At 42.2% G+C, this 484,032-nt stretch overlaps 3 protein-coding genes, 1 long non-coding RNA gene, 1 other non-coding gene and 1 pseudogene across 6 annotated transcripts; 2 read left to right on the forward strand and 4 right to left on the reverse strand.

Moving 5' to 3' along the window:
* Positions 1 to 43,053: 43,053 nt before the first annotated feature.
* LOC121498495 (40S ribosomal protein S27-like) lies at positions 43,054 to 43,305 on the reverse strand. Its single transcript, XM_041768464.1, has one exon. The coding sequence runs from the start codon at positions 43,303 to 43,305 to the stop codon at positions 43,054 to 43,056; it is 252 nt and encodes an 83-aa protein (XP_041624398.1).
* A 72,190-nt stretch (positions 43,306 to 115,495) lies between these two features.
* DNAH14 (dynein axonemal heavy chain 14) lies at positions 115,496 to 427,198 on the forward strand. Its single transcript, XM_041749477.1, is given in 88 exon segments — positions 115,496 to 115,590; positions 120,066 to 120,105; positions 120,997 to 121,076; positions 125,467 to 125,604; positions 135,154 to 135,299; positions 140,964 to 141,094; positions 144,081 to 144,233; positions 145,313 to 145,425; positions 153,598 to 153,660; positions 158,010 to 158,154; positions 161,438 to 161,569; positions 172,154 to 172,404; positions 177,046 to 177,172; positions 183,605 to 183,884; positions 184,312 to 184,357; positions 184,445 to 184,542; positions 187,224 to 187,390; positions 188,131 to 188,475; positions 193,658 to 193,999; positions 198,229 to 198,598; positions 200,692 to 200,882; positions 203,872 to 204,117; positions 208,665 to 208,786; positions 210,905 to 211,076; positions 222,799 to 222,903; positions 222,990 to 223,108; positions 223,840 to 223,914; positions 227,904 to 227,991; positions 230,891 to 231,144; positions 233,090 to 233,321; positions 234,068 to 234,121; positions 235,389 to 235,534; positions 237,929 to 237,997; positions 238,586 to 238,772; positions 239,800 to 239,876; positions 250,737 to 250,908; positions 260,192 to 260,281; positions 266,330 to 266,464; positions 270,144 to 270,359; positions 272,109 to 272,196; positions 272,861 to 272,866; positions 273,500 to 273,708; positions 274,653 to 274,905; positions 292,296 to 292,380; positions 294,770 to 294,999; positions 315,617 to 315,733; positions 318,450 to 318,608; positions 319,571 to 319,706; positions 321,223 to 321,284; positions 322,194 to 322,378; positions 323,335 to 323,463; positions 324,015 to 324,152; positions 325,280 to 325,447; positions 326,366 to 326,536; positions 330,789 to 330,956; positions 331,655 to 331,747; positions 337,654 to 337,851; positions 339,723 to 339,884; positions 341,834 to 342,025; positions 343,144 to 343,325; positions 347,228 to 347,336; positions 348,283 to 348,408; positions 349,978 to 350,072; positions 353,167 to 353,326; positions 359,368 to 359,499; positions 359,935 to 360,030; positions 366,824 to 366,964; positions 367,865 to 368,080; positions 372,634 to 372,864; positions 373,825 to 373,946; positions 375,807 to 376,051; positions 379,142 to 379,563; positions 379,639 to 379,837; positions 385,890 to 386,126; positions 388,692 to 388,777; positions 392,505 to 392,661; positions 393,893 to 394,103; positions 395,995 to 396,097; positions 397,931 to 398,158; positions 399,346 to 399,543; positions 401,404 to 401,603; positions 404,502 to 404,662; positions 405,539 to 405,735; positions 419,080 to 419,192; positions 420,031 to 420,170; positions 422,460 to 422,623; positions 426,466 to 426,612; positions 426,983 to 427,198. Coding segments are annotated over 88 exon segments (13,995 nt in total).
* LOC121474678 lies at positions 198,778 to 198,884 on the forward strand. The gene has a single exon (XR_005983464.1). It is a non-coding gene; the product is annotated as a U6 spliceosomal RNA (small nuclear RNA).
* Positions 427,199 to 428,779: 1,581 nt separating the features above from the next.
* LBR (lamin B receptor) lies at positions 428,780 to 450,133 on the reverse strand. Of its 2 annotated transcripts, none has more exons than XM_041764180.1 (14): positions 449,999 to 450,133; positions 446,395 to 446,573; positions 444,853 to 445,056; positions 442,544 to 442,624; positions 442,107 to 442,302; positions 440,928 to 441,124; positions 439,291 to 439,345; positions 436,331 to 436,522; positions 435,641 to 435,744; positions 434,636 to 434,761; positions 432,880 to 433,048; positions 431,368 to 431,448; positions 431,148 to 431,270; positions 428,780 to 430,721 (listed from the first exon to the last, which is right to left on the reverse strand). In XM_041764180.1, exons 2-14 carry the CDS (start codon positions 446,557 to 446,559, stop codon positions 430,561 to 430,563), a joined length of 1,854 nt encoding a protein of 617 aa, XP_041620114.1. In that variant the 5' UTR covers positions 446,560 to 446,573; positions 449,999 to 450,133; the 3' UTR covers positions 428,780 to 430,560. The 2 variants fall into 2 exon arrangements, with proteins under 2 accessions (XP_041620114.1, XP_041620104.1); XM_041764170.1 differs by lacking the exon at positions 449,999 to 450,133 and adding an exon at positions 447,463 to 447,600.
* A 6,843-nt stretch (positions 450,134 to 456,976) lies between these two features.
* On the reverse strand, positions 456,977 to 458,902 carry LOC121472600. Its single transcript, XR_005982956.1, has 3 exons — positions 458,699 to 458,902; positions 457,918 to 457,943; positions 456,977 to 457,388 (listed from the first exon to the last, which is right to left on the reverse strand). It is a non-coding gene; the product is annotated as an uncharacterized LOC121472600 (long non-coding RNA).
* Positions 458,903 to 464,443: 5,541 nt separating this feature from the next.
* LOC121487595 lies at positions 464,444 to 465,525 on the reverse strand (annotated as a pseudogene).
* Positions 465,526 to 484,032: the final 18,507 nt, after the last annotated feature.

A 484,032-nucleotide genomic window follows, 5' to 3' on the forward strand; every position in this document is an offset into this window, starting at 1 on the left:
AGCCATAAGTCAGTCATCACGTTGGAAGCTTACAAACCCTTTACATGAGGAATACTAATGTGCATCAGGTGTGGAAGGCCAGGCTCCTCGCTACATTACCTCACGTAATCCTCCCAGCAGCTCTGCAGTGTTTTTCTCACGCTATTTTACAGATGAGGAAAGTAAGCCCAGCCGAGTTAGGTATCTGGTTCAGGCCCTGGAAGACTGCGTCAGGGACACTGAGAATTGCACACCTGCCACTCTGGTCCTGGGCCTGTGCGGTTCTCACAAGACCCACTGCTGATAGCGGCCAGAAGGGCAAGGTGATCAGGAGCAGGTTCAGTCCTTGTCCTGGGGTACCTGGGTGGCTCAGTCTGTTGAGACTCTTGATTTCAGATCGGGTCATGATCTCAGGGTCATGAGATTGAGCCCCACGTTGGGCTCTGTGCTCAACATGGAGTCTGCTTAGATTGTTTCTCTCCCTCTGTCTCTGCCCATCCCCCTGCTCACACCCTCTCTCTCTTTCAAAATAAATAAATAAAATCTTAAAAAAACAACCTGCTCCCTCAAGAGCATCAGGTAACTCTTGGCTTGATCCTCACCTGGAAGGCACCCTGCAGTGAGGCTGCTTATGAAGGATGAACCCCGGATGAACATCCCTGTGCTGTGTTTGGGGCTGCGCTGGCTCCCAATCTGGCAGTGATGGTCCACACAGCAGGGATACCCTTGGCGCTCTGCCTGCCTGCGTGCACCTGCCTGTCCTATATCCTAATAATGATGGCTGTTGGGATTTTGAAGCAGTTCAATTAACAGTGCCTCCCCAATCCCTGTCCGGATTGTAGGTCAGAAACAAAGAGTAAGGCAGACATAGGCCAAAAAGCATCTTAGCTACAAGGCTAGATTGGAGAAGCCCGCTTACCATGAGATCAGAAGGGATTTCTGTGGCAGGAAGCAATATCTGGGGATTGGGTTGTGGGAAGTCTCACAGAGCTCTTCTGGGGGCCGCGGTGGTGGGAGGGGAGGGGAGGGGAAGGGACAGATGCAGATGAGGACGTGGGGCTGGCAGGGTTTGGAAAGTGGGGCAGGCCTACCAGAGGCCTCAACCAACCCCTTGACACACGCAGCTCTTTCTGCTTCTCTGGGTGCTGGTCACTGGGTGCAGACTGCCTTGGGAGACCTTGGGGGTGACCCTGGGGGACAATTATGCAGTCTGAGACAATCCCCAGAGAGGGCTGTCAGCAGAGGGGACGAGTCCTTCAGTCCCCAGAGTGGGTCCTGGCAGTGCAATGGAGAGCCCACCAAACAATCTGCTCCACTGTCCACTTTCTGGAACGGTCTCCCCAGGGACCAGAGGAAGGCCTCATTCCCTGGCAGAAGCATAGTCAAGAAGGTTGGTGGGTAAACTACAGCCTAGCACTGTAGCTGATCTCGAGACCACAACAGATGGTTTTCGTCCCCCTCCGCTGACCCCTCTGCTGGTCTGGGGGGTGGTATTCAGGTCCTCATCCCATATGACAAGCCCTCGGATGCCTCTCAGGCCATGGTTGCTGAATGTGTCCACTTATGACCAAAATTGACCAGGGGAGTGGCCAGAGGTGTGGAGCTGGTAACCCAGGCACCTGACCATGCCCCCACTGTGTACAGCAGCCCTGCCCCCTCCTGCTGGTCATAATCAGTTCCCCTGCGAATGAGGTGACTCCCGCCATGAGCACCCATCACCTTGGCTCGGCCATTACTTAGGGCTCAGTGGTTCTTCTGCTGTGTCACCTGGTGGAAATGCTCCCCGTCCTGGACCTGGACCTCTAACCCTAAAAAGCCCAGAATCGAAAAAGTGAGACCTAAAATCTGCAACAGGTCCCTGGCGTGGTTGCCATGTTCTCTGCGTGTCAGGACACACCAAGGATTGTGAGGAAGCACTTTCTCTCCAGAAGCTACTGTGTGGAGCGCCTGCTCTGTGCAGACCCAGCATTCCTCGCTGGGGTGGGGGTGGGGGTGGGGGGACTGTTTGCCTCCAGTTTGTTCATGATGAAGAAATGAGCCAGGAATTGAGCTGAGTGCACCTCAAAGGCATTCGTGAAGCAAAGCACCTGCTTTTCCTATCCTGTGGGCCCCGGGGCAGGGCTGGGGCGCTGGGGGTGGGAGGGGGGCTGCAGGCAGGTGTGCAAGCTGACACAGGTGGAAAGGGCTGTGGGTCCCCAGATCTGTTACCCCACTTGCGTGACTCCTACGGCTCTGGCTACAATGTGTCTGCAGGGCTCCCCACCCCCTAGGCCTCCTTCAGCTGCCCTACAGCGGACTGCAAAGCAAAGTTAGGCATAAAAAGACGGGTTCTGAGGAGCTGGAGGTCATCTGCTTCCCTGTCTCTTATTCAAAAAAGCAGATCAGCCAAGAGAACCCTTATTGTCAGCAGAGGGGCTTGGTTCACCTGCTGCAAGGAGGCAAGAGAGGAAGGAGCCAGGTACTGGGTTTGGGTGGGCACTGCTCCTGGGACCCTACAACTGCCCCAGTTGGGGGCTGAGCTTAGCAAGAACTGGGAGGCATGGCAATTATTCAGAGACTCTTCAGCAAATATTGTTTGTGGATTAGTTTATTTTTATTTTTTTTAAAGATTTTATTTATTCATTCATTCATGAGAGACAGAGAGAGAGAGAGAGAGAGAGGCAGAGACACAGGCAAAGGGAGAAGCAGGCTCCATGCAGAGAGCCCGACGTGGGACTCGATTCTGGGACTCCAGGATCACGCCCTGGACTGAAGGTGGCACTGAACCGCTGAGTCACTGGGACTGCCCTGTGGATTAGTTTAGAAGAAGGTCTTGAACATGATGGGAAGCATTGAGACATTTTGAAAGGCGATTAATGTAGCTGTTTTGCTGACTTGTTAGCACACTTAGTGCAGCACTGCATCCAATGGCGATCATGGATCATGGCTGGCGGTGAATGGCCTTAACCCAAGCAAGATGCAGCCAACCCCCACCCCCACCCCCACCCCCGCCCAGGATGTGCGTGGGTCCTGTCAAATCCAGGCTGCATTTCTCAGGTGTATGAGGAATGGAGCAGAGGACAAGAGCAGGAAAGAGGGAATCAACTTTCCAAAGAGAGGAAAAAGCAGGGCTGGCATAATGTTCCTGATGGAAATTTTTTTTAAAGTTTTATTTATTCATGAGAGACACACACAGAGAGAGGCAGAGACACAGGCAGAGGGAGAAGCAGGATCCCTGCGGGGAGCCCGATGTGGGACTTGATCCCAGGTCTCCAGGATCACGCCCTGAGCTGCAGGCGGTGCTAAACCACTGAGTCACTGGGGCTGCCCTCCTAATGGAAATTTAATAGAGAAGCATAGGGAACTGAAAACAGGTTGAAACGCTGAGCAGACAATCAAGATTTAAGCACCGGGTGCCTGGGTGGGCTCAGGTCATGATCTCGGGGTCCTGAGATTGAGTCCCACGTGGGGCTTCCTGCTCAGGGGGGAGTCTGCTTCTCTCTCTCCCTCTGCACTCACACTCTCTCTCACTATCTCTGTCTCTCTTTCAAGTAAATAAATAAATAAAAATTTTAAAAAAAGAGTACCTGACTGCTGTGGACTAAATTGTGTCCCTGAAAATTCAGTTACTCCCCACAATGTGGTGGTATTAGGAGTTGGAGCCTCTGAGAGATAGAGTTAATAAGGCCATGAAAGCAGAGTCCTCATGAGAGGATTGGCGCCCTTGGAGCAAGAGAGCTGGGAGCTGTAGGGAGGAGAGCTCTCACCAGAAACCAGCCATGCTGGCTCCTTGATCTTGGATTTCCACAGCCCTGGTGGCTCAGCGGTTCAGCGCCACCTTCAGAACCTGGAGACCCAGGATCAAGTCCCATGTCGGGCTCCCTGCATGGAGCCTGTTTCTCCCCCTGCCTGAGTCTCTGCCTCTGTGTGTGTGTGTGTGTGTCTCTGATATCTTGGATTTCCACCTGCAGACAAGCCCACAGGTGGTGGTATTTTGTTGTAGAGCCTAAGACACCTGGGGACCTGGTCGATCTCACCTCATCTCCATTTCGGCCCATCAGAGACCGTGCCCCGGGGATCCTGGGCTAGGCAGGACGGGCCAGGTATCTCCTGGCTAGTCCAGAGCCTGGAAAGTGACCCGAGCCTTCAGATAGCTCCTGGCTTGCCAGAGTAAAGGGCCCTGTGAGCAGGATGGGGCATCTGGACACCCAGTCAGCTTGATGTGCTGGCAATGGGAGCATCTCAGGGCCCATGCTCCACACTGGGCAGGGCTGAGAAAGGAACACTGTATTCAGAGTTTTTGTGTAGAGTTTGGGCTATAATCAGTGGATACCCAGGCTAGAAAGGGTCTGGGAGCAGGACAACGTGCTCCATGAGCCTTCCTCACCTGGCTATGTACTGTTTGCTATGCTTTCCTGAAGCCTTGCCTCGCTGAAATGTAAAAATTTTAAAAGGCATGGGTTGTTTTTCAAATTTTAAAGGAAGAGATGATTTCTATTGTTTATATTTCTCTGAACTACAGAAGATGCAACGCCTCCAAACTAGTCTACCAAGCAAAACCAAACACAGATAACACAGAAAACAGAAGACCAACCTCCCCTGTGAGCACGAATGAAAACATGGTGAATAAAACACGGTGTGAGAACCCCTTCCAAGGCCCCAGATGCAGGAGGGTCAGTATGAGAAACAATGGGATTGTTCAGTGCTTGCAGACCTGCTTGAAGCAGCTCCTAGGACCTCTGTGCTGCTCTGGGAGCTGGAGTTGCGAGTTGGAAGCAGGGTCCTGGCAGGGATCTGAGCAAAGTCAGGTGGTGTGATAAATTGTTTCCTGGGGTACCCATGGCTGTGTGTGGACAGGAGGCTGAAGTGAGCGACATGTTGGGGGCAGAATTAGGGCCTCCCCAAGAGATCCACGTGTCCCCTCGAACCTGTGGACGCACTATTTTACTTGAGAGTGAATAAGAAGGCTCCACGTGGAATTATGGTTGCTAATCCACGGCCTTGAGATGAGGGGTTGCCCTGCATTATCGGGCGACCAGCGCAGTCACTCACAAAGGTCCTCATAAGCGAGGGAGGGAGGCCAGGAAACGTGGGGAGGACAGGGCGGGCTCAGAGCCACGGCAGGTCCCAGGACTAGAAAGGCAAGGACAGGGATGCCCCTTGAGCCCCCTCATGGACAGCAGCCTTGCGGCACCTGCGTGTCAGGCCAGTGGGATTGGTTTCAGACTTCTGACCTCTAGAACTGTAAGATGATGAATTCATGCTGCTTTTAGCCACAAAATTTGCGGTGGTTTGTCACCACGGCCACAGGATGGGAGCACAGGTCTGCCGTCGTGGTCACGGATGGAGGTTGGTAGTGGCTTGGACCAGTGCAGCGGCAGTGCAGGTGTCCACAAGTGGTTGGATCTGGGGACAGGCTCTCAAGTAGCATCAGAGGTTTATTTGTTGATAAATCAAATTTTACAGGATTTGAGAGGATGAGAATCAAGACAATTCTCAGTTGAGAGAATGAGCTCTGAGTTTTCATGGGGAGGCACAGATAACTTGGTCAAGTCCCCCGGGCACTGACCTCTCCACCCTCCCCTCCCAGAGCAACTCCAGCCATCATACCCCTGCAAGCAGGGGTCTGGCCTAAAACAGGCCAAATGGGCCTCAGGGACCATTTATCTAGACCTACACCCTAATCCTTGGCCCTTTTGATATTGCACACTAATGAGAAGAGTCATAAAGAAAACAATTAAATTATAGAATGACAGTATCTCCATCCTGAGTGTGTGTGTGTGTGCATGTGTGTGTGTGTGTGTGTGTGTGTGTGTGAGAGAGAGAGAGAGAGAGAGAGAGAGAGAGAACCTTGAGTTTCCTACCTTCTCTCCCTCCAAGGGAATGGTTGTGTGACACTCAGGGCCGGGGTTGGAGCACCTGGCAGGAGAGGCCAGAGCATTTCCATCCGTGGGGGAGCCCATGCCTAGTGAGAGAGATAGAAATAGGTCCGGGAGTGGGGAGCACGGGCCCAAAGAGCTGAGTCCTTGGCTGGGCTCCAGGGAGGATCCTCTTTGAGAACATCAGTAAACATTTCCAGGTGCACAGAAGAGGATTCCCGTTAACATCCCTGTGCTTCCCTCCTCTGCACCACCACGTCAGTTCCCAGATCCCCAGCTTCTTCTTTGGGCCATTGTGCTGAAAATTGGAAGTGCCTTGCTGCACCTTCCAGCTGCTGATGAAAACTCTCATCCAGTTGTTTCCTGAACCAACTCTGTGTCATAAAATAAGGCTTGCCAACACCAGCACAGATGTGTAAGAAGGAAGCTCTGCACTTGTTATTGGTCGTCCGACCACATCATCAGTTGTCCTGGCGATGAAAGAACATTCACTCGAGAACAGTCTCCTGAAAGGTGTAAATGTGCCTTTCCTTCAATAAGCCAGGAGAGGATCACGGATGCTTCATTCTTCCTGGGAATGGATATAAGAGTGAATAAATCCTAAGACTTGGTTAGATATCTCATTTTCAACAAACGTGTGGACAGCAAGGTCCCATTCTTTACCAGAAACACTTTAGTTTGTTGATCGGTGTTTCGAGGACTTTTACATTGGGCAGGGACTGGCCTATGTGGTCCACTGATGAACTCACAGTAAGAACAGCCTTCTGGCAGCCCAAAAAGACTGAGCTCGGCCAGACCTGAGCTCTGCCCTGCATCCCTCCCGGGGAGGTAAAGAGATCATCATCCCAAGGACAGATTGCTGGGGGCGGGGGGGCGCCCTCCACCGACCCCCTCTAAAGCCACAGGGGAGAGAAGAGCCACCGAGGGGAGCCGGTTGTCAGGACAGTGCTCACCTGTTCAACCCTGTTTGCAAGCTCTCCAGGGTCCTTCCTCCAGACAGTGGCCACTCACCTCTATCCGTGGAACCCTCCCTGTTCGGGGCTGTTGCAGGAAACGTCAAAGTGGAGAAGTGGAGGAGCAGAGGCCTGTGAGACTCCAGAGGACTCGGCGGCCTGGCCTGTTGTTGTCCCTACTGAGGACATCTATGGAACATCGGCCAGATTTTCCTGGGACTTCCATGAAGTTCTTTCTCTGACCCTTCTCATGGCTTGCCATCTCCTGCTTTCTCAATATAAGCTCTGCACATCAACCGCATCTTTTTATTTTCTGTATTTTCTTACATTTTTACATTTTGGGGCTTTGCCCATCCTGGAGAGGCCACCCCTCCCCGGGCTAACTGGTCCCTAACAGGACCCGCCTGCAAGAGCCTCCTTCATGTGCCAAGGGCCCAGTCCAGGGCCAGAGCCCTCAACCCAGGGCTTTCTCCACCTCCCTGATCGCCCTGGAGCAGCCCCTCCAAAGTGGGGTCCCCTGCAGTCATTCCAAGTAGGCGATCCTAAACCTGCCCATCCCCACAGCAACCCCAGCAGAGGCTCTCTGCCATGTTCCTGTCTCTTCTGCCTGTGGACTGCTGTGTGGCTCACGCTCCCACCTCCTGGTGGCCTCAGGGAGCAGACCATCTTTCCAATGACCGTTACCACCTCATCTGTGGACCTTACCAAAAAACAATGAAACCTACATTTTAAAACACTCTAGCACAGTGTGGGGCACATTAATGGTGCTCAGTAAATATTTGTTGAGTGAATGCCAGAGAGATGGGCAGCTCAGCAAACCAGGGCTCCTATTAGAAGCTTCAAGACCCGGCAGGAAGATATTGCACATAAGGCCCCTCCATGTCGACCAAATGCCTGACCCAAATGTGATGGCCAAGATTAATTTCACATTTCAAATTATGTTTGAAACATACCCCAAACTACACAAAGGTCCAGGAACACCACGCAGCAGGAGGAGGATGTGCCCCCAAATCTGCTGTCGCCCTATAACACTGACAAATGCAATGCTCCTTCCATTACCAGATCAATTCATCATTCCCCTGGAGAAATGGGTATTCCCCAAGATTGCACAACATCTCGTGGTGGTCCTCACTCAGAGGTCTGATGGGGCTTAGGTCTTTTCTTCTGGAGCCTGGAACATCTTCTGCTTGAATCCACAGAGCCATTTCTGCCCTTCCAAGGTGGGCTGACTCCAGGGCCAACCCTCTTTCCAGAGCTGCCAAAGTACCTGGGAACGCTGTGGCCATCTCCAGAAAAACATCACCAAATGGCACAAATGTGGCCAATGCAGCTGCTAATAATCAAAAGAAGTAATTATCTTACACAAGCAGTCATTAGGAAAAGACATCACAAGAGATCAAAGAAATAATAAAATCCAACACCTGTTCCTAATAAAAGCTCTTTTAAAAATTAGAAATAGATGGATACTTTCTTTGCCTGATTAAAACGTAGCATATGAAATCACGAAATGATGATGAACTTTTCACCAAACCAGGCACAAATTAAGGAAGCCCATAATCGCCATTATTATTCATTTTTCTGGACATTCTGGCAAATTTGATACAAATAGAATAGAAAAACAGAAAGTCCTATATATTGTGAAGAAAGAGAACAAGCCTATTATTTGCAGACCACAATGCATCTACAGAAAACTAAAATAGGTAAAATTGAGGTGATAATGAGAATTAATGAGCTCGGCAGAGTAGGTGAGTACATAATAAATACATAAAAATTAATAGCTTGCTGTTATAACATTAAAAACAGTTTATAATAAAAACTGGGATCCTGATTATAATAGCAGGAAAAAAATGAGATGCTGGGCTGCTGGGTGGCTCAGTGGGTTAGGTGTCTGACTCTTGGTTTCAGCTTAGGTCCTCATCTCAGGGCCCAGGGATCAAGCCCCACATCGGGTTTTGTGCTCAGCAGGGAATCTGCTTGAGATTCTCTCTCCCTCTGCCCCTACCCTGCTTGCACTGGTGCATGCATGTATGCTCTCTCTCTCTCTCGCTCTAAAATAAATAAAAATAAATTCTTAAAAAAAAAAAGAAAATAGAAGCAATGCCCACAAGCAAGCCTCACGGTGTTGTAGTCTAGTGGGGAACACAGCCACCGACAAATAAACTCACTGAGGAGACTGAACAATGGTTCAGAGAAAATTATAGAACTACAAAATGTCATTGATAATTATAAAAGAAAACTTGAATAGAATTATCTTAGAATTCTGATGCCAATTCTTTACAATTTAATCACTCTATTCAATGTTATTTAATTCAATCGTACAATGTAATATTTTCGTAATTGGAGGAAAAAAGCACTCCTACTTTCACTTTTATTGGCGGAATAAGCAGACAACAGTAGCAGTGAGTTAGGGAAGGAATAGTAAATTATTAGATATTAAAATTCAGAAAACTTCCGTAATTGCAAGTGTGCCATTTGTGCAGGAATCGGTCGGGTGCTCTTGCTATGAGCTATCACGGTGTTGCATGTCCTTCCTGGTGGCTAGCTGTGTTCTAACCAACCTTGTTGGTTTGATCACCTGAGTGGTAACTGGAGCCCCAGCACCTAGCACAGCGTCTGGCACACAGCAGGCACTGAACCGATACTTGCTGAACGAGCATGCGGAAACGTAAGAGAACGCAGAGGAACACCTGTTATAGATGAAGAATCTACTATCTCCCATCAGGAGGGTGAGTATCTGCAGCAAATGGAACTAGGTTAACTGGGAATTTCTAGCTTATCTTTGTTTTACATACTAAGTCCTGCACCTAGTATGTGTATACTCAGCTAAACGCTTGGTAAAATAAGGAGTTAAGTCTAAAAACATTCAAACCATGGAAAAACCAGAGAAGAAAAAGCGGTAGATACTTACCGACCCTCTAAGCTTGGGAGAGAGGGAAAGACTAGCATTCTGCCATTTACACTTTAAAGGTGGGAGCAGGTGCAACCATCAATCATGCGTGCAGACGTGAGCAGATCCCTAAAACCGAAATTCCCCGTACTGAGGGAAAATAGCAGAATTGGCAGGACACAGGCATCCTTTGTGATAACACAGTGCCAGCCTGAGTGGAGGAGAGGAAGCGGCTGGGTGTCAGCGAGGGTCCAGGGGCAGGGCTGACCAGGCTCTGTAACAAAGCAAATGAATGCTAAGTTTGCGATTTGGTGATATTAGTCCTGACCCCAAGGAGTCCTGGACAGAAGTCACACAGGTAAAATCCTGGTGAGTATAAGCACCCGATAAGGAATCTTAATTGGTTTTAGCTGTTCGTACTATTTTGTATCCAAAAAAATCTTCCCTCAGAGCTGCCTGTGAAGTTAGTTTTGTGCACAAAGTGCTGATGAGGGTTGTTTAGAGTCAGAAATACTCCAACTGCCCTCCCAAGGGAACAGCTACATAAATTAAGTTTCCTCTGCTCACTGGAGTATCTTGCAACTGTTACGATGAATGTTTATGAAAGTGATTATATAATATTGTGGAAACGTGCTCATGGCAAGAGGCTGAGTGAGAAATTGCCTTTGTGCTATGTGTACCGTTCTGTAAGACAAACAATACTGTGTGCACGCGTGAAAGCCTGCAAGGAAAACCAACCACGCTAATGAGCACTGTGTTTGTGAAGACTGCCCGTGATTTATTTTCTGGTATAATTTTTGTATTTCCAAGTTTTTGTTTTGTTTTAAGGTTTTTATTTTATTTATTCATGAGAGACACAGTGAGAGACACAGAGACATAGGCAGAGGGAGAAGCAGGCTCCCTGTAGGGAGCCCCATGCAGGAGTCCATCCCAGGACCCTGGGATCATGACCTGAGCCAAAGGCAGATGCTCAACTGCTGAGCCACCCAGATGCCCCTCAATTCCAAGTTTTTAAAGTGAGTATGGAATATTATTGACATAAAAAATACATATTTAGGGATGCCTGGGTGGCTCAGCAGTTGAGCCTCTGCCTTCGGCCCAGGGAGTGATCCTGGAGACCCTGGATCAAGTCCCACATCGGGCTCCCTGCATGGAGCCTGCTTCTCCCTCTGCCTGTGTCTCTGCCTCTCTATCTCTCTGTGTCTCTCATGAATAAATAAATAAAATCTTTTTAAAAAAATACACATTTACAGAAGGAAAAACAAAGATACTCTGACATGTCTACTTTTGCAATAATCTGGGTGCTGTTTACAGAGTCACTCTTGGGCAGCATGCTCGATGTTGTAAGGCTGTGACACTTCCACCCAGAAACATCCTGAAGGGCAGGAAACCCCCCCTGGGCCCAAGAACAGAAGCCCGGACCTGTGAGCAGCTTCATCTGACATCACAATCCCTGTGAACACTACTGGGGCTGCAGGAGGAAGAGTCTGGAAGCCTGGGTCGCTCGGGGCCCATTCAAGGGAGCAAGAGGCTTCAGTGGAAAAGCTTGAGCATAGGAGCTATGACTCTGTTAATGTTTGTTATTTGGAGCACAGGGTGCTGGATGGTGAGCCACTGTTCCACGGAAGTTTCCACGGAAGACCATGAGAGATGCTGAGATAGAGATGCTTTTACAGGACCTGGAGAAAGTACGCAGCGTGTCTGTAGGAGCTGCACGGCAAGGTCAAGGCAGGGAGAGGCAGGATCCAGGCCTGGGGGCAGAGTGACTTGCGGTTCCTGGGCTGGGACCCGATTGGTCCACTCAAATCCAAGGAGTGGGGAGTGGGTTCGCCCCATGGGGTCTGAGGGGCACAGGCCCTGTGCGGCAGACCCGGCTGCTGACCACAGGCTGTTGGGGAGTCCTACCAGGAGCTAGCACACAGTAGGATCGCACCCAACAAAAGTCAATTTCCCTTCTTCCGGATGAGCCCCCAAATCAGATTACACTGAACCTAATTAGCCACGACAGACTGCTCTTTGAGAACGTTCAATCTACAACTTCTGCTTAGAATAAAAGCTTTTTTTCAGTAAAAAACAATTTCTTTTAAAATTCTTAAAAGCAATTATAGATATTTTTCATGGCAGTATCAAAATACTTTCATAAAACAAGTGTAACTCTAAAATTGTATGGAACTATACAAACTGGCTTATTGCAGTTAGGAATGTGAGTGATCCTAATGCCCCAGAGGGAAGAGGATACCTATTAGCCACAGTCTGCAGCCACCTACTGTGGCATTGTCTTGTTTAGGATTTTCAGCCGTTTTCTTCTTCAGTATTTCACAAATGAATCCTCTGGCGTATGTGATTCTGCTTCCTCCCCAGGACTGAATTGCAAGATTTAATATTCAGGGGAGATTTTAATATTTGTTTGTTTGGTTATTTTTGCCAAAGGAAGCAAGAGAATCCCGGGTTGGAGGGGTTGGAGCCGGGATAGCAGAGGTGGTGGGAGGGCTGCGTGGCCTCCTGGCGGGGGTCCCAACTTCGGAATCCTCTGTGTGCTGGGGACTTCGGTAACGTGAGTTGAGAAGTGTTGTCTGCGCCTTCCTGGCCCGAGTGTGGCTCAGGACCCACCAGCAAGGGCCCTGATGTGGGGGTTGGTGAGCAGGAGGCTCCGGCCAGAAGCTGAAAGGTTTGTCAATGTCAGGATCCATCGGCATCTCTTAGAAGGCGGGGGCGTCCTTCTACTCTGTTCCCAGGCCCCAAGCTGAGGGCCACAGGGACCCATCTAGGGTCCTGAGAAGTGTGGCTTCTGCCCAGAAAGAGGCCAGGAGCTCTGGCGGGGAGCCTGGAGAAGACAGCACCTGGGAGACACCCCCCCTCCCCGGTCCAGCGAGACTGGGGGGACATCACAAGGCCGGCTCTGCCTCTGCAGGTGGGGGAAGGGCTGTGGTCCTTTGGGACACATGGGTCTGGGATACCCTCGGTGACCCATGCCATCTAGAGACCTCCACTCCTCCATCACAGAGTGTGGGTTTGAGGCCGTAGGCCCGACTTCACATCCCACCTCCAGCACAAACCAGGTGTGTTAGTGGCATGATGTCTGCATCTGCCAAATAAGATCTTACCTGTGGCTTGCGGGGCTGTCGGGAATAAACACATCTACAAGGGCCAGGCCTTTTGGAGGACCCCCGGGTTCAGTACCGGTTGTATCTATACCTTAGAAATCACTCACTACCTTGGCCAGTGCCAGGAAATGAGAGGCGTCTAACGGCAAAGTCTGGATTTCCTTATAATTTGCCTCTTAAATATTTTTAGACATTCTGATCAGCGATCCTGTCCTCTTGGCTGAGAAGCCTTTGGTTGGAAACAGTAGAGTGGACATCTGCTGTTTGTTAGTGTTTAAGGGGAGCACGGCACCCATGTTTTAGGACTGGCCCCCCGCAGTCCATGCAGTTCTGACAGGGCTGCCAGCCCAGTGCTCAGTGCTCAGGCTCCCAGAATCAGGATGCGGCCCAGATGCTTAGAGTGTGTCACTCTCTCTGGAGCCCCAAGTGATCCATGTGGTGACAGGCCTCGGGTGCCACACACGATGACACTGCACCAGGGAAACAGAGGCACGGGCACCCACCCCTGGGCCACACTGGCTGGCTGTGTCTGCCTTCCAAAACCATCCTCCCCACTTGTCCTGCTGTTTGTGCAACAGGTTCCTGCTCCTGGTAATTTTACAGGTCATTTCGGTTGCTCAGAGTAAAACGTGTGTCTTAACAGACAGAGTACTTTGTAACTTATGCAATGGACAAAAAAGATGCCATTTGAAACTAAAACTGTAGAGCAGCTCATGAGGTTGAGGGGAGGGTGGTCTCAGGATGGTGGGGGCATGAGCTCTGCTCCTCCTCTGGCAGGGACTGGCAGGGCAAGGAAGAGCAGAGGTGCGTCTGCCAGCAGAGCCACACCATGGGGCCTGAGGAGGTGGGCTGATGGGAGGGCTGAACTGCTCTGCTAACAAAGTGGTGGAAGTTTCCAGAAGACGGTAAAGCTAGCAAGGTGGTAGGAAGCTCCAACTTAAAGAGAACTTGGCCAAAGGAATTTTGAGGATAAGGTAACATGTTTCGTGTTAAATAATTTAAATTGGTTCAGGGTAAACCCACTATTCACTTCCTCAGAGGAAGAGTCAGCTGAACACAGATTTCTGTATGACCGACATGGGCATATGTGCATGTGTGCGCATGAGAGCAGGTGAATGGAGGGAAGGCGCCCGGATTGGCAGTGGCAGGATGTGCTGTGCAATGGGGATGGAAGATCCAGGAAGGCAAGATGATTCACAAACTAAGCCACTTCAGCAGAACAGGGCAGGCCCACCGCCCCTGGAGAGATGGGGTAGGACCCAGGCCGGCGTCTGCCCGTGGTGGCCCTTTCACCTCAGGGGCCAGGGACCCTCAGCTCATGTCTGGTTGACAGGGTGTGTACTCGCCTCCCGTGTGCAGCGAGGAATGTGGGGGGTGCAGGACAGAGCCCCGAGCACGTTGTGTCACCATCTCATGGCTGCACAGCCTGCTGGCCAGGGCCGTCTGTCCGAGGGCGGCTTTCACCCCGACAGGACAGGGCTGACCTGCCGCACACACCCTGAGGACCTAAAGCCTACAGTACTTCCTCCGTCGCCCTTTATGGGGAGGTTTGCGCTTCTGCCCTAGAGGCCGAGAAAGCCGTACGGGGTCAGGTCAGCCTCTGGCTCAGGGCTTAGAAAGGTCCTAATATGGGCCCATATGCCTGAGGTGAGGTTACGCTGTGCATCTCAGGGCAAGATGGGGAGAATCTACACCAGGGAGGCCAGGCCCAGGGGTGCCGGGGGGCCCCGCCGCACAGAGGCGCTGGCAGAGCCGTAGAGGTGATTTAGGACTTGTGGGAGACCTGACCTGGGACCTGGTTCACCTGCGTGTGTTCCGTGAATGCGGAATCGCTGCTGGACCCGGCAGGACCCCACGCGATCGCCCGCAGAGGAGCTACTGCCCACCGCTTGGAAAGCACTTCGCCTTAGACGCTAGTGCTGCGAGAGGCCTGGCCTCCCGGGCTGGACTGTGTGGCGGGACTTGTGCGCCCGCTGCCCTGGCTCCCGCGGGCTGCCGACCAGCAGCTCCCGGTGGTGTGGAAGTTAGGGGAAGTGCAGCCCCTGGGTGAAGCCCAGAAAATCATTGTCACCGTTGGAACGCTGGGAGCGCCGTGGGCTGAGAGCTCGCTGAACACCAGCTGTGTCACACACACCTTATTCCCCAAAGGTTGGGCTTTTACCCCCATTTGAGAGATCTAGAAACTGAGGCACTCAGATGTTAAATCGCTGGCCCAAGACAGGGTCATTGGGTCCTGCTAACTCCAGAGTCTTGGCCGCATGTGTGCTGGCTTTGCTCACAAAAACCGAGGTCAGCATTCTCCTCACCACCAGGCCCCTCCTCTGGAGGTTCTGATCCGGTGGGTCTGAGGAGGTTGGCGAGATTTGGGATGTGATAGGTGATTCCTGTCATTGGGGTCCTCCAACCCCTCCTCATAGCCTCGCATGGTGACATGTGGAGGCTAAAGTGCAGACACAAGTATAAGAGGACGAGAGGCCATCAGGCTTCCCGGGACGCCGTCCTGGCAAAATCCCATCTAAGGAGGTGGGAAAACCCAAGCATGACAATAGCTCCAATTCCACTGGGCCACACTTGATTTTTCAGGAATGGAGACAAGAAGACGCAGGCTTGTAACCAGGACTGGAGGAGTGGTGCTGAGTTGGCATAATCAGCTGCTGTAGACTAGATGTAGCAGATGTCAGCTGTGAAAACCAGCCAGAATGAACTCAGAGCCTCAGAATGACTGAGAGAAGTAGACTTCTCAGGCTAGGAGGCCGTCGTGTGCTCAACAACAGGACCGTTACAGGTGCACAATTGCCAAGCCAACCATGGGCCCCCACGGTTCATGGGGTGTCTGTAGTACGAGTGAGTGTCTTTCTCCTGGCTGCTGAAAAATGGGCCACAGAAAGTTAGCATGTTCACGGCAAAAGCGGGAACAAAAGATATAGAAAAACCCTTAATTTACATTGAAATATATGAGAAGTCTTTTACATTGAAGCCATTCAAGGATTAAAACAAAACCATAAAGTTTTAACTCCAGGCAGATAGCAGGCTTTTCAGAAATAGAAATAGCAGGCCCTTCAAAAATAAAAGGGTATGGAGCCAAGGCAGATCTTGTCTAATGTTCCAAATGGGCAAAACAAAACAAAACAAAACAAAAAAACAAAAAAAAGGGGGGGGGGACAGAGAAAGAAAGACAAGCAAAGAAAAAGAGAAAAGAAAAAAACAAAACAATAGCAAAGTAATTTAAAAATAGAAAAAAATCACTTTCTGATTGTCTGAGATGAGAACTGTTTGGTCCAATTACCATCCAGATAGTCTTTTCTGCTAGCGTGTGCGGGTTTAAGAATTCTTTCTGATTTAGAAGATTTTCTGTTAGGATTAGGTTGGAATGTACACAATACAAACAAATAGATAAGCGAAAGTGGCTTCAACAAGATAGTTCCCTCCAGAATAGAAGAAGTCAGGGGAGTCCTGCAGAGCTAATGTGGCCATTCATAGTCTCCCAGACCCAGGCTCCAGGCTCCTTCTTCCCACCTGTTCCTCCTTCACTATTTGGCTCCTGTTGCCAATAAGGCTGCTTAACCTCCAGCCATCACATCTACTGTCTAGTCTGCAAGAATAAGAGAAGGTGACAGTGTGGCAAAGTCAGCTGTCTCTTCAGGCAGTTTCCTGGAAGTTGCTACACAGCACTTCTGATTCCCTCTAGCTGACCAGCACTTGGTCCCATAACCTCAGCAGAGTGCAAGGGGAAGTGGGAAACTGGTCTTTGGGCACATGTGCCCAGTTCAGAATGAGGGCTTCTATCACTAAGGCAGAAGGGGGGAATGGAGAGTTGAGTGGCAAATTACGGTTCTTGCCACAAGATGTAATGTCCTCGCCACCAGGAAATGGCCTCAGAAGCTCTGGGTTGGGTGACCAACAATAAGCCTGTCCGTTCTCCTCTAAAGTGGGGAGCCTTCTCCTGACCCTTTGGCCATTGCACCCCAACAAGGCTCCAAGCAGGTGCCCCAGAAGTGCTCTTGTCATGATCTCTGGGAGGCTGCCCAGGCCACTAAGTCTCGCCTGTGTCATATGAGAAAGGAAGGGCGCACCTGTGCACTGCTGTCCGGCATGTTCCAGAAGACTGGGGTGCTGGCCGACCGCCATCCCACTGCTGTATTCCTCTCACACGGGAGCTTCCTGCCATGCCCGGCTCTGGACCAGTCCCTCCAGGGCAGACGTATCCTGCCTGTCTTCTCACTGAGGGTAAGGACGGAGCATTTAGCTGCTCTCCGCGGGGCTGAGGGGGAGGCAGTGGTGGGTGGCTGGAGGGGAGGCCACACAGCTCAGAGGGCTGGGTTTGCAGGTGAACAGGAACATTCAGTGAGCCTTCACTCAAGGCCAAGCACCCTTCAGCATTGTATATTATAGTCCTCACAATAAACACGGGGAAAGATGGACACATATTTACCCATTTTGCAGATAAGAAGACAAAGGCTTAAGGAGGCTACTTGCCTAAGGTGGACCCGGCCAGTAAGTAAGTGGTACAGTCAGGTTTTAAGCCCCAGGCCCTTCTGACCCCAGACAGTGACCTGTAACCCTACGCTGTGCCCTGTAGCCTTTGGAGGGAGCTTCACAGAAATGTTCATCCCTTCCTGATGCTGGTCAGCATGCGGTGGAGCCAGAGCGGAAGCTCCTGCCCACGACGGCTGTGGGGCAGCAGGCCTCATTTTGCCTTGTCACGTGGGAAGTCAGGCCAGGGAGAGCTTCTGAGCGGATCCAGGGCAGGCTTCGTGCCCTAAATAGGGTTCTGTCCCATGTGAGCTTTTAAATGGCAACTTTCTTCCTTCATTCCATCTCCCTGGCTCTGCTGCTTTCGAGCAGTTGTCAATGCTGCTAACAAGCCGGCAGGGGATGTCAAGAAAGGATAATTTATTCTCCTTCTCCGGCAGCTGAGGATATCACCCCCCCCCCCCCCCCCCCAACGACAGACACTCTCTTCCTACAGAGAGAAAGAAGCAAAATCTGGCATCCTCATGAGTGGCCAGCTGGGGCTTCCTGCGAAAGCTCGCGGTGAGAGGGCGTGCAGGGGGTGCTGGTCCCTGGTGCTTTTGCGTGCCTTCTCGGGATGTTGGCTCGCAGCTGGGGCCACCGAGAGCATGGGTGCAGCTGCACGCCAGCCCTCAATGCTTCTTGAGACCATCAGAAAGGGCCTGGCTTAGAAACAGAGACTTTACTTTGGTTATTGCTGCTTATTTAATTTTTGTATTTTTTTTTTAAGATTTTATTTATTTATTCATGAGAGAGAAGCAGACTCCATGCAGGGAGCCTGATGTGGGACTCGATCCCAGGTCTCCAGGATCAGGCCCTGGGCTGAAGGCAGGTGCTAAACCGCTGAGCCACCTGGGCTGCCCTTTTGTATTTTTTTAATAATAAAATTTGCTATTGAGTTTATGTAGCTGTTTTCCTCTTTATCTACGGCCCATCAGTGCTACAACTTTGTGGTGGTTCTATCAGATTTAAACCAGCGGGCAGGTGTCACCAGAATGACGTCATCATAACAAATCTCTCTGGTCCAGACTAATTCTTCTACACGGTTCATAGTGGCCAGAAGGAAGAAATGAATTAGTTGCTCAGAAGATAATATAACTCTCCCTGGAAACTTAAAGAAATTTCTTCTTTGGTTTTTTTTATAAAGTGGCCTCTGTACTATAGTGAACAAGGTAGCTGGTAATAGGGTAGTCTCATGATTAGGGTTGCCAGGTTTAGCAAATAAAGATACAGCATACCAGTTAAATTGAAATTTCAGATAAGCAACCAATAATTTTTTAGTATAAGTTATGTCCCATGAAATATTTAGGAATGTGGTTATGGGGGCTGGGGCAGGGAACAGGGGGACCCTGGTCAAGGGTACAATGTTTCCGTCAAGCAGGCTGAATGAGTTCTGGGATCTAATGTACAACATGGTGACAACAGTTGATACCGACTTGTATACCTGAAATTTGCTGGGTGTTCTGAGACACACGCAGGAAGGGTAGCTAAATCAGGTGATGGATATGTTACTCAGCTTGATGGCGGTGGATACATAGATCACAACGTCACATTGTACACCTTAAATATATACAATTTTTGTTGCTAAAAAATTAGATTTTTAAAAGTTTGATGTTCATCTGAGATTCAGCTTTAGTGGGATTTCCATATTTTATCTTGCAGCCTGACTCCTGATAAATACAGCTTTGAGACTCTGAAGGCTGCGTTTATTTTGTTTGTCTAACATCTTATTTCTATCCAGGCTCCATATGCACAGGGATCAGGAAGTTAGAGAGTTCCACCTGGTTGGCTGCAAAACCATGACCCTCCCTCCATGTCTCCCACCTCAGAGATGACTATTTCCAGCTCCTCTGATTTTTCTGGCAAGGATCGCCCCATCTCTGAATGTCAGGCTCGCATCTCTGTGTCTTGATTTCACAGTGTCTGCTGCTATGTGCTGACCTCCTTCCACAGGAGACAAGAACATGAGGCTTTACCACCTCTGCTCTCTGCCACCTCCCAAGGTCGTTTTATGGTGATTTTGACCCAATGCATAGGGTTTGCATCACTATGACCCTGTGCACCCTGTTCACCAGTGAGCCAATTATATCTCCTTCGTGACATAGCTATTTGGGAGTTTTTCTGGGGGGGAGCTAGTCATGGTCTTTTTTTGTTTAGGTTTTAAAGTGCTTATTACTAACTTGTCCCAATTATGTGACCTCTCTCAGTTATGCAAATCTTTCAATACACTCAAACACACCAGGCATCCAACATTATCTTCTGGACGGTACCCCGTCTTCTTCCCTACTTGGACGTGAAGCAGTCAACTGTTGGCAAGCAGGGTCTCACCTGCGGCCTCTCTCATTTGTGCTGGGGACATCCCCTCAGCCCCTTTGGTTGCTTCACCTGGTCCCTGGAGGCAGCGCCTCCTATTCCTCCGGTGGCTCCCTTGTGTTGATGGAGTAGACTCCTTGCAGCCTTCCATAACTGCTTGTTGAAGGGAAAGTGGTGAACAGCACAGATGAGCTAGTTGATGATTGGCCCTGGTGGTAGGGTCATGCCCACATTCCAAGGGCTGGGCACTGCCGATGGACATCTAGCACCTCCCCTCCTTCCAAGCCTGAGGGCAGTTGCACCTCATTATCTGCATCCAAACCTTGGCTGTCCCTGCTGTTTCAAACAAACTGTGAGCAAGGAGCCATGAAGATGTCAGTAGAAGCAGCAGGTGAGGTGTGCAGTGTAGGGGTCCCACAGAGTGACCAGAAGGGGTGTCCAGAACAGAGCACATGTGCTTTGTGTTTTCTTTGTCACTAATGATCAATCACATCAAGTACCTAGCAATGTCGTGGTTTGCCTCTCTCCTGATTGGATGGGGATGGTTATAAAAGGGGGAAAACTTGCTCTCTACCTCCAAATTGTTCTATTTCTGTTTTCTGATCCACATTCTCATTTTTCGCTGTTCCTCACCCAACAGAATAAACATCATGCAGGATGAACCCTCAAGCACCTTCATCTTTCGACATGCTGGAGACATGCCTCAGGCATCACTTGGTCTTGACCGAAGTGCTGGCTCCATGTGTGTAGCTAACTGTGTTAATGTGGCTTGGCTGCATCACTGCGAGGAAGATACTTCATTGTCCATGCTACCCACGTAGATCAAAGTCCATTTTCTTAAGGGCAGATGACATGTGGGTCATGAAAGACAATAGAAATCCAAACCACTCTTTTATTCTGGACATGGACATTTGTAGTAGGAGCATAGGCTGTGTCCCCAGTTTTGCAGATGGAGATGGTGGGGTGCACCCAGGTGCAGGGCCTGTGGTGTGAGATGCAGCCAAACAGCCCAGATGAGCACTGTGCTGGAGGAGATGTGTGGGGATGGTTTATCAAGCCACGTGGGTGCCACAGTCGGTGGGAAAGTGGAGGTGAACTCTCCTTGCTGTTGCTGTGTTTGTATCCAAGGAGCACTTTGTCATCAGGCTGTAAGACGTGCCTCTGAAGGGTAAACGTACACTTTGTGCAAATTATACTATTGACTAGCTTCCTTCACGGATGAAAGAGATAAAGAGCAGGTGGGTTGTAAACCATAAAACTCTCCTGACCAGGGATTCTTTGCCTGGCTCACCCTTCCATCTCAGAGGAGCTGGGATCCTCCTGAAATGATGTGCAAAAATCGCATGTATATTCATTTTTCTGAGGACAGGGTCCAGTTCTCTGAAAGGAAGGTGCATAAAAGAGAGTGGACCTCTGACGCCTGTAGACCTATCACTGCCTCCCCCTCGTGTCGGTGGGCGTGGGGGTGGGGGTGGGGAGTGAGTGCAGGCCTGTCTGAGGGGTGTTGGCACCATGGTGGGGCTGCCCTAACTCAGGGAAGCAAACATTCCCTGAGCGCAGGGGCGGACAGGGGGACGGGCCTTCTGGAGAACGAGGCGTGATGCGTGGGGGGTGTGCTCTGGGGCCAGGCAGCTTGCTGGGTTCAGGTGCCACGGACACCCCAAAGTCTGGCTCCGCCTCTGCCCTGCCATCTGTGAGACACTCCTGAGTTCTCGTATGTTTGCCACCGCCTTCTTTTTTTTGCTTTGGTTAAACTGGTTCCAGCTGGTTTCAGCTATTTGCGAATAAAAGAGTCTCAAATAACACAAGGTGTCAGAGTAAGAAGACTTGGAAAGCTCCTTGCTGGAAGAAGGACCAGGTGGGGGTTTCCTTTCTTCTGCCAAAGTCAGGCTCAGGTGGTCCTTTGCCAGCTCCCGGAGATGTAAAATCAGGCCGTTCCTTGCGATCCTTCTTCTTTTTCAGTGTAGATATTAATTTAATTTCTGCCCATTTGTGAATTTCCCATTCTTCTCTATGCCACTGATTTCTCGTTTGACTCCACTGTGGTCAGAGGAGAGACTTGGTAGGGTCCCTGTTTTCCTACACGTCAGAACTTATTTTGTGATCTGACGTGTGGTAGGTTCTGGAGAGAGGGGAGTGTGCGTTCTGCTGCTGCTGCTGGAGGATGCTCTGCATGCACCTGTGGTGGTCTTAGCGCTGTTCAAGTGGTGTTTCCTGTGGGTCTTCTGTCCAGACATTCTACTCTTTATTGACAGTGGGGTCGTGTGAGGTGTCCTGCCGTGGTGGGACTGCAGCCTACTTCTCCCTTCAGCTCTGTCCACATGTGCTTCCCATTTTTAGAGGTAGATATGTTTGTATTTGTTGAATCTACCTGATGGATTGTTGGCCCTTTATCATTATGCAAAGTCTTTGTCTCTCGTGACACTGTTTGACTTAAATCCATTTTCTCTGATGTAAGTATAATCACCCACTCTAGATCTCTGTTTGAGGGGAATAGCTTTTCCATCCCTTCACTTCTGGCCTTTGTACATCCTTGAATCTAAACTGAGTTTATGGCACATGATTTGGTTGTGTGATCTTCACTGATCTTCATAGCCCTGTAAATAATGCAGATCCTTAGGGGCGCCAGGGTGGCTCAGTTTGTTGAGCATCCAACTCTGGATTTCGGCTCAGGTCATGATCTCAGGGTCGTGAAATCCAGCCCCACATTGGGCTCCATGCTCAGCAGGGGGTCTGCTGAAGATTCTCTCTCTCTCCCTCTGCCCCTCCCCCCACACTCACGCTCTCTCTCTCTTATAAATAAATAAATAAATAAATAAATAAATAAATAGAGCAAATCCTTTTTATTTCCATTGGAGGGGGAGACCCTGGTGCTCACAGATGAAGTGACTTGCTCAGGCCCCTGTGTGCCGAGGGTTAGACCCAATCCCCTGGCTGGCAGAGCAGGGCTGTTTCCACAGACCCATGCACCACCTCTCTCCATCCTACCCTCTCCTCCAAACACAAGAGGAGCTGCTCACAGGAGGGTCACAGATGCCACATGAGGAGTCTGGTCTCAGGTGGAAGGGCCACAGAATGCCTTGGAAACTGGACACATCGTCCTGTGTCCCCAGCCCCAAGCACTGCTGGCTACAGACTAACATGCTTGAGGGTTCTGTGGTCAGTACATTATCATGCTTCTGGCACTCAAGAGTATTAGGTGGTATTATCTGTCCTTTTTCCCGTATCATTTTCCACCATTTGATTATTAAGTCATATCAAAAATGAGATGATCTCCATTCTCTCTTGGTGGTTGCCATGGAGCTTCACTGGGAATCCCTTCAGGCTGGAAGATTCAGGTGAGACAGCAGTTGGGTGTGGAGGAGCTGTCCGTGGACATTAACGGGGGACAGAGCTCTCTGCCAGCACCCCGAGGGCTGCTCCCCAGCAGCAGGGAGGACGGGGCATGCCCACACGGCCTCAGCTTAGCAGCACCTTCCACTGCATGGCTGGGGCCAGGGATGTTCAAGAAAGGTTCTAGGCTTAGAGAACTTTAGGAAGTTTCTTTCTCTAAGGAAGCAACATAGAAAGTAGAAGGGAAGGCTGGGATTTGGACAAGCCGGTGGCTTTCACACGTTTTTTGGACATGATCCACCATAAGAAATGCATCGTGACCCAGTGTGTGTGTGTGTGTGTGTGTGTGTGTGTGTGTGTGTGTGTATAAATTAAACAAGAAGTATTAAGCACATAATACTTTTCCAAAAATGCTCTGTCCTCCTCTGTACTCTGATCATTCTGTCCAGGCCAACCGATTAAAATAAATTTGAGTCCTGACCAACCAAATACATTTGCTACCCACCAATCCAACCTAGGGCAGGACCGTTGGTTAGAAACCTTCTGAAATGATCCTTGGTGCCAGCTCGGCTGCTCTGCCAATTCTCCATCAGTCAAAAGGCGGCGGCGCCCCTCCAGCAGGTGGCCATATCGGTGAAATGTCATCCGTGCTCACAAGGCAGGCAGGGGTTTCCCCAAGGCTGTTTCTCTGCACCAAGTTGGGGCCTGGCCCCTAGCTGGTACTTACCTTTACTGCTCCTCTGTCCCATCCCACCTGGGGCCGAGGGAGGCGTGTGAGCTCTGAGGGCCCCTCTGGTGGGGGCCCAAGGTGGCGGGCCTAGGCCAGCCATCCCAGGGCCTCTGCAGGGAGAACACGCCAGAGGATGCTGCGTTCAACCAGAGGCCAAAAGCTGTGTCTGTAAATTAAGGGTAAGGCCCTGGAATAGCGCCAAGCTGGACCCAAAACTTTTTTTTTTTTTTTTGCAATCCCGCTTACTAGTAAGTTTACCCCATCGAAGAAGTAACAGGATTGAGAAGTAAGTAGAGGCCCTGAGCGAGCAAGCCCATAACCTGTGTGCAGAGTGGGCAGGAAAGGCTGCAGGGCCCAGCGTTTTGCAGCAGACACATCCTGGAGCAGCTGATTGAGACGATGCCAAAGCTCCCAGGAGCTCAATGATCTATAGGTGAGGCTGCTTGCTATCAGCGTCCATAGCCTGTGTATGTATTTCATACTCGGCCCACAGACAACACACTGGAGTCTCCCAACGTAGAGGAGACCCTCCTCTTAGTGCTGAGAAGAAGGACTTTGCAGCAAAGCCGAGAGGGTTCATCCTAGCTCTGTCACCTCCTAGCCCTGTGGCCTTTGGCAGGTGACCTCACTGTGGGAAATGGGACCTGTAACCGTGCGCACCGCACAGTGTCTTTGGGAAGATCCAGTGGATTAAAATATGTAGGACTCTGTGAATGCGGGAGAAGGGGAGCTGACACTCCGTGGGGCCCAAAGACCCTGAGCCGTGGGAAGCCAGAGAACCGATGAGACCCCCCCCGCAGGGCACGTGGCCTCCTCTGGGCTCCTCCGAGCCCCCAGCCCCTCTTATGCTTTCGGGCATCCTGGGCAGGGTGGCGGAGGTCTAGCTGGAGGGCTGGAGGTTTCCCAAGCCTCACAGAGGGTGGAAACAGAACTGCCCCCAGGAGAACAGACCGCCACCTGGGTTCAGCCTGCCCCCCTCCTGGTGAGCTCTGCTGCCCAGGGAGGTGGAGTCATAGCTCCCCATACTGCCCTCCCACCCCCGAGGGTGGCAGACACAGACAGAGACAAGAGGCGGGTACACAAACAACTCTATTTTGGTGACGCAAAGTGGGTACAACCGTACATGGAACGCCATCTGCACATTCCCACTCTTGCCTTCTGTGTGTCCTCCCACCTGGCATGGCTCAGCTCCCCACAGAGCCCCACCTCCTAACATACCTGCCCCCAGGTGCTGCCCCCCACCCGTTGGGGAAGGGTCCTTTCTGCCCCAGGAGCTTGGTGGGCTCTGCCTCTCAGACTGTCCGACTGTGAAGAGGGTGGGGTTAGAGACGCCGGGGCTCAGGCATCCCCGCAGTCGGACAGACAGGATGCAGGGGCCACGTGCGCCCCAGCAAGACGGCTCAACCCCCAGGATGTGGGAAGCTGTCAGTGGTCTGAGCCTCCAAGTCTGGGGGCCCGACAGATGTGCACCTGCGTGTTAGCAGGGACATTTGATCTTCGGGCCTGGCTAGGAAGGGGCCCTGGAGGTTCACGGGTAGGACCCAGTGATGACCGGCCGAGTCCTATGCGCTGGTCCCCGGCCCATCAATGCTTGCAGTGGTCCTGCGGCTAGTGGGAAGCCCGCCTCAGGGCTGAGGCCCCGGTGGTTCCCTGGGGGCAGGCTTCCTGGAAAACTACAAGGAAGACTGGGGAGCCAAGAGGGAGCCTCTGTGGATCCTGGTGGAGGATGTGGGGGGTGAGGAAGCCAGAGCCCCATCACTGGGCATGGCCCCCAGGGCAGGGGCAGGGAGAGGCGAAAATGCATTTTCAGACATTTTTTGCTTTCCTCTTGCATGGGGGGCAGTATTCTGGAAAAGAGCTGCTCGCCCTGGTTGATGGGAACAAACAGCAGAGACGGAGCTGGGAGTGCAGGGCACATCTCTGCCCCGGGGTGGGGGAGGGGCACCTGCACACAATCTGGGCAGGCCACAAAGGGCAGGCTGCACGTGGCCCTGCACTCCCTGCTGCTCCTCCCAGGAGCCCTACCCAGCCTTCCAGGGTGTCCCCAGGCGGTCCTGTGGTCCCGATGACACCCCAGGCTTCTTTGCCTCCTCACCCCCCTTCTGAAACAGCGAGGCTGCAGCTCGGCCCGGCTTCTGCTCTGTGTTCCTTAAGAGATTGTCAGTCTGGTGCAGTGACAAGAGGAGCCCCGGGAAGCCCAGGAGCACGGTTTATTGTACACCCAGGTGCTGGAGACCATAGCACGCCGGCACACAGGGCCCCGTGAACACGCCAGGGGGTCAGGACCCAGGAGACAGAGCCAAGGAGGGCTCAGGCCAGAGGCAGGGCAGGGCAGGGCAGGACAGGCGAGTGGCTATGTTCTGGCCAGTTTGAATGAGGCCGACAGGCTTGGGGCTCCGGGGATGTCCTTGCTCACCTGGTCCCTGGCCCAGGGATGACCCAGATGGCTAAATGCTGCTTCCTTAGCCCTGCAGGGTCAGTTTGCAGGTCAAAGGCACATGGGGCCCTCGGCTGTCTCCAAGAATTAGCTTTCCTGCCCAAGGGCAGGCCTCTCCAGCCAGAAAGGTGCTTTGGGGATGTCAGAACGTCACACGCAGAAAATCAGGTGTGTTTATGATACAGCTTCTCAGCCAAAGGGTGTTCCACTCTGATTCTTCGCTTCTTGACAGGAATGTTCTATGATTTGTCATCACCACACTTACATACATGGAAGCCTCAAGTGTCCCAGAAAAACCACCTCACACATCAGGTTTAAAACCGTGTGATGTGCTGCTTGGCAGTTTAGATGTTACAGTCCAATCAATTTGAGTTGTAATGCCTTGAAAGGGTGCCTTTTGTTGTTAATATGAGCAGCAAATACTCATCCTAGATAATTTTTAACTATTTATTTTGAAATAAATAATCAGACTTGGAAAAAACATAGTACAAAGAATTTCCATATAGATTTTACATAGGTTCCCCAAGTGTTAACATTTTACCATACCCACATAATCATTTGTTGTCTCCCTATACACACGCACAGACATATAGATGTGCACACGAGCACACACACAAACCACACATATACAAACACACAATTATTTTCCTGAAATGTTCTGAAGTATATCATTTCTATATTTTTGTGTTTTTTTTCTAAACACAGGTTCTTTCTCTTACCTAACCATAGTTTAAGAGTAGCAGGTCGGCATTCCTCTGATTTTTAAAAAAATTTTATTTATTTATTCATGAGAGAAGAGAGAGAGAGAGAGAGAGAGAGAGAGGCAGAGACACAGGCAGAGGGAGATGCAGGCTCCATTCAGGGAGCCCGACGTGGGACTCGATCCCGGGACTCCAGGATCACGCCCTGGGCTGAAGGCAGGCACTTTAACTGCTGAGCCACCCAGGTGTCCCCATTCCTCTGATTTTATCGGAGGACTGGATTCCAAGTCTGCCCTGTGTCCCGTGCACGTCCTTACCTAGCCTGCAATCGTGCTGCATTTACAGTATTACGAGTGATGCTCACTTTGATCATGTGATCTTGCTGGTGTGTGCCTGATTTTTGCATTGTAAAGTTAATGTGCTTTTCCCTTCTCATTAGTAAATATTTTGAAATTGTGTAAGTGTCCTGTTTCTCATGCTCTCCTGCCATGCTTGTCCCTGAGAAGGACTCTGGCCTGAAATAGTCGTTTCTGCGCTGGTTTCCAAGTGGGGCTTTCCAGTGTCATTGTCTCTGCTACTTTATGACTTGGAAGAGCTTTTCCTCCCTCATGCTCCCCCCACACTGCCCCTTGTCTGTTTATTTATGTCAACATGGATTCATGGATCCTTGGTTTTATGGAATATAACCCACTGTTATTTTATTGCTGAAATTGTCCCGTATTTGGTGGGGGAGGCTCATCAAGATAGTCCTCCATCCCTTGGCATGCCCTTGTCCTTTCTGGAGCACCTCCTTGCTCTCTGGCATCAACAGATGTTCCAGGCTTCTCTGGTTCTCTGGAAAATGAGTTTAGAAATCCAAGATCTAGGGGCACCTAGGGGGTTCTGTTGGTTGAGCATCTGACCTTGGTTTCGGCTCAGATCATAATCTCAGGGTGGTGGGATGGGGCTGGGTTCCGTGCTCCAGGCAGAATCTGCTTGAGATTCTCTCTCTACCACCCCCCCCCCCCCCCCCACTTTCTGAAAAAAGAAAGAAGGAAGGAAATGAAGGCCTGGGCACTAGCTATGCTCATTGGTTTTCCCTCTCTCTGCTGTCACTGTTTGTGAGCCTCCTGGGTGAACGGAGCCAGGACAGGTCTTACATGAGCATCCACCAGTGTGAAGATGCACATACACACTATATCCATGTGCGCATGCGTGTGCAAGTTCACATGGACGTCTCCAGCTCCCTTCCAACACCACACAGGGTTCCCGGGAGCCCCCCATTTGCTTATTTATGAGTTTCTTCTCCAGCAGGGAGAAACCTGTGTCACTGCCAGACTGTATTCGGTTATCCTGAGGGTTAGCATACAGCTGAAGGAGTTTTGCAGTGGGTGACCCATTCCCTCGCCAAAACACGTCTAACCCGAGCCACCACTCATTTACTTGAAATGTATCCTTCTGGTCTGTCCTGTGTACTGTTGCCCCTAGAAGTGCAGTGATTTTGCTCCCTTGAAATACAGTTGGGGCCACTGGATTCTGTTTGTGATCCTGTTCTAAAGCCCCCATCCCAGTCCGTGTGTAATGGCCAGAGACACCAACGTGATTGTAAAGTCAGAATCACAAAGAAAGTGCTCAGAGAGGCATTATCACCTCCCCTGCATCCCTTCTACTTACTCTTCCCCCCACATCTGACCTCTTCACTTTCTCTGGTTGCCCTTCTCATGTTCATTTCTTTTCTTTTCTTTTCTTTTCTTTTCTTTTCTTTTCTTTTCTTTTCTTTTCTTTTCTTTTCCTTCTTTTCTTTTTTTTCTTTTTCTTTCTTTTCTTTTCAAGATTTTATTTATTCATGAGAGACACACACACACAGAGAAGCACAGGCAAAGGGAGAAGCAGGCACCCTGTGGGGAGCCTGATGCAGGACTCGATCCCAGGACCCAGGGCTCACAACCTGAGCCTAAGGCAGATGTTCAACCACTGAGTCACCCACGTGCCCCACCCCCGTGTTTGTTTCTCACATAAATGAGCAGATAAATGTAATTCCAAGCCTCTTTTCTCACACAAGAGAGCAGAACATGGATACTCTTTACGCTTTGCCTTTTTCCATCAGCACTAAGCCCTGGGAGGTGCCCATTGCCATCCACTAAGTGTACCTCTGCATGCCTCTCCACTGTACCCGCACAGATGTGATCATCCTCCAACAGGTGCCTGCTGCCCCAGGGCTGCTCACTGCCAGAGCTCCTGGCTGTCACGGCGTCGTCACGGCGTCAATCCACCAGTGCCTGCTGCTCCAGATCCCCACTGTCTGGTCTCCCTCCAAGGGCCCAAAGGGGCCAAGGTATCAGGCCACGTGCAGCCAGAGCCACCTGGCCACCTTGACTCTGCATGAGCCAAGGAGTGGCAGGTCCTGGGTTCATGGGCCCGCGGATGTACCCCATGTAGAGAGAAGATGCCAAATGCAAACTCAGACATGAAGCAGTGTCGAGAGAAGTGGGAGTACAAGGCAGCCCCCCTGGGAGGATCAGAAGTCAGAGAAACAAGCATCAGTTGACATGACAAAGGTGGAAATGAGGCTGCTGTTACAGTTTCATTCAGGAATGATGTTGTGAGGTTTGCTGGGTTGGGTCGTTGCTCAAAGCATAACTGTACTGTGCACTGTGTGTTGTTGGGACACCGCGGTCAGCTGGCTCCTGGTGGCTGTGACTTGCTGCTCTGTGTGTGTGGGCACCTGGCTTAGCCAGCTGAGTCCCTTTGGGATGAGGAGCGCCCTTCTTGTGTCTGTCCTACCTTAGCACACCACCCCAATCCCACATTACAGCCCTTTTCCAGGACAGGCCATGGTGTTGGGCTCTGTCTGGCTTCCATCTGAGCATTGGAAGCCATTGTTCCCCAGGACCTGGTGGGACCTGTGCTCGGGACCCGTGCTCACCCTGAGGAACAGGCCGTCTAGCTTTAGTTAAGGAGGTATGCCCCCGCTCAGGGTCACCCGGCTGGTTGTGACCCGGGGACGTTTGACCCAGGGACATCTCAGCCATCAGGTGCAGCAAGCTCAGTGCTTGAGGCCCACTTCTAGAGTTGGCAAAAATGTTTTCATATAAATTTCTTTTAAAATCAAAAGGAGGGACGCCTGGGTGGCTCAGCAGTTTGGCACCTGCCTTCAGCCCAGGGCATGATCCTGGAGACCCAGGATCGAGTCCCATGTTGGGCTCCCTGCATGGAGCCTGCTTCTCTCTCTCCGCCTCTCTCTCTCTCTCTCTCTCTCTGCCTCTCTTTCTGCCTGTGTCTCTGCCTCTCTCTCTGTATCTCTCATTAATAAATAAGTAAAATCTTAAAAAAAATCAAAAGGAAAAAAGACTATACTACTAAAAATGAAAGAATGTATCATAGTGAATCCAGTCTGGATTCCATTTGTCTCTACAGCAGCACAGTTGCAAAATATAATTTTTAATACTTTTTGACGGAGGAGGGCATTCACAAAAGCAAAAGTGCAGAGGGCCCATGCAAGTCACAAGGTGCTCCCGCACTGATGGAGCTGGTGCTGCAAGGTTTTCCACTCTGTGGGCAGCCTGTTCGGCCCAGGCCAGGCAGGAATCCACACGGTGTGAACTTTGAATAGCAGCAATGTGAGGGCTGTCCATGGAGCCACACAGGAAGCTGCGTTTTGGGGAGCAGGAGAGCCGATGAGAAGGGGGCTCCCTTCTAGCTCTTTCCTATCCCCATCCCTTTTGGTCTTGCCAGGAGCCCAAGGGATGGAGTCAAAGGAAGATGGGTGCCTGGGAGGCAATGTTTAAATCCACAATACCTGCTGTGTAGGCTACAGGTTTGTAAATGCAGGTCACAGAGCTGTTGGGCTCAGCAGCTGAGGTGGGCGGGGGAGGCACTCTTCACACGCAGCAGGTGTAATGATAAACTTTTTCTTCCTCCCGCGTGCTGACCTCAGCTGGCCCTGTGGGCTGGGGCTCTCTCTCTCTCTCTCCGCCTTGTTCCTTGCTGCTCCTTGAAGCTGTCTGTGATGACACGCTCCCTGCTCTGTGTTATACCCACAACAAGTGGAGTTGAAGAACATTCCCACTGGATTCATTTTAGATTATAAATAGAATTTCTGAGTTTTTTCCTAGTCACTTGTATTGATGCCAGTAGTTTATTACTGAAACATGTGGTCCTAAACACAAATGTTCATGACAATATGAAGAATAAGCAGTTCTTTGCCACAAAGGTCCAAAATACCCCCATCAGCTATGTGCCCAGGGGGCTTCTGGCAGGGTTCAGTAAGGCCCACTGGTGCGGAGAGAGAGTGGTGTCGCTGTAAGGGTGACAGCCCCGTGGCTCCATGTTGTGGAGGCCGAGAAAATTAAGGCCATTCCACTTTAAGTTCAGCGTTAGCACAAGCACAGCCATCCCAGGCCCCTGTGAATAAGAGCTGAACTTTACCTTACTTCAGTTACTGGAAGAAAACAGCTTACAGCTAAACGTCCTAGAAAGCCCCATATTAGAATAAAAACAGAGCCCAGGCCAAGGGCAGGAAGCCCCTACTAGAATGAGAACAGAGCTCAATGCCCTTGAAGGCCCCATATCAGAATGTAAACAGAACTTGAGGAATTGCTCCAGCCCTTCTGGAGGTCCCCGAGACCAGCCCTTAAAACTAAGCTAAAACCCACCTCGGGGTCCAAGTCCCTGCTCCGCTGTGTCGGGTATACTTGGACCCAAGCTCCAGCTTGTAAATAAACCCTCGTGTGTTTGCATCGGTGTCGGCTCCTCGGTGGTTTCTCGGATTCGCAATCTTGGGCACAACAATGTCACTGCCCGCCATGCCCTCTTGTCAAGTACTGGCTCTTGGATTTCAGAGTTGGCGGGACGAGGAGAACATGGAGGGGGGTGCTGTCTGCCTGCAACCCCCGCCCCGACCAGGCAGGATGGGCAACAGCTCTGACCAGGCTCTCTCCTGGCCAGGGTGAGCCCAAGGGTCACGGTGGTGGTGCTGCGGCCTCCGCGGAGACTCCACGCCAGGGGGGCGTGAGCGGCTGTTGTCACTGGAGCTCATTGCCGGACTGGGGGGTGGGGGGGTGATGTTGTACTGCTCAGGCACAGACCTCAGTGTAGGGAGGCAGGTCTGCCCACAGCTCATCTCCCTTACACAGTGGTCAGGGGACCCCGAGCTGGGTCCTGGGCTCCTCCTTTTCTCTGGGTGGTGCCTCCCAGGAGTGGGGCCTGGGGACACCCTGGAGGGGTTGGGTAGCTTTGTTCTCAGTCCAAATTTAGTTTCTAAATTATGGGATGACCAGACCTTTCCACTTGTAAGATTGGCATATTGTCAGATTATTTGGGAAATAAAAAATAACCCACCAGTCAGGGGCACATCTCTGCCACCTGGACTCTGCTCCTGCAATTCTGTTTAAGGTTGTTTTTCCTCTTATCAGAAATGCAAATGGATTCCTTTAATGGTGCAAAAAAGCCCCCCAGGCAGGCACTGGGTGAGCTCATTCACTCCCGTGAAGTCTGGAGGGCCCCATGGTGAGAGGTGCACACAGCCCCATCCATCTGGGAGGTCTGCCCCACCGCCCCACATCCATCCTGGCTTCTCCCCGTCCCCCACCCCACCACCCTGGCCCCACGTCCCTTAAGAGAAGACAGGATCTGTGCTTCACCCCTGCATCAGCCCTCCTCCCTGTCCCTCCTCCTCAGGATCTGGGCCCCAACACCACTCCTGCTCAGGGCCACTCCCCATGGTGCTCACCGCACTGGACCACCGGACAGCTCTCCCTCCCCAGGGTGTCAACCACAGGGCCGGGGTTGGGGGCCTTCATTCAGTTTGGGGAAAACGCTGTTCTTCAGGGTCAAACTACACATCACAAGGCAGAAACTCAACCTTTTTGGGAGAGTTAATTTCTATGAGCTTCAAATGCAAACACAGAGCACGTGCATCAGTCTTGCTTCCTGCTAATTGGGGTTTCAGTGCAGAGGAGGGACAAGAGCAGGGCATCCTGTGTTCAGTGCTGCTGGTTCCCCCCAGGTTATGGTTTGCAAAAGCATCTAGTGGGTCCGGGGCAGGATTTAACAACAGATATGGAGTAGAATCAGCACAGACTAGATGAGACCACCTGGCGGAGACGAGCACCAGGAAGCCTCTGTTTTGTCTGTACACAGGCGAAGGTGTCCACGAAGGTGTCATCGTATGTTGGACCATAGTGATGGGGCAGCAGGGCTAGCTGAGGGAGGACAAAGCACAGCCGATACCCCACAAACGACCCCGCCCAGGGTGAGATATGTTTGTCAATCCTCGGGAGGCTTCCAATTGTCTTAATGTGGGTGCCTTGCTAGAGGGAAAAACAATCTTTAACCTGACAATGGCAAGGCCTCCAGTGTCTCATAGGTCCTCCTTAGCTTATGAAAATCCTTTTGAAATCTCCCTTTTCCTTACCTCCCCCAACTCCCAGGTATATAAGCAGCCACCCCTCACAGGCCCAGGGTAGCAGCTCTTCCTGCCCACGGGTCCCGTCCCTGGGCTTTAATAAAACCACCATTTTGCACCAAAGACATCTCAAGAATTCTTTCTTGTTAGCACAAGTACAGCCATCCCAGGCCCTTGTGAATAAGAGCTGAACTTTACCTTACTCATTGGCTCCGGACTTCACCTACATTCCAAAACTTCATCAATAACACTGGTTTCTTGGAAAAATTGGGAAACCACAGACTGCTTTTTACAGTGTCTCAAACTCTCTCTGATGCATCATTTGCATCAGAATGACCTGGAGCGGGGCCTGTTCAAATGCAGATTCCAGATGCCAGCAAGGCATCTTTGTGGGAGGGGCTCCCCTTCCTTAGGGCAAATGCCCACTGGTGCCCTAGCCATAGCCCTGGATCAAGACAGGTCTGAACCCCGGGCACAGAGCCAGCTGGAGGGAGCTGGGACCCTCACCAGTCCGAGTGTTGCATGGGTGACTGTGCTGTCCCCAGCAGGAGCTGACACGCATAGCGAGGGTCTCGCCACACTCCGCGTACTGAGCACAGAGCCAGCAGGGTGTCACTGTTGAATGTAGCACTGTGACTAGTGACACAGAAAGCATTTATCCCGAGAAATGAGCCGTGGAAGGTGCCCCACCAGGCATTCATAACCAGCTTCCCAGAGGAGAACCCCGATGCCCTGCTGGCCTGCCCCTCGCTTCCTCCTACTGAACCCTGTGGAAGGTGTGGGGCGCGGGGAGAGGGAAAACGTGCAGTTTTTGGCGTGAAGACAGGCGTGGTGGTCCACTGCCTGTTGTCCCCTGGTGGCCTGACCTCACAGGATTGGCTCGGCCTGCTTCTAGATTGTGTTGCTCTGTACCAGTCTGTAGGAGACACTCAGGAATGTTTGAAGAGTGTGGAAAGGCAGGCAGTTTAGCTGCTCGGAGGCTGGCCTTGATTCACAGCTCCTACCGATCGTCACAGAAAGCCACTACTGCCTTTGGGGAGTAAAATCCTCCTTCACTGCTTCCCGGTTGCATGACGTCAGTGACATCTTTATTTCTCCTGGGGCCGCAGGGATTTCCTTAGAGGGCAAACCGCTTCTTAGGGATGCTTTACCTTACACCTTCATTACCTTCATTACCTGTTCCGGGCCCTGCGTCGGCCTCCCTATGGGTCGGTGCCGCTGATCGCACAACTTTGCCTCCTACGATATGAAGTCAGAGTTTTTCTAAAGGAACGTTTCCTCTTTCCACTGAGGTCATGACGATCTGCGGCACTTAAGAGGAACTACCCATTGAACACTGTACTTCTCGCTTTTCTTCTGGGACACTCTCCACGTGACACAGGAGAGTGGAGAAGGAGTAGGAGTTGAAAGCGCTCATCCGTATTCGGAGGCGCAGGATTGAGTTTAAATAGACTCATTAGATCTTGGGAAAGAGGTCAATATTCCGAGGTGGTTACTGAACACTGTCTTGGGAACACACAGAAGGAAGTGCTGATTAAATTCAATTAAATGAATTGTATGTATTATTGAGCCTGCCTGCCCGGGGCCCCACAGGTCCTGCGGGAGGTGCTCAGGAACTAAGGGTCCCGCCCACTGGGTGCGGATAGATTTCCTGGGAAGGCTGCCAAGCAACTGCCAAATACTAAGTCATCCTCCAAGGAATGCAGGCTAGATGGGTCCGTTCGCCTGTTGCAGCCGCACCACGCTGGGCTCCGGGCGATCGCGGAGCAGGCAAGCAGGGGCACGCCTCAGGAGACTTCCCCGGGGAGCCTTGTGATAATGCACATGTTTCAACCTAGGAAAAAATTTCCAAACTTTTCTTTTGAGTTAATTTTAGGCCAGGAAATTACCACTGACACAATACTATCAATCAATCTACAGATCTCACTCTAATTTTGCAAAGTGGCTCATGAATGTCCTTTTTGTCCTTTATGATCCCACATCGCCTCTAGCTCTCCTGTCTTCTTCCTTTCCTTGAATCTGCATCTTGGGAAACTTTCACATCGTAGCTTTGGGGTGGGTTCCAAGAAGTTCCCTTTTTCAAAAGCTTCACAAATGCAGGCCCCTCTTTGGGAGTCTCTGCTTTGGCATTTAAATATGAGTATTACTGATCTGATACCCAATTGTGATGATAATACTATTTCTAGTAACATCCCTCATAACAGTTAACATTTCTTCAGTGCTTTCTGGGTGCTAGACACTGTTCATCGTGTTGCATTTTGCACCAGTTACTTTTCACAGCGAGACTTCAAGTTGGGCTTTGCAATCCAGATCTTTCAGCCCAGGACACTACTAGGATACAGAGAGCTCACGTGACTTGCCCAAGGTCACAGAGCAGCTAAACGGTAGAGGTAGGATTTGGACCCAACTAAGCTGGCTCCAGAGGCCCCACAGGATCTGAGCCACTGCTGGCGGACTTCCATAAGTGGCAAGTGGTGCTTCTGTGCTTCAAACTGCAAGGCACTAGGCCCCAACAGATAGAGAAGGAAGGCATATCCCCACCCTAGAGAAACTTCCAGAGCAGATGACAACCCAACTCATCAAATACAAGTGATGTCTGCAGGGATAAGGCAGTAGGGTGGGACTCCACAGGAGAGAGCAGCGCACAGGGGCACAGGGAAGGGAAAGCATGCGTGGCCCCCACAGACTGGCCAGCAGGGGAGCTGAGAGGCCAGAGGGGCCGACATGAGGGTACCTAGGAGGGGTCTCGAGTGCTGTGCCAAGCAGGCCTGTTCCCTGCAAGGGAGGGCTCCATCTGAGGCAGAGGATTTTGCAAAAATTTGCATTGGCAGAGGGGGAGGTGGATCTGGGCACTGGATCCCAGGAATCCCATTTGGCTGGTTTACCAGCCCAAATGTGAGCTAGAGATCACACGTCAGAACAGGCCAGGGGATGGAAACCACTGTATGGAAGGAAAACTCGCTTTGGTTGTGACAGGGAGGGGGAGACAGAGGGGATTATCTTTATGTTAAACAGAAACTCTGCTTCTCACAGGGTCGGCGTTAGGGCTGTCACCCGGTGTCCTAGTTTTCCTAGTTTGGGTTCCCTCAGAAGGAGACCAGAGGTAAGGATGCTAAGGTGTGAGGTTATTCTAGGGGCAGGAGGCCCGGGAGGGCTGGGTTCTGTGAGAGGGGAGTTAGGCTGCCCGTGGAGGGTGTGTTATCAATCCAACCTCCTCTGCGAGAGTCTGGGGCTTAATCCCTAGGGAACCTCTGCATAAGAGCATAAAACATACTCCTCAGATGGATTCCTTGGGGGGTGAGGGGTCTGAAGTACTCATACACCCGCTCTGTCAGTCCTGAGCTCTGAGGACAGCTCTGGGGGTGTATTAATTTCCCCTCCTGCTGGCCATCAGGCTGCAGGGAAGTGCTGGGGCAGAGAGTTGCACCCCCAGGGTCAGGCCCTCCCCCCAGGTACCAATGGGGCCAACAGGGCCTGGCTGATGCAGGGAACGGAGCCAATAGGACTAAGGAGCAAGGACTCCACAGATACTTAGAAATGGCATATCAAAATGACGTGTTTTAATAACCCTAGTCATGCAAGTTTAACTTGTCAGTCATAGACAGTGGCAGGCATGTATGCAGCCTGGCTGGCAGGCTTTCTGCCATGGAACTCTGGAACTCTTGTGGCGGGAAGGCTTAGAGAGGATGTGGGACTTAGCCCAGGGCAAAGGATGGGAGGGTTCCAACAAGTAGAGAGGAGCCCTTGCACATCAGGACAGGCCATGCAGGGCATGTGGGGGGCAGGCAGGCCGGGAAGGGAGCCTTGGCTCAGCTTTGGGAGAGGGTCAGGTGCAGGAATCTGGGAGGTAGAGCTGCCTGGAAGCGCCACCCCTGTGCGGGGCAGTCAAGAACAGAGTACTTGGCCCTGTGCTTTTCCAACCCCTACCTGTGCAAATCGATTGAGTGCCCTGTGAGGCTGTGACCGAAGCTCAGGTGTCAGACCCAGAGCAGGGTGGTAGCCAGACGGCCCGGGATGCACAGACAGACAGTCGGCTAAGCAGGGAGGGTTCATTGGGCAGGAGTGTATGCTGGGAGTGTAGAAAGGGATGGATGGCATCATTCCTGGAATAGAGGAGTTGGGAGAAGGAGCAGAGGTGGAGGAGAAGCAGATGAGTTCGGGCTGGATGCTCTGGCATCTTCAACAGTGAGTCACGAAGGACACCTTCTAGAGGCTCTGGCCTAATAAGTGAAGTGATGTGTTCTTGAGTAATAGGATCACAAGGTAGAGAGAGTGAGCACGAGGACCCAGGGAATTGCATCCCTTCCAGCCACAGGGATGAGGGGAGGCAACCAGGAGGAAGCACCTTAGTCTGATCTCAAGAAGCAGGTGGAGAAAAGAGGGAACGCCTGGAACCAGGCGGGACCATCAGAGTGTGGGTTCTGCTGGGGGAGCCAGGCGCTTCGAGACACTGGAGCAGAGCTGGAGCCAGATGCAGAGTCAGATATTTCTTCCCTGTGCATGAAAAACTATAGATTTTTAACTTATAGCCATTGAAGGCTGTTGAACTGGGGCAAATGGTGTTGGACAGGGGGACAGGCAGCCCCTGCTGGGCAGGAGACAGAGATCCTGCAATTGAGAACAGACTTTACTTGAGGAAGGTGAATGAGCAGGACTATGAGCCAGGTCACAAGGCAGAGGACGCCCACACCAGGCAAATGGCCCACTTCCAATCTCGTGGTGCACTTCCACGATGCAGCGCAAGGTTTGGGCTTTCCTGTTGAGGCAAATTCAGTGGGGCTGGTCAATCTTGAACACAACTCATGGGTTAATTAGTTTATGTTTTCCTGCTTTTCTGAGATGTAGCTTTCACAAGTGTGTCAGTGGGAAGTCGTAGGCAGATCCAAGAGGGCTGTGGGTTGAAGTGCATCAAAATGCATCCATCCAAAATTTCTACAAGTCTGTTACCAAGTGACAATGTTTACTGCTGTGCAACAAAAGTTTGCTTCAAATGACCTTGAAGGAAGTTGGACTGTTTCCCATGTCAGCCATGAACAGATGGAAATGTGTGTGCAGACGGCAAGAGAATTTATTTTGAAAGCTCTTGAAAAATCATGTCTTCTACCAGTGTCAGAACAAGTATCAATGTAAGAACACACTCTGTGCTGGCATAAACAATAAGAATCTTGTTTCATTCCTGACAAACAATATTTTTTATGAAAGCATATGAATGTGTGCTCTGTTTTCTCCATAAAATTCTTGGGAATTTTTAATTTTAAACATTTAAGTCAGAGAACAAGAAAGCTGAAACTTGCCATTTAAGGTAGCCCTAACTGGGATCCCTGGGTGGCGCAGCGGTTTGGCGCCTGCCTTTGGCCCAGGGCGCGATCCTGGAGACCCGGGATCGAATCCCACGTCGGGCTCCCGGTGCATGGAGCCTTCTTCTCCCTCTGCCTGTGTCTCTGCCTCTCTCTCTCTCTCTCTCTCTCTCTCTCTGTATGACTATCATAAATAAAAAAAAATAAAAAATTTAAGGTAGCCCTAACTACTCCGATCATGATTAGCTCTCCACCAGGAGAACCCACAACATCACCATCACAAGTGTCTCTGTGGCTGACCATATTTTCCCCAAAAGGCACAGAAACATCTCTGCTTCTATGTGTGCTCCCAGAACAACACCACTCGCCCTCCCAGAGGTGGAGTCTATTTCCTCCCCCTTGAAACTGGGCTGGGGTTTGGGGTGGTGAGTGGAGGGGGGGAGGGGAGGATCTGCACCTACCTTAACTAATAGGATGTGATGGAAGTGACACTTCAAGACTAGATCACGGAAGGTGGTATGACTCCCATCTGGCTCACTCTGTCTCTCAGGACACTTGCCTGTGGGACCCAGCCATCATGTCGTGAGCAAGCCCAAGACACATGGAGAGACCACGTGTAGCTGCTTCTACCAACAGTATCAGGCAGGCTGACAGCCAGCATTAACCACCAAACCATGAGTAAGGGAGCCCTCAGGAGATTCCAGTCCTCAGCTCCAAACCATTCCAGCTGAAGCCAAGTGGAGCAGACAAACTATCTCCACCCAGCCTTGCAGACTGTAGATTCATGGGCAAAATAAATGTTGCTTTAGGACACCAAGTTTTGGGGTAATTTCTTATGCAGTGAGAATAACTAGAAAAGCCCCTGAAAGCCTAAAGCCTAGGACAGAAGTGCAGGCAAAGAGGATGACAGTGAATTCTGGGTGTTGGATTGAAATTCTTGACCATGAAGAGGCTGGGCAGCATTTAAGAAAGAAATTGCAAATTGCAAGGATTTGGAGCAGTCAGGGCCACAAGGAACCTACCATCTGTCAGCATGGCCAGACTTCAATGCTGCAGGTGGAACCCCTTCCCCAGAAGCACATGCGTGAGCACGAGTGAGCAGAAGCACAAGCAAAGCTCATAATGTGAGAGAGGATGGAAGGGCCTGGTGACAGGTATCTGTTTGTGAGGAAGCCGGAGTCACAGATCCTGAAAAGAACATGAACTAGAGGCTCCTGGGAGGACAACCAAGGTAGGAAGAACTCTCCTCCATCTCCTCTTCCTCCCTGTTCTTCTCTTGCAAAAAGGTAAGGATTAATTACTAATCAATGAAACAACCTCCCATCCCACCTCCCGTCACCTGTCTCTGGCAACCACCAATCTGTTCTCTCTCTCTATATATATTACTATTTTTTCCCATTTGTCCATTGAGGGACACAGGTTGTCCCATGCATTTGCTATTATAAATAAGGCTGCAATGAACATGGAGATGCAGAAATCTTTTCGAGTTAGTGTTTTTGTTTTCTGTGGATAAATACCCAGAAGTGAAGTTGCTGGATTGTAAATTATTCCTATTAAAACTTTTTCTTTCTATTTAAAAAAATTTTAAGGAACCTCTATACTGTTTTCCACAGTTGCTGCGCCACTTTGCATTCCCGCCAATAGAGCATGAGGGTTCCTTTTTCTCCACATTCTTGCCAACACCTGTTGTTTTTTGTGTTTAAGATTTTAGAGATTCTGACGGTTGTGAGGTGACATCTCATCGTGGTTTTGATTTGCATTTCTCTAATATTGAGCATCTTTTCATGTGTCTATTGGTCATCTGCATGTCGTCTTTTAAAAAATGTCTACTCAGATCTTCTGCCCATTTTTTAATTTGGATTGTTTGTTTTCTTGCTATTGAGTTGTGTTTTCTTTATATATTTTGGATATTAACCCCTTATCAGATATATCACCTGCAAATATTTAATCCCACTCCATAGGTTGCCTTTTCACTTTGTTAATGATTTCCTTTGCTGTGCAGAAGATTTTTAGTATGATGTCTTTCCAATAGTTTATTTTTGCTTTTGTTGTTGGATTAAAAAAATCATCATCAAGACCAACATCTAGTTTATCACCTATGTTTTCTTGTAAGAGTTTTATGGTTTGGTCCAATCTTTAATCCATTTTGAGTTAATTTTTGTATATAGTGTGAGATAGTGATCTGGTTTTATTCCTTTGCACATGGCTGTCCATTTTTTCTAACATTATCTATTGAAGTGACTGTCCTTTCCTTTTCATATATTCTTGGTTCCTTTGTTGTAAATTAATTGATTATAAATGTGTAGGTTTATTTTTGGGCTTTCTATTCTGTTCCGTTGATCTATGTATCTGTTTCTATGTCAATACCATATTATTCTCATTACTACAGTTTGGTAATATAGTGTGATGTCAGGGAGCATAATATCTTCAGATTTACTCTTTTTTTCTCAAGATTTCTTTGGCTGTTTGGGTTTTTTGTAGTTCCATACATATTTTAGGTTGATTTGTTCTATTTCTTTGAAAAATGCTATCGGAATTTTTATAAAGGTTGTATTACTCAATGAGTAGATTGCTTTGGGTAGAGCAGACATTTTAACAATATTGATTCTTCCAATCCATGAGCATTTTCATTTATTTGTGTCTTTTTCAATTTATTTCATTAATGTCTTATAGTTTTCAATTTAAGGGTGTTTCATTTTCATGGTTAAATTGATGCCTAGGTATTTATTTTATTCTTTTTGATTCAGTTGAAATTGGATTGTTTTCTTAGTTTCTCTTTCTGTTAACTCACATTAGTGTATGCAAATGCAACAGATTTTTGTATATTGATTTTGTATCCTGACACTTTACTGAATTGATTAGTTCTGTCTTTTTGGTGGAGTCTTTAGGGTTTTCTATACATAGTATAATGTCATCTGTAATTAATGACAGTTTTACCTCTTCCTTTCTGATTTGGGTACCTTTTGTTTCTTTTTCTTGCCTAACTACTGTGGCTAAGACTCTTAATACTATGTTGAATGAAAGTAGGAAGTAGGGTCATCATTGTCTTATTCCTGATCTTAGAGAAAAAGTTTTCAGTTTTTCTTTCTTTTTTATTATTTATTTATGATAGTCATACAGAGAGAGAGAGAGAGAGAGGCAGAGACACAGGCAGAGGGAGAAGCAGGCTCCATGCACCGGGAGCCTGACGTGGGATTCGATCCCGGGTCTCTAGGATCGCGCCCTGGGCCAAAGGCAGGCGCCAAACCGCTGCGCCACCCAGGGATCCCAAGTTTTCAGTTTTTCATCACTGAATAAGATAATAGCTATAGGTTTGTCATGTGTCAACCATTTATGACAAACCCACATATATGGGTTGAAGTACATTCCCTTTATACCTACTTTGTTGAGTATTTTTATCATAAATGGATGATGAATTTTGTCAAATGCTTTTTCTGCATCTATTGAGATGATCATGTTTTTTCCCTTTATTTTGTTGATGTGGTGTATGACATTGATTTGTAGATATTGAACCATCCTTGCATCTGTGATCTAAATCCCACTTGATCATAGTGTATGATCCTTTTAATGTACTGTTGAATTCAGTTTGCTAATATTTTGTTGAGGATTTTTACAACTATGTTCATCAGGGATATTGGCCTGTAGTCTTTTTTTTTTTTTTTTCTTGTGGCATCCTTGTCTGGTTTTGGTACCAGGGTAATGCTGGCCTCATAAAATGAGTTTGGAAGAGTTCCCTTCTCTTTTATTTTTGTAAGAATTTGAGAAAGATTGGTATTAACTCTTATTTGAATATTTGGTAGAATTCACTAATAAAGCCAACTGGTCCTGGACTTTTATTTGGGAGGCTTTTAATGATTGATTCAGTCTCCTTATTAGTAATCAGTCTGTTGAGATTTTCTATTTCACCATGATTCATCTTGATAGGTTGTATATTTCTAAGAACTTTTCCATTTCTTCTAGGTTGTCCAATTTGTTGGTTTATGATTATTCATAGTGTCTCTTATTATCCTTTGTATTTCTGTGGCATCAGTTGTAACATCTCCTTTTTCATATTTGGTCTTATTTATTTGAGTCTTCTGTCTCTCTCTCTCTCTTTTTTTTTTTTTTGGTGAATCTAGCTAAAGGCTCATCAGCGTTATTTATTTTTTCAAAGAAACAGCTCTTAGTTTCATTGATCTTTTCTATTCTTTTAGTCTCTATTTCATTTATTTCCTCTTTAACCTTTGCTATTTCCTCTTTCTACAAGCTTTAGGCTTTCTTCTTTTCCTAGTTCCTTGATGTGTAAATTTAGGTTGTTTATTTGAGAATTTTCTTGTTTTATTGAGGTAGGTATGTATTGCTATGAAGTTTTCTGTTAGAACTGCTTTTACTGCATCCCACAAATTTTGGTATGCTACATTTTCATTTTTCTTTGTCTCAAGGTACTTTCTGTTTTCTTTTTTTTTTTAATTTCTTCTTTGAGCCATCGGTTGTTCAGTAGCATGTGTTTTATTTTATTATTATTTTTTTAATCCAAAACCTGTTTATTGGGATAGTGTCCCACTCCTCTTGATTCAGGGAGCTTTTAGTGCTGCTTCCACCTGAAGGAACATCCTTCTGTAAGCCTTGCTTTTCCTCCCGTGGGCTGGCAGAAGACTGTGGAGCAACCGACACACAGAGCTACCGTCTGTGCATGGCTGAAGACGGTGGTGATTTTGTACCATCCTGGGCACTTCATGTCCATGAAGTAGGAGTTGGGGCTCTGCACCAGGTGCTTCTTCTTGTGCTTCCTCTTCTTTTCTGGGGATGGGTGCAGGAGGTCCTTCACAAGGGGCATGGTCTCGTGGGGAGGTCGTCACCACCGGAAAGGTTCAGTAGCATGTTGTTTAATTTCCACATGTTTATGAATTTTCCAGTTTTCTTCATGCAATTAATTTCTAGTTTCATACCACTGTGATCATAAAAGACATCCATGTAAACACTTAGCACAGTTCTGGCACATTAGGGTACTAAGTAAACAAGAGCCCTTCTGGGAAGAGAGAAGCAAGAAGGCTGGGGAAGGGGGTTGGTGAAGAGATGGGGGGCTTGGATCTTTGATGTGACTCTGCCCCCAGCTAAGTGATCTCAGACAAATCACTTACTCGTTCCCTGGCCTATTTTCCTACCTGTAAAATGAGCATACTGGACTCATGAGTTATGGGTTTCCATATTTTTCACTCTTTAACTTGCATTAATATTGGCTTATATTTTTGGTCATTACTAGACTGACCTACTACCCCTAAACCCAGACCTGGGCTGGCTTTCTGCAAAGCATTTCTATTACCTCTGCTTACTACACTCCCATCCCAGTTCTCAGGCCCACAGTATTGTCCAAGGTCATCCATGGTGTTGGAAAAATGACTTGATATCTACATACACATCTATTTAAATATTAGAAGTGCTCATCACATCTGGGTTCCATTTGACCAAAAAGGCCTGAGAGGACGATTTTGGTACTTAGTGATTGCAGGGTCTCTCAGACCCCATTGCAGAGTTCTTTCCTGCAGGGATTGCAGGCAAGGTGTCCCTACAGGGCTGCCAGCCTTCCATGAGAGAAGAATTTAGTCTCTTTTTACTTTCTTCCAAATTATCTTTCCATAAAAAAATGTTTGACTCTACTCTGGAAGCCCAGGGTCCCTGCCTCATCCTCCTTTGCACCATCCCTGGCTGCTCACCCAGGTCATACCCTGTGGTTGTAGAACAATCAAGCCATGATCATAGTGGGGGAAGATCCAGCACTGCTGTGTTTCCAAATGCCTCACCTACATGTGCATGTGGATCTTCCACATGGCTCAGAAGCCATAAGCGGAATAGAAAAATTAACAGAAGGACAGAGCACAAACATTTATATTATTAGCTGGCACATTATTTCTATAAGAGTTACTTTCCCAAGGGAAATATCTTGTCACAAGCTTAACTCATTGGTAGAGAGAGGATGTTGCTGTTTATAGAGAACACTTTTGCATTGATTGTCTTATTTATTTGAGACTCATCAGTGGAGAAACAGAGGCCCAGAGAGGCTGCTCAGAGTCCAACAGCTAACCTGTGGCAGAGACAAGACTGGCACACAGGTCTTTGGGCTCCTGGTCTAGTGTTCTTTCCTGGGCCAAAAGCTACTTTAAAATGAAAAGCTTTTCAAAACAGTATCCTCTTCAAACAAATAACTGATTGATAATATAGAAAAATTGTTTAGGCTTGTTGGCAGAACTTCTCTCCCAAAGTCCTAAAGTGCTTATAGAGTCAATGGCCTAGCTGTCAGTGTTTCTGGACCGTGTATTTCCACCTGCCTCCTAACTGCCCCCAGAAGTCTGCATAATGCCATTGTCACGGTTCAGTCACTGAGTGCTGGGGGCTCACCCCTGTCCCGGCTTCCCTCATCCATTCAGCTTTAATTTCAAGCAGGAAACAGGAAATATGGCCATGGGTAAAGCCACGAGATGGGAATACAACATTTACTACTACATCCTTCATTAAACTCCAAAGTTAAAATAATTCATGCAGATGGCATGGTCATCAGTGCTCTGCCAGTTTATTTTAAAAGAGTTCTTTTTTCCAATTCAGTGGTGGGGCTAGATGTCAACTCTAATAAGGTGGAAAATTCTTGCAGTGGAAAACCGTGTGGGTGCGTTTCTGACAAACTCTGAGGACCCACTATGCATTGCCTCATGTAGGGATTATTTCTTATTTTGCTTCCCAGATAATGAATAGGCTCAATTCCAATCTCAAAGGCAAATGTATCTGGAGAGATAAAGGAATGGAGGAATGGAGAGAGGACCCATTTAAAACACAACAGGGTCTCTTTCAGCAAAATGAATAATTAAATTTTGGATTTGTTGTTCAACAAAAGCAGTAATATGGGCAGACGCCAAGAGAAGTGTGACCGTGGTGTTAATGGTGGATTAAATGAAACATTACACTGTTCTCTTATTGCTGCATGGGTTGGGTGTGAGGGAAGGAAACGAGGTTACAGAGGCAGAGTGTCCCACGGAGACTAAGGCACTCGGCATTTTGTGATCTGGCCACCAGTTCATTTGTCCTGGGGCAAAGTTATTCTCTTTTATTGTATTTTCTTTCCCTCCCTCTCTGTTCTTCCTCTCTGTCTCATGTTGCACAGTCCTTCACATTAGACTGGCTACATCCAGCACTGGTTAAAAGCTTTGACCTGCTCCTTGCAACTAAATAAATTAATAGTTTAGGAATAAGGAATTTAGGACTAGTTTTGTATTCACAGCTGATTGGACGGACCATAGAAGTGCTATTCACAGTGACTCCAAACCACAAGCTACCCAAATGCTCTTAGACCGAAGAATAGTTCAGGTGTAGTGTGCTCACCCGCTGAGATGAATGACCTACAGCTTCTTGCTACAGGATGGATGAACATTGTATCCGTAATGTTGAGCCAAAGGTGCTAGACCCAAGAGACAACAGGCCATATGAATCTGTTTATAGACAAGAGTACAAAATCAGGGAAAACCCAATCTATCCTGTTAGAACCAAAGGTTGTGCTTATCTGTAGCTTATAGTGACCAAGAGGGAGCACAATGCAGCAGGGGGGTGGGGTTGGGGTGCAGGGTGGGGGTCCTCCTGGATTGATATAATTTTCTTTCTGGATTCGTGTGTTGGATAAACAGATATAATCTGTTAGGTTCGTGAAAACTCTTTGAGTTGTTCACTTATTAGTCCTTTTCTGAATGTATATTTAATTTTAGTTTTAGAGATTTTATTTATTGGTTTGAGAAAGAGAGAGAGCACAGTCAGTGTGGGTGGGGGGTGCAGAGGGAGAGTGAGAATGTCAATGGCCCCACTACACGGTGCTGGCAGCTGCATGGTCTGAAAGTGCTTCCTGCGGTTAAGTAGGACCCAGCTTTGGACCGCCCAACAACTACTCCCCTGCGGCAGCTGGCTCACAGATACAGACCAGGGGAAAAGCCAGAGAAGAAGCAGAGGCTGCTGGCCTAGATGCCCCACTCAGAGGCCACCTGTCCCCCGAGGAGATGTGGATCCCATCACCACCCTGGTGGAAGGAAGGAGGCTCAGCTGGCAGTGGTTGTGCAAGACGTGGATCCCGTCGAGCGCACTGTCTGCTCATGTTGTTAGAGCAGTGCACTGTCCAGGGAGAGGCAGGCCAGGTGTCCCATCCACAGGAAGACCTCACCCCTTGCCAAGCTCACACAGGTCAGCTTGGAAGATGGTGGAGCTCTGGCTAACTGGTGGGAGCCTTCAGGACCAGCTGCACATGGCAGATAGGATGGGATCCCTCATCACTGGGAGGCTACATCCTGTGTCCAAGCTGGAAAGGGCAAAGGATAAAGCACTGGCCACCCAACTGGGCCAAGTGAACACTGTTGAGGTTTCTGTACATAAAAGTAATAAAAATTCAGCCAGTGTCAAAACTAAAACCAAAACCAAACCAAACCAAAGCCCCCAGAAATTGAGCAGGGCTCTCCTCCCCAGGTAGCCCCACCCTGGGCCTGGGTCACCTGCTGGGGTCAGCCCAAGCCTACCACACAGACGTCTGCCCACCTTATCGGCTTACCTTCTACTCTTCTCCATTTCAATGCTTACTGCTTTTCTGCCTCATACCTCCTTCCTTCTGGGAACTGCCAGCTCCACACATCCCCCGCCCCCCCCTTGGAAGCAGCAGTGATCTTGTGACCTTCAGCCACCAACACCGTGGATTGGTTCTGGGATGGCTTGCGACTGAATAAGGACCAATTTCAGTTACCTCCCTGAAGCACGCCTCCCCTGCCACCACTGGTTGGTCCGGCAGCAAATACATGGCCAAAGGGAGTGAATCCCAGTTTTTCTGTAGGACATTTTGGAACTAGAACAGAGAAGGAGAAATAAGTCTTTTTCAGGAGTTAAGCGGTTATGTTTCAAATTTAAGAGCCATGTCAACCACATTCCCTGGAACAGGGATACAGAGACAGCTTAGGGGGAGAGAGAGAAATGAGGGAAAGACAAGACAGAGAGAAGTCCCAAGAAGGTGGGACTGAGTGCCAGAAGGTTCTGGAAGTTTCAGGCAGCGTTCAGCTTCTTGGTTATACCCCTTCCTGAAGGCATACAGCTTTCTTGGTGCCACAAGGAAGCCCAGGATCTGCAACATAAAGTTCTGTTCCTTTGAACCAAGTTCTAAAGTTGACCAGTGCCTGGTGCCTCATGCACACGTCCCACACTGTGCTGGTCAGCTTGCCCCCCATAAACAAATCAGTCCTCATTTGTAGCATTTGCCAATCCCATGGTATAAGTACTTCCACTGAGGCCAATTTCAAGCTACCAGAATTTTAACGAGGGGAAAGTTGAACATGTGCAGCACTCAGAGGAGCTGGCACCAGCATGCCCTTGTACGGCCAGGTCACGTCCCCCTCTGTTTGCGGTCTTCTCTCACCTTGTGATGTCCTCCCAACAGCTCTCCCCCATGGCCTGCTTACTTTCTCAGTGCCTGTCTCCTGCACCACCAGGAAGCCTTCTGGAGCCCCCTCCACCCCCCTTAGCTCCCTATGTTTGCCCCTGTTGTTGTGCTCACAACACAAAGTGCAAATTTTCATGAAGACTGTGCCCCTCCATTTACACAGGCCATGTCTCAGGGGCCTTGCCCTGGGACCCCTGTGTCCACCATGTGCTTCTGCGCAGGACTGAGGAGGAGGGGGCTGGGATTGCTGGCTGAGTGTACCATCCAGCAGGAGGTCCCGGCTGAGACCGTGTAGCACAGACCTTTAGAGGACAGGCTGCTGTGGAGAGGCTCATCATCCTCAGCCCTGAGAGGAGCTTCAGTCCAAGGCAGCCCTATGATGCTGACCGGGGCCCCAGAATCCAGGGAATAAATGATTACCTGCCAGAGCTGGACTATTCTCCTGGGAGAATAGCTGTGGTCAAAACACAAGCAGCACCAGGCTTTCCAGGGAGACTCAAACTCTAGGTGTTAAAAAATTAGTCTGGGGGTGGTGGGCACCTGGTGGGTCAGCTGGTTGAACGTCTGACTCTTGGTTTCAGCTCAGGTCACAATCTCAGGGTCCTAGGATCGAGTCTCACATTGGGTTCCCTGCTCCAAGGGGAGTCTGCTGGAGATTTCTTCCTCTTCCTCTGCCTCTCCCCACACTCTCTCTCTTTCTCTCTGTTAAATGTGCAGGATACAAGAAGTAATGCTGCTCAGCTCTAAAAGCTACCTTCAAGGCCTGTCTGTACCCCCTGACTCCACAGTGAGGCTGTGCCAAGCAGTCTGACTCACCACCACTTTAGTTTCTAAGGTTGTAGGACTTTCATTCATGTTATTCAGTTGCCAATTAATCATGAATCAATTACTAGTCTTTAGATAACTCCTATTTTTGCAAGACTTAATATCTGTTGGATCTACCCATATCAGTGCCAAGATTTTGAAGCTAGGAGCCATGATCGAGCCTTTCTGTATAGTGTTTCTTGGTGTCTCTGATCATGCCCAAAAATCGGGTTTTCTCCTTAAGCACCCATCTGAAGGATGCCAGGGGCCTCCTCTGTAGGGGACCGACAGTGCACGGCCTGGCAGCTGGAACTGGATACCATGCCCTCCACTCTGGTGTAGCAGGCTTCTCTGTAAAACGGGAGCGGGGTATTCGTATCTGAGTCCAGTGTGCCCGACCACTGGCTGGATGGCACGGCATATGCTGCATGAAGGGGGACTCCTGCTAGGCCCCTGACACCTGTCATGCTGTGATGATGTAGCTCAAGCCTTCAGTTCTGGGTCTGGAGCATATCTCACAGGAAGGGCTGTGACGCTGCTCTGTCTGCTAATGACAAAACATCATCTCAACCAGACACTTTCACCTTAGGTGAGGCCTCTTGTCAAAACCTGCCTGTCCTACCAGTGAAGCTTCTAAGAGTGAGAGTATGTGAGTGAACCAGTGATCTCAATCCAAAAGCATTTCCTTATTGACCGGCTTGGTTCCCAAAGTGAGAATGGTGAGAATCTGATGCCTGGTTGAAGTTTTGGTCTCCTCTGAAGCATTTACCAGATCATGGCCTCTACAAAGTCTGTGTGTGACCATGGGGCTCTGACCCACACTGGCTGAGGTGGGGCCCAGGGTGGGCCCAGAGTATCTCAGAAGCTCACACTTAGACATGGGGTGCCCTGGGTCACTTTGGTAACTTGGAATAAGTCATCAGGCTGCAAGGGAGTGGCTGTCCTGGCAGGTGACAGCCATCTATGTGGACACCCGCTGGTCTGAGGGTGAAAGAGGAGGGACCTGAGGCTGTCATCATCACCTGCATGATGGACTACCCTTCTGGGCCACCTCCAAACTGTCAGAGTGCGAACATGAGCAGAGAACACTACTTCCAGACCTTGTTTCATAGGTCTGTCCAGGGAGCATTTAGGGAAAGGGCGCTTTGTGTGGGTGCTGTGTTGGGCAGAGAGCAAATTCACAGTGGAGCCAAACAGAAACAGTCCCCACTTGTGGCTTTCCATCTAGAAGACACATCAGTGTTCGATTCATTGGTCTGTTACTCCTTTCTAGCTCAGGTGGGGCTCGATGTGGGGCCCCCACGGTGTCAGGAGAGCAGGCACTAGGCTGAATGGAAGGACTGGTCTCCTGGCTCTGATGTCCACTCCTGGGAAGGAGGCTCTCGGGTCCCCGTGCCGTAGCTGGTCACCATATGGTCTGATAACTGCTGCCTCGCGGCAGTGGGTGGTAGAGCAGCCGAGTGGATGTAGGGTTCCTCTTATAGCGCAGAGCCTGGGGCAGCTCCTCGGAGACATCTGCCCTGCCTATACTACAGGCTGGGAACCAAAGGGGATGCTCCCCAAGCCTGCAGTCGGCATAGGACTGAAGCTTTAAGCACCACCCACCCAGCCCTGCTGCACTGTGTGTTGTCTCAAGGTGACCATGGTCAGGGAAGGTGGCTCTGAGAGGACTGTTTGTCCTCCAGGAGGGTGGACGGAAGACTGAGGCAGGGGTAGTGCACATGCAGCACGCTCAGCATCGTCACACGCTGGCCAGTGGCACTGCTCTTAACCAAGGGGACAGTGCCCCAGAAGACAGGCCAGTGGAGGTACCCCCTGAGCCCGATCTCCAAGTGGGGAGAGCCAGATATCCATCACCCTACTCCGTGTCAGCCAACTTCTACAAAGTCCGAAAGCAAGTTGCTCCCAGGTCCCGTGGAGCCCCATGTTTTCTGACAGGCACAATCACAAGCTTCCAGCTTCCAGAATGTTCTTGGGTGTGTTAAGCCCACAGGTGCCTGACAAAGGCCAGCTCGGGTGCAGTGCCTGCCCCACACCTGCCCCACATGCTGGGAGGAAGGGCAGGTCAAGACACAGATTCCTTCTCTGGCCACCACTGGTTTTGATTAAATGTGAAAGAGGTCAGCAGAGAGGATCCTGGCCATGGGGTGGGGACAAAAGCAGAAGAGAGGCAGGGGTTGCATGGGGTGGTATTGGAGCCGGGCAGGCCCAGCCTCTTCTACACTTGCATTTCAGTGTTCACTTATATCTGCACACACACGTAGGACTGCCTTACCTGGCTGCTTTGTAGGCTTTGGCCTCTATGGGTTTCTTGGCTCCTCCTGGGAAACCGAGTCAGAAGTGCATCTCACCATTGTAAGGTCCCCATCTAGTGGCAGTAGAGGCCAATTGCAAGTCTGTTCCTCTTGTGCATTTGGTCCTTAGGGAAACTGGGGAAAGTCCAAATGCATGCTGAGATGAAGCTGGCAGGGTAGTTTAGTATTTGCTGAAGGATCAGGATTTGAGATGAAATGTCTCTGTAGATTGCTGAAGCAAGATTGGGTGATATTGGGGGGAATATATCACACGCTGAAGTGAATTTCATGTTCTTGGGCCAGGAGGGGTTGCTCGAATGGGGTGGAGGGTCCCTGTGGACAGTTGCCAGGAGTAGCTGGTGGCTTCATGTAGGGCCTGGGGCGGTGGGTGGAATTCAGTTCTGATGGAACAACTGTCCCAAGATGAGATGCCGCACCACTGCCCCAAGATGCCCCACCTCTGTCCCAAGACCGTCCCCCCACCTCTGTCCCCAGAAGCCCGGCCTCTGTCCTGAGATGCCACGCCTCTGTCCCCAGACCCCCAACCTCTGTCCTGAGATGCCACACCTCTGTCCCAAGACTGGCCAGCAGTGTAGGTCTGGGGTCCCTGGTCTCATTTCCTGCAGTGTGCCCTAAGAGACAGTGGGCTGTCCATCTTCTTTGTGGCCCCCTCCCCGCCAGCCTCTTGGGAGGATGTGTGGGATGGGGGTTCAAGGTGTGGGTTTAGGGTCAGGTCACCTGTGCTCCGGAGAAAGGCATGCACTTGTTTCCTCACCTGTGATGTGTGGTGCGGGCAGGGTGGGTCTAGGTCCTGCGGGTTGCCGTGAGCATTGCGGAGACCAGCGTCTGCCTGGCACAAAGTGGTGCTCCACACACTGATGTTAACTCTCTTTCCCTTCATTGATCACTCTATCCCCCCCACCCCACCACGTTTACTAGGGTGGCTTTGTGCTGTGCTTGTGTAAGAGGATGTTCAACACACACCCGTTCCTATGGTAATGGAAGCACCTGAAGCCAAGAACGACACGAGCAACTCTTCATGGGCCGTGGCCACGGAGCCGCTGTGGCCTGTCTGCACCAGAGCCCGGGAGGTGTACAAGCAAAGGCCGAGAAGCCCTGGAGCGGCTCAAGGGGCGGGTGGAGAGCTGCCAGTGTGCGTGCCTCCTACCCCGCCCCATCTACGGGAGCCCACGAACCGGAGGCCAAAGAGAAAGGGAGCGCCCAGAGAACAGCTACGTGGGGAGAGTGTCATGTCCTCTGAGGTGGGAGGAGTGGCTCTAGGTGACCTGAAAAGACTTTGTTCAAGAAGACGTCCTGCCAGAGCTAGGCACCTGCCCCAGTGGGGATTGTTTTCGGGACACAGAAACCGCGTTGGGGGTTGGGCGAGAAGCTTGTGAGCAGCCGGCTGGAGGAATGACTGCACCAGTGTCGTGGCTCCAGGAAGGCTCCAGGAAGAGAGTTCACAGGCTCCAGGAAGAGAGTACCCTAAAAGCCCTTGGCCTCACGGGGAGCTCTGGTCCCTCAGCTCCTGACCGGCCCCTTAACCATGCTGGAGACTCCCCAGCCATAGCTCATGAAAGAGGCAGAGACTGAGAAAACGAGGGGCCCCGACTCTCCGAGTATCCTGGGCAGCGTGGAGCCAGGACAAACTTTAATCGCATGAGATTCTGGAGTTTTGATATTAGGCTAGATTGTATGTGTGATGACCTCAAAGTAGAGGACCTGCTGTCAATGGCGAGTGACCTCTGAAGCCATGGTGCCCGGGTTTCATGCAGGGGTGACGGAGGGTGGCAGGCAGATGGGGTCCTAGAGAGGGGGATGGAGCTCGTGCCTGGAGTCCTGCTCATTTAATAAATGGGTAACGGGTGCATTTGCCCTGCATCCTCAGCTTTGCTGAGCTGAGGAATTGGCTCTTATCCTGGGAGGATCAGGTCGACATGACACTTGTCTATCCATGTTGGGACTGTCAAATGTCATCCTGCCCAGGAGCACAAAGGTGCATAGACTAGATCCTCTATTGGTATTTCTCACAAGTCTGCACATAAAAAGGCAGTTAATACCACAAGCCAGGGTTGGGGACTCAGAGCTCAGCAGGACTCAACCTTGTTGGGTCTCATCTCTGTCCTGTGTGCACACACTTCACCCTGTGGAGCCAGGGTTTCTTCATCTGCTCCAGGGGCATCACCTACCCTGGAGGGTTTGTGGAGTTAGTGACTCAGCGGCTGTGGAGGCTGGAGCAGTACAGACCCCCAGATGCAGTACCTAACCTCTGGTCTGTAAATGTGACTGCCCAGGATGGGGCAGCTGGCAGGACACTGCATGTGACAGGATAGCCCACAGTCTCTGCCCAGAGAGCTTCTACCCTGGGAAGGGGGTAGACTGGGGGGTGTGCACACCTGCCTAACTCAGACAGTGAGTTTCTGGTGAGGACTGCATGTTCTTACTGACCTCTTTCTACACAGATGCTTTGGGTCGGGTGTCAATATTCTTAGGTGAGTTTGTAGCCTAATGAAAGATAAATTCAGAGTCCTTACCTAGGAGGTGTGATACAAGCGGCAGAGTTGGGCAGTAATGACCCCAGGACCTCCCCCCAGGTTGTCTGACAGCCAGCCAGCGGGCTTTGGGGCCTCTGCTCTCCAGTGGCACCTGGGAAGTACCCGTGGTGACTTCCCGTGAACTCTGTGACAAGGTTCTGGGGTCTCTAGGTGCCGTCAGCTTGCTTTCCCAGAAAGCTTCAAGAACAGTGGGCACCCAGATCCAGACTGCCGGCTGACCAATAAGGCTGTTCTCAGATTGGCCCTCAAGGAAGGGAAGGCAGCTGGGGGCCAGGCCCCTCCCTGGCCCCCAAAGTCACATGGCAAGGTCAGCGTAACACAGGCCCACACCCTCTCCCAAAGACAGTGTGAGAAAGACCTGTGTCCTCCCTGTTCTTGCTGACTCTCAGTCTGTAAGGTTTGTTCCAGGAGAGCCCATTCCCTGCCCAACCTACATATATGAGGGATGTGGGGCTGGGGGAGGGAGGGTGGAGACAGAAATCACTCAGACAGCATGATCAAGATTCTAAAACATCGGGGCACCTGGGGGCTCTGTCTGCCTTCGGCTCCGGTCATGATCCCGGGATTCCGGGATTGAGCCCTGCATCGGGCTCCCTGCTAGGTGGGGAGCCTGCTTCTCCCTCTGCTGCTCCCCTTGCTCATGCTCTCTCTCTCTCTATCACAAAAAAATAAATAAAATCTTTATTTTTTTATAAAGATTTTATTTATTTACTCATGAGAGACAGACTGAGAGAGAGAGAGAGAGAAGCAGAAGGAGAAGCAGGCTCCATGCAGGGAGCCCGATGTGGGACTTGATCCTGGGACTCCAGGGTCACCACCTGGATCGAAGGGGGCGCTAAACCACTGGGCCACCCAGGCTACCAAAAAGATTCTAAAACATCCCCATGGCTTGAAAATTTGGAACCATACACTAAAGAGAAAATAAAGATCAAAGCAACATTTACTTGGGTTAAAAACATTATAAACCATGAAATGGAGCGCTCCTCTTGATAGAGTTCCTCTGAAGACTCACTGGGGCTTTAGCAGACCCAGCTCCTCACAAGCCCCCAGCACGATGCGGGTGTCAACGGGAACGGGGGCACAGTCAGGTCCTCTGGGCTCGCGGTGGGCTTGGATCTGGAGTGTCCTTCACAGCCTGGCAGCAGGGTTGACGCCCGTGACAACCTGGTGAAGAGCAGCAGGAACAGGGTGGGGGCTTGTGAAGAGACCCTTAGGGGCTTGAGAGACAGACAGGAACCCTCAGACATTTCTTGTTCCCAAACCATGACAGGCCGTTTCATAGAAAGGTGCCCTCCCTTGCACTGAGGCTGTGGAGGCAGAGCATCCTGGAGGGGTGATTGAGCCATGCCGCAGCCCCTTGTGGCAGAAACTGCTAGGTGCCTACCAGTGTACATTTTCTACTTCTTTTTAATGACAAAACCCTGATTTTTTTATGGGGCAGCAATGTGCTAGCCAAAAATCGTATTTCTTGATCCTTGCAGTTAGGTGTGGTCACACATCTAAGTTCAAGGTCAAGAACTGTGAATGGAAGCATTTTCTGGAGCCACTGGGAGGGCTCCTTAATGAGAATTGATTCACTGGGAAGCACACTTTTTTGCCCTTTCTTCTTTCTGTTGGTTAGAGTATGGATGCAAGATGGCACTCCAGCAGGCATCTTGGACCATGATATGACCTTGAGTGTAGGAGCCACACCACAGGATGTTGGAGCAGAAGGATGAGAAGAACCTGAATGGCAGAGGGAGACAGAGCGGATGTTTATATGCACTTACTGGGTGTTCACTATACTCTACACAGTGTCTTAGGCACTTGGTGAACCAAACACACAGTATCTGCCCCCATAGATATCAAATCAGTGAGGCAGCCGGGGCTGCCTGCTGCCATATCCAGTGTATGGCCAGGGAACATCGATGCAGAGTGAAACAGGGCCCTCTGAAGTGGTACAGAGGGGAGGTCCTGCCAGGAACTAACATTGTAGGAGCTCACTCACAACCCTGATTAGACAGATGATAACATGGGGATTTACAGATCCCAAGATTGCTCAAAGAAGTGATCCAACAGGGAATCAAATCCTAAGACTATTTGACTACAACTCACTTTCTTTTTTTTTTTTTTTAAGATTTCATTTATTTATTCATGAGACACACACACACACACACACAGAGAGAGAGAGAGAGAGAGAGAGAAAGAGAGAGAAAGGCAGAGACACAGGCAGAGGGAGAAGCAGGCTCCATGCAGGGAGCCCAACATGGGACTCCATCCCGGGACTCCAGGATCACACCCTGGGCTGAAGGTGGCGCTAAACCGCTGAGCCACCCAGGCTGCCCTACAACTCACTTTCTTAACCACTTACTTCACTTGCTCAGGGCAAGAGGTGAGAGAAGTGCAGGACCGTCCTCGGAGGAATAGAGAGGAAGAGGACCTGGAGAGGGCAGTATTCTGAAAGTGGGGGTGGTGGTGAAGAGAAGTGTAGGGAGATGATCATGACCTTCAAGAGGACAAAGTTAGTGATAACCTCCCTAGCTTACTAAGTCTCTAAACTTGAGTCTTTCCCCTGTAACAGGTTTACAAAACCTTTCCTTTTCATGTCTATTATTGAGATTTATGTTAAAAATAGATTTCAGCAACTGTTGGGTAGCGTAATTATTCCTCTGACGCCAGTAGGACATCCAGTACCAGCTTCTTTTGTTGTCAATCTACCAAATGCCACACAGAATCGCATGTCACGCAGTGGTGGCAGCTGTTTTGCAGACATTTAAGTATAGAACGGAGCTGTTTTTCACAAACAACTTCACGACTTCACGTCCACAGACCTGAAAGGTGTTTCTGCACCATATGCTTCTCCTTCTTGCACCGTAGAATGAGAAATAACACTGCCGAGATCACTACCAAGAAGTATACATTCTCATCTTATCTTGAGGGGTGCGGACAATATGTTTCCAAAAACGCTTCCTCCTATGACTGTGCCCCCATGGCTCAGAAAAAACCTGCCCTCCAGGTTGAAAGTGATTTCCTTTTTTTTTTTTTTTTTTTTTAAGGTTCTGTTTATTTATTTGACAGAGCAAAGGAGCATGAGCAAGGGGAGGGGCAGAGGGAGAGGGAGAAGCAGACACTCCACTGAGCCGGGAGCCTGATCATGACCTAAGCCAAAGGCAGACGCTTAACCACTGAGCCACCCAGGTGTCATCTGTTTCATTTGTTAAAGGTTGTAAGGAGACAGTCCAGCTGTTTGAAGGATAAATCGGATCCTGTTTCAGTCTGTTCTCTCATGGCATCATGTGGGGAACCTCACTTCTTCTTCAGAACAACCCCATTATCATCCTCATTTATTGTACATCTGGAAGAGTTGAGATCCCCACGGCTGGGGGGCTGGTAATGACCTGGGACACGCTGTGACTGCAGTCTGGCTGCAGAGTGGTGCATTCCCATGACCCTCTTGAGCCAGCTTCCCACCCCAGCCTGTCCAAGACTGAGCTTCTGTACTCTGTGCTCTGCAAAGTCTTTCTTGGGGTATGCAAAGAAGGGAACGCTTTGGACCACCGTTTGGGTATAGATTCTAGAGAGTTTCAAGGCTCAGTCATTTCAAGGGTTGTTTTTTGTTGTTGTTGTTGTTGTTGTTGTTGTTTGTTCTTTTCTGTATATCTTTCTCCAGGGGGAATTAAATAATCAATCTTAGGATGGGTGCTGAAGCAATTGCAGAGCAGTATAGCTAGACAACCAACACAAACCAAATCATCAACTTGATTTCTTCACTCAACATTACATTTTGAGCGCTCTCCCTGATGACATAGACGGATGGGTATAAATAGTCGATTTCCTTTTAACTGCTGTATAATAAACGGTTCACGGTGTGGCTCTATCGGATCTTATTTCCCCATTTCCCTTAGAAGCATGCTGAGCTTCACCTCTGGCTGCCCATATCCCCGTCCAGAGTTTCTGAGAACAGCTGCACTGTTTGTACTGACTGTGTCCTCAGCCCTTGCTGAGCTCCCAGGCGGGACATACTCTTACCTCCTGCGCTGACTTTGGACGTGGCCGTGGGACCTGTTTTGGCCAGTGGAACTACACTGTATCTGAGCAAAATATTTCACTGACTTGTGTGGTTGGCCTTAGCTTCCCTTGAGACTCTGCCCTCCGTTATGAAAACAACACAGCCCAAATGGTGGCTAGTCCTTTATCTCTGGGACACAAGAAGCAGGCACCAGAGCCAAACGGAGAGCAGCCTAAGCCAGCCTGGTTGGGGGATCCACTGCCGCCTGCAGCCCTTGTGGTGCACAGGCAAGCTGCTTGTCTCCTGACTCCGTTATGTCCCCTGGAATCTGAGTAGCTCTGTTGCTGTGGCACAAGCAACTCCTACAGAAAAAGGGCTCCCAAGAGTGAGCTGCTGCCAGAATCCATCCTGCAGATACGCTCTGGCCTCAGGAGATGGCCTGTGTGCTGGCAACATGATGCAGATCACTTGATGGAACTGTCAGAAACATACTAATAGGCTATGGCTTTGGGTGAAGAGATTTCAAGGCAGAATGTTCACTGTAGGGATTGGATGTTGTTTGTTGTATTAGCTAAGGTACTAAAAGAAAGAGGTACTCAGAAAATAGTTGGCTTATTTGTTTGAAGGTTTAATTTACTCGTGGCAAAATCCATCCTTTTTTAAGTGGCTCCACACCCAACGTGGGGCTCAAACTCATTACCCTGAGATCAAGAGTCAGATGCTCTGCCTACTGAGCCACCAAGGGCCCCATCCTTTCTTGGGTGCAGTCTGGGAGTTTTGATGAGTGTATATAGTCATGTGACTACCATCAAAATCAACACAGGATGATTACATCATCCTGCCCCATTGGAGTTAAGCACCTGCCTCCAGGTCCAGTGCCTAGATTCTGTCTCTTTGGTTTTGTATTTTCCAGGTATGTTCTGAACAGAGTCCTGCAGTAGGGAGCCTTTGAGTCTGGCTTGTATCACTCAGCATATGCATGTCCAGTTTACCCATGTTGTCGCGTGTATCAGCAGTTTAGTCTTTTTTAAATTTTGAGTATTTTTTCACTGTTTAGATGCACCACTTGTTGCTACTTGCTGTATCACAGTTGAGCCATTGTCTGTTGAAGAACACAACAGGTATCTTTCAGTTTTTGGCAATTACAAAGAAGGCCACTATAAACATCTGCATAACAGTTTTTGTTTTGTTTTGTTTAGAGGTGGGAAGAGGGTGCAGTGGGTGCAAAGGGCAAGAGATAATCTCAAGCAGACTCTCTGCTGCATTTGGAGCCTGATGCAGGAATTGATCTCATGACCCTGAGATCATGACCTCAGCCAAAATTCAGAGTCATGTGTTTTTTTTTTTGGTTTTTTTTGTTTTTTTAATTTTTTTTTTTTCAGAGTCATGTGTTTAACCAAATAAGCCATCCACCCAGGCGTCTCTGCATACTTTTTTTTTTTTTTTAAGATTTTACTTATTTATTCATGAGAGACACAGCGGGGGGGGGGGGGAGCAGAGATACAGGCAGAGGGAGAAGCAGGCTCCATGCAGGGAGCCCGACGTGGGACTCGATCCCGGGTCCCCAGGATCATGCCCTGGACTGAAGGCAGGTGCCAAACTGCTGAGCCACCCAGGGATCCCTGCTTCCTGGTTTTTGAGTGAAGTTCTGTTTTTATTTCCCTTGGGTAAATCTCTAGGAGTGAGGTTGCTGGGTCGTGGCATACCGCAGACTGCTTCCAAAGTGCTCGTGTATCTTCCGTTCTTGCCAGCAGTGGGTGAGAGCTCCAGTTGCTCTTCACCAACAGATAAGGAGTAGTATCTCCTTGTGGTTTAGGTTTGCATTTCCTACTGACCAGTTAGGTTGAACATCTTACATGTGCTTTGTCAACCACATGTCTTCTTTGGTGAGGTGTCTGTTCAAATCTTTTGCCCATTTAAAAAATTCTATTTAAAATAAATAAATAAATAAATAAATAAATAAATAAATAAATAAATCTATTTTTTTTATTAGTGAGTTTTAAGAGTTCTTTCTATGTTCTGGATACAAGTCCATTGTCAGAAATGTGATCTACAAGCATATTCTCCCAGCCAATGACTTGTCTTTTCATTCCTTTGGTGATGTTACTTAATTTTGATGAAGTCACATTGGTGTGTTTGAAAGCAGAATAATTATTTATTTTTTTTTAAATTTTACTTATTTATGAGAGAGAGAGAGAGAGAGAGAGAGAGAGAGGGAGGCAGAGGGAGGGGGAGAAGCAGGCTCCATGCAGGGAGCCCGATGTGGGAGTCGATCCCGGGTCTCCAGGATCACGCCCTGGGCTGAAGGCGGCACTAAACCGCTGAGCTACCGGGGCTGCCTTGAAAGCATGGTTTAAAGAGAAGAAAACAGAATCCAGACATTCTGAGATTTACAAGATTGAAAGATACATAAGGTAAAGACATGAGCTGATGGCAAAGACCAAATCGAATGTATGGTTCTCTTATTGGATTAGGTGTCCTCCAAATCCTTTCAACCAAACAAAATGGTTCATGGAGAAAGACCAAGGGCATGGTCTCACAGAGGCAGGAGACACTAAGTGAAGTCAGCTATGGCCTTGTCAGCCATGCAGTGAGTGCCATGGACTGGCCCTGCACCTCCTGGTGTAGAGTTGTGAATGTAGATGGTGTGTGCACACATATATGTGCATGTCTGCTGTGTGCCTGTGTGCACACATGTGTATGTGTGTGCAGATACATATATATGTGCACACACATCCCAGGCCTGGTACATATACACATGTGCATCTGTGTGCACATATACACGTATGTATGTGCATATGTGTGCTGTGTGCTGTGCACATGTGTGTCCATTACATATGTGTGCATTGTATGGCTGGGTAGTGCATATTTATGAGCATTGCAGTGTGCCAAGTGTGTATTTGGTGCAAAATTAAGAAGTTCCTCATAATCTCTTTCCTTATGTATTTATAGTTCAGGGAGATTCAAGACAGCAGCTGAGAAACAGCATAGATGTCATAGGCCACCTTTTGTTGGGCATTCTCTACAAAGTGTCTCATTATTACTGAAAGTTCATGTTTATGAAGTCCTCAGATACTTCAGGCATTGTCCAAGCAACTGGTAACAAAATATGGTCTGTGTTTTCTTCATCTGTAAAAGTAAAGGGTAGAAGTGAATAAATTTTAGCCTCCTTTCTCTCTAAAGTGTTATGTTTCAAACACACATTTTTCTGAAGTACAACCATCATTATCAAAAAATCCTCAAGAAAAACAGCAGCCATGAGAAAGTTGCAGTGTGGAGCGTGCTGACCAGGCTCCTGCAGAAATCAGCGAGGCTGAGGGTGAGGTAGGGTGGCCCCACTCGCCTTCTCCAGAGAAGCACTGGAAGACCATAAAGACTGGGGGTTGGAGGGACTCCGCCTTCACTCACTGACCTGCTTGTATGTTCATCCCCTCACTCATCCACTGTCCCATTCTCTCTTTTCCCTTCCACCCACTCTCCCATCCTTTCCTTCTCTCAGGGACAGGAAGAGATGCCCAGGTATGCCCGTGATGTGGAACATCCCTATCTTTTCTACACAGTGCTGGATCCTCCTGTGATCTGTTCCACCTACAGATTACTCCACCTTCCCTGGTGTCTTGCCACAGATCCACAGATGCCTCATTTCACAGTAAGGACGCCTGGGCTGGAAACAGGCTCAGTGACTCACCTAAAATCACACAGCTGCTTACGGCATAACCACCATGCCTGAATAAAGCTTAGAATCACTGCATCGTAGGCTAAATGACATCTCAAGGCTTCCCACGGTCCATTTGCCAGCCAATCTTTAGGCAAACACTGGAGCTGAGCTCAAAGTTTTTGCTTCTAAGCATGGAAAGAGTGAACAAGAGTCCAGACCTGGCTCGTTTCTGAACTATGGTCAGAAACCAAATCCCTCCAGTGATATTGACTGCAGGCTTGTTGCATTTGTGCCTTAAAATCCTGTTTCTTACCTAATCTGGACTACTGGAATCCTATCTATCACCCACTGGAAATTCTACTGCATCTCTTAGCCTCACTCTTTAAAACACATGTTTAATATCATCTCTAGAAATTACAGTCCGGGGTTAGAGGACTTCAGATGTCTAATCTAACAATGTTCAGCAAAAAGTGATCAAGGTGATTCTTACATGAGGTAGCTGGTAACAGCAGCTTTCATGTGTTAGGTTCCTTCTAGAAACTAGAATAATTTCTAGAATACTTACTGACTGAACAATGTCTTGCTCCATGGGTATACATTTGTATACATTTAAGAAAAGGAATACTAACTTTTTTAAAAAAAAGATTTTATTTATTTACTCATGAGGGACAGAGAGAGAAGCAGAGGCACAGGCAGAGAGAGAAGCAGGCTCCATGCAGGGAGCCCAATGTGGGACTCGATCATGGGTCTCCAGGATCAGGTCCTGGGCTGAAGGTGTTGCTAAATCACCTGGGTGGGCTGCCCAAGAATAGGAATACTAAATATAACTATTAAATATGAATATTCAGTCCAATTGATAACTAGTGATTTTATTTTTCCTTGGCATAAATGCCCTGATGATTCCTGCCCTGAGCTGAACAAATTGCAAGGCTCCCTCCTCGCCACCTGACTGGACAAGTAAGCCACACATCTGAGTGATAGCATCTATGAAGAGCAGATTATCAGCCTGTGCCTAGGGAAGGCTGTGTCAGTCTTAAGGCACCTGCTCACTCTTGGGAAAGGAACAGCCTTTTGCTAAAAATGCTTGAGCTCTTACAGAAAGAAGCCAGCTTTCTGCATAAATCAGTCTGGCTTCTAGGGCGAGTTAGAAAAATAATGCTAACTAGATCCATAATGAGTGTAGAGATTTAGGCAGGTCAAAAAAGAGCAGAAACCTAGCACAACGGCCTTTTAGAAAGGAATGGGCTATGAGCATTTGTTCTAAGTCTATAAAAAGGGTAATTACTTTGGCAAGTAGTTCATTTTATGCCCCATAAAGGCAGCTGTAAATGGATTATAAATAAGTGATGGCTCATAATTCATTAAAAACAAGAATATGGGAACAGTTTTAAGGAAGCATGAGTTTTAAGGAGAACCTTCAAAATTCAGCAAACTTTACAGAGTACTGGAGCAGCCCAACAACCCCCCCCCAACTTGGCATTGAGATAAGCAAAAGGGGCACTTTCCTTCATAGGGGCTAGCTCTTCCATGTGCGCTAGGCATGGGGCTGGGGCCATTCTTCCTCCCCAGGTACGGGCAGAGCATTGGATTTGGCATCCGAAGAATGAAAGCCAGTTTACTCCCTGGAATCTTGGGCAAATGTCCTTGAGCCTCAGTGTCCTCAATTGCAAACTGGGATAATAAGAGCATCTGAGTCACAGAGTGGGCGTGTGTGCTGCTTGTCTCATTCACTCAACAAATACAGGATGTGTGATTAAAGCCTACCTTGTGCCAGACCCTGGGAGAGGTGCTGAGGATGCATACCAGGACCTGGCCCTTCAAGAATTCAAAACTTGCCTGAAACCAACTGAGTCCAAGTCTTAGAGGTGGGACCCAAGCCCCAGAATCTTTATAGGATTGGCAGGTGAGCTCAGGCACAGGGACTGCTGGTGTAGACAGCATAGGCAAAGCACTAAGTGAGTGGAACGCACAGGGCTTCATGGGTGTGGGATAGGTCTTGAAGGACCCGTGAGTGTTTGCCTGTGGAGGGAGCCCAGTGAACAATTGCACGGGGCATTTGGCTTTGAAGTTTGAAGTGGAGGAAGCCCAGAACGCATTTGTTCCTGCCTGGGAACTGAGTTAGAGGTGTGCCAACAGAGGGACAGGAGTGCTGTGCTGATGTGAAGTCAACAAGGGGGCCTGGGACTTTTCATATGTACATTGATGGGGCTCAGGACACACTACCCTAAAATATGGAGGATTAAATAGAATAGCAGAGTCAGGAAGGTCACTCTGATCTCCCCAGTTCACTCTGATCAGCCTTTCCTCCCTGAAACAGGTCATAAAACCCCAAGTGAAAGGTGTCCTCCCTGTACCAGGGACCCATCACCAGACTCCTGGAGATGGGGAATTTGGGACCAGGAAACCTGTACAAACAAACCCTGTTAAACCAGCCCTCATCTTCCTACTTCACTTCTTCACCACCCACTCCCATTTGTCTCGTCAATGCTTCACAAATCTATCACTACCTTGTCTAAAAGCTATCAAAGCTTCTTGTTCTGTTTTAGACCCAGTGGGGACCCTAAGAGGGTCAAGGGGAAATTTTTAACAAAAAAAAAAAAGGGAAAGTTTAAAAAAAAAAAAGGAAAGTTTTTCACAAAAGTCAATACCCATTTAAGATAAAATGCTCAAGGGTAGGTGTAGAGGGATGTACATCAGCATAACAAAGGGTGAAAAGACAAAAGCCTGTGAAAAACTGAGAGCTCCTCCTCTGAGATCAGGAAGGAGACAGGGATGCCTATTTTTGCCACTTGTTCAACACAGTATTGTAAGTCCTAGCCACAGTGATTAGGCCAAAAGCAAATGGAAGACATAAAACTGTCTCTATTTGCAGATAACATGATACTATAGATAGAAAACCCTAAAGACTCCCTAAGAAACTTTTAGAACTAATAAATGAATTCAGTAATAATTCATGATTTGGGGCATTATGCTAAATGAACTAAGCCAGACGGAGAAAGACAAACACAGAATAATATCATTTATATATGGAATCCAAAAAACCACCTCAACTTATAATGCAGAGAACAGACTAGTGGTTGCCACAGGTGGGGGTGGGGGGTGGGACAAATGGGTGAAGGGAATCAAAAGGCCCACACTCCCAGTTATCAGATGAGTAAATCCTGGGGAGGCAGTGCACAGCCCGGTGGCTTTGCATGGGTAATAATTCTTTACTGTAGCTTTGAAAGTTGCTAAGGGAGTAAATCCTACAAGGTTTCATCACAAGAAAAGTAAATTGTACTATGTGTGGTGAAGGCTTGATTTCACAATGTATACACAAGTCAAATAATTATGCTGTATACCTGAAGTTGATACCATGCTATATGGCAGAAAAACTTTGTTCAGATCCAGCCAGGGAAACTCACCTGGTGCAGGAAAATGTCTTCCTCCCCTGCAGTGTGTTAGCAAGACCAGTCAGACTCCAGAAACAGAAACTCCCACTCTTAGAGAAGCAGCTCTGGGTCCCAGGTACCATGAGCTCTATTTAGGTCACATACTCACTATGTTAACCTTGGGCAAGTTCCTTAACCTCTCTGTGCTTTAGTTTCCACAACTACAATGCAATCAAAACCAATTTCTATGTCATGGCACAGTGGTTCAGATCAGTGACCTACTAGTGGTAAAGCAACCCAGAGCAATGCTGGACACTCCACCAGCACTGAGTTTGCTGCTGTCATGTTTGAAGTGCTGGCTCCTTCCTCTGAGAGCTCCATCATGCCTGGTGAATAGTCCTCCTGTTTTTCCTACCATTTGTATTGCAGTTACTTATCTATATGTTCCTCTCCTGAGGCTGTGAATTGGTCAAGGGCAAGGCTGTTCTTACTTCTTACCTGGCATAGGTCTGGGGTAGGGGCTTTCTACTTATTTATGGCATACAACTACGTTTTTATTAATTTAATAAAATAAAAACTACTGAGGTACCTGGGTGGCTCAGTTGGTGAAGCGTCTGCCTTCAGCTCAGGTCCTGATCTGGGGTCCTGGGATCCAGCTCCGTATGGGGGCTCCCTGTTAACAGGGAGTCACTCCTCCCTCTCCCTCTGCTCTTCCCCCATGCATGTGTCCTCTCTCTGTCAAATCAATCAATCAATCAATCAATCAATCTTTAAAAAAGGTAATTAATTAAAAAATTAAAATGAAAGCAAAGAAAGATGTTTTTAACACTCAGCAACAATCTTTCATTGTGTTTTAAAGACTGAAATTGGATTTTTTTCTTGTGTTGAGAAGGACTTGCAAATGCAAAGACATTTCAATCCCTTTGGTTTTTGCTATTAAAAATTTGGCCCTCCCTCTGGCATTTTCTTGCTGCAAATCCTATAAAATATTTAGTTTCCTAAGTACACTGAAGTTTAATCCTTGTAAAGAAACTTCCGTCTAGAAATGTCAGGCATAATTTATTAACTCCCTTTTCTTGCACACTGATAGTTACAGTTCTGCATTTCTAATTGGGAGTTGAGTTGCAAATACAATGGAGATATGGAAATAGACAAATCTCTTTGAAGGTACAATTAAGGAGGTATTTTAGGATGATCTGCAACTGTAGTTGTGGCCTGATTCACACTTGGTTTCAGTTCACGGGGGCTCCTGCTGTCCTTCTTCCTGAACGCCCTCGCCCCAGATGTCCCAGAGGCTAATGCCCTTACTTCTTTCAAGCTGAATGGGTGTAGACTATGTTAGTCAAAATATGCCTCTTTTGCATAAGGAGAATCTTGAGCTGTTTTTCTTTTAAGATTATTTATTTATTTATTTATTTATTTATTTATTTATTTATTTATTTATTTTAGAGAGCAAGAGAGAGTATGAGCAGGGGGAGGGGCAGGAGGAGAGAATCTCAAGCAGATTCCCCACTGAGAGTAAAGCCCCACATGGGACTCGACCCCACAACCCTGAGATCATGACCCGAGCTGAAACAAAGAGTCCGATGCTTCACCAATTGAATCACCCAGATACCCTGAGCTGGTTATTTTTAAGAAACAGCAGACACAGGAGAAGCTCTGACAAATTTTGTTTTGTTTACTGGCATAGCCCAGGTACCCAGAGCAGCCTCTGGCATTTACTAGGTGCTCAAAAATCGTGGTTGTATCAAACACCAGCTCTCCAACTACTGCCAGTACCAACTGTTGATAAGACACAGCTGGAGGGAAGAAAACCACCTTGACAGTCGTGTCTCACACAGAGAGAAGGGAAGGTCAGAATTTACAGACCATTTGAAGTTTGGTTTCAGGCAAGTCTCTCCAAGGGGAGGTGGGTGCAAATCAACTTCTAATATCTTTAAAAATACCTTTAGTATCTTAGTATCTTTAAAGATTTAATATTACATTTTATACATTTTTATTTGTTTATGTCATCCTGAAACTATGAGGTCTCTGGAGCCAGGCAGATTATCATTTGTTTACAGCAATAACTGCATCAGTTCCCCACATGCCAATTCCTCTCTTTTTGGAGGTGAGAGCCAGGTGGGTGAGTCTGTGTGTACAACGGGACTCCTTGCATCACAGGAGAGGAACCCTGAAATTGTCAATCTGTTTACATAGGATGGCATGCACTGCAGCGGGCTGCCCACCAGCAGTTGGAAGAGGCGGATCCCCATGAATGGAAATAAATGTCTCCAGGGGATATAGAAGACAAGCCTCTAGGCCTTGCTTACAACCCCAGAATGTCTCCCTGTCTGGGTTTCATCCTCCCTTGAAATATAAATGCGTACCTCCAGAAAGCTGAATCTTTCTGGAGTTCTATGGCAGCTGCATGCCCATTAACTTCCAAGACTTGTCCCTTCACCAGATTCCAGTAAAATTTGCTCAGAGGGGTGTCTTGGTGGCTCAGCAGTTGAGCTCAGGTCGTGATCCTGGGGTCCTGTGATCAAGTCCCACATTGGGCTCCTTGCAGGGAGCCTGCTTCTCCCTCTATGTCTCTGCCTCTCTCTCTCTGTGCCTCTCATGAATAAATAAGTTGAAAATCTTTTTAAAAAATTTGTTCAGAGAGCCTTAACTGTCAGAAATATGAAAATGTTTACTTCCCAACGTAGCCTTAATTGGGATTGGATAAGGATCACGACAGAGCCGTCATGGAAATGAAGACCATCTAGACGAGAACAGGCAAAGACTGTATTCAGAGCAAAGGAATCAGCCACCATCACCTACATTCAGCACAGACACAAAGAAAGACAGAGGAGTGGGAGAAAGGGACTTCACAATTATTCATCAAGTGCTGGCGGCTTGAGGCTGATTATTACCGGAGTCACTGGCTTCGTAGACTGTTTGCTAGAGACAGGGAGCTGACTTCCTAGAAGTCTGATTTGTAGGCAGTAGGTTGGCTTCCCCTGCTGGTTACTGTTGATGATGACTCGTTCCTGGGCTGGCTGCCGCATATTGTAGGTCAGAGTTCTATTGTGTATGTGGTCCCGGCACTGCTCGTTGTATGTTGAGTCTGTCATGGTCTGGAATGGGTGGAGACGGCAGGGCAAAGATTTTGAAGCAAGGGAATCTCGGGCTGCAACCACTCTGTGGATGCTTCCCATGAAGAGCTGGTGAATCTTTTGGGAAGTTCTTATGGTGAAGAGTCAGGTTATCTGCCTGGAGCAGTAGAGTGATGTTAATGTCAACAGGCTGGAGGAGGGCAGACAGGTGGTTCTGGATTTGGTTGAACAAACTGAAGAGAAGGGAAGGGTGAGATTTTTCTAGTATCACAGATGTCCTCAATTTTAGCGCCTCCCCACCCGCTCAGTGAGGCGTAGTGCTGTGATAGAGATGACACTATTCCTGTTTTACAGGAAACGGAGACTCAGAGTTTATATAAGCTGCCCAAGGTCACATTGAAATTATAGTAAAGGCAGAACTCAAAGCCAGCCCTGCAGGACCTGCCAACCTCAAAAATAAAATAGTCCCTTATCTTACAAGCAAAATGAGTGTACTTAGGAAGAGCAGAGGAATTGCAATCGTGGCTGAGCAAAGTGTAGCAAACCAAAGGCAAGTCCGAAGAGACAAAGCAAAGGTCAGCTCTCCTTATTAAGTTTCAGGAGAAAATTGGGGAGCATTGTTCTGAATAAGACTTCATTAAGAAAGAGGAAGAGGTTGTAGCAGTGTGTCCCTGGCTGTGGGTGGTGGTGGGTGCCCTCTTGCAGGGACAGATTTTTCCTTTTTTTTTTTTAATGCAAGTCTTATGTGGAAAGTGTCCTCCCTCCCCTGCTGGTTTGCAGGCTGCCCCCTCAGGCCTTCCTGACTCCACGTTTGTTTGTTTTTTAAAGATTTTAGTTATTTATCAGAGAGAGAGAGAGAGAGAGAGAGAGAGCATGAGCAGGGGGAGGGGCAGAGGGAGAAGGGAGAAGCAGGCTCCTCGCTGAGCAGGGAGCCCCATGTGGGACTCAGTCTCAGAACCCTGAGATCATGACCTGGCTGAAGGCTGATGCTTAACCCACTGAGACCCCCAGTGCCCCTGTTTTATTGTTATTTAAATATTTATTTTAGAGTAAGCAAGCCAGTGTGGTAGGAAGGAGCAGAGAGAGAGAGAGAGAGAGAGAGAGAATCCTAAGCAGGCTCCACACTACACTGAGTGCAGAGCCAGGTGTGGGGCTCTATCTCACAACCCTAATATCAGGACCTGAGCTGAAATCAAGAGTCAATTGCTTCACCGACTGAGACACCCAGACACCCCTTGATGAGGCTTCCCTTCTCATGTGCACACCCCAAAATCCCATGCTGCCTTCCATAATTGCAAATACCACCCAAATCACCTCATCACTGCCATGCACACGTGTGTGATACGTACATCCATATGGGTGTTTTTTGGTGGAAGATGGGGGTGTAGTGGGCCTTGGAGGGACACAGAATAAGGACATTTCAAGTGTTTTCAGGGTGAACCCAGAACTGAACCTGCTCTTCATGTCAAATATTCTTTGTACGGAGAGAAGGCCCTTTTAGCTACTGAATCATAATAATACAATTCTCCTTAATACATGTTCTTTCTACTTTTTCTCCCCCTTAAAAGTAATTGGCAAAGTATCTGGAGTCAATGTCGAGTAATTAAATGTATGTGATTCCTGGGAACCGGTTCAGATTTTGCAAGTGCTCGGCAGCTTTCAAGAACCATGGAAATAAAACTTCAGGCTGTTCCTAGATTTACAGTCTTCACAGTTTGTGGTCTGTGCTGCTGGCATTTTTACCGAGCTGGCACACTCTGGAGAACATCATTTTATCTTTTAAAAACAATTACAATTATAATTAGTACTGTTATTATTCTCTGCACCGCAGCAGGGGAATGCGGTGATCAGCCTCCAGCTCATCAACGAGAAATGCTGCCAGCACAGCAACGTTGGGGGGCCGGGGGACTCCGAGCCAAGCCCCAAAGCTCTGGGTAGGACAACTGTGTGTTTGCTAGGAGCCAGCAAAGGGCGTGCCTCCCCAGAACCCCTGCAAGTGGCCCTTTTCTTCCCTTCTTCACTGAGAGGGGTCGCCAACCATCCCTGTTGCCTTCCAACACTGCTGCATGTTGGGATCAGCTGGGAAGCTCTGGCCGCAACCACTCCCAGGCAGTCCCTCCGCCTACCCCACTGCAGCCCTTGCAGCCTGAGGTCAGGCCAAGCTGGGGAATAGAGGAGGTTTAAACTGGAGGAGGAGTCTGGGCTTTTGATACTCTCCTGGCCTCAATGTTTTCATACCTGGAAGAGTAACTTGCTTATTACCCGAGAGACTAACCACATACCCAGTCCGTCTGCCTCTGGCTGCAGGGAGGGAAGTGCAGCTTCAGAGCCGGTGGGGAAGAGGTACAAGGGGTCTCCTGATCTGGCCTCGGTCATCCCAAAACCCAGTTGCAGAACCATAGAGTGAAGGTGGAGCTCGGAGTCTGAGTCCCATCCCTGGGTCTACGTGCTTGGTCATCATCGGTACTGACAGGGTTCAGGGCAGCTATCCCAAAACACGGCACCTTCACATGTGGGATATTTTAAGCAGAAGGTAAAGTTTGAGAAAAGGGCAGAAGCAGGAAGGTCTCTCTGACCTCCTCCGGATCCTTTCCCCTAAAATGGATCATAAGCCCCTCATGTGAGCGGTGCCCTCTGTGTACCTGGAGGAAGGGGACACAGAAAGACTCCAAACCAACAAATCTTGCTAAGTTTTCCAGTTTACTGCACTTAGCTCATACATTTGGCTCTATTATATCTTCCCATGACTTTACTCTTCACCAAGCCTGGCATCAAACATTCAGGTTTAACTGTTTCTCTGGGTCTTCATTTCTTCCTGAAGACTCCCATGTTATGTAACATTTATATTAAATAAATTTGGGGGTGCCTGGCAGGTTCAGTTGGTTGAGCGTCTGCCTTCAGCTCAGATCTCGTGGTCCTGGGATCCATTCCCACGTTGGGCTCCCTGCTCAGCAGGGAGTCTGCTTCTCCCTCTGCCTTTGCCTCTGCCTCTGCCTCTGCCCCCACTTGTGCTCTCTCTGTCTCTCTCAAATAAATAAATAAAAATTTTAAAAATGTGTATGTTTTTGTCCTGCTAATCTGTTATTGCAGTTTAATTTCCAGATCCAGCCAGGGACTCAAGATAGTTGAGGAAAACTACCTTCTCTCCTACACTAGCATAGTTACCTCGGACCAGAGAATCTGTGCCTCAGTTTCCCCTCTGTGAAATGGGAATAATTTGACTATACAAAGTTACTCTAAGGATCATATGAATGAATGAATATAAAGCATTTGAAACAATGCAGGAACATAGGAATAAACATTGGTTATTAGTTATTAATTGATCACCTGGGAGCTTGTTAGAAGTGTTGATTCTAACACTGGCCCCTCACCAGTGGTCCAGATTCATTAAGTGTGGGATAGGACCATAAAACTGCATTTTAAACAAATACTACCAAATTTTTTATTAAAGGGGTCTGAAGGGGATCCCTGGGTGGCGCAGCGGTTTAGCGCCTGCCTTTGGCCCAGGGCGCGACCCTGGAGACCCAGGATCGAATCCCACGTCGGGCTCCTGGTGCATGGAGCCTGCTTCTCCCTCTGCCTATGTCTCTGCCTCTCTCTCTCTCTCTCTCTCTGTGACTATCATAAATAAAAAAATAAAAATAAGGGATCCCTGGGTGGCGCAGCGGTTTGGCGCCTGTCTTTGGCCCAGGGCGCGATCCTGGAGACCCAGGATCGAATCCCACGACGGGCTCCCGGTGCATGGAGCCTGCTTCTCCCTCTGCCTGTGACTCTGCCTCTGTCTCTATCTCTCTCTCTCTGTGACTATCATAAATAAATAAAAATAAAAAAAATTAAAAAAAAACAAATTTATTAAAAAAAAAAAGGGTTTGAAGACTATTTTGTGGAGTGCTTGCCATAAGGGAATGTGGTGTTCATGGGTAAGATGTCTGTTCTGGTTAACGGAAAATGAGGTGAGAAGGTTGGGAGAGGTGAATATAGAAACCACTTATACTGTTCTGTGGTCAAGAAACAGAAGCTATTTTAGAGATACAGCATCCCCTTGCTCCAGCCATTCCCATCTCATAGGTAGGGAAACAGGTCTAGAGCCATAGCACCCACAGTCATGGCTGTTCCCTGAAGCCTTGAGCCACAATCATTGTGTCTTTTTTTTTTTTTTTTTAAGATTTTTATTTATTTGAGAGACAGAGAAAGAGAGAGGCAGAGAGAGCATGAACAGGGGGAGCGGCAGAGGGAGAGGAAGAAGCAGACTCCCTGCTGAGCAAGAGCCCAGTGTAGGGCTAGATCTCAGGACCCTCAGATCAGGACTTGAGCCGAAGACAGATGCTCAACCAACTGAGCCCCTCAGGAACCCCCTGATAGTTGTGTCTTAACTGCAAGCCTCTTGCTCTTCTCGCTCTGCAGGATTGGCTCAGAAGACATTCATTATCAGGGCAATCCTGTTTCTTTCACCAGGATCCAGAAAGTTGTCAGATTCTAAGTTGAGCTAGAATATTACAGTCAAATATGTGGAGATAAACAAAGACAGAAAAACAGGAACAGGCAAGAGCTCCATGTTCAGAGCTCATGATAGCAAGGGCTGCTGCTGTCACTCACCTTCTGGCAGGGACTCAAAGGCAGACAGAGGAGTGGTCGACCTTTGTGGTTGGAACAGGGATGGCTCTCAGGGTGCCCTGGCTGGAGGCTGTTGGCTGGAAGCTGCAGGACGGCTAACTAGAGGAGGGCATCCTATGTGATTGCTGATCTGGATTTCTCTGATTGGCTCTGAGTTGGAGGTAGAGACAAGGATTAAGAAAGTTGTCAGTTATTTATTTATTTAGATTTTATTGAAATTCAAGTTAGTTAACATACAGTGTATTATTAGTTTCAGGGGTAGAATTTAGTGATTCATCAGTTGCATACAACACCCAGTGCTCATCACATCACATGCCCTCCTTAATGCCCATCACCCAGTGACCCTCCCCCCATCCCTCTCTTGTCCAACGACCCTGTTTGTTTTCTAAAGTTAACAGTCTCTTATGGTTTGTTTCCTTCTTTCTCTCTTGTTTCTGTCCCATACGCTCATCTGTTTTGTGTCACATGTGAGTGAAATCATATGGTATTTGTCTTTCTCTGACTATTTCACTTAGCGTAATACCCTCTCGTTCCATCCATGTCACTGCAAATAGCAAGAATATTCCATTCTATCTATATACCGTATCTTCTTTATACATTCATCCACTGATGGACACTTGGGTTGCTTCCATATTTTGGCTATTGTGGACATTGCTGCTATGAACATTGGGGTGCATGTGCCCCTACAAAATCACTATTTTTGTATACTTTGGATAAGTATCTAATAGTGCAACTACTGGGTCATAGGGTAGTTCTATTTTCAACTTTTTGAGGTACCTCCATACTGTCTTCCAAAGTGGCTACACCAACTTGCATTCCTACCAACAGTGTACGAGGGTTCTCCTTTCTCCATGTTCTTGCCAACATCTGTCACTTCCTGACTTGTTCATTTTAGCCATTCTGACTGATGTGAGGTGGTATCTCATTGTGGTTTTGATTTGATGCCAAGTGATGTCGAGCATTTTTTCATATGTCTGTTAGCCATCTGAATGTCTTCTTTGGAAAAATGAGAAGTCGTGAACAGTCATGTCTTCTGCCCATTTCTTAACTGGATTATTTGTTATTTGGTGTTGAGTTTGATAAATTCTTTATATATCTTGGATACTAGCCCTTTGTCTGATATGTCATTTGCAAATATCATCTTCCATTCTGTAGGTTCCTTTTTAGTTTTGTTGATTGTTATTAATCATGTCTTGGTTATTTGGGGCCAATTGTTACAGGCTTTATTGTTTGGCGTGATGGACTGTTTCTAGAGACTTCTGATGAGTCTGACTTGTAGGTAGTAGTTGGGCTTCCTGGGCTGGTTAAGTGCAGGTAATGGGTTGGTGTCTTCAGTGTGCCACTGCAGATCACGATCAGAGCTCTGTTCCCATATATGATCTGGCCATTCACTTTATTTGCATACTCAGTCTTTCACCTGTTTCAATCCATGTACTTTCACCATTCTCTCCTAACCCAGATTTTGTCATGAACTACAAGTTCTGATTTACATATCTGTAGTTTGGGAAATTAGGGAAGGGTGTTGTTTTTGGTATTCATGGTGCAATGTGTTTAGTGAAGAGGCAGACAAAGACTGAATCACAAAAATCCAGCTGCCTGGAGAAGGTTCAGCCTCTGAGAACTGCTGCATGCTGTTCTCATGAGAATAGTTGCAAAGATAAATATAGCTTTTTTTGGGGATTAGTATCTTATTTATTCATTGTGCATTTTAAAAATACCTATATCACATAAAGAACTACTACATAACTGTAGACAGTGTGCATATATGTGTGAAACACCTAAGTAAAAATTATGATGGGTGGGTTGTCCTAATTTTTAAGTAAATTAAAAATATTGAAATATTCTTCACTGGAAAAAAAGCCCACCTGAAAGAAACTTTATCTGCAACCAAGATATAGCTAATTATCTGAAAAACTTAAGATTTTATCAGTCAAAAGATAAAGTATTCCTTAGCCATCAGGGAAATGCAGATCACAACTACAATGAGATAACACTTTACACCTCCTGGGATGATAACAACAAATGTTGGAGACAATGTAGGGAAATTGAGACCCTCACATTCTGCTGATGGGAATGTAAAATGTTGCACCTCCTGTGGAAAAATCAGTAGGTCCTCACAAGGTCAGACACAGAGTTATCCTGGGACTGGGAAAGTCTGCTGCTAGGTATCTACCCAAGAGAAGTGAAAATATACATCCATATGATAACATTATATGAATGTGTATATGAACATTATTTGTAGTAACGGGAGACTGGAAATGACCCAGAGATCCACCAAAGACGCATAGATAGATGAAACACCATACGCCCTTGTAGTGTAGGTGACTCGGGCTGAAAAGGAGCAGAGTGATTATACACACAGCAAGGGTGAATCTTGAAAACACTGTGTGACAGAAAGAAGCCATTCACTGAAGACCACATGTTGTATGATTCTATTGGTGTGAGATATCCAGAGCCAGCAAATCCATAGAGATGGGAAGTAGATTAGCAATTGTCTAGAGCAGCAGACCTGGGGAGAAATGGGAAGTGACTGCTAAAGAATTTTGGTTTTTTTCCGGTGTTCTAATATTGATTGTGATGGTTGCACAACTCAGGGAATATAATAGAAACAACTGGATTGCAGATGGGTGACTCATAATGTGTATGAACTGTATCTGCATAAGAGTCATGAAAAAGATGACAGATTAGCACCATTTTGCTTGGCTGTAGAACAACCCTTCTGGTTAAAGAACATGACATAAATGTTAGGGCTTTAGAGAGAACATATATATTACTTTATCATTTTCATAGTCATTTGCACAGAGGTGTTGAGTACTAACAGATTTGGTGAAAGCAAGTTATATGAAGGGGATTTACGTGAAGTAGGAATTGGTTGAACCACACACATATTTCCTACAGTCTCTAGTATATGTATCTTCTTTTTATTCACTAAGTCAGAATTTTTGGATCATGTATTACCTGTCTAACACCATTTTAGGTGCTGAGGAATAAATAGATAAATGAATATATATCCAGCATAAGGAATACAAATATATATAAATATAATACCTATCTATATAAATATTTACATATCCAAGTATGAAGTCCTAGAGAGTATAGTCAGTGCTATGGGGCACATAGAAGCACATGTACATGCTGTCAAGGAAAGCTTCTGATTCAATAAATAAAAACATACTCACATGACCCTATTGCTTAACTAATAGGATAATTTGGGGGCAAGCAGAAGGGTTTTCCTAAGTGTAGGGATGCATCTGGGTGTCAGGGAGGAAGGGCACTGGAAACCAGAAAATTTTGCCCCCAGTGGTGTTCTAGTCTTTTCTTTCTTTCTTTCTTTCTTTCTTTCTTTCTTTCTTTCTTTCTTTCTTTCTTTCTTTCTTGATTTTATTTATTTGAGAGAGAGACCCCAAGAGAGAGCACTAGCAGAGGGAGGAGCAGAAGGAGAGGGAGAAGCAGACCCCCCGCTGAGCAGGGAGCCCAATGCAGGACTCAATTCCTAGGACTCTGGGATCATGACCTGAGCCGAAGGCAGATGCTGAACAGATTGAGCCCCTCAGGCCCCCTTGGTTGTTGTTTCTGAACCTCTCTGCCTGTTCCTTCTCTCTCTCTCTCTTTCTCTTTTTTTTAAAGATTTTATTTATTTATTTATTTATTTATTTATTTATTTATTAGAGAGATGGAGAGAGAGAGAGAGAGACAGAGGCAAAGACACAGGCAAAGGAAGAAGCAGGCTATGTGCAAGGAGCCTGATGTGGGACTCGATCCCAGGATCTCGGGATCACACCCTGGGCGAGAGGCAGATGCTCAACTGCTGAGTCACCCAGGCATCCCTCTTTCTCTTTCTCTATCATCTTCTGCTAATTTATCCACTAAAATAAATGTGGTTTCTAAGTTCACAGATCCAGCCACAGAGACCATCTATTTTCTTTTTATCCTCTGTCTCCCCATCTTCAATCTCAAATTGCCTCCATAACAGAAAGTGTGCTAAGCATCTTTCAGCTGCAAGTAACAGAACACCCAGCTCAGAGTGACCTAGATCTCCGCCACTGCCTGTGTGATTTATGGACCAGTGTCATTGCCGTCACTCAGAGGCTTGCTGGGAAAGCAGAATCTCAGGTGCCACCCAGACCCAGTAAATCAGAGCCATACTTAACTAGACCTTCAGGAGGTTGGAATGCATAATATAGTTTAAGAAGTTGCCTAAACAATGAAACAGATTCATTATCTTTTGTAACAACATGGCCCAGGACTGAGGCCCCCATCTGGTGATTCGGAGGCTTGGTGGTCACTAGTGTCCCTCTTCTGCATCTCTGTCCTCCTCTCAGGCTTCAGGACATCTTCCCAGGATTCCCATCCTCGTGCAGTAACATCCCATAGCTGGGGGACAGGGCACTCATCTTTGTGCTCCTTTCCAGGAGAGACAAAGAAAGATCTTCCCAGTCTCCCCTTAGTGGGTTTCCCCTCCTGGCCGCTGGCAGATTGTGTAGCACACCTATTCCTAAATCAGTCACAGGCAAAGGGATGGGATTGTCCTCGGTGACAGACTAATCAGTTCACTCCCAGATCTGGGACTGCCCTACTTTGTCCAGAAGCACATGTTGCCCACTCTCTGGAACAGAAGTGGGCTCTGAGAGTAAGAACCTTGGGAGGAATGGGGCTGGGTGGTTGCCCCTAGCATCTGTCCTTCCAATCCAGCAGCAAATACCCATGTAGGCAACACGTGTGCATGTGCAAGGCTCTTTAGTGTGATGTGGTAGTGGTGGAGGCGCTGGTGCTCAGATGGGGACATGTGAGTTCTCTGGCCATTACACATCAGTTTCTCAACAAGCTCCATGTAGGGACCTGCTCTGGCAGGCTTCACCACCCCAGCCAAAAGAGATTTCTCCTGAGATGACCAGGATGAAATGAAAGCTTATTGGAGCCAGTTTTGGGAGACCTGGGAGTGGTGAAATGGTCATAATGTGTTTTGGGATGATGTAAGTCACCACAATGGGAAGCTGGAAGTTGTAGTTCTCATTTTAGTTATTCTGTACAATCGTAGTCAAAAACCCAAGCACTGGATTGATACATAAAATAGTAACTAAAATATATCGAACAAAAAAAAAAAATTAAAAAAAAAATAAAATAAAATATATCGAACAGGCACTGTTCTAACATGCTATGCAGGAATTAGGTGATATAATCACCACATCATCCCTTTAAGTATATACTATTACTACCTCCAGTTTACAGAAGAAAAACTGAAGTAGAGAAAGGAAAAGAACTTGCCTGAGGTAAACCCTATAAGAGATGGAGGCAGGATTTGAACCAAGAAGGTCTAATGCTAGGGCTCCTGTTCAGAAGCTTTGCAGCAAATGAGAATCTACTGGCTCTCATGCACGTCCGCTTCTACAACTGGAAAAATCACAGGTTGACATGATCGCCAGCAACATCCTGAGAGTCCACGATTATCAGCTGAGGAAAAAATCCATAAATGATGTCCTTCTTTTGAGCAAATATTAGCCCACACAGAAATTCATTTCTGAGTTATAGACCCAAAGGAGTGCTCTGCCCTTTGATTTTACTTCATTCATCCAGTGATGTTATACTTTATGAATAAGCTCAACGGAAGGAAATGTGCTCATTATGTAATAATACTGGTCATCGGTTTAAACACTTGGTGATCGCCTATAAAACCCTCACATTTATATATCCCAATTACTGAATAATAGTACAGGGGAGAAAGTATTATAGCTAAGATAGTCACAGATTAGTACCTCTAGATGCTCATGTGCTGGTTTTTAGTATCTACCTTAGGATGTGACCTAATGAAATATGAAGCTAATGTAGTCAGCACTCAAAATGGTACTTATGGTTTGTTTCATTATCCTTGGGTTGTTTCTGAAAGAAAAAAATTAGTTATCTTTTTATGGTTATTCAGTAAGGATGATAGCAGCTTTACTATATTGGCTCAATAAAGATTAATTTTTTTTTTGCTTAAAGTGCTTAGAGTTACTTAAAGTAATAGCATGTAATTCTTGGATCTTACTTTTTTCTAAATCAGTTCATTCATTCTATCATCACCAGGAGTCCTTCCTCTGTAGCGAGTTCAAATGGGCAGATATGAGGTAAGTTGCAAAATGTATGGATTTTTAAAATACTAGAGGATCTATTGGCTCACAGGAGAGAATTGTGAAAATATTAATTCATCAGTGTCTACAGATCTCATCAGAAGAAAATTTTATTGTCCTCAGATTTTAATTTAAAAAACTTAAAACATACATGAAGTATGTGTATACCTGAATTTTCCATTAAGGAATGGTAATGTTTCTTTGGCATACCAAAGAAAGAATATTTGCCAGAATTGCATATGAAAATTATCTCACTTAAACTGGGGATTAGAAGATGGTGGCAGAACGGGAGAATCCCAGGCTCACCTTATCCCATGAACACAGTTAGATAACTATCAAATCATCCTAGATACCCCAGAAATTGACCTGAAGACTATCAGAACAAACTCCACAACTAAAGGGAGAGAAGAGACCACATCAAAGAAGGTAGGAAGTGCAGAGATGTGGTTTGGGAGAGAATTGGACCATGAATGCTGTGGGGAAAGGGAGCCATGTTCTCAGAGAAGAACAGGAAACTAGCACACATGGGAGCTCATGGGGAAAATGAACCCCCATAGCAATTGGCTTGGAAAGCAAGAGGGGCTGAATTTCCTGAGTCCTTGCAACCAGTGGGGCTTAAAGCTTGGAGTTCTAAAGTTAGCAGGCTTGGCTAAGATAGAGCCTGGAGGGCACTGTGCTGCTCTTGGAAAGAAGGCAGGCCAACAACGCATGGACATACAGCATGGAAATGGCAACCTGAAGGAAAAAACCAACAAGGAAACAACAGCTTTGAATGACACACTGATCCAGATGGATTTAACAGAACATTCCATCCTCAAATAGCAGAATATACATTCTTTTCAGGTACACATGGAACATTCTCCAGAATAATAAAAATTAGGCTATAAAACAAGCCTCAACAAATTAAAGAAGATTGAAGTTAAACCATGCATCTTTTCTGACCATGACACTATGAAACTAGAAGTCAACCATAAGTAAATCTGGAAAGACCATGAATAAATGGGGGTTAAATAACAACCTACTAAACAATGAGTGAGTCAATCAGAAAATAAAAAAAGAAATTTAAAAAGTACATGGAAACAAATGAAAATGAAAATACAATAGTCCAAAACCTTTGGGATGCAGCAAAATGGTCCTGAAAGGAAAATATATAGCAATACAGGCCCACCTCAGGAAGCACGAAAAATCTCAAATGAACAACTTAATCTGACACCTAAAGGAACCAGAAAGAGAACAATAGACAAAATCTAAAGCCAGCAGAAGGTAAGAAATATTAAAGATTAGAAGAGAAATAAATGATATAGAAACTAAAAACCAATAGAACAGATCAAAGACACCAGGAGATGGTTCTTTGAAAAACCCAACAAAATTGACAAGCCTTTAGCCAGACTTATCAAGAAAAAAAAAAAAAAGGACCCAAATAAATAAAATAGCAAATGAAAGAGAAGAAATAACAACCAATGCCACAGAAATGCAAGCAATTATAAGAGAATATTATGAAAAATTATATGCTAACAAACTGGATAACCTAGAAGAAATGGATAAATTTCTATAAATATATAAACTACCAAAACTGAAATAGAAAGAAACACAAGATTTGAACAGAGAGATAACCAGCAGAGAAATTGAATCAGTAATCAAAAAACTCCGAACAAACAAATGTCCAGGGCCAGATGGCTTCATAGGCCAAGTTTACCAAACATTTAAAGAAGAGTCAATACCTATTCTTCTCGAACTACTCCAAAAAATAGAAAGGAAGGAAAGCTTCCAAATTCATTCTATGAGGCCAGCTTTACCCTAATACCATAACCAGATAAAGACAGAAGTAAAGAAGAGATCAATAGGCCAATATTCCTGGTGAACATAGATGCAGAAATCCTCAACAAAGTATTAGCAAACCAAATCCAACAATATGTTAAAGAAATTATTTACTGAATCAAGTGAAATTTGTTCCCAGGATGCAAGGGTGGTTCAATATTCACAAATCAATCAACATGATATGTCGCATCAATAAGAGAAAGGATAAGAACCATATGACCACTTCAAAAGATGCAGAAAAAGCATTTGACAAAGTACAATATGCATTCATGATAAAAACTCTCAACAAAGTAGACTTAGAGGGAAAAAACCTCAATATGCCAAAGGTCATATATAAGAAACCCATAGCCAACATCATCCTTAATGGAGAAAATGGAGAGTGTTTCTTCTATGGTCAGGAACAATACAAGGATGTCCACTCTTACCACTTTTATTCAACATAGTACTAGAAGGCTAGTCAAAGCATTCAGACAACAAAAATAAATAAAAGGAGTCTAAATCATAAGGAAGAAGTAAAACTTTTACTATTTGCAGATGACATGATATTATATATAGAAATCCTAAAGGATCCACCAAAAAAACAGCTAGAATTGATAAATAAATTCAGTAAAGTTGCAGGATACAAAATCAATGTAGAGAAATCTGTTGTATTTCTGTACATCAGAAAGAGAAATTAAGAAAGCAATCCCTTTTACAACTGTATCAAAAATAAAAAAATACCTAGAAATATACTTAAGAGGCAGAAAAACTTTACTCTGAAAATTATAAAACATTGATGAAAGTAATTGAAGATGACACAAAGAAATGGAAAGACATTCCATGCTCATAGATTGGAAGAACAAATACTGTGAAAATGTCTGTACTATCCAAAGTGATCTACACATATAATGCAATCCCTATCAAAATACCAGTAGCATTTTTCATAGAAAGAACAAACCTAAATTTTATATGGAACCACAAAAGACCCCAAAGAGTGAAGGCAGTCATGAGAAAGAAAAGCAAAGCTGAAGGCATCACCATTCCAGACTTCAAGTTTTATTACAAAGCTGTAGTAATCAAGACAGTGTGGTATTGGCATAAAAATAGACACGTATATCTATTCTATGGAACACAATACAAAACTCAAAAATAAACCCACAACTATATTATTTATTAGTCTTCAACAAAGCAGGAAAGATTTCAAATGGGAAAAAGTCTCTTCAACAAATGATGTTGGGAAAACTGGACAACTACATGCAAAAGAATGAAATTGAACCACTTTCTTATACTATACATCAAAAATAAACTCAAAATGGATTCAAGACCTAAAGCCATAAATATCCTAGAAGAGAACACAGGCAATAATTTCTCTGACATCAGCTGTAGCAACATCTTTCTAGACATGTCTCCTGAGGCAAGAGGAACAAAAGCAAAAATGAATTATTGGGACTGTATCAAAGTAAAAAGCTTCTGCACAGTGAAGGAAACAACCAACAAATCTAAAAGACAATCTACTGAGTGGGAGAGGATATTTGCAAATAACATACAAGATAAAGGATTAGTATCCAAAATATATAAAGAACTTCTACAACTCAACACCCAAAAACCAAAAAATCCAATTAAAAATGAGCAGAAGACATGAACAGACATTTCTCCAAAAAGGACATACAGATGGCCAACAGACACATGAAAAGATGCTCAATATCACTCATCATCAGAGAAATGAAATCAAAACCATGATAAGATACCACCTCACACCTGTCATAATGGCTAAAATCAACAAGAAATAACAGATGTTGGAGAGGGTGTGGAGAAAGGGGAACCCTTATGCTCTGTTGGTGGGAATGCAAGCTAGTGTAGCCACTGGGGAAGACAGTGTGGAGTTTCCTCAAAAAGTTAAAAATAGAGCTACCGTATGACCCAGTAATTGCAGTACTGCATATTTACATAAAGAATGTGAAAACACTAATTTAAAGGGATACATGCACTCTGGTGTTTATAGCAGCATTTTTTACAATAGCCACGATGTGGAAGCAGCCCAAGTGTTTATCAATAAATGAATGGATAAAGATATATATACACAATAACATGGGTGGATCTGGAGAGTATAATGCTAAGTGAAGTAAGCAAGTCAGAGACAGACAAATACCATATGATGTCATTCATATGTGCAATATAAGAAACAAAGCAAATGAGCAAAGGGGAAAAAAAAGAGAAACCAAGAAACAGACTCCTAACTCTTAAGAACACACTGCTGGTCACCAGAGGGGAGGTAGGGGGGAGGATGGATGGAAGAGGTGATATGGATTAAGGAGTGCACCTGTTGTAATGAGCACCAGGTGATATATGGAATTGTTGAATCACTGTATTGTGTACCTGATACTAAGAAAACACTGTATGTTAACTAGAATTAAAATTAAAACTTAAAATATAAATTATAATAACCAAGTTTTCATTTGAGTGGAGGCTTTCTTGCCTTTAGAGCTTCTCTAGGATTAATTAATACTTAGCAAGGTACAAACTAACCAACTAGTTATTAATTATTTACAAGTTGATTAAACTTTTTAGAGGCTCCTGATTTTGTCTTCCATCATTAGGTGGTTCATTGACTGCTCACTGGAAGCATGTTTTGCAAAAACTGGAAGTTTGATACTACATAAGGCAAGCTAAGATTTGGTATATGCCCACAATCTAGGGCATAAACTGGAAAGCAGACATGAAATAAACCCATGAGTATAAAACCAGGGATCCTTTCTGAAGTAGATCTGCTTCACTTAGCTCAATCTTGATGGATTGGTCAAGATGAATTCAGTGTATTGATTGTTTCCAGAGTTGGAAAGCTTGACAGGTGCCATGTTGAGTGTGAAACTTCTTTACAGGCTGGTTGGCTGCTTGATACCATTGTCCTGCTTTATCAGATACTTTATGTGATGTCTCTCATCCCTCAATTTACTCAGTGCATTTGCTTCACTGCTGCTGAGCGTGGACCCAGATGTCAGCCTCTGGAGTTCATGAGCAGTCACCATGTGGCTTCCATGGGGTCCGCTGTCCTTCTTCCCCAGGTCCTGTCAGCCGCAGTTCAGACTTGGTCTAAGAGTTCCTGTCCAGGTGTGGCAGGGGCACCACCTTGGGTCCGTCAGTGTGGACGCAGAACCTGCAGCCACCTCCCTTCCCATGCTGAGCCCCTTGCTGGCTTCCCTGGCGGCTGAGCCAGGCCCGTGTGAAGGATGGGTAGCAGAATATGCCTCTCTGCATAAGGGTTATTTTGAGCTGATTATTTTGGGAGACAGCAGACAAAGGATAAGCTCTGGAAGTAGAATAGAAGTTACCCTTTTGTAAGGGACTGGGCAGCTTCAAAGACTATGTCTCTTCCCACGCAGGAAGAGAAGGATGTGTCCATGTCAGGACGCGTGCACCAATGCAGAAAACATGACTCAGATCTGTATAACTAATCTCATTCTGTTTACATACTTTCCCTGTCACCTGCCCAGGACTGGCTCCCCCACACCTTTTTTCTCTTCCATCTAGCTGAAGATGGTGTTGCAGCCTGAATTGTGAGCCACCTCTTTGATAGGTACACATTTCTCCCCAGGCATGTCCCATTGGCACATGAGGTCTACGTATTTATTAGTCAACTTCTGTTTGGGGTTTTTCTCTGTTAATCGTCTTTTGTGGAAGGAACCACAGCAGAAAACTTAGAGGGTTTACCTTTTTAAAAATATTTTATTTATTATTCATGAGAGAATAATAAGTAAAACACAGAGAGTAAGGCAGAGATACAGGCAGAGGGAGAAGCCGCTTTTACAAGCCAACCAGCTTGTAAAGAAGTTTCACACTCAACACGGCACCTGTCAGGCTTCCTATGGGGAGTCTGATGCAGGACTTGATCCCAGACTGCAGGATCACGACTTGAGCCAAAGGCAGACGCTCAAGCACTGAGCCACCTAGGCATCCCAATTTAGAGGATTTAAAGGAAAGTGGTTTCCCCTCCTGTACCCGAGTATCTCCATCCCTATCCTACCTTCCCTTCCTCTCTCTGGGCTGTCAGACAGTTCAGACTGCCTACCTTCCAACGGACTCACACTACTGCTGAGAAATTCTCTGGTTTCTGGATCACTTCCTAGTATATTCCCTCATTGCTGATCCATAACATTGTCCATATTCTGTGGACAACATCCACAAATCCTTCCCACTACACTTTGTAAAAACAAGTTCCTCCCTCGTGTATAATATTCTGCTCTATATAAAGTTTTTGGTCTCTATCTCTTCTCAGTGGTGAAAGACTTTGAAAATGGGTAGCTGCTCTTACCATCCCAAAGCCCCCAAGAACTGTGAAGAACGCTTGGCACATGATGTCTCCCCAAAACCCCTGCAGTAAGAGATGTGACTGAACGTTAACATGGTTTCTGGCAGCCTAAGGTCAGCATCCTTAGGACAACCCAGCCCCCCTTGAGTTCCAGCCTGGAAAAGCGTGGGGCTCTGAAAAGAATTGACTGTTCATTCTAGCCAACACCTGACGATGGGCCCCTGGCCTCCCTTTCTCAGGGCATTTGCTATAAAAGGCTCGCAGTTGTAAATCCCTTCTCTGTCCCTCCAAGGGATGTATATATCTCCTGTGACTCGGGGGTGTCTTTCTTAGGGACCCAACAGCCATCAGGAAGGACCGGGTCTCTGCCTCCCATCTCTGTGGGAGGACGGACTCTTGACTCTGATCATTGCCAGCCAGCAGACACAGCTGCCTAATCACATTTACATGCTTTGTCATTTTTCAGTTCTGTGACTACTTGCATCCCTACCTGCCTCCTCATCCTCCCCTTAAAATTCCCAGTCATGTCTGTGTAACTCAGAACGGAGTTCTCCTTTCCCTTGCCATCAGCAGTTACTGAATGCTGTTTCCACTGCTTCAGCAGACCTCCAGCCTGTTGATATTTGACACCCTAGCGCGGGCTATGGGCAATATGGTGTGACACCTCTCTTGAGTCCCTGAGAAGAGCCTGCAAGGCCAATTCGGGATAGAGGAGTGTGGCGGCTGTGCATGTATTCATTCACTCATGCCTTTTTAAATCATGCCCCAGGTACTGCAGTGTGCGATGGCTCCCACAGAACTGCGTGGCTCATAGAACCACATGAGAGGAGGACATCGGACTCCCAGATACAACTGCTCCCACCACAGCACTTTCTGCAGTACCTAAGTGTGGAGGATTGATGGAAATTGGTCAGGCTGATAGATTTGTTCACAAGGGTGTTTTATGGCATTAGAAAATTTAATATATTCTTTGCATATTGATGGAAGGTTGTTAAATCTCATTGCTAATGGTTTTGTAAAGTAAATACCAAGTGAGAAGAGGTCATTTGCACCTGCTTTCTGGATTTGCAGTTTCACAAGATTTTTTTTTTTTTTTTGGTTGGTTCAGTGTGTGCTGTTTTTTGTTGTGTTGAAAACAGACTTCAGAGAATCCCACTTTAACCTCGCAGAATGAATCACAGGTGTTTTTCCTTATTTCACAGCCCAAACATCAAGTTACTGGGATCTCTCAGCCTTGTAATTATATGCCAATACTACATGAGGTGCTGATTGTCTGCGTTTGATTCACCCATTATATAGTCTCTCCCCCTTCCTCACCCAAAGGTTACATTTGCATAAAAGATATTTGAGGATGACGCTTGATCATCGGAGGCTTGTGTCCTTACTGCTTACATTACAGGCTGTGGTGGAGACAGATCAATCTGAGAGACATCTAGCAATCCAGGTGCAGGCTTTTGACATTGTCAGGAAATCATCTTCATGAGGGAACTGTGAAATTCTAATGTCTCAATTACCACATGTTACAAGCCTCCCTCCCAGGCTTTGTCTTACCACCCCATCTTCTGTAACCCCCTCCCACTGAGGGTGAGAGATGGAGGAATCATGCTCAACTTTTGTGCAGTTCCCAGACTGAACTGTGCGTCAGAATCACCTGGGGGTTTCTACACACACACAAAACCTCACTCTTTACAAAGAGACAAGTTCTGCTAATGAAAGGTCAGGGCTCAGGCATTTGTATTTTTAAAGCTTTCTGGGGGCTTTTGATGCAAACCAGGACTGGAAAAACTATGGTCCATATAACAGAAATGTGAGTTATACAGCCACACGAAAGGAGGGGTTCAGTAACCATGTGCAAATCATATCCTGGAATCCAAGGGCTCCTGAAAAGCTGGGTAGCCTTTTTTGCCAAACACTGCTCCCCCCATTGCAGGATGTGTTGGAGTATAAATACCTCTCCTCACCACCCCCAACACACCTGCCATCACCGACCACACCCTAGGAGGTGTGAGCATGATGTGAAAGATGGACACCACGCCCTCGGAGAAACGGCCAGCCAACATTTTAGCAAAACTTTATGTTTGCCTTACATTTTTCTTAGTTTGGTTTTCCCTAAAATAAACTCTAAGACAAGAACTTAGATGCAAGTGAAGGAGCATGGAATGTGAGTCAAGGAAGGGAGAAAAGCCAAGATGGGATGCACCATTGTGCAGACTCCCACTATAGGTGACCAGGGCTCACTCCTGTGCAAGCCTCCGAGGAGCAGTGTGGAGGCAGCTCAGGAGTGTCCTGTCAGAGAACCAGAAAGCTGGAGGACTTACCCACCAGCAACAGTCCCAGGCCAACCCAGGGCTGCCACCAGGGGCATTTAAGTTGCAGTTCTTGGGGGCGGCCTTTCCTGAACCAGGCAAGCTCACAGGGTGCCTCAGGAAGCCTCTGCAGAGGAGCACAGGTGTGGGCTTTTGAGTCTAGAAGCGTTCTGTGCACACAGAAGCTGCCCACCATCACTGCAGGTGACCTCAGAGCAGGCTGACAATATCTGAAGCCCAAATTTTGAGACGTTTCCAACTGGATCTTATCTGGGTCTAGGCTCAAAGGCCCTGATACAAAGGAGTGACCCTACCAGTACAGACTGACCTGGGACATGGTCAGTGGGAAACAGAAGACAGGCGAGGACCAGGACAAATGTTTCCATTCCCATGGCCATGAAAGGCTTCCTTTAGACCAGGATAGCAGCTACACGAAGGCATTCCAAGTATTGAACTACCTGCTCTCAGATGCTGCCTTTCCTCTGTGCTGTGCGACAGGGAGCACCTTTTCTGGGTTCCGCTGCCCTCTGGCTTCCTGGAGAGGTGGGCATCGCCAAAGATGGAAGGTGGAGGTCAGAGAAATGCCAGAGCATTCCACCCTTTCCCATGCTTTGAGGGCCCTGCCAGCAGGGACTACACTGCTCCGTGACTCTACCTCCCACTGACTGCCTATCCCTAGTACTGGAGATTAGAATTCCAAAATTAATCTCACTGGAATAAAACCAAGGAATGGGCAGGGTTGTGTTCATTTCTGGAGGTTCTAGGAGGGAATTTGTTTTCTTGACTACTCTAGAGTCTAGGGCTGGCCTCATTCCATTACCCCCTCCTGCCTTCAAGTTCAGCAATGGCTGGTAGAGTCTTTCTCACATGGTGTCCTTTGACCTACTTTTTTCTCTCCCTTTTCTGCTTTTAAGGAGTCTCTGGTCTGCTCAGATAATCCAGGATAACCTCCACATTTTTAAGGTCAGCTGATTAGCAACCCTAACTCATTTGTTACCTTAACTCCCTTTTACCATGCAATGTAACACATTCATAGATTCTGGGAATGAAGATGTGGATATTGTGGGGGAGGCCACTGTTTAGCCAGTTACATCAGATTTCTAAAACGGCAACTCTTTCTTCTGCAAAATGATGCTTTTAGGTCCTGGAAGCGTGCAAGTTTGGTAACATGAGCAAGTATGGGAAGGGCATCCATCACATAGGGCGACAGTGAGTCATTTCTTTTCCTTTATTCTAAAAGGAAGATGGGGTCTTCTATCTGTTGAATAGTCTACATAAACACTTACTAGGTGTAAAACATGCTCCCATAAGGGAGATAAAGGTGAATTTTCCATGGATTTTGCACTCAAGCACCTTTCTATCTATCAGAAACTTAAACATGCACAAAGTATACACAGACCAATGCAGGGAATGAGTGGAGCTGAATGACATTCTGCTCCGTGGAGTCACAGAATTGCCACATTGGCCTCACACTTCCAAAGGCAAGCCCTAGTGATTGTCTTCTCACCTGGGAGATGTCTTTTAAGTGTCACACTGGGGAGGACGAGGGTGGCTTAGGCCAGGAGATATGGCCATAGGACACTGAATGTGTTACTCCATATGAATCTCAAGTTAAATATGGGATTTATTCTTTAATCATTTGGGGCAAATGGGATGAGTTCATGTAGCAAATGCTTACCATGAGGTTGCAGGGTGAGGACATCTCCACACCTCCTCATTTCTCTCCTGCTGCTCAGTGACTGCCCTTGTTCTATTCCATGCAGCTTCAATGTTTAATCCCATTAAGAATCCCACATCTTGAAAATGTCTTTGTCTTAGCCTTAGAAACTCTAGAGTAAATATTTTATACAATCACATTGATCTGTATTGAAAGAGTTACTGTTCTAGGAGATCCTTGCCATGGTAGAAGTCATATCCAGGTAAAGACAACCATGGATGGATCAGGACAGAGGGACTGGGCTCAAGAATTAGACAAAACTGAAGGGAAACAATTGGGGATTAGATAAGACATTTTGCCCTAAGTCATGGGAACCAATTCAAGCTCTTAGGAAGCATGTGGGACTTGCAGGGGACTGGACAATAAGTGTCCAGGAACCTCTGCTGCTCCTCTATGCCACTCCCTGTGTCTGCTCTGTTCTCCATTACCTGCAAGCTGGTTTTCCCATCAATTCAGCCTGTGCTATAGCACATGGTCCCACTCAGGGGCTACCTGTTTCTCAGTCCCCATCTACAGGGGTAGGAGGAGGGCTTGACTGGTCATCTTGACCCCATATCCAGTCAACTATGGGCTCAGAGGGCACAGTCATATAGTATGAATGAGGCCATTCTCAGAGAAAGAATAATCTGAGAGCTTCAGAATAACAACATGATGGCTGACCACTTCCAAATTCAAGTCCAGAAAAGGCATTGTTTGGAATTAGCCAAACTCATGTTTAGGGGCACAGTCCTCCAGATGGTCAAGTCCACCCAAGACTTCTGACATCAACTGCAAGTTCACAGGTTTCCAAGAACTATCCTTGGATTCAAGAATTCATTAAAAAGTCTCATAGAACCCACTAAGAATTATTACTCTCATGGACACATTTACTACAAGGAAAAGATACACATTAGAATCAGCCAAAGGAGGAACCATAGAGCAGAGTCTGGGAAGCTTACAAATGTGAAGATTCTGTTGTGCTCAGTGTACCTTTTGGCACTGATGTGTGGCTGGACTGACTGAGTGCTGTCAGGCCTGGAAGCTCACCCAAGCTTTGGTGTCCAGGTATTTTGCTGAGGCTTCATTACCTAGACATGATTAATTCATCAATTGCCCATGTGTTTGAACTAAATTTCCAGCTCCCATCCCTGGAGGTCGGGTTGGTATCAGCAGTCTGAGACCCCTGTGTTCTCATCATATGGTTGGTCTTTCTGACCTGGTTAGTCCCCACTCTAAGACTGCTAGGTGTGTCCTCCCACCCCAGTCATCTTAGTAATTAACTATCAGGGGTGGTGCAAGAGCCTACCATAAATGAGAAAGACATCCCTATCAGGAAATTCCAAGTGGATCAGGAGCCAAAGATAAAGGCCAGTCCTGTTTGGGATAAGGACAAATTCCTTACTACACAGAAGCAAACATAGTAGCCATTCTGCTTAAATGGTCTTAATGCAAAACACAATAAAATAGACTTTAATTTTATTTTTTATTTTTTTTTTGAGAGAAAGAGAGTGAGTGCTCAAGGGGAGGAGAGGGATAGAGGAGGAGAGAAAGAGCATCTAAAGCAGATTCCCTTCTCACTGTGATGTCTGATGCAAGGCTTGATCTCACGACCCTGAGATCATGACTTAAGCCAAAACCAAGAGTCAAATGCTTAACCAACTGAGCCACCCAGGTGTCCCCAGTGGGCTCTAATTTTCAAGAAAGCTTCATGTTTTCTGCTCTGTGGTGACCACAGAAAGCAGGGTCAGAGACCTGGTGGTGGACTCCATCCCTAGCTGATGCACCAGCCCACAGTAGAGTTGACTGTAGCTAAAAGTCCATGGTGGCTGGGGAGAGGGGGTAGTACCCGCAGTGCCGAAGAACATTCAGGGCAACACGTGGTTCCAATGACCAGGACAGGTCCCAAGTTCTTTGTATTCAGTGAAGTCAGGCTTCTGGATTCTCCCACCTTCCTTTTCTGTATCTCCTGTCTTGTCCCAGCTGTCTTCCAGTGGCCCCAAAACCCCAGGATTATGACTCTTTCTTTGCCACAGCCAGCTCCATTCACACAGCCGTGCCCACAATCCTAATCACTCAGCTGCTGGGAAGGGTTGTAGTCAGGTAAACTAATGCATAATTCATGTTTAATCATGTATGTCCTTTGCAAATTCTGTTTACCAGGAAAGAGAGTCAAAGTCTGAATTCAGAGTGAGTTACAGTCAGGGATTAGACTGTTTAAGTTGTCAAAAGCGAGAAGACTAACCTGTTATTTTAAACAATTTGAAGCAAACCTGGTCAGCAACACCGATTTGGAGAGCAGGAAATTAAACAACATAAATGAGTCAGGTGGAGAGGAAATGATCTCTAACTGAAGTAGACTATTATTGCAGGGTTTTCAATAAACTCAAGTGTGCAGATCCTGCTTATCTCTTCCTAGTGGGGTGGCAAACTAATTATTTTAGCTGAGACAGCAGGCACCTCAGAAAACAGAAGCCAACCAAATCAACAATTCTCTAAGTCAAGTTCAAAGTAACAAGTCCGAGAGACAAGGAACTTCAAACTCCACCCATTTCTCCTTGTTTTGAATTTGAATACATTGCCAGGGAAGGCTCACACTCCCAATGGGACAAAAATTGGAATTGAATTGTGCAGAAGCAAAACACATAGATATAGATGGATCTGAGCATCACACAAGCTTCACCATGAAATCAGTATGAATACAGACGTTGCAACACTGGAGAAGTAGCTCAGCCTTACTGGGTATGATGAAATGCAAACTCGGGTCGCCAAAGCCTTTTTCCAGACTTAACCTCCAAGTCTTTAAGATTTGTGGTGGAGCGTGTCAACGTGGGAACTGCCCATCAACCTGATTCAGAATAGAACGTCTAGTGATATGAAAGACAGGACATCTCTACACAGGTGAATACTAATTCAAATTCTAGGGACATTCTGGACTTGGGTGAATTCTCTGGGAGTGGTATTATCAACATCAGCAGCAAGTTCCCAGACAAGAGTCTGAGAAAACTCTCTATTTGGATAACATTGGTTTTTATATAATTCAAACCTGTTATTTCCATAGCGGGCCTAGAGAAGCCATTAAGTAGACACTGACTTTTTTATTTAAGGAGAGAAAACTTATTTATTTAATTTATTTAAATTCAATTTACCAACATATAGTATAACACTCAGTGTTCATCTCATCACATGCTCTCCTTAATACCCGTCACCCAATCACCCCATCCCCACCCCCCATCAACCCTCAGTTTGTTTTCCAGAGTCAGGAGTCTCTCATGGTTTGTCTTCCTCTCCAATTTTTCCCTACTCAGTGTTCCCTCCTTCCCTATGGGCCCTTTCACTATTTCTTATATTCCACATATGAGTGAAAACATATGATAACTGTCTTTCTCTGATTGACTTGTTTCGCCAGCATAATACCCTCTAGTTCCATCCACTTAGAAGCAAATGGCAGGTATTCATCCTTTCTGATGGCTGAGTAATATTCCATTGTGTATATACACCACATCTTTTTTATCCATTCATCTGTGGAAGGACATCGTGGCTCTTTCCACAGCTTGGCTATTGTGGACATTGCTGCTGTGAACATTGGGGTACAGGTGTGACTACATCTGTATATTTGGGATAAATACCTAGTAGTGCAATTACTGGGTTATAGGGTAGCTCTATTTTTAACTTCTTGAAGGTGTACCAGTTTGCATTCCCACCAACAGTGCAAGAGGATTCCCCTTTCCCCACATCCTCCCCAACATTTGATGTTTTCTCTCTTTTTAATTTTAGCCATTTTCACTGGTGTAAGGTGGTATCTCATTGTAGCTTTGAATTGTATTTCCCTGATGGCAAGTGACATGGAGCATTTTTTCATGTGCTTATTGGCCAGGTGTAGGTCTTCTTTGGAGAAATGTAGGTTCATGGCTTCTGCCCATTTCTTGACTAGATTGTTCTTTGGATGTTGAGTTTGATAAGTTCTTTATAGATCTTGGATACTAGGCCTTTATCTGATAGGTCATTTGCAAATATCTTCTGTTCTGTAGGTTGTCTTTTAGTTTTGACTATTTCCTTTGCTATATATCTTGATGTAGTCCCAATAGTTCATTTTTGTTTCTGTTTCCTTGCCTCTGTAAGAAGGCAAGAAATTGCTGTAGCCAAGTTCAAAAAGGTTGCTGCCTGTGTTCTTCTCTAGGATTTTGATGGATTCCTCTCTCACATTTAGGTCTTTCATCCATTTTGAGTTTATCTTTGTGTATGGTGTAAGAGAATGGTCTAGTTTCATTCTTCTGCCTGTGGATGTCCAATTTTCCCAACACCATTTATTGAAAAGACTGTTCTTTTTCCATTGGATATTCTTTTCTGCTTTGTCGAAGGTAAGTTGACCATAGAGTTGAGGGTCCATTTCTGGGTTCTCTATTCTGTTCCATTGATCTTTGTGTCTGTTTTTGTGCCAGCACTATACTGACTGGATGATAACAGTTTTGTAATACAGCTTGAAGTCAAGCATTGTGATGCCCCCAGCTTTGGTTTTCTTTTTCAACATTCCTCTGGGTATTCAAGGTCTTTTCTGGTTCCATCCAAATCATAGGGTTATTTGTATCAGCTTTGTGAAAAATGTCAATGATATTCTGATAGGGATTGCACTGAATGTGTAAATTGCTCTGGGTATCACAGACATTTTCACAATATTTACTCTTCTAATCCATGAGCATGGAATGTTTTCCCATTTCTTGGGTAGACACTGATTTTTACAACTTGATTTACATTTGGAAATTTAAGGTTCTTGATTTCAGTTGACGTATTTGTGAATCTAAATTATTGCAAATTCCTACTGACTATGCTAGTCATTTTATATGCTTAGAAAGTATTGCTTTGGATGGTTATGTTAATTGCCATTTCGAACCAATTTCTTTGTGTGTGTGTGTGTGTGTGTGTGTGTGTGTGAAAACAAACTGTTACAAATCACCATTCTGCATCACAGTTTGGTAGTAAATTATAGTATATTGAGCTAAAGTGTTTCTGTTGTAATGTAGAATGGAGAAAATTATCAAAATTTACTATCCATAGTGAAAAGCTTAATGTTCATTGTCTTTTGTAAACATGGAAATTAAAACAATTAGGAATAAGAAATGAACTTTGTTTGTTTACAAACACAATCAATTCTATTCATCAATACTTTTCTGGTCTTTAGGGAATCCATTGTTCTCTTTGTGACAGTTGAATAGATTTAGATATTATTCTCCTAGCCTTCATTTTAAATTAAACATGCTCAGTAATTATTTATAGAGTGCTTACCATTGCAGGGTACTGCAGGAGACACAGGGAGAATAGACCCAATTTCTGTCCTTAAATATATATATTTTTTATTCATTCATGAAAGACACATAGAGAGAGAGGCAGAGATACAGGCAGAAGGAGAAGCAGGCTCCATGCAGGAATCCTGATGTGGGACTCTATCCCGGGACTCCAGGATCATGCCCTGAGCCAAAGGCAGATGCTCAACCGCTAAGCCACCCAGGTGTCCCTGTCCTTAAATATTTAGGTTTACATTGAGATATAAAGGTTCTGGTTCAGGGGTCATTTTCTAGCTATTTCCACATAAGTTCTTATTTACATCATCTAATAATCTTTTAAAGTAGAGAAACTACTTTCATTAAATATAAGGCATAGTATTAGGGTAGTTATAACATTGTGATGTGGGCTGAGGCATGGTAACATTACACAGATGATAAGTGAAAGAATTCTCAGTCCATTTCTAGTGCTCTCACCATGTTTGAGACAGAGTTAAGTGCCCATTTGTTAAGAAAGTGCTGGAAGGGTTTGGAGGAGGTCGCATAATAATAATTTGAAAAATCTCCCCAATGAATGCTGTATGAATCTCAGTTTCTTCTTAGAATCTCTGTTGCGTATATTTAACCCCATCATTCTAGTTATTTCCCTGGCAGATCGGTCTTTGCAACCGAGTCAACATGAGTTCTCTCCTTGGACAAGCCAGAAATCACACCAGGTGAGTTGTTGCACAAAGGAAACTTTATTTGCAGTAAATCAGATCACAGAATGGCTTCCAAAGTAGCGACTCCCTGAGAGAGGGTGAATGCATGTAGAGGTGGGAGGGAATAAGGCCTCGCAGGAGCCTTAAGGAAATGCGCCTGTGCATACACTGTATGTTATGTAAATGGAGCTAGTGCTCCTCCTTGAGTGGGGATTTTAGCATTATAATGAGCTAAAGGGCCATTCTAGAGGTCATACTAGAAGTCACCATAGTCCTGCACAGGGGCCAGTTGGGGTTATGCTCAAACTGGTCTGGGTGATCTGGGCTGGTCAGGACAGTTGCTGCTGCTCCAGGGGTGGTTTTTGGTTTCCAGATTTCTGTTTGCCTTAGTTAAGAGACAAGCTGTAAAGAAGAGCTTAAAGGAAAATGTGGGCCAAGGGTCGGTGAGGACAAGCAGTTGGGCAGTCAAAAGGTGGGCAGTCAAGGTCAGGTCTTGGGGTGCAGCTGGTGACACCTTCACTTCTTTGGCCTGCATTTCTGTATGCTCTCTCCCATTCTTCTCACCTCTTTCCCTCTGCATTCTTGGAGAGCTGTTTTTAGACTGTCGCTCAGTTTTCTGCAGGATTAATGTGTTTCCTCCTGCCTCTAGAGCACATGGCTCACTCTTTATGGTGCATTGTTCCAATTACAGAAGTGCTATATTTTCTTGATTCCTTGAGAAAAGCAGAAGTTCTCTAAAATTTTTGAAAGCATGCCCTTCTTCCGGGTTTTTAGATTCAAAGAACCTCAATTGTATGAGTTACCTGATCTCACAGCATTTCTTTATCTGAAAGTAAGGTTCATAGTAGTGTTCACTTCAAAGGGTTGGTATGGCAGGTAAATGAGTGAGGACACATAAAGACTGGCCCAGTCAGGGGACAGAAACCACACAGCAGGCTAAGCTGGGGAAGTTTAATGTAAAACTTTATTAACCATGATAAAAGACTATCTGGTAGAACAAACTCTGTGTGGTCCTCCAGGTTGAGGGAGGCAGGAAGGACAAACCTGGGAAGGGCTCAGGCTTCCACTGCAGGTGATGTGGCTCAGCCCACAAGTAGAAGTTTCCCTGTTTGGCCAGACTGGAGCTGCTGGGCAAGCAGCAGGCTTCTGGAACACAAGCTGGTGATGAGAGCAGGTATGGCGTGGGCATGCGGGGGAAAGCCAGCATCCACTGGGATGGGAGCCCCACAGGGCCTGTGGATTGTAGGCACTCTGGCTTCCATGTTGAAAGGGCTTTGGAAGGGTATGGCCAGGCCATGGCTGCAGGGCCACAGGGTCTGTGGCTGGTGCAGGCTCTCCTGGATGAACTCACCCTCTACCACTGACCCCAACTCCTATGAGAAAGGGCAGGAGAGCCTCCTCCCTCTAGCAGTTTCCTCTCACTCTCTACTGAGAAAGCTGGACAATGTGATCACTTTAAAGGAGAAGTAGAGAATTCCATTGTTTATCACAGAACTTATACTGAGAAGATGATTCGGAGCTGAGAGGGGATATATGAATTATTGGTACAGAACTTAAAACTGTGCCTGGCTCTGGGTCTCTGCCACTACTATAGTGTTCCTTTCTTTAATAATCTTTGAATAAGGAAACACCTTGTGGCCTGGTGTGAACCAACAGTTACATTGAGGGTCTTCAGCTCTGCTTGTTTTTTTTTTTTTTTTTAATTTTTATTTTTTATTTATGATAGTCACAGAGAGAGAGAGAGAGAGAGAGAGAGAGAGAGAGGCAGAGACATAGACAGAGGGAGAAGCAGGCTCCATGCACCGGGAGCCCGACGTGGGATTCGATCCCGGGTCTCCAGGATCGCACCCTGGGCCAAAGGCAGGCGCCAAACCGCTGCGCCACCCAGGGATCCCCTGCTTGGTTTTAATTTAGAAGCTAGCAGATTCTTTCTCTCCTACAAAGAATCAGCACTAAGGGTAATGCAAACAGCCCTTAGCCCGACTTTATAGGCGTTTTCCTAATGGGGGTCTTGCCTACCTGGCTGGCTGATCACCCTGATTATTAGAGATGGATGCAATATATAGAAGGATTCTGTACAACATCGAAGACACCACTCCTTACCACCCCTGGCCCCTGGGCCTGTTCCTGCTCAGCCAGGCCCACAGCGCTTCCAGGATGTTATCATTGTGTGTCCTCCTCTGTGGCCGCTGCTGCCAGTTTCTGTGGCATCATGGGAGTGGCAGTCTCTGAATGGGAATGTGAGCATGAAGGAGGTCAGCAGTCGGCTGGAAGCGCATTATTCTGATGCTGAGGACAAGACTGTAATGCTTTCCAGGCAGCATAAGTCTAGACACGGAGGCTTTTCTGACCTTGTTCATGGCATTATATTTGCTCTCTGCTTTAGAAGGCAGGGTAAGTCAAGGTCAGGGATAAATTTCTCAGTCAATTGCCATGTATCCCGCTGATGGTAGAACATCTCAGCAGATCGATCTCCAGAATTGCAGTTAATTTTTGTTGTTCTGTTTATCATTTCAAATATTTTACTTGGGAGTGGGAAAAGGAATACTAGGGGCTATGGGCATACTATCTTATTAAATTGTGAGTCTACAGTTTGGCATCTATCACTTCCTCAAAGTAAGTATTACAAGTATTGTAATATTTTACATATTATATTTAATTATAATTTATATAATTTATTATTATAGCTACCATTTAATAAGTGCTTGCCATTTGGAACATGGCATGTGTTTCTCATCCCCCTTTAATACAATACTATGAGATGAGGCACGATCTTCACTTAATGGGCAAGGAACCAAAGCTTTGTGCATTTTATTAAACTACAGAAATTCATGCTTTAGTTACCAGAATTCAAATTCAGGTTATTGTAAAAATAAAGTCCATGTGCTCCGTTATGGTGCTGTTTTATTTTACATTTTTTAAAAGTAGGTCCACATGGCTCATCAGCGTCCTACCACCCCACCAATTGTCAGTCTAAAAGAGACAAATCATCAACTCAAACTTCCCATCTACCTCCTCTTCCACATTTGCTTCAAGAGCTTGGCCATTTTTGCGTAAACATTGCCTTCCAGTGGCAGAGACTTCACAGCACATCATCACGGTGTGGAACTCATGGTTAGGTAGATTGACTAGTGAGAGAGTTTCCCTTCATACTTAATGTCAGTATGCCTCTCTGTAGTTTGTATGCAGACGCTGCTCTACCGGGTTCTGGGGCGTCAAAGGATACGTCTGTTCCCACTACTCAGGTATGTGAGAACTGGCTGTACCGTCTATCAAACCAAACTGTTAACTCAATGAATTCACAATGGACTAAAACTCTTAAGATTTTTCATGATTACTATTCTTAAATACATCTCCCTCTTAGGTTTTGGCAAAATTAGCTTGTTAAATGGAAATCTATTTTATTTATTCTCCTGTGCCTCTGAGTCATGGTGGGTTTGGTGTGTTGTTCCAGTTTACTGAGGTCCTCCCAGGTCCTGGCTCTCTCACCGTTGTACACACCTAAAGTAGCTTGCAGTACACGCCAATGTCTAAGTCTCTAAAAACAACTTGGAATGAGATTGGGCCAAGGAAAGCCTGGCAACATGATGTTAGACACCTTTCCCACTAATTACAAACCCACCTAAGTGTAGTATCACCATTGTATCCATGAGAACCTTTACTGAATGTATTGCTAAAAATCCAATAATACTAACTGAATGATTTTCTCTTTACTCATGAAATTCAAATATCTAGAGTTTTCTAGAAGTAGAAAAAAAAGTAACATTTTTGAGTGATATTTTTGCCTCCACAGAGGCTACACTAGGGTTGGTAGAAGGGAGTCCCCACTGGCATGAAGCCTCAGCTGGAAAGGAACCAGTCTGCTGAACATAATGAACATAATGGGTGAGGGTTTGAGAGGAATAGTAGGAAATCTTGGTCTTTGCTGGAACCCTGGCCCCACTCAGTCACTCAGGCCACTTGACATGAAACCTGTCAGTAAACTTCCTTCCAAGTTTGGATTTAAGCAATTAAAAAAAAAAAAAAAAGATTAGTCATCATTCACATTTTTTTGAAATTCAAATCAGGATTAACCAAGAATAGGTTAGTGAAAGGCTGACTTACCATTACCTGTCAGGTTTTTGCAGTGTGGGTATGTGGGTATTTGGATAGCCTAAAATAACTGAATTTGACTTCATACTACTTTTTTTTTTTTTTAAGTACTGGATGAGCCAGAAGTAAGTGCGTAGAGGAGCAGAACAATACTTTTTAACTGTTAAACTCATGGTTTGAAGGTTATTTCCTTTGGAAAGTCATTTTAATGTTGATTAATTTTAATTTGGGAAAGTACAATGGCAATTATTATTTGTGGAATGCAGGAATAATTACATATAACAATGTAAAGTCACTCTTGTTTGAAAAATGGAAAGGAAAAACTAGATTACCTCTAAGACCTCTTTCTGCCTGAAAACTGTAGATTTAGTGTTGGAGCAAATGGATGAAAGTACAGAGAATGACTGTCTCCATTCAGGGCTTTCTACCAGAGCATGTGCAAGTGCTCATGCTGCACTGGGCAGATTACACAGTGTGCAAGTGCTCGTGCTGAGTTGGGCAGATTAGTGGGTCCAAAGTGTTCACGCCCTGCTGGTCAGATTACAGCATGTGCAAGTGCTCATCATGTGCTGGGCAGATTAATTGACAAGCACTTGATTCCAAAATCACACAATTATGTGTAAAAGAGTTTGCATCTGTAAAACATCATTAAATGGGCACACATACAAATGAAACCCAGCTGCATGACTCTTGGGAATTTAACCAAAAAGGTTAAATTCCAATTTCCAGATTGTGGGAGAGTGCAAATTAGAAAAGAAGGAAGTGCTTTTTAAAATAATGAATTTCAGGGATCCCTGGGTGGCGCAGCGGTTTGGTGCCTGCCTTTGGCCCAGGGCGCGATCCTGGAGACCCGGGATCGAGTCCCACATCGGGCTCCCGGTGCATGGAGCCTGCTTCCCCCTCTGCCTGTGTCTCTGCCTCTCTCTCTCTCTCTCTCTCTCTCATAAATAAATAAAAAATAAAATAAAATAATGAATTTCAGTCTTGAAAATTAGAGTTAAAAAGTGGAAGAAAAGGATGACTGACAAAGGCGCTGATATGTTTGCAAGGAAAAACAATGCTAATTTATTTAGCAAGTGTAATAGGTGTTGAGAACCTACTATGTTTCACCACTAGGCTGAGGATGGTATCGAGTAAAGTGGAGAACAAGCCCTTGTGGAACAGAATCTAATGGGGGTGATGGACATTAAACCAGTAATTATATTGATAAATACATACTTGTAACATGTTACGAGTACCATAAAGAATAATGACATGGTGTCATGAGAGGGTTTGCCCAGGGACACAACCACAGAAGCCTTCTTGAAGGAGGTGACATTTCAGTTGTTCCCCAGGGGGTGAGTTGAGGTTAAAGAGGTGAGGGCTGTGGGAAGATAAACTCAGGCAGAGGTGTCAACGTCATTGTGAGTGGCTGAGAGAAGGGGAGTGGGATGAGAAGGTGTCAGGGACAGGCCAGACACCAGCCCTACGGGATGGGCAGAACCTGTAGGATTATGGGTCTCATGGCAGGGAGGATAGCTTCAGTAAAATGGAAATCACTAAAGGTTTGTAAGCAGAGGGGGTCCTGACTCTATTCGCATTTCACAAAGAGCATTTTGGGCTCGTGGGAGGATGGACAGGAAGAGGGCAAAATGGACACAGAACAAGTCCTAGGATGTCTCCATAGACTGAGATGATGTGGCCTTAGTCCAGTGTTCTTCCCGCTTGTGGTCTCAAGTTATTACAAACATAATGTGTCCTGTTATACATTTTTAAGATAACATTTATATTTCTCATTATGCTTAACAATTACAAAGGACATGGTTTCTGCTGTGTTGTAAATATTGACAATTTAAAATGAAATAGTTGCATCTCTAATTTAAGTCAGTTAAATGAGAATCTAAAAACTATAGTGATTTGATACCCACTATTATTACCCATTTAAAAATTCCAGGAACTAGCTCTTCTTTGCCAGGGGGAGCTTTGTATCACTCCTTTTTCTCTTCTGATTCCATTCCAAATTCCCCACAAGACTCTGTACTAATTTGCATGTTTTTATGCTTGAAACTCTTAACTGATTCATGTCTCTGCAACAAAAATATGCATATAAATTACCAAAAGGTTCTAAGTTCAATATGGGTTGAGGAATTATAACTAGTATACAATCGATCAAAACAACACAAATACTATAGAGACTTTTAAAAACAATCGTTAGAATAAAATTGTTATGGAAATTAACTTTTAATGAGATGAATGGGGTGCTTTTTTCCCAAGTACTTTACATGTCCATGGATAAATATGACTTATTTCAGTTATTGATGTAATGAGACAGAGTTCAGCAATAATTCTGGTTCTATTTTTCTTTTTTAATAGATGAAAGCGGTTACACCCATGTTCATATAGATACAACAGGTAAGAATGAAAGTTTTGTTGTAGTATTTCTTTGAACCCCTGAGTTACATGCAAAAACCCAAATAGTAATTCATCATAAAAATTATCTTTTATCATCTATCAGCTAACAATTCTATTAGGTCCTCCTTCAATTTTTTTGAAAGCACAAAATTGGAAAAGAATGATTTATAACCCTGGAGGCCCTAACATTTGCAGGGCTAGAAGCAAAGAAAACCTCAAACCATATATTTAACTCTGTAAAAATACCCAGTTGGTTCTTGCTATTTGCAGTAGCTAGGTTCTAAAAAGTTGCCACAAACACTGATTTAGCAAATACTGAACCATTGCTCTGAGGGAATTACAGGGTTAGGTTCCTGAGAGCATTTACTTACATTTTTATCAACAGATCGATCCATAACCTTGTTATGTGTGTTTCTGTTTGAAGGTATTTATATACTATGATTCATTAACATTGAGCTCAGAGCCAAGAATCCTATGGGAAGCCTTGAGCTAAGTGCATGTCATGCACCTATTTTCTCTGGAAGACAAATCACAGCCTTCTCGCACTTGGGAGTACTAGGCAACACTTTTGCACTACATTTGGGTGCCATTTTAAACAGCAAAACCACCAGCAAAAAGCATAAAAATGTGGAAAACATGGCACTGACTAGATCAGGAAAGATCACTTGTTTACTACAGCATGAAAGCTGAAATGAGAAGGCGGTGCGCTGCCTCGTTCAGCCTTAGCCGGGAACCTGCTGGTCAGGACCTTCAAAATTGTCACCACTCACCACTCTGTGTATATCCACACGTAACCACAAAACACCACAAGTGTTGGTATAGGGGCTACACATACATTTTAATGAGTAGGCGAATTCACAAATATGGAACCCGTGAATAACGAGGATGGGCTGTAATCGAGTTTATACATGGTTTAACAAAAAAAGTCCTATGGATCTCTATTATCACAGATCTCTGTATCTGTATGTACTTTCATAATGAAATGAAAGGTTAGAGTTAGATTTAAGTGTAAAAGTATCAGACCCCTTGGATTCTATGTGGAAGTGGAGCAGGAAGAGTCCACTCTGCTTGGTGGTTCTGGAAGAGTCCACTCAGCTCTGCGCCCGGCCTCCTGCTCTTTGGGCTGTGCAGAGGCGGAGGGAGGTCTCATGGTCGTGCTGATTACCTACTCATTAGAATCACTCCTTTTCCTAATTTTAGAACAGTATTATTAGCCGTATTTTTATCAAATAATTTAATTATGCTGTTGTTATGATGTTTTACCAACAGGTGCCTTGTTTAACCCAACAGTTTCAGAAAGGGTTAGGAAAATATAAGTAAACAAATTATAATACACCTTTGCCAATACAATTCTAATAACGCTTATTATTTTCATGTCTTTCAATATTTTTTGTCAAAACATTGAAACAATGGATTTAGCTCAATGAATTTATGGAAAATGTCTGCTGTATTATTAGCATTGCCAAATCAATTAGCCAAATCAGACTGACTTTCAATCTTAAAATTTGACTTCAGTTTTCAATTTATACAAGTTAATTAATAAACATTTCAAAAGCTACTAGAGGAACACTGGGAAAGAAATTTTGAATGTATTTTTAGAAATGGACTATATTTAACCAATCAAGTCAAGAGTAAATAATGTAGATATAATTTATTCATGTTCATAAGCTATACAAGGGACATCTGGGTGGCTCAGCGGTTGAGCGACCTATTAAACTAGGTTTTCGAATTTAATCTTCATCTTATTTCATGTGTAATATTTTCTACTCTCAAAAAAATCAGTTTGTAGATGCTGAACCAAATAGATTTTTTAGCCTCATATACCTTTCTCTCACTAAATATCTAGAGATATTTTTACCATGATGTATATGACATTAATAAAATTATTTCCAAAGCAGTCTCTACAATGCTTTATAACAAAAGCTGATGACCAGTTTTTAAGAACAACATGCTTTTAATCACACCTCTTCCTTCATAAATAATGTATTTAACTACATATCAGATTGTGTTGTTACAATTTAAGTAATGAGAAATAGTATATAGGTTTATTCTTATTTGTATAGTTTTTTTTAAAAGAGATTTTATTTATTTACTCATGAGAGATACACAGAGAGATGCAGAGACACAGGCAGAGGGAGAAGCAGGCTCCACGCAGGGAGCCCAATATGGGACTTGATCCAGGGACTCCAGGATCACACCCTGAGCCAAAAGGAGGCGCCCAATCCCTGAGCCACCCAGACGTCCCGTGAGCAAAGAATTAATTTGACACTGGTGAGGGTATGGAAGAGATAAGTGCTTTGGAAACAAATTCTCATGAGTCCATGCTGTGTCTAGCACCCCTTTTCACTCTTAACATAAGACAGAAAAATGGGAAGCCCTGCAACATGCTTCTGGATGCTTTGATCATTAGAAGTGTCTCATCCTAATTTGTTTGTTTGCACTGGCTTTTTGGTGTCCTTGCACGTGTTTCCACCCGGAAAGCAGTGCAGTGGGCTTGCAGGTGGAGCGCGCTTATCTTCCTCTTGTAAAGTGGGTGAAGGGCCATTTTGAAAGGGGGTAGAAGAGGGAGTCTTCATGATGCTTATCGAAAGGTATCCATGAAGGTGTGGACCCATAACTCCATTCCTCATAAACCACTGCTATCTTCACGGCCCCGGGGGTCTGTGCACGTGCACAGACACTGCACCCTCCCCTGGAAACACCACTGCCTACAGTGCAATCAGCAGGGACGGACCGCAGCGACGGAGCTGCCATGCTTTACGGTGTAGCCTGCAGAAGCCAGGCATGAATTCCGCTGGGTGGGAACAGGAGATGGAGTGTGGACGATCCACAGCAGGTCGTTGCGCCAGAGGAGGGGTGCGGTGCCACCCTGGCCCCTGTGGCCTCGTGGTCAGCTTTCTTTTACTCCAGATCATTTTATAATGTGTTGACTGGTACTTTAGGGAGTTGACTCTCAACTCTTGGCTAGTTTACCAAATATAAGTGATGACTCGCACATCTTCCAAAAGACCTCCGTGCACCGGGTGTCCCCTCACCGTCCGCTCCAGCCTCTTCCAGCATCACTCATCCTGGGGCTCGGCGGCGAGGGGTCCCGCGCGGTCACCCGACACATCCCCGTGTCTCCTCTGCGGCAGCTCCGAGGGAGGGGGCCCAGGGTCTCGTGCGCGGGGCACACGGTAAGCGCTCAGTACGCGGCTGCGCGAGCAAACACAGGCCATGCGACTGTGACCTTCTCGGAGAGAAAGGAGAGCTGTGCGCCAGGGCCTCGCTCCGTCCCGCTACACTCCTCACTCCTTCTGGAAGCTTCTACAGGAATCGACCCGTCCCGGCCCCGGGGCATCAGGCCGGTGTGCGGTGGGAGCAGATCACACCTGGGTCTCACCGGCGCGGCCTATGTGACGTGCCCCGTGGAAGGAGGCACGCCCAGCGTCGTCTGCGTCTGCGGGCAGCCTCCCAGCAGCGGCCAGCCAGGGCCTCCCGGTCGGGGGCAACCCCAGCCCCCAGGTTGCACTGCGCGGGGCCGCCCCCTCCCCCCCAGCGTGCACTGCGCGGAGCCGTCCCCCCTAGCGTTGCACTGAGGCCCCCCCCCCAGCGTGCACTGCGCGGGGCCGCCCCCCCAGCGTGCACTGCGCGGGCCTCGTGATCACACCCTAAGCTCCGTGCGTTGGAGGCTCGTGGCCGGAGACTGGCTGGCGGTTACGGTCAGGAGGGTACGGGGCGCCGTCCCTCTAGGCGGTCCTCGCCCGGCTCCGACGTGTACGAGCCTGACCTTCCCCTTTTGGCCCCAAAGGGGCCCGAAGCAGCCGCTGGACCACGGGGCTGTGGGTGAGGGTGGGCGGCCTGGCCCCTGTGGACACTCCCTCTTTGCGTGCGCCGGCCCAGTGGGCCGGTGGGGTGAGCCCCGGGGCGGGGTGGGGTCATGGGGTGCGCAGGGCTGGGGAGGCGGGGTCAGGTGAGCGGGCTGAGGGGTGGGGCAGGACCCGTGGAGCAAGGCGGGGGAGGTGGCGAGTGTGCGGAGCGGACGGGGAGCGGGAGCGGGGTGGGGGTGGGGGTGGGGCGCGGAGCCAGGGGAACCCGGCGCGGTGGTGGTGGTGGTGGTCGGGCAGGGCCGTGGGTCAGGGCGGGGCTGGCCTGGGACCTGCCTGGGGGTGTCTAGTGGAAACGGGCCTCATGGTTCCTCCAAGTACCGCGATAGGGCGCTGCCCTCAGGGGGCTCACCTGGTCACCGTGCGGTTGTTTACCTGCCCTTTATCAGGCCAAGTGATCTCTTCTATTCCCTGATTCATCTGTTAGGTTTTGTTCCTGCAGTCGTAATTGAGTCACAAACCCCGGAAACCGCCTCTGCTTACCGTGTAGTATCCACGTGTAAGTGTACGTACGTCATTTAATAGAGATGTGAACAGCTTACTTGATCGATAGGTCGAATTAATGACACGGATACTGCGTTCATGGAATAGACTTTACTAAGCTATCTGTGTATCACACGTGTGTGCCTTGATGCTCTGGATTTGGTTTTCTAATTTTCTTTTTATTTTGGTTTTCTAATATTTAGGATATTTGCATTTCTGTTCAGAAGTCTTACTGTCTATGATTTTTTTTGGTGCCTGGACTTGTTCAAGTAAGTTTGGTAGTTTTCCTTTATTTCTGAGAGTTTGTATGGTATAAGAATTTTCTTTTCTTTGCATATCTAATAGAGCTCACCTGTAAAACTCCGGTCTGGTGTCTTTTACTATAGGGTAAAGGAGAAACTTTTGAGTACTGTTTCGTTTTTTTTCCTCTCATCAGCTTTAATGTTACTGATCTTGATTATTCTTTGCTTTCTGTTATATTAGTTTCTCTTACTCTTAGCTTTTTTGTTCCTATCCTGGCTTTATTGAAAACATCAATAAATGCACACAGTATTCTTAAATTTTAATTTCTAAGCTCTAAGAACTAATATAGCTGCATCCACCAAGTTTGAATATGATATTTTAATTGTTGAGTGGTTCAAGAGAGCAACTTCCAGTTTTATTTTCTTTTTAATCCATGGTTTATTTAGGGGTGCTATTTCAAATCCAAATAGGGAACATAGGGAACATTTTTAAAAAGTATTTTTGTTGACTTACAATTTATTTGGATTGGACTCTGTTGGAAAATGAGTCTTCGTAATACTGATTCTTTGAAGTTTGTGAATTCTTTTTTTACCTAGGATGTGGTCAATTTTCATAAATGTTTTTTGTGATTTAAAAGTAAATTTCTTACATACTGAGTTCTTAGGTCAAGCTTATTCGTGAGGGTCAAATCTATTTACTTGTTATTTTTGTTCACTTGATCTGTAAATCACTGAGATGGGTGTAAAATATCTCACTGTCATGGTTTTTCTGAAAAGTCATATTTTTTGTGATTTTTTTCTGGTTTTGTTTTATATATTTTGAGGTAGTGTTAGGTATATAAAAGTTATAAATTGTAGCTTGTTGATGAATTGTCCCTTCTAATACTATGTTGAGACCCGGTTTCTTCTCTTTAATGCTTTTTCCTTCAATTCTGTTTTTTGTCTGGCAGAATATTGTTAACAAGTTTTCTTTTGGTTTTCATTGGCATGGTATAGTCTTTTCTATTCCTTTATTTTATTGTAGTGCAATATGCACAACATAAAATTAATCATTTAACAAGTACAGTTGAGCAGTATTCATACTGCTCCAGGATTTGTCCTCATCCCAAACTGAGATTCCATACCCATTAAACAGTAACTCCCTGTTACCCCTTCCTCCAACTCCTGGTCACCACTCTTCTACTTTCTGTCTCTGTGAATATGATTATTCTAGGCACCTCATATAAGTATAAGCATACAATATTGGTTCTTTGTGTTTGGCCTGTTTTACTTAGTGTGATGTCTTCTAGGTCTATCCATGTTGTAGCTTGTCAGGAATTTTTTTTTTTTTTTTTGTGAGAACATTTCATTTTTTCAGCAGATTTCATTTTTACAGTAGAGTGTTATAACTGTAGTCACTATGTTACACATTACTCTCAGATCTTAATCATTTATAGATGAAAGTGTGTACACTTTTTCTAGTTTCCCTAGTAACCCTTAGCAACCATTTTTCTTCTGTGTTTCTGAGAGTTCAACTTTTTTTTTTGGATTCCACATATAAATCGCACCATGCAGTAATTCTCTTTCTCATCTGGCTTGTTTCACTTAGCAAAGTGCCCTCAAGTTAGGTCCATGTTCTCACAAACTGGATTTCCTTCTTTCAAATGGCTAATATAACATTATATATGTACACCATATTATCCATGTGTCCATTGACACTTAGGTTCTTTTTGTATCTTAGCTATTGAGAATAATGCAGTGAACATGGGAGTGGAAATATCTCTTCAAGATTGTTTTCATTTCCTTTGGATATATTTCCAGAGGTGGGATTGCTGGGTCATATGGTAGCTCTATTTTAATTTTGTGAGGAGCCTCCGTACTGTTTTCAAAGTGGCTGCACCAATGTACCTTCCCACCAACAGTGCATGAGGATTTGCTTTTCTCTACATCCTTGCCAACACTTGTTAGAGTTTTTTTTTTTTTTTTTTTTTGATGATGGCTGTTTTAACAGGTGTAAGGTGTTATCTCATGGTTTTGATTTGCATTTCCCTGGTGATGAGTATGTTGAATACTTATGTCTCTGTTGGCTGACCATTATGTCTTTATGTCATTATGTATGTATTTGGAAAATCAGCCCATTTAAATTGGATTGTTTATTTCTTTGCTATTCAGTTGTGTGAATTCTTTATATATTTAAGATATTAACTTCTTATTAGATGACTTGCAGATGTTTTCTCCCATTCTGTAGGTTGCATTTTCATTTTGTTGATGGTTTCCTTTGCTATGAAGAAGCATTTTCGTTTGATGTAGTCCCACTTGTTTATTTTTATTACCTTTGCTTTTGGGCTCATATCTGAAAAAAATCATTGCCAAGACCAGTGTCAGGAAGTTTATCTTCTATGTTTTCTTGTAGTTTTATGGTTTTAGGTCTTAAATTTAAGTCTTTAATTCATCTTGAGTTAGTTTTTGTGAGTTAATATGATTCTGTACCTAATTCCAGTGTGTGTGTGTGGGGGGGGTGAGGAGGGGTTCCCTCCTATCACCAAGCAATGCTCAGATACCACCTGGTGTCCTACAATTCAGCTCCCTTCTGACAGCATCTGGAGATCACATCAGATTTCATAGGCTAAGTGCTCAATCCTGTAACGCTGTACCCATCCTACCTCCTCTCCCCACTTCAGATGCCAGTCTCAAGCCCAGGTTCTCACCTTTTCCTCTGAACAGCTGCAGATGGGAGGCTCTAATGACCCCCATTTTGGGTTCCATTACTTTCCTAGAGTGACTCACAGAGCTCAGAGAAATATTTTACCGGTTTATTATAAAAGGATGCAATTCAGAAACTTCCAGACAGACAAGAGGCCTAGGACAGGTATGGGGAAAAGGCACAGAGCTTCTATGCTTTCAAGTGAACCACACTCTATGAACCTTCATGTGTTCACCAGCTCAGAAGCTCTCTGAAACCCATCCACTTTTAGAAGTGTGTACACCTGTGTGTGTGTGGGGGGGGAGGGGATGTGGTGAATGGGAAGGGCAGAGGAAGGGAGAGAGAGAATCCCAGTCTCTTTGCCCAGCATGGAGCCTATGGGGAGGCTCCATCCTACAACCTTGAGATCATGAACCAAAATCAAGAGTTGGACACTTAACTGAGCCACCCAGGTGCCCCTCCTTTTGTGCTTTTATGGAGGCTTCATTACATAGGCAGGATTGATTAAATCATCGGCAGTTAATTTAACCTGCAGCCCCTCAAGAGATCAAGGTGGGGGGCTGAAAGTTCCAACTCTCTAATCAGTCTTATGATGTGTTCTCTTGGCAATCAGCTTCCGTCTTTAGGTGAGGTCCAAAAGTCACCCATTAATGGAACAAAAGACTCTTGTAGCATTCACTTAGGATATTCTGGGAGTTTTAGGAGCTTTGTGCCAGAAATGAGGACAAAGACCAAATATATATTTCTTATAAAGCACAATATCACAAAGGTGTAAGATAGTGGTCCAGTTTCATTCTTTTGCATGTGGCTGTCCAGTTTTCCCAACCATTTGTTGAAGAGACTGTGCTTTCTCCATTGAATATTCTTGCGTCCTTTGTCATAAATTAGTTGATCTTGTATGTGTGCATTTATTTAAGTCATAAAGTGTGATGCTTCTAGCTTCATTGTTCTTTCTCAAAACTGCTTTGGCTTTGAATATTTGGAGTCTTTTTTGGTTCCATGCAAATTTTAGGATTGTTCTATTTCTGTAAAAATGCCATGGGAATTTTGATAGGGATAGCTTTGAATCTGTAGACCATTTGGTGCAATATGGATGTTTTCATATTCTTCCATCCCATGATCATGGTAGATTGTTTCATTTATTTGTGTCATCTTCAGTTTGTCACATTTATTGATTTGTGTATTTGAGCCATCCTTGCTTCCCAGGGATAAACCCCACTTTATCATGTTGTATCATCCTTTTATTGTGCCATTAATTTAGTTTGCTAGTTTTTTGGTTGAGGGGCTTTGCCACTTATTCCTCAGGAATATGGGCTATAATTTTATATTCTTGTAGTTTCTTTTTCTGACTTGGGATCAGGGTAATGCTGGCCTCATAAAATAACCCTGAAGTGTTCTCTCCTTTTCCCTTTTTTTGGAAGTTTGAGAAGGATTAACATTAGTTCTTTAAATGTTTGATAGGATTTATCAGTAAAGCCATCTGCTTCTGGGCTGCTTTTTTGAGGATGTTTTTTATTACTGTTTCAGTTTCCTTGTTATTCAGATTTTGTTTCTTTCTGATTCAGTCTTGATAGGTTGTATGTTTCTAAGAATTTTTCTGTTTTTTACTTGCTGAATCATTATATTAGGACATAAACGTTCTTAATATTCTCTTATGATCCTTGATATTTCTGTGGTATCATTTGTAGTCTTTTTTTTTCATTTCTGATTTTGAGTTTGTTTTTTTCTTACTTTACCTAACAGTCAGTTTATGTTTTCAAGATCCAGTTGTTAGTTTATATCTTTCCTTCTGTTTTTCTAGTCTCTATTTCATTTACTTGTGCTCTGATCTTTCTTACTTCCTTCTGCAACTTTGTGTTTTTTTCCTCTAGTTCTTTGAGTTATGAAGTTAGGTTATTTATTTTAGATTTTTTTTTAAAGTTGGTCATTATTGCTATAAACTTTTCTCTTAGAACTACTTTTGCAGCATGCCATAGTTTTTGGTATATTCCATTTTCATTTCTTTCAAGATATTTTTTATTTTCCTTTTGATTTCTTCTTAGACCTATTGGTTGTTCAGGACTGTGTTGTTTAATTTCTATATGTTAACTTTTCAGATTTCCTCCTGTTTTTGATTTTATTTCTAGTTTCATAACATTGTGTTTGGAAAAAATACTTGATATGATTTAAAGCCTTCTTTAATTTCTTAAGACTTGTTTTGTGGTCTATCATATGATCGATCCTAGGAAAAGTTCTGCATTCCCTTGAGAAGAATGTGCACTCTGCCGCTGTTTGATGATATGTTTTGGATATATCTGTTAAGTCCATTTGGTCTAAAGTGTAGTTCAAATAAAATATTTCTTTCTTTTTTTAATTTATTTTATTTTTTTTTTAAGATTTTACTTATTTATTCATGAGAGACATAGAGAGAGAGAGAGAGGCAGAGACACAGGCAGAGGGAGAAGCAGGCTCCCTGCAAGGAACCCGATGTGGGACTCGACCCCAGGTCCCCAGGATCACACCCTGAGCTGCAGGCAGCACTAAACCGCTGTGCCACCCAGGCTGCCCTCTTTTTTTTTTTTTTTTAACAGATTTATTCAGCATCATGATCAGACTATTAAATCTAGCAATCAACAGCATGGGTGCAAAAAAAAATTCTACATTAAAGCCCTTTGTTGGAATGCTTTACACTTTCCACAGAACAGAAAGTAAAATAACCTGTTATACAATTAGTCACAAATACAGTCCTCGAGTTTTTTGCCCATCCACATGAGTATTGTCTAAAATATGTCTTCTTTGTAGCAGCTAGGCCCTGCCACCACTGAGCTTGGCTGAGTTCACAAATCTGTTGTACCCTGTAGCTTCCCTGTCACTTCTCTGGCTCTCCCCTCCGGCTAAGCTTTGTTTTGTGGCAGTAATTAAAACCTTCTGCCCCTGCCATAGCTGCTGCTGGAACTGCCATAGCCACCTTGGTTTCATGGTTTGGCAAAGTATTGGCCTTCACCACCATAGGGGCCAGAGCTTCTGCCTCCAAAATTTCCTCCTTTCATGGGTCCAAAATTTGAGGATTGATTGTTGTAATTGCCAAAATCATTATAGCTTCTGCCACCTCCAGAGTTGCTTCCATCATTACCAAATCCATTATAGCCATCTCCACTGCCATTGTATCCACCACCACCTCGACTGCCACTGAAACACCTTGATCACTGAAGTTCCCTCCACGACTAAAGTTGTCATTCCCACCAAAACCACCTCCACGACCACCACCAAAGTTTCCAGAAGCACTTTGGTCTCTTTGGCTGGATGAAGCACTAGCCATCTCTTGCTTCTATAGGGTTTTCCTTACTTTACAGTTGTGGCTGTTCACAGTATGGTATTTTTGCATGACAATCTTGTCTACAGAGTCGGGGTCCTCAAATGTCACAAAAGCAAAACCTCTCTTTTTGCCACTGCCTCAGTCAGTCATGATCTCAATCAATCACTTCAATTTTCCCATACTGTTCAAAATAATCTCTTTGATGATGTTCTTCAGTGTCTTCTTTAATGCCACCAACAAAAATCTTTTTCACAGTTAAGTGGGCACCAGGTCTTTGAGAATCTTCTCTTGAGACAGCCATCTTTGGTTCCACAACTCTTCCATCCACCTTGTGTGGCCTCGCATTCATGGCTGCATCCACCTTCTCCACGGTGGCATATGTGACAAACCCAAAGCCTCTGGAGCGCTTGGTGTTTGGATCTCTCATTACCACACAGTCCGTAAGTGTTCTCCATTGCTCAGAATGGCTCCTCAGACTCTCATCGGTTGTTTCAAAGCCCAAACCTCCGATGAAGAGCTTGTGCAGTTGCTCAGGCTCTTTGGGAGACTCTGACTTAGACATGATGGCAGTGGGAGGGGAGACTTTAATGATGCTTACTTGGCAGCATTCAGGGGCAGAAAAACCAAATATTTCTTGAGTTTTGTCTGGATGACTTATTTAAGTTGAAAGAGTATTAAAGGTCTCCATTATTATTATTGCATTGCTATATATTTTTGCCTTCAGATCTGATAATATTTGCTTAATATATTTAGGTCCTCTGATGTTGGTGTATAGATGTTTACTGTTATATCCTCTTGATGATTAGACCCTTATGTCATTATATAATGACTTTCTTTGATCTAGTTACAATTTTGGACTTAAAGTCTATTTCATCTGATATAACTCCTCCTAGTCTTTTTTAGTTACCATTTGCATGAAATATCTTTTTCTCTTTTCTTCGAACCTGTATATGTTCTGAAAGCTGAAGTGAGTCTCTTGTAGGCAGCATATGGTTAGGCCTTTTTGAATCCAGTCAACCATTCTTTATTGGAATATTCAGTGTATTTGCATATAAAGTAATTATTTACAGGTGAAGACTTATTATTGCTATTTTTCTAAATGCTTTCCGGCTACTTTATAATTTCTTTGTTACTTGTTACCTCCTTTACCATTTTCTTTTGTGGCTTGATAATTTTCCAGAGTGGTATGTCTTGACTATTTTACCTTTTGTGTATCTACTATAGGTTACCAGGGGGCTTATATAAAACCCCTTATAGTAAGGATAGTCTGTTTTAAGCTGAAAACAGCTTAACTTTGATTGCATATAAAAACTCTAGCCTTTTATTTCTATCTCCTACACTTTATCGCTTTGGTATCATAGTTTATTTTACCTCTTTTTGTATTTTATATATATATGTGCATATGTTATTTTAGCTATAATTATTTTTAGTATTTTTGTCTTTCAAGTATATTCTAGAGTTAAGTGATTTATGTAATAACACTCTTACAGTATTATTCCAAATTTGCCTATATTCTTAACTTTATTAGGAAGTTGTAAGTTTTATACTTCCGTATGTTTTAATATTACTAATTAGCACTTCTGCATTTCAGCTTGAGTTTCCCTTAGCATTTTTTATAAGGCAGGTTGAATGGAGGTGAACTCCTTCAGCTTTTATTTGAGAAAGTCTTTATCTCTCCTTCATTTCTAAAGGATAGCTTTTCTGGGTAAAGTATTCTTTTTTTTTTAAATAATAAATTTATTTTTTATTGGTGTTCAATTTGCCAACATCCAGATTAACACCCGGTGCTCAGCCCGTCAAGTGTCCCCCTCAGTGCCTGCCATCCAGTCACCCCCACCCCCCGCCTTCCTCCCCTTCCACCAACCCCAGTTCGTTTCCCAGAGTTAGGAGTCTTCCATGTTCTGTCTCCCTTTCTGATATTTCCTACCAATTTCTTCTCCCTTCCCCTCTATTCCCTTTCACTATTATTTATATTCCCCAAATGAATGAGACCATATAATGTTTGTCCTTCTCTGATTGACTTATTTCACTCAGCATAATATCCTCCAGTTCCATCCACGTCGAAGCAAATGGTTGGTATTTGTCGTTTCTAATGGCTGAGTAATATTCCATTGTATACATAAACCACATCTTCTTTATCCATTCATCTCTCGATGGACACCGAGGCTCCTTCCATAGTTTGGCTATTGTGGACATTGCTGCTAGAAACATCGGGGTGCAGGTGTCCCGGTGTTTCATTGCATCTGTATCTTTGGGGTAAATCCCCAGCAATGCAATTGCTGGGTCGTAGGGCAGATCTATTTTTAACTCTTTGAGGAACCTCCACACAGTTTTCCAGAGTGGCTGCACCATTTCACATTCCCACCAACAGTGCAAGAGGGTTCCCTTTTCTCTGCATCCTCTCCAACATTTGTTGTTTCCTGCCTTGTTAATTTTCCCCATTCTCACTGGTGTGAGGTGGTATCTCATTGTGGTTTTGATTTGTATTTCCCTGATGGCAAGTGATGCAGAGCATTTTCTCATGTCCCATTTACAATTGCACCCAAAAGCATAAGATACCTAGGAATAAACTTAACCAAAGAGATAAAGGATCTATTCCTAAAGACTATAGAACTCTTCTGAAAGAAATTGAGGAAGACACAAAGAGATGGAAAAATATTCCATGCTCATGGATTGGCAGAATTAATATTGTGAAAATGTCAATGTTACCCAGGGCAATTTACATGTTTAATGCAATCTCTATCAAAATACCATGGACTTTCTTCAGAGAGAACAAATTATTTTAAGATTTGTGTGGAATCAGAAAAGACCCCGAATAGCCTGGGGAATTTTAAAAAAGAAAACCAGAGCTGGGGGCATCACAATGCCAGATTTCAGGTTGTACTACAAAGCTGTGGTCATCAAGACAGTGTGTTTACTGGCACAAAAACAGGCACATAGATCAGTGGAACAGAATAGAGAATCCAGAAGTGGACCCTCAACTTTATGGTCAACTAGTATTCGACAAAGGAGGAAAGACTATCCACTGGAAGAAAGACAGTCTCTTCAATAAATGGTGCTGGGAAAATTGGATATCCACATGCAGAAGAATGAAACTACACCACTCTCTTGCACCATACACAAAGATAAACTCAAAATGGATGAAAGATCTAAACGTGGGACAAGATTCTATAAAAATCCTAGAGAACACAGGCAACACCCTTTTTGAACTCGGCCACAGTAACTTCTTGCAAGATACATCCACAAAGGCAAAAGAAACAAAAGCAAAAATGAACTATTGGGACTTCATCAAGATAAGAAGCTTTTGCACAGCAAAGGATACAGTCAACAAAACTAAAAGACAACCTACAGAATGGGAGAAGATATTTGCAAATGACATATCAGATAAAGGGCTAGGGAAGACCCAACCACATAGTTTCTATGTCGCTTCTTCAGTGAGGTCAGTGTTGGCATAGATTTAGGGGTTCTCAGTAGCCTAGGCTACAAGTGTTCACAGTGGCAATGAGGACTATTGGGGACTTCCATATCCTTTTTCCTCCTGTGTAGACTGTTATGGTTGAGGGGATCCCTCCTGGCACAAGGTCTGGCTCCTGAGCCCCCATGTAGTGGTGGTGACATTGGTGTCTGATATGTGGGCACTTTGGAATACCAGAAGCTCTGGGATCTGAGGAAGTGGCTATTCCACAGCAGTGGTGACTTCAGTGGCTGCTATGTAGATTCCTGTAGAGCAGCCATGGGGCTAGGGTTTGGTGCATGGGACTGTGCAGAGCAGCATGAAGGTGGAGTGTGAAATGTGCATGCGTGTGGAGCACTGGGACTCTGGAATCAAGGCACGTGCAGGATTGGGGCATGTGGCAGTGCTGGTCCTGGGGCAGCATGGTAGCAGCTCCTTCTGGGGAGAAGGACACAGTAGAGTCTCGGTCTCTGGGTGTTTTATTGGCAGTAGTGCCTGTTGGTTATCTCAGTAGCTGATGCTCCTGGTGTCCTCTGTGGAGCAGCGTGCTAGGATCCCCATGACAGACACTACTGTGAGTGCTGTGTGGAGTCTGCGCTATTCTGGAAGCTGGTGAGATCCTCAGTAGTGAAGGCTACCAGGGTCCTCTGCAGAACATGTCTCTGGGGACTGTGATGGCACCCCCTGTGTGACTGATACAGCCCACCTTGTTTGTTCTTAGCCAGACCTCCCAGCTCAGTCTCCCCAGGGATCCTTTCCACATAATTGTTCTCTTTTTCCTCCACTGCCTTGCTGTAGTTCTTAGTTGGACTCTTGAGCACCCAACCCAGGCCTATTTTTGTTCATGGGTAGCAATCTACTTACTCTTTCTTATGGGAGTACAAAGAGTAGCATTTCCTCCCATTACCTTGTTCATGTCAAGAGGCCTGCTCTCATCTTTATTTTTTCTTTCTCCTTTCTTTGGATTTATAAAGTTTTGTTCTAACTTCTTTACATAACCTTTCCTTTCTTTGGTATAAGCATAGGTTTGTGTTTTTTTTTTTTTTTTTTTTTTACTTGTCAGTACCTTTTTAGATGCATCTCACAAGTTCTAATATTTAATATCTTAGCATTTAGTTCTTAATATTTTGAAATTTTAATTATGATTCATTCTTTGAACTATGAGTTAGGTGTTTCTTCATTTCCACATTTATGGGATTTCACTTTTTATTGCTTTATTTCTAATCTGATTACATTGTGGTCATAGAATTTGGATTATATGATGATAAAGTGTTTGAAATTTGTTGAGGCTTACATTAGGACCCAGAAGATGGTTAATTATGAAACTGTGCCACATGCGCTTTAAAATACATACAGTCTCCATTTCTTGAGCATATTTGTTAAGTCAGATTTTAAAATTAGATTATTAAACTTTCTATTGTTACAGTTTTTTGTTTTGGTGGCAGAGGAGTTGGCCTGATTTACTGAAATGAATTCATTAAAATGTTGCATTATCATACTGTATTTGTTTTTTCTTCTAGTTCTTCCAGTTTTTGAATTATATATTTTGCTTATATACTTGCATTATATATTTTGAAGTTATTTTGTTAGGTGGAAGTTCAGGACTGTTTTATTTTCCAGTGAAATGAACCTTAATCATTATGTAGTGAATTTTCTTTTGTTTAGTGACTCTGCCTTAATATGTATTTTTTCTGATAGAAATATAGCTATAGTATCTTCATTTTGCTTAATAGTTGCCTCATAAATCTTTTAATATCCTTTTCTTGCATTTGTTTTGTATCTTTCTGTTTTACCGATTTATTTTTTAAATAAGGTATAACTGGATTCCCCCCTCCCCCACCCAGTTTTTCTGCCTTTGTCTTTTTTAGAAAATTTGGAGCACTTATATTGATTAACTATTATGTTTTGGTTTATTTCTGCCACCTTGTTTTGTGGTTACCACAGAAGTTTTAAGATGTGTGTTTAACTTACCAAATTGTAAATTTAATCATTTTCCATCTTTCTCCAGATAATATAAGAATCTTAAAACAATTTAATTTTGATCATCCTCCTCCTGACCTCTGTGCTATTGTTTGTTGTATAGTTTAGTTCCTTCTCACTTTTATTTATTTATTTATTTTTATTTTTTTTAATTAATTTTTATTGGTGTTCAATTTACCAACATACAGAAAAACACCCAGTGCTCATCCCGTCAAGTGTCCACCTCAGTGCCCGTCACCCATTCCCCTCCAACACCCGCCCTCCTCCCCTTCCACCACCCCTAGTTCGTTTCCCCGAGTTAGGAGTCTTTATGTTCTGTCTCCCTTCCTGATATTTCCCAACATTTCTTTTCCCTTCCTTTATATTCCCTTTCACTATTATTCATATTCCCCAAATGAATGAGAACATACACTGTTTGTCCTTCTCCGAAGAGAACACAGGCAACACCCTCTTTGAACTCGGCCACAGTAACTTCTTGCAAGATACATCCACAAAGGCAAAAGAAACAAAAGCAAACATGAACTATTGGGACTTCATCAAGATAAGAAGCTTTTGCACAGCAAAGGATACAGTCAACAAAACTAAAAGACAACCTACAGAATGGGAGAAGATATTTGCAAATGACATATCAGATAAAGGGCTAGTTTCCAAAATCTATAAAGAACTTATTAAACTCAACACCAAAGAAACAAACAATCCAATCATGAAATGGGCAAAAGACATGAAGAGAAATCTCACAGAGGAAGACATGGGCATGGCCAACATGCACATGAGAAAATGCTCTGCATCACTTGCCATCAGGGAAATACAAATCAAAACCACAATGAGATACCACCTCACACCAGTGAGAATGGGGAAAATTAACAAGGCAGGAAACAACAAATGTTGGAGAGAATGCGGAGAAAAGGGAACCCTCTTACACTGTTGGTGGGAATGTGAACTGGTGCAGCCACTCCTTCTCACTTTTAATCCCTCAGGAAATAATTACTCTTTTATGCAGTTAGTATTTATTTAGGTATATACATATTCATTATTGCTACTGCTGAGAATTTCTTACATCTTAGATCTGTCATCTTAGGATCATAGTCCTTTTTGAAGTCCTTTAGAGTACATTTTATGTGTGTTTGTTGATTTTATTTGCCTGAAATGTCTTTATTTTGCCTGAAATACATTATTGCCAGGTATAGAATTTTAAGTTGACAGTTACTTTTCCATTGCACATTGGAGATGTTATTCCACTGTTTTAATTTTGTGTGCATTATCACGAAGCCCATACTTAGTCTGTTTTTCCCTTTAAGTAATGTGTCTCTGGCTACTGTTATGATCTTCTCTTTGCTTTTGGAATTCTACAGTTCCACTGTTTTGGAAGGGTGTGTGTGTCCATGTGCATGTAAACACTTCTGTGTTCATCCTGCTTAGAATTTGTAGGATGTGAAAATGTAGGTTGGAGTCCAGAAAACTCTGTTGTTGTATTGCCCAATTTACCTCTTCTTCCAGGCTTTTGATATGTATTATGTCTGATTTGTCATTCTCTCCTGTTATTTAACCTGTCTTTTCATTTTTTTTCATCTCAATGACAATTTTTTCACATCTACCTGAAGAAAAATCAGAGTAGTGCTAGGGAAAGGGAAGGAAGGAATATTTTATAGGCAACCTACCGAAGTCAACCACACCTGTCCTTTATTTTTTAATGTTGTAAATCCCTATTTTATGTTAATACATAGTTGTATTTTTTTTTCTCATATTTGGGGAGGTTCGTGCACCATTTTAGTTCTTCTGTGCTTATAGCCCAACATATAGTTTCAACCTTTATGTTCTGTGCAGTTTAGGTAGCATCTGTTGGCTCCACATTGTGAAATAAAGAAATTAGAACATAATTCATGCATTTACATTTTATCTGATACCTCATACTCCCTAATTTTTATTGGATATATTATAATTTTAGCTCTTTTTGGGGGTGCCTTTATACTTTTAAATAATATAGTTAAACTTTTTTGTTATTTTGTTATTTTGCTTATCACATTTAAGGAGTATCTGTTGACCTATGTTTTTGAAAGATGAGGAGCATAAATATTCCTTGTATTCCATTTACTTATTCTCCCCTCTTGATAGTTTTAGCGCTTCATAGCTATACTACCAAGGTTCTACTCTGTATGGTAAGTCCTGAAGTTGTTGTGACCTACTTCTGTACTGAAATGAATTTATGCTCTTCCTATTACTTCTTTTATTATCATATTTTTGTCTTCATCGCTGTGAGGGTGGAATTTATTATCACATACATTTTACAAGAAGTGTTCATGTGAATAATACTTCACTGAATTTTACATGTGTGGAAATGTTAGTTAGCTTCATGCTTACATGAAAACTTGGCTCTGTATGAACTTCTTAAGCCACACTTATCTCCTGAGGAAATGTTCTGGCATTCGAATGTTGTTGTGGAGAAGTGAAGGTTAACTTTTTTCCACTTGTCTGGTAGGAAAGAGGAATAACTCATTTGGTTTTTTATACTGTTTGATAGTGAGATCACACAATTTCTCTCTCTCTCTCTCTTTTTTTTTTTTTTTTGGATATGTGGTGGTGGTGATAATAGCATGAAAATATATTCCAAAGTTAAAGTAGATGTTGCAGTTAACATATATACTCTCTGGTAGGGGCTGGCAGATGATGGCCAGCCCCTACAAGATAGGTGAAATCTGGCTTGCCATCTTTTTCTATGTCCAAAGGCTAAGAATGGTTTTTATAAAGGAATAATGTTGAGCAATTTGATGATGGGTAACACTAGCCTTGAATCCCTATATGTAACATGTTATCTTAAGAGAATTCTGTGTTCTTTGTTAATAATAGGAACATTTAAATAGGAATATTTTTTAAAAGTTGTATTTAATTATTTTCATATTGAATTTCATCAATAAAATATTTACAGAAATTTGTTTTATCTTGTTGTGTGAATAATGTGTAACATCTTTGATTTTTTGCCCTCTGATCCTCAAGCCTTTTTCCAGAAGAATTCTGCTGACCTCTACTCTGTTGTAAATCCAGAATGGGTTTGATTCAGGGATGCTTTTGAATCTAGAGGAGTGTCCCTTGGGTCTATCTCTTTGTTTCAGGTGTGGGCCTCAGAGTTGTAACTTTCAGTTCCTGGGTACAGTGAGTAATCCATCCGCGGGCATTGTTGGCACCCTTTGGGTCTGATTGAGACCCTTTCTACACCTTGAGTCTCCTCAGTAGATCTGTCCTGCACTGATACTGCAGTTGTTGGCTTCGTTTCTGATATAGAAATATCTATCATTTCTATTCCAATAAGAACTACTCTTGTCTTTGGCAAGACAAAATCAGTAATCACTTATCCTTATCCTTATCACTTATCCTTCAGTCTGTCATATTTGATTTATCTGATGCTTATTCAGTTGACATTTAAATCTGTTTCTGCCCTGCATTGAATCTAGGCTATATGTTGGCTTCTTTAGTTGGAGTATACTTCCATGCCTATGCAGTGCATCTTCTTTTTTTGGACCTTGTTAGATATCCCTTAGTAATCAGAAAGAGAACCTTTCTTTGTCATATTTCAAAACCCACTCCCATCCATTCTGTCTGAATGGCCTTTTAGTACTTACTGAATGGCAAAATGAGTTTAACAGCTTAGGCCACCAGTTCTGTTGACTTTCTTACATTCTATCTATGATTTTCCCTGGAGAGAGGATCTTAAAACCTAGCATTATCTTTAGTATGGAATTTAAGTTAATTGGAATCATACATACATAAGCTCATTATCGTAAGAAGTAAAACACTATATTAGAAGTATACTTTATGAGAAGGTATACAGAGGCTGCTCTGAGAAGGATAACTAGTGTAGCAAAGAGCCTGGAAATCATATTCTATAGAGGAAACACTTGAAGGTAGTGGAGTTGTTAAATTAAGCCTAGTGGGAAAGTTGGGAACCACATATGCAGTTTTGAACCCAATAGTCATAGCTGTGAAAGCATCTTTTATATTTAAAAGATAACATGAATGTGTTTTTTGCAGCCTATCCCTTCATAGAAAAATATCAAAAATATACCCACTGATTTGGCAACAGTAAATCAAGACATGGACAAGGAGAAAAGCAACACAAAATCAAGGTAAAATAAGATATAATGAAAGTAAAATTTCAATAGTAATGACTGGTGGTAAGCCATTCTGATAAAGCAGAGTGTGCATTGTCATGTGGGGGTGGGGACTGGGTGAGGGTGCTGAAGTTTAACAAACCTTAGGGAGTGGTTCTCAACAAGATAGGCAGATTAATACTGGCTCCTTCCCCAGACCAGTCTGGGATATGCCAAAAAAGTGAGAAAGGATGTTGATGGAAATGAGAAGTTAACCAACAGCTGAAAAACCCCAGGAAGGCAAAAAGGTGGTTAGATGTAGGTAGATGGAGAAGAGGTCAGAGAGATTGATATGCTTTCTTTTTCACATTCCTGTTGGTGGATCAGCATCCACTCGGCAGGAAGAAAATAACAGAGATGAGGAAGTACTGGAAGATACTGACCTCTGTTTAAATCTCATGGGCTAAACTCATGCTCTTACTGTGTCCTTTCTGAAATCCCACCAAATGATCAAAATTTGGGATTGTGGGAATAAACACACAAAAGGAGGAGAGAGGAGACAAAAGCACATGGGAGCTACCAGTGTAGTTTTGGAAGCTTGGAAACAGAAGGATAAGTGATTACTGATTTTGCAGAGCAGACAGTGCAAACCTAAGGTGGCAGGGAGTGAAGCCCAGAAGTGACTGCTTCATTCCTGCCCCCACATCACCTCCCACCTGTAAGGATGCTACTAGATACTCAGGACTCCTCTCAAAGTGGCAGTGGCAGCAGCAGTGGCAGCGAAAGCAGTAACCTGGAAGTTTGTAGAAGCAGCAGTTAGAACACAGATCCCTTTCCTTAATCTCACTCAGCCAAGAGAATGTTTCTTCTTTCATTCCAACAGACGAGATCCAGGATGTGGGGACACCAAACACAGCTAAGAGTATATTACTGTACCCAAATTATATAACCTTAGTATTCTTTCTCTGCTGGACTTTGAGAAAGCTCACAGCCAACATCTAACTAACTAAGCACATTATCCTCTGGGAAACTGACCAGCTAACAAGAAAGATCTATAGATAAGGCCAATTGGAAAACAACAAGCCTCAGATTATCCCACAGTGAAACCTACCAGTTGACAGATTCCACCAGTGCATGAAGAATGGTCTCATTGCTATCTCAGTGATGATTCTTAAATATGAATGGATCATTTGACAGAAACTAAATCACAGAAGCCTGGAGAAAATATACTGTGTAGGGAGAAGAAAAGTTCAGTAACACCCAGCTCAAGCCTATCCTAGGTGGTCAGGAGACAGAAGAAATAACATTAGGAGAATAAAAAATAAGGCACCTGGGTGGCTCAGTGATTGTCTGCCTTTGGTTCAGGTGGTGATCTCGGGATCGAGTCCCACATCAGGCTGCCCACGGGGAGCCTGCTTCTCCCTCTGCCTGTGTCTCTGCCTCTCAGTCTCTCATGAGTGAATAAATAAAGTCCTAAAAAAATTAGGGAACATTTGGGGAAAAATAGCTTTTAGAAATTATATAATAGCAGAAATGGAGATTGAGAGAATAGGTGAAAGATAAAGTCGAGGAAGTTCTCCAGATGAAAAAAGGAAAAGGTAGAGATAGAAAGTAAAGATAAGAAAAGGGATACATAGACAAAAAAATAAGATGATATATAAGTTTATAAGTTCTAACAGAAGTTCAATAAATGGATAATTACAATCTTATACAACTTCTTCCACAGAACAGAAAAAGAAAATAGTCCCTAAATTGAGCTACGATTGCTTGTACAATCTTTTATATACATATGTAAGATAATTTATTTGAAAGAGAGAGGGTATGTATGCATGTACATGGGGGTAGGGGCAGAGAGATTTAAGCAGACTCTATGCTGAGTCCAGAGCCCAAGGTAGGGCTTGATCTCATGACCCTGAGATCACAACCCTGAGCCAAAACCAAGAGTGGCACTGATTGTGCCACCAGTCAGTTTATACAATCTTCTAAGTTCGTTTCATTCACAACCTTAGAAGCAGAAAACCCTAAATAAGATATTAACCTACAGGTTACATTTGCATATACAAATGAATGATATACCAAGATCAAATTGAGTAGCCTATCTGGAAAATGCAAGGTTGGTTCAACATTAGAAAGTGCATCAATACCAAGAACTATTAATAGATTAAAGGAAGAAAAGCATTTGATAAAATGCATTGTCTCTTAATGATAAAAACCCGTGGCAGACTATATGAATAGGGCATTTATCAAAAAACCTGAAGCAAATATTTTAACAAGTCTTAAAAATATCCCTCTTAAATTGAGAAAAGTGATAAGGATACTTGAGATTGCCACTTACATGTGACATCCTATTAAAGGTCATAAGGCAATAAGACAAAAAGATGAAATGAAAACTGGAAGGCTTGAAAAAGGAGAAACAAATCGTAATCAGTTATAGATGATTGATGTCTAAAAAAGTATGGAAGAATTTATGAAGTTTTATAATAAGTGAATTTCATTTCGCAAGGCTGCTAGATTAAAATCAGTGTAAGCGAATTTCATTCCTATAGTCCAACAATAGATTGAAAATTTAATTTTAGTTATAACTACCATTTGTGTAATAGTAATGAAAAATCCAGTACCTAGGAAAAATCATTTTTAAATTTATGTGTTTGACTTTTGTGGAGAAAACTACAAAATTTAATTGAGAATGCAACAGAATTTACATGGAAAATGAAAAGGCCAAGGATATGTAAGCCCTCTTTAAGAAAAAATCTGAGGTGTGAACCTACAGCTATGACAACTTTAAGCAATTAAAGCAGTGTGATAGGGCAGCCCAGGTGGCTCAGTGGTTTAGTGCCGCCTTCAGCCCAGGGGTGATCCTGGAGACCTGGGATCGAGTCCCAAGTCAGGCTCCCAGCATGGAGCCTGCTTCTCCCTCTGCCTGTGTCTCTCTGCCCCCCCCCCCCCCCCATGTGTCTCTCGTGAATAAATAAAATCTTAAAAAAAAAAAAAAGCAGTGTGATAGAAAAACAAGGATAGACAAAGAACCAGGGGTGGATAATTGTATACATTTGGAGTGATGCAGACTTGGTGTTACAGGTCAGGGAAAGAAAGGATGGGGATGTTCAGTAATGTGCAGTGACAATTGCATTACCTTACGGGGTGGGAGTGGGGAGAATTGGATTTGTCCCCCACATCACACCCCGAACTCAAGGATGAATTGTGAAAGGCAAAACTTTAAAACTATTAGGAAAAATAAGAATTTTGTCAAGATTGGAGTAAGGACAGGTTTCTGAAGAATAAACAGAAATTGTAGATGCAAAGATAGTTATATTAAAGGGAAGAACGAAGACTTCATAAAGCGAGAAGGTATCTTATTTTCTTTGTCATATTAGACTTCTAAAATACGAAGAGCAATTTTCAGCACATATGAAATAACAACAGATTACTATATAAAGTGTGAAAAGAACTCCTAAACATTGTTAAGAAAAGGTATATAATTCAGTATAAAAAATCAACAACAAAAGATATGGATTAGACATTTTAATGAAGAGGAAACTGTTCAAGGTGTTTATAAACCTAGGGACTCTTGAGTGCTCAAGGGAGGAGAATTTAAGAATAAAGACCCATGAGCAAGTGTGAAGTCATGCTGTCTCTTTGAAGAGAAAGTTTGCCTTCTTATTCATGTGATTAAGTATTTTTGTGCAATATATCAATAGGTAGTTGTGCCCACTGAGCAGCATGAGAGGATCTACAAATGCTGAATTTCCTCCATCTTATAATAATATGGTCTGTGACATTAGTTAGCTTCAGGCATTGGTTTTGGATTCTGTTGTAATGAAAAGGTTTTCTAACATTTACAAATAGTTGGGTAATGTATTATGAGAAGATTTTGGTTTTAGTCTTGAGAAGGGTTGGTGATGGTGGTGGTTTTATAAAGAAGAGTAAATATAGGAGTATTGAGTTTCAAAAAAATGTATTCTGACTTCACTCAGCTGCTAATTAGGTAACATTTCTTTATCTTTTAAGTTAGATGAGGATTCTTAAATTCTTTCTAGCATTAACATTTCAGTAATATTATCAGACCTCTTTTGCATTTAACTAGACTCTCCATGTTTCAGATCGGCTTTTTATGTTACTTATTTATAAATTAAAAAAAAATTTTAAGTAGGCTCCACCCCCAGCGTGGAGCCCGCGGTGGGGCTTGAACTCATCACCCTGAGATCAAGACCTGAACTGAGATCAAGAGTTGGTCGTTTAACTGACTGAGTCACCCAGGTGCCCTCAGATCTGCTTTTTAAATTGTCTTTCAAAAAATTGCTTGAAGGGATAGATATTTTATTGTACAGTATAAAGATTTAAACTTTAAGTTCTATAAAGAAAAAAAAATAAACTTTAAGTTCTAGAGAATGTTAACCATAGTATCTTATTTTCTTTGTCATATTAGACTTCTAAAATACGAAGAGCAAGAGTATGAAGCTGTCATACCATCGGAAAGTGAACCAGCTAAAATAGCAGAAAAAGAAACCTTGAAACATAAAACATTTAGAACGTTTTCTGTACCCTTGAAGTCAGAGGAAACAGAAGACATCTATCAAGATTACTATCCAGGCATGCCAAGTTTTCTTTCGTGGAGATGGAAAGTAGTTTTCATAGCATTAAATTAAGAAAACAAGTGAACTATGTTGAAATACTAGTCTACTTCCATATTATCGGGACTTCACTGATTTCATTAGTCATAAGTTGGTGATATCTTCAAATACAGAGCATGTCTCTCTTAAAGGGAACAAAACCTAAGTACTGGTCATCGTGGTAAAAACAGCAGCAGTGATACCACTGCCACACCAAGAATGTCTGACATTTTTGGACCAACTTAGAGTTGACATCACTCTTTCCCACACACCCTGTCTTTCGGGGTTTGCATGATGGGAGGACCAAGAAGTTGGGCCGGCCTCCCCTGAGGGCCTCAGAGCCTCCTGGCTGCGCTGTGACCTTGTTGGTACCCTTGTCTGCCACGGCACCGATTCCTCCTCTGTGTGCCTTCATTGTCTTCTTCCTTCCACTGGTCCCAAATGCACCATTAACAGGATGTAAAAGAGTTTTTTTTAACCATGTTTCCTTTTTTATCCAGCTCTTTTCTTTCCTCACTTTTATGAGGGTTGCCCTTTCGTCTCCACCCATGGCCCCCTTCTCCCTCCAGCAGTCAGTCTGTTAGTGATGTCCTTAACTCTTCCACTTTTCTGCTCCTGAGTTGACAAAACTTCAACTCTAATCAGCGTGATTGTCAGTGTTCTCTGCATTCACCCTCATACTGCTGAGCCTTTTTGCAGAAAACTTTCACAATCACGTGGGTTCCTTCTTTTTCCTGAGTCACAGTCTCCAGCATCAGTGGGACAAGGGGCACTGCCTGGTGCCCTTTTATGTCTTCTTTTAACTTTCCCTGTCATTCCTCACAGCATCTCTTTACACTGTCACAGTTTAACCATAAGCCTTCTACTACCTGATTATGCTTCCTACTTTATAGAAAATGAAAATTAAAAATAGAAGTAACCAAATGCAAACATCTAACTTGCAGCTCCCTGGCCCCATTTTAATACTTGCCTCACATCTGGAGCTCCTTTTCTGCTACATCTTCAGGAATGTGAGGTCCATATGTCATCTCTCTCATCTTCTTTTTTAATAGCTCTTTTCTGTCTGTGCATTAATGTGCTGCAGGCTTACGGCTCACCTGTCTTAAAATGACCCAGAAGCATTGTTGGGCCAATGCTCCCTTTTCACATGATGAGATCAGGCCTCTTGAAAGAGTTGCCTCAGCCTTCCCCTCCACTTCCTTCTTGTTCCCTGCTTGGGTGGGTTTGACTTCTTCATTCTACTCAGAAGACTGCAGTGTCACCAAATACCTCCACATGGTTAATTCCTTGTAAAAAGAATTAATTTGTACATAATCTTTCTTTACTGGACTAGTTTGCAAAATTTTATTCGTTTGACCACTTCCTTTTCTCTTGACTTTTGAGGAGACTACTGTCTTGGCTTTCTTTCTACTTTTCTAGCTGATCTTTTTTGTCTATTTCATGAATCTTTATTCCTCTGCCTGCCCTTTAAGTTGTTGTTTTTCAGATGTATGTGCAATTGCCTACTAATCAGTCTCTGTCTGAATATGAGTATGTTTGATTTTCAGAAGGAGCCTAAGAACTACTGGTGTACATTGAGCAAGGATGTTTTATCTGACAGATTAAAACAGAGGGAGTACCTGGACCTTACAGCAATTTGTAGGGCTGACTAAGCTTCCTTTCCAGCAAAGTGAAAAATAAAAGTACTCTGGTCCTTCTGTTATTTTCCTCAGTAAAGAGGGCTCAGAAATACAAGACTGGATAGGAATACAAGAGCCAGGCAAAGCAATGACTTTTTGGCTTTGTTAAGGATGCAGGGCATTATACTATGAAGATAAAAACCACAGAAAGGTTTTGCACAGAGTTAACACAAAAGGTTTTGCACAGAGTTAACACAATCAGATTTTTACTTTGCAGAGATCACTCTGGCTGCAGACTAAGGAATAGATTGGAGGGGAACAAGAATTGATAAGGAGCTCAGTTAAGAGGCTTTGGATATTCTGAAGGCAGGATTATCGATTAGGATGATGAGTTGGTGAGAGAAGTGGTGTCAAAGATGATAGTTAGGTTTCTGGTTTGTTTGATATAATGAATAGTGATGCTATTCTCTGAGATACAAGGCCCTGAAGAAAGGTCAGGATTTGTGGGGTCTGGGGACGGATCAGGGTTCACTTTGGGGCATGTTGAATTTGAACTACCTTTGGTCCATTCTAGTGGGGATGTCATAGAAGCAGTTGACTCTATGTGTCTGGAGCTCAGAGAAGCCAGGGCTGAGAGGATGCATTTGGAATAACTATATGAGTGGAAACTTAAGGCATGGCCATGGGTGAGATTGCCTAAGGAAAGTGTATGAAGTGAGCCAAAGAACTGTAGCAGCTCTGGTCCAAAGGATGATGGCTGCAGTAGACACATGGGTTGGTCAGAATCAGGCTAGAGAGAATGATGAGCAAGAGGATGGGTGTGGGGTATCACCAAAGCTAAAGGAAAAAATTATATCAGAAATGGGGGTAGGTCCTGGTTGAAGATGGTGATGTAATGTAGAAAGATTCTGAATTTACCTTTTCCCACAGACACACCAAATCTACAGCTACATATGTGGCCGTTTCCTCTAGAAAACATCCCAAAATAGGCTGATCAACTCCTACACATTGGGTGAATAAAGAAAAAAGCTGTGTCAAAATGGTTAGGAGAGGCCAAGACACAATCTCACTGTAAACCCTACCCACAGTGTAGCAATCCACATTCAGGAGGAAACTCAGAATCCTGATCTCCCTGAGGAGCAAAGAGTTAGAACCCCTACATTGGTCCCCTGAACTTTTAAGATCTATGCCTGTAAGATGAGCTCCCAAAACAGCTAGCTTTGAAACCCAGGGCTTTAATCTATGAGACCTACAAGGCTATACTGAACTGAGAAACAGTTCTTAAGGGCTCACGCAGACTTGCCACCCCAGAGCCTAGAACACAGACAGGTGGGAGACTAAAAAGTTCCCAGTTCAGTGAAAGAAGCCTATTTGTCCTAACTCTGAGGGTCAGGCTTCTGAAACACACACCCAAGGGCCCACTGAAATGCTTTCCAAGATGGAGGCTGGCAGATGCCATCCTTACCCTCTCCCTTGCTCCAAGCCACCATTTTCTCCCAGAATAGAATATATACACTCATCTGGCACCCTGATTTTTGTGACCACCACCTTTGGGATACCTCTAGATGGCCTGACTGGTGGCCAGAGGTGCTTACACTCACAAGTCCCGTAGACCTGTAATAAGGGGAGAAAGAGTTCTTAATTGGCTCCACCCAGGGCCCAGCACACACAGAAGACTGAGACACACCCCAGGTTGTTCTGAAAAAGGAGTCTATTGGCAGGGCTGGCCTCTTGTTTGGCTGAAGTGCTGTCTGGGGACAGAGGCCAATGGGCACCATCTTGGTACTTTCCTTCTGCCTCATTCTGGGTCCCTGGAATCTCCTGAGGAGGGAGCTTGTGCACTGATGCTGCACCCTGATTTTTGTGTCTGCCATCCAGGAGACCCTTTTGAACTCCTGGCTTTGGTAACCATGGGGTTTGCACATGTGAGTCTGCTGAACTGTTGCAAGTGGAGAAATAGTTCTTAGTGCCCATCCCAGGGCACAGAGCAGAGATAGCATACTGAGGTGTACCCACAATCTGTCAGATTAATGTTGTGGGGGGGGTGTAGGTTAATCACTTATGTCCTAGTATGAAGGTTAAATGATAAAAGTAGTAAAAAGAACCATAAATGCAAAATTTTGTTAATGGATACACAGGATAAAAAGATGTAAATTGTGAACATCAAAAGACGTAAAATGTAGGATGGAGGATTAAAAATAATAGTTTTAGAAAGCATTCAAACTTATGTTGCTATCAACTTAGATTGTTATAAGTTTAAGTTGTTTTATGTATGTTTCATGGTGAGCGCATAGCAAAAACCTATGTAGATTCACAAAAGATAGAGGGAGAGGGATGTAAGAATATGCTGTAGAAAACCATCAGCTCACAAATTAAAAGGGCAAGAGAAGAAGAAAGGAACAAAGAAATTAAAAAAACAGCTGGAAATCAATTATCATTAATTACTTTAATTAATGAAAGTTACATAAAACAACTTAAATTTAAATGTAAATGTACTAATTCTCCAAAAAGAAGATCTAGAGTGGCCAAATGGATTTAAAAAAAAAAAAAAAGACCTAGGGATGCCTGGGTGGCTCAGTGATTGGGTGTCTGCCTTCAGCTCAGGGTATGATCCCAGATCTGGGATCAAGTCCCACATCAGGCTCCCTATGAGGAGCCTGCTTCTCCCTCTGCCTATGTCTCTGCCTTTCTCTCTCTCTCTGTGTCTCTCATGAATAAATAAATAAATAAACTAAATAAATAAAAAAACAAGACATATATATATTTTTAAGTTTATTTGAAAAAACAGAGAGCACAGAGGGAGAGGGAGAACAGTCTCCCTGCTGAGCAGGGAGCCCAACCCAGGGCTTTACCCTAAGACCCTGAGATCATGACCTGAGCCAAAGGTAGACACTTAATTGAGCAACTCAGGTGTCCCGAATGAGACCTATCTATATATGGCTTACAAGAGATTCACTTCAGTTTGTACAAACATTCACGATTGAAATGAAAGGATGGAAAAAATATTCCATGCACATGGAAACCAGAAGCTGTGGTCATAATAGACTGTAATAAGAGACAAAAAAGTCAATATATAATGATAAGGGGGTCAATACAGGAAGATGATATAACACTAGTAAATATGAACTCAATGTTGGGGCAATTAATACATATTGACCTAAAAGAAATAGGTAACAAGACAGGAAGAGTAGAGGACTTTAATGTCAATGGACAGATCATCCAGACAAAAAAATAAAATAGAAAATCCCTCCTACAATAAGGGAAACATTGGTCTTAACATGAGAGACCAGATGGATTTAATAGATGTAGTAAAACATTTCATCTAAAAGCATCAGACTACACATCTCAAGTGTACGTAGGAAGGACATTCGCCAGGTTACATCATACAGCGGGTCACAAAACAAATCTTAATAAATTTAAGCAGATTGAAATGTCAAGCATCTTTTTTGCCACAGTGGTAAAAACAAAACAAACTAGAAATAAGTTCCAAAAAGAAAACTGGGGAAAAAAACAACAACAAAAAACTGGGAAATTCACAAACATGTGGACATTAAACAACATGCTACTAAACAAGAGCCAAAGAAATCAAAGGAGAAATAATACCCGAGACAAATAAATATGGAAGTACAATCAGAGCATACCAAAACTTACAGGATACAGCAAAGTAGAAGAGGGAAGTTCATAGCAGTGCAGGCCTACTTGGATAAATGAGAAAAATCTCAATTGAGGAAGTAGAAAACAAAGCCAAAGGTTAGTAAAAGGAAAAGAATAACAGATGAGAGCAGAAATAAATGAAATAGAGACTAAAAAGACAATAGAAAAGACGACACTAAAAGATGATTCTTTGAAAAGATAAACTTGACAGACCTTTAGCAAGAATCACATAAGCGCAAAAAGACTCAAATATATAAAACGAGAAAGAGGAGATGTTACAATGGATACCATGGGATCAGAGGCACTATAAACAATTATGTGCCAACAAATTGGATAACCCAGAATAAATGCACAAGTTCCTGGAAACCTACAACCTACCAAAACTGAATCATGAAGAAATAGAAAATGTGAACAGAACAGTCACTATTAAGAATTTGAATCGGTAATCCACAAACAGAAGTCCAAGACCAGTTGGCTTTACTGATGAATGCTAACAAACATTCAAAGAAGAATTAATACCTATCCTTCTCAGATTCTTCCAAAGGTAAGAACACTTCCAAACTCAGTTTACAAGGTCATTATTACCCCGATATCAAAATCAGACAAAGTTGCCATAGGAAAAGAAAATTACAGGCCAATATCCCTGAGGAACATGCAAAATTTCTCAACAAAATATTAGCAAACCAAATTCAACAATACATTAAAAGCATGAATCTCCTAGGAGAAAACATAGGTGGAAATGTCCTGATGATTGGTCTTGGCAGTGATCTTTTTTTTTTTTTTTTTTTTTTTTTTTTTAATATTTTTTTAAATTTTTATTTATTTATGATAGTCACACAGAGAGAGAGAAAGATAGAGAGGCAGAGACATAGGCAGAGAGGGAAGCAGGCTCCATGCACTGGGAGCCCGACGTGGGATTTGATCCCGGGTCTCCAGGATCGCGCCCTGGGCCAAAGGCAGGCGCCAAACCGCTGCGCCACCCAGGGATCCCTCTTGGCAGTGATCTATTTTTGGGTTTCACACTAAAAGCAAAAGTAACAAGCAAATACAAACAACTGAGACTATATCAAACCAAAAATCTGCACAGGAAAACAGCAAAATGAAAAGACTATGAAATGAGAGAAAATATTTGCAAATTATGTATCTAATAAGGGTGTCATATCCAAAATATATATGAAGAACTCATACAACTCAATAGCCAAAAGAAACCCAAACTAATCCAACTAAAAACGGAGGACCTGAATAGACATTTTTTTCCAAAGACCTGCAGATGGCCAAGGTAATCATCAGGAGAATGTAAATCAAAACTGGAATGAGCTGTTTACCTCACACTTGTTAGAATGGCTATTATCGAAAGATAAGAGCTAGTGTTAGTAACAATGTGGAGAAAAGGGAACCCTTTGTGCTCTGTTGGTGGGAACATAAGTTGATGGAAGCCACTGTGGAAAATGGTATGGAGGTTCCTCAAGAAATTAGAACTACCATATGATCCAGTAATTGCTTTTCTTCATATTTATTTAAAAGAAATGAAAACTCTAACTCAGAAAGCTGTATTATATCCCCACATTCATTGCAATGTTACTTCCAAGACAGAAATAAACTGTCTCTTGATGAATGAATGGATAAAGAAGCTGTGATATGTATACACAATGGAATATTAGTCATAAGAAAATGAGATCTTGCCATTTGTGACAACATAGATGGGCCTTGGCAGCAGTTTACCAAGTGAAATAAGTCATTGAAAGACAAAGTATGACAATATGATCTCACAGGTGGAATCTAAAAAACCACCAAACTCATGGATAGAACAGGTGGTTCTAGAGGCAGGGGTTGGGAGTGGATAAAATGAGGGAAAGTGGTCAAATATATAAATTTTAGTTAAAAATGATGAGGACAGGACATACAACATGGTGATTATTAATAATAGTGTGTTGTAAATTTCAAAGTTGCTAAGAGTAAATCTTAAAAGTTCTCATCACAAGGAAAAAATTGCAACTGTGTGATTAATGTTAGCTAGACTCATGATCATTTTGCAATATGTACAAATAACAAATCCTGTGTTGTGCACCTGAAAGTAATGTTGTCAATTATATCTTAATTTTAAAAAAGAAAGATATCAAAAGTAACAATACTGATAACGTTGTGAAGAAAGGTGAGATAGAACTCACCAACTAGAGGGAAGTGTGGTCTAGGAGCAGGTGAAACTTGATGGCAGCTCAAGCTCTATGGTGGAAGCTGGATACACAAAGGAAAAGAATGGTTAATGCTATAGGAATGAGAGGGGTGGGGTCCAAATGAAAGGCTGAAAGGATTGGTTTGGATGGGGAGAGAAACACCTCATTTATGAAGTCAGATAGGAAAGGATGGTGCTGGGGTGGACTCGGCTGACTTAGCACAGGCATGTTGAAGGAATTCCCATCTGATGACTTTATGTGCCTGGGGAAGTAGGCATGAGGGTCAGGTGAAGTAGAGAGATTGGAGGTGCAGGTTCGGGGGTTTGTAGTGCATGGAGACTGAGCTAGGTTGAAAAGCCAGAAGGGCAGGTGAGCCAGGCAAACAGGATTTCAGGTTAGTGTTCAGGGTCAGTTTGTGATTAATTAAAGTGGATTTCGGAAGTTACCAATCCACTCATTCTTGGGTATTTGTCTAACAGCGCTGGGCTGTGCAGACGTAGGCATACTGAGCACATAGAGTTGGGTTCTTCCAGGGCCACTGTTCTGCCATGGAGAGAAGATAAAAGAGTTGAGGGTATTGGCTAGAGTGTTGTTGAAAGACAATGTAATTTCTGTGGGATAAAGAGACATGAAAATAAACAGAAGGAGGATGGATAGTAATGGGGCCGTGAACTGGAGGTGCTGATGAGCTAATGAAAATTGGGAGTTCTGAGCAGGTTAGAAGGAGAGAGGCTGGTGCTGACAGGCTCTAGTGGGTAATCTCAGGAGTGGTTGGCTGAAGCCAGAGTAAGCCCTCCCTGAGCCAGGGCTCCAGAGCAGTTGAGTGGCCAGGCAGTTGGCAGAGAGGCCAACAAAGATGAAGAGTATGATGCCATGAAAACCTTGAGCTTTGGGGGAGTAGGATTTTTTTTTTAGGGCGAGTTGTAAGGATTTGGAAGTGGTGAGTAGGAGCAGGGAGGAAAACAAGCCCTATGGAGGCTTTTGGAGGCATTTGGAGTGCAGGCATGTCAACAGCCATTGTTTGGGAGGGCTGCACATTCCTGAGGTCTGGGAAGTCTCTGGGTTCCAATTAAGGCTTGGGAGTGAGTATGAGAAACTGTTGGAAGAGCCTTTAGGGAGAAAGGAATTTTTGCAAGGTTCTCTCTCAGACTTTCCATTGAAGCACACATTTCCTTGTGTGGTCTCCTGAACAAGACCTTTCTCTCACCCCTAGCCCTGTCAATGAAAAACTTTACCATTCATTCAACATTTGATTCCGTGGAGCAGGATGGGTGTGTGCTCTCTGCTTATACAAATAGGATGTCTTCTCTCTCTCTCATCCTCTGTCTTGTCTCTCCTCTCATTTAGTTTTACTGGGTGAAGTAGAACTTTGCTGGCTATCTCACTTATACTCATTTTGTTTGTAATTCTGTGTCTCATCCCTACTCAATTGAAGCTCTGTGCTGTATACCACATAAATCTCTGTTAAATAAATGAAAAAGTGTAAAATTTATTAGCTTTTGAAAAACTGCATTTTCAGTAATTTCCCCATTCTTCTTCATGCTGAGAATCCACAAATCAGGTAAGTCAGGGAAGAATCTGAGAAACAGAAGAATCTTTTTTACATTTGTATCTAAGCATTTTTTGGCTTCAGTTAGCAAATTAGAGTTAACAAAAGGATTTTGTTATTTTTTTGCATGAGAATTCACATTTTAAAGACTTCTTGTAATGATATCTTGTAATGATAAAGTTAACATTTATCTTTGTATGCACTTATTGTGTGCTGTAAACATTGATTAACTTAATCCTTGTAACACCCTATGAGGTTTTCACTGTAACAGATCTTGTTTCACAGGTGAGTAAAGAAAGGTAGATGGGTTACTTATGAAATAAATCACAGAACTGAGTGGTAAAGCTTCTAATGAAGCTTGGAATGAAGGCAGTCTAACTCTGAGCCCATGCTCTTAAAAACTGAAATTATTTCATGATCGACTGACTGAATGGCCTGGTGTGTAGAATTGCCCTGGTATTATTTATAGCTCTTGCTGGTTTCTCAGTTAATAATGCTTTTGTTTTCAGATTACTTTCAAAAAAGTAGAATTCAACAAGAATCTTCAAAACCAGTTTCTCATAAGAAGGAAGAGAAACCAAAGGGAAAAAAGGATCAAACTCATGGTTGTCCAGAATTTAAGAAAAAAAGGCTTGTGTCATATGATAGAATAGGTACGTAGTATCACTGACGTAGATTGTTTAGAAGATACATTTTTTTCCTGATAATTTTGTGGTTTTATGTGTTTGAATAGAACACTGACTTTAGAAGAAACAATCTTACTGAATTTTATGTGTTTGGTTGCTTAAAGAACTGTTAGTTTTTTAAAAATCTTTTTGAAAACCTAAAATATCAATAGATTGAAAAATTGTACACTATAGTCTTAGAAACAATCTCTGAAGGTTACTGTTATAGAATTATAAATAAAGTTGTATGGCTTTGTTTTATCCTTTGAGTAAGATTTTGTGGTATCATTAAATTTAATTCTTTTGTGTCTTTGACATAAAGTTTAAATTCCCAAATAATTCATTTACACTGATTTTCCTCACTAATGTTTTCCAGTTTGTGCTTTCTCTGTACCTGAAATTCTTATTTGTTTTATTAAGTTTGACAGGAAAAGGAAAACTTTTCTAAGTTTCACCAATATACCATGGTCCAAGGCAGATTAGTCATAAAACTATTGACACCTAAACTTCCTCACTTAACCAGACTTCGTTTTTTAAAAAAGAAGTTCCTCACTATGATAAATGCCTCCCAGAGCACAAAACCACATGAGTGTGGTGGTTCATGCCTTGTCTACTCCCCTCCCTCCCGGTGAGTGATGCAAAATCTGTGAGTATGGTGGAGCATTGCTTCTAGGACTAGGTCAGTCTCTCTCACATTGTTGAGATGTAGTAAGACCTCTAATCAGCTGACTTCTTGTTAATCAAAAGGAGATTTTCCTGGGCGAGCCTGCCCTAATCTGACGAACCTTTAAAAAAGACCAGAGCAGTAGTAGATGCCACACTGCTGCCTTTGAAGGGGTTGTGGAGAGGGGCCAACAGTAGTAGCTGGCCAGCCACTAGCTAGAAGATGGAGGCCTCATCATGCAGCCACAAGGAAATGAGTTCTGCCAACAACCCAGGGGAGCTAGGAGGCAGTTCTGTCCCTAGCTGTGTCTCCAGATGAGGGCATCATCCACTCACATGTTCATTTCAGCCCTGTGACATCCTGAGCACAGGACCTAGCTGAAATTTGCTAGACACCTGACCCATGTAACATGTAGTGTCTTAGCACCAGTTTGTGGTAGTTTGTTACATGGTAACAGGAAGCAAGTACAGAAGTAAAATGGTACAAGTTAGCTCAAGGTGCTCCCCCTTCTACTCCCTGTCCTCAGTTACAGGAGGTCCAGCTGATAGTCACATTGACATGAGTGACTGTCCTTTCCATGTATTGTCTACATTTATAGTTATTGTGGGAGTTTAAAAATGTGTCCATGTGTGTTTTGATACCCCATCCTTCAAAAGGTGGAGCCTTACTCCTTTCCCTTAAATGAAGGCCAGACTTAGTGACTCAGTTCTAACTAGTAATACAGTGGATATGATAGTCTACAATTCTACAGAGTAGAATGTGGCGGTGGAAATGATGGTGTGTCCTCTAAGACTAAGTCATAACAGGCATAGTAGTCCTTTCTACTACATGCTCTTCCAGCTTACTCTCTGAGGGACACCAGTGTCATGTGAGACATTTGCACAACCCTACAGAGAGGTCCATGTGGAGGAAAAGCTGAGATGACCTGTGTGCATAGCCATATGCTGGAGCTGTCCAGGAGAGGGGTCCTCCAGCTCCAGGAAAGCCTTCAGAGGATTGATTGTAGCCCTAACCGACATTTTGATTGCAACCTCATGAGAAACTGAATTCCTAACCCATAGAAAGTGTGAAATAATACATATTTGTTTTAAATCTCTAAATTTTAGGATAGCTGCTTATACATCAATAGGTAACTAATACATCCATAAAACGTATGGCATTATTTTGTGTATGCAGAAGCACACACCACAGTATTGACCAGAGTAAGCTAGATATAGAAGAATACATAAAGTAAACACTAGAAAGAATTGATCTCTAATTTTAGAAATCAGGTCAGTGGTTACTTTTGTGGGAATGGGATGAACTGGACAGGGTTTCGAGGCAGACTTCAGGAGTGCTAGTGTTGCTTTTTTTCTTGATTGGTGTGCTGGTTCGAGGGTTTATTAATGTCTGAAAGTACATTAGGCTGTATGCCTATGAATGATACCTGTACTTTTTTGTATGTATATTATACTTCAGTGAAAGTTTTGAAATATGCACATATGTGATGTTTTGCACAATAAAACATCTGTGTCCTTTTGTAACCTGTCCTTTTCAGGTTGTTCATGTTGATGTATGCTTTTGGAATATACTCACTCTTCCTTTGAAGATGACTTTTTGTTTAAAATGTCCTCTTTTCTCTTTTTGCTCCTCTCAAGCCTTATGTTAAGATCCATTTTTATGAGACTTCTATAAAGCTTTCAGTAAGGTCCCTAGTCTGTGGTGATCCTTCTCCTTGGAATTAACACAATATTTACTAGTAGTATTACTCATTTGACAATTTTTATATATTATCTTTCATTATGAGGACATTCACATGGTGGAATAGTATCATCACTTAAATATTTTAAACTCCAAAGCAACAGAAGTTCTGTTTTAAACTTTTTTGAGAGAGAGAGTGGGGGGAGGAAGCAGAGGGAGGGAGAGAGAACCCCAAGCAGACTCCCCACTGACAGTGGAACCCAACGTGGGCTTGATCTCACAATCCTGAAATCGTGACCTGAGCCAAAATCACTACTCAAAACCCTTAACCGACTGAGCCACCCAGGTGCCCCTGCTTTAAACTTCTTAAAATAAAGGTTTTATTTTCATCCTAAAGATATGTAATTTTACCCTTAAGTGCTGGAACTCTTCATTAACTATTGTCTTCACTGTTTCTCCTGCTGAAGATTCTGTCCTGTGATACTGCTTGTTCAAGGCTATACAATTAGAAGGTGAGGGAACTGGAAGTTCAGCCCATTGCTTGCTGATGAGGTTTTATTGCGTCTATAACAAGATATTGTGGGGTGCCTGGGGGGCTCAGTCAGTTGGGCTGTTGCCTTGGGCTCAGGTCATGATCTCAGGGTCCTGGGATCAAGCTCCATGTCAGGCTCTACATAGACACAATAAATTTAGTCTTTTTTTTTTTTTTTAAGATTTTATTTATTCATGAGAGCCAGAGACATAGGCAGAGGGAGAAGCAGGCTCCATGCAGGAAGCCCAATGTTGGACTCGATCCCAGAACTCCAGGATCATACCCTGAGCCAAAGGCAGATACCCATCTGCTGAGCCACCCAGGTGCCCTGATAAATTTAGTCTTTATGCTGCTCACTCTCCCTTTTTTTCTTTTCATGGTTTTTCTTTGGAAGGCTTTCTCTTGAAAGTTGGAATTTCCTGACCTTAGTTCTGGTACCTGTTTTCTTGACTCACTGTGAAAGTGCAATACAGGCTAGTCTCCTCATATTTCTGATATAAAGAATTGCTTTTTTGGATCATACCATGCACCCAGCATGGAAGGATAGTGCCACACCTTGCCATGTTAGGTGTATAATATATTGTCTGTTGTTAGTAAATACCTATGATATTCTGCATTAATCTGGCTTTTTAGAAAAATTTTCCCCCAGCATTTTGGAGGATATATATTTTCCTTAAATTTACTACTTATTCTAAATAATTGTTATTTTAAAATTGTCCTAAATTGCTTCCATTCTCCAGTGGTCTCTATCATTAAATCCGCCAGATTGCCATCAAGAATGGATGTGTTAATTTATGCTTTTGCAGTATTGCATGAGAGGAATACCCTGGTCAGCAGTTGCTGTTTCCTAACTTAATTTTTTGTAAGTCTGATGAGTGAGAATGACTTTTTCATTGTAATTTTAATTTATGATTTCCTGATTACTAATGGGGTTGAAAATTTTTTGGTGTGTTTACTGGCCATTTGTCTTTCCATATAAGTTGTTCATCTTTCTATCAAAACGTTTATTTTTTATTGATTGGAAGAACTCTTTAAATATTTGGTATATTAATCCGTAGCTTCTTACATAGGTTATAAACATTTTATTCTAACTTGACAATTATGCTTTAGCTTTATTTATGGTGGCTTTTCATCTGTATGAATTGCTAAGTTTAAATAAGCCAAATTTATTATTCTTTTTTTTTAACATGCTTTGATTCTTTTTCAGGAATATATTCTGTGTTTTCTTCTAATACTTCTATAATTTCCTTTTCCACACTTACTGCCATAATCCATCTATAATTTACGCTTGCCTAAAATAGCGTAGTTTCCCAAATGGCTAACCACTTTGCCGTTATGATTCATAACAGTTAATGATTGCTCTACTTATTTGAAATGCCTTTTTTCACTTACTAGATTCTCTTTTGTAAATGGTCCTATCTCTGGACTCTAATCGGTTCTACCGATCTGTTTTCCTATGTCATAACCTCGCTACTTTGATTTCCACAGGTACGTGCTGTTCTGTCCTAGTCTGCATGGCTTACCTGTCAGCTGGACATAAGCAGTTTGTACTGTCCCTAAGCATCAGTACTTTGCCTTCTCTCTTCCACACCTATTATTAACTGGCTTTTTTTTTTCAGTTAAATATATTAAAGTTCTTTCTGTGTTTAAGCAACTGATAGGGTCTAGACTAAGGTGAGACAGGTAAGGCACAAAGTTAAAAGAGGAATTTACTCTTAGGGCTGTGTAGGATTGTATCCTGGTCCTGACACCATTTTACACAACAGTTCCAGGCTCATTAGTCCTGAGTTTCTAAGAAGTTGTTTTGATCAGTTGATGTCTGTGATTTCTGGAGAACCAGAATTCTTGAACAACTTCACAGCATTGCTGGTTTTGCCAACATGGTTTCTGGGTTGCTTCTCTTCCCATGATTAGTTTTATCAAGAAAACCAGAAGGGCTAAGGGGACGAGCTGTAGAGCATGGTGAATAAAAGCCAAGAAAAGAGAGTGTTTCAAGAAGGAGAGAATCATTAGCTGCTAAGAGGTCAAGAAAGAAAAGACTGAGGGGCAACTGGGTGGCTCAGTCAGTTGAGTGTCCAGCTTTTGATCTCAGTTCAGGCCTTGATCTCAGGGTTTTGAGTTCAAGCCCTGCATTGGACTCCACGCTGGATGTGGAGCCTACTTTAGGAAGGAAGAGAGAAGGGGCAGGGGGAAGAGGGGAGGAAGGGAGGAGGGAAGGAAGTCTATTGCATGAGAATCTTTAGGAAGAATATTCCCGCCTTTCCTTGTCTCGTCATTGCTTCTTTCCTGGTCCTGCTGTTTCCACCCCATTTGGCTTCTGTTTGAGTGTCGTCTTGTGCCAACTATCTGTGCAATTGTGAAATTAGGTCTTTTGTAATATATATATATTTTAAATATTTATTCATGAGAGACACAGAGAGAGGCAGAGACACAGGCAGAGGGAGAAGCAGGCTCCCTATGGGGAGCCTGATGCGGACTCCATCACAGGACCCCAGAATCATGCCCAGAGCTGAAGGCAGACGCTCAACCACTGAGCCACCCCCGCGTCCCTGTAATATCTTTTTTAAATGGAAAAATAATATTCCTTTCTTCAGCTTCTATTAAAATTAAATTTTAAGCTATATTTTCTCTTCCAATTATATAGTCTTTGTATGAACATTAAGTTTCCATTTAAATTTTTTCTCTATGTAGAAATATTTGGAATATTATACATTATTAAGTGATGCCCATACTCACACTTATATTAGATATATATATTTTTAATGTTCCAAACCAGAACCAGAGGATGATGATGTGACAAGACATATCATTAGACTAAGAGAAAAGTTTGGTTGGCAGACAATGTTACCACAGCACTATTTGGAGTACAGAAGCTTCAAAATTGCAATTCAGAAGATTATTCTAAAGGTACGTCTATTAAGAGTTAACATTTAAAACTGTATCCTAATTCCTTTTACTTCACAATATATTACATCAAAATTAGACATTTTTACAGTAATATCAAATTATAATCATTGTTTCATAGTAAATGCTTATGAAAGTGTTGAGTGTCATTTCACTTCTCTTATTTCAAGAATGGAGAACAGATAAGATATATATGCCTGAAATTTGAATCTACTCTTATATTCCTGTTTATCAAATTTTTTTGTTATTTGAAAAGAAATTCTAATGTACTTCTATAACTGTATCTTCACTCTTACTGCCTGGTACCTGATTTTCTGTCTCAGTATCTTTGTATTTCCTTCTTCTTTCCTCTTTGGAGAAGTTTTTAATCTTGTGCAGGGTCACATGACTAGAGGGTACAAGCAGTGAGAAGAGGTAAGATCTGCCTCCTCTGCTCTTCATTACAGGAGATGGAAGATTGGGCAGGATCATCTAGTCCTACTGTTAGACCCAAGATTCTCAAAGGGCAATCCCCAGGCAATGAGCATCACCGTCACCTTGGAGCTCCTTAGCCACACATATGCTCATCTGCACCCCAGCCCTTCTGAATTAGAGTCTCTGGGGGTGGAACCCAGTGACCTGTACTTTATGACACTCTCCAGGTGATTCTCATGTACAATTGAGAACTGTTGTTCTAGACCAGGGGCCAGGTTAACTTTTTCTGAAAAGTGCCAGATAATAAATATTTTAGGCATATTGCAGGCTATCTGATCTCTGTTGTAAATTACTCAGCTCTGTCATGGTAGTACAAAAACAATAACAGTATATAAACACATGGGTGTGGCTATGTTCCAGTGAAACTGTATTTACAGAAGTAGGCACCTAGTCCTGGCCATAATTTGCTGATCCCTGCTCTAGACTGTTACTATGAGGATAAATGGTCTTTGTATCATTGTTAGAGGCAGCATTAATGTGAAGCAAAGTACCATGCATTATAGAGTCAGAGTCGCCCAGTTTTGAATCTGTATTTCTATGCTCACTGTGTGATTTTGGGCAAGTTCCTGACCTCTCTGAGCTTTAGCTTCTTTGACTTTGAAAGAAAGTCTAGTCTTTCTAGACTAGAGAGCTGTGAAAAAGGAATTAATTAATTAATTAATTAATGAGGAATGAATGTGGCATGGTATCTGGCATATAGTGGGCATGGTGGTTTAGAAAACACATAGGTATACATGGGCTTGATATCCTTGGACTCACTAATAAGGTATGTTTCATTTGTAAAGGAAGGGTTGAGAATATGAAAAAAAATACATGTTTTTAAGTGGAAAACAACTTAATTGAAACATACTATGCTTCTAATAAGTGGATGATATAATTACATACATGACCCACTTGGATAATTGTGTCTAGTATCATCAACTTTCTGGAACATAATTAGAACGAAAATGATTCCAGTGGCCACATAACCAGACCACTGTACTATACAAATCATCACCCAGAGCTTATTTATTTTATTTTAGTTACAGGTTTTAAACTTGCTTCATAAGGTTTCTGGGGGCATATCATACCAGAGGTTAGAACAAGACAGAGAGGGGTGCTTGGGCTGTACAGTCAATTGAATGTCCAATTCTTTTTGGTTAGATCGTGATCTCAGGGTCGTGATATTAAGCCCTGCATTGAACTCCATGCTCACTGCAGAGTCAGCTTGAGATTCTCTCCCTCTCCCCCGCCTCTCAAATAAATAAATCGTTAAACAACAACAACAACAACAACAAAGACAGTGAACACCTGGGATGAGTAAAGACAAACAGTAACAATATTTTAAGGAGGACAAAAACTTTTTTAGAAGAAAAACTGGATCTGAAACTTTAAGTGCCAGTAATTAGAAAGTCCCAAAGCTAAAAGAAATAAATTTCACTTAAAATTTTTTCTTAATATGAAGTGGCTGATTTCTCAATAATGCCAGGTAAATAAGAAAGAGGCATTATAGTATATTGCACTGTCGGGCAGCCCCTGTAGCGCAGTGGTTTAGTGCTGCCTGCAGCCTGGGGTGTGATCGTGGAGGCCCGGGTTCGAGTTCCGTCTCGGGCTCTCTGTGTGGAGCCTACTTCTCCCTCTGCCTGTGTCTCTGCCTCTCTCCCTCTCTCTTTCTCTCTCTTTCTCTGTGTGTCTCTATGAATAAATAAATACAAATCTTAAAAAAAAAGTATATTGCACTGTCTCAGAACATGGATTTAGTCAGACTTGTATTCACATCTCAACTTACCCCTTCCTGTCTTTGTGACTTTTCCCAAATTTCCTAATTTCTCAAAATACTAATTTCTGCATCTGTTTTATGAGCTTAAAATAAGATCATCCCTGTATCCCTGTGGGTAATTTAAAAGGTTAAATTCACAGGGTTAAATTCCTGTGGTTATACCATGTATGAAACATTTATTATTTATTAAATATTTACTATTTACTTCACAAATATTATTATTATAATACTAAGCCACCATCATTATCAAACTAAAAGATTAACATGCTCAAAAGGTGGGGCACCTGAGTAGCTCAGTGGGTGAAGCATCTGCCTTCTGCTCCAGTCACGATCCCAGGGTCCTGGGATTGAGCCTACAGGGAGCCTGTTTCTCCCTCTGCCCCTACCCACTGCTTGTGCTCTCTCTTTCTCTCAAATAAAATCTTTAAAAAAAATAGCATGCTCAAAAGGCTTCTGGTGTTGGCAAATTTACTGAAAGTGGGGCATGTGTGTTAAAGGTATGTTGCCAGTTCTTCATGTGAATAAGCATGCATTGGGAAGCACATAGATGAATTTCTCACCACATTATGAGAGTGAAAATTACATATTATGTCTTTTATAAGATTGATCTTGTTGAACTTTGGACACAATTTGATGTCAGCTTTCCTCAGTGATATTACTCTTAATTTTAATCTCAAATTGTTTAAATTTACTGAGGAATCTGTTCAGTCATTTTATTACTTAATTTGATCAAGTTAATTTTTTTTTTAACCTCAGGAACCTTTAAAAGATGATGGAGAATTTATATATTGCCTTCCTCGGAAAAATAGTCAAGTTCTCTATAATCCATATGATCTTCAGGTGGTCTCTGCCCACAGAGCTAGACATTGCAAAGAATTTTGGGTTGTTACTGCATCATTTATCTCAAAGGTAATATAGAGTGGGTGTTTTCCACTAATGAGTAAATATTATCCAATTTAGAATATCTTTGTGTATATCAGATAAACCTGGTCATTTGAGAGACAGTTTGTGTTTAAGATACTCTTTGGGAGAAAATTATTTCATAGCAAGGGTTTTTTTTCTTTTTTATAGAGATACAGGTTTAAGGATTCAATTAATGTCAAATACTTTATTAAGTGTAGTTTTTTTAAAAAGAAAACTCAACTATAGGGACTTGCTGACAAAATAGGAATTATAATAGTAAAAGAAAAAAATGTTTCTCGGGCTTGTCAGAAACTTCATTGCCAGTTGTAGAAATCCCCCATTACATTCTTGCATAGCACTTTCATACTTCTCACAAGTTGTAATTATACAGTTACTTGTTTTGATCATTTTCTTAGTGTCTGTCTGCTTCCCCCTACTCTCCCAACCTCCCAACTACACTATACTGTAAGCATGTGAGGGTAGGGCCACGTCTGAATGAAGCAGATCTGTAGGTGCAGGTGTAGGGATATATCCCTGATGTGTATTATCAACTGAAAATGGGAGGAACAGCTTGTATATAAACAAAAATACACAAATACATATGTGCTGATACAGAGGTACTTTTATTGCCAGAAGAAATTTAAGGAAATGTTAACATTCAGTTGGGGAAGAGGGACTCTGAGGAAGGGAATTCCTTAGGAAAGGCCTGTGGTTCTTGAATGTCAAAATAGGGCATCTACATCCTTGTGGTTAAAATTGAGTTCATACATATGACTTTTATAGAAAATGTGGAAATTATGAGACTGAAAAAATGAACATATATTTGTGAAAAGCATCTCAGGGTGAGGAATAAGCTTCTCTTATTCTTTATTGGAGCATGAGAAATAGCATTAGAAAAATGGCAAGTATAGAAGTAGTGTGGGAAGGGAAGTCAAGTTTGGGTATAGATGAAGCGGTGGAGGTATTATATAGAGAACAACCTTAATTATAAAAGCAAGTAGTTAGGCAAACATAGGCTTTTTTATTTCTTTAAAATAGTGCATATTTTTTAAAGAAAGTCATGGTTTTGTGCTTTATATTTGCAGGTTACTAAAATAGGTGATGTAGAAGAAATAGAACTCATACCTACCTTGGAATGGCTTTTAGAAAGAACATGTTACTCTTTATTACAGCAATTCAGGATATTTTCCAATTTTCGGTGAGATGAAAAAAACCCCAATTATTTGTAGTATGGCCCTATTGAAAAAGCAACTGCCTGGTTGATACGGGTGTTCTACTACATAATTCTATCTTTATGGGGAATATTAGAGGAAATGGGATCTTCCATAAAAGTATTTTAGACAAGTTGGAGGTGTAGGGAGATCCTGACTTCACCACCTCTCAGGCACAACAATCCTACAGTTCTATGTGGAATAATTTCCTTTGGAAAAGTTCTGGAAACTAGATGGAGAGTAACTCCACCACAAAAATTAAAGGCAAGATGAAGACAGGAGAGACAGAGATGCACTTTCACCAAAAACCCCACCCCCCAGTGTGGTAACCCATGAACAGGAGGGAGCTAAAAAATGTGGAAACTTTACCTGAGGAGTAGGGAATGTTTCCCTCATCAGGCACCCCAATCCTTGGGTTCTGCACCAAAGAGATGAGCCACCAAAATGTAAAAACAGTGGAGACTGGTCCAGAAAAACCATAGAACTTAGGGAATGGAGAACCTGCTCATAAAAGGTTTGCATACACACTCAACTCACCCTGGGACCCAGAACAAAAGTTGCACCTTAAAAAACATCTAGGCCACATGTAAAGGAGACCCACTTACTATTCTTAAAGTGAATGTCAGAAAGGCAGGAACCTTTTGGGACATTTTTAAGGAGAAAAGTGCTGGAAGGTACCATTTTTACAATCCCATTCTACTGTGCTAATGCCAGTGTTGGCAGGCACTGATTTGGCAATCTTCGTGTAACCTGGGCACACGCCAACCCCCCATACCACAGGTCCACCACAGCCAACTGGGCAAGTATCCCATCCATCGTTAGCCATAGCTGCATCCCTACTGGCCATGTGAGTGCCATGCCCCTGCAGTGCCACAGACATGGTCTTGCCACAGCCAGTGGTGTGCCACAGTGCCACCCTTGCCACAGTTGGGACTCCCCTTGAGCACCCAGCACCGGTGGTCAGGGGTAATTGTGCATCTCAGCCTCACAGGTCACCTACATAAGGCCACTTCTTCAAGTTTGGGAGAGGAGCTGTTCACCTAATACATAGGGAAAAAACAAAATCAGGCAAAATGACAAAGGAATATCTTCAAATGAGAGAACAAGACAAAAACCTCGGAAAAAGACATTAATGAAGTGGGAATAAGTAAATTGCCTAATAAAGAGCTCAAAGTAATGGTCATAAAGATACTTACTGAACTTTGGAGAAGAATGGATGGGCACAGTGAGAACTGCAGCCAAGAGAGAAAATACAAGAAAGTACAAAATGGAAGTCACAGAGCTGAAGTAGAATAAATTAACTGAGAAATACGCTAAGGGGATTTAATAGCAGACTGCAGGAATCAGAAGAGTGGGTTAGACAGTAAGCTAGAGGACAAAGTGATGGAACTCAGAGCAGCAAAAAGAAGTCGTTTTTAAAAAGTGAAGATAACATAAGTGACCTTTGGGGCAGTTTTGAGTGGAATCACATTCTCATTATAGGAGTTCTAGAAGAAGAGGGGGAAGAAGGGGCAGAAAAACATATTTGAAGAAATAATGGCTGAAAATTTCCTTAATTTGGGGAAGGTAGCAGACATCATGTCCAGGAAGCCCAGAGAGTTCCATGTAAGAAAAACCCAAAAGAGACCAAAATATAGCATAATTAAAATGTTAAATGTTGGAGATAGAGAATTTTAAAAGCAGTGAGGGAGAAACAGCTTACTATATACAAGATATATCCGTATGGCTATCAACAAATTTTTCAGCAGAAACTTTGCAAGGCAAAAGGGAGCAGCAGAAAATATTCAAAGTATTAAATGAAAAAAAAATGCAACCAAGAATACTCTGCCCAGCAAGATTATAATTCAGAATTGAAGGTGAGATAGTTTTCACATAGCAAAAGCTAAAGGACTTCATTACCACTAAACCAGCCTTATAAGAAATATAAAGAGACATCTTTAAGCTGTAAATAAATGGCACTAATTAATGACTAGAAAACATATGAAAGTGAAAATTTGACTGGAAAAGGTAAATGTATGGTGAAGGTAATGAATTAATCATTTATACACTAATACAAAGGTCAAAGACCAATGTAGTAAAAACAACTAAAACCACAATTATTAGTTAAGGAATATATAAAAAGTTGTAAAATGTGATATCAGAAACCTAAAACAACAAAACAAAAAACCTAAAACATAGGAGAAAGGGATAAAAATGTAGAATTTTGGAATGTATTCAAATTTAAGTTGCTATGAACTTAAAATACACCTTTATATACATAGGATATTATATATGAACCTCATGATAACCATAAAACAAAAACTTACAGTGAATACATAAGATGAATGAGAAAGGAATCTAAACATTAAAGAAAGTTATAAGGTGTCAAGGGAAGAGAGAAAGAATAAAGGAACAGAAAAAAACTATAAAAACGATTCACAAAAGGGCAATAAGTACATACCTATCAAAAATTAAATGTAAATAGACTAAATTCTCCAATCAAAAGGTAGAGTAACTGAATGGACTTTAAAAAAAAAAAAAAGACTCCTGCAAATGCTGCCATCAAGAGACTCACTTCAGAAGTAAAGGCATGCTTCTAAAAGTGAAAGTATAGAAAAAGATATTTTATGCAAACAAATGAAAAGGCTGTTGTAGCTATATTCATACAAAATAAACTTAAAGACTTATAGAAAACAAAGTAGGGCATTACATAGTGATAAAGGAGTCAGTCCGGTAAGGGGATATAATATTTATAAATTATATGCGCCCAACATAGCACCAAATGTATAAAGGATATATCAGCAGACCTAAAAGAAGAAGGAGACAGTGATACAGTAATAGGAGGAGACTTTAATTAAACACCCAACCCATGTCAATTATTAGATCACCCATGCAGGAAATCAATAAGGAAACATTGGCCTTAAATGACACATTAGACTAGATGGATAATAGATTATACAGAACATTACATTCAAAAGCAGCAGAATACATTTCTCCTCACATGCACATGGTACTCTTTCCAGGATAAATAACGTTTGGCCACAAAAAAGTCTCAATAAATTTATAACGATTGAAATCATATAAAGCATCTTTTTCAACCACGATAGTATGAAACTAGAAATCAGTTATAAGAAGAAAACTGGGAAAACCATAAAAACAAGGAGCTTAAGCAACATGCTGTTGAACAACAAAGAGGTCATTGAAGAAAGCAAAGGAGAAATAAACCTAGAGACAAATGAAAACAAATGTGACATCAAAAATCTATAGGATATAGCAAAAGCCATTACACGAAGGAAGTTCCTAACAATACAGACCTACCTTAAGAAACAAGAAAATTCCAAACAGCCTAACTTTAACCCAAAGGAACTGGAAAAGAAGAAATGAGTGAAACCTGGAGTTAGTAAAAAGAAGGAAATAATAAAGATCAGAATGGAAATAAGAAAAATAGAGACAAAAAAACAATGGAAAAGATCAGTGAAAACGAGCTGGTTCTGTGAAAAGACAAAATTGACAAACCTTTAGCCAGACTAACCAAGAAAAAAAAGAGAGAGGGCTCAAAATCAGAATGGAAGAAGTTACAGCTAATACCGTAGAAATATGAAGAATCATGACAGTTGCTATAATTATGCATAAGCAAACTGAACAACCTATAAGAAATGGATAAAATCCTAGAAACATACAACCTACCAAGACAATCATGAAGAAATAGAAAATATAAATAGATCAATGACTAGTAATGAGATTGAATCAGTAATCCAAAACTTCCCAAGAGTCCATGACTGTTGTTTTCATTGGTGAATTCTACTAAACATTCAAAGAGTAGTTAATACCTATTATTCTCAAACTCTTCCAAAAAAAAAAAAAAGAAAGAAAAGAAAAGAAAAAAGAAACCAAAAAATGGAAGAGGAAGGAATGTTTCCAAAGTCATTTCATGTGGCCAGCATTACGCCAATACAAAAACCGGAGGACACCACACAAATAACATTGCGGGCCAATTTCCCTAATGAACATACAAAAATGCTCAACAAAATACTAGCAAATCAAATTAGAAAATGGGTCATAAACCATGGTCAAATGGCATTTATTTCAGGGATGGCAGGATGGTCCACCATCTGCAAAATAATGTGATATATTGTGATACACCACATTAAAAAAAAATCATATGGTCATCTCAATGCAGGAAAAGCATCTGAAAAATTCATTTATGATTAGAACCCTCAACCAAGTGCTTATAGAGGGAATATACCTCACCATAATAAAAGCCATATATGACAAACCCACAGCTAAAATAATATTCAACAGTGAAAAGCTAAAAGCTTTTCCTCTTGAAGATTAGTAACAAGACAAGGATGACTACATTTCCCAGTTTTGTTCAACATAGTACAAGAAGTCTTAGCCACAGAAGTTAGGCAAGAAAAAGAAAGAAAAGGCATCCAAATTGGATAGGGAAGTAAAACTCTTATTTACAGATGACATTATACTATATATAGAAGAACGAAGCTGTGGGGCACCGGGGTGGCTCAGTGGTTGAGCGTCTTGACTCTTGATTTTGACCCAGGTCTTGAGTCAGAGTCCTGGGATTGAGCCCCATATGAGGCTGCATGCTCATTTGGGAGTCTGCTTCTCCCTCTCCCTCTGACCCTTCCCCTGTGCTCTCACACACTGTGTTCCTCTCTTTCTGTCTCAAATAAATATATCTTTTAAAAAAAGAAAATGAAAAAAAAAAAAAGAAAATGAGCAGAGAATCTGAATAGACATTTTTCTAGGATCTACATACAGGTGGCCAGCAGAATCATGAAAAGATGGTTAATATCACTCATCATCAGGGAAATGCACATCAAAAACCACAGTAAGATATTACTTCCTACCTATCAGAATGACCATTTTAAAAAGAAGGTTTGATGAGGATGTGGAAAAAAGGGACCGTTGTGCACTGTTTGTGGGAATTAAATTGGTGTGGCCACTCTGGAAAATAGTCTGGAGAGTCCTGAAAAAATTAAAATTAGTACCACTATATGATCTAGCAGTTCCATTTCTAGATATCTTTTCAAAGAAAACAAAGACTAATTTGAAAAGATACATACACTTCTTTATTACAGCACTTTTATAATAGCTAAGATAAGGAAACAACCATGGTATTCACTGATGAATGGATAAAGATGTGTATATATAAAATGGAGTAGTACCCAGCCATAAAAGAAACTGAAATCTTGTCATTTCCGTCAATATGGATGGGACCCTAAAGGTATTATGCTAAGTGAAATAAGAGAGAGACAGGTATTATATCATTTCACTTATATGTGGAACCTAAAAAACAAAAGTTACACTCAAAGTTACGGAAGACAGAGGTGTGGGTTGCCAGAGGGGAGAGGTGTTGGGAGGGGGATGAAGTGAGTGAAGAGAATCAGAAGGTAAAAACTTGGAGTTATGCAGTCGACTAAGGGGCAGTCAGTAATACTGCATTAACTGTACCCTAACAGACTAACTCACTGAGCTCATCAGTTCACTGTATTTACAAACATCAGATCACTGTGTTGTACACCTGAAACTAATATACTGTATGTCAATTAGACTTGAATAAAATTTTTTAGATAAAATTTACTCATTTAAGTATTAAAACTTCTTATCTTTTATGATAAATATTGTAAGAAAAAGATTTTTTGTGGTTGAATTTAAAATAACCATAATGACCTTAACTTGCCTTTTGTTTTTCATGCAGTTATTCATAAAACATGTATACTGAGAGTTTGCTAAGAACCAGTCCTTGTTCTAGATGCTGGGGATACTCTATTGAACAAAAGAAACAATGTCCTGCTCTCAAGTAACTTATAGCAGGAGGGAAATAAACATATAGATATGTAAGATATCAGGTAGAGAAGGAATGCTATAGTGGAAAATAAATCAGAGAATTAGGGAGTTGGGCAGTTTGTTGATTCAAGGTCATCATTTAAAAATTTATCTAGTTTCTAAGGGACATGACAGGAGACCAGGACTTCTAGACTCCTGATCCTTCACACAGTAGCCCCAGACTTGTTCTTCTAGTGTTTATATCTAGCTTTTTTTTTTCCCCTTGCTTCTCTTTGTATTAATTGACACATGATAGTACATGAGTTTCAGGTGTACAACATAGTCCTTTGACATGTATGTATGTGGTGCTGTGCTCCCAACAAGGGTGGCTGCTATCTGTCACTGTATCATGCCACTACAATGATGTTCTTGTTTCTGATGTCTGTATTTTCTTGTGGTCTGCTGCTATCTGCTGGAGACTAGGGAAAAAGATAAGTAATATTTTAAGTGGTTACATTTTTTAAAAAGATTGTTTATTCATGAGAGAGACAGAGAGTGAGGCAGAGACACAGGCAGAGGGAGAAGCAGGCTCCATGCAGGGAGCCCAATGTGGGACTCCATCCCAGAACTCCAGGATCATATCCTGAGCTGAAGGCAAACGCTCAACTGCTGAGCCACCCAGACATCTCACTGGTTACATTTAATATGATAAATAATTGAAATAACAAGAACCTGAGGAAGTTTTTAATAAGAGAAGTGAATGGATTTTGTGGCAGAATAGTTACTCATAGAACAGATATTTGCTGTGTACTTCTGTTGTTCTATTGTCATGGGCACTGGAGATAGGACCACATGAAAAATATATAAGGTTCCTGTTGCTATAGAACTTCCACTCTCATGGAGGGAAATAGATAATAAGGAAATAAGATTATATTTCAGTGAGTGGTAAGGGCCAGAAAGATAATAAACGGGCAACGGAGCTGGTCCTGTTAGGGTCTCGACCCACGTCACGTGGCCGCAGAGGTGATTGAGGGAGACATGGGTCTGACCAGATCCTCCTCCAGAGTCCACGTGACAGTTGTTTTGCCGGCAAGCAGGCGGTAATACCAGCTTATGGTATCGTGGAGAGCAGTATGGTCTGCATCTTTTGATTTAAACTGTCCCTGCTGTACTTTCCACTGGTTGCCTTGCCTGTCATAAATCCTGGGCTCCACTCCTCTAGAAATAATTTTAATTAAACTTTTGAAACACAGTTGACCTGGGATGAGTCCTCTTTTTATAGAACATGTGACATCAGTTAGTCCATGGTCAAAATGATACATTTTCTTTATTCATGTTAAAAGTATAAACTGAAGTTTAGGCATTTAAAACTTACAAATCCATTGGATTTTTGAATTTTATTTTTAACATATTTTGTGAAGTTTAGTTAGTTACAAGACTAACTTGTAACAGCAAGTAACATTTCAAGTAGAAAAATGAGGTAAATCTATAGCATTGGCAGCTTCCACTGGCAGTGCAATGTGTGAAGTGTGGAGGTGACTCACAGCAGCACCAGCTTCTTAACCTTGGGGGCCTGCCTGGAAGCATTGCTTTGTGGCCTGGTATGGACACTCCTAACACTATCATTGGGGTGATTCATCTGGGATTCTTTCCAGGGATCTTCTAGAGTCCTGAGGCTCCATGACCAGAGAAAAGTGAGATAGGAATTTAGCTAGAATGCCTTTTGGGAGCCTGACCTAATGTTAGAAGCATTTCTGATTTCTGAGGCTTCAGGTATGCCTGTTTGTGTTGTGACATCACAGGATTCTTTCTGATTCTCAGTCAGCCAGTAAGATGAGTGGCTTGGCTTCTGGGGCACTCCTGCCCCACCAGCTCCTCTTGCTACATGAGGAATCTCCCCTTGGCAAACAAGCATCACCTCGAAAGTACCACCAAACATCATTAAATTTATTCTCAGATGGGTTCTTTGGAATTTTAAAATGATAAATCCATCTTTTCAAAAACATAAATATTAGCTATCAAAATGACACACACTTTCTTTACATATCAATATAAAATGATTTCTTATCAGTATACCTTTTCATTATCACTGGAAACTGAATCCTGATTCTTCTTGAAATATGAGTCTCTTAAAAATAGTAAGCTAATAAATTAGATAAGGGGCAAGAATATATTTTTTAGTTTTTATATTATTGAGATGTAACTAAATTATGTATCTATGAGAATTGCAACAACTCTTGCTGTTATGTTCCATTGATAGTTTGGGAGAGAAGTGATATGGTCTAGTATTTAGGTAAAATTTAGGATAAGTAAAACATGTTCCAGGAAATCTAGTATTCCACATGAATACATGATTTATGAATATAGAATGTAAGAAATGTTTTTCCTTTCAGAATTAATAAATTATTCGTTACTTGGAAATTGAATGTTAGAAGAATTAAGACAGATAATAGCAGGTAAGTTTTGATGGACAGTGCATTTTTAAAAATTGTGTGTACCTTGAATATGTAGGATGGAAGCAAGTCTAAGTCATTTTTCACTCAGTGACTGGAAAGTCACTTTATGGTTAAATTTAACCTATCTTATTTTTATACACAATTTCTTTTCTTTTTTTTTTTAAGATTTTATGTATTCATGAGAGACAGAGAGGCAGAGACACAGGCAGAGGGAGAAGCGGCTCCTTGCAGGGAGGCCAATGTGGGACTCAATTCCAGGACCAGGATCACACCCTGACGACTGAGCTATACCCTGGCACCCCTAAACACAATTTCCATAGAAACATGATAACACCCACTTACTTTATTTCCTGGTCTGCCAGTCCATGACAGGAGGAAATCACAGTGCTGTGAAGACATTATGATGATTCTCTTTGGTCACTTAATTTAAATGCTTCCAGAAAGGAAATGACTCTGTCCTACGTGTCCTACACGTAGCTGGCTGCCAATCCTGTTCTGCAGGATCTCCAGCAGCCACATTTTGTTTTTGAACCTTGTACCCTGAGGTGACCTTGATGGAATGCAGCTATGAAAAATGACACACAGGGATCTCTGTGGCCCCCAGCGGTCATGTTTTGCACACTTACTAGTAGGACAGCTGTGGGCAACCAGAATGGTGGTCTTCCCCATTTGGGGTTTTGTCTTTCCGAGAATGTTGTAGAAATGGAATCATGCAGTCTGCAGTCTGAGAGTAGAGCTCTTCCCAGGCTGCTGCCGCCTTTACTGATAGTTCTTCACGCAGGGCTGTGCCACAGTTAGTCATTCCTAGTTCAAGTATGCCTCCTGCTTTCCAGTTTTTGATCATTAGAGATGAAGCTGCTATAAACCTTCAGACACAGGTTTTTACGTGACCACGAATCTTCGTTGCTCTGGGGGCCATGCCCAGGAGTGCCGTCCTATGGTGATTGCATGTTTAGGTTTCCTCAGAAATGATTGTACCATTTTGCATCCCCACCAGCAACATCTGAGTGCTTCAGCTTCTCCAAGTTTGCAGTTGTCAATGTTTCTTTATTTAGACATTCTAGTGGGTGTGTGGTAGTATCTCATTGTGGGTTTTTGTTTTGTTTTTACATTCAATCTAATTGTTTATATGTTAGGGCTTAAGTTTGCCACTTTATTTTTTGGTTTCTGTTTCTTCCCTCCACTTTGTTTCTTCTTCCGGTAGATTATTTGAATATTTCTTAGAATTCTTTTTGGATTTTTCATAGTATTTTTTAATGCATCTTTTTGTGTAACTTTTTTAGTGGTTGCTGTTGGTGTAATACATGTGCAAAACATACAATTTACTAGTGTTGTCATATTCTTAGTTGACATGAACTCTACAAACATTAGCTTTATGTCCCTTTTCCTTCCTCTGTTTATGGCGTAATTGTCTTAAATATTAACTCTACCTGCATTTGGCAGTGTATCAGAAGAATTATCATTTTTGCTTCCATCATCAAACCTAAGTTATAAAACTTATAAGAAAATAACCTATACATTTTTACTTTTATTTTTTTAAGATGTATTTATTTTAGAGAGAGAGTGGGGGGAGGGCCAGAAGGAGAGGGAGGGAGGAGGGAGACCCCCTCAACGCCCCCCCCCCCACCGCCCCGAGCTTGGAGCCCTACCCTGAGATGTGACCTGAGCCGAAATCCAGTGTCTTACTCTTAACTGACTGAGCCACCCAGATGCTCCTACATTTTTAAAATGTGTTCAGTTTGGTTTGTTAATCATGTTCTTGCTTCCTTCTCCATGTTCCAGGATTCCCTCTTTTATAGTTTGTTACTTAATTTCTGTATAGAGAACTGTAGCCATTCTTTTAGGGCAGGTCTGATTGCAATAATTCTTTAACTCTCCTTTCTCTGAGCTGTCCTAATCTCTCCTTCACTGAAGAATATTAATTGCCCAATATGGAACTATGTCCTAACAGTTCTTTCCTTTCAGCATTTGAAAAATGGGTGCCGTTGTCTTCTGGCCTCCGTGGTCACTCAGATTGCTTTTCTTCTATAGATGTTTCTTTCGCTGCTTTCAAGATTTTTTTCTTTTGCCTTCAATTTTCAGAATTTTGATGTGTTTTGGTTGTATTTCTTTGTCTTTATCCTGTTTTAGGCCACCCTGGCTTCTTGAACCTCTGTGTGCATTCTTTGACAAATTTGGTAAATTTTCATCCATATTTCTTCAAGTATTTTTTCAGTCCTGCCCTCTTTCTCCTCTCCCTCGGGACTTCAGTCACATGCTAGATCTTTTTTATAGTCCTGCTGGTCCCTGAGGGCCTGGTTATTTTTTTCAGTCTATTTTTTTCTCTGTTTTTCAGATTGAGTAATTTCTGTTGTTCTTTCAGTTCACTGATTTGTTTCTCTGTCCATTCCATTCTGCTGTTGAGCCAGTGTATTGAGCTTTTATTTTAGTCACTATATTTTTCATTTCTAAAATTTCCATTTAGTTCTTTTTTTATGTCTTGTTTCTTTGTTTGACTTTCTGTTTCTTTGCTTGCTCCTACCCAGGGAAGATGAAATTCCTGGTTCCTGACTCAGCTTTCCCTGGAAGCCCTCAGAGGAATGCTAGGGAAGCCTTGTTACCCCTTGCTGAGGATGAAACTCCACACTCTTCTCTATGGTATCGCTGAAATAGAATGGTTATTGTTGAAAATTTTCTTGCATTCTTGACTGCCCCTTTCCTGATTCTTCAGCTGGATGGCAGGCTTATTTGTTGGCACCTGTAGGTGTTTCCAGGTTGCTGGTTTCTTCAACTCCAAGCTTGGGATAGAGGAAGCAAAAGAAAACCCAAAGACCTTACCGCCATGTCATTCTTGGCCAGTCTTCTTTGCCTTTCAGTGTCTTATGTCACTTGATTTATGATGTTCACGGTTTTTGGTTGTACTTAGAGGGAATAATAGTGGAAAGTCCATTTATTCCATTTTTCTAGAAGTCAGGATCCTAGTTTTAATAGATTTCTGTGACATATTTTCTGTTACCAAGCAGTTCTAACTTGTGAATTAAGTTTTAGAGAATGGATTTAGTTTTCTGTTAAAATGGAATGGAAGTTTGTTGGTGAGTTCCTCATAACACCTATGCTTGAATAGTCATTGAATGATGCATTTTTTTGTCTTGTCAGATTTCACCATTACAATTCTACATTTTTTCATGCTTTCCCCACTGTTAATTATTTTTATAATGCACTCTCCATAATTTCTTCATATCTGTGTTAAAACCTGCAAATAAAATCAACTATATTTTTTAAAGGAAAAAAAGAAAGCTTTAAACAACTCTGAGTAATGTGAATCCATTACTATGTGAATTTTGATCACTATTTTGTTAATAAATGTCAAGATTGGGTCTGATGTTTGGCATTTCACTTTCTGGAATGTGTGATCTTTTTTTCTCCCTGTGCTAGACACTCGGGCATGTCACGAACCGCTCCACCTCTGTGAGTAGCTTCAGGTGACGTGAGGGCTGCGTAGTGTAGGGAGGCCTTCTCTGAGACACAAAGCTCGTGCTTTGCAGGAGGCAGAGAGAATAAAGGGCCCACGGAGCTTCAGCTTCACTGGTCTCATGGTATATAAAACTCTTGCCAGTAAAATGGAAAGACAGCAAAAGGTTTAATAGACAATATAAAATATTAATATTATATGTTAATATATCGATCACAATATTAAATATTAATACATAAAAACCAGCCACTCCACAAGGGATCAGTGAGGGGCAGAAGACCTCCTCTTTTTTATACACTGATGCACAGAAAAGTTTGCATTTCTTGATCCAATTTTTTTTGGCACCTTCTCTCTCCCATTCTTCTCTTTTCTCCTTTGGCCTATCTTGTGTTATTGGAAGTGATCTATCTCACCTTTGTGACCATGACCAGACAGTAGAAAGGGGCCTAGGAAAGAGAAGGACCCATCTTTTCTATTTTAGGACTCAGGTGGTTAGAGAATTTAAGAAACATTCTCCAAATGGTTCCTAATCCAGTTAATTTTTTTCCCTATAATTAGGGAAAAAGTAAATTAGATTAATAGGAAAAATGTAACTCCTTTTGGATATCACTGCCTAATATTTCAAGACTATTAGGACTTGGTGGCATAAATAAAATTGTAACATCATCACTTCTTCCCCCTCCTGTTTTGTTCTTACTCAACACACCCAGTACCACAGCCTTGCTTTCAACATTATCAGCCAAATAAACCATGTCATGCTTACTAATGTTTATTAACGTCACTTTAAACTGTAGTAGATAGCATACATTTGGATCAAACAAATTATACTACTTACCTCCAAATCGATTTTACTGATTTTGAATGGGAGATAAGTCTGTGGAAATTCTTTAACTTTCAGGTCATTTTTGTACCACCATCTTTTTTTGGCCGATGAGTTATTTCAAGGCTGTTTGCTTTATATAAAGGGACTTTGTGAAGATGCAGTTGATATCAAAAAAAGTTATGAACACGAAGATCATCCATCTGCCATATGCCTCATTAAGGTGGGTAGAAATGCACTACCATATGCTAATGTTTGTATGTGGAAACCAGGAAGAACAAATAGAGTTGAATTGGAGGGTTACATATTGCTAGATCCATTAGTAAATGATCACAATGCATGACTAATGTTCTAAAATATCGCAAAGAACATTATTCCCTCTAATAGCCATTTACAAGAATATACATTCCTTATGCATAATTTCTTCCCTAACTAAACTCAACCTAAGTCTGTTATGAAGCTCCTTCTTTATTTTCAAAACTCTAAATATACAATATCATTTATAAATAATTATCTCTAGTACATAATTGATATTACCAGCTATTCTCTCAGTATAACATGTCAAGAAATTATCGTAAGTTACAGCCCAGAGGTTTAGGTTAAGTTTATGAATTCTTCTAGTCTACAATTCTAAGAAAGGGTGACCTTTCTAATGAATGATTTAATTCAGTTTTATGGAATAGTTCTTTCAAAGAGGTTAAAATACATAGAAGTATATCTTTTAGGTGTTTAATATACAGTTGAACAGGATTCCAGCAACTTTTATTTCATTTACCCACTGAATAAGGTAGAAACTGAGTGAGGAAGAAACTAAAAAGTAAAACTGATAATCACCAGACTTAAAAAATAGTACAAGGGTTTAGACAAGTTATACATTTGATAATCAACTCAAAAATTGTGTTGTCTATACATGTGTTATAAGGTTAATACTTATAAATCAATAGCTTATTTTAGAATTGATTATATACAGTGGCTGACACATAATAGGTGCTTAATAGTCTTTGAGTGAATGAATAAATAAAAGAGTTAATGAAGAAAGAGAAGTTAGTCACTACAGATGAAATACATTTTTTATAGTTCTATTGAGATGAATGTTTCAAAAGGATTAAATTCAAGTTAAGGAGACATTTCATAGAGGAGTATTTTTTATATGGTTTTGTTCTAGAAGGAAATTGGGCAGCTATATAGGTTGTTTAATGAGTGACTTTATGACAGAATTTATTGGTTCGTGATGGGTGGGAAGGCAGAGGAGACTTTAGATTATCTGTGAATGCTGGTGCCTGGTGGATGGTAATGCTAACAGTGTGACCTTAGACCCTATCAGCTTCCCCCAGAACATCAAGAGGAAGTGAACAAAACTTTCCAGGTAATTTATAAATATTTGTTAGTTACCTATTATATGCAAAGTAAATGGATACAAACTAAAAATGAGGTATTGCTCTTTTTAATTTGCTTACAGTTTATTGGAAGAGAGAATTCTTTACATATAAAAATGATTGCTAATTCCAGAAGTAGTCACGTGGTTTTGCTAATCATTATAGCTAACCAATTAGCAAAATACAATACAAAGAAAATTTGTAAAATATTCATGCCACGGATACTGAGAGGAAGCAGAGATTAGATTAGCCTTTGTAGTTAAGTCAGGGGGTGTTTCATGAAGGAAAAACACGATGAGCTAGGCCATGCTGAATTTGAATAGCCAGGGAGCAGGGGAGAGTATGAATGTAAGTAAAGCATTCAGTGTATGATTGATGTGAAAGGTCTTAAATGTTGGGCCAAGAATAGTAGAATAAGGGAGAAATAGGAGCCAAACCTGGGCATTAGGGCTGAGAAATTCCTCGTGGGACTTGTGAAGAAAGTCAGCAAGAATAGGATTTTCTGAGACTGAAGAAACCAGGGCCAAAGGGAGGGAGAACAGAGATTCATAGCCAGGAGAACCGAAATATGGGGGTCAGGAATCAGAAGGTGGTCACTTGTGCATTAGGAGTAATGGGGATGCAGGTGCCAATGAGGATTGACAAGGGGGAGGCAGGAAGGATGAGCAAGGTCAGGAATGCAGATGAGGGATTGTTCAGAAGTTAGAGTGGAGTGCAGGAGTGTGTGGGTGCTCTCCTGGGATGAAATCACTCTGTGAAGGGGCTGGGGTTTCTAGAACTGGATGGGATAGGACAGATGTGGATCATTTTATCCAAACCTATCCTTTCAAATGGGAACCTAAGTCCTAGAGAGATAGTGGTCTGTCCACGGCCACAAAACCTGCCAAAGGGTTGGAGGAGGCAGTACTTTGAGTGCTTAATAAAAATATAAATTTTTGTGTTTCACTTCTTTTGGGGGAGAGTGCAGTGAGTGGCGCTAGTTATCTACACTTTTAGCAAGCCCCTTAGGTGATTTCCTATGCAGAGTAAACTTTGAAAACTATTTCTTCTTTTTCCATGCTGTGCATGGAGTCTAATGCGGGATTTGAACTCACAGGCCTAAGATCAAGACCTGAACTGAGATCAGGAGTCAGACACTCAACCCACTGAGTTACCAGGTGCCCTGAAAATTATTTTTAATGAACAGTTGTTGAAAGCTTTTGAACATGTTGTTTTAGGAAAATCAATGTGATGTTGGTTTGTGGGGGGAAAAGGAGATACAGAGTTAAAGAGATCACTAGGAGAGTGCTGGAATCATGCAGGTGTGAGCCAGAATGGCTTCAGGTAGGAGGTTGGCAGTGAGATCAGAAAGGAAAAGAGATTTTGAGACACATGTACTAGAAAAATCAGTATCTGGTAGCCAGATGTGGGACCAGGAGAAGAATACAGTTAATCTAAAATTTTAAAGCTAGAACAGCACTTTTCAATCTTTTTTTTTTTTTTTGAGGAGAGTGTACATTTTTAAAGTATTTCAATAGAGTTGGGGTCAAAGGTGTTAGCTGTTTATTGATGAAAACGCATTTTGGCAAGAGAATTAATAGAATATGGGAAAATAAGAAAATTCTGGAGGGAGGAAGGATGCCGTGATCTATGTTGTTTGTCTATGACAGGGCTTGGTAGCATAGTGATGGAAATTTCTCCAGGCTACATTTTGAATGAGCTCAGAAGAATGTGCACATTACTTCAACTATGTAATTTTAGCCTCTTTATCCCATGTTAGTGCTCATGTTTTTAAGTCTTACACATAATTGGGACTTCAAAGGTAAAAGCATCTCCTGGGTTGGATGGTTACCCTGGGTTCATAGATATTTCAAAAACACATCAACTCTTGAATTTTTCTACTGAGGCTTAATCTTAGTTACAATTAAAATAATATTTTTTTCCTGTCTTTTATTGAGATTTAGCTTGTTTTAGCTACTGGTGTTTGGATTTGAAGAACATAAAAAGCATTTGGTATATAAAGAATGATGTATACAAAAGGAAGTATAAAATACGCTCTTTGTGACATGAAAGGATGGCCAAATTATACCTTTTCTTTTTGGTGATGAATTTTTACTTTTCAGCACTCAACATTTACTGTCATTTAATTAGCTGAACAGGTCTCGAACATATTCTCTAGATGAGTTTTATAAAGAACAGTTACAGCAAGCTACCCAGGCACAGAAGCAACTTGAGGATATCAGAGATAAAGCTATTTCTGAAATCAAAAGTACAATTTTAAAGGTAATTCTTTAATTACATTCTCTCTATCAATTTTGAATACTAACTAAAGCAGTTGCTCCAAATTACCTCCCTGGACAAAGTGTTGGAAATTGGCAGGTAGATTCATTAGCCAACGAGCTAATGCTGCATATTTAGTGGGTGCAGGAAATTTTCCAGGTGCTACGTAGAATGCAAGTATTTATGTGTACAGGTATATCCCCTGCTTTTTGAAAGTTCATGTTAACACCATTTTGCTTTTATGAAAGATCTGTATTCGTACCTCTTTTTGCTCGCTAACTGAAAGAAATCCAAAGAGAATTTTGCCTTTATAAAAAGCCAGAAGCAAAAAATAGCCTTCAGTATCCGTTTTGCAGAATCCTTTGTTACAGGGGCAGCACCCAGAGCCATGAGAGGGGCCCCCTGGGTCCTTCCCCAGGATCCACAGTTGGTAGGTATCTCAGCATCGGGCCGACAGAGCCTTGAACTGTGTCTGTGATCTAATGTGCTTTTTCTTGACTTGGTTTGTGCATCCATTAGCAAGATGTGTCCTTAGGGTATCAGAAAAGCCTAATAGAGGTGACTTTTATAGTTTGGGAGTGCTAAAAAATTGTTCCATATAAACTCATGGTAGTTGCCTCTGCTTTATGCTATTTTGGATTATGGAAGGTTTCATAGTGACTCTACTTTTGGATAGTGGGAAAAATCTTGTATAAGTGTGTGTATGTAAATGTACTTGTCTCTTTACATACATCCCTTCAAGATACCTAAAATCTAACCTGAGCTGACATATATAGGGAAATACAATTTGTTATAAACTTCGGTTTCATAAGATGAAAACTCATTGCTCAAGAGAAACATACCTAGATAAGACAAAACTCTCCTAAGGATTCTATAAAAAGGACTCAGTAATGCAATGAACAGTGTCCTCTGAACATTCTTACCTGAGATGCTATGACTCATTTCACAGGATTATTCCTTACGTAGGGATTTACAACGCATGGAAGCATAGTTTACAAGTGCAGTTTGGTAAGGAACTGATGCAGTGTGTCTGGTTATGGGCTTGCTGCCTCTCTTTGCTAGTTTGGCAGAATCCAGGTGGATATTTGAGGCTCTCTGGAGGAATAAGTGGACTGGGTCTCCCTCAAACCATTTTCAGATGTTATTTCTTGAATTAAACTTTGATAGATACTAGGAAGTGGCGACTTCAGGGCTTTGCTTCTTGACAAGGAGATAAAATGCAGCTGTTTCACACCAATGAAAGAAGAACTCTCTTTCCTCATTGTATTCCGCAGTCACCCTAACCTCCTTAATCCTTGTCATATGGACAGACTCTGGGACAGTTTGGCCAAGAATCATATAAATCAAACAGGGATGATGAGAACAGCACATATCTTAGACCCTGACATAGTAGTTACATATTCCTATAGTCATTCTAGTCTCTCCCATTCAGTATCACCAGGATCTGGTCATAAATATTTGTTAAGAGATTTCCACTTAAACTTCAGATAAGAACCCATTAGACCCACTGCCAACCAACCACCAAATTATTGAAATCTACCCAAGTTATTCACTCCATGGAAGTATGCAGATTTCATAAAAAAAGAAGATCATAAAACTCAGAATGTGTACAAACCAAAAAAAAAAAAAGAAGTATGGGGAATGGAAGTATAAATTAGGCATTGCATTAATTTTTCCTTCTTTGGTGTTATCTCTCCACAGAGGCTCATGCCCTGTTTTGACTTGGCTCTTTAGCCCATACATGGCTGAGTTGCTGGGTCCCATCCCATGCGGCTACCTAAGTCAGGCAATATTCCCCCTTTCCCCATTTCCAGACTGAGTGTAATTAGAAAGCAGTGACATTACATCGACTATTTTGTTAAGGCATTTCATATTTAAATGCTAAGGACCATGATTATCAAGCTTTTGTGGGCAAGAGAATCACCTAGGAAGCTTGGTATAACAAGGGGTTTCAGTTTCAGCAGGTGTGGCCAGGGAATTATTTCTAACAAGTTCCTAGGTGAAACTTGATGCTGCTGGTCCTGGAATCACTACTCTAGAACTCCTCAGGAGAATATCAACAGTTTATTGATGTATTCAGACTAAACTTGATATGTGAATTAAACATACTATAAAACCATTTATTTCTCACTGTGAGTTTCCCTGATCTCGGTAGAAACATCTGATTCAGAGAACTTCAGAGATACCTGTTAGAAATAAAGTCATAACTTCAGATGCAGATTTTAACAAATAATGAATCATGCCTTAAGTTTCAGTGGCTGCACCCTTTAGGAAGAATTTGAATTATTAAGCATTTGTCCTATCAATTTGACTTGCCAGGAAGTTTCACCATTCATAGAATTTTGAAAGTGATGGATATTTTCATCACATCACATAATTACTAGTATTTTCTTGCGGTGAGAAAGGAAAGAAAAAGCAAAGGAAACCATCAACAAAATAAAAAGGCAACCTATTGAGTGGCTAAACATATTTGCAAATGATGTATCTGAAAAGGGTTTAATATCCAAAATACATAAAGAACTTCTATGACTCAACACCAAAAAACCTAAATAATCCAATTTAAAAATGGGCAGAGGACCTGAACATTTTTCAAAGACATAGAAATAGCCAAGAGACATATGAATGCTCAGATCACTAGTCATCAGGGAAGTACAAAACAAAGCCACGATGCGATATCACCTTACTACCTGTCAGAATGGCAATATAAGAAAGACAAGAAGTACGGTGTCAGCAAGAAAGTGGAGAAACAGGGAACCCTTTGCACTGTTGGAGGTAATGTAAATTATGGTGTAAAACAGTATGGGAAACAGTAGGAAGTAAATTAAAAACAAAAATACCAGATGATTCAGTAATTCCACTGCTGGATTATTTACCCAAAGAAAATAGAAACACTAATTCAGAAAGATATATGCACACCTATGTTTACTGCAGCTTTATTTACAATAGTGAAGATATGGAAGCAATCTAAATGTCTATTGATAGATGAATGAAGGTGTGGCACATATACACAATGAAATATTACTCCGCCATCGAAAAGGATGGCATCTTCCCACTTGCAACAACATGGATTAGATCCAGAGGGTGTTATGCTAAGTGCAATAAGTCAGAAAAGACAAATACTATATGGTTTCATTTATATGTGCAGCCGAAAAAATGAACAAAAGCATTCATAAATACAGAGAACAAACTAGTGGTTGCCAGAGGGAAGGGGCTTTGGAGATGGGCAAAATAGGTGAGGGGATTACCAGGTAAAAACTTCCAGCTATAAATAAATCATGGAGATGAAAAGTATAGCATAGGGAATATATGTTGTAATAATATTGTGTGGTGACATGTGGTAACTACATTTATTTATTGTGGTGAGCATAGTATATTGTATATAGAATACAATATATTCTATAGAATTGTGAAATTTCTACATCATATACTGGAGACTAATTAGAACATTGTCAGCTATACTTCAGTTTTTTTAAATTGCAGTTTTCAGTATGTGGATCTTTTACCTTCTTGGTTACCTATATTCCTAAGTATTTTATTGTTTTTGAGGATATTATGAATGGGATTATTCATTTTTCAGGTATTTTGTTGTTTCAGAAATGCAACTGATTTCTATATCTTGATTATTAGTTTTAGTGTATTTTTGATGAGTTCTTTAGGATTTTCTGTAAATAAGATTATATTATTTGAAAACAAAGATAATTTTACTTCTTTTCTTCTGATACAGATGCCTTTTGTTTCTTTTTCTTGCCTGATTACTCTTGCTGGACTGCCAGTACTATATTTAATAGGAGTGAAGAGAATGGGCACCCTTGTCTTGTTTCCAATCTTAGAGGAAAAGCTTCCAGCCTTTCACCATTGAATATGATGGTGTTAGCTGTGAACTTGTCATATATTGCCCTTATTATGTTGAGTTATGTTCCTTCTCTACCCAGTTGTTGAGCATTTTTATCATCAGAGAAGGTTGTATTTTATCATATGCTTTTTCTGCATCTATTGAGGTGATCACATGATTTTTATCCTTCAGTTAGTGGGATGTATCTTATTTACTGATTTGTGTATATTGAACCATCCTTGCATCCCAGAGCTATATCTTGCCTGATTGTGGTGTATAATCCTTTTAATATGTTGTTGAATTTGGTTTGCTAGTGTTCTTGTGGAGAATTTTTGCATCTGCATTCATCAGGGATATTGGTCTGTAGTTTTCCTGCAGTGTTGTTATCTAGCTTTGTATCAGACTAATGCTGTAAAATGAGTTTGAGGATTGTGCCTTCTTCAAGTTTTTGGAAGAGTTTAAATGATACTGGCGTTAATTTTTCATTAAATGTTTAGTAGAATTCACCAAGGAAACCAAATAGTCTTGGGTTCTTCTTTGTTGGGAAGTTTTTGATGGCTGACTTGTCCTTAATTGTTACTTGTGCTTCTAGTTTCAGACTTGGTCCTATGCTTCTAGTAGCTTATGTTTCTTCTAGTTTAACCAATTTGTTGGTGTATCTGTTTATAGCTGTCTCTTTTGATTGGATAATTCAGCCCATTTTTATTTAGAATAATTATTGATAGGTAATGACTTACTAATACTCTCCTATTATTTCCTGGCTGTTTTGTAGTTTCCTGTTCCTTTCTTCTTCTCTTAATGCCTTCTGTGGTGAATTGATGATTTTCCATAGTGCTGTGCTCTGATTTTCTTTACATTTTGTGAACCTCCTATATCTCTTTGCTTTGTAGTTACTATGAGGCTTATGTAAAACATCTAGATAGCACAGACTATTTTACACTGATAATTTTGATCACAACAAAAATACTACCATTTTATTCTCCCCCTTTTATGTTTTTGATGGCATTATCTACCTCTCTCTATATTGTATCTCCATTAACAGTAATGTTAGTGGAACTAGTTCTTTTTAATATTCTTGTCCTTTAATCTTTACATAAACTTCAGTGGTTAACAGCCCACCATATTACATTTTTAGAGTATTACAAGTCTGATTATGCCTTTTCTTTTATCACTGTGTTGTATATTTTCATGTTTTATATTACTAGCTAGCACCTTTTCATTTCAGCCTGAACAACACTTTCTATCATTTCTTGTAGGGCAAGTCTAGTGGTAAGGAATTCCTTCAGCTTTTGTCTGGGAAAGTCTTATTGCCACCTCATTTCTAAAGGACAGTTTTACCACATAAGGTATTCTTCATTGGCAGTTCTTCTGCTAGCTCTTTGAGTGTGGCCATAAAGTTTTTACTTAGAAATCTGCTGATGGCCTTATGGGAATTCCCTTGTAAGTTACAAGCTTTTTTTTTTTTTTTTTTTTTCCTCTCTTGCTGCTAAGATTCTGTCCTTGTCTTTGATTTTTGAGAGTTTTATTATGTGTCCTGGAGAGGATCTCTTTGATTTTGTTTAGTGACTTGTGAGTTTCATGAACTTGCATGTAGAAATCTCTCCCCAGATTTGGAATGTTCTTAGTCATTTTCTTTAAATAAACTTTCTGACCTTTTTCCCTCTCTTTTCCTTCTTGGACCTTCAATAATTTGAAAATTGGTTCTTTCCTTGGTATTCTCTAAATTATGTAAGTTTTCTTCACTTTTTTTTTGACTCTTTTTTCTCTGATTGTGTAATATCAATTGATCCGTTTTGCAGTTTACTTTTTTCTTATGTGTTTTGTGAAGTCTGTTGTTGAAGCTCTCTGTTGAATTCCTCATTCAATTACTATATTTTTAAAACTTGTTCCTTTTTTACATTTTCTGTCTCTTTTTGAGCATCTCATTTTGCTTGTATTGTTTTCCTGGTATCATTAAATTGTATATCTGTGTTCTCTTCTTACAGATCTCTGAGCATCCTTTTTTAAAGTTTTTGTTTAAATTCTGTTTTTTGTTTAAATTCATACAGTGTAATATTGGTTTCAGGAGTAGAATTTTATTATTCATCACTTATATACAACAGCCAGTGCTCATCATAACAAGTGCCCTCCTTAACACCTATCACCTATTTAGCCCATCCCCCCTACCCATTTTCCTCCATCAACCCTCAGTTTGTTCTCTGTAGTTTATGACTTGCCTCCTCCTCTTTTTTCTCCTTCTCCAATGTTCTTCTGTTATTTCTTAAATTCCACATATGAGTGAAATCACGGTATTTGTCTTTCTCTGACTGACTTTGCTTAGTATAATACACTATAGCTCCATCCATGTTGTTGCAAATGGCAAGATTTCATTCTTTTTGATGGCTAATATTCCATTGCGTATATATACCACATCTTCTTTTTTTTTATTTTATTTTATTTATTTATTTATGATAGTCACACACAGAGAGAGAGAGAGAGAGAGGCAGAGACACAGGCAGAGGGAGAAGCAGGCTCCATGCACCGGGAGCCCGACGTGGGATTCGATCCCGGGTCTCCAGGATCGCGCCCTGGGCCAAAGGCAGGCGCCAAACCACTGTGCCACCCAGGGATCCCTATACCACATCTTCTTTATCCAGTAATCATTTGGTGGATATTTGGGCTTTTTCCATAATTTGGCTATTGTTGATAAAGCTGCGCTAAACATTGGGGTGCATGTGCTCCTTTGAATCAGTATTTTTGTATCCTTTGCTGGGTCACAGGGTGGCTTTATTTTAAGGAACCTCTATACTATTTTCCACAGTGGCTGCATCATTTTGCATTGCCGTCAACAGTGTAAGAGGGTTCCCCTTTCTCCACATCCTTGCCAATATCTATTGTATCCTCAGTTGTTAATTTTAGCTATTCTGATGGGTATGAAGTGGTATCTCATTGTGGTTTTGATTTGTATTTTCCTAATGACAAATGATGTTGAGCATCTTTTTGTGTGTCTGTTGGCCATCTGTATATCTTCTTTGGAGAAATGTCTGTTTATGTCTTCTGACCATTTCTTAACTGGATATTTTGGTTTTTGGGTGTTGAGCTAATAAGTTCTTTATAGATCTTGGATACTAACCCTTTATCAGATATGTAATTTGCAAATATCTTCTCCCATTCCATAGGTTGCCTTTTGGTTTTGTTGATTGTTTCCTTTGCTGTACAGAACCTTTTAACTTGATGAAGTCCCACTAGTTCATTTTTGCTTTTGTTTCCCTTGCCTCTGGAAATGTATGTATCTCCACAACATTGCTGTCACCGAGGTCAGTGAGGTTGCTGCCTATGTTCTCCTCTAGGATTTTGATGGATTCCTGTCTCACATTTAGGTCTTTTGTCCATTTTAATCTATTTTTGTATGTGGTATAAGAAAGTGGTCCAGTTTCATTCTTCTGCATGTTGCTATCCTATTTTCCCAACACCATTTGTTGAAGAGACTGTCTTTTTCCCATTGAATATTCTTTCCTCCTTCGTTGAACATTAATTGAACATATAATTGGGTTTATTTCTGGGCCCTCTATTCTGTTTCATTGATCTTCATGTCTGTTTTTGTTTCTGAGCATCTTTAGAACAATTAATTTGAATTCTTTGTTGGGAATTACTGGGTATCCATTTCTTTGGGGTCATTGACAGAGTTTTACTTTGGTGGAGTCATGTTTTCCTCATTTTCATGATTCCTGTAGCCTTGCAAAGATGTCTGAGCATTTGAAGGAGGAATTACCTCTTCTAGACACTATGAACTGACTTTGATAAGGGAAATATTTCATCTGCATGTGGGTCATGCTGGAGCATCTTGTGATCTTGGGGTAGTGGTGCAAGGTGTCATGATGTCTCTTTGCTCAGGCCTCTGAGGACCACAGCATTGACAGCTTTGTGGTCCTTGGCAAATACAAGGGAGGCCCCCAGTGGCTATAAGGATTTTCAGTAGTGGCTCCAGGTCCTATGGCTAGGGACCAAGGCAGGAACTACTTGCATGTACATAGTTGGCTGTTGGGGTCATCTGTTTCTGTATAGGGGCAGGGGCTGGTTGAAGACACACTGTGGTGAGGGTCAGAGTAAGCATCAAGGGCCAGGCCAACTGTGGGTGCACTGGTAACTGATGGCACCTGACTGTCAGCATGTATTAGTGTGGCTGTTGGATCACACCATGGGTGCGTGGTATTCAGGGGTCCGTAACAGGTATCAGGCCAACAGCTTGCAAATGCACATCTGGAGAAATAGCCCTGAGCACGTACATGGTGGAGGTCAGTCATGGGGGTTTAGGCTGGTGTCTTGTGCTCATGTACTCACAGAAACCTGGGCTGGCTGACAATGTGGTTCCTAGGCTTGGCAGGAGCCAGAGAGGGGCATGGCTGGAGAGGGACTTAGGAAGCTGGCATCAGTGAATACAAATACCTATGTGCCAAAAGCTGATGAAATCTGCTGGAGGTCTGTGGCAGCTATGTTGCCTCCTGATTCCTTCTTCAGGAGCAAAAGCTACTGTGTTTGTGGGTTGAGCTGGTCACTCTGAATGGGGATCATTCCTACTGCGTGGCTGCTATTGGCAGTCCATGTTTTCTTCCTTGTTCTAGCCATCTCTGTCCATCCCAGCTTTGCTGGCATGGGCAGGGTGAAACCAAAGTGGGACCTTTGTTCAGTGCCCCAAAGTTTGGGGAAGCCAGTGGTTATTCTGCTCTTCCTTTCCCAGCGAGGGGAACTTTATCTAGCTAGAAAGTTTCCTCTTGGCGCTGAGCAGTGCCAGCTGGGGCTGGGATGATGTGGGCAAATTGAAGCTGTCTTCCTTTTCGTTTTGTGTGGTTATTCTCAGGTTTTTTGTTTCACTGTGTTGCTGAAGTTTCTTAAGTGGACTCCGGAGCTCTCCCAGAGCTGTTTTTGGTCATGGATACCTGTCTTACTTGCTGATCTTTGTTGGGAGCAAAGGCTGGGCTTTCCTACACCACCATTTGGGTGAATTTTTAAAACTGAAATGTGTGACTACTCAAGTAGCCAAACTCTAGACTAGTGGTTCTCAAATAGGCTGCAGACTAGAATCATCTGGTGTGTGTGTGTGGGGGGGGGTAGCACTCAAATATTGATATTTATCAATATTGATATTGATAAATTGGGACCACCGTAGGCCAATTAAATCAGAATTCCTGATGATAGAGCCTCAGGCAGCGGTAGAAAATCTCCTTAAGTGAATCTAAAGTACAGCTAGGTTGGAAATGGAAAGCATTTTGCGTAATTTTGGGGACTGTTCAGCTCTGCATAAATACAGCATGGGCATAGAATTGAGGAAATGGAAACCAGGAGCCACTATCAGTGAGTGATACGAACCTAGAGTCAGACTTGATTCAAAATATAGTCTGTGATAGTAAAAGAGTATCCACCTATCTGCCTATTGGTGTCAGAATATCCATTAGCCTCAGAATATTCAATAAAAAGACCAGTATTACCAGGCTTACTACTACTGTATACTTTTGTATTAATACAGTTATTAAGCTATTTAAAACTCTTTTAGTACCAATGCTAAAAATCTTTATTTTGAATATTTAATAGACTGTGCCTCACCATTTTACCGATTAAAATGCATTTTGCATATAAAACTTCAAATCATGTGGCCATTCCTGGAAAAACATTTATTTTTTTCAATAAAAACATAACCTATTAATAAAGTCAGCATTTCCTCTGTTAGGCCCATGTAGCTATGCCCATAACTGGTATAGAAATTATCTTGTCTTTCTTTAGTCCAATTTCTACAAGCATTTGTTGTAATAGTAAAGAACTGCATCATGGTGGTAAACCATTCCTCCAGAGAGTCAACCAGTACTGGAAGAAACATGCCAAATTGATAATCAACTGACCTAATTAATTTAAAAAAGAAAGAAAATAAAAAAAAAAAAAAAGAAAGAAAGAAAATACAAACGAAAAAGAAAAAGAGAGGCAGCATAAATGAATGCAATTATTTGAATATAGTTTGGAAAGAATTTAAATATCAATGAGGAAAAAATAAAAAGAATGAACAACCAATAGGTGAATAAATATTGGAAATATTTTTAGAATTTTAAAGGCCCATCACTAATAAAAAAAAAAAGTATTATGTGTCAAAAGGAACCATTTTGACCAACTTTGGGATTATTTTGGAGGGCTCAATTTGGAAATTTGGGTGGTACTAGTACTACTGATGCCACCCTACATTTTTTATCAAAATATGCCATTCCCCCAGCAATGTACTAAGTCATTTATCTTAAGAGATACATTGCTTAAAGGATAAAATTCTAATATTGGATTTGATGAACTTAAATTTTTTCTTAATTCTGTGTTATGTGCCATATATGTGTTAAAAACACAAAAGGCGTCTAATTGCGGTAGCCTAGCATAAGGGAGGCAGCATTAGACTGAATTTTAGGAAATCTTTTATTTCCATTTGACTCTTCCCCCCAGTGGTGGGTGTACTTGAGGAGGGTCCCTCTATGTAGGAACGCTTAGATAATCATTAGTATGTACTTTCTATTTGAGTCCCATAAACTCATCTTCTTATAATTGAAACCCCAAACTTCATAGGCTTTTTATTTTGTCTGCCATTTAGATAGAGCACAAGCATAAAGTTTTAATGAAAATGATCATCATAATGTTTAGTTGCAGGGTTATTCAGACTAATGAAAATGCTATACATTAGAAGTCATGCTATATTATATCAACATAGGAAATTATCACTGGTTTTTCAATTGTTCATTGAATTGTAGGTGGCAGAAAAGAAAGAAATTAAAGAATATTTTGAGTCAAACTTCTCTGAAGATGACACAACACATTTCAAACTGCCTAAATATCGACGTTTATTAGAAACAATTTTGAAGTTTCTGATGTTGGTTGACTACATATTTCAAGAACTCGTCCGTCAACTAATGAACACTGCAATCACACTACTTTTTGAATTATTTAATAATTCTGCTAGAATGCCATTTTCAATGGAAAAAAGGAATGAAGATCTCATTAAGTAAATCCCACCTTTTTGACTTTTATAAAAGGGATATTATTATCATAATGTAATATATTTCCACTTATAGAGGAAATAGCCAATAATTTAAACTAGAATTTGTAGCACATTATATGTACTCAGCTTTTGCAATTACCTGAACTTCTTATCTGGTAATACTTTCCTTCATACTGTGCATAAAATTTAAGAAAATTTCCTCCTCCTGCCCCCCCAAAATTCTACCTAGATTAGGTTGCTATGTGAAGTACATAACGCATGTACTTGAAGTGAAATTTGAAATTCAGATAATAATATCTTAGTGTAAGTATGTCCCAAATATTACCTATACTAAAAATTATCATCTTGGAATTCAAATTTGATGTTCTGTATTAATTTGCTAAATCTGGCAATTGTATGCATAGGTATGCTGTATCTTCAAAGTTCAGAACTAGTTCTTAAAAAATCATTTGTGGGATCCCTGGGTGGCGCAGCGGTTTGGCGCCTGCCTTTGGCCCAGGGCGTGATCCTGGAGACCCGGGATCGAATCCCACGTCAGGCTCCCGGTGCATGGAGCCTGCTTCTCCCTCCGCCTGTGTCTCTGCCTCTCTCTCTCTCTCTCTGTGACTATCATAAAAAAAAAAAAAAAAAAAAAAAAAAAAAAAATCATTTGTGAGAATGATTCTGAAAGTAGCCACAGAGTTCAGTTGGAATTTGAGTCAATTCCAACTACTTATTGAAAACAAAATATTTTTACCTATTTAAATACCATTGTTAAAACCTTTTTATTATTTTCCACAACTGGATCTATCACTGTAATTTGTGAACCATGGAATATGAATTGACATTTGTAAAATATGTTCAAACTCAGAATTTAGCAATATCATTTTAAGTCAAATCAGAGTTTTAATATCAAAACTAGAGAACAAAAAAATATATCAATTCATAACATTTTGAAGAATCTTAAAGATAATATATTATTTCTCTAATTTGTTATTGAATCCAACAGAGCTTAAATCACTTTTCTAAGGCCTCATAAGCGATTTGGGTTTTTTTTGGTTTTTTTTGTTTTTATAAATATTTGTTATTATTTGTAAACTATTTTATTTTATTTATTCATGAGAGACACACAGAAAGAGAGAGAGAGAGGCAGAGACACAGGCAGAGGGAGAAGCAGGCTCCATGCAGGGAGCCCAATGTGGGACTCAATCCCATGTCTCCAGGAGAAGGACCTGGGCCAAAGGCAGACGCTAATCCACTGAGCCACCCAGGGATCCCCCTCATAAGCGATATGAATCAGTGCCAGGACTTTAACCTGTATAAGAGCACAACTGTTTAGTAATAGCGCAATATAATTTTATTTTTCCTAAAACTACAGGAGTATGTATATGTGTATGTTTGTGTGTTTAAGAGAACTTTTAAATTTTGAACAAAATTTCTTAAATGATTTTTATTATTAGAGTTAATTCATCATGTAATAGAAAATTTGGAAAACAGAAATTACCCTCATTCAATAACTTAAATTCAATGTCTTATTATTTTTGATATTTCTCGTAGACTTTTCTTATGTAATTTTGTTGTAATCCTAGTGTGCTATTTTGTAGTTTATTTTAAAAATACAACATGTCTTATATATATGTTTTTTAATGTTATAAGAGGAATACTTGTGTAGTAGTTCAAGTACATGTGTTTTTGGAGTTTTGGAGTCATACCACCTGGGTTTTAATCTCTGTTTCATTTCTGAAAAGCTGTGTGACTTTGGTTAGCTAGTATGCTAACAGACATTAGGAAATGCTTTAGACCTGTTTCCTATCTATAGACTGGAGATACCAGTAATACCTATATCATAGTGTGGTTTGAGAATAAACACAAAGTAAATGTCTGCCAAGTAGGAGCTACCATTATTGAATCTGTTTCTATCGACCTTCTTAACAGTATTGGTTTGTATTTCCATAATAACTAATGATATGGTGTATCCTTTCATATGATTAGAGGCTACTTGTATATCTTCTCTGAAGAAACGTCTTTCCAAGTCCTTTGTCCATTTTTAAGTTGTGTTGTCTTTTTATTATGTTATAGAGTCTTTAAAATATATTTTGGGGACAAGACCCTTATTAATTCCAAATAATAGATAATTTACAAAAGTTTTCTCCCATTCTGTGGGTCATCTTTTCACTTTCTTGATAGTAACCTTTGGAGAATGAAAGTATTTAATTTTGAAAAAGGCCAATTTCGGGGGCACCTGGGTGGCTCAGTAGTTGAGGTCTGCCTTCAGCTCAGGGAGTAATCCTGGGGTCCTGGCATGGAGTCCTGCATCAGGCTCCCTGCAGGGAGCCTGCTTCTCCCTCTGCCTATGTCTCTGCCTCTCTGTGTCTCTCATAAATAAATAAAAGATAAAATCTTTTTTTGAAGAAAGCCAGTTCTTCTTCAGTTGTATTTTAAGTGTCATATCTAAGAAATCCTTGCCCATTGCAAGGTCATGAAGGTTCTATTTTTTCTTGTAAGATTTTCAGTTTTAGCTTCTGCATTTAGATCTTTGATCTACTTCCATTAAAGGTATTTTGTTTGTATACAGTGTGAGATAAAGGTCTAAGTTCATTCTTTCCCACATGGGTGTCCACTTGTCCCCGCACTGCTTGTTGAAAAGACTGTTCTTTCTGCATTGACTTGTCTCGGAACTCTTGTTGACAGTGAGTTGACCATAGGTGTATGGGTTTATGTCTGGACTCTAAATTTCATCAGTTGATCTATATGTCTGTCCTCCTGCCAGAACCATACTGTCTTCATTACTGCAGCTTTGCAGTAAGCTTTGAAATTGGGAAGTGTGAATCTTCCAGCATTGTTCCTTTTCAACATGGTTTGGGCACTTTTGGCTCTCTTTCATTTACATATGAATTGTAGAATAAGATTCCCAATTTATGCAGGAAAAAACAGCTGGAATTTAAATAGGGATTGCATTGAATCTGTGGATAAATATGGAAACTTTCATTTTAATAGTATAAAGTTTTCCAATCCATGAACATGGGTTTATCTTTCCATTTATATAGTCTATTTCTTCAGTGGTCTTTTGTTTTTCAGTGTATGTGTCATGCTTCCTTTATTTATTCTGAAGTATTTTATTCTATTTGATACTACTGTAAATTGAATTATTTTTTAAAATTTTATTTTGGATTATTAATTGCTTGTGTATTGAAATAGAGCTGAATTTTATATATTGATCTTGTATCCAGCATCTTTGCTCAATTTGTTTATTAGTTCTATGTTTGTTGATTTGTTATTCCTCCTTAGGATTTTCTTTTTTTTTTAATAAATTTATTTTTTATTGGTGTTCAATTTACCAACATACAGAATAACACCCAGTGCTCATCCCGTCAAGTGCCCCCCTCAGTGCCCGTCACCCATTCACCCCCACCCCCGCCCTCCTCCTCTTCCACCACCCCTAGTTTGTTTCCCAGAGTTAGGAGTCTTTATGTTCTGTCTCCCTTTCTGATATTTCCCACACATTTCTTCTCCCTCCCCTTATATTCCCTTTCACTATTATTTATATTCCCCAAATGAATGAGAACATATAATGTTTGTCCTTCTCCAATTGACTTACTTTACTCAGCATAATACCCTCCAGTTCCATCCATGTTGAAGCAAATGGTGGGTATTTGTTGTTTCTAATGGCTGAGTAATATTCCATTGTATACATAAACCACATCTTTTTTATCCATTCATCTTTCGATTTTTTATAAAAATCCTTCATTTTGGGGCACCTGGGTGGCTCAGTGGTTGAGCGTCTTTTCCATCCTGCTGAAATGAGATATGATATTTTTTATTGTAGTAAAATACAACTAACAATTCAGTATCACTAAGTGCATTCATAATATTGTGCAACTATCACCATATCCATTTCCAGAACGGTCTTCATCATCCCAAACTGAAACTCTGTGTCCAATAAACAGTAATTCCTCATTCCCCATGTGTGGCCCCCTTCCTCCCACCAAGCTCTCATGACCTCTAATACAAATTCTCTGTGAATTTGCCTATTCTAGATAACCTCACTTAGTGAAGTTTTCATACATATTTGAGCTTTTTGTCTGGCTTATTTTGCTTAGCGTGTTTTTAGGGTTCATTCATATCGTAAAATGTATGAGAATTTCTTTCCATTTCAAAGCTAGATAATAATCCATGTGTGTATATATCATGTTTTATTAGTCCGTCCATCTGTTGTTGGACATTTGGATCGTTTCACCTGTTGACTCTTGTGAATGATCTTGTTATGAGCAGTGGTGTGTAAATTTCTGTCTGAGGCTCTCAAGTGGAGCTGCTGGGTCATATGGTAATTCTACATGTAAGTCTTTGAGGAATTTCCCTGCTATTTTCCACAGTAACTGTACTAGTATTATTCCCACCAGCAAGCCGCAAGGGTCTAATCTTCACCAACACTTACTGTTGATATCTTTTAGAATATAGTAGCTATCCTAAATGGTGTGAAGTTATATTTCACTGTGACCTTGATTTGTATTCCCCTGATGATTCGTGATGCTGACCATCTTTTATTATACTGACTGGCCATTTGTATATATCTTCTTTGGAGGAATGTCTATTTTGTGTTCTGGATATTAGTAAGATCTAACAGTTTAGAAATATTATGTTTATGTTTCTTCTTTCTTAATCTAGAATATACAAGGACATCTTTGCTTTCATTGGAAAGATAAATGATTGTGAAGGATTTGTTGATAATTCAAACTTACATGCCACTTCTGTTTTAAAGTCAGAAGTAAAAACGGAAGCAGATGTTAATGAGGTAAAATGGTCTTTGAAAAATATAAGCATAGATTTTTTAAATGTAAAATGAATAAGTTTTTAAATTAAAAATATGATTTATGATTATTCAAAATTTCTTGCGCACACACAGATACCCCTTCCACTGTAGAAAGCTATAATTACACTTATCTCAGTTGGCTCATTTGTTCATACATTGAGTACTTATTTACCAGTCACTGAGCAAGGCACCAAAATAGAGCAGTGGGCAGAACAATTCCCTGACCTCTTGGAGTTTATATTTTTCAGAGAGAGACAGATATTGAAGTGATGAGTGCTATGAAGAAACACAAAGGAAGATAAGGGAATGAAGAGTGATGCTGTGTGCTACTTTACATGGGAGTAATCAGGAAAGACCACTTATCTGCAGTAGCAGCCACCCCATCCTACCCCCACTCCTGTATACCCCTTACTTTTTGCTGTTCTTCAAAGTACTTCTTTTCCCCTTGTTATTAACTAAAGAATGACACAAGACAAATAGGAAAAATCCTGACAGAATCCTAAAAGCTTTCATTAGGAAATCTTTCCTTGCCATGAAGAATTGTACCCCACTCCCCACAATATTTTATTAGGATTAAACTTTAGATGGTAGATGCTTGTCCTGTTTAGCAAAAGCAGCATTTTTATGAGATAGTACTATATAATATGTATACTTTACACATTTTTCCTTTTAAAAAATATTTTAGGTAGATTTGGTAACAAGGGAAAATGTCTCCATTTTTTATTTTGTTTTTCTCTTATTATTAGTGTACTTTAAAAAAAGATTTTATTTATTTATTCATGAGAGACACAGAGAGAGAGAGGCAGAGACATAGGCAGAGGGAGGAGAAGCAGGCTCCATTCAAGGAGCCCGATATGGGACTCAATCCCAGGACTCTGGGGTCACACCCTGAGCCAAAGGCAGACATTCAACCACTGAGCCACCCAGGCATCCCATTATTAGGGTATTTTAAGAAATATGTTTTAGGAGATTTTTGCCCATTACTCTCCTGGATTGATTTTTCTTATTATTTTGTAGGAATTCTCAATGTCTGTATTGCAGTTATCTTTTCCTACTAGATAGTTTGTTACTTTTATTCCCTTATGATGTATTTTTATTATCAGTAATTCCTTCTTTTCAAGATTTACTTATTTGAGAGTGAGTGTGGAAGTATGGGCAGAAGGAGAGAGAGAGAGAGAGAGAGGGAGAAAGAGAGAGAAAATGAAGCAGGCTCCCTGCTGAGTGTGAAGCCAACATGGGGCTCTATCTCATGACCTGAAGATCACAATCTGGGCCAAAATCAAGAGTCAGAGGCTCAACAAACTGAGCCACCCAGATGTCCCTATTATTAGTAATTCTTCATTTCAATGTAATAGAATTTATCAGTCCTCTTAGTTGTGTTCATGTTTAGAATTATTTGCCTTCCTAAGTCATAAATATGTTCTCCTTTATTTTCTTTTTTTTTAAATTTTTATTTATTTATGATAGTCACACACACAGAGAGAGAGAGAGAGAGAGAGGCAGAGACACAGGCAGAGGGAGAAGCAGGCTCCATGCACCAGGAGCCCGACGTGGGATTCAATCCCAGGTCTCCAGGATCGCGCCCTGGGCCAAAGGCAGGCGCTAAACCACTGCGCCACCCAGGGATCCCCTCCTTTATTTTCTTATGAAAGTTTTAAAATCCATCTTTCATGTTTGTCTCTAATTTATCTGTGTGTAGTGTGTGTTAGGATTCATTTTCATTTGTTTCTATCTGAGTGACTGAGTTACTCAGGCACGGTTTCTTTACATCCATTCCCTGTTGATCTGCCTGGCAGCTCTTTCTTCATTTATCGTATGTGTCCATACACGTATGTCTTCTGTTTCTAAACTGTTACTCTGTTGTTGATCTATCTGCCAGTTACTGTGCCAATCCCACACCAGATTAATAGGATAGCTTTGAAATAAGTCTCCTAAGAGTGTCTTGTCTATTCTCAGCTGTTTGCACTTCCATATATGTTTTAGAATCAGACCCTATTTGGATTTTGATTAAAATTGCCTAGAAGATGGGGAGAGGTAATATTTTATGACATTGAGTCTCCTACATGATTGTGTAATTTATTTGAATCTTCTTTAATTTCTTTCAATGTCTTTTATAATTTTTTCCATAAAAATGTTGTGTATTTTTTTGTGGATTTAACCTATGTGCTTTATAGCCCCTGCCTGTACTTTAACAGCATTGTTATTTTAGTAGCTTCTACTAGTTCTTTATGAACACTTCAGAATAGAAATATTTTTAAATAAAAATATTTGCATTGCTTTAATTTTTTCCTTAGAATTAACATTAAATCAGCACTATGGACCTTTTATGGCCTTCCATTTCCATTGCAGCATTTCTAAACTGCCTTCTAAATGTACCCAATTATATACTGGCTGATGCTTATTGATAACAAATTTTGGATTAACTGGTCTTAATTTTTGCTTATTGCTCAGAATACTGGATGCTTTCCTTATGCTCATTAGCCATTTATATGTCTTATTTTTATGACTTTTTGATGTCCTTTCCATTTTTCTAATGGAGTTTTCTTTTTTTCTTACTGAATTACAAAACTATAATATAGAGACTATAACCATTTGTTGTATCATGAAAACATAAATCTTGGTGCATTAATTTTTCTGTGCATTTTTTAATCCACCCTCCATAGTTCACAGTGAATTTTTTTTTTGAAAAATACTGGGATATACATGTTAAAGTTTGTATAGGGTCACTGTTATCCTGCATCTGTACATTCCCTCACTCAAGACCTGTGTCACATGTGTGGTGGTCTAGGTCCAGGTCCCACTAACATCACTTAGTAATGTTCCACTAAGTGCCCACAGTGTGGGGCATGTTTCCCAGCTGCTGGAAGTGCTGTTAGCAGACAGCCTTTAGCTGTCGTCTTTTTCAGAGACGGCTTCAAGTACAGACCCCTTGTTCAAGGGCATGCCCCTTTTTGGGGGTGGCCCCCCTGCAATGAACAGTTGTTATAGGGGTGACAAGACATGGCATCTAAATCCTATTCTGGACACTTCTGAAGGGCTGTTTGAGCTCCTGTGCTCCTTAGGGGTTGGCTGAGCCTGTAGTGTGGCTTGTATGACAACTCAGCTCTCCCCTCTAAGACTGTGATAAATAGCCTCTGAAGAGGCTTTCTTATGGACTAGTTGAAAATTTCTCTGTGTTGTGTAGACTTGGGCATGGATTGCTGGGTCATTGGATTGGCACTTCATTTAAACACCACTCTCTTGATCTCCAGCAAGAATAGACGTTAAAGTCCTGTTACCAGTGCATTTCTCCATATTTGATGACTTTTTAATTCTTGCCAGTCAGGGAATCAGTATGTAATCAGTGATGTCTCACTGATTATTATGTATTATAATAATATTATCTGTTATTATCTATTTCTCTTTACCAAAGTGGTTTCATATCTCTATTAACTATTTTAATTTTTCTTCTTTGAATTGCATATTGATACTTTGAACATTTTTTCTATTGGGTTTCTTACTGATTTGGGGCTTTCTTGTATATTCTAGATATTGATTTGTTAATTTTAGACTTTGTTAATATTGCCTCTTAACTTTATTTCTGTCCATTAACCTTTGGTATTAGAAATTCTTAATTTGATTTTCTACGTTGCTTATGATTACGTTTGCTTATGTAATGCAATCATATGATTACATTATGATTACAATGCTGTAGACAGCCTTGTGATCCTGGCATAAATCCTGTCTGTCCCTGGTTCTACTCTTGCCCCACAGCCCTAACTGTAGCATGTCACTCATACTTTGCCTTCTAGTATCTGACCTTGGTTCTCTCCTATTTTTGATAAGCTCATGGATATCACCTCAGTTTTTGAGCTCATTCTAACATACAGTCCAAGAAGAGATAGAAAGCAGGGTGCCTGGGTGGCTCAGTCAGTTAAGCATTTGCCTTTAGCTTAGGTCATGATCCCAGGGTCCTGGGGTCAACTGGCATCAGACTCTGCTCAGCAGAGAATCTGCTTGTCCCTCTCCTTCTGCCCCTCCCCCGGCTCATGGTCTCTTTCTCTTTCTCTCAAATAAACAAAAAATCTTTAAAACACAAGATAATTATTTTATTTGGGGATGTATTAAGTTAGAGGTCCCTGCGGGCAACCAGATGAAGATATTTTCATTAGGATTTTGGAAATCTAGATTTGACTCTCAGAGAGCAGGGCCAAAGTGGGGGAGGTGCTCATTTCCCATTGTGTACTGTAGAGTTTAGATTAACTATTTCTCTCTTATACAATCCTGGGGAAATCAAACTATTTGCTGACCCATTCTTTTTGGCGCGTGCGCGCGCGCACACACACACACACACACACACACACACACACACAAAATAGCCAAAAAATTTATTACAAAAAGATTTTCAAGCCCCACTTCATATTTTTAACTGTGAGCTATGGAATCACAGACCCACAACAAACTTCAGCCCTACCACATGGTAGTAACATAGCCTTTGACAAATTAAAAGAAGTTTCCCTAGTCTCAGCTTCTTTTTATGTATAATAAGAGTAATAATTTCTACCCCAGGGTTACTGTGAAGTTGAGGTAAAGGTAGCTTATTTACCATAGTGCCTAGGATGTGATAAACACTAATCAAATAGTAATCAAATAGTATCAAATAGTGTAGTATGCTGTATCAAGTATACTTCAGTATTTGGTCTAAGTCCAAGTATACTGGGCAGCCCGGTAGAGTCCCACGTCAGGCTCCCTACATGGAGCCTGCTTCTCCCTCTGTCTGTGTCTCTGCCTCTCTCTCTGTGTGTCTCTCATGAATAAATAAATAAAATATTTTTAAAAAGAACCGACTTCCTTTAAAAAAAAAAAGTCCAAGTATACTATATCAAATAGTAACTATAGTATACATATTTCAAGAACAATTCTTTGCAAAATATTTATGTACTATAATATAAGAAGGTATGTAGGGGTTGAGGGCCAGTACCAGAATTCAAGGTTATTTTCCAGAAAAGCTGTACAACATATTATATATTTGTTGGAATTGTCTGTGAAGTTTAGTGTGATAAACCATACATAACATACAATTTACCATTTTAACCATTTTAACGTAAAATTCAGTGGCACTGGTACATTCACAATAAGGTGCATTATTGGCGCTATCCATTTTGTAGTTTTTCATCATCCCACAGAATCTCCATATTTATTTGTGTGGAATGTTTAAGGATTGCATATCACCTTCAGCATCTACTCCAGCTTTTTCCTCAGCAGCTTAACAGGGTGTTCATGGTGTTTGTTTATATTGTTAACTGCCTTTATTTGTTAATGAATGGTCAAGGTTGTAGCAGGCAACTTAAAACTACCACTCTAAGAAACACTGGGTTCCTCCAGAACAGTGGATTTATGTGGGGCTCTTAGGGATCCATATGTTAGTGGAGAACTCATGTGTAGACAGAGCCTAAGAGCAAATATATTGTCTAAGAAAGATATTCATACATAAAATACTCCAATTATTTCCAGTAGGGATGGATACCTGTATTGGGATACGTACGTTAAAGTGAAGAACTAGCACGTATAGTAGTGGATTTGAAGTATATTCCTGATTCATAATTCTTTTTTTTTTTTAATTTTTATTTATTTATGATAGTCACACACACAGAGAGAGAGAGAGAGAGGCAGAGACACAGGCAGAGGGAGAAGCAGGCTCCATGCACCGGGAGCCCGATGTGGGATTCGATCCCGGGTCTCCAGGATCGCGCCCTGGGCCAAAGACAAGCGCCAAACCGCTGCGCCACCCAGGGATCCCCTGATTCATAATTCTTAACTTATAGTACACAGTACAATCTCCTCAGCTTTTATTTATTTATTTAAAAGATTTTACTCATCTGAGTAAAAGATTTTACTCATCTGAGCCAAAGGCAGATGCTCAATTGCTGAGCCATCCAGGTGTCCCTCTCCTCAGCTTTATTTTATTTTTTTATTTTTTTTCTCCTCAGCTTTTAAATGATTCAAATTCTTGGTATAAAATTGCTCAATCGATGTATTGTACACCTGAAACTAATATAACATTGTATGTTAATTATACTTAAATTAAAAAAAGAATATTCTTGGGTCTTCCCCCTGACCTTTTAACTCAATCTCTGGGGATGGGCCTAAGAATTTGTATTTTTAATAAGCTCTCAAATGATTAATATGTAGTCACTCTGACATTAAGGCATTAATTTACAGTCTTTGGGGGGCGCTACTGCATTATAATGTGTCATATGTTTTACATTAACTGATTTTTAACATGGAAATGTCAGTTACATGGTAATATAATGTTATTGTTATACTGAAGTTATTATTGATCATTTAAAAGTTAGGTCTGTATCATCCTAAGTTAAAAGGAACGTCATTTCAGTTACATATTGTCACCATCACCCTGACATGTCTATTCATTAGATTTTGAATAGTATTAAAGTGGATGAAGATTTGAGAAAAATCTATGCACCGATATTTGAAGTAACTGTACACTTAAGTGTACCTGAAGAGAGTGACTCTTCAGGAAATTCCACAGAGAAATTTGATGAGTCTGACAAGTCCTCTGAAGAATCTGAGGTGTGTGAAGATGAGGCATCAACAAATGAAGTCAGTTGTGTCATAAAACACTCAAGTGAAGAACTGCTACCAATAACGAAGAAACAAAAAAAAACATTTTACAACTTAGAAGGAATTCTTTCAGGTAAGATGAAGGAGACTATTAAAAATGAAAGGAAATGTCCTAACAGCCAGAAAAGACAAATGAGAGAGAACTGTAGTAGTTTATATATGATCCATGACTAGGAAGTAAGTGTTAAGAATGCACAAAGTGCACATAAACTTAGATCATTTGTGGTGTGTGTAGTAGTCTCAGTACTCACACCATTTCTCACTAGTGGGGTCCTGAGGACCTCATGAGGATGAACACCACCTGGGATGCTTGTTAATAGTTCGGACTCTCAGACTCCATTAGGATCTGAGGATGAGGTGTCCTGCTCAAACACTATCTTTCAGATGACCTTTCAAGTTTATTCTTTGGTGTTTGGGAAGCACTGACACGTATCAATTGGTCATTGAGCTGGTTTAAGTATCAATGTTTTATTCTCTCTTTTTTCAATGGATTCTTACAGATACAGAAATCATGGCTGAGTTTGAGAATAAATACATGTATGATGAGTAAGTAGTAGACATTTTTTAAATTACAAGTAATTGTAATTTATATTAGTTACTGTATTTTTCTGAAATAAGCTTTTATTTTCTCAGATTTTCGGAATTTGCTGCAAATATCTTCTTAGCTCCCAACAGATTAGAGTTTTCAATAAAAATTCAAAATATGGTGGCTGACATTGAAAAATGTATAAGTAAGTATTTTAAAAATTTAGCTAGATACATTGTCGTCTTTGACAGTACTTTTTTAGATTTAGGCATTTGATCCTTATACCCAGAAGTGTGGCCACCCATTATGGTATATTAGGAGATCAGACATTCCCAGTCTTTGGGATCAATTGGTGTGAACTTGGGATTATTTGAGGATATGGGATTTATACATATAACCACAGAGTGCATAGAAGATGGGAATTAGGAAAACAGCCTAAGGTTTGGATTTTTTCAATGATATACTACAGAATTTTGTGAGACTTAAATAAGCCATATATGATAGCATAACAAATATATTGTTTCCATCTTAAACAGATTTTTATTAATTCTTTTCTAGCTATGTGTATACAGTCTGAAATTACATGGCTGTTACTAGCCTGACCAATGAATTGCTCCTTTCTCCATAATCTAAGTCTTATAAAGATCTTAACACAGCAGAACCCTTGTCAACTTTTTAAATGTTTTAATTTCCTCTTGTTACTAATAAATTTGGGGAGGGATATTTTTAGATGGTCAGATATCTTTGTTTCTTCTAAAAATTTTGCCCACTAATTTTAGCTTTAATTTGTGGATCTAGCCACTAATTAATTAGTGGATCCATTTCTTTGTTCAGTTATTTATTTACATAAATATGGATTCAGTGATGTATGTACATATTCATTTATGTATATATACATGTATTGTGTCTGTGTGTATATTTACCTGAGAAAAACTAAAACATCTTGATCATCTCATCATTTCAGTCACCCTTATACAACAGCTATTTGCATTTTTAGTTTCATAAGCATACATTAGTGAAATTTATGTTTAAAATATTTTATCATCACTATTATAGACATTTTCCACATTGTTGAATATGCTCTTAAAATCATCATTTAGATGGCTGCATAATATTCCATTATATTAATGTGCAATAATATGTTTAACTATGAGTGCAAAGTTAAACATGCTCATTTCTACACATTGTCATGCCATTAATGTCTACCACACAACTTGTGGTTCCCATGGGATCTTCTCACAGAATAACTGCATAGGAGTGAAACTGATGGGTCTCAAGTCTTTCACTGATGTGTGGTTCTTTTGGATTAAGAAAATTAATTCTTAATCTTTAATATGAGTTTTAAGAAAAATAGGTTGTTTGGCTTGATTTTATGGTGATATTTCTGCTGCAAAGAACATAATCTTTATAGTATAACATGTGTAGAGCCTTTTAGAAAAGGCTCCAGGATATGGTGTCTGAGTTAGGCTTGCCCAGTGAACATCATAAAAAACATTCTCCTATGTCTAATTCTATTATGACTTCATTTTTCTGTTTAAATATTTGATTGCTCTAACATTTATTTGGCATTCTTTCCAGAATGTCATATAAGTGGAAAGGTAGGCTTTTGGGTCTGGCTTTTTTTCAGATTCATTAATACTGTTGCATGAAGCAATAGCCTGATTCCTTTTTATTGCAGAGTTGTGTTCTGTTGTCAAGATGCACCACGGTTTGTTTATTCACTCACATCCGAGTTTTTCCAGTTTGAGGCAGTTATGAATAAAATTGCTATAAACATTCACATACAGGTTTTTGGATGAACATAAGTTTTCTTTTTTCTTGGGTTGATAATCAGGGGTAGGATTGCTGGGTCATATGGTAGGTATATGTTTAATTTTATGAGAATTGCAGAGTGGTTGTGTCATTTGCTTTCCTACCAACAATGTGTAAAGTTCTAGTCACTCTTCCTTGTCATCACTTGGTATCGTCAGATTTACAAATTTAGCCATTGTAGTAGGTGTATAGTGATACCTCATTGTGGTTCTATTTTGCATTTCACTAATGACTAACATTGTTCATCTTTTCATATGCTTATATGTATATGCTTATGTGCATTTTTTGTGGTCAGATCTTCAAATCTTTTGCTTATTTCTTTTTATTGATATGTTTGTTTCCATGTTTTCAAGTTGTGAGATGTACCCTGGATACAAGTCTTTTATCAGATATAAGATTTGCAAACATTTTCTCCCAGTCTGTGCCTTATCTATTCATTCTTTCTCATGGACTTAACCTTCTTAACTCTGATAAAGTATGGCTTATTAATTTTTTTCTGTTGTGGATTATGCTTAGGTACCTATAAACTCTTTGACTCACACAGATTCTTCCTGTATTTTCTCTTGGAATATTTATAAATTCGTGCTTTATATTTAGGTATATGATTCATCTTGAATTAATTTTGACATAATGTATGAAGTGTAGGTGGAAGTTTTGTTTTGCTTGTTTGTTTTTGCCTGCAGACATCAGTTTTTGAGTTAGACTGTAAACACACTGGTGTTGGAGGCTGTGTCTCCTCTGTCTCCTCTCTGTGCTGGTTTAATACTCTCCACATGACACCACGTAGCATAGACACTGCAACTATTTCTCAACTTAATCATTTTCTCTCAGTTTCTATTTTAACTATGCCTTGGGCCATCACCACCCAGGACCTGTGAGTGATTCTGTTGTTTGCATAAAATTAAATCCAAACATTTACACCTGTCTTCAATTCCATTTATCAGCATAGAGCACTTGTAGCCCTCATAATAAATTACCCTCCACGTCCAGTAGTTTTAGATGTCATGGGTAACTTTCATGTGTTGCTTTCAGTGGGACTTCTGAAACTACTAACTTTTGAATTATGTATTTTAGCCAAGATTATTCCCCTTTGCCAAGATCCTCGCCTGTCTCTCTTTACTGAATCAGTGTTAGTTACGGATTTACCTAATAAGGCTGAAAGTGGAATTGCCTATAAGAAGCTAGCCAGATGGCCAGATTGTCAGATACTTTTTGAAATGGATCCTACCTACCAAAATCAAGTAAGTTTGAAAACCATTTCTCTTAGGGACTATTTGGCTCTAGGAGCAGAAACTCACTGAAATTCTTAGGTTAAAGGAATTTATTGAAAAATTCAAGTATCCTAACATGCTGCAATGAAGTGTCATTTCCAGTGAATCTCCCTATTTGTCCTGCTCATGGACTTTCAGCTCCACTCACCTCTTTTGTTTTTTTCCAACTTCTGCTACAAAAAAGAGCTTTCTCTTTTATGGCTCCCTTGCAATACTGACCTGCCAATCTGTTGACCTGCCCTAGCTGCAACTTCCCCATTATGCTTCATCTGGGTGGTGTTGTTCAGACCCATAAGAGAATCTCAGTGTCTCTGCCTGGGTCAGAGTCTGCCTCATCAGGTAGCTGTGTCTTGGGAATTGGGCAAGGTCACACAGTACACAGAACTGCCCTTGTGCCAGGCTGTGCACGGAGCATGTCCTAAAGCAGGACGACAAGTACAGGAATACATGACTGGTGTTTCTGGTAGTACATGGCTTAAAACAACATACTAACCAGAAAGGTAAATGGCCTAGTAAGGCTTTTCATTCAGAAAAACTAAATATTTTAAAAGCCATCCAAATTTCTTAAAGTCTTAGGTTTCCAACATAGTACTATAGTGTGGGTGCTTTATGGAGAACTGTTGTTGTATATGTTCTGACAGAACTGTCACCCTGTCAGCCCACACTTGTTTCTCTTATAAGTCTGACTAACATAAACACTTTTTTTACAGATTGCCAATCTCCTGACTGTTGTTGGTAATTCCATGGGCCTAGTTAATGTTTATATCTCTAAGTTTATAAAATATTGTTCCATGGTACAGAAGGCCAAAGCCATGAGTATGAAACTGTCATCGATAGAAGAATTAACTTCAACACAGTTTAAAACTATCCTGGCTAAATTCAGAAACTATCTTCAACATATTGTTAATATGACTATTGAGAAACGCATTGGTATTTTCAATGTTTTAAGTCTTAATTATCAGTCAGAATGCTTACCATATGTTGAGAATGTCATACATCTGAGCCACAATCTCTTGCGATCTGTAATTGAAAGAAAGAATACAAATCTACTGGAAGTAAGTATTTTCAAAATTCCTATTGCATGAGAATCTTTATGATTATTAGATTATTATTTTAAAATATGTACTTAGAAAAAAAAAATAAAATAAAATATGTACTTAGGAAATATACATGAGTGTTATCCTCAGAAAATTCTAGTATGAACATTTGTTTGGTTCTTTGATCAGATATCATTTCTTCAAAGAAACATTCTCTCTACCATTTCTAAAGTGGTACCCCATGTTCCTTTTTCCTTTTTTTCTGCTTTTGGGAATCATTGTAATATTATAAATGTGGAAATGACATGATACAGCTTGCATTTCTGTAGGGACCACTCTGGCTGCAGCATAAAGAATGGATTATAGTGGGACAGGATGAGAAGAAGGCTGTTTCTGGCATCTAAAAGAGAGGTGATGAGGGCTTGAACCAGGGCAGCAACAGTGTGGAGTCTGAGAAGCAGATGGATTTGAGATGCATTGAAGAGATAGAATCAACAGGATTTAGAGATTGGTAGACTGTAAGGAGGAAGGAAAAGGAATTAATGATACTTTTAGCTTTTTGATTATGGCACAGGGGAAGGGAGCATAGTGCTTGCTTAGCTATGTAAACTGCAGATAGATGTGCGACTGTGCGTGTCTGGCTTTCAGGAAGGAGTCAGCGCTGGAAGCACGTGTTGAAGTGACTGGCATACAAATGGTCTTTGAGGTCATCCTTCATGACAGTGCCTCTGCTCTGGAGGTAGTGGGATGGAAAAGAACCCTATGTCAGAAGCCTGAAGAATGTCAGCATTTAGGAGGTTGCTAGATGAAGAGGAGCCTGCAAAGTAATCTGAGAAGGAGCAATCAGAGAGATTGAGGAAAGCAAGAGAGTATTTTGGGAAAGAGGAAACATTTAGTAGTTTTTATTTTTTTATTTAAAATTTTTTTTAAAGATTTTATTTATTCATGAGAGAAACACACAGAGAGAGGCAGAGACATAGGCAGAGGGAGAAGCAGGCTCCATGCAGGGAGACCGACGTGTGACTTGATATGTGGGGCAGTCCCAGGATCATGCCCTGGGCCAAAGGCTGCGCTAAATCACTGAGCCACCCAGGTGTCCCCATTTAGAAGCTTTTAATGCTACAAAGATTTTAAGAGAGGATTGAAAAGTGTCTATGAGCTGAGAGGTACCATATGCAGTGTATAATGAAATATGCATTATCTTTAGAACCACAGCAATCCTAAAAACATACAAAAAGTATCTTACTTAGGATTGTATTCCCCAACTAGTATCAGAAAACGAAAAGAAAAAAAAATGTGTTAAACAGTGATTTCTGTGTCTCCTGCACAAAGATGTCTGAGTATTGGTAACCCAGGCTGGTGTGGTAGCCGACATGCAGGCAAGGAGCCAGGCCTTCCATTCTTTCTGTTCCACTTCCCTTGATGACAGCTGCTGCCTCACAGGCACTGTGCTTGCACTTTCGGCAGAAATACAAGGGACACAGGAGCAGCAGCATGGTGAATGCTACTTCAGCTCCTGTTGGCAGAGCTGGGTCATGGTGCCTCTGCCAGCTGCAGAAGGACTTGACTGAGTTGAGCTCATCTTCCTCAGTAGGAGAGGAAAGCAAGTGAAAGATGGGGTGAGTTGGGTTTCAAATTAGACAACTTGCTGTGTCTGCCACAGTTGACACTTAGGCTGTTGACACCCTTCTTCCCATAAGTATTACCACTCTTATTCAGCTGGGTACTGAACCGATTGAGAAATAAGACAACAGGTTAAGGCAAAAAGAGATTAAAATATATCCTTTATTAGTAATAAAGTGGACCTTGGAGAGTTTGGCTTCTGGTTACTTAAAATTAACCTTCCCCCAAACTCAGAGTTAGGGAGGGACCTAACCCACTCAACACTGGCTACTCTGAAACATCATCAACATCCTGGTTCCAGGGAATTCCTTTCCTTGTACAGCAGTGAGCAGAGAGGGACACAGACGCTCTGAGGACAAGGTGACTTTTGAGAGGAAGTACCTGTGCTTTGCTTGTCTACTTTCTCCTTCCAAACTCACTAATCACAGGAGTCACTTCACCTGCCCCAGGAAATGAGCATGAGGTGGAAGGGATACCAGGAAGGCCAGACGAGCCGAGGCCTGCCTCATGGAAACATCAGAAGTAGTAGTAGTGTTGCTCACCATGCACACTATCAGATGAGACATGGCACTTAGTGTTCTGGTGAACTCTAAATAAAGACGGGGTAGAAGCCCCTACTCACCCAATGTAAAATGGTGGAGAAGGAACAGGATAAGTAGAATTAAAACCTCCACCCTGTAAAGAAAATGGGGAAACAGCTATCTGAGGTGGTCTAGAGCAAATATCAAATCTTGCTGGACAGAAGTACTGAGCATTCCCTTCTTTGAGGGTAGAGTAAGCTCTGTCATTGGTCAGTCTGGCAATGCTCAGTCTCTGGGAGGTCTCTCTGTCTGTGACCCCCAATGGGGTCCTGTAGGATGACCCTCTGGATTTGTTATTCTCCACCACCTCATCCAAGCCAGGCATTGCCAAACAATGCCTGAGAATCATACCACAGGGGGTGTAGTATGGGGTGACCCACTGGGGGGTCACAGAGGACGAGTGTTATTAGGCTTGGATTTTCTTCTTAATTTTTTCCTATCTGCTTCTGGTTAATTCCACACTTAAGTCTAGACATGATTTTGAAGCCTGAGAAGTTTTTATTTTTAGCTGCTGTCTGTACTATCTGGCCTAAAAGTATGGTTACGTATCTGGTCCTGTTTGGAACATAGACTTGGGAGGAAAAGCTACATCCTTCATAGTGTCTGCCAGCAAGCTTCCTGCCAGCCCTCCTGTCACAGCTTGTGCAGTGACCATCCATGCTTGATTACAGATAAGGGCCCCAGCCTTCTCTCCTGCTGTGGCTGTCACTCTGGAGCCACCACCAGAATCTAGAACACCGAAGCAGTTAGCTCTCTCAACTTCTGCAGACCTGTGAATTAAATGACCCTCAAGTCAGCTCTGCAAAAGGCAGACAAGAATCTTCTTATCAGAGCTGTAGTTCCTTCAGTCTCTGCTTAGCTTGTTTTAGCATGAGTTCATCTCATAGGATTTCACTGGAACCAGAATATGCAGGACAGCACATTTTTTCCTACTATTTCCCTAATGCTACAGCTTTGGCTAGCACATCTGCTCAGTCCCAGGAAATTGCAGGCAACATTGTGACCCAATATTTTGTTTGCCACCACATAACATATGTTCACAAAAGAAGATGGCCAATAGATAAGAGTATTCTGACCACCACAGTCATCAGGGAGGTGAAAATGACTCACCTGCTTAGACGGCTAGAAGTAAACAGATTGACAATAGCAGGTTCTGAGGAAGATGTGGAGGAACTAGAATGTTCACATGTTGATGACAGTGAAATTCGTGCAGTCATGTTGGAAAACTGGTGATTTCTGGTAAAGTTAAATTTTCTCTTACCGTTTGACCCAGCAACCCCATTCAACATTTACTTACAAGAAATAAAAACAGGTTCACACAAAAACTTGTACTCACATAATCATAGAAGCTTTACCCACAAGTGCCAAAACCTGTAAATGATCCAGATACCTCTTGAGAGGCAAATAAGGAAAAAAACGGTGCGTTCATGCCTTGGAATAGTGTTCAGCAATGAGAAGGGATGAGTGAGTGCCACATGTACTTTGGATGGATTACAAAAATATATTGACCAAAAGAAGCCAGACACATAGGATTACCGGCGGGAGGATTCCATGTATATGTAACATGACAAATACACAACAGATGAGTGGTTTTCTGAGGCCAGAGGTAGGAGGAGATTGTTGGGGATAGGGCACAAGGCATCTTTTAGGGCAATGAAAGTTTCCTAAATATTGATTACAGAGGTAACTATGCCTGTGTATAAATGTGTTAAAACTCATTATGATATAGAGTTAACATCTTTTGTATGTAAATTTGGCTTCAAAGATATAAAAAAAAAAATCCTGCCTTTTCCCTTTACTATTTGAAAGAACTTACCTTATTATTATTATTGTTGTATCTCAATCTCTTTATCTGTGAATTAGGGATAATGTTAGTGACTAATCTAGAGAAGTATGAGAGTTAAATGAGTTACCAATTACAAAGCTTTTAAACACACTCTGGCACATAGTCACTGCAAACCAGATTCCTACAGTTAGAAGGGTCAGGGTTTTTTTAGTTCCGGAAAACTTTCTGAGTTATAATTTTTTTAAAAAGATTTATTAGTTTATTTGTGAGAGATGCATGAGTATTCATTTAGAGCCCTGGAAACATGAGGAAAAAAATATGGCAAAATTGTAATTTGAGTATAGAAATGCAATTACTTTAAAATTTCATAGAATGATGTACATACACTTAGAAAAGTATTGATATTATACATATAATGAGTACATACACTTATAAAAGATAAAAACAGGATTTGGAATCAGATTTGGGTTTGTTGAGAGCTCTGTAACTCACTACATTTCTGATTTTAAGCTAATGAGTGCCTCTGAGACTGTCTGCTCCTGTGCAGACTAGAGAAGATACCACTTAATGAGCAAATGTGCTATCAGAACAAAGTGAGATCACGTACAGAAAACTGGCACATCACTGCCCCCAAACAGGGTAGCAATTCTACATTGTTCACATTGCAGCCAAACCCTTGCTGTAGCTTGTAGCTCTTGGTTTATTTCTTAGAAGCAAAGTTATCCATAATATTACTTCCTTTATATCTTAGTAGCATTTATTTTATGTGCAAGGTACATTCAGGTTCCCTCTGTTAATAATAGAAAGAATTTGAGCATGTTAATGCTCCAATATTAAAACAATAGTTAGAATGTCTAGATGTAAAAAAAAAAAAAAAAAAAAAAAAAGGGGCAGCCCGGGTGGCTCAGTGGTTTAGTGCTGCCTTCAGCCCAGGGTGTGATCCTGGAGTCCTGGGATCGAGTCCCACATTGGGCTCCCTGCATGGAGCCTGCTTCTCCCTCTGCCTGTGTCTCTGCCTCTCTCTCTTTCTCTGTGTGTGTCTCTCATGAATAAATAAAATCTTAAAAAAAAAAAAAAAGGAATGTTTAGGTGATGTCTTCATTTTTTGTGAAATTATAATGATGTAAGTTAGTGATATTAAGAGAGTGAGTAGCTGTGTAAAATAGTGAAAATCATTATTTAATTATCATTGATGTGTTAATAATCCCAGGTAATGGAATCCTCTCTGAGAAAACTGGAATCTGATCCCACTGAAATAGAAGAATTTGTGGAACATTTTACTTTTTTGGATGCAATTTCCTCAAAAATACCTGTATTAGAAAAAGAGTACTCCACAATTGCTCAGCTGTATTCCATTGTACGCTATTACCAGATCCAGATTTCTGAAGAGCAAATTGCCATATATAAAATTATTCTTATCAGGTTTGGGCAACTAAAAACTTCTATGAAGTTAAGTGAAATAAATAAAGATGCATCTATTTCTAGATTCAGAGACAATTTGGACGCACACATCACTGGTCTGCGAGTTGACCTCAGCAACCTAAAGGCCAAGGTCAGTTTTTGTTCTTTAACACTCAGCTGGATCTTCGCTTCATGTAGGCCTAAGCATAAGATATTTGCTTTTTGTGGAATTTTAGGTCAATGATCTAATACAAGTGTTGTTAACCCAGGATCCACAGACAGAATCTTGGTGATTTGTGAGCTTCACTGGAAAGAGAAATTGCATGTCTGTTTTCAGTGACCTCAGGATTCAGCAGTCAGCTGCAGGAAGTGTTGTCGTCTACCCCCGCCACACCCCTACCCCTGCCCCAGTGCCCGATCCAAGAGGCACACCCTAAAGTCTGTGTGGGCCTAAATCTGGGCCAGAAGGAAAGAAGAGGTGTGATTTCAGCCACTAATGAGGGGTAAACTGTAAAACAAGCCTCCAACATCTGCTGGACCCTTCCCTCATGTCAGTAACCATCTTGGGTGCTTTTACACTTTTATCTGCCTAAAGAAAGTGAGAGGTCAGCAGACTTGCTTGAGATGGCACCACAAGTAAGAGCCAGGGCTCTGGAAGCCTTGCCTCTGTGCCTCTCTGCCCTCACCCACACTGCCAGTTATTAGCGCCCCATGGAGTCACTACAGCTGGAGTTCCTCAGTGGATTAGACACAGTGTGATTCGTTGCAATCACTGGTTTTTCAGTTTTTCCATCGACACAGTAGATCGGCACCATTTCACACAAATACAGTGAAGATGAAACAAATTAGTCCTGAAAGCAGTTGGTGCACATACCCCATTGGCAACCTTTAACATCACCCTAGAGATGTATACTCAAAAACAGAAGTTTGTGGTTTGCACAGTTTATGTGTGTTGAGTGCACGAGGCTGGACACCACCTGCAAGGGAGGTCTGTGTTATAGGCAGTTTACTGCCAAGTGCTGGTGGCAACCACATGGCAGGCCAGGGGCATGAAGCTGGGGCAGGAGAAGGTTTGTGCCCTTGTCACACAGGGTTTGAGGTGCTGTGAGCATCAAAAACTGGGGTGGCTCTGCAGAGCTGCCCCCAGCCCTCCCACCGGTGTGATAGTGGGTAACTTTAGCTCTTCTTGGCCAGGACAGCTTCTGGGAAGAGACTCAGGTGTGCAGAGGGAGTGTCTGTCGTCAGGTCACTGACACCGTCCCCCACTCCTATCCCCTCCCTCCTCCTCTTGCCCAGTAAGCTTTCATCTCTGCTGATTGTGGTTTTTCACTTCTAAACTTTCTATTGGGTTCTTCCCTACATTTTTTCATTTTTCTTTCCTAAGAATTTCTGTTTTCCCATTGGTTTCAAGAACATTTGTCATTTTTTGGTAGGACATTTTTTTTTTTATCATACCTGCTTTAAATCCTTTGTCAGGGGATCCCTGGGTGGCACAGCGGTTTGGCGCCTGCCTTTGGCCCAGGGCGCGATCCTGGAGACCCGGGATCGAATCCCACGTCAGGCTCCCGGGGCATGGAGCCTGCTTCTCCCTCTGCCTGTGTCTCTGCCTCTCTCTCTCTCTGTGACTATCATAAATAAATTAAAAATAAATAAATAAAAAATAAAAATAAATCCTTTGTCAGATAATTTTAATATCTGTGTCTTTGAGGCATTGGTGTCTGTTGAATCTTCCTATGCGAGTTGAGGTTTTTCTGATTTTTTATATGCTGAATAATTCCGCGTTCTGTATTTTGGATTAAATATTAAGCTGTAGGAGTCTCTTATTTAAACCACATAGAATGTTGGTATTTTTGTTTTAGTAGGCAGCTGACCTAGTCAGGTTTGAGTCCCAAGTCCCAACCCATGCTCTTTGGTCTGCGGTCCCATTGTCATTTTAGCTGTCACAGCCTCAGCAGGGCTGCTCAGACGTGTCCCCCTGTGCACCATGGGGTGCTCAGTCTCATTCTGGGTGCTGGTCTGTTAGCTGAGTCTCCAAGTCTTAGATCCCTCCAAGTGTGTGCAGCTTGGCAGGGTGGGGAGGGTGGGGGATGCAAGTGCTGCACAGAGCGCTCATCCTCCGGGGTCCCTTTCTCTCTGTGCTCTTCCCAGAACTTCCCACATTCCTGGCACTCTTCTTTCCGGTGCTCTGGTTGGAAAGCTGGGGTTGGTTACCATGCTCTGCCGTTCACTTCCATCACTGTGCACACTTGTGGGCACAGCAGTGGGAGGAGAGCCAGCAGTCCGTGGGGTTGTCCCTCTCTGGAAGCACAGCGAACTACAGCAGAGAGGACAGTCCCCACCCCTTGGAGTTTCAGCATCTGAGGTTTTCAGGCCACCGGCAGTCATACCACCTGGGGACTACTTGAGGGCTGGAACATGAGACAACAGGGGAGAGAATGTCCACAGCTGTTGGAGGACCACCAGGGCTGCACAGCAGTGAAGGCTCTGGGACCTGGCCCAGTTCCAAGGACCCAGGTTAGGGGTGAAGAGAGGATTCCTGCTGAAGATGGGCCAGGGCCATGCCAGTCCTGTCTCCCCAGGAGCCCCACATCCCCCTGAGTTCAGTGCAGTCCAAGGTGCAGAGCCTGAGCACTCAGGGGGGCCTGGTAGTGTTCTTACTGAACTTGGACTTCACACAAGTGGGCCACAGAGAAGCCTCAGGAGCCTGAGCAAGAGAATCCTTGCCAGAACCTTTGCTGCTCCTTAAGCTGGCAGCAGGAAGTTCTCCCAGAGCTCTCAGGGTATGTGGCTGAAGCTCAGGCCCACGTTGTCCACACTGAGTTAAGGCCTGGGTGTGGGGAAGGAAACGGGTACATTTACTGCTCACCTGCTTCCAGGGCCTGCCTTGTGCTCTGTGCTTTCCAACTCCTCAGGTGGCTGCTCCACAGGGAGAGCCAGGTGGGGTAGGTGGACCCTGTCTTCTCACTTCAGCAGTGTAACCTTTCACATAATTTCATTTGTATACCTGATGGCTGAGATCATTTTGTGAGGATCTTGACTGGAGGACCGCTGATAGGACTGGTGAAACTTGAGTGCATATGAGCCAGTAAGATCATTTCTGGGGAAATGATTTCTGGGAAATGATTTCCCAGAAATCACTCACCAACAAACAAAATATTAATGAATGGAAAATTATGGGAGAAACCTAAGGAAAACTTTTATTATGTGTCCATTATATGAGCATCCCTTTTACAGATAATATGGTAAGCTCTGTCCATTATCATGAATACCGTTTGTCAGTTTTATGCAGCATGGCCACACCACGTGTAACACAATGTCACATGCAATTCCACAGGTTGGATTTTTTAAAAGAGTAAGATGATAGGATTGAAATTCACTTATTCAATAAGTTTTTAATAAAAACTGCTGTCTATATTTTACAGTAGTAGGTTTTGTTAGGTATTCAGAAATAAACAGATAAAACTATTCTTAATCCTGAGAAATTTATAATTTAATAAGGGATTTATCAGGGCAAACTTCTACTTATGTCTTTTTTTGGAGGTCGTTGTTGCAAAACGTCCACAATTTTTTTTTTAAAGATTTTATTTTATTCATGAGAGATGCAGACTGAGAGAGAGGGAGAGGTAAAGACACAGGCAGAGGGAGAAGCAGGCCCCATGCAGGGAGCCCGATGTGGGACTCGATCCCAGGTCTCCAGGATCACACCCCGGGGCCAAAGGCAGGTGCCAAACCGCTGAGCCACCCAGGGATCCCAAATGTTGACAATTTCATGTGCAGTAATTAAACTAAAACAAGGCAGCATGTAACAAGCACCATAAAAATAGTACAAAGTTATGGGGTGCACCTGGCTTTCTTGGTGGAGCAGTGTGTAACTCTCAATCTCAGGGTTTTGAGTTCAAACCCTAGAGATTACTTTAAAAAATATGGTCTTCCAAAAAAATATGTTAAACAGGATAAGAAAAAGAAAATGGCCTCTGGAGTCAGTACGATGCCCTGGAGGCCATACCCTGAAACTACCACCTAACCATTTAATGATGTGACAATTATTTGTAACTTTAGAAGTTCCTTGAAAAATTGTGAAAAATACAACTATCAGGATTGTTGTACAGAGTTAGTAACGTAATGTGTTACCACAGAGCCCAAGATAGAGAAGGAACCTGACAAATTATATGTATGATGATAATTAAAATTTATCATAGTAAACACACATAATTATAAATTAAAGACAGTCTCTTCAGATGATTGTAAGTAATGGTTGTTAAGCCTTCAATTATGCGCTGAAATGCTATCAAAACACGTTTACATCCTGGATACTGTGATACCTTAGAATGTTTTCCTGTTGTACTTTATTTATTTATTTTTTTTCCTGTTGTACTTTAGATAAGAACTCCCATTCTGTTGTGTGCTGGCACCCGCGTGGACACAGCCATGGAGTTGATGCAGACTCTCACAGAGGAAACTGCTAGTTTAGCTCATAAGGCTAAAATGTACTCCAGCTACCAGAACTGCTTTGAGGAGATCCAGTCTCACATGCACTCTCTGAACATGGAAGAGATCACACAGCTTGTCCTTGGGGAGGTTTCGGACATTGAATACGACCTAACCCTGAGGAAGCTATTGTGGGAGGCCCAGGAGGAATGGAGGACACTGTTCTGGGAATGGAGGAATGCTACTTTTCACAGCATTGATATAGAATCAGTACAGAGAAGTGTCTCAAAATGGATGCACAAAATCACTGTCCTAGAAAAAGGCAAGTGTCTTTCTGGAGTTTCCCACCTATTGATTACATGCAAAGTGGCCTCTGGGCCAGGAAGATCATTGTCCTCAACCTTATTTCTTTACCTGTTCCCAAGGCCTGACCATTAATGGCTGGAGAGGCAGTACAGTAGAGTAGGGGTAGGAATTGTTTCCTGAAGCAAGAAAGAGATCGTGCTCGCTTCGGCAGCACATATACTAAAATTGGAACGATACAGAGAAGATTAGCATGGCCCCTGCGCAAGGATGACACGCAAATTCGTGAAGCGTTCCATATTTTTTAAGAAAAGAACCATGGTGTTAAATCACTAAGGATTTTCAAATAAAGTGTTTGTTAAAGTAAAAAAAAAAAAAAAAAAAAAAGAAAGAGATCAAAACTTTGCAAAAACAGTTTTAAGTAATTAATAATATTTTGTATTCTTTAAAAGTTGTTTCCTTAGGCAGAACCACAGACACTTCACTATGATCATGGCTCTTCTTTGGGCCAGACATGCTTTGATGACAAAGGCCTACCTGCAGAGCATTCACCCAGATCCTTGCTGTTTACACCTACAGTTTCCTTTGGCCAGTGGGGCAAATAGCTAAAAAGTCATTTTGAGAGGTTTCCTTTCTGCTGATCCTCAAATCTGAAACCTTGCCAACATAGAGATGCTGTTTCTATTTGAATACTTATATAAGATCTGTCATCTCCACGAGGCTAGCATTTGTTTTTGAAGCTCCTCCCTTACCTCTCACAAGTACCTCAAGCTCTAATTTCCTTTCTAGAAAAATATTTTAATTTGCTTGTTTTTGAGTTATATAAGAAAAATATCAGGAAAAGTTTACAAATGAGAAAAGCTGGGGGACAAATTGCCTAGAGCCTTACTGCTTCAATGTAGCATTCATTCTAGGCATCTTCCCCCCAGTACTTTGTCCTGTGTTTCAGAGAATGAGGTGTGAAGTATATTATATTCATAGTTTCCCAGGTAAAAAATCTTGCTATTTGCCAAAATGTACTTACAAAAAACATAGTTTCTCTTTTCTGCTTTTCTTTCACTAGGTCTTGAAAAACATTTTATCATTCATGGCTTTCTAAAAGAAGCCCCATTTCAAACATTTTATCATCATCATTCATGGCTTTCTAAAAGAAGCCCCTTTTGTACAAATTGGATATTCAGGTGTATCAGTGTAGTCTCCAGTTCTTTTTTTTTTTAAATTGGTGTTCAATTTGCCAACATACAGAATAGCACCCAGTGCTCATCCCGTCAAGTGCCCCCCTCAGTGCCCATCACCCTCTCCAGTTCTTCTGAGTCCCCAACTCTGGCTGTTTCTCTGCCTCCTCTCTTTTTCTTTTACAAGTTGAGTAAAAAGTTTATGAGGTTTGAAGTTTCAACTGTAGAGGTTTTGAGTCCTGTACGTCAGTGGTTTGTCAATGCTAGAGGACAGACCAGTACTGGTTGATGGCAAGATTTGTAAAACTACATTTCTTATATTTCAGTGTTAAATCTTTTCTTTATGAAATGATGACAGATTTTCTTCCCCTTGGTGTTCCTCCTTACTAAGCAGAATTTTAAAACCCAAAAACCTGTAACAGTCTTTGGAATGTATATGCATGTACCTGTCCACCTGTATATCTAGTCAGTAGAAAACTGGGAAATTCTGTGGTAGATGGCTTTTCCCAGTATCAAATTTTCTAAGAAAACTTGGCTTAGGTGGTCTCAGATTTTAATCATCAGTCCTGATAGCTATTTTTTTCTCTCTCTTTTTAAAATATTTTATTTATTTATTCATGAGAGACACAGAGAGAGGCAGAGACAGGCAGAAGGAGAAGAAGGCTCCCTGCGGGGAGCCAATTGTGGGACTCAATCCCTGGACCCTGGATTACACCCTGAGCCGAAGGCAGACGCTCAACCATTCAGCCACCCAGGCATCCCTATTTCTCTTTGTTTTAATCCATAGTCGATCTTCTGGGAGGGTGATGTTAATAAAACTCATTGTCTTAATGCAAACTAATTGATAAATGAGAATTACACTAAATAGCAGATGCATTTTCTGATTAAAAATATATTATGAATGTATCATAACCTTCTGCACCATTGGTATTTATAGGTTTACCTAAAAATGACATAGTCACCCATCTTAAGCAATCAGTGACAGAATTTAAGCAAGAACTGCCTATTCTCATGGCTCTAGGAAACCCCTGTCTCAAGCCAAGGCACTGGGAGGCTCTCCAGGAGATAATTGGAAAGTCTGTTTCTCTTGATAAAAACTGTACAGTAGAGAATCTTCAAGCACTCAAGGTAAACAAATATTTAAAAAATAGGTTGAAATACTAGAGGGGCCAATTTTAAGCAAGCCAGTAAATCTACAAGGAATAGGAATTTAAAAAGTGAGAGGTTTGTGGACTGAGAAGGTGGGAACAGCTGGTGGAGGTCAGGTGGCTGAAGTTATGGGTAGCTACAGGTACGACGTGCCATTTGTTATACCATTGTCCTGGTGATATGGAAACAGTGATTGTGGTTTTCATGTGTGACAAATGAAGCTAGTGTTTTATTGCTTAACAGTGCTACTTCTTACAGAGACACAGGAACAGAAACATCCAAACTACTTACTCATTTCACATAAAATGAAAATACATTAAGATCATGTTAGGATAGCTCTGCCAAATCACTTGATACTCTATTTAAAATACACAGGAACTATTTGATTTGCCTTCTAGGTTTTGTTATAAAAATAGATTCCATGATTTTTATGGTTAAAAGTTGTTCTGTTTTCAGACCTAGCCTACAGTAAGCTTCATTTATATTTCAAGCTTTGTGGTTAATAGTATCCAATGTAATGAGAGACAGTATTTTATAATTTTCTACAAAATGATTTATTATAATGAAGAAATGGGAAATTTTAAGGCATTTAAAAAGAAGAACTTTTAAAAGACAACTTTAGTTGATCTTTAAAATTTGATTGCTGTGTATCTCGGGCCCTGGCCTCAGTCTTCTACCTAAACTCACATGTTCACTTTGCTGTTTCAGAGATACCTCGCAGTTAGGGTTCTCCACCTCCCAGGTGATTCTCTTCCCTCCCTTCCCCATATCAGCTAAGGGCATCTCGTTGTTTTTCAGTTGCTTAGGCCAAAAATCATGAAATAATCTTTAAATCTTCTCTTACTTTCTCACTTCTCACCCCATCTAAATCTCTCATCCTTTCGTGGATCGTGACCAGGCCTCCTGACTGATCCATGTACCAATAGCGAATACAGCAAAATATCTAGATTATTTCAGAACATATGCTTTAATGTCAATGGCTAGGTTTATTCAAAACAGCATTCCAGAAATGAAGCACAATGGCAATGACATTTTCCTTGTCAAAGTTTTGGGTTATTGGAGTCATCCCTGGGCAAGTCAGGTAAAGGGGGAAGTTTGGAAGTCTAGCATAGCAGCAAGCAACAAAAGTGAGGGCAGGCAGGCAGGCCTTGAGCGGATCAGCTGGTAGCCTTCCTGGGGTTGGTGACTACAGTAGCTCAGAAGGTTCCAGTAAGCTGTCCCTGTATTTCTAACGTAAATGGAGAGTTTAAAAAGGAATTCCCATGCAGCTTTTGGAGGATCCAAATTAACATAATTCAACATCTCAACAAGAATGAACAAGGTCTTCAGCCTTTGAAATACTGGAGCCAGGAATCAGAGGAACCCTTTCTTCCTGAGGTTGATTGGTATAGTAGTCAGAGGGGATACCTGGCAATCAGCTGCCAAGAGTTCATGGAAGATTGTGATCATGCTATTTATTTGACAACTTATCTAGTATAATATGTGTACCAAGATGGATAGGATTTGGACCAGAAACTCAGCCTTCATTTCCGAGAGCATGCATTTCATGGGGTCGACCCAGGATCGACCCAGCAGTCATGCTGCAAGACTGCCCAGGACAGTCTGTGGCAGGAGTTCTTTTGTGATTGTGTCAAATGAATAAATTATGATGTTCTGTAACAGCCATTTCTGTCCAACACATTATGTACATTATGTAGGCTCTGTAAAACCTATGACGTGAAAAGCATGTTGCAAAGTAAATTAAGAGGAAGTGGTCAGTAATATGCATAAAATAATCACAGTCACTTCATGGTTGATCTTTTTCACTTTAGAAACCAGGTGCTTTATCATACAGGCAGATAATCAATAATAGGCATTAAGGTTCATCTGAAGCCTCCTAGTCACTACTAAGTTAATTGGGAGATCTGGCCATTTGTCAGGCCCAAAACTTTGACCATAAGGACTTGAAAGGGCTCAATGCATTTGGTTGAAATTTTGCTTTACACATTATCAGTATCTGGATTTAGTTACTAGCAATTTCAGAATGTCAACATTAAACAAAAAGTTCTTTTTTCAGCAAACTTGATGGTTCAATGTTCCTTATCTGCTTTTGGCTGGATAGTCTGTATCAAAAGGCAAGCCTCCTTGCTAAACTGTTAAATGAAGGCCATAAGCAGTCAACCAATTCCACTGTTGATACCCATCTTTGGCAGATGATGAACACTAGTTGTAATTGCTGAGTCCCCTGAGCTGCATTACCAGAACATAGGGGTTAGGCATTACTCTTGAACCCTGTGGAGTAGACATATGGAACAGTGGTAGATTCTTCTTTTAGGGATAAAAGCAATGAGCCCAGCTTGTTAATTCTATGATGTGGGAATGAGAAGCTCTCCGAGTATCTCTGTTGCCATGAGTGAGCCTGGAGATCTTGTATCAGGATCTTGTCCTATGGGAACTGGCAGTCAGTGGACATTATTAGAAAGGCCTATCTGTACTCCCCTAATTTGTTGTGAGAGCCATGTAGCCTCATGGCAATAGAACGCAGAAAGGGAAGCCATGGAAAGCTTGGGTCCATTAGGATTATGTTCTCTCATAATTGTATCTCGAGGATTATTGTAGAAAGTAAAAGCATGTTACTGAGATAAAACAGTGGGCATTAGTGCAGAGAAAAGAAAGCTGGAATAGGTAAGCCATCTGCACATGTACAGAAGGTGCTGTTAGCTTTTTTTCATATGAACTAGAATTAGAGGAGATACACATAGTAATGAGAGATTTCACTGAGTGTGTAGAACGTGAAATGGTTAGAATGAATAAAGCCTGAGAAGGGCCGTGTCGTTCAGGTTGGGACCCACAATCTTGGGTCAGGGCATCACTGAGCTGGGACCAGGTCTCCAGGACCTGTGATGTGCACATTCACCTACGTCTTGTGCTGCAATGTCTCAGGAATCATTCATCTGATGAGTATAAAAGAATAATGTTTTCATTTTAGATGTTTCAATACGAAAATGAAATTAAAGAAATCTCAACCTCTGCCACTAATGAAGCTGCTCTGGAGAAACTGCTATTTAAGATTATTGATCAGTGGAATACAACCCCGTTACACTTAGTTGTTCATCAGTCAGACACGTTGTCCATCCTGATCATTTCATCCATAGACGACATATTAGCTCAGTTAGAAGAGTCGCAAATGATACTTACAACAGTTAAAGGATCTTCGTCTCTTGGACCCATTAGGGTAAATATTATGACAAGGGGAAAATATGTTAATTGTTTATAGCTTTATTTATCACTTGAATTTTTTGCATTTTGCAACCTTTTGAATTGTATTAATCATTCACATACTTACATAAATCATTCCACATACTTCTATGGAAATGAGATTGAATGTTAGTAGCTTAAATACTAGATAACTTTTTATGGAATCATTAATTCACGAAGAAATGTTATAAAGTTCAATTTGAGCAGGTAAAATAAATTTGTATGAATTATAAAACTATTACCCTATAAACCATGACTTATTAGCAGTGCCACTGCTGCTAGAAATACCCGCAGTTCTAGCAGGGTTCATGCCAAGCCCATTGCCTGCAGACTCCATACCTGTGTGTTCCTATAGCTACTGCTAGAATGTCAGCCTGTACATACACTCTCGTAGTTAGGAATCGAAGCACAGGGCTAGCTGGTATTCAGTGTTCTCCAGTAATCCCTCTCTGGGAATCCCATGTCCAAGACCATGATCAAGGATCATTTAAAAACTTAAGGAACCTCGACAAGATATGTTATAATATAGAGATACTTAATAGTAAGGTTATCATATTTGACAGAGATAGAGTGAGAGAGAGAGAAGTGTGCACCCATCAAATGGAAATCACATTATTTGCAAACACATCAGCATTTAGGGAAAATGTCAGTTAACTGAACCTTAGAGGGGGGAAAAACTCAAGAAATTACAAAAAAGGGGATGAACCATATAGACTATATTCTCTAAGCGTATTAAAATAAAAAAATGAACAGCAGAAAAACAGCAAAAAATAGACAAAACTATCACAAAAGACTAAAAAATTCAAAGCATCCTTAAGAATATATAGGAAATGGGGGATCCCTGGGTGGCTCAGTGGTTTGGCTCCTGCCTTTGGCCCAGGGCATGATCCTGGAGTCCCAGGATTGAGTCCCACATCTGGCTCCCTGCATGGAGCCTGCTTCTCCCTCTGCCTGTGTCTCTGCTTCTCTCTCTCTCTCTCTGTGTCTTTCATGAATAAATACATTATTTTTTAAAAAAAAGAATGTATAGGAAATGTAATAAAAAATTTTTAATTAAAAATAAAAGGGAGAAAATTCTAAATCAAACACTGTCACAGTTGGCTTAAAGCCCCATGAAAAGGAAGATTTAGAACACCAAATGCCTTTATTAAAAAGTAAAAATGAATTTAGTAAATGATACCTTAGGCATACTTTAAGAAACTGAAGAACAGCCACACACACATGGACCTCCACTTCCAGGCAAGATACAGTAGAGGGACCAGGTACACCATCCTGCCTGAAATACCCAAAGCTGAACAGGAAAAAGTAGCTGGAGCTATGGTTTTCAGGACACTCGATATTAGGAATGGAACGATAAGGATCCTTGAGAGATGGGAAACACACAAGAAGCCCCATGGTTGCTCCAACTTGAGTTTGCAGGCCTTGGTGGAGTTGAGAGTAATCCAACCAGAGCCTGGTAGACTGCCCGATAGGAAGAGATGCTGCTGAAAGTTAGAGGATGCCATAGCTTGCAGGGCGAAGTACCAGGAAGGATACTCTAGAGAGCCATGGAAGCTCTCTATTCAGGTACTCCACAGTCCCAAGTGCTGGGATGTGAATTGGAGGAAATTCCTTGAAACCAGAGAGATGACTGCTTAAGAGGATCTAAGGGAGCCATTCATACAACTCTGGGAGTAGCACCCATATCCACCAGCCGCAACAGGAAGCAATGATTTGTACACATTATAGATGGAGCCATTGAAAGGATCTTGCCACAGTAAAATAAATGCTGTTCTAACAGATCTGAAAAGCAAAACCCCAAATGATGAAACTGTTTCAAAGTGATTTACCAGCACTCAGAACAAAATTCAAGAATATTTATAGGAATACAAAAATAGGGGTCCCTGGGTGGCTCAGTCAGTTAAATGTCTGCCTTCAGCTCAGGTCATGATTCTGGGGTCCTGGGATTGAGCCTCACACCAGGTTCCCTTCTGCGTAGGGAATCTGCTTCTCCCTCTCCCTCTGCCTGCCACTTCTGCTTGTGCTGTCTCCCTTTCTCTCAAATAAGTAAAATCTTTTTTTTAAAAAAAGTAGATCTATAGAAGATCATATAGGCCAAATAGAAATATAAAGACCAAACTCAAACTTCTATGGATGAAAACTATAATATCTGACATGAACTATGCGCTAGATGAGATTGACAGCAGATTAGACATTGCAGGAGAGAGGATTAGTGAATTTAAACAATTTTGAAAAAGAAGAACAAAGTTGGAAAATCAACACTACCTGACTTTAAGATTTAATTGTAAAGCTACAGTAGTCTAAACTGTTTCATATCAGTTTAAAGATAGAAAAATGGAATAGAATTGAGTACAGAAATAGACCCACAAATATACAGACACCTGATTTTCAACAAAAGTTTAAAGACAATTCTGAAAAGAAAGTCTTTTTAGAAATAGTGCTGGCAAATTAGGCAGTTGCATGCAAAACAAAATTTTAAGAACACTTCAAGCCATGTCTTGTAGCATATATAAACTTTTAACTCAAAAATTGATGAAAACCTAAAACATCAGAGACATTTTTGAAACATTAAGAAGAAACCATTAGAAAAAATTTTGTGACCTTGGGCCAGCTAGGTTTCTTCAGTAGGACACCAAAAGAATGATCAATAGAAGGATTTCATCAAAATTAAAAATTTGTGCCCTTCAAAAGACACTGATAAGGGGAAAAAAATACAAACCAAGACTGGAAGGAAATATTTACAAAGTATGTATTTGGTAGTAGAAGATATAGTAGTAGATAGTAGTAGTAGAAGATATAGGAGAAAGATATTTAAATGAGTTGCATGTGGTAAATGCAACTATATTATAGTTATATAATATGCAACTTATAAATGCAACTTATATATTTAAAAATATATACAGAATTCTCAAAATAAAAATCAGTAAAGAAATGGGCAAAAGATTTAAGCAGACACTTCACCAAAGAAAATACTGGAATGGAGAATAAACATATGAAGATGCTTATCTTCATTATTCATCAGGGAGAAGTTAGAATCCTAGTGAGGTACTGCTACACCCCTTATGGAATGACTAAAGCTAAAGAGACTGAGCATCCCAGGTGCTGGCAAGGATGTGGGAACGGGGAGCTCTCACTGATGTGTGAAGGGTAAAATGTTATGTACACTCATTTAAAAGGTTTCTTAAAAAGTTAAAAAAATAGACCTACCACATGGTGCAGGCATTCCACTCTAGGTGTTTACCAAGAAGAAAGGAAAGCCTACGTCCACACCTGAATATTCATAGCAGCTTTATTTATAATAGTGAAGAACAGGAGGCACCCCAGGACTCCATCTGGTGGATGAGTATATTGTTGTCCATCTATAAAGTGGAATACTACTCAGCAGTACAAAAAAGAAATACTGACATATCCAACAACAGGAATGAATCTCAAAACAATTCTGCTGAGTGAAAGAAGTCTGACCAAAAAGAGTACATACTATACAGTTTCATTTATAGAAAATTCTAGGAACTGCCAACCAGGCTATGGTTTCAAAAAGTAGATCAGTGGTTCCCTAGGGATGGGAATAGGCAGGGGTTGGAGGAAGGGATGCCACAGGCTGCAAGAACCTTTCCAAGGTGAAGGATGTGTTCATTATTTTGACCGTGGTGATTGTGTCACAGTGATTAACATAAGCCAAAATGTTCAACTGTGCAATTTGAAAAGGTGCCATTTACTATATGTCACTTATGCCTTAATAAAGTTATTGAAATATAAATTAGATGTTAAAAGAAATATGGAGGTGCATAGTAGAAATATAAATGAAGTGCATGTGGTTCCCTCTGAGGAGTCCAGTTAGGCGATGTGCCAGTCTACTGATTTACAAGCATTTTAGTACTAATTGATTTTTAATCATTTTCTTCTTACTTTAATAAATATACAAGTCAGAAAAAGATGTTATATCCACACAATTTTTTTAATTCAAAGAATGAAAAAAACCTGTAAGTACTAATTTAAATCCTCTCTAAAAGACAAAGTCAGGGATCCCTGGGTGGCGCAGTGGTTTGGCGCCTGCCTTTGGCCCAGGGCCCGATCCTGGAGACCTGGGATCGCATCCCACATCGGGCTCCCAGTGCATGGAGCCTGCTTCTCCCTCTGCCTATGTCTCTGCCTCTCTCTCTCTCTCTCTGTGACTATCATTAAAAAAATAATAATAATAAATAAATAAAAGACAAAGTCAGGTTAAAAAAGTTACAAAACAATGTGTATAATATGGTTGCACTAAAGATATTACTTGTACATATATACAAAATATTTAAAGAAAGGACTGAAAGAATATACATATCAAAAATATTTGTATGTTGTATAATGAATAAAATAAAGTTGTATAAATAGAACATCTCAAATGTCTCCCAAAACTAAATATAATTAGATTTACATTTATTTATGTGATCCTCTATGTCTGTGACTGATAATCACCTTTGATGTCAGTATTTCTACTAAATGAGTCTTTAGACTTTATGAATGTGTATGTTCATCTTATAGGATCTTGTGGATGAGTGGGATCAGAATTTGACTCTCTTCTCTTACACTCTTAAGGAATGGATGAATTGTCAAAGAAATTGGCTCTATCTTGAACCAATCTTTCATTCAACCGAAATACAAAGGTAAAAAAGCCATAATGAGGTTAAAAAATGCGTGGTGGATATTTATTGCTTGTGATTCCTAAGAAGTCGTTTCTTCAGTGAATGCTCTAAAATAACCCACCTATAAGCACAGGTGTATAAACTGTTGAATTGTGTTTTCATGAAAGATTGCAAGCATCATCTTTTTTTCTAAGTCCTATTTCTCAATTATTGATATAAAATGATTAAGGACTGGGAAAGGTGCATTGGATAGTTCATTATAACCTATAAACCACAATGCTGTGTGTCTACTGAGTTCTGGAATATTAGTGTGGTTTTTATATCAATAATGTGTTTCTAATAGCATTCATACATGAATGGTAATTTTTTACTTCAGATCATGTAAAAGAATGGAGGTCCTAGATGGTGAAAATTCTACCTTTTCTTTTTATTCATAGCATTCAAATTAATTGGTCTCTCTTTAAAGTGACTGGTCTTGAGAGTGTGTAAGTTGTGACACATGTATTATCTAGATAGAATTTTTTTTTAATTTTTTAAAATTTATTTATGATAGTCACAGAGAGAGAGAGAGGCAGAGACATAGGCAGAGGGAGAAGCAGGCTCCATGCACCGGGAGCCTGATGTGGGATTCGATCCCGGGTCTCCAGGATCGCGCCCTGGGCCAAAGGCAAGCGCCAAACCACTGCGCCACCCAGGGATCCCCTAGATAGAATTTAAAGTGTTGACCGTAAATCACACAAGCTAATCTATGAGCCACTCTGAAATAGGGTAGGAAGTCATAGAGCATGTATTTGTAAGGTGTGTTAGATGATAGAGGACCTTGAATATCAGGTCCAGTATTATGAATTTTATTTTGGGGGCAAAGGGGAGCTGTGAGAGGCTCACAAAAAAAAACTGTCTAGATGTGACTACTGCTCTGCAGGGAGCAACATCCATTTTTGTTATAAATGTATATTTCTTGTCCAATGTTTCTTCTATCAACCTGTAGTTTTTCTAGAGTTCCCAAAGGTGAAAACACATACCTAAGGAATGTATCCTCTGCTTACAACAGCTTAGGGCCTTGAACTCAGACTTCCATATTACTACTTTATTGATGGAAAGGTAAGACTCCTAGTTGACAGTGTCACCTCAGTTGTTCACAGGATTTGAGAGAGAAAAGGGGGCTTTTAGTGAAAGGATGCTGAAGAGTCCTGTCCAAGAGTGTTCAAGAAGAGAAGATACGGGTCTGTAATGGACCTGCCTTTGCTGGTGGAGAAAGATGGGGGTGGGGGGATGTGAAAATGAGGAAGGGGAGGAGACATTCATTAGCAAGGAGAATCGTGGGAAAGAAGAGGATACTGCCCCTTCCCATCCCTCCATACTCACTGTGAAGTGGCACCAGAGCCTCCTGTGGCTGTTAGGAGGGTACGGAACAGAGGTGAGCTTGAAGCCTCCTCCCTAATAGGATTTTTACTGCACTGAGGATATTTTTAGGCCCATCGCCCAAAATGGGGGCTGGGATAATGTTAGGGAGGGCAACTTGTGGAAGAGTTTGATGAGTATTGCACTGGGGTTTGGGGCATTAGAAACTAGGACCTGCCTTTTTGAAGAGCTCTGAAGCAGCCTTTATTAGCAGAGCAGAAAAGTACAAGAACACAGTCATGGTGGACCCCTGATCCTCCATCACGGGGATGTTGCCCTTTAGGGGACATCTGGCAATTCTAATGCCAAAAATTGCTGCTTCAGGAAGATCAGATTAATAGCTTCTTCTCAGGAAGCTGTCTCCAGATCCCATTTCCTCCAGAATTTTAGTGCCTTTGTTTTGTTACCTTTCATAGGACACGGGTCACTTTTTCCTGCTTTATGCAGAACTTGTATACCTGTCTTTACGTAGAACTTGTATACCTGTCTTACATGTCTCACTAAGTTTAGTCTTACGAAATACTGGACACATGTCTGATTTATTCTAGTATTTCCTACCATGGACATCACCACAGGTAAGAAACATTATCAAATATCTTCAGCTAATGATCAGCAAAAATAAAACATATCACAACATTTTAAAAATTGAACAGCATCCTGCAGAAAATGCATTTAGAATATAGATTTTAATTATACTGCCTTCAAAAGATAAAATTATCTTTAATTTTCTTTCTAAAGGCAGCTCCCAGAAGAAGCAAAACTCTTCTCTCAAGTGATTTCCATGTGGAGAGAAATAATGTTAAAAATACAAAACAAACTGGATGCTTTGCGAATAACTACCTCTGCAGGAGTCCTCGAAATTCTGCAAAATTGCAATACATGTCTTGACTATATAATGAAAAGTCTTGAGGTAAAACTATAGCAGTCCTAAAGTGAAGAATCATTTAATCTTCGCAATGTAATTTAATGGACAACAGAAACTATTCCAATGCAAATTTTCTTTCCAGTAGCTGCCCACAATATTTCCAACTCTCACTAACTATAGGGTTAATGAAAATACTATCACAATGCAAAATAGTGGATAGACCAATCTAAATGGCCTGAGACAAAAATACCGAATTTTTAAGTGCTTAGATTTCCTTATCTTTAAATTGGGAATAATGGTAGTGCCTACTTTGAGGGGCTTTGTGTTAAATGAGATAATGCATTTAAAGCATAAGAGCTGGTACAAATAAAGTATTCAATGAGTGTTAATTATATTAGCACTATGATTATTAAATTGACAAAATCCGCAAAAATTGATATGGAATCCTTTGATGATCCCATTTATTTTAAATCCAGTACAGTTAATTTAGTGATATGTTAGTTTCTGGGGTACAATATAATAATTCAATAATTCTATCATTATTCAGTGCTCATCAAGGTTTGTGTACTCTTAATCTCCTTCACCTATTTCCTCCATCACCCCACCCGCCTCCCTCTGGTGACCATCAGTGTGTTTCTAGAGTTAAAAGTCTGTTTCTTGGTTTGTCTCTTTTTTTCCTTTATTTGTTTTGTTTCTTAAATTCCACATATGAGTGAAATCCTATGGTGCTTGTCTTTCTCTGACTGACTTCATTTAACATTATACCTTTTAGATCCATCCATGCTATTGCAAATGGCAAGATTTCTCATTTTTCTTTATGGCTGAGTAATGTTCCATTGTATGTATAAACCACATCATCCTTATCTTTTCATCTGTGGATACTTGGACTGCTTCCATGATTTGGCTGTTGTAAATAATGCTGTGATAAAGCATATATCTTTACAAAGATATATAGGGTACATATATCTTTCTGAATTAGTGTTTTTGTATTTTTTGGGTAAATCCCCAGTAATGGAATTACTGGATCATATGGTAGTTCTTTTATTTTTTCAAGGAATCTCCATACCACAGTGCCTGCACCAGTTTGCATTTCCTACCAACAGTGCAGGAACACCTATTGTTTCTTGTGTTTTGGTTTGGGTATTCTTATAGGTGTGAGGTGGTATCTCGTTGTGATTTTAACTTGCATTTCCCTGATGATGAGTCATATTGAGCATCTTTTCATGTGTCTTTTGGCCATCTGGATGTCTTCTTTGGAGAAGTATCTGTTCATGTCTTCTGCCCATTTTTTAATTGAATTATTTAGGGGTTTTGATATTGAGATATATAAATTATTTATATACCTTGATTACTAACCCTTTATCAGATATGTCATTTGCAGATATCTTCTTCCATTCAGTAGGTTGTTGTTTAGTTTTGTTGATGGTTTACTTTGCTGTGCAGAAGCTTTTTGTCTTAATGTAGTCCCACTTGTTTTTGTTTCCCTTGCCTCAGGAGACATATCTAAAAAGAAGTTACTATGGCTGATGTCAGAAACACCATTGCCTGTGCTCTTTCAGGATTTTTATGGTTTCAGGTTATCATTTAGGTCTTTAATCCATTTTGAGTTTTTTTTGTGTGTGGTGTAAGAAAATAGTCTAGCTTCATTCTTTTGCATGTTGCTGTCCAGTTTTCCCTACATCATTTGTTGAAGAGACTGTCTTTTTCCCATTGAATATTCTTGCCTCCTTTGTCAAAGATTAATTGACCATATAATTGTGGGTTTATTTCTGGGCTCTCTATTCTGTTCTATTGACTTATAGGTCTTTTTTTTTTTTTTTTTTTTTTTTGAGAGAGAGAGAGGTAGAGAGAGCAAGAGCATGAGTAGCAAGGGTGGGCAGAGGCAAAGGGAGAGAGAGAATTCCAGCAGGGTCCACACAGCATGGAGCCTGATGTGGAGCTTGATCTCATGACCTGAGATTATTACCTGAGCCAAAATCAAGAGTTGGACACCTAACCTGAATAAGCCACCCAAATGCCCCTCTATCTGTCTATTATTTTGTCAGCACCATATTGTTTTGAATACTGCTGATTTGTAGTATATCTTGAAATCTGGAATTGTGATGCCTCCAGCTTTGTTCTTCAAGATTGCTTTAAAAAAAAAAAAAAAAGATTGTTTTGCTTTGGCTATTTGGGGTTTTTTTGGTGGTTCCATACAAATTTTAGGATTGTTTATTCTCATTCTATGAAAAATGCTGTTGCTGTTTTGATAAGCATTGCATGAATGCATAGATTACAATGGGTAGTATAGACATTTTAACAATATTTATTCTTCCAAACCATGAGCATGGAATATCTTTCCATTTGTTCATTTCATCACGAATTTCTTTCATCAGTGTTTTATAGTTTCAGAGCACAACTCTTTCACCTGCTTTGTTACATTTATTCCTAGATATTTTATTATTTTTGGTGCCTTTGTAAATAAGACTATTTTCTTCATTTCTCTTTCTACTGCTTCATTCTTAGTGGATAGAAATACAATGTATTTCTATATATTGATTTTATATCCTGCAACATTACTGAATTCATTTATCAGCTCTAATAGTTTTTTGGTTAAGTCTTTATTTTTTTTATGTATAGTATCAAGTCATCTGCAAATATCCTGACCAGTTTAGATGCTTTTTATTCCTTTTTTTCTTGTCTGCTGTGGCTAGGACTTCCAGTACTATGTTGAATAAAAGTGATGAAAGTAGACATTCCTGTCTTGTTCCTAACTGTAGAGAAAAAGTTCTCAGTTTTTCTGCATTTAGGATGATATTAGCTGTGGGTTTTTCATACATGGCCTTTATTGTGCTGAGGTATGTTCCCTCTAAACCTACTTTGTTGAGGGTTTTTGTCATGAATGGATGTTGTACTTTGTCAATGATTTTTTTTTTATGTCTGTTGATATGACTATATGGTTTTTATCCTTCTCGTATTGAGGTGATGTATCATGTTGAATGATTTGTGAATATTGAACTACAGTTGCATCCTGGGTATAAATCCCACTTGATCATGGTAGATGATTTTTTTTAAATGTATTGTTGGATTCCATTTACTAATATTTTGTTGAGGATTTTTGTTGAGGATTTTTGCTGAGGATTTTTACATCTATGTTCATCAGAGATATTGACCTATAGTTCTCTTTTTTGAGGTGTCTTCATGTGGTTTTGGTATCACAGTAATGTGGCCTCATAGAATGAATTTAGAAGTTTTCCTTCCTCTTCTATTTTTTGGATTAATTTGAAGAATAGATATTAACTCTTCTTTGAATGTTTGGTAGAATTTACTTGTGAGGCTAACTTTTGTTTTTTGGGAGTTTTTTGATGTCTGATTCAATTTCATTGCTGATAATCAGTCTGATCAAAGTTTCTGTTTCTGGGGATCCCTGGGTGGCGCAGCAGTTTGGTGCCTGCCTTTGGCCCAGGGCGCGATCCTGGAGACCCGGGATCGAATCCCACATCGGGCTCCCGGTGCATGGAGCCTGCTTCTCCCTCTGCCTATGTCTCTGCCTCTCTCTCTTTCTCTCTCTGTGACTATCATAAATAAATAAAAATTAAAAAAAAAAGTTTCTGTTTCTTCCTGATTCAGTTTTGGGAGCCTATAAGTTTCTGGGAATTTATGCATTTCTTCTAGGTTGTCCAGTATGTTAGCATATAATTTTTCACAATATGCTCTTATAATCTTTTGTATTTCTGTGATGTCAGTTGTTATTTCTCTTCTTTCATTTCTGACTTTGTTTGATCCCTCTTTTTTTTTTTTTAGATGAATCTGGCTAAAAGTTTATCAATTTTGTTAATATTTTCAAAGAACTAGCTGCTGATTTCATTGATCTCTACTATTGTTTTTTATTTTAGTTTCTGTTTTGCTTATTTCTGCAATAATTTTTATTATTTCCTTCCTTCTATTAGTTTTGAGGGGTTTTTGTTCTACTTTCTCTAGCTCCTTTAGGAATAAGGTTAAATTATTTGAGATTTTTCTTCTTTGCTGACATAGACTTGTATTGCTATAAACTTCGTTTTAGAACTGCTTTCGCTGCATCCCAAAGATTTTGGACCACTGTGTTTTCATTTTCATTTGTCTCCATGTATGTTTTTTTATTTCCTGTTGATTTCTTGGTTGGCCTGATGATTGTTTAGTAGCATGTTATTTAGCCTCCATGTATTTGTGCTCTTTTGAGATTTTTTCTTGCGGTTGATTTCTAGTTTTGTAGCATTGTGGTCAGAAAAGATGCATCGTATGACTTTGATTTTGTTAATTTGTTGACAGTTGTTTTGTGGCCTAACATGATCTATTCTGGAGAATGTTCCATGTGCACTTGAAAAGAATGTGTGGTCTGCTGTTTTAGGATGAAATGTTGTGAATGTATCTGTTAGATATTTCTAGTCCAATGTGGTATTCAAAGCCACTGTTTCCTTATTGATTTCCCATTTGGGTGACATGTCCACTGGTATAAGTGGGGTGTTAAAGTTCCCTAGTGTTGTTATATAACTATCATTCCTTTATTATTCCTTTATTATATCCTCCATATATTATTTCCTTTATGTTTGTTATTAGCTGTTTTATGTATTTGGGTGCTCCCATGTTTGGTGCGTAAATATTTACAATTGTTATATCTTCTTGCTAGAATGTTCCCTTTATATAGGGTCCTTCTTTGTCTCTTGTTACGGTCTTTGTTTTAAAGTTTATTTCATCCAATATAAATATTGCTATCGCAGCTTTCTTTTCATTTCCATTTGCATGATACATGTTTTTCCATCCCTTCACTTTCAATTCACAGATGTCTTTAAGTCTGAAATGAGTCTCTTCTAGGCAGCATATAGATGGGTCTTGCTTTTTTGTCATTCCATCACCCTGTGTCTCTTTATTGGAGCATTTATTCCATTTACATTCACAGTAATTACTGATAGATGTGTATTTATTGCCAGTTATTCATTTTCTGGTTGTTTTTGTAATTCTTCTCTGTTCCTGTCTTCTCTTACTCTCTCAGTTTGCTGGATTTCTTTAGTGATATACTTGGATTCCTTTCTGTTTATTTTTCACATATCTATTATCAGTTTTGGATTTGTGGTTATCATTGGGTTTGTATATAAACATCTTATGCATATAGCAATCTACATTAAGTTGATGGTTGCTTACGTTTGAACTCATTCTAAAAGCACTAAATTTTTACTTTATATCCTTTTATTTTGTGAGTATCTTGACTGATTTTTACATACAAACTTATTTTTAATGTTTTTGAGATTCCCACTTCTTATTCCTACTTATGGTCTTTCCTTTCCACTCAGAGTCCCCTTTAACATTTCTTATAGGGCTGGTTTAGTGGTCACAAATTCCTTTCACTTTTGTTTGTCGGAGAAACTCTTTCTCTTTCCTTCTGTTCTGAATGAAAGCCTTGCTGGATAGAGTATTCTTGGTTGCAGGTTTTTCCTTTCAGTACTTTAACTATTTCTTACCACTCCCTCTGGCCTGCAAAGTTTCTGCTGAAAAATCAGCTGAGAGTCTTATGGGATTTCCCTTGTATGGAACTGTTTTGTTTTGTTTGTTTGTTTGTTTGTTTGTATTTTTTTCTCTTGCTGCTTTTAAAATTCTCTTTTTATCTCTACTTTTGGCCATTTTACTTTTTTTATTTTTATTTTTAATAGATTTTTTTTTATTGGTGTTCAATCTACCAACATACAGAATAACACCCAGTGCTCATCCCGTCAAGTACCCCCCTCAGTGCCCATCACCCATTCACCCCCACCCCCCGCCCTGCTCCCCTTCCACCACCCCTAGTTCATTTCCCAGAGTTAGGAGTCTTTATGTTCTGTCTCCCTTTCTGATATTTCCCACACGTTTCTTCTCCCTTCCCTTATATTCCCTTTCACTATTATTTATATTCCCCAAATGAATGAGAACATATAAAGTTTGTCCTTCTCCAATTGACTTACTTCACTCAGCATAATACCCTCCAGTTCCATCCACGTTGAAGCAAATGGAGGGTATTTGTCGTTTCTAATGGCTGAGTAATATTCCATTATATACATAAACCACATCTTCTTTATCCATTCATCTTTCGATGGACACCAAGGCTCCTTCCACAGTTTGGCTATTGTGGCCATTGCTGCTAGAAACATCGGGGTGCAGGTGTCCCGGCGTTTCATTGCATCTGTATCTTTGGGGTAAATCCCCAACAGTGCAATTGCTGGGTCATAGGGCAGGTCTATTTTTAACTCTTTGAGGAACCTGCACACAGTTTTCCAGAGTGGCTGCACCAGTTCACATTCCCACCAACAATGTAAGAGGTTCCCTTTTCTCTGCATCCTCTCCAACATTTGTGGTTTCCTGCCTTGTTAATTTTCCCCATTCTCACTGGTGTAAGGTGGTATCTCATTGTGGTTTTGATTTGTATTTCCCTGATGGCAAGTGATGCAGAGCATTTTCTCATGTGCATGTTGGCCATGTCTATGTCTTCCTCTGTGAGATTTCTCTTCATGTCTTTTTCCCATTTCATGATTGATTGATTGTTTCTTTGGTGTTGAGGTTAGTAAGTTCTTTATAGATCTTGGAAACTAGTCCTTTATCTGATACGTCATTTGCAAATATCTTTTCCCATTCTGTAGGTTGTCTTTTAGTTTTGTTGACTGTATCCTTTGCTGTGCAAAAGCTTCTTATCTTGATGAAGTCCCAATAGTTCATTTTTGCTTTTGTTTCTTTTGCCTTCGTGGATGTATCTTGCAAGAAGTTATTGTGGCTGAGTTCAAAAAGGGTGTTGCCTGTGTTCTCCTCTAGGATTTTGATGGAATCTTGTCTCACATTTAGATCTTTCATCCATTTTGAGTTTATCTTTGTGTATGGTGCAAGAGAGTGGTGTAGTTTCATTCTTCTGCATGTGGATGTCCAGTTTTCCCAGCACCATTTATTGAAGAGACTGTCTTTCTTCCAATGGATAGTCTTTCCTCCTTTATCGGATATTAGTTGACCATAAAGTTCAGGGTCCATTTCTGGGTTCTCTATTCTGTTCCATTGATCTATGTGTCTGTTTTTGTGCCAGTACCACACTGTCTTGATGACCACAGCTTTGTAGTACAACCTGAAATCTGGCATTGTGATGCCCCCAGCTATGGTTTTCTTTTTTAAAATTCCCCTGGCAAAAAATAAATAAATAAATAAATAAATAAATAAATAAATAAATAAATAAATAATAAAATAAAATAAAATAAAAATAAATAAAATAAAATAAAATAAAATAAAATAAAATAAATAAAATAAAATAAAATTCCCCTGGCTATTTGGGGTCTTTTCTGATTCCACACAAATCTTAAAATAATTTGTTCTAACTCTCTGAAGAAAGTCCATGGTATTTTGATAGGGATTGCATTAAACGTGTAAATTGCCCTGGGTAACATTGACATTTTCACAATATTAATTCTTCCAATCCATGAGCATGGAATATTTTTCCATCTCTTTGTGTCTTCCTCAATTTCTTTCAGAAGTGTTCTGTAGTTTTTAGGGTATAGATCCTTTACCTCTTTGGTTAGGTTTATTCCTAGGTATCTTATGCTTTTGGGTGCAATTGTAAATGGGATTGACTCCTTAATTTCTCTTTCTTCAGTCTCATTGTTAGTGTATAGAAATGCCATTGATTTCTGGGCATTGATTTTGTATCCTGCCACGCTGCCAAATTGCCGTATGAGTTCTAGCAGTCTAGCTTTTGGGTTTTCTATGTAGAGTATCATGTCATCGGCGAAGAGGGAGAGTTTGACTTCTTCTTTGACTTTTGGCCATTTTAATTATGTATCTTGGTGTTGGACCTCCTCAGGTTGGTTTTGTTTAGGGTTCTCTGTGCCTCCTGGATCTGGATTTCTCTTTCCTTCCCCAGATTCAGGAAGTTTTCAGCTATTATTTCTTCTAATAAATGTTCTGTCCCCTCTTCTCTCTCTTCTCCTTCTGGGATCCCTGTAACACGACTGTTATTGTACTTGATGGTGTTGCTGAGTTCTCTTAACCTGTTCTCATTTTTTATTATTCTTTTTTATTTCTCTTGTCCAGCCTGATTGCTTTTTATTAGTGTCTTCCAGGTCACTGATCTGTCCTCCTGCTTCCTCTAATCTGTTTATACCCTCTGGTGTATTTTTAATTTCAGTTATTGAGTTCTTTATCTCTGATTGGTTCTTTTTTATGTTTTCTATCTTTGTGGAGGGTCTCACTGAGGTCTCCATCCTTTTCTCAAGTCCAGTGAATATCTTTATAACCATTACTTTATATTCTCCATTAGGCATGTTGCTTATCTTCATTTTTTTTAGGTCTCTTGCTGTGATTTTGTTCTGTTCTTTCATTTGGGACATATTCCTCTGTCTCATTCTATCTAACTCTCTATTTCTCTGTATCAGCTACGTCTCCTGCTCTTGATGGTAGTGGCCTTTTGAAGAAGAGGTCATATAGTGCCCTGCAGTGCAGTGTTCCCTGTTACTCCAAACCTGGTGCTTCAGGGGGGTCTCCTGTATGTGTTGTGTGCACCCTCCCGTTGTGGCTGGGATGTGTTTGCCTTGAGTCTCGTCTGCAATGGCTCTCTGCCTGTCGTGGGCAGGGTCTGGTCCCTGTGGTGTTAGTGGGCTGCCTTGAGCTTGGGATGAGTCAGACCAGGTGTTTGCCAGAGATGAAGTAGAACCAAACTATAGGGCACTCTCCCTGTCTTGTCCCCTAGAATCTTTTGTTGGTGGGTAGACCTACAGTCAGACTGGTGTGTGGTCAGCTTCCCCTCTCTCCAGGGCAGGACTCATTTTGGAGTGGGGCTGGTTGGTGGTGGGGCTGTTTGCACACTGCCAGGCTTGTGGCACTGCTTTGGATGGACTCTTGCCAAGGGCCCTTTGGAGAGTGGGTGGACCCACAACATGCATGTGAGTGGGGTGCAGTGCTAGCAAAGTCTGTGCAGGTCTGCTGTGGGAGTGGATCTGGAGCTGACCTCTGGCTGGAGGGGGCATGTCCACACTAGAGTGAGGGGGTTCTGTGAGCAAATTAGTTCCAGCCAATGTTAGAGTATCTAGGCTAAGGGAGAAAAGTGGCACCCACCAGCTACTTTGTTCCTGGAGAAGTCTCCCCCTGATTTCTGTCCCTTGTTCCTATATGCCCCAGGCACTTTTCATACTGTAGTTTCTGTGCTATATCTCTGTGGGACTGTCATGCAGTCTCTTTAACAGTGGGGATGGTCTCCTCTCTCCCTCCCAGCTCTCCCAGAGCTGAGTCAATGTTCTCAAGATTCCAGGGTTTAAGTCCTCCTGGTTTTAAGAAGTTGTAAAATTGGACCTATCTCATTTCCAAAGCCAAATGTGATGAGGATTCATTTTTCCCATGCTGGATCCTCCCACCCCAGTCTTTGCCTATGGGTCTCTCTCCTGCCAGCAGACCCCGGGTCCAGTTAGGTCCCCACCCCATCTCTACCCTTCCTCTCGTTTTCTGGGTCTCTGCATTCAGCTGTGGGGTCTGTTCTCCCAGTCTACAGAATTACTTATGCTGATATGGATGTTATCTAGGTTTACCTGGAGGACAAAGTGAGCTTGGGTCCTCCTACTCCACCGTTATTCCCCAGAAGTCTTAGTTTGATGATTTTATAAATGAAGTTATCAAATCCATATATTTAAAGATTGCCAAAACATTAAATTTTCAGCTTAGACGTACATTTTTTAAATACTGGGTTTTAATATTTGAGATTCGTGGTGAATATATTCACTTCATAAACCAAGATCTCCTTCCAGGTTTTTGTATCTTTTCCTTGTTGAACACAAGTTACAGTGGTTGTGATGACCCTTCCAGATGTGGAAGGTAACTACCCACATGTGGTAGTTACAGCCTATAGAAAGTTCTCTACCTAGGAAGACCCTCTGCTACATGAATCCATGATTTGGGGCACCAGCTGGAGGGATCTGGTTAATAATAGCAAGTTTACTGAGTAAGGATTGAGATAAGCTTTCTAATTATTTTTTAGCATACCTTTGGACTATTTGTAAGCATCATTGCCAACCGGTAATTCTCCATTTATTGATGTGTTGAGCACCTGCTCTGTACCAGGCACTGCTGCCATGTGCTGGGAGTCCTCAGACAACACCCTACTTATTATACAGAGCTCAAGATCTATTATAGGAACCAAAGTAGAGAGATATTAATGTGTGATGTATGCTATGATCATTTGGATGATATGGTCATGTGAAAGAAGAGAAATTGACCTAGCCTGCAAGAAGTGATAATTCATCTGGGTTTTGGAAGATTGTGTTGAGTTAGCCAGGTAAAAGGGTCCAGGGTGTGTGGGTAGCTGAGTGGAAAGAGCACCCTAGGCAAGGGGAGAGTATAGATATGGAACCATGACCAAGCATGGCATGTTCTGGAGCTATAAATAAGATGGAACCTAGTTTGCAAATGGGGAAGTGGTGAAAGGTGAGATTCTCAAAGCAGGGCCAGATGAGGAAGGGCCTTGAATATCACAATGAATGTTGACCGTAGAGTAGCTACTGAAGGATTTTGAGCAGGAGGGTGAAATGATTTGATTTAGAAATGTCTCAGGACCCTAGGGTATGTGTAGATGGTGGGGGGAAGGGAGGCAGTGAGAATAGATAAACCAGTTACAAGACTAGAAATCCTGGGGGGACTAAGGTAAGACGATGGTGAGGATGAAAGAAGGTGGAGCCACAAGCTTCAGATGGGCACGTGGCCCAGGCTTGTGCCAAGATACCTGGCTTGGCCACCAACATGGAAGGGTTCACACTACAGAGAGGAAGTAGGAGGGAGAGGCTTGTGTAGAAACAACTAAGTGCCGTACATGTTGGAAATCTAATACTCATGGGACAGCCAGATGACCATCTTCAATCAGCAATTGGGGTTAGAGATCTGGGGCAAAAGGAAGTGACAGGAGCTACAGAGCATGTGTGTTATGTATGTGCCCAGCAGCCCAGGAAGAGCAGGATGGGTGGAAGGAGAGCAGCATCCCAGGCAGAATAAGGAACGGAGCCAGCTGTCAGATGTGATGCAGACATCATGCAGCATGAAGGCTGACCAGCTAGTGTCAATCTGTTAGTGATGCGGCCACACAGCAGGGCCTGGAGTGGCTGAGAGATGCGTACGCAGAGACCCGGAGTTCACAGACCATCTTTTCAAGGCCTGTGACCGTGGAGAAGAGGTGGGGACCCAGACAGTAACTAGAGGAAAACAAAGCACAAGAGGGGCTTCTTGTGTATACTTTTAATGAGAGGTAAAAGGGAAGCCTGTGGCAAAGGAGAGCTTGAGAGAGGAGAAGAGTAATGAGTGACACAGGGATGGCTTGGTTGGCATGTGGGAACAGGTGTCTCTTCCTCTGGAAAAGGAGGATGAAGTTAAGACAGCATGGGTGCACCTAAGCCTCGGGGAGGGCTGGGACCAGAGGGTGTCACCGTGGGACATGGGAGGACAACTTCTCTCCTGATGACCAGGAAATGGGCAGAAAGTGAGGCTGTGGGAAGGCAGTGCTAGTGATCCAGCATACAGCAGGGTGTCTGCATGTGTGCATTCATTGGAGGGGGAGGTTAAATTTACATTTACTTTAGTTTTGCTTTATTATAAATTATTTTAGCAACTTAAGAAAAAAATCAGCATGGACTCTTATTTTTACTAATGCAGCTACATATGCTGCAATTTAAATATCGTGTTTTTTATGTGCAAATGTAGCCCCAAATGAGGCTGTGATCGTATTATGATTAAACATAAATTATGAACTGTATTTTCTTTTGGTTCTGGACAGGACTACCTTGAAATTAAAAGAATGATTTTCCCAAGATTTTACTTTCTTAGCAACGCTGAACTCCTTGATATTCTGGCTGACAGCAGAAATCCTGGGTCTCTACAGGTAATATTTTTCTCTGCTCAGGGATATTATTTCCAAACCAGGTCAGAATTGTATAGTGTTTATTGACATTTGATTCTGGTCCACAGCCTCATCTTGTGAAGTGTTTTGAAAATATAAAACAGTTATTGATTTGGAAACAAGAAATTGGCCCTCCTGCTGTGATAATGCTCATGTCTGCCGAAGGGGAAACTCTTCTGTTGCCCAAGTATGACATATGTGTTACTAATGAAACATTCAGACACCATAAAACTTTATTATTTAAAACCTCTGCTTGGAAATGTCTGATATTTCAAGAAGTTTGCTAAGCAAACTATTTCCCCAAAGATAATGTACTTATGCAGAATTTTACCTTTTCATGTCTGTATTTATTGGTATTATCCTAGGTGCCAGCATAGGGGTTTTATTATAGGAACTTATTAGGAAGAAAATTTGCTATTTGCTTGATGTTGTTCATGCTGCTCCCTATGCTGCCTCCCTGGCCCCTGGCCCCAGGCCCCCGCTCATCAGCTGATTCCCTCCAGCCTTTGACATGTGGCTCCTATTGGGAGTTGATTAAAAAAATGCTGTGCCCAAGTGTTTCCATCCACTGAAGTCCCTAACCCCACCCTGACCTAGGATGGCTGTTTAAAAGAGCCAGCGAGGAATACAAAAATGCTCTGTAATATAATTTACCTACTTTGTCAGTTCATGTTTTAGTGGAACCTCTTAATTTTGTAAGTCAATGGTTTCAGTGTCATAGTTCCATAAAGTTAGGTGATAAGTTGTCTCCGTAGCTTTCCAAATTAAGATCTAGAAAAAACACAATTGTAGAATTATGATCCTTTGGCCTGTGAATGTTATAAGTATAGAAAAGTTAGTCTACAGCCTTATCAAAGGAATGAAGAAACATGGATAAAAAGAATTATTTGCGATTTTTTTTTTTGGAAAAAATTACAGGAAAATTCGTGTAAGAAGTGCTGTGGAACAGTGGTTGATAAATGTAGAGAAAAGCATGTTTGATGTACTGAAAAAGTAAGTACAATTTTTAAAAGATTTTATTTATTTGAGAGAGAGAGAGAGAGAGAGCGCATGAGCAGGGAAGAGGGAGAGGGAGAAGCTGAGAGCCTGATGCGGGACTCAATCCCAGGAGCTCAAGATCATGACCTGAGCCAGACACTTAACTGACTGAACCACCTAGGTGTCCCTGTGAGTACAATTTTTAATTCTAAGATTGCATTATATATATTTAACCTTGGCTTATTACCTACTAATCTTATTGGAAAGGATCTGTAGCAATGTAGAGTGAAGTCTTTTATGAAATGGGCTTTGATAGAACATGACAGCACATGGCTGGATGGAAAATCACTTTTTCAGCGTGAATGTCAGTTTGAGAGCATGATCCTGGACTGCATCCAGGTGTTTTTTTGTGTGCTTTCAGCCTAGTCAGTTTTCCAAAGACCCCATGCCCTGAAGGCTCAGCTGTAGCCCATCCCAGTTCTGCTTCCTCACATTGTTTGCTTGGTTCCATCTTTGTGATGTTCTCCTTTTTACGTTCCAGTTGGTTTAGAGCGAAGAAAGAGCCCCAGAGCATGAATTTTTAAATGACTTCGACTCGAGCTGCCTTGTACATTTCTAATTCCTTGTGGTTGGTTATATTTGTTGGTCTTTAAGTTTTTATATATTGGTATTAATTAATATGATCCTGAATGCCAACACGAGACTCCTAGAGCAGAGCAGATCATAACCACAACAGCTTTCTTGGCTGTAGTCCTTCCCCAGGTGATGTGATCAGAGCCAGATGCCGTCTCCCATGAGGGCAGGAGCTTCTGCAGGCACTCAAGAGACAGATGTTCACTTGTCACCCCAGGACCATCTTATCAGCTGCTAATCATGATAGTTCTTTCTCTTTACAGTTCTTTTGAAATGTCTCTTCCTTTTCATGTTACTTAGGATGACAAATTTGGTACAATGTTGAAAAGTACACATGACAATCACCATCCTTCTTTTGTTCCTCATTTTACTGGGAACATTTCTAATGTTTCACTGTTTGTTATGATGCTAGGATTTCTGGAACATACCCCTCCTCAAAATAAAGGGTTTTATTCTCTAACTTGTTTGCAAAGTTTTTAACAATTGAAGGGTATTTAATTAGTTCAAAAGTTTTTTACTGAATATATCAAGAAACCTAAATACCCCTTTGCCTGAAATTTGCCATGAATGACAACCACAAATGTCCTTATGTTGAACTTTCCTTCATTTTCCTCTTCATATTTTGGTCCACTTAGTTTATTTTCTGGAAAATTGTATTAAACATTTCCTCCTTTTCTGTGGGTTTGTCCTTATCCTCTTTTTGTTTCTAGCATTTATTTCTAATAAATAACTGCATTACCACCCATGTTAGCTCCCTGAACCTTGCCCACAGCCCTGCAAAAAGTCCCTTCATTAAACTCTCTAGGCACCCTTCACATGTGCTGCTGCATGCATGCCTCCCATCCTCTGTCCACCCTCGAATCAGCAGGCTTTGGGTCTGGGGGTTTTTACTTCCTGTTGCTGCACTGAGTTTCTTCATATCTTTTGGGGCAGCCATGCCAAAGTCAGAGACATTTCCTTTGTTCTAGTGAATACTCTTAAAATGTAAATGCACATTATGAAACATACTTTCATCAAAGCTTATGGTAAATATCTCCGATTTGTCCCCAACAAGCATGGTCACTTCATACTGCCCTCCCATCACCTCCTCCATATTGTAATCATGCAGGATTTTATTCCAGTTGCATTAATTTCTATATCATCAAATGTCACAAGACATGGCAGCATTTAGTCTCACCAGAAAGTGTTCATATTCCTCTGTTACACTCCCCACTGGTTGATCTCTGATCTCAGAGAGCTTTAGCCAGGGGTTAGCATCCATGAAGGAGCGGTCTGTCACTGCGTCAGCTTTGTTCATGTTTCTACCGGTCATTTTTGGTTGTCCATTCGTGTTCAGACTGGTGAGTGTCCCTCTCCCTCTCTAAGCAAGTGCTGGTATGTAATTACAGTAGCCTTCCTGCATAGCTACAGGTGACAGGATGGACACATGGCCCAGGATGTGATTGGTTTAGCTCCCAGCATATGGAGATTGCTTTCCATTTCTCCTGGGAACTACAAGATACCCTTGTCACCTCCCCGGTGTGTGAGTTCCAGTGTCATTTCAGGTACTCCGCATCTTGGAGAAAAATGACAGTGTCAACGCCTCGATTCCTGTCTTCCCCTTACTCCCTTCCTGTCCTGCCATGTTTGAAGATGTGTGGTGTGATTGCAGGCCCTCCTCTGTTTCTCTCTGCAGCCTCATCGCCCTTGGAGATGGCTATTCATTGCGGCCATTGGCAGCTGGGGTGTGGGGAAGGTAGAGGCCGCCACTGGTCCTGCTTAGAGAGTTCTCATTCCCTGCAGAGCCACCCTGATCTCTCTTGTGTTTGTCCAACTTGGCAGTGGTGTTCTCCCATTTCTCTGCTCATTTCTGTAACTCAGTCCCAATTTGCTTTCTGCCTGCTAGAGCCTTTTCAAGTTGATGCCCTGGGGCACACTTTCTTGTGTTCCAGTGTTTTGTGTGTGTACATATGTGTATATGTACAATATATATGATATATACTATTAACATATTATCTGTCACTTGAAGGAATATGGCTCACGATGAAGACAGGATTGTTACATCAAAAATCTTGATCCACTGTCTCCCAAGAGGCTGTAAAAAATCAGAATAAATATTTCTAAAACCCTGAAGGAAATTAAATAAATTATAATGTGCTGTGTGTCTGTGTGTGTTTATATATAAATGGGGGTACCATGTCAAAATAAGAGTAAGGTCTTTTTTTGTCAAAAGAGAAATGGAACTACATGTTTTTTGAGAGATAAAGCAATGCTACAAAAGGTGCAAATAAAAGCAGTAAAGACAGGTCATGGAGTAGCAAACAAAAAGAAAACAAAGACATTAAAATAAAAGGTCATTTTAATAAGAGCTACATTTGTATCTCAACAATGTCACTGACATCGTTTTAAAATATATAAAAGTCATTATAAACCTATTTCTCCTCAGTGGCAGTGATAATAAGAAAATAATAAAAACAGACACCATTTGCAATTACAGCAAAAATTAGAAGAATCAATATTTATTTTAAAAATAAACTAAATTCTAGATTAAGATTGATAAGTAAAGAAACTGTCACAGTAGTAGAAGAAAAGTAAAGTTTAATGTTGAAAATTTGTGACACATGGGATCAGTGATCAGTTTGACTATATAGAAACTAAAAATTTCTAAGTGGCAAAAAACCCACTGTAACAATATGAAAACCTATTTTGTTGGCACAAATTAACTTGATCTTAAATAAAATTTCTGCATATTTTTCATGAATCCTATTTTTTCCTTATGATTTTTATTTTATTTTTTAAAGATTTATTTATTTATTTATGATAGAGAGAGAGAGAGAGAGAGAGAGAGCAGAGACACAGGAGGAGGGAGAAGCAGGCTCCATGCCAGGAGCCCGATGCGGAACTCCATCCCGGGACTCCAGGATTGTGGCCTGGGCCAAAGGCAGGCGCTAAACTGCTGAGCCACCCAGGGATCCCCTATGATTAATTTTTAAAGCTAAATGCAGGGCTTTACTGCTAAAGTTCATTTAATGGTTTCAGCCCAGTACTCATCTTGTAGAAATTATCTTAAATACTGATTTTGTCGTTGATAGTAATAGATATTCAAAGCTAATATGGCCATCTCCCCCTTCCAGTTTCACCACCCCAGAAACTCAATGGCCCCATTGGAAGAGTACAGGTGATATTAAAGGGAAGTTTAAGTAATCTGCATTATGCATGAATTCAGGCTCTGTTAAGTCTAGCATTTGGTCCCATACGTACACCTAAATCAGAATTAAAGAACCAGAGATCCTAAAGGAAAATACCCACCCCCACATGATCTTGTCATGCTGGATCATTAAATGGCCACTATGATTACATGTAATAATAGAAATAAAATGTTCTATTTATAGATTTGTAAGTCAAGGGGTTGAAGACTGGAGCTGCCAAACTTTTTCCGAGTGGGTGGTGTCTCATCCAGGACAAGTGGTCCTCACAGTGGTGAGTTAATTTATGGTCATACTGCCAAGAAAGCAAAGATTTAGAAGTAAACCACTCTGAAGGGTACTAATTATGTGTCACTTTGAAATGCATCAAAAAACAATATAGATGGATGGATATATGGACAGATGTGATAAAGTAAATATAGCAAAAATTAGTTGGAATATAGGTGGTGGGCATATGGGCATTTGTTTTATAATTCAACATTTTTATGGTTTTAAAATTTCTTCATGATGTTGAATGAAAAGAATCATAAATTATTTTCTCAGGGATGTTCCCCTATGGCACTGTATTTGGTTTCTACTGCTGCAATTACAAAGTTACCACGAACTTAGTTGCTTAAAACAGCACGTTCATCATCTTGCAGGTGTGTCCGATGAAGGCCTCACTGGTGTCACTGGCTAAAATCGAGTTGTTGGCAAGGCTGCATTCCTTCCCAGAGGCTCAGGGGAGAATCCCTTTCCTTATCTTTCCCAGCCTCTAGAGGCCACTGGCATGTCTTGGCTGGTGGCCCCTTCCTTCATTTTCAAAGCCAGCCCTGTTGGCACTTGTCTGACTGTTCTACATTAATCAAACTTCCCTCTACTCACAGCAGAAAAAGTTCTCCAGTTTTAAGGGTACCTACGATCATATTGGCCCCACTCAGATAATCCCAAATAATCTCTCCATCTGAAGGTCTTGATTTAGTCGCAGCTGCAAAGTCCCTCTGCCATCTAGTATGACTTGGTCACAGGTTTTGGAGTGTAGCATATGGGTGTCTTTCAGAGAGCCTTCACGCTGCTGATTGTTGCTTTTGTGGACCTCAAAGGAGAAAGAGAAATGAGGTATGTGTGACAGCAAGAAAACCAGGGCACATGGTTCTTTTGAGAAGAAGAACTTATAAAGTGGTGATTGAAGTCAAGACAGTAGAGAATTCCCCAATAGAATGTATAGAATAAGAGAGGGACAAAGAAAGACCCCAGAGGACATCTACATTTAAGGAGAAGATGAAGGAAGGGGCTCCGTGAAGGGATCCAAAGAAGAGGCATCATGGAGCTAAGGGAGGAGAGATGGAACTGGATTAACTTTTCTCTAGAGCAAGTGAGCAGTCAGCATTTTAAAATGCTCTAGAGAGATCTGAAAACTCCATTATGTATGTCGGTGATGAGAATCCCCATGAACCTTGGGGACGGAGGTTCCCCTGCAGTGATGGAGGAAGAAGCCCCAGCTCCATGAGTTACCTTTACCAAGTGTTTGTAAACAGACTTGACTCTATTAAATTCTCTAGTAAATTTAAAAATAACATCACATCTGTTTACTGTGCCTTGCCCTACCACAACTGTCAAGTCTCTGTTAAAATAAACTAGGATTATGGACACAAATGATGATGTCCTTTGTCTCTTGTCTCCTTTGTTATCCACTTGGCTGAATATTGATAAAATGCTTGAAGAGCCTGAGCTGAGGACTGGGGTAAGCTATTGTCTGCAAAGGCAGCAAAAGGATAATGAATCATTGTGGACATTTCTGTGATTTACCAGGCACATACTCAGATCTGCTTTATGAAGAAGAGATCATCCCAGATCCCTGGTTCTCCAGAATCCCTGGTTCTCTAACAATAAGAAGCACTCTGTCGTGTCTCCAGAAGTACTTCATTATAGGCTTGAACTTACATCATTGAACAGACTTTGCCAAAATTTCTCCCCTTTCTGCCCTGCCTACTGCTAATTTCCCATCCCGGCGTATAATTGACAATTACCCTTTCTCCTGCACTTCTGCATATGGACTAGGAGCCTTCTCCCAGCAGACATCTGTGGGGGAGTAGGGATGATAACTGGCCCGTATGTTTGGCCACTGAAAGCATTTCAGTGTGGATTTATCCAGGCTAGAGCAACTTCCAGCTGTCTAAGGAAAGAAAGATCTGGTTTGCAGCCCACCTCACTAGAACTCACACTGACGCAGCCTAACGAGGGGACTCTTCCCCTTGGATGCTCTCTCCGGAGACTGAATCCTGAATAAATGCCTCAATCATAGCAGTGCAATGGCGCTTGACTGGACTCCTCTGTGATGTGGCCTTGGTTCCTGCCCACTTCCCAAGCCATGGTCCCCAGCCTCCTGTTGATCTGCCACATCTTTTAAGAAAGTCAGAGTTAGTTTCTGTTGCATGCGGCCAAAAACACTGATGCATCAGGTTTCACATCCTCTACCCTTTTACCTCGTTCTAGAAAAAGGTCCCATCGCTATGCCTCTTATTCCAAAATTATTCTATGCTAATTATTCCAGAATGTATTTCTTTATAGCCTTACATGTTTCTTAGGCACTTCAAATTCATTAAATCCCCAAACACATTCACTGTGCCCCTTCCCCTCCAGCATGCTCTTCTTCAGTAGCTACTATCCTCGTGACTGAAATCACGGTTCACCCAGTTACGGGCCAGAAACTTGCAAGCCTCTGGACATATTCCCCTTCACTGACTGCCAATGTGACATTAAACCATGGGCCTTCTGGCATACATTGAGAGAGTGAGCATCAAAAGGTGGATCAAGTAACAGAAGTCATATAGAGTTCCTGAAAAATTATGATTACAGACAACATATTCTAGGAAAAGTATTTCTGGGGTCAGCTGAGCGCACAGTCCTAATTTCATGCTGGAGTTTTTCTTCCATTATTACTGTCCCAAGTTATGAGTCTTGTGATGATAGCTAAGAATATAAGATTTCTAAAGTAGAAATATTGGGGGTGAATATATTTCAATTTACCAAAAAAATAAGGCCACATTAGCTTAATAAAATTCAGTGTCTGACTCTCAAATTCATTCAAATGTGTAAGCTCTCTTTCACATACACTCACACACACATATCATGAAAACACCTGATTTAATTTATAGTTGATTCTTCAGTTCTCATCTTTATATCTTTTTCAGAGCCAGATCATGTTTTATAATGATTGCATCAAAAGTTTTGTGAGTTCTCATTCAAGAGCAGAGTTGGAAAAAGTCCATGCTGGTATGATTGGTCACCTAGAGGAGACTGCAGCACTGGTGGTGCTGGATACTAGTAACACTCGCACAAAAGCTGTACTGACAGCACTGCTTACGCTTTGCGTTCACTGCCGAGACATAGCAAGAGATTTACTGCTGAAAGGTGTCTCCGGTGTGGGGGATTTTGAGTGGACAAGGTAAGTAGATCTCAATTATAGCTCCACCAGAAATAACTCCTCACATAGCTTCCTCTTGATAAATTTATTCTCCACCTCCAATTATGTGAAACTCACGTTTCAATTTTCTGGGATTTATAGACATTCTGGGCAAATGGTGTCAGTTTGAGTACCCTGTGCCTGTGTTTTCTTTTCCACTGTGCTCCCTTCATTGTAACTTCCTTCTGTATCACATTCCTGAGTGGGCCTCACTTCTCACCATTCAGCCAGGCTGCAGCATACAGTGTGTAGTGAGAGCAGCTCCCCCCAGGCCTCCATTCTCCTTCTTCCCTGGGTGTAGTCCATTCTGGAACTCACTAAGCTGGGAAACAAAACTGAGAACGTTTGTGGCCAGTTGTCCACCTCAGAGCCCCATTCTCCTCCCAGGAATCTGGTATATATATATATATATATATATATATATTCATAAATACATATTTCATACATGAAACACCACACAGCCACTGACCCTGGGGAGAAGAGGAGAGCACACTAAGATTCGTACAAGAAATGTGAAACTTTAAACTTCTGAGTTACTTTTTCCTAAAGATGCCTCTGTTCATGGAAAAATTAACTGTCCTGCCTATATAAGGTCTTTGATTCTCAAGAAAGTGAATTTTTAAAAAATTCTGCTATCGTATAAATTTCCTTATTTTAGATGTGACAACTTCCTTTAAACTCTAGAGAAGATGGAGCAGAGAGGCTGATGTATTTAACTAACACCATTTGAGTATATTTTACTAGAATACTTCATATTTGATATGTATTTCCATGTCCATTTTACTGCAGAAGTATAACTATACCATTTTTAATTGCCAAAGAAATATGCCATCTGGATGAATCATCACCCAAAAGTTCAATATGTCATTACTACTTTCTAGTAACTCTTTTTTAAAGTGAGAATGAAAGGTGGAAGAGCCTATATAGAAAAGTAAAGTAGAGAAGACATGACTCTAATAAATTCTGTGAGCATCTATGATTCTAGGGCTAAAGTATGCTAGAGTCCCCCAAGACCTCATAGGGAACTCACAGGACACTGCAAAACATGTTAACCTTTTGAGGGGCTCTGAGGGATATGCATCATATGTCAGACACCAAGCAAACTGGTAGCTCAAAGTAGTTGACAGATGGGGTGCCTGGGGCAGGAAATGTGGATAATGGATAAAGGAGGTCAAAGATACCAACTTCCAGTTACGAGATAAGTTCTGGGGATGTAATGGATAGCGTGGCAACTATAATTAATAATACTTCATTGTATACTTGAAGGGTACTAAAACAGTAGATCTTAAATGTTATCACAATAAAAATAAATTCATAAGTATGTGAATGATGGATGTTACCTAAATATATTGTGATCATTTCACAACAGGTGTATATATCATCATCATGTTGTATGTACACCTTAAACTAACACAAAGGTATGGGTCAATATCTAGGGGAAGGAATGCACACTATAAAGCTCCAGCTGAGTCACAAGTTTTGCTCATAGCCTTACAGAGAAGAAAATTTATGGTGAGCCACGTGATGCACAGGGTTCATAAAATAAATACCACTATTTTGTTTGACATTAAGAACAACTAGCATTTCTCTCAGCTCTCCTTGTAGTAAGGATCCTGGTTATAATGAACAATGTAAACCATAATAAATTTCATAGGGATGATTCTGGTATAAATCCTCTATTTGTGCGGCACATGTCACAGCAGAGCAGCAGGATTCAGCCAGACTGCTTTCCTCACAGGGAAAGTGCTCACATGCTTGTAGTATTTGGAGTTCTGAAGTTTCACTGATGAACTATCCATAACTCTTTTCATTTTGTTGTAATTTTTTAGTCAACATTCCATTTTTAATCTTCATTATGTTTCTACATGTGAAAAAATTAAGAATGATTTTGCCCAAATACTATGTGCACTTAAAATATTCTTTTCAGACATTTGCAGTATAAATGGAATGACAAGCAGAAGTTGTGCTATGTGTCCCAAGGAGATGCCAGCTTCACGTATGGCTACGAGTACTTGGGATGTACTCCTCGGTTGGTTATTACACCCCTCACTAACAGATGCTGGCTCACCCTCACGGGAGCTCTGCTCTTGAATCTTGGAGGCTGCCCCACTGGCCCCGCTGGCATGGGCAAAACAGAGACTGTCAAAGATCTAGCCAAAGTAAGTGGTTTCTATATCCAGAATACTATTTTTTTTTATAGTCATACAAACTTCCAGTGGTATCTTAAATTTATACTATTCCTGCTATTAAGATGTTCCTAACATTTAACAAACACCTGACCACGTTCACTAAGTCATGTAATTCATCTGTTCATTTTGAAATGCCTGTTCTGTGCTGGAACTTGGGACCTTGGCAGGGCCAAGTATGCTTTGTGCGACTTGGTATTACACTGTGCTAACTGATGTGCCAGCGGCAGTGTCCTCCCATTCATTGGGGGTGATTAGTCTGTTCTGAGCCACACACAGACTTTTACTGTTACCTAGTCTTTGTGATTAATAGCAGTGTGTGTGTATGTGTGTGCGTGCATGTGTGTGTGTGTGTGTGTGTGAGAGAGAGAGAGAGAGACAGAGACAGAGACAGAGAGACAAGTAACTGATGGAAGTGAAGGATGTAGTTTGATGTTGCTGCAATGACATCATTGAAATGCTTTTTTCTTAGTTTTTTATCCGTTGATGTTTTAAAAACATGACTTTAGTGTTCCATGTATTAATCAACTTAGCTAATAGTGTATGTGCATTTAAGTACCCTACCAAGTTTTGTGAGTTTCTAAATTTTGTATGCAGTTCATTTGTATATTGCAACATTTTCTCAAAAGAGTAAAGACATCTTATTACTGTGAAGTTTTAGCATTAATATTTTGCGTCATAATGCAAGAGATATATTAAAATAATATTTTGTTTCTCAGTCCTTAGGCAAACATTGTGTGGTCTTCAACTGTTTTGAGGATTTGGATTATAAGGTAAAAGCTTATTCATATATATGCAGGAAAAAATGTGTACTTAAAAGAAATAATTCGTTGAGGACTGAAAGACAAGACAAATATTTCTCTTAGACATTAAGTATTAACAGAACAATAAATGCTATTGATTCTTCTAAATTAATAGAATAGAAACAAGAGTATAATAGAAACTTAAAACATTATGCAATTTGTTTTCATGCAACTGAACTACTACTTAAGACAGTGGTTTTCAAACTTTTTGACAGGGGGATTTTTCCAAACACGTGGAACATGTGGAACATGTGGAACATGAATATATTAAAAAAGCTAAGACTACTGCTTTATTAATATAAATTTATTTTATAATTTCTGATACTATACTTTTATTTACTGAAAAGGTAATCATTAAGAACAATGAGGCTATTATAATTAGCACAAAAATTTGAGTCAGAGCTTGTATTGATGATTACAATTTAAGAGTTATTTTGTTTTTGGCGGGACATTCCATAAGACATAAAATTCTGAAATACTTCTTGAAATGTCATGTACGTCAGTGCCTGTCGAAGTTTCAAAACACTCCCATTTATTTAGTCTTGCACGTTAAGTTCAAACTATTTACCTTTTATTATGGTCATTTTCTTTGCAGTTAAAAAGCACATTACCTGTGAGATTCTGCATTTTCCATTTGTGCTCACTTAGCACATTAAAAATATCAATAAACATAAATAAGCTGTTTGCATTCGTGTTAAGACATAGATTTTCTTGTTTCCTCCCTGGGAACTGCCTTCCAGTGGGGTCAGAAGGGCTGAGAGTAGCTGTAGTGCCTGCCCGCCTGCAGATATTTTAATGCAAAGCTTTTTAGAATAATAATTAATGTCTCCCAAAACCCCCAGGATAAACAGAATATCAAAATTTTCAATAAAGACAGGACCTGATTCCTGCAGCCAGTGGGATGAACCAGCCTGTCTTAGGGCCCAGGGACTCTGGCATGGACTCTCCATCCCCTCTGCACCAAGTGCACGCATTCCCTGGCCTGTATTCATCCATGTGTGTTATGTTTGGCCTGCAGTGTTTCCGGCTGTTTCAGCTGCTAGAATTTAGGAATCAGTAGGTTCCAGAACTGGAACCTCCTCTGAACGCTGAGGGCCAGGCAGTACTGCCCTGCACCTGCCATGGACGCAGGCTGAGCACCACACATGGCCCTGCAGTAGAGGCCTGGAAAAAATGAGGGAATGCACAGAGCCCTGGCCCAGTGAAAGCCTTCTCCTGTATAATCATTGTTTTCAAGATAATGGGAAAATTCTTCTTTGGAGTGGTCCAGTCGGGAGCATGGTGCTGTTTCAGTGAGTTCAATCGGATTGACGTGCAAGTCCTCTCCGTGATTGCGTCGCAGATACTAACAATCAAGGTCGCAAAAGACAGCTATTCTGTCAGGTACTGGCTGAATACGTTTGGTTACTTACTATTAAATATTTGTTCTACAGTAAGTGTTGGGTTTTTGTTTTTTTTTTTTCCCCTAAGTACAGACCAAAAGGAATGACATCTTGGTTGTCTCTTTTGCTTGGCAAGTAATGTGCAAACATATGTAACTAATGTTCATGCCAGCCTGAGGGTGTCCAGGCTCCTGCCCAACTTCGGAACAGTCTTCTAGGCCACAGTACAAAGTTGCAAATATAGCCACTTGCTTTTACTTTAGAGTTTAAATTTTCTTAGTACCTTTCCATGTTAGGACATTTCACTTGAAGAAACCGAAATCTTTTCTTTAATTCTACATCTTAAAAAAAAAAAAAATTATAAGGATTCCTGGGTGGCTCAGTAGGTTGAGCATCTGCCTTCAGTTCAGCTCATCACCCCAGGGTCCTTGGATCAAGCCTTGCGTTGGGCTCTCTGCTCAGTGGGGCGTCTGCTTCTTCCTCTCCTTCTGCCCCCCTGCTGCTCATGCTCTCTCTCACACTTTCTCAAATAAATAAATAAAATAATTTTTGAAACTTATACTAGCCACACATCTGACTGAAGCCCCCTCTTATCCCATTACTCTTAATTAATATATGCTTTATTTTTAAAAATCCTGTAAAAATAATTTTTGTACGTTAGGATTACTAAAGTTTACTAATCTGAGCAAATTTTTTTTTCTTCAGATAAATTCAGGAACTCACATGATTTACTTTATGGGCATAATTGAATTTCTGTATTTAAATTTTCTATTACAATCTAATATTTCTTTTTTTATTTTTATTTTTTAAGTAATCTCTACACTCAATGTAGGGCTCAAACTCACCACCCCAAGATCAAGAGCCACATGCTCCTACAACTGGGCCAGACAGGTGTCCTTCCCCCCCGTATTTCTAATTCAAGCTAATGGACACTTACTTCTGGCTTTACTCTCAAGAATTTTGTTCCAGCTGTAGAATTGTAGAATCAATGTTGCAAGGCCTTACAAGCCACAGGAGGTCACATGTCACCAGTTCTTCACCACACCTCAGTATCTGCCAGACTTTGTTCTGTCCAGAGAGTCCTCAGCTTTTGTTCCCAGTGTTCTTCCTTTCCAGCTTTGACCACCCTCATTGGTATCAGCTATCCATAAAGTCACCAGAGGATTTCTTGCCATGTTCCCTACCTCTGGTGCTGACAAGAGGATACTGATCTCCTGGGCTGCATTTCATGCTGACTCAAGAACTCTATGCCATGGCCACTCTTTGCTCCATGGTGTCACTCAGGGAGAACTCTGTGTCCAAGGGTCTCCTTGGGTTCTCTTCCCTGTTCAGTAAGTTCATTTAGGTGGGTGCCTTCCAGTCTTAGGCCCCACAAACTCTTTAGACATGATCAAATAAATATGAAACTTCAGAGCACCTATGTGATGAAGTTGGTTAAGCAGCTGACTCTTGGTTTTGGCTCAGGTCTTGATCTTAGGGTCATGAGTCTGCTTGGGATTCTGTCTCCCTCTTCCTCTGCCCTTCCCACTCATGTTCTGTCTCTCCCTTTCTCTCTCTCTCTCTCCCTCTCTCTCTCTCTTTCAAATAAATAAATAGATGATAGATAGATAGATAGATAGATAGATAGATAGATAGATAGATGATAGATAGATAGATTTTTTTTTAAAAAAATCTGAACCCCAGCAGGACTCACACTTTGGCTCAAGATGACCCTCTTCTTTCCTCTCTTAAAATTGTTTTTTCCCCAGCATGTACTGTTTGGATTTAAATATAACAGTCTTAGGAACATTCCCAAACTCACTTATTGTTTTAATATACTTTGACTTAAAGAAAACAATTCTCTTAGTAAAGAATATTATAATGGATGGGAGAGGAAGTTTTTTCCTTTACCTTCCTAGGTTCTTTTGGCTGATCCATTAAGTAAATTGGCATCAGATAAATTAATAGGATAAAAATTTAATTGCCTACATACATGAACCTCACACAGACATGAGAGGTTCAAAGATAGGCAGTTAAGGTTTGTATGCCATGCTGAGTTAAACAGAAGTGGAAAGAGATCTGGGGCTTCAAAGGGAAGGAAAAGAAGTCACAGGGAGATAGGAAGAGCAAATGCTTGGTGAACAAATATTTGTACCCTGCAGATACAGCAGGGCACAGAGAGGAATTCAAATGCACAGGCCTTCTGAGCTCCTTACAGCTTATGCCCAGCCTATATTCTCTGTGGTTGTCTCTGGTTATAGCTGTCTTTCTGGACCTGGCCCTTAAATTCTTAGTAGCAATTAAAGAGGAGGTAAAGTTTTGGGGGCCTTCATTGTCTTCAGCTAAAAATTATCCATATAATGAAGTGGCACATTTTGGAGATTACTCATTCTGAACCCTTTCCAATGTCTTATAGGTTTGTACTGGAAGGAAAAGAAATTCGTATCAATATGTCTTGTGCAATATTTGTTACTATGAACCCTGGGTAAGTATTGGTTAATCTGTGCCAGGAGTAGGGACAAGTCAAAATCCTTTTCTTGGATCTTAGCCACAAAGCAGTAGTCTGTCATTGTAATCAACCATCCACCACCACCACTGGAATCCCTCCTCTACTTGCACACTTATAAATAGCTACAGCTCCATCCTTATCCACTTGGATGGTCCTCATAGTAAGTTTCTGACTGAGGGACGTTTTCACTTCAATAGCCAGAGAGAAAGGAAGAGGTCAGCCATTTGTCACATTGAAAACACAAGAAAGCAGAGAGTAGCAGAAGGGAGAGAACATGGTGGTCACAAGGAGTGGAGACCAGGCAAGCTCAGTAAACACCCATTCATGGAACATGGTGATAGGGCCTCAGCGAACTCGTATGAGGAGCACTATGGGAGGAAAGGTAGTAGAGGAGGAAGATCTTGAGAGGAAGAGTACAATATAAGCCATCTTATACTCTTATTTTCAAATGAAGGTCACATAGAAAACTAATAGGATTATTTGGGGAAAACTGTATTTTGTGTTTTCTCATCAGAAAAACTGAAAAACTGCATTTTCTTTTTTCATTTTTCTTCCCCTTATAAGGTACAAAGGTCGAGTAGAACTCCCAGATAACTTAAAATCTCTGTTTCGCCCAGTGGCAATGATGGCTCCCCATTATCAAATGATTACTGAAGTAATTCTGTTTTCATTTGGTTTCAAATCGGCAAAATCACTCTCTGGAAAGCTAGTTAACATTTATGAATTAGCTAGCAAACAGCTCTCACAACAGGTAACAAACTGCTTTTCTCAAAACGAAGGTGATTATAGAAAACTTTAAATAAGACCTTTCTGGTATTGGAATAGGGATGACCTGGGAAAATAATGGAGCTAGAATCCTATCAATACTTCTAGTTGGCAAGCCAACGTGGATGTGAGGTGATACGTAAAATCAGTCAGGGTTTTGGGATCCCTGGGTGGCGCAGCGATTTGGCGCCTGCCTTTGGCCCAGGGCACGATCCTGGAGACCCGGGATCGAATCCCACGTTGGGCTCCCGGTGCATGGAGCCTGCTCCTCCCTCTGCCTGTGTCTCTGCCCCCCTCTCTCTCTCTCTCTCTCTGTGACTATCATAAATAAATTTTTTAAAAAATCAGTCAGGGTTTCAAGCCTTTCCTCCAGGACCTGGAGAGAATAATGGAATATCTGCTATGTTAAATTATGGGCTACTTTCTCCTTACAGGGAAGTTAACCTCTATAGCAGTGGCCCTCACACTTTATTGTGCTTCACGATAATTGGGGGGATCTGTTAAAATACAAATCACTGGATTTCTTACCAACTTTTTGACTGTCTAGGGTGGCCCTTGATAATTTGCTTTTCTGACAGGTTTTTGACAGTTCCTGATGTTGCTGATCTGAGTACCACATTCTGAAAATGATTATTATGGGATATGTCAGCTTAATGAGTATTTGTTTATGGTCCAAGATAGTTTGGCCAACTAACCACACTACCTCCAAAGTGTTCCTCTTTTTCATGTCCTTTCAATTCATATCTCCATTTCAGAGAAAACTTATTTTAAATACTAATAGTTTTTAACAGCTTTAATACTTGTTACTCTCTCTTTGAGGAGACTTAGGGGCACCAGTTTGGGAGGGAAGTGAGGGCATTGGAAGCAAAATGCAGACTTTCTTAAGTTATATCGTAGTCTGTCTCCACAGTGTACATGATTAGGGATCTAACTGGGTAGGATATGCATTTATTTCCAAGTTATCCAATTTTTCCTTCAGAAATTTAATAACTCAAATATTTTAATTCTTATAGGCTCATTACGATTTTGGCTTGAGGTCTCTGAAGACAGTTTTAATAGTGGCTAGAAAAAAGAAACAGGAGTTTAAGTGGTGAGTTGAATTTTTTAAATATTAGGTCAAAGAAAGTTATAAACAACACAGGGAAAATAATTTGTAAAATTCTAAGTAACAATGACAAGATAAAACAGGGATATCCCAGAGTGTCACAGTAAAATACAGTAAAAGTGTTTAAGAATGTAAAAGAAGAGGAAGAAAAAAAAGCACAAAATCCTTGGGTACTTTTCCCCCAAAGAATCTATTATTTTTTAAAAAGTGTCTTACCTTTATATAATAAAAGATACACAAGAGTAAAAGATTTCATTTAAAAGAGCAGTAATTTAATGAGAAATGCAAAACCCGTATGAAGAAAACATGGGTAAAGGACACAAATCAAAATATGAATAAATGAAATAATATACCATGTGCTTAATATCATAACATCTTAAAGGGCTTAGCAATCATAAAGAGTTAAAGACACTAAACATTCATTTATGAATGGGAATGTATCCCAGTGAATACACCAAAAGGCATTATTTATTTATTTCTAGGGAGGTACATTCTAAAGTTAACATAGAAAGGGGTGCCTGAGTGACACAGACGGTTAAGCATCCAACTCTTGGTTTCAGTTCAGGTCATGATTTCATGGGTCATGATCTCATTGGTTGTGAACTTGAGTGCTACATCCAGCTCCACGCCCAGCAAGGAGTCTGCTTGAAATTCTTTCTCTCTCTGCATCCCCCGACTCACATTCATGTGTGTGCTCTCTCTCAAATACTCTTTAAAAAAAGAAAGATAAACAATTAAGACTAGCTAGAAACATACTAACAAATGAAAGCAATGAAGGAGAAACATCCCTTTAAGCATTGAGACATGTTATCTAGAGCTTCATTAGTTTTAGCACTGGCTGATTTATGAGCAGAGAGGCAGGCCTTCAGGCTAGAACAGAAAGCCCAGAGGCAGGACTGCTCCCACTGGGCATATAGTCTGTTGCCAGCTCTGAGGCAGGAACAGACTAACAGACTTTTCAGTGAGTGCCCTTGGGAAAACTAAACTGCCGTGTCCACGAAGATCCAGTTGGAACCATAGTCCATGTTATTTACCTGGAGAAGAGGATCAAAAAAGGACTAACAACATAAAAGTATTTGAAGAAACAAAATGTCCTTTATATCCTTGGACTATGGAAGAACTTTTTTTTTTTTTAAAGATTTATTTGTTTATGGGAGAGAGAGAGAGAGAGAGAGAGAGAGGCAGAGACACAGGAGGAGGGAGAAGTAGGCTCCATGCCGGGAGCCCAACCTGGGACTCAATCCCAGGACTCCAGGATTGCGCCCTGGGCCAAAGGTGGGCACCAAACCGCTGAGCCACCCAGGGATCCCCTATGGAAGAACTTTTAAACTAAGACTCAAAATCTAAAATCCATAAGGGAAAAGAGTGATAATGGTTAAGAAAACACTGTTTGTGAAGTCAGGAGATGAATGATGGACTGAGAAGGATATTTGCAGCCTCCGGTGCAGTGAGATAGCTCATTCTCAACATATTCGGGACCCTCTAGAAAATGAAGGGAAGAAATAAATTGTATGGAAAATGGGCAAAGAACAGTTCTGAGAAAAAGAAACATAAAAGTTCTTTAAATATATGAAAATATACTCAACCCCACTCCTAATGAGAGAAATATACATTAAAAATTACATTGAAATGTTGTCTCTCATGAGATGGGCGAAAATATGAAAGTTAGATGGGACTTTGTTGATGAAGCTATAGGGAAGTGGGTGTTTTCATTATTGCTAAGGGGTGGAGCTGTATCCATGTATTGCCTATTAAACATTAAATGAAAAAAATGAATATGTTGTAAAAGGACATACCAATATACATTTACCTGAATTTGTAAAATGCAGTAAATGTTACAGATTGTTTGTGGGGACATAGATATAGCAGCAAGTACAGAACATTGTGTGGGAGAGGAGGAGTCAGGGATAATGCATTCCTCTACTGTAGTAGTTTATTTCTTAAATAAAAGGAACTAAGGCACATACTGTAAAATGGCCTGTATAAGATTGATGGCAAGTAAATGGGTATGTGTTATGAAATGCTTTATTACTGGAGAGCGTTAGAGACAGGAGTATAAGAATCAGATTCCTGACATCCTCAGGTCCTCCTGTGTTTCCAACAGGCATCAGCTGGTCATTTGTATGAGCACCTGCTCCATTGAGAGAAAGACCCTGACTGGTGGTGTCCATGTTCAGTTCTCCCAGGTGCCTGGGCAGGGCCTCCCATGTCCAGAGTGCCGTCAGTCTGTCTGCCACCGTGAGGAGCAGCCAGTGGTCTTCTGTCTTTGCTTACCTCCCTCCTTCCTCCAAAGCACCATGCAAATCATGTACTTGTGTGAACCTGATTGTTGTATAAAGAGGATGGGGGAATTTTTATCAGAGTAAAGCACAGCAAGCAATTTAAAAATTAATAGTAGACTTTGGCTTTTTAAAAATCCTTTGGCCCTCCCGACACCAAAAATTATGATTATTGTTCTTGTCTGTCCTCTTCCTTTCTGTCCCTTCCTCTCCCTCTGTTCCAGCCCATTCCTCCCCAGGCTTCTGGCTTTGCCTCTCAGGCACACAGAGATGCCACAAGTGTCCCTCATTTCTAGATGCATTCTGGATGCACTTCTCCTTTCCCCTGCCTTTTCTGTCTGGAGTGTATTGTCAGAGCCTAGACTAACTCCCAAAGAATTTTGAGGTGCTTACATTTGAAAACTAATAAAAGAATAGGAGGGGCAAGATGGCGGCAGAGCAGGGTCTCCAGGTCACCTGTCCTCAACAAATTACCTAGAAAACCATCCAATCATCCTGAAAATCTACGAATTCGGCCTGAGATTTAAAGAGAGACCAGCTGGAACGCTACAGTGAGAAGAGTTCGCGCTTCCATCAAGGTAGGAAGACGGGGAAAAAGAAATAAAGACACAAAAGGCCTCCAAGGGGGAGGGGCCCGCGAGGAGCCGGGCTGAGGCCGGGGCGAGTGTCCCCAGGACAGGAGAGCCCCGTCCCGGAGGAGCAGGAGCTGCACCGACCTTCCCCGCGGAAAGGCCTCCCGGGAAATTGGAGCAGGATCCCCAGGAAGGCGGGGACGCCCTCGGGCTCCCTGGGACAGTAACAGAGGAACTGCGCCCCGGAGAGTGCGCCGAGCTCCCTAAGGGCTGCAGCGCTCGGCGGGACCCGGAGCAGCTCGGAGGGGCTCGGGCGGCGGCTCCGCGGAGGGGGCTGCGGGGCTCCGGGAGCAGCTCGGCGGCGGCGGCTCGGGCGGAGGAAGAAGCTCCGCGCGGAGGGGGCTGCGCGGCTCCGGGAACAGCTCGGCGGCGGCGGCTCGGGCGGAGGAAGAAGCTCCGCGGAGGGGGCGGCGCGGCTCCGGGAACAGCTCGGAGGGGCTCGGGCGGCGGCTCCGCGGAGGGGGCTGCGCGGCTCGGGGAACAGCTCGGCGGCGGCGGCTCGGGCAGAGGAAGAAGCTCCGCGGAGGGGGCGGCGCGGCTCCGGGAACAGCTCGGAGGGGCTCGGGCGGCGGCTCCGCGGAGGGGGCTGCACCGCCAGGAGCGAGAATCCACCAGCGCAGGCCCCAGAGTACAGGGCCCGGGACACAGCCCAGGATCCGGTCTCCCCCAGGACAGGCAGAGGCCGGGAGGGCCCAGGACAGCAAGGACGCTCCTGCCTGGAACTGAGCAGATCAGCGGCCCCGTCCGGAGCCCCCAGGCCCTGCAGACGGAGAGCCCCGGAGCTACTGCGGGAGCTGACTCCAGGGTCCCAGAGCTGCCCCCGCCACTGTGGCTTCCTCCCAGGGCCTCACGGGGTGAACAACCCCCACTGAGCCCTGCACCAGGCAGGGGCAGAGCAGCTCCCCCAAGTGCTCACACCTGAGAATCAGCACAGCAGGCCCCTGCCCCAGAAGACCAGCGAGACGGACCAGTTCCAAGGGAAGTCAAGGGACTTAAAGTATACAGAATCGGAAGATACTCCCCCGTGCTTTTGTTTTTGTTTTTGTTTTTGTTTTTGTTTTTGTTTTTTGTTTTGTTTTGTGCTTTTTTTTCTCTCTCTTTCTTCTTGATTTCTGATTGCTTCCCCCACCCCCCCTTTTTTTCTTTTTTCTCCTTTCTTTCTTTTTCTTTCTTTTTCTTCTCTTTTTCCCCTTTTTTTTCTTCTTTCTCTTTTTTCTTTTTCTCTTTTCTTTCCTTCTCTCTCTTTTTCTCCTTTTCCCAATACAACTTGTTTTTGGCCACTCTGCACTGAGCAAAATGACTAGAAGGAAAACCTCACCTCAAAAAAAAGAATCAGAAACAGCCCACTCTCCCACAGAGTTACAAAATATGGATTACAATTCAATGTCAGAAAGCCAATTCAGAAGCACTATTTTACAGCTACTGGTGGCTCTAGAAAAAACCATAAAGGACTCAAGAGACTTCATGACTGCAGAATTTAGATCCAATCAGGCAGAAATTAAAAATCAATTAAATGAGATGCAATCCAAGCTAGAAGTCCTAACGACGAGGCTTGACGAGGTGGAAGAACGAGTGAGTGACATAGAAGACAAGTTGATGGCAAAGAGGGAAACTGAGGAAAAAAGAGACAAGCAATTAAAAGATCATGAGGATAGATTAAGGGAAATAAATGACAGCCTGAGGAAGAAAAACCTACGTTTAATTGGGGTTCCTGAGGGCGCCGAAAGGGACAGAGGGCCAGAATATGTATTTGAACAAATCATTGCTGAAAACTTTCCTAACCTGGGAAGGGAAACAGGCATTCAGATCCAGGAAATAGAGAGATCCCCCCCTAAAATCAACAAAAACCGTTCAACACCTCGACATTTAATAGTGAAGCTTGCAAATTCCAAAGATAAGGAGAAGATCCTTAAAGCAGCAAGAGAAAAAAAGTCCCTGACTTTTATGGGGAGGAATATTAGGGTAACAGCAGACCTCTCCACAGAGACCTGGCAGGCCAGAAAGGGCTGGCAGGATATATTCAGGGTCCTAAATGAGAAGAACATGCAACCAAGAATACTCTATCCAGCAAGGCTCTCATTCAAAATGGAAGGAGAGATAAAGAGCTTCCAAGACAGGCAGGAACTGAAAGAATATGTAACCTCCAAACCAGCTCTGCAAGAAATCTTAAGGGGGACTCTTAAAATTCCCCTTTAAGAAGAAGTTCAGTGGAACAATCCACAAAAACAAGGACTGAATAGATATGATGACACTAAACTCATATCTATCAATAGTAACTCTGAACGTGAACGGGCTTAATGACCCCATCAAAAGGCGCAGGGTTTCATACTGGATAAAAAAGCAGGACCCATCTATTTGCTGTCTACAAGAGACTCATTTTAGACAGAAGGACACCTACAACCTGAAAATAAAAGGTTGGAGAACCATTTACCATTCAAATGGTCCTCAAAAGAAAGCAGGGGTTGCCATCCTTATATCAGATAAATTAAAATTTACCCCAAAGACTATAGTGAGAGATGAAGAGGGACACTATCTCATACTCAAAGGATCTATCCAACAAGAGGACTTAACAATCCTCAATATATATGCCCCGAATGTGGGAGCTGCCAAATATTTAAACCAATTAATAACCAAACTCAAGAAATACCTTGATAATAATACACTTATACTTGGTGACTTCAATCTAGCTCTTTCTACCCTGGATAGGTCTTCTAAGCACAACATCTCCAAAGAAACGAGAGCTTTAAATGATACACTGGACCAGATGGATTTCACAGATATCTACAGAACTTTACATCCAAACTCAACTGAATACACATTCTTCTCAAGTGCACATGGAACTTTCTCCAGAATAGACCACATACCGGGTCACAAATCGGGTCTGAACCGATACCAAAAGATCGGGATAGTCCCCTGTATATTCTCAGACCATAATGCCTTGAAATTAGAACTTTTTTTTTTTTTTGAAATTAGAACTTAATCGCAACAAGAAGTATGGAAGGACCACAAACACATGGAGGTTAAGGACCATCCTGCTAAAAGATGAAAAGGTCAACCAGGAAATTAAGGAAGAATTAAAAAGATTCATGGAAACTAATAAGAATGAAGATACAACCATTCAAAATCTTTGGGATGCAGCAAAAGCAGTCCTGAGGGGGAAATACATCGCAATACAAGCATCCATTCAAAAACTGGAAAGATCTCAAATTCAAAAGCTCACCTTACACATAAAGGAACTAGAGAAAAAGCAACAAATAGAACCCACCCCCAGCAGAAGAAGACAGTTAATTAAAATTCGAGCAGAACTCAATGATATCGAGACCAAAAGAACTGTGGAACAGATCAACAGAACCAGGAGTTGGTTCTTTGAAAGAATTAATAAGATAGATAAACCATTAGCCAACCTTATTAAAAAGAAGAGAGAGAAGACTCAAATTAATAAAATCATGAATGAGAACGGAGAGATCACTACCAACACCAAGGAAATACAAACGATTTTAAAAACATATTATGAACAGCTCTACGCCAATAAATTAGGAAATCTAGAAGAAATGGATGCATTCCTGGAAAGCCACAAACTACCAAAACTGGAGCAGGAAGAAATAGAAAACCTGAACAGGCCAATAACCAGGGAGGAAATTGAAGCAGTCATCAAAAACCTCCCAAGACACAAGAGTCCAGGGCCAGATGGCTTCCCAGGGGAATTCTATCAAACGTTTAAAGAAGAAATCATACCTATTCTACTAAAGCTGTTTGGAAAGATAGAAAGAGATGGAGTACTTCCAAATTCGTTCTATGAGGCCAGCATCACCTTAATTCCGAAACCAGACAAAGACCCCACCAAAAAGGAGAATTACAGACCAATATCCTTGATGAACATGGATGCAAAAATTCTCAACAAGATACTAGCCAATAGGATCCAACAACACATTAAGAAAATTATTCACCATGACCAAGTAGGATTTATCCCCGGGACACAAGGCTGGTTCAACACTCGTAAAACCATCAATGTGATTCATCATATCAGCAAGAGAAAAACCAAGAACCATATGATACTCTCATTAGATGCAGAGAAAGCATTTGACAAAATACAGCATCCATTCCTGATCAAAACCCTTCAGAGTGTTGGGATAGAGGGAACTTTCCTCGACATCTTAAAAGCCATCTACGAAAAGCCCACAGCAAATATCATTCTCAATGGGGAAGCACTGGGAGCCTTTCCCCTAAGATCAGGAACAAGACAGGGATGTCCACTCTCACCACTGCTGTTCAACATAGTTCTGGAAGTCCTCGCCTCAGCAATCAGACAACAAAAAGACATTAAAGGCATTCAAATTGGCAAAGAAGAAGTCAAACTCTCCCTCTTCGCCGATGACATGATACTCTACATAGAAAACCCAAAAGCCTCCACCCCAAGATTGCTAGAACTCATACAGCAATTTGGTAGCGTGGCAGGATACAAAATCAATGCCCAGAAATCAATGGCATTTCTATACACTAACAATGAGACTGAAGAAAGAGAAATTAAGGAGTCAATCCCATTTACAATTGCACCCAAAAGCATAAGATACCTAGGAATAAACCTAACCAAAGAGGTAAAAGATCTATACCCTAAAAACTATAGAACACTTCTGAAAGAAATTGAGGAAGATACAAAGAGATGGAAAAATATTCCATGCTCATGGATTGGCAGAATTAATATTGTAAAAATGTCAATGTTACCCAGGGCAATTTATACGTTTAATGCAATCCCTATCAAAATACCATGGACTTTCTTCAGAGAGTTAGAACAAATTATTTTAAGATTTGTGTGGAATCAGAAAATACCCCGAATAGCCAGGGGAATTTTAAAAAAGAAAACCATAGCTGGGGGCATCACAATGCCAGATTTCAGGTTGTACTACAAAGCCGTGGTCATCAAGACAGTGTGGTACTGGCACAAAAACAGACACATAGATCAATGGAACAGAATAGAGAATCCAGAAGTGGACCCTGAAATGTACGGTCATCTAATATTCGATAAAGGAGGAAAGACTATCCATTGGAAGAAAGACAGTCTCTTCAATAAATGGTGCTGGGAAAATTGGACATCCACATGCAGAAGAATGAAACTGGACCACTTTCTTTCACCATACACAAAGATAAACTCAAAATGGATGAGAGATCTAAATGTGAGACAAGATTCCATCAAAATCCTAGAGGAGAACACAGGCAACACCCTTTTTGAACTTTGCCACAGTAACTTCTTGCAAGATACATCCACAAAGGCAAAAGAAACAAAAGCAAAAATGAACTATTGGGACTTCATCAAGATAAGAAGCTTTTGCACAGCAAAGGATACAGTCAACAAAACTAAAAGACAACCTACAGAATGGGAGAAGATATTTGCAAATGACATATCAGATAAAGGGCTAGTTTCCAAAATCTATAAAGAACTTATTAAACTCAACACCAAAGAAACAAACAATCCAATCATGAAATGGGCAAAAGACATGAAGAGAAATCTCACAGAGGAAGACATGGACATGGCCAACAAGCACATGAGAAAATGCTCTGCATCACTTGCCATCAGGGAAATACAAATCAAAACCACAATGAGATACCACCTCACACCAGTGAGAATGGGGAAAATTAACAAGGCAGGAAACAACAAATGTTGGAGAGGATGCGGAGAAAAGGGAACCCTCTTACACTGTTGGTGGGAATGTGAACTGGTGCAGCCACTCTGGAAAATTGTGTGGAGGTTCCTCAAAGAGTTAAAAATAGACCTGCCCTACGACCCAGCAATTGCACTGTTGGGGATTTACCCCAAAGATTCAGATGCAGTGAAACGTCGGGACACCTGCACCCCGATGTTTCTATCAGCAATGTCCACAATAGCCAAACTGTGGAAGGAGCCTCGGTGTCCATCGAAAGATGAATGGATAAAGAAGCTGTGGTTTATGTATACAATGGAATATTACTCAGCAATTAGAAACGACAAATACCCACCATTTGCTTCAACGTGGATGGAACTGGAGGGTATTATGCTGAGTGAAATAAGTCAATCGGAGAAGGACAAACAGTGTATGTTCTCATTCATTTGGGGAATATGAATAATAGTGAAAGGGAATATAAAGGAAGGGAAAAGAAATGTTGGGAAATATCAGGAAGGGAGACAGAACATAAAGACTCCTAACTCGGGGAAACGAACTAGGGGTGGTGGAAGGGGAGGAGGGCGGGTGTTGGAGGGGAATGGGTGACGGGCACTGAGGTGGACACTTAATGGGATGAGCACTGGGTGTTTTTCTGTATGTTGGTAAATTGAACACCAATAAAAATTAATTTAAAAAAAAAGTTTCTAATAAATCCAATAGGTTTTGTTGTTGCTATTAAAAAAAAAAAAAAAGAAAACTAATAAAAGACCGTGTATTTGTTTTGTAGGGCTGCCATAGGAAGTTATGACAGATTTGACATCTTAAAACATCAGAAGTATATTTTCTCATAGTACCTGAGGCCAGAAATCTGGAATAAGGTTGTGGGCAGGACTGCTGTCCCTGCAGAGACCCTGAGGGAGATTCCGTCCTGTCCTCCAAAACCGCTGGGCTTTTGGGCACATTATTTCAGTGTCTGCCCATCTTCTGTGTGCCTCTATGTCTCTCCGCCTCACTCTCAGTAGGAATCTGACTGCACTTAAATCTGGATGATCTGGGATAACTCAAGATTCTTCATCAATCCATCCTCTGTTGTATCAGATAATATTCACAGGTTCCAGGGATTAGCAAGTGAATAGATATTTTGGAGCCATTTTTGTCTGCCTCCAACAGGCAGCTTCTCTGGGTCCCAGGAAGGAAGTTTCCCTATCTCCTCTTTTGTTTAGAAAAAAAACTGCCCAACAGCTGGAATCCTAGGACGTCCTTGGTAGAAACGATTTGCTTTGTCAACAGCTAGAGAATTAATATGTCTTCAGGTAAACACTTGAAGCGCTTACAAATCCTACCATGGTACTGAGCCATGAAGTGGGTCTTAACTAACTCTGAAGAACTGGTAGGTATCTTGAAGGCAATCATAATGGGTAACAAAAGTATTTATTAAAATATCCTTTTCTTGAATTTTAGTTGACATTAATCTAGAGCTTTCATTTTTTATTCTTAAATTATAACAGATATTCCCCATGATAATCTCAGATGCTAATTCCCAAATTATTGTTTTGTAGAACTTTAGTCAAGTCTTATCTTTGTATCTAATAGCAAAGTATCATAACATTATTATTATATATAAACTATGATAACTCCCAGATGTAGTAGTCATTTCTTTCTTTTTTAAATTTGTTTTCCTAATGTAAAGCAGATCTGTCTTGAGTAAAGACCTCACTGACACCCAGCTGCTGTCTGAACTTGCTCCCTACTCTTAGATGGTTGAAAAGATTAATGAATTATTTAAAGAATTAAAGTGTCCAGTGCAGAGAGAGTTCATGGTTTCTCTTCTTCAGGAAATGCAGAGGTGTGCAGGGTATGACTACTTTTATGAAGGTTTCAGTTTGATTTACAGGATCAGTTCTGTGGCATAACTTTGGCCGTTGTTCCCAGCAGCATAGCCTACAAGACTACTTCTCTGGCTTGCCTAGAGATTTTTAATAAATTATGTTATTTTTCATTTGATATTAGGCTGAATTCATTTTGTTATATGCAGATAAAACACTTTACTGATACAGTGCCCACCCCTGACTCAGTGACTGGGGAGTAGCATGACCCTGACTGTCCGACCAGCCCAGGCCCATCTGTGGACGAGACCCAGAGTCACCTCACCCACACTACGTAGCTGCTTTGCAGTGAGGAATAGGAGGAAGGGCTGTTGGGAGAGCCACCTATCCCAAGGAATAGTAATTACCTTCAGTGTCAACAAAGCATACTTGCTAACTTGTTCTTTATCTTTCTTTTCTTCTTCCCTTAAAGTAACACCGATGACCATCTTTCTGAAACAGATGAGACTCTGATCATTATTGAGGCTATAAGAGAAGCTAGTCTGCCAAAATTTCTCCCTAAAGATGCCCCACATTTTGAAAAGATTATACGAGATTTTTTTCCTGGAGCAACAGTTTCAACAGCAAATCAAATTGCCTTGGAGGTAAGATTTTTGAAAACCATCATGAATGATTTAGATGTGGAATATTAATTAAGATAAGAAACTTGATGTAAGTAAAAAATGCTGTCATTCTTCCTGCAATACTCTACTCGTGTTACAATTGGAGGAATAAAAATACCTGGAGATTGATTTCCCTTTGGAGAAAAATAGCATCTCAGCCTCAGTCAGGAAAGGTTCCTACTTATTTTGTTCCCTGGGTTTTCTCATCTTTCCACTGAGAATGATGATGTTTTCTCTACTTTAAAGGGATACTTTAAGGATCAAATTAGATCAGAATTACAAAATGACTTTACAATATAAAATTTTGTGGTCATAAAAACGTTTTAAGACTGTAGAGACCTTTATTTCCTCTTATACCTGCCACCTTGTGGCCATTGCCACAGTCTCAGTGGGGTCTCAACTCTTGGGGTAGGAGGAGCCCCATCACCCTGTGGCCTATGGCCACACACTGCCAAGTGGCCTCCAGCACTGCTTTCCTAACATACCTGTGACCACACCAACAGAGCCACTATGGGACAAACCCAGAGTCAGGTCCCCTGACTCATATAATACAGCCCTTTACAGTCTGGCCAGACCAGCTTTACCTTGCCAGTGTGTCGTCCTCCCTCCTGCCTCTCCACTGCAGGTTTCTCCCTGTCCTCTGGCTCCAGCTGGGCCTTTATCAGCTATCAGGCTATCAAACCCATACATTCCTTTCTCTGGGACCCTGCCCAATTTTTTAAAACACTGTTTTTCTAATTTATTTTAAAATATATGGTTTATGTAGCTTATAGTTCAAAAAACTTTGTAATTATTCTTTCTTTAAATATAGATATAAGCTGGGGGCACTTGGGTGGCTCAGTCAGTTGAGCATCTTGCCTTCAGCTTAGGGTTCTGGGATCAAGTTCTGCATAGGGCTCCCTGCTTAGCAGGGAAGCTTCTCCTTCTCCCTCTGCCCCTCCCCACCATCTGCTCATGCTTCTTCTCTCTCTCAGGTAAATAAATAAAACCTATAAATAAATAAATACATGCATACCTACATAAATAAAAGTATAAGCTCAACGTGGATGTAACTAGAGGGTATTATGCTGAGGGAAATAAGTCAGTCAGAGAAAGACAATTATCATATGATTTCACTCACATGTAGAATTTAAGAAACAAGATAGGATCATAGGGGAAGAGAATAAAAAATAAAACATAGTGAAATCAGAGAGGGAGACAAACCATAAGAGACTCTTAATCATGGGAAACAAACAAACTGAGGGTTTCTGGAGGGGGTGGGGGGAGAGGGCCGCTGGGGGATGGTCATGAAGGAGGGCATGTGATGTGATGAGCACTGGTGGTTATATAAGACTGATGAATCACTGACCTCTACTTCTAAAACCAGTAGTACACTATATGTTAGTTAACTGAATTTAAATTAAAAAAAGAAAGAATAAATAAATAGAAGTATAAGCTATGTGCATAACCTCATACCCAACAGGCAGAAAATACATAATATTTTTAGGCACATATGAAGCGCTTAGCAAAAGATCATCATTTATTAGGTTATGTAGGAAGATTTGGGAAAATTTCCCTTGAAAACGAGGCCAGGAGTTTTATGACAGGATAGTTCTTTGGCATTTCTGGTCTTGTTAGATTTCATATCCCTTCTAGGATCAATTCCATTGAACTAGATAGTATTCCCATTGCTTTCAAATGTTAGAATGCAGTCTGGGGATCTGAGTAAACCACTGTCTTATGACACCTGTGGTTTCTTGTTTCTGTTGTTGCTCTCCCGATCATGCCTTATTTTCTTAATTTGGGTTTTCTTCTTTACATAAATGATTTAGAAGTTTATATAATTGTTTTCTTCAAAAAGAATCTTTTTATTATTTAACACATCTTTTAAAATTCTTACCATTTAATATCCATATTAATATTTTTAAATATCTTCTTTTATTCCTCTGGGTTTTATGTTTTCTCCCCAGCTGTCTAAGTAAGATATCTAATTTATTATTTTTTACTAATGTAAGTTTATAAAACAAGGGACGCCAGGGTAGTTCAGTCGGTTAAAGCATCTGGCTCTTGGTCTCAGCTCAGGGTTTGGTCTCAGGGTTATGGATTCAAGCCCCATGTTGGGCTCTGCACTGGGTGTGGTAAAAAACAAAAAAACAACAAAAGAAAACTATATAACTTTGTCCAAGCACTGCTTTAGTTATATAGGCTATAAGTTCAGGTAGGTAGGGTTTTCCTAAGTATTTTTTTCCAGAAATTTGATAGGATAGTGAGTACTTCCTTTTTTTCCTAAGTGTTCTTTTAGGACAGAGGTTTTTCATGCTTTTAATTTCCAGGTAAAGGATCTTTTTATTTTCTGATTTTGTTACCAATTTCTAGTCTTACTGAATTGTGATTAAAGAATATTATTGGGCAGCCTGGGTGGCTTAGCAGTTTAGCACCGCCTTCAGCCCAGGGTGTGATCCTGGAGCCCTGGGATCGAGTCCCACATCTGCCTCCCTGCATGGAGACTGCTTCTCCCTCTGCCTGTGTCTCTGCCTCTCTCTCTATGTGTCTACCATGAATAAATAAATAAAATCTTTAAAAAAAAGAATATTATCTTTGTTATTTTTCTAAACTGTGTAATTTGGATTTTTTAATGGCCCAATATACAGGGAATTTTTCTTAATAGGCCCTATGCACATGAAAAGAAAGATATTTTCTCTTACAGATTGCAAATATAAAACAAAGTTCAGTTTATCTCCATTTGTTATGACTGTTAAATTAGCATTTGTTAAGTGGAGCACAGGGTATGGGCTGGTGAGCCACAGTTCAGCAGGAGACCATGGGATGCTGAAAAGAAATGCTTATTCCTCATGGGTCCTGGAGGAGGTACACAGGGAGGACAAGGCAGGGTGCAGGCAAAGAGACACATGCCTCCATCAGGGTCCACAGCTGGAGTGCTTTGAGGTTCCCATACTAAGGCTGGATTGGTCAGTTCAAACCAAAGCAGGACTTTGGTAAGTTCCATGCAGGTTCCAGGGGAGTGTGTAAGGGGAAGGCCCGGGGAGGCGGTGAGGTTCTACCAGCAGTTTGCACCTGCTCGTGACTCCACCACCTGCCATCCCAGGCCTGTGCTGGTGTGAGGGGCTGAGGTCGTGGTTTCAAGTCCCTGCAGGCTCTTCAGTGGAACAGAAGGGATGCTGAGGCAGCAATATCATGAAGTGGCTTAGCTAAACCCTCGCTCCCATTTTTGCTGTCTTATTGATAGACTTGTACATCTTTACTTGTTCTCACTCAGTGAAGTGTATCTATGTTAACTCTTACAGTCTCTGCTTTCTAATGGTTGTTACCACATTGTTTGATACATGAATATCAATTACAAACTGCCCTTTAATGTATAGTGCTTTTGTTTTCTTGTCTACCACTTTTTGGCTTGTATTCCATTCGGTTAAGACCGTTATTCTATTTTTTGTTTGCCTTGTATACTTTGGGACTTTTTTTTTTTCAAACTTTATAAATTCCCCAAAGTGAAGTGGTTTTTAAATTTTGTTTTATCTTACTGATTTTTATGCAGGTAAATATTTTTTACTCTAAGGGTAACTTTATACATTTTGGTAATAATACCCATAGTTCTCCACGTATTTGGATATCATCTCTTAGTTCCCTAATATGAAAAGTAATACACTTCTTTTCCCCTTTCTGCTGTCTCTGTCACTGCCCAAACATTGTAAGTTAGAAGTGCTGCCTGTGGCTCTGTGCAGGAAAGGTGTGTGTGAACTTCCTCTGCCTCCCAGGCCCCTGGCCCTGGTCCCTCCAGCAGCTTGTGCTAGATCCAGCCTCTGCTGTGCAGCCATGCAATGCACTCAGTTACTGCCCAGTATTGTAGAGTTTTGGGCAATAATGGTGTCATATTTTTATAATATTCCTAGTGATCTAATGCAGGCATGCTGTAATTTGAAACTCTGATTTGAAACTCCCCTTGAATATGGCAACCTTGCTGAATTCTCTTATTAGTTCACAAGTAGCACTGATTTTTGTGTGTTCCCCTGGGATTTTGTTGTTGGATCGTCATAATGACAGTTGTACCTCTTTCCTCCTATCCTTGTGTCTCATATTCTCCTTTTCTTGTTCTTACTTTTCTAGTGATGAGTTATTCCTGCATTCCTGGGATATACCATGCTTTCTCATCATCATGTGATTTTTAATACACTATTGGATTAAATTAGTTAATATTTTATTTAGGATGTTCACATGTACACTTATAAGTCAAGTGTCCTTACCTGTTTTTAGAACCAGCTCTTCAAAGTAAGGCAGAACAACCAATGTCCTGTTTTCTGGAAGAATTCCATAAGATTGAGATGAACTATACTTTAGATTTACTTTAGATTTTTAAATGGTCAAACTTAACTATAAAAGTTCTTGGGGGATCCCTGGGTGGTGCAGCAGTTTGGCGCCTGCCTTTGGCCCAGGGCACAATCCTGGAGACCCGGAATCGAATCCCATGTCGGGCTCCTGGTGCATGGAGCCTGCTTTTCCCTCTGCCTGTGTCTCTGCCTGTCTCTCTCTCTCTCTCTCTCTGTGACTATCATAAATAAATAAAAATTAAAAAAAAAAAAGTGCTTGGGTCTGGATTTTGTTGGGGTGGGAGGGAAAGGCTTTGAATACTGTTTTAACTTTTTGTTACTTAGTGACCCCTTCACACTCCATGTTCATACAACATCTCTGGGTTTCTAAATGTCTTAGCTAAAGTTATTTCTACTCCTCTCACCAGTTCCCAGGCTCTGCTACAGTTTTTTGTTGTTGTTGTTGTTGTTCTTTGTTATTGATCATTCTTGCTTGAGATTTGCATATAATCAATTTTTTCAAAGAGGTAACTTTTGGTTTTGATTATTTTCCCTTTTTTTCTCTGTGTCCATTAGGTTGATTTCTGTCCTTCATTATTTACAATTTTTTATTTTGTTGGACCTGTTCTCCTGTTCTTTTGTTTGTTTCTTGAGTTTAGTGCTTAGATTGTTTGTTATCTGTGTTTCCTCAAACCTAAAGTATTTAAAGATGTGAATTTTCTTCTAAGTATTCCTTTAGCTGTTTCCCACAAATTTTCATATGTAGTATTCTAATTAGCATTTAATTATAAATATTTCCTAATTACCCTTATGAGAGTAAAAAACCTGAGAGGTTTTTTTTTTTTTTTTTTTGCTAAATTCTGGGAATTTAAACTGTCCTTTTATTATTAATCACCATTTATGGTTAGCTTTGACTGGGGACTGTATGCTGTATCATATATTTATCCCTTTGAGATCACCTTTATTTAGGTTTCCTATACCTTCTAATGTATTGTTTTGTAAGTGCTTCATGTGTGCTCTCAAATGGTATATATTCTGTGCTTGCTGTATATAATGTTATATACACATACTGTGATGCAGCTTTGTTATCAGTTTTTTGCTGATCCATCAGTTTCTAAAAGGGTGTATTAAGATCTTAATGACAGTTGTTGATACATCTATTTTCCCTACATTTCCAACAATTGCTTTATATAGTTTGAAGATATAAGTGGTGTATATATTTATATCTTCTTACTCTTCTTATATTTCACATGTGAGTGAAATCATATGATATTCATCTTTCTCTGACTGACTTATTTCACTTAGCATTATTGTCTCTGGGTTCATCCATGTGATTATAAATAATGAGATTTCATTCTTTTTATGGCTGAGTAATATTCCACTGTGTGTGTGTGTGTGTGTGTGTGTGTGTGTATACACCACATCTTCTTTATCCATTCATCCATCGATGGACACTTGGGTTGCTTCCATACCTTGACTTTTGTAAATAATGCTGCAGTAAATATGTAAAGATAGGGGTGCATATGTCTTTTCAAATTACAGTTTGCATATTCTTTAAGTAAATACCCAATAGTGAAATTACTGGATAATATGGTAATTCTATTTTTTTTTTTTTTGAGGAAACTCCATACTTTTGTCCACAGTGGCTGCACCAGTTTGCATTCCCACCAGCAGTGCAATGCTTGTTGTTTCCTGTGGGTCTTGGTGGCTTGAGGGTATTTTATTTTATTTTATTTTATTTTATTTTATTCCATTATAATTAACATATAGTATTGTATTAGTTTTAGATGTACAGCATAACAATTCAACAATTCTATATATTGGATTCCTGTTCATTCTCTGAATTCATTCTTACTCCTCTCCCTCCCATGTTTTAAGTATATGGTGACATACTTTACATCCTTTTATTTTGTGAATCCCTTGACTTAGTTTTGTAGATACACTTATTTTTACCTCTTTTGTACTTCCTACTTTTCTTACTCCTTCTGGTCTTTCCTTTCTACTCAAAGAATCTCCTTTAACATTTCTTGTAGGGCTGGTTTAGGGTCATGAATTCCTTTAACTTTTGTTTGGGAAACTCTATCTCTCCTTCTGTTCTGAATGATAGCCTTGCTAAGTAGAGTATTTTTGGCTGCAGATGTTTTTCTTTCAGCACTTTGACTATCATGCCACTCTCTTCTGGCCTACAAAGTTTCTGCTGAAAAATTGATAGCCTTGTGAGGTTTCCCTTGTGCAAATGTTTTTTCTTGCTGCTATTAAAGTTCTCTTCAGATCATTACTTTTGGCTGTCTTACTTACTTTGGGTCTTGGTGCAGACCTCCTTGGGTTGGTTTTGTTTAGGGCTCTCTCTGCCTCCTGCATCTGGATTTCTGTTTCCTTCCCCAGATTCAGGAAGTTTTCAGTTATTATCTCTCCAAATAAATCCTCTGCCCCCCTTTTCTCTCTCTTCTCCATCTGGGATCCCTATCATGCAACTGTTATTTATGCTTGACAGTGTCACTGAGTTCTCTGGGTCTATTTTCATTTTGCATAATTTTTCCCCTCTCATCTGCTTAGCTTGATTACTTTCCATTACTCTGTCTTCCAGGTTACTGATCTGTTCTTCTACTTCCTCTTGTTTGCTATTTATTTCCAGGTGGCCCACTTTTAATTTCATTTAGTGAGTTCATTATCTCTAACTGGTTCTTTATTATTTCCCATCTCTTTGTGGAGTGTCTTACTGAGGTCCTCCTCTTTTTTCTCAAGTCTAGAAAGTATCTTTACAAGCATTACTTTTAATTCTCTATTAGGCATAATATTTATCTCCATTTCACTTAGATCTCTTGCTATAATTTTGTTCTCTTCTTTCATTCAGAACATATTCCTCTGTCTCCTCATTTTGTCTAACTCTGTTTCTTATTATATATTCATCTTTTCATCAGTTTTACAAGTCAATTTACAAGCATCAGTTTATTCTGCTACTTTTCCCTTCATATAAATTTTACATTGATAAATATACAACCTCTCAACTGTTAAATCAAAACTGTTAATAAAATGTTCCAAATAGTAATATGTGTCTTAGGAAATGGCACAGAGGAGCAGTTGGGTGGCTCAGTGGTTGAGTATGTCTGCCTTTGGCTCAGGTTGTGATCCCCTTCTTCCTCTTCCTATGTCTCTGCCTTTTCTGTGTGTCTCTCATGAGTAAATAAATAAAATCTTAAAAAAAAGAAATGGCAGAGAGATCACAATTTGTAGCTTTAATATTAAATTTGGAATATTTAATGGTGTATTTTTGGTGGTTTACACAAAAACCTGTCACATATAGCATATCCACATATGAATATATGTTATTCAATAAATAGTCTGTAGGTATGCTATTTGCACTTATTGCTCATTTAACATACAAGAATCTGAATTGCATGCAATAGGCAATCGGAATCTTTTTTTTTTTTTTTTAAGATTTTATTTATTCATGAAAGACACAGAGAGTGAGGCAGAGGGAGCCCAATATGGGACTCAATCCCAGGACTTCAGGATAATGACCTGAGCCAAAGGCAGACACTCAACCACTGAACCACCCAGGTGCCCCAGCACTTGGAATCTATCCAGCTTCTTCATGTTTCTGTCACTAACAATATCTGCAGGAGTGGGGGTGTCATTAACTCAGAGCAACCACAGGATTAACAGAAGCCATATCCTGGAATAAATAATGTATAGTTTGCCATCCAGTTGATTCTATGGAATATCATAAATACTTTACAGTAGGATTATGATTTTATTTCACAACCTTCCAAAATAGGGAATTGTGAAAATCTTTAACCAGATGGGATGAACCTGTCTGAATGTCTCTTATTTTGATTATCCCACTTCTGCTGATCTTCTGTGCATCCGCTATCCCTAGTCCACTCCTGCAGGGCTTACATCCAGGCAGACATCTAGGTTTGTATTGTCTATGGCAGAGAATCTCTAGCCCCTGCATCTAAAACTGCTCCAAGTACAGGCCTTAAGTGAGTGTCTCATCCAACTCCATTTAAAAGAGGTTTCTTTCAGCTGATTTCCTACCTCCAGTAGCCTTGCCATAGGAACTACTTTTCTCCATTTGTACACTCCTACTGAGTGTTCTGTGTCGCCTTCAGCTGCTCCTTGTCTGTCCCATCAGGGTAATGCAAGAAATGAGAAATGGAGTAGGAGAGGTCAATGAGAAAAAAGATAAATCCCACTTTTTTTTCTGTAGGCACAGTTTCTGATAGTATTGACAGTGAAATAAACCCCACTTTAGAAGGAAACATAGATGCCCTTATAATTCCTGTGTTAAAATATTAAGTATCTTTACAAGTTGCAGCCACTTCCTGGATGTTTTATTGTATAACCACATCAAGTCCTCAATCTTACAAATTGTACTTATTATCCTAGGATATTCTTAACATTGAAACATTAAAATAATTGTTGTAAAGCTGAAAACCTACCTTAATGGTGACTAGAATTATACAAAGATATAGACTCTTTTAAATTTTCTTTTGGTGTAGGATAATTATATAATGGTTTTAGAATAACAGCTAGTTCTTAAACATATTTTAAAGAATGAATTATTTTCTTTTTAAAGATTTACTTAGAGAGCATGTGAGCAAGGGGAGGGGCAGAGAGAGGGGGAATCTCAAGCAGACTCCCCACTGAGCCCGATCTGGAGCTCGATCCCATGGCCCTGAGATGATAACCTCAGCTGTAGTCAAGAGTTGAATGCTCAACTGACTGAGCTGCCCAGGTGCTCCAAGAATGAATTTTAAATTGAGGGAGGGCCTACAAATTTGCTACTGGGGGTCTGTGAACATAACATTTTGTGTGTATTGTATTTTGGTTGGAGAAATTAAGAACCACTGTCTTGATATAGTAGTATTCAGTACCTAGTTAAGAGAGATTTTGTAGGATTATGTATTAAAGGTTTAATTTGCAATGCCTTTTAAATTAATGGATTTATTTTATTTCAGAAAGCAATATTTATTGCAACACAACAGTTGGGCTTACAACAATGGCCAGCTCAGAAAAAGAAAATCATACAGTTTTATAATCAACTGCAGGTGAGTGTGGAATGACATGTTAGCAGCTCTTTGCTCCTGAATCATTCTGATCAAGGAGGAAGCCAGGATAACAATAAAGTGTTTTACTCGTTTATTTACCCAAATGTGGCTGCTCAATTCTCACTTTAACTTTGAACAGATCAGTCCTTTTCGCCTTTGTCCCCTTAATACATGATTCTAAAAAACCCTCCAGTGTTCTGCCTCACATAGCTAGCTATACCTTCTTTGAATTTTCTGTCCCCATGAATGAGCCATTTGGAAAATATGGTGCATTTCCCTGATTACTAGTAAAATTGTACATCCTCATATATATTTCTCTGCCATTTGAGTTTTCTATGAGTTGCCATTTCTCAATTGGATTTTTTATCTTTTTCTTACCAATGTGTAGGCTTTTCATTATGTAATTTCATATCCTATTTCTTTCTTATCTCTGTACATTACAAATAAATTCTCTAAGTCTTAGATTTTCAGAAATGTTCAGTTGTTCAAGAGACGTTGTTAATGCAGTAAAGTCCATTGGTCATTTTTTATGGTTTGTGTTTTTGTGAATTTTTAGAAATCTTTTCTATTTCATAAAGATATTTTATGGTTATTTTCTAAAATGTTTTGATACTTGCAATTTCCATTTCTAAGTTGTCTAGAATTTCCTTTTCTTTAAGGTGTCAAATATGGATCTGTTTTTCCTCAGATGGATAGCCATTTCCCAAGACTTTTCCTCCCTGGTTTGCTGTTTCTCTCATATACCATGTTTCCAATATAATAGGTTGGATTTCCTTGTTGATTTCTTCCATATTTTATTATTTTGGCCTTTATCTTATGACAGCACCAGTCCTAATTACCATAGCTTTATAGTAGGTCTCCATGATTGGTGGTACCAATTGTAAGAGGAAAGAAAAGCTATTCCTGACCCTCTTAGGGTTCCTGGCTGAATCTGAAAATCAAATTGACAGGTAGATTAGCAGGATAAAAACATGCACATTTTACTGTATTTGATATTTTTTTATATAGGAGCCTTCATATAAGAATGGAAACCCAAAGAAGTGGCCAGAATAGGAAGCTTTATACCTTTTAGATAAAAAATGAATTTGTGAAGAATTGGCAGGACAGAGGGGTTTGGACTGAGGGTGTAATAAGTGGTAAAGAAGTAACTGGGAAGATATGGGCCAGTTGAACCAGGTTTGTTCACACAGCCTTGTCAGCCCTGCATTCCCCATAAGGATGTCTCTGCTCTCTGGGTACAAGGAGGGTGCCTTTCAGTGGGAGTTTTGTGACCTGTTTCAAAGAAGAAAGATGGTGGTGTTTAGAAAGGGGGTGTTTAGAGTGACCTTCCTGCTTCTCCATGTGAAAAAGACTCCTCCAGCTTAATCTGCTTAACATGCCAGGGTCAAGGTGCCTAGCTTGTCCTGAGCCCTATCTCAGCCATAATCTTTGATTTTTGCTATTTTCAAGATTCTTAGATAATCAGTTCATTGACTGCCAGTTAAAAAAAAAAAAATCTTGTTTGGGTTTTTATTGGGATAGAATTTAATAAATAATTAATGGTGAGAATTTTCATGAATATAATGGGTTGATTTAATAAGTTAGTCTACCACAGCTTCATAGCATCAGAAAGCACTAGACTCCTGCATCAGAGAGGTTTGTTAATCATTCAGCAACAGCAGTAGCCATGTCCCCAAGATTGAATTCTCAGAGGATGACACAGGGTCAGGTGATAGGTCTGTGTGCTGCACACACAGTTGGTTGTTCCACAGAAGAACCCCATACTTAGGAGCACTGCAGTCTTGTGAGGGGACTACCCCAGACATTCCTAGCCTCTACTCTTGAAGGGCACATCATCTTTGTTGTTCAGCCAGCAAATAAACATTCCCCATCCTGGTAAGAGGATTATCTCTATCTTCCAAAAACTTCTTGCTATACAAACATCCTTGGAAAGGTAGCCCCAAACAAAGCTTTCAATGCCCCTGTTCAGAGGCATGTAAAAGTGTCAGGACCGTAAAGACTTGTCTCCCAAAAACTCTACCCCTCATTTGTACACTGTCTTGGCTTCTGGTGAATTTCCCCCATGGCCACTCTATTGACTGCTTTGATTAATCTGACTGATAAGGACTGGAGCCAGACATATTCAATTTACTTCATACAGCGTTTATGTAAAGCCTCTCTCAGGAGGACTATATACAGTAGGATGGAGCCAACCTAAAATATTAATCTCAGCCATGCCCATCCAAGGTTCTGGGCCCAAACAGTGAAACAATCCTAAGGCACCAGACTCTACCTTAGAAAGCCAGTGAATTTCTCTTAAAATTGCTATATTGATTGTTCCTCTTGGTCTAAAAGATTAATCCAAGTAGAGCAAGATTATCAGTTATACAAATGTTTCTTGGCCCTGAAGGAGGAAGTGATGAGGACAGTTCTTTTTCCTAACAACCCTAGACAGTGAATTGAGACTGTCTGACTGCCTTCCAGGGACAAGTTGATGTTTCCTTAAATACTGAATTTTTAACATGTTAACTACCTCTAATGTGCAAGTTGCATTGTTTTAGGGAAGGAGACTAGTGTCTGACTTCTATATAAGAAATACAATAATAAATGTATACATGGTGCCCTTTAGAAAGAGTTTCTTAATAGTTGTTGGGTGGGCTCCCCAAGTGGGATTACAACGGTTCAAGGAATTCGGCATGATGGTGCCTCTGCCATGGGTTCTCAGGTCAGTTCTAATAATTAGATTTAGTTTGGTTTGGGTTTGTTTGTTTTTCGTTTTTGTTTTGTTTTGTTTTGTTTTGTTTTGGAGTGGCCACTTGAGGACAAGCAGTCCAGTCTAACCTGTTTGCCTTCTCACGAGCCAGATGGCATTTGTCTGTTCCATAAAATGAGTGAACCATGGAGATAGGGGAAGGCATCCAAGTTATCTTGAGGTATTGACAGGTGTTTTGTCTGGGAAGCATAGAAACTGAGGCCATCCCTGCTGCTTCTGATAGGCCTCTCAGTAATACTTAAGCAAATAAAAATTAAATCATGGTCAATTCCACTGGTAGGGGATGGCAGCCCCAGCAGTCTGTAAAATGAAAGGCTCCTGCAGTTGTTTGGAACGCCACATTAGAGTATTTTCCTTTGTGAGGAAGGAGAGACAGAGTTTTGAAAAAACAGATGTTCAATATCCATCCCTCCCCCTGTGTTCCATGGTCTGAGGTATGTCTGGCCTAGGTGTCTGGGTTTTTGCTATCCTTGCACTGCCACAAAATTGGCATGCCTCATTTTAGTAATTCTTACCCTAATTATTTTCCAAACATCTCCTGCTGTGAGACAAGAGGGACAAATATGTTTTTATGGAACTTGTAACCATTATATACCCTGCTTTGGCCTATATGGGCCACTAAGAAGAACTCATCAGGAAGTGTACTCAGTCAAGTAATCATTATCCTATGGACTAAGACCATGACAATCCAAGAGAATCTGTATAGTTGAACCAGAATTAAATTTTAATCCTCTAAGCCCCATTTTGGAATGTGTACAGTCAGGATGAACTGGGGTTGTGATTATGGACAAGAAGGAAGCAACCATGCTCAGGAATGGTTAGGATTGAATCCCAAATTTCCAAAATAGGTTTCTATAATCCCCCATCTCTTTTATGCTGATAATTACCCAAGAAGCAGATGAAAGGAGATGATCCCCTTCTAGGGATGTCCACATTCAGTACCAACCCTCCCTGGCAAGGTGTGTGGGCAAAGAGAAGGTAAGGGGGAGAGAGTCAGAAATATTTTGAGTCCATCTTCGAGAAGGCTGTTTCAGTGCTCAATCATACCAGATACGTATGGATGATAGGGAGTGGAGAGACCCCATAAAATATCTTGACCATCAGCTCAGGGTTAAGAGACACTTGAAATAAAAGGTATACCATTGTTAGACTGCAAATGGTACAGAGTCCAACTGACAAAAATTTTGTTTCAAGAAACATAATGGTGTGGCTGGAGTTAGCTGATTGGAATCAACAGCAATCCCATAGCTTGAAATAGTGTCATTGTCGGTGAGTCACCACCAATAGCCCCAAGACAGGAGGTCACAGATCTAATGTGGGACCTGCCAGGAGTATGTGGGGCTCATTTGTGCCTTAAGGCAGTATGACTTTTCCCACTATGAGACGGGAGTCTGGAGTGCAGCAGTATTCTCTGCATCACAAACACAGCCCTTTACTTGGTAAGTTCTGTGATGGGGAACGTGTTGCCACATCCAGTGTGATGTTGTGTCCAGAAAACAATCATGGCAGTCTGGGAAGGGCAAGCTGGATGAGCAGCGTGATTCTGGGTCATCTCAGTAAAGAACGGATCCTCGTCACGGGCCCATGAGTAGCTCAGTTTGAGGAGCAGCCACAATTTGTTCCCACAGTTCACAATCCTAGAGAGGGTTGTCTTTAATCTTCTAGTCTGTGGTTTCCCAAGTGGCAGACCAACTAGCAAGTCAGAGTTCTCACCAGTGGGCAGGATTGACAGATGTGCTCTGGTTCTACATAGCTGGCTCTGAGGAGGGACAGCAAGAGCCTTCAGGTCCCAGTGAGGCTGAGCCACGAGGACACTAGACTGAGGCATTCATGGGAATCTTTCTAAATTAAGGGCTTAACAGAGCCAGCAGCTTTGCTTCAGGAAGTGAAGTAGGGAACAAAGTCACTCCCAGAGGGGCAGCTGCCACTCATTCATGTAAAGCCATGATGCCACTACAGCCAGTTAGCCGCATTCTTGAATATATCATTTCTTCTCGACATCCAGGGCTTCTCACCTTGCCTATCAGACTAGAGAATCACAAGACCTCCATGAAGATAGATTGGAATGGAAATGAAAGAACATTTTAGATTTATCCATATTTGAATTTTGGCATACTTATTTAATATATTATTAAGAATAATCATTTCTTTAGTGCTATTACAATTGTCTAAAAGAGATGATCAGGGACTCTTTTTAAGAACATCTGGCCCTTTCCCTCTTGCCTTAGTCCATTTGGGCTGATATAGCAAAATACCATAGATGGGATGGTTTAAACAACAGATGTTTATTTCTTACGGTTCTGGAGGCTGGGATCAACATGCTAGCTGATTTGGTTTCTGCTAAGAACCGTCTTCCTGGCTAGATAGTCACTTTCTCACTCTGTCCTCACATAGTGGAGAGATGTTGAACCCTGAACTCCCTCTCCCTCTTCTTACAAGGACATTAACCACCCTCATGACCTCATCTAACCCTAATTACTCAAAGACCCCACTTCCAGTATTATCACACTGGGTGTCAGCCTCAGCATTTGAGTTTTACAGAGATGCAAACATTCTTCACTCCATGACACCAATTGTGATTGAGTTGGACAGAAGAAGATGGAATCAGGCAAATTTTGTAAGACATGAGGGACTTTGGACAATGAGTACCTAGTGGTTTTATTAACTAGATCAGGAAATAAGAGAAGCAACAAGTATGAAAAGGTGTAGGTTAAATTATGTTGACTTTGAAAATCATGTGAGACATCCAGATGGAAGTATCTAATAGACCACTGAAATTTCACTTAGGCACATAGAACCAAAGACCAGGGAAAAGATGTACACATTAGGAAGTCATTAGAAATCAAGTCATAGTTACTCACTCAAGTTGATGAGATTGGTAGGGCCATTGGGGGGTGGGGGAGGAGAGAGAGAGAAGGATGAATTAGGGAAGACTAAAATAGAAATGACGTTCAAAACTCAAAAGACAGAAGAGAATAAAGAAGAAAGCTGAGATAAATCATATTACAGAAGCCAATCTTAGAGAAATGAACAGAAATAAAGGAGAATTAGAAAGAGATAAACTGTAAATATCAAGAATTGAAAGTTATCCTTTGAATTTTAAAATTAGGAAATTTCTGTTTATTTTGACATTAACCTAGTCAATGGAAACAGAACCCAGATTATAATAAATTGAACAGTAATTTGAAGGGTTTCCAGACATAGAGATGTATTTGTAAATAAGAACCTTCAGATTTCAGTTTAGCTGAATCATCAGTAAACCAAAACTAAATCATAAATCTGCAACTTTGTTTTAGACTTGTGTTGGTGTGATGTTAGTAGGCCCAACAGGTGGAGGAAAGACAACAGTCAGAAGAATTTTAGAAAGAGCATTAACACTATCACCAGTTGAAGACCTCCTGTCAGTTACAGAAAGGGAATCTATTTCACAGGTAAATACTAAGTAATATGTTTCTCTATTTCTTCAGACCTTAATTTATACTTCAGTAACATTTTATGTCCTATTTACATAAGTATGTTTAATATATTGCTAGGAATTTAGTAGTTAGGAATCATTGTAGTAAATTGGATTTTTTTAAAGACTTATTTATTCATTCATTCATTCATTCATTCAGAGAGAGAGAGAGAGAGAGAGAGAGAGAGGCAGAGACACAGGCAGAGGGAGAGCAGGCTCCATGCAGGAAGCCCAATGCAGGACTCTATCCCAGGTCTCCAGGATCACACCCCAGGCTGCAGATGGCACTAAACCGCTGCGCCACTGGGGCTGCCCAAATAGGATTTTTTTTATTTGAATTAAAACTAGTAATTACTAGTATAAAATAAATCTATTAAATTATATATTTATTTTGTAATTAGTCACCTTCACGGACTAGTTAAGTTGTAATTGTTTTTATAGGTGATCAATTGAATCATCTTCAAATGAATATAATTTTGTCTCTTGTAATATTTATATAATTTATATCCTTACTGCATTCATTAACCCTCCAAGATAGTGTTAACTATAATAATATCTTGTTCCTTACTTTATCAGAAATGCAGTTTATATTGCTGTATTTAATGTGATATTTGTTCTTCATGTATGGTAAATATTCTTTTATACTTTGGTAATTTTCTTCCATTCTCATTATACTTTGGTTTTTTACTTCTGTAATTTATGAAATAAATTATATATATAACACCCAGTGCTCACCATGACAAATGCCATCATTTGTCACCCCCCCACCTCCTTCCAGCAGCCCTCAGTGTGCTCTCCATCATTAAGAGTCTCCTATGGTTTGTCTCCTTCTTTTGTTCCCTCCTCCCCATATATTCATCCATTTTGTTTCTTAAATTTCACATATGTGTGAAATCATATGGTATTTTTATTCAATATAAAGTTAGATTCCAATAAATAATGTGTACTTCAGTTATCTTATTTAAAGACTCGGCAGTATATTCCAAAAGTTTTAGAAAGTCAGGGTCTTAGTTCTACCGATGTTTTTTCAGCTAGTGTGCAGTTTCCATTTTCAGATGTTTGTTTCAGTAAGCAAGAAAATTTATTTGTTTTGTAGTTCTTAATAAATAACTCTTTCTCCTCCTTGATTAAATTTATTCCAAAGCATCTTATTCTTTGGATGCTATTATAAATGGAATTAGAATTTCTTAATTTTTTGTGTTGTTGTTGAAGTGTGTTCGTTGCTGCTATTTAGAAATGCAACTGATATTTGTGTGTTGATCTTGTATCCTACAAGTATGCTGGTTCAGTTATTAGCTCTAGTAGTTGTTTTGTAGATTCTTTGTGGATTTTCTATATATATAATCATGTCATATTTTTTAAAAGATTTTATTTATTCATGAGAGACACACAGAGAGAGACAAAGACAGAAGCAGAGGGAGAAGCAGGCTCCATGCAGGGAGCCTGATGTGGGACTTGATCCCGGGACTCCAGGATCACGCCTTGGGCTGAAGGCAGCGCTAAACCACTGAGCCACCCGGGCTGCCCTCATGTCATATTTAAATACAGATCATTTTACTTCTCTCTCTCTAGTGTGGATGCTTTTTATTTTTTTTCTCACCTAATTTCCAGGCTAGAATTTTCAGTGCAGTGTTTAACAGCTTTGGTGAAAATGGGAATTCTTGCCTTGTGCTTGATTTTAGGGAGAAAGCTTTCAGTCTTTCATTATTGAGTATGAAGTCATCTCTGGGTTTTTCATAAATGCTCCTGATTATATAAGTAAGGAAGTTCCTTTCTATTTCTAGTTTGTTGAGTGTTTTTATCATGAAAGGGTATGAAATTTTATCAAATGTTTTTTCTGCCTCTCTTTATGGGATCTTGTGGTTTGTTTCCTATGTTGTATTAATATGTTACATCACATTGATTGATTTTCTTTTGTTAAACCTGTCCCTCCATTCCTAAGATAAATCTCGTCTGGTCATGTGCTGTTACATTCAGTTTGCTAGCACTTTTTTGAGGATTTTTGCATCTCTGTTCATAAGGGATATAGTATGTAGTTTTCTTATGGTGTCTTTGTGTGGATTTGGTATCAGAACAATTCTAGCCTCATAGAATGTGTTGGGAAGTATCCTCTTCTTTTCTATTTTTTGCAAGAATTTGAGTAAAATTGATGTTAATTCATTGTCAGATGTTTGGTGAAACTCCTCTACCATTTGATTTTGGACTTACATTCTTGGAGATTTTGATTACTGATTCAATCTCTTTACTTGTTACAGATTTGTTGAGATTTTCTATTTCTTGAGTCAGTTTTGATAATTTTTGTTATTTCTAGGTATTTGTATCCTGCAGATTATATAATTTGGCATATAGTCATTCAAGTGTTGTTTTTTTTAAGATTTTATTTATTTGACACAGAGGGTGCACAAGCAGGGGGAGTGGCAGAGGGCAAAGGGAGAAGGAGAAAGACTCTCTGCTGAGCAGGGAGCTTGATGCAGGACTTGACCCCAGGACCCTGAGATCATGACTTGAGCAGAAAACAGATGCTTCACTAACTGAGCCACCCAGGCGCCCCATAGTGTTTCTTATAATCCTTTTAATTTCTGCAAGGCACTAGTAATGTCCATACTTTATTTCTGATATTATTTATCTGTGTCTGTTTTATTTAATATTTCCTTTTTATTGAGGTATAATTGACATACAGTATTATATTATTTCAGGTGTACAACATAGTTATTTGACATTTACATATATTGTGAAATTATCACCACCAGTCTAGTTACCATGTCACTATACAAACTTAATACAGTATTGTTGACTCTGTTCTCCATGCTGTGCAGTACTCCCTAGGACTTAGTTATTTTATAACTGGAATTTTGGACTTCTTGATACCTTTCACTTATTTTGGTCCCCCTGCCAGTACCTTTCCCATTTGGCAACCACCCATATATTCTCTGTATCTATGAGTCTTGGGTTTGTTTTGTCTTTAAAAAGATTCTACAGGGGATCCCTGGGTGGCTCAGTGGTTTAGTGCCTGCCTTCAGCCCAGGACATGGTCCTGGGGTCCCAAGATCAAGTCCCGCATCAGGCTCCCTGCATGCAGCCTGCTTCTCCCTCTGCCTGTGTCTCTGCCTCTCTCTCTCTCTCTGTTTCTCATAAATAAATCTTTAAAAAAAAAATAAAAAGATTCTACATGTAAGTGAGATCATGTGGTATTTATCTTCCTCTTTCTAACTTATTTCCTGAGCATAACCCCAAGATCCATCTGTGTTGTTACAAATGGAAAGATTTATTCTTTTTTTAATGACTGAGGATTCCATCATGTATACACTTTGTGTGTGTGTGTGTGTGTGTGTGTGTGTGTTCATGCATGTATACACACCACATCTTCTTTATCCATTCATCCATCAGTGGACATTTAAGTTGCTTCTATATTTTGGTCATTGTAAGTGATGTTGAGCATAGGGGTACATATAACTTTTCAAATTAGTGTTTTTGTTTTCTTCCAATAGATACCACGTAGTGGAATTGCCAGATCATTAATTAATGATCAGAAATTATTAGGATCTCTTTCTTTGGAGTGAAAGACCTTTTCTAGAACTCTTGATATTAACAGTGTAAAAATTTAAATAATTGTATTATAGTTGATGCCTTTAAGAAACCGCACTGGATTTTTTCAGATTTCAGGAAGAAAAGGAAAAGTAGATATTTGTGTTTTAAATCCAAAGTGTATCACTGTTAGTGAACTATATGGACAACTGGATCCTAATACTATGGAATGGACTGATGGATTATTATCAACAGCAGTTCGGAATTATGTATATTTTAACAATGCAAGGAACTTAAAGAAAGACAGTGATTTTGGAATGAAATCAAGAATCTCAGATGCATCTAATGTAAGTTAATATGGAAGGACTATTTTTGACTATTGTGGATAAAATATTTTTATCCATTTTTTAAAGCATTTAAGCATTATTAGATCCTTACCAGTATAAAAGTAAATTTAAAAATCAGTTTTAAAAAGGAGAAAAATTATAAGTTATAAAAAACCTGAGATAATATGCTATTGTGTCTTAAAATAGTTGATAAACAATAAAATGAAAGATACTGGCTTTTAAATTAACATAGAGTGGAATAAGTGTAAGCAGAGGATGATCTAGTCATTCTGACACCACTAGTATATCTTACAAATTAATAAAGTATGAACATAATTCAATGGCAAGGTAAATAAAGTTTCTGATACAAAATTCATCATAAAATCGTAAATAGAAAGAAAAAATTTGAATGTTGTATTCTCATAAGTTATAAGTAGAAATTACTAGTAAATTTCATTAGCCAAAATATAATGGAAGAATGACATTTAGAACCAAACAGATAAGCAAAGGTTTTTTTCAGATTTTATTTATTTATTCATGAGAGACAAAGAGAGAGAGGCAGAGTGAGAGGTGGGCCGGATGCAGGACTCGATCCCAGGACCAAGGATCATGACCAGAGCCATGCTGAGCCATGGCAGATGCTCAGCCACTAAGCCACCCAGGTGCCTGCAAAGATTTGTTTTTAAGTTTTTACTTAAATTCCAGTTAGTTAACAGAGTATGATATTAGTTCCAGCTGGACACCATAGTGATTCAGCACTTGCATACTTCACCTGGTGCTCATCAAGATAGGTATCCTCTTAATCCTCATCACCTATTTCTCCCGTTCAGTGGCCTCTCTGGTGACCAGCAGTGTGGTCTCTAGAGTTAAGAGTCTTTTTCTTGGCTTCTCTCTTTCTCTCTCTCTCTCTTTTTTTCACTTGCTCATTTGTTTTGTTCTTAAATTCCACTTATGAGTAATGTATAGAATTGTTGAATCACTGTATTGTACACCTGAAACTAATATAACAGTGTATGTTTACTACACTGGAATTAAAATTAAAAAGAAGGCAATATTAACTCTTCCAATCCATTTTTTTTTTTTAAAATACAAGTCCCTTATCAGGGACTACGATTTACAAACACTTTCTTTCATTTTGTGAGTTGTCTTTATTTTCTTGATATACTTTGAAACAAAAGCTTTTAACCTTGATGAAGTTCAGTCTGTTTTTTCCTTTGCCACATTTGTTTTTTTGATATCATATCTGAAGACAGTTTTGTATAATTCAAGGTCAAAAGACTTTCTTCTGTGCTATGTTTGTAAGAGTTTTATAGTTTCCACTTTTAAATTTAGGTATTTGGTCTGTTTTGAGTTGATTTGTGTGTGCGGTATAAGGAAGGGATTCTGATTCATTCTAAAATTTTAGAATTATGACATAATAAAAATTTAAAACTATCATGAAGGAGGGGGAAAATACCCACCAAAATATCCACCGTGATTCTTTATACATGGTAGAAATTCAGAGCATTTGCTATCTTCTTTGTCCTTTAACAGTATTATTTTAATGTTACATAACAAGCATGTACTTAAGCATGGGAGGGACTAAGAGAATTCTCTATAAGAAATAGCCTGTGATCACCCCTCAGCTGAGCCACACTGTGTTGCTTCTGTGGAGGTCTTTCAGCAACAGAACCTTCTGCCTTTCCCATTTTCAATCTCAAGAAACCATATTGGCATATAGTCCATTTGGATTGGAAAGTGTGATCAAATATTATTGTTTACATATTTTAGGTCTTCAAACTTGATTCCTCTGATGCAGCAGATACTGACATCCATGTGTTTGAGAAGGAGGTGGGGAAAGATGTCAACATTCCAGAAGGTCAGAGAAAGTGTTACTAAGATTCAGTAAAGTGACTGATTAACAGAGGAGACAAACTAAACCAAACGAGCTTTATTGCTAACTTTAAAAACATTTTTAATTAGTGATATTTTGTTCTTATACTATTTATTTTTTTCTTCATTTGTTTATTTAGAATCTGTGTAGTGTTACCACATACTGTGGTATATTCATCTATCCTTATGTTATAGAAGCAGTAGGTCTTATTAAGCCCTTTCAGTTTATAAATGAACATTAATATCTCACAAGAACCAAGTAGATATTAAAGGTAGAAGTAATATTGTGTGGAAACCTACAATAGCATTGCCTCTGAAGTAGGACTCCACACAGTCTATATAATACAACCCAAGCATACCCCTCTAAAAAGAATTGCACACCCACTGTGTACTACTTTGCAGTGTGCCAGGGGCTGGAGAGTGTGTACAGTGAGGTTCCTAGAGCCCCCTTAGTCTCTCACTGCTCCAGGCTGAACCTTCAGCCACACACTCATTGTTTTGTTCTTAAATTCCACTTACAAGTAATGTATAGAATTGTTGAATCAGCCATATGCCAATGTTTCAGACTTTGAAAGAGGCTTCTGCTGTTGCTTGACATTTCTAGAATTCCTCAGTTTGTGTGTGTCACTTCTTGGCATTTGAGTTAGGAGAGCATAGTCTTTGGGCATAGTGAGTCCCCTTCCTAGGGCTTTAAGACAAGCACCAAGGCAAATATTTCCGCCAGTCAAAGCCTCCAGCATCCTGATTCTCCTCCCTCTTCTGCTGGGATTCTAATGTTCACAGGCAGCTAGCTATTTTGTACCTCCACAGTGACCCTCACATCCCTCCTCTATCTTGACCAATGAGTTTTCTACAACCGTGGAGCAGGGTGGGTGCCCGTAGTATATGGAAAGAGGAGTAAATGGGGTCACAGTGTGAATTACTCTGAAATCTATTTGGTTCTTTCTTCGAAGGGCATCTACTTCCGTGCTCTATTTTCCCTTCCATGCAGAAGGGGGAAACTCACAAACTATATTATTGTGGAAAAGATAAATCCATGGATCTCTCTCTTATCCAGAATTTAAGGGCAGTAATCTAAGAATATTGAAACAATATTTAAAGAATTAGTAAGGTGTATGGTGTAGATAGGGTTGTTTTTATTTAATAGATATTAGAAACTGCATATAAACATATTCAGTCTAGTATTTTCTAGGATATCATTTTTCTAAACAAAATAGAAAATTTGCAAGGTTGTAATAAAAGAAGACTGAGATTATTCTCAGTTACATTAAAAATACCTTTCTCTGCAGACTATGAGTGGCAGTGGATTATTTTAGATGGTCCAGTGGATACCTTCTGGGTGGAAAATCTAAACCCCATGCTGGATGATACTAGAACATTGTGCCTAGCAAACAGTGAGCGGATAACCTTAACTAATAAAATACGAGTGATTTTTGAAGTAGACAGTCTTTCTCAGGCCAGTCCTGCTACTGTCAGCCGATGTGCAATGGTCTATATGGTAAGTTTCCAAAAGCATATTTCTTAAAATGTATTGTTTAGCCATCGTCTACAGCATTTTTAATGACTGTTTATCAATACTCCTGGACTCAGAGGTGATCAAAGTAGTTAAGTTTTGTGTTCCCTAAAGCCTCTAACCCAGAAATGAATAGGAGAGTAAATAGGACTATTTAAACTAGGACTGCTCCGTCACTGGAATGTCAGTATTTTCCACAGCCGTGAGCAAGTAGTGCCCTTAATAGGCAGGATAGGCTGCTGGTATGGATTCTTTTCTAATAGAGGAAGACTGCCGTGAAGCCTTTCCACACCTGCTCTATGACCCTCAGGATTCGTGGAACACAGGACAGTGGTGAGGGAAATGGAAGACACAGCAAAGAATTCTTTGTTAAAAATTTAAGTTGAGGGATCCCTGGGTGGCACAGCGGTTTAGCGCCTGCCTTTGGCCCAGGGCGCGGTCCTGGAGACCCGGGATCGAATCCCATGTCAGGCTCCCAGTGCATGGAGCCTGCTTCTCCCTCTGCCTGTGTCTCTGCCTCTCTCTCTCTCTCTGTGCGACTGTCATAAAAAAAAATTTAAGTTGAATTAACCAACGTATAGTGTATCATTGGTTTCAGATTTAGAGCTCAGTGATTCATCAGTTGCATGTAACACCCAGTGCTTGCTCATCACACATCATATGCCCTCCTTACTGCCCATCACCCAGTGACCCCATCCCCATCCCGCTCCCCTCCAATGACCCTCAGTTTGTTTCCTGTGATTAAGAGTCTCTTATAGTTGAGAATAGATCATTCTTTAAGCTGTTCTGATCAATTGCACTTTGATGAATGATGATTCTGATCCATATTTTGTGTAGGGCAGTGGTGAACTAAAGAGATGGTAAGTAAGAAGATGGTCACTGTATTTTTCTTTATTCATGTAAAATTATTTTTTGCTTTGTATTGTTAGGATCCTGTTGATCTGGGATGGGAGCCTTATGTTAAGTCATGGCTTTTGAAAACTTCAGAAATTATGAATCAAACAGGAGTGAGTTGTCTTGAATTCATGTTTAAAAATAGTGTCACAGATGGACTACAGTTTATAAAGAAGCATAAGAAATATCAGCCATTTCCTGTCCAAGATATAACGACTGTTATAACTCTGTGCAGAATTCTTGATGCTTTCTTTGACTTCATGAGTAAAAATGGAGGCTTTGGAAAATGTGAGTTTCCTTCTTACATGATGTGATCTTGTATTTCACCTCATCAATGCCAATGATTTATCACCTTCTATTAAGTCTTATAAAAGAAAACAAAGGAAGACCAGGAATTTTTAGTCAACTTGAACCAACAACAAACATAGAACAGCCTAGGATCATTCATAAAGGAGCATGTCATTAATGTAAAGTAATATCATGTGTATGTTTGAAGGGTCACTGAAATGACTAGAAGGAGTTCTAAGAGGGTCTCTATTCAGAAAGAATGCTTTTGGTATGTTTTAACAATTCTCAGAGATAGAAATAGTGGGGAAAATGTGTCCAGAATCCTAGGTGTGAGATGTAATCATGCAAAGGTATAAACATGGAGTGTAGTAAAACGTGCAAGGTGAGAGCAAAGGATTCAGAAAATAGTGTAGCATTGTAGGTAAAGGTGTGGTTTTCAGACTGAGGATGCCGATCTTCAGACCCTATTTCTGTCTGGTTCCCAGTGAGACAGGTCATTAGCACAGGCTCCCAGGTCTGCTTCCAAAATCCAGCTGTAGATCTGTCAAACTAACAGACATTGTGAGAAATCCCTGAGGTGACAAGATGGCTAATGTCCCAGTTGGGGGAAGCAGCAGTCCTGAGCAGAAGAGAGCTGTATACCAGGAATGGGAGAATATCTAGCTTCGGCATCTCCCCTTCTCGCAGCTCTGAACAGACCATCGTCCTTCCCTTTGCCAGCCAGCACACCACAGCCCAGCTAGGGGCAGTAACCACATAGCATGTTGGCAGCGAAGCCTGACTCTTAGGAGCAGCTAAGAGCGTATTTCTTCCTACTGCTGAAGCCCTTCACATCTTAAAGTCTAAGTGGTTAAGAGAAAGAGAAGGCATTTGAAAAAGAGCAGTGTCAGTGTGGATACAAGTTAACACATGCCTCTCCTGCCTTGAAGAGTGTCCACTGCCTCTCCAGATGCACAGTTCTAAATTCATCAGAAGCATAAGTCAGGGAAGTGGGAGTATTAGAAACAAAGCAAGAAGTAGTTAAAAGAAGGATCATAATCAATGGGTTGAATCTTGATGTGGCTAGCTAGATGACAGCTCAGCCAAGGAGCTCTCCTGGATCACAGCAGGAAATGCCAAAGAGAAAGTATCATGTATGTGTACATGCACACTTAAATAGAACTAACTATATTAGAGATGCAGTTACTTACATACTATATATGCATATGTGTACATAAGTATGTATGTGTGTGTATTTACTTGAAAGATGATTGAAACTTTAGCATCCGTATAATTGAACCTCCACATAGAAATTTTTTAAATAAATAGAAGGGAGGAAATACTTCAAGAAATAATTACCAAGGTGTTTTGGAATTTGAGAAAGTAGAAGATGTAAGATTAAATAGGATTCTGAATATTAAATAGAATAGAAAAGTAAAAATGTACATCTAGATATATTATATTGATATATTGCCCCCACCCCCAGTTCTTAGTTGCTCTGCTCTTTTGGTTTGTGGGGGTTTTGTTTGTTTTTTTTCTTCATATTTCAGTTTAAATTTTTGTTGATTCATATTCCAAATCACTGACTCTTTGCTGCATCCTGTCTACTGTACAAGCTCTTTGAAAGGATTCTCATCTCCATTATTGTGATTTTTATTTCTAGCATTTCCATTTAACTCTTTTTATAGTACTCAGTGGTCTGCTAAAATTCTCTTCACTTTACATCAGGTGTGTTAAAAGATTTTGTTTATTTGTTTGACAGAGTGGGAGAGCACAAGCAGGGGGAGCAGCAGGCAGAGGGAGAAGTGGACTGCCCGCTTAGCAGGAATCCCAATGCCGGGCTTGATCCCAGGACCCTGAGATCATGACCTGAGCCAAAGGCAGATGCCTACATCAGGTGTTTTAACAGTATTATTGTAGCTTCTTTAATTCTCCAACATCTGGGCCATGTCTGGATCTGTTCTTTTTTTTTTTTAAGATTTTATTTGTTTACTCATGATAGACACAGAGAGAGAGAGGCAGAGACACAGGCAGAGGGAAAAGCAGGCCCCATGCAGGGAGCCTGACGTGGGCCTCAATCCTGGACCCTGGCATCAGGCCCTGAGCCAAAGGCCAACCCGCTGAGCCACCCAGACGTCCCTGGATCTGTTCTATTGACTGCTTCATATCCTGGCAACAGGACTCTTTTTTCATGTTTATTTTTGTGTCCCATACTTTTTAATTGAATGCCAGTTATTGTGGGTAGAGGAAGAGTAGAGACAGGTATATTGAGTTTATATCTGAAAATGGTTACACCTTTTCTTCTGCCAGATTGTTGAGTTAATGGTGGGGAGGACTGAGTCTGTATTGATCAAGATATAACTTTCATTGTTACTCATAGTTAGCTTCAGTGCACCTGAGCCTGGGGCCTGGGGTTTCTCAGCAAAGAAACAATTTGTTGTGATTTAAGACTACCTAAGATTAAAGAGAGATTCTAAGAAACTCCAGAGAGAAAAATCCAATAGAATTATAAGAAGAGTTTAACACAAGATTTCTCAATAGTGATACTGACTGACGGTAAAAAAAATAATGTATTATGTTCACAGTGTTTTATTTGTAGCTAATTAAATATATTCTCAGATCTGCAAAGCCTGAAAAAGCTTAACACAAGATATTTTTGGAGTAATTCAGTACTGTAAGAAATGGATAAAGGAGAATTATATGAAATATGGAAATTAGATGTGATTAAATAATTTAGTAAAACTTAATGCAACCAGAGTAAGCAAAGAATACTTCTCAAAAGTATTAACATAAAAACCCAGAACAAAACTTAATTTTTTTAAAGATTTTATTTATTCATGAGAGGCACAGAGAGAGAGAGAGGCAGAGACACAGGCAGAGGGAGAAGCAGGCTCCATGCAGGGAGCCCAATGCAGGACTCAATCCTGAGACTCCAGGATCACGCCCTGGGCTGAAGGCGGCGCTAAACTGCTGAGCCACCCGGGCTGCCCCAGAACAAAATTTTAGACAATTCCAACATAAAGTGGATAGGAAGGGAAGGAGGTGGTAGTTCAAAGAAAGCTGAGAGAGAACTATTACCTGCACTGTTTGAGGCGGAGGGAAAAAAAAGAGAAGTCTAAAAAAGTGATGGGGAAGGATAAACATAAGTATAATCTTCATGTGTAGTGGTTAAGCCTCAGAAGAATAATAGAATCAATAGCATGGTACCTGGGTGGCTCAGTTGGTTACGCATCCAACTCTTGGTTAGCCCCATGTCAGGTTCTGTACTCAGGAGGAGTCTGCTGGAGATTCTCTCTGTCTACCCCTTCCCCTCTTGCTTGCTCTCTAAAAAAAAATTAAAAAATTTAAAAAAAATCTTTAAAAAAAAATAGAATCCATAGCTTTATATATGCAAAGGAATATTTGTTCTTTACAATAGAGGGTAGCAAAAGAAATGAAAAGAAAGAAATTTGAATAACAAAAAAACCCAATCCAACTTTAACAATAATTACAATAATAAAAATGAATGAAACTCCCTCATTTAAAAGATAGAAACTGATTTCAAATTTTTTGTAGGTTATTTTTAAATTTCAAGTTTTTATTTAAATTTAAGTTAGTTAACATATTACTGTAATTCTGTTAACAGGCATAGAATTCAGTGATTCACCATTTATATATTCACACCCAGTGCTCATCATAAGTGCCCACCTTAATCCTCAACACCTATCTAGCCCATCTTCCTCCCTCCATCAGCCCTCCGTTTGTTCTCTATAGTTACGAGTCTTTCTGGTTTGCTGCCCTCTCTTTTCTTTTTAAGCTGATTCAATTTGGGGGCCCCTGGGTGGCTCGGTCAGTTAAGCACTGTCTTTGGCTCAGGTCATGATGAGTCAGGCTCCTGCTCAGCAAGGAGTCTAATTCTCCCACCCCCTGCTCTTGTGCTCTTGCTTGCATGCTCACGCTCTCTCTCTCTCTCTCTCTCTCTCTCTCTCTCTCTCCCCCCCCCCAACCAAATAAACAAAGTCTTAAAAAAAAAACGGATTAAAATTTAAAACAAATAGAAACTTTTTCTCTACAAGTATCATCATTAAATCAAAATGATACAAATGGAGCATGCACTTTGGTTAAACAGTTTGGCAGTTCCTATAATGTGAAACATAGTTACTATATGACCCAACAAATCCACTCCTAAAAAATATACCCAAAAGAAAGAGAAATGTGTCCATGCAAAAAGTTGGACACAGATGTCTTTAGCACCATTATTCATAATAGTCCAAAAGTGGAAACAACCCTAATTCCTATCAACTATTAAATGGATAAAGAAAGTTGTGGTTTACCCACATGACCCAATTATTGGGGCCTAATAAGAAATGAAGTATTGATGCACAGAATGGATGAACCTTGAAAACATTGTGTTAAGTTAAAGAAGCCAGTACAAAGACCTTATGCTGTAAGACTCCATTTATATGAGATGCCCAGAATAAGTGAATATGAAATAGGTTGTGCTTGCCAGAGGTTGGGGGAAGGAGGAAATAGGAAGTTCTGCTAATGGGCAAAGAGTTTCTGTTTGGAGTGATGAAAACATTCTAAAATTATAGTGGTGATATCTGCACACCTCTGATTATACTAAAAACCACAAAATTGTGCACTTTTAAAGGGCAAATTCTGTAATATGTGAATTCTATCTCCATCTGTTATTTATAAAAATGGATATGGAAAGGCTGGAATAAAGGATAGAAATAAGATAAATAATGTAAATACAAATAGAAAGAAAACCAAGCTGTCAATTTAAGTATTCGCTCAAATTTTATTTTAGCATGAAAATTGTCTTAAGCAATAAAAAGAGTAAGACATATTAAGAACATACTGGAAGATAAATATAGCAGATTATTGATACATACACACACACACACACAGGGAGGGGGAGTGAAAGACAATAGAAGAACTAAGTGTTAAATAAAGCAAATCTCAGTAATCACAAACATGTTAGCAACCTCTCTTTGAAGGCCCTCCAGGTAGCACGCAAAGAAATCCTTATATCCTGCAACTGAACGAATATGAAAGCTTTCAGGCCAGGACTCAGTAATTAGAGTGGTGATGCTTTAGAAATATTAAATGACCAACTCTGACAATCAGAGTGGATCTCATCTGAGCAAACATCACCCTAAATATTGACACACCCCTCTGACTCAGTACACCAAGGCATGCATTCCTAATAAGCTCAGTGATGGGTCTGTAGACTAGAGCTAATGGTGGGATGGCCATTACTGAACTCATCTCCCTGGAGGGTCTCATATAGCCCTTACCCCCCAGAAACCAGAAGAATTCAGCCAAGCAGCGGAGGGAGGTGCAGAGATGATTCTCAGAGTTACCAAGATTGTTAGTAGAATGTCGCATCCCGTGGGGCAAAATACATGGGCAACCAACTCGGTACCACCAGCTTGTATTGTGAGAAGTCAAAGGTGAGTTAGGAGGTTGAGGGTAGCTGCCTCAGTAAAAAGTTGTGATCCCTTGTCCGTTTCCAAACCCAAGCCAGCTTTCAGGCCCAGAACTCATTGAATCAAGAGGCTGGGACCTTCTGCAGTATCATGGAAAGTACTTATAAAAATAATTACATGGATCCTTCTCCAAAAGGGACTTCAGCCATTTACCTGAGTAACTCATACTAGGGAGAGAGGAATAATCAAAGATCTATAGAACTGTGGACACAGGCTCTGACTGATACAGATATCCAGAAACCTAGAGCATCTTGTCGCTCTCCTTCTGTAAGAGTAGGGGGGCCTGAGGGCTAGATAATAAATACAACAGGGAATTTTGACCAGGGTTCAGTTTACTGAACTCAGAACTGAGAATTCTACTGGGAATTAAGAATTTAATGTTTTAATGCTATTAAGTTTTAAAATCTTAATTTCCAGTTGTTTATTGCTGGTACATAAAAATACAATTGATATTTTATATTGACTTTTTGTCTTATATATGTGTTAATGTACATTTCATTAGCTTTTGTAGTTTCCTTTGGATTTACCATGTAGATGATCATGTCGACTGTGAATAAAGACATGAGTACTTTATTTCCAATCAGCTCTTGTTTTATTTCTTGTATTTGTCTCATAGTACTGGGTAGGACCTACAATTCAAAGTTCCATAGATATTTTGAGAACAGACATGCCATTTTTTCCCCTATCTGAAGGAGAAAGCCTTCATTTTTCACTATTTCAGTATCATTTTAACCATAGGTTTCATCCATAGACATCCTTTTTCAAGTTGAGGAAGCTTATTACTATTTCCAGTTTGCTAAGAGATTTTCTTTATCATGAATAGTATTGATCTTTTTTGTTTTTTCTGCATATATTGAGATTATTAAATTTTTTAAATAAAGCATTCTCTAATTTCCTTTGTGATTTATTCTTTGTCCTATGGCTGTTTAGAAATGTGGAGTTTATTTCCAAATATTTAGGGATTTCTAGATGTCTTTTTGTTATTAATTTCTAGTTTAATTTTTCCTGTTATAAAATGTGCTTTGCATGATTCTAGTGTTTTAAGTTTATTGAAATTTGTTTTATAGCCCAGAAGTTACCTGTCTGGGTGAATATAACTGTGCACTTGAAAACAAGAAGTATTCTTCATTTGTTGAATGAAATATTCTATAAATATCAACTTAGTCTAGTTGATAGTTTTGCTCAAATTTTCAATATCCTTTCTAATTTTCCTTTTACACATTCTTATCCATTATAATGAAAAAGGAGTATTAAAATCTCAATCTGCAATTGTGGTTTGTCTGTGTATCCCTTTTTAGTTCTGCAAGTTTTCCCTTTGTGTATGTTGAAGCTGTTATTAGGTGCCTACATTTAGATGTATTCTCTTCTTAATGAACTGAATCCTTGTTAATTATTTCTTTATCTCTAAGTAATTACCCTTTCTCTAAAATCAACTTTGCCTGATATTGACATAGCCACTTCTGCTATACTGCTTTCCATTCTTTTACTTCTAACCTATGTTTTCACGTTTGAAGTGCCTTTCCTGTTGACAGCCTGTATTTGGTTGTCACTTTGTTATCATCTGATGGTCTCTGGCTTTCAGCTGGAGCATTTGGACCATTTATTTAATATGTAATGCTATATATTACATAACATCAGATAAATACAAGAGCACTTTGAGACTACAAAAAACTATTCAACAATATGAAAAATAAATATGACTTCTAAAAATGCTAGTCAATGAATGGAAAACTGAGTGGATGTGCTAATGCTGACTCAGTTTTATGTAATGCTAAAAAGGTAATTAGCAGACCAATATATAAAAAAATATGGCACTATGACAGGTTAAAAGACAAGGCAGATTGAGACAGAGAAATCCTCACATATATTTGTTTGGAGTTCCAGAAAAAATCCTGAGGAAAAAGCTATATGCAAAAAGTAGATGTGTGAGAATTTTCCAGAACTGATAAAATACATATATTCTCAGTACAGAAAGTGAAACAAATCTCAAGCAAGACAAAGTGAAACACTCACCTACATTTACCAACATGAAAATACTGAGCACCAAAGACAAGAATACATTTGAAAGGTAGAGGAAAAGGATGGATTACCTACTAAGGAATCGTAATTGGATTGACAAGAGACTTTTCAACAACAAAAAAGGAAGCCAGAAAACAATCTATAATAGGCTGAGAAAAAAGTGACTATTAATTCAAAAGTGGTAGTCAGTTTGCCTTCCATTTTAAAACAATAAAGACCACTTGTATTTTCAGACAAAACATTTGAGAGAGTTCACCATAACAGACCATAATTAAAGGAACTTCTGAAGTATGTGCTTCAGGTAGAATGAAAATTATCTCAGAAGAAATATCTGGGGTTAAAAAAAACATGAAAAACAGAGATGATTTAAACAAAATAAATGACAAAAGTAGCACAACAGATGAATAAGAATAAACATTTTAATTATGTTGGATCAATTAATTATCTGTATTTTTTTAAAAGGGCTTTTGGCCTCTGCTAAACACAAAAATAAATCTGGTAGATTAAAGTGTCTAGTTGAAAAAAATGATACTTGAGAATTTTTAGAAGGAAATATAGTAGGATTTGTTCATGATATTGAATTGATGGATTTATACTTGGCATATTTTTCCGTATAAAATTAAAACTATGTGTTTCTCAAAAAGCATAAAAAATTTGAAAGACAAGCCCCAGACTATAACACAAATAACCAACAAAATATCCAATATATATAAAGTACATGGATTAAAAGCTACATGTATCAACATGCTTGATGATCCACAAACATAATGAGTAGAATAAAGCAAACTGTACAAGTACATACATTTGACACAATTTATGTAAATTTTTAAAGTCATAGAAAGTGAAACTATGTATTTTTTTTTGAAACTATGTATTTTAAAGAGACTTACTACTGAAATTATTTTCATTGCTCATGAAAATAATAAAACAACAAATTCAACCTGATAACATCTACAGGAAACAGGAATGTCAACAGAGAATGGTAGCCAGAGGTCTACAGATATATTCGTGATGCTTCATATCCTAAGCTGGATGGAGTATTAAAAAACATTTATTGTTTAATTTATACTTTTTATATACTTTTGTCTATTGCACAATAAGTATTTTTTATGAAATATATAGCTGTCATACTATGAAGGTAAAACAGTTCAACAAAAACAGCAGTCAAAATAATGAAACTTAAGAAAAGGGAGAAACAACGTGTTTAAACACTGCAAATAAAATGATAAATATATCACGATTGCAATGAAGATAGATTCTCAAATTCAATTTTTCAACGCTACTATAAAAGACACACTTAAATCATAATGAAATAAAGACTGAAAGCAAAGTAATGGAAAATATATACAAGAAAACCATCAACAGTACCTGCATGTATGTTTTATATGTACATATTCATCTATATACGGGTTGGCAATAGTAATAGGAGACAAAAGGAGTTGTAAGCTAAAAACCCTGGAGAGGGAATGCCTAGGTGGTTCAGTGGTTGAGCGTCTGCCTTAGGTCATGATCCTGGAGTTCCGGGATCAAGTCCCACATGAGGCTTTCCGTGGAGAGCCTGCTTCTCCCTCTGCCTGTGTCTCTCATGAATAAATAAATAAATAAAATATTTTTTAAAAAACACTGGAGGGAAAAAGGAAGGGCATTTTCTGTTGGTAATCGTAACTATCTACTAAGAAAATAATACAATTATGAGCCATTTATGTATTAACAATACATAATATTACATAATTAACAACATGACCTCAAAATATTTAAATCAAAAACTGACAGAATGGTAAGTTTTCAAATCCACACTTCCAGTAAAAAGAATTGTTTGATGATTTGAGATTTATTTTACAATTTTATTGAGATATCATGACATCCATCACTGAATAAGTTTAAGACACACAGCATGATGGTTTGATTTATATCTATTGTGAAATGATTAATACATTAGGTTCGGTTAACATCCATCTTCTTATATAGATACAATAATAATGAAGAAAAAATTTATTTTTTTCATGGTTTTATTCTCATAGTTTTCCTTCTTATACCATTTGAACAGATTTGCTATCTATTGTCTTTCAGATTTTAATTGTACTTTATCAATTTTTAAAAATTTCTGTCTTTTTGAGTGTAGTTGACACACAGTGTTATATTAGGTTCAGGTATACAGCATAGTAATCTGACAGCTCTACACATTATGCTGTGCTCACCACGAGTGTAGCTGCCATCTGTCACCACACAACATCATGACAGTTCCATAGACTATATTCCCTGTGCTGCACCCTCCATCCCATGATATGTTTATTCCATAACTGGAAACCTGTGTCTCCCACTCCCCTTCACCCACTCTGCCCATCCCCCCCACCCTCTCCTCTCTAACAGTCATCAGTGCTCTGTATTTATGGATCTGTTTCTGCTTCTTTAAAATGTGTTTGTCTTTTATGTTCCACATGTAAGTGAAATCATACCATATTTGTCTTTCTCTGTCTGACTTATGTCACTCATCACAATACCCTCTAGGTCCATCCGTGTTACCACAAATGGCAAGATCTCATTCTTTTTTCTGGCCAAATACTTTTTCATGTGTGTACACATTTGAAGGAGCTCCTCCCCCTTCTTTTAGCTCAGCTATGGTTAATTGTTATTATAGTTGTTTCCATACTTAAGTGTTGGAGTGGGAGGTAGTAGTCTATATCTGTCTGGTTTTCCATATTAGTGAGATGTCAATAAATTTGAAAACCTATTTGAGATGGATAATTTTGAAGTAAAATATAAACTTTCCCAAATGATCTGTAAAAGGAAAAGTCGTGGTGTGCAAGGGTGAATCAGTGTGTTAAGCCTCCAATTCTTGATTTTGACTCAGGTCATGATCTCAGGGTCATGAGATCGAGCCCCATGTTGGGCTCCTTGCTGGGGTGTGGAGCCTGCTTAAGATTCTCTCTCTCCCTCTGCCCCCTCTCCCTACTTGCATGCATGCACTCTCTCTAATAAAAAAAAGTTTTTGAATTCTGGAGGGATTAGACAGGTAGAAAAAATATAAATGTTTTATCTTTGTTAACAAAGGTATGGGTTAGCAAATTGCTGATTTGCTAAGAGAAATGAGAAAAAGTTTCCTTTTTTAAGTCAGAAAAAATAAAACTATAAAAGAACCAACAATATTTTAAACAAAAAGTCATAAAAATTATAATCATCCTCATCAGGTCATTTAGTTCAGTATAATTACTTGTGTTGATCTTGATCTTTTGGTTTCAGTTTTATGAATTCATCAGCTTTATATTGGAGTACTGTAAATTCTTACTGAATTTGGTGGTATAATCTTAGCTATCAGAAACCTGTACTTTATGATAGAGTCTTTTCTCTGGCTCTCCTGGAACATGAAGCATTAGAGTAAAACCATAACTGTCTATAAGTGACAAAAGACTTAAAAACAGCTGTGGTTAAAGATTTGATGAGAGTTCATTATAATGCAATTAACATGGAAATTTGGTGATTTTTTAAATATCCTTTTTAAAAATAACTAAAATGGGGATCCCTGGGTGGCGCAGCGGTTTGGCGCCTGCCTTTGGCCCAGGGCGCGATCCTGGAGACCCAGGATCGAATCCCACGTCGGGCTCCCGGTGCATGGAGCCTGCTTCTCCCTCTGCCTGTGTCTCTGCCTCTCTCTCTCTGTGTGTGTGACTATCATAAATAAATAAAAAAAAATTTTTTTTAAATAAATAAAAATTAAAAAAAAACTAAAATGATAACATTATACTAATTCATAAGATTTTTAGGAATTTCATATAATTTTTAGAATATTTACATTAATAATATATATATATGTTTATATATAACCTAAAGAAAATTTAGTAACACTTTTATTTGATAATGCTTTCTGTGTAATTCAGTATATCAAATAAGCCTAATTAGTTGAAGATCTCACTTTTATAGGGAGAAATATCAAATCTTTTGAAATGGTCCAGGGACCCTCTTGAAAATCTGAAACTTGGGATCCCTGGGTGGCTCAGCGGTTTAGCACCTGCATTTGGCCCAGGGCGCGATCCTGGAGTCCCGGGATCGAATCCCGCGTCAGGCTCCCGGCATGGAGCCTGCTTCTTCCTCCTCCTGTGTCTCTGCCTCTCTCTCTATGTCTACCATAAATAAATATTTAAAAAAAAAAAAAAAGAAAAAGAAAAATCTGAAACTTATTTTAAGGTCAAAAAGTCTTCATTTAGAATTTGATTTGGGGAAGTTTATCAGAAATTTCACAAAGTTTTCAAATACTTGATTAAAAAGGATCATATCCTTGTGAAACAATATTTAGTTATTAATTTAACCAAATGACAAAAACTTGAGGCAAATATAAAAAGCTATGTAGTTGTAAAAAAAAAAAAATACTTCGCCCTTTTAGTAGAGAAGACTCCATTTTCTTAAGTAATCAAAGACCTGATAACATTGATCCCGGGAGATTATTTGGTAAAACACAGAATCTTTGTTTTTTTTCCTTTTTTTTTAAGATGTTATTTATTTGAGAGAGCGAGAGCAAGAGAGAGAGAGAGAGAGCACAAGCAAGGTGAAGAAGCAGAGGGAGAGAGAGAAGTAGACTCCCCACTGAGCAAGAAACCTGATGCAGGACTCAATCCCAGGACCCTGAGATGACCTGAGACAAAGGCAGACACTTAACTAACTGAGCTACCCAGAGGCTCCCAGAATCTTTGTTTTCTAGGGAGATTACTTAAAATAAAAGGTAAAGAAAATCCTTCTATAATCCTATCAGGAACAAATCAATAGTCCCAGAAAACTTTGTCCTTTTAGCAGATGAAAGAAAATTAAATTTTAGTTTCACCTAAGTTCATTCTTGATATTAAAGCTTATTTTCCTTTAAGGCAATCAAATAGAGATCTTTTATAAATTAATTTTGAAGGCACCTGGGTGGCTCCAATTATTTGGGTTCCTGCCTTTGGCTCAGGTCATGATCTCTGGGTCGTGGAATCAAGCCCCACATTGGGCTCCCTGCTCAGCGGGGAGTCTGCTTCCCCCTCTCCCTCTGCTCCCCCACTTCATGCACTCTCTCTAGTAAATAATATCTTTTAAAAATTAGTTTTGACAATGTTATCTAGATATAGAAAAATGTTATCTATACGTAGTATGGCCGTACACATAACATAAACATACAAACAGACACAGAGACCCTATAGCTCTAATAGTAAAATTTATCCACGAATCTGGTAAAACAAAATGAAACTCTCTTGTTTACAAATAACAGTTAGGTTCAAATTGTGTCTGTGGCAGATGGAACAATTTATGGTTACCTACCCAAAGGGCCAAAAGCTTTGAACTAGTATTTGTGGAGAGGACTTAAGATTTGTGTTTGTCAAGTTTTCTCATGGAGGGTGAGGCCTGGATTTGGGATGAGGAAGCTTCCAGAGCCCTCTGGATTTCACAAAGCTCAGATGAGTGTGGGTACTGCTTTAGTTCTCTCTCCCAGGAGGCTTACATTTTAAAGATATGATCAAATTTACATTTTCAAGGGACAGAGAGACATTGTAAGTTTTGGCATATGTTTGTTATCAGAAGTCCAGAGTAATTACTGTTTAAAATTTCTCTTTGTCTTAGGGGTCAGGCGATATGGGGCAGTTCCATCTGTTCACTGTCATTCAGCATAACCTCCTCCCCTTTGCTATCCTCATTTTGTCAGTGATTCTACCTCTTATTCTACCTCTGATTCCCCATCAGGATTTGTCAGAGGGTGCAGACCTTACTCTGTGGACCTTGTGTCTTCCTGCTTTGTAAAATGGCACGCTGAAGTCTCCACCTATCCTGCCTGTCTGCCAGCCCCAAAACTAGCAGAGTGGTGGACAGCTGCACATCCTTTGCTAACCTGGGTTCTTGTAACTTTCTAACTCAAGCTTCAGACTCTGGTTAGGCATCAGTGGCCCACCCAGCTGCCCACAATACAGGCCAGCCCACAGCAGCAGCCGCTCACATCCCTTCTTTGCTGCAGTGCTGTGCAGTTTCTCAAACAGCCAGCATTGTCAGCATTTCCTCATACTCCTGTGGCAGTTGGTAAACATCTAACATGTGGGCCATCCCTCCCCACAGAGGCTCATGGCTAACTTGGAATGTCCCCTGACAGATGCCTTGTTCCCAAGTCTAATTTCTTTGGTCTCCTGACTGACTGACTGACCAATTGTCAGTTTGTTACCTCAGGAGTTTCCTGGATGAAATTCAAAACCAGCCCTTACACATGGAAGCAGGAAAAGACCAAAGAAAGAGGCAGACCAGTCTAGGTTGGTGGGTGGCAGTTTTAATAAGCAAGGGAACTTACTTGTTTAATAAGCAAGGGAACTTAGCCAAGGCTTGTCTTGAATGACTACAGGATGAGTGGATCCCCACATCAACACATAAGAACCTTACAGGTTTCTATAGAGGCCTTAATAGGATTCAGTCTCTATTCATTCTGGATGGTCTCAATGACCCATTGCTCTCTCAAAATGGTATACCTGAAGTGGCTCGTAACATGGGAACAGGAGGCAGAATGTGCATTCTGAGGATAAAAACAGAGCGTAACAAATGCCCAGTTCCTTGGGGTTCAGCTGCAGGTCAGACAACAGTCACGTCCTCTCAATGGCCTTCTCCAACATTTCCTATTAATACTGTGTTTACTCCTATTAGTATCCAACACGGCCTTCATGATACCAGTCAATTAAACAACAGAGGGGAAAAAAGTTTTAAGAAATAGGAAGAGGAAAAGTTGTTATTGTTGGCAGAGGCTATAATCATATTTATTATAACAAAAACAAAAATCAGGATTTGATTAGAATTGGAGATTGCAGCACGTTCACCAGATATTAGATCAATGGGCAAAACTCAGTAGTGCTTTTTATGAAAAATATCATAAAGATATTGTATATTTTTTTAACCATGTTACAGTTTTATTTTTAGTTTAAATTGTCAATAGTGTAAAAAGGTTCAGACTGGGAGAAATTATTTTCAGATTACATATCTGATAAAGGATTAATATCCAGAATATATAAAGAACTCTTTCAGTTTAAAAACAAAGGATAACCTGATTTAAGAATGGGCAAAAGACCTGAATGGACATATCTCAAAAACTATATAAATGGCCAAGAAGCATGTGAAAAATTAAACGTAGGGCAGCCTGGGTGGCTCAGTGGTTTAATGCCTTCAGCCCATGCTGTGATCCTGGGGATGTGGAATCAAGTCCCACGTCAGGCTCCCTGCATGGAGCCTGATTCTCCCTCTGCCCCCCTCTCTCTCTCTGTCTTTCATGAATAAATAAATAAAATCTTTTAAAAAAACAAATGCAAAAGCCAAACGTATTAAATCAAAACCACAATGAGATATCACTTCACACCCATTAGGATAGCTATTATAAAAATTTTTAAAAATCAGAAAATAACATGACATGAACATGGAGAAATTGGAACCCTTTGCATTGTTGGTGATAATGTGGAATGATGCAGCCACTGTGGACAACAGTATGACCATTTGTAAGCAAATTGAACATGAACTTATCACTTGACCCAGCAATTCCCCTTCTGAGTATATACACAAAAGAATTGAAGCAAAGACTGTCACAGATATTTGCTCACCCATGTTCATAACAGTACTATTCACAATACCAAGGGATAGAAACAACTCAACTGTCTACTGCAGAAAAAAGGATATTACTCAGCCATAAAAAGAAAGGAAATCTGTCACTACAGCACAGATGAACGAACCTTAAGGACATCATGCTGAGTGAGATAAGCCAGTCACAGAAGGGCAAATGTTGTAAGGATCCATTTATATGAGGTACAAGAAAAAGTAAATTGATAGGAACAGAAATTAGAGTAGAGATTACCAGGGCCTGGGGGGAAAAGGAATGGGGAGTTATTGTTTAATGGGTACAGAGTTTCAGTATGAGATGATGGAAGGTTCTAGAGATGGATGGTGGGGATGGTTGCACAAAAATTAAATGTATGTGATGCCATTGAACTGCACACTTAATGGTTTAAAGTGGTAAATCATGACATTAAATATATTTCACCTAATAAAATGGGTTCTTAAAATTATTCCTCACAGTTTTTCAGGACCTTCTAAAAAGCTTCAAATATCCAATGGCATGCCTACTATCATAGAACCATTCCACATCCTACGATATGTGCATAGATGGGGTATCCTTCCTGAACATTCTCAGCTAAGCTATCAGTGGCTAGAAGGATAGAGAGGAGAACAGGTAAAAAAATCCCTGTCTTTTCAAAACTAGTAACATTTCCAATAAATAAAATCCTTAAGGAAATGTTTAACCTTATAGATAAAGAAACATTTATTCGAAAATAAAAAATAGAATAGCATAGGGATGCCTGGGTGGCTCAGTGGTTGAGCATCTGCCTTTGGCTCAGAGCATGATCCCAGAGTCCTGAAATAGAGTCCCACATCAGGTTCCCCACAGGAAGCCTGCTTCTCCCTCTCCCTCTGCCTATGTCTCTGCCTCTTTCTGTGTGTCTCTCATGAAAAAATAAATAAAATCTTTAAAAAAAAAAAAGAAAATAGCATAAAATTTTCATCTAATATTTTCAAATGGAGAAAACACATCAATGACCAGAATGTATCAACATATAAACTCTCACAGAAGCTGTTTGAGGTATATATTGATTCAGCCTTTCTTGGTGAGCCATCTGGCAATATATGTTAAAAATATCAATATAGGGGCACCTGATGGCTCAGTCAGTTAACTGTCTGCCTTCGGCTCAGGTCATGATCCCAGGGTCCTAGTATCGAGTCCCATGTTGGGCTCCCTGCTCAGCAGGGATTTTGCTTCTCCCTCTGCCTCTCCTCCAACTTGTGCTCTCTCTCACTCTGCTCTCTCTCAAATAAAAAAAATGTTTAAAAATCAATGTACTGTGTCCTAGAATCTCTTATTCCAGGAATGAATTCATTATAAGGAAATAGTCACAGAAGTGTACAGATTTGTGCACAAGGAACTTTATTTATAGCAGCATTATTTATAATCATAAAACAACAATAATCTGAATTCCATCAATAGAATAGCTTCATAAACCATGGTGCAACAATGTTATGTTTCAATGGAAAGACATGAAGACAGACTTAAAAAGCAGAATGAGAAGACAACTCTCTTTTTAACTTTTGATTTGAGTTTAAATTTTAAAATATAGTATTTGAATACTATGTATTTATATAAAGGACCATAATGCATCAACATTTTTTTTAATTGGAGTTCGATTTGCCAACATATAACACCCAGTGCTCAAATGCATCAACACTTAATCATTGTTAACCTATCAGTGTGTTAACCTATCATTCTATAGAATGATAAGTTCTACAAGAAGCCTATATTATTTTCATACAAAGAAAACAAACATTATGAAAGACAAAATAAGCTAGAAGGAAGAACCTAATAATCAATCACCCTTTGTGCTCCTCTGTGACCTGCATGATCTGGACTAAACAGGAGGGTGACAGGAACCAGGGAGAGGAATACATCCTGCCTAAAGTGCGCCTGTTTGATGTTTGTTTTAGTAAATTTATCATTTGAAATTATACAGCTTTCATTCTACTCTGCTCTTCATTAGGACCCATTTACTATTTAGTTTGTAATGTATGCCATATTTGGAGGTAGTTACCTGAATATTCTAAAGTTTTCCTGTTGGAACAATCAGACTTACAAAAAAGTTGGTAGAAGAAAAAAGTGTCAATTTATGCTTCAAATAAATAATCGTTTTAGACAATTACAGGTACATTCTCTGCTCCTCTTAGAAAGGTAACTCTCACTGAAGTCTGATAAGGTAGCTACTTGCTAATGCATGTGAAAGAAAGATGTTCTGTGATGATTTACAAACAATTTTGAAGGTTAAACCTCACTAAGTAACCAGATAAATTTTGGGTCTCTTGTTCACTGTGGAAAAATACTCTTTCCTTGTTAAGGTGAAGATTTGAAGGACATTCCAACCGAGAAGACACATTCTTCATATTCAAAAGTTTCTGTCAAGTTCAAGAATACAAAAAAGAGGTCAGTTACATTCCACAGACATGCTTAAGTACCTACTAGATCCCAGACACTTAAGCAAGCACAGGATTACCTGTCAATAAACCAGGACTTTTGTGACTTCAGAGTAACAAAATCCACTTAAATGTATTTTATTGCAGCTTAGATAGAGTCCTTGTGTATTTAATATAAGATCATTAGATTTTGGTGCCAGCTTAAATGGATAATATGAATACATTTGTGCAGATTCTGTACATAATTGAGAAAGGAATAAAATTGACATGAGTTTATTTCATGAATCTGCCATTTATGAGCTGAGAAATGTTGATCCAGTTACCAATTTATTTTTAAGCTTTGGTTTTCTCATTTATAAAACTAGATAATAATGCAATGTGCTACATGTCTAGAATAGTGCCTGGTACATAGTAAGTGCTCAATAGATTATAGCTACAGAAATTACTATCTCTACAAGTCTGCCATTTTACAAAAATGGACAGGAGAGCCACAGCTGAGGCCTTTCTACATTCCATTAAAAGGTACGAGGCCCTGACACATTCACATCACATTTTCTTTTAAATGACAACATTTCAATATGGTTTTTACTCTGCCTGTCAACTCTGCCTTCAATTCCACATCCTGCCCAAACCATCACTGTTTCCTGCCTGTCCTGTAGCAAGAGTCTCCCAGTTGGTTTTCCCAGTTCTTCCAGCCCATTCTCAACATGGCAACAATAAATTATTTTAAATTTTTATTAGGCTGTGAGTAGCCATAAAAGAATATTTGTGAAGTATGTGCAAGATATAAGGAATAATACACAATCATCCCTATATACACCACACAATTCTAGAAAAACTTTATAATCTATCTTTGAAGTCCTCTGTGTACCTATCTAGATCTTATGCCATCTCATCATTGGAGGTGACTACTAACCTGGATTTTGTGTTTATCAATATATTTCCAAACAATATATTTTTCACCTTTGCATGTTTTTAAACTTTAGTAGAGTTGCTATGTTCTTGTATGACTTACATTTTTTTGTTCAGTGTTATGTTCCTATGATTAATTCATTGGATATAAGGATTCTTCATTCATTTCACTGCTAATAGGCCATTGTATAAATATGTTACAACTTACAACCTGTTGATAGACATATATGTTGTTTTCAATTTTTGTTATTATAACTGCTACCATGATTAATTTGCTCGTACATGTCTTCTGGTATTTATATGCAGACATTCAATTTTTTAAAAAACATACACTACAATAAATAAATAATAAATTAGAATGTTTCTTTTTTTAGAGGCGTTTAATGTGCCTCCTTTTAGAGGCATTTCATGATTTCCCATTACACTAAGAATGAAAGAAAAGAAGCCATGATAGAGCACGAAAGCCCTGCCCATTGCTGCATTCACTACATGGGCTTTGGGGACACAGGCTTTTTGTTGTAGTTCCTCACTAGCCTTGATCCTTTGACCTCATGGTCTTGGCACATGTGTCCTTCTGCTCAAAATGTTCATCATCCACCATTTTGCCAAATCTCAGTCGTCCTGTCACGTGTCCACAGAGGCTGTCCCTGCTTCCCACTGCTCCTCACGGCATGTTTACCTATTCCTTACACACATCATGGCTTAGTAAGCATGTTCTTGTTCTGGAGATAAGGGAGTGTGTCCAGAGTAACTGATACATAGTAGGGATGCAGTAAATACTCACTGAATGAACTATTTATTACACCTGACTAGAAATTTAAATAGAATTGTACATGTGCATTATACATTAATGATTGCCAATAAGTTTTAGTTCAGTGATACGTTTTTAGGGTTTTCATAATTTAGAATTAATTTTATGATAATGCTAAATCCTGAACTATTTTAAATGCCTTGAAATCAAGCCCAGACCTCTCATTCAGTCCCATCACTGTCAGCCCTGTCTCATAGAATCTCAAGGCCCCACCGACCAGGGTGATCTTGTTGGCCCAGCCTGGATGGACAAGACTCCCCCAGACTCACATTACCTGGCTTTAGCCAGGTTAAACTAAATCAGCCTCTAGAACTTGGTTGAGAGGAGTACAGTACATTTGCTTCTGTTTTTGTACATGAAATGGATAATTACCAGATAATCTCCCAAAAGAAGGGTAAACTCTCAATTAATAAATTGATGTAATAAATAAAACAAAAGTGAATCATGTGTACTAAATAAATGAAATAAAGGTTAACTGCAAACCTCCTACAGAAATGGTACTTTAAAAATAGTAGCAGTGCATAATAGTAGCATGATTTATCATAGAAAACTATACATTAACCTTAAACCATTTGTGTCAATACCTATTTTAATTTTTAATAATGAAACTTTGATATGATATTGAAATCATTGAACTTTCTTCTAAAATTCTTAATTTTCACAGTGTCTACCCTAGAGCTGAAAATACATGGTATCTGGAGAAGAATCCTGATAAATTAAAAATAATGATTCAAAAGCTCTTCGTATTTGCATTTACATGGGCATTTGGAGGAACTTTAATGCGTGAGGATGAGCATGAAGATGACACAGTACTGTATTCAAGCCATGAGTCTAGTTCGCCTGCCAAAGTGACCTATGATTTTGACAATCTTGTGCATGAATTATTTGAAAGCAATCCACAAGTAGGTAAGTTCTGGGGGGCAGCAGTCATAATTATGTTTACTTTAGAGTATTACTTTGGGGGCATCTGGGCAGCTCAATTGGTTAAAATTTTTTTAAAAAGAGGAGCACCTGGGTGGGCTCAGTTGGTTAAGTGTCTGACTCTTGATTTTGGCTCAGGTCATAAGCTCATGTTGTGAGATGGATTCTCTCCTTCTGCCCACCCCCCTAAAAAATTAGTTTGAGACTCTTTATGGTTGGGCTCATATTAAAAGGCTCATCTTTTAAACTGTGAGATTAAAGATAAAAGCACACTCCAGTACCCTTAACTCCAGCAAAAAGAGGCTGAAGTAACTTAGATTACTGGTTGATTCTTGTTTCAAAGGAAATTGTAACACAAGTAGGTGGAAGAACAAAGATAAAGCCTTGAAACTATGACCTCAGCCTAGTTGAGCCCATCAGCCCTATAAGCTGGATCTGTGTTATACATATCATCACACACCAGGAACTTATGTATAGTTTGTTTCATTTACTTTCTAAAGACTAAAATTTTTTAAATTATTTTATGAAGTTCGATTTATTATATGTGTTTTTTTAGTCAGTTTTAACAAATGGAATCCTAATATTCTGAAAGAGTAAGCCTTCCCAATTAGCTGTTACTGATTAAAGGAACTGTGAACAGATGAAAAGATCCTTTGTGCAGGTACCAAAAAGACTCATAATACTGGACATGAATATATTTAGAAGAACTTTGTTAAATAAAGATGAAAGCTAAAAAATAATTACCAAAATTACAAATTCTACCGGTTTATATGATGTGATTCTTGAGGTATCCTTTTGAAGTTATTTGTAAAAGCTCTATTTAAGTTATCTTTAATCACAAAGTTGTATGTTATTTCCTATGCAAATTAACTATTTTTTAAAGGCTTTATTTGAGAGAGAGAGAGAACAAGTGGGGGTGTAGGGAAGGAGCCGAGGGAGAAGCAGACTCCCCACTGAGTGAGGAGCCCGAGGCAGGGCTCAATCCCAGGACCTCAAGATGATGACCTGAGCCAAAGGCAGATGCTTAACCAACTGAGCCACCCAGGTATCCTGGAAATTAACTTTTAATATCAAAGCATTGCATGTTAATTTGTTGTTGAACTTAGTGATTCAACTTGATGTTGCTAACTTTGAAGATAAATAAACTGCCTTGATTTTTCAGGCAGAAAAACCCCAAATTCTGTTATTTCTTCTCCCTGTGAACCTAAAGACAAATCAATAAGTTATATGTTATGTTAGATTGTTCATCTTAAAATGATGAATAAGAAATTGTGTTTTGTCATCTGAGGTACCATAGGAAAGCTACGTTGGAGCACAGATGTAGGAATGAAAGGAGACACAGGTGGTAGCAGTCATTTAAAAAAGTACAAAACCATCAGAATGAAAATAAGAGAAGAAAAGAGAGTCCATAAACCTCCCACTTGCAGTCATCCTGCAAATAAAATTGTAAAACACAAAACAATTCAGACAAAACAGTATACCAATAAAATCACCTATCATAATATGAACTCATTCCAGATGAAATTATTATAGCCTAGCCGAGACTTTAATATAAGTGAGTTTAGGGTTCTTTTTTTTGGAAAGATAAAGAGATGGATCAATTTTTAAATAAATAAGCATATATGAAGCAAAAAAAAAAAGTAGAAATGAAGACAACATATGGCTATGAGAAAAGACCAAATAGAAATTCTGTAATCATTCAAGTAAAAGTCGGTAGTCTGGATCAACTCTTGGCACCATCAAAGAAAGAATTTGTAAATTAAAACCTAGGAAAATGTGTTTTCAACTTTTCTTCATATTGACTTTGCCTGTTTCTTATTAAGCTTAATCGTAAAAATTTCATCTGTTTTTTTGCGGGTTTGCATTTGCCATTACAAATGGTAATGCTGCAAGGGCTTCCCCATGACGTATGGTCCTGGTTTTGTTGCTGCTAAGCTCTTCTGTCTCACTTCTGGAAGGTCTGTTTGGGTCCTTTTCAAATAGGCTGTGTCACTTTTTTGAATTTTCCATCTTGCTTTTATTTAAACATAGTAAACATGGCTGTCTTAGAATATGCATCTGATAATTCTAGTCATTCAAGTCTTGTTAATTGGTGGCTGTTACCTTGTTTCTGCTAGTTACCTTTAACTAATTATTAAATTTGTGAAAATTATCTGTGTGGTTTAGGATAACAGTTCCATTCTATAGACGGTATATCCACTGCAAAACCATCATAGCTAAAGATTAGATCAGGCAAGAACATCGATGGATGTTAAACTTAGGGCAGAATCTGATGAGGACAGGTTAGTCCCTCATCTGACACTGTTTCCTCACAAACTAGTTCTTAGTTGCAAGAAATAAAACAACAGAGAAAGAAAGCAAAGGATGAATGTTAGAATGAACCCTCTTGTTGGATGATGATAGAGCAGAATAATGGCTTTCCTGAGCTTCCCACATCCTATTCCTTGGGACCTGTCAGTATGTTATCTCATAGCACAAGGGAGTTTGAGGGTGTGATTAATTTAAGGAGCTTGAGATGGGATGATTATCCTGGGTTATCTTACGGGAGCCAATGTAATTACATGAGTCCTTAATGATGAAGAAGGAGGCAGGAGTGTAAGGAGGAAAGCAGAGCTTGAAGAGACACAGTTGTGTGGTTGCTGGCTTTGAAGATGGAGGAAGAGATCCTAAGCCAAAGACTGACAGTGGCAGCTCTAAGCTGGAAAGGGCAAAGAAAGGGATTCTCCTTGAGAGCCTCCATAGGAATGCAGTCCTGCCAACACTTTGATTTTAAACCAGTGCAAACAGATTGGACTTCTGACCTCTAGAACTGTAAGAATAAATCTGTGTTGTTTTAAGGCCCCTAAGTTGGTGTAATTTGTTACAACAGTAATAGAACACTTACAGAAAGGTTTTATTAGTCTGAACTCATGCTTTCCTTTCTTGATAAACATGCGGACAGATGCAGAAATAAAATAGATGTGTATATATTTGTTAGTATACATAGATCTATTTCTCAGTTCTTCACTTGCATCACCCTCCCCTAGGCAGCACAGCCTACTGCCAGAGAGGCCCATTTTTCTTTAGCCCCATATAAAGTACTGAATTGTGAACTACCTGACTGTAGGTCAGTGAATGGCTGGAAGGACAGCAGCCAGGGCTCAGAAATGGAACATATTAAAGAGACACAAATCCTACTAAACAGCTTTGGGACTCCCAACAGGAGGTCTTCCCATGAGCTGCTGGGGACACCTTGCCTGAGGATACCCTGAACTGGCCCATGGGCTCCCCAGAACTGCATTAGCCTCACCCATAAACACCCTTAACTAGGTGCCCTGTGTGCACCCCAGACGGGAACAGAAGTGAGCCTTTACAGATGGCTAGTAGAGAACCAGGCTGACTATAGGATTGAGAGAGACGACACAAACACAGCACCCAGCACCACCCTAGGGAAAGCAACAAGGAGGCTGTCAGCACCTGGCCTGGCCTGGCCAGATGGAGAGAAGGCATGCATGCCTAAACATCACCCAACAGGAGAGAACAAGAAGTGTGGGACAAGAATACCCATAGAAAAGACTTTAGAATCCTTAACAGTTGAAGGGAGTTATTTCTGTCTCTCCCACAGCCAGTAAAGACTGGAGAAGACTGCCTCTTCAAATGCGGAGACCACAATGAAGGACTTCAAGGAACCCGAAAAACTGAGGAAACATGACAACCAAAGGAGTCCAATATTTCTCTAGTAACTGACCCCAAAGAAACAGAGATTTGTGACTTGCGCAATAAAAAAAATCAAAATAGTTTTTTTGAGGAAGCCCAATGAGCTAAAAGACAACAGTGGAAAGCAATTCAATGAAATTAGGAAAACAATACACGAACAAAATGAGAAGTTTAGCAGAGAGACAGGAATCAGAGCAGAACCAAACAGAAGTTATGGAGCTGGCGAATACAGTGAATGGAATAGAACATCAACAGCCAACTGGATCAAGCAGAGGAAAGAGTCTCCAAGACAGAAAACAGGTCATTTGAAATTATTCTCTTACAGGAGAAAAAAGAAAAAAGAATGAAGAAAGGCTATGAAATATGCAACATCATTTTTAAAAATGTACACATTATGGGAGTCCTAGAAGGAGAAGAGAGGGAGAAAGGAGCAGAAACCTTATTTAAAGAAATAATGGCTGAGAACTTACTGAATCTGGGAAGGGATTTAGATACCTTCAGAGATAACCCCCCCCCCCCAGTAATTTCAACCCAAAAAATGTTCTTGTACACATTATAATAAAAACTGTCTAAAGAAAGAGAATTTGAACACAGGCAAAGGAAAAAATTGCCCACATACAAGGAACCCCATAAGGCTCAGCAAATTTCTCAGCACAAATCTTGCAGGCCAGGAGAGAGTGGGATGATCTATTCAGGGTACTGAAAGAAAAAACTGCCAACCAGGAATACTTCACCCTGCAAAGTTGTCCTTTAGAAATGAAGGAGAGGAGTACCTCAGTGCCTTGGTTGGTAAAGTGTCTGCCTTCTGCTCAGGTCATGATTTCAGGGTCCTGGGACTGAAGGCTCCATTGGGCTCCCTATTCAGCTTCTCCCTCTCCCTCTGCTCTTCTCCCTGCTTGTACTCTCTCTCATGAGCTTGCTCTCTTCTCTCTCTCTCTCAAATAAATAAAATCTTTAAAAAAAGAAGAAGAAGAAATGGAGAGAAAGACTTTCCCAAACAAATAAGCTGAGGAAGTTCATCACCACTAGAAATGCTAAAAGGAGTTCTTCAAACTGAAGTGAAAATCTTAATTAGTAGCAGGAAAACATGAAATTATAAAACACATTGGTAAAGGTAACTATATAGTAAAACTTAGATGCTCTAATACTGTAATGTGTGTGTGAATCACTGAACTCTAGTATAAAAATTAAAACACAAAAACATTAAAATTTCTATAGCTACTTAGATGTGTAATGGATACACAGTATAAAGGGAGGTAAATTGAGACATGGAAAACATAAAATGTGAAGGGAAGGTACAAGAGTTTTTTCATGTGATGGAAATTAACTTGTTATCAGCTTAAAAGATGTTTTATGTGTCATGGTAACCACAAACCAAAAACCAATAGTAGATACATAAAAGATAAAGAAAAGGAAATTAAAGCATACCACTAAGGAAACAAAGGAAGAGACAACAAGGGAACCACAAAACAGCCAGAAAACAATCAGATGATAGTAGTCTTTGATTTTCAAAATTACTTTTTTTTTTTTTTAAAGATTTTATTTATTCATTCATTCATAGAGACACAGAGAGAGAGAGGCAGAGACACAGGCAGAGGGAGAAGCAGGCTCCACACAAGGAGCCCGACATGGGACTCGATCCAGGGTCTCCAGGATCACGCCCTGGGCTGCAGGCGGCGCTAAACCGCTGCGCCACCGGGACTGCCCTCAAAATTACTTTAAAAGTAAATGTATTAAATTCTACAATCAAAAGATATAGAGTATATAAATGGATTTTTTAAAACAAAATCAACTATATGCTGCCTACAGGAGATTCACTTCTGATTCAGGGACACACAGAGGCTCAGATTGCAGGGTTGGGAAGCAATATTCAATGCAAACTGAAAGAAAGCAGGTGTAGCTAAGCTATATTTATATTTATATTAGACAATATAGACTTTAAGCCAAAAAGTGTAACACAGACAAGGTCATTATGTGATGATAAATGAGTGAAGATCTGAAGAAATAGAGACCAATCCATTAATAGTAGGGGAATTTATTTCCCTACTTTAAACAATGGATAGATTGTTCAGAGAGAAAAATCAATAATGAAATACTGGAACTGAGCTATATTTTAGGAAAAATGGGCCTACCAGACATAGAGAATTCAATCCAATAGCAGCAGAATACACATTCTTCTCAAGCACATATGGAATATTCTCCAGTGTAGGTCAAATGTTAGGTTACAAAACAAGTCTTAACAAATTAATAAGATGAAAAATTATATTAACTATCTTTTCTGACCATAACGAAATGAAACTAGAAATCAATACCTTGATGAAAACTAGAAAATTTAAAATATGTAGAAATTAAATAACACACTTCTGAAAAATCAATGAAAAAATTATTAAACGTTGAAAAAAAACAAAAATGAAAACACAACATACTGTAACTTATGGGTTTTGGTAAAAAATTCTTAGAAAGAATTTTATAGCAATAAATGCCTACATGGTGATAAAAGAAAGATCTCAAATAATCTAACTTTACACGTCAAAGAAAAAGGAAAAGACTAATAAGCTAAGCCTAAAGTTAGCAGAAGGAAAGAAATAACAAGATCAGAGTAGAAATGAATTAAAAGAGACCAGAAACTAAGAGCAGGTTTTTTAAAAAGACAAAATTGACAAACCTTTACCTAGATTAAAGAAAAAAGAGAAAACTCAAATAAAATTAGAAATCAAAAAACATTACAATGGACACCATAGAAATACAAAAGTTAAAAAAAAAATACAAAAGTTCACAACAGACTGCTATGCACCAACAAATCAAAAGGCCTAAAATAAGTGGGGACATTCCTAAAAGCATACAAGCTACCAAGGCTGAGTCATGAAGAAATAGAAAATCTGAACAGCCCAAAACGAATAATGGGATTGAATCAGTAATCAAAAACTTACCATTAAACAGAAGTCTAGGACCAGATGGCTTCACTGGTGAATTCTGTCAAACAACGAAGAAGAATTACCACCAGTCCTTCTTAAAATCTTCCAAAAAATTGAAGACAAAGGAAAACTAACAAAGTCATTTTACAAGGCAGCATTACCCTAATGCTAAAATCAGATAAGGACACCACAAAAACAAACTAAAAACTCTACAAGCCAATATTCCTAATATATATAGATAGAAAAATCTCCACCCCACCCCCCGCCAAATGAACAAACTATATTCAATAGCACATTTAAAAAATTACAAACTTTGATCATGCAGGATTTGGAATGCAAAGATGGTTCAATTTATGCAAACCAATAAATGTGATATGACACATTAACAAAATAAAAGATTAACATCATATTTTTAATAGATGCAGGAAAGGCATTTAACAAAAATCCAACATCATCTCATGATAAAGACTCTGAACAAACTTGCTATAGAATTAACATATCTGGGGATGCCTGGATGGCTCAGCAGTTTATATCCTGCTTTCAGCCTCGGGCATGATTCTTGAGTCCTGGGATCAAGTCCCACATCAGGCTCCCTGCATGGAGCCTGCTTCTCCCTCTGCCTGTGTCTCTGTCTCTCTGTCTCTGTCTCTCTCTCTCTCTCTCTCTCATGAATAAATAAATAATCTTAAAAAAATAATTAACATATCTCAACATTAGAAAGGCCATATATAAGAGGCTTACAGCTAATGTCATACTCAATGGTTAAAGAGTGAAAACTCTTCCTCTAAGATCAAGAATAAAACAAGGGTTCTCACTACTCCTATTCAATATAATACTGAAAGTTCTAACCAGAAAAACTAGGCAACACATCAGGGAAATACAAATCAAAACCACAATGAGATACCTCTTCACACCAGTGAGAATGGTGAAAATTAAGACAGGAAACAACAAATGTTGGAGAGGATGTGGAGAAAGGGGAACCCTCTTGCACTGTTGGTGGAAATGTGAACTGGTACAGCCACTCTGGAAAACTGTGTGGAGGTTCCTCAAAGAGTTAAAAATAGAACTGCCCTACGACCCAGCAATTGCACTACTGGTTATTTACCCCAAAGATGCAGATGCAATGAAACGCTGGGACACCTGCCCCTCAATTTATAGCAGCAATGTCCACAGTAGCCAAACTGTGAAAGGAGCCTTGGTGTCTATCAAGAGATAAATAGGTAAAGAAGATGTGGTCTATATATACAATGGAATATTACTCAGCCATTAGAAACAACAAATACCCACCATTTGCTTATGTGGATGGAACTGGAGGGTATTATCCTGAGTGAACTAAGTCATTCGGAGAAGGACAAATATGGTCTCATTCATTTAGGGAATATAAAAAAATAGTGAAAGGGAGTAAAGGGGGAAAGGACAGAAAATGAGTGGGAAATATCAGTGAGGGTGACAGAACATGAGAGACTCCTAACTCTGGGAAACAAACAAGGGATGGTGGAAAGGGAGGTGGGTGGGGGGTTGGGGTGACCAGGTGACAGGCACTGAGGGAGGCACTTGACAGGATGAGCACTGGGTGTTATGCTATATGTTGGCAAATTGAACTGCAATTAAAAAAATTTTTTAATTAGGCAACAAAAATAAATAACTGCAAAGTAGGTCTAGAGGGACCATCCATCAACATAATAAAGGCTTTATATGAAAAACTCACAGCCAACATCATGCTCAGTCATGAAAAAACTGAGCTTTTCCTGTAAGGTCGGGAGCAAGACAAGACAAGGATGTCCACTCTTACCACTCTTATTCAACATAGTGCTAGAAATCTTAGGCACAGCAGTTAGACAATCTAAAGAAATAAAGGGCATCCAAATTGGTAAGGAAGAAGTAAAACTCTCACTATTTGCAGATGACATGAAATGACATATAGAAAATCATAAAGACTCCACCCAGCTACTGGAACTGATAAGTGAATTCAGTAATGTGACAGAATACAAAATCAGTGTACAGAAATCTGTTGTATTCCTATACACTAATAATGAAGCAACAGAAAATGAAATTAAGAAGGCAGTCTCATTTACAATTTCACCAAAACCAATAAAAAATCTAGGAATAAACCTAACTGAAGAGATAAAAGATTTGTACTCTGAAAACTACAAAACACTGATAAAAGAAACTGAAAATGACACAAAGTAGTACAAAGACATTCCATGCTCATGGAATGGAAGAACAAATATTGTTAAAATGTCTATACTGCCTAAAGCAATCTACATATTTAATGCAATCCCTATCAAAATATCAATGAAATTTTTCACAGAGCTAGAACAGACAGTCCTAAAATTTGTATAGAACCACAAAAGACCTCAAATAGCCAAATAAATCTTGAAAAGAAAAACAAAATAGGAATTATCACAATGCCAGACTTCAAGTTATATTACAAAGCTGTAGTAAACAAAGCATTATGGTACTAGCACAGAAATAAGCACATATATCAATAGAACAGAATAGAGAGTCCAGAAATGAACCCACAATTAGGGCACCTGGGTGGCTTAGTCAGTTGGGTATCTGCCTTCAGCTCAGGTCATGATCTCAGGGTCCTGGGATAAAGCCCTGCATTGGGCTCCCTGCTCAGAGGGAGATTCTCTCTCTCCCTTTGTCCCTCCCCATGCTTGTGCATTCTCTCTTTTTCAAATAAATAAATAAAATCTTTAAAAATAAACCCACAGTTATATGGTCAGTATACCTTCAACATAGTGGAAAGCAAATGCAGAAGGGAAAACACAGTCTCTTCAACAAATGATGTTGGGAAAACTGGGCAGCCACATGCAGAAGAATTAAACTGGACCACTTTCTTACACCATACACAAAAATAAACTCAAAATGAATCCAGGACCTAGTTGTGAGACCTGAAACTAAAAATCCTAGAGGAGAACACAAACAGTAACCTCTTTGATGTGGACTATGGCAACATTTTTCTAGAAATCAAAGTAAAAATAAACTAACCAAAGTAAAAAGCTTCTGCACAGCAAAGGAAACAACAAAACTAAAAGACAATTAATAGAATAGGAGAAGATATTTGCAAATAACATACCTGATAAAGGGTTAGTATCCAAAATGTATAAAGAACTGATACAACTCAAACCCAATAAACAAATAATACAATTTAAAAATGGGCAGAAGACATGAACAGGCATTTCTCCAAAGAAGGTATCCAGATGGTCAATAAACACATGAAAAGATGCTCAACATCACTCCTCATCAGGGAAATGATGAAAACTGAAACCACAATGAGATATCTCCTCACAATTGTCAGAATGGCTAAAATCAAAAGCATCAGAAACAAGTGTCAGCCAGGATGTGGAGAAAACTCATGCATCATTGGTGGAAATGCAAACTGGAACAGCCACAGTGGAAGACAGTATTGACATTCCTCAAAAAAATTAAAAATGGCACTACCCTACAATCCAGGAATCACACTACTGGGTATTTACTCCCAAAATAAAAAAAAAACACTAATTCAAAGAGATGCATGCACCATGATGGTTATTGCAGCATTATTTACAATAGCGAAAATTTGGAAGCAGCCCAAGTATTTATCAACTGATGAATGGAAAAAGAAGATGTGAGGGATATATATACATATATATCCATATATAATGGAATACTACTCAGCCATAAAAAGAATGAGATCTTGCCACTTGCAATGACAATGGATAGAGCTAGAGAGTATTGTTCTAAGCAAAATAGGTCATTCAGAGAAAGACAAATACCATATTATTTCACTCATATGTGGGATTTAAGAAATAAAACAAATGGAAAAAGAGACACAAGCCAAGAAACAAATTCTTTTTTTTTTTTTAATTTTTTATTTATTTTTTTTTATTTATCTACGATAGTCACAGAGACAGAGAGAGAGAGAGGCAGAGACACAGGCAGAGGGAGAAGCAGGCTCCATGCACCGGGAGCCTGATGTGGGATTCGATCCTGGGTCTCCAGGATCGCGCCCTGGGCCAAAGGCAGGCGCCAAACTGCTGCGCCACCCAGGGATCCCCAAGAAACAAATTCTTAACTGTAGAGAGCACACTGATGGTACCAGAGGGAAAGTGGATGGAGGGTGGTGTCAAATAAGTGATAGGGATTAAAGCATAATGCAAAAAAGGAAAAAAATATGAGAGAAAATAAAACATCTTTGAAAAGAGTGATGAAGGGATCCCTGGGTGGCTCAGTGGTTCAGCGCCTGCCTTTGGCCCAGGACGTGATCCTGGAGTCCCGGGATCAAGTCCCACATTGGGCTCCCTGCATGGAGCCTGCTTATCCCTCTACCTGTGTCTCTGCCTGCCTCTTTCTCTCTCTCTCTCTCATAAATAAAATCTTTTAAAAAGAGAGAGAGAGAGAAAAAAGAGTGATGAAGGGGTGCCTAGGTGGCTCAGTCGGTTGAGCATCTGCCTTCAGTCAGGTCATGATCTCAAGAGTCCTAGGATTAAGCCCCAAGCCCCTGTTCCTCCCTCTCCCTCTGCCCTCCCTTAGTTCATGCTCTGTCTTGCTCACTTTCTCAAATAAATAAACAAAATCTTTAAAAAAAGAAAGAGAAGAGTGAGAAGAAGAAACAGAAGTAAAAGCATACAGATTGGAAAGGAAGAAGTAAAATCGTCTCTGTTTGCAGATGATATGGTCTTATATACAGAACATCCTAAAGAGTCCACCAAAAAAATTTTAGAACTAATAAAAAAATTCAGTAAAGTTACAGGATTCATAATCACATACAAAATTACTTGTGTTTCTGTGCACTAACCATAAACTAGGTGAACAAGAGTTTAAGAAAATAGTGCATCCATTTACAAGTGCACCAAAAAGTGAAATACCTAGGAATGAATTAATGAAGGAGATAAAAGATCAGTATGCTGAAAATTATAAGACATTGATGAATCCAACAGGAGACAAATATTTTGTACTTATGGATTAAAAGAGCTAATACTGTTAAAATGTCCATACTACCCAAAGCCATCTATAGATTCAATGCAATCTCTATTAAAACTCCAGTGGCATTTTTCACAGAAATAGATAAAAGAATCCTTAAATTCATAAGGAACCACAAAAGACTGAAGATCCAAAACAATCCTGTGGAGGTGGGGCAAGATGGTGGAAGAGTAGGGGTCCTCAACTCACCTGGACCCACCAACTTATCTAGATAACTTTCAAAACATCGTGAACACCTACAAATTCGACCTGAGATTTAAAGAGAGAACAGCCAGAACACTACAGAGAGAAGGGTTTTTGCTTCTAGCAAGAATCATCTAGGGTGAAATTTACTTAGGTCGTGGTTGATTTTCTTGACTCAGTCTGCTCATACAGCCACTCTGCACTGAGTAAAATGACTAGAAGGAAGAATTCACCACAAAAGAATCAGAAACAGGACTCTCTGCCATAGAATTACATAATATGAGTTATAATTCGATGTCAGAAATCCAATTCAGAAGCACAATTATGAAGCTACTGGTGGCTCTGGAAAAAAAGCATAAAGGACTCTAGAGACTTCGTTACTGCAGAATTTAGATCTAATCAGGTGGAAATTAAAAATCAAATGAGATGCAATCCAAACTGGAAGTCCTAACAACTAGAGTTAATGAGGTGGAAGAAAGAGTGAGCAACATAGAAGACAAATTGATGGCAAGGAAGGAAGCTGAGAAAAAAGAGAAAAACAATTAAGAAACCATGAGGAAAGGTTAAGGGAAATAAATGACAGCCTCAGAAAGAAGAATCTACATATAATTGGGGTTCCAGAAAATGCTGAGAGGGACAGAGGGCCAGAATATATATTTGAACAAATCATAGCTGAGAACTTCCCTAATTTGGGGAGGGAAACAGGCATTCAGATCCAGGAGATAGGTTGCCCCCCAAAATCAATAAAAATCATTCAACACCTCGACATTTAATAGTGAAACTTGCAAATTCCAAAGATAAAGAGAAAATCCTTAAAGCAGCGAGAGACAAGAGATTCTTAACTTATATGGGGAGAAATATCAGATTAACAGCAGCCCTCTCCACAGAGACCTGGCAGGCCAGAAAGGGCTGGCATGATATATTCAGGGTCCTAAATGAGAAGAACATGCAACCAAGAATACTATATCCAGCAAGGCTGTCATTCAGAATAGAAAGAGATAAAGAGCTTCCAAAATAGGCAGAAACTGAAAGAATATGTGACCACCAAACCAGCTCTGCAAGAAATATTAAGGAGGACCCTGTAAAAGAGGAAGCCCAAAGAAATAATCCATAAAAACAGGGACTGAAGAGGTATTACAATGACAACTAAATTCATATCTTTCAATAGTTACTCTGAACGTGAATGGGCTAAATGATCCCATCAAAAGATGCAGGGTTTCAAATTGGATAAAAAAGCAAGACCCATCTATTTGCTGTCAACAAGAGACTCATTTTAGACCTAAGGACATCTCCAGCCTGAAAATGAAAGGGTGAAGAACCATTTATCATTCAAATGGTCCTCAAAAGAAAGCTGGGGTAGCCATCCTCATATCAGATAAATTAAAGTTTATCCCAAAGACTGTAGTAAGAGATAAAGAGGGACCCTATATCATACTTAAAGGATCTATCCAACAAGAAGACCTAAAAATCATGAATATTTATGCCTCTAATGTGGGAGCTTCCAAGTATGTCAATCAATGAATAACCAAAGTAAAGACATACTTAGATAATAATACACTAATGGAGACTTCAACATGGCATTTTCTGCAAATGACATCTTCTAAGCACATCACCAAAGAAACAAAGGCTTTATTTTATTTTATTTTTTTTTACTGAGAAAATAATTTATTCAATTGGAATCAGAATTTTATTATTATTTTTTAATGTTTAGGAATAACTATGAATGATATCTTGAGTTTGTTCATTTGGGATGAAACAAGGGCTTTAAATGATATACTGGACCAGACAGATTTCACAGATATATACTTTCCATCCAAAAGCAACCAAATACACATTCTTCTCAAATGCATATGGAACTTTCTCCAGAATAGACCACATACTGGAATGCAAATCGGGTCTAAACCAATACAAAAAGATTGAGATTGTCCCCTGCATATTTTCAGACCACCAATGCTTTGAAACTAGAACTCAATCACAAGAAGAGATTTGGAAGAAACTCAAACACGTGGAGGTTAAAGAGCATCCTACTAAAAGATGAATGGGCCAACCAGGAAATTGGAAAATTAAGAAGATTAATGGAAACTAATGAAAATGAAGATACAACTGTTAAGAATCTTTGGGATATAGCAAAAGCAGTCCTAAGAGGGAAATACATGGCAATACAAGCCTCCCTCAAAATATTGGAAAAAACTCAAATACACAAGCTAATCTCACACCTAAAGGAACTGAAGAAAGAACAAGTAAAACCTACACCAAGCAGAAGAAGAGAGATAATAAATATTTGAGCAGGACTCAATGAACTAGAGACCAGAAGAACTGTGGAGCAGATAAAACCAGGAGGTGGTTCTTTGAAAGAATTAATAAGATAGATAAACCATTAGCAAGCCTTATTAAAAAGAAAAAAAGACTCAAATTAATAAAATCATGAAAAGGAGCAATCACAACCAATACCAAAGAAATACAAATGATTTTAAAACCATATTATGAGCAGCTATATGCCAGTAAATTAGGCAATCTAGAAAAAAATGGATGCATTTCTGGAAAACCACAAATTACCAAAACTGGAACAGGAACAAATAGAAAACATGAACAGGCCAATAACCAGCAAGGAAATTGAAGCAGTCATCAAACACCCAAGACACAAAAGTCCGGGGCCAGATGGCTTCCCAGGGGAATTCTATCAAACATTTAAAGAAGAAATAATACCTATTCTACTAAAGCTGTTCCAAAGGATAGAAAGTGATGGAATACTTCCAAACTCGTTTTATGAGGCCAGCATTAACTTAATTCCAAAACCAGACAAAGACCCCACCAAAAAGAATTATAGACCAATATCCCTGATGAACACAAATGCAAAAATTCTCAACAAGATACTAGCCAGTAGGATCCAACAGTATTAAGAAGATTATTCACCATGCCCATGTGGGATTTATCCCTGGGATGCAGGGTGGTTCAACAACACTCATAAAACAATCAACATGATAAATCACATCAACCAGAGAAAAAATAAGAACCATAGGATCCTCTCAATAGATGTATAGAAAGCATTTGATAAAATACAGCATCCATTCCTGATCAAAACTCTACAGAGCATAGGGATAGAGGGAACATTCCTCAGTATCCTAAAAGCCATCTATGAGAAGCCCACAGCAAATATCATTCTCAATGGAGAAAAAATGAGAACCTTTCCCCTAAGATCAGGAACACAACAAGGATGTTCACTTTCACCACTGCTATTTAACATTGTACTAGAAGTCCTAGCCTCAGCAATCGGACAACAAAAAGAAATAAAGGCATTCAAATTGGCAAAGAAGAAGTCAAACACTCCCTCCTCACAGATGACATGATACTGTACATAGAAAACCCAAAAGACTCCACCCCAAGGTTGTTAGAACTCATATAGCAATTCAGCAATGTGGCAGGTTACAATATCAATGCACAGAAATCAGTGGCATTTCTATACACTAACAATGAGACTGAAGAAAGAGTCAATCCCATTTGCAATTGCACCCAAAAGCATAAGATACCTAGGAATTATCCTAACCAAAGAGGTAAAGGACCTATACCCTAAAAACTACAGAACACTTCTGAAATTGAGGAAGAGATTGAAAAATATTCCATGCTCATGGATTGGAGGAATTAATATTGTGAAAATGTCTATGCCACCCAGGGCAATGTATATGTTCAGTGCAATCCCTATCAGAATACCATGGACTTTCTTCAGAGAGTTGGAACAAATAATCTTAAGATTTGTGTGGAATCAGAAAAGACCCCAAATAGCCAGGGGAATATTGAAAAAGAAAACTAGAGCTGGGGTCACAATGCCAGATTTCAAGTTGTACTACAAAGCTGTGATCATCAAGACAGTGTGGTATTGGCACAAAAACAGACACATAGATCAATGGAACAGAATAGAGAATCCAGAAATGGGCCCTCAACTCTATGGTCAACTAATATTTGACAAATGAGGAAAGACTATCCGCTGGAAAAAGGACAGTCTCTTCAATAAATGGTGCTGGGACAATTGGACAGCCACATGCAGAAGAATGAAACTGGACTATTCTCTTACACTATACACAAAGATAAACTCAAAATGGATGAAAGTTCTAAATGTGAGACAAGAATCCGTTGAAATGCTAGAGGAGAACACAGGCAACACCCTTTTTGAACTTGGCCACAGCAACTTCTTGCAAGATACATCTATGAAAGCAGGGGGGAAAAGAAGCAAAAATGAACTATTGGGACTTAAGATAAAAAGCTTCTGCACAGCAAAAGAAACAGTCAACAAAACTAAAAGACAACCTACAGAATGGGAGAAGATATTTGCAAATGACATATCAGATAAAGGGGTAGTATCCAAGATCTATAAAGTACTTATTAAACTCAATAGCAAAGAAACAAACAACCCAATCATGAAATGGGCAAAAGACATGAACAGAAATTTCACCAAAGAAGACATACACATGCCCAACGAGCACATGAGAAAATACTTCACATCACTTGCCATCAGGGAAATACAAATAAATACCACAATGACATACCATCTCACACCAGTGAAAAGTAACAAGACAGGAAATAAGAAATGTTGGAGAGGATGTGGAGAAAGGGGAATCCTCTTGCACTGTTGGTGGGAATGTGAACTGGTGCAGCCACTCTGGAAAACTATGTGGAGGTTCCTCAAAGAGTTAAAAATAGAACTGCCCTACAACCCAGCAATTGCACTATTGCATATTTACCCCAAAGATACAGATGCAGGGAAATGCCGGGACACCTGCACCCCAATGTTTATAGCAGCAATGTCCACAATAGCCAAACTGTGGAAGGAGCCTTAATGTCCATCGAAAGATGAATGGTTAAAGAAGATGTGGTCTACATATACAATAGAATATTACTCAGCCATCAGAAAGGACGAATACTCACCATTTGTTTCAATGTGGATGGAACTAGAGGGTATTATGCTGAGTGAAGTCAATCGGAGAAGGACAATCATCCTATGGTTTCACTCATATGGAGAATATAAAAAATAGTGAAAGGGATTATAGGGGAAAGGAGAGAAAATGAGTGGGAAAAATCAGCTAGGGTGACCGAACATGAAAGACTCCTAACTCTGGGAAACGAACAAAGGGTAGTGGAAGGGGAGATGGGTAGGGGGATGGGGTGACCGGGTGATGGGTACTGAGAGGGGCACTGGATGGGATGAGCACTGGATGCTATACGGTATGTTTGCAAATTGAACTTCAATAAAAAAAAATAATAAATCAGGAAAAAAAGTCCCATGGAAGAAGAACAAAGCTGGAGGTATCATACGTTCTTATCTCAAACCATATTTCAATGCCATAAAAATCAAAACTGTATGGTGCTGGCATTGAAAACTGACACACAGACCAAGAGAACAGAAACAGAGAGTCTAGAATTAACCCAGTCCTGTATACCCAACCATCTTTTCTTATTCACTTCACAGAGAGACAGTGTACTCGTGAGTGGGGAGAGGGGGAGGGAGAGAGAATCTGAAGCAGATTCTACAGTCAGTGCAGAGCCTGATACGAAACTCGATCTCACAATCAGGAGATAGTGACCTGAGCTGAAACCAAGAGTCAGATGCCCAACCAACTGAACCACCCAGGCACCCCCTAGCCAACCAATTTTTGACAAAGACACCAAGAAGATGTCTTTTTGGTAAACAGAATTGGGAAAACTGCATATTCACATGCAAATTGAATGATGAAGTTGGGCCTTTATCTTGCATCACTGACAAAAATAAGCTCAAAATGGATGGAAAAATATTCCATGCTCATGGATTGGCAGAATTAATATTGTAAAAATGTCAATGTTACCCAGGGCAATTTATACGTTTAATGCAATCCCTATCAAAATACCATGGACTTTCTTCAGAGAGTTAGAACAAATTATTTTAAGATTTGTGTGGAATCAGAAAAGACCCCGAATAGCCAGGGGAATTTTAAAAAAGAAAACCTTAGCTGGGGGCATCACAATGCCAGATTTCAGGTTGTACTACAAAGCTGTGGTCATCAAGACAGTGTGGTACTGGCACAAAAACAGACACATAGATCAATGGAACAGAATAGAGAACCCAGAAGTGGACCCTGAAATGTATGGTCATCTAATATTCGATAAAGGAGGAAAGACTACCCATTGGAAGAAAGACAGTCTCTTCAATAAATGGTGCTGGGAAAATTGGACATCCACATGCAGAAGAATGAAACTGGACCACTCTCTTTCACCATACACAAAGATAAACTCAAAATGGATGAGAGATCTAAATGTGAGACAAGATTCCATCAAAATCCTAGAGGAGAACACAGGCAACACCCTTTTTGAACTTGGCCACAGTAACTTCTTGCAAGATACATCCACGAAGGCAAAAGAAACAAAAGCAAAAATGAACTATTGGGACTTCATCAAGATAAGAAGCTTTTGCACAGCAAAGGATACAGTCAACAAAACTAAAAGACAACCTACAGAATGGGAGAAGATATTTGCAAATGACATATCAGATAAAGGGCTAGTTTCCAAAATCTATAAAGAACTTATTAAACTCAACACCAAAGAAACAAACAATCCAATCATGAAATGGGCAAAAGACATGAAGAGAAATCTCACAGAGGAAGACATGGACATGGCCAACATGCACATGAGAAAATGCTCTGCATCACTTGCCATCAGGGAAATACAAATCAAAACCACAATGAGATACCACCTCACACCAGTGAGAATGGGGAAAATTAACAAGGCAGGAAACAACAAATGTTGGAGAGGATGCGGAGAAAAGGGAACCCTCTTACACTGTTGGTGGGAATGTGAACTGGTGCAGCCACTCTGGAAAACTGTGTGGAGGTTCCTCAAAGAGTTAAAAATAGACCTGCCCTACGACCCAGCAATTGCACTGTTGGGGATTTACCCCAAAGATTCAGATGCAATGAAACGTCGGGACACCTGCACCCCGATGTTTCTATCAGCAATGGCCACAATAGCCAAACTGTGGAAGGAGCCTCGGTGTCCATCGAAAGATGAATGGATAAAGAAGATGTGGTTTATGTATACAATGGAATATTACTCAGCAATTAGAAACGACAAATACCCACCATTTGCTTCAACGTGGATGGAACTGGAGGGTATTATGCTGAGTGAAATAAGTCAATCGGAGAAGGACAAAAAGTGTATGTTCTCATTCATTTGGGGAATATGAATAATAGTGAAAGGGAATATAAAGGAAGGGAAAAGAAATGTTGGGAAATATCAGGAAGGGAGACAGAACATAAAGACTCCTAACTCGGGGAAACGAACTAGGGGTGGTGGAAGGGGAGGAGGGCGGGTGTTGGAGGGGAATGGGTGACGGGCACTGAGGTGGACACTTGACGGGATGAGCACTGGGTGTTTTTCTGTATGTTGGTAAATTAAACACCAATAAAAGTTAAAAAAAAAATAAGCTCAAAATGGATTAAAGATATAAATGTAAGACCTGAAACTATAGAATGTCTAGAAGAAAACATAGGGGAAAAGTTCCTTGGCATTGGTCTTAAGAATGATTTTTTGGAATTATTGCCCAATAGCAAAGGCAACACACGCAGAAGTAAGCAGGTGGAACTGCACAGATGGAACGCTTCTGCACCAGGCAGGAAACAACCAAGTGAAAAGGCAGCCTGTGCAGCAAGGGGAGACATTTGCAAACTGAATGTGTGATAAGGGGTTAGTATTCAAAATACATACGAAACTCCTATAACACAGTAGCAAAAAAAAACAGATCATGGTTACCAGGGGTTAGGACTGAAGACAAAAGGGAGTTTTTTAGGGTTTTAGAATTCTTCTGTTATCTCATCATCTATTATGGTGATGACAAGAATACATTCAGGGGGAAACAAACTCCTAGAACTGTATACTCCCAAAAAATAAATTTTCCAGTATATAAAAATTTTATAAATGATTCAAAAAACAGTCAAATATTCACACTTTTATCTTCATCTGGTGAAACCATGGCCACATGGTTTAGCATTATTATTCTGTGTTTTCCAGAATCTATTAAGAAAATGCATTACTTTTATGATGGAAAAACAAATATGTTTTGCAAGTAAGTAGCAAAGTTATGTAATATACTGGTTTGACTAAAACCAGCATAAACTGTCATTTCATAATATCCAACATGTGGGGCAGCCCCGGTGGCTCAGCGGTTTAGTGCAGCCTTCAGCCCGGGCATGATCCTGGAGACCCAGGATCGAGTCCCACGTCGGGCTCCCTGCATGGAGCCTGCTCCTCCCTCAGCCTGTGTCTCTGCCTCTCTCTCTCTCTGTCTCTCTCTCTCTCTCTCTCTCTCTCTGTGTGTCTCTCATGAATAAATAAATAAAATCTTAAAAAAATATATCCAACATGTGATAATAAGTAGAGCTTCTGGGTAAGATTTCAAAGGATATCAGATCATGATTCACCTTGCTTTCTGGATGTAAAAAGACATTTTTACATAATTAAAACTCAGAAGGGGATCCATGGGTGGCTCAGCAGTTTAGCACCTGCCTTTGGCCCAGGGTGTGATCCTGGAGTCCCAGGATCGAGTTCCTCATCGGGCTTCCTGCATGGAGCCTGCTTCTCCCTCTTCCTATGTCTCTGCCTCTCTCTCTCTCTCTCTCTCTCTCATGAATAAATAATAAAAAAAAATCAGAAGGAAAAAAAGATAGGCCTGTTTTATAATTTTGAATATATCCTTGGTGAATGGTTATTATTTCTGATTCAACAATCAGATTTTTCACATTGAGATCATATCATTAAGGAAACATTCCATAAATGAACGTTTCTGACTTGGATTTCTTTTTCATTTTCAAATGCAGGTGTCAATCTACCAACTGGTAAGCGTTCTATCTTTGGCTATTTTGTGGATTTACAGCAATGCGAATTCATACCATGGTCAGAATTACTTCCTAGTATTCAGACACTAATTCAAAAAGGTAAGAATAATTCTAAGAATCATACTCTTTTTTTAAAATGTTGAGATTGCTCTAAAAAGTAGTTAGATCAGCAGCTTTGAAGACCTATTCCAAGTTTGTGCAGAACCAATATAGATCTATGTTTACAAAGCATGACTAAAAACATAACCACAGAATATTGATTTCAGAGAAATTGGAATGTATTTGATTGAGGCAGTTGTGCATTGTAAAACAATAGCTTATTGAAAGTCTTACTAATGGGAATATTTAGTTTTTTTTTTACATTTTATTTTATTTATTTTTTTTATTTATGATAGTCACACACACACAGAGAGAGAGAGAGGCAGAGACACAGGCAGAGGGAGAAGCAGGCTCCATGCACCTGGATTCGATCCAGGGGATTCGATCCCAGGTCTCCAGGATCGTGCCCTGGGCCAGTGGCAGGCACTAAACTGCTGCGCCACCCAGGGATCCCAGGAATATTTAGTATTTTAATTAGTTGTGGGTAGTGAAAGCAGAAAAGGGAGAGGATCTCTTCTAAAATAGGAAAAGCATATATGTAAGAACTACAGTCAATTAAAAAAGAAATTAGAAAAGAATAATCATACTTTCACAGATATCTTCTGCTTATACATAGAGAAAACAAAGATACAGAAAATGTTGTACCATGAGAGCTTAGCTGAAGTTTGAGGCAGGAACTTAATGATTAGAGGTCTTGCAAATATAAGAAATTCAATAAATGCAAATTGAATTGAATTTCTTTTAGGTCAGGTTTCTCTCATCAGTGAATTTCAAAGTTCAGTTATAAGACATTCTGGTAGGAAACAACCAGAGATATCATAATTATGGAGTGTTTGGGAATTTCTAATTTTGAATTAATTTATACAAGCATCCCACTGTATAATATTTGTCACAGTATGCATTAGTAGATGATTACATTTATCTAAAACCTCCAATTGTCTATCACATGTTTTGCTAATATTGGTTATTTTTCTCCTTAGCTTTTACTACTACGTATAAAAACATAACTGAATGTCCATGCATATAGCTCAATATCTTGGTTTACCATTCCTCTAGAAAACCAGGGGTATTTCCTCAAAATCTAAGGTACCACTTCCTCTGCCCCCACCTTTTCCTAATTGTAGGCAACAGGCTTAGAAGAAACCAAAACCCTCACATGCTTTCAAAGTCAAACCTATGACAGGAATTTAAATATCAGAACATCACAATATCGTCTTCCATTGAGCCTGTGCAAGGTAAATCAGAGGTCCTGGTGCCAGACCAGTGTCTGGCACAAGAAACAAAAAAATGACAAAACCCCACATTTTGTTCATGTAAGAATCCAGGAAGATTATCAGAAATACAGTGAGTGATGTGAGGTGCTTTGGAATGAAAACACTGGAAGGCAATTATCAAAATACATCAAAATTATAAGTCATATGCCAGTTTATAGTGACCCAACAACTTTCCATGTGGGGAAGCTATGTGCAGAATAACGTGTATATTATATAAATTCATCAGAAGACAGGAAACACCATAAATATCTAATACTTGATTGCTGGTAAGAAATCTAGGATACAAAAAAAAAAAAAAAACTAGGATACATTCATTAAATAGAAGAACATTAATCAGAAAAAAAGTCTTTACTGGTATAGAAGGATTTCTAAAATGTACCAAATTTTTAAAACTTGCTGACCAGCATGTGAATGTATCGGCTAGTTGATTTCTAATGTTAAAAAAGTGAATATGAGATGAAGGAAGTGAGGTCTGTGTTGTGTTGAGCCCTTCTGAGAGGTTTGGCTGCATAATGGGAGAAAGAACTGGGGTGGTATTTGTAGGAAACTGTGGGGTCAAGAGAAATTTAGTTTTGGGTGTGTGTGTATTTTGTTACATATAAATTGCCTATATTCAATTAGTTTTTCTTTTTTTTTTCAATTAGTTTTTCTAAATAAATATCCATTTCCCATAGTTCAGCCAATAAAAAGATGGGTGATACTAGTACATAAATGTTTGTACAACAGAAAATTTGAGCAGAAACGAGACAGATGATGGGAGGAGAAGGCTTACCCGAGAAGTGAAGTTCTTTTTTTTTTTTTTGTATATTTTTATTGGAATTTGATTTGCCAACATATAGTATAATACCCAGTGCTCATCCTGTCAAGTGCCCCCCTCAGTGCCTATCACCCAGTCACCTCATACCCCCGCCCACCTCCCCTTCCACTACTCTTTGTTCGTTTCCAAGAGTTAGGAGTCTCTCATGTTCTATCACTGTCTCTAATTTTACCCACTCATTTTCCCTCCTTTCCCCCATAATCTCTTTCACTATTTTTTATATTCCCGGTATGACTGAAACCATATAATGTTTGTCCTTCTCTGATTGACTTACTTCATTCAGCATAATACCCTCCAGTTCCATCCACATCACAGCAAATGGTGGGTATTCGTCCTTTCTGATGGCTGAGTGATATTCCATTGTATGTGAAGTTCTTAAAAAGGACCACAGGAGGTTCTGCAGGAGAGCTGCTTTCCTCCCGGGCATCACCTACGGGGGGGGGGGGGGGGGGGGGGGCGGCTGGAAGACAGGGTGGGGGGAGTGTGGGTGAAAGGAACAGAGGCCCTGGGTGCTAGTGTCAGTTTACATTGTGTCACAAGGGACAGACTTTTCCAGAAAGTGTTTAGTACCTAAAAGATTAACATTCATGTATAAGTCATTTGAAACATTTGAACTTTACCTTAGGAACTTCAATTCTAGCGGACCCTGAAGGATCCAGTGAAAATCTCTTGAAGATCAGGGAGTATGGAGAGAACATCAGTCACATCGCCACCAGGGACACGGTGTCCCTTTCTTTCCTCATAAGCTTTCTATTAAAGAATTTCTGCCCTGTGCTTCTCACAGGTACTAAAACAGAGTTAGGAACAGACTTAGTAATTACTTAGTCTAATCAATTTACTTTTTAACTGGGGGCAAAATAAGCCCTGAGAAGCTTTAGACACTGTATCAGTGTACAGTCTTACTAACAGTGCATGAATGCCCATCTCCCCCATGTTTGCCAATAGAGGACAAATCTCAGAGGCAGCCTGTGGGCTCAGTCCTTTCTAGGGCTCCATACCCATGGGCTGACAGCCTGGGCGGGGCAGGTTGGGGGGTGGCTGATGCTAGGAACATCCATTCACTCATATAATTATATACACAGGAAAAAAAAAAAAGAAACTGCATGAGTAAAAAATGACAGATGTAATTCCTCAACCCAGTGTTAAAATTTTTCAGTCTTTTGCTACCAAATGAGTTCATACAGTCCCCCACTTCCTTAGCATTTCTGTCACTTCTTCTTGCCTTTCTCCTATGCTGACCTGCCCATCACCACAGGCAGTGGTTTGCTCTCCCAGTTCCATACAGAAAATATGGAGGCAAAATGAGGGTGGAACTCTCAGACAGTCCATACCTTGCCTCCAGTTTGGTTTAGAAAATTCTTATTCTTAGTATTTGGTGAATTGTGAAGCCATGCCCCTATGTTACTGTAGTAGTTTGTCATCAAATTTCTCCCACAGATTGTGTTGACAAAAAATTTCAGGGAAATTAATTTCATGAGGTAGCTCTGCTGTCCTGTAAGAAAGATTTGTGATAGGTGCAAGTGACTATTCAATTAAAAATAATAGTTAACTCTTAATCTATCCTTTTATAAGAGATATAAATAATTTGAGCAGATTTCATATTTACCTCCTAGTTTACCCAATCTTGACCATGTTCTTTAACATACAATTTTCAAATAAAATGTTATTGGTTCATCTTAATATGTTAGCATCTATTCATTTCCTTGGCTATAGATCTAACCTAATGTGGTTTTTTTTCCCCCCTAGGAGACCCTGCTGTTGGAAAAACCGCTGCCATTAATGAAATGCTTGAGAAGTTGGAGTGTCCTGGAGCACTGGATGTGAAATATGGCTCAATCTTAGGAGAAGTCCTACTGTATAATGAAATTAAAAAATCAAGGTTGTATATTTAAACTCTAAAGTTGATTTGTCTGGTAAAAAAAAAAATGTTTAATATATAAATGTCCCTTGTTTTAAAAAGCAAACCTGTTACGTAAAAATGCAGAATTCTTCCAAAGAGGAGTGAAGAAAATCTGTATACTTAATACTTAATACTTTCCAAAGTATTAACACCTAGATTAATTCCTTTAAATGAGAAATTTTTATATATAATTAAATTTAAAATCTCCTTTTTCTTACATCACAAAGTACAGCTATAAACTATTTTCTTTCCTGGAAAAATATACCCACAACATACAAAAAATGTTGCATATAATTTCTAACACTAGAAATACATTTTCTTCTTATCAAATATAAAAATATTCTTCACAAGGGTGCATGGGTGGCTTAGTCTGTTAAACATGGGACACTTGATCTCAGCTCAGGCCTTGATCTCAGGGTCATGGGTTCCCACCCTGTGGTGCTCCACCCATGCTGGGGGTGTGGAGCCTACTTGAAAAAAAATTTTTTTATAGAGAACTTTGTCATACTCTGTGTCTCTTCCTAAGATGGGGGAGGGGAACAATGAAAAAGTTCTAAATTGTGCAAATAAAATGCAAATTTTTAAAGTTAATTCTAATTAAAATATGAGAGAACCACACTGTTGTTTGAACAGAGTAAGCAGGTGGAACTGTGGAGGAGCCCAGTTCAACCCCTCCTATAATGTTAGACTCCCTGGAGGAGAGGAGGGAGGCCCTCCCAGGGCTTAGCATCACCAGGGCAGGGTCTCAGATACAGAAGAGACACCTGCCCTCCAGGGGATTCCTTCCAAGCCACAGCCCCTCTCCTGCCCACACTGGCACTCATCAAGGCAGTCCTGTCTTCCCAAGATATCTTGAATTTCACTTGTCTCTCCAGTGCCACTGGTTTGCAGGAGCACTGTCACCTGCATGTTCCATGAATGATTTTGGAATAGAATCCTTCTTTGCTTAAATAAGGCTGTTAAAAAGTCAGAGAAATAATTTTGGAAACATTGAATACCATAGGAATCATTCCTTACCTGAATTACTATAAACATAAATAATGGACACCAGAAACTAAATCTTACTATATGTGCAGTATATAAAGTGAAATGGAGTTTAATACAGCAATAACGTTACAAAGAAATACCTGAAGACACGGCCAGAATAAAGGTGAAAGGGGCTTGTGTGGAACCGTCCACAGGCAAAGTGCTTTCCATACAGGGATGAGGGAGTTAGTGGCTTCCTGCCCATCAGGGACACTGGCAGCCTGGCACCCCTGAGATCTGTCCAGTTTGTTCTTTAGAGGAAATCTGCGTTGTTAAGTTTGGGTATCAGCTTTAATGGTGACAGTGGTGACACAATCTTATCTGTAAAAGTGTAAACAGGAAAAGAGAATGTTTCCTTGTAGGAGATTGAGGTAGAGCCCACCACACACTGATGCTTTCCTTATGTTTTGTTCATAAGGCTACTGTGGGAAGCAAGCTAACTCTGAATTTCTAAAACATTGTTTTCCACTAGCCTGAAGCAGAATATCAGCATCTTGCTTTCTGAAACTCACAAGACAGCAGCCGGGAGTCTAGGTACGTGTACAGTCCTGGACATCCCTTCCTGTCTCAGCCGCATGCAGGTCACAGCATTTCGGGATGAACACATTTCCACTGATAGTTTAAAATACAAGATCCTGAACTGCCTTGCCCTGCCCAATAGCTGGAGTGGTTTGGGAGATCTTCCCAGGAAGTGGGAACTTTGGACTAATTCTATAAGCACCGGGAGGCAGTATCGGCCTATTCTGTTCTTTCGTGCTTGTATGACTAACATGGTGGAGGAGTTAAAATGCTGTGAGTTCTCAGATCTGGCCACACGTGTTGCTTCCAGGCCTCATCTCAGAGACCTCTGGCCCAGTGGTTTGGGAGTAGCCACTCATTTTCTGAAGAAGAAAAGCAGGGGCAATCCAAAGTAAGCTGCAGAAAGGGAAGGGAGCCTGGCCACAAGATTCTTGCCAGAGGAGTTGTTTTGTTTTTACTTTCATATTTGCCGTGGCACCATCCCACCCTGTGGAGGATCCTCTCAGGGAATGAGTCTGATGCCTTCTGTAGACACACTTGCACCACTTGCATGCTGCTTTTAAACCTTTCATACATACTTTCATTAGATACATAACATCTTGCAAATCTAAATATTTTTAAATAATAAGAAGTGACCTGTGTCAATTGTGCATAAATGTACAGAGAGTTTTCTGGGCTTTCATACTGTTTCATTTGGCTGTGGTTGCAGAGACCCTGCATACCACAGAAAAGGAAGGAAATTGATGGAAATATTTCAGAGTTGGTATTCCTTCTCTCTCTGAATTGTCTGCAGAGTGATTTCATGAAAATGAAAACAATATAGTAAAACTATATAACCTTCATATTTCCTCACACCTTAAAATAAATCACAAATATTCTTAAAGTACTCTGAATTTGTGTTTCTTTCCATATTTGGTATAACAGATAAGCCTATTAAAAAGCCAGAAGTCAGAATTGATGAAAGTTCATTTAAAAATGATAATAAAGGAATTATAGTCTCAACAATAAATTTTAGCATCAGTATCACAGCTGCCCAAGCCAAGGAGATGATTCTCAAGAAGTTAGTACGAAGAACCAAAGACACTCTTGGAGCACCAAAGAGCAGCAGGGTAATACACCCCTCACTACTTTGACTAATATGCTTCTGCTACTCAAGCCATAATATGACTTATTTTAATTCATAGTAATAGAAAAAACTGTGTCTCCATCTACACACCTGCGCATTGCTAGAAAATGCACTTTGTAAATGGAAGCTTTGGTTTTCACATCAATATAATACTGATCAATTATACTGATTCAGAATTACTAAAGCCAGAAGAAGCTCCTGGAACCTAATAAACAAGATCAGATAAGACAGGAAAATGCATTAGATGCCAATGGTTTTGTAACTGAGTGTTTAAACATGTTTTCTTCCCATGATCACGACTTGAGATGCTAAAAAAACAAAATTCAACTGAATAAATTTTAAAGATTAGTTGGCTTTATTCAATTATTTGTGAATCTGCTAGGCATCCAACTAGCAGAAAGGAGCTTCCAGGAGCTGAACAAAATGAAAGACTTTCACAGGCACAGTGGTGTGGGAGCAAGGAAGTTACACTGGCAAAAAGCATATTGTTTGTGGCAATGTCACTTCCTTTAGGGAGTTGGCAGTGTCTATCAGGCAGAGGACCTCACTAGGGCTGAGTGCCTGGTTTTAGATTCCATTTCTGGGAGAGCGGAACTGTCAAGAGGTTTGGGTTTGGTGGTCTGGGGCTTAGCATAAATGACCCCCATTTTGGGCCTGTTTTATTTTTAACATGCAAGTAAGAGGAAGAGAAACTAGATCCATGGCCTCAGGGAAAGGTACCAAGAGAATAGCCTTGTTGAGTATGTCCTGCTGTTTTGAAAACTTACTGTTTTCTAAAATCATATCTTCAAAATAGAATTTGGTCTGCTACTTTTTAAGAGAAAAGCAGTCATGTCATTACATACAACTTTGTTCTTACACCGTAGTATAATTAATATGTGCAACTGAAAGAAAGACAATTCTAAGAGATATGTTTTAAAATCCTTTGTCTTCCTCAAGATTGTAGTATTCATCGATGATCTGAATGTGCCAGAATCAGATACATATGGAACACAGCCACCCCTGGAATTAATCAGGCAGTTACTAGATATGGGAGGGCTTTATGATACTGAGAAGAATGCTTGGAAGGTACCGTATATCCTAAGATTTTGTTCATATTAACTGTTGTTACTTAACAAACATTCATAATGGCGTTGAGTGAATTGAGAAACTTAGAAACTCTAGTCAGATGAACATGCAGAACAAATTGGAAACTACTTTAACCATGCTGATGGCATCTTTATGTGTGTCTGTGGGTGCATAGAAATCCTGGCTGTCCCAGAAACTCATGCCCATTCTTCTGTGCCCTCCCTCATCACCAGAGTCCCTCACGTGCCTCACTCAACATGTTGCTTCGTTTTCAGTAATTGCTTTTTAAAAGACAGGATATTGTTTGATGACATTTAGAAAGCCTCCTAGGAGTAGCAGGTATTAAAATTGCTTTTGAGGATTTCGGTTACGTCTAACAAGACCAGTTTCTATTACCATCACAGTTTTTGTTTTTTGCAGTAAATCATCTTTTCATCTAAACATTTAAATATTTTGTGCACCGGGGGCTGGGAAGTGGGTGATATTTCACCCACTTACTTATACTTAACCTTTTCAGATGCATATACTTAACCTTTTCACTCTTCAAGCAGAACATTCAGGATCTTTCCCTAGTGGCGGCCTGTGTCCCTGCAGCAGTCAGGAGGCACATCAGCCCACGTCTCCTCAAGCACTTCTCCATCCTGGTGCTGCCTCATCCTTCACAGGGCTCCCTGCATGCGATTTTTCAGGTAAAATGAGTTTTAATTCCATGGTATAGGAGAAGACATGAGAACTTAAAACCACCAAAATTGAAAGAAAATTCCTGTAAGGGATGAGTTTCATTCCCTCTACATTTTCTGGCTTCCAGTGGTAATTTATCTCTAAATAGCAGAAACTTAAGTTAGTGTGCATTAGAAATACATGTGGTGCACATTTAATGCATGTTTAAAATGTAGGTCCTAAGACTTCATTCTCAGAGATTCTGATCCAGAGTATCTGGGGTGGAGCTCAGGAATCTGTATCATTAACAAGCACACCTGGGTTTTTGCTATATTGGTTTGTTCTTTGTGTTTCTTTATAGAACACAAAATGAGAAAAGGAATCTGAAATATCTTATTAGAAAAATGGCTCAACTTGAAATCTAGTTTGATTAGAAAAATAAATTTGAAGGGCACCTGGGTAGTTCAGTAGGTTAAGCATCTGACTCTTGATCTCAGCTCAGGTCTTGATTTCAAGGTTGTGAGTTCAAGCCCTACATTGGGGCCTACTTAGAAAGAAAGAAAAGAAAAAAAAGAAAAGAAAAGAAAAGAGAAGAAAGCAAGCTTATGCAAGATTACCAATTTCTTCAAAGCTAACCATGTGTTTTTCTTCTTTATAATGTAAAATTTAAAGATTGAACTTTTAAATCTATTTTTCAAAAAGCACTTGGTAATTCTGCACATGATCAACAACTTATACCTTTAAAAAAATCCTAACATAGGAGAACGTACATGTACATAAACTAACCCAAAATGAGAAACCAGTTCTATCACTTTATCTTTCATCTAGTAACCTCCCTTCAGGAGCAAGGAGGTAGAAAAATTGCCAGCACACCTGGTATACACACAGGCGGGACATAAATTGTCCCTAGAGGACATGCAACACATACCTCTAGATCATTCATCAAACTCGGACCAATTGGAATTTTCCCCAGCTTGCGACACTCGCAGTGTCTTTGTATTCTTAGTCTGTTGTCAGTTGAAAGTGGATTCTAATTACTAGCATTTTAAATGCCGTTAATCCTCCCTGATAGTACACAACCTCCTTTTTAGAAGGGATTATTTAGGAAGAAACCTTGCTTAAACTTTTGGGCTAACTATAAAATTTCTCTTTAAAGGCTCATTTGGGAATATATTTCTCCCTCAGTAACTTCACATCTGAGGTTCAGAAAAGTAAGGATCAAATAATATCTTGTTCTCTTGCTGTATACTACCAAGTATGTCAGAATATGTTGCCAACTCCAGCAAAATGCCACTACATGTTTAATCTTCGAGATATGTTTAAGGTGTGTTTTAGAATTCATTCTCTATCTTTAAATTATAAGTTGAGGGAATGTAATTTTACGGAATTGATTCTCTCCATTTCTCCACTGTCAGCATCCCAATTGTTAGAAGGAGGGAAATGAAATCCACATTGATTAGTTTTGCTATTTATTAGCACCTTATCCCATGAACCATTTGAAAAGAATCATTAAAATAATTCCTTGCAGAGAATTCAGTGATGAAGCCACTAAGACTGTTAGAATATTAGCTGAGATTCTCAGCAGGGAAAGCAGTGGCAAAGGTATTCGAAAGATTTTGGTTTTCCTAAAATACTATTGCAGCTCTCAGAAAATAAAAGCATGTATGCATTTCATAGATATGCCTGCATTTCCCACAAGCCTTGCTTTCTACCATAGGAAACATTGCTAACAGTGCTGACTTAGTCATTAGCCTTGATCAAATAATTTTTAGAATTAAAATATTAAAAACAATTTTTGAATTTGATCTTCCTCTCCTTGCCATGGGACTGTGGTTCAAAATAGTGCATATAATGTTTGAAATGGGTTACACGTTCTTTTCATCAAGATTCAGAATCTTAGAACATGTGTGCAGTGAGGAGTGTCTCTGTAAGCACCAGCACCCCTGCCTCCAGGTCAGCACCATAGTCAGGACTCCTGGCTTCCCATGCTAGCGAGGCGAGCCCTGGGAGGGGTCCTCAAACCCTCTACTCCAGGGGGGATGCCATGCCTGTTTTCCTGATTTATAACCTGCCCATCTCATCAAAAATCCAGTTTATGACTTGGAGAAATGGACATGTTTTACCTCGGATAATCACTTCTATTTTTATGGAATCACAAACATGTAAAAATTGAGCCTCTACTTCACATAGTACCTGCTAATGTTAAAAAAAAAAAAAAGTCTTGCATTTAAATCCCTAATAGCTTCTTCTAGGATTGCTGCAAGCTGACAAAACTGTTATTACCTCCAAAGAGATGTTGGCTCTATTCTTCGTTCATGAAGCTACACGAGTGTTTCACGATCGCCTAATGGAATATACAGAAAAACGGCTTTTCTATCAATTTCTTTCAAAGGAACTTGAGAATTATTTTCAGGTAAACTTAAATTTTAAGAATTATTTTATTTCATTTTTAATTTATTTATGATAGTCACACAGAGAGAGAGAGTGTTATTCTGTATGTTGGCAAATTGAACACCAATAAAAAATAAATTTATTATTAAAAAAGTTGTTTTCTAAAAGTCCTCAGCTGTTTCTATTGTATTTATAACATTAATATTATTAGCAATCCCATTTCCAACTTGATAATGTCTAAATAAGTACAGACTTGATATGATGGAAATAATAAGGTCTTGGTGCCTTCGCTGGTGCATTTGTCCTTTGCAAGCTCTGAAACTGCTCCCATTTCTCCAGGGCTGGAAGAAGTGCACACTCTCAGTACCTCCAGCCTTTTGAACTGTGGTGTCCATGGTGCCGGTGGGCTCCAGGTCTGGAAGGAAGGACAGCACTTCAGGAGGCTAAGCCACACCACCAGGGTTAACAGGAAGCACAGGGGCAAGCTCAGCACCTTCACAAAGCCTCCTTGTAGTCTCCTCTCAAGAGCATTAGGGAGGTCCTTGGGAATTCCTTCCAACATGACTCCTCCTTCCTTATCCGTCTTCTTTGGTGGTGCTGCTTTCTCTCACCCTGTTCATAGGAGCCCAGGACATATCATGAATTCACAACAGTAAAAAAATAAAAAAGACTTTTGGATATGAATCTTATACCTAGAGATATGTGCAAGCACATAAACTCAGAGTACAATGTATACACACACATGCACATCTGCATTTGTGTGTATGTGTGTACTCATGTACATGTACATAGGTCTCTTTAAGACAAGTCACAAATGCAGAAAGTTTTTACAAAATATTTTCTAGACACTCCCATACAATCCAAGTTCTCTGCTCTTCAGCCCAGATCCTTGATGTGATGATTCATGTTAGCACACAGCCACCTCCCCTCCAATCTTTCTGTTAGGCTAACAGGGATGACATTTCTCCCACCTGCACATCCAGCACTCATGGGTGGGGTCTCTCAGACTTGGTTGGTGTCACTTCTCCTTCCTTGCCCTCCTTGGGGCTACCCTTCTGTGATGCTTTGGCCTCCTCTCATCCCTGCATTCCTTCGCTCAGAGACCACACTCCCCAGCCTACCCATGTATTGTTTCCACTTTCTTCCCTGAGAAAACAGTTGAACATAGACGCTACCACATGGGCTCTGCCTACCTGCAAGGCCCAGCCCCTCCCATGCCCAGCTGTGGAGCTCTGGCAGGTGACCCCCTGTGTCCCAGGTGCCTGTCACTGAGATTAGGGTAGCAGCTGGACCCACCTCGTAGGCTGTGCTGAGAATCTATGGCACAATTTGTGTCAGATGATTAGACAGTTTCTGACACATAGTAAGTGCTCGATAGATATGAGCTATCATAGAGTGGTGGTTTGGCAGAAAGAATCTGAACCCTAAAGTGAGACCTTGATTTGTCTGCTAAGTCTGGCTCATGTTGCTTGGGGTGCTTCATGCTCAACATGCAAAACCACTTGCAGAACCATTCCCAGTCTTTGCCCCCTGTGTTCTCTGTGCTGCCTGGATGCCCTATCCTGATGGCTCCCACCCCTGTGATCAGCGGTACCCTCCAAGCGTACATCTGCACTGGAAACCTCAGCACCTTACCCCCACATCCTAGCACAGCATCACCTGCCTCTGCCTGTACACCTCTGGGGTCCCTACCCCCACTACCCTCTGGCCATCCTTCAAAATTCAGCTCATGCTTCCTCTTGGGGTGGATTTGTCCGGCCAACACTGCACTCTTTCCAATTTGAGTGCCCCTTCTTTGTATTCCTATCATAGAACTTATTACAATGTAATTACTTCTCCCTCTCTCTAACCTATGGGTTCCATAAGAACAAAGTCACTTATTTATTTTTTATTAAGTTTTTTATTTTAATTCCAGTATAGTTTTTTAATTTTATTTAAAACATTAATTAATATATAATGTATTATTGGTTTCAGAGGTAGGGATTAGTGATTCATCAGTTGCATATAATACCCAGTGCTCATCCCATCACATGCCCTCCTTCATGCCCATTACCCAGTTACCCTATCGCTCCACACCCCTCCCCTCCTGCAATCCTCAGTTTGTTTCTTGTGATTAAGAGTCTCTAATGGTTTGTCTCCCTCTCTGATTTCATCTTGTTATATTTTTTCCTCTCTTCCCCTATGATCCTCTGTTTTGTTTCTTAAATTCCACATGAGTGAGATCATATGACAATTGTCTTTCTCTGATTGACTTATTTCGCTCAGCATAATACCCTCTAGTTCCATCCATGTCATTGCAAATGGCAAGATTTAATCCTTTCTGGTGGCTGAGTATCCGTTGTGTGTGTGTGTGTGTGTGTGTGTATATATCTACACATATGTGTATATACATATATGTATATACATATGTATACATATATACATATACATATATATATACATATATATACATATATCACATCTTCTTTATCCATTCATCTGTTAATGGATGTCTGGGCTCTCTTTGTTACAGATTTTTATTTTTACTTAAATCACCAGAATTTAACATCCTCTCTTACTTTCAGTTGGTGCTTGATAAAGATATCTGGGATGAAGGGAGAGAGGGAGGGCGGGAAAAAAACCTAGAATCTCTGTATTTTAGTAGAGAGAGCTCATTCCTGCCCATGAAGTTTGTAAACTCTATCCTATAAAGGCCAACTGAATTTCAGGTTTAAGACTTTGCTAGACCAAGCAAAAGATGTAGAGGCAGTAAGACATGGGCATGCAAATGCTTCAGGGACACAAAGCTTGCCCTGTGGATGGACAGCAAGAATAACTACAATATCCCCAAATTAAAGACATATTGACAAATCTTCCTTAAGGATATAAGGACATAAAGCAGTCCTCTGAGAATTTAGGTTTATATGACAATGTTTAATCAGTTGGTTGGCAAGCTTATTTTAATTTTTAAAAAATACAATGCGATAATAAAAACGGTAGTTGTACTTACACTGTGCCAGGCACTGTTTTCAGAGCTTTATTTTTTTTGTTGTTTTTTGTTTTCAGAGCTTTATATGTCATTACTCATTTTAATCTCTATAATGCCTTTGTGATGTTGGTGCTTTACAGATGAAGAAACTGAGGCAGAAGGGGATTAAGAACTTGCCCCAGGTTACATAGCTAGTCAAGTGGTGGATTCATCCAAACCCAGGATAGCTGACTCTAGATACCCCTTTAACCATCATGTTATTCTGCACCCCCAACCTTATCTTCTGAGTGCCTGCTAGGAATTTCCAGTACCAGATACCAAGTGAGAGACTGCTAAGACCTACATAGAAGGTGTGGGCTTACAATACAGGTGCAACACATTTCTGGAAGTGCTGTGACAGACCTGTCTGCATGAGTGGCCTAGGGATGGAATCAAACAAGTCATTTTTTTCTACCTAGTTTTAGGGGAATGGGAAATAATGGTCAGATTTCTTTGTATGAGAGATAGATGAGAGCTGGCCAAGTGGACCAGGAAAGCAAGTGTGGAAGCTTGCCAATTTATGGTGGTGGTGTTTTTAACTAGAATACAGATTTTATTTAGATTTGTCGGTTTTCAAATCACTCATTTGTAGGAGTGGAGGGCTGCATTTTTTCTATGAAATTTTATCCCATGTATGGATTTGTATAACTATCACCACAGTCTCTCTTTTTTTTTTTATGATAGTCACAGAGAGAGAGAGAGAGGCAGAGACATAGGCAGAGGGAGAAGCAGGCTCCATGCACCGGGAGCCTGATGTGGGATTCGATCCTGGGTCTCCAGGATCGCGCCCTGGGCCAAAGGCAGGCGCCAAAACGCTGTGCCACCCAGGGATCCCTATCACCACAGTCTTAACACAGAATTGTTCCCATAACACAGAGATCTCCCCCATGCTACCAGATGTATGATGGTATTTAACAATTAATTAAGGGAATAGTCCTTGTTTTTAATTGTTAGTGAAACTTCAAGATGTTATTTCCACAACAGAGACTCTTAATTTAGGGCCTATAGATCTTCAGAGTGTCCTTAGATAGAGCTCTATATCAATATATTTGGTCTCCTTTGCAACCTTGTATTTGACTACATTCATTTTAAAATGTCATTCTGAGAAAGAGTCCATAGGTTTCATTGACAAAAGATAAAGAGCCCCCAAGACTTGCCTAGCTCTGTTGTGCCAAGAGCTTCTCTTATAGAGATCTATTACATTCGTTTTGATAGCAAGTAGAATTTTGCTATTAACAGGTACTATTAAATGATTATTTTACAATAGATCCAGTGGACCAAAGAAAAACTGATGAATGACTCAATTGTATTTGTGGATTTCTTGGATATAAACAAGGCTCATAGGAAAAAGATCTATCAAAATACTAATGACTATAATAAACTTGCCAGTGTACTGAATGAATTCCAAATGAAGTTAAGTTCAGCATCTTTGGAGGTACAGACATGTGTAAAATCTGAGGAGTGCTGTGTGTATATGTTTGTGTATACATATGTCATGTATACATACACATAGATATGTATATTTATTTCACAACAGATATTTTCAAGACTCTGTGTGTGTGTGTGTGTGTGTGTAAGAGAAAGAAAGGGGCACCCAAGTGGCTCAGTTAGCTAAGCGTCCAACTCTCCATTTCGGCTCAGGTCATGATTCCAGGGTCCTGGGACCGAGGCCTGCATCAGGTTCCACGCTCAGCCAAGAGTCTGCTGGGGGGGTTCTCTTTCTCCCTCTGCATGTCCAGAGCATGTCCAGGGCAGGCAGGTGTCAGAATGGGGGCACCAACAAAATCACAGATGCATAACCCTATTTCCTGGGGTCTCTTCTCCCCACCCCCACCCCCACCCCCGAGTTCTACTCCAAGACAGAGCAGTAGAACAGCCCCAATGCTGCTGCTCTCTTCCTTTTCTTCTATTGAGCCTCTCACTCTCCCAGTCTTGCTCACTGGAATACTGGCAAAAGAACAGTCCTCATTATGCAAATTTATTTTGCATAAATGTAAACCAGTTTACTGGGTCTAGGTTATTGGGTTACCAAAATTGTCACTCTCACTTCCAGATCCTTGTATGTAAAACTATAGTGAACATTTGACTTTTCTCTGCCTCTAAACAGTTTATCTGTCCCATTTCCTCTGCTAGATTTTTCATTCCATGGTGTTCTTCAAGGAAGCCATAGAACACATTGCAAGAGCTTCGAGGGTCCTTCGACAACCAGGGAGTCACATGTTACTGGTAGGAATTTAAATTGTTCCAGTCATTTTAAGTTTCAAAATAACAAGGAAATCTGATAAAATTTACTTTGCTTACAAAAGTTTTACTTATGCAGACTTTCTATTTGTGAAAGCTTGCAGCCACTGAGTCCCCACAAAGTGATATTCCTCTCTAGAGTCAGCATAAGAAATTTATCAGCACATAGAAATGCTTGTTTTTAGAGAGCATTTGATATGAATAGAAGTGCTAGAGTTGGCACCATCTCTAACATATCCTCAGCACTGATGTACCGTCACTTCAGGGGGAGCTTGACTTTGAGAATAGTACATTTCCTGGAATATTTAGAAACATGAGTCTTTGCACAAAGTTCTACTTCTCATAAAAACAAGTGGAGTTAAATTCTTGCAAAATCCCCAAATAACTTGAATAGAGGAAAGCTTACATAAGGCTAGGTCAAATCCAACACATGCAGCCAATTCTAGGAATCATATTATTTATGAATATTTAAGCTATTGTTTGTGCCTATTATTGATGTATAATAAAAATTATAAATACTTTGATACTTTTATTTATGACTAGTTATTTAATTCACATCATTTTTTCCCAAAAGGACTTGTTTTGCATTCAGAACTACTAGACCTCTATTTAAACAGATATGTATAGGGGATCCCTGGGTGGCTCAGCAGTTTGGCGCCTGCCTTCAGCCCAGGGTGTGATACTAGAGTCCTGGGATCTAGTCCCATGTCGGGCTCCCTGCATGGAGCCTGCTTCTCCCTCTGCCTGTGTCTCCGCTTCTCTCTCTCTCTCTGTTTCTCTCATGAATAAATAATAAAATAAAATCTTTAAAAAAATAATACTAATAAAAAATAAACATATATGTATAAGACTAATTAAAAGGAATTAAAAATCGAAAGATAGAATTAAGGTAAAAATACAAAATGAAGTATTTTCTCCACCAAAACTATTCCTTTACTAACTGTTTGCATCTCATAAATGGCACCAACATAGATCTGCTCAAGCCAGAAACCGAGGAACCCCTCATTCTTGACACTATTCTGTCACACCCCACACTCAGCCATCAATATATCTTGACAATACAACTTCCAAAATATATTTCAGGTCTACCCACTTGTATGCATCATGTTTGCCATGACCCTACCTGAGTCACTACCACCTCAGCCTGCAGCCTTCTCTGCCTCCCTATCTAAAATAGCAGCCTAGGGATCCCTGGGTGGCGCAGCGGTTTGGCGCCTGCCTTTGGCCCGGGGCGCGATCCTGGAGACCCGGGATCGAATCCCACATCGGGCTCCCGGTGCATGGAGCCTGCTTCTCCCTCTGCCTGTGTCTCTGCCTCTCTCTCTCTCTCTCTGTGACTATAATAAATAAATAAAAATTTAAAAAAAAATAAAATAAAATAAAATAAAATAGCAGCCTCAAAAAAAAAAAATAAAATAAAATAAAATAAAATAAAATAAAATAAAATAGCAGCCTCTAGGGATCCCTGGGTGACTCAGTGGTTTAGCACTGCCTTCAGCCCAGGGCATGGTCCTGGAGTTCCAGGATGGAGTCTCAGATCAGGCTCCCTGCATGGAGCCTGCTTCTCCCTCTGCCTATGTCTCTGCCTCTGTGTGTGTGTGTGTGTGTGTGTGTGTGTGTGTGTCTCATGAATAAATAAATAAAATCTTTTTAAAATAAATAAATAAAATAAGAGAGCAGCCTCTTCCCCCGCCCCAGTCTCTGTCACTGTCCCTTTATTCTTGCTTTTTCTTCCTAAACCTTAGCATTATCTGATCTTATGTACTTCAATTTCATTTACTTATTCAGAAGTATCTGATCTTATGTACTTCAATTTCATTTACTTATTTCATTTACTCATTTCATCCACATTCAGAACATAAGCTCCATAAGATCTGTGATTTTGTCTGTCTTATTTCAATTTTTAACAGATTTTTTTAAAGATTCTATTCATTTATTAGAGAGAGAGAGAGAATGAGGCGGAAGAGGGGCAGGGAGAAGCAGACTCCCTACTGAGCAGGGAGCCCAATTCGGGGCTCAGTCCTAGGACCCTGCGATCATGACCCAATCCAAAGGCAGGCACTTAACCAACTGAGCCACCCAGGTGCCCCTAACAGATTATTTTTTAACTCCCAAATGGCACATACTCTCAGTTTGCTTCTTTTACCATAAAGTGACTTTCTTTTTTAATAACAAGTGAGTTTGCAAAAAGTTCTCAATTCTAAAATTCCTGAGAATGCAATCAGAGCAATTTTTTAAAGACCTAACGCTCAACTAGAAACTTGCCTCCTTAACAGTGCTTTCTCATGACCCTATCATCCTATCAGAGCCCTTATTAAAAATACAAGGTAAAACATATCAAGTCCCTGTTTCCTCCCTGATCCCATGACTACTTTGCCCAGTTAAACATCATTAATAGATCTTCACCCCGGGTCAAGCTAGCACTGGGATTCACTTATGTAAAATGGTAATATAACCAGAAGCTGACATAGCCTGTGAGGCTTCAGCAGGGAGAAGGAGCTGGAGGGAGCATAATGACTTAGTGAAGAACATTTAAAAAAGATTTTAAAAAAAATAAACAATCATGATCTAGATTGGCCAATTTAAATGAGATTAGTTGAATAGGTAAAGAAGTAAAAGATAAATCATACATGACTTGGAAAAAGTAAATATCAGTTCAGCTTGATTTTATTACTGAACCATCAGAGCAAGAAAACAAGTTTCTAGAGGCTGCCCTCCTTCCTTGGCTCAATACCCAGTTCTTCCATCTCCCAAGCCAGCAACATGCTACCAATTCTGACTCTTCACCAACTGTTACACATCTCCCTTTCTCTCTCTGGCCACAGCCAGGAAAATTTCCTGGGTTTTAAGGACTCATGTGTTTAGACTGGGCTCAACCAGATTATCCAAAATCATCTCCCCATTTCAAGGTCCTTAATTTTAATCACATTGGCAAAATATCTTTTGTGTAATATATTCACAAGCTCTAGGGATCATGACATGACACATTTGGGGGTGAGGGTGAGGGTGGCAAAGATATTACTCTACCTACCACAGACAGTATCAGCATATTTTTCTTTTAGCTGCTTTCAAGGATAGATGCATAAAACAGTAATTATGAAACTATTGTTAGTTTTATAACATAAAGATTTAGTATGTAAAATAACTACAAAAGAGTAAGGAACAAATGGAGCTATATTGGAGCAAACTTTCTATATTTTACTGGAATTAAGTCAGTATTAATCTGTAGTAAATTGATAAAATATCCAGTGTAATTCCTAGAGAAAATATCAAAGAAATACATAATATAAAACATCAAAGGAATTAAAATAGAACTCTAGAAAAGGTTGCATTAACACCAATAAGAAGGTAGTGAAGGAGAAACAAAGGAGAAAAAGACATGAGACATTTAAAAAAAGCAATATGGTAGATGTAAATCAAATCACATCAATCATAACATTAAATATAAATGTACTAAATGTTCCAATAAAGAGGCAAAAATTGTAGGACAGAATTTTTTAAAAATCTAATCATATGCTATCAACAGGAGTTGCATTTTAGATTCAATGACACAAAGTGGTTGAAAATGAAAACATGGAAAAAGATAATTCATGCCAACAATTCCCATAAGACAATTGGTATAATTATACTAATATTAGACAAAATAGACTTTCAGGGGAAAAAATAAGTTTTCTGAGGGAAAAGAAAGATGTTATAATGACAAAATCATCAATCATCAGGAAGACATAACAGTTACAGGCACACACACATGACAACTAAGCCCCAAAATATGTGAAGCCAAACTGACAAAATTGAAGAGAGAGAAATAAGCAGTTCACCAGCAATAATTGGAGTCTACAATATCCCCACTCTCAATCATTAGTAGAGCAACTAGATATAAAATCATTGAGGATATAAATATGTCAACAGTACTGTACAACAATTTAACCCAAAAAGAAAAAAAAATAAAAAACAATTTAACCTAATTGATATATACAGAAGACTGCTTCCAACAACAGCAAAATACACATTCTTCTGAAGCACACATGGAACATTCTGCAGCATAGACCATGGTACCAGACTATAAAACAAGCCTCAGTAAATTTAAAAGGACTGAAGTCATTCAAAGTATGTTCTGACTACAATAGAATTAAAGCAGAAATCAATAACAAAGAAATTTGAAATATTCACAAATATGTGGAATTTTTACACATATCCCCAAATAACCAATGAGTGAAAGAAGAAATCACAAGACATATTAGAAAATATTTTGAGATGAATGAAAACACAACATACCCAAAGCAGCACTTAGAGGAAAATGTATATAAGCTATAAATGCCTATGTTTTTAAAAAGAAGAAAAATTTCAAATAACCTAACCTCCCACATTTGGAAACTACAAGGAGGAAAGAAAACTAAACCCCTAAGCAAGCAGAAAGAAGGAACTAATAAAGATGAGAAGAAAGTAGAGAACAGAAAAGCGATAGAAAATATCAATGAAACCAAAGGTTCTTTGAAAAGATCAACAAAATTGACAAACCAAAGAAGGAAGGGAGAAAGAAAGAATGAATGAATTCATTATTAAAATTATCAAAATCAGGAATGAAAGAAAAGACATAACTACCAACATTACAGAAATAAAGGATTGTAAGAGAATAGTATGAACAACTGTGTGCTGGCTCATTGGATGAAATGGACACTTGCTGGGAAGACATAAATGACTGAGCTAAAGAAATAGGTAATCTGAATAGACCTAAAAAAAAAAGAGATTGAATTGGGAATTTAAAAATTTCCCCTGGAGAAAGCCCAGGACCAAACAGCTTCACTGGAGAATTCCATCAAACATTTAAGGAAAAATGAAATCAATCCTTTACAGACTCTTCCAGAAAATAGAGAGAACAGCTCCCAACTTTACCCATGAGGCTGGTATCATCTGATAACAAAACCAGACAGATGTGGAAATACTCCCAAGTGTCCATTGTGGATAAACAAAATATGGTGTAGCCCATCCAGTAGGATACTACCACATGAAAGAACCACAAAACCATCATGCTAAGTGAGGAAGCAGATGCAGAAGACTTCCTATTTATGATTCATTATAGGAGGTCTATGGAGGCGGGTTCCCAGGCCTGGGGTTGGAATGAAGACTCACTACAAGCCTGGAGATATTTCCAGTGATAGAAATGTTTGAGGACTGGATTGTGGTGATGGTTGCATAACTATAAATTTACTAAAAATCATTGAATTGTACATGTAAAAGGTAGTATAGTCTGTAAGTTACACCTCAGAAAAGCTGCTAAAAAAGATAATACTTGGTCATGATTATCAAGAGCATTTAAATGTTTATTGCTCAAAATAAATAGGAAAAGATCTATCTAAATTCTTATAAATGAATATCCAATCAAATATTGGCAATCATATAATGATTTATAAACCTGCCAATGCTATTTTTCCAGATTGTGTTATCTTTCTAGTGAAATTGTTTCATATGTCAACAGACAATATAGAGAAGAGGTGAAAATACTGACTGTGTATGAAAGTCTTATAGAATTTTGATGAGGGGATCCCTGGGTGGTGCAGCGGTTTAGCGCCTGCCTTTGGCCCAGGGTGCGATCCTGGACACCCGAGATCGAATCCCACGTCGTGCTCCTGGTGCATGGAGCCTGCTTCTCCCTCTGCCTATGTCTCTGCCTCTCTCTCTCTCTCTCTCACTGTGTGCCTATCATAAATAAATAAAATAAAAAAATAAAAAAAGAACTTTGATGAATACTTTAGTTATATTTAATGTATTTCCCAAAAAGTTTATAAACATTTTGGCCATGTAAATTTCTAGCACATACACATAGGCAGCTTATACACTGCAAAGATTCCAGGATGTATATAGGAATCATATGTTGTATTGTTCTTCCACAGATTGGAATAGACGGCTGTGGAAAGGAGACCTGTGCCACCCTGGCCTGTTATTTAACAGAATGCAAACTCTACCGAGTGCCCACATCCCACAATTTTGCCTACATAGAATTCAAAGAAGACTTTAAAAGGGGCTTCATTCAAGCAGGATTAGAAGGGAACCCCACTGCTCTGATAGTTGCTAACTTAAACCCAAAGCAGGTAAGTACATTTTGTCTATCTTATTTGCTAACGTTTGCTACATAAGTAGTGCCCCCCATTTAATATTTGAAAATGAAACACAGTCCTGCCAGCCTGCCCTATTTTTTACGTTATTCTGTCCTTATTATCCAGTCACAGCCCAGAGTTTATATATGTGTCATCATGCTGCAGTTTTACATAAGCATTACAACAAAAGTATTTTCTGTCTTTATAGTTTTCATTTTAATTGGCAAATTATAATTTGCCCACGTAGCTACACTAGTTTTGTCATCTGTGTTTTGAAAACAACACCATCATCTGAATTCACTATGTCCTCGCGTGCTCCGCAGCGTGCCATCACAGATTTGAGGCTCCTTTTCCTCTGTCCACTGCCCCAGTGTCAGCATCAAATTTAGGTCTCCCTGCAGGATGTGCTTTGTTCACAAGCAAAAACTGCTAATCACCCAGCTTCATTTTTAATCTGTTTTTTGGCATAAATTGTGCCCTTCCACAACCTGAACATAATTCGGCCTGCCATCTCAGATTGTATTTACTTCTTTGTGTCAACTCTCATCTTGATTTTTCTCTGCATACTGGGCCTCTCTCCCAAGGCTTGTGGTGTTCTTGCATGTTGTTATTTTGAGAGTAAGTCCTAGTGTTGTATTGTATCTGCTGTTCTCTGTAGTATCTGACTTTCCTCTTTAATTCTGTGTCCTCCCTTTCCCAAATTTAAATACCCTGGTCTGTTCATCAGCTTGAGGTTTCTGCCAGACACCTCTGGATTCTAGATGTCATTTCTCCCCTGCCAGGAGCCTACTGTTCTAGTTTAAGAAATCATTTTTCAGAAAACTACTGTCAGGTCAAAGCTGAGATGGTTGTGATCATCTATTCCCATGTCATTTAGGACTTCAAGGTCATTTGACTTCAAGGTCTTCCCCACACTTCCCAGGTTTCTCCTGCTCACATCATTGTTTTCCCTGTGAATCCAAAACCTGGTGCTATGACAATGTTAAATTAACATTTGTAAAGAGGATTACAGAGTGCTGGATGGTGATCCCCAGTTCAACAGGAGACCACAAAAGAAAGTGAAGTAGAGAAGTTTACTGCAGGTCCTGGAAGAAGTAACACAGCATGCCTTGAGGGGCCGCCTGTAGAGGTCAAGGCAGGGTATGGGCAGAGAGAGGCAAGACCCAGGGCACATGCCTTCATCAGGGGCTGTGAGCAGAGCGACTTGGGGTTCTCAGGTCCACTCAAGCCTAAAGAGTGGGGTTTCGGTTTGCCCCATGAGGGTCTATCTAAGGGGCATCTAAGGTACATAGGCCCTGAGCAGCAGGGACTGCTGCTGACCACAGACTGTTGGAGAAGTCCTCCCAGGAGCTAGCACTTGCTTGTCACTCTGTGGGCTGCTTGCATGAGGGGCTGGTGTCAGAGTAGGGTCTCCACAGGCTGCCTAGTGGAACAAAACAGATGCTGAGACAGCAGCACCCCAGAACAGGTAAGCGAACCCTGGACAAGTAGGAAATAATTGGTGTGCTTAAGAAGCTTCATCAGTCCTCCATCAGTCCTGGATGAGACAGAAAATCAGCCAGCATTGTGTAAGCTCTGTCAGCCCCTCCTGGAGACTGTCCCACTCGCTTTCCTTCCCCACCTGGGCTGAAACACTAGGAACCCGGAAGGGTCTGAAGAGTATCCCAAGGAGGTCATGATACTAAGGATGCTTTTTTTTAAAATAAAGCTTGGACTTATTCTCAAAATCCAAATGTTCATACTTATTAATAAAAATTCCCTCTAATAGTTTCACAGCTCTTTGTCCTGGGTTTCAGTTTGGTGTGTTTTGAGTGGAATATGTAAATAATTTACTCAGTCCTGATTCATCATTTGTTTCACCTAAGGAGGCGTTTTTGGAAAATTTGAACAACATTCTCAATATGAGGAAAGTACTTGACCTGTTTGAAAATGAGGAGCTGGATTCCATTGCGCTAAGGATGAGATCTTTTGTTGAACAGTCTGGTTATATTGATAATAGGCAGTCTTTACTTGCATTCTTCCAAAAGGTATTGGTTTTTTCAAATTATTATATTAAATTAAAAGTAGACTACATTTATAATTCTGTACCTGATTTTCAAGTTGGATAAATTTTTTTAGTTCTTTAAATGAGTTTTTAAAGTTAAAACTAATGACTGGACCCCCGCACATAGACAAATCACACCCTAAGGACATCCAGGGTCAGCAAGGGTCTGGGTCTGCCTGCTATCGGTGGCTAAAGAACATGGTAATAACAAGAGGCAAAGATAAGAGAAATAAGACCCCGGGTTTACTTCTTACACTGAGTTCCCTGCCTACCCACAGTTGGCATCAAGTCTGCAAAGACAAGAAACAGGAATTCTTGTATCCCTTTGAATAGCCTGGAATTGGCCAGAGGGTGACGGGAACAGACGGAAATAATCCAGATAGAGCAGATGATATTCTAAAGGACCTCAGCAGTGGGTCAGTAAAGGGCTGGTTTGAAGGGAGGCAGGATCCAGACCAACGAGCTAAGCTTTCTGCAGGATGACTGAACATCCACCTAGTGGTGAGAGAGGTGTGATTGCTGAAAGCAGGAATCCACAGGGGAAGCACTTCAGGCCGGCTTAGGTCTGGCGCCAGCTCCTATCTGTGATGGAGTCATTGGAAAATCGAACTAGGCCACCTCATCCTCTGTGGATGCTTAGTGATCCGGCACAAGAAGATGTTAAAAATTCCAGAAATGGAGTCCACCACTGACAACATCGTCATGTGAACAGATGCTTAGATTGGGTCATATTTTTAAATGCAATTATCCTGAACACTTGTGGCCCCCTAGTGCCTTGTTACTAAACTGGTTTATATATATGAACTGATTGGTAAGGAGGAACAAAGAATTTCTAACTTGAAGTATGGAGAACAGTGCACTCTAGAAATAAAAAATAAACCAAAAATCCCAGTTAGAAATCAGTTTTCATTATTTGTCTATTTTATATCATACTTCCAAAAATGGCATGAAGTATCTTACAGTAATAATAATGAAGTCATCATACTTTCAGCTGTTAACATTGAGCATCTTTAGGTAGGAGTTTAAGAATGGGTTAGGCAAAGAGAGGTAATTTCATTTTTAACTTGAACATTTCTCTGTTGTATAAATTCTGCACTGAGCAGTTTAATTTACTTTTATACATTTTTTAAAGACAAAAGGAAAGAAAAAGAATCTTACACTTTCCTCCTCTTTCAGCTTTTACCATACTTCTTTGGCAAAATAGGTTGCTTGATACTCAAACATCATCTTATCAGTTTGTACAAATTGAACTATTTGAGTTGAAAGGAACATTGATTCACCTAAACTGCTCTCAGTAATGTGGTTTCATTTAAAGTGATGTATGGGAATGAGGAAAGAAGCTGCACCCCTGCCAGTCCTTCAAGAAGCCAGGAACAGCAGCCACACCACAACACAGTCATATGGGGGAAAGATGCAGGGAGATTCACAGGAGGCAGCACCTGCCAAGTACCTGGGGATGGTTGAGGCTCTAATATTGCTGAGCTCTAACCCTTCAGGATTTTACTAATGCCTCCCTCATGTCCCACCCATGACATTGGTCTGTTTTCCTCTGTCTTTCAGCTTTCATTCATCTAACCACTTCCCACATTGAGTTTCTAGGCATCTTAGATGCACACCAATCCAGAGCCAAAAGTGAAGTAGTTAGACTTGTCCCAGTCTGCTGTAGGATCCCCTACTGAGAGAACTCAGGCACCACACCCACTCCTAAGACCTGGTTTATATAAGAGGTGTTCCAGGTCCCAGAGAGAAGAACCTGGCTACTTTCCTCACCTGAGCTCCGGAGATGTGTAGTTTCCTTTGGAATGTGCTCGGGGCACACCTGCTCAGTTCTAGTAAAGAAGTGAAACAATTTTCAAATGGAATTTTTAATAAAATATTTTTTCCAAAGCAGAGGATTACATTTTAACAACTTATATCTTTATTAATTTTCAGAGGATATATAAAAATCTTCATATTTTTATGACCATGAGTCCCACAGGACCTCACTTCCGCCAACATTGTAGAGCATATCCTTCTATGATCACCATCTGCACAATTGACTGGTATGAGAAGTGGCCAGACGAAGCTCTCCTTGTTGTAGCCAATTCTTTCTTAAGAGAAAAGGTGGATTTACAGAACAGAGAGGTAAATATATTCTCTTTTAAAAATCTGACACAAGGGAAGATTTCAAGTTATTGACAGCATCTGACAGAATTAGATCTCTGAATGAGTCCTAGGTAGGCAAAAATAGGCAGCTCTAGGCAAACTATGACATAGGTCAAGGGTTTTCCTTGACCCTTCATCAGTTTCCCCTGATCTGTCCTGTGTCAGAGATGCCCAGATTCCTTACTGCCTGGGCTTCTGAACTCTTCTGCCCCATGGCAGACAGCAGAATCCCCAAAGGGAACAAGCTCCACTGGGCACACCAGATGCTGCGCTATGGATGCTGTACCCTTTGCGTATTCCTTATAAGTCTCTCTGTCTCCAACAAACCACATGCAAAATTAGTTCAGAACTCATGAGCCATAGTAAGTAAGAATCTTCCCTAGCATGGCCCAACCAAAGACCCATGGGGTGTCGACAAAAGAAGCTATAAAAGTAGCTGCCCGAAACTCGGTACAGCACCTGGTAAAGGGCTTGCGACGTTACCTGGCAAGCACCCAAGGAAAGCAAAGGCTGAGGGCGAGTCAGGTGGACCTGGGAAGAATGTGCAGCTGGGCTCAAGGTGACCAGGTGATTGGCTAGCCATGATGGGCAGGGGGGGTGGTGCTGGGGCCAGGGCGTGTCTCAGACACAGTTCTCTCCAAAACTATGTAAGGGGCACTCTCTCCTTCAGTTTTCCCAGCCACATACCTGTATGTCCTTTGAGCCCCTACATTTTTGCAGCCTTCTTTCACTCAAGGAAGAGAAGTAGAGTCTCTTGCAGTTGCTAACCCACTTTAGGAAAGGAAGGCACCATGAACCAGGCCACGGATGATGGCCTCTGAGTCCTCGGACAGCTGGAGCAGAACGGAGGGGAAAGCCTGGTAGGATGAGTCCAGCATGTCACCAGTCACCGGTCCAGTTGTTGCCTCTTTCATCCCAACACCATCTAAGCCACTAGCATGTCCATATTCTCGTCTCGGTCCCATTTGCCGGGGGCCTTCTCAACCTCGCCACATCTCAGAATGATAAACAACTTCAGGTTATTCACCATGTTCAATTTTCTCTTTATGTCTATTTAGATTATTGTCTCTTAATTCTTAAAAATTATTATTTTGTAGAACTTAAAAGAAAAACTTGCCCCAACATGTGTCCAGATCCACAGAAGTATAAAAGACTTGAACACAAAATACTTCCAAAAAACTGGAAGGCATTATTATATCACTCCCAGTAGCTACTTGTGGTTCATGGATACCTTTGCTCACATTTTGAGGTCACGGGAGAAGGGAATGCAAACAAAGAGGTAAGACTTTGAGACCAAATCAGAAATATATATCTATATTTTTAATTGGTGCTTTTATTTGTAAAAAGAGACACAAAAGAATGAGTCAGAATCTGCCTTTCCAGTGGGGGAAAAGGACAAAAACTGCACAAGCCCTTGAGAGACATAAGGCGTCCACAGCTGCCTGGCAGTGGAGACCTGGCTGGCACAGGCCCCCTGGGAAAAGGCAGTGTGCCCTCCCCTTGATCATGTCCTGAAAGCCAGAGCAAGCACAGGTGCCACTGGCTTGCCTTTATCCCAGGGACACCAGCAAAATAAAGGGAGTCCAGTGACAGCATCATTGATGGTGGGAGAGTATTGTTGAGGAGCCTATGCAGCTCCAGAGCCCCCACTGCACCGGGGAAGGTGGGCAACGAAATACTGGGTAGGACATCTCGTACCTGATCAGAGTCCAGGAGACCACTAACAGCCTCCTGGGAAGATAGGGAAGTGAGTGGGAAATGACCTGGTAGCCTCTGCCCACAAGCATCCTGTGCTCTTGCTCCAGGAGGCCCACAGGCACAGGGTGTCTGGACAAGACTCCGTGACCTCCAGGGGCCACCCCATGAGACACCCTAATGAGCCGTACTGATAGGGGCTTGAACCCAATCTGTTCTGTGTCTCAGGCCATGCTGGATGACAGTGGCTGTGACTCTGACCACCCCCTCCCCCCAGAACTTAGAGGGTAGGCCACAGCCAGGCTCCTGATTGGGCGCATCAAGAGGCATTGGCAGTCACACATACTCTCCTCAGATATTCAGCAGGAAATCCAGGACAATGACAGATTCTCGTCACCAGTTGTGCTAGAGATGTCAGACTGGTTTGCATGTGGCAGATTAGTGTAGGCCTAACTTTTAGGCAAGAAGTAGTAGCAGCTTCAGCAGTGGCATGATGCTAATGTGAGGGCAGGGGCTAATTTCGTAAAGGTGTTGTTAACAAGGTCGGGGGCAGGGAGTGCATGGCAGATTCAACTCAGCTAAATTTAGAGCAGTTGCTGGAGTCTGTGAATACAGTGAGGCTACAGGGAATCCTCTTAGATCCTTTAGAAGGTGAATCTTGTTCTGTTGTTTTAAGTAAAGACTCTTCAGGTCCTGGAGTTAGGGACTTCTAGGTGGTTCTGGAAGTCTGTGGATGGAGCTTTTTGTGGGTCGATGGTTCAATTTGAGGCTGATGACAGCAGTCTGGATAAACTGGCTAGATGCCCCCCACACAGGAGTCAAGAGATGAGTGGATCCTCTTTCCACCTCTGACTTCCAAGCTTCCAAGTGTCCCCTTCCCACCACAGGGACTGCTGCCTTCCATTTGCAGCAACATGACTATGATCATACGGCCAGTCACTAGCCCAGTGCTTCCTCTTTTCCCCATCTTGTCTGTGCCTCACCCACACCCTCAACCCAGACACATGTCTAGTTGGCTCTTTGTGCTATACTAGAATATCTCCTACCCCCAACGTGTGGGCCAGACCAGGACCGCATCCATGCATGGTCATGATCATCTATTATAACTGCTCACCCCCATCACAGTTGTAAAGGAAGCCCCAGGCTAGAGGTCCCAGTGCCCCAGCTCCTGTTTGCCACTTGAAGATTCCAGCAGCCCTGTGTCCCAGGGGTAGACATGGGAGAAGAAGTGGGGAGGGTTCATTATGTGGTCTGGGTCCCTTACAGCCAATCTACATCTCTTCTCCAACCCAAAACTCATAATGAAACATTCTGTTTATATGGGAGGGACCCTTCAGGGAGGTAAGTCCCAAACTGCCTGCCTTATGCATGGGCTCCCCTGGGAGCCAAGCTTCAGGAGCCCCACTGTCTTTTCAGTTTTTCATTTTATTTTTAATAGCACCTACTTCTTGGGGGTGATATTACAGATTAACTGCCAAGCTGTGGCCAACATACATCACTCATAACAAATAAAAACTCTGTTTAATACAGACTTGTGTTTTAGGAAAATCAGTCTGGTATTAGAATGGGGGATAAATTCGATATAAAACTAAAACCAAAGATTTGAAAGCTATTGTAGGAATCCAGATGAGAAGTTTTGAGGAGCTGTCCTGGATTAGGTCAAAGAGTGAATTGCCCAGCAGTCTTGGTGTCATTGACAGTGTAAGCATGTGGCAACGACATCCTCATAGGTTAGGAAAGCCCAAGAAGTAGAAACTGGATCTTCCACGGGGCTTTTACCTCCTTTTGCTAGAGTTAGGGCTAAACAGGGCTATAGATTTGCAGTCCTCTGATTTTACAGTGTTTATTTTATTCCTTACGAACTGTGTATTTTCAAGTTTTTATTCTAGTAAATAGGTAAGTGGAAAATTTTCAACTTTATCTTATGTTTCTTTAAAAACACAGTCTTTTCATTTTGAAATAGATTGACCAGAAGTTGCAAAATAGTACAGAGAGGTCCCGCATACATTAAGCTCAGTTGCCCCCCTCACTTGCTACATTTTCCATGACTGTAGTACAGCACCAAATCCAGGACGTTGGTGTGGGCACCTGGTGTAGACACAGTCCTGTGCCCATTTATCCCTTGTGTGTGTTTGTGTGGACCTGCAACAGCAATCAAGATGCAGAACTAGTCCCTCACCACAGCCGAGTCCCTTGGGCAGCCCCTACGCAGCTCCCAGTAGCCCCCGGCCACAGTCTGGTCTCTGTCTCCAGCCTCCCCTGTACGTGGGGGGCGAGATGGGCTTCGCTCAGCATCACGCGGTGGATTTCCATCCAGACGTTGCACGTATCAATAGTCTATCCGTTTCTGTAAGCACTCTGAGGCATGGATAGGTATGCATGGGTATGCACATGAGTGCAACCACTCATCCACAGAAGGAGCCAGGGTGGTTTTTGCGGTGGAGCGGTTCTGGGAGAAAGGCCAGAAACAGGCCACGGTGAGTATATGTTGGATCGTAAAGAAAATACCACATTGTTGTCCACCGTGGCTGTGTGCATGAGGAATAGTGTTCCTCTACAGCCTTGCAGACACGGCACTGTGGTCTCTGCCTGCGGCCCTCCACCACCAGGGTAGCCCTCTCTGCGCCTGCGCCTCCTTTCCCCTTCAGTGTCTCTGCACAGCACTGGCACATTTGTTAAATGGATTCTTCAGTTTTTCTCATTGCCGAGTTTTGAGAACTCTCTGGGTGTTCTAAATAGGAATCCTCTGTCTGATTTATGGACTGCAGATATTTTGTCCCAGCAGTTATTTGTCTTGTCATTCTTTGGATGGAGTCTTTCTGTTTTGATTTTGATGACATCCAATTTGTCAAATTTGGTTTTCTTTCTTGGCTGCGCTTCTCTTGTCATGTCTTCTAACTCCTCCCTCCTCCCCTAGTCCTGGGTCCTGGAGACTTTCTCCTATGCATTCTTCTAAAAGTACCACAGTCCCACCTCTCACACTTCATTCTGCCCTCCACTTAGAATTAGTTTTGTGTAAGGCATGAGGCTTACATCCACAATCTGTTGTATAACCAGCCACTCTACACGCTTTGTTGAAAATCACTCTCGCACCTTTGTCAAAAGCTAGTTGACTGTGCATCTGTGAGTTTGTTTCTGACTTCTCTGTCCTGTTCTGTTGATGGAGGTATCTTACCCTCTGCCAAGACCTCTTCCTGATGACCATCATTACTTAATCAGTCTCACAATCAAGTAGAGAGATGCCACCCACTGTATTCTTTTGCAAAATTGTTCTAATCATCCTAGTTCATTTCTATGTAAATTTTATGTAAATTTTAGAAGAAGCTTGTCTGTATCTACAAAGAAAAATCTTACTGCGATTTTGGTAGGCATCACATTAAACCTATATGATAATTTGGGGAAGAATCAACATCTTTACCATGTTGTCTTTCAATACATGATTGTGGTGAATCTCGCTTTGCTAATATAATGCTACTTTCCCCTCAGGAATCGTTTTTATGTGGGTCTATCCAAGATCCTGGAAGCAACCACTCTAGTTACAGATATGCAAGAGGAGCTCTTGGTCCTTGGCCCACAAATAGAACAAAAAACAAAGGTATATTAGGACACCTGGGTGGCTCAACGTTTGAGGATCAGCCTTTGACTTAGATCATGATCCCAGAATCCTGGGAAAGAGTCCCACATTGGGCTCCCCTCAGGGAGCCTGCTTCTCCCTCTGCCTGCCTCTCTCTCTGTCTCTCTCATGAATAAATAAGTAAAATCTTAAAAAAAAAAAAAAAAAGGTACATCTGGTTTGAAATCTCTTTTAAATATTTTATATTTAATATAGAACAGCATTGGGAAGCAAAGGCTGTGATACTTTGCAAGCATTGATTAGGATTGCAGCTTTGTTAGCATGCAGCTGTGTAGCTCTGTTGGCCTCAACTTTCTTATCTGTAAAATGAACAAGACAATGACAACAAGACAACAATGATAGCAAAATAGTAACAGCACTATATTGTAATAACTCAGTGTGATAATAGGCATACAACTAGTTGGAAAAGCTCACATTGAATAATTCTGCTGTTATTAGTTAAATCAATCAACTATGCTATGGTAACTCGCAGTCTGCAGGGTGCTCTAAAACTCTTCACATGTGTCTCATGAGATGATACTGGCTATGGTTATCCTGTCCAGTTTAATCTGTTCAACAAATGTATTTCAAGCTGATTTTGGTAAATTTTAAATAATGAGATGAGCTGGGGCACCTGGGTAGCTCAGTCAAGGAAGCGACTGCCTTCAGCTCAGGTCCTGATTTCAGGGTCTTGGGATCGAGTCCTGCATCAGCTCCCTGCTAGGGTGGAGTCTGCTTCAGCCTTTCCCTTTGCCCCTCCCCCTGCTCATGCTCACACTCTCTCTCTCTCTATGTCAATTAAACAAATAAATCTTTAAAATAATAATGAAATGAGCTTTATGAATTTTTCTTTAAATGAATTTCTCTTTAAAAAAGAGGTTCTATATCTCTTAAAATGCATTCTTAGAAGAACTATGTGTCTCATTAGGAAGAGGAAGCACTCATGGAAAAGCTGCAGAAAGATTCACAAGTAGTGGAGAAAGTCCAGGTGCTTGTTAAACAGGATGAAGAAATTATGGCTGAAGAAGTAAGAATTGTAGAAGATTATGCTCAGGTAAAAACTAAAATATAATCAATACCAATTATTTGGAGATTTGCAAAATTACCTCTTACTTTTTCATGTGAGAATTATTAATATCATTTCCTGTGCAATGTTCAGCATAGTTGATAAAAATGTGGGTTTTTTGATAGTTGGATAGTTTCTTTGAACTTTATAACTCATCACCAATAATGTCATAAATATTTTTAATGTTGCTATTGATTGGTTTAAGCAAAACTGGCATTTCAAGGTTTCTTGGGCAATTAATGATTTTTAGATGGTGTATGAATTGAGAACATTCATTAACTAGTTTTCCACCAATATCTTCCTTATAGAGTTGTTTTCTGATATTTAGATTTTCATTAATGTCAATATCTCTTGCAAACTCAGCCAGAACACTGACATTTTCCAGTGCGATTGTATGATGCATTCTTCTTTGTGAATTTGATCATTAAACAGACAAGAGCCAGATCATTACCTCTATCTGAAATGTATTTTTTCCTCTTAATAAATTATTGCTTTTGGTGTGATCTGAAAATTTTCATCACATCTGCTTCTCTATCAAAATAACATTTAATCACTTCTGTGTTCACTAAGTTTTGTCTTAATTATTTATTTGTAAATAAAATTTTAAAATTATAAAATAGAGTACCTTTCACACACATCTATGTAAGGAGCCTCTAATTTCTCACTTATTTCATTGAGATACTCCAAAACATCTTTTTAAATGCAGTAGCTATTACCCGAAAACTGAGGAATTCTGATGGCTTGTTTTTGCATAACTCCCACTGAAAAAAACAGAAGCTCTCTGCTAAGTTTAGAGTAGTGTGTACTACATTATCACCTGTGTTCCATTTTGGGTAGGTATCATTGAGAATGTGACCCTGCACTTCCAATCATACACATCTGATGAACTGACTTTCCACAAATCAGATTCTGGGTTCATATACCACAAACCTTGTTTCTTCCCCCACTGCCCATGTAGCTCTGGTGCTCCGCCTGTGTAATAAATTTATGTTACAATGTGACTCCTAGCTGAGCCCTTAACGTCACATGCCCAGGAAAGCTGAACAGGGGACAACTGAAGAACTTCTCCAAGTCCTTCCTAATTTAGATAGCTTCTAATAACTTCACTATATAGAGTAGTGACTATGTCCAACTCAGCTTCTCAGCCAGACCCCAAACATGTCCACAGCTGCTCTGCTGACACCTGACCCAAGGGAAAGCCGGTTGCAGTTAGTGTCTGACTTTTAGAGCCAGTGAAGACACACAGCCCTGTGAACCCTGACAGAGCTCCTTCCAGGCACAGGAGAAGGCCAGAGCCGGCGAGGGCCTCTGAATCTCAGGCTTCCTTAGCTGGGCAACCCACCTTTCCCAGGACCACCCTGAGTCTGATGGAGAAGAGTTCTCACACACACAGCTCCTCATCACCCGCACTCAGGACTGCAGCACACATTCCTAGTGGTGTATACAACATGCATCGTAGAAAGGGCCAAATCTATTTTCCGGGTTCAAGATAAAAGAATTTACAGCATGCAACTATATGCATTCATACATGTTTGGGGGCCTCTAACTTTGTTGCAGGAAACTGCCCGTGAAATAAAAAGTGTGCTGCCAGCTCTCGACAAGGCGGTCGTGGCTCTGAGCGCCCTGGATAAAGCCGATGTCGCTGAGCTGAGGTAATTCACCTCATTTGTTTGGAACTGGAGAAGCCCAAAATAAAGCACAAATGCCTAGTAAATGTTACTAAGTCTGTATTCATATGTTTTTAGACCAAGTCACTTTTACCCATCTTGGTTACTTTAAACTTGTGTGTCACATAGTGTATGTCATCCGTGTTATGGCTCCATCACCCGCAGGACACATCAATATTTTTTGCAGCCGTGAGAAAAGCCACTGCTGACTAAACTACATGCTGTGCTACTGATGACAAACTTTATCCCAGTCTCAGAGACCTAAAACCCACGTCCTAGGATTGGCCCAACAGTGCATATCCAGGACGAGAGACGGAGCCATGAAGCACCTGACCTACAGGTCCGAAAGTAGGACAGTGTCTGGGGTGCTGCTGTGGGCTACAGAGGGCCGGGTCCGCGGCACCACAGTGACGTGTGTCCAGGGCCACAGTGGCTACCAGGTGCCCAGGCCCTGGGCCCTGGCCGCCCTCCTGGGGTAGGAACTTCCAAGAAGAAATGAGATACTCCAAGGTCCAGAGCCTGATCCCAATATTTGTAGTTTGAATCTCTTGGTGAGATCCTCTCCATAGGGGTCTGTGGCCCAACAGACAAGAAGACTTTGCTGTCACCTGCAGGATGTGTTGCATTTTCCATTATTTATTGGAAGTGATATTTCAATTAAAGATGCAGAAGTAGGCAAATCTACCATGATATTTGTAACATTATTAACTCTGGGAACAAGAAGAGATGATGACAGACAAGCTGTCTTTAACCAGCAGGATTCTCCCGGGAAAGCAGCACATACCACAGTGCCCGAGCTCCTCCCTGCAGTTGAAAGTCAGAGAAGGAGAAGCAGACCAAATTCTTGACTTCTTTCTCCTGTGTGACCTCATTCACAGGAATGCATTCCCCCATGCTCAGGCAGCAGGGATGCTGAGTGTGTGCTGTGCACTAGGCCCCAGTCTGGGCACTGAACTTAGTGCCACTACCAGTTAGTGAAGGCCCTTCTGACCAGACAGCAATGGAAGTAGAGAACTAAGCCATATTTGCATGTGAACCAGGAAGGTGTCTAAAGGAAAGGTGTTCTAAGCAGGAGAAATGGAAAGCACGACAGTCTGAAGCCAGATATGCACTTCATGGGTTTGAGGAACTTCAAACGCCAGGGTGCCTGCAGCCTGTGAGCATGAGAGGGTGGCCTGAGTCCACGTGAGAGAAGTAGCAGTGTCTAAGCCACCCCCAACATCACCCTCCCTGGAACCTCAGGACTTGGTTCCAGAAGTTCCGTCCTCTTAGCTTTTCTCTGGGAGATATTCCTAGGAGAGAAGCCAGAGCAAATGCCTATGAGCCTGATTTCTAAGAGCAGCATGTTATGCTGGGTAAGCGCTCTGGCTCTGGTGCCTCAACTTCCCTTTTATGCAACAGGGATGACAGGTTATTAGAGGACTGGTTGAGTTAAAACATGTAAAGTGCTTACATTAGATTCTAGCATGAGGCAGGTGCTCGTTATTTTTATGCTAAGAGGTTTCTCAGACCGAACAGGCCCACTCCCATTCCCTAGCTAGAAATCCCTAACCTTTCCTTGCATACGTTATGGGGGTTTCTTGTTGTGTAGCTTGTTTGTTTGTTAAGATTCCCCCTTGTGATATTGCTGATTCCAGTGCCACATCTTATGATGTGCAGCAGAGACATCCAAGCAGGTACCCAGGGCAGCCCACTCTCTTTCCTAGCTGCATTAGCCACTAGAAGAAGGGGGAAGGTGGTAGAAAATATAGATTAGAGCAAACCAATAAAAGTCTAAGTCAGAGGACTCCTGTGTAGTAACGAGGCTTTTAAAGCAGATTTCCAATGTAGGTTGGTCTTGCTTTGAATCAGGTATTTGTTTCTTAAAAGTGATAGGTAGGTGGGATGATAGTCAATTGAATCTATTTTCCCTTTAATTTACATTAAAATTTTATAGATAATGTATTTTTATCTCAATTTTACTATATTCCCATTATGTTTGTTTAAAAAGTGTCAAATATAGGCAAAATTGAGGAAAATCCTGTTTTTGGAGCTCTCTTTTCTCCCCTGTGGACCTTGTCACTCTTTCCCTAGTTCCTGTTACAACCTTTCTCCTTATTTCAAAAAAAGAACAAAACAAAAAAACCCACACTGATAATCTCAGAAAAACCGTCTGATAAATTAGTTCTAAATAAACCATTAATTATTTAAATATATAGTCCTGAAAAATATCTGCATTTTCGAAGTAGACTGTAAAAGAAAACAAAGATTAACCTAAATGAGTGAATCTCTAGTGGTGAAATTTAAGGCAGGAGGACCTTCTTGGTAACCCTTGTAGCTAGTGTTGTATGCATATAGTTGGCTTTGTTGCCTGCCTTCTGTTGGGAAGTCTGTATGGTTTCATTTGGGGGAGACTCATTGCTGTGGATGGACCTGTGCCTTTAGTTCCCAAGTCCCAAATGTTACTGCATAATAATCACCACCCTCCTGGCATCTCACTGAAACTTACTTCTTGGGACTGTTCTTCTGACCCCTGGCTCTCCAGAATGTCACCTTCTCGTGCTCCTGCAGTGGCAAGTCAGCTGATGAGGATGCAAATAAGAAGCTGCTTCCAGCATGCCAATAACCACACTAACAATCTAAGAGACCAGCCCCCACCAATCCTCTTTCCCACACTCTGTTGTATCAGTGATTTTATGGCAGGAATTTCAGATGAGGATGGAGAAAAGTCAGAGGATATGTTTAAGGGGAGTGGCTTAGCTGTCTCTGTCAAGTAGTCATTAGGACATCAGCACTGGGACGAAACAGGAGGGCTCCTGCTATAAAGGACTCTGCAGTGAGTACTTTTCTAATGAAAAGAATTAACCTCTAACTTAGATGTTCTACATATTTAAGTCTTACGCATGTCATCTTCCCAAAGTAGAGATACCCATATGTTAAACATACCCAAATGTTTACACATAGCCCAAACTGAAATAGCTAAGTAGTTAACCTTATGAAAAGCCTGTTAAAAATCTGTGTATTTTGTCTTCTAAGATAGTTTACAGGATGCATTCAATTTCAGTTGTGAAGCTGACCAGGTTTCCACCACCTATTGCAGAGTGTATACACGGCCTCCCTTTCTCGTGCTGACAGTCATGAATGCGGTCTGCATTCTTCTGCAGAAGAAACCTAACTGGATGTCAGCAAAATTGCTTCTTTCGGAAACTGGTTTCCTGAAAAGACTGATTAACCTTGACAAGGACAGCATACCGGAGAAGGTACAGAGTTGATCCCTAATTAATGCATAACTGATGCCTCCCATACTCATAGTCTACAGGAGTCCAACATTGGAATTGTGCATTAGAATGGAAAGTCTGTGATGCAGGTTAGAAGATGAGGGAGCAAGCTCCATAACCATATGTAACAGGTTTGCTGGGAATGCTGAGGAAAAGCAGTGTGTCTCCCAAATCAGGGAATGCTGTGTCTCAGAATCTCTTTAATGAGAGAAGAGACCAACAGAGGGAGAAAGTCTCTCTGGAGGGACTGCATTACACTAAGAAACCACAAGGTTTGAATAAAAGTGTCTGGAATTTTTTAAAGTTCAGATATAATTGACATATAACATTATATTAACTTCGGGTGTATGGTATAATGAATCAATATTCATATATATTGTGATCACCCCACAGTAAACCTAGTTATCATCTATCACCCCACATTGTTGCAAATATTTTTTCTTATAATGATAACTTTTAAGATCCTACTCCATAATAACCTTCAAATGCACAATATGATATTTTTAACTCTAGTCATCATGCCATACATTCTACCCCCAGGACTTATTTATCTTACAGCTGAAAGTTTGCACCTCTTGGCCCCCTTCACCATCCCTAAGTCCCCCACCTCTGACAGCCACCAATCTGTTGTCTGTATTTGAGTTCAGTTTTTGTTTTAGATTCCACATGTAAGTGATAAAATCCTTCTCTGTCTAACTTAGTTCACTTAGCATAACACATGCAAGCCTCATCTGTGTTGTCACAACTGGAAGGATTTCCTTCTTTTTTTTTAAAGATTTATTTTTATTTATTTATGATAGAGAGAGAGAGAGAGGCAGAGACAGGCAGAGGGAGAAGCAGGTTCCATGCAGGGATCTTTGGAAAAATGTCTATTCAGATCCTCTGCCCATTTTTTAAATCAGATTGGGTTTGGGGTTATTTTATTTTTTTGTTTTTGCTTTCTCTTGAGTGAGGTGTGGTTTTGGGGGGAGTCTGTAGGAGTTCTTTATATATGTTGGGTATTAACCTCTTACCACATATGTGGTTTGCAAATATTTTCTCCCAGTCTATAGGCTACCTTTTCATTTTGCTGATGGTTTCCGTTACAGGGCAGAAACTTTTCAGTTTGATGTAGTTATATATATATATTTTTTTTTATTTTGTTAGCTTTCTTTTTTATGTCAAATCCAAAGTCATTACCAAAATCAATGTCAGTGAGTTCACCATCTACGTTTTCTTCTAGGAGTTTTATGGCTTCAGGTCTACATCCACATCTTTAATCCATTTTGAGTTATTTCTGTATATGATGTGAGATAGGGATCCAGCTTCATTCTTTTGCATGTGGCTGTCAAGTTTTCCCAACACCATTTGTTGTAGAGATTATCCTTTCCAACTATTGTATATTCTTACTTATTTTTATTTTTATTTTTGGGAGGAGTAGGGAAAGGGCAGAGGAAGAGAGAGATCTTAAGCAGACTCCATGCCCAGCACAGAACCTAATCCAGGGCTTGATCTTATGACTCTGAGATCGGACCTGAGCCAACTGAAGAGTTAGATGCTTAATTGACTGAGCCATCCTGGCATTCCTCCCCATTATATATGGTTGGATCCTTTGTTATAAATTGATCAACTTTATGTGTGGACTCATTTCTGGACACTCAGTTCTGTTCCATCAATCTATGCGTCTGTTATATGATTAATTTTGATTACTATAGCTCTATAATACAGTTTGAAATCAGGAAGCCTGTTGCCTCTAGCCTTGTTCTCCTTTTTCAAGATAATTGGGCTATTTGGGCTGTTTTGTGGTTCCATACGAATTTTAGGATTGTTTGTTCTATTTCTGTGAAAACTGCTATTGGAATTTTGATAGGGATTGCATTCAATCTATAGATAGCCTTGAGAATTACAGACATTTTAACAATCTTCTTCCAACCTATGAGCGTAAAATATCTTTTCACTTATTGTGTTTTCTTCCATTTCTTTCATCAGTGTCTTACAGTTTTTGGTGTACTGAAAAGTATTTCACCTCCTTGGTTAAGTTTATTTCTAGGTATTTTATTCTTTTTGATGCAACTGTAAGTGGGATTATTTTCATAATTTCTGTTTCTGATGTGCATTGTTGGTGTATAGAAATGCAATTGACTTTTGTATATTGATTTTGTATCTTGCAACTGTACTGAATTCATTTTTTCTAAGTCTTTAGAGTATTCCACATATAATATCATGTCATCTGCAAATAGTGACAGTTTTTCTTTTCCAATTTGAATGCCTTTCATCTTTTTCTTGCCTAATTGCTCTGGCTAGGACTTTGGATACTGTGTTGAATAAAAGTGGTGAGAGTAAGCGTCCTTCTCCTGTTCCTGACCTTAGAAGAAAAGCTTTCAGAATTTCACTGTTAAGTATGATGTTAACTGTGGGCTTGTCATGTACAGTCTTTATTATATTGAGGTATATTCCAGCTATACCCAGCTCGTTGAGTATTTTTATCATAACTGGATATCGAAATAGTCATCTATTGAGATGATTATGTGATTTTTATCCTTAATTTTGTTAATGTAGTATATCACATTGATTGATCAATTGATACAGAACCATCCTTGACCCCTTGGAATAAATCCCACTTCATGGTTTATGATTTTTTTGAAGTACTATTAAATTCAGTTTGCTAATATTTTGTTGAGGATTTTGCATCATTGTTCATCAGGGATATTGGCCTGTAATTTTCTTTTTTTGTGATGTCCTTGTCTGATTTTGGTAACAAGGTAATGCTGGCCTTATAAAATGACTTTGGATGTGTCCCCTCTTCTGTTTTTTGGAAAAGTTTGAGAAGGATTGGTATTAATTCTTTTTAATATATTTGATAGAATTCGCCACTGAGGGACACCTGGGTGGCTCAGCAGTTGAGCATCCACCTTTGGCTCAGGGTGTGATCCCGGAGTTCCAGGATCGAATCCTGCATCGGGCTCCCTGCGTGGAGCCTGCTTCTCCCTCTGCCTGTGCCTCTGCCTCTCTCTGTGTATCTCTCATGATTAATAAATAAAATCTTTAAGAATGTATATATGTTAAAAAAAAAAAAAAGAATTTGTCACTGAAGCCAGCTAGTTCTAGACTTTTGTTTGTTGGGAGGTTTTTCATCACTGGTTCAATCTCTTTACCAATAATTAGTCTGTCCAGATTTTCTATTTCATGACTCAGTCTTGGTAAGTTGCATGTTTCTAGGAATTTATCCATTTCTTTTAACTCATCCTATTTGTTGGTGTATAATTGTTCATAGCAGTCTCTTCTAATCTGTTTGTACCTCTGGGGTATATTGTAGTATCTCTTTTGTTTCTGTTTTTATTTATTTGAGCCCTCTCTTTTTTTCTTGGTGAATTAACTACAGGTTTTTCAGTTCTGTCTTTTTTAAAAAACCAACTCCTCAATTCATTGATCTTTTCCATTGTGTTTTTAGTCTCTATTTCATTATTTCTGCTCTCATTTTTTTTTAAGATTTTATTTATCCATGAGAGACACAAAGAGAGAGGCAGAGACATAGTCAAAGGGAGAAGCAGGCTTCCTGCAGGGAGCCTGATATAGGACAAAAGCCCAGGACCTGATCATGACCTGAGCCAAAGGCAAATCCTCAACAACTGAGCCACCCAGGTGTTCTTTTTTTGCTAGTTTTGTTTGGTATGTGAAACTAGAACACCAACCCTCATGTCAAAGCTATGAGCTAAGCACATGGGCCTCTTTCCCTGGATGATTGGGAACCTTTCAGTTACCCGCCTGTGCACTGGGCCCTAGGGGATAAGTCTGCATGAGCTCTTTCAGGACTGTTCCTCAGTTCACTGTGGCCTCGGGAGTCTTGTGGATGCAAGCCCTGTTGGCTTTCAAAACCAGATGTTTTGGGGATCTTCTCTCAGGTGCAGGTCTAAAAAGGTAAGGTGCCAGGTGTGGGAGTTCAAACTTTTCAGAGAGAAGCTTGGGGCTGTGAGTTCCCTCCCAATTGTGGGTCACCATGCCAGGAGTGGGTGTACAGCAAGATTGTCTCTGCTTCTGCTACCCATTTCAGGGGTGTTTATTCTCATTGCCCAATGTGTAGGAGTATTCAGGTAGCTTCTTGGTTCCTTTTAAAGATAGTTGTTCTTATGTAGTTGTAGATTTGGAGAAGGGAAGTTTCGGATCCTCCTACATCACCATCTTGAACTGGATCCCAAAGATTTATTTTAATTTGTGTAACAAATGTTCATATAACAACATATGCCAGACATTGTTCCGAGCACTTTGAAAATATTAATTCATGCTGGAGGAGATGGGGGACAGATGAGAGCAGAGAAAAAAATAGAAGAAAATCAAGTAGTGTAGACACCTAGTGAAGGGTTTTTCTGGAGCAGATTTAATTCAGAAGAATATAGATTTACTGTAGCACTTCAAGGACCATGGGAGTGGGCCAGAGTCCTGAGTAAGTGTTGGGGCTCAGTGCCCAATGTAGTGGGAGGCCATGCTGGACAAAGGAGTCCTGTAGGAAAAGGAGAAAAGTATGGCAGGGTAGGCGGAAGGTTCCGAGGGCCTGGACAGAGGCACAGTAGAGAGCAGTAACTAGCCCAGACACCACCCATGTGGCCATAAGCCAAGTAATGCCTCTGGCAGCAGAAGCTGGAAAAGGCAAGGAACAGAATCTCCACCAGGCCCCCAGAGCGAGTACTATCCCACCTGGACCTTGATTTCAGATTTCTGGTCTCCAGCACGGCCAGAGCATAAGTTATGGTCTTTGGTCACCCAGGCTGTGCTGATTTGTCACAGTGCTCACAGGAAACTCAGAGATTTGGGCCACAGGCAGTGGTTGCTGTGGTAACAAATACCCAGAAATGTGAAAGTGATTTTAGAACTGGGTAATTCCAGTGTAGAGGCTAGAGGAATATCCGAACAGGAGTATTAGGCAGGAGCTGAGCTGAGATGTTAGGCAGGTAGATTTGTAGATGCACACAGCGCCCTGTCCTTAATTCATTCACAACTATCTATGGAGTATTTTCCTTCTAAGGGACATCATGAGACACGACAATAGCTTACAAGACCAACTCATTCCTCGATGTTATGAAGTTGACGTTATAAGAGGGAAGCCAGATACGAAACAGCTAAAAACACAATTAATTAATTACTTACAGTGATAATCTATGTTATTAGGAAATACAGGATCATATATGAACAAGGTGAATTCTTTAGCAGAATGTTAGTGCTGACATCCGTATTACTCATGGATTAATGTAACAACTACTCACTCTCTGGAGCATTCTTAGTAAAAATGATTCCTTGTGGTTTTGTTTAAATAGAACTTTCAAGCTAAAATAATAGCTTATCTAAAGAAGTTATTAAAAGCATAACAGTATTTTAAGCAATAATGAAAACAGCAATAATAAATTGATAATGGATCACCTGCCATCTAAATTATTTAGCAAAATGGTTCTGACCTACCAGACAAGAGAAGAAAAGGAATCTCAGGTCTCAGAAGGATTTTATTTTGATTATGGCTCCGCAAAATAGAGGAGAAATAGTATGTAAGCAACTGGAAAAAAGGCATGTGACACAAGTCACCTATAGTGTCCTCAGCGTGCTCAGGCCTCACTGCCACCACTGACAACCCAGACCCTTCACTGGGGCCTGGGAACTGTGCCGTGCAGATATGCCCCTTGGGGTCAGAAGGTAGGGCACAGTGTTCTATCTTCTCATACCTCAGGTTGCATGAGAGAGACTTCAGATCTCCTTGCACACCAAATTCCATGTTTATCTGCTTTCTCTTTGTTGTAAAATGGAGTCCCTTTTTTAAAACTCCGGCAAAGCTGCTGTGCCAACAGTAGCAATAACAAGATATTTGTAAGCGAGGCTTTGCCCTCCTCTGCAACTGGAGCCACTGTGTACACAGCTGTGCTATAAGCCTACCATCTAAGAGGAGTGGAGTATTTCTTATGTGCAATAAAATTTTGTTTTAGTGTATATTGTGTATTTAGGACAACTTCAGGTCAACAACATTGCTTTTTCTTGTAATACACGAATTGTATTATCTCTAGGTTTTCATGAAGCTGAAAAAAATTTTAATCTTACCTGATTTCAACCCAAACAAGATTGCTCTCGTGTCTGTTGCCTGTTGCTCTATGTGCCAGTGGGTTATAGCTTTGAATAACTACCACGAAGTGCAGAAGGTATGTTCTTTCCTCCTCAGTACCTAAAACAACCTGGAAGGGACACCTCAGAGTCCCAGAAATAATGTTCCCTTAACAATGCTCAAATGAACTTCTGTGAAAGGATACCTAGTGCAACTTGAATCAAAGATATTATGCTAACAGATACAAATTTTATTTTTAAATTGTTTTTATTATATTTTATAAATAATTACTTTTTAAATAAATATATTTATTATATTTATTTTTCATTATTTTATTTATGGCAACTATGCTATTGTTTTATTTGGTTTTCATATATTTCACCATATTAAACTTCTTTATATCCCTTTTGTACACATAATTTCTAGGAAAGCCGATCATAAGAATTGACACTTATAAATGTCTTTCAAACAGAAGCAACATTTTTAACTTGACATTTTTTAACACTTAAATGTTGTGACATTCTTTTTTAAGGTGGTGGGCCCTAAGCAAATGCAAGTAGCTGAAGCTCAGAATGTCCTCAAAATTACACAGCAAAGGCTGGCTGAGAAACAAAGAGGTTTGCAGCTGGTAAGACATTTGTTTGCTTGTTAAACTTGCAACACCTTTGTGAACTAGTCAGAAACACCAAGAAACACCATCGTCATTACCTCAGTAGAGTTTTATCAGTTTAAAATAAAATGAGGATAATAAAGGTAATGAAGAGATTAATTGTGATTAAGTAAATAATACCAGTACTATATGTAAGGGTACCTTCCATATAGTAAAACACTCAAGAATGATAATTATTACTGTATCAGTAATATATTAACTAACATTTCACCAGATTTCTCCCAGGAGAGCTTTGTGACTTCTGTCTACCAAAGACCCACCCACTATCAAACTGTGATCTTAAAAAAACTGTCCTTAACCTGTTTATATCAATGACTCTTTTGTTTTGTAAAGACAAGGTTATTTCTTAAACTTCTGGGTTTTAAGTTAAAATAGGGATATTATTACAAGAGCCAGGACTGAGGTCACCAGCCCGTTCACAGACAGTGAGAGTGGGTAACATAGCACACTTGAGAGACAACCTCTAGCAGAGAGATCCAGCCCGTTGGCATCTTCTGTTTACCTGTATGGTCTTTCTCCCTAAGCTCTCCATTTCAACGTAGTTACCAACATTTTAAGATCTGGGGATTTCATTTAAAATTTGAATTTCTGCCTTCATTCAGAAGAAAATTCAGAAGATCTGGCAGCCTTGGGTTGGCACTCTCACTTGTCTGTAATAAGCCCCCAACTCATTTCAAGCATTTGTGTCACCTGCCTGGCCCCAAAGGCATTTCTTGCAAACTCAGCTATCTAAAAAGTATCAGACATTTTTTAAGAAAATTAATAAATTTTTACTGAATATATTTTGTGCTGACATGTCATTTTATCGCTAATACTTTGTTGCAGCCGATCATGTACCTATATAGTTATATTTAGAGATGTGTTAATAATAGCTAACATTTATTGAGTGTATACTATGTTCCAAGTACCACACTGAGGCTTTTTTTTTTTATTTATAATAGTCACAGAGAGAGAGAGAGAGAGAGGCAGAGACATAGGCAGAGGGAGAAGCAGGCTCCATGCACCGGGAGCCTGACGTGGGATTCGATCCCGGGTCTCCAGGATCGCGCCCTGGCCCAAAGGCAGGCGCCAAACTGCTGCGCCACCCAGGGATCCCCCACACTGAGGCTTTATACAGACTTTCACATTTAATCCTCAGGTCAGCTTTCAGAAGGAGATGTTTACAAGGGAGAAAGCTTAAGTGAAAGATTTATAAATTTGTCCAACACCGTGACCCTCTAGTGGTGCCCATGCTCTAACCCAGGCGTGTCTAACTCTAAAGCCCATGCACTTACCTACTCCACTATAAAATACTTCTCCCCAGGAATGATTAATCTAGTAACTGGTGTGGCACAGACACCAACCAGTCACAGAGCAGTGTCAGGTCCTGGAGCCTACAGTAAAAACAGAATGGGGATGGAGGGCCGGGGTGGGCAGTGGCGGGGCTGGGAGTGCTCTCCAGGGCATGGCACAGGACCACTTAGCAACCACTACAGAAATAGTCTGTAAATAGTCTATGCTCATGGTTAGGAAGAATTAATATTGTAAAATGTCTATACTGTTTTTTCTGACCCATTCTAACAGGTGTGAGGTGATATCTCTTTGTGGTTTTGTTTAATTTGCATTTCTTTGATGATCAGTGATGTTGAGTATCTTCTCACGTCTGTTGCCCATCTATATGTCTTCTTTGGAAAAATGTCTCTTTAGTTCCTCTGCTCATTTTTTAAAATATTTATTTATTTTGAGAGAGAGAAAGAGAGAACAAGTGGGGGAGGGGCAGGGGCAGAGGGAGAGAGAGAATCCCAAGCAGGCTCCTCACCAAGCAGAGCCTGATGTGGGGCTCAGTCCTGTGACCCTAAGATCATGACCTGAACCTAAATCAAGAGTCAGAGTTGAGATGCTTAACTGACTGAGCCACCCAGGTGTACTCCATCTTCTGCTTATTTTTTAATTGGATAGTTTGGGTTTTGTTACTGAATTGTAAAAGATCTTTATATATTTTGGATATTAGCATCTTATCCAACCGTTTTACAAAACTATTCTTTTTTTTAGGTTTTTCCTTTCATTTTGTTAATTGTTTATTTTGATCTGCAGAAAATTTGAAGTTTGATGTAGTCCCAGTTGTTGATTTTTGCTTTTATTATTTGTGCTTTTGGTACTCTATCCAAAAAAAAAAAATCATCACCAAGACCAATGTCGAGCAGTTTCTTCCCTACATTTTCTTCTAGGAATTTTATGGTATCAGTTTGATGGTATTTTGATTTATTCTGAGTTAATTTTGTGAATGGTGTAAGATAGGACTCCACTTTCATTGTTCTGCATGTTATCTTGGCACCATTTGGTGGGAGAGATTGTCCTTCCCCATTGGATTGTTCTTGGCTCCCTTGTTGAATATTAGTTGACCATGTATGCCAGGATTTACTCCAGGGCTCTCTATTCTGTCCCACTAGTCTCTGTGTCTATTTTATGCCATTACCACATACTGTTTTCATTACTGTTCAGAAATGCTACTGATTTCTGAATATTGATCTTACATCCTGCAATTTTACTGACATTGTTGATTAGTTCTAACAGTTATTTGTGGTTGAATTTTGGGGACTTTCTATATACAAAAGCATGTCATCTGCAAATAGTTAACACTTTTACTTACTCCTTTCTGATTTGGGTATTGTTTATTTCTTTGTCTTGCCTGATTGCTCTAATCAGGACTTCTAATACTATATTGAGTAAGAATGTTGAGGGTGGGCATCCTTATCTTGTTCCTGATCTTAAAGGAAAAGCTCTCAGTTTTTCACCATGGAATATTATGTTAGCTATAGGTTTGTTGTAGTAACTGCCCTTTATTATTTTAAGGTTTGTTCTTCCTATACCCAATCTGTTGATGGTTTTTATCATGAACTGATACTGTATTCTGTCAAATGCTTTTTCTGCATTTATTGTGATGATGGTGTGACTTTTATCATTCATTCTATTAATGTGATATAATACATTTACTGATTTGCATATTTTGAACCATCTTTGCATCTCAGGGATAAATCCTATGTGGTCATGGTGTGCAGTTCTTTTAATGTGTTCTTTAATGCACTTTGCTCTATTTTGTTGAGAATTTTTGCATCTTTATTCATCAAGGGTATTAGTCTGTAGTTTTATTTTTCAGGTCAGTTATTTCATTTTTCTGTGATTTGGAATAAATAATTCTGTTTCTTTATTTTCCTTAACTCTCTGTGTTGGCTTCTCTGCATTTAACAAAACAGCCATATCTCCCTATCCTGTCAGAATGGTCTTGTGTAGGACATGAACCTCCTCGGCCCAGCCTGAGATCCTGGTGTCTCTCACACCATTGCCCAAGCAGCTTTGTTTTTTCTTAGAGATTCCCAGTATTCAGAGTGTCCCAAAGGGAAGCATCTCCGTCAGTACCTAGATGCAGGCTCTTTGGACGCCTGTGTAAATAGCTCTCTTCAGGGACAGATTGGGAGATGAGTGTTTCTGTCAAAGCCCTCAACACTGAGCCAGTTGAGAATTATTTCTTTGTTTGCTGTAGTTCTGGCGACCCACAAACACAAGGTTTCTGGCCACCAGAGCTGGGTGCTCAGGTACTGTATCCTGTGGGCCACAACCACCAGTGCAGGAGGATCACAGTCAGCCCCTAAATGTGTGCTAAACTGGAAGCCTGACCCTTAGACCACAGCCTCTTTCAGATAGGCCTCCTTAAAGCAAAGACTGAGAGATACACATTTCTATCTACTCCCTCCATGCTAAGCCCTGGAGGGATAGCCATTTAGAAAGTATTTGTTCTAGTTCAGTAGATCTTATGGATGCAAGCCCTCTTGGCTTTCAGAGCTAACTGTTTTTGGGGGCCCATCCCTTAGGTGGAAGTCTTAAAGGTTGAGACATGAGATGTTGGGTTCAAAATCTTCACCTGCAAGGGAAGCTAGAGTTGTGAGTTCTCCTGTTTGTGTCATTGTGCCAGGGGTGTAGGCTGTGGTAGGAGTGTCCCAGCCTTTACTGTGTGGATTTGAATACTTTTTATTCACCCGGTGTGTAGGAGTTGCTCAGCTAGTTTCTGAATTTCTTTCATGGGGACTAGCTCTGTGCATAGTTGTAGGTTTGGTGTGTCCACAGGAGCAGATGGGTTCAGATGCCCCCTGTGTCACCATCTTGGACTGGAACTCCCTTTCACTTATTCCTTGATGCCTGGTACTTTCGATTTTAGTATTTACTCAGTTCATTCATGATTTTTGGTATATTTTTTGTATTTCATTCATTCACACAACAAAAATTTATAATATTGTCCTTTTTCTTTTTACTATTATCAAGTGGTAGGGCAGAAAAAAATAAACTCTAAATTTCAGTCAAAACCTAACTTAAAAGTAGTCTGCATTCCCTTCCAGCTTGCAACCTTGGCCTTCACCAGACATTTCAAATATTTTAATTCATTGAACTCAAGTATATTTAAATGTTTATAAAATATTAATAGATACACTTAGCATTTTAAAAGTGAGTATAATAGTTAACACCACTGGTTTTAAGCCCTTCGTTGAGATTTTCTCCTCAGTTATGTACTGTCTCCTATTTTAAAAATAGATCTTTTGTTCACTTGGGCCCTAATATAAAAAATATTTCCAAAAAATATAGGGAACGTTAGGGGAAATAAATAATGCCAGAAGCTATGATATTACATGGGGATTCATTAAAAATGTTATCTTGGAGAGCATAGTGCCTGTCTTGTAACATCATCAGGAAAATGCAGATCAAAACCACAATAATACCTCACACCTGTCAGAATGGCCACAATCAAAAACAAGAAACAAATGTTGGGGAGGATGTGGAGAAAAAAGAACCCCTGTGCACTGTTGGTGAGAATGCAAACTGGTGCAGCCATTATGGAAAATAGTATGGAGTATGTTTATAGCAGCATTATTTACAATAGCCAAGATATGGAAGCAGCCCATGTGTCCACTGATTGATAAATGGATAAAGAAGATGTGGTATATGTATAGACAATGGAATATTACTCAGCCAGATTTCATCTTGCCATTTGCAATGACATGGATAGAGCTAGAGAGTATAATGAATGAAATCAAAGAAAGACCAATACCAACCATATGATCTCACTAATATGGAACTTAAGAAACAAAGAAAGAAAAGCCCAAAAACAGACTCTTCATTCTAGAAAACACACTGATGATCACCAAAGGGAAGGTGGGTGGGTGGGTGGGAAATAGGGAATTAGGGAATGGGGTTTAAGGAGTGTGCCTGTCCTGATGAGCATTGTGCAATGTATGGAATTATAGAATCACTATATTGTACACTTGAAACCAATATAACACTGTATATTAACTATACTTGAACTAGAAGAAAATAAAATGACAGCACAAAGCAGAAAAAAAAAAGAAAAAGGAATTTTACATGTTTAGTTGAGTCAGTAAAGCCCCTACACTTAAATATTTATACAGTTCACTATGTCACAAGTAGCAAGAACGTTTTCTCAGAATAATCAAATCAAAAGGAATGAGCAAACAAAACAGCATTTTATATTAGAGTAAAAAGAACTGAGTAATCATTATGGGCGAACCAGTAATAAATAAATCTTTAGAGTAATCATGCCACAGGTAGTAATGTGTGTGTGTGTGTGTATTTAGATATTTTCACTAGAATAACATATTTAGGAGGATAAATTATAAATTAGAAACTCTATTCAATAAGCACAATTTGGTATACATGAATCCATGAACATACTGTGTTCGAGTTTCCATGTTAAACACTGTCTTCAAAGATTTTGAGAAGACATGAACATCTTTCAAAAATATAAATATAAAATATAAGGAAAAAAATAAATAAATAAATTAAAATATAAGGATAATAAGTCCACAACCCAAGAGATAATATCAGGCAATTTATGATTAGTGCTCAAACGATGGTTATAAACAAGTACATCAGTGTGGATTTGAGAGGACAGAGGCTTTGTGGCATCTGGAACGTGATAAGGATTTTAAAGAATGCCTTGGATGTAGATCCAAGGGATCCTTTCAAGGAACGATTTCAGGTACAAGGGAAGGATGGCAGTCAAATCCCAGAGGCAAGAATATTTAAGGTGTGTGTAGGAAATATGGAAGAAAGCAGTCTGGCAACAGTGTAATGTTATTGGAAAGGAGTTGACATTGGGGAGGGAGGTTGGGGTCAGAACGGGGAGGCTTTTATTGACAAGGCCAAAACTTTGGGCCATATCCATGGGCAATCATTTTTATAGAAATTCACCAAATGCTTTTGAGCAAAGGCGTTATCAAGATAAGCACTAATTTAAGAATATCATTTTGTCAGCTATTCATGATGGTATCTTTTCCACTGACAGCCCAGGCATAGGTTAGAGCTGCTTCATCCTACCAGCCTTCCTTCAAAAAACCTACCCATTCCTCCAGGCTGGTCAGTGTATCTGGGATGATAAAGTTCAGTCATTTTCTTGGAGAAGGAAACTGGATATGACATTTTCTGTGTGAAAAATAAATCAGAAAATGATGATTCTTCAAGTGCTGAGCTTATAAGAAAGCCCATTGAGGAATGTGACCTTTTAAAGGCAAACTTGACTTTCATGGAATCATTTATTTAAAAACTATGTTTCTATTGTTAACATAATCCATCTCTCCAGGAAGATTTTCCAGGATGTGGAAATGAAGTAACCACATCCTATATTCATATAAGTGATAGTTAAACTCTTGAGGCAAAATGAGCGTAATACTGTGTCTCGATAATGAATTAATTGTCTGTCTTTCAGATTGAAGAGCATCTGCTGTTTTTGCAGGCAGCCTACAAAGATATAGTTGCTGAAAAACAACTCTTGGCAAACAGAAGAAAACTGGCCACCAAGCGCTTGCAGTGTGCATCTGTCTTACTGACTGCTCTGAAGGATGAGAAGGCATGATTCTCTTTCGTTTTATTTCTCTCCTTTAGTAATTTCTACTGAGCTTGACGAACCCCAAGATGTTATTTTCACCAAAGGTCGTATCATGTACCCCCTAAAACTATCTTATCTTCCAGTTGCTTTTTATTGAGATCAGTAGACACTCCTGATAAAAATAAAGGAGTCCTGGTCAAGAAGTCTTAAAACAGAGGCAACAGATTACAAGGATTAAACAGGACTTTCTCTTGTTCCCCAGACATCAGTTCTCTTGTCTGATAAGGTCAACAGGAAACCTGTCAATGAACGTGTCATGGGGCTTTCCTTTGTCCAGCACAGGGACAGCCTGAGCCAAATGCATAAAACAGGGATGGCTAAAAGGGATGAGATGTCATAATGGAGAACATTTTATTCTGTTCTGTCAATCCTCAGACCTCTTTCATCCCTTTTTAAAAAAATTTCTGCTAATCTCTAAACTTCAGTCTCCTGGTCTTAAAATGAAGTCAATGGCTTTTACTTAATAGGATATTGAAAGTGTCAAATGAGACTTTCAAAGTAAAATGCCTGTTAGACATCTAAGGATTCAATAAATATAAGTCAATATTATATTGAACATCATTAATAATATAACTAATTGTTAATTTAAAAATTATCTTGCTTTATAAGACAAAGGACTTGACTATGGGTCCTAACAAATATGACACTGTTGACAAATCCAAGAATAGGACTCATGTTCCCCATAGAAAATAGTTTGTTTTATGATATTATCCATTATTAATTTAAATGCAAACACAGCATGAGAACAGTAATAGTGATAGCAATGCTATATCCAAGTTGGAGACCACAAATATCTGAACTGTCTCATAATAGTATATTTTATGTCAAATAGCAAGAACTCCTTTTTATTTTAACATTTAGACTCGATGGCAAGAAACAATCAATCAAATAGACAAGAAGTTGGAAGGAATTTTGGGCGACATACTTATTTCAGCAGCATGCATTGTCTACAGTGGAGTGTTAACAGCAGAATTTCGCCAGCTAATTGTGAACAAATGGGAGAGCCTTTGCACTAAAAACAACATTTCTTTGTCCCCTAACTTTTCCTTAATTGAAGTCATGGCACAAAAACATGAGGTAGTAACATATTTCTGTTATCCAGTTAAGTGGCTGTTGTTGATTTGAATTTTGGGCATAAGTGCATTTTTTTAAACTGGGATCTTTTCCCCAAATTGTTTGTTGTTGTTGTTGTTTTAAGATTTTATTTATTTATTTATTTATTTATTTATTTATTTATTTATTTATCAGAGAGAGCACAAGCAGGGGGAGCAGCAGGCAGAGGGAAAGGGAGAAGCAGACTCCCACCTGAGCAGGGAGCCCACCCAATTCGGGGCTCAATCCCAGGATTCTGAGATCCTGACCTGAGACAAAGGCAGATGCTTAACTGATTGAACCACCCAAGTGCCCTCAAATTGTTTGACAGAGGAAAATACTGAAATTTTTTTAAAAATTTTAAGTTATAGTTCTAATGCCTCAGTTAGTTACATCTCTTGTTTCTCATTCTCGGGGCAAAAGTCACAGAAAATCCTCTTACTCATTGTAATTTTACTGCCTCGCCCTAATAAACATAGCCAATTTCTCTCCCAGAAGTCCCTTTCATTAATAAAATTGGTGAGCTTGGGGCACATGGGTGGCTAGTTGGTTAAGTATCTGGTTACTGATTTTGGCTCAGATCATGATCTCAGAGTCATGGGATCAGCCCCTCTCTCCCTCTACCTCTGCCCTTTCTTGCTCTCACTTACTCTTCCTCTCTAAAATGAATAAATAAAATCTTTTAAAAAATAAAATTGGTGAACTTACTGAACCATAGGTAGCATTCTTAGAAGGAGCCAGAAAGGGACACCTGGGTAGCTCAGTGGTTGAGCGTCTGCTTTTGGCTCAGGTCATGATCCTGGGGTCCTGGGATCGAGTCCCACATCAGGCTCCCCACAGGGCACCTGCTTCTCCCTCTGCCTATGTCTCTGCCTCTCTCTCTGTGTCTCTCATGAATAAATAAATAAAATTGAAAGAAAGAAAGAAAGAAAGAAAGAAAGAAAGAAAGAAAGAAAGAAAGAATCAAAGAAAGAATCAAAGAAAGAAAGGAAAAGAAAAGAAAAGAAAAGAAAAGAAAAGAAAAGAAAACCAAAAATACAGACCTTACATTTATCAATAGATATTTATTGTCTATCTATCTGTGTGGAGAGGATGAGAAAGAAATGCACCTTTTTTTAATTTATCCCCAAAGAGTAATTTTAGATTGATAACTTTAACCACCCAATTTACAAAATCTCAGAAGCAAATACTGGCTTCTCATTTTCATAATGCCAATAACCAACTTAAACCCAAATATATCAACAATTACATTAGATGCAAGTGATCCAAAGAAGTCCACTTAAAAGGCTGAGATATAAAGTCTCAGTCTTACTGAGTCTTACTTTATATGTAAGACTATATAAAAATATAAACTAAAGCTCAAAATAGAGACTGTAAGTTACTTAGAAGGACATTTCTAAATCATAAAGGTTGACAGTTAAAATAAAAGGTGGGGGGAGGAAATTTACCACAGATTACCAAAAAGGACAGAGTAGACTTTAAGGCAAAAAAAAGATTACTAGAATTAAATAAGTTTATGTTGTGGTAAGAATTAGTTTAAGTCTCCAAGAACATTTTATCAATTCTGAATTTGTGCCTAATAATAAGACTTGAAACAATACAAAGCCCACATTAAAAGAACTACAGATAAAAATGGACAAATCTACAATCATAGAGAAAGATTTTGACATACTGCTTCCTGTAACTCATAAAAAAAGAACACAAAAATCAGTAGGAATAGAGGACATTTGAGCAATGTAATCAACAGACTTAGTGGGCATTTGCAGGACCCTGTGGCCTACACCTGAAGCTTACACATTCTATGAAAACACGTGTAGAACACTACCCACCATATAATAAACCACCAAAAAGTTCCAACCAATATCAAAGGATTTAAATCACAGAGTATATTATCTGTCCAAAAGGCAATAGAGCCAGAAATCAATAATTAAAAGTTTCTTTGAAAATCCCCATATTTCTGGAAATTAGGATATACACTCCCAAACTAACCATAGGTCAAAGAAGAAATCAGAATTGAAAAAATTAAGCATTGGTCAAAAATGTTCCTGTGAGACTAGAAACATGACAAGGGGACATCCACCATCTCCAGTTGTATCTAACATCCTAGCAGAGATCCTAGATAGTGCAGTAAGGGAAGAAAAAGAAGTGAAAGATATTAGAATTGGAAAAGAAGAAAAAAATAGAAGTTTTTGCAGATGATATGTACCTAGAAAAACCCAAGAGAGTCTGTAGATAGATCATGTGACTTCATACCAGTTTAGTAAAGTTTCTCAAAGAAACTGATTATATTTCTCTATACCAGCAACAAACAGGTTCAGTGTTTTTATCATAGCATCAAAATGAATCCATTAAGAAGTTGTGTAAAACTTACAGAAACAAAACTATAAAACATTATTGAGATAAATTTTTAAAAACCTAAATAAATGAAGAGTTATGCCATGTTCATGAACTGAAAGACTCAGTATCCTGAAGTTGTAATCCTAGTCATAATTCCAACAGGTGGGGGGAGCATGTATGTGTCTCTTACATGACAAACTGATTCCAAAAGTAATAAGAGGAGGCAAAGAGCCAACATGTCTAGATGTTGTTGATGAACAGGTAGAAGGACTTGCAGCATCAAATATCAACATTTACTTTAAAGCTACACTAGTTAGGATGGTGGATTTATTTATCCATGTATAACCAGTGCAGAACAAACAATACCACCAATGGAGAACAGAGATCCCAGACACAGACTCACACACATGTGGATGTCTGACTTACGACAAAGCTGGTACTGCAGTGCAGTTTGGAATTAGTAGTCTTTTCAATAAATAGTGCTGGGTGATTGAATGTCTACCAGCAAAAGAGAGAGAGAGAGAGAGAGAGAGAGAGAGAGAGAGAGAGAGAGAAGAAAGAAAGAAAGAAAGAAAGAAAGAAAGAAAGAAAGAAAGAAAGAAAGAAAAGAAAAGAAAGAGAAAAAGAAAGAAAGAAAGAAAGAAAGAAGAAAGAAATTTGATCATTACCACACACCACACATAAAAAATCAATTGCAATTGAATGGTGGCCCTAACCATGGAAGGCAAATTAGTAAGGCATAATTTAAGAGAAAATGTTCATGACCCTAAGAAAAGATTACTTTAAGCAGAACTAACCATAAAGGAAAACATTAATTGAATTACATTGAAATTTAGACATTCTGTTCATCAAAAATCACCACTCAGAGGCTATGAAGAGAAGTCAATGAATAGAAGAGGATATTTGCAGTAAAAAGGTCTACTACCAATCAATAAGCAAAAGACATAAAAGCCAGTAAATAAATGGGTAAGAACTTTAAGCAGGCAGCTCACAAAATCACCAATAAACATTTGAAAACTGCTTAACCTCATCATTCATTAGGGAAATAAAAGTTAAATCTAAAATGAGAGATCACAACACTCTAAGTGCCCTCAGCAGTAGAATGTATAAATAAATCTAGGTGTGTTCATAAATACTCTACAGCAATGGGAATGAATAAAGACAGCTATAAAACAACAAGATGATGTTGGACAGAAAAGGGAATATACTTTAAGATTTCCTTTATCTAAAGTTCCAAAATTAGCAAAGTGAAATTATAGCATTTAGGAATACATACTTTGGTAAAACACTAAAGAGAAGCATGGAAGTCAGGAGAACAGAAACTCTTGGGTGGGTAATGTGTTTCTCTCACCATGCTGACCTTCACTCTAGGCACCTATATTCGGGTACAAACAGGGCTACTCCTGGGTTTCAGGATTCTTCATCCCTTTTCCTGTTTCCTTTTGTGTAGACTTCTAGAGCATGCAGTTCTTCACAGGCTTAAGTGAAAAACTTTTTCTTTCCTTTAAAAACTGAGAAGTATCCTTGGCTTCTCCTGAGGATGCCCTACTGCCTAGGACGTCCCCTGTGTCCTGTTCCTTCTCAAACCTCCATAGGCCTTCTTGGCTTTTTCCTCCCAACCTGCTGATACTGCCATGAAGTCAGAGCCACAGGCAGAGACTATGTGAGGATGAGAAGTTTATCAGTCCTGGAGTCAGCATCTGAGTCAAACCCTCGGTCTGCCTCTTCCTCTGACAGTCCAACCACAGGCAGACCCCAGTTCCTCCTTCCAAACAATTAGGGTTGTTGTCGCAATTTAACCAGATAATGTATGTATGTGCTTGGCAGGTGGTGGGTGTGCAACAGAGTAGCTGTGATTACACCTGTATAATTCTGTGTTATTGCATGTTTCATGTATGCATTAGAGTCCAGGATCCTTGGGAACAGGTACCCTGTCCTATATTTATCTGTTTCCCAGAGCATTTTTGTTGTGATGGGCGTTCATCCTTCCTGATGAACAGAAAAGTGTGTTTTAGTGAATAATTACTCATCTGACCCAAAATTTCATATCCCAGCATTTAAATTGTTATTTCCTTAGTCCTCTTAAAGAGTATTTGATTTTTCTAAAGGCAGTGAGCCTGTAAGATCCTTTGGTATCCTATAGGATACTAAAGATGTGAAGAAGTATATGAAACAGTAAAGTACTAACTATCTCATTCCAGATTGGCCGATGGCACTCTCAGGGACTCCCCCTTGATCAGTATTCAACAGAGAATGCCATCCTGATCAAGAATGGCCTGCAGTGGCCACTGCTGATTGACCCCCACAAGCAGGCACACAACTGGATCCGGCAGATGGAAGGGCCCAGGCTGCAGGAGCTCTCCATCAAAGACAGCAGTTACATCCAAAAAATTGAAAATGCTATGAAAATAGGAGGGAGTGTCCTCTTGCAGGTATTTGGACAGAATGTCCCAACCACCCAATTCCATGCAGCTGACATATATACTGTGTGCACCAAGCATAGAAACTGAAAGCTTTGAGTTACAAGTAAATTTGTCATGGAAAAAATAATAAAGAAACAGGAATGCCTAGGTGGCATAGTCTGTAGAGCATCTGACTCTTGATTTTAGCTCAGGTCATGATCTCAGGGCCCTGGGATCAAGCCCCACATTAGGCTCCCTGCTCAGCATTGGAGTTTGCTGTAGACTCTCTCTTTCCCTCTCTGTCTGCCACCACTCCCTCGTACATGTGTGTGCATGGGCACTTTCTCTGTCAAAATACATAAAATCTTTTTAAAAATAATAACTACAGTGGCTTTTCAGTGTTCAGTTCTCTCAGATCAGGCTTTCTTTGGTGTCCAAATACTAACATTTACTTTTTATTTTTCTTAAAAGAAAAAGTTGGGGGTGGGCAGCAAAGGGAGAGAGAATCTCAAATAGACTTCCTACTGAGCAGGGACTCAGGGGCTGCTCAGTCTCATGACTCTGAGATCATGACCTGAGCCTCAATCAAGAGTCGGACACCCAACCAACTGAGCCACCCAGGTATCCCTCATTTACATTTTCTTTCTTTCTTTCTTTCTTTCTTTCTTTCTTTCTTTCTTTCTTTCTTTCTTTCTTTCTAAGATTTTACTTATTTATTCATCAGGGACACCGAGAGAGAGAGAGAGAGAGAGAGAGAGAGAGAGAGAGAGAGAGGCAGAGACATAGGCAGAGGGAGAAGCAAGCTCCATGCAGGGAGCCCGATGTGGAACTCATCCAGGACTCCAGGATCACACCCTGGGCCAAAGGCAGGCGCTAAACCGCTGAGCCACCCAGAGATCCCCATTTACATTTTCTAAATGCTCTTTGAAATGCTTTTTAACTGATTTGCTTTCAGATGAACTTTTTATATATTTCTCTTGTGTTTTTCAGAATCTCCCTGAAACATTAGCTCCAAGTTTGAAGGCAATTTTGAAAAAGGATATCCATCAGAAAAGAGGACAATATTTCATAAGGGTTGATGATTCTGAGATTGAATACAATCCCAGATTTAGGTAAAGTCTCTCACAGCGAAATTGAGTCAAGTGTTTATATTTTTTAAGACAAATATTATAGAGGCCTCTATTGACATAGTGGTAAGCTTCTCCTGGAGCAAAAAGTGAGATTACATTTTGAATATTTTGTTTATTTCTGTTTCTGGTTGCACTCATCAGTACACAGAATAGTGAACTGACTTTTATTTATCAAGCCATTCCAAAACAGTTTCCATACTGTTCCAGCTAAGACCTGTGGGTCCAGGGGGAATCCTCAGAAAGTGTGCTGGAAGGGGAAGCCTGGCCCCACTTGAATCACAAGAACTCTCCCATTGATCTGTTTTCCTAACATTTCAGCAGGAAAAGCTTCTGCTTCTTTAAAAAACAAAATCCATACTGGATATCCAGAGCAAAAAGAGAGACTTTGCCTAGCCGGATAAAAATGTTGCATCCATGTTCCCAACAGTAAGGGACCTTCAGGATTGCAACCCCCACCTCCCCCCAGTCAACTTCACAAAGCACTTTTATATAGTCACATTTGATTACCACAAAAATATAATTCCCAGGGTAATAAGGCATTTGAGTTGCCAGGCAGGTGCACTGTCCCTTGAATTCATAATCAGCAGCTCACTGTATGAGTGGGTAGTCACAAGGGGAGTTGGAAGGTGGATTTATAGGCCCTCAGCCAAGTGGGCATAACCGCCTTGCAGGGGCTCTGACACGCTGGTCCATATGTCCTTGTCCCGGGCAATGCTCTGAAGTCTTGATCCTCACCACACTCTTAGAGCCTGTAATCCTCTCTCTGGGCCTCCTTCCTTCAGTTAAGAAAATATTTTGCAAAGTATGTTCCTCAAAATGACATTCCAGGAGTTTAACAGGAGTCACTCAAAAAAGGGGTCCCAAACTTCTGAAAAGCACTAGGTTAAACCAAGTTCTTTCCTTCAAGGACTTAAAACCCCTTTATGTAACAAGCCCTCTCCAGAATGCAGCATTTGGCAGGATACCCATTCTTTCCCTCCTGCTCTCAGAAGGCTAATGAAGTCATGTGTTGCTGCAGTGCCAACCTGGTGCCCATATTGGATTGTTTGTGAGGAGGTGCTAGAGGGACCTCTGGAAAGGTGGGCTGGCCACAGGTCCCCACTTGGCCATTTTGTGGCCACAGGCTGTGAGCAACTTAGTTAACCTCTCTAAGCCTCCATTTTACTCTTTATAAAATGGAAGGAGAAGCTGTCCCTGCTGTATCAAGTTGCTGGGAAGACTCCCCCTCGACCACCCCCATACCACCTTGCTCCAGGTTACAACCCCCCCATACCACCTAACTCCTGGCCACCCCACCCCTGTGCCACCCCACTCCAGGTCACACACCTCCCTGAACCACCCCACTCCAGGTCACACACACACACACACACACACACACCCTGTACCACCCCACTCCAGGCCACTACCCCCACCTCTTACACACAAACCAGTCTGCCAGATTCCTTCCCTCCAGCCCCCAACCCAAGTCACTCTCCTGGCAGCAGCTGGGGTCATCCCTTTAGAGAAGGTAGATCTCCCTGTACTCACACCCTCCACCGGGTATTGACAACCATCTAAGGGCAGGTCAAAGTTCCTACTAGCTAGCACTTTGCTTTCCTCCATCTGGGTGCTTCAACCAAATACAGCAGGGACATCATCTATGGTTGTATTTCTTCAAATTATAAACAGGAAATGTCTCCACACAATATAAATGGAGAGCCTATTTTGTGTACAAGGCTGAACAACACTAAAAGTTAACCTTGTTTACCTCCAGGAAAAATCTTTTTTTCCATTATTTAATAAATTAGGGGTTTTTTCCCTCTGCAGATCCTTTGACTAACTGGTGCCTTTCTCATCCTTCAGGTTATACATTGCTACAGAAGTAGACAACCCTCATTTTCCTCCCTCAGTTTACAATTTCGTTACTATGATCAACTTCACGGTAACATTCCAGGGTTTGCAGGATCAACTCTTATCTACCGTGTTAACCCATGAAGCCCCTTACTTAGAAAATCAACGTTTCCAGTTATTGGAGAGCATTTCCCGTGATGCTGTGACCCTTGAAGAACTAGAGGAAAAAATGTTAAATGTTCTGCAGAATGCACAAGGTGAGTTCAGGTCTTTAGTGACGTTAGAAGACCTGGGAGTAACTTGGGGAAGGACAGAATAGAAGCTCCGAGAACCATACTCTGAACTGGTACCCAAAACATCAGATCTACATTTCCACCAGATAACTGATCAATGTGGGTGAAACACCCCATTCTTAAAACATTGTGGCTGTTGATGTTCCTATATTCCTATCTCTGTCTTAGCTCATCAAACCGCAGGACATTTGCCACGAGGCCATTACGTCAGGTATCTGACATCTGTTATATGTATCAAATTAGATTACAGAGACCAAAAGATTAGGTTTACCCCAAGTATTTTTTTTTACCCCAAGTATTAATACTAAAATATACCAGGATGGAACCCAATGACTTAATCATACATGTCCCATGAAAATGTGGTATTTATTAAAATAGCAGTAGAAATTATTTTTCTCTTCAACATAAAAAATAAGAAACCATAGTCTTTAAATTTTAACAATATAATTTCTAAACAACTAAATATAAAGCATTAGAAATTCCTGGGGCACACTGACATTCCTGCTCCTAAAAGGGGTTCTGGATACCCGATTTCAACATGCAGGATGGGGTCCCCCATGCTGGTAAGCAGTGTTCAGACACTAGGTGGGTGTCTCACAGTTCAAGTCCATTCTGACACTATCTGCCCAGAGACAGCATCAGATTCCCCTCCCCTTAGGGGTTCAGTGCTACAGACGCTCCCTCCCCACAGCCGGGCTTCAGACAAAAAGTTCCAGCAAGCCCTTTCTGAGGTCTAATTAGTTTGCTAGTAGACTAGAATCGGGACTCACTAGATTACTGGTCTCCTATGGAAGAATGGAACTAGGAACAGCCAGGTCGAAGGGATTGGGGGTGGGGGAGGCAGAGTGTCAGGGATGGGTGTGGGCTTCAGGGGCGCTGCCAGGGCAACCACCCCATCCTTTTCAGAGACTCAAGCGAACTCATTAACATAACAAAAGACACATTTATTGCTCTCATCCCCAGGGTATTCAGAGCTCTAAGCCAGAGCTGGGGATGGAGACTTTAGGTGTATTTCCTGTCATAAATCACAGTATCAAGCTCCTGACTTATCTGTCATCTAATACTCTTTATCTAGCAGTGGATTGCTGTTCTCTCTTAACTGCTGACTCAGTGGGGCTTGAAAAGTCTCTCAGATACTTTCGTTCCATATTATAATAAGATCTGACTGTAATCCTTCCTATTTTACTGACACCTAATACACAATTTCTGTGTAACACATGGATAAACCACGCTTCTGTTAATGACAGGACTAGGATGAGATTGTGTGGACAACATTGTCACATCTGTGTCTCTGGGAAGGTTGGAGTGAATTAGCAGCTAAATCCTTCTTAGGGAGCAAAACCAGGACATGTGGGTAATATATGACACACCAGAGTGACACTGTTGTTACACTGTTGGTGTAACAAGACTCACAAAGATAGCCTCTGCTGGTTTATGAGCCACTGCGTGACAAATGTCATGTTGTTGCTGCAAGTTTTGCCTAAATTGGACAAAAGATAAGTTTAATGAGACAAAAGGATAGTTGTTTATGATAATACCCATCAGCACACTGTGAGCTGTATTATGCCTTTGCTGCTTATTCTCTACCAGGCATTCCTCCTGGTAGAGTTGGATTGTTTTTAAAGACTAATTTTTTACTGATAGTAGTTATAATAAAAATTGTCCTTGAAAAAAACTAAACAAAAAAGACTCCTCAATTTGGTACATATTTTTTCCTCCCTTTTTCCAAGTTTTAGTAAAATAGATCATCCTACTATCTCTTTGTAAATATTTTGTCTTTAGTGTGACCACCCGCTCTCTGTGGGCAGTGGTTGGTAGGGGGGGACACAGCAGTAGCCCACAGCTCAGGTCGTGACATTGCTTAGAAAGCTTCCCTAAAATCAGTGAGAATATGCTCTCCAGGTCATGGAACGTAATAATCCCATAACTCCTTACAACGATCATGTGATGCTGTTTAGTTCTTGATACTGATGTAGTTTTAAAATATTTTTGGTGAGGTTTGGTGGGGTCCAGAGCCGATGGCCAAGAAAATTCTTGAGACGTCTTTGGTGCAAAATGATGGTTTTATTAAAGCCCAAGGACAGGACTTGTGGGACAGAGAGAGCTGCTGCTGCTACTCCCACTGCCCCCGCCACCCCTGCTGCCCCACTGCCTCAGGATTGTGAGGACAAATGATTATATACTTCGGGGTTGGGAGAAGTAAAGAGAAAAAGTTCCAAAAGGACTTTCAAATGCCAAAGAAGACTCACAGGACACTGAAGGCCTGGCTATGGTCAAACCAAGCCAGGTTTTTCCCTCTAGCGAAGCATTAGCGTAAAGACAATCAGGAGCTTCCTGGAAGAACCTCATTCTCTGCCCCCTCCAGCATGTCAGTGGGCTGCATGGACAATTATATGGACATTTAATTGTATCTACATCTCCCTCTGCCTTTGATTCCCAATCAGTACCACATTTTAAAAGGGCTCTTTTCAAACTAACCTGTGTCCGGGGTAAGCATAAGGATACTGAGGAGTCTATAAATCATATCATTAACAAAAGCACCTCAGGAAAATGGAAATGTTCATAAAATAGAGTTTGTAATCAAAATATAAGAACCATCTTAAACACTTGAAATGGAGAGAATAATTCTGTTTCTAGAGCAGTGCTTTTTCGAAAGGTAAGTTGCAATCTGTTCGTGGTCATTACCAACTTGATTGTTTAGTGAAACAGGATAGAAACATACCGTGCACATGCTATTTTCTGGAAATTTTGTTTCCTTGTCTATGCATATCATGGGTCATTAGGACAGATTAGCTATTTACTATGTGTTTATAATGGGAATAGAATCCACTCTATGAACGTCATCTAAAGAAGAGATGGGGGATGCTATTAACCAAATTATTCAGAAATATACCCTGTCTTCATTTAATGGCCCATCTCCCAAATAAAACCACACACACACACAAAAAAAAAAACGAAACTAAAAACCCTTATTAAAGAAAGATTTCAGAATGAAGGAACTGCATTTAATATTCTAGTAGTTTTTATTTAAATTCAATTTTTGTTTGCCTTTAGAATGTGTCTTAGATGATGAGGAAATCGTAGACATCCTAAGAAAATCCAAAATGACTTCAAATGAAATTTCAAAGCGCATCAAAGCCACAGAAAAAATGGAAAGTGAAATCCAAGAGACTCGTACAAACTATCTCCCCATTGCAACTCGAGGCTCCCTGCTCTACTTTCTCGTGGCAGGACTCGACCAGGTCAACTGCATGTACCAGTTCTCCCTAGACTGGTTTCGACAGGCCTTCGTTCTGTCAGTAGTCTCCGGAAGCAAAGAACAAGAGAAACCCAGCTCGAAATGGGATAAAATGTCTCTGAAAAAAATTCATGATATTACAAACCTCTCAAAAGAACCAAAGTTAGAAAGTGAGAAAAATCTCTTAGAGAGACATCTTAAAAATTCAATAGATGGGTTAACACGAAATATTTTTAAGGTGAGACATCCTTTAATGTGGATTATACATATTTAATCTAGCTGGGCCGGTCAAATGCTCTATTTCCCTCCTTAGGTGGTCTCTTCAGCTCTATTTAACCAACATAAACTGTGCTTCTCCTTCCGGCTTTGCACCACAATCATGCAAAATAATGCTCATGGAAGTTTACTGCAGGATGACATTGGGTCCCTACCAGATGAAGAATGGGACATCTTCCTACATTCTGCCATGTTGATAAATATTAAAGCTGTGATGCCCCAGGCTAGACTTAATAGTAAGTAAAGGATACTGCTCTGGGTTCAGTAAAAAAAAAAAAAAAAAAGCCATTAAAAACATGTTTCCCTGAAAAACACTGAGAGATTTTTTAAGATGCTCCAAGTCAGTGCTTCTGTCTGGTTAAACTAAAAGCAGCTTGAAGTCAGGTGTGATGTTTAATTCATTGTTGTGTCCTTATATGTTGAGCACATGATTGGTACCCAGTGATTTTTGAATAAGTGAATGACATTTCTATGGTAATTGTAATGGTAATCTATAAAGCTGAACCCTAGTGCTCCTTATTAGAGAGGTGAGCCCATACATGCACACACACATTGATTAAATACCACCTGGAGGAAACTTTACCCCTCCTCACTATAATCACCCTCAATGTCTTCTGAAAATTCCTGGAGATTTTGAACTACAAAAACTATGCTTATGCAAAACAGTTGGGCAAAAATCACTAAGTGTGGGCAGTCCGGGTGGCTCAGCGGTTCAGCACCTGCCTTCAGCTCAGGGCATGATCCTGGAGACCCAGTGTCGAGTCCCACATCAGGCTCCCTACATGGAGCCTGCTTCTCCCTCTGCCTGTGTCTCTGCTCTCTCTCTCCTCTCTGTGTATTCTCATGAATAAATAAATAAAATCTTTTAAAAAAAAATCACTAAGTGTGGGATCTTTCCAAATCCTCCTGTGTTGTACATTTTTAAGTATATTTATTTTTTAAATTGTGGTAAAATACACATAACATAAAATGTACCTTCTTAACCCTTTTTAAGCATCCAGTTCAGTGGCATGAAACTACATTCACATTGTTGTGCTGTTTGTAATTTTAAGTCACCAAAAAATACAAAGTTCTAGGTAGTCTGACATTCTCACTGAGGAAGAAAAGGTGGTTGTTTAGAGTAGCCTTTGTCAGTTGTTTCAAGACTATTAGCAAAGACTAGAAATCACAATTGAAATGTCAAAGAATTACTCTAGAGGTATACCAGACATTTGAATCATTTTGTTTTGTTTTTTGTTTGTTTTTACTTATCCCAAAGCCTGGTATACAGTAGGTGTTTGTGAACAATTGTTGAGTCAATAAATACTCTTGTGAGTTTACTAAGATTCTTTTGCTTGCAAAAAAACAGACAACAATGACTCAATATTTTAACCGAAAATAAAAATGTTCAGAAGGATTCTGGGGTATCTAAGAAAACAACAAGGAAAATGTGAATAACCAAGCACCAACGTGAGAAGAACCAGGGACCACTATTAACCCAATGTCTAGCAGTTCTAAGACTCTGGGCCTTGGAGACCCTCCAAAAGGGAGGGTCTGAGTGCCACAGCCTCAGTCAGGACTCTACTCCTCAACCATCTGCCTGCAACCAGGAGACAAGGTCACACAGCAAAACAGCCAGCCCACAAGGCATCCAGTGCACTTGGAAACCTAAAAACATCCCCAGTGTATTTTAAGAAACAACAACAAAAATGTAATAGCTTCTATTTTTTTATTATACAAATAGTACACGTTTATTAAACAAACCATTCCAACCTACAGATAAGCAAAAAGAAGTAAATAAATCTTCTGTAATTCCACAATCAAGAAAAATATTAATATTTTTGTGGGTTTTCCTTCTACTGGTTTTCCTAACTTTCCCAACTTTTTTTCAAATTAATAACATGTCAAAAATAGCTGCTCGTGTCAAATATACTTAAGAAAAATTATATATATACACACTTAAGACTTTTTAATGTCTGCACAACATTCCAATTTTTGAATGGACCAAAACTTACATAATCACTCTCTCAACCACACTTTCTCAGACTTGGGTTTCCAATTTTCTGTTACGCTAAGCAGTAAGCACAATGACTGATATACAAAGCATATTTTCTGACCACAATAGAATGAAACTAGAAATCAATATTAATGGGGAACAGAAGCACAAGCTGACACCTTGCAAACCAGGTGGGATATGTGTGACATTCCTTCAGGAAACTCCAAACTATCTTAATGCTTTACTAGAGGGAAAGACAACCTTAATTTGACAATGGCAAGACCTCTCAGTATCTCAGTAGGTCCTCTTTAGCATATGAGAATCCTTAGAAACCTCTCTTTTCCTTACCTCCCCCCAACTCCCAGGTATGTAATCAGCCATCCCTCACAAGCCCAAGGCAGCAGCTCTCTCAGCCCACGGGTCCTGTCCCTGGGCTTTAATAAAACCATCATTTTGCACCAAAGACATCTCAAGAACTCTTTCTTGGTTGTCAGCTCTGGACTTCACCCCACCAAACTTCACCTAGTTCCAAAACTATGTCAAATATTACATGAAAAATCCCAAACTACGTGGGTATTAAACAACATACTCTTGAAATAACCAGTGGGTCAAAGAAGTTAAAAGGGAAAATAGAAAATGTCTTGAGATAAAAATTAAAATACAATATAACAAATCTTAGAGGATACTACAAAAACAGTACTAAAAGAGAAGTATATAACTATAAATGCATTCATTAAAAGAGCAGGTCTCAAACAACCTGACCCTACACCTCAAAAAACTAGCAAAAATAGAAAGAGCCAACCATAAAGCTGGCATAAGGAAGGAAACAATAAAGAATGGAGCACAAATAAAAATAGAGCATTAAAAAATAGAAAAATCAGCTAAGCTAATAGCTGCCTTTTTGAAAATATTGACAAAACTGATAAACTCTTAGATTAATAAGAAAATAAGACTCATAACTAAAATCAGAGATGAAAGTGGGGACCTTAAAACTGATGCTACAGAAATAAAAAGTATCATAGGAGACACTATGAACAATTATATGCCAACAAATTGTACAACCTAGAAGAAATGGAAATGTATAATCTACCAAGACTGAATCATGGAGAAGTAGGAATTTGAACAGACTTATAACCAAGTAAGGAGATTGATTCAATAAGCAAAAATCTCCCAACAAAGAAGAGGCCTAGCTAGCCCAGAGGGCTGCACTGGAAAATTCTACCAAACATTTTTAAAAGAATGAACACAAACCTTACTGAAATGCTTCAAAATAACAATAATAAGGAGGAGGAGGGAACACTTCTAAGCTCGTTCTGTTAAGACCAGTATTTCCCTGATAGCGAAGCCAAAGATTCTACAAGAGAAGAAAACTACAGGCTGATATTTCTGATGACTATAGATGTCAAAATTCTCACAAAATACAGCAAACCAAATTCAATACCATAGTAAAAGGATTATACACCATGACCATGTGCAATTTGTTCCTGGAATGCAAAGATGTCGCAATATACGAAAATCAATCAATATAATCAAGCACATTAACAAAATGAAGGACAAAACCACATGACCATCGTAATTGATACAGAAAAAGCATTTGATAAGATTCAACTTTTTTCATGACTAAGAACACTCAACAAACTGGGAATAGAAGGAAGCTATCTCCACACAATAAAAGTCATTTGTGAAAAACCCACAGCTAACATCCTACTCAGTGGTGAAACTTCAGTTTTTCTCTAAGATCACAAGCAAATCAAGGATACCCCTGCTCTCATCACTTGTTTTTAACATGGAAGTTCTAGCCAATGCACAGACAAGAAAATAAAAGCCATCCAAATTGGAAAGAAAGAAGCAAACTATCTTTGTTCACAGGTGACATGACATGACAACTCCTTAGAGTTTTCTCTTTCTCATGAAAACACTGTTAGAGCTAGTAAACCAATACAGCGAAGTTGCAAGATACAAAACATTATTATACATATATAATAATGTATACATATTATACATTATTAGATGTGTTTCTATACATAAACAACAAATAAAATGAAAAGGAAATTAAGAAAACAATCCCATTTGTAATAGCATCAGAAGGAATAAAACACTTAGGAATAAGTCTAACCAAGGAGGTGAAAGATGCATATACTGAAAATTACAAAACATTGCTGAAAGAAATTGAAGATAACACAAATAAATGAAAGACATCCAATGTTCATGGGTTGGCAAACAATATTGTTGAGATGTCCATGCTAACCCAAAACAATCTACAGATTCAGTGTAATTCCTCACAAAATCCCAACAGGACTTTTTGCAAGAATAGAAAAATTCTTCCTAAAATTCATATGGAGTCTCAAGGGACTCCAAATAGCCAGAAAAATTTGGAAAAAGAACAAAGTTAGAGGCCTCATACTTCTTGGTTTCAAGCTATATAATAAAGCTACAATAAAAACAGTCTGGTAGTGGCATAAAGACAGGTAAATAGACCAATGGAACAGAACAGAGAGCCTAGAAATTAACACATAAACGGTCAAAAAATCTCCAGTGAGAGTGGAAAGAGCACTCAGTGGGGAAGGAACAGTCTCTGTAACAAATGGTGCTGTGAAAACTGGGTATCTACGTGCAAAAGAACAAAACTGGGGCAGCCCTGGTGGCTCAGCGGTTTGGTGCCACCTTCAGTCTAGGGCGTGATTCTGGAGACCCGGGATTGAGTTCCTTATCAGGCTCCCTGCATGGAGCCTGCTTCTCCCTCTGCCAGTGTCTCTGCCTCTCTCTCTCTCTCTCTCTCTGTCTCTCATGAATAAATAAATATTTTTTAAAAAGAACAAAACTAAAAAAAAATAAAAAGAACAAAACTGGACTCTTTACCAAATATAAAAATAAACTCAAAATGGATTCAAGATCTAAACATAAGACCTAAAACTATAAAACTTAGAAGAAAGCAGAAGGGGAAAGTTTCATCACACTGGACTTGGCAATAATCTCTTGGATATGACACCAATGCACAGGCAACAAGAACAAAAAGAGACAAATGCAATGACATCAAACTTAAAAACTTCTGTACATCAAATGACACAACAGAGTAAAAAGGCAACCTATGGAATGAGAAACAATTTCAAATCATATACCTGATAAGGAGATAATGTACAGAATATATAAAGAACTTCAACCCCTCAACAAGAATCAAATAACCCAATTTTAAAATGGGCTAAGGATCTGAATAGACATTTCTCTAAAGATGATATACAGGGTAGCCCTGGTGGCGCAGCGGTTTAGCGCCGCCTGCAGCCCGGGGTGTGATCCTGGAGACCCGGGATCGAGTCCCACATCGGGCTTCCTGCATGGAGCCTGCTTCTTTCTCTGCCTGTGTCTCTGCCTCTCTCTCACTCTCTCTGAATGAATAAATTAATAAATCTTTAAAAAAAATAAAGATGATATACAGATGGCCAACAAGCACATGAAAAGATGATCAACATCCTTAATCATCAGGAAATGCAAACCAAAAGACCACAATGAGATATCATCTCACACCCATTAGGACAGCCACTGTAAAAAACCAAAAATTTGAAAAGTGCTGGCAGGGGCGTGTGGGCATCAGAACCCTCGTACACTATTGGTGCAGCTCTTATGGAAAACTGTATGGAAGCTCCTCAAAGAAATTAAAGATAAAGCCAGCATATGATCTAAGCCAGCATATGCCACACTGGTTATATATCCAAAAGAATTGAAAGCAGGGTCTCAGATTACTATTTGCACACCTGTGTCCACAGCAGAACTGTTCATGTAGCCAATAAGTGGAAGCACCCCCAGTGTCCATCAGGGGATGAATGGATTGACACAATGTGATTTGCCATTTCAGGGGGATATCATTCAGCCTTTAAAAGAAGGAATCCCCGACACCTGCTACAACCTGGATGAAGCTTGAGGACATTATACTGAGGCCAGTCACAAAGAGACTGTGTGATTCCTTCCCCCTGAGGGATCTAAAGTAGTTGGAGGCATAGAGACAGTACAGTGGTGGTTCCCAGGGGCTGGGGAGGCCTGTTTAATGGGGACTGAGTTTTGGATTTGCAGGGAAAGTTCTGGAGATCTGTTTTACAAAAACACGAAGGTACTTAACACTGATGAACACATACCAGTGGTTCAGAAGGTAAATGTTCTGTGTTTTTACCACAATGAAAAAAGTTGCCGTTATGTGATTAATTTTTATATAAAATGGCTTTTCCTTAACAACATATTTATTTAACATCTACCTTTTATGAGTAACTCAAGGCTGAAAGATAATTGTACCTTTCAATGTGTCCTTTCCCCTTTTCTGTTAGGTATCTATGAGACCTACAGAAATCGACATCTTCAGTGGTTGTCGGAATCCAGGTGGAAGCAGTGCCAGTATGTCAGCAGCGAGCTGGAGCCCTTCTCTCTCCTGTGCAAATCCATTCTGTCTAATGTGCCCCAGTGGGATGCTTTCATAAACAGTAAGGCTGCATATTGCCTGATGAGTGTACCTTTCTGTTCAGAAGATGCTTCATTGGAGAAACGTAAGTAATCACCAATGAGAAGTAAGAGAACATTCGGTGTTTTACTTAACCTGAGTTGCATGTATGTGTCTGTGGATCGTCAGCTTATAGACATAGCTCAGTGTCTGGCAGGGAACAAAGCTTTGCGGGGAGCAAGGCTCGTGTTACTTAGGCACCTTAGGCCTTGCAAGGTGATCACCACGGGTAAGCATCACTGCCACCTGTGCAACCGATGCAGATTTCATGGGTTATTTTATACAACAGATGCCTTTTAAGAATTGCATAGGAAATAGACCTTACTTTAGATGTGAGTCCCTGCTCACTACTCCCTGCCACCTCCATGCCCATCCTGCTTTGTTTCCCTCCGCAGCTTTCTCCACTTTGCTTCCACATTTTTGCCATAACATACAATTACATTTTGCAGGACATGTCGACACATCCTTAGACACACTTCCTCTGCACTTGTCTCTGTGGGATGAGCAGCCAGAGTGGAACCATTGGGTCAGAAGCATATTATTTAATGTTAACAGCTGCTGCCAGGTTACTTGTCTTAAAAGTCCAGGATAACTTACATTTCCACAAGCAGTACATGACTTCCTTTTCCAAAAGGGGTATTGATTTTTTTCTTAACTCGTGCCAATCCGAAAATTTTAAGGTACTTTAATTTGGATTTCCTGACTAGCACCACGTTTAAGTACCTTTTCTTCAGATGTTTGTAGACCATTTGGACTGACCTATTTATGTACTTGGCCCATTTTTCTACTGAATTGTTAATTCTTTTTTTTTTCCATTTCAAATTTTATTTCATTAACTTAAACGTTGAAGAAAATGTGTATTTTGAATCTTTAATTAAACCCATTTATCCAAAACATGTTTACACACAGGACAGATACAGGATTTCAAGTAACTTATGGTAGAGTTCACTGTCCATTTAAAAGTATGCTTCTTTCTTCCACAAAAACTGCGTTGAAAAGCAAACAAAATTTTCTTTTACACTGCGTAAGAGCTAGATGCAAAGTTCTTTTCTTTTTTTAATTTTTATTTATTTATGATAGTCACAGAGAGAGAGAGAGAGAGAGGCAGAGACACAGGCAGAAGGAGAAGCAGGCTCCATGCACTGGGAGCCCGATGTGGGATTCGATCCCGGGTCTCCAGGATCGCGCCCTGGGCCAAAGGCAGGCGCCAAACCGCTGCGCGCCACCCAGGGATCCCTAGATGCAAAGTTCTGATGCAAATTTACTTCACTGTCAACTCTGATGCTGAAGCTGGGAGGCAGAGATGTCCATAGTTCGGTTAAAAGATACAAATAAAAAGCTTCTGTTTCCCTTAAATATAAATTAGAAGCCTTCATTCATGGTCTCTCTCAGTTGTACCAGACTTGGCCCCCTTACGCAGTCACTTCTTTCCTTTTCCGTTTTTGCTTCCCTCTCCTTGCTGAAGACTTTGGCGTATCTGAACAACAAGACCATCGCCAAGGGCCAGTGCATCCCCATCAGCAAGGCTGTTGAAAATCCTACAGCTACTGAGATTCAAGATGTGTGCTCAGCAGTTGGGACTTAATGTATTTTTTAAGAAAAATAAAATGTACTCTAGAGAGTGTTAATTCTTTTTTAACCATCTGTAAGAACCCTATTGGTGTAACAGATAATTAACTTTTTGTTTTGTTAAGATACCAACCTATTCATTCAATTATTTTTAAAATTCGGTCATTGTCTTTTGGATTTGTTTATGCTGTCTCTACCACACAATGGTGAAATCTGTGGCCAGTTACACCTTTTTCTTTCTTTTATAGCTTCCTGATTTCCATTTCTGACTAAGAAGTTCTCCTTCCTTAGAGTTTTCTCTCTAGGTCACTATTTTGAAAAGTGAAGATCTTTTTATTTGGGGGGAGAAAACTTTTTGTTTAAGATCAACAAACCTATTAGAGCTCTATTCAAAAAAGCTCTTTCTGTATTCCAAGTTGTGTTTAAAGTTAGACATGGGGCAAATACGTTGAAATAATAAGTAGGCAGAAACTTGAGAATCTGGTTGCATTTCCACTTGATTCTCCACTTGATTTCCACTTGATTGTTGGCCATACCTCTGCTTCTCGTGTGTCTGCTTCAGCAGTTCACAAGCTTGTTAGAACACTCCTTGCCAGCCTCTCCACCAGGATGGACACACTTAGACCTGGCTTAGTGCTCACCTCACTTGTGATCATAAGGATGCCTCAAGTCTTCAGGAAGTCAGACAGGGTGCCTGGGTGGTACTATCAGTTCAGCGTCCAACTCTTGACTTTGGCTCAGGCTGAGATATCAGGGTCATGGGATAGATTCCCCCCCCCCCTCCACTACTCCCCACTCCCACTCCAAACCCCCATGTCTGGTGCTCAGCAGGAATCTGCTTGGGATTCTCTCTCCCTCTCCTCTGCCCCTCCCATCCACACACTCATGCACATTCTCTCTCTAAAGTAAATAAATCTTTTAAGCAATAATAAAAAGAAAAGAAGTTAGACATGTTTAAAAAAAAAAACTTTACAGTTCACAACAAAATTTTCATTTTGGTGTCTTCTAGTGATCCCAGACACTTGATTGTTCATTTCAGTTTCTTTCTCTAAATTCTATCTAGCTGAACTTCCGGATGAAAATGAAGACACGTGTAGTCCTGTGAATTTCCCCTGGGAGAAACTCACTTCATTTCAGAGACTTATTTTGGTAAGATGTGCTATGAGAAAACAGTGATATTCTGAGTGTTTTGAGCACTTTATCAGTAATTTAAACCATTCAAATTTAAAATTTTATTAGCAAAATATATGGATTTTACAAGTAATGTTCATGTTAGAGGGAAGCACACTCTTACTGGTTCATTTGTGTGGAGGGGGTCCAATCGGGTAGCATCCTTGGCCCCTCTCGCCCCCATGACTCCCCCCCACAGAAGTAGGGGACCCCATGTGTGGGGTGAACAACAGCACATGGCTCAGCAGCTTCTCCCTGGTGCCTTTGGGATCTGCCTTCCTACAGTGTACCTGTGTTTGGCTCTCAGCACCACAGATGGTCCAGGAACAGACCCAACCTGTTAGGGTTCCCTATTAGGAAGCACACATGCCTAAAGCACAGCCATCCTCCTATTGTTAGTAAAGGTGATATTTTACCTGACCCCTGTTGCTTCAGAATCCTTGGGAGAAGGCAGGTTGGGGATGTAAATGGTTGTCATTCATGAGCCCCTTAAAACATCTAAAGCTTAGCCTATGCTAATCATTTTACAGTCATTGTTTCATTTAATCCTCATTGTAATCTTGGGGAGAGATGTGATTATTTCCCTCACTTCACGGAATTGGGGGGGGGCAGGGCTTAGAAACTGCCTAATGGCTGCCTTGCCTGAGTGATTCAGTAGGGAATCTGCTTGAAGATTCGCTCCCTCTGCCCCATCCTCCCCTTGCTTACTCTCCTTCCCCCTCCCAAATAAATAAATAAATAAATATTAAAAAGGAAAGAAAGGAAGAAAGGAAATAAGAGGAAAGGAAAAGGAGGAAGAAAGAAAAGAAAGGGAAGAGGAGGGAGAGAGAAGGAAAGAAAAAAGGAGGGAAGAGATGGGAAGGGAAAATATGCATCATTTCATTTAATTCTAATCTCTTTTAAATTAAGTGAGAAATTTTAATTCTTGCATGATAAATTCAGCAGCATTAAAGTGCATTCACAGTGCTGTGCAAACACAATCTTATTTCTAGAACTTTATCATCCTAAACAGAAACTCTGCACCCACTAACCAGTAACTCCCCATTCCTTTTTCCCACTAGGCTGACAAATACCACCCTACTTTCTGTCTGCAGTTGTCTATTCCAGGAACCTCATGGAAGTGGAATTGTACAACATTTATCTGTCCATGTCTGGCTTCTTTCACTCAGTATAATGTGTTCAAGCTCACCATGTAGTAGCAGGTGTCAGAATCTCTTTCCTGTTCAGAGCTAAGGAATATTCCATTGGCTGGATGTACTACATTCTTTATCCATTCATCTGCCTGTGCACATATGGGCTGCTTCCACCTTTGGGCTGCTATGAATATGGGTGTACAAGTGGTTTTTGTTGTTTTTTTTTTCTTTTGAGCCAAAATTTGCAAATTGAGAGATTTCACAAAAAAAGTCCATATTTCCAGCTTGTACTGAAAAAGTAAGAGATCAGGCACTACTGGATCTGCAGTCTCAGGAGCAACAGTAAGAGCTGAGCAGCATCTGCCCCAAGAATGGGTATGCCATGGTCATCACTACTGGTGATCACTCCCTCACATGGGCAGTGACTGTCAGCCACCAGTAGGCACCATACCATACTTACATCTTTGTTTTTCTTACAGGAAGAATTGTTTTCATTCTGTCCAGCAGACTTCTCTAATTCCTGTTACCCACCTGGCGACTGTAGATGACTGACCCCCACCCCACCCCCACCCCCACCCCGCCTGTGGATTGTTGACCTCATCATGACATAAACAGACATTTAAGCTGCAGTAACTGACAAATGCTAAACATCTAACAGTCTGTAGTATAGGTCCACCTGTGGAGCAAAGGAAGGGATATGGAGTGATGCTTGTATGTGCACAGAACACATCTGCAAGGAGCCACAAGAACCAGTCATGGTTTTCCAGGAAATAAGACCTCCATTTTTCTTTTTCTAAAGATTTTTTAAAGTTTATTCATGAGAAAGAGAGAGCATAAGCAGAGAGAACAGCAGGCAGTGGAAGAAGGAGAAGCAATCTCCCTGCCGGGAACCTGACATGGGGCTCAGTCCCAGGACCCTGGGATCATGACCCTAGCTGAAGGCAGACGCTCAGCCGACCGAGTCCCCCAGGCATCCCAGGACCTCCATTTTTCAATTCTGGCTTTTTGTATTATTTGAATTTTATGTAGCCAGTATGTATTACCCTAACAGCAAAATTAAGCATATTTTTAAAGCCTGTGATACATTGACTTTCCCCAGTAAACTCCAGATGATGTTAGTTTGTGAGCTAGAAACTTCATGAGTGTAGCAATCCTATTTTCCAAACCCACAGTCAAAAGACATGGTCTGATGAAGTTCAAGTGCTCATATAAAGAAATTGAGTTAGAATATTTGAAACTGGGTCTGACCGTGAGAGTCAGAAATTGAGATTGCCACATGAGAGATTTAGAATACATTAGAAAGAAGGCTCCACCTGGGGAAGGACACTATCTCAGAGCTCTGTGAGGGCAAGGACTTGGTTCAGTTGATGCACCACTCCCTATTCCAATGGCCTGCTGGACAGGGAAAGAAGACAAGGCAGGGGCAGGGAAAGTGGACATGAGAATTTCCAGAACTGTCTGTAGTTGTTTAGAAAGGAGCTGCAGAACTGAGTTCAGCACAACCCCATTTCTGCTGGTCTTGCTCTCTCTCCCACCCCCACCCCCCGTGTTAAAACTTACAAAGGCATCATTTTATTGGTCAATACAATAAGGAAAGAGCAGCATGATGGTAACAGCGGGTCACACTTGCAACTGGGAGCACAGACTCTCAGGGTGACGTGTCGGGACTACACCTGAACATCTGTTGCTTTCAGATGATTCCTGTGCTTTTGTTAAGTGGATGTATGTGCTGGGCGAGCCCTGCTCTTAGACCCCAGATGCTTTGCATGCTTCCAATTTTCATCTAAAAATATATATGTACCGCATTTAGTTAGATAAAATTGATTAATTTTTCCAGGGAGTAACAGAAAAGAGCAGAATTTGACATAATAATATTTGACAATGTAAAAATAGCAATTTCCCATGGTTCAACCCAGGGCATCCACACAGATCCACACATAGTTTCAGCTTTGCCTTAAATGATGAGGTCTCTGATGCCAAGGACAGAATTCAGGATCATTTTATAAATAACACATAAGTTTAGTTTGTATGAAACAATTTTCATGGAAAAGATCCTTCCTCCAAGATTTGCAATGGTTTCTTCCAGTGGGCCCCAAACCTCTACTTACCACATGCACACTGCTTCCAAAGTCTTCCAGCCCCTCTCCAGCTCTGTTTGGATACAAACTCGGTTTGCTGTGCTATTTCCCTTTATGTTACTTGTGGAGGAGTTAGTGGTCTTCTGGTTGTGCCGTCCTGAGTTCCATCCCCCACTCAGCAGAGCAGGAAGAGACCCACAGCCAAATTTCTCTTTGCAGAATCAGGAACCATAACTTAGATTGTTACAACCAATGCAAGATCTCTGTCAGTATGAGAGGGAGGGGAGGCACCAGGTGGCCCTGACACCAAGGAGGGATCATGAGCCATGGTGGCGGTTTCTCCAGCACACACAGACCCTCTACCATTAAACATTCCCATAAAACTCTGACGACACAAATGATGAATACTTCCTCATTTTATTCCATTTTACCATAGGGGCCATTCCCTTGGGTGCTTTATTAAAGTGACCCTATCTTCCCTGCTTTCTTGTTTAGATAAAAATCCTTCGACCAGAGCATTTGAAGAATTCAGTGAAAAGCTTTATAACTGAAAAAATGGGAAATGACTATGTCTTGAGAATGGGATTGAATCTGAAGGAGCCCTACAAGGAATCCACAGCCATAACTCCACTGATACTTACTCACACCCATGGTAAGCTATATGAGCACAGGTAAGACACCACCACGATACTAACCAGAAGGTGTAGACAGGTATGCTCGGTGCTGGGTATTATGTTTAAGATATTTCCCTATTCTTATTTAACTATTTTGGGAAAGGGACTGATTAAAACTTTAAACCATATTAAGACTGAATATTTCTAAAAATGTAAAAGGACAAAGAATAATAGAATTTCCCAGATTCATAACCATAAAACACTTCTCAGTGCTAATTCTCTGTGCAGAAAATATCTCCTAAACACGTATTATCAATCTGGAAGTTGGGATGGACCTTGTATTTATTAACTGTTTTAATATGTTGGGTCATGAAAACATACAAGTATGACAAACCATCAGAAAGTGGCCCTGCCAACACAGCCCATGTATCCCTCAAAACTCCAAATGCTTTTTCCCTTGTCTTTGCCCAACAGACACTAAGCAAAATATTTTAACTTATCTTCTGTTCTTTGTCATCTCTAAATCAAGTATGTCTTCACAATTCACCATTTTCAAACTTTGATTCAATTGGGCAATAAAAACTTTCTGCGGGGAGCCTGAGTCAGTTAAGTGGCTGCCTTTGGCTCAGGGCATGATCTTGGCTCAAGGCATGGTCTCGGGTTCCTGGGCTGGAGTCCCACATCAGGCTTCCTGCTCAGCGGGGAGTCTGCTTCTCCTTCTCCCTCTGCCTGCTGCTCTGCCTACCTGTGCATGCTCTCTTTGTCAAATAAATAAATAAAATATTTTTAAAATTTTTCTGAAAGTGTGTCCATGCAGAGCCTTCCTCCTCTGTAACCTTTTATGTAAACCAGCTGCTCTATACCTGACACAGAGTAGCTGCTGTCCATTTCCTGCAGACATAGCCCAGAATGGCTGCCAGGCTCTAGCCCTCAGGTCCACACTCTAAACAATAAAGTAAAAGAAAGGAGGTATTATAAAAGTTAACAAACTTTGCTACCAAAGCTTGTTCACAACACCTAGACGCCCATACCTGGCTGCAGGAGCTGCTAAAATGAAATATTTCAGGGGTGCCTGGGTGACTCAGTTAGGCATCTGACTCTTGATCTCGGCTCAGGTCTTAATCTCAGGGTTGTGGGTTCAAGCCCCACACCGGGGCCCACGCTGGCTGTGAAGCCCATTATAAATAAAGAAACAAAGACAGATGTAAGTTTTCAAAAGGGGATGAGATGAATTTACAATTATGTGTACGTTTCTACATTGCTGTACAGGGATCGACCCCACCAACACTGTCCTGAAGTTTGCACAAGAGTTAAAAGGAGGAACAAGTCACGTGACCATGATTTCCCTGGGCCCCGGCCAAGCCACTAAGGCAGAGGAGCTCATCATGAAGGCCCTCCCCAGAGCCGCTCAATGGGTCTTCCTCCAGAACTGTCACCTCGCAGCATCGTTTATGCCAAGGCTTTGCACTATCATTGAGTCGTAAGAGCTTTACATTTATTTGTAAGGGATCAGATTAATTATAAGAACAGTGAGGTGAAACTGGGAACAGCCACGTGAAGCAACGATAAAATAATAGTGATAGTGTTGTGCCACTCAGAGAAAATTCAGCTTGCTTACATGGACTCTCCTTTCTCCAGGATCTTTAAACTATACTAAGAATACCTCAATTTTATAAGAAAAAAAGCCTCTCTGGTTTCTCCTCTCCATTGCCTTCATCACTTCCTTCCTCTCCTTCTTAAGCCCTCCCTCTCAGTAGATAAACCTACAGACATAGTCTTTATTATTCTACGTGATTCTGCACAGCAAAATGCAATAGCTCACATCCCTCCTTCCAGGGGTGATTTACTTTATGGCCTATGTTTAGTACTTACTTTGACTTTCTTGGACTAAGTCCACTTTTCTAGGCTGCATCTCTCAAAGACTTGTTTACTCAGACAGAAACTTCCAGAGGCTCAGCCCTTGTTGGCAGTGGAAGTAGTTGGGAGTCGACTGCTAAGTTTGAGTGAAGAATTATCAATGTTTGGGGGTTTTTTGAAGATATTTATTTATTTATTTATTTATTTATTTATTTATTTATTTGGGAGACAGCACATGTGCACAAGCAAGCAGGAAGAGCAGAGGAGGAGGGAGAGAGAATCTCAAGCAAACTCCCTGCTGAGTGAGGATCCTGATGGAGGGCTCAGTCTCACAGCCCTGAGATCATGACCTGAGATGAATCCAAGAGACAGATGCTCAACCAACTAAGCCACCCAAGTGCCCCAGCAATGTTTCAAATTAGGAAAGTTTTAAGCAGTTGTGTTCTATAGTTCTGTCTCCAGCTTTGCATTTCTGTCTGCTTCACTGGCCACAACTGATGCTGTATTTGGGATGTGTGTTCATGTAAGGGCCTCGTTTTCTTCATGCAGCTGTTTTTATGTCATGAGCATCCACAAGGAAACTATAAACCAAAATGCAACTGCTCTGACTTAAATTTCTAAAAACTTTGTTAGTATCATTTGTTCTGTTCTCAGGTCCTATGCTTTTAGCAGTTTCAAAAGTATTCAGTAATCTCTGTTTCACCTTTACTTTACCACTTAAGAGAGCCAGAAGATGACATTTGCCTAGTTGTATGATTAATAGTTGTAAACTTTGGAAGATGACACAATAATTTCTACCAAGTCCTTCAGTCATTGTTCATTCAAAAACTATTTATAAGGCACCTACCTATTTCCCAAGAATCATTCTAGAGACCAAGGACACAGTCTGGACCAGATAGACATCCTATTAACCTTCCAAAGTGTATTAAGATAGACTAAAAATAGAATGGCAGATAGCCATGTATCATTCTAAAAACAGAAATCGGAGGAACATTCTCCAGAACAGAATTTCAGAAATTTAATAAGAGTAATTAGCAATGTGTAAAAAAAAAATTCTATATAATAAGAGTGTAATTAAGAGAAATTCATACTTCTTTGTCAAATCAAGCCTGTAAGTGTCAAGCCTTTAAGACTGCCACCCAGCAGCCTACTGTGGGAGAGAGAAATGTGAAGCAAATTTCTTACATGTAAGAGTTAAGAAAATATGTTCAAACATTGTTAAGAGGAAAAACAGCAGGCTACAGACAGGTACAGCATAATACTTTTATTTTAAGAAAAAGAGGTGCAACTGGGTGGCTCCATTGATTGAGTATCCAACTCTTGATTTTGGCTCAGGTCATGTCCTCAGGGTCCGGGGATCAAGCTCCATCAGGCTCCCTGCTCAGAGGGGAGTCTGCTTCTCCTCTGCCCCTCCTCCCCCTAGTGTACTCGCTCGCTCTCTCTTTCTCTCAAATAAATAAAATCCTTAACAAAAATTTTTACACTAAAATATTTATAAATTTTGTATTTTGCAGATTTAATAGCCCAGATGTGACAATAGACCCTGAGTTCCGGCTGTGGTTGAGCTCAAAATCAGACAGTTCTTTCCCAATTCCTATTCTTCAAAAGAGTCTGAAGGTAAGGACAGAATAGAACAGAGCTTGATACTGACTGAGGAGCACTGTTTGAGTGTAAACTAACTTGAATTCATGATTCCGAATTCCGAAGAGTGCTTGACTTTCTACTCTAGCTCAGCCCTGACCTGTGGGCCAGGAAAGATGCTCAGGTAGTAGATGAGATCCTTGCTTCCAAGTAATTGAGAGTTTGATGGACATTTCCTCCAATGAGGATGTTGAGACTTCCAACAGCCATAAACTAGAATGTGGGATCTGAGTTATCCTCTCAGTCTTCTTCTCCAGCCTTTCCTGTTTCTGCTCCCCAAAGCACCCCACAGCATGTTTTCTGGAAAGGCTCTAGCAGAAGCAAGTTGAAAGCAGGTGTTAGGGATGGAGACCAATGAGTGGCAGGGCAAGACAGAGAAAGAGCTTGGAGGAACTTTCACCTCCTGTAGATCCGTTGCTCTAATTAGCAAAATACTCCCTCAGTTCAGATGTTAGCAGCTTTCTTCCACAAGATAACAGCTTCTCTTTCCCTGTCTCTCTCTCCCCTCTCCCTCCTGCCTTTCCCTTCATACATAGCTCCTCACAGGGAGCAGACATGAGCAAGAGTCTCCAGAGAATCAACCATGATACCCGGGGAACAAAACTCTCTGAACATTTCCTCATTTCTGCAGTCAGGGCTTTCTCCACAAAAATTGTAGGCAATCTGCATTGAAAGATGTTGAAAGATAATGGGGCCTTGGAAGGAGAGAATATCTGCTCTCCTAGGCTCTTTCCATGGTCATGTGTCTGCATGCAGAGGATGGAAAGGCTCAGAGCCGTTCGCTCACACTCCAGGAATCATGAAAACCCAGGCACCTGCTCCTGTCTCCCCAGAGAGAATTTGTTGCATTCCAGAACATTCCAGAGCAAACATCTTCCTGCTTGTCTATCTCTGGAAGACGTAGGGGCTGCTCTGCCAGCCATTCTATATGAGCACCGAGTTTCATCCCTCGAGTACCTGTTCTGGGGCACAGATGCACTCTACACATGTTCAGGGTATATCTGGCTCTGCCTGTGTCACCCCATGGGGAACCGGAGCATGGGGGAGCACTGTGAGCCTCTCTGTGCATACACATCAGCCTGATCCTTGATCCAGAAACATCATGTTCGTGTGCATAACACATCCATATGTCCTGCATACAGACCCACATGACTCTTATATGTGAATTTGTGTGTGTGCATGTATGTCTGTGTATATATATATGTGTAAATGTGCAAGTAGGGGAACATTTCAAATCTTTTACAGTTTCAGAGTTAACAGCCACACTCTAAAAAGCCCCTGCAGCTGGATCTCCCCACCTCACCTCTGCCCCTCATCACTGCGATCACCCTAGTTAAGAAGGGATTTTTAATGCCAGCAGAACAATTGGGTAATACACCAAGTTAGTATCAGTGCTGATGAGACACATGTGTCAGCCCCCTTGTTCCTCTGTCTCCTGTCCTGGGCACCCCGAGTCTGCTGCTCTCCAAGGCCATGCAGCACCACCTTTGTCACAGCCATGTGGCCACTATAGTAGTTCTTCACTGCCAAACTTTCCAGGATACTGTACTTAGAGCCAATAGAAGTGCTTTTATGATAGTGTTAAACTTTTCATTTTAAGATCTGAATTGGAACAGGAAATCTGGTACAATCTTTTAACAGAAACTTTCAAATTAAAAAAAGAATAACTCAGGATTTTTTACTTGCCACTGACTCTTGCAAACAGTGGCACTCCTCCCAGTTCTTGTACCAGAGCAATGTAGGGCAAGCATCTCCCTGGACCTTGTGCCTGCATCTATTGCTCACATGCTACCATTACCTCTTTTAAAGATCACAGTGGAAAATCCTCCAGGACTGAAAAGTAATTTACTTCAGACATTTGGATATAGTGGGAGTGGAGAGGTAACAGAAGAGATATTTGAAAAACCTGACTGTGGACCGTGGTGGAAAAAACTTCTATTCAGCCTGTGTTTTTTCAATGCTCTGATCAATGAAAGAAAAAATTATGGAATATTGGGCTGGAATATTGCTTATAAATTTAGTTCTTCAGACTTGGAGGTAAGTGTGATGTCTTCAAAATAAACAGTAACGAATGAATCACAGTATGATTCAAATTGCCTAGTGTCTGTCTACACAGACACTGAGTATTTTCATGGTAAGAGAGTGAACTCTGTGACCACATGACAAGGGCCAGTGTGGGCCTTGAAGGCAACTTTTCTGGAAACAGGTCACAGCCCCCACCTACAGATGTACAGCATTTACTCTGGTGGGCAAGCTGGCGACCTCTCGGGCTCTTTGTTCCCTGGGCCAAAAAAGAAAAAAGCAGGATCAAGAAAGGGAGAGGAAGTGGGGGGAGGGTCGGGGACAGTGGGGCAAGGGCAGGGTGCAGCCAGGGGAGAGCAGGCACAGGGAACTGTTCCAGGGGGCTTTCTTTGAGGCCAACTAGTTGACCTGAGGTGAGGCTGTCAGGAACCTCTCTGCAAATGTGTCGGCAGTAAGAGCTTGCATTGACCCACGGGTGGGGGAAACACACAACTCACTGGTCTCGGTCTAGAGCCTTCTGTGGACTTTGCAGGGTATTGTCTTACTGCTGAAGGAAACGTGGTAACAGCTGCTTACATTTCCCCCAGGTCAGAGCAAATACCAACAAACTCTGAGCATAATCTTGATTCTGCCGCTGGGCATCTGCCCCTGAGACCCGCCCTGCACCCGCCCTACACCCCCTCTGGACAGGCACCTTCCACCTCTTCCACATCCTCAAGAGGCCGCTCGGCTTTCACAAGTGGCCTTTACACCTCTGCAAGCTGTCTTGCTATTTCCAGATACAGTGACCCTGGAAATGCAGGGAATAGGGGCACTGACCCCCTGTGTGGTTAAAATCTATATATATAGCTTCTGACTCCCCAAAGCTTTCCTGACAGCTGACTGCTGACTGGAAGCCTGACTGAGCAGTGGACCCTCAATGAACACCTGTTCCGAATGTTGTGTGTATAATACACTGTTTCCTTATAATGAAGTCAGCTCCAGAAAAGAAAATGATATTGAGAAAATACATTTACAGGACTGTGAAAAACCCCACATATACAGGGACCCACATAACTCAAATGCATGGTTATTCACGGGTCAACTGTATTTTTAAAGAGAAAATATACATGGCTGATTGAGAATTGTTGATTTTATGTTAAAACATCAAAGTGAGCTGCAAACACATTCTGAAATAATAAAAACAAGTGGATTTTTTAAAGGTTGCCATAAAGATGTTGGAGAATGCCCTGAGCACCCGGTCCAGTATTTCGTGGCCGACCCTGCGCTACCTGTTTGGGGAGGTGATTTACGGGGGCCGGGTGACTGACACCTGGGACCGGCGATGTTTGAACACCCTTCTCTACAAATACTGTAATCCTGACGTGCTGAGGGATGACTTCAGTTTCTCCAGTGATGAGGTAAGAACATGTATTTCCTTACACTACTTGGTTATCTAAATGTTGTTGCATTATTTAGAATCTGCCCTTAAAGAAACCATAATGCTCACTTCCAATGCTTTTATTAATTTCTAGCATTACAGAAATAACTTACCATTAATTTAGCAGTTGACATTTCATCTATCCATCTGCACTCTCAAGGCCAGAAGACCTGGACATGACTTCTGTCCCTTGGATTATTCTGATTTACATGTCCCTACGAAGAGACCCAAACGGAAGGCCCACAATGGCCATGAGTCCCCAGAAATGCGATCCTATGGGATTACCAGCTCCAGGCCTGAGACCCAGTCTTACTTCCCAGGAGCACTCAGAGGTCCCTGTGTCTGAGCACCAGGCTCTTGGTTCCGCCCTCTGCACCATCCTTCCAACTCTGTAAAAAGGGGCCCATGTCTATAGCTAAACCATTTCTTCAGCAGCTTCCTTTTTGCAGTTTTACAGCGGTCTGACAACCTCTTCATGTTTTACTGTCTCTATCCCTTTCAACCCAAGCAGATACATTTCATTTTTAAACTGAGTTTCTTGTGAATTGATTTGTAATGTTCTCCAATAAAACCACACCAGCATGTATCCCAGGGGCAGCTCAGTTGTGTGGTGGTGGTTCAGGGCTCCCCAGAGAGTGATGGGGCTGCAGGGCGTAAGGGCTTAACTGGGGCATGAAAAGCCACTCCCCAGCCTGCTCACAGGACTCTTGGCCCAAAGCCTCAACACCTGGGACCTTAGGGCTGCTGGAATGTCCTGTGCCCTGGTGGTAGCGCTGGGGGTGGCTCTTTGACCACCAGCTAGACATGGGGGATGTCAGAGAATTGGGGCTGTGCAACTGGTGACCCCCAGAGCAACTGAACCACCAGAGAGAAAAGAAGCTATAGTACCATTTATGGCCTCATCCCCAGGGTCACACATTGTCCCCTCTGCTCCATGTTCTGTCAATAGAAGCCAACGGCAGGCAGCCTCCATTCAAGGAGAGAAGGCGTCTCCATGTTTCAAAGGGATGGTGTCAAAGAAGTGGTTGGACGTATTTTAAACCAGCAGAGTCATGTTCATTGTTAGCACTTAATAGGGTTTTGAAGGCACATTGTCTCCCAATTAGACGAAAGTCTGAGAGTCAGCCTTAGAAAGCAGTACTCAGAGCTAATCACAGGAAGATGCAGCTGGTAGACAGGAAGAAAGCTCTCCCGTGCCCATTAAGTAGCTTGTCAATTTCTTAAAATTTTATTATTTATTTTATTACTGGAATTTTGTACCTTTTACCCATCTTCACCTATTTTGCCCATCCCCCACCTCCCAAGGGGTCAGAATGATTCTTAAGATCACTGTCACATTCCTTCTTTAGTTTTTACCCCAGTAAAATAGCTAAAGGCTTGATTGCTCCACTCTCTGTGGGTACAGCTCACAGAGGCAATAGATAGTCAGAATCAGCCTAGCTTTTAAAGTCTCTTTTCCCAACAAGGAAGTTATTGTGCATATCATACAACTTCACTTTACAAATACAGTCATCCCAGAGGTAGCTTTTGACATAAGAAATAAGAAGAGCCAGGCACCCCAGGTGGATCAGCGGTTTAGCACTGCCCTCGGCCCAGGGCCTGATCCTGGAAACCTGGGATTGAGTCCCACATCAGGCTCCCTGCATGGGGCCTGCTTTTCTCTCTGCCTGTGTCTCTGCTTCTCTTTCTCCCTGTGTGTCTCATGAATAAATAAATGAAATCTTAAAAAAAAAAAAAAAGAGCCTTCTGTATAACTTTTATGGGAAGTAGTATCTTCATACATTCCTGAAAATAGGTATCACTCTGGGAAAAAAAACTAACAAAGTGCTTAAATTTTCAGATACATCAGCCAGTGCCCAAATTTGGGAGCATAATGGACTGCATACACACTATCCAGTCCTTGCCTGACGACGACTCTCCTGAGCTCCTAGGACTGCACCCTGAGGCCATAAGAGGCTGCAGGGAGATCCAGGGCCAGAAATTCATCGACAGTCTCATTGCCATGCAACCAAGAAGTACCACTGCCAAACTCATGATCAGGTAAGAACTCAGCAGGAAAAGTTTTAGTTGGAAATTATTAAACATTCATATGAAAGAATTAAATATTAAAGGAATAAGTTAATAATTTGAAGAGATTTGATGCAGAATGTATGGACAAATAAGTCTAAAATATGGTGTAAAATATAAAATACAGTCTAAAAATACAGACTAAATTCTCCAAAGGACACAGACAAGCAGACACACAGGAGCACATGTGCACACACACACATAAATATAATTTCGAAGTATGTAGTAGGTACTCAATAAATCTTTGTGTGGTGTGTGGCACTTTTAAACAGAATTTGTTTCAATGTGAAATATCATATTTACTTCTATAGAACAGGGAAAGATCCCCATCACAGTAAGAGGACAGCATGGTCAAGAGGAGCTAGCTCTGCATTTAGAGGCCTGTGTTGCTCAGAGCTCTTATTTGAATGCTCTGTATCCAAGGTCACACTGTTTATCTGTCCATAGAGACAATGCCTGTCTCTACCCATCAAGGCCATTATGAGGTTCAAGTGGTCTCACAGATGTGACCCAAATTCTATAAGATAAGATTATGTTTGTCAAGGTCACTAGCTGGTGTGAGCCCTCAGTGGCATGATGGCCTTCCTAGCAAAGCATGTTCCTGCTATTTGGAAACACCCTCCAGGGTGCTCATTCAGAGCTGCTCAGGACACAGGCTTCACTTCTCTTCCTTCCTCATGGACTCTGGGTTCAAATCCCAGCTCTGCCACTTGACTGCAAACTTGGGGATGTCAGTTAAGTCTTTCGTCTTGGGTTCATTAAATAAATATGCTGGATCTTAAACTCTCTTATGTTTTAAATATATCAACTTAGCTGGTTTCAACCTAAAATCATAAATTTAAACCCATTTCTCAATTATTTGTTTTAAATTGGAGTCCCAAAGCAACCTTCAGGTTTTAAGAGCCCCAAATATCTTAAATATCACAAATATTACAATACCAACATGTACACATTCCTGAACACAAAACTATTGTCATTGTGACTTTGATTCTGTTAGCGTTATCTACACCAACTTCTACCTCTTCCCCTGTTGAGAGATGCTAAAAAAACAATAAGCAAATCAGCTAAAACAGAGATGGAAACCTCAATATGAATTGATGCTTGTTGGCAACCCTCAGAGGATACCTTGAACCCTGATTATAGTTGTCACTAAGATGGTAACAACTCCAAAACCCTGTGAGGTGACGGTCACATTGCCCCATCCTGGGTTCCAATGGCATGTGCCCTAACCGCCTGTGTACTCATAGACCAGGACTGACATTTTCTTTGCTCTGCAGGGTACTGGCATCACTAGCTCCACCTATGGCCCCCAATATTCTCCCTCAGGTTCAGGTAGACCCCCCTCTAGACCACTACCCTGTGACCTCACCACAAGACCCCTCCTTCTATAAAAGCTGTGGGGTGAGGCTCGGATTTTGTGGAGAATATTTGCGTACTGTCAGGATCTTCCATCCACAGGTTCCTACCTGTAAGTAAGTTACCCCAAATAAAACTCTGTCACTGGGCTTCTCAGTCTGGAGGATACTTGACTGGCCCTCCTCCACCGTCTGACAGGCTCTTAATATACTCGTGTTATTTGTTCCACTTGCCTCTAAAACCTCTGAACCCATGGGAATCCTGTACTCTTATGGTCTTCCTGCCTTTTTGGACCACAAAATTCATATTAAAATATCCAGTTGGATTCTCACTGTGGCTTTGGCTGACTCTTTGGTCATATCTTCCAAGATCATTCCACTGACATGAAATAAACACAGTTGAACTCCCATTTCCCTGAATGAGTGAATACATCCTATTTGCAAATTAGAAGGGAAGCTACACACAGAAGGAGATGGTAATTAGAAATCTTCTAGTATATCCCCAGAATAGCAGGTTAAATTCCCTGCACATCCTACACTTCTAAATATTAATTCTGTACTTTTAGTCTCCAACAAATACATCAGTAAGAGATGAGATGATTGTTAAGGGGTTGCTTTTCATAAGCATATGTCCCTCCAGTCATTTCAAGAGGCTAAGATTATTGCACTTAGGCTGCCTTTACTCAAAACATTAGAAACTTTTCTGTGTGACAGGACTTAACAGATCTGTCCCATCCTATTTAATGACCTTGGTGGTAGCAAACATTTTCCCTTTGGAGATGTTTGATTATTGAAATGTTTTGATCTTGCAAAACATCAGAAGCCACCCTGGATGAATTCCTCCTGAGTAAATCCGATTTACACGTCAAAAGCTAAGGTTCCCCAGCTATTTCATGGGAGTGGTAAGCTGGCTCAGAAGCAGCGCGTTACATGCAGTTGCAGCCTCCAGACTACCGCTGAATTTATAGGACGACAGTCATCTGAGTGTGTGTCCCAGGGCATTGGTTGAAAGCCAGTCCCTGCCCGTACTTTGAGTAGCAGAGTGGGAATGCCAAAGTGCTGGGTCCCATTTCCTTCTCCTCCACTAATGGTAGGGAGCTGCAGTCACCACCCTGGGCCCTGGTTTCAAAGAGTTCCTCCAGCTTTAGCATCACAGCCCCATCCACACCTGTACCCACATGGCCACTCAGGATGCCACCAGATGAGCCAGTACACACCTGAAGTCCTGTGACCCTCCACAAGCGCATGCCAGTGGCCTGCCTACTCTTCAGTCCAGTGTTGGCACTTTGTGCAGACGCATTCAGAGGATGAATAGTTAAAAGGAAATCTTAAAACTTCAAAAATATATACTTTCTTGTCAGTATCTGCCATGCATTGGACAGTTTTCTCCTCTGTATCTTCATCTCATAGTTCCATGGTTCCGTGAGGCTGTGTTTGCCTACAGATGCAGCTGATCAGAGGGCTCTCCCGGATTGAACAGACCTGTATCTCATTCTCCTCTTAATTTCTTCTGCAGTCGTGAGCAGAGTAACGATGAACTAGTAATGGAAATTTTATCTGACATGCTAAAGCGGCTGCCAGTGTCTGTGGAGAAAGAAGAGTATGCTGGAACTCCCAGCACCTTGAAATGCATCATGTCCAGCCCCATTTGGGAATCTCTTTATAAGAGTATCCAAGGTAAGCACAGACGTGAGCTGCATCCTCGGGGAAGGATTCGGCCACCAAGGGAATGGGAGAGTGGATTTCCCCCCAAAGGTGCCACAGAAGTAAAAAGCCTGAGGGAGCACCACCCACTTGTCTTGTCTCTCCAAGCAGAAAAGAAAACAATGCTGTGGCTCTACTTCTGTTGAGGCTGGGGTGAGGAGGGCGAGGAGGGTCGTGGCCCCAAGACTAAAAGGGAGGAAATCATCCTTATCACAGAGCAGCCAGGAGCAGCTCTGCAGGCAGTGGGGCTCAGATCCTGAGAACTCAGGGCAGGGGATGGGCCCACAGGAGACAGAGCAGCCCGGCTCTGCAGGCCAAAGGGTGGGGCGGTGGCAACTGGCCAATTAAATTTTCAATATCCATATTGTAACCCTCTAAAGAAAGTTCATCTGAGAACTGAATGTTGAGCACTAGTCTATGCAGTCAGTGCTATTGCTGAGTCTGGACTAGGTCGGCAAGCTGGGACTGCAGCCACATCCAGCTGCCATTCGTTTCTGTACAGCCTGAAGGCTAAAATGGTTTTTACGTTTTTTTAATGGTTGATAAAAAATGGTAAAATATTTTAGGCACATAAGTATTATATGAAATTCATATTTGAGTGCTCACAAATAAAACTTGATTGGCACGCAGCCATGCTCATTCATATTTGTATGTTGGCACCTGTGTTCATGCTCCAGAAGCAATGCGGGTGGGATAGCCACAGAGGCTGCAAAAGTTACTGACTTTTTTGTGGGAAATGCATTTCAATCCCTGGTCTGGAGGTTCCTTTAATTTCCAGAGCCTATATTCCTTCATGTAAAGCCTCCTCTTATCTGAAAACTATACATAATTTTCTCTGTCTAAATCTAGGCTATGATCCCCTTATCCACTGCGTCTTGCTAACCTTTCTAAGCCAAGAAATTGAACGATTTGATAAATTGTTATTTATTGTGCATACATCTCTGAAAGGCCTTCAACTTGCAATCAAAGGGGAGATCATTCTCACCCAGGAACTGGAGGAAATCTACGGTTCTTTCCTTAATACTCGAGTACCTATGCTGTGGCAGGTAAGCCACTGCCTTCGGGCTCCCTGGCCCCCAGCTATAGTGGAACATCCTGTCACCGCTGGAGCATGCTGACCTACTTGCTCTGGGAGGGCAGCTTGGCAACTCTGCTTAGACAAATTTAAGATGTATTGTTAAATTTTATGTCTCAGAAAATTATGTCTTTTTAAAGATAAAACCTGTATACTTATGTGTGCAGGTATGTGGTTATAGAACATATACATGCTTCAGATTCAAGGCACACAAGCAAATGTTTCGGAAGAAAATGTAAGACAACCGCTGTTAGGAGTTGTTTGTGCACAAGGGAGACTTGCGTGTCCTGTGGGTAGGGCAGGAAGCTCAAACTTCACATTTTATATATCACTATATCTTAATGTATTGTCTTGATTTTTTTTTACCATGTTCATGTCTTTTTATTTTTATTCCCGTATAATTGACATACAGTGTTAGATTAGCTTCGGGTGTACACAATAGTGATTCAACAATTTTATACATCACTCAGGGCTCATCATGACAGGTGCACTCCTTCATCCGCATCACCTGTTTCCCCTATCCCCCCATCCCCCCCCTGCTGACCAGCAGCATGCTCATCAGAGTTAAGAGTCTATTCTTGATTTGTCTCTTTTTGTTTTGTTTTGTTTCTTAAATTCCACATATGAGCAAAACCATATGGTACTTGTCCTTCTGTGACCTATTTCACTTAGCATAATACTCTCTAGTTCCCTCCGTGTTGTTGCAAATGGCAAGATTTCAACCTCTTTTATGGCTGAGTAATATTCCATTGTGTATATATACTACATCTTCTTTATCCATTTATCTATCAAAGGACTCTTGAGTTATTAGTTTTATTGGTCTTGGTTATTATAAATAATGCTACAATAAACATAGGTGCGTATATCTTTTTGAATTAGTGTTTTTGTATTTTGGGGGTAAATATCCATGAGTGAATTAATGGAAATGCAGTAATTCTACTTTTAATGTTTTGAGGAACCTCCATACTGTTTTCCACAGTGGCTGCGCCAGTTTGCATTCCCACCAACAGTATAAAAGGGTTCCTTTTTCTCCACATTCTGTCCAACACGTGTTATTTCTTGTGTTTTTAATTTTAACCATTGTGACAGGTGTGATGTGCTGTCTCACTGTGGCTTTGATTTGCATCTCCCTGATGATAAGTGATGTTGAGCATCTTTTCTTGTGTTTGTTGGCCATCTGCATGTCTTCTTTTTTCCAACAGATTTATTTAAGAGAGAGAGAGCACACAAACAGGGAGAGGGGGAAACAGAGAGAGAGAGAGTGAGAGAGAGAGGAAGAGAGAATCTCAAGCAGGCTCCCTGCTAAGTACAGAGCCCAACACGGGGCTTGATCCTACTATCTGACCTGAAATCAAGAGTCAGACGCTCAACCAACAGAGCCACCTAGATGCCCCCTGCATGTCTTTGTAGAAATGTCTGTTTGTGTCTTCTGCCCATTTTTTAATTGAATTAATTTTGGTGTTGAGTTGTACCAGTTCTTAAAATGTTTTGGATGCTAACCCTTTATCAAGTATGTCATTTGAAAATGTCTTCTCCCATTCCATAGGTTGCCATTTAGTTTTGTTGATTGTTTCCTTCACTATACAGAAGCTTTTTATTTTGATGAAGTTCCAACACTTTATTTTTGCTTTCGTCTCCCTCTTCTCAGGAGACATATCTAGAAAAACACTGCTATAGCTAATGTCAGAGATATTACTGTCTGTGCTCTATTCTAGTAGTTTTATGGTTTCAAATCTCATATGTAGGTCTTTAATCCACTTTGAGTTTGTGTATGGTGTAAGAAGATGGTCCAGACTCACTTTTCTGCATGTTGCTCTCAAGTTTTCCCAACACCATCTGTTGAGAAGACTGTCTCACATTGTATATTCTTTCCACCTTTGTTGAAAACTAATTGACCATTAGCTATGACTTTATTTGTGGGTTCTCCATTCTGATCCATTGATCTATGTCTCTGTTTTTGTGCCAGTATCATACAATTTTGATTCCCACAGCTTTGTTGTATATCTTGAAATCTGGGATTGTGATACCTATGCTTTTGTTCTTTCTCAAGATTGCTTGGCTATTTGGATTCCATACAAATTTTAGGATTGTTTGTTGTAGTCCTATGAAAAATACTGTTGTTATTTTAATAGGAATTGCATCAAATCTGTAGATTCCTTGGGGTAGTATAGACATTTTAACAATATTTGTTCTCCCAATCCATGAGCATGGAATATCTTTCCATTTGTTTGTGTCATCTTCGAATTTCTTTCATCAGTGTTTTGTAGTTTTCAGACTACAAGTCTTTCACATCTTTGGTTAGGTTTATTCCTAGATATTTTACTATTTTTGCTGCAATTGTAAATGGGGCTTCTGCTTCATAATTGGTGTATAGAAATGCAATGGATTTCTTTGTTGATTTTGTATCCTGTAACTTTACTGAAATTATCAGTTCAAGCAATTCTTTTGGTGGAATCTTCAGAGTGTTCTATATATAGCACCATGTCATCTGCAAATATTAAAGTTTTCTTCTTCCTTGCCAATTTGAATACTGTTTATTTCTTGTCTGATTGCTGTGGCCAGGGCTTCCAGTACTATGTTAAATAAAAATGATGAGAGTGGACCCCCTTGTCTTGTTCCTGATCTTAGGGGAAAAGCTTTCAGGTTTTCCCCATTGAGCATGAGGCTAGCTGTGGGTTATTCATATATGGCCTTTATTATGTTGAGGTATGTTCACTCTTAACCTACTTGGTTCAAGGATTTTTTTTTAAATCACAAATGGATGTTGTACTTTGTCAAATGTTTTTTCTGCATCTATTGAAAGGATTATATGGCTTTTATCCTTTCTTTTATTGATGTGGTATATCACGTTGATTGATTTGTGAATATTGAACCACCCTTGCAGCCTAGGAATAAATCCCACTCAATCATGGTGAATAATTTTTTAATGTATTGTTGGATTCAGTTTGCTAATATTTTGTTAAGGACTTTTGCATCTATGTTAATCATGGATATTGGCCTGTAGTTGTTTTTTTGGTTGGGGAGAGGGGTTTTTATCTTGTCTTGGTATCAAGGTAATGCTGCCCCCAGAATGAGTTTGGAAGCTTTTCCTTCTTGTATTTTTTGGAATAGTTTGAGAATAATAGGTATTAACTCTTCATTAAATGTTTGGTAGATTTCCCCTGAGAAGCTGTTGGGTCCTGGACTTTTGTTTGTTGGGAATTTTTTAATTTAATTACCAGCAACTAAATTGAATCAGAAATCAGTTGAAATTTTCTATTCTTCTTGATTCAGTCTTGGGAGGTTCTATGTTTCTAGGAATTTATCCATCTCTTCTAGGTTGTCCAATGTATTGGCATATAATTTTACATAATATTCTCTCATAATCCTTTGTAATTTTGTGGTACCAGTTATTATTTCTTCTCTTTCGTTGATTTGATTTCTTGAGTTCTCTCTCTGTCTCTCCTTTTTTTTTTTTTTTTTTTAAAGAGTCTGGGCTAGTTTAATCAATATTGTTGATCTTTACAAAAATCCATCTCCTGGTTTCATCGATCTGTTCTATTGTTTTTGTAATCTCTCGTTCATTTATTTCTGCTCTAATCTTTATTATTTCCTTCCTTCTACTGGTTTTGAGTTTTATTTGTTCTTCTTTTTCCTGCACCTTTTAGGTGTAGGGTTAAGGTTGTTTGAGATTTTTCTTACTTCCTGAGGTAGCCTGTGTTGCTATAAACTTCCCCCTTAGAACAGCTTTTGCTGTGTCCCAAAAACTTGGCACTGTTACATTTTCATTTTAATTTGTCTCCATGTATTTGTTTATTTCTTCTTTGACTTCTCAGTTGACTCATTCATATTTTAGTAGCATGTATTTAATCTTCATATATTTGTGTTCTTCCCAGATTTTTTCTTATGGTTAATATGTAGTTTCATAGCACTGTGGTCAGAAAAGACACAGTCAGACTGAATACAGATTCAGTCTTTGAATTTGTTGAGACCTGTTTTATGGCCTAATATGTGATCTACTATGAAGAATGTTCCATGTCCACTTGAAAACAATGTTTATTCTGCTGTTTAAGAATGGAATGTTGTGAATATATCTGTTAGATCATCTGGTCCAGTGTGTCCTTCAAAGCCACTGTTTCTTTATTGATTTTCTGTTTGGATGATCTGTCCACCGATGTAAGTGGGTGTTAAAGTCCCCTAATACTATTGTATTATCTATTTCTTCCTTCATGTTTGTTATTAGCTGCTTTATGCATGTGGATGTTCCCATGTCAAGTGCATAGATATTTAGTTATTATATCTTCTTATAGGATTGTCCTCTTTATGAATATATAGTGTCCTTCTTTGTCTCATTACAGTCTTTGTCTTAAGGTCTGTGTCATTAGATATAAGAATTGTTACCCTGGCTTTCTTTTCCATTCCATTTGTATGATAAATGTTTTCGTGTCCCTTCATTTTCAATCTGCAGGTGTCTTTAGGTGTGAAAGAGTCTCTTATAGGCAGCATATGGATGGGTCTTGCTTTTTTATCCATTCCATAACCCCAAGTCTTTTCTTTTTTTAATATTTTATTGATTTATTCATGAGAGACACAGAGAGAGAGGCAGAGACACAGGCAGAGGGAGGAGAAGCAGGCTCCATGCAGGGAGCCTGATGTGCAACTGGATCTTGGGACTCCAGGATCACGCCCTGAGCCAAAGGCAGACACTCAATCCCTGAGCCACCAAGGGCTTTTATGGTTTTATGGTTGTTTCTGTAATTCTTCTCTGTTCCTTTCTTCTCTTGCTCTCTTCTCTCAATTTGTTGGTTTTCTTTATTGATATACTTGGATTTCTTTCTCTTTGTTTTTTGCACATCTATTACCAGTCATTTGTGGGGTTTGTTTTTATAATATAAAGAGCAAGGGGGAGGGGCAGAGGGAGAGATAGAATCTTAAGTAGACTCTACACCCAGTGCAGAGCCAGACATGGGGCTCGAATTCACAACCCCAAGATCATGACCTGAGCTGAAATCAAGAGTCACGTGCTTAACTGACTGAGCCACCCATGTGCCCCTCTGTTAGCAGTTTTTTATTTGTGGTTGCCATTCAGTTTGTATATAACATCTTATGTGTATGGCAATCTATATTAAGTCTATATTAAGTTGATGGTGTCTTAATTTTGAGCCTGTTCCAAAATCACTAAATTTTTACTTCTCTTCATGACTTATGTATATGGCAACATATAAGATGATCTTATTTTGTAAATCCCTTGACAGATTTTTACATGTATACCTATTTTTACTTCTTTTGTGTTTCCTGCTTTTCTTGCTCTTGCTTATGGTCTTTCCTTTACACTCAGAGTCCCCTTTGTCACTTCTGGTAGGGCTGGTTTAGTGGTCATGAATTCGTTTCATTTTTGTTTGGAGAATGTTTTTCTTTGTCCTATCCTGAATGATAGCCTTTCTGGAAAGAGTTCTTGGCTACAGATTTTTGCTTTTAGCACTTCTCAGGCCAGAAGGGAGCAAAAGGAGGTAATCAAAGTTTCTCCTGAAAAATCCACTGATAGCTTTATGGGGTTTCCCTTGTATGTAACTGCTTACTTCTCTCTTTAGCACTACTTTTGGCCATCTTATTCACTCTGTGTCTTGGTGCAGACCTCTTTGGGTTGGTTTTGTTGGGGGCTCTCTGTGTCTCTAGGATCTGGATTTCTCTTTCCTTCCCCAGATTCAGGAAGTTTTCAATTATTATTTCTTCAAATATATTTTCTGCCCCCCTTTTCTCTCTCTTCTCCTTCTGGGATTCCTATAATGCAACTGTTGTGCTTGACAACGTCTCTGAGTTCCCTGAATCTATTCTTTTTCTTTTTCTCTCTTTCTCTCTCCCTTACTCAGCTTGATTGCTTTCCATTACTCTATCCTCCGAGTTGCTGATCCATTCTTCTGCTTCCCCTAGTCTATTCATTCCATCTAGTGTATTTTTTTATTTCATTTATTGAGTTCTTCATCTCTGATTGGTTCTTCTTTTTTAAGATTTATTTATTTATTTATGATAGACATAGAGAGAGAAAGAGAGGCAGAGACACAGGAGGAGGGAGAAGCAGGCTCCATGCTGGGAGCCTGATGTGGGACTCGATCCCGGGTCTCCAGGATCGCACCCTGGGCCAAAAGCAGGTGCTAAACCACTGAGCCACCCAGGGATCCCCTGATTGGTTCTTCTTATGTTTTCCATCTTTGTGGAGGGTCTCACTGAGTTCTCCACCCTTTTCTCAAGTCTAGTATCTGTGTGACCATTACTTTATATTCTCTATCAGGCATGTTACTTCTCTCCATTTCCCTTAGATCTCTTACTGTGATTTTATCCTATTCTTTCATTTGGGATATATTCCTTTCTCCTCATTTTGTCTACTCTATGTGTCTGTTTCTATGTGTTAGAAAAGCCAGCTATGTCTCCTGCTCTTGAAAGTAGTGGCCTGATAAAGAAGAGATCTTGTCATGCCCTGCACTGCAGTGTCGCCTGTTCACCAGAATCTAGCACTCCTGAGGTGTCTCCTGTGTGTGATGCATGCACCTTGTTGTGGCTGTGCCATGTTTGCCTGCAGTCAGCTCTCTGCCTGTTGTGGGCAGGGTCTGGTCCCTTTGGTGTTAGTGGGCCAGTCTGGGACCACCTTGGGCTTGAGCTGAGTCAGACCAGGTATTTACCAGAGATGAAGTAGCACCAAACTGCAGGGCACTCTCCCAGTATTGTCCCCTGGAAGCTTTTGTTGGTGGGTGGAGTGGGGACCTACACTCCCATGTTCATTGCAGCTCAGATATGGAAATAGCTTAAGTGTCTTTTGAATGACTGGAAAAAGAAAAAAAATGGTATATACACATAATCATATTTATTCAGCCATAAAAGGGGAAGGAAATCCTGCCATTTGCAACACCATAGGTGAAACTGCAGGGTCTATGCCAAGTGAAATAAGCCAGACAGAGGAAGGTAAATGATAGATCACTTCTGTGTGGAATCTAAAACAAGAAAGCCAGTTTTGTGAAGACAGAGAACAGGATGGGGTGGGCTAGGGGTGGGTGAGGGGAGGCAGAGGTGGTGGTGGTCAGGGGCATGTATTTTTAGAAGAATCAGTTGAAAGGAGCAGGGGGACAGCATGATGACCACAGATGATAATGCAATGCCATGCACTTGGATGCTGCTGCAAGTAGATGAGCATCTTCACCATCACGCAAACAAGAGTAACCATGTTAACTGTGGTATGTGATGACCACGTTCGTTATCTTCACCTTGGTAATCACTCTACAGTGTTTATCAATCATCACATAGTATACTTTCAACATATACAATTATATTTGCCAATTATTTGTTAATTTTAAAACGCTCTGTGTTGTGGGGGAGGAGAGAGGCCCTCAGCCCTCGCTCTGTGACCTCCTTTTATCATCCAGTTTCCTGACAACTTTACCAGCAACTGCCCCCTCTTCCCACTGACTCTGAACTTATCACCTTTGGCACTGTCTACTTTTCCTGTTCATGATTCCACACCCCTCCCCAGCCCCACCCCCTGCCCCTGTCCTGCTTTGCACCTGTTCTCTGCAGGTCACCTCTGCCCTCTCTTGCCCTGGCTTCTATGACCACTTTCTATCCTAATCTCTGGTTCTCCTCATTGGCTCCTCTGCTCTTTCCTCCCCTTTGGGTTGGTGTTGTCTAGACCAGCCATCGTCTCTTCCTACTTTTCCTAGATCTAATCCAGGGCTGTTCTTTCCACTTTGTCTAGACAATCCTTAATCTGCTTTCTGCCTCTATGGATTTGCCTGCTCTGGACATTTCCCATGAATATAATCCTATAATGTGTGGTCTCCTGTGGCTGCCGCCACTGACTCAGCATCCTGTTATCCAGGCTAATCCATGCTGTAGCGTGTGCCAGTACTTCGGTCCTTTTGGCGGCTGAATAACATTCCACTGTATTCATGTGTTTGTGTATATCCATGTCTGTGGACCTACCATATTCTGTTTGTCCATTCATCGGGAATGTTGGCATTGTCTCTATCTTCTGGCTATTAGGAGTAATACTACTATGAACATTCATAGAAAGTTTTATGTGGCAATGTTGTCATTTCTCTTGGGTATATACCTAGGAGTGGAATTGTGAGGTTCAATGGTAGTGCTGTGTAACTTTTTGAGGAACTTACAGACTATTCTCCAAAGTGGCCACACCATTTTACATTCCCAGGAGCAGTATACAGGGATTCCAATTTCTCCATATCCTTGCAATGTTTGTTATTATCTGCCTTTTTTTATTCTACTCATCCTGGTAGATGTGAAGTTGTATCTCATTGTGGTTTTGATATGTATTTTCCTGATGACAAATGATGTTATGCATCCTTTAATGTGTCTATATAGGTTTTTAATCTGGTGTGGGTTTCAGGGTTTGAGGGAGGGCTAATATAAAAGGAGAATTTAACTTCTGGAGCAATAGTTTTATTTTCAACATTGTATTACCTTTTCAACAATCCTTGTTCATTTCCTACTCCATGCTGCAAGAACTTCATGGCCAATTTTATTCTTGTTCTAATAATTTTTGTGTTTCTAAAATTTGGTTTTCTGCTTAAGGCAAAGGCCCAGGAATCATTTCATCTTTTATTTTTAATTTTTAGTTTATGAGTGTCATTCAATTTTTTTCTGTCTACAAAGAGCAATATATTCTCATTGTAGAAGTGTGAAAATATAGAAAGGATAAGGCAGAAATAGAAATCACTTAAGGTGTCTGGGTGGCTCAGTCAGTCAGGTCATAATCCCAGGGTCTTGAGATTGATCCCTGTGTCAGGATCCCTGCTCAGGGGGAAGTCTGCTTCTCCCTCTCCCTCTGCAGTTCACCTGTTTGTGCTGTCAAATAAATAAATAAAATCTTAAAAAAAAAAAAACACTCACAATTCTATCACCCAGGGAAAATTTGTTATTTTTCTATGTTTTCTTCCAATTCTCTCTCTCCACATATATACGCATATATAGTTGATTTTCCTTATTTGCAGTAGTTAAGTGGCCATGAACACTGCACTAGTGAACACTGAACTATTGCTTCTGATCACATTTTTGTCACCCAATCAATAAATAATCTTGTTTTATGTATGTTTGCGTAAAGACATCTATGTAGTATTGAATCATTAATATCTCATGGCCCACAGCAGTATAATTCATGAGTGAGCAAAGCTTTTCTAACATGTGTATTTTCTGCATGAAGTACATCACCGCCTTCTTCTGTGCAGGAACACCAGGTAGAGTTTTAGCACTATGCTTGGAGCCATTTTAAGCAGTAAAATCACCAACAAAAAGCAAAAAAAAAAATATGAAAACTGTAGCACTAAATAGATCATGGAAAGAAAAAACGAGAAGCAGAATATCACCTTTTTGGTCTCAGTTGGGAATGTGCTGGTAGGGAACTGAAATTTTTTGCCACTCTACATATGTGTGTAAATGACTACCAAAGCACCAGTGGTACAATTTTGGAGTTAGAAATATTTTTAGGGGCACCTGAGTGGCTCAGTCAGTTGAGCATCAGATTCATGATTTCGGCTCAGGTCATGATCTCATTGGTTGTGAGATCGAGTCCCATGATAGGCATTGTGCTCAGCAAAGAATCAGCCTGAGGTTTTCTCTCTCTCTGTCCCTCCCCACACTGGTGCTCTCTCCCCATAAAATAAATAAAATCTTTAAAAATATACTTTTTACGAAGCAGTCAAGTTTGCAAAGATGTAATTCATGAATAACGAGGACTGGCTTGGCAAGGGTTTCTGAGGATGTGCAGACAGTCCATGGGAGGGAGGAGTGCGGCGGGGCAGAGAGGGAAGAGGAGTGGACCCCCAGGTATGGGGGACCCATAGAGCAAAGACAAATCCCCAGAACATTTAGCTTTGAAAATCAGAAGGGCCTAACTTTGCCAGGTCTTAAAATCAGTGGGCTTAACACCTGTGACTTTAAAAATCAGTGGGGGAGACAGGAAATTGAGTCCCTGCCCTTAAAGAAACAGAACAAAAAATAGCCTATGGAGATAATTGCACAGAAGCGTTTTGAAGAACAGTTGAAGCATATGGGAGAGAGATTTGTTTACTAATCACAGAGCCTCTCCTGGAAGTCCTGGGAGACCCCTCCAGGAACAAAGGAGCTGGCACCATCTCCCTCCATGAGTCTGCAGACAACCATGGGAACCAGCACGGCTCCATCACTCACCACCTAGGATGCATAAGTGCACCCTGCTCCTATACTCGTCTTCACATACATCCCCTCCAGCCAGTCCTCCACTGCAGCCCCCACCTGCCCCCGACAGCAGACCTTGCGGACATTGCTAACACTGCGTACCCCACACCCTGGCTCTTCTGCAGACCTGCCAGCTCCAACATGCCCTTGGCAAGGGTCCATCCAAAGCTGTGCCACCACCCTGGCAGTGTGAGAATAGCTGGGATAGGGGCCTGCCCCACTCCAAAGTGAGTCCCGCCCCAGGGAAAGGGGAAGATGACCACACGCCAGTCTGACTGTGGCCCTAGCAGTGGGCTGGGGGCAGGCAGCTTCAAAACACTGATTCTAGTTCCTTCGAGTGTGTGTGTGTGTGTGTGTACATATATGTGTATATATACATATATGTGTATATATGTACATACATACATGTGTATATATACATATGTGTATATGTATATATACATGCATACACACACACATATATCAGAATGGGACTGCTGAGTCATGTGGTAGTTCAATTTTTTTTGGTAGTTCAATTTTTAATTTCTGAGAAATTCCATACAGTTTTCCATAATGATTAAATCATTTTAGGGGCACCTGGGTGCCTCAGTTACTTAAGCATCTGACTCTTGGTTTCAGCTCAGGTCATGATTTCAACGTCAGGAGATGAAGCCCCATGTCAGGCTCCACACTCAACATGAACTTTGCTTGAGATTCTTTCTCTCTCCCTTTCCACCCCTCTCCCCACTCAAGCAGGCGTGCTTGCTCTCTCTCTAAAATAAAATAAATGACTGAACCATTTTAAATCCCCACCAACAATGTATAAGGGTTTCCCTTTTCCACATTCTCATCAATATTTGTCATCACCTATCTTTTTGATGATGACCATCCTAACAGATATAGGGTGCTATCTCCTTGTGGTTTGGTTTGCATTTCCCTGGTAACTAGTGATGTGGAGCACCTTTTAATGTACCTGTTGGCAATTTGTATATCTTCCTTAGGAAAATGGCTCTTCAGGCCCTTTTGGCCATTTTTTTTAATTGAATTGGTTTTTTGTTTGTTTGTTTTTGTTTGTTTGTTTGTTTTTTGCTATTGAGTTTGGATGAGTGATTTGTATATTTTGGATTTAACCCCTTGTCAAATATATGGCTTGTGAATATTTTCTCTGATTCTATAAGTTGCTTTTCCAATTTATCGATTGTTTCCTTTGCTGTGCAGAAGGAGTATAGACCCCCTTGCTTATTTTAGCTTTTGTTGCCTGTGCTCTGGTGTCTTATCCAATAAATCATTGACAAGACCAATGTCAAGGATCTTTTTCCATATATTTTCTTCTATAAGTTTTACGGTTTCAGATTTCATATTTAAGTGTTTGATCCATTTCTACTTTTTGAATGGTGTAAGATAGGAATCTTATGTCCTTGTTTTGCATGTGGATAACCAGTTTTCTCAGCTTCATTTGTTGAAGACTGTTCTTACCCCAGTTTGTGTTCTTTGCACCCTTGTCAAAAATTAGTTGACCATACATCACTGAATTTGTCTGGGCTCTCTATTCTGTTCTGATATATGTGCCTATTTTTATGCCAGTGCCATGCTGTTTTTAGCACTACAACTTTGTAATAGAACTCAAAATCACGAAGTGTGATGCCTGCAGCTTGGGTCTTCTTTTTTAGAAGTGCTTTGGATATGTAGTGTGTTTTGTAGTTCCATACAAATTTGAGGAAACTTTGTTTCTGAGAAAAATGCCATGAGAATTTTGATCAGGATTGTATTGAATCTGTAGACACTTAGGATAGTATAGACATGTTCACAATATTCTTCCAATCCTAGAAGACAAGAAATATTTCCATTTGTGACTTTCTCAACGTCTTTCATCAATTTTGTACAGTTTTTTAATATATAGATCTTTTACCTCCTTGTTTAAATTTCGCCCTAAGTATTTTGTTATTTTTGATGCTATTATAGATAGGATTGCTTTCTTAATTTCTCTTTCAGATGGTTTGTTGTTAATATGTGGAAATGTAATTAATTTCTCTATGTTGATTTTATATCCTGCAACTTTACTGATTTCGTTTATTCTAACAGTTTTTGGGGGGTCTTTAGGGTTTTCTATATATAAGATGATGTCATCTACAGAGACCATTTTACTCCTTCCTTCCGAATTTGTATGCTTTTTGTTTCTTTTTCTTGCCCAATTGCTATGGCTAGGACTTTCTATACTATGTTGAATAGAAATGGTGAGAGTGGGCTTCTTGTCTTGTTCCTGATCCTAGAGGAAAGGCTTTTAACCTTTGACCATTCAGTATGATGCTAGCTATGGGCTTGTCATCTGTAGCCTTTATTATGCTGAGGAACATTCCTTCTATGCCTAATTTGAGGAGCCGATGCTCCACCACTGAGCAGATGCTCAACCACTGAGCCACCCAGACGCCCCTCCTTCATTCTGTTTATGTGGTGTGTCACATTTATTGATTCCCATATGTCGAGCCATCCTTGCATCCTGGGGTGAATCCCAGTTGATCAGGGTTTATGATCCTTCTAATGTGTTCCTGAACTCAGTTTGCTAGTATTTTGTTCAGAATAAAACAAGTAGGATTGAGTGTTGGATGGTTGTGTATTTAGGATAGAAGGGCATGTTAATAAACAGGGTGAAGAATGGAAAGCTGAAGCTACTGAAGAGAGGCAAACTCCAGAAAGGCTTTGCAGAGCATGGCAGGTCTGCTTGACTCAGAACTAGAAGGACAGGTGATTCAACAGTAGGCAGTAGATGGGTTTGTCGGATTTGGTATAGGGGAAGGCTGGGGAGTTGAAATTGCTCACATTTAACTGCTTGTGAAGTTAAGCTGCCCAGAGAAGGGGAAAGGAGCAGACCAAAGGACTTGAAGAGAGTGATAAAAAGCCTTCAGCCAGGTTGGAAATGTCAGGTGTTTTGTCCAAAACACAGTTAAGATAATGCTTCTTTTCCTGGGTATTAGTTTTCATATTTCTCATGTGCTCTCAGCTAAAAAATGGCATCCTTCTGCCAAGTTATTTTTCCTTGGAAATTGAGTACAAGTTCGCAGATATGCTCCCAATGACCCCCAAAATAAATTTTAATGACAACAAAAAATATGATGTGCCTATCTCTAAATCTCAACAGAAACATGCCTACAAGTCCTGTAAGCCCCTGAGTTCCTGGGTTAATGATCTCATCCAACGACTGAATTTCTTCAATACTTGGGCCAAAATGGCTTATACTGCAATACATCATCGGTATGGATGAAAGCCGCTTTATATCCCTTACTTATTGTGGCTTAGAGCTTGGCCTTTGGGGTTCTCAGAGCAACATGTGAATTAAGCAAGGGGGAAGAAGTGTTATTTTCAGTTTAGGATGAAGACCTGGAGACATGGGATGCTGAGAGTCCTGTCCGTGGTCCGTCCACTTGAAGGACTCCGTGGCCTGCACCTCATGCATGTGTCCTTCTGTGATTCTGCACTGTGTCCCAGGAAACCAGCAGGGAGAAATGTGAAAGGAAATGAGAATTAGTTACGTGTAATTTTTAAATGTGTTTAACACACAAATTGAAATAATCTGAACAGCATGAGAGCAGCCAACACTCAAGGAGTCATGTCATTGTCACAGTAGCCCTGTGACACACAGGGGGTACCATCCTTCATCATCACCCTCATTGTAGAGATGAGCACACAGAGCCACAAAGACTTGAAGTAGCTTGCCAAGTGCTTTGCAACCAGACAGTGGAAGTATTAAGATTTGAACCCAGAAAATCCAGTTCCAAAGTTTGTACCAAACTGTGTTTTGTGCCATTTAACTCTAAGTGAGTGCTGGGGCATCTCCTCTTATAGAAACCAGCAACTCTGGAATAGATGCCTTAGGGCACAGCCAGGACCTCCAGCATGGAGCAGCACCCCTTGTCACCCAAATCCATGGCCTTCCCACATGTGTGAACCATAGTTGGTCTCCACTAAAGTATGAGATTGGGTCCTGAGTGGGAGAGCTTGAGATGGAAAGGAAGGACCTCAGAGGGATGGTGGTAGGAAAGCGTGCAATGGTCGTGCCCTGACCTCTCTGCCCATGGTCTGCCTCCAACAGGTATATGAGATTTGTCACAGTCTCGAATCTTTCTATTCCATCACCTGCCCAAAGCCCCAAATATCCCGATGATAAGAACAGTGATTTCTTTGAAGGATTTCCTGCAAGATACTGGCTCCCAGCTTTCTTCTTTCCACAAGGTGAGTGCATCCTGCAGGTACCTGCACCTGGGTGGTCTCTTCTCCCTCCCACTCTCTTCCTTTCCTTACTCCTACCTCCCTCCATGCTAAACTAGACCATCCTCCTCAGAGCACACCTACACCTGGCCGGCCGTGTCATGTCATCTATAGGAGGCTGATTCTGGGATGTCAGAGGCTGACCCCACACCCCTCTCAGGGGCCACTGCACTTCACTGGGACTGCTGCAGATGGGTACTCCCCAAGGGAGTGAATCTGTGTGTTGGCCATTTTCACTCCTTTATGAATGAATGGCGCTGGGTCTTGGGCACCATGCTCAGCATAGACATCCAGCAGGAAGGAAAGGCGTCCCAGCAGAACATGTCACCACAGCATGTGGTTGGGGGTTATGGGAGTGGTAGAGGGGCATGGCTAGGTCCTAAGCACCATGAGGGCAGACCCAGGTGTGTCCTAATGCCCTGCCATACCCCTCGCATCTACTAGCCCCCAGCACCTAAAAAAAATCTCTTGGGAAATATTTGAAGAATGATTAAGTGACTTTCTGAGTAGATACATATGCATAAATAAACAAAGGAACGGCTTTGGAACAGAGCACAGGGCCCCGAGCTGAAGTCAGGGAGGCTCCTCAGGAAAGACCTGGCTGCCCGTAAGGTAGTATGCAGTGCAACAGGCAGGAGGATGGAGATCCCACCCTGATACGGCCCTGATGGGGAGCCACGGGCTGCTCTGAGGACTTGGTAGACACTTGCTCATTCAGCGCTCCTAACCATCTTACCAGGGTCCTGCATATTGTCACTCCTGTTCTCAGAGAGGAGAAACATGGCAGAGAAGTTACGGAGTTTCCCCATACTCCCAGGACCAGACACACCTGAGCCAAGATAAGACCTTGGCTTGTGTTACTTGGAAATCCCTGTGTGTGACCGTGGCACAAACTGGGAGTCCCCCAGTGTGGGAAGGGTGACTGGGCAGGGTGCAGTGGGGACACTGGGCAGGCTGGGGACGCACCAGGGAGTCTGCCCCCTGCAGCCAAGGGGCCACGGCCATGGTCAGGCCAGGGAGGAGCCAGGGTGGGTCTGCTTGGTCTCCAGGCAGGAGCTGGGGGTGGCCCTGGGTGGGGGGACCCTGAGGGACAGAGTGTGTGCGCTGGCCCCTGGCTCTCTGGCTCCCACAGCTGGTGGAGGCTGACACCCTTTACTGACATAGAGACCCAGGGTGGAGCCACGTGATGGGCAGCAAGGGGATAGCCACTAGCCACCTGTCATGTCTAAGACAATCGGGGAAGACAATGCAGTGGCCGGTGCGCAGTTGTGCAGGGCTGGATTGCAGGAGAGATGGAGGCTCCACACACCACGGGGCAGCACCGCCCAGACTGCAGGCCCCGTGTGGCACCTGCCACCAGAGGCCTAACGGCATCCACAGCGCAGTCTGGTCTCCTGCAGCCTGCAGAGCCCTGAGGCGCATGGAGGAGGGCGAGGGCCCCTCTGACCTGCCGGCACTGATGGCTTCTGGGGTCTCAGACAGTTATAGGCAAAGGATGAGAATGGCCATCCAGGCAGGAGGCAGGCTCAAGGACACATAGGAGGTGCCCTGTCTCAGCAGGTCATTCCCGCAGCCACGAGCAGAGGACATGGACCAGCGTGACAGGGGCTCGGTGGCCCAGTGAAGGCCCTAGAATTCACTCTGTGAGGACTGCCAGGGCAGGTTCTGGGCAGGGCTGTGACAGGATTCAGAAGTAGGATGAGGGTCCGGGCAAAATGCAGGGTGGATTAGACAAGAACAGTAGCTGCAAGAACTGTTAGGATCCACGTTAAGAGTGTTGGTAATCAGACACACAGTGTGAACCAGACTTGCTTGAGCAAAACAGAGTAAATATAGGCTCATATGAGTAAAGAGGAAGCCAAGGCTGTTGGCTTCAGGAATGGATGGTTCCAGGTGACTGTCCTCTGTGCTACTCTCAGCCTCCTCCTCATCTCTTAGCTCTGTTTGCACTGCATTGGTCTCCTTTTTCTCAGCTGCACACAGCACTTTTCATGCAACCAAAGGTAGAAACAGCCCCCCCACCACTTAGCAACTCCAGGGGAGATGTGCTTCCCTCTCCCCACGTCTGAACACCACTTCCTGAGAAAGACTCTGACACGCTCCGGTCTTCTACTGTCTCTGGGACCCAGCTCTGTTGCCAGGAGGATGGAGTCCATCAACACTGCTCTCTCAGACCCCAGGGAACCCCTAGGGCATACTCAGCCCCTGACTCCCCGGACTCACTGGGAACTGCTTGGGTGTTTTTCTCCAAAGCCTTTCTTACTGCTGTGCTTCAAGACTATGGAAAGTCCCAGGGAATCTCTATAGATGCCCTCACTTTTACCCACCATGTGACCTCGGACACCACTGACATCAAAGATGAGGAGTTCTCCATAATCATCCAGAAGAAACTCAACATCATCAGGAGAGCCTTTAAGGTACTACCCCAGGCAGCCCAGGTGGCTCAGCGGTTTAGCGCCGCCTTCAGCCCGAGGCGGGATCCTGGAGACCCAGGATGGAGTCCCACATCGGGCTCCCCGCATGGGGCCTGCTTCTCCCTCTGCCTGGGTCTCTGCCTCTCTCCCTCTCTGTGTCTCTCATGAATGAATAAATAACATCTTTAAAAAAAGAAAAAAGGTACTAGCCTGCTTAAAACATTGGAGTACATGTCCGTATGTCCAGTCACTTCCTCACCAGCCTCACTCCTGCCTTCCCCTGAGCCAGGTGCTCCATGATCAGAGTTTGTGCAGATCCTTCTTTGTACTTTTTTTTCTTTAAGAGGATTATTACTTTTTCCCACTTCTTCTTGTGGCAAAATATACATAATGTAAAACCGTAATTTTAACTATTTCTAAGTGTACAGTTCTGTGACATTGTGCACATTCACTGTCTGTCTCCAGAACTTTCCTCAGTGTAGATCAGTGGAGAAAGTGAGTGAGATCTCTGGTCTCTTCTCAAGGAGGACGCTAATCCTGGTGGATCAGGCCGTGACCCATGTGACTTCTCTTGACCTTAATTACTCCCCGAGAGGCCTCATCTCTTAAGTACAGCCACGTTGGGTGAAGGGCTTTGCACAGGGGTTTGAGGGCATTGCACCACGCTGCCACCTGCCAGTGTCACCAGGATTGCTCCCTCCTTCTGTCTACCATAAACACTGCTTCCTTGAACGTGGGTGCACAAGGATTTGAGCTTTTGATTAATTTGGGTATATGTCTAGGATTGGGATTGTTGGATTATTTGGCAATTCTGTTCAACTTTCTGGGGAGCCTCCATACTGTTCCCAAGTGGTGGCACCAGTCTGCATTCCCACCAACACGGCACTAGGGGTTCCCTTCCCTACATCCTTGCCAATACCTGTCATTTTCTAGGTTTTGATAGTAGCCATCCCAGTGGCTGTGAGGTGGTATCTCACTGAGGTTTGCATCTGCATTTCCCTAGTGATTCAGGATGCTGAGCATCTTGAGGTGTTCTCATTGGCCCTCTGTGTGTCCTCTTTGGCGAAAGTCTGTTCAAGCTCTTTGCCCATTTTTTTTTCACCAGGATTTTTTGTTGTTAAATTGTAGGAGTTCCTTAGGTATGCTGGATATTAATATCTTATAGAATGCATGACTTGTGAGTATTTTTCTTTGTCCTGTGGGTTACCTCTCCATTCTGGGACAGCATCCTTTGATGCACAAAAATTGTTAATTGCGATGTAGCACAGTGTATGTACTATTTCTTCTGTTGTGCTTCTGCTGTCACAACCAAGAAACTACCAACAAGCCCCATATCACGAAGCTTTTCTGCTCTGTTTTCCTCTGCGAGTTTGATAGTGTTAGCTCTTAAGTTTCAGTCTTTGATCCATTTTGAATTAATGTTTAGACATAAGGTCATGCTCTATGTGGTGGGTGATGTCTAATTTTCCCAGTACCACTTATTGAAGAGACTTGTTCTTTCCACATTGAATATCATAGCACCTTTGTTGCAGATCATTTGAACACATATGTCAATGTTTATTTCTGGGTTCTCCATTCCATCCCATTGCTCTATATGTTCTTTTTTTTTTTTTTTTTTTACGATAGCACACTGTTTTGATTACCATCACTTTATCATAAGCTTTGAAATCAAGAAGTGTAAGAACTCCAGCATTTTTCTTCAGGATTATCTTGTTTACTTGGTTGTCCTTGAAATTCCTTATGAATTTTAGAATAGATTTTGTTATTGGGATTTTGGGATTTTGATGGGGATAGATAGCACTGACTCTGTAATCGCTTTGAGCAGTATTGACATAAGCGTGTCTTCAAATCCATGAATTCATTGTTTCTTTTGAAAATGATTTGTGCATGCTTTCTCTTCTAGATGAATTTGACAGTAGGCCTTTTATATTTCATTTTTTAACTTGGGATTTTGATCAGCTTGCTGGACACTTATGTATAAACTTGGGAGAGAATGGTTATCTCTTTAGTATTGAATCTCTCCATATAGAAACATGGTTTATCTTTGCATTTATTCAGGTTTTTCTTCACATTGATCTTAGAAATTTATGTTTACAGTTTTCCTAAGTGTTTTGTAATTGTGCTATTGTGAATAGGGTTTGTAATGCCCTACATCTTCCTATGTTAGCTCTCTACCTGGGCTTAGCCATGCTGGAGATTAAGGACACAGTCCTCCGAGGCTGTTACATCCAAGACTTCTGACACCAGCTGCAAGTTTGGGGTTTCCTAAAACCACCCTCAGGTTTAATAATTTGCTAGGAAAATCGTAGAACTCCAGGAAAACACTATACTTACAGTTTTATTATAGCAAAAGGATATTTATACAAAATATTGTATATTTTGTATAAATATCAAAATATAATATTTTGATATTATAGCAAAAGGATATTATACAAATCAGAACTAGCCAAAGGAAGAGACACATAGGGCCGAATCTAGGCCTGGGAGGGTCCCAAATATCAGTCTTCCATGTCCTCAGGCCCTGTTCCCCCTGGTGTCGACATGTAACACTCAAGAGAGTGCTGCCCACCCAGGAAGCTCACCCCAGCTTCAGTCTTGAGAGTTTCCACTGGGGTTTCCTAATGTAGCCCTATTGGCTGAATCACTGCCCTCATGGCTTCCCCCAGCCCCGGAGGCTGGTTGATGTCACTGGCTCCATGTCCCCCCCCCCCCCGCCCCCCAAATCTCCTGTTGGCTCCTTCTGTGCCCGCCAGCCCCCATCCTGAGCCATCTCATTAGCACAAGCCCTCTGGGGACCGGCTGGGGAGGCAAGTCCTTACCCTGAGCCTGCAAGGTGGTCCCGGGAACCAAATCTTATTTTTTTTTTAAGATTTTATTTGACAGAGAGAGAGAGAGAGAAAGAGAGCAAGGGGAGGGGCAGAGGGAGAAGCAGATGCCCTGCTGAGCAGGGAGCCTGACTCCGTGGGGCTCCATCCCAGGACCCCAGGACTGCAACCGGAGCCGAAAGCAGACACTTGACCGCCTGAGCCCCAGGGCACCCCCCTACATTCTTTCTGACACATTCTTCTGCTCATTTCTAATTTTTTTCTAATTTAAACTGGCCAAGTTTGTCTACTTCATTTACTTTCTTCAAATATACCAAATTTGCCTTTATTAACTGTAATGGTGTTTTGTTGGCCTTCAATTTCTGTTTCCCATTTATTTGCTCTTCACAGGTTTGTGTTTACTCCCCGAGGCACAGTATGAGGAGCTCGCATCCCCGCCAGGGCACGTCCCTGGGCCACCCCACCCGCAGCCCCGCCTCCGACTTCCGGGGCGGGACCGCGCAGTGGGCCCCCTCCTCAGGTCTGGCTGCTCTTGCTCCCAGTCAGTGTGAGACTCGTCCCTGCAGCGTGCATAGGAACGGGTGCTTCTGTTTGGTGGCTCGGGAGTGTCCTGTCGTGCTAATCCCGTACCACAGGTTCTCCCCCGTGATGGGCTGAGGGTTCATGTCTGTGGAGGACTGTTGCGATCTGCCGACTCTGTCTTTGGATGGACACGGATACTCATTTTCCTTGGATGCATACCTGGGAATTAAACCGAGGGCCACTGGTGGCCGTGCACTTCGCCTGATGTAGATGCTTCTGGTGTTGGGTGGTTGTGCTGACATGCAGAAGCCCTGGGACCATGTCAGAGTCACAAGAGTCACAGCCCGCAGGGACCAGGAAGGACGACCGTACCCCTGGGAGGACGGGAACCTGGGAGGACCAGCAGGGCCGGCCTGGGAGGGACCCCCCACCAGACAGAGCTTCTGTTCAAGGAAGCATCGCGCCGGGGAGCCACTGACACCACTTCTCCTTCGGCAGGGCACGGACCGCACACACGTGGGAGTTCACATTTTTGGCTTATTCATCGAGGGAGCCAGGTGGAATCATGAACAAAATGCACTAGAAGACTCGCTACCTCGTGAGCTATGCTGCGATTTTCCTGAAATCTATTTCTTGCCAACAAAGGTAACCACCTACCTTTTGGTCAGGAGTCAGCCCTCCTGGCTTTCCCTCAGGGCTGCCAGGCACGTCCAACCCCACTCCTGTGGCCTCAGTAGGACGTGTGATAAATACTTCAAATGGCAAACGACACTTAAAATAGCCCAGCATACTGATGCCTAACATCTGAAGTAGATGCTATACCAACATCCAATGCTGCTTCTCCAGACTATGTACCGTGACGTCATGACGGTCACTCGGCAAGTTCAAGTCTCTGGCGTATCCCGAATACGCAGCCACAGAACCACTGACCAAAAACGGGTGCATTTTACAACTGTCCCCCAGATCTAGCACATGGTTTGCTTATGACTATTGTTTTGTGTTTTTTTTTTTTAAGATTTCTACTGAAACAGCAAATACTTCTGAGCAGAGAGATTCAGAACTCTTCACATTTGAATGTCCAATTTATCAGACACCTGAGCGGTCAAGAATTTTGACAACTACTGGCTTACCCTCGAACTTTCTAACATCAGTGTATTTATCCACAAGGAGACCTCCTAGTCACTGGATCACAATGCAGGTTGCACTGCTTTGTGAGAAAAATGAGGAATAAACACATGTACCAAACCATTGAATTTTTGACTCTTAACCAGTTTTATGTGTCTCAAGACCCTTGCATGTAGCCAACACCTTCCACAGAAACATCCATGCTCAGCGGGGGGGCCCCACCATATACTGTCCCCGGTGAGCACACACCGTCCCCAGTGAGCCTGCACCATCTCCAGTGAGCATGCACTGACCCTGGTGAACATGCATCATGCCCGGTGAGCATGCACCTCCCAGAGCGCAGGTCCCCCTTCCATAAGAGTGGAAACCCCCACACCCAGCAAGCACTTGGGGCATGTTCGAATAACTTCCTGATTCTCAACAGTGATTCCCGCAGTTCCAAACAGTAAAATACACATGAGGGGGGAGTTCCTGGGAGTTCCTGGCTTGTTGGAGCCCAGAACAGGACCCCACCGGCCAGCCTGCAGACTTCCAAGACACAGGCGATCTTCTTCCCTTCCGCAGGAGGTCCTGTGACCTCACCAAACCCCCTCTCTCTGAAAGCCAATCCCGAGAGGGCAGCATGCTCAGTCACTATGGAAATGCATTTTTGTGGCAGGACCTGTGCTGCAGAGCACCGAGCACTGAGCACCAAGCACCAAGCACCGAGCACCACATTGAACAGGAGCAGGATCTGCTGGGACCCCCAGGCCAGCCTCGTACCACAGGGTGCTGGTGGCCAGCTCTCTGCTTCAGAAGCTGCTGCTCAGAGCCCTAAGTCTTGCCACTCACTGCGTGGAGGAGGGCCTGCAGCCACACTCACAGCCCATCCTCAGCAGCAGGGGGAACCCGGATGGAGACCCATGCTCCACCGTCGGGAGCGCAGGCAGGGCAGGCCCACACCCCTAGCTGGATCCGGGAGAACTGCCAACAGGATACCAACAGCTTACCTTTGTGTCTATGAACTTGTACTCTCTGAAGGTAACCATCCAAAAACCACATGAGCCAGTTACACCCCACAGTCTAGAAAAGACTGAGACCGAATCCCTGTCAATTAGAAATTAAGAAATTGGTATTTGGTCCATTGCACTGGACCAAAGTCAGAATTAGACGCAATTTGCTAACATGGTCCCTGAGTTCTGGAGACATCCGGCACGTGCTGCCTTTTCTCTGAGCCGTCCAAGGGTAAAGACCAAGGTAGGCACCTGGCTGTGGCCTTCTGACCCCACTGAGTGTTGACGCCGGGCCTGACAACCCCATGTCCCACCAGGAGGAGGTACACATGGAAGGTGTCTGGTCTCATCTCACGGACACACAAACACCTCACAGACATGCATGGTCTCTCCAATGTACATGGATGCTTTTGTGGCTCATCCAGACTCGTGCAAGTACGACTGAATGTGAGTGGTTTCTCTATTCTCTCAAACAAGGACAAACAGCCAGCCACCATCTGGGACCCGGGACCCTCAACTAAGCCCTTCAAGTTCCAGCCTTCTGCAAGCCTGATGCCAAGAGCCATGGCCCTGCGCCCAGGTCGTCTCTTGGATCGCCCTCCCCTCTCTATGGCACAGGAGTGTGGAGGTGGTCACCTCCGGGCTCCTGTGTTAAGCCCAACGACCCCAGAGTCACAGGCAAAGAGACTCTCATATGCAAAGGACATCTTTTTTATTTCCAACTTAAAACTTCATCATTACACTTGTCAAACATGTCAAAAAACAAAATGAACCAAAAATCGTAGCTGATATCCAGAAAGACAACTCTATGGTGGTAAGGGCTCTCTTTTCATTACTGGAGACTGAATCCTTCTTCCTCCCCTACAGCTTCCTCAGTCAAGTACAGAATGCGCTGGCATGCTCTTTCCAACACTGAGCAAAGCATAATAAAAAACTCCTGCTTCCATCAGGGTGAAGAAAACACAGACAACTTCCCCCAAAACAAGATTTCAATACCACAGGACGTAGGATGCCAGAGCAAGCCAACTTCGGGATCACACACCTTCCAGTGGCTGAGCAGGACCAGTCGACACATGTAAATGTCGTGTGTGGAAAATGCATCATTAAAAATCCAAACATATACACTCTAGATTCCCCTATATTTAAGATACTGAGAACAATTGAAATATAAAATTTTAGTGAGTTTGCTACTGTTCCATTCTAGGACAATTAATACTGAGACTGTATCAACTAGAATTTAATAGCTAAAGCTACCCTACACACCTCTATTAAAGTAAAATAGAGAAATGATTTTGAACTCTTATTTTTAGATGAACAGACTCCTAACAATAAACACCACCCTCTTTCACAGGGAGTAGCGTTTTGTGACTATAAGGAATGTACAAAATACAGTATGAATAGCATGACCCCAACAGTAGCAAAACCACGGTTTTATTTTTTAAAGTCAAAAACATACAAAAATATTAGCCTGAAATGGCAAGTTTTCAAATACCAATCTGTGTAAAAATGTTTAAATAGTGATGTTACTGCAAAAATATATATTTATTCTATTTTTTTCTATCTGCAACAGTTTATAAAGGCAAACGAACACCTGCAATTGAGGTAGCGAAGCCAAATTCACAAACTTTGAATTAAGAAAATATCCTTCCTATGTTTTAACAGCATCGTTAAATGAATTCTAATTGTTTTGCGATTTTTAATTGACATGTATCACTTTATAAAACTTAATATAAAATACTGCAAATGTTTTTGTTAAAGAGATATTTCGTCCTGACAATTATTTCACATTCAAAATACTGTACAGAAAAATCTGAAGTCACCATATATTACATAAAAAGCTATGTATTTACATTTTCAAATGCAGTTCTGGAAGCTGGGGGTAAGCAAACTGCTCCTGGCGGTCTCCTGCATCAGTGGCTGTGAACGATCCTTCTTTATGGAGGGTGGTTCATGCAGGGCCTCTGTCTGCTTTCCAATCACAGAACTATTCAAAAGGAAAATGGATAAAAATGCTTTTCCAATCACAGAACAATTCAAAAGGAAATGGATAAAAATTGTCTTCTCTGAAGGTAACAAGACAGAAATGTGCTTCAAAAGTTACAGCTGGTTTCATTTCAGTAACACCGACACAATCATAATTTGAAAATTCATCAAACTCACAGACATCTATGGTATTCTTTTCAGTGCAATTACAAGACTTTTGTTTTCAGATTTTTAAGGATTTTTAAGGTGGGATTTTCTTCCCACCAGAAAGCCAATTCTAACACCTTGACATTTTTCCTTATGTTGTTGTGATTTAGTAATAATAATAAACATGGCTACATTAAAAGACCACTTGGCTCCATAGTCCTGACCCGAAAAGAAAAGCAAGATCCTGTCAGTGCAACAATGAAGATTGGTTCTAGAATGTTTCCTAGTTTCTGCAGGTGGAAGCCAGAGCTGCGGGAGCATCCAGAGCTGCGCGGGGCCGGAGTGACTAGTACACGTAGGGGAAGATGCGGTAGGGCACCCGCTGGCAGTACTTCTCCCAGGCCAGGCCGTACTTCTTCCGACAGTGGCGCTCATCACGCGCTTCCCGGTGCACCAGCAGCACGGTGAAGTAGATCACGTAAAAATATGGCAGGACGTGCTTAAAACCTGTGGGTCGCCACCGCAGAGGAATTAGGTATTTTTATGATCCCAACGCAGTATTTTCCCTGCTCTGACCCCCAAATCCTCTCAAAGTGAAGCATGAGACTGCTTCCTTTTTTCCAGTGATGGGGAAAGCACCCCGCCTCCAGCACATGGCAGACGTGGTGTCCGCAGCACAGACTCTCCGGGGGACAGCAAATGCCGCACCCGTCCTCCCCTCTGCCCCAGCCTTCAGGATCTCTGAACCCCAGTCAAAGCTCTAAACTCACTCCCCTAGACTCGGCTTAGAAAGAAAGCTATCAGGCACAAGCTGCAGGTGTGGGAGTTGCTTCCGCCAGGGGCGCTCCCAGATGCTTTCGTTCCAAAGCACCCCCCTGCCCCTGCCCGTCACCCCCACACCACACACACCGTGCCCCCCCACGCAGTGCTCACCACAGGGGAGGGACCACGCCAGGGCCATGATGAGATCACCCAAGTAATTGGGGTGGCGAACAAAGCCCCACCATCCAGAAACTAGAAGATTTTTCCCTGTTGAAGTATGGATGGTTTTTAAATCTAGAGAAAAATAAAAATGTATTTATAATGACCTTTATGCAAATAGAGACATAAAACCTATGTAATGCAGATAACATAAATATAAACCAATGCTTACGTGCAAGCTTCGGATCAGTGGGATTTTTCCGGAATGCGTTTTTCTGAGAATTTGCACATCGGAAGATTACATATCCACAAACTGTAATTTTTATAAAATTTCATGTTAACAATTTAGATATAACCTAATACTTAAACGCATCTCTAATTTCACTCCAATTATTTCTGTGCTCTGAAGAAATTTCCAAAGTACAGAATATTTTGAAAGGTTTTGAATTGTTCTTAAGAAATCAATCTCAATGTCAAAAGAAAAGAACTATCCTGAAATTTCACCATCTACCAGGGGAATGCAAAACCAACCAATACAGTTACATCCACAAATAAAACCGAATACAGACCAGGCTGTAATTACATCAAGACTGGCGTCCCGTAGACTCAAGAATGTGGGGTGTCATCTGATGCTGTAGCACCTACGAGTCGTTAACATGGACGCTGCATGAATCACAAACTACAGCTCGGAGGCAGCACCAGGGTGCCCTGCACATAACACTCGCCGAGTCCCACTGCAAGCCTACAAGCGGACTGCTTTATTTCAGATTTCAAATGTCTTGTGGGCTTTGACATATCGCTGCCTATTAACCACCAGGTAGTCAGGCCTCCACCCGTGCTGAGCCACAGCTGTACCCCCCACTTGCACAGACCACCCTGAGGGACACGCACACATGGTGATACTAAATCTTAATTTTAACTTTAACCAATGCCTTGAATTTCTTCTTCTGTCATGGGTGCTGGTTGGCATAGCAGACCTCGCTACCCTCGAAGCTCACGCTGATTTCCCCACTCTACCTCTGGGGCAGGCATTTAATAAACAGAGTAACAGGGATCCCTGGGTGGCGCAGCGGTTTGGCGCCTGCCTTTGGCCCAGGGCGCGATCCTGGAGACCCCGGATCGAATCCCACATCAGGCTCCCGGTGCATGGAGCCTGCTTCTCCTTCTGCCTGTGTCTCTGCCTCTCTCTCTCTCTCTCTCTGTGACTATCATAAATAAATAAAAAAAAATAAAAAAAATAAATAAATAAACAGAGTAACAGAAGGAAAGCCAAGCTGATGCCGTATGCACCTGCCCATATGGCCCCTCTGCCCTCCTCTTCCCACAATTCCCCACCACCTCACAATTTAGATCAAACACCCTATCCTCTAGTGAGTCCACACCGCCTGGCATTCCCCAAAAAGCCATGCTCTCCACCTTCAGCACCTCACTTGGGCTGTAAATCCCCCCCACTGGTACGCTCACACCACACACGGAGTCAGAGCCCAGGCAGGGCTAGCACACAGGACCAACCTTCCTGCCTTTCAGGTGCCCAGCAGGGAGAGCAAAGGGAAAGCCACCGACGGATGAAGCATCATTCTCTCTGAGAGACCAGAATTTTTCTGTATCACTCACCAATCACAAGCCACTTCAAACCTGAGCTAACTGTGGCCGCATGAAAGGGCGTGTTAGAACAACATGTAGATGCCAGAACACGACAGACTCAGCAACAACGCTCCATACAGACACTGAAGCCGATACTCACGTTTCAGAGCGATGATCAGGGAAGCCATGGGCCAAGACACTGCATTTGGATGGTTGACGAGATAAAAGGCTTGAAAGCTGTAGATAAACGGAACCCACACTAGGTCTCCAAAAGCCAGCATGAATCCAAACCCATCGTGGGTGATGTCCATGGTTGTCAACAATGCTTCCTGTGGGAAAGAGCGGGAAAAGCCATCATTAAAGACCTTCGTGGAATGAAAGCTTCCAGACTTCAGGTTTACAAATAAAGCATGGGTTTCTAGTCAAATTCATACCGAGCTATGGGAGAAGACCCCAACCAAAAGTGTTTGAGGGGGTTCTCGGATGCTGCACCTGCCTACAGCCTCACAGACACTCCCAGGAAAGTGCACTTGTGTTTAATGACTCTTCTCCCTTCCCTCCTGACCCAGCGAGAAGGTGGGTCAGCCTCCAGCCGGCGCCCCACAGCAGCCAGATGCCACAGGAATTCCTTAATTGGAGCCCTTTCCTCCTGAAGGCTGTGGTACTGACAACACACGGCCCACCCCCGCCCCCTGACTGCACCCCTGCACCCCCCCATAAGGACCCGCCTTCCCAGCAGCCGTCACTCCACTCAGTCACTCCACTCAACAGAAGACGTGTCATAAGTTCCAGAACATCAACGTCCAGCACTGCACGTCAGAAAGCAGCTGAGAGGAAAAACTAGAATTACTAATCACTGAAAAGCTACCAGAAAGGAAGTTTTTTAGAAAAGCCTCTGAGGTGATGAAGCAACAGGGAAGCATCGTTTGGCCTCCATGACTCCAACAGCAGGAAGGCCATGTGCCCAGAAGACCAGGTTGCTTTTAGGATCAAGGTTTTCTTTCCAAAGCACATCTCCACAGGCACTCAGAGAGCAGGGCCCAGGGCTGAGCAGGAGGCAGGACTTGAGAGGAACCGTGACCCGGATTCTTGTAACTGAGGCCCACTGGCCACAAACTGCCCCTGCTCTCCCAAAGACAAGGAAGATTCCCAAAAGACCAGCATCAGGCTTTCCAGTGGCTCTGACAGTGCTCTCTGCAGCCAGCCTGGCGCAGGCCAGGGGTGATGCGCTGGTGACCCCACCACAGGGCCTGCAGAAGCCCCTTCAGACACCAGCCACCAACACACCATCACGCAAACTTGCTCTGGGACGAGAGAATGTCAGCTGCCAGTTGTTTTTGCAAACCGAGAGAAAACTCAAGTTGGAACCAGAGGCACAGATTACAAGGACACCAGAAAACTGGTAAAATGAGTCTAAGATGGGCCCAAGGAATACATGATCCTCAAGGAGCAGAAAACACAGATGGCTTCTCAGCATGAAGAAAGCCACATGTAGGAACTTGGCCTGACTTATACTGGTTTCCTCCATTATCATGACTTCTTTCTACCCATTTAGTCACAGCGGTTGTGTTTTGCAACACCAACACTGGGCCCCAGGATGTAAGAACTGGCTGCCTCCTGACAATCCAAAAAGTATTATCCTAATCCAGTGACACTGCATCAAATGAAGGTGGATGGATACATTGATTAAGAAATTGAGACTGATTTATATTAACTGGCCATACCTGCAGAGCCACAATCTACAGATCTTAAGTATCTCACACTAGGGAGCAGCTGACACACATGGAAATTCCCACTTGCATGTGTTGGCTCAAGGCGCCGCGTGGACAGACACCCCATCTGCTCCTCAGCAACAGCCTGAGAGGGGTGCCCCCTCCAACCCCGGGCAGGAGGCCAAGGCTCCTAAAATGAATTACCTCATTCCAGAGAGCGTCCACCACGTACAAGAGCTGGAAACTGTTAACCAAAATCATCGCTAAGGATGGAGCAGCTCGATGCTGTAGCTTCATCTCAGCCAAAAGCATCACCAAGTTCACAACCACCTAAAAGAAAAGGGGCAGGTACCATCTCAAAGTGCCTCCCGAGAGCCTTAGCTACCATGGCAGGAGACAGTCACGGTCACTTCACTGCTGAGAAAGCTGCAGATGCCACCTTACCACGCGGCAACCTGCAGAGCCAAGATGAAGGGGGGAGCCCATGAACCCAGATGTGATGCTCCAGAAAGGACCCGTGGTCACCTCTGCAGTACTCTTGTCAAAAAAGCATCATCACTCATGCAGTCATGAGAAGACAGCAACCCCTACACAGCACAGGCCCAGCACTCTGCAAACGGCAAGGCCACATAAGCCGGGAAAGCCTCCGAGAGGCAAAGCCGGGTCACAACCCCAGGGACCGGGGGTCTGTGGAGCAAGGGCCCGGGATAGAGACAGACCAACAGTGGAAAAACAGGAAACCCAAACACAGTCTGTGGATTTAGCTGATGATACTGTAACGACGGTAATCTGCTGGCCTGCAGGATGCTCACTCGGGGAACCAGTGAGGTGCAGATGCCAATTATTTCCCCCACGGGTCTAAAATTAAGTCAAAATTCATTTTCTTTTCTTTTTAAAGATGAGGAAAATACATTTTTTCATACATGAATTCACATACACAAATAACACATCCCTACATAAACAACTGATATAATCAAAACAAACTCTTAGTTTTTTTATAACCTACAACAAGAGGGTATCTGAACCCCACAGCCCCTATTTACAGGGACAAAATACTCCAAATACAGATCTGCAGAAAGCTATAATTATTCCTAAAAACAAAATTATTCCTAAAAACTTGCAGCTTAACAGAAATTATCTACAGTTTTTTCTAAATGCAAGACGACCATGTAGTCCTGAATAGAAATTTTAAAGAGAAGACATACGTACCCATCCAATCAATCCAGGGCGCAGTTCACAAAAGTATTTGAGATCAAAAGTACCAATTCGAGGATTTAGTTCACGGCCAATGAAGAAGTCGTAGATGGCATTTCCTGGAAAGGGAAAAGTTCTTATCCAAACAATACAGCAGTTGTGAGGCTTACAAAGAGCACTGCTGCATGCCGCCCAGGTCCCAGTCCAGCTGCTCAGGGTCTGGCAGGCAGCTGCGCGGGCGGGCAGGACGGACTGTGAGCTCCGGATGGCAAGAAGATGCATTCCCCTTCCAGAAGCAGCCAGGGCCTTTAGGGCCAGATCTGCTTTTAGGGGACCCGGAGCTTTTTTTAAATGTAGACTCAAAATTTTCTAAAATAAGCAAGCTCATTTTATAAAATGTTTGAATACTTCAGGTCAGAATCAATTTGTAATATCCGTGACTTGTCTTCTTTTTTTTAAGGCTGTTTACCATTTGGGCCTGAAAGGAGACTATCCTAACTTGTGAGGCTGATGATAGTAAAACGTTGGTGACTGTACTCAAGTCACTAAAGTAAGAGGTCTTACCTGTCAAGTGACTAAGAAAAGAAGAGAATTGAATAGGAAAGTAGGAGAAAAATACTCTATATTTTTTCCCTTATTGTGTCTTTTCTTTCCTGTGGGTTCTCCATCCCGCAGGGCTGGAGATGGCAGGGCTGCACTGCTCACCAGAGCTGGCGGGGGCCAGGGCGGCCGGGGGTGCCCATGCAGCCCGCACGGCCAGGTAGGTGCTCAGGGCCATGGCGAAGGTGGCAGCGGCCAGCGCCAGCGGCAAGAAGTGGTGGTACACGTAGTGCAGCTCCACACCCCAGCACAGAGCCGCCCCAAGGGCCACGCAGGTCAACAGGAAGGCGTAGAACCCTTCAAGAAAGGGCAGAAGAGAACCGTTAGCCTGGGTTCCCAGGTCTCTATCCTGAGAAAAGGCTGCAGCATCATCTTTTCAAGGCTCACTTGCATGACTCAGGATCAGCAGCCAAGCAGCGTCCTGAGCCTGACCCTTCAACACGGGTCCCCTAGCTCTCAGTGTTTCAAGTATTTTAACATACTTGAGCTATTCTTTTTTATTAGGAACAGTCATTATGTGCTTTTAATGAAGAGAGAGCTGAAAAGTACATAGAAATTCACTATTAGAAGAGCTGAAAGAGAGCTGAAAAGTACATAGAAATTCAACCTGAGAAGGTTCTCAAAATTCACCTAATCCTAACCCTCAGGCCAAACCATGAACAGAACTATGCCAAACATACCTATAAAGTCTTTGGGCAACCTTAACAGTTAAACAATTGTAATTAGGGGTACCTCGGGGACACACTCAGTTAGGTATCGGACTCTTTGTTTTGGCTCAGGTCATGATCTCAGGGTCATGGGATCGAGCCCCCTGAGAGGTGCCTTGCCCAGTGCAGTCGGCTTGAGATTCTCTCCTTCTGCCCCTCCCTCCACCTCTCTAAAATAAATAAATCTTTTAAAACTAAAATAAATCTTTTTTAAAAATCGTAACTATTTTCACTTGAAAATACCTTATCAGTAATGGTTTCAGAAGATCCTGGTTATATTGTATCCCCCAGAACACAGGTAAGAGGAGAGGCCATCGGGTGGGCCTGTGGGCCCCCAGGGAACCCCTGCCCCCGCCAGTCCCCCTCAGCTCACCGGCCGCCCTGTCTCTGAGCTAAAGCAGCAGTTCCACTTCCAGGAACAAGCACCTACGAGAGCAGTGCTCCAAGTCAGCAAGTTACATTTGGACTAACAATCAAACACAGAAAAGAGGTAGCTATTATTTATGTAAGAATTCTACAGATGAAGCTCTTAAAAAGCAAAAGGGTCAGCTGTGGCTTATAATTTAAATCCACATTCTCCACATACCAGGTTTAGTCCAAAAATTAACTTTTAGGTATTTAAACTTTTTCTTTAACTTTTTACAACATTCATTTAACTCTCATAAGCTTTATGAATATTAAAGACAAAGAACATCAGAAAAAGCAGCTTCAAGCCCTACAGCCCGTAGTATCTAGGGCTCTCCTTGACTCATAAGGGGGAAACCTCCTGAAGAGAAACCTAACGCTGGAACCAGTGAGAGAGAAGGATTGAGCAACTAGTCCACGGCTGCCACCCAGGCACCGTGGCTGGTGGTGAAAGGGGAGTGAAAACACAAGAACCCTTAGGAAAGAAGGAAATCCATGCCAAGGGAGAGCCTCTGACACAAAGATCGACAGGCCCGAAGGCAAAAATAACCCCCTCACCCTCCCTAGCCTGGGCCTACCAAGGGGGAAGAGTGTTAGAGGTTCTGAAGCTGGTTCTCTGATTCTAGCAGCAACAGATGTGGTAAAACTAAATAAAATACCTGACAGTAGTAGCAAGCGAGCATGAAGCAGCCACACGGGTCAGCAGTGAGCAAGTCTCCATATTTTACACACTGGGCACAGGATGCATCTAAAATATCTTTGCCTGACCTTCTAGAACCCAGGATAATAACTTCAGATTGAGTAGGTGCTAGATAAGTCACAGAAAAATGTACCCAGGGTTAGAAAGGTTAAGTGACAGGATTAAAAATAGCCAAGAATTAAATTTATAACATAATTCCCAGGAACGGAAATCTACTCAATCATGCTGAAGTGGAAAATCACAGGGATAGCCATAACATACACCTAGTTCCTAAAAGCAAGTGAGCTGCACTTGATCAAAGTCTTTGCATGGCACGAGGGGACCCCCATCCTCACTCCGCACACCATCCCACCATGGGGGAACCTGAAGGTTCGGACCACACTCGGCCTCACCCACTGGTGCCCAGTCATGGACACCTCCTGCAGGCCAGTCACCATCCCACCACCGAGGGTCCCACGGGGAACAAGACAGGGTCCCCACATCCCCATCCCCAGATGTTGGGAAGGCATCACCAAACAAACAGGAGAAGGGAGACAAATGGTGAGCACAGGGTGATGTAGGGACATGTGGAATCACTCCCCTGGACACCTGAAACTAATATGACACAGTATGTTCACTACACTGGATTCAAGATAAAATTAAGAACTAAAAACATGGGTGCCTGGGAGCTCAGTCGGTGAAGCGTCTGCCTTTGGCTCAGGTCATGATCTCGGGGTCCTGAGATGGGGCCCCACGTCACGCCCCCTGCTCTGGAGGGAGTCTGCTTCTCCCTCTGCCGCTCCCCCACTAGTGTTTTCTCTCTCTCTCAAATAAATATTAAAAAAAAAAAAAACATAAAGTAAAATATAAAAGAGAAAGGGACCCAAGGGCTTCTCTGAATAGAGACGTGACAGGGATGAAGCAGCTCCATCGGGACTTGGGGGACAGCTTTCCAGGCAGAAGCACTGCGGCCACAGCCGAAGGATGGCGTGCTCCAGAATGGGACTTGCCGGGTCTGGCAGTGACCCAGGATGACCCAGGAGGATAAATACACAGACAAGTACAGTTACTTCAGGCAGCAATAAACACCTCTAGGAACATCAAACTCGGTGGCGGCAGAGGCGCCTGAGGGGCTGTCACCACACCGGGCACTGTGGGCTGGGGAGCCAGCGGCCTGTCCCCACTGGCAGCAACCAACTTTGACATGCCAGAGAGCAGAGCGCTCAAGGGCTCTAAGCCATCATCAATTTGAGTGTTTAAAAAAGAAAAATCACCATTCAATCTATACTTGAGTCTTCTTCCATCAGCAAGAGGCATTCCTTCCACAACCTTAAAAGGGGAAAAAAAAAAAGGGTTTTTTAATTTAAAACTTTAAATAGCACCACACTCCACCATCACATCCATCCTGGCCCTAGAAGGAAGACCACCTTTCAGTAGCAAAGGTGGTCACAGGTCCTGAGAGTTTAGTGGCGTGGCCAAACCCCACAGCAGCTGCTCAGGCATGAGGCTGTGGGATGATCCCCACACCCCGCCCCCCAGGTGCCACCGCCAACCATACGCACGGAGAAGCCTCTGTCTTGTCCACCCTGAGCTCCAGAGTCTCCGGGGACTTCCTGCTGCTCCCAAGGCAGGCTACCAGGCTTCCGTCCCACACAGCGGGGGTCCCTGTCCTCAGGCCCATCATTGACCCGTCCTCACAGACTCACCCGCTCTTCCACGCAAACATGCACGCTCACCCTGTCACTCAACCATTCCATGTGCTGCTCCATCTGCTCAGTAGTCACACACGTCACACCCACACAAGCACTTAAGAAACACACGTCTCCCACTGGATGAATTAAAAAGTCCACTATTCAGAAACGGTGTGATTCACTTTGAATACAAAGCACTAACACGGTGTCATTTGTCTTGGGCTAGACCCTCTTCCCTTTCATCGGCTATGAAAGGGGATCCAGGGGAAGGGTCACACCCTGCTGGGATCACAGGTCAGCAGCATCCCGCCTGCTGACTTCAGGTGATCTATGATCCTATCCGGTACCAATCTAACACCACACTGGCCTGTGGTCTATAAATGTGTGAAAATATACACGTACATGTATATATAAAATCTTCAACCATCAAAACTGCTTTTCTTTTTAAATATTATCTAGTTTGAAGTAAGCTTACCTAAGTCAATCTGAATGTGCATTTTTACTGCACGGCTTTACCCTAAAAACGCCTGAGAGTTCACATCCCAAAAATCATCTCTAGAACCAATAAAGTTATGGGGAGACCCTGAAGTATGGAAGGTCTGCAGCCCCAACCTCCTCTATGGGTGCTCGCTGCAGCAGTAACAAGATCCTCTAGTTCACAGACTGTAAACTTGCAGAGCCCTAAGAATAAGATCTTTAAATGAACTACTTATTGCTCAGGGAAGCCCACATTCCTTTAAATATACCTGAGCATTCTAGGGAAAAAAAGAAAGCAACTACACTCAGCAATTTAAGACACCACGTGAGTCTGAAAAGAACTTAAAATGCTCCTCACAACATATTTTTTTTAGAAAGATGAGAATCAGAAACTTACTATATTGAAAAAAAAGAAAGAAAGAAAGAAATAAAAACCAAAGCTACAGACTAATTTAAAATCCTGATCTGGCATCTGAAATAACACTGAGGGGAAGAAGGTCTTTCCTATTTGGTTTGGGAAGTGACGCAGGACCACCCCGCCTCATCGGGGGTTCGTACCATTCAGACTTTCAGAAGCACGAGTGTCACAGCAGACAAGAGCAGTGGCTTCGCAAATGAGGCAGCCCTGCTACTTCCTACCATGGACGGCTTCCGACCTCAAAACTACTGTCAACTTCCTTCTGGAAGCCCCAGGGTGGGTGGGGCGGGGTCCCCACAGCAGGTGCCTCCCAGCAGACACTTACCTTCCCAATTGGCAATATGTAGAACAGAGCCTGAAGGGAAAACCAGAAGAGGTAGACCGCAAACGCTCTGGTGTCCCACAACTTAGACAAAGGTGGCATAGGAGGCGGGAAATTCAGGAGACTGGCCTCCTTCTCTTTGCACAGCAATAGCAACAGGAAGAGGAAGGTGGGCAGGCCAAGCATGATGAGAAACACACCTGCAAACAAGCAGTGACCATTCAAGGCTTGAGGTTCAGTGCAGACTACCTCGTGTTTTCACTGTTTTAAGCCAGAACAGAAGGCTGGCTGACCATCTGCAACCCAGGGCCGCACCATCCCCAAGTCCACCCTGCCCTGCCTGCCCCATGGGTCCTGAGACGGCAGGTCAGCTGAGTCAGTGCCCAACAGCCAAACCCCACCTGGCAAACCAGGCTCTGACACACTTGACATCCAACCACCACAGGAACAAACATGTTGAGATTCCAGCAAACTAAAGATCAGAAAATCTAAAACTTACCAGTCTAATCGTAAAAAAGCACACTTTCTTTCCCAATGTTTCTAGCAATTAGGACCGCATGATGTTCGTGGGACACATGATGCTGGACACCACCATTCACAGCCCAGCTGGCCCACAGTTATAACTTCCAAAATACAAAGCAACAAAGCCAGGCAGAGTTTTGAACCAGTTGTCTAAAAGTATTTTCTTTGACTAGTATTTTCCTTTACATAAAATCTCATCACTTTCAAATTACTACTCTCTTAATAACACTAAGCCTTTGAACACTTCTGATCCTGGATGCTCATGCCAACCTGTCCAGCGGGTTGGGCAGACATGCTGACCCCATCCTGTGACCCAGGGGCTTTGCTGCGGTCAAGCTCTGTCCCCTTGGGCCTGATGAGTCCATCTTCCTGTCCCTACCTGTCCACCACCCTCCCCATACACCTCCCACAACAACCTTCCTTTTATCACTTGTCTACATTTCTTTGTTCAAAACCTATTAATGGGTTGCTGCAAGTTTTAAGTACAGCTACATGGGCCCCCTGTCAACTCCAGGATGTCCTCAAAGATGTTCCCACCCCAGGACTCTGGACCTGCTGCTCCTTCTGACGGGAAGGCTCCTCTCCAGGTTCCACGCCACCAGGCACTGCCCCGCTTCCCCCGCTACACCCCGCTACACCAAGCCCCCCACCCCCACCTACCAGGGACTCCACCAAACTCCAGGCTCTTGGGCTGTGTGCCCAGCACTTCAGAGGTTTTCAGTAATGTAGATCTTTTTGTTGGAACAATGTTTTCTTCCTTAGAATCTATGTCTTTTAATTTGATCTCCTCTCTTCGTGGATGAAGGCTATACTGTGTAGACATGGAACTAATTTCTTCCGACAAATGGAATTTTTCCTAATTAAGAAACATAAAATACTAAACATTTATAGTCAATAGTTATCATTAATGCTGCCACATTCCCTAATTCAGCATCTAAAAATAGCCATTTACTAACAAGAATAAATTTGCTAAATTATAGTCAGTCTCAATTTAAGGACAGAATTTTAGAAAAGATAGTAAGAAAATACTATGGCATACAGTGTGATCCTCGAGGGAAAGTCACACTAACAAAGAGATGAGAAGGGACACCCCATACCTCAGCATTTCTGTGAAGCATGCCATCCCTCTCTGTGCGCTCGGGCTCCCCATTGTATCTGATGCTGTTCCCAAAAGGCTTCTACGTTGAAGAACACAAACCATTGTAAACATAAGAATTGGACCTTATTAAAAAGACCAAGATGGCAAAAATTTGCTATTAGAAATCAAGCAACAAAACAAAGACAGCTTTGATTCTAAAGAATTTCAACATACTTCTGTTAAAAAGGGAAAGGAATAGATTAGAATTTCTCAGTCTCTAAAAGATTGGATTTCACAGCACAGATTTCTACACAAGATCTTTCATCTTTTAAACATAATGAGACTGAGTGTTACGATGTCACTGAGCCATAGCAGGTACTTAGGGAGCGCCACCAGTGACCCACAGACCGCCTGCCTCCTTGCTAGATTCCCACTGCCTGCTTTCTACAGGGCCTCAGCTCCCTCTGCCTGGGTCTCCTTCCTCAAACCTGAATCCTATCAGGCAGTGAAGAGGATTCCTCATCGGACTGAATGGTGCAAATCTGTTAGTTTGCAAAGATTTTCCAGGCAATGCTTGGCTGAAATCTGTCACTTTGCTCCTTTCTCCATCACTGACAATTACAACGCTAACAAGCCAAGAGGAGGAAAGCAAGTTAAAAGTGTCCTTGGGAGGCAGGCTGGCAGAGAGTGGGCCACAGTGAGATGGTATCAGGTTCCAGCTCAGATCAGGGTCAAGCTAAGCAGTGTAAACATTCAACATACACTTAAATCTACCCAAGCGCCAGTGAGTACTCAGCAGCCAACGGAGCCGCATAAACACCACACTCCACTTCCAGCAGCCAGCGTAGAGTCCACAGCAACAAGGTGGCCCATTACCACAGCTGGTCAGCCAGCCCCAAACCATGCGGCTGCAAACTGCCAGGATGCTCATGCAGGGAGGCCAGCAACTGCAAAAGGTCATGCTCAGGCAGCCATGTGACCGTCAAAGCTACATGCAGCACAGGTCCTTCCCACACAACACACCGTCCTCAACTCCAGGGTGGGCATGCAGTGCCCAGGGCGCTGCTGGTGAGGAACATAGCCAGTCTGTGGCTCCTGAGGCACCAGGACTCTAAGAAGGTCACACTGTACACACAGAATGGTCACTACATGCTAAACATGAAGAAATGACAGGGAGTAGCATGCAGCCTGTTCCCTAACCTGAGTCACCTGACTGGCTGTGAGAACCGCTAACATGGAATGTTCGAGCTCACCAGCCATCGTCAAAACACAAGGTAGAGCGCTGAGCTGACAATCTCTGCCAATCAGATTGACAAAAAAAAAAAAATATATATATATATATATATATATGTATATATATATTATTATAAATCTCAGGATGAGAAAATGAAATAGGCATTCACACATCAGTGATGTTGGCATAAACCTTCTTGAAGCAATTTGGCCACAAATCTGCTCTACCATCTGACCTAGCAGTTCCATTCCTAAGAATTCATCTTAAGGAAAATTTCACAACAGTGAAAATTTGGAGAAAAATCTAAATGCCTATCATCGATAAGGAAGCTGATGTTAACAATCAGGTCACATCTGTAAGATTTACAGTATAGCCGAACAAAAACATATAGCAAACCATGTACAAAAATATAACACAGGTTATTCCCAATATTTTAAAATTTAAAAATCTGACTATAAAACAGTATGTACACAAAGCCAGTTTTTTAGGGTTATTAAAAATCTGTGTGTACTTTCCCAGAAAATAGAGAATATTAAGTGAACAAAATAAAAGATCATCTGTATTCAATCCTTTTTCCTCAAAATCATTTCCATCTGGCCTATGTACAATCTAAGATATCCAGTGCAAGGACCTATGGGTTCTGTACATGGACGTCTCTAAGCTTCAACTCAGACAATGATTCCCCTAAAGTTATCGTCTTGGAATAGGGCAAGTGGTCAAGTGTGATGATGTGAAGACACCACAGATATGTTTCCCTATTTTATACACAAACTTCTATAAACTATAAAACTTTTTCAGTTCTACCTACAATATACCTCTATGTCAAATTTAAACACTGCTTTTTTAAAAACCATGATATTAAACAGCACCCTCATAAGAGCATTTTCCCCCCCTGGTATTAAGAGCATTATACTTCTATTCTTCCATTCGTTTATATAATCCTCCAAAGTCATCACCTAGATGCACTGTTTCCTGGGCCCTTTATTCAACTCACTGCAAACAGTGTGAGAAAACAGGACCCCAAAGCAGGAGGCACTTTTGGAGGGAACTCTGAATAAGGGGAAAGGCCCCTCCACCGGCCCAGGACCACGCACCAGCACCAACGGGGTCAGCTTCACTTCAAGCACCTCCTTCCTCATTTCCCTCATGTCGGCCTGGTGCGAAGCGGAGGCAGATCGGCGGGAACTTCTCGGTGGTCGACCCGGGGATCGGGAGCGCGATCTGGACCTACTCCCTCGGCGTCTGGAGGGAGAACTGGAAGTTGAGCCACTTTTCCTTTGTCTGAAGGAAGTTAAAGGCTAGAGAGGGACAAAAAGGCAGAGCTTTAGCATAGGACAGACCCGAATAAGATGAGGGCATAAAGGTGTGGCCAGTACAGACCCCACCACTGCCCTGGGCATTGAGGCCTCCAAGGGCCTGCCGGATAGTGGCCCACCTCCCACAGGACACGTGTGGCCTGTCCACTCCTGACCCTCCTCATGGATGTGCCCAAACAAACCAGCCGTGTGCTTTCCTGAGAGTACATACAGGGAGAACAGCTACCACAGACTGAGTCACACAGAGATGAAGGGACACACAAACAGCATGCAGTAACAAGAAACCCAACCCCCCCCCACCCCCCACCCCCGCCCCGGTACAATCTGAAGGCGCATAAAATCTGCAAGGCTGGATTACTTCATAGCGCTTCACACTGCCCTCTTCTTTCCCACCCGATTCTGTGTGGCCAGGGAGCTAAGAATGGCTTCACATTTTGTAAATGATTGCAAACAAAAGCAAAAGAAACATGAAACTTTGTGACACATGAGAATTACTTGAAATTCTGGTTTCAGTGTTCATAAATAAAGTTTTATTAGAACACAGCCACATCCATTCACTTCCAGACTGCCTGGAGCTGCTCTCACAATGCAGAAACCACAGGGCCCATAACGCCTAAGATATTTACTATCTACCTCTTTGTTCAAAAACTTTGCCAACCCCGGCTAGAGTACTCAAACTGTGGTTCAGGCTGTGGGTTCAAGAACTGTTTCTTACTGATCCACCACAAAAAATGAAATTGAGATTGGACTTTTAGAAATGTTTAGAGCATTTCGACAAAGTAATTTCATGCCTACTGAATCAAAGGATACAAAGTTAGGGCTTTTACTTTGTACATCCTTTTCCATGTGTCTAGTAAGTTATTTTTATGGTATTTTACATAAGCACTTCTACACCATGGATCAGATCATTTAAAGCCCAAGCCCCACTGAGAGACCAAGAAGCTCCAGGCCAGACCTAAATCTAATTGTCACTCTCCTGATTAAATCCTCCGTGATCAGGATGAAGCCCATACCCCTCCAGTTCTGCTCCCATTGAACCCTTGGCTGGTCCTCACCCCCATCCCAAGCTTTTGGCCAGAGTGTGACCTCCATCACCCAGGGCTTCCCCATCTGGCCTCAGTGCCCACACAGGTGTCTCCCTGAGACCCAGTCCCGCCCCACTCCCATGTGCGCCAACACCACCCACCAAACTTCCCTCACCAAGGGCATTTATCCCAGCGCCTCCAAACAGAGCCAGAGGTGACTGCTCTATGCCAACAAGCCCCCCATTGGTTATGTCCCCTTCCTCTGAGCAGACTGGCTGACCACAGGGGCACCAACCTTGATATCATTCTCCTTCAGCTCAAGCTCAGTGCCATCTTTGTACTGTACGGTGTAGAGCTGCGAGTGGCTGTCATGGCTCAGAATTTCCACTTCGTAGTAAAGCGAACTCCCCGGCCACCGACCTCTCACCACCTCGCCATCGGCGAATTTCCTACTCGGCATCTTCAGGACTCAGTCTGGTTGAAAAGAAAAAACAAGGAGTTGCTGCATACGCACTTACATGTGTCTTTTTTCACAGAATAAACCCTAAAACAACTTTCCAACTGGCCAACATTTTTGGACCAGAAACACCTCTGGGCAGGGGTAGGGGGAGAGGGGGACGTCCAACCCCTTTGTCCAAAGGTGAGAATATAGTGTAAAGCTGTTAACTGTTTTTTTTCAAGGACATAAAAATTGGCAGCCGGAAATGGCAAGGGTTGGGATGCACAGAGGCTGTTCTTTCTGCCAGGACATATACCTTCTGGGGTCACTTTACACAGGATGATGTTGCCGTGTCACCTGACAGTGATATGAAAATGCCGCAGGACATAAAGGCACCAGGTGGTTTGCACTCTGCAAAATCTATCACCCAAGTGACCAGACATCTTGCTGTTCAACAAGACACAGTCAACAATTAGGTCCATTTTTTCATTTATAAATTCGCATATGGGGGCGCTTGGCAGGCTCAGATGGTAGAGCGTGCAACTCCTCATCTCTGGGTTGTGAGTTCAAGCCTCACATTGGGCGTAGAGCTTACTTCAAATAAACTCTAATAAGAAACCAACCATCTGGGAAAATCAAGGATATACAATTAACATTACTACAACCCACCAACAAGGAGAAAAATAATTCCAAACTCATAATGAAGAGCAAACTGGGGGTGCTTAAATAAAGTTTTTAAGTCTTACAGCTAAAATACAAATTCTACCAAACAAGTCTGCGGGTACCCGGCCTTCATCCTGGTGCAGCTCTCAGGCCTGCAGCAGACACCCATCCTCATTTTAACATTCTTTTGCCCAGGGCCCCCAGAGCCGCCTTTCCACCACACTGAGAAACCACGCACAATCCGCAGGAATTGCCACTTACAGGGGGCCTGCTGGCCACCCTCCTCCAATATCAACTGGTTGCTGGGCGCTTCCAGCTCTCAGGCTGCACGGTTTCCCCATCCACGGAGTTACAGATTCCCACTTCCACGTGACAACACAGAGTGCCTCCAACTCTCCGCACCGGCAGCTGAACCAGCGGCTGGCCTCATCTAAGCAGCAGACAGTCCTGCAGAGAAATGCTCCCCCAATGACCTTCCTGTCGCCAGCTCAACAACCTGATCGGCCGTCTGGGCACTAAGCATTCCTCCTCACCCTTCTCCTGTCCAGAGCCACCGATTGTACAACACCTGCCGTGTGCCCCCCCCCCCCCCCCCCCCGGCCCCAGAAGCTCTGGAGTTAAGAAAGGACAAAGCTGCATTACCCCACCCCTCCAGGGGGAAACCTTTCATAAGCACATTTCTTCACTGTTAATTGCCTGAGAAAATACTTCACAAACTGCACTTGTTTAGAGATAGTAGGGAGGCTGGGAGATGAAAGCAAACACAGCCACTCAGCCAGTGATTAGAGGGTGTCCATCCATTACCCACCAGTGTAGAAGGGGCCCTGCCCGCACCCACCTGAGATAGCATCATCGTAAGCTAATGAAGGGGTGTGGGCGAGGGTGAGAGGAGCCAGAGGCACTGGGGCTGACTCACACCTAGCTGAGGAGGCACCTGAGGGGCACCTCGCCAGTGGAGGCAGTGGATGCCTGGGGACACAGAGAAGGGGCACAAAAAGGAAGGTGACAACAGCAAACCTTGTCTGTTTCAACATTCAGGTCCGAGAACCTTCAAGTACTAAGAAAGAGGAAGGAAATGTGCCCTCTTCTCTCTTGCCCCTCCTCCTCCCTGGACCCCCTAAAATCAAACCACTGTTACTGGTACTGATTCTCTGATGCTGGTCAACCAGGGTTTAAAGAAGACAACTATGTCTGACTACACGAAGATGCCATTCAAGTTTCAAACAACTCTCCACACATCTGAAATCCAGTCCCTCAGAACTTTTAAAAAGGCTTCGGAACAGATACTGCACCTTTCTGAACACTGATTTATTGGCATCTTTCTATTACTCAAGTAAATATTTTAGGTTAGGGTGCCTGGGTAGCCTTGTGGTTGAGCATCTGCCTTTGGCTCACAGCGTGATCCTGGAGTCCTGGGAGAGTCCTGCATCGGGCTCCCCCTGCAGGGAGCCTGCTTCTCTCTGCCTATGTCTCTGCCTCTCTCTGTGTCTCTCATGAATAAATAAATAAAATCTTAATTAAATAATTAAATGCTTTGGGTTACAGAAATTAAGATACCTGGTGAATATCTGTTAGGTCACTATGCTTAATTTTTTAAAAAGATAACAAAGAACTGGGACTTCACAGTGATGCTTCACATGGTGGCCAAGAAAGAAAACCCAAGCCGGCACCTTCCTTAGGAGACCACTATGGTATCAACAAATACCCCAAAAGATGAAACCACAGCATCACGTGCACCTCCACTTTGCCCAAGATCCTCCCCACATTGTGACAGCAGGGCCACCTTCTAACAGGATCTCCTGCAGGAGTCAACGGGCCAGGTCTGGACACTGGAGCTTCACTGCCATCACACATCCTTCTAATGAGGGGCAGACACAAGGACAAGCTTCTCTTAGAAGGGATGTTTCAGCCAAGGGTGGAAAGAAAAAACGTGTTTACTGAATCCCACGTCCTCAGGCTTGCGGCTGTGAAGCCCCAAGCTTGCTAACTTCTCAGCCCTGGAATCCTCACCCATTTGGGCTCCAGTATGTTACTATTTATCAACACCACAGCCCAGGCCGCGGGGAGACCGACCCAACCCCCTGGGTAACGCAAACACCCCCAGGTGGGGCCCACTGCCCGGAGGCTCACTCTTCTCCCTCCTCCCCAGACAGCTCTCGGGAACCGGCTGGAGCAGCTGCCGCTGCTCTGTCCACCCGCGGCCTCTTCCTGCCCCGCAGCAGAGCCCGTCCCCGCCACCAGCCCTCGGGGGCGCGCGGCGCGGGGGGGGCGCGCGGCGCGGGGCGGGCGCGGCAGGTGCGCGCAGCCGCCGGGGTCCCCGCGCCCCGCCAGGCAGGCAGTCCTTCCGCCGTCGGGCCGTAGAAGGGCCCCGAGACCGTGGGACGGTGTCACGACGACGGCTTGGTAAAAATCCTCAAAACGGTGAAAACACAGGATCGAGCACGCGCAGCCCGCCGCACTACCCGCTGTCGGGGCGTGAGAGCCCCGGGCCCGGGGACGACGAGCGCGGACGCCCGAGCATCCCCGTCCCCGTCCCCGCCCCTCCCCCCCGTCCCCGCCCGGCCCGCCGCGGCCGCACGCAGGCTCCAGGCCCACACCGCCGCCTCCCGCCGACTCCGCCGCCGCGCGCCCAAAATGGAGGGAGGCGCCGGCGATCTCCACCTCCGCTCCACTTCCGCCGCCGCCCGGCCGACCCCCGCCGGGAAAGCCCAGGCCGCGCGTCCCCGCCCCCGCCCCCGCCCCCGCCCCCGCTCCCGGAGGCCGCTCGGCGCTGGGCGGCGGGCGCGGGGACGCTCACCTGCGCCGGGCTCCGGCCGGACGCGAACGGCTCCGGGACAGTCGCCCAGCAGCACCCGCCCGCCGCTCCGCGCGCACGACGCCGCCCGCCCCGCCCCGCCCCGCCCCGCCCGCCCCCGCGCGCCCCCGCGCGCCCCGCCCGCCCCGCCCCCGGAGAGCCCGCCCCGCGCTCCCATTGGCCCCCCGGCCTTTTGAATCGTCCCCGGCGCCGCCCATTGGCCGTGCGCGTGGCGCGGCTGCGGGGGGGCGGGGCAGGCGCGGAGCCGGGCCGTGGGCTCCATCCGCCCGCCGCCCGCCGCCCGCCGTATCGGGGCGGCCCAGGCGCCGCGCCCCCGCCCCGCCCAGCCGTGCCCCGCGCGCTCCGGAGAAAGAGATAATCACCACCTGCCCAGACCTTCAATTCGCCCGGTGCCGAGTCCGGGCCGACTGTCGGGGGCGGCAGGTGCTTCCCGCCAACACGCAGGCTGAGCTCTCCCGACCGCGTGGGGGGCTGCGCCCGGCCCGCCCCGACGGCCCCCCCAGGGCTCCGGCTCCTTTGTCCCGGCGGCGGGACCCGGCCTGGGCCGCGAGCGGGCGGCGGGCGCAGTGACCGGAGCGAGGGCAGGGGTGGGGCAGGAGGCGCAGTGACCGGAGCGAGGGGCAGGGGTGACGCGGGGTCTGGGGTGGGCGGCGGGGGGCGCAGTGACCGGAGCGAGGGCAGGGGTGGGGCGGGGGGCGCAGTGACCGGAGCGACGGCAGGGGTGGGGCGGGGGGCGCAGTGACCGGAGCGACGGCAGGGGTGGGGCGGGGGGCGCAGTGACCGGAGCGAGGGCAGGGGTGAGGCGGGGGGGCGCAGTGACCGGAGCGAGGGGCAGGGGTGACGCGGGGTCTGGGGTGGGCGGCGGGGGGCGCAGTGACCGGAGCGAGGGGCAGGGGTGACGCGGGGTCTGGGGTCCTGGCCGCAGGTGCCAGAAAGTACGCCGTTAGCATGTGACCAGCGACAGAGAACTCTTGCCTTGTGCGCCCGGCTACCACCCGCCTCCCACAAGGCTGGTGTTAATTGGCCTCCAAAGCGATCGGTAACTCGGAATCTGTATGGATCCTGCAGCTTTTTGCTCCTCAAGTTATCATCATCGGTTGGTTGCTTTCCTTACTCTGAGGTCGAGAGTTTAAAGAAGCCCATTGAAGTTCCTCGTTTTGCAATGTGGTCTTCAAGTACTTCTTAACCCAAATACTAGGTTAGCCTAACTTACTAGGTAAATTTAAGTGAATGTCAAAAACTGTCAGTTAAAAAAAAAAAAAACAAAAAAAACTGTCAGTTAAATTATAACAATAAACAGGCTTTTCCTGTTGATGGCACAGCTTCACTCTCAAGAGTTCTCATTTTCTAACAGTTATGAGCTACAAAACACTCAGTTTACTACTTAAAAAAAGAAAAAAGCTAATTGAGCTTTCTCAGACATTCACATCCAGTGTGAAAGCTTTTATCGGAGCCTTTCCTGAAAACAAGTCCTGACATCAAACTGTCTTCATTGTTGTGGAGTTTTCTTGGAGATCTGAGCTACAAAAATGGACATTGCACTCCAAAGTCAAAAAATCTGATTTTTGGCAAAGCCATGGACCCAGGTTGTCTAACGTTTAAGATAATATCAACCCTGCCTCATTTTTTTGCAGCAGATGACCCAGAAGTGGGTACCTATCCCAGGTCCAGGGGGCCCCAAGATAGACCTTATTCCTAATGGCCAAGCAGTGCTACTCTGTTCTCATCTGCCCTGCCCAGAACCAAGATTTCACTGCCCTTCCCTTGAAATACGCATTTCCTGGATCATTTCCGTTTATGAGACAAAAGATTCTCTTAAACACACATGTTGCATTTTCAAAGTCAGGTTTATAAAAGCCTCATAACAAAATGAAATTAAAAGATTGTAAATCACTAGAATGAGCTGAGCTAACATTTTACCTTATAAATTACCAAAAATATTTTTCAAAACAACTGCTTCTGACATCAGAGAAACAAAGCAATACTTATTTATTTCTAGCTAGTGGACTGAGGTGTGTTGTGAAAAATCAGATTAATACATAGGCTACTTCCTCAATAAAGGAATAATTGGTATTTTCCTCTCATTTTTCTTACAAAGACTACTTGAAGTGGGTATATTTGGGAGTAGAGAATTTCCAGGGTTTGTTCTCAGAGAGATGTTCATCAATCACATGTAGCCAGTGTGGATTTTCAGAATATATAAAGTCAGAGTCACTTAAAGAGCAGAGTCTTGGGATGCCTGGATGGCTCAGCAATTGGGTGCCTGCTTTCAGCTCAGGTCGTGATCCTGGGATCCAGGATTGAGTTCCGCATCGAGCTCCCTGGGAGGAGCCTGCTTCTCCCTCTGCCTGTGTCTCTGCCTCTGTCTTTCTGTGTGTGTGTCTCTCTCTCTGTCTCTCATGAATAAATAAATAAATCTTTAAAAAAAAAAAAAGAGCAGAGTCTTGGCACTGCTGTTAAGGTAGCAGTGAGTGGCACAGTGCCCTCCCACAATCTGCAAGGAAAATGAGGTAGTGGGGAAGCAAAGCCCACCGCCTGGCCACTGACAGAGCCAGAGACCACACGTGGGGCCAGGAAATCTCATGTGGGAAACCCAGGAACCTCCGTGCGGTGTGATCGCTCATGGAGATTCTCTGCTTTAGCTTCCCAAAGGATCTGGGCTGTGAGGACTGAAACAGTTATTTTGGGAAGCAGGTCTAGGCACAGTTTCACATGATGTGAGGAAGCCCTTTTGGACTCTTTCGGTACTGTTTTGTTGAGGCTGTTTTTAGCGATTTTATTTATTCATTTACTTGAGAGAGAACAAGCAGAGGGGGAAGGAGAAGTAGGCTGCCCGCTGAGCAGGGAGCCCCACCAAGGACTCGATCCCAGAACCCTGAGATCATGACCTGATATCCAAAGGCAGTCACATACCCGACCGAGCCCCCAGGCGCCCAGTCCTGCTTTATAAGGGAGAAGCTGTTAGACACTGGAGCGCGGAAAGCATCATGACACGGAAGTATCCCAGGGGCCATCTGATAGCACATTCCTACTGATGTTTGATCTGAATCGTTTCTACTTACACAGAATCGGAGTTTGTGGTTACCAGGATCAAGGAATTAGGTCCATCTTGATAACGACTTTGTTCATCTTTATTTGAAACACTTACACTTACATATATTTGTAGCACTTACCTGCTTCTTTTTTCTTACTGTTTCACTATCAGAAGGGGAAGCTTTGAAAAGATAGACCCAAGAGCCCTGCTATCCTTGGCTTCGGTGGAAGAACTGAAACAAAGGAATATCTTAAGCAATTCAAGTATGAATATGTGATTTTTTTTCTGCCAAAATACTCAAGCTGTGCACTACTGAGAGCTGTTAGATTCGAACCAACTGTGTACAACTTTCACATAACTGTTGCAATTACATTCTGTCTGAAAACAGAATCACTTACACTTGCAGTCTTTTATGTAAGTGTGTATTCTGAATAAAATAATTCAACAGACCACTGTGCTCCAAATAGGTTTCGGGTTGTACAATCAGTTAGGATGCTCTTGCTTCAAATAAAGTGAAGATATAAAATAATTATGCAACTTTTATTTTAAATTCATGCAAATTTTAAATTCCGTTTAAAATAATAACATCCATCTCAAATATTTTGTATCATCACCCTGGGACGTGTTTTACATAGATCCAATTGCACTGGATACTGTAGGAAAGAAAGATTACAGTGATCTAGTGAGTCTTCCAAGACTAGCACTGGGGAGGGAAACAAACAAGCAGTTCTTCAGAGCCCAGACTTCGGGCATCAGAATTAAAAGATCCCTGGAGGAGGGCACCTAGGTGGCTAGTTGGTTAGGCCACCGAAACTTGACTTCGGCTCAGGTCATGATCTCAAGGGCATTAGAGCCCCGCCCTGGGCTCTGCAATAATCAGCGGGAAGTCTGCTTGAGGTTCTCTCCCTCTGCCCTCCCCCACCTCATAAATAAATCTTTTAAAAATAAAAAATAATCAGTTAAAGAGTCCTGGAGGAAAGAGAGTAGTGGCAAGTTCATGTGCCAGGTGTGCTCAGGCAGTGTGGCCAGCGATGTTCTGTGACCCCAAAATGTGGACAAAAAGCCCATGCACCAGCTGCTTTTTTGATCAGCCTGGGAAGCTTCCCACTGATAAGACAGTGGGGTCAGGTGGTCCCTGATTCATGTGGCCTCTGGAAGCCCAGGAACTACCCCCAGGGACCAGATCAGCTGGCTGGGGAATTGAAGCATGGCAGCTCTGGAATCCTCAGTCGTAGGCCAGAACTTCTGCTCTAGCACTGGTTTGCTGGGCATGACCTTGGGCCAGCTTGGTGACCCCTCCCAGTCTGTGCCCTCTTCCTAAAAATGGGGATGATGACACCAATTTCACTGAGCCGATCAGAGCCATAAAGAAGCAAGGAGTGAAAGGGCTGCCTACACAGCAGGGTCTCAGACATCAGGCCCCAGACACTCCTTGCCTCTTTCTCCACTATGCTGATGCCAACTGTGGGGGCTCCCCACTTTACTAAAGGGAGGGGCACAGTAAGTGCTAGGCTCTGAGGACATTTGCAAGTGCTAAACATGAGCATTGCCGAGGGGCTACGACTTGGCACTGGTGGGTGCTGGCACAGAATGGTGACTGCACATTATGTAGGTGAGTGTCCGTGTGCTCCGTCTGCCTCCTAGACTGGGGTGGGAGGTGCCCTCAGGGGCTCACCCTTTATTTTAGAGCTGTGCCAACACAAACCAGGCACCTGTGTGCAGCGTCTAAACCCCACACGAAAAATACAGTAGGATTTTAAAAAGTAACATTTAGGAGCACCTGGGTGTTTCAGTGGTTGAGCGTCTGCCTTTGACTCAGGTCGTGATCCTGGGATCCTGGGATCAAGGCTCACATCGGCCTCCCCGCAGGGAGCCTGCTTCTCCCTCTGCCTATGTCTCTACCTCTCTGTGTCTCTCGTGAATAAATAAATAAAATCTTAAAAAAAATAAAATGCTATAAAATAAAATGAGGCTATAAACTCTAAAATAAGGTCATAAAATAACACAAAGTGTTATTGTATGCTGTGCCCACTAACGTGTCTAAGTGCAGCTAATCCTCACAATTGCCATTAGGATAGGGACAGATCCCTGTTTTGCAGATGAGATCCAGACTTTGGAGGAGAGTGCCAGGGCGGGGTTCACACCACCTCCCACCCGCACCCCACCCTGGCCCAGCGCCACCATGGGGGTTACATAAATCAACACCCAAGAAGTGCTTAGAGGAGCAGTGGGCAGGGGTAGGAGCATAATAAGCCAAGCTGAGTTATTGAGATTATCACATCAGATCCTGCTTTTCTTTCTCACCAATACGTGTCCCACTGTTTTAAGTTCTTGCAGTGAAGCAGAGGACGGCAGTGTCCCTGGATCCATGTACTCAGAAGTTCCCCTTCTCGAGGGATCCCCCCAGGCTAGTTTAGTTTAATACAGAAGGCTAGGACCCCGCTGCGGAATCAGTGGTCTGAATTGGGAGTTCTCCAGTGTAAGGCATGGTGTTAAACAGAATGCCATTTTAGGTCTACTTTAAGCTTATTTGGCTATATAGTCATGGTTTTTATATGCCTAGATTTTGTTAAAGATGTTATTCATTTATTTGACACAGAGGGAGCGAGCACAAGCAGGGGGAACAGCAGGCAGAGGCAGAGAGAGAAGCAGACTCCCCACGGAGCAGGGAGCCCAACATGGGGCTTGAGCCCAGGACCCTGAGATCATGACCTGAGCCCAAGGCAGACACATACCCGACTAAGCCGCCCAGGCACCTTCATCCCTAGATTTCTAAAATAGTACAATAACATTTCCCCCATGTAAGGTAATAAAGGAAGATTTTATCCAGAACGATCTCATTTGGAAAGCACGAAAGTATGAGGTGGAAAGCCTTCCTGCAGCATAACCCACAGAATAACATCATAGCAGCACCCCTGGAAAGTGTCATTTCTACAAATACATAGAGCTCCCTTTTTTTTTAATTGCCATGTTTTGTTTTGTTTTTTTCTATTTTCCTTCTTCTGATCTCTGTATTCATTCTCCTGGCCCTAGAGGCAACTCCTGTTGATCTGCAAGTTAAGCCAAGACACCCGTCCTGATCGGAAGGGAAGATGCCCCAGGCTCCCTCTGGGACTCCTTCCAGTCCCAGGGCAGGCAGCTCAGGAATATTTATGCTCAACTTCTAAAGAAACGTACTTTGCCTTAACCATAGTTTTGCTTCCCATATGCCTACTGGACAGTGTATATGCTTGTGGGAAGATCCTAGAGAGCTGACCATGAGTTTGCCAGGACAAGGTTCCCTTCTCAACATTCGCAACCATAAGGTCAAATGGGGGTTCCTGTTAATAATGAGTTTTCCGTATTACATCCAAAGGGCAACATGAAGTCCTGCCTGTTACCTTGAAGATACTTTGCTCATCAATGCCTTCTCGATATCTATAAGTACTACCAACTGTTTTTGCTTCCTTTTTAAGACTAAATGATATTCCATTGCATGTACATGGCACATTTTGTTCATCCGCTCATCTAGCCATAGACTAGATGAGGTGCTTCCATCTTTTGGCTACTGTGAATAATGCTGCTATAAACATGAGTGTAGAAGTATGGCTGCTTTTAGTTCTTTGGAGTATACATCCAGAAGAGAAATTGCTGGACCATATGGTAATTTCATGCTAAAGTTTTTAAGGAAACCAACATATACAAGTGGCTACTTGTATATTTCCCATTCCCATTTCCCATTCCCATCAATGGTGCTCAAAGGTTCCAATTTCCCCACATCCTTATCAACACTTGCTCTTTTCTGGTTTGTGCTTTTTTTTTTTTATTGTTATTACCCATCCTAATGGGTGAAACTTGGTCCTACCAATGTTCTAATAAAATAAATATTTCTGATTTAAAAATATTTTTATTATGTCATACACACAGAGCATACCTGCAAATTTTGACTTAGGATGTGCCCATCAGATTCAGATGAAGAATGACTGCTCTAAAACATGATATTCATGCCACGCAAATTTTTTTTAATACAACACAAGGTGGCTTCCAGTGTGGCATACCTCAAAATCTTGCTAACTTCTTGAGGCCAAGGCCAAGAGTGAGAAAATGCTGGCAAGCGTGTGAAGTACTCTTCCAATTTCTTTAGGAAAATACATTTTGAGAATCACTAAAATATGAAATATTAACAAAAGTAAATACCATAGAAGCACACTGTTGGCCCCAGTCACCTCATCTCACTGTCATTCAGTCAGGGTGGAGGAGAACAAGCCTTGCGAGGCTAATGGGACTGTCCTTTGCAGAACAAGAGAGCACTTCTCTGAGGGAGACTGTGTCAGCAAATGCCAGTGAGCCTCAGTTAACCTATTGGGTTTTCAAGGAGAAGAGAGACATGTCAAACTCTGTGGACTGCACCCAGTTTTGCAGAGCAAGTGTTTGGACACATAAGCATACAGAGTCCGATGCTACACCTTCCTTTGAAATATATGTGGGGAGGGGTGCCAGGGAGGCTCAGTCCATTGAGCGTCGGACTCTTGGTTTCAGCTCAAGTCATGACCTCGGGGTCCTGGGATAGAGCCCCGAGTTGGACTCCATGGGATTCTCTCCCTCTGCTCTCCCCCTGCTCACTGTCTGTCTCTCTCTCTCTGTGTCTCTCTAAAATAAATGAATGAATAAATATCTATCTATATCTATCATCTATCTCTCTATCTATCTATCTATACACACACACACACACGGAAATAGTAGCCAAGAGAGAATGGCTCCTTCAATTCCAGGAGTCCACACCAGAAAAAGCTGGAGGGATACTGCCTGCAAACTTCAGACCCAGGGAGACTTGCATCAGGACCCCAGCCTCTCCCCCAACACTGGGGACCTTAGGCAAGGTACTTACACTTTATTTTCAGGCTCTTTCCTTATCTGCAAAATAAGAAAAATCATAGGGATTATTCACAGGGCTGTTGTGAGGTTTCAATTTAAAAATAAGTCATCACTAACTACTTCTGACTCAGTGATTTATTCATTTGGCAAATATGTGTTGAACTCTTATGGAAGAAATTTGAAAACAAAATTTTAAAAAATTTTACAACAAATTCTAGGAATGCCTACAATTCTTATCAAAATATGGTATAAATTAGTTGGGGGAGGATGAAGCACCCTGCTTTGAAGGGATCGTTTCAGTAAAGCTTCCCAGCGAAGCCCCGCATGCTGTCGGACACTTGGACTGCCTAGAAAAGCAAGTGCAGCCAGTGTACTGTTGTGCAGAGCACAGCCCCTCACCCCCACCCCGGCAGGAGACCTGTGGTTCCTGGGGGCCCCGGATTCACACTTCTGGCTGGAAGGTCATCACCCTGTCGCTCATCCCAGTGACACTAGACTGACCACTTGATAGGTAGGTGAGTCCTTTGCCACCTCAAAACATTTTAGAGTAACTAACATGGAAAAAAAGTCTCTCCTATCGTTTGGAAGTACCTCGGAATCCAAAAAATATCCCCCCTAAAAGTACTGGTAGTGCTTGGTGATTTTACAGTCACTGAGTGGTTGCAAAATGCCAGGCACTGGTTGGCAGAAAGTCCTGCAATCGCTTGAGCTGCTCTTTGCCCAAGACACACACACCAGGGCCTCCACCACATCCTCTGCCTTTAAATACATTTTGCAAGAAGTATGCCACTCACAGCAGGACCTTTGAGACTTCCCTGGCAGGTCTGTCCCCTGAGGATTGACTTCAGGCTACGGGAAGAAAGCAGAAAGCGTTGGCGTCAGGCAGAGAGGGGCGGGCCGGGCATGGTGGGACCAGGGTTCGGGTCTCCCCAGCATCACACCCCAGCAGCTTTTGAATGAACTTGCTTTGTCGGGCCATCGGCTCAGGAGTGCTTCATGATGAGTCTCACCTCCTGGTGGTCAGATTGGAGTCGTTTCTAAATGTTTATCACTCCGGGTGCCTGTGTGCCAAATGCTGGAAACTCTGAATTCATTTTGTTAATATTTAACAACATCCCTGAGCTCCTCTCCTGACTCTGCTGCTGCCAACTGGGGCGTAGGGCAGTTCTGTTTATATTTCTTTCAAGGGGAGAGTAGTTTCGGGGCGCCTCGGGGGCTCTGTCAGTGAAGCGTCTGTCTTGGGCTCAGGTCATGATCTCAGGGTCCTGGGATCGAGCCTCGAGCCTCGTGTTGGGCTCTGCTCAGCCGGGAGTCTGCTTCTCCTCCTCCTCCCTGCTCATGCTCTCTCTTTCTCTCAAATAAATAAATAAAATATTTTTTAAAAATATTTTTTAAAAAGAGCACGGTTTCTAACCCAGCAGCAGGAATAAGGCAGGGGCTGCATAGCCTGCGGTCCGGGGGGCCTGGCGGGCCTGGGGGGCAGGCTCCGGGGCAGGTGGACGTCTGCACATCTGGGCTGCCTGCAGGAGCCCTTCCAGAACTGTGGTGAGCCCCCAAAACCGAAAGCAAAGGGGCGGGGAGCTCTTCCGCCCTTTGTCAGGCACCTGAAGCTGAACTCAAGGAGAATAAAACAACATCTGACCCCTTTGTTTTCCGTTCCAAGTTTTGAAACAGGAAGAACAGAGCAGGAGGGGGAAGGCTGCCCTGGCAGGAGGCTCACCCAGCCGCCTGGGGCACCTCCTTTGTTCTGGGGCTCCCTGAGGGAGGGGCGGGCCCATCAGTACCCTGGGGAGCAGCCAGGGTGTGGGAGGGCCACCCGGGGTGCAGCAACCTGCGTGTGCGCTGGCCTCCGCCCCACACCCAGGACGGGCGCCCTGCCATCGCTGTACTGGGCTCTGTGTCCCTGTCATGCTATCTGCCGACATCTGTTGTGTCGATAAAACACAGACCCCCGCTGGGACAGAAAAGGCTAAGAACAAGCGTGAAGAGCAGAAGAGGCGACTGTGCCACCCTGGGGGCTGGGAGGGCACGGACATCCTGGCTCAGCACAGGGAGGAGCACTCAGCACGCGAGCTGGCTGAGTGCAGGGCAGCCCTGAGACAGGGATGTCCATTCACAGAGACACACTGGAGGGGACACAGAGCAGGGACAGGGGAGCCACCCCCATGCAGCAGGGACTTGGGGCACGGTACGAGGGACCAGGAGGCCAGCTGGGTGCAGCTCAAGCCCTGCCTGGGCCCCAAAGAGACAGGACAGGATTCAGGGATGCTTCCATGGATCCCCATGGAATCCCCAACCCTAGGGTTGGGATGGATCCCCATCGCTGAGATCCCCAACCCTGTGCCTGTGATGGCCCCACCGACTACAGGAGGAGGCTGTCAGTGCAAACGGTGGGCCAGGCACCAGGCAGGCAATCTGAAGCTGCGGGGGTGGGGAGATCTCGCTCTGACTTCACTTCCTGGGGTGCAAGGTTATTGCAGGCACTCCACGTGAGCAGGAAGTGGGCAGGCCCCGGCTCTGCCTGGTGGTTCATGAAAGAAGAAACAGACAAGTCATAACCTCTGCGGTTTGGTTCATGTTGCAACATGGAAACCAGGAAGCTTATCTCAGAGGGAGCCAAGGTCCCAACATGGGGCTGTGGGGCCTGGGCTGCTGAGGCTGAGGGAGCAGCCAGTCTCCATCCTGCAGGGGAAGCACCCAGTCCTGGTAGTGGGCAAAACTGGAACCCTTGGAATGGGCCCCCAGATGCAATCATGTCATCAGAATGGGCCAACTAGAACAGAGTTCACAAGAATGGCATCTTCTAAAACAAAAAACATGAGTTTGATTCTCCCTAAAAAAAAAAAAACAGCCCCTCCCTGAGTTTGAGGTGAGTGAGAAGCATCTCAAGTCAGTGGGTGACAGGATGTGGGGACAGCTTGATGCCCTTGGGTGGGGACACAGGGCATCCCAGCAGGAGGGTCAACCTGACTTTCAAGGCTGTGAATCTGCTGGGTCTTGAAATCCTGTTGGGCATCAGACAGATGGTCAGGAACCGCCACCCCGATCAGCAAACACACCCACACTGCCAGAAAGGACTGCCTGCAGGTGCGCCAGAGAAATGTCCTTCCTGGAAAACCACAGGAAGAGACCAGAGTTTCAGTGGGTATGTGCCGGTTACGCACAGAAGTCCTGATGCTTAGTGACATGGAGCATCCTGGTGGAGCCACAAGAGGACAAACCCTCTGACAACCACACCAAAGGTGCCCTGAGGCATGGGCTGGGTGAGCCTCACTGGCTCCCATGGCTTCGGTGACCACTGGGGAGAGGAAGCCAGCCTCCCCACAGCCCTCTGCTACCTGCCACCCGGCCAGCAGGTAACTAAGACTGGCCAAACACGACTGGGAGTAGGAAACGCCTGCTCATAGTCTGCCAACATAGCCTCCTGAGTTTCTCGTTGTTTTGAAAGATGAGACACCATAACCAGATTTCCAAGTGCCCCCCCACAGTGGATGCCCCTGCTGCATCCCCGGTGCTCCTGGAGCGTGGGCATAGGCAGCTGCAAGACACCCTCCAGCGTGTGCACCCAGGGGTGAAGCACTTTGATCTTAATTAGCATCTAGGATTTAAAATAAATACCCAGTTCCTGGGGCAGGGAGGTAGCCAGGGGAGTCCCAGGAGGGGGGCTCTCAGGGTCTGGGGCAGATGGCCTCCAGAGACCACTTGGAGAGCTTAGCTGAGGGGGGTCACCTCTACCCAGCTGCTGGGTGTGCCCTGGAAGCTGTCCCCCGGCCTGATAGGCCCGACCCTACTGACTTCTGAGAACAGAGACACCTGCTTTTGGGCTGTGCCTCTGGGGCTGCTGTGCATAAACACGGGGCTAAAGATGCAGGAGGATGGGCAGCCCGGGTGGCTCAGTGGTTTAGTGCCGCCTTCAGCCCAGGGCCTGATCCTGGAGTCCTGAGATTGAGTTCCACGTTGGGGTCCCTACATGGAGCCTGCTTCTCCCTCTGCCTGTGTCTCTGCCTCTCTGTGTGTGTGTCTCTCATGAATAAATAAATAAAATATTTTTAAAAATAAAAATAAAAAAATAAAGATGCAGGAGAACGATGCTGTTTTGCATGGGGTGAAGGGATTGTTTATATATGGGGAGGGAGGTACGTCTGCAGAGACCCCCATCCCCCAACCTTTGGAGCCTGGCTGAAGGGACCTCCTGGGGGAGCTCTGCAGAGTGCTGGGTGGTTGGGGAGCTGGGGAGTTGGGGAGCCCAGCCCAGCGAGGAGCAGGTGCTTCTGCATCAGGGTCCTTGCTGTCTCTGGAACGTTTGGGAAAAGACCCCTTCCCGGGGCTGGTACTCATCCTGTACATTAAAGGGTTCATTGCAAAGACACTTTTAATATCCAAAATGTTGTTGCCTGCAAGGCAATACTACCGTCAGCGCCCTGCAGGGGATGGCCTGGCAAACACTGGCCCAGTCTTGGTGCAGTGAGCCTCCAGGGAGGAGTGCAGCCCTCGGGACACCAGGGAAGGGGACCTCAGGTCTTGTGGATCAATAGCAAACCAAGGTCCGCTCACTCAGGCCAACATCTGTGGAGCACCTGTGTGTGCAGGTGCTGGGCTACAGCCTGGCCACAGCCTCAGGAGAGACAGACAGGGGTGGCAGTGGGCCACAGAGTGGGGACCTTCCAACGGGACCCATCAGGTCCAGGAGGTCAGTCCCTGCGAGCCCTTTGGAGATTTCCCTGGTGCAATTTGCTAGGGGCTTCTGACCACCTCCTTCTCTAGCAGTTGAATGCTTCTGGGGCCCCAGTCCTGCCTTGTGCCACCCACATGAATCCAGGTGAAAGAGATTTCTCCTGGGACGCCTGGGTGGCTCTGTGGTGGAATGTCTGCCTTCAGCTCAGGTTGTAATCCTGGGGTCCTGGGATCAAGTCCTGCATCAGGCTTCCTGCAGGGAGCCTGCTTCTCCTTCTGCCTATGTCTCTGCCTCTCTCTGTGTCTCATGAATAAATAAATAAAATCTTTTAAAAAATTAAAAATAAAGACATTCCTTCTGAGAATGTTTTCAATTGTAAGGCTGTGACCAAAGAAAACACTTCCCAAAAGGGCAGAGGCGCTCACTACTCCTTCCATACCTACACCACCTCCCTCTCTGCCTGAGTTGCTGATTTAGGGGTCTCATGCAAAATAGAGAACAAAGCAAAAACCAAACAGCCCCCTAGGAGCAGGGGGCCTGGACCTTGGTGCCCAGCCATCTCCCAGAGCCCTCGCCTGGTTGTCCACAGTGCCTCAGGCAGGATTCAGAGACTGGGGTGGACTCCTAGCACAACAGCACCCTAGGGGAGGCCCCGAGACTGGACTGGCCCCTCTGGGATGCCTTCCCAAGGAAGGGACCCCAGTGATGGTGCCCGCACAAATGGAAATACAAGTACCACTGAATCAAAGCAACGGGCTGTTCCATGTGTAGAAGCTTGGCAGGGGAAGAAGGAAAGTCCCTGAATTTCCAGGGCACTCAGCCCTTGGTAGCTTTTAGTGACCACTCATCTGCAATGTCTCCTCTGAGTAAGTTAAAATATCTATTTTTATTTGTCCAACTTTGTAATCTTGATTTATGTTTTTAAATAAAAATTGTATTTAAAAATTTTTAAAAAATCCACTCTCAATGTGGAGTATGCCTGAGACTCTCCTCTCCCTCTGCCCCTCCCTCCTGCCTACTCTTTTTCTCTAAAATATAGGTAAAGCTTTAAAAAAAAAACCAGCTTTATTGAGATATATAATTCACATATGTGTACTTCATTCATTTAAAATGTATAATCAGTGGTTTGTAATGTGTAGTATATTCACAGTGTGCAACCATCACCACAACCAACTTCAGAACTTTGCTATCCCCCCAAAAAGAAGCCCCATGACCCTGACAGTCACTCTCCATTTCTGTATCTACCCCCAGCCCTAGGCAATCACAAATCTACTTTCTGTATATATGGATTCACCTGTTCCAGACATTTTATTTATTTTTTTAAAATATTTTATTTATTTATTCATGAGAGACACAAAATGAGAGAGAGAGGCAGAGACACAGGCAGAGGGAGAAGCAGGCTCCATGCAGGCAGCTTGATATGGGACTCGATCCTGGGTCTCTAGGATCACGCCCTGGACTGACAGTGGCGCTAAACCGCTGGGCCACCCGGGCTGCCCTGGACATTTTACATTAATGGAATCATACACTGTGTGGTCTTTTGCGACTGGCTTCTTTCACTCAGCCTGATGTTTTAAGTATCATCCACAATGTACCATGTTTTACAATGTAAATGTAAATGGTACATTACATTACTATTTTTAAACAGTGCTCCCTCCTTATATATTTGTTCAAAACCCTCAATAACATGTTTAATTTTTTAAATAGCCTCAAAAAGTTAAATTGTGACAGACTAAAAACAGTTACTGTATTTTCAGGCTTTGACCAATATGAAAATAACCTCATTTGTTCGGAGAGATAAAAAGCATATACAAAATATTAAATCATGAATGTTGGCAAAAGTAATGTAAAGTATTTTCACTGTTTAAATAAAGGAAGCAATCAAAATGACATTTTTACATAGTAAGAGAACTTAATAATTTGAGAGAAAATAAAGTCTATTATTATATTTAAATAAACACAAACAAGGCCTATTTGGATGATGGTTTTAATTTTCCCAGTAGTCTTCATGAAGGTTTTGTACTTGATGGCAATGGTGCCTTTCCTTTCTGCTTAGCAACCTTTTCCATCTTTATCCTTTCTTGGTATTGTCTTTCAAAGAAAGCCGTGTCATCCTCCGCAGGTCTCTTTAATGGAGGAAACTTGGCTACTCGTACCTACATCTGTCAGTGTTCCTGGAGAAGAACGAGATGATGCTTGAAATGCTGTTAGAAATGGGTGGTCCATGGCTGTAACCGGAGAGTCTAAAAGTCCAATTGAAGGTGCACCAAGCCCACTGTCGTCTCATCGCATGTAGCCTTCTGCCAGTGGGCTGAAGCCAGTTCAGCCTCCCATCGCTGCACAAGGAATATCCTGTCCCACTGCTTTGCCCTGAGCCAGTCTTTCGTGCTTAGGTTCCACTACTGTGTCATGAGCATATGCAGGCTGACCGCAAGCACCAGCGAAGCAACTATGGAATCCTGAACACTTGGAACAGACATTGCATATAAAGCCTGGCGCAGTGCTGTGCTGAGCCACAAAGTGCTTGCACCTGCAGCGAATGGGCCGCATCCCTTCAGAGGGACGAAGAGGTAAGTCCTGCAGGGGCAGCCGGCTGTGGAATCGTTTCAAAGTCAGTTTTCTGTTGTGTATACCTATATGTACAAAAACACAGTGTCTCTGGCCCCACAAGCTTACAATCCATTCCAGATGGTGGTGGCCAGCTCACAAATAACCTGTTCTGCAAACGCATCAGTAATAGGTGGGTTTTGGTTTTATTCTTTTTTTTTTTTTTTGTTTTTGGTATTCTTCATATTCCTCAGGAGTAAAAAGTTTCCCTCCATCGTCCTCACCAACAATTCTCCGGTACTCCAGGTACGTCAGGGCGCGGCGGTGCAGGAAGGCAAGGTCAGCTGCTCCGAGGTCTGAGGAGGTGAGAGGCAGCCGCCAGGCCCGCGGGCCCCCCATACACCCGAGCTTGGATGTTTAATTGCCTAAGCCACCCAGGGGCCTCCCCACTGTTGTGTTTTTAAGGCGGTCTCCAGCCAGACTGGAGCAGGGAGAGCAGGAGGGTAAAGGTAGGGAGGTATTGAGGTCGTTCGGGGTGGAAATGACAAAGGTCCATGTCCAGGCTGTGGCAGTGAAGGTGCAGGACTGGGAGCAGGATCCGGGTGGGGTGGATCCCAAGGATGGAGTCACTGGATGTGCAGGCGGCTCCTGCTTACTGAGTGCTCACCTGTGCGGTGGCCCCGTAGGGCACCTCCTCCTTTATTTCTTCTTCCTGTGATTCTGCAAGAAGGGCACACGTTTTATGCTGTGAAACTGAGGCTCAGAGGGGTTTCTGGGTTCCACCCTACATCCAGGGTTCCTTCCTGCCCCCTTCCCGGTCTCCAGACTTCTGGACTTCTGCTGGGGACTGGGGGGCGGGTGGGGAGTGGGGGGACTGGAGGGCAGGTGTGGGGTGGGGAGGCAGAGGGCAAGTGGGGGAGCAGAGGGGTGGGTGGGGAGGGTCCAGAGGGCAGGTGTGAGGTTGGGGGGCTGGAGAGCAGGTAGGGGGGCTGGGGGGCAGGTGTGGGGGTGCTTGGGGGTGCTGGGGGCCAGGTATGGGATAGGCGGGCAGGGGAATCTCAGAGGGGCCAGAGGGGCTGCATTCAAGCACATAAAAACCCAATTGGCCAAAGACACACGAAACAATCCGCTAAAAATAAACTCCCTGAGGAAAACCCTCCTATGCCTCTATCAGCCCCACTGCCCCCTCCACGCGGTGTGCTGGGGTCTGGGGGAGCCGTGTCCAGGGGTATTGGCCAGCATCCCTCTCCCCTGCAGCCCCGAACCCTGAGGAGGGGTCCCCCTGCCCACCCCTGCACCTCCCCTCCCTCCAGTCCAGGGAGCACAAGGTGGGCCATCTGGGCAGAGGAGACTGGGGAACCCAGCAGGCCAGGTCCAGGGGCGCAGGGTGCAGACAGGACAGGCGGATGGGGCAGATGCAGTTGGGCTCTGGGGGCAGGGAGCATGGGAGGGACGGAGGGACCGTCCCACACGGAGGCCCTGGGATCCTGGCTGGCATGGGGGAGGGCATAAACCACTCCCCACCCCCACCTGGCACAGGTTGTGTCCATAAACTTTTATTGGAACACCGACCCGCCTACCATTGCAGCGGGCAAGTGCACCTCAAGTCTGTGCCCCGACCTTCTGCAGAGAAGGTTTGCCGCCCCCTGCTGTAGGCAGTCTTCCACCCCTGAGCAAGAATGAGTGGACCAGGCCTTGCCTGCGCCCTGCGGGCCACTGGGACTGAGTGGGGCTGGAGGCAGGGCACAGGCTGGGGGACAGGCGACCACCTGTGGCTGCCCCCGGTGGGGGCAGGTGCCAACCTGAGCGGGGGTGGTCAGGACCGAGGGGGGCTTGGCTTTACAGGAATGGCAGAAGGATCCCCCACCAGCAGTGGCTGCCTAAGGCCCTGGGTTGGGAAGGAGTCTGAGGTCATTCTACTTAGGAGGAAGGTGTCACTGCGTCATAACCTCTCGTGGAGAAGGGCCGAGGAGGTAGAGACACAAGGACCCCATATCTTCCCCTTAAATTAAAATGTCTGCGTCCACTGAGTTGAAAATAAAGCTTGACCACTGGAATTTCTTCTTGGCTGAAAAATAAAAGACGTCGTCTTGGGATCTGCTCAGGTCTGAAAATTCTGAGCAATTTCTTTGTTCCTCTTGTTGACAAGCCTGTGGAGGCTGGTCTGGGCATCTGTCCAGACCCGGGCCCCCGCCTGCAATCCCACCCCGCATCCTGAAGGAGGAAGCAGCAGGCAGTGGGGGCCAGAGGGGTGTGGCTGCGAGGTGGGGGAGCCACAGAGATGGGGGGAGGGGCGTGGCTGCAGAGTGGGGGGCTGCCTGGCTGCAGGCCCCAGAGACCAGCGCCACCAGCAGAGTCCACTGGGTGGCAGCTCCCAGGAAAGGGAGCCACGCGGCCTGGATGGAGCTGGCAAGAGGCCTGGGCCTGTGAATGTGGCCTCTGTAAATGCTGCAAAGAGAAGCGGCAGTACTGATCCCCAGGGGGATCTGGGTGTCCCTGAGAGCAGGCCCTAGGTGCCTGGGAGGGACACCCTAGCCTGGCGGTTCAGACGACATGGGGGCCTGGCAGGGACAGGAAGTAAGATCTGAAACAGTGACAGGACCACGCGGGGTCAGCCCAGGCTCCCAGGCTTGGGGCAGGAAATAGGAAGCCTCATCTCTCTGGGTGAGCCCAGGGGGCGTGGGGGTGCCTCCCAGACTAGTGCCCACATGTCCCCCGGGCTGTGGTCTGGCTACCCAGGACTCGGGACTCACCCCCTGAACCCCGGCACCTCCCTGAGACATGTTCAGCTGCAAGCGAACAGCAGGATGGCTGTAAAATGAACTGTTTGCACAGAAGGAACACAATGAGAGGAACGTCCCCTCCTCCCACCGGGAAGGACACACAGGCTTTGTGTCCCTTGGCCAGGCTCTCAGAGGGAGAAGGAGGGACGGGAGGGAGACGGGAGCAGCTTCTCTGTGCTTTGGGGTGCCCAGCCCAAGAAGAACCCCTGGGTTCTGGGGTTCCTGGGCCCCAGTGATGGGGGCACCTAGGCTCCTCCAGAGGGAAGGCCAGGCCGCCCAGGGGATGCGGCAATGTCCCCTCTGTGGGTGAGCCCACAGGGCTTCCTGGGGCCAGAGCAGAGCAGGGGACCACTGTGCTGACCTGTGGCAGGCCAGGGAGACCCTGGGGTGGGGGGGTTGCTCAGGGAGCAGAGGAGTGGCAATGGCTGCACAGGACTATATAGCCCAGGCCTGCCCCCCGAAAGCCTCAGTGTCCCCATGAACCAGAAGGGGTCCCCAGAAACTGAACGTGGATGATCCCCCTCAGGGAGGTGCAGGCTTGAGTCAGATTAATTTAGTTTAGGAAACGAAGTTTGCTGCTTTCACATTTCAGTATCACAGTGTTGTTAGGTGGCCACGCGAGTGATGGAGACCCTCACTTTTACCCCAAAAGGCAATTCGTCGGGAGGAGGATGAGTGAGCAGAAAAGATCTAAATGTGGCATGGTGTCCGGGCATGGGGACACCAGCAAGAGCCCGGCAGAGCCCCCTTTGCTCTCTCTGCAGCATTTCCCCTGGGCCTGGGGCCTCATCAGAGCACTGCTGGTAGCAGGGCCCCGTGGGCACTTGCCACGTGCCAAGCACAGAGCTGACCATTCTACGTGGGCTGTTTAATCGTCACGGCAACCTGGTGAGGTAGGCATTATCGTCATTACGCCCAGTCTACAGATGTGGGACCAAGGCACAGAGAGGTCGAGTAACTCACCGAAGACCACACAGCCAGGACACAGAGTCAGGAATCTCTCCACCGCTCTGCTGTGTGCCTCCATCAGGAACTGGGCGGCCACCCCGAATGTGTCCCCTCCCAAACACCTGACAAGTCACCGGGGAGGACAGGCAGGAAGAGGCAGATGGGCTACTGTCACACACCTGTGCGTATAACTGTTTACATGGCCACCCATTTCCTCTTCTCAGCCACACATAAGTGAAAGGCCTGGGGCCTCTGCCTGGGGCCACAGCAGGTGCTGGGAGTGATGCAGGGGCCGTGTCGCTCTCCCCTGGACCTTGGCACGGTGGGTGGAGGGGGCTGCAGGCCCGGCTGGAGCCAGGGCACCAAAGTCAGATAAGAACCAACTTCACACAGGGCCTTCTGATCAAATCTGATGTCCCATCTCTCCAAGTCCTGCCACTCAAAGCCACCAGAAGAGGAGCGCAGAGCAAAGTCACTGTGTCCCTAGTGCAGGACCGTAAACCAACCGCTGAGCCTGCAGGGAGCCGCCCTCTCTGCGGCTGGCCACCCGTTTCCTGCCTGACTTCTGTGTCAGGGTGGAGGCCGGTGTGCAGCGGAGCTGCCCAGAGACCTTCCCCTGCCCCGAGGGCCGGCTGGGCCCCCTGCGTCCTGTCCTGGGAGGCCTGGGGATCAAGGTGCCGCACAGAGAGGGCTGGGGGCTCTCCAAGGCCGCTGGGAGGTGACAAGGGGCTCCTCGGGATCAAGGTCTGGACCAACCATCCGACCTGCAGAAGAGCAGGGGAGCTTCCTGGCCCCGAGGACAGGACCGGGCTAATCGTTCCTTCTCTCTCTTGCTTGCTCTTCCAAACCAGAAGAAAGGGACTTGAGCTTCAGCTCAGGATGGATGGGAGCTCCACGCTTGCAGGGAGAGCAGAGGGAGCACTGGAAGGGGGTTAGAGCCAGAGGTCCGGGTGGGAGGCCCCTCTCTGAGAAGGAATGGCCACGGGCGTGGGCGCACCTGCTCCTTGGGCTCCTTCCAGAAACACAAGGAACGGAAAACCAGGCACCTCCGTGTAGCCGGGAAGGACTGTGTGCTCCTCAGATGAGGCCCTGAGAGAGGCCTGGAGGGGTTATCGGGCAGTGGCAGGAGGGGTTTGCACCTGGCGACCCCAGGGGCTTCCCAGCTCTACCTCTAAGGCTGGGAGTTGAACCCCCTGTATGCACTGCGTGTAGATAATTCCAGAAGGAGGAGGGAGTACGGCGACTCCCCGAGGGCTTCTCCAGGACGACAAACCTGTGTCCACCTCACCACCTAGTAAATCACAGGCAGGGCCCAGAAGGTGCCTGTAAGGGGCTCACAGCAACATCCAGGCCACAGCGCACTGGCCCTTGGGCGCTTCCTCCCCCAGGGCCCTTGGACCTGCTGCGCCCCTGCCTACACCTCCCCCCAGGTCTGCGCTGCTCACCTCGGTTTCATTCGGGTCTCTGCCAGAACATTCCCCAGTGGGCTTTCCTGATGGGTGAACAGGCCTCAGTGCCATCCGGCTACGTCCTGTACTTTGTTCGGGAAATATTTCTGCTAGATAAGTATCTTGGAGCTGGGATGGCTGGGGGGTCGGTTTGTGTCTCACTCTGAAATCCGTATGTGATATCTGAGCCCCAGCACCCTGAGATGTGGCCTCCTTTGGAGATGGGGGCTGTGAGGTCACAGCAAACATCCGTTGGTCTCTGCCCCTGGCTCCTGACACAGGCAGCGCCCCCAGAACCCTCCCCATTTCCTAGGTGACGAGTGTCCCCTGTTCTAATGAGGCAACTCTGGGTGGGCTCCCAGGTGGAGGCGGTCCCGGGAAGGCCAATCTCCTCCCCTTAATCAGGCCTGGCCCATTCCCTGGAGAAGGCACAGGGGCTGAAATGGACTTTGTGGCCGGGAGGTGGTCCAGGGGCAGGGAGGTCCTGGGGGTGGCCCGAATCCCATATGACCAGCGTCCTCCCAGGAGGGGGTCTAGACGCAGACACAGAGGCAGGGAAGCCCATGAAGACACGGGTGGAGGACAGCCAGTCTCACGGAGCACACGCTGTGCTCGGGCCCCAGGGACACCAGTCGAGAGGGACGGGACCACTTGAGCCTTCAGCCCATTGCTCACCATGGCCCAGAAAGGTGGGAGACTGGGAGGGCCACCCAGGAGGGCTCTGCAGCACCCAGTCCCCTCCCCAGGGCAGGGGTGGCCTCTTGGGAGGGCTCAGGGCTGTGGAGCTCAAGCCCCACTCCACTCCTAGCTGGGGTCTAGACAGGCCGCTGGGACCAACCTAGAAGGGTGTGCCCAGCACAGGGAGGGTCATAGCTTGGCCCCAACTTCGGAGCCATGGTCAGGGTCATCTTGCCCCTCCATCCAGTGACTGAAGGAGGCAAGGCCTGAGAGCCTGGCCACGTGTGCCCTCTGATGGGCCCCCACTCCCCTTTCCTTCCCCTGGGGCAGCTTCCCTCACTCCCGCTCCCCTCCAAAGCCCTGAGCCTCGGTTTCCCTGACACTGCACAAGGGGATGGTGACCCCCCCCCAGGCCCAAGCTGGCAGGGCACCAGGAGCAGGAATGGGGCCCCCACCCCTTGCTGGCCTCAGTGTCCACAACGGAGATGCTTCCACTGAAATCAAAACACAATCCCCCCGAGGAGACCCAGGGGCATAACCAGCAAACCAAACCAGCTGGTTGTCCCAGGCGTCACCCCTGCCTGCTGGGCACTCCCTCCCTCCTCCCTTGCTGGGGATCAGGGCACTGCCCCAAGTCACCAGGCACTGGGACGCACCTGCCCACTCACCTCGTCCTCCCCCACAGGCCTGCGGCTCCCTGGTCACATGCCCAGGTGGGATTCGGTCCCGTGGTATGTCTGTCCCCAAGACAAGGACACTGCACGGCCTCAGAAGCCAGGCGCCTGGACCCTCCCCTCACAGCCCTTCTGCCCCCAGGTCCTCCCCTATTCTGGCCACTCACTCTGGTCGTGCCGTGGTTTGCTGGTGGCTTCCACAGAGTGGGGTACCCAGGGCCCAGCACCGCCCTTGGGGGTGGGAGGGTCAGCTGGGTCCAGCACGGCTCTGCACACACCGTCCCGTGGACGCACCTTGGGGTCCCATCAGCCCTTCTGGACTCGGTGCCGACCGTGGAAACTGCCGGGCTGCACGTCCCATCTCAGTCCTTTCCACCATACACACCTTAGCCTCAGTTTCCTTAACTGTCGGGGGACGGAGGTAGCACCTGCCAAGTGCAAGCCACGTCGGGGGGAAAAAGGCGAGAAGGGCTGGTGGCCACCAGGGGGCGCCCGAGCGCCGCCAGGGCTGCCAGTAGGGGGCGGGGCCCTCGCACCTGCCACCCGCAGGGCCCACCCGCAGCACCTGCCCAGGGACGCTGGCCGTCCTCTCCCTGCGCCTCACCTGCCCTCCTGGAAGGCCGAGTGTGTCGGGCGGCCCACTCCCCGGACGCACATGCAAACCCCAGGTGCTGTGGCCAATGAGCAGGGCAAAGGGCACCTGGTGGGAACAGTGGGGACGGCGACTGGGAAGGATGCTTGTTTGCTGAAAGAATGGAGATGACCGGAGCCCGGCCATGGCCAAGAATACGACAGAGCGGAGTCGGCTCTCTCCACACAGTCTCTGCCGCTCACCTGGCCTCCGGTGTCTCACGCTGACCCTCACCGTCGTCCTGTTCCCCACTCCCAGGACAGGGTCCCCTCTGAGGAGAATGACAAGCTGGCCTAGGTGGTAAAGTTAATGGGTCGGGGGGGGGGGTGACACATGGGACACAAAACAGATATCTGACTCCCAGCTCTTCCTCTTGGCAATGACCTCTTTCTGGTCTGACGGGAAAGGGCACAAATGCTCACACAATCCCCCTTCCTCTTCGTGGGGAATGAAGCCAAGGGTCAGCACTTTGACCTGGCTTAGCTGGGAGAAAAAGTCCCATTTCCAAAGTGTCTGTCATGTCCCTGGCAGCCAAGGGAATGTCAGGAGGACACAGGTTAAATTTTTTAAAGATTTTATTTATTTATTCATGAGAGACACACAGAGAGAGAGGCAGAGACACAGGCAGAGGGAGAAGCAGGCTCCATGCAGGGAGCCCAATGGACTCGATCCCAGGACCCCAGCATCACACCCTGGGCCAAAAGCAGGCGCTCAACCACTGAGCCACCCAGGAGTCCCTATTTTTTTAAATTTTTTTGAGGAACCTCCACACTGTTTTCCACAGTGACGGCACTAGTTTGCATTCCCACCAACAGTGCAGGAGGGCTCCCCTTTCTCTGCATCCTCGCCAACACCTGTCGTCTCCACTTTGCTTATTTTAGCCATTCTGACAGGTACAAGGTAGGATCTCACTGTGGTTTTGATTCTCATCTCCCTGATGATCGGTGATGATGAACATCTTTTCATGTGTCTGTTGGCCATCTGGATGTCTTCTTTGGAGACATGTCTATTCTGATCCTCTGGAGTTGTAAGAGTTCTTTATATACTTTGGGTACTAGCCCCTCATCAGATGTATGATTTGCAAATATTTTTGCCCATTCCGTAGATTGCCTTTTCGGTTTGTTTCCTTTGCTGTGCAGAAGCTTTTTAATGTGATGTAATCCCACTTACTAACTTTTACCTTCCTTTGGTGTTGGGAATGGCTTATCAGGTAGCAATGGATGGTCTCTGCCACACTCTGCCTCCCAGCCTAGAGGCTGGACTAGACCCTTGCAAGGGCTTGTAAGGAATTCAGACGTGGTTTTGGGTACAGCAGGGAGCAGGAGGGGACAGACTCTGAGCTGCATGTAGTGAGGTTGCCGCCATGGCCCGTATGCAGGCAAGGGAGGAGAGAGGGCAGGGACACTATTTTAGGGGGTCCTGGGAGGAGCTGTGAGGGGCTCACGCAGCCCCAGGTAAGGAGAGCCAGCAGATGAACCACAAGGAACTGGGCCACAGGGGCAGCGTAGCCTGAGGCGGTGGTCTGGAGACAGAGGTGCCACAGGTGGCAGATGGCCAGGGCATGCCCAGCCAGGGGGTGCATGCAGGTGTTGAGCTCCAGAGGCATACCCAGCAGCCCTGGGCATGTAGGCAGAGGGCCAACCTTCCAGCACACTGAGACTGCGAGAAGCTGCTGGGAAAGGAGGGCGGCCACCCTGCATGCTCCTTGTGACTCGGCAGACTTGGCATTCAGGGCCCCTGACACCTGCTCCTAGTGCCTAGGGGCAGCCCAGACTTACTACCTTCCATCCTAGGTGGGCCGTGGGGTGGGACAGCAGTGACAGGGCTCTTCCACGTGGCGTGGCACCCCACTGGAACCTTCCAGCACATCCGCACTGTGTCTGCCTGCCTGTCCGTGAGGGCTTTACCTGAGAGCATCTGGCAGAGGGCTTTTGGAGGTGGTGTGTGTTGTGCCCCTGAATGCAGAGACCAAGTGGTTGTCTACTCCAGTGTGTGGACGAGGCTTCCAGCCCCTATGCACAGGTCTGTTTGACACCTGGAGGTGATCACAGCATGCTGTGCCCTCTCGGAGCACGGGGTACCGGCCCTGTGTGGGCAGCAGGTGTGCAGACTGTGACAGCGGCCACGTTCTCCACCATCACATCCCCTCTGGGGCTTGCAGACGGCCGCTGGGACCTGAGCAGCGACTGGCAGGAGCTCATCTGGCACCTGCCCCTCTGCAGCCAGAGAGGCATGGGACACACACCGGCTGCGGCCCCAAGGTAACCACCGTGGCCACAGGCAGCCCTTCCGCTCCAGGACATGGGCAGGGTGCTTAGGAGGAAAGCTGCCCCCAGAGCTGCAGCAGCATCAGTGGCCTAGGGCAAAGACTGGCACAACCCAGGGCATTAACCAGCCTTCTACCTGGGGCTGGACTGTTCCTGGGCCAAACAAACCTACAGCAGGAGACCAGAACTTAAACCCATTATCATGTGCTGCCTTGCCACCTGGTCAGATGGAGAGGGACCTCCCCGGGGACCAAGCCGGCCGCCCCCTGCCCCCACTGTTGGCTCTGCTCTTGATGGCAGGTGTGCAACATCTGCCCATGCTAGCAGCAAGTGGCGTTGGATGTGAGTTGGCTGTTCCTACAGCTCTGGGTGGACACCCCTTCCTCCCCAGTAGGGTGCACAGGTAGAAACGACATGACTCCTATGGTTTTGGTCGCTTCTTGCCTGGGGACTGACCTCTGACAGTGCTCAGGGTCCAGCTGGGCATCAGCCACCAGGCCCACCTAACGGGATTCAGGACTCGGGAGTGCAGCACCAGCAGCTTGCATTTCCTGTCCCCACGGTGGGGGGTGAGATGTGCCTCTGCTGATTGCCCTGCAGCACACCCAGGGGCCGCCAACGCCACTGAGAAGCCAGGGGTCTGCGCTCCCCAAGGGGCCAGCCCTTTCTGCTTTCCCTCTGAAAGCTTAAAACCAACTTCAGGGGGCACCTGGGTGGCTCAGGGGTTGAGCGTCTGCCTTTGGCCCAGGATCCTGGGATTGAGTCCCACATCGGGCTCCCCGCAGGGAGCCTGCTTCTCCCTCTGCCTATGGCTCTGTCTCTCTCATGAATAAATAAATAAAATCTTAAAAAAAAAAAAACCAACAATCTTCAACTGGTTATATTTGTTTTCCACATAGGGCCTGCATGTGTGCACAGATGCCAAGCCAGATACTGCTGTGGTTCCTGTGGACAGGGGTTGTGCCACACATTGTTAATATCTTCTGGAAACTTCGCACAGTGCTAGAAACTTAAGATATTCTTTCAAACATCAGAATCAATCTCTCTCTCTCTCAAGGACCTCTGAACCTCTGCAGGAACCACCCCCCTGCGGCGTGTGCTGGGGCTTCAGTGGGGGAAGCGTATGTCCTCTCCAATTCTTTCCCACGGTTCAGGCACTGCCTTTCACTCCCTCCCAGCCTGCCTCTGCTCCTGACTTTGATCCCCAACCTCACCCCCCAGCCCTGCTGGCTGCTGGGCGTCAGGAGCGCCTTCCCTAGGTTGCCTGCTTTGCCTCAGAGCCCAGCTCATGCATGGACGAGGATGGGACCTCTCCAGCCACTCCAGGCAGATGATGACATATGAATCACAGGTGTCATATGTCATATGAATCACTTAGGCAGATGTAGCTCACCAGGGCCCCCCACCCCTCTCCACTGCACACACACCACACACACAGGGGCTGGAGCGTGTTTCAGAGGCAGCTGGTCAACTCTTCTTCCTCTTCCATCTTATAGTTGGGACAGAAGGCTGGCAGGCTAAAGCATCGGGAGTCGGTCCCCTCCGAGAATGTGGCCCCTTGCAGCGCTGTGTTCTCACCTGCTGAGGCTCCAGGGCATGTGTGCTGGGTCTTACTGTGGCAAGAGAACTGGGACAAAGCCTCCTTTGGGCAAAGGGGCCGCCTTGAGCTCACCTGCATTTGCAAATCAGCTGGACCTGGCTCCCATCCCGCAGGCTCAGAGCTTCCTCTGCTGGAGGCCGAGACATACAGGGCAGTCCCCGCAGGACTCCCAATGGGACGAGCTGCCTCTGGGGACCCTGGGCACATACTTGACCTAGCAGTGCTGCTCCCAGTCAGACACCCAGAGGTGCAACCGTAGGTTCAGCAGATACACACAGGAATACTCAGGGCATGGCACCCATGAGAGTCTCGAGCTGGGGGCTGCTCCATCACACACAGAATATCGAGGGAAAGAAACCAGCGCAGAAAAAAGCACCATTCTGCTTACATAGAGCACAGTGCAGTCAGGAAAGGGTTTATCCTGGGCTTGGCCCATGGCCAAAGGGAGCATGTGGGGGCTGCTGGGGTGGTGATGTCATTTCCTGAGCTGGGTGCTGGTCAAGTGGAAGTGTTTAGTCAGCCAGGTCGGTGAGCTGTATGTGTATGTGCACTTGTCTTTACTTAGATTAAAAAAAAAAAAAAAGCCATCACCAACATGCTGGAGACTCCTGGCAGCATCCCTCTTCCGGGGCTGGGCGCCTTGTCAGGGGAGTGGTTCTTTTCAGCCAGTTGACAGGCAGCAGACTTGACCTTGGGCTCTACTGTGGGCCAGTACCTACGGAGGCTGAACACAGGCACCTGCTCTGACCCCACAGTTCTCCCCAGCCATGCACCCGGAAACACAACCCCATGCTACCATGCAGGGCCTGCTGCTGCCATGGATGTCAGAAAGACCCCTCCCTTGAGTTCTGGGACACCAAGTATTATGGTTAGCCTGGCCTCCACAGCTGCGCACCTCTCAGCACAGAACAACCTTGAAGCTAGAGCAAGGCCTCTGAATTCCCACTGAACCTTCCAGCTGAGAACAGAAGCACTCAACACTAGTCCCAATGTCCAGGGCACGCTCTGTGGGGGCTAGCTTCACCTGGCATGGCTCTCAGCCACCCCGGGGTATTCTGCGGTCACGACCGCCAGCCCAGCATCCCAGAATACCATGTCATAAGCAGCTCCAGGATGGTGCCTTTCTTGGGACCAAGGGGCTGGCAAATGTTTCCATGGTACTGACTCTTGCAAGAGGCGCCCTGTGTCTAACAACAGGATTTAGCCTGAAACGAAGCATTGAAGAATGCAGGAGGCAGAGGGCAGCCTTCTCTCCACATTGGCTCCCTTCCTCCCAACCTCAGGGGACTTCTCAGGCATCGGACCCGGGGAGGAGAGCTCAGGAATTTCAGCTTAGTTAGAGGTGAGGCTGCGGGGAAAGGAAGAGGAAGTGGCACTACTCGGTCTGCAGAGAGGCCTGCACCTTCTCTCGCACCTTCTCTCATTTGCCTAACTTCAGGAACGACGATGTTGTGCAGATGTGAAGCCACCAAATGGTCACATCCTTTACACCACTGTCCCTGGGAGCTACATGTTAACCAGACCCAGATACCCTAGGCTGGAAGGCATTGCCTGAGCATATTCCACACGGATTCCTCATTAATGACACGGCGTCTTGTTTGTACCTTCGGGTTCTAAGCTCACGGCACTGAGGGACCCTGCAGTGGTCCCACTCTCAGATCGCAAACTGACGCAGTTGACAGTAAAGAGCACAGGGCATCCAGGAGGCCTGGAGGAGCAGGGGGTGTGCACAGCCACTCACTAACTCGACAGGCTCCCTCCAAGTCTGAGCTATGGCCCAGGATGTCTCCAGCCCAGACAGCACTGAGATCCCTGGAGCGGTGGTGCATGGAGGGAGGGGCGGCACTTGTCAGACAGGCTGACACCCTCCCAGTAGTGGAAGGGGTGCCCAGAGAAAGCACTTAAAGCTTTCAGAATTAAGTGTATTAAAAAAAAAAAACTTGAGAGAGAATGTGCACATGCAAGTAAGGGGAGGAGCAGAGGTAGAAGCAGACCCCCAGCTGAGCAGGGAGCCCACCTGAGGGCTTGATCTCAGGACTCTGGGATCACGACCCAAGACGAAGGCAGACACTTCACTGCCTCAGCACCCACCCCGCCCAGGTGCTCCAGAACTGAGTGCATTCTAATGTCAGAACCACCACCAGTAAAGCGGTGAGCAAAACTTTCTCATGCTGTCTTTGGAAAACTGGTCCGTCCCAACTATAAGAGCAACCAGTACAATGAACACAAGCTTCCTTTGAATTAAGTATCTCATCTTTTTATTTCAAAAGAAGAAAGGACACCAAGAAGCAGAAGGGTGAATGGTTAGAAAAGCAAAGCTGCAGAGGAAAGATGGGCGAGAAGTGGATCAGATCCCAGTGACGTGGTGGCCGGATGCTGTGAACCTCCATCCAGGTCCTGGACTTCAGCAGGCTCGCTGGGCCCCTCTTCTGGGACATTCTAGATGTGTCATACAGCTACCTGTAGGGCATCACGCCACGTGCAGGCGCTGCTCCTGCCTGCCAGATCCTTCCTTGGGTCCTTTCCATTCACTCTTGCTTGAGGCTCTGACAAAAGACTGGGTGCCACCGTATGCTCCCTGCCCTGCTGCCCTGCTCTGTGTCTCAGCTTCTCTTTCACTCCCCTTCATGAAGGGGGAGGCCAAGCTCAGAGGGTAATGCTTCCCGGCAGTAAGACCCCCTCTTGTCTGGATTTGCTGATGATTTGACCAAAGCAGTAATTGATACTTTGTTGCTTTAAGACAAGTTGCTACCAGTTTCCTCCGCTCCTGAAATTGGGCTTGGCCTGTAACTCAGAACTTCCATGAGATGAGACCCGTGAGATCTGTCTGCACATCAAATACAGCCCTGTGTGTGTTTAAATCAACGCATGTTGTGAAGCATGATTTCCGTCCCTGCCACTGCAGGAGACTCACTCCCAGATTGGAAGGCCCTCATTACACAGGCTCCATGTGTTTACATCTTTTGCAAACAGCTCTGCATAATCTGAGGGCACAAGCACACATTTCTGGTTTTAAAATCTGTAGTGAAGCAACATAACATGAGAGACTAACCCATCTGGACCATAAGGAAGTCACCTTTACATTGTATATATTGTGCTACTCTAATGAATGCTTTTGGCCCATCTACCCGGTAGGTCTGGGAGGGAAAACGTATTTAACATTCCAAATCTCATAATGGAAATAGTGGAGGTTGTCCTCTAGCCAGAAAGCAATTCACTGCCTCCCCTCCCCACCAAGAAACAAAATACAAAGCACCAAGCCAGTCACTCAGATGCGCACTCTCACACCCAAGGAGTCAGCAAGAAGCACAGTGGAGCTGGTTTCTGTTCCGGTCACATAAAGCAGGGTAAGCTTTGCACCAGCACTGAGAGGGCCCCCTCTGCTCACAGCACAGGCCACGGGTCCTAACACCCACGCTCCACACCCAGCTACAGACTAGAGGTTTTCAGCGAGTTTCTATAATTACAGACTGCGGGGAGGCTTCCTCATTCAGCCTTATCAAGAAAACCAAAAAAAAAAAAAAAATCTATGAAAATATGTAAATACTGTAATTGAGTTTGGGATATTTTGCATCAACTACAGATGGCTCAAGATAGAATTTTCTTTCTAGCTCATTCACTTTTGTTAGAAACACTTCATTTTCCCAAAAAAGAAACACTCATAAAATGAAAAGCATATCTTACTAACAAAAAAAGAATTCTAGAACACATGCATCCCACCTAGAACTAAGCTAAAAGAATGTCTATAGAACAGGGCTCACCTTTGTAATCCCAAACTGTCCAGGTCAACCTCTGACTTTGTGCTAATGACCTTCACCTTGTCAAGGTCAACTGACCTTCACCTTTTCAAGGCCAACAAAGGATGCAGGACAACACTACCTCAAACAGTCAAGAAACGGCTGGATTAAAATGAGCAGCTGGCGAGAAGCTGCAACCGTGTGCTTCCCTTGCTGCATCAAGAGCAGGGCACAGGCAACGTCACCATAAGTGCATTCCTCCCCAAGAAACAGGAAGGAGCTGCTTCACCCCATGTGGCCGAGTCTGTTCACTGAAGCAGCTCCTGGGTGGAAAGTCACAAGGATGTCCTGTCGTCGACCATCTCCTGAGAGCCCACGGCACCGTGCCACTTGGTCTTTGTGAAGAGCAGTATGAGCTCTAGGGTTCAGGGCTGGGACCAGGACACACAAATGCTGTGAAGAGGACACTCGGCATCCCCTCAGGCACCACCAGCTTTATGTGACAGCACTGACCCCAACGATCACCTCACCAATTCTTCCTTATTGTTCCACCTATGATGGGTGTTTCTCGGTGATTAGGGTCTAAGATTTAGAACACTTAAAATGTGCGCTGAAGATCAGAGAACAAAGTCAGGGTTTTCCTTTCTGCTGGATAAAAAAAATTAAGCAACCAACCAGCGGCCACAGAGGAAACGTGGAAGCAGAAGCAACCTATGAGGCCCAGAGGGAGGGGGCCTGGATGGCAGCCTCATGGCCACGAGCAGAGCCCACAGGGCCCCACCTGCAGGCAGGATGATGGCAGCGACACGGGAGCACTGGGCATTACACGCCGCTCCCTTCCAGAGACGGCACTAAGCCCAGTGTCACCACCAGCAGCTGACACTACCTACGGCGAGGCACGATCCAGGGAAGGCACCGGCACGGGAACACCACCTGCCCCACCTGGTAGTAAGTAGAAAGAACAATGACAGGCTTTAGTACGGCACTTTGCTAAGTATCTAGACCCTTCCAGCACCTTTCTCGGGGAAATTCTCCTCCCTGAAGATCCTGGAGACCATGTCCATGCCTCCCACAGAGCCTCCCAGGACTGCTCTGGACGCTCCATCCCTTTTTCACTGGTCTGGCCTGACCAGCATCAGCACGGTGGCTGGCCAGCTCTGCGGAGGCTGCCTACCTGGAGCACAGATGCCGCCAGACTCGAGAATGTGTGGGGCCAGGGAAACTCGGGAGCCGCCTGGTGCCTTTTGCCGGGGCAGGCAGGATAGACCATGTGCGCCTCCCAGTGCACAGTGTGTGTGTGTGTGTGTGTGTGTGTGTGTGTGTGTGTGTGTGTGGAGGGGGGTAATGTAAATCCTAGGTTATTTATCACCTAAAATGTAATGAAGCAAATTGAAAGATGTTTAAAAATGCCTTTAATGTTTAAAAAAAAGAGACAATTTCCATAGGTGTGATTCAGGGCACGGAATGTTAGTAGTTTTAGGAACCAATGTTAATAACCCACCTGTGGCACGCATGTCCCATGGTTACAACAGTGTGTGCTCAGAGTGTTAGCCAAAAACGTCTTTTCCTGGCCTTTACCAACCAGAACACATTCTTGTGCCTGCTGGAGAATTAAATACCCCTCAGTGTAGATTTCTCCTCCTCCAAGCATCCTTTCTCACGTAGTCCAAAGGACCAGCAGTGTGCTTTTCTGCACATTCCCCACGCCTTCCTGGAAGGAAGGATTTCCTAACCACCACTTAGGAAAATGAACCAACCCACAGGACATTATTCGCTACATTAGTGTTTCCTTCATGGGTTTAACAAATTCTGCTACCTACTGGAAAGAAATCATTCTTGGAAGCGAAGAGAAAGAGTTAAATTTACACATGAGGAACGTGGAGGTTGTTGTCTGCATACAGATTTTTCATTTATGGTATAAATACAAACTTAGTCCTCTGAATAAACCGTTACTGAAAAGGAAAAGTTGTGTCCTCTCGCATCTAGTGGCCGGTGCCTTCAGTTTAGGGTTTCTGAGCAGCACTCACCTACAATCATTCAAAGGAAAAATATTTTTCTCTGTCTTCACATATATGATTTCTTCAAATTTTTAATTTTTAAAAATTTTTAAAATTAATTTATTCATTAGAGATACAGAGAGAGGAAGAGACACAGGCAAAGGGAGAAGCTGGCTCCATGCAGGGAGCCCGATGTGGGACTTGATCCGGGGACTCCAGGATCACGCCTTGAGCTGAAGGCAGATGCTTAACCACTGAGCCACCCATGCGTCCCTGATTTCTTCAAATTTAACACGATTAATGAATAAATGTGGCAGTCATTCCTTTATACCCTATGACCAAGTCACTGATTTGCCCTCTCGTAAAAACTTGCTTTATAAAGAACTATTTAGGAAGGTAAGTACATTCACAGTTTGTACTTGAGCAGTGTTTAAAAGGGTGTCCATCAAGGAAGACCCTAGATGCCCCTCAGGTGAACACAGTGCGGCTGCTCAGGTAGGAGGTGCTGAACATTCCCGTCACCCTCCATTTACTGTGGTAGCCTTTTCTTAGCAACCTTAGACTTAAGTTGAAGGCTTCACTTTTCTAGTATCACCAGGATATAAAAATCTCTTTGATTCTCAAAAACTATACAGAGACAACATAATGGGGACACGGGAAGCCCATGGCCCACTTGGATGTTGGGACCTGAGAGGCTGCAGCATGGGTCCCACCCCCCCCACCCCCCACCCCGCAGTGCTCCATCAGGTAAATGTCCTTCCCTGGAGGGCTGCCCGCTTGAGCATCTTCATCAAATGTGCTGAGACGCCAGAGAAAGCTACTCTTGAAAGTCAGCGTTCTTCACGATGTCTTCATGTAGCTGCAGGCACCTAAAGCAATTCTGTTCACTCAGATTCACAGGTCCTTACACGTGCTTCAAGTTCTGACAACTTCAGAAGCACCCAAGTATAAACACTAAACAGCTTTTCAGTGACAAGTTAGAGATATTAAGCATCAATGCTTTTGATGCACTCTGGGGACTACTTTCTCATCCCTCAGAGTTCTGAGGTGATGTACAGACACACATTCATCTTTCTAGTAATAACAAAAATGGCATACAACAGGTTTGGGGTTTTGAAGTAAACGTCTTTAGGAAACGGAATGATAGGAAAGTGACAAAAAGGCCCCTGGAGAGTTCTTTCACACAGTACACTTTACGTGATGCCATTTTCATGCTACCAATTCACAGACTTTTTAGATTTTTTTATTTGTGAGAGTGAGAGTGAGTGAGCATGGGCACAGGGAGAAGCAGGTTCCCCTTGGAGCAGGGCCTGAGCCCGGACCCCGGGATTATGACTCGAGTAGAAAGCAGATGACCGAGCCAACCAACTGAGCATCCAGGACCCCAATGGACAGATTCAAAGGTGACAGGGTTATGAAGTTATGATGCAACATTCCTTTGTAAACTGTGCTCCATAGGATATTGCTTAGAATCGAGAGCCCAACTCTTCACAATGGCATTGAAAGTATATACACATCTTAGGTGACATAGAAGTTGTGGCTAGGTGAATTGAAAAGGTTACTTAATTCACTTTTTTCTTTTTTAAAGGTTTTATTTACTTATTAAGAGTATGGGGGCAGGAGCAGAGGAAGAAAGCAGCTCCATGCTGAGCCGAGAGCCTGACATGGGGCTCTCTGCCACAACCCGGAGATCATGACCTGAGCTGAAGTTAAGAGTTGGATGCTTAACTGAGTCACCCAGGTGCCCTATGTTGCTTAATTCACTTCTGAATGGGAAGTTTCTAGTTTGTAGTTGAGCATTGTGATTTAGACATGAAGGGAAGAGCCTGAGATGGTTGGCATTTTTTGAACTGTGGCCAGTGACATGGCTGCAGGCACCAGTGAATGACAGGGATACACTGTCAAAAGAAGTGGAGAGGATGGGAGGAACTGGGGTCAGAGTGACTGGGGTGTGGTGAAAGAGGAAAGACAAGTGTTAATGTACCTCTCATGAAGACATCAGAATTTCACAATGGACTTCAAATCAGTACTGGGTGAAGTCAGATAAAAAGTGTCCCTGCTCACACAAAGGCTTCGGGAAATCGGCACACTAAACACTACAGATCAGACTTTACTATGCTTAAAATTCAGTGCTTGCTAAGGC

Source organism: Vulpes lagopus, chromosome 1 (assembly GCF_018345385.1).
Source record: "Vulpes lagopus strain Blue_001 chromosome 1, ASM1834538v1, whole genome shotgun sequence".
Taxonomy (NCBI): domain Eukaryota; kingdom Metazoa; phylum Chordata; class Mammalia; order Carnivora; family Canidae; genus Vulpes; species Vulpes lagopus.

Excerpts from the sequence above, each read along its gene's own strand:
- LOC121498495 (XM_041768464.1), bottom strand. The coding sequence starts at position 43,305 with ATGCCCCTTGTGAAGGACCTCCTGCACCCATCCCCAGAAAAGAAGAGG.
- LBR (XM_041764180.1), bottom strand. The coding sequence starts at position 446,559 with ATGCCGAGTAGGAAATTCGCCGATGGCGAGGTGGTGAGAGGTCGGTGG. Across the intron at positions 442,625-444,852 it reads AGCTGACCCCGTTGGTGCTG|AAGCCTTTTGGGAACAGCAT; the intron begins GTGCGTGGTCCT and ends TCTTCAACGTAG. Across the intron at positions 435,745-436,330 it reads CCTGGCCCCCGCCAGCTCTG|GAAATGCCATCTACGACTTC; the intron begins GTGAGCAGTGCA and ends TTCCCTTTCCAG.